The sequence below is a fragment of the Camelus dromedarius genome, chromosome 17, assembly GCF_036321535.1.
Source record: "Camelus dromedarius isolate mCamDro1 chromosome 17, mCamDro1.pat, whole genome shotgun sequence".
NCBI classification, from domain to species: domain Eukaryota; kingdom Metazoa; phylum Chordata; class Mammalia; order Artiodactyla; family Camelidae; genus Camelus; species Camelus dromedarius.
In genome coordinates this window covers 34188692-34745693 of record NC_087452.1, presented here as the reverse complement: position 1 = coordinate 34745693, position 557002 = coordinate 34188692, and the positions used below count along the sequence as shown (strand labels likewise).

The window sequence follows — 557002 nt, the reverse complement described above, 5'->3', positions numbered from 1 at the left end:
ATGAAAGCCAGAGCACATACCATCCGAGCTGGGGCAGAGTTCTGTCTCTGTGTGAAGAGATCTTTACCCTCCTCCAGGCCGTGAGCATGCAGGCAGCCACGAGATGCAGGTCTTATTGGCTTCTTAAACTCAAAGGCTTCCTGCAAGACAGTATAATCAAGACATCTTCCACTGTCCATGAAAACCAGCTCTGGGCCTTAGTCATAGCTTGGGGAGACAGGCAAGGGAGTGGGTACTGATCACCTTCATAACTGCCTCCAAACTCATTTCTGATCTAATTCTAACACTGGATCTGTATAACTAAGAATTTCAGACTATCAAAAGCTAACTTCCAATATAGCACTTTTTTCTCTTACCAAAAACACTATTTTCTAACAAACACATGAGTATCTACCGGGTACACAAAACACTGAGTTAAAAACCAAATCAATAACTTTCTATCAACCATATTTCAATTAAAAAAAAATACTTTCTGGGCCACTCTCCCTTCTGAGATGGACCACACTCTGTCAGTGGAGTATGTATCTACTTAAAACACCCAGAAAACAAATAAAAAATAGCCACCCCCATGGCTCGTAGCCTCTCTGGCCTTCTGAGATGGCTTACACCGGGTCTATGGAGTGTGTATCTTTCTGAATAAATCTACTTTTTCTTATTTAAAAAAAAAAAAAAGCCAACTTTCTAAAATCAACAGCGGAGAGGGAGGGATAAATTAGGAGTTTGGGATTAGCAGATACAAACTACTATACGCAAAACAGATAAACAACAAGGTCCTACTGTATAGCACCGGGAACTATATTCAATACCTTGTAATAACCTATAATGAAAAAGAATATACACGTAAAAGTGAATCTGTGTGCTGTACACCAGAAACTAGCACAGTATTGGAAATAAACTATACTTCAATTAAAAACAAAAAGTCAAAAGCAAAGTCATTTCAATGTAATTGAACAAGAATCAAAACTTTTTACTCTAGATTTATGTGTTTGAGGGCTTTATTATTTTCCATCTTCTTCTTACCAATAGGAGATAAACTACTGACAACATGATGACTGTAGCTGTTATGCCTTAAACTTAGAGTAATGTCAATTCTTAATAAAATGAAAAACAAAACCTATTGGTTCATTCAACATGGATGAACCTCACATAATGCTGAGTGAAAGCCAAATGACAGAACACATCCTGTACAAATTCATTTACTTAAAGTTTAAAAGCACTCATAATTCCCCTCCCTAAAATAGCCATGTAAGAACTTGTTGTTAATAACACACAGCTAATATCAGAGTATTTAATGCCAACACAGTGCTAAGCTCTTTCAGTGCATTAGCTCATTTATTCAACCACAACCCAATCACCCCCATTTTAAAAGAGGAGAAAAAGAGGCCTTACAGGTTAAGTGATGTGCCTAAGTTCTGGCTTCATAGACAGAATGGACAACTCCAGAGCAAGAGCTCTTTAACCTGTCTTCCTTCCAGAATGAAGCCCCAAGCAGGCAATCCTGGGAGAAGCCAGGCTTGGGGGGAGAAGAAACAACAGCTTTGGACTGTCCTACAAAAAGCACTACAGAGGCTGATGTTGTATTCTAAGCACCCAAGGCAAGAACTCATTTCTCTTATTTCTGTGTTCTCCCTCAGGAATATTCTGTAAGTTGTCAAAGGAATCACTGGGAGAGTTCATGGAGGCAGTAGGTTCTGGATTAAGTATTAAGTCCAGAAGATTATAAAGAGTATGAAATGGGGAAGGGGAGAAAATAGCTATGGAAATACAGTGAGAAAGAAATGCTGGAAATGCTGAGCTGATTCACTGAATTATTTTAGGTGCCTACCCCATGCAAGGCACCCCACCAGATGAAAGAAAAGCCAGGCCAGGATGATCCTGGACTTTTGGATGCACAGCCCCAACTTACCTTCTAAGTTAGCTTACTCTAAGATTCCCTGGGACTTGTTGGCTGTGGTCTTTCAAATACTGTCAAGAAAACTTTTCCTAAACTTCTAACTTATCCCAGGGTCAGCACAAAGAGGCAAGGAAGGCCTAGCCAGACCCTTCCAGAGGAAGTTTTCATGGATAGAATTACTCCTAAGAGATACTGTCTGAGCAATTCCTACCTGCCTGAAACAATTTGAAATGCTTTATCTACATTATCTTATTTAGTTCCCACAGTAGCCCTATGAGGAACTGCTACTCCTATTTCACAAAGAAACAAGGGAGCCTGAAAGAAGCCAAAGTCACACAGCTAGCAAGGAGTAAAATTCAAATCTAGTTTCTCCGGCTCCAAAGACTATCATGAAAGGTCAAGGTTAAGTCTCTCAGAAAGCAGCCCAGCTACTTCTCCGTAAGACACGGACACTTGTGGGTTTTACCTCTGCCCCAGGTTAGTACCACACTCACATTTTCCTTGTTCTCATCATGGTCGATCAGCTGAAAGACATCACGGTCAAGAGAATCAGAATGGCTCCTCTTCAGAGCTGGGCTACACCCCAAGAGCTTCTGCTATCAAAGTAAAAAAAAAAAAAGAAATTAGGGTACATAAATGAAAATTCCATGGAAACTCAGTTCTAAAAGAAAAAAAAATGGTGGTGGTGGGCTGGGGAGGCCTAGCTTCTCAAACACTGCAGTAAATAACCAATAAAGGTGGCTAGGGCTCTACCTTGTGAGAACAGAGAAGTCCCCACTACATGGCTTTACACCTAACTTCACAAGGTCACCAGCCCTCTCAGCAGGGATTTAGGTACCAAATCAACCCCCAAGTAACATCATTTGCATCAAAAGAATCCTTCCTGGTTTGATAAAATTCAGAGTTACATATAGAGTAAAAAGCCCTCAAGAGGCAGCCATTATTGAAGTTGCTTGAAAGCTTATGAGACAAAGTAAGCAATAGCAGTCTTCACTATCTGCTAGTCTACTGTCAAGGTCACACTGGAAGCTAAGGGGCAGATAATAGGTATTAACTCAAAATAAACAAGGGAACTTACAGGTAGGGAATTTATTCTCCTCATGGGATTTTCAAGGCTGCAATGAGATCAGAAAGTAAATAATGAGAATAAAACAAGTAAAGAGATACTCATATTAGCAGATGCATAGTGTCTAACCTAGCTTGCTGGGGTAGGGGAGAGACTCAAACATATTCCCATTTTAGGCAAGATGGAAGAACAGATTTCTGAAGCATTTCACAAGTATCCCCACCACTGGGCTTCCAATGAAAAAAAGCAAGCCCAGGTCTTCTCTTAAAATATACATGTTCTCTTAAGACAATGATGTCAGAAGGAGGAGCAAGACTTTGGGTGAGACTGGAACAGAACATCAAAATTACAGCTAAAATGAAGGAAGGGAAGCTTGGAAAGCTGCTGACATAAAAAATAAACTACTCATTCTCAAAAGATACCAGACTTTATAGGATCTAGGAGCTTTATTATAGGGATAGCTAAATCCAGCATTCCAGTCCAGAGCATAAAGAATTTCATCCAGAATATTAAGTCTTTTCTAAGCACAAACATTTAAAATACATACTTTTCTTTACTGTCCAAGGGCCCAGGAGAATCCAGACAGAAGCCTGTAGGAAATTAAAAAAAAAACACCTCTCAGGACATGAAACACCATTTTGTCATTAAAATAAATAAACAAATAAATAAAACTACTAGTACTGTTTCTTTAAGGCAGTCAACAAAGACTCAAGGCTTGGACTTTAGCCAGAACTGAAATTGAGTCTATTTGATTGCCAAAACACAGTATTTCCATAGTACATCTACTAAGACTTCCCTACTTGCACACACCATCACAGGAAACCGGGACTTGAGGAGAGAGTGAATTAAACCAAACCTCATAACCTCTTGGTTATTCAGGTAGAGGTTACCCAGGTTAACTTTTGGTGAATTCCAACCATGGAAAGAATAGGTACCAGTTTCCTGAAATAGTTTTCATTTCAAGTATCTTACCTTGTCACATCATGTGCATAATTTAGGGGTTTGGAAAATACAATTATGCCATCTGACAAGCAAGGCAAGTAGTTATTGCCTTCAACAAAATAACACCAAGTGAGGTGCTCAACCCAAAGGTCGCAGAATACAGGAGATGCCGCTCAGCACGGCCCAGACCCACCAGGGCCTGCTGAGCACACACCTTTCCTCCATGATGTCTAAATAATCGTACAGGAAGTTAGGTGTTGCTGCTCTTGACTGATGCTCTCCCTTGCTACACTGCCACAGATGAGAATTCTATCCCTGGTTCATAAGAAGCCTACATTTTAAGACTTTTGCTCTTGCAGTTCCCTAACCTAAAGCTTCTGTGCAAATAAACCCTGTAGTAACATGAACTTATGGATTAGAACAAAATGCACTGGCACATTTTCTCCACAGCAGGCTCACTGAAATAATGTCATTACACTTCCAATAATTTGACCCAGCATTTTAACCAGGAAGATTTCCTGAATACCACTTAATTTTCCTCTACTGTTTATCGTCAAGACTGAGCACACACCACCTCCTTGCAGCCACTTGACAGCTGTTTCCTCTCTTCATAAACTGCCACAGGGGCTCTTTTATACTGTCCTTGAAGGTTTGTCACTCAGCACCAGACTTTTCCCTTTACTGTCTCAACTACTCACCAAACTAAGTTTCTAGGTTAAAGCACATGTTTCAGCAAATTCCAAATACTGCTCCCCACAGAGCAGACACATAAATGTTCAAGACTTAAAAGAATACCTGAATCAGTTGATTCGGAGGAGCCCATTCTCTGCAGACTGCTGTTTCTCACCTCCAGTGGTTGTTCATACTCACTGAAACCAACAGAAATAACTCTCTATAGCTCTAGGACATAATTAAAAGGTTTCATACAGGAGACGGGCCATGAGGCTGGCAAATAGCCATGCTATCATCAACTTCTGGGACACACCACAGAACACTCAGCCACCCAGAACACCCAGTTAGCATGTAAGCATAAAAGGACATGAGAAAAGAGTGGGTTGGCATGGCCTGGGGCACACAGAATGACTATGATGAATATTGGAGTACTTCCTGAAATAAGAGCATGTGTTCTAGGTACCAAGCTAGGAGCAGGGATGAGGAGGACGAGTTCCTGCTTTTCAGAGGCTGGAAAAGACATGTGCTTATTAAGAAAATGGGATGTCCAAGACCGAAGAGAAAGCAGCTTCACCAGAAAAACGGTGGGGTGCATTTTTTGCAGTAAGTCAGAGTCCACGAAGTCTCTGAGCATGGAAGATGGAGTAAAAAGACCTGGCCTTCGAAGAGCATCGGGGTGGATATCAGGAATATGCACGGGGCGAGGACTGCGATGATTTTGCAAACGCCAGGAAAGAAAATGCCACGTCCCTTTGTTGAGAAGGAAACAAAGCTCACAGGAAACTAAGATCCTGCGAGGTGGTTCAGCAAAGGGTGGAATCGAGCGCCTACGAGGGCCTACTTTTCCTCCGTGCGGTAGATTTCCAAGAGCTTCCTGGGACAGGGACAGAGTTAAGAGCACAGGGCAATCCAAAAGGGATGGCGAAGGTGGGGACCCAGGGCAGTCCCCACCCACTACCCGGCCGGGCTCGGGGCTGAGGGCAACCCTGGAGAGTCCGAACGGCCCCTCCCGCCCAACATTCCGCCTAGGGGGAGGGTGCACATGGCGGGCCCCCGCCGGTGAGGCCGTCCCGAGCGGCGGACAGGTCTCGCTCCTCCCCCGGCCCGTTTCCCGACCCGATTTTCCCAAGAGCCATCTGGGAGGCCAGCGGCCTGCGGCACCGCTCGTGGGTCCCTCCTCACCTGCCCAGCCCCTGCAGCTTGTCCATGGTGACCGTCAGGTTGGTGACAGGCGACAGGCCCCCAGCGGCTGGCGTGCCGAAAAGCGCCTTCACGACGGGCTGCGGCGCGGGAGGGGGGCTGCAAGCGAAGAGCAGACGGCGGCGGTGCGGGGGCTCGGGGCCCAGCTCCATGGCGGCGCCGGGCCTTCCAGGGATCCCGCTCCCTCTTCCTCCGCCTCCGCCGCGCCCGCCCCGCCCCGTCGGCACTGGCCTCGGCCGCGCGCCCCGCTGCCGGCGCCCGCGGGTCAAACACAAACACGACCCTGCGGTTCAGGGACGCGGCTGCCGCGGGAAAGCGGCGCGGACGGGCGGGTGTGCAAACCCGGCAGGCGCCAGTCACAGGCACGGGTGCTTCCCCCGACCCCCGCGAGGCCGGCGGGCGGGCGGGCGCCGGCAACCTGAAGATTAAATCCAAACAAACGGGGTGGGTCGAGTAGGGAGAGCGGCCAGAGCTGAGAGGCAACGGCCAGGGTTCACTCTCTTCACTTTCTCCTACTCTCTTGCCCAGCCCGGGGACACGGAGAACTAAGCCGACCTTCACTTCCCTCCGGAGTTGTCGCTGCCGAAGTGGCCTTTCGCGGTAATAGGGACTCACTGGGATCTGCCCGCTGCCCCGCCCCCCCTTTCTTAGTTGGCGCCAAACGGAGTCCACCAATCAGTAAGTAACTTCTCCTCCTCGCACAGGAATGGCAGCAAGGCTGGACCAATGAGAGGGGGAGAAGGAAGCAGCTCGCGGGACTCTGCGAGGTCACCACCTCTCAGAAAGGGGCGGGGCCTAGAAGGGACCGGAGCTTCTCCGAACGTGAAGCTCTCAGAGGTCAATGAAAACTCCCAGGTGAACCTGCGAGAGGCCGGGTGAGACCGGAAGGCCCCCTCTTGATCCGTTGCATGCTGGGAAGCGTAGTTCACACAGTGCGCGGTAATTCGGTCGCTTCTTACCCTCGTCGGGCCGAGGCTGCATCGGCCCCTTCCGCGCGTCCCACACACTGAGGAAATGTGGAGGGTGAAGGAGGCGGGTCCCTCGCCCTCACCGAGCCTCCAGGCCCCAAATTTATAACGAATGACCCAAGGACTGGGCTCTGCCTCCCAAACACCAGGGCGCTAGCGCTCCTGTCCAGCAGGCTGTCCGGGCCATGTGCCGCTGTCCACAAGACTTAACCCTCCCGTGTGGGCTGTGGGCCTCAGCATCCTTTGCTCACCTCCATTCTAGCTCTTACATATTTTCCGAGAATTATTTCCTTCTCTCCCACCCTTTCTTACCTATTGGGAGCTCCTAGATAGCAATGCCATAAATATAACACCTAATGCTTGTGTAGTGCTTGCTTATGTGCCACTGTTCCAAAGTGCTTTATATTAATTCATGCAATCCTTACAGCAATTCTATGAGAGAGGAATTATCCCCATCTTATAGATGACCATATTTATTTTTATATACCCTGCGCCAGTAGTGACTCCTAGAATGAATGATTTTATGAGAAAGGCATAGGTACAGCAATCAGACTGCAAAAGGACTTGTCCTTGGGGAACATATTTAGAACAAATACTCTGCTTATTTAGATTGTATATTTATTTCAGATGTCTGGTGGAGACTGTGACCACTACCTCTGCTTAGGGCCTACCATTAAATTCATTAAATTAAATGTTTCTTTTGAATCACTTTGCTGTACAACTGAAACTGACACAACATTGTCAACTCTACTTCAGTTAAAAAGTAATAAAAGGGAAAAAATTAAATGTTTCTTTAAAAAAAATTTTGCTTACAAAGATTTGTACTATGCAAATAATACAAAATAATTACAGCCTTAGAAAATACAGATAAGTATAATTTTAAAAATCATCTGTAATTTTACCATATTCAAAGAAACAACTGTCAACATTTAGAACTTTTTGTATGTGTGTGCATTATAATTATACAGCCAATATTTGTTTAATGGTTAAATAAATGGAAAGTCTTTCCCTGAGCAGACATTTCCTGAATGGGATTTGCCCAAGTAGGTTGACATACTGAAGCATTTCCACCAGCAAGTCCAAATATTGAAATGAAAACTGTATCAGAAATGGCAGAAAACCATTTTTTTCCTTTCAAAAAAATTGATGAAGTGTTGGGGCTGATTTTTATTATGTTTGGATTCATCAATTGTGAAATGGAAGCAAAAGGAAAAAAATAATTTATCCAAACCCTTTTCCACATTCACTTAGGCATACTCTCTAACATCCTGGAGCTGCACTAGGGGAAGAGAAGAGCCCTGCACTGTGAATTGGGAGATTTGAGTTCTAATCCACTTCTGCTTTGGGGCAAGTCGAATTTTGTTCACTCATTCGTTCAGTCTCTACTGAGAGCCTACCAATTTGCTAGATCCAAACAGAGAGGGTTAATGCTTCCTTGGAGATTTGTCTGGAATACCCTTCTCAGCTAACACTCACCCCTTTGGTAAAGCTGTATCCTCAGACACCCTGACTGATAGATTCCCCTGTTACCATCCATCTTCCAGGCACCAAGTTTACATTTATTTCTATGATAATTTAATCAGGGTGAGTCCCCCAACAAATGACCATAAACCCAAAAGGGTAGAGATCCCAGCTTTCCTTTTCCCTACCATAGTATCACTCAGTGCTGGATACAGGGAATCCCTCAGAACATGTAGACTGAATATTTGCTGCAAAGAAAAAGCGTGACTACTATGAGAGTGTTTAGGAGGGGAATCCGATCTGGTCTGGTATGTCAGGAATCCCTGAGGAAGTGCCCTGGAGGGTAAGTCCTTTGGAAGTGGAAGAAAGTATGTTCTGGGCAGAGGAACCAACCCTAAGCAAAGGCTCTGAGGCTAGAAGGAGTCGCCTCCCTGTGTGTGGCAGAGGATAAGTGGGAGGGGAGAAAGAGGAGGGCACAGATTCTGCAGGGGCTTGTAGACCTCATTCTGGAACTTTATCTCAAGGGCAAGGGAAATAATTGAAAGGTTTACATTTATATTTGAAAAAGATAACCCTGGCTGATTTACTGTTCTACATGTTCCCCTCCATTCTCCTTTCACCCAACTGTGCTGGGAGCAGGATTAAATTTATTCTGCATGGTTACTGGAGACAGCATGAACCTCTTTGGTGGCTACAAGTTTTCTGTTTAACACTAAGAAGGAAAGTGAGAACTAACAGAGCTTTCCAAGATGGAATGAGCGGTCCAGGAGGCTATATAAACAGTGTCTTAGATGCTGTGGGGGCGAGGAGTACCTAAAATCAAGGGCTCCCAAATCCTGGTTCTATATTACAGTTATCTGGAGAACTCTGACTTTTATTTATTTATTTATTTTATTGAGTCGGCAATCCATTTACAGGGTACAAATTCAAGTGATACCAAGAAAGGCCTAGAGTAAACTCTCAGCCCTGCCCCAAGCTACTCTGTTTTCCTCCCTGGTCACCACTGTGACCAGTTTTTCTGTCTCCTAGAGTCTGTCTATGATAACAAGTGCATGTACGTATTCTCCCACACATAGTTTTTATTTTTCACAGACAGTAACAACATGTTATAAACACTGTCCTCAATCTGGCTTTTTTTCATTTAATATATCTTGGAGTTGGTTCAATATCAGCAGATAAAATTCCTTTTTTATTTTTTAAAGTGGTTACCAGTTTAGGGAGTTTTTTTGTTTGTTTGTTTGTTTGTTTGTTTTGAAAATACAGACCTTCTGGTCTCCCGTGGATATTTTAATTTCGTAGGCTTGGTGTGGTGCCCTGCCTCGAATCTGTGTAATCAGAAAGCTTTATGAATTGTTCTGAAACACAGCCAGGTTTGGGAACCACTTAACTTTTAAGGTCATTGAATTCCAGAGATCACACGTTGTTTTAATACATAATTTGTATTTATACTGGATTGTGCTGGGTAACAAGCTCTGTAGGATGATATTCTGAGCACAGGCTATCTTATGGCTATATGTTCTGGGATGACAAATTTTTCTAGCAGAACCCACTCCCATCCCGCCTCGATCCTACCTCATTCTTTCAAGGACGCTTCCTGAAGTTTTACCCATTCCCGGTACTTCTCAGCCTCTTGTCTTATCACCTAGAACTCCCAAATTCCTGTTACCAATAGGAATATCCCCTCTGAATTCCAGCCTCTCATCTGCATTCACTTAGTATGTCCCACTGGCAACTCAAACTTTACTTGGTTCAAGTCCATTTATTTCTCTCTTTCCTTCCTAACCCAATTTACGACCCTCCCGAGTGCCCTTGGCAGGAAATGGCACCTTCATCTGCCTGTTCTTCCCCACAGTTGACCTGGTCTGGCTGGATTCCCAAGCCCTTGACCCCTAAAAGCTTTCTAAATGCAAATCTGATCTCTTCCTCCCACCCTCTGCTTGAAGCACGTCCTGTACCCCACCCCTCAACTGCTTAAATCAGGGGCTCCCATACATTTTGGACCCGTGACCCAGAATACACACATCAAAAAGTTTTCAGCACATCATTTACCTAATACTACCTGTAATATGCTATTTTCTATTTTATTTTATATCACTTAAAAAATCCTAGCTATGAGGGGGGCAAGGTATAGCTCAGTAGTAGAGCGCATGCTTAGCATGCACAAGGTCATGGGTTCGATCCCCAGTACCTCCATTAAAATAATAATAATGATAATAATGATAATGATAATAATAAACCTAATTACCTCTCTCCCCAAAAAACAAAAAAATTAAAGAAAAATCCTAGCAATGAAAAAAAATTGTACCCATGAGCCTCTAAAATTAATGCATTATGATGGCCTGCAACCTACAGCTTGAAAAGCAGTGGCTGACAGGCTCAGTAAGCTGATAATGGTGTCAGCTGGACTCCTTTAATCTCAAAAGCTTTATTTAAAAAATGCTACATCTCTTTTTCCCCTCACAAGCACTGCAGTATCAGTCATGCCCACCCCCTCCCCCACCTAGTCCACCATTTCAAATATTTCTCTCCTTAAGTCTGGGGAAAATTTCTTCCCACTCCTCTCATTTTTGTAGTTTAATACTTGTCTCAACAACCCTGTTCTAGCATTCATTCATTCAACAAATGTTTATTCAAACCCTGTGCTCCAAATAAAACACCACAATCCCTACCCTCAGGGGGCTTACATCTGCCAAGTACAGTCCCCCAGAGGCATCCTTATAGTGAAGAAAGCATTATCATGTTAATGGATGCCAGCCATGGAGTGGTGGAGATGGAGACGGGGGAAATTGGAAGAGAGAAGGCGGGGCACTTTCCAAAGGAGATTAAAACTACTGAAGCTTGAGGGTGTAGGCTGTAGGAAAAGGGGAATCTGGGGTGGGGTGAGATGGGGTGCTTTATAAGAAGAGGAACGAGCCCTCAGAGCCCGGAAGGTTAAGAATTGCACTTTCTGGGACCGACTTCTGAGTTGCTTGGGCAGAATGGACAAGTGGGAGTGGTGGTGAGGACCCAAGTGGCAGGAAGGGGACAATTCTTGAAGGATATAGAGCCTGCTGAAGGGATTGGCTTCATCGTGGAGGGTGGATCAGAATTGCTGCAGGGTGGATCAGGGGAAGCCTGAGGAACAAGGAAGAGGCCATCCGAATAGTCCCGGTGAGGAAGGGCCATATCTAAAGCGAGACGGGAAGGTGGAGTGGGAGGCTCAGCCACTGGAGGAAGAGAGTGAGTGACCTTGGGAGCTGAGGGGCAGGGGTGGGGTAGGGGGGAGGTGGAGCTCAGTGGGTTTGGATAACTGAGAGTTGTGGTGGGGGAGGGAACAGGAGGAGTCTAGAATGACTCCTAGATCAAGACTTAAGCCCCTGGGTGGGTGATAGCATTATTTCAATAATAGGAGGCACAGAGGAATTTGATGAGCTCAGTTCTGTGCTTGTGTGTGTCGGGGGTTGGCATTCCCCAGAAATGTGTGTTCATTAGGGTAAGCATGGTAGTGTCCACTGAGGGTGTGCAAAGAGGGTTTTAGGAACTGGATCTGGGCAGCATCGGCTCTGAAGTCTGGATGTAGCAAGAGAGGCTAGGAAAGGTGGGGCTGGAGAAGTCACCGCAAGGGAGGGAGTGGCCAGTCCCTGGTTCAGATGTGCACTGAGGAGATTCACTGACGGGCCAGATGGAGGGCTTCCTCGTGTCGAGTGAGTGAGCGATAGAGGTGGGAGGTAAGGAAGTAGCCACAGGAAGGCTCTGGGAAAGCAAGAGATGGCACAGAAGGTATAGTACTGTTGCCTAAAGATCAGCCCCCATCCCTGACTAGCCAAAGAATTCAGACTGGGTCTTGGAGCTTAGAAGAAAAGAGGCAGCTTTATTACTTTGCCAGGCAAAGGGGACTCACAGCAGGCTAGTGCCTTCAAAACTGTGAACCCGTCTTAGGGTTGGGGCTTAGTGATTATTTACTGAACAAATTGGAGAGTAAAAGGGGCTATCAATCAACAAGAGTCTCTGGTGAAGCTTCCTCCTAAATCTTGGCGAGTCTGTCCGGCATCATGGGGCCATCCTGCGGTCTGGAGGGTCATCAGCCTGCCACCTTCTATATCTGATCAGACTCATTAGGCGCCAGGAGGGACTTCGGAGGGTCTGGTTACTCTCCTGAGGTTGTCGACTGGTGACTCCCTTTCTAGGGGGATGACTCAGAATCCAAACATGATTGTAAATTTCAATTGCCAGAATAAGGTAAAACAAACAGGAAAATTTCTAACTCTAACTCTAACAGGCCCATTGTAACAGTGGGCCTGGGGCTAGGGGCCGTGTCCGGTCAGTCAGATTTGCTGACTGTTTTAAAAGCAAACCGCAAGTATAAGGCCAGAAATTAGTTAGCCTAAGCGCAGCCATCTTGTTATTTCTCCTTCAGTACAGTTCACAGGTGCACCAAAAAGCACTTGCACAAATGTTCAGAGCCACGTTATTCATTTGGCCCCTCAAGGGTGGGAAACAGGCAGGAAGGAGGGAGAACAGCCTGGGGCCTCCTGGATAAGCTGGAAGCTCTTCTAGGGCATTAAGGCCTCTTGTTCCCAGCAGCAGCCTAGAGCCTGGTTCATAGCAAGAAGGAAAAATGTTTCTGTAGTCAATGAAGACTAAGAATGGGAATGTGATCTGAAGGCAGTGGAGCCTCTAAGAAGCCATGCTTCCCCTCCAGCCCCCCACCCCTACCCTTGGAAGATGCACTGGACTTACGACTTGGGGTGGTGAGGCAGGTCCCCAGGATCCCTTTTCTGTTCTGAAAAGGTTGAGGACTTTTTCTGCCACTCTTTCCTCTGGTGGGCATTGGCGTAGCACCCAAAGAGGCCACCAGAGGGCACTTGTTTCCCAGGAGACTAGTCTTTGGGAATGAACCTAGGTGTGTTGGTAGAAAAGGCAGCCGGAAGGACTTGGCATGTGTGAGACACTGAATGGATACCTGTCCCTAGGGATCTATTTCTAGAGCCTTTTTTGGGGTGGGACATGTTCGGGACCAGAAGTCCCAAACCTATGTGGCTAGTCTCAGCTGGCCCTTTATCTTACATATCAGCCTCATGACTGCTCTTGGTCTCAGTTGTACCCCTACAGGAAATGGGGGAATGACCCCTGATCAGTCTACCACACAGAGGCCTTAGCAAGGGAGAACAAAGCAAGTAGTGGAAATACTTTTCAGAAGTTTGAAATAAAGTGTACAGAGAAATGCACAGGATCGCGGGTCTTCATCCCCACCCTGCCCCTGTGCTAATGAAACACTACTGAGTTTGTGTGTGACAGACCCTACACTCATGTGCCCTACTGCGAGTGAGTGTCCAGCACTGGATATTTTGAGAAAGGTGACTTCTCAGAAGGTAGAGGTCTGAGTTTAGGTCAGAGGCAATGAGCAGGGAATGGAGGACACTGGGGCAATAGGGAGCCACAGTAGGTTCTGGAGCAGTGGGGAGGACTTCATTCCAAAGGGCAGAGTTTTCTTGTGAGGTTTCCTAAGGTCCTCCTTCTGGAAGTCAGAGGGTCTGGATGGCAGCTGAGCCCTACTTACAGCTTGTACCTGGGTGCTCTGCCCCCACAGGTATCCTGGGAAGAGAGGAAGCACTTTGTGCTGGGGGCTAGAAGGGTCTGGAGGCCAGCAAGCTGGAGCTGTGGTAATACTGCCCTGTCCCAGTCTTTCTCAATCCCCGGGCCTCTGGGAGGTGAAATGGTTCCTGGGGCTCCCTCTTTCCTGGTTGAGTTAGAGCCTCTTGTGCCATCCTGCTGCTTGTTGGTTGACAAATGCCCCCATTAAGCAAGCTGCCTTGTTGGGGGGGGGTGGCAGATGGGGGAAGGGCTTGTGGTTTTGATAAAAGAAATTTTCACCTAATGAGGTATGGGGAATTCATTCTGCCTTATACATGAGGTAACTTGAATTTGATGCTAACTAAAGCCTTTTTGTGGCCTACAAACATACATTGTACATATTCTTTGATTACTAAAGAAGAGAGCTTATTGACCAGGAGTAAGGAATGTCCATGTTAAAAATAAAGCTTCAGTGCTTCCCTTCCTGGGAGGCCAATGCTGGTCCTCTTTTGTTGGTAAGACTTCCCTCCTTAGGTGTGATTCCTAGGTGCCAAGGCCATACTGGCTCACTGTGTACATGTTGGTCTGATTTTTTTTTTGAAACCTTGAAGAAATGTATCCCTGACTTGTTTAATAGTCTTTGTTCTGACAAGATATAAAACTGCTGAAAACCATGCTTCTCTGGAGCAGTTTCTCAGAATAATCTGGGAAGCTGGCTTTGGGGCTATAGTCCTCAGTTTGGCTCCATGCAACTCTTTTCTATTCTTATTATAGTTCACTTATTGACTATTTTCATTAACAGTTTCCAGGGCCTAGCCCGTTCTAGCACTAAGTAATACCTGCCCTAGAGGGAGTTGGGGCTGGATGCATTCCAATCCTTTGAGCCTAAAATCCAGACTTCAAGGCATGCCCCAGGCCTTCTGAGATGTTCACATGTTCTGTGAAAAAAGGAGTATATTTGAAGATATTGGGGTTAATCAGAGTGAAACAAGTTCCTTTTCCGCAGGACTTCTCAGAGCCTTTAATAAGCTAATGTGTACTGTTGAGTCTCTAAGAAAACAGTAAGGGAGGGTTCACTTCCTTATTTGAATGTGAAATCCTTTTCATGGGGAATCTCACATGACCCTAGTCTATGGAACATACTCTTGAGAAGTACCCACTTAATCCAGTGCAGTCCCCAAAGTCATTTCACAGAAGTAAGAGAAACAGAGAGGGGAAAGGGCTCAGGTTGGTGCTCTCCTGAGCACAGCTAGGGCCTCCCTTTCCTGGGCACACGCATAGCCTCCTGGAGTGGGCAGCGAGAGGGCAGCTGCAGGGCTATTCCTCTTCCTCACCTTCACCCCTTTCTCTCATCTTCAGTGGCTCAAGGGCCAGCTCACGTGAGCTTGGGCTCTGCTGTCACGGACAGCTGGGGAGACAGAACAGTGCTCACACATTGCCAGAGCTTACTTTCCTGCTCTGCCCCCTTTTGAAATTGACATGTATATTATCTACCATAAAATTCACAATTTTAAGTGTAATTATATGAGTTTTGACAAATATATACAATCATATAACCAATACCACAGTCAAGATGTAGAACATTTTCATTACCCCAAACACTCCCTCATGTCCCTTTGCAGTCAATCTTGTCTTCCTAACCCTGGCCCCTGGCAGTCACTGATCTACTTTCTTTTTTTTTTCTTAATTGAAGTATAGTCAGTTTACAATGTTGTGTCAATTTCTGGTGTACAGCATAATGTTTCAGTCATACATATACATACATATATGCCTTTTCATATTTTTTTGTTATAGATTACTACAAGATACTGAATATAATTGCCTGTGCTATACGGTAGAAACTTGTTTATCTCTTTTATATATACTGATCTACTTTCTATCACTATAGTTTTGCCTTTTCCAGAGATTTCATATAGATGGAATCATGCAATATGTGATCTTTTGCATCTGGCTTCTTTCTTCTTTAGTGTAATGTTTAGCATACTGTTTATGAGGTTCATCCGTGATATGTATATGGGTTGTGCATTCTTTTTTTTACTGGGAAGCAGCGTTCCTTTGTGTGTGTGTATGTCCACAGTTTGATGGACCTGTGGATGGACTTTTGGATTGTTCCTGGTTTTTGACTATTATCAGTTTGATGTTGCTATGGGCATTCTTGCACAAGGTTTTATGTGGAGGAATGTTTTCATTTCTTGATCGTATGTATGGTGTCAGAGCTTACCCTTTTCAAAATGGCTCCTGGTTGTCCTTCTCCCATCATCTGCAGGGGAAAGACAGGGGATGAGAGGGGGAACTGAAGCTGGGAGAGGCTGGGCCCTCAGCCTTACATCCGTCTCTGAGGAGTTTGGTGTCTTGTGCAAGTTGCTTTGTCCTGCCCTGGGCTGGCTTCAGTTTACGCATCTGTGAAATGGCAATAGCCCCACAACTCTCCTTTCCTGCTCCAGAAGGTGTTCTCTGGATGAAAGGAGACAGGCAAGGGTTATCTCTAGAAGCTGTGAGAGGCCTGTTCTCTGAGGGATGGAGCGAAGGTCAGTGGTTTTTGTGAGGCAGAACGTGGTCCTCGGGAAAAGGCCTCCCTTTGAGAGCTCCATTCCCTCTCAAGTCAATGTGGACAGGACAACAGATGATTTCTGCAAATGTTGAGAACTTCCTTTGGGTCCTGAGCTGAGTGACCAAGACCTAACATTTCTGGGGTTGTCAAAGGCCATCCTTTGGCCATAAACACTTTGGAATATGGAGCTATAAAGGAGTAGAAAAATTTTGCAAGGAGGCTAAGGAAAAAGGATCTCTACCACCGTCCTATACACATGTGGCTACGTGAATTTAAATGAATGAAATTTAATTTAGAAATTAGTTCCTTAGTTACACTAGCCACAGTTGAAGTGTTCAGTCGCCAAGGGTGTTTAACGGCTGCCATATTGGATAGCACAGTCGTATAGTAGTAGAATATTTTCTTTGTCACAGAAGGGTCTGATTGAGACCCCAAACCCTCCCCTTTGGGAGGGTCAGCATTATTAGAAAGTCTCTAGTAGACCCATGGAGGTCAACTGGCTTATAGAAAAGGACCCCAGCGACTCCAGTGGACAGAGCTCATTGTGAAAGATCTGGCTGCACAGGGACCCTGTGGTTGTCTGGTGGGGATGGCCCCTGAGATGAATAGCTGGACATGGTGGGGGCCCTGCAGAGGCGGAGGGGTGGGATCAGCTCTGGCTCTCAGTGGGGCTGTGGAGGGAGGTAGGGTGGAAAAGGAGATGGCCTGGTGGAGCAGATGTGGGAAGGGGCAGGCTTGCTGTTGGGAAGATATGGAGCTCCATTTGAGGAGTGGGCAGTGGGCTTTCTGCTGAGTGCAAAGGGCCTGGGAGAGTCAGACATTGGAGAACTGACCTGGGCCTAGGACTGAACAAGGCCAATGAGAGCATCTTCTTGGCCAAGAGCCCTGGGGGGAGCCACAGCCTCCTCCAGCCTGAGCCCAGCTGCCTCCAAGAAGGCAGCCCTGGGCTGAGTACTCTCAGCAGGATTCTCCAGGTTTCTGGTTGTGTGCAGGTCTCCACCTATCAATAACCACTGTTGCGGCAGGACCAGCCCTTGGGGTTCTTCTTATGATTGCAAGATGCCATTCAGCAATAGCCATCAGGGAACTTTGGAGAAAACAAAAAAAGAGTTCATTACTTACAGGACTTGGAAATTATATGGCATGCCTGGGGCCTGACAGAGGTCTAGAGTAAAGAGAGAAAGAGTGTGAGCCTGGGGTCCTGCTTTTGTTGGGGTTGAGGGTAGGAGCCTAAGGCTCACTCTTGATTGGTTAAATTAAAACAATAACAGGATGGGGGAGGGTATAGCTCAGTGGTAGAGTACATGCTTAGCATGCGGGAGGTCCTGGGTTCAATCCCCAGTGCCTCCATTAAAATAAATAAAGAAATAAAACCCAATTACCCCTCAAATTTTTTTAAATTAAAATTAAAAAAACAAACAAACAAACCATAAGAGCAGGAATTTAAAGAGAAAGGGAAGAGGAAAAAAACAAGTGGCCCCAATGGTCAGTTATAGAAATTAACCAAGATCTCTGAAACAAAGGAGCCTCAGTGGGTGGAAGTGGCCTACTTTTTAAATCTAGTTATGTGGCTGACAACGTGTTTATTCAAGATAGCCCTCTTTGAAATGGATGCCTGGGAGTCAAAGCTTGTTAGGCACTTGCATTACAAAAAAGAAAAGGGGGAAAAAAAAAAAAAACCAAAGGACAATCAACTGTCAGTGTGGTTTACACTACAATCCACCCTGTGACTCCCAAACATCAGAGTCAATAGTGAGGACCTTAACTACCTGGGCAGTTGATACACTAAAATTCAGGGGTTGTAATCCAGGAATACACATCTAAATAGAATTACAGTAACAAATCTTATAATAATTATAAAGGCAGTAGTCAGAAATCCAGTCCATAGCCATTGTCCTAAACTTGAAGAGTCTAGCCATGAAGATAGGTCAGTGATCTTGGGGGGCCCTGGGAATTTGTATAAGGATTTGCATGATATTGTGGAAAATGTTAATATTTGAGGCCATCCTGTGAAGTTACTTTGAGCCTGTCCAAAGTTGACACATTGCCCTGTATTTCATCAAATCAGTCTCTTAGTCCTGGGAATAGGGCTGTTGAGTTAAAGGCTTGTGTCTCATTTCAGGAGGCGGTGATGTAGATTTATCCCAAGTTAGGCCTACATAGTACAAGCAATCAGTTACTTAATGAGAGGCATTTCTATGGAAACAAAAAAAGTAAAAAAAAAATTTTTACAAACAAAGGTTAATGATTGGAGCAGACTATAATCCTGGTTTCTGAGTTCTGCAGGCAGCCGGATTTCTAGCTGTTGGGCTTGAAGCCTCTTCAAATGGAGTGAAGGTAGACAGTGGCAATCTGATAGATTTTCCTGGGTTGAGCTTGGAATATCTCTAGCGATCTTTCGGAGTGACCCACACAGCAACAGGCATGAAGATTCCCCGTACACAAGCTGTTGTGATTTCTCTGACAGTTTTGTGACGTTGTCCCACTTTAGCCTACAGAGCTTCAGGAACAGGGCACCTTTATTTAGGTCGCAATGACTCGAAGTTAGAAGAATGGGAGAAAAACTGGAAACATTAGTTTGGAGAGTTGTAGCCAGATATTGGAGGAAATGAGAAGAACTGAATATTCAGACCAGTTTATAGGCAGAAACCAAACTTCAAAGACAATGAACAGAACTGGAATTTAATATCCACAAGTGTGTATTAAATTTTCTACTGAAACATATTTTACTTTCTAGAATTACTGCCATTTCTATCAAAGATAGCATCGTAAGACTAATGTTTGTAAATTAAGTCTAATTTCAATAAACCTGGCCTGATTATTTACAAAAATAGTGATTGACCATGTAGGCTCTTTTAAGTCAGCTTTGCTGGAACCTTTCATAAGGAGTCTCAGATTGAACTTTTAATAACCTCTCCAGGCTAATAAGCCAAATCAAGAACACATCATCAGACTTCATCATTGCTTGGCCTGTTGTATTTTCAGACAATTAAAACCGCCACTATCTGAGGAACTCCTGAAGCAGCTCCTTGGAGCCCTTCTTGCCATGACTGTATTTGGGGAGCTGGGGGCAGGGCCAGCATCATGACTGTGTCACCAGTGCAGTCACACAGGCCCCCTATGGTCAGGAGGGCCCTATACTTGGTTTAATACTCTGTTCTTGAGGTCTTGAAATACTCTATACTATTTGAGCAAGGGGTCCTGCAATTTCAATTTGCTAGTTATGTAGCCAGTTCTGGCCAGTGGTGATGCCACACTTCCCACAACACATGCAGGAGGCGCTAGAAGCTGATTTCCCTGTGCACTTGCCTAAAAATCCTTGAGACCTTGCCCGCAGCCTTGAGCAAGCAGAGGGCAGGGGAGGGCCCAGGAAGGGAAGGAAGAGAGCGGGAAAACAAGGCAGAAGCGGACCCCAGAGCAGCTCTTGGGTGCCCAGAGTGCTGTTGGACTGTAGCCCAGAGTTAGAACTGAGTCTCCAAAAGCAATGGGCTGCAGGAGAGATGCAGGGCTGGCCAGGGTTGGGGGTGGTGGGGACAGACAGAGGGGACCAGGGAGCTAGTCTGAGAGAGAGAGAGGCCCCAGATGGGGCCATGGGAAACTCCACACACGAGCCAGAGCTCTGGATCCTGCCATCAACCCTGACTTGGCCAAGACCTCCTCCCAAGGCCACACCCCAACCCCGCCCTGGACCTGAGTTTCCTCCCTGCCCAAAGGAGACTGGTGGAAGCCCTGGCTGCCCTGCTGACAAGAGTGCTGTGAGCTCAGAGGAGGTGGATGCTTGGGTGTCCTTTGTGCCCTGAAGGACCACATGCACAGGCCGCATCCTTGGACTCAGGTGGCCAGTCCTTGGAAAGAAACACACTTCAGTGAGGTTTTTCATGGGCACACAGGTGACCATCACGGCAGGACCTCCTTCCACCATGGAGGGACCCCCCTGCTTCACCAGCTGCACGGACAGCAGGGGATCAGGCTGGTCTCCTCTTCATATCTTGAGTTTCACACCAACGCAGCATGGCTCCCAGCAGCCCCAGCTCTACCCTCCACAGTCCCTGCCACCCACCAGCCTTCCCAGTCTCCATCCCCCTCCAGCCTGCGATCCCAGCTCCCCAGACTCTTCCCTTGTTTGTTGTTTTAATCCGAACTCCGTTTCAGAAAGGGAAGAAACTCCTAGGGAGGGAGGTTTTGCTGGAGACATGATCAGTGGTTCTCAGCTGGTGGGGAGTGGTCAGAAACGTGCCTTTAAAATCTCCTAAATTTCTTTTTAGAAATAAGCAAAAGCAGGTGAGACCTGGATCTGCTGAGCTGGACCTGGGATCCATCTGAGTGGTGGGACTGGGGAAATGAAATCTGTGGAAATTATATTCTGATCTCCAGTTCGTCCCTCCCCCAGGAGTTGGTCCCTTCTCAAGTCACTTTACAAAGTGCATGGTAGATGTCAGAGCCTCTGGAGGGGCTGTTTCTACCTTCCCAAGGCATCACGAAAAGACTGATTGATCTACACTAACAACAAGCCAGGCTGTGGGGAAGGACCACAGAGCCACCTGGGGAGATGGAGGGGGTGTGCGCCTCGTGTGAGGTGTCCTGTCTGACTCCGTCCTCCTGGAATTTAATGTCTGGATAGGCTTGGCCTGCCTCCTGCCTGAAGCACACGGCCTCCAGGAGGCTGACCTGAGATGCTGGGCTTTGCAGGTCCTTGTCCTGGTAGAGGGGTGGGGAGGAGGTGCCCTCTGTGATGTACTTGAGGCATCCAGATCCTCAAAGGGGAGAGAATACCCTCTTAGGCTCTGGAAACCAGCCTGGCTTCTCTGCACCCGTGTCCCCAGTAAAAACCCACTCACAGGAATGGTACCCATGCCCACCCGTCTGCCCCACATCTGGGGCTGGGAGCCTGGTCTCTTCTGCAAAGCTGGGCATCCTCCCATTCAGCCTGCACCCTGGCCCAGCTCAACGTGTCATCCTGCTGGGACCAGCTGGTTGGATGTTTGCTGTCCTAGTTGATGGTGAGATCGAGCCTGGGCCTGGCTCAGGCTGATGTCCGTTGCCAGGGAGGTGGGTTCAGCTCAAGCCAGACTCTGGAGCAGCAGCAGCAGCAGCAGCAGCAGCAGCAGCAGCACAGCCCCGGATGCCCGCCGAGTCTCCTGGCTGCAGTGTGGCGGGTGCAGCCTCTGCTTGGTCTCCTGTCCTCCTGGGGTGGAGTAGGGCTGCCCTCCTGCCGGCTGCCTTCTCCTCCAAGCCCCGGGCCTGGGACATCCCAGCCTGGCTGAGGGGTTTCCAGGGTGACTTACCCTCGTGGTTCTCCCCAGCTCCTCACTTCACGTGAAGTGGTCAGTGGGAAAGAGGAAGCTGACCCTGCGTGGAGGGTCCTGACACTCACCCCCGGCCCAAGTCCCCACCCTCACAGCACCATGGCTGCCTTCCCAGGACCCTGGGGAGGGCAGGGGTGAGCCCAATCCCTCCCCTTGTCCCCGTGAGAGGGACAGCATGGTGGGTCAGTGGGAGGCATTGGGTCCATGTCTTGGATTTGCCATTTTCCGGGCAGAGGCTCCTTGTTTGAGTGATTTACTTGGGTCTCATTTTCCTCATCCACTGGCCAACTCAGAGTGCTGGTGGGTTTGGGGCACAGCAGACCGGGGTCCATTTCCTTTTATCCTGGATTCTCACAGACAAGAAAGATGGCTGGGAGGAGAAAAGCAGGCGGGCCATGCAGGATCACGGCTCATTCCCTGAGTTTATTGGGGTGACGGGTGCATAATGGTTTCTCAAGGACCAGATGTGGGTTCAGGGGCCAGCCTGCCTGGGCACAAGGGCTGTGGGGTCTTTCCTGAGAAGACCTCCGCTCTGACAGGCTGTGAGGACAAACAAGGAAAGCCAGATGCTGGAGGCAGGGACGGCACACCCCCATCCAGGGAGTTGCAGTCTGAGAACCTGACAGGGGACACTCCAAGGACACAGGGAAGGATGGGCAAGGGGACTTCAGCCTAAAGTCTGGGCAGATGCAAAGGCGCAGAGGAGGAAACCACAGGGAGGATTTCAGGGGGACCTGGTACCCGGTCACCATGGGTATTGCTAGGTATTTTTCTCCTGTAATCACCTCCTTTTTCTCCTCAGACTTGGGAAATGATACAGCTTGACCAAGAGGCCACTGGGGCAACACCTGGACTGTGACACCAGGTTGCCCAGACGTCCCTCTCTCTCCGTCCTTCTCTAAGGCTGAGTGTGCAACCAGCACATCCGTCCAGGCTGACACCTTGTAAGGTACCATGTCCAAGGCCCCAAGGGTCCTGAGGGCAAACTGATTCCAAGAACCACCACAGTCCTCACAGAAACACGGCCATTCCGTGGGAGACTGGAATAGAATTTGCTTCGAAGTCTCTGAGCCTCTCTATTGCTTTGGCCCATTGTGTCTCCCAGTTGGGCTCCTCCACCTCCCACACTCACCACCTCAGCCTAGAGTTTCAGCCAGAGCCCTGGACAGGGAACCATTGAGGTCAAGTCAGAAGGGACGTCCTGAGGCTGTGAGAGCCAAGAGAGGAAGTGCTGTGTCTAGTTGGGGGTCAGAGGAGGCTTCACAAGGTGAAAGATGACAGCAGGCAGAGGGATCAGGTGCAGAGATGGGAGAAGAGCAGAGGCTTTGAGGGGCCTGAGAGGTTGGAGTGGATGTGCCCCCTGACACCTGAGAGTGCAGGGCTGCGACTGAGGAGGATGGGAGGTGGCAAGACTCCAGCCCTGAGCCTGCTGGAGGTGTTGGGCCCCTGAAGGCAGGGGGTGAAATGTTGGAATCAGCAGCTTGGTATACCCCTGGATAATGGCATGGAGAGTGGACTTTGGTATGGGGGGAGCCTGGAACCAGACACGGTGGAGTCTGGAGGATATGGCTACGCTTCAGAGGAGAAGGGGTGGTGGTAGGACAGGGCAGGGGTGACAGGGGGACAGGGAGTGTCCTCAGAGGAAGGAGGAGCAGGTGTGGGGTCCCAGGCTGTCAGCTCAGGTCTCCTGTGGGGGCTGCCAGCCAACAGCCCCAGACAGCCCCGTGCGGACAACCAGGATGTTCATAGGAGTCTTGACTCAGAGACACAGACCAGTGATGTGTGTCCCTGATAACTGGCATCTGGAGAAGGGATGTGCCCAGGAATGTGTGAGGATGGGGAGGAGAAGCCGCCCGTGTGCACCTCTGCAAGCCCTGTGTACTATGAGGAGAGTCCTGGGAGGGTACCGAGCAGGAGCCACCAGGGAGGTGGGAGGGGACCCAGGAGAGGGACACCAGGGGAGAAATGGAAGGGAGCTGTTTCACAGGACAGAGAGTCCACAGTCCTGTGATGATAAGGACAATATTTGAGTGTAGCCTCTGGATCCAGGGAAGGCTGGCCATCCTGCAGTGGTTCTGAGTGTGACAGAGGACAAAGAAATGTGGTCAATAGTGTACGTGACCTTTCTTCGGGCTCGGCTGGGAGGGACTAGGGCAACAAGCCAGTTCTCTTGGGGTCTAGGGATGCGACATTTATACTCTGAGAAAGGCAGAGAAGACTAGGAGCGGGGACAGATGCAGTCACGCCCCTCACTGGCTGATGGTTAGGTCCAGAGAACAGGATGGTGTGGCCTTGGTGTCTGGGGACAAGCTGGGTGGGAAGGCAAAGATGGAAGTGGGGCTGTCATCTGTTCATCATATGTTAACTGAGTACCGACTGGGTGCCAGGCGGTGTGTAGAGCTGGAGGTTGTGTGGTGAATACACTCCTTCAGCTTGATTCTCAGGAGGTCACAGTGAGGAGGCAGAGAGGGTGTAGGACACAGCCTGCTCCCTCCGTCTCCTGGAGGATTCATCCTTCTGGAGCAACCCTGCCCATGAAACTCCCCATGGGGCCCAGGAGAGGCCAAGATGTTGTCAGGGAGATGGAGGAACCATTTCTTCACCTTGCACAGGAGGCAGACCTCACCCACTGCCCAGCAATCCCCTGAGGCAAGAGCGGGGCCTGAGGCAAGTCCAGCTCACACCCTGGCCGGGGGCAGGGATGGGGCAGGTGGGGAAGGCTCCTGCTTGAGCTATTGCATCAGGCCCAGGCTGAGCATAAAGGAGGGTCCTGTGGGCTGGGAGGAGGCAGACTCGGGGACCATGGAGACCCAGAGGGCCAGCCTCTCCCTGGGCCGCTGGCCACTGTGGCTACTGCTGCTGGGACTAGCGGTGCCTTGGGCCAGCGCCCAGGCCCTGAGCTATAGGGAGGCGGTGCTTCGAGCTGTGGATCGCCTCAATGAGCAGTCCTCAGACCCCAATCTCTACCGCCTCCTGGAGCTGGACCTGCCGCCCAAGGCTGTGAGTCGGGGAGGGGCTGGGGAGGGAGGCGTCTCCCGCCAGGCTTGGCCACACTGTCCCTCCCTTTGCTCGTGCTGTACCTCCTGTCAGGAAGGCACCTCTCCCTCTAGGTGGGATCCCACCTGTCACAGAAATCTTCCCAGTGCTGGGTCCCCTCCCATTGTGAGAGCCTTCTGCCTGGCATCTCTGCTGTGGGAACAGAGCCCTGACAGCCCGCTCAGGCTCCAGGGACTCCTGGGGGCTCCAGGGATACGCTGGGGTCACTGGCTCTGGGATGTGACTTCCCTGCTTCCAGTCCCCTGTTCACGCCTTTGTCTCCCCACCAGGGAAGGGCTGTGCTCAGCCTTGGGGTTCCAGTGACAAGGTCTTTCCCTGCAGGTGTCCCCTGACTTCCCTCAGCCCCTCCAAGGGGGAGGTGCCCCTCAGGAGAGCGGGTCTGAGGTCCCCTCCTGCTCCCTGTGCGCCTGGGAGCCCAGGACCAGGCTGTGTCCTCCTCCCCTCTGTACCCAGCCCCCAGCCCAGGGCCAGGCACATGGGACGGGCTGTCAAGGGGGCTGTCCTGCTGGGGGCAGGGAGACAGGTCACACAAAGAAGCATGAGCCTGAGCCAGTCTCCCCACTTTGATCCTTGAGCAGGACGAGGACCCAGACACCCCAAAGCCTGTGAGCTTCATGGTGAAGGAGACCGTGTGTCCCAGGAGGACACAGCAGCCACCGGAGCAGTGTGACTTCAAGGAGAATGGGGTGAGGCTGGGATCTGGGAGCACTGGTGGGTGCCTCCCCAGGACCCTAACAGAAGGCTTCAGGGGGTGGTTAGCAGCTCCTGGGGTGAGGCTGGGTGGTTATGGCTCAGGGGTTCCAGTCTGACCTGGGGTCTCCCCTTCCAGGTGGTGAAACAGTGTTTGGGGACAGTCACCCTGGACCAGATCACGGGCCAATTGGCAGTCACCTGTGATGAGGTGAGTGACCCCTTCTGGGCTGCAGGGGCTGCTGGTGGGGGTGGTGTGTGGAATATTCTTTGGACCAATTACCTTATGTCCCATCCAGGTTAGGGGAAGCCCTTGTACCCTGGACCCCGCTCACTGTAGCCCCAGATCTCCCACTTAGGCTCTGGAATCCCTTAGAGCAGTGGTTCTCTAAGTGGGCTTCCCACCCAGGGCTTGTCAGAAAAGCAGACTCTCAGGCCCCACTCATACCTACTGAATTAGAGTCTGGGGTGGGGCTCAGCAGTTTGTATTTTAAGAAGTCCTCCTGGGGATTCTGTGCTGAAGTTTAAGAGGCATTGACCACAGTAAAAGGCTTTCAACCCCTGCTTCTGTCAAGCTTTGCTGGGATGGGCTTGTGACCCTGGGAAGCCCCTTGTCATCTCTGGACCTTGGTTTCCTCATCTGTGTGTGGGTGTAGGGATTCAACCACATGCTCCAAGGTCACAGCCAGATGGTGAACTGGGGACACAAGGCCCCTGGGGTCACCCAGGTAGGGGAGGTGTGTAAATGGGAAAGATTCTGTTCTTACATCTGGGTTCATTTCTCACAAGTAACTTGTTTCTTCCCATGTACAGCTCCAGAGTGTCGGTTTGGGCAGGATAGTAAGAAAGGCGATCAAGTATGTCCCGACAGTCATCCGTATAGCCAGCTGGTTTTTATGAATTGTGAGTCCAGGAAAGAGTCCTCAGGGTCCTCCTGTCTTGGCTCAGGTTACTAGACTCTGAGAAATAAATTCTGGTGAAAACAACTTCCTCCAGGCTTCAATTTCACTTTTCTCCCCTCCTCCCACTTACCAAGATTGTGTCCTTAAATCTGGGAGGCCTTGTGATATGCATGTGTGTGTGTGTGTGTGTGTGTGTGTGTGTGTGTGTGTTTGTCTGTGTGTGTGAATTCATGTTGGGTGAATGGTGAGGGACCTCAGCAAGGACACTTATCCCCAGGGCAGTGGCCAAAGGGAGAGGAGGTAAGAAACAATGGAACTAAGGCTGTCCCAGAGGCTGACAGTGTCGGGCTGACTGGGGTGGGGTCACTGCAGAGAGGATGAGGCAGGTTGATTCTCTGACAGGTGGACAATGGGGGGCTTCCTGACAGCATGGTCACGGGCTGCTCAGTGTCCTGGTATAGGTATGAGATGAGCGTGGGGGGAGGTGACAGTTCAGTTTTGACCCCATTGGTTCTGAAGTGCTCAGAGGGATACTGGTCCCTGTGCAGGGCAATGGGTAGTAGGTGCTGTCAGCACCCTGCCCAGATCCTGCTCACTGGGCGGTGCTCTGTCCCCCAGCTGATTGCAGTGTGGGACATGGATGCTGATGGCCCCCAGGTGCCCCCTTTCCAGCTTCCTTCCCAGCTTCCCCAGGAGATGCCTGGGGGGTTTTGTCCCCTCTGCCCTCAGCCTGTGGGTGGTGACTGACTATGAGGGGACATCAGAGCCCAGTCTCTGCTTCAGTCGTACACCCCACACAGAACCATATACATCACACATACACAAGCAAACACACCTCTGCACACACCCACACCCTCACACACTGCACAAAACACCTCACACATTACAGACACTGTGACATTTTAATACCCAACAACCCCACTCTGCATACGCACATACACAAACACATCCACACAGACACAAACATGTTTAGAGTAAAATATTCAGAAGGCTGTGGAAGTGTTCCAGAGTAAAGGAGGCTAATAGGAACTTACGAATTCCTGAAACACCTGACCCTAGGCTGGATTCTGTACTGACGGTGACAAAGTACTGTAAAGTGCATGACTTTATCAACTGACACAACTGGATTGGGCCAGCATGAAGGAAAAAGTGTAATGTCCATGCATGTAAACATGTAAAGTTGGTAACTGCTCTGTAGTTATACAAGAGGCTACCCCTAGTCTTAAGAAAGACAAATGGAATTATTTAAGGGTAAATAGCCAGCTCTACGATCTCAGCTTGAAATAACTTCTCTGTGTCTCAGTTTCCCGTGTGTCATAGCACAGAACAAGTCTATGTAACAGCTAGTTCTCAGTTTTACTGACAGTAATTTAGGGTGGCAATGTTCTGGAAAACTGATTTTAGTTTTAACAAAATCTCATTCAATAGAGGTGAGATCCAATTAAAACGAGATGAGAGGATGGAGTCTCCCAGGCAAGCCCCAGCTGCTAGCTTGCAGTTGGCCAAGGCACCAAGGCAGGAAGAAGAACCCCGGACAGTGCCTTCCAGGTCCCCGCATTAGCCCTCCTGCTTGCCCTGCAGTACCCACAGACGGCCAGTGGGGGTGATCTCAGAGCAGCTCCAGCAAGTGCCCAGTGTCCCTAGACAGCAGCAGCATTTATTTCCCTGGCAGGGCACCCACACTGCTACCAGGAAAACCACCTCCCCAGGACCAGCTTATCCATTAGGCACAGTAGGCATGGTACCTAGGGGAACCAGCCAGGGGACAGGACTTTTGAGCTCTCACTGCCACGGGCGTCATTCAGTCATATCGGAGGAAGTCTGGAGGGTCTCCCCCTACTATGCCAGTTGCTGACCTTCTAATGGCCTCATGGGAAAGGCTAGTGCAGAGGGAAAGGACAGTTCCTGTTCTCAGAGAAGTCTTGTGGGTGCAGGGGCTGCATTTTATTCATCTCCTTCTGCTCTGATGGGGATTCCAAGTGTCTCTGTGGGTCCCTGCTCTGATAGATGACCCAGCTCTGTGCCCTGCCACTGACCCAGACTAGTTATGGTCTCCTTGACTCCCTCACCCTCCCTCATTCAGATTTAGCCCCTGTGAGGTCCTTGACCTTGTTTCTCTACCTAAACCATTGACAACCCCTGAAAATATGTGGTTCCCAATTACACATAAAGAGGCAGAGGCCCAGAAAGGTCAGTTCTCAGTGCAGGGCCACACAGGCAGAAGAGCAATGGCTTTCAGATGTCTAGACTCCTCAGAATTCTCTTTTTCTGCCCCACTGAGATTGAAGTGCAGTGCCCTGTCTCCCCGGTGGAGCCCAAACTAACTCCTGAGACCTCAGATGTGGGAGTCAAGCACTGGGTCCACAAGGACCTTGCCTGATAACAGCCCAGTGTCCCTCCCTGGCACAGCGGGGGTCTGGGGGAAGGAGAAGGCCCTGTGTGTCCCCATTCATGGCCTCCCCTCTTCCTTACCTCTTGCTTCTCCTCCCCTCACTGCGTGGGACTTCTGTGCCCCCAAATCTCTGAGGCTGCCCCCAATGAGATCTGTGGCCTCCACATATGCACAAACACCGGGAAACCACTAGGAGTCATCGCCCTGGGCTCTCAGCCTCCTGTCCTACTCTGAGCACTTTGTAAACTCCTCAGGGCCCCTTGGCTGCCAGCGCTGCCCCGCCCCAACCCCTCTCCCGCACCCCTACCCTGCACACCTCTGCCTCTCCTCTCTCTCAGCTCCACGTCAGGCCCCACACCCGAGCCACCTGGGATGAGCTGGCCGGGCTCCACACAGCTCCACCGCCATCCTAGGCCGGTTCTCTAGAAGCAGGGCCTGAGCTGGGAATTCAGAGTCATGTGATTAATTGAGGGGTGTGGTCAGCAGGAGGGGGAGGAGAGCAGGGTTGTGCAGAGGAAGGAGCTGAGCAGAGAGGTGCTCCCTCTGAGCCCAGCTTCAGCCTCACCTAGAAAAGCCCAGGAACCAGAATTGCACCCCTGCTTTAGGAGTGACTGAGGCAGGGGCTGGGCTCTGATGTCCCCTCATAGTCAGTCACCAGCCATAGGCTGAGGGCAGAGGGAACAAAACCCCCCAGGCATCTCCTGGGGAGGTTGGGAAGGAAGCTGGAAAGGGGGCACCTGGGGGCCATCAGCATCCATGTCCTACACTGCAATCAGCTGGGGGATGGAGCACCACCCAGTGAGCAGGATCTGGGCAGGGTGCTCACAGCACCTACTACCCAGTGCCCTGCACAGGGACCAGTATCCCCCTGAGCACTTCAGAACCAATGGGGTCAAAACTGAACTGTCACCTCCCCCCACGCTCATCTCATACCTATACCAGGACACTGAGCAGCCTGTGACCCTGCTGTTAGGAAGCCCCCCATTGTCCACCTGTCAGAGAATCAACCTGCCTCATCCTCTCTGCAGTGACCCCACCCCAGTCAGCCTGACACTGTCAGCCTCTGGGACAACCCTCCTTCTATTGTCTCTTCTCCTCTCTCTTGGCCACTGTCCTGGGGGACAGGTCCTTGCTGGGCTCCTTCACGACTCACCCCACATGAATACACACACACACACACACACACACACACAGAAGTCAGGATGGCGGCTAAAATGGACAAAGATTGACTCTCCTGCTAAAACCATCACTGGCTCCCTATTGCAGTGTAGGACCTGGGTCTGTCCATCTCTCCACTCCCACCCTGGCCCACCCCTTGCATGCCCACCTAGAACACTGAGCAGAGTGTCATTCCTCACTCCTACCATGCCAAAACACCCTCCTTTCCCCCATGCTGGACTCAGGCCCCCTCCTTTGCACACCTGTAACACTGTAGGCATCACTTCCCAATGGAACTCACAACCCAGTTTTACTATCAAGGAAAACTAAGAAGCCAGGGTGCAGTGGCCTAAGGCTCAATACCATTCATGACAGGTTCTGTAACTTGTTGTCACAAGATTAGAAGGTCTCATGGGCCAACATCTGACACTCTCACCAGTGAATCAATTTACACGGCACTGATAAGGCCTGCAGACTTCCCAGCCATGGGCCCATTACAGTTCCCTTCTCAAGGGTTGAGATGAAATATATTCCATTTTTTCTGGTATCAGTTTTCATATATGCATGTTCATGTCCTGGTTTGTGATGTGGGGGGCCTGAGAATGGAGATGCTGTCCTGGACCTTTTGGCCCTGGTGGCTCCCCCACTGCCCTCTTGGAAGGAACAACTGCTTCACCCATCTCTGTGTTCACTCGAGTGATCACATGCCCACACACACACACATACGCAGGACAGCTCCAGAGTTAAGGATTTGGTCTCAGTAAATGGGAGGAGGTGAGACAAATGAAACTGAAGTCTGGAGGAAGTTGCTTTCACAAGACTTTATTTCTCAGAGTCCAGTAGCTTGAGGCAATGCCGGCAGACCCTTAGGGCTCTTCCATGGGCTCCCGATTTACCCGAAGAAAGTGAGTAACGGGCCAACTATCGGGCCAACCTTCCGCCAGGCGTTTTTAAGCTTATTACGTGCCTTCTTAAAAAACCCAACACTCTGGAGCTGTGAAGTAGGAAGAACCGGGTTACATATGGGGAATGGAACCAGAGGTGAGACCAGACATCTCCACACCTGGGCACCTCCCCTAACTGGGTAACCCCAGGAGCCTTGTGTCCCCAGTTCACCCTCTGGCTGTGACTTTTGGAGCATGTGGTTGAGTCCTTACATCCACACACAGATGAGGAAATCGAGGTCCAGAGATGACAAGGGGCTACTCTGGGTCGCAAGCCCATCCCAGCAAACCAGAGGGGAGCAGGGGCTGAGAGCCCATTACTCTAGTCAGTGCCTCTCAGACGTTAGCACAGTCAGAATCCCCTTCAGCTGGTTGAAATACAAGTTGCTGGGTCCCACCCCAGACTCTGATTCAGTAGGTCTCAGTGGAAACAGAATCTGCCTTTCTGACAAGTCCTGGGTGGGGAGCCCACTGAGAGAACCACTGCTCTAAGGGATTGCAGAGCCCGGCCTGGAGACCTGGGGCTCGGGTGAGGGGGAGCCAGGGGAGGGCTTTCCTGCTGCTATAGGGATGGCACAGAGGGGAACTGGTCCAAAGGCTGTTCCACACACCACCCCTACCAGTAGCCCTTGCAGCCCGGAAGGACTCACTCACCTCATCACAGGCGATGTCCATTTGGCCCTTGACCTGGTCCAGGGTGATTGTCCCCACACACTGTTTCACCAACTGGAAGGGGATATTCCAGGTCACAGTGGAACCCCTGAGCCATAACCACCCAGCCTTACCCCAGGGGCTGCAAGCCTTCTCCTGGAGCCTCCTGTTTGGGTCCTTGGGAGGCATCCACCAGCGCCCCCAGCCTCACCCCTTTCTCCTTGAAGTCACACTGCTCCGGTGGCAGATGTGTCCTCCTGGGACACACGGTCTCCTTCACCGTGAAGCTCACAGGCTTTGGGGTGTCTGGGTCCTCGTCCTGCTCAAGGATCAAAGTGGGGAGACTGGCTCAGGCTCATGCTTCTTTGTGTGACCTGTGTCCCTGCCCCCAGCAGGACAGCCCCCTTGACAGCCCGTCCCATGTGCCTGGCCCTGGGCTGGGGGCTGGGTGCAGAGGGGAGGAGGACACAGCCTGGTCCTGGGCTCCCAGGCGCACAGGGAGCAGGAGGGGACCTCAGACCCCATCTCCTGAGGGGCAGCTCCCCTTGGAGGGGCTGAGGGAAGTCAGGGGACACCTGCAGGGAAAGACCTTGTCACTGGAACATCCAGGCTGAGCACAGCCCTTCCCTAGTTGGGAGACAATGGGGTGGGTGCACAGGGGACTGGAAGCAGGGAAGTCACATCCCAGAGCCAGTGACCCCAGCGTATCCCTGGAGCCCCCAGGAGTCCCTGGAGCCTGAGCGGGCTGTCAGGGCTCTGTTCTCACAGCAGAGATGCCAGGCAGAAGGCTCTCACAACGGGAGGGGACCCAGCACTGGGAAGATTTCTGTGACAGGTGGGATCCCACCTAGAGGGAGAGGTGCCTTCCTGACAAGAGGTACAGCGCGAGCAAAGGGAGGGACAGTGTGGCCAAGCCTGGCGGGAGACGCCTCCCTCCCCAGCCCCTCCCTGACTCACAGCCTTGGGCGGCAGGTCCAGCTCCAGGAGGCGGTAGAGACTGGGGTCTGAGGACTGCTCATTGAGGCGATCCACAGCTCGAAGCACCGCCTCCCTATAGCTCAGGGCCTGGGCGCTGGCCCAAGGCACCGCTAGTCCCAGCAGCAGTAGCCACAGTGGCCAGCGGCCCAGGGAGAGGCTGGCCCTCTGGGTCTCCATGGTCCCCGAGTCTGCCTCCTCCCAGCCCACAGGACCCTCCTTTATGCTCAGCCTGGGCCTGATGCAATTGCTCAAGCAGGAGCCTTCCCCACCTGCCCCATCCCTGCCCCCGGCCAGGGTGTGAGCTGGACTTGCCTCAGGCCCCGCTCTTGCCTCAGGGGATTGCTGGGCAGTGGGTGAGGTCTGCCTCCTGTGCAAGGTGAAGAAATGGTTCCTCCATCTCCCTGACAGCATCTCGGCCTCTCCTGGGCCCCATGGGGAGTTTCATGGGCAGGGTTGCTCCAGAGGGTTGAGTCCTCCAGGAGATGGAGGAACCAGGCTGTGTCCTACACCCTCTCTGCCTCCTCACTGTGACCTCCTCAGAATGAGGCTGAAAGAGTGCTTCCTTGTCTGATCTGTCTCCCTGCCCCCAAGCAGTACAGCCCCCTCAACAGCCCCTCCCGTGTGATTTTTATTCACTACTAAACCTCCAGCCTTAGGCCCTCCTGGAACCCAGTAGGTATTCAGTTATCATTTGATGAATTGATAACAGCACCACCCCCATCTAGTGCCCTTCCCACCCACCCACTCCCTAGGGAGACTTCAAGGCCACACCATCCTGTTCTGTGGACCCAGCCCTCAGCCAGTTGCCATCAGTCCCCATCAGTCCCCTCTCCCCTGCCTTTCTCAGTCTAAAAATGTCCCATCTCTAGCCCACACCAGGCATGACCTATTGCCCTGGCACTTCTCCAAGCCCAGCCTGAGGAAAGTCTCTTACACCACTCACTCCATTTCTTTGCCCTCCCTGACTTTCAAGGCCACTGCAGTCTGGCCATGCCTCATTGGATCCAGTGGCCAGTGCTGAAGCTTTCTCCTTATCTTCACAGGTGCTGGGGATCCCTCAGCCCTCCTGAACAGCCAGCCCTCTTTCCCTTTCTCCCCCAATTCTGCTTTTCTGGGTCACCTCCCACCTCCCTGGCAGCTCCTGTTCTGTCTCCTTCCAGGACCCTCCTCATAATACGCAGGGTTTCCACAGGTGCATCTGAGCTGCTTCTCCTCCCAGTCCTCACACATTCCTGGGCACATCCCTTCTCCAAATAGCAGTTATCAGGGACACACATCATTGGTCTGTGTCTCTGAGTCAAGACTCCCATGAACACACCTGGCTGTCCGCATACGGCTGTCTGGAGCTGTTGGCTGGCAGCCCCCACAGGAGCCCTGAGCTGAGAGCCTGGGAACACCCACCTGCTCCTTCTTCGTCTGAGGGCACTCCCTGTCCCCCTGTCCCCCCTGTCCTGTCCTACCACACCCCCTTCTCCTCTGAAGTGTGGCCACAACCTCCAGACTCCACCGTCTCTGGCTCCAGGCTCCACCCACACCACAGTCCACGTTCCCTATCATTGTCCAGGGTCCATCAAACCTTTGACTTGGCCATTTTATCTCCTTCCTTAGACATCTGTGTCAGGGTCTGGATGTGGATGTCCCCATGGACCGCAGCCCCAGCTCTGCAGGACCCTGTGTCAGGCCACCACATCCATCCCAACCTCTCAGACCCCTGAAGTCTCTGCTCTTCTCACATCTCCACACCTGATCCCTCTGTTTGCTGTGACCTTCCTAACCTTATCTAACCTCCAACCACACAACGACCTCCTTCTCTTGGCTCCCACGGCCTCAGGAAGTCTCTTCTGATTTGATAGCCTGTCAGGGGGTCTGGTTGATACTCTAGGCTGGGGTGGCTGAGCTGGAAGGAGAGAGAGCACAGCTGGGAGAATAAGTCAAAATGATAAAGGCATCTAGAGGCCATGAAATGGCCCTGTGGCTGTGAGGAATGGGATATTTCCGGGACTTGGTTGGCCTATGGGACTTGTGGAACGAGTCCCTCAGAAAGTGGGCGGAGCCCCTCAGAAAGTGACAGCTGTGGTGGACGCTGCTACTTAGGTAATCACCCTTGGAGAAGGAAGGAGAGAGGGACTTCTGGGCAACCTGGTGTCACAGTCTGGGTGCTGCCCTAGTGGCCTGTTGGTCAAGCTGTGTCCTTTTCCCAAGTCAGAGGAGGGAAAGGAGGTGATTAAAGGAGAAAATACCTAGCAATACCCATGGTGACCGGGTACCAGTTCCCCCTGAAATCCTCCCTGTGCTCTCCTCCTCTGCACCTTTGATTTGCTCAGACTTCAGACTGAAGTCCCCTTCCCGATCCTTCCTTGCGTCCTTGCAGTGTCCCCTGCCAGGTTCTCAGGATGCAACTCCCTGGATGGGGGTGTGCCGTCCCTGCCTCCAGCGTCCGGCTTTCCTGGTTTCTCCTCACATCTATCAGAGTGGAGGTCTTCTCTGGAAATACACCCCAGCTCTTGTCCCCTGAAGGGTTGACCCCTGACTCCACATCTGGTCCTTGAGAAATCCTCATGCACCCGTCACCCCAACAACCTCCAGGAGTGAGCACTGGTCCTCCATGGCCACCGCTCCTTTGCTCCTCCCTTTCAGCCTTCCTGTCCACGAGACTCCAGGGGAATGAAAGCTGGACCCCAGTCTGCCCTTCCTACAACTGTGGGAAACACCCGCCAGCTCTCTGAGTTGGCCAGTGGATGAGGAAAATGAGACCCAAGTAAATCACTCAAACAAGGAGCCTCTGCCCGGAAAATGGCAAATCCAAGACATGGACCCAATGCCTCCCACTGACCCACCATGCTGTCCCTCTCACGGGGACAAGGGGAGGGATTGGGCTCACCCCTGCCCTCCCCAGGGTCCTGGGAAGGCAGCCATGGTGCTGTGAGGGTGGGGACTTGGGCCGGGGGTGAGTGTCAGGACCCTCCACGCAGGGTCAGCTTCCTCTTTCCCACTGACCACTTCACGTGAAGTGAGGAGCTGGGGAGAACCACGAGGGTAAGTCACCCTGGAAACCCCTCAGCCAGGCTGGGATGTCCCAGGCCCGGGGCTTGGAGGAGAAGGCAGCCGGCAGGAGGGCAGCCCTACTCCACCCCAGGAGGACAGGAGACCAAGCAGAGGCTGCACCCGCCACACTGCAGCCAGGAGACTCGGCGGGCATCCGGGGCTGTGCTGCTGCTGCTGCTGCTGCTGCTGCTGCTGCTGCTGCTCCAGAGTCTGGCTTGAGCTGAACCCACCTCCCTGGCCACGGACATCAGCCTGAGCCAGGCCCAGGCTCGATCTCACCATCAACTAGGACAGCAAACATCCAACCAGCTGGTCCCAGCAGGATGACACGTTGAGCTGGGCCAGGGTGCAGGCTGAATGGGAGGATGCCCAGCTTTGCAGAAGAGACCAGGCTCCCAGCCCCAGATGTGGGGCAGACGGGTGGGCATGGGTACCATTCCTGTGAGTGGGTTTTTACTGGGGACACGGGTGCAGAGAAGCCAGGCTGGTTTCCAGAGCCTAAGAGGGTATTCTCTCCCCTTTGAGGATCTGGATGCCTCAAGTACATCACAGAGGGCACCTCCTCCCCACCCCTCTACCAGGACAAGGACCTGCAAAGCCCAGCATCTCAGGTCAGCCTCCTGGAGGCCGTGTGCTTCAGGCAGGAGGCAGGCCAAGCCTATCCAGACATTAAATTCCAGGAGGACGGAGTCAGACAGGACACCTCACACGAGGCGCACACCCCCTCCATCTCCCCAGGTGGCTCTGTGGTCCTTCCCCACAGCCTGGCTTGTTGTTAGTGTAGATCAATCAGTCTTTTCGTGATGCCTTGGGAAGGTAGAAACAGCCCCTCCAGAGGCTCTGACATCTACCATGCACTTTGTAAAGTGACTTGAGAAGGGACCAACTCCTGGGGGAGGGACGAACTGGAGATCAGAATATAATTTCCACAGATTTCATTTCCCCAGTCCCACCACTCAGATGGATCCCAGGTCCAGCTCAGCAGATCCAGGTCTCACCTGCTTTTGCTTATTTCTAAAAAGAAATTTAGGAGATTTTAAAGGCACGTTTCTGACCACTCCCCACCAGCTGAGAACCACTGATCATGTCTCCAGCAAAACCTCCCTCCCTAGGAGTTTCTTCCCTTTCTGAAACGGAGCTCGGATTAAAACAACAAACAAGGGAAGAGTCTGGGGAGCTGGGATCGCAGGCTGGAGGGGGATGGAGACTGGGAAGGCTGGTGGGTGGCAGGGACTGTGGAGGGTAGAGCTGGGGCTGCTGGGAGCCATGCTGCGTTGGTGTGAAACTCAAGATATGAAGAGGAGACCAGCCTGATCCCCTGCTGTCCGTGCAGCTGGTGAAGCAGGGGGGTCCCTCCATGGTGGAAGGAGGTCCTGCCGTGATGGTCACCTGTGTGCCCATGAAAAACCTCACTGAAGTGTGTTTCTTTCCAAGGACTGGCCACCTGAGTCCAAGGATGCGGCCTGTGCATGTGGTCCTTCAGGGCACAAAGGACACCCAAGCATCCACCTCCTCTGAGCTCACAGCACTCTTGTCAGCAGGGCAGCCAGGGCTTCCACCAGTCTCCTTTGGGCAGGGAGGAAACTCAGGTCCAGGGCGGGGTTGGGGTGTGGCCTTGGGAGGAGGTCTTGGCCAAGTCAGGGTTGATGGCAGGATCCAGAGCTCTGGCTCGTGTGTGGAGTTTCCCATGGCCCCATCTGGGGCCTCTCTCTCTCTCAGACTAGCTCCCTGGTCCCCTCTGTCTGTCCCCACCACCCCCAACCCTGGCCAGCCCTGCATCTCTCCTGCAGCCCATTGCTTTTGGAGACTCAGTTCTAACTCTGGGCTACAGTCCAACAGCACTCTGGGCACCCAAGAGCTGCTCTGGGGTCCGCTTCTGCCTTGTTTTCCCGCTCTCTTCCTTCCCTTCCTGGGCCCTCCCCTGCCCTCTGCTTGCTCAAGGCTGCGGGCAAGGTCTCAAGGATTTTTAGGCAAGTGCACAGGGAAATCAGCTTCTAGCGCCTCCTGCATGTGTTGTGGGAAGTGTGGCATCACCACTGGCCAGAACTGGCTACATAACTAGCAAATTGAAATTGCAGGACCCCTTGCTCAAATAGTATAGAGTATTTCAAGACCTCAAGAACAGAGTATTAAACCAAGTATAGGGCCCTCCTGACCATAGGGGGCCTGTGTGACTGCACTGGTGACACAGTCATGATGCTGGCCCTGCCCCCAGCTCCCCAAATACAGTCATGGCAAGAAGGGCTCCAAGGAGCTGCTTCAGGAGTTCCTCAGATAGTGGCGGTTTTAATAGTCTGCAAAATAGAATACTCACGACTCTGATTTACTGGTTCACTGAAGTCTTCTGTATAAAAAAAATAAGAGTTCTAAACACACTCATACAGGCACGTATCAGTGCTGACTGTTGCAACTCCCATTATTCAGAAGGGGTGACCAGGCCCCAGCAGAACACGGGAGAACGGGATTAGTGAGGCCTCAGAGGCGGAAGTGGCAGGGCTGTGGCTGGACTCTGAGGCCAGTGCTCTTTCCACTGCCTACACAACAGACACTGCAGCCAGTGTCCAACATCCGGCAGTAGCACTGCCTCTCGCTTGCTATTTACTTTGCAGCAAGAGGCTCCCAACCTCCCTGTGCCTCCATTTCCCTCTCTGTAAATTTGTCCTCAGAAAGTACACACCTCATGTGGCTGGTCAAGGACATAGTACAGGAATCAATGCAGCTCATTACTGCTGAGAGTTCCTACCAGGGCAGAATTTTCCCAAGGAACTCAAAGCTGGTGAGAAGCCAACCAATGATTAGACTGCCAGACTCTAGAGCCTAAGGACCCAATGAGCATTTGGAGGCAGGTTTCTGCCCTGTTCATAGTAATAGCTGCTGTTTATGGGGCAATTCTGGGTCCTTCATTCCCAACTTCTTTCTCTGGGTTGACTCTTTTATCAGACCTCATCCTTGATCAACCACCTGTCCCCATGGAAGGATGGGGAAGGGGACCTCAGTCCTAAGGTTTAGGAAACACAAAGGTGCAGAGGCAGGAAAGCACAGGGAGGATTTCAGGGGGACCTGATATCTAGTCACCGTGGGTATGTAGTTACTTTCTCCTTGTAATCACCTCCTTTTCCTCCTCTGACTTAGGGAAAGGATACAGCTTGACCAAGAGGCTACTGGGGCAACAACTGAACAGTGATGCTGGATTGCCCAGAAGCCCCTCTCTCCTTCCTTCTCCAAGGTTGAGTGTGCAATCAGCATCATCTGTCCAGGCTGTCAGCTTCCAAGGTGCCCCATCCAATCTCCCAGTGACCCACAGGCCAACCAAGACCAAGAGCTACACCTCCAGACACAGAGCCATTCCATGGGAGACGAGATTAGAATTAACTTCATGGTCTCTGGATTCCTCTTTCACATTGGCTCATTCATTCTCCCAGCTGGGTTCCCTTCTCCTCCCATGCTCGCCACTTCAGGCTGGTGTCTCAGCCAGGGTCCTGGGCAGGGAGTCACTGACGTCAAGTCAGAATGGACCTCCTGAGGCTGTGGGAGACCTGAAAGGAAGTGCCATGTCTGCTTGGAGTCAGATAAGATTTCATAAGGTGAAAGGTCACAGCAAGCAGAGGGATCAGATGCAGAGATGGGAGAAGAACAGAGGCTTTGAGGGGCCTGAGGTTGGGATGGATGTGGTGGTGTTACAGAAAAATGTGTTACAGCTCACTGTTACAGGGCAGTTGTGAAAGGAACCTGGATCCGGGCAAGAGACCAAGAAGCACTCGGAGAGTTGGAGAACTCAGGTTTATTACGCCAGCGGGCCCAGTGGAGTTAACACTCCAAGCTCTGGACCCCGTCTGTAGATTTACACAGGCTTTTATAGGCTATCAGTTTACACTTTGCAATATCATATGCAAATAAGGTATAACAAAAGTTGACTAATTAGGAACAAGCTTTGTAGAAATGGACTAATCAGGAGTGAGAGAAATAACCAATCAGGAGTGAGCTTCATGCAAATGAAGCACTACAAATGGACCAATCAAGAGTTAGCTTAGGGAACCAGTAGAATCTAACGGGTAAGTTCCACTTTCCTAGAAGTAAGCCGTTTCAGAGGCAAAAAGTGAGATAAAGCCACTGGGCCAGGGAACCAGATGGTGCTGGCACGAGAGTAATGGCCCTGCCTGGGGGTCCTGCCATTCTTTTTTATGGGGCTTCCCTCCTCATTCCCCACTTTCGATGCTCTCTAATATATGTACTGAGCATCAACCTTTAGAGTGGTGCCCATTATTCATCACTGGGCTCTTCCTGGTCCAGAGGCCTATACTGAGTAACTAGTAGCTGTAGCCTTAGTGACTCTATTTGTGAGCTAATGAAATGGGTAACGAGTTTAACGATGCAGGGACCAAACAGCAGTGCTAGAAGAATCATAAGGAGGGGGCCCGCTAGGGGGAGGAGCCAGGAGGCCCAACTCCAGACGTTATTCCATTGTGCCCAGGAATTTGCTAATTCCTAGTTTCTGCGTTCAGCTCGATCTCGTAGTTGTTGGACCATATTTCTGACAATTCCTAATTGATTTACACAGAAACAGCATTTCTCATTTAGGAAGAGACAGAGTCCCCCCTTTTCGGTAGTGAGCAAGTCTAAACCCCTCCTGTTCTGTAGGACTACTGCTGCTAGGGAGTCCAACTGGTTTTGTAGAGACATTAAGGACTCAGCCACTCGTTTTGAGTCTTCAGTGACCTCAGCAGATAAGTGCTGGTAATAGTAGGATGATGAGGCTATTCCTCCTATACCTGTGCCTACTCCAGTTGCTATTCCCACCGAGTGAGTAGTGGTATCAGTGGGATGGCCCTTTTTGATTGAGTATGGGCCACCAGGGGTATGGGAAGGCTCTGGTTATTAGGTATTATGTCCATCTGAGGGGTAAGGAAGGCCAATGTGCTAGTACCTGTCCAACTGGCTGGTAGGCACCGCTAGGTGTGTGTCCCGCATACAAAAAAGGTTCCTGGGCTCAGTGTGCACCAGGGTTTGACAGATATACAACCATAAACAGCTGTGCAGTTATGGGTTTGGGCACACTGGGCAGTAGCTAGATTTCTCATTGAATGTTTTGTCCCTGGGTTGTAGATGCAGTCAAGAGCTGTATGGGCCAATCATACATTAACTGACTTGCGGCTTACATCTGCGGAGTCTGGGGACTACCCAGGCTGACCATTAAACTTGATTAGATCTGAGAGACCTATCGGGCTGGCTACATGGTGCAGGGGACCAGGACGCAGGCAGAGCCAGCGATCACTTGCTAGTTGTGGGTTAGTAGTATTAATATGGTAATGGACCTTGCCTAATAAGGGACTTAATTGAGGGTTCCGGTTATAAGGCGTGGGCCTACGTCTGTTTTTTACCCCCAGTCCTTACCGGGTCTATAGAAGAGCCCTGAGCGTGTGGGCCGGGGATTTTTTGGGGGAAAAAGGTCCCTGCCAAGTGCAAATCGGTGAACGGGTCCCATTGGAACCCCCATCATTGAAACAGATATGTTAGCAACTATTTTTACAAGTACCAGAAGGGACTGAGGTTTCTTTTTTTTTTTTTTTTTTTTTAACAGAGAGGTATGGTTCCTACAGCAGACACTGACGGACCATTAGGCTTCCTATTGTAGAGAGATAGAGTACAGCTAGTATTAGATTCTGGCCTATGTTCCAATCCTGGAGTGCAGTGACTATCAGTCCTACAGCCAGCAATATAGCAATACTCTACTAAAATAAAGTCGGGGCGGCAGTTCACTTTATGTCTTGATCAGTGGTTCCTCGGGCTTCCGCCGTGCGTTCACTAGCCAGCTTCCGGGTGTGGCTAGAGCAAGCTCTCTGGCAGGTGAGGCGGGTGTCTCTGGTCCTCATTTCAAGCGGCTCCTCGAGGTCCTGGTTGATTCTCCAGACATCCTCGTCTCGCAGTGGCGCTTCCCTCTTTGCTCTGGTGTGATGAATCCACGGGGTGATACCTGCAACTTTAAGAGCTGTTGGAATGGTTAACATAACTGGGTAGAGGCTTCTCCAAGTGGGCTCGAGGGGCTCCTTTTCCCAGTCTTTTACCCAGACTTGATCTCCAGGCTCATATGGGTTTAACATTGTTCCCCGTGAGACTGGGATCCTGTCAGTTACCCACCTATGGACTTTCTGCATAGTTTTTTCGGGGCCCTGCATTTGCTTATGAAGTTCTAAGCTTCCCGTGTCTCTAAGTCTTTCTCCCAGTATCATTAGGGGAGGGGGTTTCCCATGTAGGATTTCAAAAGGGGAGGATCCCATCTTGGACCAAGGGGCACAGAGTACCCACTGGAGAGCCATGGGAAGGGTGTCAGTCCAAGGTAGTTGAGTCTCTCAACTGAGCTTTGTTATATCCTGTTTTAGGGTCCGGCGCATGCGCTCTATCCTCCCTGAACTCTGGGGCCTGTAGGCCTCATGTACATTCTGGCGGACGTTTAGTGTTTTTGCCACTTGTGCTATTTCCACCATGAGTGCGGGTCCATTGTCTGACCCTACGGTTAATGGCATCCCGAATCTGGGAATAATGTCTGTGAGTAAGCCCTTTATTACTTCTCTTGTTTCCTCAGTCCGTGTTGGGTATGCTTCTACCCATCCTGAAAAGGTGCAGATAACAACCAGCAAGTAGTTGTATCCTCTGCTGGGCCCCATTTCTGAGAAACCCATTTCCATATCTTTAAAAGGAGCCTGGCCATAGCACTGGATTTCTCTTGGTCCAGCTGACCCCTGTTGTGCATTGTTTTGAGCACATATGGGGCAGCGCTGTGAGACTGAGGCACAGAGGGATGGAAGACGAGGGATCAGACAGTACCGTTCCAGCAGGGCCTCTAAGGCATTCTTTCCCAGGTGGGTGAGCTCATGTTGCTGAAGGACCACCTGGTGGGCTAATCGTTCAGGTATATATATCCGTTTGTCAGGCATCACCCACCATCCTTCCTTTCCGCTGGTTCCTCTAGTTTTGGCCCATGAGTTTTCCTCTTGGCTGTATGCTGCAGATGTTGGCAGCAGTTTGGGTGCCAGTCGAACCTTTGAGATGGCCCCAAGATCTCTGGCATGGCATGATCGACTTGCCGCTTTTTGCGTAGCCTGATCTGCTAGTTGGTTTCTTCTGTTTATGGGGTCATTTCCTTTTTTGGTGTCCTTTACAGCGGATGAATGACATCTCTGTGGGCTCCCAGATTGTCTCTCATAGATGCCCATGGCGGACTCGTCTGGCTTTTGGATTATGGTGATTTTAGACATGTTGGTTGGTTTCTTTGGCCCGGCTCGCAACCCATGTAGGAGGGCTCTCTGATATGTCCGCAGAGCCTCCCGTTCGGCTTGGGAGTTAGAGTTCCATTCTGGTCTTGCGTCTGGGGCTGCGTTCCAGGCCCATTCCTCCGCATCCAGGGTTCCCTCTGGGGCCTGCTCTTGTAGCCATTTTCTAGTTTCTGTTATGATCTGCTTTCTTTCTTTAGTATTGAAGAGTGTCAGGAGCAGCTGCTGAATGTCATCCCAAGTCAGCTGGTGGGTCTGGAAGATGAACTCTAGGAGGCCAATCATGGCCTGGGGTTTTTCTGAATGTGGCGGAGCGTGGTGTCGCCAGTTCAGGAGATCCGTTGTACTGACAGGCTGGTGGTACAGGATGGAGTGGCTGGGCTGTACGGACCCATCATCATTAACTTGTTGGGGTCCTTGTGTCGCCCAGAGAGGCATCTGGAGGGTAGCCACTGGCTGGGCGGCCTGCAGGGCCGAATGGAGTTTCCACCCCTTGGGCTCCCGGCCCAGAGCCCAGGGCCACCGTGGTGGTACAGGCGGCGGTGGACCGTCTGGAGAGGCAGCTGTGGTGGAGCCGCAGAAGCAGGAGGAACATACGGCAGCGGTAGCACTGGCAGTCCTTCAGGGTTCCCACGAAGGACTGGCCTCGTTGTGTCCTTTCTTTTCATCTTTAACGTCGGGACCACAAGGATCTTATATTGTCCTTGATCATTCACACAGACCTGGACCCATGGAGGCAAGGTCTGGGCGATCGTTAGCCAAGAGTCAATATATGGGATTTGGTCGCGGTGCCCTGGGGGCGTGGTGATTATCCAGTATATGGCCCCGACAGCTGACAGGTCGAGTGTGCCTTCCGGGGGCCATCCCATCCAAAGGCGGGCCACCCTGACTCGCACAACGTGCGCAATTTTTCTGGTGTCAATTTAATTCTATAGTTTCCTGAGAAACTCTTTCTGAAATTTTTAATCATGCAGTCCAGAACTGTCGGCCTTGATTTTGAGGCTCCCATTATTATTAGCTGACAGATTTTGTGGCCTATAGGTGTGGGTGTGCTCCTGGCACCGAGGACTGTGACCCCAGCATCTCTGTTTTTTCCACCCCTCAAAACTGTGGAGTTCTCAAAAAGCTCGCTGCCTCACTGGGCCTAATACCTATCTGCTTGGCTGCAAGTGCTGCCAGTGAGTCAGGGCTGTAACGTTTGGCAAGTAACCCTGAGACTCCCCTGGGCCTGGATGAGCTCTGGGGGTCCCTGCATAAAGTCTTTTCTATAGCCTGAATTGACAAAATATGAGGCCAGGATGGCTGGCTGGTGGCAGAATAAATGGACCAAAAAGGAGGACCTCAAAGGAGGGTTCCAGCCAGTCCTGGGGTGGGTCCCTCTAGCTCAGGTCTTGTGGTCTTAATTTTAGACAGAAAGGTAGTATTGAGCCTGGTTTATTAACTGCGACAGGATATTCTGGGGGACTGGTGACAAGGTCGTGTCTGAAACTTTTAAAAATAATCTCGTCTTAGTTCCCAAGGGCACAGGGGTCATTTACTCATAGGCTGTTCTACGTCACTTTCCCTCCCTGTGTAGCCACCCCGTGCCGGTGTCGCAAACGAGACAAAGGGAGGGTTTTTGCTGAGCCCGCCTGGCCGCTCCCCTGGTGGGGACGAAGGTGCCTCTTAGCTTTGGCGGGTCAGTATAAGCCGCTGACTCCGATCGACACACCGAGGGGCCGATACCACCACGAGCCGTATGAGGTCACCACGGAACTGCAGGTTGGGACTCACTCGAACTCCATAGCAGAATGCCATGGAGCTACAAACTCGAACCTGATCGCATGTTTTTCAGGCCGCACACAAATTCTCACACACACACACACACAAACACAGATTACTTGCACATTTCCCTCCCTATCACCGGGGTGTCCCTAATCTAACCTAATCTAACGTGATCTCCCTGTCCAGAATACCATCAGATGGGGATCATAACCTGATCTCCCCGTGCAGAATACTATCAGACGGGGAGCATAACCTGATCGCCCCATTCAGAATACTGTCAGGTGGGGAGTGCAACTTGATCTCTCTGACTGGAATACCGTCAGACTGGGAGCCTGGAGGAGGTGATCTATCTCCTCTTCTTCCACTTGGACAGAACCTGAATACCCTACCTAAATATGGATGCTTCCTAGGGCTCCTACCTTGTCCGGCCGTGTTACTTGGTGAGTTGGTCCGTCCTTCCAGAGTCCCATTGGGGCATAGCTGTCCAGAGGACTCAATCACCTCCGCGAAGGAGGACCCAGGATACTGTCAGGTGGTGCGCCTCCTCCTTGGCTTTTGGCCTTCCTGACCTCCAGGCGGCTGCTCTGCCGCCCCAGCAGCTCAAGGGGCTGATGTGATTGGAATCTCGCTGGGACCTCCAGAAATGTTTCAGCAAAGTGTGTCACATCTCAGTGTTACAGCTTAGTGTTATAGCTCAGTTGTGACAGCAAGCTGGATCCGGGCAAGGGACCAAGCAGCACTCGGAGGGTTGGAGATCTCAGGTTTATTATGCCAGAGGGCCCAGAAAAGTTAACACTCCAAGCTCTGGACCCCGTCTGTAGGTTTACACAGGCTTTTATAGGCTACCAGTCTAGACTTTGCAACATTTTGCAACACCATTTGCAAATAAGGTATAACAAAGGTGACTAATTAGGAACAAGCTTTGTAGAAATGGACCTATCAGGAGTGAGAGAAATGGACAAATCAGGAGTGAGCTCCGTGCAGATGAAGCACTACTAATGGACCAATCAGGAGTTAGCTCAGAGAACCAGTAGAATCTAACGGGTAAGTTCCGCGTTCCTAGAAGTAAGCCATTTCAGAGTTTAAATAGCGAGATAATGCCACTGGGCCAGGAAACTGAATTGTGCTGGCAGGAGGGTAGTACCCCTACCTGGGGGTCTTACCGTCTTTTTCATGGGGCTTCCCACCTCATGAAAACACACACGCACATGCACACACGCACGCACGCACGAGCGCACACGGCCTGCCACAGTTAAGTACTTGGTCCTGGTAAGTGGGAGGAGGGGAGAAAAGTAAAAGTGAAGCCTGGAGCAAACTGTTTTCACAAGAATTTATTTTTCAAATCCTGACCCAGGGCAAAGCAGACCCTTAGGAGTCTCCCCGGGCCTCTGATTCGCTAAATGCCCTTATACAGGAGTTATCTGTAAATCTTTCACCTTCTTGTAGCAAATCTTGGCGGGCTGAATGGGAATGCAAATTTGGCAGGGGTAATTAGATGGGAGGGGGGAAATTTGGCAGAGGAAACTCAGGAGGAGGGAAATTTGGTGGAGGGAAATTTGGCAGAGGAAACTCAGGAGGAGGGAAATTTGGCGGAGGGAAATTTGGCGGAGGAAACCGAGGAGGAGGGAAATTTGGCGGAGGAAACTGAGGAGGAGGGAAATTTGGCGGAGGGAAATTTGGCAGAGGGAAATTTGGCAGAGGAAACTCAGGAGGAGGGAAATTTGGCGGAGGGAAATTTGGCAGAGGAAACTCAGGAGGAGGGAAATTTGGCGGAGGGAAATTTGGCGCAGGGAACCTCTGCCGTGGTATCCTCGGCGGTAGAAAGGGTAGCGGGCGAAATCTCCGGGCCTGTGGATCAAAAGAAAGTTTTCTTGTACTAACTGGGCCACAATCACAAGGCCCTTCTCTCCACACTGAACCACATTCCAGGTGGACTCCAGGAACTTGGGTCCCCAGTTCACCTCTGCCTGTGACATTAGGAGCATATCACCTCACCCACGCACAGATGAGGACACTGGTTCCAGAGATGATAAGGGGCTTCCCAGGGGCACAAGCCCATCCCAGCAAAGCTGGATGGGAGCAGGGGCAGAAAGTCCATTACTCTAGTCAGTGCCTTTCAAGCAGTCAGGATGCCCAGGAAGCCTTAAAATAAGAATTGCTGGCACCCACCTCAAACTAATTGGGTAGATCTCAGTGGGGCCAGAGAATCAGCCATTTTCTCTAGTTCCCAAGTGGGGAGCCCACTGAGAGAACCACTGCTGTAAGGGATTCCAGAGCCCAGCCTGGAGACCTGGGGCTCTGGTGAGGGGGAGCCAGGGGAGGAGGAATTTCCTCCCCTTAAAGTGATGGCACAGAAGGGAATTGGTCCAAAAGATGTTCCACACCCCACTCCTACAAGCAGCCCCTACAGCCCAGAAGGAGTCATTAACCTTATCACAGGTGATGTCCTTTTGGTCCTTGGACTGGTCCAGAGTGACTGTCCCCACACACTGTTTCACCAGCTAGAAGGGGAGACTCCAGGTCAGACTGGAAGCCCTGAACCATAACCACCCAGCCTCACCACAGGGGCTGCAAGCCTTCCTTTGGACCCTCCTGTTCAGGTCCTTGGGAGGCATCCGCCAGTGCCCCCAGCCTCACCCCATTCTCCTTGAAGGCACACTGCTCCGTTGGCTGCTGTGTCCTCCTGGGACACACGGTCTCCTTCACCGTGAAGCTCACAGGCTTTGGGGCATCTGGGTTCTCGTCCTGCTCAAGGATCAAAGTGGGGAGACTGGCTCAGGCTCATGCTTCTTTGTGTGACCTGTGTCCCTGCCCCCAGCAGGACAGCCCCCTTGACAGCCCGTCCCATGTGCCTGGCCCTGGGCTGGGGGCTGGGTGCAGAGGGGAGGAGGACACAGCCTGGTCCTGGGCTCCCAGGCACACAGGGAGCAGGAGGGGACCTCAGACCCGCTCTCCTGAGGGGCAGCTCCCCCTTAGAGGGGTGAGGGAAGTCAGGGGACACCTGCAGGGAAAGACCTTGTCACTGGAACCTCCAGGCTGAGCACAGCCCTTCCCTGGAAAGGAGACAATGGTGTGCACAGGGGAAGTCACATCCCAGAGCCAGTGACCCCGGCGTATCCCTGGAGCCCCCAGGAGTCCCTGGAGCCTGAGCGGGCTGTCAGGGCTCTGTTCCCACAGCAGAGATGCCAGGCAGAAGGCTTTCACAACGGGAGGGGACCCAGCTCTGGGAGGATTTCTGTGATAGGTGGGATCCCACCTACAGGGAGAGGTGCCTTCCTGACAGGAGGTACAGCACGAGCAAAGGGAGAGACAGTGTGGCCAAGCCTGGCGGGAGACGCCTCCCTCCCCAGCCCCTCCCTGACTCACAGCCTTGGGCGGCAGGTCCAGCTCCAGGAGGCGGTAGAGATTGGGGTCTGAGGACTGCTCATTGAGGCAATCCACAGCTCGAAGCACCGCCTCCCTATAGCTCAGGGCCTGGGCGCTGGCCCAAGGCACCGCTAGTCCCAGCAGCAGTAGCCACAGTGGCCAGCGGCCCAGGGAGAGGCTGGCCCTCTGGGTCTCCATGGTCCCCGAGTCTGCCTCCTCCCAGCCCACAGGACCCTCCTTTATGCTCAGCCTGGGCCTGATGCAATTGCTCAAGCAGGAGCCTTCCCCACCTGCCCCATCCCTGCCCCCGGCCAGGGTGTGAGCTGGACTTGCCTCAGGCCCCGCTCTTGCCTCAGGGGATTGCTGGGCAATGGGTGAGGTCTGCCTCCTGTGCAAGGTGAAGAAATGGTTTCTCCATCTCCCTGACAACATCTCAGCCTCTCCTGGGCCCCGTGGGGACTTTCATGGGCAGGGTTGCTCCAGAGGGTTGAGTCCTCCAGGAGACAGAGGGAACAGGCTGTGTCCTACACCCTCTCGGCCTCCTCACTGTGACCTCCTCAGAATCAGGCTGACATCCAACCAGAGAAACAGCAACTCCCCATCTCGGCTCCCACAGCCTCACGAAGTCTCTTCTGACTTGTCCCCAAGGTACTCCCTATCCAGGGCTCAAGTTGAGACACCAGGATGGAGCGGCCGGTGTGGGAGGAGGAGGGGGCCCAGCTGGGAAAATGAATGAGTCGATATGTCAGAGCGGCCTAGAGACCGTGATGTCAATTCTAATTCAGTCTCCCATGGAATGGCCCTGTGATCGAAAGCCTGAGTTACCTCTTGGCTTTCTTTGACCTATGGAACTCTGGGCAATCGGATGGGGCACCTCAGAATGTGACAGCCTGGACAGATGCACTGGTTGCACACTCAGCCTTGGAGAAGGAAGGAGAGAGGGGCTTCTGGGGAACCTGGTGTCACAGTCCAGGTGTTGCCCCAGTGGCATCTTCGTCAAGCTGTATCATTTTCCCAAGTCAGAGATGGAAAAGAAGGTGATTACAGTAGAAAATAACTAGCAATACTCACGGTTACTGGGTGTCAGGTCCCCCTGAAATCTTCAGTCGGCTCTCCTGCCTCTGCACCTTTGCGTTTGTTCAGACTTTAGACTGAACTTCCATTCCTCATCCTTCCCTGGGTCCATGGAGTGTCCCCTTTCAGGACTTCAGACTGCAACTGCCTGGATGGGGGTGTGCTGTCCCTGCCTCTAGCATCTGACTTCCCTGGTTTGTCCTCACAGCCTGTCAGAGCAGAGGTCTTCTCAGGAAAGACCCCATAGCCCTAGTGCCCAGGCAGGTTAGCCCCTGACTCCACATCTGGTTCTTGAGAAACCCTCATGCACCCATTACCCCGATAAACTCAGGGAGTAAGCCATGATCCTCCATGGACATCATTCCTTTTCTCTCCCCAGACATCCTTCCTATCCATGAGACACCAAGGAAATGGAAGTGTACCACTGTCCGAAATAGTACCCCAAATATGGGGGAATATCAACAAGCTCTCTGACTGCCCAGTTGATGAGGAAAATGAGACCCATGGGCTACGTCATTCCATCAAGGACCTCCTACTCAAAAAATGACAGACTGGGGACATGGAGTCATGCCCCTCAATGACCCACCACCTGTCCTTTTCACAGGGACAAGGGGTAGGATTCAGCACCTACCCCCTGCCCTCTGCAGGGACCTGCGATGGCAGCCATGGTGCTGTGAAGGCAGGGATTTGGGTCGAGGGTGAGGGTCAGGACCCTCCGCTCAGGGTCAGCTTCCTCTTTCCCATGGACCAATTCAGCTGAAACTAGGAGCTGAAAGAGCACCACGAGGTTAAGTCATCCTGGAAAAGACAGCAGAAGGCATTTAGTGTCTGCAGGCGTGTCTGGGCGCCTACAGGATCGTCACCTGCCAGGACCCACTTATCGGTCAGCACACTAGGCAGCGTTCCTAGCCCCTGAGACATCTAGGGATCCACAGAAAGTTTTACTTTTAATTGTTTAAAATCACAGATGAAAACACTGACATATTGATGAATACATAAGATGAAAAGCAGCTTGGGTTATATTCATGTTTATATGAATGCAGTTGTATAATACAAGTTTTAAGAGTATTCTGTGAATGAAGAGGCCCAGGAAGATAGAAGTGCCAGGGCCCTGAAAGTCCCAGTGTACCCCTGTCTCCCCTGTCAGCATCCTTCCCTGCTCTGGCTGGGTAGGCACAGGGGCAGAGTGACACACAGGAGAACACGGGGTGCGAATGGGACACAAGGAACCCCCACTCTCGGGCGGAAGCTAGAGAGTCCATGGGGCTGGGGAACAGGACTCGGGATGTGACTGGCACGGGCATCCCTCAGTCGGAGCAGAGCAAGCCTGGAGGCCCCCCACTGTGTCAGCTGCTGACTAGTAAGGACCAGACGCTAAAGGCTCGTGCAGACGGGCCAGTTCTGCTCGCTCAGGACAGAATGACATGTATTTCCCTCCTGCTGTTCTGATGGGGATTCCAAGTGTCTCTCTGGGTCCCTGCTCCGACACACGAGCCAGATCTGTGCCCTGAGATGGACCCAGACTAACTATGGTCTCCTAGACTCCATCAGCCTCCACCTCAGATTCAGCCCCTATGTGGTACTCGACCTTGTTTTTCGAGCTAAGCCATTGACCAGCCCCTCAAATTAGGCTATGTGGTGTCAGTTACAGGTAGACATAGGCCCAGAAAGATCTCTTCTTCTGCCTAGGGCCACACAGGCAGAGGAGCAATGGCTTTCAGATGTCCATACTCCTCAGAATTCTCTTTCTCTGCCCTATTCATGACAATGTGAAGTGCCCTGTCACATATAGGGGCCCCGAAAATGACTCTGGAGACCTCAGAAGTGGGGGTCAAGGGCCACATCAACAAGGACCTTGCCTGATAACAGCCCAGTGTCCCTCCCTGGCACAGCGGGGGTCTGGGGGAAGGAGAAGCCCCTGTGTGTCCCCATTCATGGCCTCCCCTCTTCCTTACCTCTTGCTTCTCCTCCCCTCACTGCGTGGGACTTCTGTGCCCCCAGATCTCTGAGGCTGCCCCCACTGAGGTCCGTGGCCTCCACATCTGCACAAACACCGGGAAACCACTAGGAGTCATCGCCCCGGGCTCTCGGCCTCCTGTCCTACTCTGAGCACTTTGTAAACTCCTCAGGGCCCCTTGGCTGCCAGCGCTGCCCCGCTCCAACTCCTCTCCCGCACCCCTACCCTGCACACCTCTGCCTCTCCTCTCTCTCAGCTCCACGTCAGGCCCCACAGCCGAGCCACCTGGGATGAGCTGGCCGGGCTCCACACAGCTCCACCGCCATCCTAGGCCGGTTCTCTAGAAGCAGGGCCTGAGCTGGGAATTCAGAGTCATGTGATTAATTGAGGGGTGTGGTCAGCAGGAGGGGGAGGAGAGCAGGGTTGTGCAGAGGAAGGAGCTGAGCAGAGAGGTGCTCCCTCTGAGCCCAGCTTCAGCCTCACCTAGAAAAGCCCAGGAACCAGAATTGCACCCCTGCTTTAGGAGTGACTGAGGCAGGGGCTGGGCTCTGATGTCCCCTCATAGTCAGTCACCAGCCACAGAATGGGGGCAGAGAGGACAAAACCCCCAGGCTTCTCCTTGGGAGGCAGTGAAGCCGTGGAATATGGCACCTGAGAGCCATCAGCATCCATGTCCCACCCTCCTGAAGCAGGATCAGCAATCCTGGGAGACAACTGCAAACAGATGACATCAGCACAGCCCATATCATCCTGATGAGTGAGCCCTCTCTCAGGTTGGACAGTGATGGACCAGCTGTGATGGGCCTGATGTGTAGCATTTGCTGATTTCCATGCTGTAAATTCTTCCACCAAGGCAGATTTCAAGCAACCAAGAGTTTAATGACCAACTCAGAAAATCCTGAAATTTTAACAAGTAGCTCTTGCAGTCTTGTATGCTGTGGCAGAGACACGACACAGTCCCTGGGTTTCCTCTGTGAGGTTTCCTGCCTCACCTGGGGTGATGTAAAGTGAGAAGCATGGGTTCCTCTAAGCTGCCTCAAATCAGGCCCACCTGCTCCCCATGAACAGACGAGCCTGACAGATTACAGAGCCCATGCTCTGCGCGGTCCCGCCCGCTGTCCCTCTGACACACGGGGCTCTGTGTGTTGGTGCAGGTCGGCCCAGGAGCAGAGCTCAGGCCAGCATTCAAGAGGAAGCAGGTGCTCTGGGAGGCGATTCCTTCGAAGCACCAGCAGGAAAATAGAGATGTGAGACCGGGCAGAATCGACATCAGAAGAGGACAAGTCAATAGACAGGTCAGTGAAGTGGGGACAGGGGCTCCACCCAGCTGGGGACCTCAGGGAGGGGGGACACATCTGGGAGTGGGCCCCCCAAGGAGTGAGGAACAGAAGAGACGTTTCCACCAATGAGGGAAAAGTCCCAGCGATGGTTGGTTGAGGCTGCTCCCGGGACTGCCGCCTCCCCCGTGATTCCAGTCTGCCCCTCAGCAAAGGTCAGCTACAGAGTGGGGAGTGGGCAGGACAGGGACAGTGTCTGAAACCCCCAGGCAAACAGACATGTGGCCTGTGTGTCACTGTGTGTGTCTCTCACTCAGGCAGAGCCCTTCACCCCGATGAGCAGGAGGCTTGCTTCTAATGGTGCCAATTGTGGTACCATTGCATCCCTGAACACAAGCCCACACCTGAAATCTGAGACCCCACAGAAGAAAGACTGATGTGTCTCAATGCCCAGAGCAAAAGCCAGGAAGGGTGGGCTCAGGCAGAGTTCAGATTGTGAGGGAAGTCGAACAATCTGGACATTTTACCTTCAGGCTGACCCTAGAGCCCGCCAGCAGGAGACAGAGCTGTGTCTCCCCGAGTGATTAACAAGCGACCTGGTCCTCCTGGACTGTCACCTCCATACCAGCAGGAACAGCATCCCCAGCAGCCCTGCACACAGACTAGGTCTCCTTAAGCCCCTAATTGGTGGAGGAGGAGGAGGGCGGGGGAGTGTGAAGGGCATGGGTTTCCTGGGAATGGAGCCCTGTCCTGTCCCTCCCGGCCCTGCTGCCTCTCCCCGCCATCCTGGAAGGAACAGCTGCCACACCCATCTCTGTGTTCACGGAAGTAAGCACACACACACACACACACACACACACACACACACACACACACACACACACAAGAGGGCAATGGCGGTTAAGGACCCCTGGTAAGAGTAGGACAAGAGATAGGTGAATTTGAAATTCATAAGAATTTATTTTCCAGAGTTTGAACAACTGAGCCAGAGTTAGGTGATCATTAGGACTCTACCCTGGGCGAATTTTATCACCAACGTATCCGATTACTTTCCCAATCGCATCTCGAACCCTGTTCACACGGTTACGGATGGAATCACGAATCCGGCCAAATAACCCAACACTTTGGAGCTGTGCAGCAGAAAAAAACAGGATTCTTGTGAGGACTGACTTAGGGACAAGACCAGATCCCTCCCCACCTGAAAATCTTCCATCTTGGAACACCGAAGGAGAGTTAAGGCACCATTTGACCTCCTTGTCTGTGTCACTTGGAGCACGTGGTTGAATCATCTCTCCCACAGACAGATGAGGACCAAGGTCCAGAGATGACAGGGGGCTTCCCAGGGGCACAAACCCATCTCAGAAAAGCTGTACGGGAACAGGGGCAGAAAGGTCCTGTCTATAGTCACTGCCTCTCAAGCTTCAGCACACTCAGAAATCCTTCAGAAGGGCTCTTAAAATAGAAATTACTGGGCTCCAACACAGACAGTGCTTCCGTAGGTCTGAGTCATGCCTGAGAATCAGCCTTTTTCTCTAGTTGCCAAGTGGGGATCCCAATGAGAGAACCACTGCTCTAAGGGATTGCAGAGCCCGGCCTGGAGACCTGGGGCTCGGATGAGGGCGAGCCAGGGGAGGAGTGCTCTCCTGTCGCTACAGGGATGGCACAGAGGGGAATTGGCCCAAAGGCTGTTCCACACACCACCTCCACCAATAGCTTCTGCAGCCCAGAAGGGGTCACTCACCTCATTACATGTTATATCGAAGTTGTCTCTGAGCTGGTACAGGTTGACTGTCCCCAAACACTGTTTCACCACCTGGAAGGGGAGACTTCAGGTCACACTGGAACCCCTGAGCCATAAACACCCTTCCTCACCCCAGGGGCTGCTAACGACCACCCGCCCCAAGCCTTCTGTTCGGGTCTTGGGAGGCACCCACCAGCGCCCTAAGCCCCCAACCTCACCCCATTCTCCTTGAAGTCACACTGCTCCGGTGGCAGCAGTGTCCTCCTGGGACACACGGTCTCCTTCACCGTGAAGCTCACAGGCTTTGGGGCATCTAGGTCCTCGTCCTGCTGAAGGATCAAAGTGGGGAGACTGGCTCAGGCTCATGCTTCTATGTGTGACATATCCCCCTGCCCCCAGGATAACAAGCCCCTTTGAGAGCCTGTCCATGTGCCTGGCCCTGGGCTGGGAGCTGGGTGCAGAGGAGAGGAGGTCACAGCCTGGTCCTGGGCTCCCAGGCACACAGGGAGCAGGAGGGGACCTCAGACCCGCTCTCCTGAGGGGCAGCTCCCCTTGGAGGGGCTGAGGGAAGTCATGGGACACCTGCAGGGAAAGACCTTGTCACTGGAACCCCCCAGGCTGAGCACAGCCCTTCCCTGGTGGGGAGACAATGGGTTGCACAGGGGATTGGAAGCAGGGAAGTCACATCCCAGAGCCAGTGACCCCAGCGTATCCCTGGAGCCCCCAGGAGTCCCTGGAGCCTGAGCGGACTGTCTGGGCTCTGTTCCCACAGCAGAGATGCCAGGCAGAAGGCTCTCACAACGGGAGGGGACCCAGCTCTGGGAAGATTTCTGTAGAGTGGGATCCCACTTAGAGGGAGAGGTGCCTTCCTGACAGGAGGTACAGCGCGAGCAAAAGGAGGGACAGTGTGGCTAAGCCTGGCGGGAGACGCCTCCCTCCCCAGCCCCTCCCGGACTCACAGCCTTGGGCGGCAGGTCCAGCTCCAAGAGGCGGTAGAGATTGGGGTCTGAGGACTGCTCATTGAGGCGATCCACAGCTCGAAGCACCGCCTCCCTATAGCTCAGGGCCTGGGCGCTGGCCCAAGGCACCGCTAGTCCCAGCAGCAATAGCCACAGTGACAAGCGGCCCAGGGAGAGGCTGGCCCTCTGGGTCTCCATGGTCCCCGAGTCTGCCTCCTCCCAGCCCACAGGACCCTCCTTTATGCTCAGCCTGGGCCTGATGCAATTGCTCAAGCAGGAGCCTTCCCCACCTGCCCCATCCCTGCCCCCGGCCAGGGTGTGAGCTGGACTTGCCTCAGGCCCCGCTCTTGCCTCAGGGGATTGCTGGGCAGTGGGTGAGGTCTGCCTCCTGTGCAAGGTGAAGAAATGGTTTCTCCATCTCTCTGACAACATCTTGGCCTCTCCTGGGCCCCATGGGGAGTTTTTTGGGCAGTGTTACTCCAGAAGGATGAATCCTCCAGGAGACGGAGGGAGCAGGCTGTGTCCTACACCCTCTCGGCCTCCTCACTGTGACCTCCTCTGAATCAGGCTGAAAGAGTGTATTCACCACACAACCTCCAGCTCCTGGGCCTCCTGGTCCCCAACAGGCACTCAGTTAACATATGATGAATAGATGGCAGGACCACCCCCATCTAGTGCCTTTCACGCCCATCCACTCCCTAGGCAGACATCAGGGCCACACCGTCCTATTCTGCGGACCCAGCCCTCAGCCAGTCAGGGCATCTCCTCCACTGTCCCCTCTTCTGGATTCTTCTCCTTTGCCTTCTTCACTCTAAAAATGTCCTGTCCCAGCCCCTTCCAGATGCACACTGTTCCCCTTACCCAGACAGCCAGTAAGAGAAGGCTCATCTACACTCTGACCCCACTATTTGTCCTCTTTCAACTCAAGGTCCATGCCTGCTTAACAGCTTTCGAATGATACAAAGGGCATGCTGAAGCCTTGTCCTTGCCTTCACAGGTGCCAGGGACCCCTCTGTCTACTGAAACTGCCCCCTCCCCCATTCTCCCCTGGGACCACCTTCCTGGGTCCACTTCCTGGCCTCCCGGGTGCCTCCTGCTCTGTCTAATCTAAGTACTCAACTTTTAATAAAACTTTTACTGCAGGGCTTGCACACGTGATCTGTACAGCTTCTCAAAGCAGTTCTCATGCATTCTGGGCACATCCCTTCCTCAGATACTAGTTATCAGGGACACACATCACTGGTCTGTGTGTCTGAGGCAACACTCCTGTGAACACCCCTGGTTGTCAGCACAGGGCTGTCTGGGGCTGTTGGCTAGGAGCCCTTTCGGGAGCCCTGAGCTGAGAGCCTGGGAACCCCCACCTGCTCCTTCCTCTGAGGGCCCTCCCTGTCCCCACTGTCACCCCTGCCCTGTCCTACCACCATCCCCTCTCCTCTGAAGTGTAGCCACAACCTCCAGACTCCACCTTTTCTGGTTCCAGGCTCTTCCCACACCACAGCCCAGTGTTCCCTGCCATTGTCCAGGGGTCCATCAAACCTCCCGCCTTGAGTCAGTGGCTCAGGGTCTGGATCAGGTTGTCCTCAGGTGCTCACCTGCAAAACCCTGTGTCAGGCCGCCACGTCCACCCCAACCTCTCAGGCCCCTCGGAGCCTCTGCTCTTCTCATATCGCTACACCTGATCCCTCTGGCTGCCGTGACTTTTCGTTTTGTGAAGCCTTATCTGACCTTCAACCAGAGAAACAGCAACTCCCCATCTTAGCTCCCACAGCCTCACAAAGTCTCTTCTGACTTGTCCCCAAGGTACTCCCTCTCCAAGGCTCAGGTTGAGACACCAGGATGGAGTGGCCAGAGAGGGAGGAGGAGGGGGTCCAGCTGGGAAAGTGAATGAGCCGATGTGTTAGAGGATCCCAGAGACCAGATGCCAATTCTAATCCAGTGTCCCATGGAATGGCCCTGAGACTGAAGGCCTAGGATAGGCCATGGCTATCTGTGACCTGTGGACTCTGGGCAACTCAATGGGGCACCTCAGAAGGTAACAGCCTGGTCGGATGTGCTGGTTTCGCACTCACCCTTCGAGAAGGAAGGAGAGAGGGGCTTCTGTGCAACCTGGTGTCACAGTCCGGGTGTTGCCCCAGTGGCCTCTTGGTCAAGCTGTATCCTTTTCCCAAGAAGGAGGAAGAAAAGGAGGTGATTGCAGTAGAAAATAACTAGCAATACCCACGGTGACCGGGTATCAGATCCCCTTGAAATGCTCTCTGTGCTTTCCTGCCTCTGCACCTTTGCGTTTGCTCAGACTTTAGACCGCAGTCTGGGTCCTTGGAATGTTGCCTGTCAGGTCCTCAGACTACAACTGCCTGGATGGGGGTGTGCTGTCCCTGCCTCTAGCATCTGACTTTCCTGGTTTGTCCTCATAGCCTGTCAGAGCAGACGTGTTCTCAGGAAAGGCCCCTCTGCCCTTGTCCCCAGGATGGTTGGCCCCTGACTCCACATCTGATCCTTGAGAAACCCTCATGCACCCGTCGTGCTAACAACCTCAGGAAATGAGCCATGATCTGGACGGCCCAGCTCCTTTTCTCCTCCCAACCATCCTTCCTGTCTGTGAGACTGCAGAGACCCCAAAGCAATGGAACTGGACCAGAACCCCAAACTGTGTCCCTAACCTTGAAAATCTCCACCAGCTCTGACTGCCCATTTGATGAGGAAAATGAGACCCATGGGCTACGTCATTCCATCAAGGACCTCCTACTCAAAAAATGACAGACTGGGGACATGGAGTCATGCCCCTCAATGACCCACCACCTGTCCTTTTCACAGGGACAAGGGGTAGGATTCAGCCCCTACCCCCTACCCTCTGCAGGGACCTGCGATGGCAGCCATGGTGCTGTGAAGGCAGGGATTTGGGTCGAGGGTGAGTGTCAGGACCCTCCGCTCAGGATCAGCTTCCTCTTTCCCATGGACCAATTCAGCTGAAACTAGGAGCTGAAAGAGAACCACGAGGTTAAGTCATCCTGGAAAAGACAGCAGAAGGCATTTAGTGTCTGCAGGCGTGTCTGGGCGCCTACAGGATCGTCACCTGCCAGGACCCACTTATCGGTCAGCACACTAGGCAGCGTTCCTAGCCCCTGAGACATCTAGGGATCCACAGAAAGTTTTACTTTTAATTGTTTAAAATCACAGATGAAAACACTGACATATTGATGAATACATAAGATGAAAAGCAGCTTGGGTTATATTCATGTTTATATGAATGCAGTTGTATAATACAAGTTTTAAGAGTATTCTGTGAATGAAGAGGCCCAGGAAGATAGAAGTGCCAGGGCCCTGAAAGTCCCAGTGTACCCCTGTCTCCCCTGTCAGCATCCTTCCCTGCTCTGGCTGGGTAGGCACAGGGGCAGAGTGACACACAGGAGAACACGGGGTGCGAATGGGACACAAGGAACCCCCACTCTCGGGCGGAAGCTAGAGAGTCCATGGGGCTGGGGAACAGGACTCGGGATGTGACTGGCACGGGCATCCCTCAGTCGGAGCACAGCAAGCCTGGAGGCCCCCCACTGTGTCAGCTGCTGACTAGTAAGGACCAGACGCCAAAGGCTCGTGCAGACGGGCCAGTTCTGCTCGCTCAGGACAGAATGACGTGTATTTCCCTCCTGCTGTTCTGATGGGGATTCCAAGTGTCTCTCTGGGTCCCTGCTCCGACACACGAGCCAGATCTGTGCCCTGAGATGGACCCAGACTAACTATGGTCTCCTAGACTCCATCAGCCTCCGCCTCAGATTCAGCCCCTATGTGGTACTCGACCTTGTTTTTCGAGCTAAGCCATTGACCATCCTCTCAAATTAGGCTATGTGGGTCCCAATTACAGATAGACATAGGCCCAGAAAGATCTCTTCTTCTGCCTAGGGCCACACAGGCAGAGGAGCAATGGCTTTCAGATGTCCATACTCCTCAGAATTCTCTTTCTCTGCCCTATTCATGACAATGTGAAGTGCCCTGTCACATATAGGGGCCCCGAAAATGACTCTGGAGACCTCAGAAGAGGGGGTCAAGGGCCACATCAACAAGGACCTTGCCTGATAACAGCCCAGTGTCCCTCCCTGGCACAGCGGGGGTCTGGGGGAAGGAGAAGCCCCTGTGTGTCCCCATTCATGGCCTCCCCTCTTCCTTACCTCTTGCTTCTCCTCCCCTCACTGCGTGGGACTTCTGTGCCCCCAGATCTCTGAGGCTGCCCCCACTGAGGTCCGTGGCCTCCACATCTGCACAAACACCGGGAAACCACTAGGAGTCATCGCCCCGGGCTCTCGGCCTCCTGTCCTACTCTGAGCACTTTGTAAACTCCTCAGGGCCCCTTGGCTGCCAGCGCTGCCCCGCCCCAACCCCTCTCCCGCACCCCTACCCTGCACACCTCTGCCTCTCCTCTCTCTCAGCTCCACGTCAGGCCCCACACCCGAGCCACCTGGGATGAGCTGGCCGGGCTCCACACAGCTCCACCGCCATCCTAGGCCGGTTCTCTAGAAGCAGGGCCTGAGCTGGGAATTCAGAGTCATGTGATTAATTGAGGGGTTTGGTCAGCAGGAGGGGGAGGAGAGCAGGGTTGTGCAGAGGAAGGAGCTGAGCAGAGAGGTGCTCCCTCTGAGCCCAGCTTCAGCCTCACCTAGAAAAGCCCAGGAACCAGAATTGCACCCCTGCTTTAGGAGTGACTGAGACAGGGGCTGGGCTCTGATGTCCCCTCATAGTCAGTCACCAGCCACAGAATGGGGGCAGAGAGGACAAAACCCCCAGGCTTCTCTTGGGGAGGCCTTGAAGCCGTGGATTATGGCACCTGAGAGCCATCAGCATCCATGTCCCACCCTCCTGAAGCAGGATCAGCAATCCTGGGAGACAACTGCAAACAGATGACATCAGCACAGCCCATATCATCCTGATGAGTGAGCCCTCTCTCAGGTTGGACAGTGATGGACCAGCTGTGATGGGCCTGACGTGTAGCATTTGCTGATTTCCATGCTGTAAATTCTTCCACCAAGGCAGATTTCAAGCGACCAAGAGTTTAATGACCAACTCAGAAAATCCTGAAATTTTAACAAGTAGCTCTTGCAGTCTTGTATGCTGTGGCAGAGACACGACACAGTCCCTGGGTTTCCTCTGTGAGGTTTCCTGCCTCAACCTGGGGTGACGTAGAGTGAGAAGCATGGGTTCCTCTAAGCTGCCTCAAATCAGCCCCACCTGCTCCCCAAGAACAGACGAGCCTGACAGATTACAGAGCCCATGCTCTGCGCGGTCCCGCCCGCTGTCCCTCTGACACACGGGGCTCTGTGTGTTGGTGCAGGTCGGCCCAGGAGCAGAGCTCAGGCCAGCATTCAAGAGGAAGCAGGTGCTCTGGGAGGCGATTCCTTCGAAGCACCAGCAGAAAAATAGGGAAGTGAGACCGGGCAGAATCGACATCAGAAGAGGACAAGTCAATAGACAGGTCAGTGAAGTGGGGACAGGGGCTCCACCCAGCTGGGGACCTCAGGGAGGGGGGACACATCTGGGAGTGGGCCCCCCAAGGAGTGAGGAACAGAAGAGACGTTTCCACCAATGAGGGAAAAGTCCCAGCGATGGTTGGTTGAGGCTGCTCCCGGGACTGCCGCCTCCCCCGTGATTCCAGTCTGCCCCCCAGCAAAGGTCAGCTACAGAGTGGGGAGTGGGCAGGACAGGGACAGTGTCTGAAACCCCCAGGCAAACAGACATGTGGCCTGTGTGTCACTGTGTGTGTCTCTCACTCAGGCAGAGCCCTTCACCCCGATGAGCAGGAGGCTTCCTTCTAATGGTGCCAAATGTGGTACCATTGGATCCCTGAACACAAGCCCACACCTGAAATCTGAGACCCCGCAGGAGAAAGACTGAATTGTCTCAATGCCCAGAGCAAAAGCCAGGAAGGGTTGGCTCTTGCAGAGTTTAGATTGTGAGGGAAGTGGAACAATCTGCATATTGTACCTGCAGGCTGACCTTAGAGCCCACCAGCAGGAGAGTGAACTGCGTCTCCCTGAGTGATTAACAAGCCACCTGGTCCTCCTGGACTGTCACCTCCATACCAGCAGGAACAGCATCCCCAGCAGCACTGCACACAGACTAGGTCTCCTTAAGCCCCTACTTGGTGGAGGAGGAGGAGTGCAGGGGAGTGTGAAGGGCATGGGTTTCCTGGGAATGGAGCCCTGTCCTGTCCCTCCCGGCCCTGCTGCCTCTCCCCGACATCCTGGAAGGAACAGCTGCCACACCCATCTCTGCGTTCACGGAAGTGACCACATTCACAGACACAAACACGCAAACACACCGACACACAACCTCGGCCTCCCAGCGTTTAGGACCTGGTGACAGTAAGTGGGAGATACCAGAGGAAGTTGTTTTCAGAACAATTTATTTCAGAATCTGAAACACTGAGCCAGAATAAAGAAGACCCTTAGGACTTCCGGGGGCTCACAATTCAGCAGAGTCCTCTGATGGGCAAAGTATCAGCCAATCCTTCACCGTCGTCTTCTAACAAATGGCCGCGGAAATGGAAATGGTGGTATTGGCGGGATTGGTGGGAAAGGGGGAAATGGGAAGGGTCCAGGTGGGAATGGTGGTGGAAAAAATCCCCTTACACTCTGGAGCTGTGAAGCAGGAAGAAACAGGCTTCTTGTCAGTACTGATCCAGAATCAAAATGATTCAGGTCCCTTTCTACACATCCTACTCCTGAGCCACTCCTGGAGGCTTGGGTCCCATTCACTCTGTGGCTATAACTTTGGAGCATGTGGTTGAATCCCTACTCCCATAGACAGATGAGAAAACCAGGACACAGAGATGCCAAGGCCTCCCCGGATCACTGGCCACCACAGCTGGACAGAAGCAGAAGCAGAAATCCCATTACTGTAGTCAGTGCCTCTCAAACTTCAGCACAGTCAGAATCCCCAGGAAGGCTTCTTAAAATACAAATTTCTGGGACCCACCCCAACTTTGTCTCAGTAGGTCTGAATGTGGACTAAGAAGCTGCCTTTCCAATAGTTCCCAGGTGATAATGCCACTTAGAGAACAAACCACTGCTCCAAGGGATTGCAGAGCCCAGGCTGGAGACTTGGGCTCAGGTGAGGGGGGAGCCAGGGTAGGAAGCCCTGAATGAACAAGAACAAAACTGGTCCAAATGATGTTCCACACCTCTCCCCAGAGCAGCTCAAAACAAGAAGGGCCACTCACCTTATTACAACTGATGTCTATTTGGTCCTTGACCTGGTCCAGAGTGACTGTCCCCAAACACTGTTTCACCACCTGGAAGGGGAACCTCCAGTTCAGACTGGAATCCCTGAGCCATAAACACACAGCCTCACCCCAGGGGCTGCTAACCACCCTCCGAAGCCTCTTGTTCGGGTCATTGGGAGGCATCCGCCAGCGTTCTCAGCTCCCAGCCTCACCCCTTTCTCCTTGAAGTCACACTGCTCCGGTGGCAGCTGTGTCCTCCTGGGACACACGGTCTCCTTCACCGTGAAGCTCACAGGCTTTGGGGCGTCTGGGTCCTCGTCCTGCTCAAGGATCGAAGTGGGGAGACTGGCTCAGGCTCATGCTTCCTTGGGTGACCTGTGTCCCTGCCCCGCAGCAGAACAGCCCTCTTGAAAGCCCATCCCATGTGCCTCGCCCTGGGCTGCGGGCTGGGTGTAGAGGGGAGGAGGACACAGCCTGGTCCTGGGCTCCCAGGCACACAGGGAGCAGGAGGGGACCTCAGACCCCATCTCATGAGAAGCACATCCCCCTTTGAGGGGCTGAGGGAAGTCAGGGGCACCTGCAGGGAAAGACCTTGTCACTGGAATCTCCAGGCTGAGCACACCCCTTCTCTGGTGGGGAGACAATGGCATGCACAGGGGTTTGGAAGCAGGGAAGTCACATCCCAGAGCCAGTGACCCCAGCGTATCCCTGGAGCCCCCCAGGAGTCCCTGGTGCCTGAGAGGGCTGTCAGGGCTCTGTTCCCACAGCAGAGATGCCAGGCAGAAGGCTCTCACAAGGGGAGGGGACCCAGCTCTGGGAGGATGTCTGTGAGAGGTGGGATCCCACCTAGAGGGAGAGGTGTCTTCCTGACAGGAGGTACAGCACGAGCAAAGGGAGGGACAGTGTGGCCAAGCCTGGCGGGAGACGCCTCCCTCCCCAGCCCCTCCCCGACTCACAGCCTTGGGCGGCAGGTCCAGCTCCAGGAGGCGGTAGAGATTGGGGTCTGAGGACTGCTCATTGAGGCGATCCACAGCTCGAAGCACCGCCTCCCTATAGCTCAGGGCCTGGGCGCTGGCCCAAGGCACCGCTAGTCCCAGCAGCAGTAGCCACAGTGACCAGCGGCCCAGGGAGAGGCTGGCCCTCTGGGTCTCCATGGTCCCCGAGGCTGCCTCCTCCCAGCCCACAGGACCCTCCTTTATGCTCAGCCTGGGCCTGATGCAATTGCTCAAGCAGGAGCCTTCCCCACCTGCCCCATCCCTGCCCCCGGCCAGGGTGTGAGCTGGACTTGCCTCAGGCCCCGCTCTTGCCTCAGGGGATTGCTGGGCAGTGGGTGAAGTCAGCCTCCTGTGCAAGGTGAAGAAATGGTTTCTCCATCTCCCTCACAGCATCTCGGCCTCTCCTGGGCCCCATGGGGCAGTTTCATGAGCAGGGTTGCTCCAGAGGGTTGAGTCCTCCAGGAGACGGAGGGACCAGGCTGTGTCCTAAACCCTCTCGGCCTCCTCACTGTGACCTCCTGAGAATCAAGCTGAAGGAGTTTATTCACCACACAACCTCCATCTCTACACACCGCCTGGCACCCAGTAGGCATCTAGTTAAAGTTCGATGAATGGATGACAGCACCACCTCCAACCAAAGCCTGATGCAGTCAGCCAGCACCTGGGCAGACAGTCAAGAACCCTCCATCCTGCTCTCCAGACTCAGCCCTCAGCCAGTGAGGGGCTGCGCTCCATCTGTCACCTCTCCTGGATTCTTCTCCACTGCCTTTCTCAACCTAAAAATGTCTTGTCCTGAAGACTTAAACAGATATTTCCCCAATGAAGACATACAGATGGCCAATAGTCACGTGCAAAGAGTCTCAATATGGCTAATTATCAGATAAATGCAAATCAAAGCTACAGCAATGTATCAACTCATACTGGTCAGAATGGCCATTATTAAAATGCTGGAGAGTGTCTAGGGAAAAGGGAACCCTCCTACATTGTTGATGGGAGTGTAATTTTGTGAAACTGTGATTGAAAACAGTGGAGACCTTTAAAAACTAAAGATAGACTCACTGTATAATCCAGCAACCCTGGGCATATATCCAGAGGAAACTCTAATTCGAAAAGATACCTGCACCCCAATGTTCATAGCAGCACTGTTTACAATAGCCACGACATGGAAACAGCCTAAATGTCCATCGACTGGATAAAGAGGCTGTCGTATTTATATACAGTGGAATACTACTCAGCCATAAGAAAGAATAAAATAATGCCTTTTGCAGCGACATGGATGGACCCAGACATTATCATACTAAGTGAATAAGCCAGGAAGAGAAAGACAAAAACTACATGATATCACTCATATGTGGACTTTTTAAACGACACAAATGAACTTATTTACAAAACAGAAACACACTCACAGACATAGACAACAAACTTATGGCTACCAGGAGTGGGAAAGGGGTGGGGAGGGATAAACTGGGAGTTCAGGATTAGCAGATGCTACTATATGTAAAATAGACACACAAGGTCCTACTGTATAGCACAGAGAACTATATTGACTATCCTGTAAAAACCTGTACTGAAGAAGAATATGAAAAGAAATACATACATGTATAACTGAATCACTATGCTGTATGCCAGAAACTAACATAACGCTGTAACTCAACAATACTTCAATAAAAAAAATGAATAAAAATGTCGTGTCCCCAGACCCCACTATCTTGTCCTGCTGTCCTGCCTCCCAAAACCAAGCCCGAGATTCCCCACAACCAAGCCTGAGATCGGATCACCCGCATCGTGACCCCAATGTGTTTTCTCTCACACTCAAGGCCCTATAAGCTGGCCAGCCGTCGCTGGATCCAAAACCCATGCTGACGCGCTGTCTTTATTTACACAGGCTCTGGGCTTCCCTCTGTCCTCCCGCAACCGCCTCCTGCCCCATTCTCTGCTGGTGTCGCTCTCCTGAGTCCCCTCCTGCCACCTTGTTTCCTCTTTTTTCTCCGTCTCCTCCCAGGACCCTCTTCGTAATACACAGGGCTTGCACAGGTGCACCCAGATGGCTTCTCCTCGCAGTCCTCACACATTCCTGGGCACATCCCTTCCTCAGATACCAGTTACCAGGGACACACATCACTGGTCTGTGTCTCTGAGTCAAGACTCCTGTGAACACCCCTGGCTGTCCGCACAGGGCTGTCTGGGGCTGTCGGCTGGGAGCCCCCACGGGAGCCCTGAGCTGGCAGCCTGGGAGCCCCCACTGGCTCCTTCTTCCTCTGAGGGCCCTCCCTGTCCCCCCGTCACCCCTGCCCTGTCCTGCCACCACCCCCTCTCCTCTGAAGTGTAGTGACAACCTCCAGACTCCACCGTCTCTGGTTCCAGGCTCTTCTAGAAATCAATTCTCCTTCCACATTGTGTCTGGGGGCTCCATCAAATTGCCGATTTGGCCATTTTACCCCCTGCCTTCAGCAGCTCACACACCTCCTCCCGGCATCAGGGTCTGAACCTTGATGCTTCCCACGGTCCTCACTCGCTGCCCTGCATGCTCAGGTCAGGCTGCCACGTGCACCCCGACCTCTCAGGCCTGTCTCGAGCTCTTTCCCTTCCTCCCGACTCTGCACCTGATCCCTCTGCTTGCTGTGACCTTCCACCATGTGAAGCCTTGTCTGACCTTCAACCAGAGAAACAGCAACTCCTATCTTGGCTCCCATAGCCTCAGGAAGTCTGTTCTGACTTGTCCCCAAGTGACCCCTTCTCCAGGGCTCTGAGGTGGCCAGTGTGGGAGGACAAGGGAGCTCAGCTGGGAGAATGAATGAGCCAATGTGTTACAGTGGCCCAGAGACCATGACACAAGTTCTAATCCAGTCTCCCATGGAATGACTGGGGTACCAATTGGCCTCAGGTGACCTGTGGGATTCTCGGTGTTTGGCTGGGGCAAGTCAGAAGGCGATAGTCTGGACAGATGGCCCTGGTTGCACTCTCAGCCATGGAGAAGGAAGGAGAGAGGGGCTTCTGTGCAACCTGGTAACACAGTCCAGGTGTTGCCCCAGTGGCCTCTTGGTCAAGCTGTATCATTTTCCCAAGTCAGAGTTGGAAAAGGAGGTGATTACAGGAGAAAATAACTAGCAATAGCCACGGTGACCAGGTATCAGGTCCCCCTGAAATCCTCCCTGTGCTTTCCTGCCTCTGCACCTTTGTGTTTCCTAAACCTTAGGACTGAGGTCCCCTTCCCCATCCTTCCATGGGGACAGGTGGCTGATCAAGGATGAGGTCTGATAAAGGAGTCAACCCACGGAAAGAAGTTGGGACCAAAGAGACCAGGATTGATGGTCCAGAAACAGCATCTCTTATTATCAACAGGGCAGAAAGCGGCCCCCGAGGGCTCGATGGGTCCTTAGACTCTGGAGTCCAGCAGACATGTGTCTGATCATTGGTTGGCCTCTTATCAGCTGTGACTTCTTTGGGAAAACTCTGCCCTGGTGGGAACTCGCAGCAGCAATGAGTGGGAGCCCAGCTCTCATTGTCTCAGACACAACTGAGAAGCCCACACGGGGAGCGGGAGGGTGAGCTGTAGACAGGCGCATCTGGGCACTGCCTCCATTTCCTGCATTCCCTGGCTGAGTTCTTGCTTAGACAGCGAGAGGAGCAGGGTGAGAGGGAAGGGGGTCTAAGGAGCCGGGTCAGGACTGGGAGGGTCTCCAAGGTCACAGTAGCTGTGCCTCGAGATGGTCAGGCTAGGCCTTGGGTTCTCTCCTAACGTTCCCCCCAACCCAACAGAGGACACCCCAGCCAAGAGGTGGGAGCAGACGGTCCTGCTGGAGCTGGTAAGAGTGTGTTTCCACCGCCTGGCACCCTACGTGGGTTCCCTCCTTTCCCATCCCCCTCTATTTCCCATCCCAGTCTGGTTGAGGCAGACATCCCATCCTGCAGTTAAAACCCCCAACTGGAAAAAGCACAGTCTCACCTGTGTTTAGACACTTCCTTATCCCAGCCCCAAGCCCTGGACTTCAAAATGGTACAAGAGAAGGAGCCAGGGTCAGGGCTGAGCGACCTGTCCTCTGGTCCTGCCTTCTGCCCAACCTGGGGAGCACATACGTGACCTTAAACCAGACCTTCACCAACTGCACCTCTTTCTCCTGGTTTGTAAAATGGGAGATTTCTTACACATGCATGGAAGGCCCTCTTCTCCTCCATAGAGAAACTCCTCCCATACGAACTTGGACATGAGGATCAGAGTCCCAGTCTCTACAGAGCCTTCCAGACTCCTGGGGGAAAGAGGGACAGCAGCCATCCACTCCATAGCCACCCCCAGGACATGCTCACATGGAGAGCCTGCCACAGCACAGGCCATTGTCGGCGTCCCCCTGAAGTCCCACTTGTCGGGAGCCTCACTCACGTGCATGGGGAGGAAGAAACCATGGTGCTTCCTTGTATCTTTGTTGGGCCGAGTTGGGGAACTAGAAACCCTTGAGACACGTATTGGTGCGAATGCTATGTCCACCATATGGACTACAGTGCAGCCGTTTCAAAAAATGAGCTGGCAACTACCCAAATATCCTTCATAAGTAAAAGAATAAGCGTATTCTGGTATATTTATACAGCGGACTACAACTTAGCAACAAAATATGAACGAAGATAATTACACACAATAACACGGAGGATTCTCACAAACATGTTGCATGAAGAAATTACCTGAAAAGCGTATATACGGTATGGTTCTATTTTCTACACATTTCAAAATCTGGCATCACTGATCTGTGGCGTTCAAAGTCGGGGTCATGGTTAAGGGTAGAAGGGGGAGGAGACTTCTGGGTGCTGATTACACTTTGGCGTTCACATAGCAAGCACTCAGCAAGCTGTCCATTTATCAGTGGTGTGTTTTTCTTATGTAGTTGTAATATTTCAATTGAAGGTTTTAAAACTAGAAAGTTGCCAGATGTATCTTTAAGGGGAAAAGGCCAATTGCAAAATAAACGTACTAACTGATTCCATTTATGTAAACATCAGTCACCATAAAGCAAGACACGGTATCTTTATGTGCCTATATGTATATACATGTCTAGAAAAAACATCAGAACAGACACTCACACGATTGATGAATGGAGGTTGTTTCTAATGTGGAGATTGTGATGCGTGAGGCAGGAAAGCAAGTTGTCAAAAGGAGTGTATTTGTACTAGGATTGCTTGAATATTTTATAAGGAGGATATGTCCCTTAACAACGCTTACAATTAAAAAGAAGTGGGTGAGGAGGGAGGAGGAGCAGGAGGAGGAGGCACGATGGGTGTAGGACTCCGTGGGCCCAGGTGCTCTTCACAGTGTTGTCACTATGACAACCCCAGAAGCAGGTTTTGCCTTGGCGATGGGAAGGGTCCCAGAGCTGCTCTGAGAGCAGTTACCAAACTCAGTGAGATGGGGCTGGAGAGAGGAGGGCATCTCCCCTCCTCTCCATAGAAAATCTCTCCCCAGTGGACGTGACCTCCAAGCAGGGGATGCCTTGCTCAGCAGGGACAGTCACCGTTCATTTACCTATTTCAGGGCCAGTGAGGGCGAAAGTCCACACCTGTGGCCCCAGTTAGAACCACTAGGGAGGCACAGACAGAGTGAACAAGATAAATTTTGGGGGCTGTCTTCCGGGGCAAGCATCACAGCCCACAACTCTGCCCACTGAGCACAGGGACCTTGTTCATGCACAGGTGTAAACGGATGTCTTGGAGGCTGAACAGCTGCAGCGGCCAAACCCACACAACAACCTTGAACTTAGCTCATTCTGAGAATGGGCTCAGACCTGGGCCCCGCCTCTGCCCCAGCACTCTGCCCTCCCACAGCTCCCAGGGGCCAGCGGGCCAGGCAGAGTGAGGAGTTCCGCTCCTCCCTCCGCAGCAACCTAATAACGGGGGTTATGACAGACCGATTCCTTCGCACACACTCCCAGTTTCAGCCCTTACCGCGCTCCAGCCCTCTCAGGCGGTCCCCACACTGCCAATCCCAGACCACTCCTAGGGTCTGCCCTCGGAAGCCTGAGCCTCAGCACCCATCCCCAACAGGGCCCCCAGACCCCACAGCACCTGCAGGCTCCTGTCTGGGGCTGGGGGGCTCAGTGACGTGGCTCAGATCCTCCCCCGGTCTCTGTTCTGCCTGTCGCAATGAAGTATCCAGCGGCGGACAGAAGTAATTCCCTTAGTTTCCTCTGTAGAACCTCCCTCAACCTGGGGTGACATAGAGTGAGAAGCATGGGTTCCTCTAACCTGCCTGAAATCAGCCCCAACTGCTCCCCAAGAACAGACGAGCCTGACAGATTACAGAGCACGTGCTCTGAGCGGTCCCGCCCGCTGTCCCTCTGACACACGGGGCTCTGTGTGTTGGTGCAGGTTGGCCCAGGAGCAGAGCTCAGGCCAGCATTCAAGAGGAAGCAGGTGCTCTGGGAGGCGATTCCTTTGAAGCACCAGCAGAAAAATAGAGAAGTGAGACCGGGCAGAATCGACATCAGAAGAGGACAAGTCAATAGACAGGTCACTGAAGTGGGGACAGGGGCTCCACCCAGCTGGGGACCTCAGGGAGGGGGGACACATCTGGGAGTGGGCCCCCCAAGGAGTGAGGAACAGAAGAGACGTTTCCACCAATGAGGGAAATGTCCCAGCGATGGTTGGTTGAGGCTGCTCCCGGGACTGCCGCCTCCCCCGTGATTCCAGTCTGCCCCCCAACAAAGGTCAGCTACAGAGTGGGGAGTGGGCAGGACAGGGACAGTGTCTGAAACCCCCAGGCAAACAGACATGTGGCCTGTGTGTCACTGTGTGTGTCTCTCACTCAGGCAGAGCCCTTCACCCCGATGAGCAGGAGGCTTGCTTCTAATGGTGCCAATTGTGGTACCATTGGATCCCTGAACACAAGCCCACATCTGAAATCTGAGACCCCACAGGAGAAAGACTGATGTGTCTCAATGCCCAGAGCAAAAGCCAGGAAGGATGGGCTCTTTCAGTGTTCAGATTGTGAGGGAAGTGGAACAATCTGGACATTGTACCTGCAGGCTGACCTTAGAGCCCACCAGCAGGAGACAGAGCTGTGTCTCCCCGAGTGATTAACAAGCCACCTGGTCCTCCTGGACTGTCACCTCCATACCAGCAGGAACAGCATCCCCAGCAGCACTGCACACAGACTAGGTCTCTTTAAGCCCCTACTTGGTGGAGGAGGAGGAGGGCGGGGGAGTGTGAAGGGCATGGGGTTCCTGAGAATGGAGCCCTGTCCTGTCCCTCCCGGCCCTGCTGCCTCCCCCTGCCCTCCTGGAAGGAACAGCTGCCACACCCATCTCTGTGTTCACGGAAGTGACCACACACGCGCGCACACACACACACACACTCAAGAGGGCAATGGGGGTTAAGGACCCCTGGTAAGAGTAGGACAAGAGACAGGTGAATTTGAAATTCATAAGAATTTATTTCCAGAGTTTGAACAACTGAGCCAGAGTTAGGTGATCATTAGGACTCTACCCTGGGCGAATTTTATCACCAATCTATCCGATTATTTGCCAAACTTATCTAGAACCAATTTCACACCGGCACGGACGATACCAAGAATCGGGCCAAATAACCCGACACTTTGGAGCTGTGAAGCAGAAGGAAACAGGATTCTTGTGAGGACTGACTTAGGGACAAGACCAGATCCCTCCCCATCTGAAATTCTTCCATCTTGGAACACCGAAGGAGACTTGAGGCACCATTAGACCTCCTTGTCTGTGTCACTTGGAGCACGTGGTTGAATCATCACTCCCACAGACAGATGAGGACCAAGGTCCAGAGATGACAGGGGGCTTCCCAGGGGCACAAACCCATCTCAGAAAAGCAGGACGGGAGCAGGGGCAGAAAGGTCCTGTCTCTAGTCACTGCCTCTCAAGCTTCAGCACACTCAGAAATCCTTCAGAAGGGCTCTTAAAATAGAAATTACTGGGCTCCACATCACACAATGATTCTGTAGGTCTGAGTCATGCCTGAGAATCAGCCTTTTTCTCTAGTTCCCAAGAGGGGAGCCCACTGAGAGAACCACTGCTTTAAGGGACTGCAGAGCCCGGCCTGGAGACCTGGGGCTCAGGTAAAGGGGAGCCAGGGGAGGAGGTCCCTCCTGCCACTACAGGGATGGCACAGCGGGGAATTGGTCCAAAGGCTGTTTCACACACCACCTCCATCAGTAGCCCCTGCAGCCCAGAAGGGGTCACTCACCTCATTACATGTTATATCGAAGTTGTCCCTGAGCTGGTACAGGTTGACTGTCCCCAAACACTGTTTCACCACCTGGAAGGGGAGACTCCAAGTCACACTGGAACCCCTGAGCCATAAACACCCAGACTCACCACAGGGGCTGCTAACCACCACCTGCCCCAAGGCTCCTGTTTGGGTCTTGGGAGGCACCCACCAGCGCCCGAAGCCCCCAGCCTCACCCCATTCTCCTTGAAGTCACACTGCTCCGGAGGCAGCTGTGTCCTCTTGGGACATACGGTCTCCTTCACCGTGAAGCTCACAGGCTTCGGGGCATCTGGGTCCTCGTCCTGCTCAAGGATCAAAGTAGGGAGACTGGCTCAGGCTCATGCTTCTTTGTGTGACCTGTGTCCCTGCCCCCAGCAGGACAGCCCCCTTGACAGCCCGTCCCATGTGCCTGGCCCTGGGCTGGGAGCTGGGTGCAGAGGAGAGGAGGACACAGCCTAGTCTTGAGCTCCCAGGCACACAGGGAGCAGGAATGGAACTCATACCCGCTCTCCTGAGGGGCAACTCTACTTGGAGAGGCTGAGGGAAGTCAGGGGACACCTGCAGGGAAAGACCTTGAAACTGGAACACCCGGGCTGAGCACAGCCCTTCCCTGGTGGGAAGACAATGGGGTGCACAGGGGATTGGAAGCAGGGAAGTCACATCCCAGAGCCAGTGACCCCGGCGTATCCCTGGAGCCCCAAGGAGTCCCTGGAGCCTGAGCGGGCTGTCAGGGCTCTGTTCCCACAGCAGAGATGCCAGGCAGAAGGTTCTCACGACGGGAAGGGACCCAGCTCTGGGAAGATTTCTGTTAGAGGTGGGATCCCACCTAGAGGGAGAGGTGCCTTCCTGACAGGAGGTACAGCGCGAGCAAAGGGAGGGACAGTGTGGCCAAGCCTGGCGGGAGACGCCTCCCTCCCCAGCCCCTCCCCGACTCACAGCCTTGGGCGGCAGGTCCAGCTCCAGGAGGCGGTAGAGATTGGGGTCTGAGGACTGCTCATTGAGGCGATCCACAGCTCGAAGCACCGCCTCCCTATAGCTCAGGGCCTGGGCGCTGGCCCAAGGCACCGCTAGTCCCAGCAGCAGTAGCCACAGTGGCCAGCGGCCCAGGGAGAGGCTGGCCCTCTGGGTCTCCATGGTCCCCGAGTCTGCCTCCTCCCAGCCCACAGGACCCTCCTTTATGCTCAGCCTGGGCCTGATGCAATTGCTCAAGCAGGAGCCTTCCCCACCTGCCCCATCCCTGTCCCCGGCCAGGGTGTGAGCTGGACTTGCCTCAGGCCCCGCTCTTGCCTCAGGGGATTGCTGGGCAGTGGGTGAGGTCTGCCTCCTGTGCAAGGTGAAGAAAAGGTTCCTCCATCTCCCTGACAGCATCTCGGCCTCTCCTGGGCCCCATGGGGAGTTTCATGGGCAGGGTTGCTCCACAGGGTTGAGTCCTCCAGGAGACAGAGGGAATGGCTGTGTCCTACACCCTCTCGGCCTCCTCACTGTGATCTCCTCAGAATCAGGCTGAAAGAGTGTATTCACCACACAACCTCCAGCTCCTGGGCCTCCTGGCCCCCAGTAGGCACTCAGTTAACATATGATGAATAGATGGCAGGACCACCCCCATCTAGTGCCTTTCACACCCATCCACTCCCTAGGCAGACATCAGGGCCACACCGTCCTATTCTGCGGACCCAGCCCTCAGCCAGTCAGGGCATCTCCTCCACTGTCCCCTCTTCTGGATTCTTCTCCTTTGCCTTCTTCACTCTAAAAATGTCCTGTCCCAGCCCCTTCCAGATGCACACTGTTCCCCTTACCCAGACAGCCAGTAAGAGAAGGCTCATCTACACTCTGACCCCACTATTTGTCCTCTTTCAACTCAAGGTCCATGCCTGCTTAACAGCTTTCGAATGATACAAAGGGCATGCTGAAGCCTTGTCCTTGCCTTCACAGGTGCCAGGGACCCCTCTGTCTACTGAAACTGCCCCCTCCCCCATTCTCCCCTGGGACCACCTTCCTGGGTCCACTTCCTGGCCTCCCGGGTGCCTCCTGCTCTGTCTAATCTAAGTACTGAACTTTTAATAAAACTTTTACTGCAGGGCTTGCACACGTGATCTGTACAGCTTCTCAAAGCAGTTCTCATGCATTCTGGGCACATCCCTTCCTCAGATACTAGTTATCAGGGACACACATCACTGGTCTGTGGGTCCGAGGCAACACTCCTGTGAACACTCCTGGTTGTCAGCACAGGGCTGTCTGGGGCTGTTGGCTAGGAGCCCTCACGGGAGCCCTGAGCTGAGAGCCTGGGAACCCCACCTGCTCCTTCCTCTGAGGGCCCTCCCTGTCCCCACTGTCACCCCTGCCCTGTCCTACCACCATCTCCTCTCCTCTGAAGTGTAGCCACAACCTCCAGACTCCACCTTTTCTGGTTCCAGGCTCTTCCCACACCACAGCCCAGTGTTCCCTGCCATTGTCCAGGGGTCCATCAAACCTCCCGCCTTGAGTCAGTGGCTCAGGGTCTGGATCAGGTTGTCCTCAGGTGCTCACCTGCAAAACCCTGTGTCAGGCCGCCACGTCCACCCCAACCTCTCAGGCCCCTCGGAGCCTCTGCTCTTCTCATATCGCTACACCTGATCCCTCTGACTGCCGTGACTTTTCGTTTTGTGAAGCCTTATCTGACCTTCAACCAGAGAAACAGCAACTCCCCATCTTAGCTCCCACAGCCTCACAAAGTCTCTTCTGACTTGTCCCCAAGGTACTCCCTCTCCAGGGCTCAGGTTGAGACACCAGGATGGAGTGGCCAGAGAGGGAGGAGGAGGGGGTCCAGCTGGGAAAGTGAATGAGCCGATGTGTTAGAGGATCCCAGAGACCAGATGCCAATTCTAATCCAGTGTCCCATGGAATGGCCCTGAGACTGAAGGCCTGGGATAGGCCATGGCCACCTGTGACCTGGGGACTCTGGGCAACGGAATGGGGCACCTCAGAAGGTAACAGCCTGGTCGGATGTGCTGGTTTCGCACTCACCCTTCGAGAAGGAAGGAGAGAGGGGCTTCTGTGCAACCTGGTGTCACAGTCCGGGTGTTGCCCCAGTGGCCTCTTGGTCAAGCTGTATCCTTTTCCCAAGAAGGAGGAAGAAAAGGAGGTGATTGCAGTAGAAAATAACTAGCAAAACCCACGGTGACCGGGTATCAGATCCCCTTGAAATCCTCTCTGTGCTTTCCTGCCTCTGCACCTTTGCGTTTGCTCAGACTTTGGACAGTCTGGGTCTTTGGAATGTCGCCTGTCAGGTCCTCAGACTACAACTGCCTGGATGGGGGTGTGCTGTCCCTGCCTCTAGCATCTGACTTTCCTGGTTTGTCCTCATAGCCTGTCAGAGCAGACGTGTTCTCAGGAAAGGCTCCTCTGCCCTTGTCCCCAGGTTGGTTGGCCCCTGACTCCACATCTGATCATTGAGAAACCCTCATGCACCCGTCGTGCCAACAACCTCAGGAAATTAGCCATGATCTGGACGTCCCGGCTCCTTTTCTCCTCCCAACCATCCTTCCTGTCTGTGAGACTCCAGAGGCTCCAGAGCAATGGAACTGGACCAGAACCCCAAACTGTGCCCCTAACCTTGGAAATCTCCACCAGCTCTGACTGCCCATTTGATGAGGAAAATGAGACCCATGGGCTACGTCATTCCATCAAGGACCTCCTACTCAAGAAATGACAGACTGGGGACATGGAGTCATGCCCCTCAATGACCCACCACCTGTCCTTTTCACAGGGACAAGGGGAAGGATTCAGGCCCTGCCCCCTGCCCCCTGCCCTCTGCAGGGACCTGCGATGGCAGCCATGGTGCTGTGAAGGCAGGGATTTGGGTCAAGGGTGAGGGTCAGGACCCTCCGCTCAGGATCAGCTTCCTCTTTCCCATGGACCAATTCAGCTGAAACTAGGAGCTGAAAGAGAACCACGAGGTTAAGTCATCCTGGAAAAGACAGCAGAAGGCATTTAGTGTCTGCAGGCGTGTCTGGGCGCCTACAGGATCGTCACCTGCCAGGACCCACTTATCGGTCAGCACACTAGGCAGCGTTCCTAGCCCCTGAGACATCTAGGGATCCACAGAAAGTTTTACTTTTAATTGTTTAAAATCACGGATGAAAACACTGACATATTGATGAATACATAAGATGAAAAGCAGCTTGGGTTATATTCATGTTTATATGAATGCAGTTGTATAATACAAGTTTTAAGAGTATTCTGTGAATGAAGAGGCCCAGGAAGATAGAAGTGCCAGGGCCCTGAAAGTCCCAGTGTACTCCTGTCTCCCCTGTCAGCATCCTTCCCTGCTCTGGCTGGGTAGGCACAGGGGCAGAGTGACACACAGGAGAACACGGGGTGCGAATGGGACACAAGGAACCCCCACTCTCGGGCTGAAGCTAGAGAGTCCATGGGGCTGGGGAACAGGACTCGGGATGTGACTGGCACGGGCATCCCTCAGTCGGAGCAGAGCAAGCCTGGAGGCCCCCCACTGTGTCAGCTGCTGACTAGTAAGGACCAGACGCTAAAGGCTCGTGCAGACGGGCCAATTCTGCTCGCTCAGGACAGAATGACATGTATTTCCCTCCTGCTGCTCTGATGGGGATTCCAAGTGTCTCTCTGGGTCCCTGCTCCAACACACGAGCCAGATCTGTGCCGTGAGATGGACCCAGACTAACTATGGTCTCCTAGACTCCATCAGCCTCCGCCTCAGATTCAGCCCCTATGTGGTACTCGACCTTGTTTCTCGAGCTAAGCCATTGACCATCCTCTCAAATTAGGCTATGTGGGTCCCAATTACAGATAGACAAAGGCCCAGAAAGATCTCTTCTTCTGCCTAGGGCCACACAGGCAGAGGAGCAATGGCTTTCAGATGTCCATACTCCTCAGAATTCTCTTTCTCTGCCCTATTCATGACAATGTGAAGTGCCCTGTCACATATAGGGGCCCCGAAAATGACTCTGGAGACCTCAGAAATGGGGGTCAAGGGCCACATCAACAAGGACCTTGCCTGATAACAGCCCAGTGTCCCTCCCTCGCACAGAGGGGGTCTGGGGGAAGGAGAAGCCCCTGTGTGTCCCCATTCAAGGCCTCCCCTCTTCCTTACCTCTTGGTTCTCCTCCCCTCACTGCATGGGACTTCTGTGCCCCCAAATCTCTGAGGCTGCCCCCACTGAGGTCCGTGGCCTCCACATCTGCACAAACACCGGGAAACCACTAGGAGTCATCGCCCCGGGCTCTCGGCCTCCTGTCCTACTCTGAGCACTTTGTAAACTCCTCAGGGCCCCTTGGCTGCCAGCGCTGCCCCGCCCCAACCCCTCTCCCGCACCCCTACCCTGCACACCTCTGCCTCTCCTCTCTCTCAGCTCCACGTCAGGCCCCACACCCGAGCCACCTGGGATGAGCTGGCCGGGCTCCACACAGCTCCACCGCCATCCTAGGCCGCTTCTCTAGAAGCAGGGCCTGAGCTGGGAATTCAGAGTCATGTGATTAATTGAGGGGTGTGGTCAGCAGGAGGGGGAGGAGAGCAGGGTTGTGCAGAGGAAGGAGCTGAGCACAGAGATGCTCCCTGTGAGCCCAGCTTCAGCCTCACCTAGAAAAGCCCAGGAACCAGAATTGCACCCCTGCTTTAGGAGTGACTGTGGCAGGGGCTGGGCTCTGATGTCCCCTCATAGTCAGTCACCAGCCACAGAATGGGGGCAGAGAGGACAAAACCCCCAGGCTTCTCTTGGGGAGGCCTTGAAGCCGTGGAATATGGCACCTGAGAGCCATCAGCATCCTTGTCCCACCCTCCTGAAGCAGGATCAGCAATCCTGGGAGACAACTGCAAACAGATGACATCAGCACAGCCCATATCATCCTGATGAGTGAGCCCTCTCTCAGGTTGGACAGTGATGGACCAGCTGTGATGGGCCTGACGTGTAGCATTTGCTGATTTCCATGCTGTAAATTCTTCCACCAAGTCTGCTTTCAAGCGACCAAGAGTTTAATGACCATCTCAGAAAATCCTGAAATTTTAACAAGTAGCTCTTGCAGTCTTGTATGCTGTGGCAGAGACACGACACAGTCCCTGGGTTTCCTCTGTGAGGTTTCCTGCCTCAACCTGGGGTGACGTAGAGTGAGAAGCATGGGTTCCTCTAACCTGCCTGAAATCAGCCCCACCTGCTCCCCAAGAACAGACGAGCCTGACAGATTACAGAGCACGTGCTCTGCGCGGTCCCGCCCGCTGTCCCTCTGACACACGGGGCTCTGTGTGTTGGTGCAGGTCGGCCCAGGAGCAGAGCTCAGGCCAGCATTCAAGAGGAAGCAGGTGCTCTGGGAGGCGATTCCTTCGAAGCACCAGCAGAAAAATAGGGAAGTGAGACCGGGCAGAATCGACATCAGAAGAGGACAAGTCAATAGACAGGTCACTGAAGTGGGGACAGGGGCTCCACCCAGCTGGGGACCTCAGGGAGGGGGGACACATCTGGGAGTGGGCCCCCCAAGGAGTGAGGAACAGAAGACACGTTTCCACCAATGAGGGAAATGTCCCAGCGATGGTTGGTTGAGGCTGCTCCCGGGACTGCCGCCTCCCCCGTGATTCCAGTCTGCCCCCCAACAAAGGTCAGCTACAGAGTGGGGAGTGGGCAGGACAGGGACAGTGTCTGAAACCCCCAGGCAAACAGACATGTGGCCTGTGTGTCACTGTGTGTGTCTCTCACTCAGGCAGAGCCCTTCACCCCGATGAGCAGGAGGCTTGCTTCTAATGGTGCCAATTGTGGTACCATTGGATCCCTGAACACAAGCCCACATCTGAAATCTGAGACCTCGCAGAAGAAAGACTGATGTGTCTCAATGCCCAGAGCAAAAGCCGGGGGTGGGGTAGTCTTGCAGAGTTCAGATTGTGAGGGAAGTGGAACAGTCTGCACATTGTACCTGCAGGCTGACCTTAGAGCCCACCAGCAGGAGAGTGAACTGCGTCTCCCTGAGTGATTAACAAGAGGCCTGGTCCTCCTGGACTGTCACCTCCATACCAGCAGGAACAGCATCCCCAGCAGCACTGCACACAGACTAGGTCTCCTTAAGCCCCTACTTGGTGGAGGAGGAGGAGGGCGGGGGAGTGTGAAGGGCATGGGGTTCTTGAGAATGGAGCCCTGTCCTGTCCCTCCCGGCCCTGCTGCCTCCCCCTGCCCTCCTGGAAGGAACAGCTGCCTCACCCATCTCTGTGTGGGATCAGGTGACACAATTAAAATTGAAGCCTGGAGAAATTTTTTTCATAAAAATTTATCTTTTGATGTCCAGGTCCTGACCCGGGGCAGGCAAACCCTCTGTAGTCTTCCTTCGGCCTTTATGGGACAGTTATCAGCAAACCATTCACCGTCCTCTCGGAAACCTTGGAATAGGAAACCGTGGTGGCGGCAATACTGGCCTTGGTATCCTTGGTGGGATATATGGACGTGGCACCCTTGGCCTTGGCAGCCGTGGCCGGCGAATGCTCCTAACACTCTGAAGCTGTGAACCAGGAGGAAACAGATTTCTTCTGGGTCGGAACCAGGGTCAACCCAAGACCCCCTGTCCTCACCTGCTGATCCCCCTCCCAGTGCCACCCCAGGAGCCCTGAGGCCCCCGTTCACCCTCTGGGTGTGACCTTTGGAGCACATGGTTGAATCCCTACACTCACTCACAGAGGAGGAAGCCAAGACCCAGAGATGACAAGGGGCTTCCCAGGGGCACAAGCCCTTCCCAGCAAAGCAGGACAGAAGCAGGGGCTAAAAGCCCATTACCCTACTCAGTGCCTCTTAAACTTCAGCACAGAATCCCTTACAAGGGCTCTTACAAGACAAATTACTGGGCCCCAACCTAGACTCTGATTCAGTACGTCAGAGTGGGGCCTGAGAATTTTTGCCGTTCTGACACGTCCTGTATGGGGAGCCCAATGAGAGAACCACTGCTCTAAGGGATTGCAGAGCCCGGCCTGGAGACCTGGGGCTCGGGTGAGGGGGAGCCAGGGGAGGAGGGCTTTCCTGCCGCTACAGGGATGGCACAGAGGAGAATTGGTCCAAAGGATGTTCCACAAACCAGACCCAGCAGCAGCCTCTGCAGCCTGGAAGGGGTCACTCACCTCATCACAGGTGATGTCCTGTTGGTCCCTGGACTGGTCCAGAGTGACTGTCCCCACACACTGTTTCACCACCTGGAAGGGGAGACACCAGGTCACACTGTAACCCCTGAGCCATAACCACCCAGCCTCACCCCAGGGGCTGCAAATAACACCACACCTTCGAGCCTCCTGTTCCTGTTCTTGGGAGGCATCCACCAGCACCCCCAGCTACCAGCCTCACCCCAGGGGCTGCTAACCACAACCCGCCCCAAGCCTCCTGTTCGGGTCTTGGGAGGCACCCACCAGCACCTTAAGCCCCCAGCCTCACCCCATTCTCCTTGAAGTCACACTGTTCCGGTGGCTGCTGTGTCCTCCTGGGACACACGGTCTCCTTCACCGTGAAGCTCACAGGCTTCGGGGCATCTGGGTCCTCGTCCTGCTCAAGGATCAAAGTGGGGAGACTGGCTCAGGCTCATGCTCCTTTGTGTGACCTGTGTCCCTGCCCCCAGCAGGACAGCCCCCTTGACAGCCCCTCACATGTGCCTGGCCCTGGGCTGGGGGCTGGGTGCAGAGGGGAGGAGGACACAGCCTGGTCCTGTGCTCCCAGGCTCACAGGGAGCAGGAGGGGAACTCAGACCCGCTCTCCTGAGGGGCAGTTCCCCTTGGAGGGGCTGAGGGAAGTCAGGGAACACCTGCAGGGAAAGACCTTGTCACTGGAACCCCAAGGCTGAGCACAGCCCTTCCCTGGTGGGAAGACAATGGGGTGCACAGGGGACTGGAAGCAGGGAAGTCACATCCCAGAGCCAGTGACCCCAGCGTATCCCTGGAGCCCCCAGGAGTCCCTGGAGCCTGAGCGGGCTGTCAGGGCTCTGTTCCCACAGCAGAGATGCCAGGCAGAAGGCTCTCACAAGGGGAGGGGACCCAGCTCTGGGAGGATTTCTGTAGAGGTGGGATCCCACTTAGAGGGAGAGGTGCCTTCCTGACAGGAGGTACAGCACGAGCAAAGGGAGGGACAGTGTGGCCAAGCCTGGCAGGAGACACCTCCCTCCCCAGCCCCTCCCCGACTCACAGCCTTGGGCGGCAGGTCCAGCTCCAAGAGGCGGTAGAGATTGGGGTCTGAGGACTGCTCATTGAGGCGATCCACAGCTCGAAGCACCGCCTCCCTATAGCTCAGGGCCTGGGCGCTGGCCCAAGGCACCGCTAGTCCCAGCAGCAGTAGCCACAGTGGCCAGCGGCCCAGGGAGAGGCTGGCCCTCTGGGTCTCCATGGTCCCCGAGTCTGCCTCCTCCCAGCCCACAGGACCCTCCTTTATGCTCAGCCTGGGCCTGATGCAATTGCTCAAGCAGGAGCCTTCCCCACCTGCCCCATCCCTGCCCCCGGCCAGGGTGTGAGCTGGACTTGCCTCAGGCCCCGCTCTTGCCTCAGGGGATTGCTGGGCAGTGGGTGAGGTTGCCTCCTGTGTAAGGTGAAGAAATGGTTTCTCCATCTCCCTGACAACATCTTGGCCTCTTCTGGGCCCCATGGGGAGTTTCATTGGCAGGGTTGCTCCAGAGGGTTGAGTCCTCCAGGAGATGGAGGAACCAGGCTGTGTCCTACACCCTCTCTGCCTCCTCACTGTGACCTCCTGAGAATTAAGCTGAAGGAGTGTATTGACCACACAACCTCCAGCTCTACACACCGCCTGGCACCCAGTCGGTACACAGTTAACATATGATGAACAGATGACAGCCCACTTCCATCTTTGCCTTCCCACCCAGCTTGTCCCCAGACACCAAGGCCACACCATCCTGTTCTCTGGACCTAACCATCAGCCAGTGAGGGGCGTGACTGCATCTGTCCCCGCTCCTAGTCTTCTCTGCCTTTCTCAGATTAAAAATGTCGCATCCGTAGATCCCAAAAGAACTGGCTTGTTGCCCTAGTCCTTCCCAGCCGAGCCCAAAGAAAGGTCACGTACACTATTGACCACATTTCTTTGTCCTCTGTCACACTCAGAACCACTGCAGGATGGCCAGCCTTCCCTGGATCCAGAGGCTACACTCAAATATTGTCCTTATCATCACAGGACTGTGGACTCTCTGTCCTGTGAAACAGCTCTCTTCCACTTTTCCCCTGGTGTCCCTCTCCTGGGTCACCTCCCACCTCCTTGGTGGCTCCTGCTCGGTACCCTCCCAGGACCCTCCTCATAGTACACAGGGCTTGCACAGGTGCACACGGGCGGCTTCTCCTCCCCATCCTCACACATTCCTGGGCACATCCCTTCTCCAGATGCCAGTTATCAGGGACACACATCACTGGTCTGTGTCTCTGAGTCAAGACACCTATGAACATCCTGGTTGTCCGCACGGGGCTGTCTGGGGCTGTTGGCTGGCAGCCCCCACAGGAGACCTGAGCTGACAGCCTGGGACCCCACACCTGCTCCTCCTTCCTCTGAGGACACTCCCTGTCCCTCCTGTCACCCCTGCCCTGTCCTACCACCTCCCCTTCTCCTCTGAAGCGTAGCCATATCCTCCAGACTCCACCGTCTCTGGTTCCAGTCTCCCCCCATACCAAAGTCCACTCTCCATGCCATTATCCAGGGGTATACCAAGCTGCTGATTCCAACATTTCACCCCCTGCCTTCAGGGGCCCAACACCTCCAGCAGGCTCAGGGCTGGAGTCTTGCCACCTCCCATCCTCCTCAGTCGCAGCCCTGCACTCTCAGGTGTCAGGGGGCACATCCACTCCAACCTCTCAGGCCCCTCAAAGCCTCTGCTCTTCTCCCATCTCTGCACCTGATCCCTCTGCCTGCTGTCATCTTTCACCTTGTGAAGCCTCCTCTGACCTCCAACTAGACACAGCACTTCCTCTCTTGGCTCTCACAGCCTCAGGACGTCCCTTCTGACTTGACCTCAATGGTTCCCTGTCCAGGGCTCTGGCTGAAACTCTAGGCTGAGGTGGTGAGTGTGGGAGGTGGAGGAGCCCAACTGGGAGACACAATGGGCCAAAGCAATAGAGGGGCTCAAGACTTCGAAGCAAATTCTATTCCAGTCTCCCACGGAATGGCCGTGTTTCTGTGAGGACTGTGGTGGTTCTTGGAATCAGTTTGCCCTCAGGACCCTTGGGGCCTTGGACATGGTACCTTACAAGGTGTCAGCCTGGACGGATGTGCTGGTTGCACACTCAGCCTTAGAGAAGGACGGAGAGAGAGGGACGTCTGGGCAACCTGGTGTCACAGTCCAGGTGTTGCCCCAGTGGCCTCTTGGTCAAGATGTATCATTTCCCAAGTCTGAGGAGAAAAAGGAGGTGATTACAGGAGAAAAATACCTAGCAATACCCATGGTGACCGGGTACCAGTTCCCCCTGAAATCCTCCCTGTGGTTTCCTCCTCTGCGCCTTTGCATTTGCCCAGACTTTAGGCTGAAGTCCCCTTGCCCATCCTTCCCTGTGTCCTTGGAGTGTCCCCTGTCAGGTTCTCAGACTGCAACTCCCTGGATGGGGGTGTGCCGTCCCTGCCTCCAGCATCTGGCTTTCCTTGTTTGTCCTCACAGCCTGTCAGAGTGGAGGTTTTCTCAGGAAAGACCCCACAGCCCTTGTGCCCAGGCAGGCTGGCCCCTGAACCCACATCTGGTCCTTGAGAAACCATTATGCACCCGTCACCCCAATAAACTCAGGGAATGAGCCGTGATCCTGCATGGCCCGCCTGCTTTTCTCCTCCCAGCCATCTTTCCTGTCTGTGAGAATCCAGGATAAAAGGAAATGGACCCCGGTCTGCTGTGCCCCAAACCCACCAGCTCTCTGAGTTGCCCAGTGGATGAGGAAAATGAGACCCAATTAAATCACTCAAACAAGAATTCTCTGCCTGAAAAATGGCAAATCCAAGACATGGACCCAATGCCTCCCACTGACCCACCATGCTGTCCCTCTCACGGGGACAAGGGGAGGGATTGGGCTCCTCCCCTGCCCTCCCCAGGTCCCTGTGAGGGTGGAGATTTGGGCTGGGGGTGAGTATCAGGACCCTCCACGCAGGGTCAGCTTCCTCTTTCCCACTGACCACTTCACGTGAAGTGAGGTGCTGGGGGAGAACCACGAGGGTAAGTCACCCTGGAAACCCCTCAGCCAGGCTGGGATGTCCCAGGCCTGGGGCTTGGAGAAGGAGGCAGCCGGCAGGAGGGCAGCCCTACTCCACCCCAGGAGGACAGGAGACCAAGCAGAGGCTGCACCCGCCACACTGCAGCCAGGAGCCTCGGCGGGCATCCGGGGCTGTGCTGCTGCTGCTGCTGCTGCTGCTGCTGCTACTGCTGCTCCAGAGTCTGGCTTGAGCTGAACCCACCTCCCTGGCCATGGACATCAGCCTGAGCCAGGCCCAGGCTCGATCTCACCATCAACTAGGACAGCAAACATCCAACCAGCTGGTCCCAGCAGGATGACACGTTGAGCTGGGCCAGGCTGCAGGCTGAGTGGGAGGATGCCCAGCTTTGCAGAAGAGACCAGGCTCCCAGCTCCAGATGTGGGGCAGATGGGTGGGCATGGGTACCATTCCTGTGAGTGAGTTTTTTCTGGGGACACGGGTGCAGAGAAGCCAGGCTGGTTTCCAGAGCCTAAGAGGGTATTCTCTCCCATTTGAGGATCTGGATGCCTCAAGTACATCTCAGAGGGCACCTCCTCCCCACCCCTCTACCAGGACAAGGACCTGCAAAGCCCAGCATCTCAGGTCAGCCTCCTGGAGGCCGTGTGCTTCAGGCAGGAGGCAGGTCAAGCCTATCCAGACATTAAATTTCAGGAGGATGTAGAGCAGTCTACCCAAGCAATAGAAATAAAAACAAGAATAAACAAATGGGACCTAATTAAACTTAGAAGCAAAGGAAACCATAATAAAACAAAACGAAAACCTATGGAATGGGAGAAAAGTTTTGCAAATGAAACCGACAAAGGCTTGTTCTCCAAAATATATGAGCAGCTCATACGACTTAATAAGAAAAAAACAAACAACCCAATCCAAAAATGGGCAGAAGACCTAAACAAGGAATTCTCTAAGGAGGAAATACAAATTGTCAATAGGCACATGAAAAAATGCTTAGTATCACTAATTATCAGAGAAATGCAAATTAAAACTCACACCAGTCAGAATGGCCGTCATTCAGAAGTCCACAAATGACAAATGCTGGAGAGGCTGTGAGGAAAAGGGAACCCTCCTACACTGCTGGTGGGAATGCAGTTTGGTGCAGCCACTGTGGAAAACAGCATGGAGATTCCTCAAAAGACTAGGAATGGACTTACCACATGACCCAGGAATCCTGCTCCTGGGCATATATCCAGAAGGAACCCTACTTCAAAATGACACCTGCACCCCAATGTTCATAGCAGCACTATTTACAATAGCCAAGTCATGGAAACAGCCTAAATGTCCATCAGCAGATGACTGGATAAAGAAGATGTGGTATATTTATACAATGGAATACTATTCAGCCATAACAACCGACAACATAACGCCATTTGCAGCAACATGGATGTTATTGGAGAATGTCATTCTAAGTGAAGTAAGCTAGAAAGAAAAAGAAAAATACCATATGAGATCGCTCATATGTGGAATTAAAAAAAAACATAAATACAAAACAGAAACAGACTCATAGACATAGAATACAAACTTGTGGTTGCCAGGGGGATGGGGGGTGGGAAGGGACTGAGATTTCAAAATGTAGAATAGATAAACAAGATTGTACTGTGTAGCACAGGGAAATACATACAGGATCTTGTGGTGGCTCACAGCGAAAGAGAATGTGACAATGAATGTATGTATGTTCATGTATAACTGAAAATTGTGCTTTACGCTGGAATTTGACACAACACTGTAAAATGACTATAACTCAATAAAAAATGTTTAAAAATAAAATTAAATTAAAAAATTTAAAAATAAATAAATAAAATTTCAGGAGGATGGAGTCAGACAGGGCACCTCACACGAGGCACATACCCACCTCCATCTTTCCTGGATGTCTCTGCAGTCCCTCCCCAGAACATGGCTTGTCCTAGTAGAACTGTTTTGTCTGCTCATGGATATCCTGGTAAGGTAGAAACAGCCCCTCCAGAGCCCCCACTTGGGCCTTGCCAGCTAGCACACCCTTTGTAGAGTGGCTAGAGAAGGGATCAACTCCTAGGGTAGGGACGGACTAGAGATCAGAATAGAATTTCCACAGATTTCATTGTTCCAGCCAGGAATCTTTTCACGGGTCCCAGGTCCAACTCAATAGATACAGATGGCACCTGATTTTGTTTATTTCTCAAAGGAAATTTAGATTTTAAAACACCTTCCTGCCCACTCAACTGCCCATAGGGAACCACTGATCCTGTCTCCAGCAATAATCTCCTTCCATAAGGATTTCAACCAACGCACAAGGAAAAGAGACTCAGGAGCTGGGATTGCAGGTTGGAGAGGGAAGGGGATGGAGACCGGGAAGCTGAGGGGTGGCAGGGACTGTAGGGGTAGAGCTGGGATGCTGGAAGCCATGCTGTGTAGGGGTGACACCAGCCTGTGAAGAGGAAACAAACCTGATCGTCCTGCTGACTCTTAAGTTGGGTCTCTCTCCACTCTGCTGGGAGGTCCTGCCATGATGGTCACCTGTGTGCTAACGGGAAACCTCACTGAAGTGCCTTTCTTTCCAAGGAATTCACTAATGGCAGCAACACTGAATGGGGCCCCTGGGGTCCATTCTGTCATCAAAGCAACAACCCTAATACTCATCCCTGGGATGGTCATGGTAACAACACTGTGAGGGGAGCCTGGGGCCCCTTGAGTCCTTCATGGCTGTGGAGTCTGAACACCTGAGACCAAGATGTGACCTGAGCATGTGATCCTGCAGGGTACAAAGGGGTACTGAGCATCCACCTCCTCTGACTTCACAGCACTTTTGTCAGCAGGGCAGGGCAGGGCTTACCGCCAGTCTCTTTTGGCCAGGGAGGAAACTGAGGCCCAGGTTGGGTATGGGTATGGCCTTGGAAGGAAGGTCTTGGCCAAGATGTGGTTGATGGCAGGACTCAGAGCTCTGGCTCCTGTGTGGAATTTCCCCTGGTATGATCTGGGGCCTCCCTCTCCCTTGGATGAGCTCCCTGGCCCCTTCTCCCTGATCCCACCAACCTTCACCCTGGCCAGGCCTGCATCTCTCCTGCAGCCCATTGCTTTAAAAGGTTCTGGAGAGTGAGATTTTTGACCAGTTGCTCTCTGGGTATTGCAGGGCGAATGAATGGGGTCTCCATCTATGATAAGTACCACTCTCTTCTGTTGCTTCAGGAGCATCCTCTGCCCTCTGGCTACTGAAGCCTTGAGGGGAGGACTCAGGGAGAATTGCATCAAGGATGGAGGGAAGTAAGCTGTTCTTAAAATGTTTTCCGGGGCCTCCATCCTGTATTACTTCAAATGTGGAGTCACTACTGGCCAGGATCAGCTATATCATTTGCAAAATAAAAATGCAGGGCCCCTTGTTCAAAATTACTAAGAATTTCAAGTCCTAAGAAATAGATCATTACCCCTAAATAGACATCTCTCCAAAGAGGACAGAGAGATGGCCAACAAGCACATGAAAAGATGCTCAACATTACTAATTGTCAGAGAAATGCAAATCAAAACTACTTCACTTCACTTCACTTCACACCAGCCAGAGTGGCCATCATTCAAAAGTCCACAAATGATAAATGCTAGAGAGAGTGTGCAGAAAACAGAACCCTCCTACACTCTTGGTGGGAATGTAAATTTGTGCAGCCACTATGGAGGGCAGTATGGAGGTTCCTTACAAAACTAAAAATAGAGTAACCATATAGTCCAGCAACCCCACTCCTGGGCATGTATCCAGAGAAAACTATAATTCAAAAAGACACATGCAACCCAATATTCATAGCAGCACTATTTACAATATGGAAGCAACCCAAATGTCCATTGACAGATGACTAGTTAAAGAAGATGTGGTATATTTATACAATGGAATATTACTCAGCCACAAAAAAGAATGAAATGCCATTTGCAGCAACATGGATGGACATAGAGATTGAAGTAAGTCAGACAGAGAAAGCCACTTATATGTGGAATCTAAAAAAAATGATACAAATTCTATTTCCAAGCTAAAAATAGACTCATGGACATAGAAAACAAACAATAGTTACCAAAGGGGAAAGGGCAGGGTGGGATAAATTAGGGGTTGGAGATTAACAGATACACATTTCTATACATAAAATAGATAAACAACAGGGATTTACTGTACAGCACAGGGAACTATATTCAATTTCTTGTGATGGGCTACAGTGGAACAAGACTGGGGCTGGACTCCCAGGCCAGTGCTCTTTCCACCGCCCATAGCTTCACCAGCTCTCCTACACAAGGGGGCATCTGGAGCTCATGACCTGGCCCTGGCCTCCTCTCCAGCCCTGATCCCTACCTCAGCCTGGCCTAGGAGTTGTAACCTCATGTTCATGATCATAATCATGATCATCGACATCCTTCCTGCCCTTCCAGCAAGCAGAGCCGGGCAGCACAGTTGGCACGAGGTTAGAGTCACCCACCACATGGCTCTTCTTTGCAACTTGCAGCTGCAGTAATGTGATTTTCCAGGGGCGCAAGAGGAGATGAAAACAGCAGTGAGAAGTATTATTCATGTGATTTGACCCTCTTCCAGCCGCTGTGCACCTCCTCCCTCATTCCTGAGCCTCAAAATTAAACATTCTACTTAACTGGAAGGTAGCTTCCAGGGAGTTGTCGCATTTAGAGCTCAAGTTGCCTTTCTCAAGTGTGTGCTCCACTGAAAGGTGAGCCTGGTTATCCAGTTATCCTCTTGGTGTTTCCTTTCATAGTCCATTCATCTTCCAATGGCACCAACTGTTTGGAGATGAGACCAGGCATAAAAGGTCCAGGGAGTATTTCGGGCAGCTGTGCACTCCTGGGTACTTCTTACTATAAGGCAGTACCATTGTGGATGGGATGTGAATTCGAATAGGCAACCTAGACCATCTATGAGTCCTTGAATACCATGGCCCACACACACTGTGCAGACAGGGATGGCACCCCAGCTTGTTGCCCCGGAGTCCCCTTTGTCACTCAGCTGTGGAGCTGGCAGTCAGGCACAATCGCCAGGCTTCCTTGGCCTGAGATACTGGCAGGCATCACTACGCTTTATTTTAGGGCCCTTTGGTGGATTGTAGATGAATTACAATGCCCTGTGTGTTGGTATATCGACATGGTGTGATTCCCGACACGGGCGGTGCAGATTTAATTCACTTGTTGATTCTATTTATGTTTGTTCTTGAATGACTTTTTTCTATGGGCACCTGCTTGAGGCATGAACAGGGGATGTGAGTGCTAATCATTCTGTTGCCATAACTTTTTTCCCCACAGAGACTGAGACTTCATCATCCAGTTGTCCCACAGCCAGGCACCAGACCACACTGCCAGTCCATGATGTGAAAAATACAACAAGGTGAATTTGGAGGGTGTCTTCCAGGGCAAGCATCACAGCTCACAACTCCACCCATTGAAGAGGGCCCTTGTTCGTGCCTAGGTGTAAATAGACGTCTCTGAGGCTGAACCCCGTGTACACTTCTCTGGGGGAATATCCATTATATTGTTGTTTTCATTTTTTTTACTCTTTTGTGATAGGGGTGTTGCTTTGTTAGGCTCTTAATGCCTGATAATGCCCAGCAACAAGCCAGTGATGCTTCTCGAATGGGCTAGACGTGGTGTCCAGCAAGTGCTGTGTCCGGATCCACAGGAGGAGTGTTGCCTTGTGTCAACTTCCTTCTTCCACAGACTCCAGGCTGCATAATTCTCAGTACCCGACACTTGTCACTTGAAAGGTTCTTTAGGACAAACTGGCCTGAGTGGGAGGCAGTCTGTACAGCCTACTGGTTGGTTCCTTTAAGCACCTCTGCCTCCACCAGCTCTTTAGCTGCTGCGTGGGATCTCCGTCCCTGTCCACCCTTGTCTTGTCAGCTGCTTTACTGCCACCACATGGCTGAGTGGGGGAGCCTGAAGGGCCCCATCATGTGCTTGTCCCAATGTCACTTTCCTAACCTTGGCCCCTCCCCAGTGGCAGCCCCCCTCACATTAGGAGAAGTTCTCATTCTGAGACCTCTATTTCCATAAGGCATTCAGTGAGATGGGTACCTGGCTGTGTGGACTGTCCATCAATGAAATGGCACAGATTAGTTCAAGGACACCTTAGAGGCCATGTTGGCTGAAGCACCTTTGTAAACTGAAAAATGTGAGGCACCACCATTGGTGTAAAGAGAAGTGGTCAAAGGAGCAGTTGGGGCCAGAGCCCCGAGGAGTGTGAGTTTTTTTCACTGTAAGACAAAAAAGAACCAGCTTTTCTTTCAGTGCTTTTATCCCCTCCTTTTTGAGGTCATGACCTAGTAGACTATCAGGGTCTGTTTCAGTGATCATTCTTTCAGGGGACTTCTCTTGTCCTTTTAATTGGGAGTGGTTCCTCTGCTTCTTCATTATGCTTATGTCTCTCTGGCTCTGTGGAATAAGGAGTATCAGTTATCTACCGTGGTGTTGAAGGGCTGTTTGGTTTTTTTTAAGAGGAAGTGTTCCTGTGTAGACTGTGTGTGTCTGATAATTTTGTCGTGAAGTCTGTTTTTAGTGTGTATAGTTGCCACATCTTTCTTCCATGTGTGTTGGCTGTTATCCCTTTGATTGGGTGTGTGGCCGATGTTGTGGTGATCAGAGCCTGCCCTGATTGTTGGGTGGGGCCTCCTTTTTGTTCTGTGAATGTCACAGCCCTGGCAGGGGCTGGGTCTGCTCCCTTTTGTTGGAATGGAGGCTTCCAGACCCATTTCTGAGCTGCAGTGTGTGGTAGATGGGGTTGGAGAGTGTCAAGTACTCTTGGTTGATATTGACCTTGTCCCCGCTTTAGCTGCAGGAATGTCACTACTCTGCTCTGGTATCCCCCAAGTTCTGTGCCCTCAGAGCTACCAGTGCATCCACCAACACCAGGCACTGGGGTCCACCGTAGTGATCATGCAGTCACACACTTGGATCTGCTCTGTATACACTCCCAGCCATGGCCCCCAGCACACTCCAGCCCCCTGAGGCTGACTCTCTGCTGTCCCGAGCCTCTGCCCCGCCCACCTCCTCTGGCTCCCTTCCCGCACTAATTTCCTTTTTCTTCTTTTTTTTTTCTACCAGATTTTGTGAGGAATCTTCTTTTCTTTTGAAGGAGGTGATGTTCTGCCAAACTTCAGCAAGTGTTCTTGTAGTAAACTATAATAAAAAAGAATACGAAAAGGAGTATATGTGTGTATATGTATGACTGTAGCATTATGCTGTACACCAGAAATTGACACAAAATTGTAAACTGACTATACTTCCATTAAAAAAAAAAACAGGATTATAAAAACAATCCAAAAGAAGGCAGAAAAGGAGGTAAAACTAAGATACAAATTGAATGAATAAAAGAGCTACAAGACATAAGGTTATAAGCCAGATATGGAGTGATTACATCACGTAAATGGTGCTGAGTTAGCCAGGTTTTCTAGTTTCTGTATCTGTCATTTTCACACCTGCCTGCCCCTCCCCAGGTTAGCAGATTCGAAGAGTCAGCGGGTCCTCTCTCCCTAAGCACACCTTTCCAGTGCATGCTGACCTCCCCCATCCGACCCTCTCTGCCTCTTTGTCCCCTGTCATAATCGCCCCAGGGCCAGGCACCATACACTTAGGGCAGCCCCTCCACTCCACCCCCAGCCCACGAATGTGATCAAACTAGTCAGTTCTCAGCCTAGTCGGCCTCACTGTGCCCAGCGCTTCCTTCCCTGGAGAACCATTGCACAGGCTTCTCCACAGCTCCCGCCTGGCCCTCTGCCTGCCTGACCTCCCCACGGGCCCTCATCGCGGGTCTTCCTGGGAACTGCGAGCCACACACTTATTTTGCAAAGGCAACGCGCTCCCGCCCTGGTGATGGGACTGCAGCTGAACAAAACCTCAACCCTCAGTACAGTTTAAAACAGGGAGAGTAAGAGAACAAGAGCTGCAGAGACAGACAGAGAGGGAGGGAGGGAGGGAGAGAAACAAACAATTTAGGCAAAATACTAACATCGATGACCCTGGAACAGAGACATGTAGGTTTTATGTACTATTTTTGTGTTTTTCCATAAATTTTAATTTACTGCCAAATAAAAAAAATTTTTAAATGTTAAAGCCACAACACTGAGTACAGCTCTGTGGTTAGATGAGTGGCTCCCCCTAGTCTTAAGAAACACAAATGAAATTATAAAAAGGTAGAGAGCCAGCTCTGCCACCTCAGCTTCAGATAACTTCTCTGGATCTCAGTTTCCTTAACTCACAGCACAGAACAAATCTGTATAACAGCGAGTTCTCACTTTTATTGGCAAAAATTTCTGTTGCCAGTGAGACAGAGAAGTGGAACATTAACAAAATCCCACTCATACTGATGAGATTCAATAGAAACAGTGATGAGAGGATTGAGTTTCCCAGGGAACCCCAGTTCCCAGCCCCTGCCTGCCAAGACAGGGCAGAGAAGCCCCCAGGGAAGTGCCTCCAAACTCCCCATTGGCCCTCCTGCTTGCCCTGCAGTACCCACAGATGGCCAGTGGAGGCGATCTCAGAGCAGTTCCAGCAAGTGCCCGGAGTCCCCAGAGAGCAGCAGTATTTATTTCCCTGTCAGCGTGGGCACACAGCTACCAGCAAAACCACAGCTGATCATTTAGGCAGAGTAGGCACAGTACCTAGGGACCATTATACTCCAAGGGACACTCAAAATGTTTTCATTTTAATTACCTTTGAAATCAGAAGACAAAAAAGATGATAATAACAATAAATATTTAATATTAAATCCAGCCTTGTTTAATTTCATCTTTATACAAGTGCAGTTGTAAAATATAATATTTAATACCATCTGGTGGATGAAGTGGCCCAGAGGGTAAAAGTGCCAGGGCCCACGAGAGTCACAATGTAGATGTTGTCTCCCTGCCAGCATCCTGCCTGCTCTGGCTCAGTAGACACAGGGACAGAGTGACACACAGAAGAAAGGAGGACTGTTGGTGGGACCCCAGGAACCAGGGCACCCTCCAACTCTTGGATTGAAACTAGACAGTCTGTGGGGGTGGGGGACAGTACTCTTGGGGTCTGACTGGCACAGGCATCCCTCAGTCATATCAGAGGAAGTCTGGAGGGTCCCCCCTATTGTGCCAGCTGTTGACCTTCTAATGGCCACATGGGAAATGTGAGTACAGAGGGGCCAGTTCCCTGCTCTCAGGGAAGTCTGGTGGGTGCAGGGGCTGCATTTCATTCATCCCCTCCTGTCCTGATGGGAATTCCAAGTGTCTCTCTGGGTCCCTGCTCTGACAGATGACCCAGCTCTGTGCCCTGAGACGGACCCAGACTAACTATGGTCTCCTTAACTCCCTCATCCTGCCTCATTCAGATTCAGCTCCTGTGAGGTCCTTGATCTTGTTTCTTTAGCTAAGCCATTGACCACCCCCTTAAATTAGGCTATGTGTTTCCCAATATAGATAGATAGAGGTCCAGAAAAGATCTCTTCTTCTGCCCAGGACCACACAAGCAGAAGAGCAATGGCTTTCAGATGTCTAGACTCCTCAGAATTTTTTTCTGCCCAATTGAGAGTGATGTGCAGTGCACTGTCCCCGGTGGAGAGCCCCAAACTAAATCCTTAGACCTCAGAGGTGGGGGTCAAGGGCCAGGAACAAAAGGGCCTGATAACTGCCCAGTGTCCCTCCCTGGTACAATGGGTGTGTGGGGGAAGGAGAAGCCCCTATGTGTCCTCACTCATGGCCTCCCCTCTTCCTTAACTCTTGCTTCCCCTCCATGCTCTGCATTGGGCTACTGTGCCCCCAAATCTCTGAGGCTGCTCCCACTGAGGTCAGAGGCCTTCACACAAACCCACACCAGAAATCTGAGATCCAGCAGAAGAAAGACTGATGTGTCTCAATGCCCAGAGCAAAAGCCAGGAAAGGTTGGCTCTTGCAGAGTTCAGATTGTGAGGGAAGTGGAACACTCTGGACATTGTACCTGCAGGCTGACCTTAGAGCCCACCAGCAGGAGACTGAACTGCGTCTCCCTGAGTGATTAAAAAGAGGCCTGGTTCTCCTGGACTGTCACCTCCATACCAGCAGGAACAGCATCCCCAGCAGCACTGCACACAGACTAGGTCTCCTTAAGCCCCTACTTGGTGGAGGAGGAGGAGGGCAGGGGAGTGTGAAGGGCATGGGGAGAGGGGCCTGAGAATGGAGCCCTGTCCTGTCCCTCCTGGCCCTGCTGCATGCCCCTGCCCTCCTGGAAGGAACAGCTGCCTCACCCATCTCTGTGCTCACAGGAGTACTGTTGCAGCAAATTGTGTTACAGTTCAGTGTCACAGCTCAGTGCAACAGCTCAGTTGTGACAGCAAGCTGGATCCAGACGAGACCAAGCAGCACTCGGAGGGTTGGAGATCTCAGGTTTATTACGCCAGCGGGCCCAGTGGAGTTAACACTCCAAGCTCTGGACCCCGTCTGTAGATTTACACAGGCTTTTATAGGCTATCAGTTTACACTTTGCAATATCATATGCAAATAAGGTATAACAAAAGTTGACTAATTAGGAACAAGCTTTGTAGAAATGGACTAATCAGGAGTGAGAGAAATAACCAATCAGGAGTGAGCTTCATGCAAATGAAGCACTACAAATGGACCAATCAAGAGTTAGCTTAGGGAACCAGTAGAATCTAACGGGTAAGTTCCACTTTCCTAGAAGTAAGCCGTTTCAGAGGCAAAAAGTGAGATAAAGCCACTGGGCCAGGGAACCAGATGGTGCTGGCACGAGAGTAATGGCCCTGCCTGGGGGTCCTGCCATTCTTTTTTATGGGGCTTCCCTCCTCATTCCCCACTTTCGATGCTCTCTAATATATGTACTGAGCATCAACCTTTAGAGTGGTGCCCATTATTCATCACTGGGCTCTTCCTGGTCCAGAGGCCTATACTGAGTAACTAGTAGCTGTAGCCTTAGTGACTCTATTTGTGAGCTAATGAAATGGGTAACGAGTTTAACGATGCAGGGACCAAACAGCAGTGCTAGAAGAATCATAAGGAGGGGGCCCGCTAGGGGGAGGAGCCAGGAGGCCCAACTCCAGACGTTATTCCATTGTGCCCAGGAATTTGCTAATTCCTAGTTTCTGCGTTCAGCTCGATCTCGTAGTTGTTGGACCATATTTCTGACAATTCCTAATTGATTTACACAGAAACAGCATTTCTCATTTAGGAAGAGACAGAGTCCCCCCTTTTCGGTAGTGAGCAAGTCTAAACCCCTCCTGTTCTGTAGGACTACTGCTGCTAGGGAGTCCAACTGGTTTTGTAGAGACATTAAGGACTCAGCCACTCGTTTTGAGTCTTCAGTGACCTCAGCAGATAAGTGCTGGTAATAGTAGGATGATGAGGCTATTCCTCCTATACCTGTGCCTACTCCAGTTGCTATTCCCACCGAGTGAGTAGTGGTATCAGTGGGATGGCCCTTTTTGATTGAGTATGGGCCACCAGGGGTATGGGAAGGCTCTGGTTATTAGGTATTATGTCCATCTGAGGGGTAAGGAAGGCCAATGTGCTAGTACCTGTCCAACTGGCTGGTAGGCACCGCTAGGTGTGTGTCCCGCATACAAAAAAGGTTCCTGGGCTCAGTGTGCACCAGGGTTTGACAGATATACAACCATAAACAGCTGTGCAGTTATGGGTTTGGGCACACTGGGCAGTAGCTAGATTTCTCATTGAATGTTTTGTCCCTGGGTTGTAGATGCAGTCAAGAGCTGTATGGGCCAATCATACATTAACTGACTTGCGGCTTACATCTGCGGAGTCTGGGGACTACCCAGGCTGACCATTAAACTTGATTAGATCTGAGAGACCTATCGGGCTGGCTACATGGTGCAGGGGACCAGGACGCAGGCAGAGCCAGCGATCACTTGCTAGTTGTGGGTTAGTAGTATTAATATGGTAATGGACCTTGCCTAATAAGGGACTTAATTGAGGGTTCCGGTTATAAGGCGTGGGCCTACGTCTGTTTTTTACCCCCAGTCCTTACCGGGTCTATAGAAGAGCCCTGAGCGTGTGGGCCGGGGATTTTTTGGGGGAAAAAGGTCCCTGCCAAGTGCAAATCGGTGAACGGGTCCCATTGGAACCCCCATCATTGAAACAGATATGTTAGCAACTATTTTTACAAGTACCAGAAGGGACTGAGGTTTCTTTTTTTTTTTTTTTTTTTTTAACAGAGAGGTATGGTTCCTACAGCAGACACTGATGGACCATTAGGCTTCCTATTGTAGAGAGATAGAGTACAGCTAGTATTAGATTCTGGCCTATGTTCCAATCCTGGAGTGCAGTGACTATCAGTCCTACAGCCAGCAATATAGCAATACTCTACTAAAATAAAGTCGGGGCGGCAGTTCACTTTATGTCTTGATCAGTGGTTCCTCGGGCTTCCGCCGTGCGTTCACTAGCCAGCTTCCGGGTGTGGCTAGAGCAAGCTCTCTGGCAGGTGAGGCGGGTGTCTCTGGTCCTCATTTCAAGCGGCTCCTCGAGGTCCTGGTTGATTCTCCAGACATCCTCGTCTCGCAGTGGCGCTTCCCTCTTTGCTCTGGTGTGATGAATCCACGGGGTGATACCTGCAACTTTAAGAGCTGTTGGAATGGTTAACATAACTGGGTAGAGGCTTCTCCAAGTGGGCTCGAGGGGCTCCTTTTCCCAGTCTTTTACCCAGACTTGATCTCCAGGCTCATATGGGTTTAACATTGTTCCCCGTGAGACTGGGATCCTGTCAGTTACCCACCTATGGACTTTCTGCATAGTTTTTTCGGGGCCCTGCATTTGCTTATGAAGTTCTAAGCTTCCCGTGTCTCTAAGTCTTTCTCCCAGTATCATTAGGGGAGGGGGTTTCCCATGTAGGATTTCAAAAGGGGAGGATCCCATCTTGGACCAAGGGGCACAGAGTACCCACTGGAGAGCCATGGGAAGGGTGTCAGTCCAAGGTAGTTGAGTCTCTCAACTGAGCTTTGTTATATCCTGTTTTAGGGTCCGGCGCATGCGCTCTATCCTCCCTGAACTCTGGGGCCTGTAGGCCTCATGTACATTCCGGCGGACGTTTAGTGTTTTTGCCACTTGTTGTGCTATTTCCACCATGAGTGCGGGTCCATTGTCTGACCCTACGGTTAATGGCATCCCGAATCTGGGAATAATGTCTGTGAGTAAGCCCTTTATTACTTCTCTTGTTTCCTCAGTCCGTGTTGGGTATGCTTCTACCCATCCTGAAAAGGTGCAGATAACAACCAGCAAGTAGTTGTATCCTCTGCTGGGCCCCATTTCTGAGAAACCCATTTCCATATCTTTAAAAGGAGCCTGGCCATAGCACTGGATTTCTCTTGGTCCAGCTGACCCCTGTTGTGCATTGTTTTGAGCACATATGGGGCAGCGCTGTGAGACTGAGGCACAGAGGGATGGAAGACGAGGGATCAGACAGTACCGTTCCAGCAGGGCCTCTAAGGCATTCTTTCCCAGGTGGGTGAGCTCATGTTGCTGAAGGACCACCTGGTGGGCTAATCGTTCAGGTATATATATCCGTTTGTCAGGCATCACCCACCATCCTTCCTTTCCGCTGGTTCCTCTAGTTTTGGCCCATGAGTTTTCCTCTTGGCTGTATGCTGCAGATGTTGGCAGCAGTTTGGGTGCCAGTCGAACCTTTGAGATGGCCCCAAGATCTCTGGCATGGCATGATCGACTTGCCGCTTTTTGCGTAGCCTGATCTGCTAGTTGGTTTCTTCTGTTTATGGGGTCATTTCCTTTTTTGGTGTCCTTTACAGCGGATGAATGACATCTCTGTGGGCTCCCAGATTGTCTCTCATAGATGCCCATGGCGGACTCGTCTGGCTTTTGGATTATGGTGATTTTAGACATGTTGGTTGGTTTCTTTGGCCCGGCTCGCAACCCATGTAGGAGGGCTCTCTGATATGTCCGCAGAGCCTCCCGTTCGGCTTGGGAGTTAGAGTTCCATTCTGGTCTTGCGTCTGGGGCTGCGTTCCAGGCCCATTCCTCCGCATCCAGGGTTCCCTCTGGGGCCTGCTCTTGTAGCCATTTTCTAGTTTCTGTTATGATCTGCTTTCTTTCTTTAGTATTGAAGAGTGTCAGGAGCAGCTGCTGAATGTCATCCCAAGTCAGCTGGTGGGTCTGGAAGATGAACTCTAGGAGGCCAATCATGGCCTGGGGTTTTTCTGAATGTGGCGGAGCGTGGTGTCGCCAGTTCAGGAGATCCGTTGTACTGACAGGCTGGTGGTACAGGATGGAGTGGCTGGGCTGTACGGACCCATCATCATTAACTTGTTGGGGTCCTTGTGTCGCCCAGAGAGGCATCTGGAGGGTAGCCACTGGCTGGGCGGCCTGCAGGGCCGAATGGAGTTTCCACCCCTTGGGCTCCCGGCCCAGAGCCCAGGGCCACCGTGGTGGTACAGGCGGCGGTGGACCGTCTGGAGAGGCAGCTGTGGTGGAGCCGCAGAAGCAGGAGGAACATACGGCAGCGGTAGCACTGGCAGTCCTTCAGGGTTCCCACGAAGGACTGGCCTCGTTGTGTCCTTTCTTTTCATCTTTAACGTCGGGACCACAAGGATCTTATATTGTCCTTGATCATTCACACAGACCTGGACCCATGGAGGCAAGGTCTGGGCGATCGTTAGCCAAGAGTCAATATATGGGATTTGGTCGCGGTGCCCTGGGGGCGTGGTGATTATCCAGTATATGGCCCCGACAGCTGACAGGTCGAGTGTGCCTTCCGGGGGCCATCCCATCCAAAGGCGGGCCACCCTGACTCGCACAACGTGCGCAATTTTTCTGGTGTCAATTTAATTCTATAGTTTCCTGAGAAACTCTTTCTGAAATTTTTAATCATGCAGTCCAGAACTGTCGGCCTTGATTTTGAGGCTCCCATTATTATTAGCTGACAGATTTTGTGGCCTATAGGTGTGGGTGTGCTCCTGGCACCGAGGACTGTGACCCCAGCATCTCTGTTTTTTCCACCCCTCAAAACTGTGGAGTTCTCAAAAAGCTCGCTGCCTCACTGGGCCTAATACCTATCTGCTTGGCTGCAAGTGCTGCCAGTGAGTCAGGGCTGTAACGTTTGGCAAGTAACCCTGAGACTCCCCTGGGCCTGGATGAGCTCTGGGGGTCCCTGCATAAAGTCTTTTCTATAGCCTGAATTGACAAAATATGAGGCCAGGATGGCTGGCTGGTGGCAGAATAAATGGACCAAAAAGGAGGACCTCAAAGGAGGGTTCCAGCCAGTCCTGGGGTGGGTCCCTCTAGCTCAGGTCTTGTGGTCTTAATTTTAGACAGAAAGGTAGTATTGAGCCTGGTTTATTAACTGCGACAGGATATTCTGGGGGACTGGTGACAAGGTCGTGTCTGAAACTTTTAAAAATAATCTCGTCTTAGTTCCCAAGGGCACAGGGGTCATTTACTCATAGGCTGTTCTACGTCACTTTCCCTCCCTGTGTAGCCACCCCGTGCCGGTGTCGCAAACGAGACAAAGGGAGGGTTTTTGCTGAGCCCGCCTGGCCGCTCCCCTGGTGGGGACGAAGGTGCCTCTTAGCTTTGGCGGGTCAGTATAAGCCGCTGACTCCGATCGACACACCGAGGGGCCGATACCACCACGAGCCGTATGAGGTCACCACGGAACTGCAGGTTGGGACTCACTCGAACTCCATAGCAGAATGCCATGGAGCTACAAACTCGAACCTGATCGCATGTTTTTCAGGCCGCACACAAATTCTCACACACACACACACACAAACACAGATTACTTGCACATTTCCCTCCCTATCACCGGGGTGTCCCTAATCTAACCTAATCTAACGTGATCTCCCTGTCCAGAATACCATCAGATGGGGATCATAACCTGATCTCCCCGTGCAGAATACTATCAGACGGGGATCATAATCTGATCTCCCCATTCCAGATACCATCAGATGGGTAGCCTGGAGGAAGTGATCAGTCTCCTCTTTGTTCACTTTTACAGAATCTGAATACCCTACCTAAATATGGATGCTTCCTAGGGCTCCTACGTTGTTCGGTCATGTTGTTTGGTGAGTTGGTCTGTCCCTCTAGTGAGTCCCATTGGGGCACAGCCATCCAGAGGACTGAATCACCTCTGCAAAGGAGGACCCGTGATACTGTTGGGTGGTGCGCCTCCTCGTTTGCTTTCAGAGTTCCCGAACTCCAGGCGGTTGCTCCGCCATCCCGGCCACTCAATGGGCTGGCATGGTTGGAATCTTGCTGGGGCCTCCAGAAATGTTGCAGGAAAAGTGTTACAGCTCGGTGTTACATCTCAGTTGTGACAGCAACGTGGATCTGGGCAAGAGACCAAACAGCACACAAGAGTTGGAGAACTCAGGTTTATTACACCAGTGGGCCCAAAGGAGTTAACACTCCTAGCTCTGGACCCCGTCTGCAGGTTTACACAGGCTTTTATAGGCTGTCAGTTTACACTTTGCAACATCATATGCAAATAAGGTATAACAAAAGTTGACTAATTAGGAACAAGCTTTGTAGAAATGGACCAATCAGGAGGGAGAGAAATAACCAATCAGGAATGAGTGAAATGTACCAATCAGAAGTGAGAGAAATAACCAATCAGGAGTGAGCTCCATGCAAATGAAGTACTACAAATGGACCAATCAGGAGCTAGCCTTCAGAACCAATAAAATTTTAGGAGTAAGTTACACTTTTCTAGAAGCAAGCCATTTCAGAGGCAAAAAGTGAGATACAGCCGCTGGGCCAGGGAACCTGATGGTGCTGGGAGGAGAGTAGTGGCCCCGCCTGGGGGTCCTGCCATTTTTTTTTTATGGGGCTTCCCACCTCAGTGGCTCGACCTGAGTGTGCAGGACTGCGAGTAAGGAGGATGGGGAGCATCAAGATCCAAATCCTGATGCAAAGCAGGGTCTATAGGCTTCTGAAGAAAGAGGGTGAAATGGCCAAATTAGTGATTCGATGGAGTCTCCAGACACAGTGTGAAGGGAAGATTGATTTCCGGGAGAGCCTGGAACCAGAGACGGTGGAGTCTGGAGGTTGTGGCTACACTTCAGAGTTGAGGGGGTGGTGGTAGGACAGAGCAGGGGTGGGCAGAGGGACAGGGAGTGTCCTCAGAGGAAGGAGGAGCAGGTGGGGGCTCCCAGGCTTTCAGTTCAGGGCTCCCGTGGGGGCTCCCAGTCAACAGCCCCAGACAGCCCCGTGTGGACAACCAGGGGTGTTCATGGTTTTCTTGACTCAGAGATACAAACCAGTGATGTGTGTCCCTGATAACTGGTATCTGGAGAAGGGATGTGCCCAGGAATGTGTGAGGAATGGGAGGACAAGCTGTCCGGTTGCACCTGTGCAAGCACTGTGTATTAAGAGACGGATCCAGGGACGAGATGGAGCAGGAGCAGCCAGAGAGGTGGGAGGGGACCCAGGAGAGTGACACCAGGGGAGAAAGAGAAGGGGGGCTGTTTCAGGAGGACACAGGGATCCGGGGTACTTGTCAAAGTACAAACAATGCTTGAGTGTGACTTGAATTCAGTGAAGCCTGGCCAGCCTTTAGTGACCGTGAGTGTGAGACAGAATAATGAACTGGAGTCATGGTGGAGATGACCCTTCCTCATGCTTTGTTGAGTAGGGGTCAGGGGAATAGGCCATGTTTGGTGGGAGCCTGGAGATGAGAAATTGTTGACTGAGAATGCAGTGGAGAAGAATCCAAGAGAGCAGATAGGTGGAGCCAAGCCCCTCACAGGCTGAGGGTTGGGTCCAGAGAATAGGAGAATGTGGAGTGATTGCCCAGACACCAGCTGGGTGGATAAGACTCTTGGTGGGGTTGGTGGTGTCATCTGTTCATGAAGTGTTAACTGAGTACCTACTGGGTTCAGGCATTGCCTAGAGCTGGAGGTTGTGTGGTGAATACACTCCTTCAGCCTGATTCTGAGGAGGTCACAGTGAGGAGGCAGAGAGGGTGTCAGACAGTGCCTGGTCCCTCCTTCAAGGAGAATGGGGTGAGGTTGGGGGCACTGGCAGATGCCTCCCAAGGATCTGAACAGGTGGGTCCGGAGGAAGGCTTGCAGCCTCTGTGGTGAGGCTGGGTGGTTATGGTTCAGGGCTTTCTGGAGGACTCAACCCTCTAGAGAAACACTGCCCATAACACTCCCCGTGGGGGCCAGGAGACGCCAAGAATTTTCAGGGAGATGGAGAAACCATTTCTTCACCTTGCACAGGAGGCAGACCTCACCCACTGCACAGCAATCCCCTGAGGCAAGAGCGGGGCCTGAGGCAAGTCCAGCTCACACCCTGGCCGGGGGCAGGGATGGGGCAGGTGGGGAAGGCTCCTGCTTGAGCAATTGCATCAGGCCCAGGCTGAGCATAAAGGAGGGTCCTGTGGGCTGGGAGGAGGCAGACTCGGGGACCATGGAGACCCAGAGGGCCAGCCTCTCCCTGGGCCGCTGGCCACTGTGGCTACTGCTGCTGGGACTAGCGGTGCCTTGGGCCAGCGCCCAGGCCCTGAGCTATAGGGAGGCGGTGCTTCGAGCTGTGGATCGCCTCAATGAGCAGTCCTCAGACCCCAATCTCTACCGCCTCCTGGAGCTGGACCTGCCGCCCAAGGCTGTGAGTCGGGGAGGGGCTGGGGAGGAAGGCGTCTCCCGCCAGGCTTGGCCACACTGTCCCTCCCTTTGCTCGCGCTGTACCTCTTGTCAGGAAGGCACCTCTCCCTCTAGGTGGGATCCCACCTCTCACAGAAATCCTCCCAGAGCTGGGTCCCCTCCGCTTGTGAGAGCCTTCTGCCTGGCATCTCTGCTATAGGGAACAGAGCCCTGACAGCCCTCTCAGGCTCCAGGGACTCCTGGGGGCTCCAGGGATATGCCGGGGTCACTGGCTCTGGGATGTGATTTCCCTGCTTCCAGTCCCCTGTGCATGCCATTGTCTCCTTTCCAGGGAAGGGCTGTGCTCAGCCTGGAGGTTCCAGTGACAAGGTCTTTCCCTGCAGGTGTCCCCTGACTTCCCTCAGCCCCTCCAAGGGGTGCTGCTCCTCAGGAGAGCGGGTCTGAGGTCTCCTCCTACTCCCTGTGTGCCTGGGAGCCCAGGACCAGGCTGTGTCCTCCTCCCCTCTGTACCCAGCCCCCAGCCCAGGGCCAGGCACATGGGACGGGCTGTCAAGGGGGCCGTCCTGCTGGGGGGCAAGAAGACAGATCACACAAGGAAGCATGAGCCTGAGCCAGTCTCCCTACTTTGATCCTTGAGCAGGACGAGGACCCAGACGCCCCGAAGCCTGTGAGCTTCACGGTGAAGGAGACCGTGTGTCCCAAGAGGACACAGCTGCCACCGGAGCAGTGTGACTTCAAGGAGAAAGGGGTGAGGCTGGGGGCTTAGGGCGCTGGTGGGTGCCTCCCAAGGACCCGAACAGGAGGCTTGGGGCGGGTGGTGGTTAGCAGCCCCTGGGGTGAGTCTGGGTGTTTATGGCTCAGGGGTTCCAGTGTGACCTGGATTCTCCCCTTCCAGGTGGTGAAACAGTGTTTGGGGACAGTCAACCTGTACCAGCTCAGAGACAACTTTGATATAACATGTAATGAGGTGAGTGACCCCTTCTGGGCTTCAGAGGCTACTGGTGGAGGTGGTGTGTGGAACAGCCTTTGGACCAATTCCCCTCTGTGCCATCCCTGTAGTGGCAGGAGAGACCTCCTCCCCTGGCTCCCCCTCACCGGAGCCCCAGGTCTCCAGGCTGGGCTCTGCAATCCCTTAGAGCATTGGTTCTCTCAGTGGGCTCCCCACTTGGGAACTAGAGAAAAAGGCTGATTCTCAGGCCTGACTCAGACCTACGGAAGCATTGTCTGAGTTGGAGCCCAGTAATTTCTATTCTAAGAGCCCTTCTGGGGGATTCTGACTGTGCTGAAGGTTGAGATGCACTGACTAGAATAATAGGCTTTCTGCCCCTGCTCCCATCCAGCTTTGCTAGGATGAGTTTGTGCCCCTGGGAAGCCCCTGTCATCTCTGGACCTTGGTCCTCAACTGTCTGTGGCTGTAATGATTCAACCACGTGCTCCAAAGGTCACAGCCAGAGAAGCGGTGCTCCTGACCTCCTGGGTGGACCCTGGAAAGGCGCAGTGCAGGTTGGGAAGGACTTCCTGTTGATCTTGGTTCATTAATAACAACAAAGCTCTTTACACTTGGTTCACAGCTCCAGAGTGTCAAGATCATTAACCTTCCATGGAGACCACCACCGCGGAAGAGACCTATTAGAGTGATTTATGTATAGTTCAGAGATTGGGCTGATTATCAGCATATCAAGGATTTTTCTTTAATCTTGAGGTAGCTAAGATTCCTAAAGATCAGCTTGTTTCCTCTCAGGCTTTGGGACTGTGAAAAATAAATTCTTCTGAAAACAGCTTCATCAGGTTGCTCCCACTTACTGTGACCAAGTCCTTAATTCTGGGAGGCTGAGTGTGTGGGCGGGTATGTGTGCGCGTGAGCATGTGTGTGTGTGCGTGTGTGGTCACTTCCGTGAACACAGAGATGGGTGTGGCAGCTGTTCCTTCCAGGAGGGCAGGGGGAGGCAGCGGGGCCGGGAGGGACAGGACAGGGCTCCATTCCCAGGAACCCCATGCCCTTCACACTCCCCTGCCCTCCTCCTCCTCCACCCAGTAGGGGCTTAAGGAGACCTAGTCTGTGTGCAGTGCTGCTGGGGATGCTGTTCCTGCTGGTATGGAGGTGACAGTCAAGGAGGACCAGGTTGCTTGTTAATCACTCAGGGAGACACAGCTCAGTTTCCTGCTGGCGGGCTCTAGGGTCAGCCTGCAGGTACAATGTCCAGGTTGTTCCACTTCCCTCACAATCTGAACTCTGCAAGAGCCCACCCTTCCTGGCTTTTGCTCTGGGCATTGAGACAATTCAGTCTTTCTCCTGCGGGGTCTCAGATTTCAGGTGTGGGCTTGTGTTCAGGGATCCAATGGTACCACAATTGGCACCATTAGAAGCAAGCCTCCTGCTCATCGGGGTGAAGGGCTCTGCCTGAGTGAGAGACACACACAGTGACACACAGGCCACATGTCTGTTTGCCTGGGGGTTTCAGACACTGTCCCTGTCCTGCCCACTCCCCACTCTGTAGCTGACCTTTGTTGGGGGGCAGACTGGAATCACGGGGGAGGCGGCAGTCCCGGGAGCAGCCTCAACCAACCATCGCTGGGACTTTTCCCTCATTGGTGGAAACGTCTCTTCTGTTCCTCACTCCTTGGGGGGCCCACTCCCAGATGTGTCCCCCCTCCCTGAGGTCCCCAGCTGGGTGGAGCCCCTGTCCCCACTTCAGTGACCTGTCTATTACTTGTCATCTTCTGATGTCGATTCTGCCCGGTCTCACTTCCCTATTTTTCTGCTGGTGCTTCAAAGGAATCGCCTCCCAGAGCACCTGCTTCCTCTTGAATGCTGGCCTGAGCTCTGCTCCTGGGCCAACATGCACCAACACAGATCCCTGTGTCTGAGAAGGACAGGGGGCAGGACCGCACAGAGCACGTGCTCTGTAATCTGTCAGGCTCGTCTGTTCTTGGGGAGCAGGTGGGGCTGATTTCAGGCAGGTTAGAGGAACCCATGCTTCTCACTTTACATCACCCCAGGTTGAGGCAGGAAACCTCACAGAGGAAACCCAGGGACTGTGTCATCTCTCTGCCACAGCATATGAGCCTGCCAGAGCTACTTGTTAAAATTTCAGGATTTTCTGAGATGGTCATTAAACTCTTGGTCGCTTGAAATCAGCCTTGGTGGAAGAATTTACAGCATGGAAATCAGCAAATGCTACACATCAGGCCCATCACAGCTGGTCCATCACTGTCCAACCTGAGAGAGGGCTCACTCATCAGGATGATATGGGCTGTGCTGATGTCATCTGTTTGCAGTTGTCTCCCAGGATTGCTGATCCTGCTTCAGGAGGGTGGGACATGGATGCTGATGGCTCTCAGGTGCCATATTCCACGGCTTCAAGGCCTCCCCAAGAGAAGCCTGGGGGTTTTGTCCTCTCTGCCCCCATTCTGTGGCTGGTGACTGACTATGAGGGGACATCAGAGCCCAGCCCCTGCCTCAGTCACTCCTAAAGCAGGGGTGCAATTCTGGTTCCTGGGCTTTTCTAGGTGAGGCTGAAGCTGGGCTCAGAGGGAGCACCTCTCTGCTCAGCTCCTTCCTCTGCCCAATCCTGCTCTCCTCCCCCTCCTGCTGACCCCACCCCTCAATTAATCACATGACTCTGAATTCCCAGCTCAGGCCCTGCTTCTAGAGAACCGGCCTAAGATGGCGGTGGAGTTGTGTGGAGCCCGGCCAGCTCATCCCAGGTGGCTCGGTTGTGCGGCCTGACGTGGAGCTGAGAGAGAGGAGAGGCAGAGGTGTGCAGGGTAGGGGTGTGGGAGAGGAGTTGGGGCGGGGCAGCGCTGGCAGCCAAGGGGCCCTGAGGAGTTTATAAAGTGCTCAGAGTAGGACAGGAGCCCGAGAGCCCAGGGCGATGACTCCTAGTGGTTTCCCGGTGTTTGTGCAGATGTGGAGGCCACGGATCTCATTGGGGGCAGCCTCAGAGATTTGGGGGCACAGAAATCCCACGCAGTGAGGGGAGGAGAAGCAAGAGGTAAGGAAGAGGGGAGGCCATGAGTGGGGACACATAGGGGCTTCTCCTTCCCCCAGACCCCCGCTGTGTCAGGGAGGGACACTGGGCTGTTATCAGGCAAGGTCCTTGTTGATGTGGCCCTTGACCCCCACTTCTGAGGTCTCCGGAGTCATTTTCGGGGCCCCTATATGTGACAGGGCACTTCACATTGTCATGAATAGGGCAGAGAAAGAGAATTCTGAGGAGTATGGACATCTGAAAGCCATTGCTCCTCTGCCTGTGTGGCCCTAGGCAGAAGAAGAGATCTTTCTGGGCCTATGTCTACCTGTAACTGACACCACATAGCCTAATTTGAGGGGCTGGTCAATGGCTTAGCTCGAAAAACAAGGTCGAGTACCACATAGGGGCTGAATCTGAGGCGGAGGCTGATGGAGTCTAGGAGACCATAGTTAGTCTGGGTCCATCTCAGGGCACAGATCTGGCTCGTGTGTCGGAGCAGGGACCCAGAGAGACACTTGGAATCCCCATCAGAACAGCAAGGGAAATACACGTCATTCTGTCCTGAGCGAGCAGAACTGGCCCGTCTGCACGAGCCTTTGGCGTCTGGTCCTTACTAGTCAGCAGCTGACACAGTGGGGGGCCTCCAGGCTTGCTGTGCTCCGACTGAGGGATGCCCGTGCCAGTCACATCCCGAGTCCTGTTCCCCAGCCCCATGGACTCTCTAGCTTCCGCCCGAGATTGGGGGTTCCTTGTGCCCCATTCGCACCCCCTGTTCTCCTGGGTGTCACTCTGCCCCTGTGCCTACCCAGCCAGAGCAGGGAAGGATGCTGACAGCGGAGATAGGGGTACACTGAGACTTTCAGGGCCCTGGCACTTCTATCTTCCTGGGCCTCTTCATTCACAAAATACTCTTAAAACTTGTATTATACAACTGCATTCATATAAACATGAATATAACCTAAGCTGCTTTTCATCTTATGTATTCATCAATATGTCAGTGTTTTCATCTGTGATTTTAAACAATTAAAAGTAAAACTTTCTGTGGATCCCTAGATGTCTCAGGGGCTAGGACCGCTGCCTAGTGTGCTGACCGATAAGTGGGTCCTGGCAGGTGACGATCCTGTAGGCGCCCAGACACGCCTGCAGACACTACATGCCTTCTGCTGTCTTTTCCAGGATGACTTAACCTCGTGGTGCTCTTTCAGCTCCTAGTTTTAGCTGAATTGGTCCATGGGAAAGAGGAAGCTGACCCTGAGCGGAGGGTCCTGACCCTCACCCTCGACCCAAATCCCTGCCTTCACAGCACCATGGCTGCCATCGCAGGTCCCTGCAGAGGGCAGGGGGCAGGGGGCAGGGCCTGAATCCTTCCCCTTGTCCCTGTGAAAAGGACAGGTGGTGGGTCATTGAGGGGCATGACTCCATGTCCCCAGTCTGTCATTTTTTGAGTAGGAGGTCCTTGATGGAATGACGTAGCCCATGGGTCTCATTTTCCTCATCAACTGGGCAGTCAGAGAGCTTGTTGATATTCCCCCATATTTGGGGTATTATTTCGGACAGTGGTCCACTTCCATTTCCTTGGTGCCTCATGGATAGGAAGGATGTCTGGGGAGAGAAAAGGGATGATGTCCATGGAGGATCATGGCTTACTCCCTGAGTTTATTGGGGTGACGGGTGCATAATGGTTTCTCAAGGACCAGATGTGGGTTCAGGGGCCAGCCCACCTGGGCACAAGGGCTGTGGGGTCTTTCCTGAGAAGACCTCCGCTCTGACAGGCTGTGAGGACAAACAAGGAAAGCCAGATGCTGGAGGCAGGGATGGCACACCCCCATCCAGGGAGTTGCAGTCTGAGAACCTGACAGAGGACACTCCAAGGACACAGGGAAGGATGGACAAGGGGACTTCAGCCTAAAGTCTGGGCAAATGCCATGGCACACAGGAGGAAAACACAGGGAGGATTTCAGGGGGACCTGGTACCCGGTCAACATGGGTATTGACAGGTATTTTTCTCCTGTAATCACCTCCTTTTTCTCCTCAGACTTGGGAAATGATACAGCTTGACCAAGAGGCCACTGGGGCAACACCTGGACTGTGACACCAGGTTGCCCAGACGTCCCTCTCTCTCCGTCCTTCTCTAAGGCTGAGTGTGCAACCAGCACATCCGTCCAGGCTGACACCTTGTAAGGTACCATGTCCAAGGCCCCAAGGGTCCTGAGGGCAAACTGATTCCAAGAACTACCACAGTCCTCATGGCCATTCCGTGGGAGACTGGAATAGAATTTGCTTCGAAGTCTCTGAGCCTCTCTATTGCTTTGGCCCATTGTGTCTCCCAGTTGGGCTCCTCCACCTCCCACACTCACCACCTCAGCCTAGAGTTTCAGCCAGAGCCCTGGACAGGGAACCATTGAGGTCAAGTCAGAAGGGACGTCCTGAGGCTGTGAGAGCCAAGAGAGGAAGTGCTGTGTCTAGTTGGGGGTCAGAGGAGGCTTCACAAGGTGAAAGATGACAGCAGGCAGAGGGATCAGGTGCAGAGATGGGAGAAGAGCAGAGGCTTTGAGGGGCCTGAGAGGTTGGAGTGGATGTGCCCCCTGACACCTGAGAGTGCAGGGCTGCGACTGAGGAGGATGGGAGGTGGCAAGACTCCAGCCCTGAGCCTGCTGGAGGTGTTGGGCCCCTGAAGGCAGGGGGTGAAATGTTGGAATCAGCAGCTTGGTATACCCCTGGATAATGGCATGGAGAGTGGACTTTGGTATGGGGGGAGCCTGGAACCAGAGACGGTGGAGTCTGGAGGATATGGCTACGCTTCAGAGGAGAAGGGGAGGTGGTAGGACAGGGCAGGGGTGACAGGGGGGACAGGGAGTGTCCTCAGAGGAAGGAGGAGCAGGTGGGGGCTCCCAGGCTCTCAGCTCAGGTCTCCTGTGGGGGCTGCCAGCCAACAGCCCCAGACAGCCCCGTGCGGACAACCAGGATGTTCATAGGGGTCTTGACTCAGAGACACAGACCAGTGATGTGTGTCCCTGATAACTGGCATCTGGAGAAGGGATGTGCCCAGGAATGTGTGAGGATGGGGAGGAGAAGCCGCCCGTGTGCACCTGTGCAAGCCCTGTGTACTATGAGGAGGGTCCTGGGAGGGTACCGAGCAGGAGCCACCAGGGAGGTGGGAGGTGACCCAGGAGAGGGACACCAGGGGAGAAGTGGAAGGGAGCTGTTTCACAGGACAGAGAGTCCACAGTCCTGTGATGATAAGGACAATATTTGAGTGTAGCCTCTGGATCCAGGGAAGGCTGGCCATCCTCCAGGGGTTCTGAGTGTGACAGAGGACAAAGAAATGTGGTCAATAGTGTACGTGACCTTTCTTCGGGCTCAGCTGGGAGGGACTAGGGCAACAAGCCAGTTCTCTTGGGGTCTAGGGATGCGACATTTTTACTCTGAGAAAGGCAGAGAAGACTAGGAGCGGGGACAGATGCAGTCACGCCCCTCACTGGCTGATGGTTAGGTCCAGAGAACAGGATGGTGTGGCCTTGGTGTCTGGGGACAAGCTGGGTGGGAAGGCAAAGATGGAAGAGGGGCTGTCATCTGTTCATCATATGTTAACTGAGTACCTACTGGGTGCCAGGCGGTGTGTAGAGCTGGAGGTTGTGTGGTGAATACACTCCTTCACCTTGATTCTCAGGAAGTCACAGTGAGGAGGCAGAGAGGGTGTAGGACACAGCCTGGTCCCTCCGTCTCCTGGAGGACTCAACCCTCTGGAGCAACCCTGCCAATGAAACTCCCCATGGGGCCCAGAAGAGGCCAAGATGTTGTCAGGGAGATGGAGAAACCATTTCTTCACCTTACACAGGAGGCAACCTCACCCACTGCCCAGCAATCCCCTGAGGCAAGAGCGGGGCCTGAGGCAAGTCCAGCTCACACCCTGGCCGGGGGCAGGGATGGGGCAGGTGGGGAAGGCTCCTGCTTGAGCAATTGCATCAGGCCCAGGCTGAGCATAAAGGAGGGTCCTGTGGGCTGGGAGGAGGCAGACTCGGGGACCATGGAGACCCAGAGGGCCAGCCTCTCCGTGGGCCGCTGGCCACTGTGGCTACTGCTGCTGGGACTAGCGGTGCCTTGGGCCAGCGCCCAGGCCCTGAGCTATAGGGAGGCGGTGCTTCGAGCTGTGGATCGCCTCAATGAGCAGTCCTCAGACCCCAATCTCTACCGCCTCCTGGAGCTGGACCTGCCGCCCAAGGCTGTGAGTCGGGGAGGGGCTGGGGAGGGAGGTGTCTCCCGCCAGGCTTGGCCACACTGTCCCTCCCTTTGCTCGCGCTGTACCTCCTGTCAGGAAGGCACCTCTCCCTCTAAGTGGGATCCCACCTCTCACAGACATCCTCCCAGAGCTGGGTCCCCTCCCCTTGTGAGAGCCTTCTGCCTGGCATCTCTGCTGTGGGAACAGAGCCCTGACAGCCCGCTCAGGCTCCAGGGACTCCTGGGGGCTCCAGGGATACGCTGGGGTCACTGGCTCTGGGATGTGACTTCCCTGCTTCCAGTCCCCTGTGCACCCCATTGTCTTCCCACCAGGGAAGGGCTGTGCTCAGCCTTGGGGTTCCAGTGACAAGGTCTTTCCCTGCAGGTGTTCCCTGACTTCCCTCAGCCCCTCCAAGGGGAGCTGCCCCTCAGGAGAGCGGGTCTGATTTCCCCTCCTGCTCCCTGTGTGCCTGGGAGCCCAGGACCAGGCTGTGTCCTCCTCCCCTCTGCACCCAGCCCCCAGCCCAGGGCTAGGCACATGTGAGGGGCTGTCAAGGGGGCTGTCCTGCTGGGGGCAGGGACACAGGTCACACAAAGAAGCATGAGCCTGAGCCAGTCTCCCCACTTTGATCCTTGAGCAGGACGAGGACCCAGATGCCCCGAAGCCTGTGAGCTTCACGGTGAAGGAGACCGTGTGTCCCAGGAGGACACAGCAGCCACCGGAGCAGTGTGACTTCAAGGAGAAAGGGGTGAGGCTGGGGGCTTAGGTCGCTGGTGGGTGCCTCCCAAGGACCCGAACAGGAGGCTTGGGGCGGGTTGTGGTTAGCAGCCCGTGGGGTGAGGCTGGTAGCTGGGGGTGCTGGTGGATGCCTCCCAAGAACAGGAACAGGAGGCTCGAAGGTGTGGTGTTATTTGCAGCCCCTGGGGTGAGGCTGGGTGGTTATGGCTCAGGGGTTACAGTGTGACCTGGTGTCTCCCCTTCCAGGTGGTGAAACAGTGTGTGGGGACAGTCACTCTGGACCAGTCCAGGGACCAACAGGACATCACCTGTGATGAGGTGAGTGACCCCTTCCAGGCTGCAGAGGCTGCTGCTGGGTCTGGTTTGTGGAACATCCTTTGGACCAATTCCCCTCTGTGCCATCCCTGTAGCGGCAGGAAAGCCCTCCTCCCCTGGCTCCCCCTCACCCGAGCCCCAGGTCTCCAGGCCGGGCTCTGCAATCCTTTAGAGCAGTGGTTCTCTCAGTGGGCTCCCCATACAGGACATGTCAGAACGGCAAAAATTCTCAGGCCCCACTCTGACGTACTGAATCAGAGTCTAGGTTGGGGCCCAGTAATTTGTCTTGTAAGAGCCCTTCTAAGGGATTCTGTGCTGAAGTTGAAGAGGCACTGACTAGGGTAATGGGCTTTTAGCCCCTGCTTCTGTCCTGCTTTGCTGGGAAGGGCTTGTGCCCCTGGGAAGCCCCTTGTCATCTCTGGGTCTTGGCTTCCTCCTCTGTGAGTGAGTGTAGGGATTCAACCATGTGCTCCAAAGGTCACACCCAGAGGGTGAACTGGGGCCTCAGGGCTCCTGGGGTGGCACTGGGAGGGGGATCAGCAGGTGAGGACACGGGGTCTTGGGTTGACCCTGGTTCTGACCCAGAAGAAATCTGTTTCCTCCTGGTTCACAGCTTCAGAGTGTTAGGAGCATTCGCCGGCCACGGCTGCCAAGGCCAAGGGTGCCACGTCCATATATCCCACCAAGGATACCAAGGCCAGTATTGCCGCCACCAAGGTTTCCTATTCCAAGGTTTCCGAGAGGAAGGTGAATGCTTTGCTGATAACTGTCCCATAAAGGCCGAAGGAAGACTACAGAGGGTTTGCCTGCCCCGGGTCAGGACCTGGACATCAAAAGATAAATTTTTATGAAAAAAATTTCTCCAGGCTTCAATTTTAATTGTGTCACCTGATCCCACACACAGGGACCAAATCCATAACTCTGGGAGGCCTGTTGTGTGTGTGTGTGTGTGTGGTCACTCCCGTGAACACAGAGATGGGTGAGGCAGCTGTTCCTTCCAGGAGGGCGGGGGAGGCACCGGGGCCGGGAGGGACAGGACAGGGCTCCATTCCCAGGAACCCCATGCCCTTCACACTCCCCTGCCCTCCTCCTCCTCCACCAAGTAGGGGCTTAAGGAGACCTAGTCTGTGTGCAGTGATGCTGGGGATGCTGTTCCTGCTGGTATGGAGGTGACAGTCCAGGAGGACCAGGTGGCTTGTTAATCACTTGGGGAGACACAGCTCAGTCTCCTGCTGTCGGGCTCTAGGTTCAGCCTGTAAGTACAGTGCCCAGATGGTTCCACTTCCCTCACAATCTGAACTCTGTAAGAGCCCACGCACCCCGCTCCTGGGCTTTGCTCTGGGCATTGAGACACATCAGTCTTTCTTCTGCGGGGTCTCAGATTTCAGGTGTGGGCTTGTGTTTAGGGATGCAATGGTACCACAATTGGCACCATTAGAAGCAAACCTCCTGCTCATCGGGGTGAAGGGCTCTGCCTGAGTGAGAGACACACACAGTGACACACAGGCCACATGTCTGTTTGCCTGGGGGTTTCAGACACTGTCCCTGTCCTGCCCACTCCCCACTCTGTAGCTGACCTTTGCTGGGGGGCAGACTGGAATCACGGGGGAGGCGGCAGTCCCGGGAGCAGCCTCAACCAACCATCGCTGGGACTTTTCCCTCATTGGTGGAAACGTCTCTTCTGTTCCTCACTCCTTGGGGGGCCCACTCCCAGATGTGTCCCCCCTCCCTGAGGTCCCCAGCTGGGTGGAGCCCCTGTCCCCACTTCAGTGACCTGTCTATTGACTTGTCCTCTTCTGATGTCGATTCTGCCCGGTCTCACTTCTCTATTTTTCTGCTGGTGCTTCGAAGGAATCGCCTCCCAGAGCACCTGCTTCCTCTTGAATGCTGGCCTGAGCTCTGCTCCTGGGCCAACCTGCACCAACACACAGAGCCCCGTGTGTCAGAGGGACAGCGGGCGGGACCGCGCAGAGCACATGCTCTGTAATCTGTCAGGCTCGTCTGTTCTTGGGGAGCAGGTGGGGCTGATTTCAGGCAGGTTAGAGGAACCCACGCTTCTCACTCTACGTCACCCCAGGTTGAGGCAGGAAACCTCACAGAGGAAACCCAGGGACTGTGTCGTGTCTCTGCCACAGCATATGAGCCTGCCAGAGCTACTTGTTAAAATTTCAGGATTTTCTGAGATGGTCATTAAACTCTTGGTCGCTTGAAATCAGCCTTGGTGGAAGAATTTACAGCATGGAAATCAGCAAATGCTACACATTAGGCCCATCACAGCTGGTCCATCACTGTCCAACCTGAGAGAGGGCTCACTCATCAGGATGATATGGGCTGTGCTGATGTCATCTGTTTGCAGTTGTCTCCCAGGATTGCTGATCCTGCTTCAGGAGGGTGGGACATGGATGCTGATGGCTCTCAGGTGCCATATTCCACGGCTTCAAGGCCTCCCCAAGAGAAGCCTGGGGGTTTTGTCCTCTCTGCCCCCATTCTGTGGCTGGTGACTGACTATGAGGGGACATCAGAGCCCAGCCCCTGCCTCAGTCACTCCTAAAGCAGGGGTGCACTTCTGGTTCCTGGGCTTTTCTAGGTGAGGCTGAAGCTGGGCTCAGAGGGAGCACCTCTCTGCTCAGCTCCTTCCTCTGCCCAATCCTGCTCTCCTCCCCCTCCTGCTGACCCCACCCCTCAATTAATCACATGACTCTGAATTCCCAGCTCAGGCCCTGCTTCTAGAGAAGCGGCCTAGGATGGCGGTGGAGCTGTGTGGAGCCCGGCCAGCTCATCCCAGGTGGCTCGGTTGTGGGGCCTGACATGGAGCTGAGAGAGAGGAGAGGCAGAGGTGTGCAGGGTAGGGGTGCGGGAGAGGGGTTGGGGCGGGGCAGCGCTGGCAGCCAAGGGGCCCTGAGGAGTTTACAAAGTGCTCAGAGTAGGACAGGAGCCCGAGAGCCCAGGGCGATGACTCCTAGTGGTTTCCCGGTGTTTGTGTAGATGTGGAGGCCACGGATCTCACTGGGGGCAGCCTCAGAGATTTGGGGGCACAGAAATCCCACGCAGTGAGGGGAGGAGAAGCAAGAGGTAAGGAAGAGGAGAGGCCATGAATGGGGACACACAGGGTCTTCTCCTTCCCCCAGACCCCCTCTGTGCGAGGGAGGGACACTGGGCTGTTATCAGGCAAGGTCCTTGTTGATGTGGCCCTTGACCCCCACTTCTGAGGTCTCCGGAGTCATTTTCGGGGCCCCTATATGTGACAGGGCACTTCACATTGTCATGAATAGGGCAGAGAAAGAGAATTCTGAGGAGTATGGACATCTGAAAGCCATTGCTCCTCTGCCTGTGTGGCCCTAGGCAGAAGAAGAGATCTTTCTGGGCCTTTGTCTATCTGTAATTGGGACCCACATAGCCTAATTTGAGAGGATGGTCAATGGCTTAGCTCGAGAAACAAGGTCGAGTACCACACAGGGGCTGAATCTGAGGCGGAGGCTGATGGAGTCTAGGAGACCATAGTTAGTCTGGGTCCATCTCAGGGCACAGATCTGGCTCGTGTGTCAGAGCAGGGACCCAGAGAGACACTTGGAATCCCCATCAGAGCAGCAGGAGGGAAATACATGTCATTCTGTCCTGAGCGAGCAGAATTGGCCCGTCTGCACGAGCCTTTAGCGTCTGGTCCTTACTAGTCAGCAGCTGACACAGTGGGGGGCCTCCAGGCTTGCTGTGCTCCAACTGAGGGATGCCCGTGCCAGTCACATCCCGAGTCCTGTTCCCCAGCCCCATGGACTCTCTAGCTTCCGCCCGAGATTGGGGGTTCCTTGTGCCCCATTCGCACCCCCTGTTCTCCTGGGTGTCACTCTGCCCCTGTGCCTACCCAGCCAGAGCAGGGAAGGATGCTGACAGGGGAGACAGGGGTACACTGGGACTTTCAGGGCCCTGGCACTTCTATCTTCCTGGGCCTCTTCATTCACAAAATACTCTTAAAACTTGTATTATACAACTGCATTCATATAAACATGAATATAACCCAAGCTGCTTTTCATCTTATGTATTCATCAATATGTCAGTGTTTTCATCTGTGATTTTAAACAATTAAAAGTAAAACTTTCTGTGGATCCCTAGATGTCTCAGGGGCTAGGACCGCTGCCTAGTGTGCTGACCGATAAGTGGGTCCTGGCAGGTGACGATCCTGTAGGCGCCCAGACACGCCTGCAGACACTAAATGCCTTCTGCTGTCTTTTCCAGGATGACTTAACCTCGTGGTTCTCTTTCAGCTCCTAGTTTCAGCTGAATTGGTCCATGGGAAAGAGGAAGCTGACCCTGAGCGGAGGGTCCTGACCCTCACCCTCGACCCAAATCCCTGCCTTCACAGCACCATGGCTGCCATCGCAGGTCCCTGCAGAGGGCAGGGGGCAGGGGGCAGGGCCTGAATCCTTCCCCTTGTCCCTGTGAAAAGGACAGGTGGTGGGTCATTGAGGGGCATGACTCCATGTCCCCAGTCTGTCATTTTTTGAGTAGGAGGTCCTTGATGGAATGACGTAGCCCATGGGTCTCATTTTCCTCATCAAATGGGCAGTCAGAGCTGGTGGATATTTCCAAGTTAGGGGCACAGTTTGGGGTTCTGGTCCAGTTCCATTGCTCTGGAGCCTCTGGAGTCTCACAGACAGGAAGGATGGTTGGGAGGAGAAAAGCAGGCGGGCCGTGCAGATCAGGGCTCATTCCCTGAGGTTGTTGGCACGACGGGTTCATGAGGGTTTCTCAAGAATCAGATGTGGAGTCAGGGTCAACCAACCTGGGGACAAGGGCAGAGGGGCCTTTCCTGAGAACACGTCTGCCCTGACAGGCTATGAGGACAAACCAGGAAAGCCAGATGCTAGAGGCAGGGACAGCACACCCCCATCTAGGCAGTTGTAGTCTGAGGACCTGACAGGCGACCTTCCAAAGACCCAGACTGCGGTCCAAAGTCTGAGCAAACGCAAAGGTGCAGAGGCAGGAAAGCACAGAGAGGATTTCAAGGGGATCTGATACCCGGTCACCGTGGGTATTGCTAGTTATTTTCTACTGCAATCACCTCCTTTTCTTCCTCCTTCTTGGGAAAAGGATACAGCTTGACCAAGAGGCCACTGTGGCAACACCCGGACTGTGACACCAGGTTGCACAAAGCCCCTCTCTCCTTCCTTCTCGAAGGGTGAGTGCGAAACCAGCACATCCGACCAGGCTGTTACCTTCTGAGGTGCCCCATTCCGTTGCCCAGAGTCCCCAGGTCACAGGTGGCCATGGCCTATCCCAGGCCTTCAGTCTCAGGGCCATTCCATGGGACACTGGATTAGAATTGGCATCTGGTCTCTGGGATCCTCTAACACATCGGCTCATTCACTTTCCCAGCTGGACCCCCTCCTCCTCCCTCTCTGGCCACTCCATCCTGGTGTCTCAACCTGAGCCCTGGAGAGGGAGTACCTTGGGGACAAGTCATAGGAGACTTTGTGAGGCTGTGGGAGCTAAGATGGGGAGTTGCTGTTTCTCTGGTTGAAGGTCAGATAAGGCTTCACAAAATGAAAAGTCACGGCAGTCAGAGGGATCAGGTGTAGCGATATGAGAAGAGCAGAGGCTCCGAGGGGCCTGAGAGGTTGGGGTGGACGTGGCGGCCTGACACAGGGTTTTGCAGGTGAGCACCTGAGGACAACCTGATCCAGACCCTGAGCCCCTGACTCAAGGCGGGAGGTTTGATGGACCCCTGGACAATGGCAGGGAACACTGGGCTGTGGTGTGGGAAGAGCCTGGAACCAGAAAAGGTGGAGTCTGGAGGTTGTGGCTACACTTCAGAGGAGAGGAGATGGTGGTAGGACAGGGCAGGGGTGACAGTGGGGACAGGGAGGGCCCTCAGAGGAAGGAGCAGGTGGGGTTCCCAGGCTCTCAGCTCAGGGCTCCCGTGAGGGCTCCTAGCCAACAGCCCCAGACAGCCCTGTGCTGACAACCAGGGGTGTTCACAGGAGTGTTGCCTCAGACACACAGACCAGTGATGTGTGTCCCTGATAACTAGTATCTGAGGAAGGGATGTGCCCAGAATGCATGAGAACTGCTTTGAGAAGCTGTACAGATCACGTGTGCAAGCCCTGCAGTAAAAGTTTTATTAAAAGTTGAGTACTTAGATTAGACAGAGCAGGAGGCACCCGGGAGGCCAGGAAGTGGACCCAGGAAGGTGGTCCCAGGGGAGAATGGGGGAGGGGGCAGTTTCAGTAGACAGAGGGGTCCCTGGCACCTGTGAAGGCAAGGACAAGGCTTCAGCATGGCCGTTGTATCATTCGAAAGCTGTTAAGCAGGCATGGACCTTGAGTTGAAAGAGGACAAATAGTAGGGTTAGAGTGTAGATGAGCCTTCTCTTACTGGCTGTCTGGGTAAGGGGAACAGTGTGCATCTGGAAGGGGCTGGGACAGGAGATTTTTAGAGTGAAGAAGGCAAAGGAGAAGAATCCAGAAGAGGGGACAGTAGAGGAGATGCCCTGACTGGCTGAGGGCTGGGTCCGCAGAATAGGACGGTGTGGCCCTGATGTCTGCCTAGGGAGTGGATGGATGTGAAAGGCACTAGATGGGGGTGGTCCTGCCATCTATTCATCATATGTTAACTGAGTGCCTGTTGGGGACCAGGAGACCCAGGAGCTGGAGGTTGTGTGGTGAATACACTCTTTCAGCCTGATTCTGAGGAGGTCACAGTGAGGAGGCCGAGAGGTTGTAGGACACAGCCTGGTCCCTCCGTCTCCTGGAGGACTCATCCTTCTGGAGCAACCCTGCCCATGAAACTCCCCACGGGGCCCAGAAGAGGCCAAAATGTTGTGAGGGAGATGGAGAAACCATTTCTTCACCTTGCACAGGAGGCAGACCTCACCCACTGCCCAGCAATCCCCTGAGGCAAGAGCAGGGCCTGAGGCAAGTCCAGCTCACACCCTGGCCGGGGGCAGGGATGGGGCAGGTGGGGAAGGCTCCTGCTTGAGCAATTGCATCAGGCCCAGGCTGAGCATAAAGGAGGGTCCTGTGGGCTGGGAGGAGGCAGCCTCGGGGACCATGGAGACCCAGAGGGCCAGCCTCTCCCTGGGCCGCTCGTCACTGTGGCTACTGCTGCTGGGACTAGCGGTGCCTTGGGCCAGCGCCCAGGCCCTGAGCTATAGGGAGGCGGTGCTTCGAGCTGTGGATCGCCTCAATGAGCAGTCCTCAGACCCCAATCTCTACCGCCTCCTGGAGCTGGACCTGCCGCCCAAGGCTGTGAGTCGGGGAGGGGCTGGGGAGGGAGGTGTCTCCCGCCAGGCTTGGCCACACTGTCCCTCCCTTTGCTCGCGCTGTACCTCCTGTCAGGAAGGCACCACTCCCTCTAAGTGGGATCCCACCTCTACAGAAATCCTCCCAGAGCTGGGTCCCCTCCCCTCGTGAGAGCCTTCTGCCTGGCATCTCTGCTGTGGGAACAGAGCCCTGACAGCCCTCTCAGGCTCCAGGGACTCCTGGGGGTTCTAGGGATATGCCGGGGTCACTGGCTCTGGGATGTGACTTACTTGCTTCCAGTCCCCTGTGCACCCCATTGTGTCCCCACCATAGAAGGGCTGTGCTCAGCCCTGGGGTTCCGGTGACAAGGTATTTTCTTGCAGGTGTCCCATGACTGCCCTCAGCCCTTCCAAGGGGAGCTGCCCCTCAGGAGAGCGGGTCTGAGGTCCCCTCCTGCTCCCTGTGTGCCTGGGAGCCCAGGACCAGGCTGTGTCCTCCTCCCCTCTGCGCCCAGCTCCCAACCCGGGGCCAGGCACTTGGGACAGGCTCTCAAAGGGGCTTGTCCTGCTGGGGGCAGGGGAATATGTCACACATAGAAGCATGAGCCTGAGCCAGTCTCCCCACTTTGATCCTTCAGCAGGACGAGGACCTAGATGCCCCGAAGCCTGTGAGCTTCACGGTGAAGGAGACCGTGTGTCCCAGGAGGACACTGCTGCCACCGGAGCAGTGTGACTTCAAGGAGAATGGGGTGAGGCTGGGGGCTTAGGGCCCTGGTGGGTCGCTCCCAAGACCCGAACAGAAGGCTTGAGGCGGGTGGTGGTTAGCAGCCCCTGGGGTGAGGAGGGGTGTTTATAGCTCAGGGGTTCCAGTGTGACCTGGAGTCTCCCCTTCCAGGTGGTGAAACAGTGTGTGGGGACAGTCAACCTGTACCAGCTCAGGGACAACTTCGATATAACATGTAATGAGGTGAGTGACCCCTTCTGGGCTGCATGGGCTACTGATGGAGGTGGTGTGTGGAACAGCCTTTGGACCAATTCCCCTCTGTGCCATCCCTGTAGTGGCAGGAGAGCCCTCCTTCCCTGGGTCTCCCTCACTGGAGCCCCAGGTCTCCAGTCCGGGCTCTGCAGTCCCTTAGAGCAGTGGTTCTCTCAGTGGGCTCCCCTCTTGGGAACTAGAGAAAAAGGCTGATTCTCAGGCCTGACTCAGATATACGGAATTATTGTGTGGTGGATCCCAATAATTTCTATTTTAAGAGCCCTTCTGAGGAATTTCTGAGTGTGCTGAAGCTTGAGAGGCACTGACTACAGACAGGACCTTTCTGCCCCTGCTCCCGTCCTGCTTTTCTGAGATGGGTTTGTGCCCCTGGGAAGCCCCCTGTCATCTCTGGACCTTGGTCCTCATCTGTCTGTGGGAGAGATGATTCAACCACGTGCTCCAAGTGACACAGACAAGGAGGTCAAATGGTGCCTTAACTCTCCTTCGGTGTTCCAAGATGGAAGATTTTCAGGTGGGGAGGGATCTGGTCTTGTCCCTAAGTCAATCCTCATGAGAATCCTGTTTCTTTCTGCTGCACAGCTCCAGAGTGTCGGGTTATTTGGCCGGATTCGTGATTTCTTCCATGACGGTGTGAACTGGGTTCGAGATAAGGTTGGCAAAGTAATCGGATACATTGGTGATAAAATTCGCCCAGGGTAGAGTCCTAATGATCACCTAACTCTGGCTCAGTTGTTCAAACTCTGAAAAATAAATTCTTATGAATTTCAAATTCACCTGTCTCTTGTCCTACTCTTACTAGGGGTCCTTAACCCCCATTGCCCTCTTGAGTGTGTGTGTGTGTGTGCGCGTGTGTGGTCACTTCCGTGAACACAGAGATGGGTGTGGCAGCTGTTCCTTCCAGGAGGGCAGGGGGAGGCAGCAGGGCCGGGAGGGACAGGACAGGGCTCCATTCTCAGGAACCCCATGCCCTTCACACTCCCCCGCCCTCCTCCTCCTCCACCAAGTAGGGGCTTAAAGAGACCTAGTCTGTGTGCAGTGCTGCTGGGGATGCTGTTCCTGCTGGTATGGAGGTGACAGTCCAGGAGGACCAGGTGGCTTGTTAATCACTCGGGGAGACACAGCTCTGTCTCCTGCTGGTGGGCTCTAAGGTCAGCCTGCAGGTACAATGTCCAGATTGTTCCACTTCCCTCACAATCTGAACACTGAAAGAGCCCATCCTTCCTGGCTTTTGCTCTGGGCATTGAGACACATCAGTCTTTCTCCTGTGGGGTCTCAGATTTCAGATGTGGGCTTGTGTTCAGGGATCCAATGGTACCACAATTGGCACCATTAGAAGCAAGCCTCCTGCTCATCGGGGTGAAGGGCTCTGCCTGAGTGAGAGACACACACAGTGACACACAGGCCACATGTCTGTTTGCCTGGGGGTTTCAGACACTGTCCCTGTCCTGCCCACTCCCCACTCTGTAGCTGACCTTTGTTGGGGGGCAGACTGGAATCACGGGGGAGGCGGCAGTCCCGGGAGCAGCCTCAACCAACCATCGCTGGGACTTTTCCCTCATTGGTGGAAACGTCTCTTCTGTTCCTCACTCCTTGGGGGGCCCACTCCCAGATGTGTCCCCCCTCCCTGAGGTCCCCAGCTGGGTGGAGCCCCTGTCCCCACTTCAGTGACCTGTCTATTGACTTGTCCTCTTCTGATGTCGATTCTGCCCGGTCTCACTTCTCTATTTTTCTGCTGGTGCTTCAAAGGAATCGCCTCCCAGAGCACCTGCTTCCTCTTGAATGCTGGCCTGAGCTCTGCTCCTGGGCCAACCTGCACCAACACACAGAGCCCCGTGTGTCAGAGGGACAGCGGGCGGGACCGCTCAGAGCACGTGCTCTGTAATCTGTCAGGCTCGTCTGTTCTTGGGGAGCAGTTGGGGCTGATTTCAGGCAGGTTAGAGGAACCCATGCTTCTCACTCTACGTCACCCCAGGTTGAGGGAGGTTCTACAGAGGAAACTAAGGGAATTACTTCTGTCCGCCGCTGGATACTTCATTGCGACAGGCAGAACAGAGACCGGGGGAGGATCTGAGCCACGTCACTGAGCCCCCCAGCCCCAGACAGGAGCCTGCAGGTGCTGTGGGGTCTGGGGGCCCTGTTGGGGATGGGTGCTGAGGCTCAGGCTTCCGAGGGCAGACCCTAGGAGTGGTCTGGGATTGGCAGTGTGGGGACCGCCTGAGAGGGCTGGAGCGCGGTAAGGGCTGAAACTGGGAGTGTGTGCGAAGGAATCGGTCTGTCATAACCCCCGTTATTAGGTTGCTGCGGAGGGAGGAGCGGAACTCCTCACTCTGCCTGGCCCGCTGGCCCCTGGGAGCTGTGGGAGGGCAGAGTGCTGGGGCAGAGGCGGGGCCCAGGTCTGAGCCCATTCTCAGAATGAGCTAAGTTCAAGGTTGTTGTGTGGGTTTGGCCGCTGCAGCTGTTCAGCCTCCAAGACATCCGTTTACACCTGTGCATGAACAAGGTCCCTGTGCTCAGTGGGCAGAGTTGTGGGCTGTGATGCTTGCCCCGGAAGACAGCCCCCAAAATTTATCTTGTTCACTCTGTCTGTGCCTCCCTAGTGGTTCTAACTGGGGCCACAGGTGTGGACTTTCGCCCTCACTGGCCCTGAAATAGGTAAATGAACGGTGACTGTCCCTGCTGAGCAAGGCATCCCCTGCTTGGAGGTCACGTCCACTGGGGAGAGATTTTCTATGGAGAGGAGGGGAGATGCCCTCCTCTCTCCAGCCCCATCTCACTGAGTTTGGTAACTGCTCTCAGAGCAGCTCTGGGACCCTTCCCATCGCCAAGGCAAAACCTGCTTCTGGGGTTGTCATAGTGACAACACTGTGAAGAGCACCTGGGCCCACGGAGTCCTACACCCATCGTGCCTCCTCCTCCTGCTCCTCCTCCCTCCTCACCCACTTCTTTTTAATTGTAAGCGTTGTTAAGGGACATATCCTCCTTATAAAATATTCAAGCAATCCTAGTACAAATACACTCCTTTTGACAACTTGCTTTCCTGCCTCACGCATCACAATCTCCACATTAGAAACAACCTCCATTCATCAATCGTGTGAGTGTCTGTTCTGATGTTTTTTCTAGACATGTATATACATATAGGCACATAAAGATACCGTGTCTTGCTTTATGGTGACTGATGTTTACATAAATGGAATCAGTTAGTACGTTTATTTTGCAATTGGCCTTTTCCCCTTAAAGATACATCTGGCAACTTTCTAGTTTTAAAACCTTCAATTGAAATATTACAACTACATAAGAAAAACACACCACTGATAAATGGACAGCTTGCTGAGTGCTTGCTATGTGAACGCCAAAGTGTAATCAGCACCCAGAAGTCTCCTCCCCCTTCTACCCTTAACCATGACCCCGACTTTGAACGCCACAGATCAGTGATGCCAGATTTTGAAATGTGTAGAAAATAGAACCATACCGTATATACGCTTTTCAGGTAATTTCTTCATGCAACATGTTTGTGAGAATCCTCCGTGTTATTGTGTGTAATTATCTTCGTTCATATTTTGTTGCTAAGTTGTAGTCCGCTGTATAAATATACCAGAATACGCTTATTCTTTTACTTATGAAGGATATTTGGGTAGTTGCCAGCTCATTTTTTGAAACGGCTGCACTGTAGTCCATATGGTGGACATAGCATTCGCACCAATACGTGTCTCAAGGGTTTCTAGTTCCCCAACTCGGCCCAACAAAGATACAAGGAAGCACCATGGTTTCTTCCTCCCCATGCACGTGAGTGAGGCTCCCGACAAGTGGGACTTCAGGGGGACGCCGACAATGGCCTGTGCTGTGGCAGGCTCTCCATGTGAGCATGTCCTGGGGGTGGCTATGGAGTGGATGGCTGCTGTCCCTCTTTCCCCCAGGAGTCTGGAAGGCTCTGTAGAGACTGGGACTCTGATCCTCATGTCCAAGTTCGTATGGGAGGAGTTTCTCTATGGAGGAGAAGAGGGCCTCCCATGCATGTGTAAGAAATCTCCCATTTTACAAACCAGGAGAAAGAGGTGCAGTTGGTGAAGGTCTGGTTTAAGGTCACGTATGTGCTCCCCAGGTTGGGCAGAAGGCAGGACCAGAGGACAGGTCGCTCAGCCCTGACCCTGGCTCCTTCTCTTGTACCATTTTGAAGTCCAGGGCTTGGGGCTGGGATAAGGAAGTGTCTAAACACAGGTGAGACTGTGCTTTTTCCAGTTGGGGGTTTTAACTGCAGGATGGGATGTCTGCCTCAACCAGACTGGGATGGGAAATAGAGGGGGATGGGAAAGGAGGGAACCCACGTAGGGTGCCAGGCGGTGGAAACACACTCTTACCAGCTCCAGCAGGACCGTCTGCTCCCACCTCTTGGCTGGGGTGTCCTCTGTTGGGTTGGGGGGAACGTTAGGAGAGAACCCAAGGCCTAGCCTGACCATCTCGAGGCACAGCTACTGTGACCTTGGAGACCCTCCCAGTCCTGACCCGGCTCCTTAGACCCCCTTCCCTCTCACCCTGCTCCTCTCGCTGTCTAAGCAAGAACTCAGCCAGGGAATGCAGGAAATGGAGGCAGTGCCCAGATGCGCCTGTCTACAGCTCACCCTCCCGCTCCCCGTGTGGGCTTCTCAGTTGTGTCTGAGACAATGAGAGCTGGGCTCCCACTCATTGCTGCTGCGAGTTCCCACCAGGGCAGAGTTTTCCCAAAGAAGTCACAGCTGATAAGAGGCCAACCAATGATCAGACACATGTCTGCTGGACTCCAGAGTCTAAGGACCCATCGAGCCCTCGGGGGCCGCTTTCTGCCCTGTTGATAATAAGAGATGCTGTTTCTGGACCATCAATCCTGGTCTCTTTGGTCCCAACTTCTTTCCGTGGGTTGACTCCTTTATCAGACCTCATCCTTGATCAGCCACCTGTCCCCATGGAAGGATGGGGAAGGGGACCTCAGTCCTAAGGTTTAGGAAACACAAAGGTGCAGAGGCAGGAAAGCACAGGGAGGATTTCAGGGGGACCTGATACCTGGTCACCGTGGCTATTGCTAGTTATTTTCTCCTGTAATCACCTCCTTTTCCAACTCTGACTTGGGAAAATGATACAGCTTGACCAAGAGGCCACTGGGGCAACACCTGGACTGTGTTACCAGGTTGCACAGAAGCCCCTCTCTCCTTCCTTCTCCATGGCTGAGAGTGCAACCAGGGCCATCTGTCCAGACTATCGCCTTCTGACTTGCCCCAGCCAAACACCGAGAATCCCACAGGTCACCTGAGGCCAATTGGTACCCCAGTCATTCCATGGGAGACTGCATTAGAACTTGTGTCATGGTCTCTGGGCCACTGTAACACATTGGCTCATTCATTCTCCCAGCTGAGCTCCCTTGTCCTCCCACACTGGCCACCTCAGAGCCCTGGAGAAGGGGTCACTTGGGGACAAGTCAGAACAGACTTCCTGAGGCTATGGGAGCCAAGATAGGAGTTGCTGTTTCTCTGGTTGAAGGTCAGACAAGGCTTCACATGGTGGAAGGTCACAGCAAGCAGAGGGATCAGGTGCAGAGTCGGGAGGAAGGGAAAGAGCTCGAGACAGGCCTGAGAGGTCGGGGTGCACGTGGCAGCCTGACCTGAGCATGCAGGGCAGCGAGTGAGGACCATGGGAAGCATCAAGGTTCAGACCCTGATGCCGGGAGGAGGTGTGTGAGCTGCTGAAGGCAGGGGGTAAAATGGCCAAATCGGCAATTTGATGGAGCCCCCAGACACAATGTGGAAGGAGAATTGATTTCTAGAAGAGCCTGGAACCAGAGACGGTGGAGTCTGGAGGTTGTCACTACACTTCAGAGGAGAGGGGGTGGTGGCAGGACAGGGCAGGGGTGACGGGGGGACAGGGAGGGCCCTCAGAGGAAGAAGGAGCCAGTGGGGGCTCCCAGGCTGCCAGCTCAGGGCTCCCGTGGGGGCTCCCAGCCGACAGCCCCAGACAGCCCTGTGCGGACAGCCAGGGGTGTTCACAGGAGTCTTGACTCAGAGACACAGACCAGTGATGTGTGTCCCTGGTAACTGGTATCTGAGGAAGGGATGTGCCCAGGAATGTGTGAGGACTGCGAGGAGAAGCCATCTGGGTGCACCTGTGCAAGCCCTGTGTATTACGAAGAGGGTCCTGGGAGGAGACGGAGAAAAAAGAGGAAACAAGGTGGCAGGAGGGGACTCAGGAGAGCGACACCAGCAGAGAATGGGGCAGGAGGCGGTTGCGGGAGGACAGAGGGAAGCCCAGAGCCTGTGTAAATAAAGACAGCGCGTCAGCATGGGTTTTGGATCCAGCGACGGCTGGCCAGCTTATAGGGCCTTGAGTGTGAGAGAAAACACATTGGGGTCACGATGCGGGTGATCCGATCTCAGGCTTGGTTGTGGGGAATCTCGGGCTTGGTTTTGGGAGGCAGGACAGCAGGACAAGATAGTGGGGTCTGGGGACACGACATTTTTATTCATTTTTTTTATTGAAGTATTGTTGAGTTACAGCGTTGTGTTAGTTTCTGGCATACAGCATAGTGATTCAGTTATACATGTATGTATTTCTTTTCATATTCTTCTTCAGTACAGGTTTTTACAGGATAGTCAATATAGTTCTCTGTGCTATACAGTAGGACCTTGTGTGTCTATTTTACATATAGTAGCATCTGCTAATCCTGAACTCCCAGTTTATCCCTCCCCACCCCTTTCCCACTCCTGGTAGCCATAAGTTTGTTGTCTATGTCTGTGAGTGTGTTTCTGTTTTGTAAATAAGTTCATTTGTGTCGTTTAAAAAGTCCACATATGAGTGATATCATGTAGTTTTTGTCTTTCTCTTCCTGGCTTATTCACTTAGTATGATAATGTCTGGGTCCATCCATGTCGCTGCAAAAGGCATTATTTTATTCTTTCTTATGGCTGAGTAGTATTCCACTGTATATAAATACGACAGCCTCTTTATCCAGTCGATGGACATTTAGGCTGTTTCCATGTCGTGGCTATTGTAAACAGTGCTGCTATGAACATTGGGGTGCAGGTATCTTTTCGAATTAGAGTTTCCTCTGGATATATGCCCAGGGTTGCTGGATTATACAGTGAGTCTATCTTTAGTTTTTAAAGGTCTCCACTGTTTTCAATCACAGTTTCACAAAATTACACTCCCATCAACAATGTAGGAGGGTTCCCTTTTCCCTAGACCCTCTCCAGCATTTTAATAATGGCCATTCTGACCAGTATGAGCTGATACCTTGCTGTAGCTTTGATTTGCATTTATCTGATAATTAGCCATATTGAGAATCTTTGCACGTGACTATTGGCCATCTGTATGTCTTCATTGGGGAAATATCTGTTTAAGTCTTCAGGACAAGACATTTTTAGGTTGAGAAAGGCAGTGGAGAAGAATCCAGGAGAGGTGACAGATGGAGCGCAGCCCCTCACTGGCTGAGGGCTGAGTCTAGAGAGCAGGATGGAGGGTTCTTGACTGTCTGCCCAGGTGCTGGCTGACTGCATCAGGCTTTGGTTGGAGGTGGTGCTGTCATCCATTCATCGAACTTTAACTAGATGCCTACTGGGTGCCAGGCGGTGTGTAGAGATGGAGGTTGTGTGGTGAATACACTCCTTCAGCTTGATTCTCAGGAGGTCACAGTGAGGAGGCCGAGAGGGTTTAGGACACAGCCTGCTCCCTCCGTCTCCTGGAGGACTCAACCCTCTGGAGCAACCCTGCTCATGAAACTGTCCCATGGGGCCCAGGAGAGGCCGAGATGCTGTGAGGGAGATGGAGAAACCATTTCTTCACCTTGCACAGGAGGCAGACCTCACCCACTGCCCAGCAATCCCCTGAGGCAAGAGCGGGGCCTGAGGCAAGTCCAGCTCACACCCTGGCCGGGGGCAGGGATGGGGCAGGTGGGGAAGGCTCCTGCTTGAGCTATTGCATCAGGCCCAGGCTGAGCATAAAGGAGGGTCCTGTGGGCTGGGAGGAGGCAGACTCGGGGACCATGGAGACCCAGAGGGCCAGCCTCTCCGTGGGCCGCTGGCCACTGTGGCTACTGCTGCTGGGACTAGCGGTGCCTTGGGCCAGCGCCCAGGCCCTGAGCTATAGGGAGGCGGTGCTTCGAGCTGTGGATCGCCTCAATGAGCAGTCCTCAGACCCCAATCTCTACCGCCTCCTGGAGCTGGACCTGCCGCCCAAGGCTGTGAGTCGGGGAGGGGCTGGGGAGGGAGGCGTCTCCCGCTAGGCTTGGCCACACTGTCCCTCCCTTTGCTTGCGCTGTACCTCTCCCTCTAGGTGGGATCCCACCTCTCACAGACATCCTCCCAGAGCTGGGTCCCCTCCCCTTGTGAGAGCCTTCTGCCTGGCATCTCTGCTGTGGGAACAGAGCCCTGACAGCCCTCTCAGGCACCAGGGACTCCTGGGGGGCTCCAGGGATACGCTGGGGTCACTGGCTCTGGGATGTGACTTCCCTGCTTCCAATCCCCTGTGCATGCCATTGTCTCCCCACCAGAGAAGGGGTGTGCTCAGCCTGGAGATTCCAGTGACAAGGTCTTTCCCTGCAGGTGCCCCTGACTTCCCTCAGCCCCTCAAAGGGGGATGTGCTTCTCATGAGATGGGGTCTGAGGTCCCCTCCTGCTCCCTGTGTGCCTGGGAGCCCAGGACCAGGCTGTGTCCTCCTCCCCTCTACACCCAGCCCGCAGCCCAGGGCGAGGCACATGGGATGGGCTTTCAAGAGGGCTGTTCTGCTGCGGGGCAGGGACACAGGTCACCCAAGGAAGCATGAGCCTGAGCCAGTCTCCCCACTTCGATCCTTGAGCAGGACGAGGACCCAGACGCCCCGAAGCCTGTGAGCTTCACGGTGAAGGAGACCGTGTGTCCCAGGAGGACACAGCTGCCACCGGAGCAGTGTGACTTCAAGGAGAAAGGGGTGAGGCTGGGAGCTGAGAACGCTGGCGGATGCCTCCCAAGGACCCGAACAAGAGGCTTCGGAGGGTGGTTAGCAGCCCCTGGGATGAGGCTGTGTGTTTATGGCTCAGGGATTCCAGTCTGAACTGGAGGTTCCCCTTCCAGGTGGTGAAACAGTGTTTGGGGACAGTCACTCTGGACCAGGTCAAGGACCAAATAGACATCAGTTGTAATAAGGTGAGTGGCCCTTCTTGTTTTGAGCTGCTCTGGGGAGAGGTGTGGAACATCATTTGGACCAGTTTTGTTCTTGTTCATTCAGGGCTTCCTACCCTGGCTCCCCCCTCACCTGAGCCCAAGTCTCCAGCCTGGGCTCTGCTATCCCTTAGAGCAGTGGTTTGTTCTCTAAGTGGCATTCTCACCTGGGAACTATTGGAAAGGCAGCTTCTTAGATGACATTCAGACCTACTGAGACAAAGTTGGGGTGTGTCCCAGAAATTTGTATTTTAAGAAGCCTTCCTGGGGATTCTGACTGTGCTGAAGTTTGAGAGGCACTGACTACAGTAATGGGATTTCTGCTTCTGCTTCTGTCCAGCTGTGGTGGCCAGTGATCCGGGGAGGCCTTGGCATCTCTGTGTCCTGGTTTTCTCATCTGTCTATGGGAGTAGGGATTCAACCACATGCTCCAAAGTTATAGCCACAGAGTGAATGGGACCCAAGCCTCCAGGAGTGGCTCAGGAGTAGGATGTGTAGAAAGGGACCTGAATCATTTTGATTCTGGATCAGTACTGACAAGAAGCCTGTTTCTTCCTGCTTCACAGCTCCAGAGTGTAAGGGGATTTTTTCCACCACCATTCCCACCTGGACCCTTCCCATTTCCCCCTTTCCCACCAATCCCGCCAATACCACCATTTCCATTTCCGCGGCCGTTTGTTAGAAGACGACGGTGAAGGATTGGCTGATACCTTGCCCATCAGAGGACTCTGCTGAATTGTGAGCCCCCGGAAGTCCTAAGGGTCTTTTTTATTCTGGGTCAGAGTTTCAGATTCTGAAATAAATTGTTCTGAAAACAACTTCCTCCGGTATCTCCCACTTACTGTCACCAGGTCCTAAACGCTGGGAGGCCGAGGTTGTGTGTGGGTGTGTTTGCGTGTGTGTGTCTGTGAATGTGGTCACTTCCGTGAACGCAGAGATGGGTGTGGCAGCTGTTCCTTCCAGGATGTCGGGGGGAGGCAGCAGGGCCGGGAGGGACAGGACAGGGCTCCATTCCCAGGAACCCCATGCCCTTCACACTCCCCTGCCCTCCTCCTCCTCCACCCAGTAGGGGCTTAAGGAGACCTAGTCTGTGTGCAGTGCTGCTGGGGATGCTGTTCCTGCTGGTATGGAGGTGACAGTCCAGGAGGACCAGGTTGCTTGTTAATCACTCAGGGAGACACAGCTCAGTTTCCTGCTGGCGGGCTCTAGGGTCAGCCTGCAGGTACAATGTCCAGGTTGTTCCACTTCCCTCACAATCTGAACTCTGCAAGAGCCCACCCTTCCTGGCTTTTGCTCTGGGCATTGAGACAATTCAGTCTTTCTCCTGCGGGGTCTCAGATTTCAGGTGTGGGCTTGTGTTCAGGGATCCAATGGTACCACAATTGGCACCATTAGAAGCAAACCTCCTGCTCATCGGGGTGAAGGGCTCTGCCTGAGTGAGAGACACACACAGTGACACACAGGCCACATGTCTGTTTGCCTGGGGGTTTCAGACACTGTCCCTGTCCTGCCCACTCCCCACTCTGTAGCTGACCTTTGCTGGGGGGCAGACTGGAATCACGGGGGAGGCGGCAGTCCCGGGAGCAGCCTCAACCAACCATCGCTGGGACTTTTCCCTCATTGGTGGAAACGTCTCTTCTGTTCCTCATTCCTTGGGGGGCCCACTCCCAGATGTGTCCCCCCTCCCTGAGGTCCCCAGCTGGGTGGAGCCCCTGTCCCCGCTTCAGTGACCTGTCTATTGACTTGTCCTCTTCTGATGTCGATTCTGCCCGGTCTCACTTCTCTATTTTTCTGCTGGTGCTTCAAAGGAATCGCCTCCCAGAGCACCTGCTTCCTCTTGAATGCTGGCCTGAGCTCTGCTCCTGGGCCGACCTGCACCAACACACAGAGCCCTGTGTCTGAGAAGGACAGGGGGCAGGACCGCGCAGAGTATGTGCTCTGTAATCTGTCAGGCTTGTCTGTTCTTGGTGAGCAGGTGGGGCTAATTTCAGGCAGGTTAGATGAATTCATGCGTCTCACTCTATGTCACCCCAGGTTGAAGGAGGAAACCTCACAGAGGAAATCTCGGGACTGTGTCGTGTCTCTGCCACAGCATACAAGCCTGCCAGAGCTACTTGTTAAAATTTCAGGATTTTCTGAGCTGGTCACTGAATTCTTAGTTGCTTGGAATTAGCCTTGTTGGAAGAATTTACTACATGGAAATCATAAGATACTCCACGTCAGGCTCATCACAGCTGGTCCATCACTGTCCAGCCTGAGAAAGGGCTCACTCATCAGGATGATATGGGCTGTGCTGATCTCATCTGTTTCCATTTCCTCCCAAGGTTGCCTATCCTCCTTTCATGGCAACCCTTCTTATCCTCAGCCGTGCTTTGTGCTTTCATAATTTACTTGGGTGTTATTCAGAATTCCCTTGCCATGGACCAGGTCTTCTACGTGCATACATGGTGTGTTATAGTCTAAAGGAATGGACATTTTCATTGTTTCCGCCTCAATCTGTGAGCAGGGAGCTGTAATTTTTCCTGGCTGGGATGTCTGGAGACCTTGTCAGATCCTTCTAAAGTGACTGACTGTGACAGTATATTTTGTTCGACTGTTAGACCTCTTACCCCTCAGCGAACAAGTATTAGGCCCTTTCATGAATGGCACTGAGCAAGAGCCATCACACTCTGGCTTGTCAATTCTCCTTGACAGTAAACTTCTGGATGGTGAGTTCTACTGGGGAGTGATGCCCACAGTGTGATGGATGTGTAATAGAGGGGACCTGAGCCCAGTATGGGGGAACGGAGGGTGTTTTGATGTGAAAATTGCTTAGGCCAAGCACAGCAACTGGCATGGTAGGAGTGGGGAATGACACTCTGCTCAGTGCTTTACATGGGCATGGGTGGGGTAGGGTCATGGTGGGAGTGGAGAGATAGACAGACCAAGGTCCTGAAGTCCAATAGGGAGCCAATGATGGAGTGATGATTTTAGTACTGAGAGAGGCTATCCTTGTCCATCTTAGCCATCACCTTGGCTTCAGTGTGTGTGTGTGTGTGTGTGTGTGTGTGTGTGTGTGTGTGTATTCAGGTGGAGTGAATTTTGAGGGACTTCAGCAAGGACCCTTACCCCCAGGGCAGTGGCCAAAGGGAAGATACAATGGAAGTAAGGTTGTCCCAGAGGCTGACAGAGTCGGGCTGACTGGGATGCAGTCAGTGCAGAGAGGATGAGGCAGGTTGATTCTCTGACAGGTGGACAATGGGGGGCTTCCTGAGAGTGGGGTCAGGGGCTGCTCAGCATCCTAGTGTAGGTATGAGATGAGCATGGGGGGAGGTGACAGTTCAGTTTTGACCCCATTGGTTCTGAAGTGCCCAGGGGGATGCTGGTCCCTGGGCGGAGTAGGTGCTGTGAGAGCCCTGCCCAGATCCTACTCACTGGGCGGTGCCCAGTCCCCCAGCTGTTTGCAGTGTGGGACATGAATGCTGACGGCCCCCAGGTGCCCCCTTCACAACCTCCTTCCCAGCCTTTCCAGGAGATGCCTGCGGGGTTATGTCCCCTCTGTTCTCAGCCTGTGAATGCTGACTAACAGATGAAGAGGTAAAGAGTGGCATTGCCCTATTCTTCCTGCTGGCTTTTGAGATGGAGCATATGCAGTTGCCAACTTAACTGATTTGGTTCTAGATGGGTAGCCTGCTCGTTGCTATTCCAAATGGGTCTGATCATTCTACAGGGATTCATAGTCATGGTCACACTCATCTGATGTTGCCTAAAACATTTAGGACAGTTTTGATCCAAACCTCTATCAGCACAATTAATTAAAGTCTGATGGGGTGGCTATGTTTGTAGTAAGAATCCTTAGTTGGATATATGTAAGTAGGGGTGTAGACCTGTAGGGCAATGGCTCTACCCTCGTGACCTTGCATATAGGCATATAGCCCTGCAAGCAAGGCTTGAACTGCAGCAAATCAGAGTCTTGTGATCTCGGAACCTGAAAGCTTGGGAGGCTTGTGAGAAGCAATTGCTCTAATGCCATCTCCCATTCATCTCGCATCTCTTAGGAGAATTTTGATGATGTATAGGGCTTTCTGCCCTGGCCTCCTCAGGGTACAGTTGTAAAGTATAAAACTGTTCAATTGAAGTGTAGAACTGGCTCCTCAGCAAAAGTGTGTCCCCTATTATTTGTGATGAATCATCTGGTCCCTTTTATTCTGGTGTCACATTGTATAAGGGCCTTGGGGATTGGCACCTTTCACTACTTTTCTTTTTTCTGTCTACATAACTAATAAACTGGCAGAATCAAACAATGATTCATTGTTATTTAATCTGTGAAATCTATCAGAACTCTCCTCTGGTCTTGTGCTTGACAGATATCCCAACAGATTAGATACAGAAGCAGATAGGGAATTCAGCTTCTCCCATTAAAGAGATTTGCAAATTTGTAAAACATTAAATAAATTTGCAAACATGTAAAACAATGCTTCTTTTGTCACTAGTTTTTTTAAAGGAAACACAAATATTTTCATTAAAATATATAATTTATGTTTATAAGTAATCAGTTTGTTATTTTTTAAATGAATTAATATATCAATATCAAAAATTTCTTCATTGAAATATCTAGTACAATAAATAGAAATCAATTTAGTTCACGTTAAAAAAAGCTCTTTGGGGTTGTCAATAATTTTAAGTGAAATTAAGCCTCTGTGTTACACTAGTTGCAAAAATTAACTTGAAATGAATTAAAGACTTAAATGTAAGCCCAAGAACCATAAAACTCCTAGAAGACTACATAGGGGAAAAAAGCTCCTTGACATGCATTTCAGCAATGATATTTTGGATATGACACCTAAATCACAGGCAACAAAATAAAAAAATAAACAAGTGGGACTACATCAAACTAAAATGCTTCTGCAGTGCAAAAGTAACAATCAACAAAATGAAAAGACAATCTATGGAATAGGAAAAATATTTGCCTAGTATAGAGCTGATAAAAGGTTAATATCCAAAATATATAAAAAATTCATACCACTCAATAACAAACACTCCCCCCCTCAATAATCCAATTTAAAAAAATGGACATAGGACCTCAATAGACATTCTTTCCTAAGAAGATGTATGAATGGCCAACAGGTACATGGAAAGGTGCTCAACATCTCTAAATATTAGAGAAGTGCAAATCAAAAGTACAGTCTGATATCACCCCATGTCTGTTAGCATGGCTATCCTCAAAAGGACAAGAGATACCAAAAGCTGGCAAGGATGTGGAGAAAAGGGAACCTTTGTGCACTGTTGGTGAAATTGTAAATTGGCACAGTCACTATGGAAAACAATATGGAGGATTCTCAAAAAATTAAAAATAGAACTACCATACCATGGATCCAGTAACCCCACTTCTGGGAATATATACAAAAGAAAAATAAAGATTATATAGAAGAGATATCTGCACCCACATATTCATAGCAGAGTTATTTACAGTAACCAAGACCTGGAAATAACCTATGTGTTCATCTATGGATGACTGGATAAAGAAGACTATATATATATATAATTATGCTGAGTGAAATAAGTCACAGAGAAAGACAAATACTGTATGATTTCATTTGTATATGGAATATGAAAAACAAAAAACAAAAAACCTCGCCAAACTCATAGAAAATGAGATCAGATATGCGGTTCCCACAGTTGGGGCAGGGATTGGACGAAGGTGCTCAAAAGGTACAAACTTTCAGTTATAGGATAAATAATGAATGATGGCTACAGTTAACAGTGCTGTATGGTACATTTCAAAGTTGTTAAGAGAGTAGATCCTAAGTGTTCTCATCACAAGGAAAACACTTTTTTTTTTCTTTTGGTATCTGTATGAGATGATAGATGTTAACTAAAGTTATTGTGTTAATCATTTCACAATATACGTAAGTCAAACAGTTATGCTGTACACCTAAAGCACTTAAACAGTGCTGTATGTCAATTATATCTCAATGACACTGGAAAAAAATAAACGTTTAAGAATGTACAAGGGTTATTACAACAAGAAGTTTGTGAACCGCTGCCCTAGAGAAACTCTACGGGTGCGCAAGAAGACAAGGTAATACCCAATTGGAATATTGGTCTATTTCTACAATAGATACCATACAGCGGTGAACACAAGTGGATGGATTACTGCATATCATCATAGAAACTGTGCAAAATGAGCTAGTACCTACGTTATAAGGCTATTTATGTAATATTTATTTATTTATTGGATGGAGGGACTGGGAATTGAGCCTAGGACACTTTGCATGATACGCATGCGCTCTACCACTGAGCTATACCCTCCCACTTATTTATGTAATGCTTAAAAGCATGGAACCAACACTATATTTTGCTTATGGGTACCCGTGGTAAAAACAAAAAACGTGCCCGAGGAGAAAGGAGCAGGTCAATGAGACCGTACTCAGACTCTCCTTCCGGCACTACTCGCATTCTGTCTCCAGACTACGCTTCCCGGCAGGCTGCGCGCTCGCCAGTGACGCACTTCCTGCAGAGGCACAGACCTGACGTTGTCGCGGCTGCAGTTACCGCCGCTACCTCACCTACCCAGGCGCAAGGTGGGCCCCGCGGGAGCAGCTCCTGGGCTCGGCCGCGGACGGTGAGTGGGGCAGTGCCAGGGCGGGAAGAGGGTGAACGCCTCCCCTCCCCTGCGCTGCGACCTCCAGCGCCGGGCTGGCGTGGGAGGTACCCGAGCTTGAGGCCGGTCCCTCAGGTTGCGTGGGAATGAAGGGTGCGCGTTGTGGGGGCGCTGGGCACCCCTCCCGACTGCTCGCCTTCCCTGTGGATCTGGCGGGGTTTCCTCCCATGGTGTCCAGTACGCTGTCCATGTGGTTTACAGCCGCCTCCCCAAGTTTCCCCGCCCCGCCTCCCGCTGAGGGGTCCCATCTGCGCTGTCCACTCCAGCAGCCGATGGCCACAAGTGACACTTGAGCGCTTGAGTTGTTGCTAGTGCTACTGAGGAACTACATTCTTAAATTTACTTACTTTTAATTAATTTGTAACTAAATAATGAAGTCTAAAACATTTTCCCATCAGACACAAGTTTATTGTTTTGCCGAGACATTTCCCTTTAACCCTTGAAAATTTAACGTCTTTTTGAGATGTGCTGTAAGTGTCAAATACATACCTGATTTCGAAGAGATGGCTGGAAAAATATAAAAGAAGAATATAAACTATCGCTAACCTTTTCATATTGAGTATGGGTTGAAAAGATAATATTTTAGATATGCTGGATTAAATTTTAATACAATTAATTCCTCTTTTTAAAAAACGATTTAAGTTGGCTACTAGGAAATTTTAAATTATGTATGTGTTTGGCACTGTGGCTCTCACTATATTGCTCTTGGATAGCACCGCCCTGCGAGAAAGGGGGTCTGTATGCATCTGGCAGAGCCTTCCGCGCCTCTTGGAGAATGCTTCCTGGAGGAGCCTGCTGTGTCTGGAAGGCATTCTTATTCTGTCTTCACTGAGGGGTCTGTAATTCTGTCGACTATATTGCATATTTCTGTTGGAATTTCTTGCAGAATGGCTTTTTCTCAACCTCTTTCCCCTAGCCACCTCGAGCCTCCCTGGGGTGGGTTGTGCTGGAAAGAGAAAGGTGAGGACATATGGTGATTTGAGGGGAGGAGATTGAAGGAGCAGGCATCTCTCACAGTGAGAAGTCTGCCGAGACTCATGTTTTCTTTTTTAACCAAGGTGAAGGAGATTCTAATGGTTTTAGAAGCCATGTTTGCAATTTTAATAGATACTGAACTGCCATGTAGATCATAGTTTGCTCCCACCAGTTATTAAAGAGGCATTGTTTCCTCACTGATTTGGGATGCCATCTTTGCCACATACTATGATTAAATTGTCCTTCCTTCCTTCCACACATCTATCCATCCATTCACTCATCCTTCCATTTTTCTTCCTCTGCAGTCTGAATTGTAGATATGACCAACCTGTGATCGACCTGTTATGAGGGAGCGGGGGAGCCCTAATTGCTTTTAATTACTTTGATTTTTGGAGGTCATTTGTTACCAGAGCATAATCCAGCTTATCAGTCAGATAGTGATCCTTTTCTCTATGTCACTCTGAAAAGGGTGGCTTCTTCTATGTGGATTCTAGATGTCTGATCACTCTGCTTTTTCATTCAGCCATTGGCTCCAAAGGCATTTATTGAGGCAGAGGTTGATGAAGCTGCTCTGAAGCCAGAGGCTTGGTGCTGCCACTTGGAAGTGATACAATCCTGTGAGCCAATGACCTAATCTCCCAGTTCTCGGTTCCCTTTTTTTATGAGATGGAGGTAGTGGCAGTATTCACATCATGGCTTTGTCGTGAACTTTAATGAAACAGTGGACTTAGCATGGTGCCTGGTACATGGTACCTGCTTAATCAGTGTTAGCTACTGCTGCTAGTAGTTCTGGAAGGAGAAGAGCTTTGTAGGCTCAGTTATGCTGCAGTTACAAATGACCTCAAATCTCAATGGCTATCTAACAACAGCAACCTAACCGGAATCCTGTCTAACTCTTAGTGGGTTAGCTTTGGCTCTACTTCATGTCCTTTCAGTCCATGACCAAGGGTGAAAGAGCAGACCCTATGTGGGGCAAAGAGTGCTGTGACAAAGGGAGGAGAGCAAGAGAGATGAAACCACACAGTGGCTCTTAAAGTTGCTGTTTGGAAGACAGACATGTCATTTCCACTCACATTTCACTGCCTGAGGCGGGTCACATGTATTTGCCTGATGTCAGCAGATGGGAAAGTATAACTGTTTTGCAGAAAAGGGAAGCAAATATTTGGAAATAACACAGCCCGCTCCAAGGGCCTGCTTTACCCTCATTGCTAGAATTACAAAAATGCCTGAAGAATTGTACTAAGCACTGGCAGGGACAGGTAGCTAGAGGAGTCCTGGAGAAAACAGGAGATTGAGAAGTCAGGAAAAGACTCTAAGTCCTTCATGTAAGGACGTGGAGTTATGTCTGGGAACTTTCTTCTTTCTGTTCCAGCCTTTATAGATTGATGAGGACAAATTGGCATAATCTCAGCGTCAGAGTTTCCGTTTAACTTCCTGTCTCCTAAAAAATATCGAGAGGAGCTCAGTGTATGGATCCCCTTCTTGCTTTTCTGTTCCAGTACTCTATCTAGTGCTGCACTAATACTAAAGCAGTTTTATTTACTATGGCTTAAAAATGTGTTGTCATATTTTAGAAGACAAGTCTTCCTTTTTAGTCTTTATTTTCATAATTTTCTTGGCTGTTCTTATGTATTTTCTTTAAAAGAATTTTGTTTTTTTTTCTTTTTTTTAACATTTTTTATTGAGTCATAGTCATTTTACAGTATTGTGTCAAATTCCAGTGTAGAGCACAATTTTTCAATTATACATGAACATACATATATTCATTGTCAGGTTTTTTCCTATGAGCTATCACAAGATCTTATCTATATTTCCCTGTGCTATACAGTATAATCTTGTTTATCTATTTTACATATGCCTGTCAGTATCTACAAATTTTGAAGTCCCAGTCTGTCCCTTCCCACCCCCGGCCCCCAAAATAATTTTAGAATTATCTTGATTAGCATTGCATTGAGTTTATTTAATTTGGAAGGAATTGATTGACGTGCAGTATAATTCACCCTGTCCAGAAGCATGGTATGACTCTTCATTTACCTGCATATCCTATTATGCTCTCCAGCTGCTTGAATAAACTCACAATCTAGAAGGGAGACAGATGGATAAACATATAAACATGTAGTGTGGTGTGACTGAGAAGAGATTGGACAGAAGAGGGAGTTACACCTCTGCCTGTGGCGTTGGAGTATGCGTTAGGGAGGTTTCCTGGAGCTGGAGAAACTTGAGTGGTCACAAGGGAGCAGTAGTCATCAGCAGACTGAGACTCTAGTCAAGGATCCTTGTCTGCAGTGCTTCAGCATCTGTAACCGGCATATTCCCTAACACTGCTTGCCTTTCTCTGGGGCAAATCGCTGGAGGTCTTTGACTCAGGCTTGTGGGGAGACAGATATGCACATTTCTGATAGGGTCGTGTGTCATACAGATACCAAAATGAAAGATAGACAGCTTTCCAGAAGTCAGTGTAGGGCCTGGGGCTCTTCCTAACTGATGGGACTCAGTTCAAAACTCAGTATTGTGGCAACTCCTGGGAACACAGGGAACTGACTACAGCTGGAACCTAGACCAGTGGAGTCAGAAGCTGGGCATTGCATGCCCTGCACGGAGTTTGAGAATAGAAGCCCAGGCACTGTGTCATTACAGCCATGGCGTTACCTACCCCTTCCGTGAAGGCTTGGAGAGACATGGAAGTAGTAGGGGTTGTTGAAGTCTCTGCCTTAAAAGAATAATATGCTAACCATGAGGCGTATCCAAAGTTGCTGAGCTGTTTGGTCATCCAAACCTTGGGCTACTGGACCTGATCTCCCCCCTCCCCTCCCCTTCTCTCCTCTTCCTTCAAGATGGCTGACAAAGGCCAAAGTGTGATGGGAAAAAGGGAGGGAGGTTGTGCCAAATGGTCCAGAGTGAGGTAACTGGCAGGGGTACGTAGCGCTCAGGGGGCATTGTAGCTGGGCGCTGCTGATAGAGGGGAGCCTATGGCTGCTGTGTGGCTCCAGTCAGGGCCTTTCCCTCTCTGGCACTCACACCAAGGCAGGTGTGTATATTGTGGGGCTGAGAGTCTCCAGTTTGGGGGGGAATTTGGGTATCCTCCATTAAGATATCCCCATTTGTGTTTTCCAGGGGGAGGGCAGGGAGTGGTGCCTGTGGAACTGGAGTAGAAGGTGGCTCCCCCTGCCTGATTAGCCCCATCCTACTCCCTTATAGCAAAAGCAGCAGCCTCTAGGCTCCTTGGGTACAGCCTGCATGGTACATGCTCAGAGTCCCCCTTGATAGACTAACAGATGGGTCAGTGAGCTGTGACCAGCAGGCAGGACAACTAAGAGGCTGTGCAGAAAGATTTAACATAGTAGCACTGAGACTGCTATATTTAGAAAGGCCTGCTTACAAGGTTGGCCCTTTGCTGGCATCTGGGAACTTGGTACTCAAGTACTGTAGTTTAGGTGTAGTTCACTGTACCTTGACAGTGTGTTTCATGCTGAGCAACTTGCTTTCCTTCTGGGAGCCTGGAATTTTCATAGCTGCTAGGCAGAGTGTACTACGTGACCAAACCCCTTAAAAACCTTGGGCACCAGAGGCTTTAGTGTCCTTCCCTGAGTAGAAACATTGCACACATGTTATTGCATTTCCACTGCTGGAGAAACTCACCATGTCCACTTACCAGAGGGAGAGAGCATAAGGAAGCCAGTACATGGATTTCTCCAGACTCTGCCTGTGTCATTTTCCCTTGCTGATCCTGTTGCATATCTTTTTTGCTGTTATAAACCCTAATTGTGAGTACAGCTATATACTGAGTCCGGTCAGTCCTTCTAGTGAGTCACTGAATAGGGAGTAGTGGTCTTGGGGACCCCTGATACAGGTACCCAAGTAATATAGTTCTGGTATCTGTGCCAGAGAAATTTGGAAGCTGAAGCGTTGAGTGCCTAGCACCTGGCTGGGAGACTGTGCTTCAGCCAAGTTCTCAGCAGGGCCAGCCTTTACCACTGTTTTGTAGTTGGCAGACTTGAACCCCTGGACTTAAGAAATTAATGAAGTAAGACACCAGACCGTTCAGCAGAGGGGAGTATGCCCGTGGGAAGTAAGAATCCCTCATCACCAAAAGGGCCTATAGCAACCAGACCTCTATTGCCAAAGATGCTCCCTTCCCCATGTCTTAGAAACCACTGGCACCCTGGAGACCAGTGGCTGCAGATCAAGTTTGTGACTGCCTGAAAGGGAGGTCTCCAGGCTTCTCAGTTACAGTCAGGATCTGACGGGCAGTGAAGTATCAGTAGGGAAAACAGGATTGGCTCTGACACTCCAGTGATGCCAAACTCTTTTGTGGAACCAGCACTCCATCTGAAGTCTAGCTGTCAAACCTGAAGTAGTGCTGTGTCTTCCCCTGGGAGAGGCATAGGTCCTCCCCGATGTTCCACCTGAGTCTGGCAGACTGGAGTTTTGTGGATGTCTTTCCTATGAAGTCTTCAACTACCAAGTCCCTGAGGCCATAAGCAGCATTGAGGCTAGGCCTGGTGTGACAGTCCCCTGCTAGCCCCCACCATAACCCAGACCTAATGGAAGAGGTGGTACCCCAGGGGAGTAATTCCCTTTGCCCCTGACTAAACCAGGATATTCTGCAGGAGAGCTTAGAGACCCTGCAGGAGGATACAGAGGACGGAGTCTTAGGGGCCCTGTGGGATCAGGACAGGTCTTCATCTGGGAAAAGGCAAGGGTTTCTCCTGATGGCTTATTGTGGTAGTGTTCTGGAAGGCTGCCTTCAAGCACCATGTCATGTCTGGCATGAGATATCTTCAGTGGTTTGGGGGTGGTTCCATTCTCCCTGTGAAAGTTGATGGTGACTTGATGAGTATGAATTTACTGGTTGATTTAGGGACCAGTGAAATTCAAGGATGTGGCTGTGATTTTCTCTGAGGCAGAGTGGAAGAGACTGAGCCTTGAGCCTGAGCCTATACAAAGAAGAAATGTTGGCGTTTCAGGAATCTAGTTATGTTGGGTGAGAACATGTTCTCTTCCTTTTTCCATTCATATATTCATTGACCATATAGCCATTCATATATTCATTGACCATTGAATAAAATAATAAAGCATTTTTTTGATCACAGAGCTTACATTCTAGTATAGGGACACTGATATATACAGTAAGCAGCATATATAAGTAAATTATGTATGTTAAAGGATAATAAGCTCTACAGAGTTAAGAAGTATGTATAACGTATACAAATACAAGTAGAGCAGAATAAGGGGGACCCAGAGTGCCAGGGTGTAGAGGAAGCTGGCTGAATGAGTGACCAGGGTTGGCATCTGTGAGGAGATACGTCTGAGCAAAGGCTTGAAGGAAGTGCGGAAGTTAGATATGCGGGTGTGGTGGGGAACTGTTCCAGGCAGGGGAGCAACCAGTGCTGAGACCCCGAGATAGGAGTGTGCCTAGCCTTTTTGAAGAAAAGCAAGGGGGCCAGCGTGATGGGCGCGCAGAGAGCAAGGAGAGCAAAGTAGTGAGTGAGGCCTTCTGTGTCCTAGAAGTTAAAAAAGCTTAAAGCGTAATTAAATTTGTTAGTTTTATGTTTCACAGATTATTTGGTATCATAAACCATATTTTCATTTATTTAAAACTGATTATTTGTCTAGGTTGGCAAATACAAAATTATTCTGAATTTTCCTGAGTTCTTAAAAGTCCTATTTTCAGAGTGGCACATAAATTTCTGTCAAAAATTTTTTTCAAAGTTTTTCTCTATTTGGCATAGCTATGAATTAAGTAGTTCTGATTTGTTCTGTTTTTATCTGCTTGGATCTATTTTGCACTGCTTTCATCAGTTTGAATTGGCCCCATTTCAATCCATTTGGCTTCTGGCCTAGTTTCTCCAATTATTTCAGTGTAGATTCACCCACTTAAATTTGCTTTCACCTGGCCAGTCTAATTTGGTCTTATTTTTATCGTGTTTCATCTGGTCTTCTTCTCTGTCTCTATGCTCATGCATTTTATTGATTCTGAGGACTATATTAAAATTGCCTTAAAATAACCTGATTCAAATTATATTAATCTTTACACTGAAACTTTGGATCTGTTGGATCCATTTCAGTCTTTAAACTGTTTTGCTACACTTCATTCATCCTTCCCTTTCTCTGTATATCTTTTTTTCCAAATCCCAAATAATGTGACATACCACTCCTAAATATATCACAGTGTAACTAATAAGTAAGGACTTTTTAAAAATATATAACCACAGTATCATTATCATATCTCACAAAATTATCAGTAGTGCTTAAATATCATCTAACACTTAGTTCGTGTTCAGATTTACCTGACCATCTCAAAAAAGTCTTTTTGCCAATTTGAATCAGGATCCAGACAAGATCCACACATTCCATTTTTTTAAACTGTCTGTTAGATCTGTATCAATTCTTCTTCCCTCACCTGGTTTTTTCCTCCAGGCCATGGATCTGCTGAAATGCTCTGAATCTAGAATATAAAACTATTTTAGATAATATCATAAGATAGTTTTTGCATAGTAGGTTGTAAATCAGGGAAAATAGTTCTGAATCTTTATCAAGAGGTGCTTTCACCAATATGGAAAACATCACATCACCAATGGCATTGCTGCTTGTAGTGTTTGAGTTACCACCCATACAGCATACCTTGTCTGTGACCAACAGAACATACACATGCCGTCAATCAGGCCCATCCATGTTTATCTACATTTGTAGCTGGCGTGTCCACAGTGATCTGCCTATAGCTGTAAGCATATGATTGCATCATTATGTCTCCTAATGTAGTCCTTCCAAGAAATTCATATTGAAATGCATAATGTTTTACTGTAAATTACTTTCCTTTATTTCTCTTTTGTATTTTTGGTTTTAGGACATAACATTATTATAAAAAAATTCTATGTATAGGTATTTTATTAAATATGAATTTCATTTCAGGAAAGATGTTATAAAACATAGACTATAAAAAGGAGCCTTTGGTTCTGAGAGTGTTGAGAACATGTGTCTGTTTTCTGCCTAACTTTTTAGTTCTTTCTTAATTAACTCTGCTCCTATCACTCATTCTCTCAAAAATATTTATTAACTATTAAATGTTAAGTCCAGTTCTGGGTTCTTGGAATATACCAGTGGTATATCTGGGAAAAGGGTGTTCCAGACATAGGAACCAGCCAGTGCATGGCATCAGGAGGAGAGGTCAGTGTGACCCAGACTGGAGTGAACAAAGGATGGAGAATAGACGGAGTCAGAGAGCCAGTAAGTCACGAGAGAATGTAGGACCTTGTGGGCCACTGTCGGGAGCTTGGCTTTTACTCTGAATATTATAGACTTAAAAAAAAAAAGGTGAAGAGATGTTTATTAGAAATGTAGAATAAAGAAGGAAGAGATTAAAATTGGTTTTAGTTACCCGCTTCCACCCCATTCTTCTATTCCTGATCCCAGGGCAGAACTCTCCTGGCTCCAGGAAATACTTCCTTTTGGATGGATGAGGGTCCTGGCAGGATTGGGGTCAGCAGGTCCTCTGGAGCAGCATGGCTTAGCCACCTCTCATCCTGTCCTGAGAGAATCAGTGCAGTTGGGCTGGGTGTCTGGGATGTCGATGGCAGCTTTATAGCCTGAGACTGTGGTCAAAGCCCAGAGCATCCCTACCCCCAGATTTAGTCTATAGGCCAAATTTGGTTGACTTTTTCCCAAAGAAATTGATCTGTCAGAGGGCGTAATTCTCACTGGCTGCTTCTCTCCAAAGCAGCCAGAGTCTCACATTTGCTTAGAAGCTTTTTTTATTCTTATTTAAAGACAGATTTAGTAGAATATAAACATTTGAGTGCTAATTAGTTCAGAGTTATCTGTGGCTTGTGTTGTGTTTAAAAGCACATCCTGAACCCTGTTTCGTTTCTTCTTACTTTGTGACTGTGGACAAGTTACTTAACCCCTCCAAACCTCAGTTTCCTCATCTATGAAATGATAATAGCAGGATTAAATTTGATTTTTATCCAAAGCACTGTATAGCAAAATGCTGGGTCCATAGTAAACGTTATTTATTATGGTAAGTAATAATAATAATAATAATAATAATAACAATTTTTACAACCCAAATGTCAGGTAATAAAACAAAGGCCAGCAGAACTTACTGGGAAAAAAAATTTGAGTTTATTTAATTGTCAGATAAAGGTATAAACCAGTAAAAGAATTTTTTACTAAATGGTTCACAGGGAGAGAAATGTCAGGGATGATTAAGTATTAGGAAGGCAGTTTTATGGCATCTGTGTTATAACTAGCATTCTGCATTGGATGAAATGAATCCATGGATCCATATATGTTTGGTTAAAACAGTCCCCTTATTTATTAGTCAGCAAAGAATCTTCAGTTAGTGCCAATAGTCTGGCTTCTTGAGATTACAAAAAGTTCATGGTTTATCATCTTCAGCTGGTTAGAAACAGTTGTGATTCAATTTTGATATTTCTTAGGTAGGTAAGTACAGCCAAAAAGTAAAATTTCTGTGTATGTCGCTTTGTGGAAAACAGAGAAGAGCAGATATGGGACTGATTCGGGAACTAAGAGCCAAGTTTAAGTTAGTTGTGCCTGTCTACTGCTGAATCTCCACTTCCTGGTAGACCCTGATGGCATAATAGTCCTCTAATGAACACCTAGTAATGAATGGGGAAACTGAAATGAAGGTTTCACATATGCACTGTTTAGCAGCTCTTCTATACTGACTTCTGCGTTTGAGACATCCAGGCTGAATGACTCTTACATCAATCCATTCTTTCTTCTCATAGGAAAAGTCACAAAGGACATTCCCATATAGTCATAAAGATTGTTCTCTTGTTGGAAATAAATGGCTGTGGCTGTGTGTGTTAATATAAATGGTTATGGCTTAGAAGATAATTTTATTAAAATTGCAGATACTTGCGGAGCTAAAGATGCCTCTGATGCTTACTTAGAAGATTCCTTATTGGGATAATATGTAGAATAGGTTTTGCTGCAGGTTTTTTGGATTCATGTAAAAGATATAGTGTGTAAAAATTGAGTGTAGTGCATAATCTGAATCTAATCATGGGAAATGTTCTATGCATATTCTAGAACATAAGGAGTGTTCTTTAAAAAAAGAACTGTATCCTTCAAAAATGCCAGTTTCATGAAGGATACTAAAGGAAACTAAAGGAACATGATAACTAATTATAATAACTGATCGTAGACTGGATCCTGTACTGGAGGGAAAAACGCTATAAAGAACATTATTTGATTAATTGACAAAATTAGAATATATATGATAGATAAAAGTATTATGTAAATGTTAAATTTACCAAAGTTGATAACTGTATTATAGTTATGAAAGAGAATATCCCTACTTTTATGAGACACATACTGAAGTATTTAGGGGTAAAGGCCAGGATATATGCAGTTTACTCTCAATGGCTCAAAGAAAAGTATATACATACATATACATGTACACACACATACATATACAATATATAAATGTTAGCAATAGGTATTTTGGGTAAAGGGTACACAAATATTCTTAGTATTGTTCTTATTCTTGCAGCTTTTCTGTATGTTTGTAATAATTTTCATATAAAAAGTCAAAAGAGGTTGAATGGAAATACAGATCTGGTAAAGCATGTCTTGGGGAGACAGACATCAATCGTTGTGAGTGATTAATGGGCTAGATCTTACCATAAGACAGGGAAGAAAAGCCCTGTCAGCCCTTCCTATGACTGTTGTGACTGAAAACTTTCTTTTTCAGCAGATTCCAAACCAGAAGTTCATCTCTGGCCCTCCTGCCCTCTGGCCTTTGGCAGTCATCAGTTTCTCAGCCAACATAAGCTACCCAGTCATCCTATCCAGATTTCTGTGCAGAAAACCAACTCCACCCAGGGGATCCTTGGCCAGATGACCAGCAGCAGCAGCAACACATTCTGATAAAAACCACTGGGGGGGCCAAAGCAGAAGACCACGGAATGGGAGTCTCTACACCTTTGCTTCAGAGTACAGCTGAGAAGGGGACTTCAGTGGTTTTCTCTAGTCTACCCCAGGGACCACCAGTAAGCTCTTGGGGAAGAAGCAAAGTGTTGAAGGTACAGCAGTCTGGCACAGAGGGTAAGCTCTGGGGAAGCAGACAAAATTCTTGAGAGGGTAGAAATCTCAGGATTTGGAGCAGTCTAGTTTGGAGAGTGTGGACTAGATTTTAGCCAGAAGTCAAACCTCTTCAGACATAAGGCTATCATGGGGGAAAATCTTGTGTGTGCAGGGAGTGTGGGGAAAGCTTTAGAAGAAAGTCTCATCTCATCAGACATGAGAGGACACACACAGGGGAAAAGCCTTATGTATGTGAGGAGTGTGGGCAAGGCTTTATGGATGAGTCAGCACTCCACAACCACCAGAGTACACACTCAGGTGAGAAGCCCTATGTGTTCAGGGAGTGTGGGCAAGCTTTTAGCTGCAAGGCACACATCATCAGGCATCAGAGGACACACACAAGGGAGAAGCCCTTTGTGTGCATGGTGTGTGGGTGAGGCATTAGTGAAAAGTCAGACCTCAGTAAACACCAGAGGATTCACACAGGGGATAAGCCATATGTGTGCAGGAACTGTGGCCGAGGCTTTAGGGTGAAATCATACTTCATCACACACCAGAGAACACATTCAGGGGAGAAGCCTTATGAGTGTGTGGTGTGTGGGCAAGACTTCAGTCACAAGTCAATTCTCAGTGCACATCAGAGGATACACTTAGGGGAAAAGCCTTAGGCATGCGGGGGATGTGGGCGAGATTTTGGCCTTCAGTCAGCCCTCATCAGACACCAGAAAACACACTCAGGAAAAAGCCTTAGGTGTGCAAGAGGTGAGGGTGTGATTTTAATAACAAGTTAGCTGTCAGCCACATCAGAGGGCACACTCAAGGGAGAAGCCTTAATAGTGTGGGCAAGGCTTTAGGTGGACGTCACTCCTCATCACAGAGCAGAGGACATGCTGAGGGAGAAGCCTGACATACAGGGAGTGGCAGTAAGGTGTTAGCTGGAGGTGAACTCTTAAGAAACACTGGGAGTCAAATCTCTCCACCATCCTTCACCACCCCACTAGAGCTTTGTGAGGGCCTCAGGGACAGTCTTCTGACCCCTTACACTCTCTGTGAGTAAGAACATGGCAGAGGTCTAGCCTCTGATAACAGAGGTACCAAGTGATGGTCCTCTTGGAGAAGCGGTCTTTGCTTTTAACTACTTCCTTCTGCAGCTGTGTCCTTCCATTGGCTTCTATGACACTCTCCTGTTCTGGATTTGTCTGTGTCTCTAGCCTTTGCTGCGTCCTCTTCTACCCAGCCTTAGCATATTGTTGAGGGTTCAGTCTCTAGCTTTCCAATCTGAGGGACTCCTTAACTATGTCTCCTAACCCTCCAGTTCCAAACTCATGTCCCTTTAACCACACCCCCAGAGTTCTTCAGTCTCAGGACTTAAGCCTCAGAACCATACTATTTGGCTCACCAGTGACATGGATAAGGTTACTAGCAATGCCTCACCATCAGCCTTCCAATACCAGGTTCCAGGGCTTTTAAACATAGCCCCTCCTAAGCCCTTCAGTCTCAGTGCCCCTCAGTCCTCCAATAATGAAATGGTTCTAAGGCCCTTTGAACCAAACCCTCTCTCACTTGTCTTGCATTCCAGGGGCCAAATGGCCCAGATTCCTGACAGTTTGCCTCCCTCTCTTCTTGGCCCTGGCACTGAATGTCAGTGGGTGTACCCTGGAGGGCTCTCTACTCAGGCCTCAGTGTCTTTATATGCTAAGAGGATATTTGCCACAGAGAGGAAGGAGAGAGAGATTTCTTTAACACCTGCTCCCTCCTCCAAAAAAAAACTGGCTTGGTTTTGGGCTGGAGGGGGAAAAAAGAGGAGAGATAAAAGGGGTTGTTGGTCCAGAGGCCTTTGTCCAATCCCTCTCACCTGGTTGTCTCCAGGGTTAGCTTGGTTGGGGGTAAGGGCTGGAGCACCTGGAAGGTTCTCCCCACCCAGTTTCCATGGAGATGAGGATAGGACCTTTTAACGTCAGCTCAAGTTGCTGTCACTGGTTCCCTCCCCTCCTCCTCCCTGAGCAGTGGAGGCACCCCCATTACCCTACTCCACTTTTGCACAGTTTTAACATCTCAAGAGGTCTGTGTTTAGAGCCACTTTCCCATGGTGCTTTGTGGGAGTGCTCTCTCTACTCCATCCCGGGGTCCTGGTTTTCTGCAGCTGTTTCCAGCATCATTCCCTCCTCTCCCTTGCCTTATTGCCCTTACTTTCCACATCTTGAGACGGCCCTTCATACCCTGACCTCAGTAAAACCTATTTCTAGGCCTTACTTTGGGAGGGAGAGGCCCTCCAGCTAGATTGCAGCTAGTTGTTCACGGTGCTGACCACCTCAGTACCCTATTTTTGGGTTGGCTTCCTCTGTCCTATTTTACTCTCCCACTGCCCCACTCTTGTTTTCTGAGATCAATTCCCAAAATAAACTACCTGCTCATAAGCCCTTATTTCCTGCTCTGCTTTTAGGGGAACTGGAGCATAGGCACAAGAGCTGAGGGGAGCGTAAGTCTGTGACTCGTAGAACTGCTAAACCAGAGGAAGATCCCTCACCTGATCACTTGTATTGGGAGGCTTCCCTTTTAAATTTACATTCTCTGGGAGCTCATGACCTCAGTTGTTTTCTTACTCTCTTGTATCCTTACCCTGTCCCTCTCTAGAGCCTGTAAGTGAATTTATATTCCACCAGTCCTTCAGAATGTCCCTCTGAATTTCCCTTAAACCTACTATATTCTTCCTTAAGTCACAAACAAGAAAACACTATATTCATTGTCCCCATTTCCTCAAATCCAGGTTCTCCATTTTCTTGCAATTTTTCATGTAAAGGATTATCTGAAAATCCAAGATGAGAACTCCTTGCACTGGAATTGTTTGGGGAGCATCTGAGGATGGGGAACAGTAGAGGGTAGGGTCAGAGCCATGGATAAGACATAAATGCCCCAGATGATTGAGGCTACGTAGGAAAAGTATGTTTAATATGTGGGAAGAGATGCTTTTTCAGGAGAAACTAAAAAGCCACTCACCTGTGGCCTGTCAGTAACCCAGTTACCACCCAGTCTTTCATAACATTACATCTGTAGTGACAGGCAAAGCTGAAGGAGGAAAAAGATTCTGTGAAATTCTTACCCTGCCCACAGTTCCCAGACCTGTGAGTTACGAATCTTCAACCACTAACTAGATGACCAACCCCCAGCCCACCTGCTTATGCAGAATGCTCCAAGAGGGACAAGAGGAGCCATCTTCTCTCCCAGGACCCCAGATAAGAAGGCTGTAGCTCTTGATGCTCATTAGGAAGACTGTTATCTCCATTTGGGAGAAAACTTTGGACCACAGAGGTTTATACATGACTGACACTCTCTCAACTGTTTTACGACTTGTGTAGTCACCAGTACATACTGGACTGTCTCGGTCCCAGTGCTCTCCCTCTTCCCTTTCCACTCTGCACTGTCTTGCCAGACACATCCATTCCCTGCACTTAAGTCTCTAGTCGTTTCTCTCAGTCAATAAGGATGTCTTCTCTACAGTGGCCACGTAGGTAGGGACTGAGGGGGACATGGAGCTAGAAACATTAAGAGGTACACAGTTTTGAGGATTAGACAGGAGAAGTGGAGGGGAGGAGAGTGCTTCCCCTGGCTGCTTACTGAGAGCGGGGGCTCCTGATCAGTCTCCCTTGTCAGTTTGCCTGGTGTTTTCAGCTGGACTTTGTCTAGTCTGTTCAGCTGCAGGGAGGAAGAGGCCAGATGGTCTGCCCTCTGTTACTGGGTTAGGGTTGGGGAACTGTCTAGTCTGGATCACCTTGTTCTGTTGTGTGGGGATACCTAGGGTTCCCTGCTGCTGAGTGTTCCTCTAGTCCTGGAGTCTCAAACCAGTTTACCTTCAGAGACTCTTTCAGAGTTTTTTCTGATTGTCTCTTGCATTATTTCCAGGTATATAGTTGTACTCAGTGGGGAGCAGAGAAATGGGTCTACACCATTTTATCTAGACTGAAAGTCACTGGTCACTAATATTCTAGGCTAATTTGAGAGTTTCACTGTAAAGGTGAGCAGAGAAATGGGACAGTGGCATGAAGGACGTGTGCTGTTGAGAAAGGTTTGCTTTTATTTCTTATATGAGAAACCACAGCATGTTTGTAAGCTCCCTCTCCTGATGATGCAGGAAAAGTAGAAAGTAATTGCTGAGGCAGTGCCTTGAGTAAGGGGGAGAAGATAGGATCTCCTGCACAGAATGGGCATGGCTTTACATAGGGGCTTGGAAGGTCTGTCCATTGTTCCTCCTTAACAGGGGGGAAGTAGGTGAGCACAGCTGCAGGTAGGTCCTCAGTGTGGTCTTGGGAGCGTGAGGACTGTTCTGGGGTTTCTGTTATCTTCCTGAAAGAGGAAGCAGGGTTAACAGCTGGAGAGTGAGGAAGGAGGAAGAGGTATTGGAGGTTTGAAGAGAGGGAAGAATATAGGGAAAAGTTACCCAGAAGAGTGGACGAGTGACTGGTCTAGGTTTGGAAGACATGAGAGGGGAATGTAGAAGACTACGATTTAAAAGTAGGATTTCATGAATTTAGAGCCAGAGGAATTCTAAGTAATGTCGAAGACCAGGGCATGGATAGTCCATTATATTTACAAAGCACTGATACACACGTCTGGCACTGTGCTGGGCAGCAGCGACAAAGGCATGAAGGAAGCAGTCTCCTCTGGAGTGGGGAGTGGGCTGCTGAGAAAATGGGGATGAGTCTGTCAGTGCAGACAACCGCCATGCGCTTTGCTGTGCAGAGACAAAGAAACAGAGGTAGCCAAAGGGGAAAGTGAGGTCAAAGAGATTTTGAAAAATGGTAGACACCAAAACATACTTGAATTCAAAGGGGAAAGACTTAGTGGAGCAAGGTAAAAGTGCAGTAGAGACAGGTAACCAAGAGCAGGGAGACAGGATTCAGAGCAACTGGCTTGACGGGAAGCAGGACTCTCCCTGTGTTGTAACAGGAAGACAGGAGAAGATGGGAGCATCTGAAGATACATTTATAGATTCAGATGCATGAAGATTCTCTAAGACTATTAGACATCCCACTCTAAACCCAAAGGTAGTAGGACAGTATAAATGCTTCAGCCACTATCTTCCATATAGGGTAACCTCCCTACCACTCCAGAGCTACTGTTCTTGCCAAGGTCACAGTGATCTCCATGCTGCCACATTTACAGCACGGCCAAGGGTACGTTAAAGGCTTCATTGTTCTGGACTTCCCAACAGCATTCAGAATGACTTCATTCTCCAGAAATACTGTCTTCTCTTTTACTTTCCTGATCCACATATGTCTGGTTTTTTCCTTCCTTCTCTGTCTGTTTCTTCATCTCCTTTGTTGACTTGTGCAAATACTTGTTTTCATAAGTTCTAGATAAATTCAAGGCTCCTCACAACTTTCAGTTTGTAGACTGTAATGGTAATGGCACCCAATGATTCACACCTCCCAGTATCATGCTCTGTGCAGTTACTTCCCACATGGACTCTGGGCTTGGCCATGTGACCTGCTTTTGCCCATGGGATATTAGCAAACATGACACAAGCAGAAGCTTGATGAGCTTGTGAATGGGGGCTTGCCCTCTCGGAACCCTGAAACAACCATGCTGTGAAGCAGCTCGGGATGGAAGACCACGTTGGACCCAACTGCTGAATGCAGCCACATGAATGAATCCAAGTGAGCCCAGCAGAACCACCCAGGCAATCTACAGACACATAAGAATAAATCATTATTGTGTTAAGCCACAAAATTTTGAGGTGATTGGAAGTGATAACAGGTCATCCTCAGTTACAACAGAGATGTGGCTACCTTTAGTGGTTTTGAGCAAATTAGGAAAAAAAAGAGTCATAACATGCCTCTCCTGGGCAGACGTACCTTTGTCCAAACAAAAGGTGCCCCTTCTTTCAGGATGCAGCCCTGTGCACAGCATGGATTTGAGCCCACATTCAGCTCCGGCACTGGATACTTTTATGCACTACATAAGCTGCACACTATGTGTGTGAATCCTGGGGAGGTTTCTACACGACTTTCTCTTCATTTAGCACAGACTAGAAACTTGGCTTCAGGATAGGTTTAATTACTCCAGTTAAGGAGAGACAGCACCTAGAGTAGTGCTCCCAACCATGAGGATTCAGTAGAACACTGACTTTTATTAAGGAAAATAGGCCAAATGTTGTTAATACAGTGTCACTTCACTTTTCAGGCAAGTCAATTGGGCAAGTTATTCCTGGAAAAAGGATGAACAGTTCTTAGAAAAAAGAGGAGCCATCATTCCTCTGAACCACTCATGAACATTCCAGACAAGAGGTAGATAGAGTTAGATTCTAGAAGAGGTGGCAGTGAGGAGTTAGGCCCTTACGCAGGTAGTTGTGCCTCGCAGAGATGGCACCATGCCCCAGGTCTCCCTGGTCCTAGGAGAATGCTCTGGAGCAGAGGTCTAGGAGAACAGGCTGGGCAGTGCCACTGGTCTTCACGGACCGATGGGCCTGCCTCAGGCTGGGCCTGGGCCTCCTTTTCCAGCTGCACAGTGGATGCCTCCCTCTGGGCTGTAGTGCACTGGGCCACAGCGCAACTGGGGCTCCTCTTCCTCATACCAGCGCTGTTCACTGAAGTCCGGGAAGAAGGCTGCAATCTCTCTACTGGCTGAAACCACAGAGTCTGTAAGGAGAGGTGAAAAAGAGAAGGGGTTCTCATAGGGAGTGCAGGATGGAGGCAAGAGGCAGTCATAATCAGGTTCAGAAACCTGAACCCTGACTTCTCCTGCCTGCCATAGTCCTGGGGTCCCATCTGCTGAGATGGCCACAAAGGTCCAGAAACACAACTGGGAAGAAAGCTCACTGGGGAACCTGGCTCTCAGCCCTGCCATACGGCCTGCCCACCAACCACAGACCAACTTCCCTCGTTAGTGCTGTGGACACAGGAGGCAAACACACCAGAGCCATGGGTTGTGTTACGGGTATCAGTGAGGCCAAAACTCCCACGAATTGAATCTGGGGCCACGTGGCGTGCTCGAAACACTCTGGTGGGTCCCATCACCGTCCTCCAGAGCTGGATGGCATCCTTGTGGGCGAGGATGTAGGCTCGGATTGGCCCACTGTGAACAAATGGAGCACATGTCAGGAATCTGGCTATTGGGCCTAGGAGGGCACGCTGTGAGCAGAGCAGGAATAAAGGCACACTGGACATCCTGAGTATCCTGCTTTTCTAGCCAAGTACCAATGCTGCTTCAAATAGAAGGTGATGAACAAGAAAGGCCATGGAGGTCAGCAGAGTTGCTAGGCAGCATTCAACAATACTCTTCTACAGGCCCTGGACAAGTAACCACCACAGGACAGGTGGCCACCTGGTCAGTTTTGGCCCAAGCCCATATTTCTTCAGATACATGACACTGGTTACAACTTTAAAGAGCGGCAGATGAAATTAACAAATCTGTTTAGGGGCAGGGGAGATAAGTCTCAGTGGATGAAGACGTTGGAACAAAAGTGATAAGTACCTGGCCATGAACTCCACCAGCCGCTGATAGAAAAAGCGCCCTGCAGAGAGAGAGTACCTTCATCAAGACACTGGTGTCCAAGAGAGCTTTTTATACTTCTGCCTTCCTACTTGGAATAATAAAAATTGTTTTAGAGAAAAGAACAAGGACCTTGGGAGTCTGACATACCTGGGTCTGAATCCAGGCTCTCCACAATTTAACAACCTGTGTGATTTCGGGTAAGTCATTAACTTCCCCAACTCAGTTTCCTAATATGTGTGCTGGGGACATAAGGATCTCTACCTCATGGGGTTGCTGGGGAACTAAATGAAATCATGGGCCTTCAAACAATGTCTGATAGAGTAAACTGTTAACTAGTGGTACTAGCAGGACATAAAACTTAGGTTTCTTTTTGGGACCATGAGGCAGAACCCTTCTAGAAAACATTTTAAAAATATTGATAATCATGAAAGGTTTGTATATAAATCAAGACTTTAGAAGACTGGCTGCAGCTTTATGGCTGGTCAGTCAGAGAGCCTGACATTGTGTGTCCAGGTAAAGTCTCCCTTAGGATAGAGAAGCCTCCCCTTCAGAGGACTGTTGGTCATACCTTCATGCTCTTGGTAAAACTTCTGACAATCTTCTTTTCTCCACAGAAGTTCTCTCATTCGTACAATAAGGAACTTGTTGCTCAGAATCTGCTGATGAACAGCCTGGATAAACACCACCGCAAAGAGAAAAGTCAGTCAGAGGGACCATTTGAGTGGATGGAAGACTCAGGCTGATCAAAAGGACCATGAGGACCTTCAGAGCCCAAGACATGAGGGTCCCACTGGTGGGTCAGAAGAAAAAGAAGGTGGAGTGATGTGAAGACCTTCAGTCCCAGAGCTAGAGCATGAGCCTCGGGTGGAGGGGCAGGAAGTGCTGTCTCTGCCACTCCGTTCTGACAGAATCCATCATTCAGACTGTCATAAAATCTCTTGATAGTGGTCTTGCCTTGAGTTTCTCCCACTCTCCCCAAACCATCACACTTGATAGATTAAAAACACCATAATTTATATTTCATACTCTGGTCAGAAGCTTTTGAGTGGTTCCTCTTTTTAATGGAATGATGCACAACCACTTAAGGCCAATGCTCAAGGCTGCACTTTTCCTTGCCCTCCACCACTTCCGGTTCTCTGGTCCCATCAACCCAGCCTGCCTGTGGCCCTGAGACCCAACACACAGCATCTCCCTTCTGTGGAACACCTACTCCTATGTAGTAACCAAAGTCCACCCTTCCGCTGAGGCCTGGTCAAGTCCCAGCACTCACAGACCACTGTTCCTGACTGCTCCCTTCTCCCCCTGCACCACAGTAAGCTTACTTAACCATGCTGCTCAGCTAGTACTTAGGACGAATCCTAAAAGGACCCTCCCCCGGCCCCACCAAGATTCCACACCCTAATCTCCAGGACTCTGAATGGGATGCAATATTTTATTGTTACATTACATGGCAAAAGGGATGTGTAGTTAAGGTTACTACTATCAGTTGACTTTGCTTTAATCAAGGGGGGAGGGTATAGCTCAGTGGTAGAGTGCCTGCTTAGCATACATGAGGTCCTGGGTTCAATCCCCAGCGCCTCCATTGAAAAAAAAAAAAAAACCCACTAATTATCTCTCACCTCCAAAAACAAAAATAAACAAACAAACAAAAAGGAAAATGCTTTAATCAAAAGGGAGATTATCTAGATGGGCCTAAGTAATCACATGAGCTGTATAAAAGCAGAGTTTTATCTAGCTGGGGGCTAAAGGAGAAGTCAGTGATTAAAAGCATGAGATGGCACTGTTGTTATCTTGAAGATGGAGTGAGCTGGGTGATAAGGAATGTGAGTGGTCTCTTAAAAACTGAGAGTAATCCCCACTAGAAGGCCATCAAGGACATGGGGACCTCAGTTCTATAACCACAGAAACCAACTTCTGCCAACCAGAATGAGTTTAGAAGTGGATTCTTCCTCAAACCTTTTAGATAAGGGCCTAATCAGCTGATCCATAGACTTTGGCCTTGTGAGACCCTAAGGAGAGAACCCAGCCAAGTCTACTGGACCTCTAAATTCTAGAATTGTGAGATAATGAGTGTTGTTTTAAGCTTCTAAGCTTGTGGTAATTTGTTATGCACCAATAGAGAACTAATGTACATACATTGTCTTGAGGTTTGGTTCTTATTGTATTGGATCCTTTCTTCTATTTTATATCTGCCCCAATTCTCCAACAGATTTTTAGTCTTTTTCGGTCACAGGACTGTGACACAACCCAGGACTATGTTGTCAGTCTTCACAAATGGCCCCATGGCACCTCAAACAGAAGCAATGCCCAGGGCATACTGTAGAGGCTTAGTTCTTGTTCTTACCTCCAGAATCAGTGGGTGAGCAACTGCATCAGGCTTGATCAGGGCCAGAGTGAGCTGGAGAGCCTGAGGACTCCGCAAGATTGAGGTCATCTCCCTCCTGCCATCAGAGAGCCAGATTAGGGACCCATCAGTGCTGCATTCCCCACCCTTCCTACTCTGGAGCCATGCTGCCTTGCAAAGCTAGCCAGCGCTCCTGACACTGGCACTTGAAAGTTACTTTGTATTTTATTGCTTATGGGATTGAGGGAAGAGAGTGGTGGAGGGGCCATTCAAGTTGCCCAGTAGAGCACATAATCTGGTTTATGCAACTCTAAACCTAGGAAGGAGTTACCCATTCAGAAGAAGTTCGAGTTTAAACACAACTTGTCTCTGTCAATATTCCCTCCCCTTCCTAACTTTCTTTTGTGTTTTACAGAGGATTTACAATTTACATTCCTAAACAGCCTGGCTACAAAGGATCCAATAACTGTTTCCATTTCTAAGGCCCTCTATCCCACAGTGCTCCCCATCAATTCTGAAACTGGAAGATGGGATGGACCAGAATTGGGATGTTGCCAGAATACCTCCAAAAAAGTCTCCTGGATACCTACCATCTCTTATCTAATCTTACAAACAGGTTAGGATTTCCCTGCCCAAATCAAACCCTTTAATACATTCAACTGTCCTCAATGGCAAGGCTGGCAGACATGTAACTCCAAGGTCAAGGACAAGTTGTAACCATTTTGTATGTGAAGCAGCTCAGACTGCCTGGTGCAAAGGTGCTTAATCAATTTTATTAATGAAGTGAACCTATATAGTCTTACTCTATTTATCTCTGTATTTCTAGTGTCTAATCATGATGTAAGAGCTTAAATAATCGTGGAAATGATGTAAAAAAACAAAAGAATTTTATAAACTGGACTAAGAGAACTTGAGATCTCTTCCAACTTTGAAATTCTATTTACATGTAAGAAATTGATCATCTCTGCAGGACTAAGGAGTAGGTCTCAAAAAGATTGTCTGGTGGAACCCCTAAATTGGCCAACAAATACAGAGAAGGCTTCCATAACACACACAGGGACAGAGTCTGGGCAACTGTCTCATTTCTCTGAGCCCAAGAGTAGCCTGACAATTAAAGTAGCTACCACACTAAAGGTGGTGCTAGGGTCTGGCCCAGAGAAACTATGCCAAGGTCTTTCCTACTCATGTCTTTTCGACAGCATTCAGCTTGATGCTGCACTCAAACCACAAAGCTAAGCCCAGTCTAACCAGTACAAGATCAGCCAACCCACTGTCCCTAACATCCCAGGTGGTGAGTAACCTAAAAGCAAGCAGAATCTGCCACATATCTGGGGAGAGAGATCTTTGACACCTCCCCCTCCTCATCCTCCATATCCACACTATCACTTAAGTTCTGGCAATTTTACCTAGTCAATGTATCTCAAATCCATACAATTCTCTCCCTCTCAACTGCCACCCCACTCCCTGGACTTCAACAGCCTCTTCAATGGTCTTCTAGTTTCTACTCTTGCCACCCTCTAGTCTGTTCTCCACATAGCAGCCACAGTGAATTAAAAATGCAAATCTAATCACATCATTTCCCTCCTCAACCCTTTAAAATGTACCCTGCTCTTATGATAAAACCTCAAATCCTTATCATGTCCTACTGGGCTTTGCATGATCTGATCCTTGTGTACCTCTCTAGCCTCCTCTGGAACTCCACACTGCTTAACTTGCTTTTGCTCCAGCTTCGTGGGCCTTACAGCTCCAAGATTTTCTGACCTGACAGCCTTTGCATGAGAAGTTTTCACAGTCCTAAATGTACTTCCTCTGGTTACCTCCTTCTCACCCACTAGATCTTAGCTCACTTCCCCTGTTTTAAGTTCTCATGGCTCCTTACACGTTTTCTTCAGCTATCTCTTTCCCACTAGAAGGTCAGCTCCATGAAAGCGGGTAACTCTTTTACACACCATCGTAATCTCTGTATTCGTGCAGAGTGCCTAGCACATAGATGGCTTTCAACAGCATTTGTTGAATGAATCTGATCCAGCTATCCCAAGGCCAGGCTGCTAGGAGCTCTCCAGGGGAGAACCTGGTTCCTTTCTTCCTGGCAGCTAACTTATGCCTGTCTTGGCTCCTGGTTTATAACAAATGTTGACACGTCGAGAAACTTACTCAACTTAGAAGTCACTCCATTTAACAATTTTACAATATTGTAAGTTGCCTAGGCGTGTGCCCCAACAACAGAGGTGCCCATTCCTCTGCTTCCTGGAGGACACCAGCCACGCCCCCTCATCCTCCCAAGCGCGTCTGGGACCTGCAACCCCTCAACTCGGCTTCCGGCCGCCAACACCTGAGGCCCCGCTCCCTAGTCCCCGCTGTTCACAGCCTCAGCTCTTGCCACCACCCGTCGCCTTGCTGCCCCTCCATAGATCTAGGCCTGCAGCCCCACGACCCCGGCCCCTTGTGCCGCGGCCTAAGACCACCCAGATTCTGGGCTAATCGGAGCCCCAGGCCAGCTGGAGTTCGGGTTCTAGTCACCTGGGCCTCCCGCCGCAGGGCCCGGCCGACAGGCACTGCGATAGCTAGCCTTGAGGCCCAAGCAGGGTCTTTCAGGCGTTCGGCCGGGCAGCCCGCCGCGGGGTCCTTGCCGTGAGGTCACGGGCCAGTCAGCGCGGGATTAGGGTGTTTGCAACCAGTCCTGGAGGCCGTGTAGCAGGAGGGCCGGCTTGCCGGTGTCACTTGTCTCTCTCCGTCGGTTGTCTCTCTCCACCACTTGCCCCAGACCAGAGGAGATGAAGCCGGTTCGGGCGGGAGATGCCCCTCCGAGCCCAGCTCGGGCGCCCTCAGGCGGGAGGGAGGGCCGGTCTGGCGGCCCTGCGCGGGGAGGTGCCGCAGAGAGGACAGGATGGACTTTTCAGGGTGGCAACCTGGCAATGGGCGTGCCCGCCAGCGCAGCCACCGGAATGGACCTTGCCCAACTCGACCTTTCTGTTATTTGTCTAGGGTAGTGCCTGGCACATGGTTGGTGCCCAGTATTTGTCGGAAGGACGCGGCGGGCAGAAATCTTGTGCGTTGGGTCACGAGGTTAGAGGCAACCGTATGGGATTGGTGAGGGAGGATTCTTGGCTGGAAAGCAGGTGTACATAAGCCTGAGGGAAACTAGTAAGGCCCCTGAACATGTCGCTAAGGAATTTAGGGTAGGATGTGGGGTGGGGTTACCTTGGAGTCTAGTAAAACAGTCCAGGGTGAGCAGATGAGAACTGGGGGTGATTCCTGGTGTGTCGTCTGATGTATGGAGAGGGTACAGTGTTTCAGGTTGAGTAAGAGTGGTAAATTTTTTTTCTTGGAAAGAATCACTGAATCTGAGATGAGTGAAAATAAACTATAACTGTTACAAATTTTAAAAAAATTTTTAAACTGACTTTGTGCCTGCATAAACAGGTGTTGCACTCCTGGAATGTTAGAAGGAGGGTGTGTGGTTCTGGCAGCTTGTTTCCACAAGGTGTGTTTAGAAAGGTCCATTTCTTACCTGTCTGGCTAGTGAAGGTACATGTCCATTTCTGCCTTTAGAGGGTGAGAGTAAACTTACCATGTGCCACTGACCAGACATCTGGTTTCAGTCTTATTTTCCAAATGCACAAAGTCCAACTGTTTCTTACCTTTATCTTCTTTAACATATCTTTGGGCTATGGGATTTTGCTGATTTTTAGGCCATGGTCATTAGTTCACATTTTGTCAGTCTTACGCACACTGTGGAAGGCTTTGGTTCTATATTTTATGGTTGCTTTGACTGTCTTCAACAATATGCCTATATAATGAAAGTAAGGGCAGATGTGATCTAGGGGGAGACTCAATAAATAACACCCTTTTTCTAAACTCAGACTCGGAACCAACAGAAATAGAGAAATGGCAGGCAGGTGGAGACCGAATGTCAGTTTAATCAATGCTGATGAAGCTGTTGGAGAATGATGTATCTTAGTGTGAAAGCCTAATGCACCTGCCTTCTAACTGATATCCAGGTTCAATGCCTGGTTGCTTTTAAGCTGCACTTTAAACAATTGCAACAACACAAAGAATCTAAATAGTTACCAGGACATATAAAATTTTCAAAGCTTGGCCCTACATCCTCAAAATTTAGAAAGCAGGCCAATCCCCAGCCCCTAGCAGATGCCAGGGAAAGTTTTGTCACTAGAAACCTGTCAAAAGACCCTGACAGTCAGTGATGTCTGAGGGAAGGTGAATAGGCTGAAAAGGTCTTGATTTGATTTTGCTGGGACTCAAGTAATTCTATACCAGTTACTGTCTCCAGCTTGTGAACTCAGTTGGGAGAATCACCCATTAAGAGGTTAATTATGACTTGAAGTTTGTTCTATCCTGAGGGGCATCTACCTGTGTCCAGTCTTGTGTCTAGACAGTGGTATTTAAGACGATGCTGCCAACTTGGAGTGTTAATTGACAGCAGTAGTGGTAGCCCCAACCAGGTCTTCTTTGAGGTGCCTTTCTTTTTCATCCAGCATATTTGAATTACTTAATATCTTCTCCCCTTTGGGTTCTGTGTTTCTGGCATGTCAGGGCTGAATTGAGGGTGGGCTCTAATGTCACAGCTTCCCTAGCCCAATGTGAGCAGTCCTCAGGGGCCACTGCCTTCTCAGTGTTCCAGGAGTTGCTCAGGTCCAGGACACCTGCCTACTGAAGGGGTGCGAGGAGGAGGGGAGGTGTTCCTTGACCCCGCACATTTCAGTTGAGAATCACTCTCTGCAGGTTTTTCACCTGAAGCTGCTGTTCTTCTGAAGATTGTTCTTCCAGGGACCAAGTGAGAATCAAGACATCTGCCATGTGTTCCTCAAGATACTGTACTCAGCTTCTGGATGTGTCAGGTGAGAAGTATCATTTCTTCCAGACACTTCATTTTTGGCATTTTTCTGTTCCTGTACAGCTTTCTAGAAGAGTTGAGTTTCCAACATTTTTTTTTTAGCCAAGTGAAATTAGTTTTCTACCTTTTTTTTAAATTTTTTAAAACATTTTTAAATTAAGTTATAGTCATTTTACAATGCTGTGTCAAATTCCCAACATTTTGTTGTCAGGAGGAAAACCTGTGGGGCCAGCCGTCTGCTGGTGGAAAGTGGGGGAGAAAGTGAGCCTCCAGGGCCAGGGCCTGGAGATTTGTCTCAGTTATTTCAGGATATCAGCTTTCTCTTAATAAAATCTCTCTCTTCCTTTGTTTTTAATTTATTTATTTTTATTTTGGCAAGGGATAGGTAATTAGGTTTATTTATTTTTAGAGGAGGTACTGGGGATTGAACCCAGGACCTTGTCCATGCTAAGCATGCGTTCTACCACTTGAGGTATACCCTTACCCCTCTCTTCCTTTGTTTTTGTTCTTGCACTGCTCCTAATCTTTTCTTTTCTTTTCTTTCCTTGGGAAGAGAGAGATAATTAGGTTTTATTAATTAATTTTTTTTAGCAGAGGTACTGGGTATTGAACCCAGGACCTTGTGCATGCTAGGCATGGCACTCTACTACTGAGCTGTACCCTGCCCATCCTGCTCCTAATCTGATGGCTTCTAATCTGATGGCTCCTAATCTGCTTTTCGTCCTGGACTTCCTAAACATGTGTGATCCCTCGAGATAGTATTCCAGGCACAGGCTTTCTCATTATCTTCTCAGCTTTCATGGCTGTGGTCATTTCACTGAATGTTCTTTCTACTTCAGTCTAAGAAGATGGCATATTTTATTTGTAACAAGGGCACTGTTTCTTTTTTGTTATAAATAAAACTTACCACCCTTTTACAATTGAAGCTGAAGTGTAAATCTCAGAACTATAAAACCCTGGCCAGAGTTTTTCAAAAATAGACCAGCAGGTGGGGAGTGACCTTTAATCCATGTAGAAAAAAATGCATGCGTTCTTCCCATTTTGTGCTTTGGCCTTGTGTCTAGCTCACAACAACATAAGGGGTAGAATTTGGGACAACCGTTCCATGCTGCCTGCTAGGCTGGGACTAGCAATTTAAAGTTTGGAGCTTACACACGGGTTCCTTAGTATATGTGGAACTTAATTGCAATTTAAAGCCCCTGGCCTGTTGAACTAGCTCAAAAAATATAGTAAAGGGCCAAATAAGTGGGGTTTTTTTTCCCCTGATATATAAAAGTCCTGTATAGGGAAAGACTTGTCTACAGTCAAATCTGTGCCTCCACAAGGCCTGCTCACTGAGACTCCCCTCTGCTGCTTAGGGTCTACAGATGCCCCACAAGGGAAGGCTGTGAGTCTGTGCAAAGGCCAAGGCCAGTGTTGACCTTAGATTCAACATGGCCAACTTGAAAAGCATTTGAAATGACTCAAACACTGGTCCCATCATAGCCTGAACTTAACATGTGATGTGTGATCCCCACATTCCTTATCTGGTCTTTTTTTTTTTTTTTTTAATGTTCTCTGCCAAATCATTGGATCCTAATATTCCCTTGAATAAAACTCATCCCTCCACCCCTGCCAAAGGGCAGAGCCTACTGTAAAAGTTTCAACACAGAGCAGCAGAATCCAGACAATGGTTCCCAAAATAAGGGAGGAAGAAGGAGCTGTGTTACAGTTGCCTGACTCTCTGTCCCTGAAGCTTCAGCCAGGGGAGAAAAGGTGTGGCAAGAGGCCAGCAGTGTTTGGGGGAAACCCTTCCTTGTGGATCCAGGGGATCAGGCCAAAAACGCATTTACTTTCTAACAGAGTTGAAAACAGCTCTTTGGTTTCAACTTGTGTGTTTTGGGAATTGGTTAAGAGGTTGGCTTCAAAAAGAAAATGATTCAGTTTGGAATGTAGTGAGTTTGGGATGATAGTAGTCGAGCAGAACGGGCTTGTTAGTGGTTGAATAAGGATAGGTTTGGGAGTTTCAAAGCGGTGTTAGTTAGAAATGTGTCAGTGAAGAGTTAACCGTGGGAGAAAATGCAGAGAGAAAACAGAAGGCCAAAGACCAATCCTCCCCTTGTCAAAGAATAATTTTAAAACTTCTACTTATATACAAAGAAAAACAACAATTGATTGACTCTGGAAAAGGCAAAAACAGGATTTATGTAAAAGAAAAAGTAGAGAGGGAAGAAGGAAAACTGTAGATAGTTTGAAAATTGTGGCTTTTGTTTTCTGTGAGTAAGCTGCTGATGGCAGCCAACAAAGAAGCCAGTTAAGAGTATTCTGCCCTCGGGCAAGTGGATGGATTATTAAATAATACAACTTCACTTGGTTATAGATTCTCCAGAGGACTTTAGGAGTTAGTTCAGGTATCTGTGTCAGGCTGTCTCTGGATAAAGACTATCTATCAGTATCCTTTGTAAGCACCTTCATCATCATTACACCAGGTCTGTACTGTTTCCCTCACCAGAATTTCTGAACTTCTCCCTTCTCATCAGCTCTCATCCAAATTGGCCCTGAGGACTTCAGTGTCCTTCTGAAGCAGTAACATGAGTTGAATGTTGTGTGAGGGGAATGAATATTTAACAGTATTTAGACCCCTAAATATCAGACAGCAGAAGATGGCAAAAAAAGAGCAAGGGAATTCTAAACATGATTAAAAATATTGGGACCCATTTCATATCCAGGTTACTCACTGGTCTGTTTAATCAGGAGAATGAATCCCAAGGATTAGTTTAGTCAAGTTGAGCTAATGAAGTGGCTTTCTTTCTCAATTGATTAATTGATTGTTTTATTTTTGTAACATAAACCCTAGTATAAATAAACATGTGAGCAATTGCAGTCCCCATTTTAGCAGGTCAGTATGTAGCTGAAGACTGTCCTAGCCAACGAATTTTTGGTAGTCTGTGGGGCCTCTACGGTTTGAAATGCCTTAATTTGCTGTTTGAATCATAGCTGAATTATGAGTCACCTAGCCAGGGTAAAATGTTTTTGTACAAACCAGTGAAATCCAACCCTAGTCCCTAACACCTTACCCTAAATCCTATATCCTTAACCCCTAACCCCACCACTGACAGTGATCTCTTTCGACTTGTAACCTAACCCTAGCTCTTCTGACCCTGACCCTGACTTGTTCTCTTCTGAAGCTGACCTTGTAACTCTATCCCTTGATCCTTAAACTCAAATCCTAAACCTTAGGCCTTTGCTGCAGCCCTAACATCTAACCCCACTGCAGTCCCTGAACACCACCCAAATGTCTGACCCTTGACTTGAACACTTTTGACCTGCCATTTTGAAAATAACCTAAGTGTCCACTGAATGAATGGATAAAGAAGTTGTGAGAATATATGTATATAATATTATATATATATATATATATGTGTGTGTGTGTGTGTATATATATATATATATATATATATTCACACACTCACATAATTCAGCATAAAAGAAGGGAATCCTGCCATTTGCAACAACATGAATGGACCTTGAGGACATTATGCTAAGTGAAATAAGTCAGACAGAGAAAGACAAATACTGCATGATCTCACTTATATGTGAGCTCTAAAAATCAAACACAACCAAATTCACAGAAAGAGTCATTTACTGAAGAAGCAAGTCAATGAGTTTGATGCTAAGTATTGGTTTCCTCCAGCACCAGCATCCTCCTCTAAAGAGGATGTAAAGGCAATCATTGTGTTTTACTTGATTGTCTGGGGATTCAACAAGTTCTTAATTCTTCATGGTAAGTTCAGGAGTTTTTCTGCAAGAGAAATAAATACCTGCTCAGACAAATCAAATTTGGGAAAATTAAGAGGGAAAACTACCATATTGGTAATTATACCCATAGTCCAGCAAGAAGAATGCTAAACAATTATTCTATGAATTAAGGCAGACCAGAGATACCCTAATTTATCTGAAGAAGAACAAAAGCACAGAGTGGAGGTGGGCCAAGAAGACAAGAGCTGTGGGTACAGATGCCTGTGTGAGTCTTCGGACCCCAGAAGAGTGTATGGGAACTTCCGTGGGGCAGAAAAGGTAGAGGGTAGAGACAGTGGGGTTGACATGAAGCAGAGTCTGGCCAGAGGCTATGGGGTGTTATTCGAGGCATAGAAAGTGGTGTTAAAGTATACAGTCTGAAATCAGCCTAATCCAGGTTCAAGATTCAGCCCTGCCAGCCCCTAACTCGGTGGCCTTGGGTAAGTCACATTCCTCTCTAGAACTCAGCATCTTTGAATGTGCAATGCAGCTAATAGCAGCACCTTCCTCACGGTGGGGGCTGTGAGGAACACAGGAGAGGAGATACAGACAAAGCATGTGACAGTGCAGGACACATGGTTGACAATCAGTGGTAATTGTTCCTCCTGTAGTAGATGCTGTATTGTTTATGATCTTGTCAGGAACAGAGTTTCTCTCCTGCTTTGGTGAAAGGCTGTGGGGAGGGGCGACCATTCATTCATTATTCATTCATTCCTATTCTCATTACACCATAGCCATTTTAATGAGTTCAGTATATCATTCTGTTTACGTGTGTTTGTGCGAAATATATTGTGTTTGTTTATTTTTAACTTCCATAATGGTGTTGTGTTATTTTTATTCTGTCCCTTGCTTTTTCTCTTAGTGCAGTGTTTTGAGATCTGTCATATTGCTAAGTTTACATCTGATTTATTCTGAAAGCTGCATAGAACTCTATGAAGACACTTTCCACGGTTTACCTATTGATTACTTGACTGGTCTCACCCAGGCTGCCCCCAAAGCTGCCACCTGCTGCAGTAAACAAGTATGTCACTTTACAAGCTGTGAGAGAATTTCTTTGGGATTTTCTAGGTTTGGAAATGCTGGACCATGACATACAGATAAATTTAATTTCTTACTTTGTCTAAGAACTGGTCGATTGCTCCTCAGAGTGGCTGTAACTGTCTTCCCTGTCACCACAGATATACGAGTACAGGTATCTCTACCTCATCACTGGTGTTGGACGTTACTGAGCCTTCTGACTGTTGCTAGTATAATAGGTGCACATTGGTATCTTATTGTTTCAATTCAAATTTGTCTGGTTATCCATGTGCTTTGAACATCCTTCATATGCTCATTAGTCTTATATCTTTATTTTTCTATAAAACCATAGCCTCTGCCTATTTTTCTGTTGGTTTGCTGTATATTGTCTTGTTGCTTTTTTGTGTATGCATTTGTTGCTTTTTTGCATATGCATTCCACATACTAGCTTTTTGTTGTCTTTAGGTATAGCACATATCTCCTCTAGCTCTGCCAGCTATCTGCTAACTTACTCATGTGTCCTTCACTTATCAGAGATCTTCAGTCCAACTGGAATATTGATTGGGAATGAAATGAATTTTCAAAAGAGTTTAGAATACTTAAGTTATAATCTAAGAGCATGGACTGTCTCTCTATTTATTCATATGATCTTAAATATCTTTTGGCCAAATTTTAAAGTTTTCTTTTTGGAAGTCTTGAGTATTCTTATTTTTAAATAGGTTAATTTCCAGATACTTCATAGGTTTTGTTTCTGTTTTGAGTGATAAATTATTTTTTTAATTTTATTTTCCAATTGGGTGTTACTACTGTAAAGAAATGTTAACTGCTTTTGTAGGTTGACCATGCATTTAGCAGAATTTCAGAACCTCCTAAAAGTGTTAATAGTTTGTAATTCATGCCATCCCTAGATTGAAGATTACAGTATCGTCATTTTTGTTTTAGGAGACTAAAGTGCCGTCTAGCAAATGGACAAAAATAGAAAGTCTTGAATAAAACTAAAAGCTCACCACTTGCTCATATAGTGGTCCTTGGAGCAGGTGCTTTGCATTGGAGAGCAGCAGTCTTTTAGCCACTGGCTTAAGGACAGGCTCTGTGATTGTTAATTTTATGTACCAACTTATTGGTCAGACATTATTCTGGATATTTCTGTGAGGGTGTTTTTTGATGAGATTAACATTTAAATCCGTGAATTCTGAGTAAAGCAAATTGCTCTCCATAATGTAAGTGGGCCTCATCTGGTCAGTTGAAGGCCTGAAGAGAACAAAAGACTGACCTCCCTGAGCAAAACAAATTCTCCCAGCAGCCAGCCTTCAGACGCCATTCTATGGATATCCTTAAGTTTAAAAGCATCTCTTTGAAGTTGCAAGTTTAAAAAGGACCAGAGGTTTCTTTGACAAGGGCTGTGGTCTAGCTGTAAGCAGAGGGGATTCAGCAGTATTGTCTGTGAACTGGCCCAGTTCAGAAAGAATCTGACAGAGGTAGAGATCATGTGAGGTCTCTTTACAGTTACCCCAGATCATGAAAGTGCCTGAAGGTCTTTATGATTTCTCTTTAGTGGAACTAGAGAACATTCAGGTTGTGGACCTTCCCTAAGTGAGTAATATGTATGCTGGTCTGTAGATCAGATGAGCCTTGTGAACTTGTTACCGATACTGTGTCAGAAGAGACTGTTACAAAATTATTACAAAATTGTCTTTTTAACCTGTGTTTCCTTTGACCCTCTTCATTTTCTCTTCCAAGGTAACTTGTCCCAGTCCCTTTGCTGTGCCTCATAAAGCTATAATGATCTCTGTGGCATCAACTGAGTTCTTGCTTGGCCCTATGACCCCAAAATCAAAGACACAATATCGCAAACCTCAGGGTTACTCAGAGCCTGGTCTTTTCACTCTCAGAATAACATTTTGTGTTCCAGTTAGTGTCTTTTGTCAATATCCCCAAATTTGGGCATTACAGGGAAGAAAAAGGGTGGAGCAGATGTTCATTACTGCCAAATTATCAGGCCAAAATACATTTCCTCCAGCAGAAGATGTTATTTTTGAGATGGCTGGGAAAATCTGAACATGAAATACGTTCAAAAGAAGATGACAAGGAACTCATTAGGTGTAATAACAGCATTGTGGGTGTGTAAGGAAATGTCACACTTCTCAGAGATGCACTCTGAAGTGTGTAGGAGTGAAATGACATGATGTTTGACTTGTGTTTATATATTTCAGTAAAGAAAAAAGAGAAGTAAAAGAAATAGAGGAAGGAAATGTGGCAAACACATTGTTCTTTGTTGAATCTATATGATAGGCATATGAAGTTCATTATATTATTGTCTCTAATTTCATGTATGTTTGAAATGTTTCATAACAAGAATCTAAAGCCCTCTACAACAGTGAGCTTTTAACTATATCTGGTTTACTGCCAAAAATTAAAAATAAAAGTGACTTTACTTACACATGGCCCATCATGCAGCTTAGTTATGTTAAGCCCTTCATATCTGAAAGAAATTATATTTTGAAATGATTATTTTTGCTCTGTGGTGTAACATAAGTTATAATTTTACTTGATAATCTCTGGCTAAGTTTGAGAAGAAAACGTTCGGCCAATAGTGAATTCTTATTTAACAAATATTTTAAAACATCTACTATATAGTTATTTATATAACTATATAGAGGCTGAATGTATAAAACATACTTAGCTTGAAATTAAATATAGAAAATTCACAATTATCTTGCATATTTAGTAGAAATACAGAGTATTAGAAAGAGAATGTGCAATAAAGTTAAACTACATTTGATGAAAGTTAAAGATGTTACTACTGACCTTATAGGAATAAAAATGATTATAAGGGAATACTATCAACAGCTGTACATCAATAAATGAGATAGCTTAGATGAAACGGATAAATTCCTAGGAACACACAAAGTACCTAAACTGAGCAGATCTATGTCAAGTAAAGAGATTGAACCAGTATTTAAAAACCTAACAAAGAAAAGTTCAGGAACAAGTGAATTCTATCAAACATGTAAAGATTTAATACTAGCCCTTTCAAGACTCTTCCAAATAATACAAGAGGAAGAACACTTCCTAATTTGCTCCATCAAGCCAGAATTACCATGACAACAAAGACAAAGGCATCACAAAAACCAAAAACTATAGACAATATCCATTATGAATACAGATGCAAGAATTCTCAACTAAATACTGATGAACTGAATCCAATAGCATATTAAAAGTTTATACACCCTGACCAAGTGGGATTTATCCCGAGAGTTCAGGGTGGTTCAATCTAAAACTATCAACCAGTTTAATAACATCATATTAATACATTGAAGGGGGAAAAACCATGGGCTCATCACATTCATGTGAAAGAAAACACAGCATTTGAAAAATCCAGCACCCTTTCATATTACAAAAAACTCAGAAAACTAGAAACAGAAGGGAACCTCCTCAACATAATTAAGAACATTTATGAAAAACCCACAGCTAACATCGTACTTAGTGGTGAAAGCTTAAAAGATTTCTTTCTAAGATCAGGAACAAGACAATGATGTCTGTGTCCACCACTGATAGTCAACATTATACTGAAGTTCTAGTGAGAGCATTAGGCATGAAAAAGAAATAAAAGTCATTTAACATTTTATTTGTCTATACCTCAGTAAAGCTGGGGACAAAAAAAGGCATCCAAAATGGAAAGGAAGAAGTAAAACTATTTCTATTTGAAGATGACATGTTTCTATATATAGAAAAATCCCAAAGAATTCTTATAAAAATTATTAAAGCTAATAAACTCAGCAGTGTTTCCGAATACAAGATCAACATTTGAAAATCAGTTATGTTTTATATACCAGCAAGGAACAATCTGAAAATAAGATTTATAAAAGTTTCATTTACAATAGCATTCAAAAGTAAAATACCTCAATAAATTTAACCTAGGAAGTGAAAGACTGTGCACTGAAAACTACAAAACATTGCTGGAAGAAATTAAAGATCTAAATAGATGGAAAGCTCTCCCATGCTCATGGATTGGAAATATGTTGTTAAAATGTCCATACTACTCAAACCAATCTACAGATTCAATGTCATGCTTATCTAAATCCCAGTGGCTTTTTGTGTTTTTTTCCAGAAATGGAAAAGCCTATCTTCAGATTCATACGGAATTGCAAAAGTCCCTAAGTAGCCAGAGCCATCTTGGGGGGAAAAAAATTGACCCCAAATTCCTGATTTCAAAAACTTACTGCAAAAATACTGTATTCTGTGTGGTACTGGCATTAGGACAGACATAGAGAATAGTGGAATGGAATTGAAAATCCAGAAATAAACCCAAACATCTATGGCTAACCAAGTTTTAATGAGTGCCAAGACAATTCAATGGGAAATGAGTAGTCTCTTCAACAAATGGTGCTTGGACAACTTGTACACAAATGTTCATAGCAGCATTATTCATAATAGCTAAAAGATGGAGACAACTCAAATGCCCATCAGTGGATAAGTGGAAAACAAACTGTGGTAGGTACATACAATGCAATATTATTCAGCAATAAAAGAAGAGATTAAGTGCAGATACATGCTACAACATGGATGAACCTCAAAAAAACATACTAAGTGAAAGAAGCCAGACACAAAGAGTCACATATTGTATGATTCCATTTATATGAACTATTCAGAATAGTAAATCCATAGAAAAAGAAAGCTGATTATTGGTTTCCAGGGACTATGAGGAGAAAGGAATGGGAAGAAACTGCTTAATGGGTATTCTGAGGTGATGAGTTTTGGAACTAGATAGAGGTGGTAGTTTCATGACACTGTAAATGTACTAAATGCTACTAATCTGTTCACTTTAAAATGGTTACTTTTATGTCATGCAAATTTACCTCTGTTAAAAAATATATGCCCTTGAGCCCATTCATAGCTATGAGACCTTTGTCAAGTTACTCTGCTTTTGTTCTTAGTATCTTCACTCTAAAGTAAGCTCTTAGCAGGGACATCAGTGAAAACAGAGAAGAACCTCTGAAAATTCTCTTCTCCGTAAAGATAATATGAACACTGGCAAAAATAGAATCAATCTTTTTGTAACTTTAGGAAGTTTAAAAAAAAAAGGCTTGCAACAATCCAAGGAGCATTTATTTGTGAAAAATGGCTGAATCTCAATAAGAACAGTGAGCTTTGTAAAATTTTAACTTGCCCTATTCCCATCTTCCCCACATGTGTGGTAGTTTTGAGAAACAACAGCCTGGAAACACATGGAGGGGACAGAATGGTGTTGGAGTGCCTTCAGAGTACCATTATCAGAGGATTGTCATTATTTGACCTGCCTGGCCGTTCTCTGGATTTGACCTAACTCAGAGCTCCCCCAGTGCATATAGCCTTTTCCCTGGAGGCCCTGGTTGAACATGATCAGAGGCAATTGTCAAGCATCATGGCTGCCATATGATGGGTAACAGGGTAAACAATAGGCTAACCAAAAGCTTATAAGTCAAAGCTGGGGAATGAGATGTCCATAGGAGGTTTTGAAAAGCACCTATGTATTCCCAAGAATCTAGAAGGCCATACACTTGTGTAGGCTACGTACATGCTCAGGAGAGACCTGAGAAGGGCTTAAGCTCTCATCTCTGGCTAATCTTGAGGTTCTGTGCAAATGGGAAGTGAAGGCTAAGGTATACTTTTAAACTGCCTGGCTAAGCATTGAGGGCATTCCTCAACACACACAAAGTTTTTGTTAACAAAGACTGGGAGATTTATTGGTTCTAGCCATTTAAGATAATTTCTATCCAATCATTAGGAGACCACTGAGGCAATTGAATAGGACCTGTTTAGTGGCCATACACGACAAAAGTATGCAGAGTTCATAGAATTATTTCAGAAGCCACTAAACTAACAAACAGTAACAGCAACAAACCTTAGAGGAGACAATCTGATTTCCAGGGTTGCCATATTATATTATTTAAATTGTTCAGTTTTCAACAAAAAAAAATTATGACACATGCAGAGAACCAAGGAAGTACAGCCCATACACAGGTTAAAAAGCAGTCACTGGAAAAAGTCACTAAGAAAGTCCAAGTGTTAGACTTAATAAGACAAAGATTCTTCATCCAGCTGCCTCCTCCTCTTCATCAGGCTTCTGTTCTTTGGCCTGAGGTGGTCACATCATCTGAGCTCTGTGCCTACTTGCCAGAGTCAGTTCCACTTGATCCTTGTCCAGGCCAGACACAGCACACTCACCTCAGTGTGTTTCTGTTTCTGCCTGAATGGGATCACTTTGGGGAGCACAGGAAGGGATAGAAGAAATGAAGGAGCAAGTAGTGGAGGAGTCTCTGGAGGGAAGATCTAATTAGTGGGAAGTGTTCTGAGGAGGTCATCCCTATCTTGGCCACATTTAGGCTCCTGACTTGAGAGGAAAGAATAAAATCAAAACTTACAGAATTTTGTAGCAGAGGTGGCATTCCCCACTGTAGGTAATCTGGTCACTGCCACATATGGGTTCACTTGGCTTGATGTAAGAGAAAATCCAGCACTTATTTATATTCTCTGTGCACAAAACCTGAGGGTGAGACAGAGACCACTGCTTCAGATACCTTCCTCCAGGGCTCTGGCCATAATCCCTGGTTGCAGGGGAGGAGGATGGGATAAGGAGCACTAGATCATGAGTTTGGAGAGCAGGCTTCAGAAATCTTGGGGTTTGACCCCTGGCATTTACCACCAACAATATGAATATAATATATAGTATAATATAAAACATGTAATCTGTGGACTTCTCAGTCTGGGCTATAAATTCCTTTTTAGGATGAAAATTGCTGCCCTACAACTATAGAATGTGATTGTTAGGTTACAGAGAGGTCCCTACCTCTCAGAAGCACGAGCTGAGACCATCAGGGAAACTCTTTTTCTCCCCATTCCTGCGCTTGGAAACCAGGGAAGCAGAGCTTACCTTTGTCTCTTCTAGGTGTGTCCCTTTGCCCATAGGAAGAGGAAAGTCTGGAAGACAAAAGAAGAGTTGCTGCTCTGACTTCTGCCTTTAGGTGGGGAAGTTAGGATCAGGGAGAGCTGGTTGGCACACAGGAAGCATCAAATCCCATCAGCGGAGGCCAGGGTTCCTTTCTGGTGCATGCTGCCCTCTAAAGGAGTGAACAATCAGGAAACTTCTGCCCTCTCCCTCTTGTAGAGATCTTAATCTCAGCCCTTCCACTTCTCAGGTCAGTAACAACTTCTACAATCCTTCTCAGTTGTTTTTAGAAAATACACTCTAAGTGACAAATTACCATGAAATAGTTAATATTGAGATACTTTAAAAGATGCTGGGTTTCATTAAGGCATACATGCTCTTGATCCAAAGCAGTCTTTGCAATATTATATATATAATATATGTAAATTATATATAATTATAACGAACTGATATAATACAGAACATGTATATTATCAGCTCTATGTTCTATATCTTTGTTAAGATGTAATTCACATACCATAGAATTCACCTAAAGTGTACAGTTTGTTTTTCAGTATATTCACAGAGTTGTGCAACCATCACCACAGTCACTTTTAGAACATTTTCATCACCCCAAAAAGGAGTCCTCTACCCATCAGCAGGCCCTTCTCATTCCTCCGTCAACAGCTCCTCCCTTTTGCCGACCCAGATACCACTAGTCTACTTTCTGTCCATTCTGGACACTTCATATGAATGGAATAATAAAGTATGTAGTCTTTTTTGTCCATTTCTTTCATTTGATGTTTTAAAGGTTTACCCATGTTATAGTGCACATTAGCACTTCATTACTTTTTATAACTAATATCTTATTGTATGTATTTACCGTATGTTGTTTATCCATTCATCCGTTAATGGACATTTGAGTTGTTTTCACTTTTTGGCTGTTATGGGTAAGGCTGCCATGAACATTTATGTACAAGATTTTGTGTGCCCATATGTTTTCTTTTCCCTTAGGTATGTACCTAAGGGTGGTGTTGCAGGGTTATATGGTGACCTTTGGAGGAACTACCAGATTACTTTCTAAAGCAGCCACACCATTTCACATTCCCACCAGCATTATATGAGGGTTGCAGTTTCTTCACATCTTTGCTAACATCTGTTATTATCTCTCTCTCTCCTTTTTTGCTTTGAATTCTCAAGGAATTCTTTTTTTTAAAAAATATAGTCATTGTACAATCTTATGTCAGTTTCTGGTAAATAGCATAATGTTTCAGTCATACATACACATATATTTGTTTTCGTATTCTTTTTCATTATAGGTTACTACAAGATATTGAATATAGTTCCCTGTGCTATACAGTAGAAACTTGTTTGTCTATTTTATATATAGTAGTTAGTATCTACAAATCTCGAACTCCCGATTTATCCCTTCCCACCCCCTTTACCCACCCTGGGTAACCATAAGTTTGTTTTCTAGGTCTGTGAGTCTGTTTCTGTTTTGTAGATAAGTTTGTTTGTGTGGTTTTTTTTTTTTTTAGATTCCACATATAAATGATATCATATGGCATTTTTCTTTCTCTTCCTAGCTTACTTTACTTAGAATGACTATCTCTAGGCCCATCCATGTTGCAGCAAATGGCATTATTTTATTCTTTTTTACAGCTGAGTAGTATTCCATTGTGTGTATGTATATATATCACAACTTCTTTATCCAGTTACTATCTCTTTTTGATAGATGCTTTACAAATAATTTCTGTCATTCTCTAGGCAGTCTTTTCACTTTGTTGATATCTTTGTCGGTATACTTTGAATCACTAAAATTTTTAATTTTGATGAAGTCCAATTGATCTTTTTTTTTTCTTTTGTTTCTTCTGTCTTTGGTATCATATTTAAGAAGGCTTTGCATAACCTAAAGTCACAAAAATTCACTCATGTTTTCTTCTAATAGTTTTATAATTTTAGCTCTTACATTTTTTTTCTGTGATCCATTTTGAGTTAATTTTTGTCTGTAACCTGAGAAAGGGGTCCAGTTTCATTCTTTTGCATGTGGATATTCAGTTGTCCCAGCAGCATTTGTTGAAAGGACAATTGTCCATCAGATTATTTTGGAAGCATTCTAATATCAATTCATCCTAAATGTGAGGGTTTTTTTTTTTTTTCTTATTTCTAAATTCTACTCCATTGACCTATATCTCTATCCTTACACTAGTACCACACTGTCTTGATGTCTGTAACTTTGTAGTAAGTTTTGAAATTGGAAAATGTGATCACTTTCCACACTTCTGTTCTTCTTTTTCAAGATTATTTTTCCGATTTGCAGTCTTTTGCATTTCCATATGAATTTTAGAGTCAGCTTTTCTATTTTTGCAAAAAAACCAAACAAAAAACAAAAAACCTCTCGAAGACAGCATAGAGTTGGATCTTGTTTTTTAAATCCAATCTGACAACTGCTACCTTTCTATTGGATTATGAAATTCATTCACATTTAATGTTTTTAGTGATATAGTTGAATTTACATCTGCCATTTTATTTTTTGTTTTCTGTATGCCCTGTGACTTTTTGCTCCCTAATCCTTTACTGTTCTCTATTGCATTAAGTGAATATATTCTAGTGTATCATTGTAATTCCTTTAATGATTTTTTTCACAATCTTTTCTGATTTTTTTTAGTAGTAGCACTATGGCTTACCATATATATCTTATCAGAATTTACTACATATTTCTACTATTTTAATTCAAGTGATATATAGAAATGTTACTCCTATATACCTCTATTCCTTCTTCCCTCCTTTTGTATTATTGTTATCATACATATAATATTTATATTTGTTACAAACCCAACAATAAATTGCTGTAATTATTATTTTATATAAGTTTATGTACTTTAAAGAAACAGAGAAAAGAAAGGACAGCAAGTATATATTTAGAATCTATTACATTAACCTTTTATTCTACCTCTGGGGAAGGGAGAGGGGCTGGAGACTGAATTAATCACCAAATGCCAATGATTTAACCAGTCGTGCCTTCATAATGGAACCTTCATAAAAACCCTAAACAAAAGAGTCCTGAGTGCTTCCACGCTGGTGAACACATTGAGGTGTGGGAGAGTGGCAAACCTGGAGAGGATATGGAAGCCTTGTGCCCCTTCCCACATACTTTGCCCTGTGCATCTCTTCCATTTGTCTATTCCTGAGTTGTGTCCTTTATAGCAAACTGGTAACAGTAAGTAAAGCACTCTCTGGAGTTCTGTGAGCCTTTCTAGCAAATTATCAAACCTGAGGAGGGGGTCATGGTGACCACTGATTTGTAACTGGTCAATCAGAAGTACTGGAGGTCCAGATTTGTGATTGGTGTCTGAGAAGGGGGCAGTCCTGAAGGACTGAGTCCTTAATCTGTGGAGTTGAAACAGAGCAGGACCTGGTGGGGCCCTCCCAGGTACAAATCCTTTCCACGTCCCCTGTTTCTTATTTGCAGGAGATAGGCTTCATTCAGCCTCCAAGACCTTCCCTGAGTTACAAAGGGCAGATTCAAACAGTAGCTAATCAGGGAAGGGAGGGAATGCAGAAACAAAGGAGAAGTCTAGAAACAATAGTGCAGCCATGAGGCAGGGTCCTGGTTCCTCCTCAAGGAATATACATAATAATGCCTTTGATTTCTGCTGAAACTAAGGTCCCCACCCAGGTGGAGGATGGTAATTTAAGGCTGAGCACAAGATTCCTGCAATACCACCCTGTTACCTCACCACCAGCCGATAAGGAGAAAGTCTGCACACAGTAGAAGACGAAGAAGACTCTGACACCTTCCCCAAATGACTCTCCCTTAAACAACTTTCATGGTTGAGCAGAATCTTCAGAATTGGTTTTTGAATATAAGTCCACCTTCTCCCCACGTTGTCAGCCTCCTAAGTAAAGCAGCCTGTCCTTTCCTACCAACACTCATCTCTTGAGTGTTGGCTTTTGAGCTGTGAGTTGCCAAACCTGAGTTTGGTAACAGAATCAGCCATTAACCAGAATAATATCTGAGTCTACCTCCACAGAGCCTAATGAAGTTCTTTTGAGGTTTGAGAAATGTAAATACACAGTCTCTGGAAATGAATGTTTCAAAGGTTAGAATGTCCTGGATGGTAACCAGGTATTTTGAAAAATTCAGTGGTCCTGAATTTGAAAGATCTTTGTTCGACTCCCAGCTTTGATACCAATACATTTTGTGTGAATCCTTTCTTTCTGTGGGTTTCAGTGTCTGCATCTGGAACATGAGGAATTAGGATTAAATAAAACAGGACAGCACTTCCACTTTATCTCTAATTTTTCCATGATCCTGGTATACCGCAGAAAATGTGGGCAGAGCAAGGACATGGAACTCACCAACTGCAAAGGCAGTCCACGTGGAGATGGCCAGAACAAGGATGGTGCTGGAGAAGACCCTCTTCATGGGGGCGGAAGAGCTGTGGAAACATGCAGATTTTGACAGTAGGACAGACAAAATTCCATGTGGAGTACAAAGTCTCACAGAGACCTCTCACTGACCAGGAAATGATGTCTAAATACTTCTTGTTTGTTCTCTCCTCCGGTCACTTGGAATGATTTGTGTCTGTTACAATTAAATTGCTTAATTCATTTTCCTAGAATAATTGGACGTAAGAAAAAAATGATCTGAAAAGTAGAATTTTATAAGAGAATATGTATGTGTGGGTCTGTTTCTGGACTCTTTCTTCTGTTCCATTAACTATTTGTCTATACTTGAGCGCAAACTATACTATTTTAATTATTATGGCTTTATGGTAGTATCAACTGAAATAAAAACACAAAACATGAGAGCTGTGACTTTCAGTTTTATTTGGGGACCTACTGAGGACTATAACCTGAGAGGCTGCCTCTCAGATAGCTCTGAGGAGCTACTCCAAAGTGATGAGGAGAGAGGTCAGTATATGTGTGATTTTGAAGAAAGGGTACATCCAGTCGAGCACACATCTCAGTAAAAGGTTGTGGCTCATCACAAAGAACAGGTAACTCAGTTTATGATCTTAAGTGCTTTTCTAAGTATGAGAAAATGCAAGCAATTGGTTTCATAAAATTTTCTCCTGACGGAGGGTATAGCTCAGTGGTAGACTGTGTGCCTAGCATGCACATGGTCCTGGGTTCAATCCTCAGTACCTCCATTAAATAAATAAATAAATGAACCTGATTACTGCTCCCCCACCAAAAAAAAGTAAGTATCTAAGTATTAACTGAACTGTCTGCACTGCCAGTTTTCCCAGAGCACAGAGCACCTCGTTCCTGATCTCCAACCTGAACTCCATTCAGGGCGTGTTGAAGGTCAGTGACTTCAGTGGCTAATGACTCAGTCCTTGTAGAGACAGATGGCAAGCAACACTTCTTAGTTGGCAGTAAGTCCTGAGAACGTGTATATGAATCCTCCAACTTTGTACTTCTTTATTTTATTTATTCAGATTTTAAAACGATTTATTAGATCAATCTGTACAAGGGTTTGGATTCTAAGATTCAGAATAAATGTGTTATCTTGCTACCTTAAAAAAATAAAGAATTTTAGAAGATGCCAGAATAAGAGCTAGAAAAGAATATCAGCAAGGGATCCTTTAGTAAAGAAGCAGCATCAAGAATTTTTCCATGAAGTGTTTTAAAGTTGAGATTTGTCTCTGAAGTAAGCAGGACAGTCACTAGGCAGTTCAGTGACACATGTAAGTCAGCAGACAGTAAGAAACGGGAAGCTTCAGAACACCGACTACTCACTCCCATATTCCTAATCTTCCAGAATATAATTACTTTGGTGTTAATATTTCATAACCTATAACATTATTGAAATGAAAACCATAGAGTATTTATCATCAGCTTACTTGCATTATTGAAAATATTATAGTACAGGCCAATTGAGATTATTTATCTGCTGTTTTCTATACATTTTCCAGGCAAATTATATATCTAGGTAATTTCTGCCCAAGACCTTCTCTGAGTAGAAACAAATAATAAATAACTCTCTTCCTATGCAAATGTTTGCAAATTATTAAGTCCACTTTACCTGCTGTGACTCCCACAGTTGCTCAGAGAAGCTGGCTGGACAAGATGTTTTTTATTCCCAGTCTGTTGGTAATGAAGTAAGACTCTGTGTGTGGTGGAGGGGAATAAATATCTTTTCAAGGTTGAGGTGCCTGGCAGCAGACGAGAGTGAACTGTGAAACAGAATGTTACTCAACATCCAGTTCTACAAGGATTGAGCCATTAACCGCTGCAGTTGCTGACCAACAGTGAACTCTGAGGATTTCCGGGTGAAAAATAGGAGGAGGCCCTATGTGCTTTGGGCAAGCAGACCCCTGAGAGAGATGTCTATCTTAGGAAGAATTTTAATGAACCCAGATTCTTGCATTTTCCCATACAGAGAAAAGCACTTAAAATTTATTAACTTGAGTTTTTGTGTGTGTGTGTGAATAGAAGTAATCTATTAACAAGATGTATGCTTGACTGCATATATTTCCTAGCCAAAAATCATATATAAATTAATTTCTCCCCCTATCTCTTCAAAGCAGTTCCCTCAGAACTACTGAGAGGCTCTCTCCTAGGCTATAGTCCTCAGTAAGATCCTTGAATAAAACCTAAACTCACAACTCCTATATTGTGCATTTTTCTTTAAGTCGACAGAACTTTGAAGTTAGGAAGTGTAGACCCAACTCAGATCTCTTTCTTCCAACTCCAAATTCTATATGCCTAAGTCTCATGAGTTCTTATTTCAGTTTCCTGAGGGTAGTGTGTACTATCTACAACACTCAGAAAGATAGCTGTTCTCGTGAAACCATTATGGAGATATGTCATACCCAATTTTTGAATTCTGACATTTTTATCTGTATTGCAATTGTTATATTCAGGACAGCTTCAGATATTTACACAATAGTGTAAGTTGCTATATCTGTACATGTAGTTAATTATTTTATCAATAGTCAAAACTATGTATTCACTTTGTTGAAATATTTAGAATGTTTCTAAATTGACTCATAGAATCTTTTTTTAACTGAAGTATAGTCAGTTTACAGTATGATGTACAGCATGATGTTTCAGTCCTACGTATGCATACATGTATTCATTTTCAAGTTCTTTTTCATTATAGATTACTACAAGATACTGAATACAGTTCCCTGTGCTTTACACAAGAAACTTGTTTATCTATTTTATGTATAGTAGTTAAAATTTGCAAATCTCAAACTTCCAATTTATCCCTTCCTACCCACTTTCCCCACAGGTAACCGTAAGTTTGTTTTCTATGTCCATGAGTTTGTTTCTGTTTTGTAGATAAGTTCATTAGTGTCTTCTTTTTAATTTTTTAAGATTCTTTGTATGAGTGTTATCATATGGTATTTTTCTTTCTCTTTCTGGGTTATTTCGCTTAGAATGTTGATTTCCAGGTCCATCCATGTTGCTGCAAATGGTGTTATTTTTATGGCTGAGTAGTATTCCATTATATAAATATACCACAACTTCTTTATCCAGTCATCTGTCAATGGACATTTAGGTTGTTTCCATGTCTTTGCTATTGTAAATAGTGCTGCTATGAGCATTGGGGTGCATGTGTCTTTTTGAATTATATTTTTCTATGGATATACACCCAGGAGTGGGATTGCTGGATCATATGATAAGTCTACTTTTCATTTTTTAAGGAATTTCCATACTGTCTTCCATAATGGCTATACCACTTTTACATTCCCCCCAGGCAGTGTAGGAGGGTTCCCTTTTCTCCATACCCTCTCCATCATTTATCATTCGTGGACTTTTGAATGATGGCTGTTCTGACCCATGTGAGGTAATACCTCATTGTTGTTTTGATTTGCATTTCTCTAACAATTAGTGATGTTGAGCATCTTTTCATGTGCTTGTTGGCCATCTGTATGTCTTCTTTGGGGAGATGTCTGTTTAGGTCTTCTGCCCATTTTTCGACTGGGTTGCTTTTTTTTTTTTTTTTAAATATTTTGCCATCTTAATGTTAATATGGTATATCTTTCTCCATCCATTTACTTCTAATCCAAAGGTGTCTTTTAATTAATCATAGTTGTATTGAATTCCCAATTCAATAATTCCAACATCCCTGCCATATCTGGCCATGGTTCTGATGTGTGCTCTGTCTCTTCAAATTGTGTTTTTTTCCTGTTAGTATGTCTTCTAATTTTTTCTTGATATTGGGTAAAAGAACTGCTATGAGTAGGCTATTAGTAAATTGAATTGTTTTCATAATTTCTTTTTCAAATTGTTAATTATCAGTACAAAAACCCACAACTAATCTTTGTTTATTGATCTTGTACCCAACACCTTGATTTAAGACTTCCAGCTTCCAGAACTGTGAGACAAATTTCTGTTGTTTAAGCCACCCACCTTGTGGCAATTTGTTATAGCAGCCCTGGGAAACTAATACAAGGGCCCATCTGTGTAATCCAGGATATCCTTGTCTTAAGATCCTTAATTAATCACATGTACAAAAATTCTTTTTTTCCAAATAAGGTAACATTTAGAGGTTCCAGGGATTAGGACATGGTTTTCTTTGTGTCTGGAGAAGGTGTGTGTGTGTTGGGGGGGAAATCAGCCTACTAAAGATGTTTTCATTTTCATTCAGTTTAATATAATTTTTAATTTCCTTTTTTATTTCTTCTTCAGCCCATCAGTTTTTCAGTTCTTCTTTAATCCATGTTCTTTTGGTTTCCAAATATTTGGGGACTTTGCAGATATATTTCTCTGATTAATTTCTGGTTTATATCCAATGTGGTCAGAAAACATGCTTTGTATGACTTGTGTACTTTTACATTGATTGAGAATCGTTCTATACACCAGAGGATGGCCCATATTGCTAAGTGTTTCAGGTGCCCCTGAAAAGAATGTGTGTTCTCCTGTTGATGGGTAGAGTGTTCTATAAATGTCAGTTAGCTCAAGTAGGTTGATAGTATTTTAACAGTTGCCTAAACTCAGCTGGTACCTGGCAGAGCAGGTAAACCATGCAAGTAACAGGTGACTCCCATTCCTTCTCCTTCTAGCATGTCCTTTCCTCTGTGCCTCCAGAACCCCATCCCAGAATCCCAAGCCTAAATTTCTATAATGATGAGTACTTCTTATCTGTACACTATTGCTTGGAGCATAAGTATTTACATATAACATGGGTTGAAATATATATCTATATCTACATTATCTACCTATATATACATATACATACATATATCTTTATACATAGAAATAATTAATAAATTGCTATTATACAAAAGTCACGAGATTCATATTATTTTGCAAAATTTATGGAAAATTTCATTTCTCTCACAGGAGACATAGCAAAGCCCAGAAATATGGATATGACCACTAATAAACACAAAAGGGCTAAAAGCTGGGAAACATGCATCCAGAAATACGTTTGCATTCATTAGCCACCAACTTGGAACGTGAAACACGGACATATAGATCAAGGAGATAGAAGAAAGTGTGGAAAAAAAGACAAAGGTACACACAAGAATCACAATATTCTGGGTAGCCTTTGTCTCTGGAGAGAGGCTGAAGATGTGTCCAGGACTGTGAATATATTTAACTTGCTGTTTGTGCCTGTAGAGAAAAAGCACCATGGAACTACTAGTCCAGACCAAGACCCCCAAGCACACCACATCAATGGAAGCATGCAGAAAGGCAAAGAGTGAGGAGGTGACAGGATTAACAACAGCACAGGAACAGTATCCAAAATAGTTCAGAGTGTTGTTTCTTACCTTCCTTGGGCCAGTCACTTTCAGAGGAACCACTGTGTTTCCCAGAAGATGCACCCCCCAGCAAAGGAAACAGAAAGGCCTAATGTACTTTAGGACTCTGACTTTGAGCTCAGCCCACTTGGATTTACTGGGAATGATTGTGATGGCCTGGAAGACACTCAGGAAGCAAGTGGAAGAGAGACAGACTTCCCAGGCCACCCTGTGAATACAAAACAAAAATTTACATCCATAGTCCTCCAGGAAATTGTTCCACCCAAAAGATACCATTGTCTGAGGGATTCCCTTGGAGAGAAGGACTAAACAGTTGGCTAAGAACACATGTTTGAATATATGGTCTGAGGGTCTTGCCCTGTTTCCTGTGTGGAAATTGAAAGTATAAATCAAAAGGAAGGAGGAATTCCCCAGAATTTCAACACCAGTCTGGGACAGGAAGAAAATCCCCAATGTCAAGTCTCCAGAATCCATCTGTCAGTGGTTGCAAATGGCAATTTTATTCATATTCAGAGTTATCTTTAGAGAAAATAAAAGATTTATGTTAGTTACATTGCAAATGGAATAATGTTTATCCCAATTCCAGAACCTTTAAGAATAATACACTACTTAATACCCATATATTCTAGTCACACCAACTCTTGCCCACAGGGGAAAGTGTCATAAATCAATATTTACAATATATACTCATAAAAATTCCAAATTATTTTCTTATTTCTATATTTTTTTACATACATGCATACACACAATTACATACAAACATGTTCATATACTTAAATACAAAAATACATGAATGCCAGGAATTTTTACAGTGTTTTCAAATAAAATGATCATTTTACACACATTTTAATCATATTTTTAGTGTCACATTTACTATGAAAATCCTACCTACTCATCTAGTACACTTCTTTTTTTTTTTTTAAATGGAGATACTGGGGATTGAACCCACGACTTCATGTGTGCTAAGCACACACTCTACCGCTGAGCTATACCCTCCCCAATCTGGTGTAGTTCTGTCTTTTTTTAATGGCTGTATGATATTTCATGACAGATATTAAAAAACTTATTCATATAGTCCCCTATTGATGTTTACTCAGAAAGTTTCCAATCGTTCTGCCAATACAGAAATTTTTATTACTGTCATCAATAATGGACACCTATATTTTGCTTACTATTTCCTAGGTACTCTTTTAAATGCTTTATGCATATGATGTCTTTTAATGATCAAAAAAAGTTAGGAATTAGGTGTGTCAGCCCATGTCACTGATAAGGAAAATGAAATATTATCAGAAGAAATAACTTGCCAGTGTTCACCTATCTGATGACTAGCAGAGCTGGGAATTGAACTGGCTCTGAGTGTTTCTTTACCTTTTACACCTCACAGTCTCTCATATGATTAGCCTCGTTTTATGTTTAGTGAGTGTATAAGAACCTCGATGTCGCAGCTATGCAGTGAGCTTATTCTTGTTCTTATGGCATAGATTCACAGGAGTGGGATGCTTCATCTGGGAAGGGAAGGAAAGAGAGAAGGAAGACAGGGAGAAAAACAACGGAAGGGGATAATGATAACGGTTTTCCAGGTAGGTTGAAACAGATTCGAATTCCACCAACAAGGTAAGAGCATACCAGTCTCCTTAACTCCCACCAGCGTTAGTAACTTCATTTCCCCCCAGTATGATGAGTAGAAATTGATATTGCACTGTTACTTTAATTTGAGTTTCTTTGCTCAAGTGAATTTCCCTGTTTTTCTTAAGGTTGAGTCTTTTGGGTTATTCTTTATGAATTGAATATTCCCATCCTTTCCCCATTTTTCCCTTAGTCTTTCCTCAAAATTTTATAAGCTATTATCACCGTCTACCTAATCAAATTTTGTAATCTGCAGAGCACATTCTTACTAGATTGATTATTTATGTATTATTTGTGTGCATTAATTTTGTTTATGGAATATATTATATGCATATTTTTACTTTGTATTTAATCAGATAATTTCATTAATTATTACATAGTTTCTGCTTTCTCATCTTGTTTGATGTAGTTGTCCCTGACCCTGAATTTTAGGTGCAGTTGTGTAGATATCTTTTGAAAAATTATATTGCTTTATATTTTTTGTTTGTTTTTTGAGGGGGGAGGTATTAAGGTTTATTTATTTATTTATATTTAGAAGAGGTACTGGAGATTGAACCCAGGACCTCATGCATGCTAAGCATGTGCTCTAACCACTGAGCTATACCCTCCCCCCTATATTTTTAATTTAAATCTTTAAGCTATCTGGATATTTCTAATTCAAATATTTTTATTTAAATATTTAAGCTCAGTTTTAATATGGTTTAAGAGGACTTTTTTTAATATTTACATACACAGAAAGTTATGAAGAAGCTATCAAATTAAACATTTTACTATAAATACTGTATTCTTATATGTCAGTTTCTTATAAATATAGGGAGATACTTCTTTAGTCTTTATCTTGTTAACTATTCTATTTCTTCTAACTTTTCATTTATTTTTAGTCATTTTTTCATTAATGGAGGAACTGGAGATTGAACTCAGGACCTCATGCATGCTAAGTGCTCTGCCACTAAGCTGTACCCTCCCCATTTCTTCTATTGTTGTTTTTTTCACTTATTTTATATACTCAAGATTTACAATATAGCCCATTTCACTATTAAATAATCATGAGAGATTAAAACAGGTGTTCAGAGATTATATTCAATTAAATATTAAAAGTATAATAACCCAGAGCTAGGCTATGTTTATTCAGAAACTACATAGATCTTGTGATAATAGGATGATAAAAGAAATGAGTAACTTACCTTTTGGACAGAAACAAATTGTAAATGGCAATCATCACTGCAATTTTAAAAAAATATTTTTCCCATCTATCCTATATGAGGAGAGAAAAGAGAGAGGAAAGAACAATGAAAGAAACCAAGTAAAAATTTACTTATATAAATCTACTTATGAGTGATAGTTGTTTGTCTTTCAAAGCAAGATTAAATGCAAATGCTTAGAACTAATACAGTCCAATAAAAACATGAATACAAGGTAAATATAAAGAAATGACTAGATCTTAAACCCACAAATAGCTTTAACAGTTTTGAAAATGAATTATAAATTTCTAGCAATTAGGGCAGCATGTTTTTGTTGCAGGAACAAGAAAACAAATCAATAAAACAAAGATGAGAGTCCAATAATGGGAGTTGTCTCTTCTAAGAAAAGAAAGCAATTAGACTGCTTTGGGCAGGAGCTGACTTGTTTGGTCTCCTGTGGGGGACGATGTGTCCAATGAAGCACACGTTAGTCAGCTGTAGGGAGATGCCCAGGAGGCTGTGCACCTGGGCCAGACAGCAGATGAGGAAGCGCTGGACCACAGCCAAGAGGATGGAAAAACTGAATCACAGCAGACTTCAAACACTTCTGGGAAGAAGGGGGACTTGGGTAACATCCAAGCAAAGCACAGAAAACACATATCCAGAAGTGTAAAAAAAAAAACATAAGTAACTATATATGGGATAATTTAGTAAACCAAGCATTCTAAGTAGACCAGTTCTCAGGTCAGTCACACGATAGCCTCTCCTTTCAGACGTCATTCCATAACAAGTGATTTGTTACCATTAAATATTTCTCCCATCACCAGTTACCCAACTCGGTTATTCACTTCTGTTCAACAGTCAGCTCATTAATACCATCTGTACCATGAAGGAAATGATGAAGAAATAGAAATGTGAGGATAAAAAAAAAATAGTAGGGGGAGAAAAAATATATGTAGGGGCAGAAATAACAACAAAAAACTATCAAAGGAGACCATTTAAATCTCTGGTAATTCCAAACTTACATCAAGATGTGTCCAACTATATACTGAAGAAAAGAAAATGGGAGGCTTCTCACTGCTCACAAGCACTTTGGATAAGAGACACACTTACTATCTCCTGAATTGTTTCAGGCTCTGAAACAGAGAAACAAACAAATCTCTGAGCAAATGCCATTCAGAATATGGGAGCACAAAGATTTTATTCCTTTCAATATAAACAGAAAAATTATAATGTTGTTCCCAATATTTGTCTGTAAAAAGAAACATTTTATAGAAGATGGCACAGGAAAATTTAGAATTCTTTTATTTAGAATTCTCAAACTACTTCTAAATTCGCCTTTAATTAGAGTCAGTGTTGAACAGCAAACGGGTCTCCTTAGAGATTACCCCAATGAAATCTCAGTAGTTAGGTACAGAAGGATTCAGAATATCTGAACCTCTCCCTAAGTCTAACCCATCCTGCAGAACATTGTGTTCTAAGTTCTCAGAAAGTGTTAAGACACAGAATGCCTAAATGTGTGTGCTTATTGAAAGAAATGATCTCAGTCCCAAAGCACACATTTAATGGAGTATTTAACATGATGAGAGATTCTGAATTAGAAAATCATTGAAGTTTGGGGTGTAGAACACAAAGGCATGGAGTTAAGAAGCCTAGATTTTGTCATGTGATAGAAAGATAGTAAATTTTAAGATATTTGAAGACAAGTAGTGAGAGGGCTGGGGAGGAGAGAAAGAAAGGGAGCAAGCAAATGGATAGTTAGAGCCAAATGAACTGCTAATAAAACAGAGTCAGAATATTATGAAGTCTTGTTTTTTTGTAAAAGAGAGGTATTTGATTATACATTTCTATTAAAGAATGTTTTCCCCAACGAATCAATGCTTAACTAACACTAGTTGAAAAACTAAATAATGAATAACGATAAATGAAAATAATAATATCTAAAAAAGTAGAAGGGAAGTCTGTAGCGGGATCTGTACTAGAGGGAGAAACCAGGGTAGCAGCACTTGAACAAAAGAAGAAAAATAAACAAGCAGCAAAAACGTAGACAGGAATCTGAAGCAGAAAAATTGAAGATAAACAAAACCAAGAGTCATCATTAAATGAGAGACGACTCACCTTATAAGCTGAATTTCCAAAGGACCTGGTTTGGTAAAATATGCTCCAGGGGAAATAACCTGTGTGTGTCTATTATGTAAAATGTCTATTTGTCTAAAACAATGAGTCATTGAGCACAGATGTTGAGAGCTGAGGTGTTAGTAGGTTAGAGAGAAAGCACGACGCAGTATAAATACACCAGCCCAGATGGGGCCTGGTTGAAGTTATTGTTGTCCATATGGCCTCTGGATTCAATTAAAAATTGAGGAGACATTCTCCCCCCAAATCTGTCTATATACATTGTCATTTGTCACACAAACTTTGACACATTTCTTGTGCAGGCAGTGCATGCTGGCCACTCTGCCACGACACTGTATGTTTCAGTATCTTAGATTCCCTTAGAGCTTAGGGAAGGTGACAAGGTCACATTTTAGATGTGTGATGGGTAAGGATGAGCATAAAAGGTCAAAGAGGAGGAGGAAAACCCTCCACTTCATAGACTTTGTGAAAACATTGGCAACAGCTCTGATATTATCAGCAAGTGTTCCATCTGCTTTCTTCTTGAAGCATTTCCTAACCAGTATTATATGTTCAACATGCTCATATTTAACAGTGACTGATCCTGTCTCAGGCCAATAAATACGTAACCAAAGAGGATACAAATAGTGCTGCAAGCCTGAATTCACAGGCACCCAAGTGAATCTTGTTCTCATTTAAAAAAATACATCGACTCATCCAGCCAAAGCCCAGAGGGAAGGTAGGCATACTAACATATATGAAATATTATCCATGTGATAATGACTTTGTCTCATCTGAACTATTTAAATATCTTGAGATGTGTTTGTTATAACCTTTACTTTGCAGATGGAAATCATAAGAGTAAATACTTTTATCAGAAAGAAGAGATAGATAAATTCAAACCAGAAGACAAAGTAAGTGGTATCTTTGGCTGCCCAAGGAGAAGGGCCTAGGTTAGGTCTTCGTAATTCTCAGGAAACAATTAGTCCCCCTCATTGGAGAGCCCAGTCAGCATCTCTTTTCTAATGGTTCCTTTCACCTGAAGTAAGAGAATTCTCACCTAACGGATGGCTGCTGCCGGGACAGTGGCTCAGGGTGACAGTCTGTGTGTGTGCGTGGCGAGGAGCAGCCGCACTCTGGGTTATAACCCTGGGAACCTTGGACCTCATCTCCTTCCAGACCTGTGATTATCATGTCATCTGCAGCAGGGATGACAGTTGCTGCAAAGGGACATCATGCTAAGTCTCAGAAAAAGACCTGTTTAATTATTGTAAACAATTACTGGTGATAATGAAAATGCCCAAAGAGACTGTCAGAATTAACTAGACGAGAAACTTCCCAGTGATTTCCAGAGTGATGGGAGGCAGACATCCTCAGTAAATGAGCATTGAGAATCTAATTCCATTTTCCAGATAGACTGACGTTCCCTTGAGGGATTAATTTCCCTGGGTGGTAATTCTATACGCTTCCTCACAAATCTTAGGTGCCCAGGCATCTGTGATATAAACAGTGAGATAGAAACAAACAAAAAAATTAGTGTGTCAGATGGGGCTGCCAAGGAGACAGAAATAAATAAGGACCAATTTTTTCCTACCATTATCATTTTCACACGGAGGTAATGTTTTATTATGTCCAAAACTGTTGAGAGAAAATTAATATAATTATATAGAAGTTGCTCTTGAATTAAGCACAAAGGAAGTTTTGGGGAAATGGGTGCTACAACAGCCTCAGTGGAACTGTGGTTTTGAAAAATCTAGGAGAGGGGTGGATATAACTCAGTGACAGAGCACAGGCTCAGTATGCACAAGGTCCTGGGTTCAATCCCCAGTATCAGCATTAAGAAACAAATAAAAATAAATAAAACAGAAATAAAAATCTAGGGGTAAAGGCAAACATTGCTGTATTGGCAACCCTGTTAAATATTTCAGAAGTGAAAAGAGAGAGCGTTTTAGTGTTTATCCTACCCTCAAATAGTCCACATTTGTGTTACCAGATCATCCAGAGAACCTTCTATATCCTATTCATGAGATCCAGTTGGCGTGATGTCATCAGTATAGCGGAATGTCAGAATGATCATAATCCCTTTGGGTTACATTGTGACCCAGAACAGAAGAGTTGTCCTAGCCCTGTGGAAAGAGTCGAAAGTGAACTGCTTTCTTATCCAGGCAGGTGAAAATTGCTTTAGGTCATTTTTCCTGATACAGATGAAAAACAACACACTCTTCAGATAAATAGCCACATGGCACTCACCAGAGTCAGGTCACCCAGGTCCCCATTCAAGCAATGGCCCCTGTGAACTGGTTCAAATATCAGAATTTTGTGAGGGCTCACAATTTTCTGCTTAGTCATTGACTCGAGTCTTCGGCAGTCCTACTCTGTGTCATTTCGTTTGTAGAAGAACAGTCCCATCACAGGCTGCCCATCTACTCTCACACCGATGAACAAGGCCTGCTTGCCACTGACAAATCCTTGTGATCACTTGACAGGTCTCCAGGTTGCAAAGTCAGACTTGTTTCCCCTTACAGCTGTTCTACCCCTCTTGCTTCTGACAGTGAAGTGTTAGCATCTGGCTCCTGTCAGTGGAATTCTGTCGTCCCCACTGGCACTGGGAAGCCCATTTCTTGGTGGCTCTCCTGCCCTCACTGCGACCTTCAGAGGACAGAATTCCACTGCTGAGCTTCTCAAGAGACGCTGGCGCCTGCCTCCCTGGTGCATTCCCTGTTGCCTTTGCAAGATGAGTGACCACTGGGCCCTCTCCAGGACCCTTAATGGCTGGGTGATGGTAATCTATCATCAACCCAGAACCATCCCAGTGGGTTCTCCGGGATCACAGAATAATTCAATTCTCACACACCCCTTTGCCGATATCCTGACCCTCAGTGATTGCCGAGGCAGTCCCAGCATCTCCACATTATTTACTGCGGCATCGTCACATCAGATCTTTAGAAACCCCTGTTAGCAGGGTGGTGGGCCAACGGCATGAGTCTTCCCAGGATGTCGAATCCTGAGTCATCACAAGTGCCTTCATCTCAGTAAGCACTTGCATACCCAGCCTGATATTCCACTGCAGGCGAAAACCCTCATGACCCTCTTCTGCACCCGTTCCTGGTAATACAAATTAGACACTTCGTGCAGCTCAGTTGGTAAATCAGCCATTTCCTCACCAGGGCTCGGCTGAGACCTAACCTGGCGACTGGTCTGGAGCCTCGAGGAGGGTCGTACGTGGGATTTGAGGTTGCAGACATCATCCTGGGAGGCAGCCACCTCAGGAGGCCTTTGTGTGGCCACAAGGTAACGGGAGCCTGCACTCTTCTAGCAAAGGTGAGAGAACCACTTTTATAGTAAACTTGGGGGATTTCTAGGGGAACCCAGGGGCTCAGGAGTCTCAGGGAAAACCTCATACACACTCCTCGCCTTGGTGTCAGGTCCTTCTCCTTCAGCTTTAAGGGTCTAATTTAGCAGAGAAGACCTGTAAGTTCTGTGCGTTCCACATCATTTTAACACCACTGCCTTTATCATTAAACCCTGGCCTAAATTTTAGCCCAGTTTGCCTTCTTGCTACAGGAGATGAGGGTCTGTTTAAAATGCTGCATGGCAAGATTTCTGGCTTTCACAGTATTTCCTTAGGTTATGGTTGGCCAAACATGCAATTCCAAAATGCTTTCAATCACTCTTTCCCCCATACAGTTCAAATGCTGAACTGATACATAAACCAGTGCTTCCCTTTCCATCTGTACCTCATCCCAGTCCACCACGTGCCTTTCCAGTGCTACCTGTGTGGCACTTAACACCCACAAAACAGTCCTCATGATTCTGGGCATCTTCGCTCATGTGGCCTGAGGGTTGCTGATTTTCTTTCACCAGGATGGTGGAGCCAACTAAAGTAACCAAAACTTCTAATATGGAGAGAAATGATAGGTTTTCCTAAATCATTTTCTGTACAAGAGAAAGTATATCAATTATAAAGTAGAATTACGGTTTTTAAAAGACTGATCTTTTTAAAAAGCCCTTAGAAAAATCATAGTTACCTCCAAAGGACAGTTTAAGTACCTGTTCTGCTAAGGATGGACAACAATTTCCACCAGAAAAAGAATGAAACTTGAATTGCAACAGGTGAGTAGACGCTACATGGAGGAATGTGGCAAAATCATCTTCCCCTTCTGTACTAGAGGTATCAGTGCCCTTTGCATCTAGCTGGAGTCTGAGTACCCATCACCCATGGACTGCTGTCCACACCAAGTCCTGTGTGTGACTGCTGCCAGGAAAAGTCACAAAGCCGGACCTGACTCAAGGAGCAGAGAAATAGTCCTCATCCTGATGGGAGGACCTAGAAGTCTCATTGTAAAGGAGCGCCCTGACAAGGAGGCTCAGATAACTGTAACCAATTTTTGCAGTCTGCTCTAAGTCTAGATGTTTTTCCCTCCCTAGAAACAACTACCACTGAAAGTTCAAATGTTTATCAATTGTCTATAATTAGACACTTCCCTAATTTGCATACTTTCCCCTAGAACAGCAAAAGTCTATTGAATGTGTAAAGTTGTTTAGTAACTGGCGAGGGTCACTTGAGAAAGCCTCCTGGAAGCCTCATCTTGAATTCCTCGGGTTCATCAAATGTTTAACTGAAAAATGTTGATATGTCCAGAAAAAGGCAAGACACAGGTTGGGATCATGCAGCAATACATATTATATATTTTGGGATATTTTGTCATGTCCTATTGAACAAAAATATCTAATTCTATTTTTCCTAGGGCAGGAAAATATAAAACACAACTAAACCTCTTCCAACACCTAAGTGAGATCCCTGATTGTTACTTCATTCTTCATTTATGTCGGATGTGACTCACGTTTGTCTTGTCCTTTGGAATGTTGCTCCTGGGACAAATGAGTGTATTTAAAACATGTCTAAAATTCACAAGCACCCTCAAGAGAAATCATTTTTTCCTACCTTTGCTGGTGTCAAGGAAATATAATTTTAAAATATTCCAACCCAGGAAACCTCTCTATAAAGGTTGAAGGAAAAGAAAATTTTATTATTGAATAAGCAATAAACCAGAACGTGATGTACATCACTGGTCATCCACTAAGAGGTTGCCAAGACAGAAGGAAATCTCATTCTTTTATTTTTATTTTTTAGAAGGGGGCTGGTTATTAGGTTTATTTATTTATTTTTTTAATGGAGGTACTGGGGAGTGAGTCCAGGACCTCGTTCATGCTAAGCACACACTCTACCCCTGAGCTGTATCCTGCCCCCCGCAATCTCACTCTTTTACAGTGGCTAAGCAGATACAACCCATTACATACATGTTCTCCAGATACACAGTAACTAGTCATCAAACAATAGTTAGTCCTCAGACAATAACTTGTCCTCAAGCAGGACTTGACAGCAGCTTTATTGCACATAGTTCATCCTAAATTCACCTGTAATTGGGGTGGCCATCTGTATTAGTTCATTGATTTTATATGAAGGAAAAACAGACTTCTCCTGTCTTTAGGACAGGAGATAGTTTTGCAACTGCAAGCCAGGTACCTGCCAAAGGTAGGCGCCTGCCCTCCCCCAGAAATTGGGAGAAAAGGGTGCTGTCTTCCCTTGATGCTTACATTTCAAAAAGATGACTCCCAGGTCCCTGTGAAGGGCATTCCTGGATCATAATGCTGGCAAGAGGTTTATTTTGCTTCTAAAAAGATGTATCTGCATCTGGAAGAGGCAGAGAATGAACTTACTATTACAAAATTTCTAAAGTAAAATGCTCTAAGATAAGGGAAGGGAAGGAAATTTCTCCTGTACTTCCAACGGAGAAAATTAAGCCTCATTTTTCCTTTGTATTTGCCCAGACCTCAAGCAGGAGATCTTCTTTGTTGGCTGTGGTTATCAGTAACCATGGCGTTCAGAGTACTTCCAAGTCTCCTCAGGTTAGAAAGGACTCGCCCATTCCTTCACTCGTCAGATTATAATTAAATCCTAGGTTTCCAGAAACAAGCCTGGACTATGATGATTCAGAAGTGAGTCAGAAAGACAGATTCCTTTCATCAAAGAAATTATTTTCCATAGAGGGAGGCAGACAAATAAGTGAATTTACTTGATACTTTATTTACAGTATAATTATAGGTGCTGTGAAGGGTAAGTGAAGACAAATAAAATAGCATAAAAGGCCAAGCTTGATGGGAAGTCTTATTTTAGAAAAAACTTTATGTGGGGCTAGTATTTGGCTGAGGTGTGAAGGAAGTGATGGGAACTACAAAAGTAGATGAGGGTCATAAGCAAAAAGAAATGGAGAAAAACTGAGTTTTGGCCTAAGCAAAAATGAACATAAATGACATTTACTTTGTGTGAGAGAGAACACAGGGAAAATGTACATTTGCGGGACCAGAAAGAATTGTTTTTCGACATGTGAAGTCTAAAAGATAAGTGTTAGGAAGATAGCCGGTTACATTGTTTCAAACTCCCATTAAGTGCCAGAGAAGGATATTATAAACATTGGAGTCTTCGGTATATAGACATCATTTATACCAGGCATCCAGACATCCTTTTCTGGCTAATCATTTACACCAGGCATCCAGACATCCTTTTCTGGCTACGACAGAGTGGTTTGTGGAAGACCCATGTTCCCACGATAAACAGATTAAAAGGGAAATAAGATTTTTTAAATGAATCTGTATGACATCATCAGAGAGCTGCCTCAGCAACTAGGATCTGAGTGGGCAGAGGCCGAAGGGATGTGACCCGGAATAGGGGATCTGATTTTTGCCTGTTGGCTTTGGGCTATTCATAGCACGAGGGAGCCTGAAAATCCAGGCACGAGGAGGTCTGGGCAGAGCTGCTGCTGAGAGAGAGAAGTGAGTAAAATGAAGTGGCAAAGTTGAAATTTGTGGATGGCAAGGAAGCCAGGCTGTGGGTGGCCAATATTTCAGGGAAAAGAGGCAGAAGGGCCAGACCCCAACAGAGGACTTCGTCTCTCCATCTCCTCGAGGCATTTGCCAAATTCTTGGACTGCATTGAGTAGGGGACTAAGAAATTGGGCAGAAAGCTTCTAAAATAGCCCACAGTCTCACAGGGCTAAGGAGGAAAATATCAAATGAATACCCTAGAAAGTAGAGGGACCTTAAGTAAATGCACTACACTTTTGGTTGGGGCACCTTGAGGGGCACACCAGAAGTCACATCTGGTGACTTGTCTTATCACCTTGCTATCTACCTGCCCAGCCTGAACACCTTGCTCGGTCTGGGGACCTCACTGTGGCCCCAGTGCTCACAAGTGTTGGAAGCTGCAGATCTATTCTGCCCACTACTGTGACTCTTAGCCCTGACCTCCACTCCCCACTCCCAGTACTCCTGCTCAGTCCTGGCAGCAATGTGTCTCACCAGGATCACTGCAGGGCTCACCCACCCCTCTGGCCTTGTGATTCCACTTACTGTTCAGGATGCCCATGATGACCCTGGGCAGTGCAGCTCTCATGACCTCCTGTCCAGACTTTTCTCACATTCCACATTTCTAAGTGCCCCCACTGCTGCCCCCGTGCCTGCTTTCACCTTGTCCCAACTGGCTCCCCAGGCCTTAGAAGACCCATGACCATCCTATAAATGAGATGCACTATGGGAGAGTGCTTTCATCCATGTCAGGGAGAGTGCAGGATGGAGAGGACCCTGGGATGGCTGGGGGTTGGCAAGACAGAGTGTGAGGACCAAGTCACATTCCCAGGGGTGGGGTTTAGGGATGGGAGGGAGGGGAGCAGTGGCGCTCCCGCCCTGGGTTTGCTGACCTCTGAAGCTGCTAAGGCCCCATCTGTTACAAAATAGCTCAGATTCCTCCCACTGACGAGGAGGCCCCCAAGCCGTGTGGGCTCCCCAGGACACAGCTGGGTAGGGGCGGGGCACCCAGCAGTTGCTGGGCCTCCATGCCTCCCTGACACTCACAGACGGCCCTACGGGTTGGCAAGTAGGTGGCCTGGCACTGCTCACCATGCCAATGTTCACCCACTGTCTTTTTCCCCTTCCGTGGGCTTCCCTGAGCACCATCAGTGGCATTGTCACTGGCAAAGCCCATTAGCAATTCCCAGGGAATAAGAATAGCATCTGGGTAATAAAGTCTAACTGTTTTTGTGTGTGCTTAGTCTAGTACCAGTTGCTCATAGGGTGCTTCTGTGGGGCGTAAAACATGAATTGCAAATCTTAGCTGCCATCTTCAAGCTCGCCCTCTGCCCTGCCCCAGATCTTCCGAGAAAGGAGTGTTGCACGCGTCTGGTGCCCTGGTTTTTGTATCTGCTGCTCAGAGAACAAATCCCTTGATAGCCTGGCTCTGGTGGGCTTGTGTTCACAGGCTCCACAGAAGAGTAACAAAGAAACAGTTGTTAACTAGCTATCACCCCAGGGCTCAGCACAAAGGGAGCAGACAGAAATGCCCATCTCCCAGTCTTCCCCTGGAAGAGATTGGTTTGCATACCTATAAAAGCTGCTGCCTGAGGGTCTGTCTTCCAATCAGCCTGAATCCAGGTGCCAACTGAGATCCTCCCCTTTGGGATGCTGACAGGTCTTGCCACATCTTCAACTACTGGGAGCCACTAAGAATAAAGTAGGCTGCTTGGACCATCGCAAAAGTTTCAGAGACAACCAAGAGCTAGGGCAGGGTTGAACAATAAATTTCATCTACAGGAAGCTACTCCTTCAGGACAGGGAGAGGTGGCTGTGTTACCTACTGCACAGAAACCAACACAGAGTCAAGCAAGAGGAAACAGAAGACTATATTCCAGACTAAAGACTGAGAGAAAACCTCCGAAAAAGACAATGAAACAGAGATAACTGATTTACCTGATAAAGAGTTCAAAATAAGAGTCATAAAGATGCTTACAGAGCTACGAAGAAAAGTGAAAGAGAGAGTGAGATCCCAAGATACAATCAGTTTGAAATCACCATTCCCATCTTATAGAGGGTAAGAACATGCAGCGACCTGAAAACCAGTTCTAACATTCAATGTCCTGGACTCTTCGAGCTGGAAGGAGGCTTATCACCAAGTTTCCGTCCCATCTGTTATTTGTCTATATATCTTCGAAGAAAAGTTTGGGATGTATATCAGAATCTAACAGATTCTAATGTGAACTTCTTGTTCATATTAAAAGTGGTGAATAGTCAGGATCTTGTTCATTTACTTCAAGTAGGTAAACCAAAAAGTAGTGACTGACTTAAAATTATTATTAACATTATTAATCTTAATACAATTAAATTTTTATTTTAATTTTACAATTAGTAAAATGGCATAGTTCAGGGAAACATGAACTCAGGGAAAGACTTATGAAGGACTAGAATTATTGACAGAAAAGCTACCATAAGACCCTATCTCGCTTTAAACCAGAACCTTTTTTTTCTTTATCACAGGTTCTTTCTAGTTAAATCACATTCTCTTCAAACAAGTTTCCTATGAACCTAATTCAGTGGAAGGAAAAATGTGGTCTTCCCATTGTTGTCAGGTTTGTATTTTATAGGCCTATCAATCTGAAAAATTTTCCGTTCCAGAGGAATGGAAAGAGGACACTTAATTGTCCCTGAAATGCCCAATCTGGCTTTGGATGAGGGAGTGGATAAGGTTCTAGGAAAACATGGTGGTTCTGAGAACTACAACTGCGGGTCAGGCTGGAGGTGGCAGTGTAAGGAAAGGGTCATCACCATTGAGCCTCACACAGGGACTCCTGTAGAAAGTACTGGAATCAGTTGTCAAGTTCTCCGGAGAAAAGTGTCGGGTCACGAAAGGCAGGACTGCAAGCCTTCTCAGAGGAGGCCTGCACCCTCCGCAGGGGTCTCTGTGGAGGAGCGTCTTTGATCTGTACTTTCTCCTTCCGCTGGAAAGTGACCACACAAAGGTGGAATCCCAGGGGCTGCACTGGTGCTGGGAGAGAGGCCCTGCTGGCCAGATTCAGTGTCCCAAAATAGATCCATAAATGCGGCAAGCCGAGTCCCTACCCCGCTGATTTGGAGTGTAAAGTGTCACGTAGGGAATGAGTTTGACGAATGTGGGTGTGTTAGTTGAAATTTCCTAGAGAGTCCTGACAAGTTCATCAGCAACTAGAGCTGCCCGGGTCCGGCCCTTTCAGCTCACAGTGCAGAAAGAAGGCGTTGACACTAACAAACCAGTGTGCGGAGGGACGCCCTCCGCTGTGTGGACCCCGCGAGAGAGGCCGCAGTGGCGGCAGCCTTCGAGTTTGCACCACCTGCAGCCTATTTCTATCAGGGCCAGATGGACTGCAGACTTGGGCCAATCCTTTAAATTCAGAGCAACAGGTAGAGCAGAGGGCAGGCTGGCTGTGGGCGGGGCGCGTAAATGGAGGGCCGGTTGCCTGACGAGGTGTTGTTCAGAATCTTCTCCTTCCTGGACGCGTCCAGCTTGCTGCACGTCGCCCAAGTGAACAAGGTAAGTGCTTCCGCTTCCGCCGCGCTGTCTGAATGGACAGGCCTTCCCTGACACCCGTCCACGTCAGTCCTCGTGCAAGACCCCTCTCACCTCTCCCGCTGCCCAGAATCTTGGCTACCCGAGCATCACACCCGCACAGCCTTTCCTCATTCCTTAAATTTACCTTATTCAGACCCACCTTTTCAGGTCTGAAATGCCCGTGGCCCCGGGACTCAGTCGCTTCTCTTAGCGAGTTTGAGCCCCAGTCTGCAGAGCAGCAGAGTGCCGCGCTCGGTGTGCGGCGTTTAGCGTCCTTCAGTCCGAGGGCCTCACGTGTTAGTAAACGCAAATCAAGCCCAGGGAAATCCGCTTTTCTGCCGCTGAACTCTCGCGGGAATCCCGAGGGCTGTATGCGCGGTGGTAGCCGCTGCGGCTCCCCATGCAGGGAGGGCTCGCGGGCTGGGATGGCGGGGCCGCTTCGCCGCGTGGGCCTTGCTCCTGGAACGACACAGGAGGAGCCGACGTTCCGGTACCAGCCGCCTGCTCGTCTCTTCCTTTCTCTCCCGTAGTACTGGAACAAGGTTGCCGAGAGTGAGCCGCTGTGGAGGTGAGCAAGGGAAGGGGCTGTGGGGGGCGGCGAGGCGGGAGGCCGTGGGGCTGCGGCCTGGGCCCGGGCCCGGGCCCGGGGCTCCCGTGCAGCAGCGGCGCGGAGGGGGTGAACTGAGCGCGGGTAGCCCAATGGGACTGGGACTCTCTTTCCAGAAACCTATGTCGAAGGAAATGGAGCTTCTGCACCTTTTCCCATCGGTGCCCCGGCGCACAGACGTGGAAGCAGTACTTCCTCAAACAAACGAGGCAGGAGCGTTGGATGGCGTCCGCAAAGCCCGAGAACTTTGTCTACAAAGCAGCAGTTGGCAACCTCGGTACGGAGAGGGTACCCGAGAGCAACGTGATCAGTTTGTTTTAAGAAGTCCAGTATTGGTGTTTTCTGTGTTCTCAGTCAGTGAAGAGAAAGAGAATTAGAACTTAATGGGGAACACTGAAATTTGACACAACATTGTAAAATGATTATAAATCAATAAAAAATGTTAAAAAAAAAAAAACTTAATGGGGGTGGGGGGCGTATAGATCAGTGGTAGAGCGCATGCTTAGGATGCACAAGGTCTTGGGTTCAATGCCCAGTACCTCCATTAAAACAACAAACTAATTACCTCCCCACCCCCACCCCCGGCCAAATTTTTTTTAAACAACAAAAAAACCTTAATAGGATGGGGTTGCTCTGTTGGCTTCCTCCCTTGTACCCTGTGATCCCTGCTGCGTGCAAAAACTGGAATGATCTGTTCATAACATAAAATAAGGCCTGTTAACTCCTTTTTTTCAAAACCTTCTCAGACCTCCTAGAATAAAAATTTTGAACAAAAAAGAAATGTTTCAATAACAGAAGCACTGTATTCCCGGTACCTCTTTTAAAATGTGGAACAGTTCTCTGATGGAGAGATTTTTTTAATCCCCATTTTGTATCTGTGGAAACTGAGGCTAAAAAAAAAAAGTTGGCCAGTATCTCCCAAATGGCCAGTCTGCAACGGGAACCCGTGTTTGCATGACTCTGAAGCCCAATTTTAGCCTCTTCTCTGTGTTACCCAAGCCCTCCCAAGACAGTGAAGGAAAAATCTAAATAATTTTATCTGAATTCTCTTTATTCGAGTGCATCATCCCTCAACTATCTGGTGGCCAAGTATTGTCTGTATTTTTTTCTAGGAATCTTGGGACCCATGGCTTATCTCTCAGGAAGTGGTCCCACGATGGATGAAGAGAAGTCCATCATTTGTACCGTGTCTTCAAAGCGTATGCTTTTTGCCTGGGATGTGCAGGAGGTAAGTCCAGCCAATAAGGAGCACGGTTAATGCTTATCTGTGTGTATCCTGTAAAGCACAAGAAACAGGTACTGGGAGAAAAAAGATACTCAGAATTGGTAATAGAAACAGGATTTCAAATCAGGTCTTCTAATTGGTAGCCTTTTCATTTAGACTATAGACATACAGAGAATTCACTTTTTAATATGTATCTCTATATATAAACTTAGGCAAGACATTTTCTATTGAATGTGAAATGACTTTGTGAAATAAAAAATCTTTTGTTCCTGAGCATCTTCATTACCTATTCTACTGCTTCTCTGTCAACTACTGGCATTTGTTATACTAGCTTTTTTAGAAAGTGGTCTCTAACTTTGATCACTTCCAAGGGGCACAAAGGTCTTCCATCAAGACCAGCAAATGTAGTGCAAGAAGCACTGAATATGGAGTTGGAAGACTCCAGAGTAGGTCCCAAACTGTTGTATTTTCTTGGCTTTCCTAGTTTGGATTTCTCTCACCTCCCCATAAAAATTAGATAATGATTTTCTACCACAGAGTGTTCTAAAGTATGATAAATACTCTTTTATGAAAATAAGGGGTGACAGGGAAATGATGAGATAAATGTCTAGTAGAGTACTGTTAAGCTTATACAATGTTACATGTCAATTACATCTCAATAAAACTTGGGAAAAAAGAAATTAGAAGGGTACACTCTTGGATAACTTTCTCTAGAGGAAATCAGCCACCATATCCCTGAGGACATCAGTGGACAGGTCCACATGACAAAGAACTCAGATCTCCTGCCAACAGCCAACACTAACTTGCAATCATATGAGTGAGCCATCTTGGAAACGGATCCTCCAACCCCAGACAAACTTCAGATTTTTGCGTCTCAAGCCAGCGTCTTATTGCAACCTAGTGAGAGACCCTAAACCATAGTCACTCATAAGTCCATTCTTAAATTTTTGACCAACAGAAGTTGTGTGAGATAAGTGTTCATTGCTTTAAGCCACTATGTAATTTGTAATGCAGCAACAGATACAGTTTTCGATGCTCGGAAATGGGGTGCTTCCATAACAAAAAACTAAAATGTGGAAGAAGTTTTGGAACCAGGCAGTGGGCAGAAGCTGGAAAGAATCTGAGGGAGAGTGTTGGGCCTTGAAGAGATTGTTAGCAAAAACTTAATGGCCTACCATGAGATTGCCAGTGAAGAATTAAAGTGTGAAAATGCTGTCGGACACTGGAGGAAAGGGGATCTTTGATAGTTGCAGAAAGGTTAGCAACACTGGCACCCATGGCAGTGTGAAAACTAGAAAATGTATTGAATGAACTGAGTGATCTTACTTACAAACTTTCCAGGTAGAATGCTGAATGCTGGCTTCTTCTTGCTGCTTATAGTAAAATGGAAGAGAAGAGGGAGAGGAGAAGGTATGGACTGTCAAAAGGGAGCCCAGAATTGCTGGTTTTGAAATTTCCTAGCCTCTCTAGGTGGCAAATGATGCTAAAATCTAAGAAGGGGACTCTAAGCAAGATCAATCCAGGGCAGTGTCAGTAAACCATACTATAAAGTTGAAGCCAAACAGGTGGCTGCAGAATTCTTTATTAGACCACATAAAGATCTAAAGAGGTGCCTCAGAGAACTGTTGAATCAAGCAACAGTACTTTTAAGAAGTTTAAGGCATTGTCCTTGGCAGCCCCAGCAGAAGCCCAAGGTATCAAAGTATTTACCTCAAAGACTTGTGGATGTGGCTCTTGTCTAATGGCACAAACCAGTAAGACCCACAAGGTCTCTAAGGGAATTACATTGTCAGAAATGCTACCAGCTTGGATTTACAGGGGTTGAGACATCACAAAAGGAAAAGAGGTCTTTGTTCCCACACTTTTACAGACAATAATCAGGCTTCAAAAACTACTCAGCTGCAAAAGTGGGCTACCATATATGGAAAGGGAAGGATGCCTCTGAAGACAGAAGCAAGAGCCTAGAGAGTGGAGCCGAGAGTTGCGGAGAGTCTTTCCCAGACCTTGACTCCTAATCAGCATGCTACCAGCATGTTCTCTGTTGGATTTCAAGTTTTCTGTGCAGCCGTGATTCCTTGGTGCTTCCCATCTCCCCAACTCCACCCAATTTTTTCCCTCTTGAATGTGAGTGTCTATAATGTTATCCTGTGCCTACCCTACCCTTGTATTTTGGGGATGTAGGGGACAGACAATTTGTTTACTTAGTTCTAAGATTTTCACATCAAGATGAACTGAATCCCAAGAGCCTCATCTAGACATAATTAGACCTAACTACCTATAGCTAATTAACAATGAGATCCTAGATTTTGAATGATGCTGTAATGGTATGAGGTATTTGGGGGCATTGGAAGATGGTGAGTGTATTTTGTGTGTGGGAGAGAGGTAACTCATTGTGGGTACACAGTGGACTGTGTCAGCCAGCCTTTGAGATGGTCCTCAGTAGTCCTTGTCCCATAGTAGTCATGATCTTATGTAGTCCACTCTCACATCGAAAAGGGCTGACTTTTTTGTAACCAATAGGATATTGTGGAAGTGATGGTGTGTAACTTCTGAAGCTAAATCATAAGACACTTCTTCTCCCTCAAATCATTGGCTCTTAGAAAGCCAGCCACAGTGTTCTGAGGACACTCGAGAAGCACTGCATAGGGGTGAAGTACTGAGGTCTCCTGCAGTAGCCAGCACCAATTTGCCAGCCTTATGAATGAGCCATCTTGAAAATGGAAGTTGACTTCAGCCTCACAAGAGACTCTGAGCCAGAACCACCTCGCCAGGCTGCACCTGAATTTCTAACTACCAGAGGAACTGTAAGACAACAAAAATTTAATCGTTTGAAGCCACCAGATTTTGAAATGATTTATTACACAGCAATAGATAACAGGACACAGGAAAACTGTTACAGTGTTAGGAATCAAAATAGTGATGACATTTGGGGAGGGTGGGGGCTGGTTAGTAATAGAGCAAAAACAAGAGGGCTTGGGAGGGAGGGTATAGCTCAAGTGGTAGAGCCCATGCTTACCATGCATGAGGTCTTGGGTTCAATCCCCAGTGCCTCCTCTAAAAAATAAATAAACCTAATTACCTACCCCCTCAAAAAAAAAAAAAAAAACAAGAGGACTTACAAATAGTGATATTGATTACTTTGTAATAATGTATTAACCTTTGTGTGTTCTTTTCTCTTTGTGTGATACACTTCAATTTTCAAAAGACTGAAGAAAAGTCTAGAAGGGAAACTCTTCTGTCTCGATGGCAACATACAAAGTTAATGATACAGTAACAATGTTCATGGTAGTTGATACCTCTGAACTCCTACTATGTACCAGGCAGAGTTCTAAAGATGTTTCACATGTTGTGAAATGTAATGTAACAGCCCCATAAGAAGCCACGGTGGTAACTTGCCTAATGTCACACTCTTAGTAAGGAGCAGAACGGACTGGAGCCCAGGGAGTCGGATTGCTCTTTATACCCATCGTGCATTGAGTTCCTGCCTTGGAATATATTGCATAGTTCCTTTCTAAAGTTCACCACCCCTCAAATAATTGAGATGTTCAGGATAACTGTCTTATTCTTTTCCCAGGAGCAAGAAATGGATCTGATTGGGAGGAGGCTTCCAAATAAACACTGGCAGAACAAAAGAGTGGTGGTAGGTGTGAGGAGCTCCTTGAACACATGCGTGTTACTCTCATCCTCTAGGGCACAATGATCTGGTCAAGCCCAGTCCAGCAGTCAAGCATCATGCACCTGGCGACCCTCCCTCAGATGCATCTTGCATTCACTGTAGATTTGAAGGGAGCCATCAAAGTGTGGAATTGTCGGGATGAGGACACTCTGGCGACCCTCATCATGTCTCAGGCCTGTCTCTCCTTGGAAGCCTTTCTCACAAAGGATGGCCCATTCCTGATGGTAAGTGAGCCCTGAATCCTGAGAGGGCCCACAAAACCAAATGCCTGCTGCCTTAACAAGTGTTGTGGCCCTCTTACTGTCACATCACAGTCTGTCTTCTCGGAGGTATTCCTATCACGTAGCCTGAGAGCCACAATATACCAGTGAATGGTGGCCATAGAAACCTCCAAACCATCTTGGATGTTGACCTGCTTCAGGTACATTTCCCCAGTCATTCTTGTCTTTTTTTTTTTTCCAAATACAGAATATGTCCTCATTTATTTTTATATTATATATTTATGTTAAAATGTATACATGTTTATTATCAATGGAATGCTATTAATGCAATTTACACATGTGGGTTTCGTCTGATGTTCACATCAACACGTTTTCAGTTGGTATCATTACTTCCCTGTTGGAGATGAATCCACAGAGGCTCCTCACTGTTAAGCCATTCACTCAAGTTGATACAATAGTTAACATTAGTAAGCCTCTTGGTCTTCCATATTTTGTTCCCTATTTTATTTTTAAAATGTCAGAGTTATTTATTTTAGTTGAAGTATAGTCAGTTTACAATGTTGTGTCTATTTCTAGTGTACAGCATAATGTTTCAGTCATACACATACATACATATGTTCCTTTTCATATTCTTTTTTCATTATAGGTTACTACAAGATATTGAATATCCCCCAGTCATTTTTGTTAAAAATTTTTTCCTGAATTATTTCATGTCTCTGTTTCATCTTCCAAGTGTGTATTATTGTACAGTACATGAATTTAGACAAGGACTATGTGTGGACAAGGAGATGTGGTTTTGGGGAGACACTGAGAAAAAGAATATTGTTGATGTAATAATGAGTAACTATCCTTGAGGAGTACTTTGGAGCTTAGAAAGTTTGATTTCTTGGGATTATCCCAACAACTTTGTGAGGCCGGCTGGTCAGAGGTTTTAGCCTCCATTGTGATTGAGGAAATGGTGACTTACCTTGCAGATGACTGTGCTGACTTCTGCATACTTGACGACTTCATGTCTCCTTCTGTTGACATGATACTGATGCTCTGGTTTCAGGTAGGCACTTGTGAAGGCGACATCTACACACTGACGGTGCCTGAGTTAAAGACTGTTTCTAAAGTTAACGCATTTAAATACAGAGTTGATCTTCTCTACTGCTCTCCTGACAAAAGGTGGATCTTTGCATCTGGGACACATGAATGTATCTTGCCAAAGGTAGGTACTGCTCTAAATTTCAGGAGCAGTGGGTCAAGCATGAGGAAGGTGAGGTTAGGCAGTATTAGAAAAATGGCAGAGCTTAGTGAGGATCGGACATGACTGCTCCCTCCTCTCAAAGGCCACATCACACGTTGAATCCATTCCCAAAGCCAAGAAACAATGTCTTTGAAGCAATAATACCCAGTTGCCAAGACAAATATTTATTAATATTTGCTCAAGAAGCCTTAATGAGTCAAAGAGATGGAGGAGGGTGAAAGATGTCAAGGAATGAAGATGTTTAGTAACCTTATTTACTTCTCCTTTCCTTACTTTACTTTTATCTGCCTTGGCTGGAAAGCACAAAGAAGCCCAGAAGTAAATAAAAAAACGCATCAGCCTCTGAATGTCACTCTGAAAAAGTCTTTGGCCTTGAAGCAGACCATGTTTAGCATGTGGACTGGGCACCAGAGAACCAGGAGCTGAGAGAGAAGGCAGCAAAATCAAAACAGACCCTGACTAGTTCTCTGAGATTTTCCCCTCTATTTAGGCAACTGCATCTTGATCAGGGGTTCAAACTGGCCAGAAGAGAAGCTTCTGCTATGTGTGTCCTGACAGGCAGGATAGGAAGACAGTTTCCAGTGACAAGCAGTGATCACTCAGTGCTTTCTGAGATTCAGAGTAAACCTTTGGCTACAAGATGAGGACTTGGAAAGAGGCTTTTCTGGAATCACTCCTATACTGAGATGCTCTGACCTCCCCCCTTCATCTGACTACGTGTGCAATGCTCTCTCCATAGGTATTTTTCACAGAGTGCTTACTGAGACCATCAGAAGGCAGAACGCCTCTCTCTCTCTCTCTCCCGTTTTCATCATGCTGCAGAGCCTGCTGGGCCCCAAGGAGGACAAACAGGGTAACACTGATGTTCCAAAGAGATGCTTTAAAAAAGACAGGATTCACCACCTTGGATCTAACAACTGAGGGGACTGGGGGCAGGACATTCATCCAAGGTAGGTAGGCTATGCCGCATGAGTAGCACTGGTTTCTCCCTATTCGCATGCTTTCATTTTTAGCCGTGAGTGTGTGTGAATAGGTCTGTCTGTGTAAAGGGGGCTGGGGATTTCTTTAGCTGGAGGCTGACCCACGCTGGTTTGACTCTAATGCCTTAGCATTCTGACCTCTGCACTCCACCCAGCTCTCTCGAGCAGACATGTTTGGATTCCCATGATACTTTCGGGCCTGGATTCCAGTGCCCCTTCCCTCAGTGCCCGAGCTAGGAATACAGACCTGTGTTCCCATGTTACAGCCCCTATCACCACTGTCAGGGACACGTATTTGTCAGGCCACTGACCTACCTTTCGTTTTCCTTATTGAGCTGAAGTCCCATGGAAGCAGGAAATAGGTTTTTTCATTCAGTGTAAAGATACTGTTCTGACTGAATGATCCAAAGTACGACTACATGTGTGTGCGTGTGTTTTGTGTGGAAACAGCACGTGAGGTTGCAAGTTTCCTGTTGCCAGTTCACATGGAGAGTCCTATTTGGATGGGAGTCAGTGATGGAAATACGATTGTCTTTGAGAGTGGGCCATACCTCTTCCTCGTCAGCATCAGTGGCCACCTGCTGCAGCGGTTTGAGTACCACGACAAGACCATCTGCAACTTATGGGTGGTACGTAAACTCCTTCTCCCCCCGCTCATGGCTTTGACTTGCACTCTGGGCCACTCACCCACCGGTATCCTTTGAAGGATTCTCTCCATGTCCTGACGACATCCGTGGATGACTCTCTGCACGTGTACATGTGGGAAGAGGAAGGCCGTTATCCGTACCTCAGGAGCTGCTGTCACTTGGAACACATAGGAAGTGATCAGACACCGAGCTGGTAAGCCCTGCTTTGTGAGTTTAAACTTCCCCTAAAGATTTTAAATTTCTACATAGAAAAATGAATGAAAGGATAATAGGCAGTTTTTAAAGAGTCTTTGAGGATATATAGAAATAGACTCAAGCCCAAAAAGAGAATGGCTAGTTCCTGGAGTATGTCCACAACCCTTGCAGTAGATTCCAAAAAGCATTCCGAAATGGCTCTCAATTTATATTCCTACAAGAAGTATATGGAAGATTTCTGTCTTCAGTATCCGGTCTTTGCTTGCAAGGTTTATATTTTTTTTGAGTTCATTAGTCATTGGGGTTGTTTCTGAGACTTAATTTTTCCACTTATTTTTCTTCTCAATTGCTTGCTCTCCTCTCAGTTTTTCTTGAGATTGTTACATACTGTACATAGAGGTCTTATCTTCTATGTATTTTACAAATACTTTCTTTCAGATTGTTGCTTGCCCTTAAAATGTTTCTTTTTGGCAGTGTCTAATAAAATGTATATGCATAGAGCCTTTGAACTACCAATGCCACTAAAAAGAATTTAGTGACGGTACACCTTCAGCGAGTAAAAATACATCAGTTGTTTACTGCAACAATCATTGTAATTGCCGAATATTGGAAACCACCTAACTGCCCAAACATGAGAGACTGTTTAAATTACTATGATATATCCACATAATGGACTATTGTGCAGCTGTAATTTTTCAAAATGGGAGAAATGTCTATTTAGATATGAAGTTATTTCCAGTGTTTTTGAGGCAAAAAAAATTTTTTAAATATAATTAATGTATAATTATGTTTGGCAGATTTTTTTCATATTTTTTGCTCTCTGTACCATATCTGAGAAATCTTAGCCTACTCTAAATCATAAAGACTTATTTTCTATCAATAATTTTAAATACTTCCCCTTCATATCAGATATCCCATACCAAATAGCTTTTATCCATCTGAATTTTTTTTTAGAAGGTAGGGAAATTTTATGTCTTTCCCAAATAGAATCCAGTTGTACAATGCACAGTTTGAGTTTTGATGAACATATAAAATCCTGTAATCAGACACACAATATTTCCATCACCTCTGAAGTTTTCTTATGTTCCGTTATAATCTGTCCCTCCTTCCATCTTAGCAGCAGGCAACTACTGGTCGGCTTCCTGTCTCTATAAATTTGTTTATTTTTTTCCTAAAATATTATGTAAATGGAATTATATAGTATACATTTCTTTGTGTCTGGCTTCTTTCAAAGAGCATGGTGTTTTTGAGATTCACCCCCTATTGAATGTATCAGTAATTCACTCTTTTTTGTTACTGAGTAGTGTCCCACAGTATAGCTAGCTGAACCACAGTTAATCACTCCACCAGTTGAGGAATATTTATGTTGTTTCTAGTTTGGAATGACTATGGATAAAACTGCTAGAAACACTAGTGAATGGGGTTTTTTTTTGTATTTACAGAGTGTTAACTGTTGATTTATGTTTGACTTGATAAGAAACTGGAAAACTCTTGCCCAGAGAGTTGTATGTTTATACATGCCCACCAGCAACATATGGGAGCTCCAGTTACTCCATATGGTATTGTTTGGTTTTGGGTTTTGGGTTTTGTTTTGTTTTGTTTTGTTTTGTTTCACATTCTAGTAAATATATAGTGATACCTTATGGTGTTTTTATACTGTATTTCCCCAATAATATTGACCAACTTTTCATTTACTTATTTGCTATCCAGAATTTTCCTTGGTGAAGCATTTGTTAAAAAATTTGCCCATTTTTAAAACAATTTTATTTTGAGTTATAGTCAGTTTACAATGCTGTGTCAATTTCCAGTGTAGAACAAATTTTCAGTTACACGGGAACATACATATATTCATTTTCACATACTTTTTCACTGTGAGCTACCACAATATCTTGTATATATTTCCCTGACCTATACAGTATAATCTTGTTTATCTATTCTATATATACCTGTCAGTATCTACAAATTTCAAACTCCGAGTCTGTCCCTTCCCACCCCCTCCCCTCTGGCAACCACAAGTTTGTATTCTATGTCTGAGTCTGTTTCTGTTTTGTATTTGTGTTCTTTTTCTTTTTCTCTTTTCTTTCTCTCTTTTTTTTAGATTCCACATGTGAGCGATCTCATATGATATTTTTCTTTCTCTTTCTGGCTTCACTTAGAATGACATTCTCCAATAACATCCATGTTGCTGCAAATGGCGTTATGTTGTCAGTTTTTATGGCTGAATAGTATTCCATTGTATAAATATACCACAGCTTCTTTATCCAGTCATCTGTTGATGGACATTTAGGCTGTTTCCATGTCTTGGTTATTGTAAATAAGTGCTGCTGTGAACATTGGGGTCTACGTGTCATACTGAAGCAGGGTTCCTTCTGGATATATGCCTAGGAGCGGGATTACTGGGTCATATGGTAAGTCTATTCCTAGTCTTTTGAGGACTCTCCATACTGTTCCACAGTGGCTGCACCAAACTGCATTCCCACCAGCAGTGTAGGAGGGTTTCCTTTTTTCCACAGCCTCTCCAGCATTTGTCATTTGTGGACTTTTGAATGATGGCCATTCTGACTGGTGTGAGGTGATACTTCATTGTAGTTTTGATTTGCATTTCTCTGATAATTAGTGATATTGAGCATTTTTTCATGTGCCTATTGATCATTTGTATTTCTTCTTTGGAGAATTGCTTGTTTAGGTCTTCTGCCCATTTTTTGGATTGGGTTGTTTGTTTTTTCTTATTAAGTTGTATGAGCTGTTTATAAATATCCTGGAGATCAAGCCTTTGTCGGTTTCATTTGCAAAAATTTTCTATTCCATAGGTTGTCGTTTTGTTTTACTTATGGCTTCCTTTGCTGTGCAGAATCTTGTAATTTTAATTAGGTCCCATTTGTTTATTCTTGGTTTCATTTATATTGCTTGAGTAGACTGCCCTAGGAGAACATTTTTGAGATGTATGTCAGATAATGTTTTGCCTATATTTTCTTCTAGGAGGTTTATTGTATCTTGTCTTATGTTTAAGTCTTTGATTCATTTTGAGTTTATTTTTGTGTATGGTGTAAGGGAGTGTTCTAGCTTCGTTGCTTTACATGCTGCTGTCCAGTTTTCCCAACACCATTTGCTGAAGAGACTGTCTTTATTCTATTGTATGTTCTTGCCTCCTTTGTCGAAGATTGGTTGACCAAAAGTTTGTGGGTTCATTTCTGGGCTGCCTATTCTGTTCCATTGGTCCATACGTCTGTTTTTGTACCAATACCATGCTGTCTTGATTACTGTAGCTCTGTAGTATTGTCTGAAGTCTGGGAGGGTTATTCCTCCAGCCTCTTTCTTTTTTCTTCAGTAATGCTTTGGCAATTCTGGGTCTTTTGTGATTCCAAATAAATTTTATTATGATTTGTTCTAGTTCTGTGAAATATGTCCTGAGTAGTTTGATAGGGATTGCACTAAATATGTAGATTGCCTTGGGCAGTATGACCATTTTAACAATATTGATTCTTCCAGTCCAAGAGCATGGGGTAGCTTTCCATTTTTTAAAGTCTTCTTTAATTTCCTTACTCAATGTTTTATAGTTCTCTGTGTATAAGTCTTTCACCTCCTTGGTTAGATTTATTCCTAGGTATTTTATTACTTTGGGTGCTATTTTAAAGGGGCTTGATTCTTTACTTTCTTTTCCTGTTGATTCATTAGTGTAAAGAAACGCAAATGATTTTTGTACATTAATCTTGTAACCTGGTACCTTACTGAATTCTTCGATTAGTTCTAGTAGTTTTTGTGTGGACCTTTTAGGGTTTTCTATGTATACTATCATGTCATCTGCATATAGTGACACTTTTACCTCTTCTTTTCCAATTTGGATCCCTTTTATTTCTCTCTCTTGCCTGATTGTTGTGGCTAGGACTTCCAAGACTATGTTGAATAGGAGTGGTGAGAGTGGGTAGCCTTGCCTTGTCCCAGATTTTAGTGGGAAGGTTTTGAGTTTTTCACCATTGAGTTCTATGCTGACTGTAGGTTTGTCATATATAGCTTTTATTACATTGAGATATGTTCCCTCTATACTCACTTTGGTGAGAGTTTTTATCATAAATAGGTGTTGAATTTTATCAGATGCTTTTTCTGCACCTATTGAGATGATCATGTGGTTTTTGTCCTTTCTTTTGTTGATATGATGCATTACATTGATTGATTTGTGTATGTTGAACCGTTCTTGTGTCCCTGGGATGAACACTGCTTGATCGTGGTGTATAATCCTTTTTATGTGCTTTTGGATTCTGTTTGCTAATATTTTGGTAAGGATTTTTGCATCTATGTTCATCAGTGATATTGTTCTGTAATTCTCTTTTTTGGTAGTGTCTTTGCCTGGTTTTGGTATCAGGGTAATGGTGGCTTCATAGAATGAGTTTAGGAGTATTTCCTCCTTTTCAATCTTCTGGAAGAGTTTGAGAAGGACCGGTATGAGTTCTTTGTATGTTTAGTAGAATTCCCCAGTGAAGCCATCCGGTCCTGGACTTTTATTTGTAGGGAGGTTTTTTATTGCTAATTCGATTTCATTTCTAGTGATCAGTTTGTTCAAGTGGTCATTTTCTTCTTGATTCAGTCTTGGTGGACTGTATGTTTCCAGAAACTTGTCCATCTCCTCTAGATTGTTTCCATATAGTTGTTCATAATATTCTCTTATGATATTCTGTATTTCTATGTTACTGGTTTTAATTTCTCCATTTTCCTTTCTTTTGCTTATTTGTGTTCTCTCTTTTCTTTGTGAGCTTGGCCAGAGGTTTGTCAATTTTATTTACTCTTTCAAAAAACCAGATTGATTTTTTTCTATGGTTTTTTAAATCTCTATTTTACTTATTTCCTCCCTGATCTTTATTATTTCCTTTCTTCTGCTGACTTTTTTTTTTTTTTTTTTTTTCTCTTCTAATTCTTTTAGCTGGTAGGTTAGATTGTTTATTTGAGATTTTTCTTTTTTGAGGAAGGCCTGTATAGCTATAAACCTCCCTCTTAGCACTGCCTTTGCTGTGTCCCATAAATTTTGTATGGTTGTATCTTCATTATCATTTGTCTCAAAGTAGTTTTTAATTTCAACTTTGATTTTATCATCGACCCATTGGTTTTTTTCAGTAGCATGTTGTTTAATCTCCATGCTGTCACTTTTTTTCTCCTTCGTTTTTCTGTAGTTTATTTCTAGTTTTATGGCATTGTGGTCAGGAAAGATGCTTGAGATAATTACTATCTTCTTAATTTTGCCCATTTTTAAACCGAGATGTTTATTTTCTTCTACTGAATTTTGATAGCTCTTTATGTAGTTGATCTTTGGTCAAATAAAGATTTGTAAATATTATCTTCCACTCTGGTTTGTCTTTCTACTCTGTCAGCAGTGTCTTTTAAAGAATAAATGTTCTTAATTTTTTAAAAAATGCATATATGCTTTTGAAATATAGTCAGTTTACAATGTTGTCAGTTTCTGCAGTATAGCACAATGCTTGAGTCATACATGAACAAACATATATTCATTTTCATATTATTTTTCACCATAAGTTACAACAAGATATTGAATATAGTTCCATGTGCTATGCAGTGTAAACTTGTTATCTATTTTATATATAGAAGTTAGTATCCACAGATCTTGAACACCAAATTTATTCCTTCCTACTCCCTTCCACCCCTGGTAACCATAAGTTTGTTTTCTATGTCTGTGAGTCCTTTTCTGTTTTGTAGATGAGTTCATATTGCCCTTTTTTTCTTTGTCTTTTTCTTTTTAAGATTTCACATATGAGTGATATCATATTGTATTTTTCTTTCTCTTTAGAATGACTTAGAATGATGATCTCTTGGTCAATCCATGTTGCTGCAAATGGCATTATTTTATTCTTTTTTTCTGTGTGAGTAGTATCCCATTGTATAAATTTACCAGAGCTGCTTTATCCAACCATCTGTCGATAGACCTTCAGGTTACTTCCATGTCTTGGCTATTGTATATAGTGCTGCCATGAATATTGGGGTGCATGTATCTTTTTGAATTAGAGTTCACTCTGGATATATGCCCAGGAATGGGAATGCTGGATCATATGTCAGTCTATTTTTAGCTTTTTGAGGTATCTCCATGCTGTTTTCCATAATGGCTACACCAAACTACGTTCCCACCAATAGTGTAGGGGGAGCTTCCGTTTCCTGCACAGCCAGTCCAGCATGTATTATTTGTGGATTTTGAATGATGGCCATTCTGACTGGTGTGAGGGGGTACCTCATTGTAGTTTTGATTTGCATGTCTCTGATAATTAGCGATATCGAGCATGTTTTCATGTGCCTGTTGGCCATTTGTATGTCTTCATTAGAGAACTGCTTGTTTAGGTCTTCTACCCATTTTTGGATTGGGTTGTTTGTTTTTTTCTTATTAAGTTGTATGAGCTGTTTATATATTCAGAGAGAGTAAGCCCTTGTCTGTCTCACCGTTTGCAAATATTTTCTCCCATTCTGCAGGTTGTCTTTTTGGTTTGCTTATGGTTTCTTTTGCTTATCAGTTTAATTAGGTCCCATTTGTTTAAGTTTGCTTTTCTTTCTACTACCTGGGTAGACTGCCCTAGGAGAACAGTGCTAAGATTTATGCCAGCTGTTGTTTTTGCCTTTGTTTTCTTCTAAGAGGTTTATAGTGTCCTGTCTTATGTTTAAGTCTTTAAGCCATTTTGAGTTTATTTTTGTGTATGGTGTGAGGGAGTATTGGACTTTTATCAGTTTCCATGCAGCCATCCAGTTTTCCCAACCCCATTTGCTGAAGGGACTGTCTTTACTCCATTGTATATTTTTGCCTCCTTTGTCAGAGATTAATTGACCAACAATCTGTGGGTTTATTTCTGTGCTCTCTATTCTGTTCCATAGATCCATATGTCTGTTTTTGTATTAATACCCTGCTGTTCTGATTATTCTAGCTCTGTAGTATTGCCTGAAGTCTGGGAGGGTTATTCCTCCAGCTTCATTGTTTTTCTTCAGTAATGCTTTGGCAATTCGGGGTCTTTTGTGATTCCATATAAATTTTAAGATCATTTGTTCTAGTTCTGTGACAGATGTCCCGGGTAATTTGTTTTTATTTAGATTTATTCATGTATTTATTTTACATTATGATAGTTTTAAAATTGAAGTATAGGTGATGGTCAGTATTATGGGTTACAGGTATACAGTTTAGTAATTCACAATTTTGAAAGGTTATACTCCATTTCCAGTTATTATAAATGATTGGCTAGATTCCCCATATTGCACAGTACCTCCTTGCAGCTTTGTTTACATCTAATAGTTTGTACCTCTTATCCTCCACCTCCATCTTGCCCCTCCCCCTTCCCTCTCCCCACTGGTAAACACTGATTCCTTCTCTACAACTGTGAGTCTGTTTCTTTTCTGTTATATGCACCAGTTTCTTGTATGTTTTTTAGACTTCACGTGTAAGTGATATCTTACAGTGTTGGTCTTTGTATGACTCATTTCACTTAGCATAATGCCCTCCAAGTCCATCCATGCTGTACATCCAAAACTGATAATAACATTTTAAATCAATGGTACTTTAATTAATTTGTTTATTTATCTTTAATGGAGGTACTGGGGATTGAACCCAGGACCTCATGCTTGCTAAGCTTGTACTCTACCACTGAGCTATATCCTCCCCACAGTGGTAGTTTAATTAAAAAGGAACCAACCAACTAACCAACCAACCCATTTAAAATATGGGGAGAAGAATTGAACAGATATTTTTCCAAAAGAGGAAATGCAGATGGCTCACAGGAACATGAAAAGTTGCTCAACATCACCAGTATCAGGGATATGCCTGATCGAAGTCACAATGAGCTATCATCTCACACCTGTGAGAATGGCCATCATCAGAAAGAACCCAAATAACAGATATTGGCAAGGATGTGGAGAAAAAGGAACCCTTGCACACTGTTGGTGGGAATGTGAATTGGTGTGTCCTAGGTAATTTGATAGGACTCACATTTAATCTGTAGATTCATTTGTGTAGTTTGGCCGTTTTAACAATGTTAATTCTTGGACCTGCAGATATGTCATTCTAAATGAAGTAAGCCGGAAAGAGAAAGAAAAATACCATATGATATCACTTATATGTGAAATCTGAAAAAAAAAGAAAAAAGACAGATGAACATTTTTACAAAACAGAAACAGACTCACAGACATAGAAAGCAAATTTTTGGTTACCAGAGGGGGAAGGGCATGGGAAAGGATTAAATTGGGAGTTTCAGATTTGCAGATACTAATATATATAAAATAGATAAACAACAAGTTTATACTGTATAGAATAGGGAACCATATTCAATATGTTGTAGTAACTTATGGTGAAAAAAACGTGAAAATGAATATAGGTATATTCCTATATGACTGAAGTATTGTGCTGTACACCAGAAATGGGCACAACCTTGTAAATTAATTATACTTCAATAAAAATATATATTTAAAAAAATTTTAAAGACCTATGAAAGATTGCTTTGGCAATTTGGGGTCTTTTATGGTTCCATATTTAAAAAAAAAACATTAATTCTTCCAATGCAAGAACATGGGATATCTTTCCATTTCTTTAAGTCAGCTTTAATTTTCTGAGTCAGTGTTTTGTTGTTCTCCACATATAAGTCTTTCAGTTCCTTGGTCAGGTTTATTCCTAAGTATTTTAGTTTTTTGGATGTAATTTTTAAAGGGATTGTTTCTTTTTCATTTTTTCTCTTTAGTTGTGTGTGTGTGTATATGTACAGTTTAAATGTGTCAGTTTCTGGTGTACAGCATAATGCTTGAGTCATACATGAACATACATATATTTATTTTTATGTTCTTTTTCACCATGAGTTACTGTAAGATATTGAATATAGTTTCCTATGCTATACAGTATAAACTTTTTGTTCATCTATTTTCTGTGCATTAGTTAGCATCTGCAAATCTCGAACTCCCCATCTATCACTTCCCACCCCCTTTTTCTCCTGATAACCATAAGTTTGCTTTCTGTGTCTGTGAGTCTGTCTTTGTTTTGTATACAATTTCATGTCTTTTTTTTTTTTTTAAGATTCCACATATGAGTGATATGATATGGTGTATTTCTTTCTCTTTCTGGCTTACTTCACTTTGAATGACAATCCCCAGCTTCATCCATGTTGCTGCAAATGGCATTGTTCCTTTTTCATCTTTTTTTCTTTCCTTCTCTTACCTGATTTTGTGTTCTTTCTTTCTCTTACTGGGTTTTGTGAGGAATCCTCCTGTATTTTGAAGTGAGACACTTCAATAGGTGTTCAGTAGGTGTTCCATGCAATTCAGTGGGCCTGTAGATGTAATTCTTGGTGTATTTTGGGGAGACAGTGATCTGAGTCTCTCTACTCCACCATCTTGGCACCTCCCCCTATTTCTTTATTTTTAGAAGAGGTACTTGGGATTGAACCCAGGACCTTATTATGCATACTAAGTATGCGTTCTACCACTTGAGCTATACCCTCCTCCCGAACAGCTTTTTAAATGTGTAGGTCTATCAAATTTGAGGAGATTTCAGCTATTACTGGTCTCTGCAGTACTTGGAAAAGGAAGAAGTACCACCTCCATTCGCCTTAGTGCAGGGGTGGAAATGGTCAACAGGGTTCCACCTCTCAGTTTTTGCAGGGGAGGGGTAATGGTGCCGCCTTTGGGCTAGTGCAAGGCAGAGATGGCCAATAGGACTCTACTCCCATGGTTTCTGGGCTGGTAAGAGAGGGGTAAGGGTACCACCTCATTAATACAGGATGAGAATGGTTGACAGGACCAGGCCCCACCATTTCCACATCACCCCATGTGGAGGGAGGCATGACTTCTTTGATAGTATCCTTTATGAATTGTGGACCAATTGATTTAGGGGAGAATATTTACATCATTGCCAAATTTAAATTTAGTATCATCAGCAATGGATATAACTACTTTCTATTTTGTCGACTGATGATCTTGTTTTTTCTGTTGGCAGCTATGTTCCCAAGGCAATATGTGATAATAAGAGCATAGTATGCATGGTGTCAAGAATTCGTGAATCCAGCATTCTGGTGATGTATTCTTTGAATATGTAATATTGAAACTAATGGAATTAACCTTCCATCATCTTCCTCAATGTAGTAGAGTTTTGTTGGCAAACCCAGAATGATTATTTTTGCAATATGAGGATAGAGGCAATGATTCCTATCTGTAGTGAATCAGACGCTGTGACAGATACTGTAGATCGGGCACTGCACAGAGAGAATGTGGGTACTATATCCTGTGTCCCTGCCATCGGGAAGAGTATAAAATACTAAGGTAGTAAAATGTGAATGGTCACACAAATTTATAATGCCACACAATTCACCGGAAGTATATTATGGGGGAAATAGTGAATTTCGATTGAGGCTGGTTTCAAGGTGAAAGCATCTGTATCAGTCCGTCAGTGTTCTTACCTATAAGCAACCAAAAATAAATCCTGTAAAATTTAAGTTAAAAAAATGTATTAGTAAAACTTGGAGGTTAATACTTAAAGGTAGCTGGAAGAGACTCAGAATACAGATGTCAATGAAAACCGCTCAAGAGGACTAGGATAGAAAATATGTCAAAGTCTGAATCACATGAATGTTTGGATTTGCATATCACCACAGCCACTGTAATGGACATGATAAAGAATCCTTGTATCTCTAGCTCCGGGGTCAGAGTTCTCCGGGAGAGCACTAAAAATTCAAACGTAAGACACACGGATCAACTCTTCTGGCTTTGTGGTGAGGGGAGGATTGGAAGAAAAAATCCAATCCAAAAAATTGAGGGGGTAGATAGTACTGTAATGGAAATGTAATCTCAGATTCTCCAAAGAGTGGTGTGGATATCTAGGTTGCTAAAGTATCTGGTCTAAACATTTAAGTCTTTAATCCATTTTGAGTTTCATTTTTGTACGTGGTGTTAGAGAATGTTCTGATTTCAGGCTGTCACACGTAGCTGTCCAGTTTTCCCAGCACTGATTAATCACCCTGTCCCTTTCCCTGGGAGGGGAGCTTGGGCTCTGGGCGCCCTCTCGTGGGCCCCTCTGTGTCCTGGGCTCCATGACTGGACCAAGTTCCCGGGCCCTTGGCAGGGCCCAGCCAGGCCCAGGTCCTCCTCGGCTCCTCACCACTCAGCCTCTCCAGGTACTTCACCCGGGCCTCTGGTCTCCCATCTGCTCCCCTGCGCACCTCCAGCGGCCTTGTCCGTGGTTCCTGCTCATTCTGTCCACTTTTGCTTCCTGTAGCTGAGGCCAGTCCTAAATATTTAGGAGTTTTTTATGTCTCTGTGTTTTGATGCTTTTCTCATTATGAACATTTCCTTCTTATTTCTAGTAATACTTACTGCTATGTGAATACTTTTCAATGTCCACCGTGTTAATTCTCAGGTGGGAATTTCCATTAAGGAGTCATCGAGGTGCAGGGAGAAGCTGGGCTTCTGCTTGAACGGGGGTGTGTGTGTCCTTCGATCAGGAAGTGACATTTTCTGCAGTTTCTTCTCTGCCTTAGAAGTCATTGTAACCCAGGTAAACATACCAGTTTCCAAATGAACATACTGTACTACTTTTAAAATTACAGTTTCTAAATATTTCGTTTTGTCCTCCACTTTAAGTTTATGCCAGTTAATCTGAGGAACATATTTTACAGCCACCACAGAGGAAAGGATTATTAATCCTCCTGAAAGTAACATTTTGGTAAGAAAGAGTATGACAGAGATTTATTTGAATTAGTTGTTTCTCGCCATTGTTTCTTTTAATTAAAAATATAGTATCACTAAAGACACATTTTAAGTGGACAGAATTATGGATTGCTCACTGAAATACGATTTTTAAAAATATCTTGGGTTTTTATTTTTAGTGAAGTCTAGTTGATTGCCAACGTGTTACTTATTTTTTAAACTTTTTTTAGAGTTAGTCATTTTTCAATGTTGTGTCAAATTCCAGTGTAGAGCACAATTTTTCAGTTATACATGAACATATATATATTCCTTGTCACTTTTTTTTTCGCTGTGAATTACCCCAAGATCTTGTATATATTTCCCTGTGCTATACAGTATAATCTTGTTTACCTATTCTACATATGCCTGTCAGTATCTACAAATTTTGAAATCCCATTCTGTCCCTTTCCACCCTCCACAACCTCAAGTTTATATTCTATGATATCTGAGTCTGTTTCTGTTTTGTATTTTTTATTTTTATTTATTTTTTAGATTCCACATGTGAGTGATCTCATGGTATTTTTCTTTCTCTTTCTGGCTTACTTCACTTAGAATGACATTCTCCAGGGACATCTTTGTTGCTGCAAATGGCATTATGTTGTCGGTTGTTTGTTATGGCTCTATAGTGTGTTCCATTATATAAATATACCACAGCTTCTTTATCCAGTCACCTGTTGATGGACATTTAGGCTGTTTCCATGTCTTGGCTATTGTAAATAGTGCTGCACATTGGGGTGCAGGTGTCATACTGAAGCAGGGCTCCTTCTGGATATAAACCCAGGAGTGGGATTCCTGGATCATATGGTAAGTCTACTTCTAGTCTTTTGAGGAATCTCCATACTGTTTTCCACAGTGAAATTTCCATATTTCCACAAATATTTTTTCCCATTCTGTAGGTTGTCTTTTTGTTTTGTTGTTGGTATCCTTAGCTGTGCAAAAGCTTTTCAGTTTCATTAGGTCCCCATTTGTTTATTTTTGCTTTTATTTCCATTACTGCAGGAGCTGGTTCCAAAAATATATTGCTGGGGGGGACGGTATAGCTCAAGGGGTAGAGAGCATGCTTAGCGGGCATTGAGGTCCTGGGTTCAATCCCCAGTACCTCCATTAAAAGTAAATAAATAAGTAACTAGGCAAATAATGAATGAATGAATGAATGAATGATCTTCATGACCTCCCCTGCCCTCCAAAAACAGAGAAACCAAATATATATATATATAAATTATATATATTATGTATATTATATATATATAAAATATTGCTGTGATTTATATCCCAGAGTGCTCTATGTTTTCCTTTCAAAACTTTTTCGAGTATCTGGTCTATATACATTTGTCTTTAATCCATTCTGAGTTTCTTTTTTGTATGTGGTGTTAAAGAATGTTCTGATTTCATGCTCTTACACCTTAGGGTTGCTTGTTTTTTTGACACTATCAAACAATGGGCAGACGACCTAGACAGGCATCTCTCCAAAGATGGCCAATAAGCACGTGAAAAGATGCTTCACATCACTAATTGTTAGACAAATGCAAATCAAAACTCCAGTGAGGTATCACCTCACACCAGCCAGAATGGCCATTATTCGAAAGTCTACAAATGACACATGCTGGAGAGGGTGTGCAGAAAAGGGAACCCTCCCTCCTACACTGCAGGTGGGAATGTAGTGTGGTGCAGCCGTAATGGAAAACAGTATGGAGATTCCTCAAAAAACAAAAAATAGACCTACCATATCATCCAGCAATCCCACTCCTGGGCACATATCCAGAGGGAACCAACCTTAATTCAAAAAGACACCAGCACCCCAACGTGCACAGCAGCACTACTTACAATAGCCAAGACATGGAAACGACCTAATGTCCATCAACAGATGACTGGATAAAGAAGCTGTGGTATATACGTATAACTCGGCCATAAAAAAGAAAGAAATAATGCCATGTTGACAACAAAGATTGACCTGGAGATGGTGAGTGTAAGTGAAGTAAGCTAGAAAGAGAAATAACAATGCTATGTGATGTCACCTATATATGAAATTAAATCAAAAACACAAACTTTTCCACAAAACAGAAACATACGTAGAGAACAAACATATGGTTACCATGGGGGAAAAGGTCTGGGAAGGGATAAACTGGGAATTCAAAAATTGCACCTCATACATTTATGGAAATTTTAGCTATCTTGATTGTTAGATGTTTACACCAATGAAACCACTATCAAAATTTATCAAATTGTGTGTTTCAAATATGTGCAGTCTACTGTACAGGAACCATACCACAATAAATGTATTTATAAAGTGGGCAAGGACTTGAAGAGACATTTCTCCAAAAGATGATGTACAATTGGAAAATAAGGATATACAACTGGCCAATAAGCACGCAAAAAAACACTCAACATCAATGAACATTTGGGAAATACAAATTAAAAATATGAGATACCATCTCACACTCATTAGGATTGCTACTGTCAAAAAAACAGAAAATGACAAGTGTTAAGTGTGGAGAGTAAAGAATTGCTGTGTACTGTTAGTGGGAATATAAAATGGTACATCTGCTATGGACAACAGTATGGCAGCTCCTGAAAAAATTAAAAATAAAATTACCATATGAGCCAGTAATTCCACTTCCGGGTACATACCCCCAAAATGTGAAAACAGTCTTGAAGAGAGATTTGCACATCTATGTTCATAGCAGTGTTATTCACAGTAGCTAAAACATGGGAGCAGCCCAGGTGTACATCAGCAAATGAACGGGTAAGCAAAATGTGTCTATACATACAATGGAATATTATTTACCCTTAAAGAGGGAAATTCTGACGTATGCCACAACATGGATGAACTCTGAAGACCTTATGCTGAGTGAAATCAGCTAGTCACAAAGACAAATACTGTCTGATTTCTCTTATTTGCGGTACTTAGAGCAGTCAAAATCAGAGACAGAAAATAGAATGGTGGTTTCTAGGGGCTGCAGGGAAAGGAAAATGGGGAATCATTTTAAGGGGTAGAGTTCAGTTTTACTAGATGAAGAGTTGCAGAGATGGATGGTGTTGATGGTTGTACAATGTTATGAGTGCATTTAATGCCACTGAACTGTACACTTAAAAATGGTTAAGATGGTAATTCTATGTGTATTTTGCCACAATAAAAAGGTTTTGGAAAAAAAAAATAGAAACCAAAAAAAAAAAAAGAATGGCAGGGTTGTGCAGTAGGAGGTGAATTTCCATATGAGAGTCTTGGGTTCTAGTCCTACCTGCTGTGTGATCTCAGGCACATCCCTCCTTCCATGGATTCAACTTCCTCCCAGGAAGACACTGTCACCGCCCTCCCCAGCCCCACCCAACCAGGGCAAGGCCAGGGCAAGACGTTTCACTTGTAGGGGTAGAAGTGGGGGGTTGGCAAGAGAGCACAGCCAGGGCCTTGCCCTCACTTGGAGCCTGATTCTCACTCTGCAGTGGGGAGAACCCAGCAACCCTTGACTGTGAGGGGAGGAGGCAAGACACCTTTCTCAGGAGGCGGTGGCCCAGGGACCCACAGGTGGCAGGGCACAACTGCCATCCCCTTGGTTTCACACCCTGAGTCAGAGTGAAGAGGCTCTTGTGACAGAGGGCCTCCCGGTGCAGGGCACCGTGGGCACGAAGGCCCAGAGGGGGCCCGGGACTGCTGGCTCCCAGTCTGTACTCCCTCCATGGCTAGAGCGGCCAGGGCAAGCTGTGGGCTCTCTCTCCTTCCTGTCCTCCAGAGAGGACTTGGGTGGCTGCCCAGCTCACCCTGCACTGGGTCAGGCCTGGTCCAGGGGACAGGCTCTCGTAGTCCTGAGATGGAAGGGGCCTACCTTCTCTGATGATGAGTGTTCACAAGACGCTCCCTCTGGAAATGTGTTAAGGACTCGTATCTTATAGAAGAGCAACTGGAGGCTCAGGAGACTGTCCCAAGGTGGCCAGGGTCAGCCCAGTGCTCAAGCTCCAGGTCCATGGGCTTTCCACTGGGGCATCTTTTCCTTGAGGTAAGAGCTGCCGGCCCCCAGTGTTACATACACACACACGGCAAACACATACAGACGCATACACATAAAGGTAAATACACAAACACAAATACAGTGAGCTGTGCTGCCTTGGCTCCAGGTCAGCAAGCTGGGCTGGGAGCAGGGGCGAGGGGTCCTCTCTGGCTGGGAGTTGGGAGTGCCAGCACACACCAGTGGGGGTGACGCTGGCCTCCCGCATCTCTGGGGGTGGGGCTGTGCCCTGCCCGTGCTGAATGCACCTGCCCTGAGATGAAGCTGTAGACACAGAACACTTCCTCCACAGCCTGCAGCTGGGCGTTCTTCCTGGGGCCCTATTTGCACCCCCAACATTCCAGCCAGCTGGGAAAGTCAAGAGGCCCCATGTGCCCTAAGGAGTGGTGGTTTCTGAGGTCCACGTAGACTGTGACGCACCTCCCAAGGATCCCCAGGCCAGAGGTGTGGTGGGAAATACCTGGGAACTGAGTCCTGCTCTGGCGGCAGCCCCACGGTCCTGAATGACAAAGCACCTGCTCCGTGACGCCAAAGTAGTGAGTGGCTGTGCTGGATGCATTGTTTGGCCCCCAGGTCCCTCCCACCTGCTTTTTACCTGCTCTGCTCTGGGAGCTGCTCTCTCCAGTCTGCCCCCGCCAGGGTCCCCTGTCCCCTAGCTTTCAGGTGGCTTAGCCAACAGGAGGAGCTGACAGGAGACTGGGAGGTGGGAGGAGAAAGAGGCCAGCAAAATTATTTCACCAGCATCCGCCCAACCTGATGGGGGCTTCCTTCCTGCTCCTAAGGCCTCAGCTCCTGGGGCGCAGCCCCTCCCTCAGCCACAGCTCCCACTAGTGCCAACAACTGCTGCCCCTGCCCCCTCAGGCCCAGGGCTGCTAACAGCTGTAGTTCACCACTCTTGTTGGCTTCCCTGATGCCCATAGCTCTGGAAGCAGGCCTTTCATTAAACGCTCTTCCGTTACCTCTTTTCTGACATATGCCCTCAGTTTCCAGCCAGGAACTGGACTGATTGAGCATATGACAAACATTTCCTCATTAAATCCTGCCAGTTGCCAGCTTGGGGTCTAATCCTACGACAGAGAGCGGCTCTTGCTACATTGCCAGAACATCTGTCTTTGCCCAGAGGCCTGGGTGGTCAGGGAAGAACCAGAAACTAGAATCCAGGTCTCCTGCCTCCCAGAGCCAGCCTCTGAGCCTGAGATCTGGGGGAAGACAGACAAGCCTGGGAGTGAAGATTTCCGAGTCAGAGAGGCAGGGACCCTCTCTTCCGGGTGGCACTCAATCCCTTTGCTTGGAGGGGGCCCTGTCAGGGCATCAGGCCCCAGTCTCCTGCAGCACCAGCGAGCACACAGCTCCTGGGTGCCTGCAACAGACTGTGGGGTCACCTCTGCAATGTTAGAGGTGACAAAGGCTTCTGTAGTCACTAGTTTCTGGGTCATTTTACTCCGACCTTTGCCCATGCAGTACTGTTATCATCAGTCCCTCATACCTAAGCTTCTGTTTAACCCAAGCTACAGTGGTTTGTTTCCCTGACTAGTCACTCACTGTTACACTCCCTCAACTATCTCCTTACACATCTCTCACATCTAAAACCAGAATTCAGTTAAAGGCAAGGTGAGATTACCCATGAAGCCCTAGCACTACTGATTTCCAAAACATTTTTCATTTTCTCAAGAGCTCCAGACACAGCAACACCCTTAGCTCCTTCTGGTAAGTTCCATGCTGTGGCCAGAAGATGGCAGTGCACCGCCAGCCCAACTCACCTGCAGGCAGGTGGCCAACGGTGAGCTTCACTCTCCTAGACGTGCAGGCGGTGCTCTTTAGGGCCGCTCGGACAGCCCACAGGTCACTCTTGTTTCAAGTACACATAGCAGCCAGATGATCCAAAAACTTATAATTAAAACCCCAAAATTGCAATCACAGAGTAAATTCCTTTCAAAGACCATGATGATATCCTTGTCTTAGATTTCTGGTAAACATTTGGAATTGGATAAACCACCATTCTTAATTAGGACAGAACATTTTAAAAACATCACCAGTCACCTAAACCAGATAGCTTGGGGTCTGATTTTGTTCTTGAATGTGTTAGCCTAAGGAAAGCCTAGTAGTCATTGGTGCCCAACAGAGAGGTCTGGGGCAACCAGGCCAACCATGTGGCCTGCAGCACAACAAGGGACCATCTGTGGGCACTGGCCAGTAGGATCCAGAGTACTTTTGCCTGTTCCCAGGGTTTCAAGTGGCTTTGAAGATGATGCCAACGTTTATCAGCACAAATTCAGCTGTTTCATCAATTAGCACATGATTCTTTCAATACCAAAAAATTAATAAAAATAAAGGACTCCTCAAAACAATCTCAAGAAAGAAGAACAGAGCTGGTGCAATCACACCCCCTGGCTTCAGACTATACTACAAAGCTATAGTAATCAAAACAGTTTTGGTACCAGCACAAAAACAGACACATAAATCAATGGAACAGGATAGAAAGCCCGGAAATAAATCCACACACTTATGGTCAATTAATCTTCAACAAAGGAGGCAAGAATATACAATGGAGAAAAGACAGTCTCTTCAGTAAGTGATGCTAGGCAAACTGGACAGCCACAGGTAAAAGTATGAAATTAGAACACTCTCTAACATCATATACAAAAATAAACTCAAATGGATTAAAGACCTAAATGTAAGACTGGCTACTATAAAACTCCTAGAGAAAAACACAGGCAGAACACTGTTTGACATAAATTGCAGTGATTTTTTTTGGATCCGTCTCCCAGAGTAATGGAAATACAAGCAAAAATAAATGAACAGGACCTAATTAAATTTAAAAGCTTTTGCATAGCATAGCTTTTGCTTAGTAAAGGAAACTAAACAAAAAGAAAAGACAATCTATGGAATAGGAGAAAATATTTGCAAACGGTGTGACTGACAAGGCCTTAATTTCCAAAATATACAAACAGCTCATACAGCTCAATATCAAAAGACAGAGAACCCAATCAAAAAATGGGCAGAACACCTTGGGCAGACAATTCTCCCAAGAAGACATATAGATGGCCAACAAACACATGAAAAGATGCTCAATATTGCTATATTAGAGAAATACAAATCAAAACTACAATGAGGTATCACCCACATGGGTCAGAATGGCCATCATCAAGTCTACAAAAAAATAAATGCTAGAGAGGGCGTGGAGAAAAGGGAACCCTCCTATACTGTAAACTGGTGCAGCTACTATGGAGACTCCTAAAAACTAAAAACAAGAGTTACCAAATGATCCAGCAATCCCACTCCTAGACATATACCCAGATAAGACAAAAAACTAATTCGAAGATACATGCATCACAATGTTCATAGCAGCACTCTTTACCACAGCCAAAACATGGAAGCAACCTAAGCGTCCACCAACGACAGATGAATGGATAAAAAAAGATGCGATACACACAGAGGCACACACGTGATGGAGTATTACTCAACCGTAAAAAAGAATGACATAATGCCATTTGCAGCAACATAGATAGTCCTAGAGATTATCGTACCAAGTGAATTAAGTCAGAGAAAGACAAATATGGTATCACTTATATGTGGAATCTTAAAAGATGACACAAATGAACTTTTTACAAAACAGAAAAAGAAAGACATAGGAAATAAACTAATGATTAACAAAAGGAAAAGGGCAGGGGGGAGGGATAAATTAGGAATTTGGGATTGACAGGTACACACTACTATGTGTAAAATAAACAAGGGCCATCTGTACAGCACAGAGAGCTATATTCAGTATCTTATAATAACCTATGATGGAAAAAATCTGAAAAAGGATTTACATATATATGTAAAACAAATGAATCAATTTGCTGTCACGTGAAACATTGTAAATCAACTATACTTCAATTTAAAAAAAACAAAAACCAGGATTCCTGAGCCTTCTAACTGGACAATTACTCCAATATTTAAGTTGGTGAAAGTTCTTTTAATAAAGCCAGTCAGTCCCTAAACTCCTTTAAGGTGCCCCCAGTGATGAGAAATGAAGGTCCTTCGCATGCTAACATGTTTGTGGGAAACGTAGTAGTGAGGACACTTTTGCAATCTTCATCAGAAAAAAATTAGAAAGAGATCAGTTAACCTGAATACCAAGTGTCCTACCCTGAAACTGTGGCCAGGACCCAAGTGGAATCCTAAAACTGTCAGTGCTGGAAACAACTCTCAGCCACGGTGTTTGGGCAGGGACTCAGAAGTTCCTCTTATCACATAGGTTTGTATTCTTTCTATCTTTTATTACACGAGGGCTGAGATGTGAAAGTCAGTGACTCAGAACATGTTCATTACTCACGCCTCCCAGGCAAGCAGGTACCTGGTTTTCCTCCCCCCGGAGCCCTCACCTGCCCTGCCGTAGGCCTCCGAGAACCCGCAGGGGCCTGGGCCCTGAACAGAGGCAAGAGCCTGTCGTGGCCCCTGTGGTATTAAGCAGGCTCCCACCCTCTTATGTGCCTGCTTGAAGTCCACCCCACACCGAACTCCCCATCAGCCTGCTCCCCGAGACTGTCACAACGGGGAATCAACTCCATGGTTTGGCCAGAGCAGCCAGTGAGGGAGTCAGACCCCTTCTGAGCCACAATAAAGAACTGGCTGGAGCACTCATTCCAAACACTAAAGCTTACCTGCTCCTGAACGGCAGTGCCTGCCTGCTGACCTGTCTCCGACTGTGGTCTGGACATCAGGCAGAAATGACGGAGGAGGACATGAGAGCAGAGAAGAGCAGCTGTGACTACACTGGGCAGAGACAGACAAAGGTGGCTCCTGCTGTCTTAGGGACAAGGACTTCTGGATGGCTTTATTTAGGGTCAATAAGGGAGGGAAGACAACTCCTCCTGGAATCAGATCAGCCTGTCTCTTCAAACCCCCAATGAAGACCCTGAGTTGGGGGTGAAGCCTGTGTGTCAAAGGGGAGGAAAGGCAGGGGGAGGGGCTCTGGGCAATGGGGAGGGAGCAGAGAGCCATGGGGGAGAGCCTTGTGAGGACCTGAGGGCTGAAGGGCCCTGGGCTCACCTGTTCAGCAGGTGGGCCTTCTGCTAAGGCCAACAGTGGTCTCAGAGGGCATCAACCCCCAGCCCTTCAGACCCAGCCAGCAACACCAGATCCAGCTGCAACAGTCTTGAAGGTCACCTCCAGCTACAAATCAGGAAAACCACACAAGGTGGCCTTCACACTGGCAGACAGTTGGGTTAGGAGCCTGCGCCCAAGATGCCTTGACTTAGAAGACAACCCAGTAACCAGGAGCCCCTCAGAACATCGCAGGCTATAAGGGATTGGGAAGTCGAGAAATGGGACCCTGTAGAAGGGCCCCCAAGATCCCCTCTGCCTGGAGGTCACGACAGTGACGCCATCCTTGCCCAGTTCCTTTCAAAACCAATGCAACATGAACGGAGCAGTTCAGACACACAAACTGCAGAGAAGGCAGGCCTGCTTGAAGGGACAGCAGAGCCCTCCACCTCAGGTGGCAGGGCCCCCCAACCCCATCCAGCTTTGACCCCAGCAAGCCCTGCCCAGGAGCCAAGGAGAGCCCAGCCAGCCCCACGGTCTGGAATATTCTGTGGGGGCCTCCCGGAGGGTGCAGCTCCCACCTCCTTCTGTGCCTGCCAGGCACAGCTGCCACCCTCCACCTAAGGCAGGGCTGGGCCGAGCCCACATCTCAGACGCCAGACAGTGTGTTATCCTTTAATGAAGAGCCAGGTCAGTGGGGCCACCACTCTCCCCAAGGCCCCCCTGCAGCACACGCCCCTCACCACTGGCTGCCTCGGAGGCAAGCTGGCCCTGAGGCAGCCAGCCCTGCTGAGGGGTCCGTTTGCAGCAGCCCAGGAAAGGCATTCATCTCTCGGACCTAGGAACGTGGCAGCAGCAACAAGGCCAGAGGCAGGAGAACTGAGGTCAGGGATGATGGAGGAGGAAGGCGGGACAGACGTGGGGGCTCTCCTCCTTCCTCTCTGGATCCCGCTGAGATAAAGGCCAGTGTTCAGGAACGGTACAGTCTCCCCTGGGGCCGGAAGCCCTTAGTCCCCAACTCCCCACAGACTGACGTCACACAGAGAACGGCCCACAGGGTCACTGGGCTCAGGGAGCAGGCTGAGCACCGCCCCATCCGCCTCAAGGCCCCAGGCTGCGAGGGGCGTCCAGCAGGGCCCAGGCCAGAGCCACCAGGAGACTGGGAGCCACCTTCCACTAAGTCTGCTGGGCAGGCACTACAGGTATCTAAGGAGGTGGTCTCTCCCTCGTGGTTCCGGGGCTGCCCAGCGGGGGCTGAGGCGACGTCAGGCCAGGGCTCGCAAGTCCCTAGAGATCCGTGACCTTATTCTCCACAGCCGCTGCGATCTGCTGGAGCCGATAGCCCAGCTGCATCTTCTGGGCCGTGCCGTCCTCCTCCAGGGCAGTGATGATCTGAAACGCAGAGACCAGCTCGTTGTGGGGAGACCGCCAGCCTCTCGCCTGCTTTTGCCGCAGACTTCCATAGGCCTCCCCCGGCACCGCAGCCAACTGGGGGTAGGAGACCCCAAAACCCCTTGAGCCACCTCATGTCCCCAGGGCCCCCCGGTGGGAGGGGACGATGGCAGCAGAGTGACTGCAGGGTTTAAAGGATCAGTGCGGTGGGGAATGAAGTACTTTACTCAGCACCCAGCACCGGGTAACGAGTGTCACCTCCCCTGGTAAAACTGTTTTCAGTGGAGGCCAACCTCACCCACCACACTGGTCTTCTCCTCACGAACCATCTAGAAGCCCTACTCCACCCAGCCTGGCTCCCCTGCCCACCAGGCAAGAAGCAAGTCCTGAATTCCTACATGCCAAGTGCCAAGCAAGAAGCAGGGACTCAGCAGCCCGCCCTCGGGGGCTCGCTGGAGGGGAGACGGGCACGGAGCAAACACGGACAACAGAGGGGCTGCCACAGGGAAGGGCGGGAACAGAGGGGCTTGCTGGCCATGGGGACAGGTATGTCACCCAGCTCCGCCTCCCACACCAGGGCCCACGCTGCTCAGAGCAAGGCCACAGTGCCTGGACTTTATATTTGGGCATCACTCCGTCACAAGACTGTCCCCACTCCAGGCATGGACCTCGTGGCAGGCCCCTCACCTCTGAATGGCAAGAGCCACCACATCCCTCGGGCCCCACAAATGTCTGGGCAGACGATTCCAGCAGGCACTCAGTGTGCTGACTGGTGGGTGCTCTGATGCTGAGGCCAAGCCCAGAAAGCCCCCTCACCAGCTCCGTTGTACCCTCACCTGCCTGAGCCTCTGTGCCTGGACCGTCCTCTCTGGCAGCCCATGCAGCCCAGCCAGGCCCACACCCACAGAGGTGGCCGTGCACAACACACTCCACATGCGGACCCAGGTAGAGATCTGAGCAGTGCAAGGTCAGGGCAGAGTAGCAGCTGTGTGCCTGTCCCAGAGCATCCTGCACACCATCTCCAGGCCCTGGTAGATCCCCAGCCCTGCACCACCACCACCACCACCACACCCAGGAGCCCTGCTGAGCCAGGATGGGGAGGGCCATAGCATGCAAGAGCCCAGCCAATACCAGGAAGTGCACCTCAAAAGCCAACACTTCCAGAGCCCAGGGCCCAGCACCACCCCCACTCTGTGCTTGGGGGAAACCCCAAGGCCCCACACTCGAGTCACAGAGCCAGACGCGCTCTCACGTCGTCATGACCACCCCGGGTTCTGCCCACCTGATCATAGTATTTGTTGATATATTTGTAGAGCTCATGCAGGGCCACTCGGGCCCCGAGGTCTCCAGAGTAGTTCTGGGGAGGAGAAGAGACAAGAGTTGAGATAAAAAAGGGGTGCTGCCCGCCACCTGAGGTGGCCCAGGACCCCAGAGAAAGGGATGAGGGAGAAAGAGGGCTGGGTGGTCGAGGAAGGAACAAGGAGGGCCCTGCAGCGGGAAGCAGAGCCCCTCCACAGACCAGGGATCCCAGGCCAGGTGTGCTCTCCTGGGACAGGACAGAGCCAAAGGGCCCCCTTTTGTGCACACACCCCAAGTCTGCAGGTTCACCAGGGTCTGGGGTCTCAACTGGGGCCCTGCTTCTCTCACTCTGGAGGCCCCAGCTGCTTCTCAGAAGCTGTCAGCATAGTCCTGTTCTGATCTCACTCAAGTCTTTCCTGAGGTCACATCCAGGCCCCTCCATGGGGACATCTGAGCCTCTTCATCAGGACAATGGAATTGGTATCACCTAACTTGTGGCGCTCTTACAGGAATCAAATGAGAAGATAATCAAAGCACGCACACAGAGCAACAGCCCCAAGTTGTAGCTGCTACTGTTGTGATCATCATGGTTTCAGAAACATTGTTTATAAATTCGCAGAGCATATATCTGGAGGCTGTTTTAGGAGTAGGTGGGGGCATGTCTACATCACCAAGGAAAGCAGTAGGAAGACACTGACAGACCAACCCAGGCAGTCCTGCGGCTGAATCCCAGCCACCTTGCTGCCTTGGAACTACCGTACACAGACCCCAGAGGGCTGCAGACACCCAAGCCCCTGGCTGAGTCAGGTTAGGGAGCAGCTGCCAGGGCAATACCCCTGCTGCTCTGTGATGCGACAGGAGCCCTGGTCTTTACAGAGGCAGTTGCAACACTCTGCTGAGATTCCAAGGGCTTCCCTGCAAAGGAGCACTGTGAAGGGGGCAGGACCCTTGTGGCTGGAGGCCTGTGCCCAACCCAAGCAGCAGAAAGAGGGCCGTACCCGGGACAGCTCGGCCAGGATGGAGTTCATCTCTTGATCACTGGCGGGGACAGCCTGCCTGATGTCTGCGTAGTACCTGCCAGAGATCATGGGTCCGGCAGCCGCGAGGCAAACAAACCCCCTCCTCACCCAACCGGGCCCATGCCTGGGCCCCAGCTGTAAACACCCCCAACTCATCCACTTGCTCCCCGCCAGACCCAATCCCATTCCCTCGTACCTTTCCACCATCCGTTTGTAACGGGGAATATCTCGAGCGTACAGAAGTTTGTTGATGGGGGAGTCCTGGCAACAGCAGCGAACAGTGAAAGAGAAAGGATGAGAGCCCGTTAGGGTGACCAGGTGACCCAATTTTCCCAGCACTGTTTTGGTCTAAAACTAAAGTCCCAAATCACATGAACCACCCCCCTTGCTCCCCGGCAACCAGGATGGGTTGGTCACCCCAGCCCATTCCTTCTGCTAAGACCAACTCCATCCCCATCCCTCCGCCAAAGTCCAGTCTCTGCTGTTGGCACTTTGAGCCTCCCCCCACCTCATTCCAAGGTCATCTCAGCTCCATGAGCCTCCACCTAGACCCAGTAGGGACCTGGCAGGCAGGACGGGAAGGGTACAGTGCCGTGTGGAGCCCTAATACTGCTTCTCCATGTGCTGTTCATTCCCCCATGTCATCATTTTAAAAATCAGGAAACTAGATCCCAGATTTAGTTACATTGCTCCAGAACACCTCACTCCTGCGTGGCTGAACTGGGATTTGAAGCAGTCTCTCAGACCAGGGCCCACAGTCTAACACACCCAGACACATCCTCTACCACCAAACTGGGCTCCAATCCTAGCTCAGCCCCAACAGCTGCGGGCAGTATGCTTACGTTCTCTGGACCTACAGCCTCATCCTATAGCTGCTGGGAGGGTGAGGCAAGGGCGCGCCACTCCCAGTGAGCAGAACCTAATGCAGGATGCCTGCTTCTTCCCAACTCTCCATGGGCAGCCCTTGGCATCCTGGTTTGCACTATTCCTGAGCTACCCAGGAAGCATCTGAAGTGTTGCCGGAAAGGGGAGGTAGCGTGAAGATCAGGCAAAGAACCCAGACACCACACAGCACACCCCCTGGAGGTGTCCCCTGGCTCTCGGTGTGCCCTGTGGCTCTCAGCTCATTGTAGGCAGAGTAATGAGAGCACACAAAGCAAGAATGGCTCCCAAAAGACAGCACTATAGAGTAGAACTTTCCATCTTACTTCTTCATAGGATATAGAGGTAGATCTCTCAAGAGGTCCCAGGCCAACTGTAGCCCAGGGGACTGGGCTAAGCAGTCCATTCATGGACCTGCGGAGCCACAGGGCCCTGCCGCTAGGTGCCTGAGCAGTTGCAGTGACCCCGTATCTGTCACAGGACTCTCTAGGTTCTGACTGCTGTGACAACACGCCCCCACCCTCCGAGCTACCAAGTGGCCCCAACCACTTCTCCTTGTGCTTCCCAGCTCCCATGTCGGCACATCCCTCCACACCTGGCCCTCCCTGGACTGCACTGGCAGGCAGACAACTCCACTGCCCTCAGGAATCAAATCCCCCAGGCAGCCTGGGGCTGCTCTGTGATGTAGAACCCATGTCTCCACCAGGAAACCAGCTGGTAACCCAGCAACACCTCGGGCTCACCTTCTCCAAGTCTGAGCTCACCACAGCCAGAGGCCTGGGGAATCACAGGTAACTGCTCCCTGTCCCCCTCACCCCATGTCCCACCCACAGCGTCTGCCCACCCTGTACCCTCTTGTCCCAGCCTGAACTTGGCCACCGCTCGTCCCAGGGACAGCACAGGCTTCCTCTCTGGACTCCAGGCTCCAGTCCATCCACTGCATGCTTGCCAGGAGGCTCCACCTAACTCAGGTCTGACCACTTCCACCCTGTCCCCAGGCCCTCAGTGGCTCCCTGTCGCCCTCGGGGTGAGCCCTGGCCTCCTGCTACACCAGCCAGCACTCCTCGCCCCAGCCACCGCAGGCTGCACTTGTTGCCCTGTCTTAACACTGTGAATCGGCACACGTGCCCTCTGCTCTTGCTCATCCCTGAAGACGGAGGCACGGCCACCTCCTAGGGAGCCCAGGGACAAAGCCTGGCCTGGGGCCTGGAGTCAAAGGCCTCCCATATCCTCTTCCTTGACCTTCTCAGGGGCACCTGGACTCTGTGCACACACACAGCACCATCCATCCCCAGCCCCACTGCCCCATCCCACCCATCCCCTCCGGGTCCATCCTGACTGGCTCACCCGGCCCAGCTTGTGGTCAGCCAGGGTGCAGGCGTCCATGAAGGTCTGTGCAATGACCAGGAGCACTGCATCCATGTTATCCGATGTCTGAACGTCAAACACAAACTGCGGGTTTTTGATTATATTGATCCAAAACCTCAGCGGCAAGCTGCGGGGGGACAGGCGTGGTTGATGAGTGTGCGGTGGGGGCAGGAGGAGACCCTGTACGTACCGGCCCCCCCCCACCCCCCACCTGTTGGTCTTCCAGATGTGGACGGTGTCCTGGTCAGAGATGCCGTGCTGCTGCGCCTGGTCATCCAGCAGGTCAAAGAAGTACTTCACCGCGAGTGGCACGGGGCGGCTGGTGCTGAGAATCACCTGGAACAGGTCATCCACAAACTTCTGCAGGGTGCCCTGCGGAGGAAGGGAAGAACAAGAAATGCGGTCAGCGAGAGGGCCTCAGCCAGCCCCACCTCAGATGCCTTGTGACACCAGGCCCATGCGAGCCCCACACCCTCCCCAAATCCCATTGCCTGTCCCGTCCCTGCCCCACCTTCATGGACAGCAGGCGGGTCAGGTAGATCTCAGGGATGGCCTTGGCTCGTTCGCGCTCCCCGCCCCGAAGGCTGCCCCTCCGAGGCCTGGGTGGCTCCGGCTCCTCACTTGGCTTCACCAGGTGCCAAGCCCGGATGCCACCCTCGTCCACGTCCTCCAGCATTGGGGTCCCTGTGCCAAGACCTTACAGCTTGTCACCCCTTATCAGGTGTCCCCTGCCCTAGGCCCCAGGGTCCTGCCAACACACGGGAGTGGGCACCTGGTTGAGGGCTTCTCTAGGTGTAAGGGAAGGAGACACAAGCCTACACTGGGGTCTGGAGGACCCTCCCCCATTACGAGAGACTGGGCAGAGCGAGGGTAGAGGACCGTGATGGCAGTGGGTGGAGATGGGTGGTACTCACTCTCTCCAGGGACATAATCCTGGCTTTCCCGAAGAACATGCTTGGTGAGGCAGGGGACGAGGGCCACAGTGGCTCCGTCTGGGACCTGCTAACCACAGCTGGTGACCCCTCCAGCAGCTGTACCCCACCACAGCCCTCCCCCAGCTCCCACCCCTCCCACCTTGTAATGCTGCAGGGTGTTCAGGCGCCTCCACAGACCCTGCACCTCAGAAGTCACGTCCTCGTCAGAAAGAATGAGATGCCCAGCCACCCCAGACCGCCATTCTGCAAGGACAAAGGGCTTTCACAACATCCTCCCTGCAGTGGAACCCTCCTCCACAGGGACACCAGCCCCTCCATCAGGGGCAGCCTCACCCAGTTTCTCCAAAGACCAGAAATAGGGGCCCCTCACCAGGTGAAAGGTCAACCCTGCAGAGGTATTCCACTGCTCCCACTCCCAACATCCCACCTCCCCCAGGTGATAAGCCGACTCCGCAGAGCTAGTCTAGGGCCAGCCTTGCCCTGGGGGCCCCCAGGCCAACCTTCCCTTGCCACCCTCACCAACATCCAGGGTGCGGGGATCTGGCCGCTGGGCAAGAGGCACTCCTTTATAAAGCTGGTCCAGCATCTTCTCCTTGGCCTGGGAGATGGTGTCACAGTCCAGGACCTTCACGGGGACACCCTGGGCTTCTCCTGCTCCGGGGCCCACAGCCAACAGAGCATTCAAGGTCTATACAGGACACGTGGGAGCAGTCAGGGCTCGCGCCATACGTGGGAAGAACAAGACGCAAGACCAAGGCCAACCCATGAGAAAGTCACTGCCTCCGACCTCCAAGCACCAAACAGTCCCTCATTTTGTCTTTTCTCTTGCCTGCCTCCCCAGGAACAGGGGCTCCCTCCACTCTGGCATCAGCCCCCAGCACAGTGCACTAGTAAGCGTCTGTGGGGTGAATGGCAGAGGAAACGACGGAGCACAAGTCCCTGTGAATTCTGATCCCCAGGATCGTTGCTCAGCTGGTCAGACTGAGACACCTGAGGAAGCCCATGTAAGTAGAGTCCCCACCAGCCAGAGGAGCAGAGCCTGAGGGAGACTTTGCCAAAGGAACTCTACGTGGGCCACTAAAGGGAAAGTGAATCCAGTGGGAAGCAATGGGCAGGTCTGCCAGGGTGACTCCTGGCCTGGCGAGCACAACCACAGCCCTGGCAGGACACGTGGTCAGGCAAACACTCAGGCTCTGGCACAGCAAAGACTTGCACTGGTTCCTGGCAGGGCTGGCTACTCCCCAGACCCTGGCAGTGGCCACCCTGACCCCATCCCAACCCTGGGACCCTCTGAGGCTCTATCCTCAAGATCTGGCTCTCAAGCCTCTACCCAGCAGACAGCCAGAAGTCAGGCTGGCTCAAACCAGACACACACACCCACACAATCACACGTGGTCTCCCTCCTCACCCTCATGCATTCACACACGCTCCCCCCACCTCACCAGGGGACGGTACTCCACGTCCTCTCGGAGTAGCCGGTTGTCATTCAGGGTGTATTTGGCTTTGCCAGTCACACTGTCCACCGGGCCCTTGTCCACTTGATGCTTAATTCCACGGAAAAGCATGTACAGAGGCTCTCCTACCGAGTCCTGGGGGAGCGGCAGGCAATTAGGGCCCCTGGGGCAGATGACAAGCCTGGGAAGGAGGTGCTGGGGAAGGGGACAGGATGTAGGGTACAGAAGGCTTAAGGTGACCGAGGACATGCTGGGCAGGGGTGCACAAGCTGAGTGGTTTAGAGTCCTGACTCCCTGGAGGGGTATCCCATTCGCCTCTGCCTCCCTCACCCTCACAAAAGTGTAGAGGCAGATGGACATCCAGTTGGTGAGCAGCTTCTCCACCACGGTCTCTGTCCTGGGATGACACGAAAGAGGAGGGGCGCAGTCAGCAGGTAGGGACACAGGCCCAGAGGGCCTGACACAGCTCTGGGCTCCAGCCATCCTCAGCTGCCTGGCCCCTGTTGCTCCCGACGGGAACACAGACCTGCGCAGCATCAGCTTGGGGTTCTTGGCCACGTACTGGGCCACCAGGTCACTCAGCAGGGTGCGCAGAATGTCGGTGAAGTACTCAAGCTTCCCATGCAGCGCCACGGTGAGCAGAGATGCCACATAGGCGCGGTCCCGAGCTGAGAAGGTGCGCTGGCTCTCCAGGGTATGGATGAACTGGTGCCAGGGAGAGGGGGCGGGTGGGCAGATTCAGAACTGGAAGGACTGAGAAGGGACAGGGCTGGAGGGTAAGGGGACCCCCACCCCCACCCCAGGAGGGTCCAGATGGGGGTGGGGCAGGCACCTTGGTCAGGAAGAGCTTGCTGTTGAGCAGGTTGGAGAGCTGCCCCAGCCCTTGCTCCACAGTGGGTCGCCTGCTCTCAGGCACACCCAGGTCCCGGTGCAAGGGTGACTCCTGGTGCCCAGGGAAGAAGACCCTCTCAGCATACACCTTATAGTCGAGGAAGGGGATGCCACTGCCCAGAAGGTCACTGGTAAGATCGGTCATCTCAGTCATAAGGTCTGTTGAGCAGAAGAGGCCGGGTTTGGGCGCAGACCGCAGGTGCAGGGAGCAGGCAGAGTCCCGAGCGCGGGGTCGCTGCAGTCTCACCCGTGAACTCCTTCTTGCAGCGGTCCCGCACGCTGCTCTCCAGATTCTCCAGCTGGATCTGCACCTTCTTATAGTCCCTCAGGGCCTGCTTGCTCTTCCTCCTGCTCGGCACCAAGGTCGGGACTGGGAAGGCTGGAACCCTTGCTGGGTCCCACCGAGTCCGGCCTCGGCCAGCATGGTTCCACCCAGCCAAGCCAGGGCCTGGCCAGAAGAATTTAGCCTGTCCCACCCCAGGAAAGTCACATCCGCCCAGGGATCAGCAAACTGTAATAGGATCAACTCTGGCCCCTGGCCTGTTCTTGTAAATAAAGATTTGGAATGCGGCCATTGCTCACGTGTTTGTACAGTCTGCGGCTGCTGCACTGTAATGGCAGAGCTGAGCTGCTGCCCCTGAGACCGTCTGGCCCACAAATCTGAAAATAGTTACTCTCTAGCCCTTCACAGGAAGTGTGTGCTGACCCTTGGTCAAGCCTGCCCCTTCCCAATCAAGCCACACCCTGCGGCCCACCCTGACCTGACCACATCTGGTGGCACCCACCTGTACATGAGGACAATGATGATGACACCCAGAGCCAGAAGAGAGGTGCCCACCCCCAAGCCCACCTGGGCTGCCATGGGGAAAGGCACGGGGCTCTCGCCATCATACTGTACGTGGCCCAGGGAGAAGCGCAGGTTCCCCATCTGCACCTGCACAGGAAGCCGCCTGTGAGCACGGGGTCAGCACATGCCCGATGCCTGGCCTGTCCCAGGGCCCGCCCACTGACCGTGAATTCAGGCAAAGCGTCCGGTGCCTCCCGGAGGGCGTGGTGCCGGGGCAGGGGCTGCTCCACTGGGGGCTCGCAGTACAGGTGGTGCCTGGTCAGTGTCTTCACCACGCAGGGGCCGTCCCCTATCATGGCCACCACCTCCTCCTTGGACATTGCAAGGTCCAGATTTTCCCCCTAGAACACAGGGTCACTGATTGATTACTCAGAACTCTTCCCTAAGGGGAGGAGCTGGTGGTCACTCAGATCCTACCTCCCCAAATGTGGGCAGGATGGTCCTGAGACCCACCTCCAGGAGCAAGGCTGACAGTACCTCAGCACCTCTGGCCCTGCTCTGCATGCAGGGGACAGTCCCGGGGATGTCTTCCAAGCTGCCCTCGATCCTTCTCTGTCCCTCTCTATTCTTCTTCAAGTCTTAACTTGTCTACGCATAAAAGCCTAGAGAATTTAAAGCTGTCCCCAAATCCTGCCCAGTGACCTAACAAAGGGGAGCCCTTGCTGTGTCTGTTGGCCCCCCAGGTGGGTGACGATGGGTTGCCTACTCACAGCCTTTAGGAGTGCCCACCTACTGCCTGTGTCAGAACACACACCAAGTGCATATCCATGTGAGACAGGTACCAAATGCACATCAGCCCAGGTGTCTGTGTACCACGCCGCCCCACCACCATGTGTCAAGCCACTTACATACTGTCATTCAGACACCTGCCATGGACTGTGCTAGGCCACAGGACCCAAGCCCCTGCCAGGTGAGTCAGGAAAGGCACCCACCACCAACCCTGTCAGCACTCGCCACGTCCATCAACCGGCCCTGGCTCTGCTGTCACACCCCCCAACCACACATGGCAGTACAACTTGGCAAAGGGAAGGATTTGGGGGGCCCCTGTGTCCCAGTAGCAGCAGTACCTCCACAGAGAGCACACTCCCAGGCTTGTGCCGGAACGGCGCAGTGGGGTCCTCGGGGTTGAGGGGCTGCAGAGTGGGGTCAGCTTCATAGGAGAAGGGGGTGGGGTTCAGTGTGGCAAAGTCAAAGACCAGGTTGTCAAGAATAAATTCCACACGGACCCAGGGGTCCTCAGGCAGGCCTGGGAGGGCCGGTGTGCGGCACGTGATGAGCTGGGAGGAGTTCACGTGGCAGAGCTCCTCAAACTAGGGCAGGGGGAGGACAGGGAGGGTCAGCAAAGGGGTGCGTAGAAGGGGTCCAGCAAAGACGGGGACATGGCCTCCTTTGGTACCCGCCACCCATGGCTGTTGTCCACAGTATGGGTGAAGGATGAGGTGAGCAACAGCCAGCCCAGTGAAGGCAGAGGGTACCCATGGGGGTCCTACATGAAGGCCACCACAGGAGGCTCCGGGGGAGCATGCTGTCTCCGGGATCACACGGCGCCTCCGCGCAAGCCCCTGGCCCGGCCATGGTGCTCCTAGGGCCACAGTCACTCGGATCCTTGGTGTCTGTACCACATCCAGATTCTGGCCACGGACCCGTATCTCACGTCCTCCACTGGAACAGAACCCATGAGCTGCTTATGGTGTTTGTGAACCAAGATTTAGGGCACAGCCCAGTCCCTCACGTTAGCTCAGCCCCAGGCTGAAGCTGCATGGCCCTCCCCTAACCAGCAGCATGGGAATAGAAATCCCCACATAGAGGCTACAACCCCCCATGTCCTGGAGCTGCAAAGACCTCCCCACTGCATGCCCTGCAGCCATGCCCTTGGCCCAGCACCTGAGGAAGCTCTTGGTGGGGCCAGCAGAGGTGACATTGGGGTCTGATGTGTACTCGAACTGGCTGTGCTGAAGTCTCCGCTCAGTGGCCCCAAACCACACAGCCACGGGAAGTGTGGCAGGTGTCGGGTGTGGGCTGGTCTCACACCGCAGCTGCTCTGCCTGCTGCTCCAGCAGCCTAGGGAAGGAGGTCAGAGGGGCAGGTGGGCCAGGCCGCGCTGGAGGGGACACCAGAAGGGGAAAGCGGTGATTCCAGAACACGGGACCCACTCAGGCCTCAGCTCACTGCCCTTCAGCACTGACTGCGGTCTCACACGTGACGCTAGAGGCTGCACTCCCACACAGCCCCAGCTTTAAGAGGGTCTGGCCGCTTTCTGACGCAGCCAACTTGGCCTTCCCTGTCGGCTCTCCCTGGCATCCCACCCTCCGTCTTCTCCCTAGAGCCCATGGATCTCTGCAGAATGAGGAAGAGGCCCTCACAAGTGACAAGGCTGGTCTCCAACCACCACTCGGATGTCTTCCAGCCGCCCAGTCAGGAGCTTGGAGCCGTGCAGGGTGAGACTGGTGCCCCCAGCTCTGGGCCCTCGGGCCGGGAAGATAGAATGTACTTTCGGGTCCTGTGGGAAGGGGATAGGGAGGAGCAGACAGGCATCAGGCCAGAAACAGATGCAGGGGAAGCTGGAGGCACACACGAAGGCCCCAGGGTGGGGAGCCCCAATAAGGTGAGCTAGAGGGAGCCCCCTGACGGGGTAGCCCATCGGCAGCTGAGGGGGACTCAGCCGTCAGGTACCTGGTAGGCAAAGTCGTGCTCTGAGACACCGCGTCCTCTTCCTGGCACCTCCACTGTCACAGAGCCTGCCACCTCCTCCCTGCTGGCCTTAGTGATACACACGAGGCTGTGGGCAGAGGGCAAGCTGGGGTGCCAGGTCTTACTGAGGGCCCCTCCAACTGACCTGGCTGCCCTTCCCTGCCCCGCTACATCACGTGGTCTCCCTGCTCCCGAGATCGACAGAGATCCTCTTGCTTCAGAGGAATTCCTTATTGCAAACCAGAAGGCTTTAGCATCTGAGAATTAATACTCGTGGTTCAATCATTCAAGTGCCCCTTGACAAGGAGGAATTTCTCTGCAGGGCACAAATTTACAAAAGCGCCCCATAAGGCTGGTGGTAGGGGTGAGCTGCTGAGCTAATGAGTGGGCCTAACCGGCCGCCATTACCTAATGCACAGCACCACGTGCAAAGTGGCGGAAATCTTGAAATCTTCATGGAAAAAAAAGTTCCCGAAAACCTCTAGTCGGGTCTGGGAATGGATGTGAAGGGAGAGTGAACAATTTAAGAAATGCTGGTTCTCAGCCAGGAAACAGAAGCTCGGGGCAAATTAATTCCCAGAATGTGAAGCCTGCGGTGGCTCGCCTCTGTGCCATTGTCACGGTCACTGCAAAAGCCCCGAGGAAACAGAACAAGTGATGTGTAAACTACCAGGGAGAGGCTTCAGCTGGACTGTACTTTAATCACTTTATAAATCAGTTTAGCAATTACTTTAGTCTTGTGGTTCTAGAATCATTAACAGTCTAGACAGTCACCTCCAGCTCTCAGTCATAAGATGTTTGGGGGAAACAACATACTCCAGCAAAGTCTTATGGAAAATACAAACTCTGGGGCCCCAACACAGGCCTACTGATCCAGACCTCTTGTTGGGGAGGTCTAAGGACTTGTTCTAGGGGTTTGGGACAGGGTCTCCAGATAACCCTGATATTCGGCGGGTTTGGGACCTGCTACCTGCAGGTGTCTTCTTGGCCATGTTGGCAGGTGTGCATGCACCTTTGGGACCCTGCAACTGCCAGCCAGGTTATGATGTCCCAGAACCTCCATAAACCATGAGCCCTGGGACTGGGGGACAAGGGACTGGACAGAGGGGCCTGGCACTCAGCAAGTCTACCCACTGAGGGGCCCACCCAAGGCAGTGTGTGGGGAAGGGTCAGTGGGTGGGAGGGCCAGCCTGGGGCCAGCCGTCTAGGATATGAGGATCCTGCTACCACAGCTACGTCCAGGAACGTAAAGCCAGATGACAACAGCTAGGTGGAGCCAGGAAGCAGAGCCACCTATCAGCTCTGGGCAGTGACTGAGCTCCAGGCCAGGAACCTGCAGGTCTGTGCATGCAGCCAAGGTAAGTGCTCCAGGCCCTCAATGGCAACCCCAGCCCTGCAGCACTATGACCAGAACCAAGGAAAAGGTGACACAGGAGCACAGACAAGTAGTGGGGGGGTGCCCTGAGCAGGAAAGCCAGCCGTGGAGCCCAAGGGGTGTCCCCTGCTCCTGTTGGTCCAGCTCACTCACCTGCTGGACACCTCGTACTCCTGAGGGTCCACAGCACAGGGCACTCCAGCCACCCTGACAGTGTCTTGCACGTCCTGCACATGTTGGCCCAGGTTGGAGCCCCTGATGGTGACACGGGTGCCTCCGTCTACAGGTCCAGTCAGAGGTTCCACCTGTTCCAGGACAAGAACAGCTCAAGGACAGCTCACCTCCACTCACCTGTCCCCTTGGCAGCCCAGAGAGACAGCCCCAGCCTCCTACCGCTTGGCCCCCTAGACGCACAGCAGCCCCCACCCCCTCCAAGGGACGTGCCAGCGTTTCAACACACCGAGTGGATGAGGGGTGCCGGGCACTGGGAGACCACAGCCTCAGCCTTGCCACAGGCCTCCCGGGCCACACACCGTGGACGCTCCCCCTTGCACCACACACACCCATACTGGGGCATGGCGGTTTGGCAGCGGCTGCAATCCTCATGTCCCACAAAACAGTCATAGAGCACCACTGCGGATGGCAGAGACGAACGTGAGAGGCAGGCCTGGAAGAGCCCCGTTGCCACCAGCCAGTACCAGCAGCCCCAGGTCGCTCACCATGCAGCCCATCCACACTGTCCACACGCAGGTGGCCGGCCCGACGCAGAAACAGCCCTACACGGAGCTCTGGCTGCAGAGCCTCATAGCTGAGCTGGAGAAATGGGAGTGGGGTCAGAGCCAGGGGCTGGGGGAGGCATCGGGCCTGGGGAGGGCATGGTCAAGAGAAAGGACCAAAATGACTCATAGAAACACAAGCCCAGAGGTCAGAGCTGGGATACAGGACCCCATGGGGTACAGGGTCAGAGGTAAGAGACTGGATGTAGGACCCCATGGGGCACAGGGTTGGAAGTCAGGGATGGGATACTTGGGATCACAGAGCACAGGCTGGGTTAAGTGTGGTGCAGCCAGCTGAGGTCAGTAGCCAGCCCGTGCCAGTGTACCCTTGCCCAACCAGGACTCATGACCTGTACCTGGTGCGGCTGACATGTGATATGGCACCGGGTGTCTGGAGGCGGCTCACACTCGACCCGGGCCTCAACCATAACCTCGCGCCCCTCCAGCTCCATCACACACTCATTGTCTCCTGGGCTATCCTGGGTGCAGAGGACACAGCTGTGTAGGCGGCTTCAGGAGCGGGCCTGGTGAGCCCTGCCAGGCCCCCAGCACAGTCCCTGGGTTGGGACTGAGACTTGAGGCCATGCCCTCCCCCTGCTTCCCAGGGCTCATACATAATTTGCCAACAGCCAAGGAGGCTACAATGACCCTTGCAAACAGGACACGCTCACCTGGAAGAGGCGGAGGTTCCTGCCCAGCAGCCGGATTTCTCGCTGCACATGGACTGGCATCAGCATGGAGCCCTGAACGCTCTCCACACAAGGGCAGGAGCCTGCCCCCCAGTTCACCTCCTCCTGCAGGCACCAAGCATGAGGCCGTCTATGGAGCCCACCCATCCCCTCAGCCTTTTCCCAGGCAGAACCCCATTGGCCAGGCCAGCACGAGGCAGTGGACCTCACCCTCCCCTAGATCCCTTCCCTGCAGAATCGCAATGTGGGCAAGGAGCTGCATCTGCCCCAATCCCCTCCCCCGAGGCCTCCTTCCTGGGCTGGGCCTCACCAGCTCCCAGAGCCCGGGGGTGTCAGACTGGTAGTCGAGGCTGGACAGGAGGATGAGGGGGGCGGGAGGGCCCTCGTGCTCAGCCGAGTCTCCATCACCTGAGAGGAGGGTGGAAGTGGAGAAGGCGGGCGTGTCACCCCCCGTCCACTCGTCCGCCTCGGGCAGCTCGCCGCCTTCTCTCAGGAGCCAGTCCAGAGCGGGCTTCGTGGAGCCAGTGGCCCCTGGGAAAGTTGTGGCGGGAGCAGTGCCAGGGGGCTGGTCCAGGGGTACTGCAGAGGGGAGGGCCTCAGGGCTAGGCTCTGCAGGGACAGGGGGCAGTGCTGCCACATCTGAGGGCGATGGGTGGGAGGCCAAGAGGTCCTCGGGTGTGGCCATGGGTCCGAGGGCCGTAGGGGCAGGGACAGCAGTTGCAGGTCCATCATGGGGGCTGGGAGAAGGGTCCTCAGAGAAGGGTGTCTCTGTGGAGGCCGAGGCAGGTGTGGGGCTGGGACCTGCCCACGGCCCCCAGGGACTGAGCAGGGAAGGCCTGGCCCCAGGGGGGACATCCGAGGCTGAGGCTGTAGAAGGAGCCCCAGGCTCCAGGGGAAGGGTGTCAGGAGCTGGGGTGACCGTGGCCTTGGGGGCTGCGGGTGGGAAGGAGGTGGGTGCATCTCTTGCAGGAGAGGCTGGGGAGAGAAGCGGGCTCTGAAGGGGGAGGCAGAGAAAGACAGGAAGGGCCACTCAGCAGGCAGGCGCGGGAGCAGGCGGCAGGCAGGCAAGGGTGTGTTAAGAGGAAAGGAGACCAAGGAGAAGAGAAAAAAAACAGCCCATTAATTCTCCGAAGGGGAATGGGAAGGGGGAGGGCAGGCTCCAGGGGCATCTGTGTTGTGCGAGGCCCAGACCTCCCTGCCTCTCAGCTACAATCATCCTATCCCGAAACAGGTGGGACGTCCACAGCCATCCTCCAATTAGTCTGTCACATACAGCAGCTCAGGTGCTCACAACAGAGCACACAGGGCAGACACACAGACCCTGGGCCATCAGAGGAACCCTCATGACGGGGACCCCAAACCCCCGTGGGGCCCGGCCGGGAGTCAGGCTCACCTGTTGGCTAACCACCATGGGCCCGGCATCACACGAGGCCTTGTGTGTGCACAGATGCTGCCAGACACACCAGTTACACCCCCAGTGGCTGCTCACGCAGGCCTGGCACCTACACAGAGCACAGCCATGGGGCAGGGGTCTCCACAGGGCGGCCCAGGGCTGGGGTCGGGGTGAGGAACTCACTGTGCAGACGGCCGGAGCTCGGTGACTGCCACACAGTCATAGAAGGAGAGGGAAGCCTTGGCAATCACAACTGCGCCTAATCTGAGCTCCACGCTCACGGAGATGTGGTCTGCAAAGCAGGAAAGCGGGCCAGGGCTGAGAAGTGGGGAGAGGCATTCAGACCCCGAGAGACCACCCACGGTGGGCTTAGCACCCCCAAACGGAAAGGGCACCCAGGATCAGGAAAGACAGTTCACTGGGTAGAAAATGGGGACTTGAGAAGACTGGGGACTAGAGGGGGAAAGAGAAAGGCATTGCTCCAGGGCCCTTTGCCTGGGTTCACACCTCTCCCAGATCACACCCTTGGAGCAAGATGGGAGGAGGGTGGGGCTCCCAGGCCCTGGGCTGGCTCCTTCTCTCACCCACCGGCTCCTCTCGGCAGCACTGGGGCCTCACTAGGGTCGGGGGAGGGGCACATCACACCAGAACTGGTCAGCAGGGCAGGACTCTGGTACTCCTCAAAGTGGCAAGAATAAGACTCCCCCAGCCCCAGGGGTGGCAGGTCAGGTACCGACAAGAAAATCTGCCAAGAGACACCAGGACACACCGTTGGAGCCGCTGGGCAGCACATCAGGCTCAAGTTTATGGGCTCCCAATGTGGGCAGGCACCAGTGGCCCCAGCCCCCAAGCCTTCACAAACCTCCAGCCGGGTTAGTAACTGATGGAGAAAGCACAGCCCCAAGATAAACGACCCGGGCAAGGCCACTTAGTATCTGGTGCATCTGACACCAAAATCCAAGGTCTCAACCCATTGCCAGAGCCCTCCCCGCCAGGGCCCCGCCTCTCCGGTCTTCACCTCCCTCCTCTCCTCTCGGCTGACGTTAGCGGGACTCAAGGCTGCTACTCGAAGACAGCCCAGCTCAGGCTGGAAGCTCCACAGCCAGCGCTCTGGGCCTTGGCCCCGAGAGCACTCAGAACGGCGGCTGCACCTGGGCAAGAGTGACCAGAGTCCATCTGTGACCCTCTGGGAACCACTGGCAGCTCATGGGGCGGGGACATCTACAATCCTGGGACCTGGGTAGGATGCTCAAGGGGGTCATGACATGCCTGGCAAGTCGGGGTAAAGGACAGGAGCGAGGGTAGGGGATTGGGGGATCCGGGGGTCAGGGGTTGAGAGCCAAGGACCAGGAACCACGGATGGGCAGGAACACTGAGGGCATGAGGTTGGGGTGAGGGGTGGGGCTGGGAAAGAAGTTGGGGTCAGTGGGGCACTGACCTGCCAAGGAGCACACACCACCCACAGTATGGGTCCCTGTGGGCCAGGCAAGACTCACAGTCCAGGTGCTGAGCACAGGAGGCCACAGGAACCTTGAGAAGCTATGGCAGCAAAGAGAACTTGAGGCCAGCCAGCCAAACACCAGTGGCTCTCCCACCAGGGGCTCCTCTGGCCCGCCCAAGGCCCCTCCCAGCAGCCATGCCCTGGCTGGCAACTGGCACTCACTGTGCTCTGGGTCATGACATACAGATGCTCGAAGGCCCCATCAAAGATGAGGTCTCTGCTTACTGCAGACCCCTGCTGGATGCTCTGTGTGGAGTAAGGGTGGCCATCACTCCCCAGGCCCAAGTAGACCTAAGATCAGAGACCACAAGGTCTGAGGCCCAAGGCCCTCTCCCCTCATCCCAACAAAATAATTCACAGATAGAATTTCATCCTAAGTAGTACAGGTGAGTCCACCCAGCCCTGGGGTGGGGTTTGGGGTGTCACACATAAACACCACCCAGCCACAAAAAGAGGAGCAGAGGTCATCTCTCCCAGCCTGGAGCCCGGGGCCCATCACAGATCCCACACATCCCAGGCCCAGGAGTCACAAGCGTAGCTCTGCCCAGTCTGGGTCCCCAGTAGCCTGTCCCCTCTAAATTCTGGGGCAGGGCCCAGTACCTAAAGTGGACTCACCCTATGCAGCTGTCCCTGACTGTCACCCAGAAAAGCAATGGTGTGTCCATCTTCCACAGTGACTGCCACAGCTGTTAGCTGAACCCCTGGCCACTCCAGAACTGGCGTGGCTTCCAGGGGGACACGGCTGGCCATGGGGCTGGGCGTGTGGTCTGAGCCACAGGGATAAGCATCCAAGGTGTCCTGCAGGCAGCAAGTAGCACAAGCAAGGCCCTCCCTGGACAACCTCCTTTGGCCCATCCTCCCTGGACAACCCCATCCACTCCCTAGCCTCTCTGCCAGCTCTCAGCTCCCCTACAGCTGCATCCTTAGGCCTGCCTCAGTGGCTTATATCCAGCTGCCTCAGTCTGCAGCAGCTCCCTCCCCATCTCTTGATCCCCACCTGTCTGGGACCCATTTTTTCCCATCCCTGGCCTGTGCTCAGCTGTCTCCTGGACCATTTATCCGAAGCCTCTTACAGTTTTTGCATCCTCATCTCCAGGTCCACTCACCCGGGTCCCCTCCCACCTCTCACTGACTCAGTCCCCCTACATGTGACTTCTTCCCTTTTTATCCATCCTGAGGCTAGAACAAAACAAGTCTCAACCTCACCTGCTTCTCTCACTCAAGAACCTCAAACAGTAGGTTTCATCCCCCTCCCATTCTTTGTCTCTGCCCCATACCCTAGAACCTGAAATGTCCTCAGTCCACCTACACAAATACCATCCCTTCAGAGCCCAGTCCAAGCCCACCCCTGCACAGCTGGCTCCTCTGTCCCCCTAAATGCCATTCTTACCATAAGGTACCCCTCCATCACCCAGACACAAAGGAATCACTTAACAACGGTTGACCTGATCACCCTGGCAGTAAATGCCTGGCCAGTAGCCTCAGAGATGGGGAAGGGCTGGGGCGGTGCTGGGACTCACCACGGGCAGCTGTGCACAGTCAGAATTGACATCATACTCGATGTAGGCCACCTCGGCCCCATCCTCAGCGCGGCCCTCCCGGGTGTAGCAGGCATCGCGTGTGCGATTAGCAAGGCGGTCCACCTCATCCAAGGGGAAGGCACAGAGGGCAGAGGCTCCAGATGCCCCGGCAGCTGCCGATGGGGGCCGGCCCACAGTGGGGGGAGCAGCTGAGGAGAAGGCTGCAAAGAGCACCTCCCCCTGGGCCACCTCCGAAGACGTGGCCACTGCTGCAGCCTGAATCAGCCCATAGCGGCCCCCCTGACAGGCCAGAGGTAGCTCCACATAGGAGTAGTAGTGCTGGTCCCGGAGGCACACGCGGGACACATAGGCACGAAAGGCTCTAGACTGAGCCTGTAGGTCCCGTCGAAGGAACAGGAAGTAGGCGCTGGCCCCACGCGCAAAGGCGCTCACAAAGTGGTGGCTGTACTCGGAGAGGCGGCCCACAGCCAGTTTGGCCGTCTCCTCGTACGAAAAGGCAACCTGGGGGTCCACTGGCCATAAAGCCCGAGTCGTGATGGGAGGAATGCCACCCCCGACACCCCTACTGGTATAGCCCCGCCCCACAAACAGGAGGGGCTCCCCAGCGGAGCCCTGGGCCACCAGTCCCACGGTGCTGACGGCAGGGTCATTGGCAGCCACGTACTGGGTGTCCCCAGGCCGCTCTGGCCGGAGCAGCAGCTGCCCGAGCTGCCCTAGGCGCCGCTGCTCACAGACCCCCTGGTGCACACTGCCACACACCACCAGGGCCCCCGGGCTCACCAGGAGCAGCTGGTTCAGGTTGTTGGTGGGCTGGGCCTGGGGACATTCATCGGGCATCACAGGCGGCAGACAGTCCCTGCTGTCTAGCACAGGGCCAGTGGACACAGTGGCCTCCAGCTGCAGTTCAGGGCTCAGCTGGAACAGGAAGTTGGTAGCCCCTAGGTAGAGGGTGCCTGAGGCAGGATCTCGTGCCAGGTGCTGCAGATGCGTACCATTGGGAGTGAAAGCAGCTGGTGGAGGGGGCTGGAGGGTGAGGACCCACCCGGCCCAGAGCGCCTGGAGAAGAGCTGGGCCGAGGGCAGGCATGGTCACCTGGCAGGAAGAGAGGTCGAGTGGGGCTCATGTGGCCACCTGAGCACTGTGGCACCACTGGTGAGGGACAGAAGTGTGACACTGCCAAGGTGCCCCTCCTAACCTGAGGCGGAGGAGCAGGGAGGACCAGGCTTAGATGTCACTGTGGTTAGGATGGCCCCAGGACCACACACTAGCAACAGGTCAGGAGAGACCTTCCCAGAAATTTCAATGCTGCCTGTTCTTGGCAAGAATTACTCTCTCAGGAGATCTGCACGCCACCCCCACTACCCTGCCCTATGTCACCATGGGGTCTGAGGGTCAGGGGCTAGAAGAGCAGAAACATGGGAAACACCCCATCCCTAAGGACAGGGCCTAGAAGGGGCAGGAGAGCAGGGGATGGGAAGGGACCCAGAACATCAAGAAGGGAGAGGACCCCTGTGCACACATGTCAGTTTCCTGGGCAGAAGGGAGGGCGAGGTCCCATGGGTCACCTGCCTGTAAGAGTAGGGCAAGAATGGGATGAAAGACCTTTTAGGCGAAGAATCCAAAGAGGTAGTAACCACAAACCCAAAAGGCCGGAGAAAAGAGGGGAGTTGAAGGGGGTTAAGGCTGCTAGGGACAGGGCCTGAAAGGCTGGACCCCACCTTGCAGCGCCCTCAGCAGAGGTTGGAGTCACACTGCTCCCAGACACCTACGTGCGAGGTCAGGCTCACCTGGCAGGGCCGGCTGGATCAGGAGACAGCAGCATGACCTGTGTGAGAGTCACCTAGCCAGAAAGAGAGCAAAGCATGAAGCTGGGGGCTGGGCTGCAAGCCTGTGGGAGCCCTGGGCTCCCCACGTGGAGGCAGCACAAAGGTCCCCCTCCGCGCTGCCCAGTCTGCTGGTGGAGCTGGGCCCAGCCTGGCCTTAGGCCACCAAACACATTCCACAGGGGACGTCTCCTCAGAGCCCACAGGGAGGGGGAGGGCAGCAGAACCAGGCAGCCTTGGGGCCTGGGAAAGGGCAGCTAGGAAGGAGCCCCTGGCTGGCAGGGCCCAGTCAGGCCCCCACCTTTGCCCTGTCCCCCCCGCAGTCCCTTCTCGGCACTCTCCCATTCTCACCCTCTGCCCAAACTGCCCTCTCAAGGCCCCAAGGTACACACCGTCCATGTAGGACCAGGGCTAGCTTAGCCCAAGCCACCAGCACATAAGCAGATACGTGTTCGCACACACCAAGCACACCACCCATCCTGCATGCACAGCCCCACACACAAACATGTGGGTGCATGCACATACAACCTGCACACACAACACGAAGACACATACCCAGAAACAGGGAGATACCCCACCCGGACACACTATCCAGAGACACATCCAGAGACAACCTCCTTACACACAGAAACATGCACTCCACACAGGCACATGTCACACCCACCCACCAGAGAGACACACCACCGGCCACATTCAGACCCCACACAGACGCACGCCCACTTCCCTGGTTTGAGCCCTAAGTCCCAGAGCTGCTGTGGAAGCCAGGCCATCTCTTGCTATTTCCTCTCCTGCAGGTCAGAGCAGAGCCAGGGCTGGGGAGTGGGAGGTGGGGGTAACCCTAGAGGAAGTCACCATGCCCAGCTGTGCCCCGCACCCCCAGGACCTTCCCAGACCTTGGACACCTGCTCCCCTCACAGACCCCTTCTTGCAAGCCCTCCCTGAAGCCTGTTGGGACCAGGAAACCACAGCAACACCACTTTCCCCAGACCTTGGTGGTTCCCAGCCAGGAGCACCAAGGTTGGCAAAGTGCTGGGACAGGCCGTGCATCGCAGGCTAGGAGACACTTCCCCGATGTGCCTGAGCCCAGGCCACATTGCCCAGTCCCTCCTGCCACCCAGCTGCCGGTCTGCCTATGTATAGTGTCCAGCAGGCTTCCCTGGGACCAGGTTGGCTCTTTCCATCAAGCCCCCTCCCCAGGGTGCTCCTGAGACTGCCCCTGAGTGAGCAGGGCTGGGGCTTGGAGGAGAGTCCAGCAGCCTGGTGGGAGCTGTGGAGCTGTGGCCACAGCCTGGCTGGGCACTGCTCCCAAAATAGCTTGGGGGTTTCCATTTTTAGTGTGCAGAGAACAGGGCCGCTCTATGGGAGCAGGAACAAGGCAGCCTCTGTTTGCCATGGAGGGGCCAGGAGGAGGGGGCGGCAGGGAGAATCGTGAACCCGGTGAGAAGCCCAGGACTTCAGCAAGGCCAGGCTTCCCAGAAGGCCCCCCACCTGATTTCCAACAGATGGGGGAGAAAGTTTCCTCTTCTGGGAAGACAGGGTCTGCCTGAGGAGGGCAGAGACCACCTCCTGCCCTCGGCTACTGCTCAGTCTCTCCTGCAATCACCCGCCAAGGGATTCGCTTGGGCAGAGGGTCTACCCCTTCATTCGCTTACAAACATTTGTTCAGCGCCGACTTCGTGCCAAAGTTCTCCAGCCCTCAAGGGGCAGCAACCAAAACACTCCCCGAATGTAAAATCACAACTGGGTGGAGTGATCCACAGGAGGAGAACGGGCAGGATCAGAACAGCTCCTGGCCAGTCCACAGAGGAGGCGAGAGGCTGCCTGCTCTGGGAAAAGCATCAGGCTTCTTTAATCACTGAAACAGGGCCGAGCAACCCTGGCCCTTCCCCACATACCATGGGTGGGAGGAGGAGGAAAAGAAGGGCAGTGACATTTTCTCCTCCTTATTGGCCACATGCATTTCGCTTAACCTCTGCCACGGGCCACAGAGTCACCCCAGCCTCTCCAGCCTACCCCTTCCCACCTCAAGGGAACTGCAAGCAGAATCAGAGTACATCCCTCCCGCCGGTCTTTGAGGCACCCCAGGGCCTGAAGAATAAAGGTCAGCCCCTCCAGTCCACACTCCCATGAGATCCAGGCCAGTGCTCCCCCACAAATGCTCTTCGTTCCTGCCAGCCTGAACTGCGGGCTGTTTCACACTCCTCTGTGCCGCCACAGGGGCTGTTCCCGCTGCCTGGAATGCCCACTCCCCCTCTTTCCCATTAAGCCTCCCTTGTCCTTCCAGACTCCTGAGGAGCCCACTTCGTGTGGTGGATGGGATGGACATCCCAGCCTCTACCCTGGTGTGCCTGGTAACTCCGCCTTGGGCTCTCTGAGCTTCCAATTTCCCACTTGTAGAATGGGAGGCAAGACTGCTCTGACCATTCAGGACACCAAGAGTATTCTCCCTGTTCCATGCTCCTACTTTGAAATTGAAGCTCCCTGAGGACAGATAATGTGGGTTTCAATTCACAGGCCCCAGTAAAACCAGGACAAACCTCAGCACAGAGCAGATGCTCCTTGCATGTTGAAAGAATCCTCATTTTACAGTCAAGGAAATATAGTCAGGGGAGATAGGGGGCCCACAACCCTCTCCAAACCACCTGGCCCCCTTGAAGGACAAAGTGTCAGCCCCACTTTTATTAATGACCAAGCCAGAGCAGATTGAGAGAGCTGGTTTGGAGCCAGGCCTCTTGTCCCCAACTTACACAGCTAAGATCTTTGGCCCACTCCCCAGATTTCAAGCCTAGCTCTGCCTGTGCCTAGGTCTGCCCTGAGATCTCTTCTGGGCCCACCTTCTTCTGGACCTCTTCAGCAGGGCCCAAGGTTGCCCAACTTCTGTCTGCAAAGAGCAAACATCTCTCCCTGCCCTCCTGGGGCTGTCTTCACCACCCAAAGGAGCTCCTAAGCTCTGTCCTTCACACCTGAAGATAGTTCTTATCTCAGCCCTCATTTCCCAAGTCAAGGGGATTAGTGGGAAACTGGCCTTTTTCCTTTCCACCCCACTGCTCCGCTCCCAGGGGCCACCCAGAAGTTACTCATTGACAGCGCAGGAGCACGGTGCTTGCCCAGCTGGCCGTGCTGAGGTGGGGTGGGGAGGCCACCATTTACAGGCACCGGTGAGGACTCAAGGAGTGCTTATCAATCACCCACCGGCTGTGTACAGAGGTGGAGACTCCCCTTCTCAGGGGTGTGTGGCAGGGGGCTCACAGTCTGCCTTTGTCAGTCGCGCCGAGCGCAGCCTGGAAGGGCAGTCACTACAGAGGGAAAGCCTCGACCTCCGCACCGGCTCTTCTCCGACCCTCCTCCCTCCTCCCGGGCAAGGACCCACCAGTGGTCCTGGGAGGGCGGGGAAGAGGCCGGCCGGTCCCCGGCTGAGGCGGCGGCGAGGAGGGGGCGCGGAGGAGCAGCTCCACCTCCTCAGTCTCCCAATCGCGTTACAGGCGGAGCCGCCAGAGTTTCCCTTCGCGCGGAGAAGTGTGGTCCCAACTCTCAGGACCGAAGCCGCCCACCACTCACCCGGGGTGCCCCGACCCGGCGGCATCGAGGTTCCAGGCCCTTCCGCCCCGGGGGCGCGCCGCTTCGCCCCGGCCCCACCGCCCCGGCCCCAGGCCCCGCACTCACCACCCGGCCGGGCCCCGCAGGACGAGCGCGCCGAGGCGGACGCCGGCCGCTCCGGGCTCAGGATCTGCGCGCGCCGGCCTCGCCCCCCCCGCGGTCCCCCCCCCCCGGAGGTGGGTTTGGCGGAGCCGCAGCTGTTACCCGGAGACCGAGGGGCGGAAAACTGCGCCCGCTGCCCGCCCCTCCCGCCGCGGCGTTGCCACCGCCGGGAACAAAGAAGACAAAGCCGCGTCGGCCGGGCCCGGCTCCGCTCCTTCCCCCCCTTCGCCTGCCGGGCCGCCCTCCCCCCGCCCGCCGCCCAGGCCAGGCCGGAAGCAGCCGGGAGAGCCGGGTGCGCGGCCCCGAGCCGCCGGGAACCCCGCATTCCAGCCCAGCGGGCTCGGCACTGGCCGAGGGCGGGGGACTCGACCCCTCCCTTGCCGGGGGGGCAGGCTGCACCGTGGCGGTAGCCACGGCAACCAGTCGGCAGCGGGAGGAGGATGAGGAGCGGAGCCCCGAGGGCGGTCTACCCCGCCCCGCCCCGCCCGCAGCCTCACCTGCGCGCCGCGCGGGAACTGGAATCGAGAACTTTCCAGGATGGGAGGGGTTGGAGGGGGGAGGGGGATCCCCCTATACACCCCCAGGTGTGGTGGTGCAGCTCCTGGGCCTCTGCCTGCCAGCACCGGGTGGACCCATGCTCCTCACCTGCTCCGCCTGTTCACTAATCACCACCCCCGCTCTGCAGCGCCCCAGCTCCCTCTTTCCCGTCCAGTACCTTGCTCCTGTGGTCGTCCTCCTCCAACTTTCTTTACCTGAACTCCTAGGCGCCGCGTTCCTTCCCACCGCAGCCGGTCCTGCCAACCGGCCCCACTCCAGGACTCCCAAACAGCCAACCTCTCCTTCCGGCCCCCACCTCGGGCTGTGCGGGAAGAGTGCAGGCTTTGGGGTTGGGCCTGGGTTTGCGCCATCACTAAGCCAAGTAACTTGACCCCTGCCCCCAAACACACACGCCCATTTGCTCACCTCCAAGTGGAGGGGATACCACACCTAGCCAGCTGTTAAAGGAGGGCTCTCTGCTACAAAAAGTGCACAAGCAAGGGCACATTTGCTTTCTTTCCTCCCAGACCTGGACCTGGACCCACCTCAAGCTGAGAAGCCTTGGGCAAGTCTGGACTCCCTCACCAGTAAATACCTGGGCCTTAAGGAGGAACAGCTGGGTTCTCTCCCGAGGCCCAGGTGTGCCCTTTACCAAGCCCTTCCCACCCTGCCTAGCCCTGCCCTGCCCGTGGCAAACACAGGAGCCTAGCTCTTCCAGTTAGGATTTTTGGAGGACTCTGGCTCAAGGCCCTGGGGACAGCCTCCTGGGAGGCACAGTATGTCACGCACAGATCACCCTGGAAGCCCCCAGAGCCTCCACATCCTCAACCAGAAGATTCATCCACACTGGCTACTGGCCAAAGAGCTAAACCACAGGCACCTTCTTCCCACCTGCCCCTGATCAAGTCTGCCTTCACTCTCATATACCCAACTCCACCTTCCAAACTCTCCCTCCTCAACTCCTCAAGTTGCTCCCTTTCCTCCACCCTCTCTTCCAGCACCTGGGTCCCGGCACTCAGCACCTCATCTGCCCCAGGATGGCACCCCTTACCCAGTTCCCTCATCCCTGGCCTCTGGACATCAGAGACACCTGGCGCCTACCTGGCACGCTGGGTCCTCCACCGCATTCTCTAACCTTATGCTCCCCAACTCCCCACACCCCTCACCACTTCAGCCAAGCCGATGTGCCCCAAGGCCCTCACCCACCTTGCCTCTCCTGCCAGTGCACCCTGTGGGAGGGCCCTTCTATGTGCCTGGCATTGTCCCCTCCCCAGATCCATTCACTAAGGTTCCCGCCCTTTAGGACCTACCTAGGACTCAAACCCCATAACACCCCTCATCTAGACACAGAGAGGGCACCTCCTAACCCATTAGGAGGGTGAATATCCCAAGTGCAGAGGTCAAACGGTCCCATGCCCTCCTGGGGAATCAATCATTACATAAGGAAACAATGCCATGGATTGAGTGACCAAATAACCAAGGGACCAGGGGCTTAGAGGTTCATAGCATCCATGGGGCCACTTAAGCACAGGCACCTCACACAAGTACTTCTGGCTCCAAAGGCCTCCGCTGTGAGTCGGCTCTGCACAGGCAAACCAGCCCAGCCCAAAGAAGACCCTACCTGCAGACCCTGCACACAAGTTTGGTGTGCACCCAGAAAGGAGGGTGGGTTCTCCAGACCCACAACGCAAGCACTGAGTGCCTCCTCCTGCTCCTGTTTATTCAAGGACCCAAAGCCACCCATGGCCATTTAGCCCAGGAGGTCAAAGGCTGCAGTTCTCCACTGAAAAAGGAGAGGTCAAGGGTTCTCAGGGCAGTCTGCCTCCATACCCCACCAATGGCACCTTCAGCCTCTTAGAGGCCCCTCCCCATCAGTGCCTCACTGGCCAAACTGCTGGTGGGCTGAGCTCTGGCCATGCCTGTGGAGGCCGTTGCTAGGCTGTGTTTGGGAGGACACCCAAGTGGTTCTACCCAAAACACTCTCTGCACCAGGGACCCAGATTGGCCACCAATCCCTGTAATTATGTCCCCAGCAATATTTACCAACCGTTCCCCTAGTCCCTCTTTGCACTCTCCTCTGCTCATTCCTCCAGTGTTAGAGCCAGGAAGTTCTCCCCAACACGGCAGAAAAAGTGACCCAGAAGAGGGGCAGTAACCATGGTCACCATGAGTAGGCAGCAGGCTGGGTCTTGCTCACTGGATCCCATGGACCAACTGACACAGGAGGGCTGGGCAAGTGGAAGACAGGCCAGGAACTCCAAAATGAAAATCCAGGCCTCCAGGGATAAGTGTATCCAAATGGTCCTGGACCAGTGGCAAGATCAAGTGGTGAGAGAGGAACGAAAACGGGGTGACCTGCCGTACTTCCAGGCCCAACCGTCGAGTCCCAAATCTCAATTTTCAACAGACAAAACTCAGTCTGATAAGTTACTTTAAATAATACAAACTCGAAGACATTTTCATTAGACATTAGCACAAATTTGTGATAGTTAATGCAAATGATTGTTGCCTAAAAAGCAAAGTTTGTCTGCTAGTGAGCCACACAGACAGCGCTCAGACTCAGGCTGAGGCTGAGTGCACCTGCAAAGGCTCACTTCATTGCGGGATTCTCTAACAAAATCCACACCTTTACCTATTCCCTCAGACCCTCTGGAGGAGGGTCCAGGGGCTAGCTGTCCCCGAACAGCATGTAAAGCATAGGCAGGATGGCCACAAATGTCACACAGGTGACCAGCGTGCCACAGATGGTGTTTCTGTTGACCTGGGCTTCTAGCCTCTGCTCCATGTCCGACAGTGCCAAGATCATGCGCCCCCGTTCCAGCAAGGAGCCGGGCAGAGCCCCGTCTCCTGGCTCCTCCAGGCCTGGGTGTGCTGCAGCGTTTGCAAGCTGAACCACCCCAGCCATTTGGCTCAAAGTCTTTTCCAGGCCATCAAGCCGCTCTCGTAAAACCTCTAGACATGAATGGACCTGCTTGGAATGGCTAAGCTGCTCTTTCAAGGCAGCTGAAAGGACATCTACGTCTCTGTCTTGGGTGGGGGAAGTACCTGCCTGGGACAAAGAGCTCTGCCCAGGCCCAGCTCGCACCAGGCCCCTCAGGTCCACCATAAGGTCGTGGAGGTCCTTCTGCTGGAGGGAGTAGCTGGATGCCTGTTCTCGGATGGCCTCCTGGAGGCTCACAGGCCCTTTCTGAGCCTCCAGAAGCAAGGACTTCAGCTCCTGCAGCCGCACACGGTTGACGTAGGTGGAGCCAGCCACGCCAATCAGGGCCCCCAGGACTGACCCGATAAGGGACCAATTCTTGGTCCTCTCGGCCCGAGCACGCTCCTTCTCATGACTTTCCCGCACAGCCGCAGAGAAGAGGGAGAACTTCTCTCGCTCAGAGTCTTCGGCACGCAGATAGCTCACGCGAAGCTTCTTCTCCTCCTGCAGAAGCAAAGCTATGTTATACAGCAACCTCACGCCCGGCACAGAAGACACACTCCACAAACACGCTGTGGGTGTGACGGCAGCGTCAGCCTGGTCAGGTGGGGGGAGCAAAGGACCAGGTGATCGGGGTGAGTTGCACCATCCTCCTCCCCAAGCAGTCTTGGGTCTGACTGGGTATGCACGGGTGTCTACAGAATGTGACTATCAGAAAGGAAGTGCCTGGCACTCTCTGGGCCAGCCCCCTCCATGGTGCTCCCTCATCAGTAATCTGGGGTCCAGGTTATACTGTCCTGGACCACTGATCCCAGTACTCCAGGAGGAAGTGACTGGAGAGGCTCTGGAAGCCTGGGGCACAGTCCCTCCACAGGAGCTTCTGATTTACCTCTCACCAGGTCTCTGACCACCAGGCCAGTCAGGACTTCCACCTCCCCCCTCCATGACCTGCCAGACTAGGGTCCTCATCTGGGTGAGGGAGGGCTGCCGCCCAAGGTGCCCACCTGCAGCATCCTGTGCTCCAGAGTAGCCAGTTCCAGGTACTGGTTATCATCTCTGGAGATTCGATCCAAACGGTCCCGCACCTCCTTCAGCTTGGCCTGCTGACCTTCCAAGTCCTCCTGAGCCTCTCGGACAAGCCCTCGAGCCACCATGAACACTTTTTCTGCCTGCAGAGAGAACAACAGAGGCCATGTGCCCCTTCTCTCCACACCCACACAGGCTCAGCTCTGGTCCCAACTACACTGGGCTGAGAAGAGGTCAGTAGGGTGTCACTGCAAAGGGTGGAAAGAGAGTCCCTCAGACATATAATCCTGGCTCACCTAGTGGTCCTCAAAGTGCAGCCCTGGGCCACGCCCATCAGAATCAACAGATTTACCCATTCAGGTGGACATAACATGCCTCTGAGAAACTTGAAAATAGCTAACAATGCATATAATCTGTGTCCACCAAACCCAACCAACTCTAGTCTGACACACACCACAGCAGGTTCCCTATGTTCTCAGTCAGTTTCATGTGTGTTGCCTTATCTACACCTCCCACCAACGCCAAATGTCACGACAGGCACTGCATCGGCCTCCATTCTACAGACTAGAAACTCCAGCTCAGCCAAAGTCCTGACCTCTAAGGGAGAAAGACAGCTGGACCGTGGGTTCCCCTCAACCTGCTACACTGATCTGCAACTAGGCAGGAGTGGGAACAGAGATGGTGCCACAAGCACTTGACAACAGGAGGCAGCTCTTTCCACCTCCCAGTATGTTTCCCAGGGCCTTGACCTTCACAAAGGATGTTTTAATCACACACGGGGCTTTGAGGACGCTATTACGCAGCAATCCTCTGGGCAACTCTCACCACCAACCCCCAACAGTCAAAGTGTTTGCTGGCCTAACAGAATGGATGTTAATGGCCTGGGACTCACTGGTACACAGCATACACAGCAACTTGTTTTCACGTGGGGGGCTGGGGCAGTTACACAAAGACCTTAACTCCAGTAGCATGAAACCTAGGCTGTCCTGTGAACAACACATCAAATCCCTCTACTGTAGTGTTAGTTCAAGAAAGGCAAATCCGGACGTGGCCTCCCAGCACCCGTGGCTGGTAACTCGCTTGCCAGGAGCCTCCTCCAGGCCACATTTTCCAACAGAGGGCAGGGCCCCCCCACAGATCCCCTCCTCACCTCAGTCACGTTTCCCTGGGCCTCTCGAACTTCATTGAGTCCAACAAACTCTTCATATCTATCCCACCAAGTCTTGGCTGTGGAGGATGCTCGTTGCTGAATGCTGTGCCCCAGGGCTCCTCCCAGCGCTGTGAAGCGGTGGTACAGCCCGAGGGCCACCTCCTCAGGTCTTTTCTCTCTGGGCTGGCTGGGGCCTGGGCTGCAGAGAGTCCTGGTCATAGGGAGGTCCCTTCCAAGGAGGCCTCTCCGCATCAATACGGGGGACACACCCACAAGGTGCTGCATGGCGATCACAGGGCTGCACCCGGTCATTGGGAGATCTGTGGGGGGATGTCAGACGGATCAGCTCACAGCCAAGAAAGGCTGGGCTGAAGACAGGTCTCAAGCCCTAGGGACAGTTTTGAACTAAATAGTTTCCATTAAAAAGTCCAAATGAGCGATACCCACTGGGCCCGGAGACAGAAGCCACCACACTCAGGCCTCACCTGGGTGCTCCCGGACAAAGGAACACATCAGGGAAGGACCCATACAGGAACCCAGGCCTTCCACTCCCTCCACAGCACCATATGGACCAGCCTCTCCCATTCCATCCACCCTCCCACATCCCCAGGAATCTGTTGTGATTTGGATGAGAATCCCAATGTCCAGTTTTCTAATAATGTCAAAGAAAATTCTTGAACTTGAGTTGTGTCCATGCAGACAGAGCCCCTCAAATATTTCTAAAGGCTCCCGGGGAAACTGTGGGGATTTCAGGGAAAGATTTCTGTAAATGACCATCAAAACCAACTTTCTAGACTCCCTGAGGGCTGCCTCGGCACTGAGGAAGCAGTTTCACTTCTGTTTTAGGACAGGTCGTTCAGGTTCCGGAGGCAGAAAACACCATCCTCAGCTCTCCTTGGAGAAGACAATTCAGTTGAGGGGAGATGACAAAACAGAACAAAACCCAGATTTCTTCAGCGAGGACAGTTATTCTTAGGTCCACACCAACCCTTCTCCTTCTGCCCTCCAAGCCCAGACATTCCAGGCGACCAACTCCCAGTCTCACATTTCTCACTTTCCATGAGCTTTCTTCCTCCTCTCCGACCTTAGTCACTGCTCAACAGGTTAGGTTTCTTTAATCTTTCCCTTTTCAACCCTGCTTTGATGTTTGGGCCCGAAAACGCCTACTTCTCTGTTTCCTGAACAACACAGGCCATGCCTGAGCCCCAGAGCAGCAGCGATTCTGAGGAACCCGGAGAGAGGGACAAGTGACCCACGCTCCTGGGCAAACCTGGGCCAGAGCACCATACTCTCTGGCCAAACCACCCCTGCCCCCAAGTACTGACTCCAGCTCTTGGAGCGACACCTGGTGGCCAAACGACCAGGCCAGAGAAAGAAACGCAGAGGGAGCTGGGGACAGGAAGACAGAGAGGAGCTCCAGTGACAAAGAAAGAGGCCTGATGTAAGGTGATAAGCACCCCAGCCTCCTCCCCATCATGCCGTGCTCGGGGACGCTCACTGGGGACCCAAATTGGTTGGGTAAGGACATGCCTCTGGGCAAAAGCCTGAGCTGAGAGCCACAGAAACAATCGCTGTCACAGTGGTTCCAAGCTGGTGCTATACCTGAACCCGTGGGCCCCATTCCTAAGGCCCAGGGGAGCACACGCCACTCCATGCCCCAGCAGTTGGGCAAGCCTCCTAGTCCTCAATACCAGGGCCCACTGCACAGCTGTGACCTCACAACAACCCTGCAGGTGTACCCCTCATCAAAGCAAATCACGCGACCTTGCAGCCCCGCCAACCACAACACCCGCCCTCCTCAGCAACACTCAGCAGAAAGGTGTGCTCCTTGGCTGTCACTACTTCCTTGGCCCTCTTTCTCTCATGATCCCACTCCACCACTAAGGTTGCTCCCCTGGAGCCCTGCAGAACTCCCACCTTGCCTGACCCAGCAGGTGCTTCTCGGATTTCTTCTCCAGTATCTCTACAGCTTTCAACACCCTCCCTTTTTTGAAATCACTACCCTCCTCAGCTCCCTCCTTCCTTCCTGGCTCCTCCTCCATCAGCAGCCCACTCTTGGACCCCAAGAAGGTCATCCATCTCTGGCAGAGATGACAGTTACAGTCTCCTTCCCAGTCTTGGCTTTCTCCTCTGCCCCTCACAGCTGTCTTCACATGGCAACCACAGGCTCTGACTTGCAAGTCAGATCACAGCCCTCAGTTCACAACCCCCTGACAGCGCCCATGTCACCAGACATGAACACCAGTCCTGCCAGTGGCCAACAAGCCCTAGTCCTCTTAACCCTCACCCTCTTCCCTTTCTCCATCCTTGTACATACATCACTGTGCTAAGCACGATCCCGCCACAAGGTCTGTGCCTGGCCACCTCCTCCGCCTGGACCACTTTTCCTGCTGTCAGCTCACCCTGACCTCTACATCTCTGTCCAAATATCAGCTCTCGGTAAGGCCTTTCTTGACCACTCCCTCCTCAGCCACCTGACCTGCTTTTTCTCCATCAAACATATATTGCTTTCTTTGAGTGTTGCCTGAGTCTCTCACCAGAACATATGCTTGGGGACAGCTGTGACTTCACTTCATGAGGGGACGCACCAATGACTCCCAAGATGTTCCTCCATTCCAGTCCCTCCTGCCAGCCTCCTCCCAGCCTCTCCTACCCTGTGCTGTCTCTCAGCTCCTCCCCCATTAGATGTCTCACAAGCCCCTCAACCAGCAAAGGGAAGATGTCCCTGGCAGAGAGAAAAAGTGGGAAAGTGCCTGAGGTTGTATAAAACCTCAAAGGTGGCCAGTGCAGCTGGAAAGTATCAGAGGAGAGGAGAGTGGGTAGAGGAGAGGCTGGACAGGTAGATAGGGGCCAAAATGAGCAGGGCCTTGAGGGCCAAGTTCAGAACCTGCAGCTGCTGGCTTGCTTCATTTGTCACCAAGGAAATATTTTAAAATTGGAAAACTTCCATGAACTCCCACCATACTTTTCCACCCGCCAGCTTCTGCCTCATTTCCACCTTCTCTCCTGTTCCTGAGGATGAATAATTCATGCTTTAGGGAAGACCAAGCTGTGCTCCAGGTCCCAGGTCCTCTCGCCTTCCAGACTGCTCACTGATTGATCTGACACCCCCTCCAGCAACTGCCCCACTTCTCTGCTCCTCTTTACAACCAAACTCCTTGACAGACTGTCTGCACTAGCTGTCTCCAGTTCCTTTTCTCCCATTTTCATTTTTTTTTGGGGGGTGGGGAATTAGGTTTGTTTGTTTATTTTAATGGAGGTACTCGGGATTGAACCCAGGACCTGGTGCATGCTAAGCATGTGCTCTACCACTGAGCTATACCCTCCTCTCCTCTCATTCTCATTTAAACCCTCTCTGATCTGGACTTCACTCCCACCAGGCCACTGGAAGTGCTCCTGTCCAGGACATTTCCACACTGTTAAATCCAGGATGAGGTCTGTCCTCATCTCACTTGCACTGTCAGCAGCCTTTGCCTCATGATAGCCCCCTCCTCCTTGAAACGCTTCCTACTCTTGGCTTCCGGTCCCCACTCATTTCCACAACCTCTCCGCACAGTGCCCCAGGGCTCCGTCCTCAGGTTCCTCTCTCATCCAATCCCATGGCTTGAAAAACCATCTATAAAAATGTTCTAAAATTGATTATAGTGATGGTTGCACAACACTGTAAATATAACTAAAACCACTGAATTGTACACATTAAATAGGTGAATTGTATAGTGTGTAAATCACATCTCAATAAAGCTGTTACTAAAAACAAACAAACAAATCTATACTTTGACCTCTACAGCTCACATCTCTCCTCTGGATTCCAGGCTCATTTATGGAACTACCCAATCCACGTCTCTGCTTTGAAGGCTAATGGAGATCTTATTTTCTCCTCCCAAAACTGCCTTTTCCACAGCCTTCTCCATCTTGGTTGATGGAAAGCCCAAGTCCCAATCAGGCCAAATATTTCACATCCTCCCTGACTGATTTCTGTACCCTCCTCACATCTAAACCATTAGCAAACGCCACCTCCACCTCTAAAACTATATCCAGAAGCCTTCTTCCTCTTGCCTCTGCCATACTATCACCTAGTCCCAACGACTAACATCTTTTGCCCGGATTATCCTAAGAGCTTCCTAATAGGTCTTTCTGCTTCTACTCTCACCCCTACAGTCTGCTGTCAACAGAGCAGGCAATGGTTCTTTCAAAACACAGGTCAATGTCTCTCTCTGCTCAAACCTGCAATGGTTCCCCATCTTTCTTAAGGTAAAAGCCAAAATTCTTTCCATGGCCTACAGGGCAGCCACCTCCTGGCTTTTTCTTCTCTGACCTCATCTCCCACAGGCCTCCCTTTCCTCACTCTGCTCCAGTCACATGGACCCTTTCCCCACAGTTTTAGTGAGATGAAATTGACATACATCATTGTATAAGTTTAAGGTGTACAATGTGATGATTTGATACATGTATATATTGCTAAATGTTTACCACAATAAGGTTAGCTAAACACATCTTTCACCTTACATAATTACCATGCATAGGACCTTTTGATGTTTCTGGAACACAATAGGCTACTTCCACCAGCTATTCACTATCTGCATTGCTTGCTTCCTCCTCTTTGCCAAGTCCTGCTCAAATGTCATGGACCGGCCACTCCCAATCCCTGGCCACTCCCACCCCAGGGCTCCTTACCCACTTTCTGTTTTTTTTTTTTTTTCTCCACGCACATATCACATGACCCACGAAATGTATTTTACTTATAGTCTGTCTCAGCCACCATAAGTCAGATCTGCCAGAGCGGTTACTGTGTTGTTCACTGCTGCATCCTCAGTGCCTATAATACTACACGCGTATATAGTACGTAGTAAGCAAAAATGTACTGAATGAATAAACAGAATTTGCAAAAAGTCGCACCTCAGGTTATATTATAAAACCTAAACTCCTTCCTGCGTTCTTCAAAGCTCTACAATCAGGTGATCAAGCTCCCATCCACTGCTGCCACTTCCCTTGCATCTCCCTCTGGCCACACTGCTCTCCTCGGTTCCAGGAGTGCGCCGGGCTTCAAGGCGTTTGCGCAAGCCTTCCCTGTACCCGCACTGCTTTCCCCGTGCACCGTCCCAGGTTTAGCGCCTGCGGTTTGCTTCTATAGTGTAACATTTCGTGGCTTCTGGATCCTTCCCCATCAGGACTACCTCCCACCTCGTACCTGGCGCGCTTTGCGCTGGAGCCCGAAACCCCAGAGGAGCACCCGTCACTCAGTTGATCTCTGACCCCTTAGCGCCCGCCTCCAGAAGCCCACTTCCGGCAGCGAGAGAGCAACTTCCTGACCGGGAGCCAATCAGCAGGACCGCATGGAGGTCTAGGCGCAGGGGGTGGGACAGGGAGCTCCGCTTCCGGTGGCAGGGTCTGGGGAAGGGGCGGCAGGCGCCATGTCCGGCCGCGAAGGTAGGTGTGTGGGGACGATAGGGTGGGACGGGGCGAAGAGGGATGGGACCTGGCGGGCGGCCAGGCTGAGCGTGCCCGTGTACCCCGCAGGTGGCAAGAAGAAGCCCCTGAAGCAGCCCAAGAAGCAGGCCAAGGAGATGGACGAGGTGAGGACGGGCGCTTAGGCGTGGGCGGGCGCGGAGGGACTGGGAAACCCGCCTGGAGTGAACCCTCTCTGTCTCTCTCTCTAGGAAGATAAGGCATTCAAGCAGAAGCAGAAAGAGGAGCAGAAGAAACTCGAGGAGCTAAAAGTGAAGGCTGCGGGGAAAGGTCCCCTGGGTAAGTGAGAGTAGGGTAGAGCTCAAGCAGGACAAAGGTCTGAGCATCAGTCTGGACACGAATCCGGACAGGTCCGTGTCCTGCCTCGTTGGTGAGTTTCGAGGTCTCTGTTGCTGGTCCGCTGCGGTGGGCGACCCTAGCCAGGCTTGGATTCGCAGCAGCGAGTAGGGGAGGGAGCCTGACCCAGTATGGGCTTCTCTTAGGGAAGTAGCAGAAATGGAAACACAGAAATTGCTGTATCTCCGATTCAAATTCCTACGTTAAAATTTTAAATATTCTGAACACTTTCTTGTTCCAAATTCGTATTTCATTGCTTCTATATTGTAACATTTTGACTTACTACTAATATTGTTACTCTGGCGAATATTTTTGCATCCCGAGTCTTTTTCACTGCGGGATGCGCCCCGTGGATAAAGTCCAGGCTTCTTGGCATGCTATTGCGCTTTATGCTTTTTTAACCTAATCCCCCGTCATTCTGCCTCTTTTTACCTTTGTGTAAGAGGAATTGATTACTTATGAAAAGATTTTTTTACACCTAACAGTCTCTATACTTTCTGTACTGGTTAGATGCTGTTTACATTCATCAAACTGGTGATTAATTTCCTCAAGGGTTATCTGTACCACATTGGATCACTATGAGCCACACTGGACTCTTACTAAAGGCTGGGATGGTGAGATGTCATTCAGGGCTCCCAAGACCTGTCCTAGTGGATTTGATTCATTATTGTTTATCCACGCGGTGCTGAGATTCTACCTATTAAGAGTCATTTTTTTGGAAAGATGTGAGGTATCTTGTACCTTCTCCTTAATTTGTGATTATGTATGGGGAGAAGGTCAAGCCATAGTGAAATCCTATAGTGCTTGTTTCTTAATTGAGCATCATCTGCTTTTTTTTACAATTTGTTCCAGCCCTTTAGGATTTTCATTCCTATGTTAGGTATACTTCATCCTTCACCTATTTTTAAATTACTTACTGTGTGCCAAATAATAGTCTTGTGTAAACTGGGTAAAATAAAGGTATTGAGTATACCAGAGCCCAGGATTATAATACAGAAGGTAATGTGGTGTAATGTGACAGTTAAGAATATGGACTTGGAAATCAGGCTTTCCAGGTTGGAATCTTGGTTTTGTCACAGTACCTAACACCAAGACTTCCTCATCTGTAAAATGGGTTGATACAGGGATGAGAATTAAATGAGCCAATCTGTGAAATACACAACACAGATCTAGACCAGTGCACAGCCATTACTTGTGCCATGCCTCATCCTTAGTCTGCTTTTGCCCAAAATAGACAGTAGTGGTAAAGCTCTGTGCATGTTTTTTGTGTCAAAAAGAATGCCTAGAGTGGGAGGGTATAGCTCTGTGGTAGATGTGTACGTAGCATACACAAGGTCCTGGGTTCAATCCCCAGTACTGCCATCAAAAAATAAACCCAATTACTCTCCCCACCTTCCAAAGAAAAGAATGCCTAGTATAGAGAGCTGGGCCTTACTAGGGTCCATATCAGGTCCCTGGGGCTTCTACCATAGAACTGTATTTTTCCCTAGATAAGACTTTTTTTCCTTTTGCAGCCACAGGTGGAATTAAGAAATCTGGCAAAAAGTAAGCTGTTCCTTGTTCCTGAGGCAATGATGATCCTTAATTCCATTCCTGTTTAAACATCTGGATTCCCTGCCATAACATCTGTTGCCACCTGTAGCTAGAATGAAGTGTTGTCTTGGAACCTATTGTACATTTAAGAATAAACTTTTGTAAAAAAAAAAAAAAATCATACAGTGCCTCATCTCTTTAGTCCATCTCAATCATTTCTACCTTGGCTGTGAAATCAGCATAAACCCAGCCCAGAATCCTGTCAAAATGTGTTCTTAAGTCTTTGTTCCATCCTGAATTCTGTACCACCTGGAATTAAACCAACTCGTTTGAAATGGCCATTGTTTTTTGTGTTGTTGTATACCCGGCAGAATATATTACATGGGGTTAGTGGAAGAATTTGTACTTTGGGAAGAAAACCTATATTTCTGTTAATGACATCCACGTTGCCATTTGTTTTAATGGAGTTGTTGATGTGAGGAGTCTGCTGTGTGCAGGCTGGTCGTGTACTAGTGAACAGTTCCTCTTGTCAAGGAACTTCTCTGTTTTTGGAGGGGAGCAGGACAAATGCACGTGATGTATGTTATGAAGGGAAGAGAACTGGAGGAAGGAGAGATTTCTGAAAGTCTCTTTAACAGCTAAGCTTACTCTGAAGCCTCCAGGTCTGCATTTCCACTAGGCTTCAGAAAGTTACTTTAGGTTCCCATGTCTCCTACCCCATTCAACCCATCAACAAATCTGGACCCTTCATACTTAACTCTAATACCACCACCCCATCCCTCATTCTAACCCTAAAACCCTCACCTGAATTACTGCAGTCACATCCAGATTTGTCTTCCTGCCCCTACTCTTGCTCCCATAAAGTCTAGTCTTTACTCAGGACCCAGAGTGATCCTGCTAAACCATAAGGTCATACTTTGCCTCGCCTTGGCTCAGAATTCTTCAGCGGTTTCTTAGCCAAAACCAGGGTCCCTACAATGATGAGTGAGGCCCTAAGGGATCTAGATGCCATTTCCTACCCTCTGGTTTCTCCTATTCAGCCCCCTGGTCCATCTTGAGCCACAGTGGCCTACATTCCAGGCAAGCTCCTGCCTGTTTTCACTAACACTTTTGGTCTGCCACTCTTCTGGATACCGGAGACCCCCTTATTTTAGAGTACTGAAGTGTCTCAATAGTGAGCTCTTTCCTGACCATAGTGGCAGTCCCAGTGTCTTTATTTTTTTCTTTTGACATTTGTTGACTATCTACCGTCCTTGACTCCAGGAGGAGTAAATTCCTGGAAGATAGAGACCATGTGTGCTAGATGCATGTGTATCAAAACAATGTAGAGGCACTAGTCTGGATTTTCTAGGCCCTTGATACACTACGGGAATAATGCTAATAATACTAAGCTTTATCTGAGAGTGTGTTTTCAAAAAGGGCTATAGGACTGAGATTTTGCTAAGTCAAAACTGGGAAAAGTTTGATATTGTGAAAATGTGGTTTATATTAATAGAAAAAAACATCCTGCTTTGGTCCTTTCCCAGAAAGTTGCAGAGCCAGCAGCATCTTCTTTGGACTTCAGGCATTCCCTGTGGGGCCTTGCCAGCTGGCACCCATCCCTGTGCTGCTGAGAACAATCCTTCAGAGAGCCAGTGCCAGCACACTGCCCCTAAGATTAAACTACTGCTCTCATATTTGGTGGAACCTTATCCATACTGACAAATGAAGTACAATCCTGTCTCTTTACAGGACTAGAAATCTGCAGCAATTAAGACTTAAGCATTCAACATTTGGGTGGCTGAGGGAACCTACTAGTTACCTGAAAAAACTGAAGCCAGATATTCAAGACCCTGTAGGCCCTGACAACCGTCTTCCTTTCATTAACTGCTTTCACAAACATTCATAGGACAGTCACAGGCTAAGTTTGACACTGAGCATGCAAGGATAAAAAGTCTTGCCCCAGTTACTCTCCAACCCCGTGTTCCTGCTAACTGTTCTGCACATCACTACTGCCCAATAAAACCCTCAAGCCCAGCTTGAATCCCTGCTCCTCTCTATAGCCTTACCTTCTCTTTTTGCCATAGATAACTCCTACCTGGCACTTGTGTGGCCTCCATGTTGGTGTTGTATTCTCGTCTGAGTAGTCTTGTGTGCCATCCTCCTTGTTAACTCTTGATAACTCCCACTCAACGTGTGAGAGACCAGATGCTACTTCCAGGGGGCCACCCTTGACCTCCTGAGTCTCATTTCTCTATGACCAGTGCTTGGGACAAAAACAACCAAGAGTTCTCAGGAGAAAGAATTAATAAATATTAACAGCCTGAACAGCTAGGCTAGTGCCACCCACTTCAACACAGACACACCCTTCTCAGAATCACCCCTTCCCAGACCTTTCTTCCCCAGACCTACCTCAAATGTACATATTCAAAATATTTACTGTTCTCAAAGATGTGTGCTCACAACATCTCTATTCATACTTCTCGTCTAACCTCAGTCTCCCAGACTCCTCCCCAAGAGTGCCTCGGGGTATGTAAAGAAGTGGGTCTGGCTGGAGGAGGACAGCGAGTTCACGCAAACCCAATCCCTGAATGCTGCCTGCCTCGATTCACGTGTGCACGTATGAATGCAAGGGGAACTCCTCCAGCGCCTCTGTGTATCCTACTGGATGCCGAGGAGCCGGCGCAGAGCTCCTGGCAGTGGGGCTGGTGAGCCTTGGACCCGCACCCCAGGTAACTCGGCTTGTTCCGCACAAAGCCCCCGTCTGACCCGCTGAGTCCCAGCTACCAGCAACTCAGGGATAGGTGGAGTGCTGCCCAGAGGGGCGGAGCGCAACCGAGCTGGCAAGCGCTTAGTTGAGCACGGCGGCGCGCTCAGATGATGTCATTCTTCCGCGCCTGCCGGCTGGCGGCTAATTGACCGGTTGACTCGGGGGCGTGGCCCTAGCGGCTGAGGCGAGCGGCGGCGCGCGGGCGGTTGGTCCAGCCTTCCGTACCCACAGCCGCAGGCCGGACTCCAAGCCTTCGGAGGGTGGCTGGCGGCCGGCATGGCTGGAATGCCGGCGCTGGGCAGCAGGAGGCGGAGCGGGCCCCCAGTACCTTGCTCAGACCCGGCGCCCAGCACCGGGCATCGCCCAAGCAAGCGGGCCCGGGGCTTCCCCACGGTCGCCGCACCGGACCCCGAAGACCCCTTCGGCGCGCACGGGGATTTCACCGCCGACGACCTGGAGGAGCTCGACACCCTTGCGTCACAGGCCTTGAGCCAATGCCCGGCCGCGGCTCGGGACGTGTCCAGTGAGTGCGCCTCGGGGCCTTTTCCCCTGAGGGTGGTGCAGAACTAGCCAGATCTCCCTTGGTGACCGTGGCTTCGGAACCCCACGGTGACCGCTGTCCCGGTGTCATGCACCCACACTGCCCCTTCACCTTTTAAAAGTACAGGGAACAGCTTGATTTAAGCAGCGGTTGTGTCCCAAAAGGCCCTTTGATTTGGGGGAGAAATGTATCAGAAATGTCAAACAGCCGATTTGGAATATAGAAAGCTAGGTTAACATTTTACCTTAGTTTCTCTAAGTCTGAGCCACTGGATTCTTAGTTCTAAGCAGCGATCCTTGGAACACGACTACAACCGCCTTCAGAACCATCACTACCTACACATGGGACCCATTGTTAGGGCAGGTATGAGAGGCTTTAGGTCTAGTGAAGACTACCTTTTCCCTTGGACCGCATGAGCATAAGAGGAGCCTGGCAGAAGAGATGAAAGGACTTATTCTTTCATACAACCAATAAATTATACTAGGTGCCCAAACCTTAGAAGCTGCAGCATGTTTAGCAGTGAACAAAAGACAAAAGCCCCTTCCTTCATGGAGCTTACATTCTACCTTAGGGAATGAGTGAAGTCTTGTGGGGCTCCCAAAAAGAGAAAGGTTTTGAGGGCACCTTGAATCTCTACCTGGATGTCTCAGATCTTAAATTCCACACCATCATTTCCTGGAAATCCAGTCATCTGCCAGCATCTCCAGCATGGTGCATGGCAAAGCAGACATTAAGAAAACCCTGATTGATAACCAGATGTTCTGCATGACTGACTAGGACCACTCTCCATTATGTACCACAAGGCAACAGCTCCCTTTCCTTGACCATGTATCTAATTCCTTTCCAAATCCTATAACTTCACCTTCTTAATCCATCTCTGGAATCCATCCCCTCTGCATCATCTCTGCCATCTCCCTGATCTACGTTACTATTACCCCTCCCTGGACAATAGTCTGCTAAATTGTATTCTCATTTCCAGTTTTGACTCCCTACAAGTCAGACTTCATACCACAGCCAGAGCAATCTTATCAAAACTCAAATCTGTCTAGGTCACACACAGATGCATGTGAACACCCCTACTAGAAGTCCTTTAATGACTTCCCACTGCTCCTGGTGTAAAGGTCAAAATCCTTAATATGGCCTGCAAGGCTCAGCATGGTCTGTGGCTTTCCCTCTCCGGGTTCTAGCCACGCTGACTCTCCTTCTGGCCTTGAATTCTCTCTGCTTCCTTATGACACAGAAACTGCACATTGCCATTTCTTATACCTTGAGTGTTCTTTCCATCCATTCCCCATCCCCACTTACCTGGTTAATTCCCGCTTGTTCTTCAGCTCTCAGTTCAGTCATCACTTCCCTAGGGAAGCCTTCTAATCACTCAAGTCCCTTATTACAGGCTTTCCTGTATTTCTTTTTCTCTGCAGCTCTTTTCACAGTTGTAATTTTACATTTACTCATGTGATTATTTTTGAAGCCCTGTAAGCTCCATGAGTGTAAGGACTGTATGCATTTTGCTCACCATTGTACCTTTCTTTAGAGGCTAAACTGTGCCTAGCATATTATAGGTGCTTAGTAAATATTGTTGAATAACAGATCACTGAGTTCTGACCAGTCAGATTCCCATAGCACCTTTCCGCCTTTAGATGAGACTCTTAAAATTGGGTGGGGAATGTGGAGAGGGTGGCAGGATCTGTTATTTCATAAAGATCATTTATGAGTTTGAATCATGTTCTTATGTTGGAAAATGCCTATATTGCGTACTAGATCTTTCTCTAATTTGCTTTCAAGAGTGATTCCTTTCAGCATTGTCTGGCAAAAGTGGGAAAATGTTGGGTCCTGAACAGTATATGGGAACTGTTTTTTACAGATGTTCATAAGGTCGCCAGATTAGATGGGATGTCAAAAAATCCTGCAGGGAAAAACAGAGAAAGTGTTCCAGTTAAAGATCATTTTGAATTAGAGGTACTTCAGGCACAATACAAAGAACTTAAAGAAAAGGTAAGTGATTTAACTTATGGTTTTTGTAGTTAATGCCTTCACTTATGCATGTGTTATAAAGCATTATACAATAAAATATATAAAAGCTTTAAAATAAGACTCCAGATTCATCCCCATGAAATGAGGGCAAGTTGGGGGAGGAGGGAGCCAGAAAATTGTGGTTGAAAGAAACTGTCCTGAGATTCCTAACAGCCAGGGCAAGAAAGGAAACACTGTATACCTAATCCAAAAAGAGATACAAATTTTCTGTTCAACTTATAGCATATGTCTTATATAAGAAACACCGCATCATAATGGTTGCTATTTTCATTAACAGTTTTGCAAAAAAGCAGACATCTTTCATCTTTCATTTATAAGTCCCTAGAAAAACCAAGAACATAATGTGGAATTTATTTTTGTCAAGTGTGCAACCCAGATTTTTAAATACCTATTAGAGCCTACAGGATCTGCATGCATGTGTGGACAAGTGGTATCCTAAAGCTATATTGCTGAGTATCAGCTGTCCCAGGAATAGGCCTAGCAGATCATGGTGATGTCTGGTTGGTACAGGTATATTTTGAGTACTCATTGGTCTCTAGGACATATTTTAAATGTGCTTTCTCCATCTCCCCAGCTCTATGTTGAAACAAGTACATATATAGTTTTCCCTTATAAACTTTTCACAAGATCAATTTGGGATTTATAGATGAAGGCAATGGAAGATGAAGTCCTCATTAAAAATGGAGAAATTAAAATTTTGCGGGACTCCCTGCATCAGACAGAATCCATCCTAGAGGAACAGAGAAGATCACATTTCCTTCTTGAGCAAGAGAAAACTCAAGCACTCAGTGACAAAGAAAAGGAATTCTCCAAAAAGGTGACCCAGAGCACTTGTTTTGCTTATCTGGACATCAGCTTTGCCTGCTCACTGAGTTCCTTTAGAAGCAATGACTAAGGTTGCTTGTAAATCTCCCAGGAAGATTTCAACAGTTGTTTGTCTTAAATACTTCCTGCTAATCAACTAATTGCATATACTTTTCTTTCAGGCTGTGCACGTGGTTTGGAAAAGGACTTAGGTGAAACTCTGCTTTGCTGTGGTAGTCTAAATCACTAGCTTAGACTTCCCAGAAACAGGTGTAAATTAGGGCCTTTGGTGGTGGGGGCAGTGTAGGGAGGCAGATCAGAAACACAGTTGACCTAGCTTGGGCCAAAAGGAAATATATTGGCTTCCATAACTAAGTCTGGGGAAGACAGTGTGCTGGAGTATTGAATGACTCAAGATTTGCCAGGACTCGTCTTTATTCTCCGTACTGTAGACAGGCTTCATCCTTATGGTAGAAGATGTGTTCTCTGGAAGCTCCAGGACTCACAGTTCATAGCTCCAAAACAGACCGAAGACTTGAGGTTCCTCAGCTAAAGTTTTAAAATTCTGGGGAAGGCTTTAATTGGTCCAACCTGAGTCAGAGGCCTGTGCCTGAACTAGTCACTGTAACCAGAAAGACAACAGCTCCCATTCAAATCACACATTCAGAGGTAGGGAAATGATGTTTCTTAGGGGAAGGAGATAATGTTCTGGGGAGAAAAACTGTAGATGTCCAGTATAGACCACTTTCCTTCAGCACTTCCTGAGGCTTCAATCTCAAGGATACAGGGCCTTATTCTGCCATTACTTCATTCAGCAAACTCAGCAAAGTTTAGCTGCCTTTCCACATACATGATGAAGAACAAAGGATTTACAGTTAAACAAACCAGAGTTTGAATCTAGCCTTTATCACATTCAAGTGGTGACCTCAGGGTAATGACTTACGATCTCTGACTCATTTCCCTTATCTGTTCCAGAAAGTAACCAGAAGGGTTGTTGTTAACCACTTAAATGGTCCTGCACTGGTGTCTGGTGCTGTGCCTGGCACAGATGTGCTCGAGCAATCACAGTAGTTACTGTTGGCTGTGGGCCCCACAGACCAGAGCAGCAGGTCTCCCCACACTGCACAGGGTTTTGGTAAAACTCTTCCAAACACTCAACCCAGACTTTCAGAAAGACCTGGATTGTGCACCATTCCGTTCACTAAAAGGTCAACATATTACTATGAGTTATGGCACCTTGTCATCATTCTTACTTAATTCCCCCAACCATCAAGACAGGTATTTATTACAGATAAGCTGAAGTTCAGAGAGGCTGAGTAAATGGTGTTCGAACCCTCAAAAAAATAACTTGCAATAGTTCGGGTCAAAATATCTTTCTAGAATACCATGCTGTCTTTCCAGAAGAAGGGTAGAGCTTGATATTTCAGGACATTTATGTCATGGTGAACTTCTAGATACCGTTTCTCATTGTTTTTCCTTTACTAGCTCTAGATTTTGAAGCCCGGAGATGTTTCTGTATATGTGATGGGGCCACTACAAGTATGCTACTTTTGCCTTCCAGCTCCAGTCACTACAGTCTGAACTCCAGTTTAAAGATGCAGAGATGAATGAATTAAGGACAAAGCTTCAGAGCAGTGAACGAGCAAATAAACTAGCTGCTCCCTCCATTTGCCATGTCAGGTAATGGTGGTGCTGGAGGGAGAGTTCAATTTTGCATTGCTTAGTAAAAAGTGATTAACAGTGTCAGGCTAGTCCTGAATGAGGCTGTTTAGACTCTGCCTCTGGGACATAGATCGTCTCTGCTGAAGGCTTCAGAGGCTAGAATGTTTGGGGCATCACAGCATAAAGGCCGCATACTCTAGCAGTGCCTTCTCCTTGTAGGTCTTTATAAACACAACTCCTTGGGATGAGAAAAGGCTGGGAAGATGATCTCCAAACTTGTGGGGTGAACCAGTCTTCATTTTTTTGTAATTTGTTTCAAATAAGTGATTTTGCCCCAATTGTAAATGTCTTTTAGTCCCAACTACTTGGAATATTTTTTCTCATTTGCTTCCCTGGGACCTTTGTCCAACAGCCCCCACCTTTGCTGCAGATGTGATCAGCTTGTTAATGGTCTGTCTTGTCCCCTGCCTGCCAGAGTAGTATCAGCCTTGAAATTTGAACAGTGTGGGTCAGGTCATCTTTTTCTGGTATTGAACGTTCTTCTGCCTTTACTTACAATGGGCAGGGTATGAAATTGAACTCTTCCTGCCTTGCATAGTCCAGGTAAGACAGGAGAGCAGAGAGAATCCATCCTCACCTCTTCATACACCACTAACCTTATTGTCTGATCGGATCAGAGGGTTAAGACTGCTTCTCTAACATAAAGACCCTGGCACCGAGAAACTGGCTCAGTTTTCAAGTTGCAAGACACAACATACCTTTTACTAGATCCTCTTTCTACTGAAAATCTTTGAATTCAGTCCCTGACTATTAAAAAAGAGGTTGTCCCAAACTAATGGTTACCACTGGGGAGAGGAGAGAAGGGAGGGACAATACAGGGATAGGGGAATAGGGGTACAAACTATCAGATATAAAATAAGCTACAAGGATGTATTGTACAATCTGGGGAATATAGCCAACATGTTTTAATAACTATAAATGGAGTATAACCTTTAAAAATTGTGAATCATTACATTACACACTTGTAACTTACATAATATTGTATAGCAATTATACTTCAATTAAAAAAAAAGTTTGTTTCAAATTGAAAAGGTGTTTTGGTGGAATTAGAAACAGTAATGGAATTACAGCCAATGCTTTTGGGTAATTAGAAAAACGTGGAAATAAATCAAAGATTATTTTTCAACAATTTGGATCAAAATGCCTTAAATTTTGCACTGCTTCCTGACAAAGAATGACAAATGTGTAATAACAGATAAAACTTTTTGGTCATGTCACATAGACCTGAAAAGTTTAAGTCTTGTTAGAGGTTTTATAACCAAGTATTTTAAATGGTGTTAGCAGAATCATTACTTTGCTTTCATAGTTAACTTTTTCCAGTCCTAGGAAAAGCCCTTCTGTGGTTGTAAAGCCAGAAGCTTGTTCTCCACAATTTGGAAAACCGCCTTTCCCTACGAAGGAGTCTTTTAGTGCTAACATGTCCCTTCCCCATCCATGCCAGACAGAGCCAGGATGCAAGTCCCTGGTGGCCAGAGAGGGTAAGTCAGTCTATCCATCATCCACTGCTCTGTATCAGACTACTCAAACTTGTGGCTTGAAACAATGAGTTGTTTTTCTCATTTCCATGGGTCAGCAGTTCTGATAGCACAGTGGGGATGGTTTGTCTCTGCAAGGACTGGAATCACTGAAGGCTTGTCAGGGGTGGAGGGTCTAATTCAAAGTGGCTCCCTCATATGGCTGGCAGTGGAATTCCTCTCCACATGTGGGCCTCCCCACAGGGCTACTTGGCTGGCCTCATAGCCTGGTTGATGGCTTCCTCTAGCGCTAGCACATCCAGAGAGAGAGCTAGGTAGACGCTGTCCTTTTTATGGCCCAGCCTCAGAAGTCACATAGCATCACTTCTACACATTCTGTTTGTTAAAAGTGAGTCACTAAGTCTGGGCCATGTTTAAGAGGAAGGAAACTAGGCTGCACCCTTTGAATGGAAGTATGTCAAAGAATTTGCAGGTATATTTTAAAACCTCCACGGTCAGCATCCATTAACATACCAGAAACACGGCTAGTAGGCAGGAACGTGGGCTCCTTTCACAGCCCAGCCTTGAGTTTGTACAGCGAGTCCAGACTGAGGGAGTGCTACCGCTTTCTAGAGAGAGACAATCTAGCGTTAGTAGGTTTTCACTCTAAGATTGTGCTGTGCCAGTTTATCTTACAGTTCAGATACATTGCCTCTCTCCTACCACCAAAAACCCTCTCAAATCACTGGCCATCACCACCACCCCTGAGAATCACAGCTACTCACATTTTTGGCGTCTAGCAACTTCAGGAGCAGTTACAGGGTAGTGTTACGACCAGGCAGCAGAGCCCACCAGCCTGGCTGTGAGTCCAGTCACACTGCTTACTGGCTTGTATAATTTGGGCGAGTCCCTTAACCTCTGTGCCTCAGGTTTCCCAGATGTAAAACAGAGTTAATGATGACACCTCCTGGTAGGGTTGCTGTGAGGAACAAGTAAGCTAGCATGTGTAAAGCTCTCAGAACAGTGTCTAGCACATAACAAGAACCATATAAATGTTAGGGTTACTGCTTTTATGTCATTGCCTGATTTTAAAGTGGGACAGACAATTTAATTTTCTTTTCTTTTCCTTATGCAAGTTTCTGTTTTATATGATGATGGCAAAGATGTGAAGGTTCTTGGGTTGTGTTGGCTCTTGTTTTGATCCAAAGTTGAAGTGAAACACTGATTTAAACTTGTTACATTTAAGAGTTTCTGATATGCTGGTGCTTTTGTCTTCAAGTTTTGATTCACATTTTATCTAGTTTCAGAGACTAAGATCCATAGTCTGGGAGGTGACCCCATAAAGCAGGAAGAGTCCCAGAAAAGTCTTGTTGACAGCTGGATGCAGAAGTCAAACACTCAAGGTACCAGAATCCCTGCTCCTTCTGCAGGAGACCTACATGGGTCCTATCGTCCTCTGCAGTGCCGCAGTGGAATTGCCCAAGGAACTGTCCGAGACTCTGAGGTCCAACGCCCTAGGCAGTCCTTTAGGGGGCCCAGGGGAGTAGTAATCTGTGGATTAAGCAAAAGACTGTAAAATGGAAGGGGCACAGAGCAAGTATGCCAGAGCCTTCAGCACCCACAGGCATCTCAAGCGGGCTTAGAGCTAGCTTAGAGGACAGCTGGCATCATAGAAAAGGCCTCCCACATCAGAACCTTCCACTGTCTCCTTGTCTTCTGCAGGTTCCATTTTGATAAACCTTCTCCTGAAGCAGCCTTTGATCCCAGGGTCATCCCTAGGTCTGTGCCACCTCCTCAGCAGTTGTCCTGAGGCCCCTGCCGGCACCTTGTTGCAGCTACCAGGGTTTGGCAGGTAAGCGTAAGACTCCTAAAAACCTTGTTTAGGAAGGAGTTTCCGGGAAGCAGGTTCCTATCTGGCCCTGACCAGCCTGGGAGGTCTGTGCTCTGGGCAGGGAAGGTAGAGAATTTAGCAGGCATGCTATTTGGGTCCTTTGACCTTATCTCCTCTCACACTGTGTTTTCTTTTGTGTCTGTTGCTAGTACCTTGATTGGGATTTCAGGCCTGAGGACAACAGGTTCTCGCGATGGGTCATTTCCCCTCTTGGCTCTGAGAGAAGCACAGAACCTGGCACTGACTGGACTGAATCTGGTGGCCAGAAATGAAGGCTCCTATGACAAAGACCCAGCAGAGGGAGGCAGAATGGCCTTCCCGCTCTGCCAGCTTCGTGGAGCAGTGCATCTCCTCCCCCTGGTACAGTTCTTTATCAGCTTACACTGCCAGGCTCTGCAGGATTTGGCAATAGCCAAAAGAAGCGGAGCACCTGGGGACTCACCAACACATCCCCCCTGCGTGAGCTCTGGGGTAGAGGCCAGCCCCGAGGACTCAGTTTGCAACCTGGAAGGCTTCTCTGTGGCTTCACTGAACATCCTTCAGCACCTGGTGTGCCACAGCGGAGCAGTTGTCTGCAAGTTACTGTCAGGAGCCGGTGCAGATTCTGCTGTTAGGGAAGGAGACCAGAGTCTGGTTCATGGACATGGTCACGGGAATGTGACCTCAGCCCCAGGGGGGCTTGCCAATGACCAAAGCCAGCATCCACTATTGAAGATGCTTCTTCAGCTCTTGGCTTTATCTTCTGCAGCAACAGGTCACCTTCAAGCCAGTATCCTCAGCCAGTGCCTTAAGGTTTTGGTGAAATTAGCTGAAAATGCTTCCTTCGATTTCCTGCCCAGGTATAACATAGCATGGGAGTCATGATTTCCTGTGGGTCTTACCTGACCTTTTGAGGTCTGTCCTGTAGCCCCTGTTCTTTCTCCCATCTTGGCTTGTCCATACTGCTCAGCTCTAAGCCTTCGTTTAGGTTCTGAGGCTTAACTCAGAGTTCTGGAGTGATGGGAATTGGGTCCAAGTGTTAGAAGAACTAAGAAAGTGGTTTATTTGGCTAAATACTACCTCTGGACAGCAGGTAAGCAAAAGACACACGTGATAAAAGAAGGCTGTTAGCCACTGTGGAAGAGTGCCCTGCCCCAATGACAGACAAAGGCTGAACCAAGAGGCCTTTGAACCTGGGGTGTGGATCAGGCACTTTGAGTTTACTTTGTATATGATATTGGAGAATGTTCTAATTCCATTCTTTCACAAGTAGCTGTCCAGTTTTCCCAGCACCATTTATTGAAGAGAGTCTTTTTGCCATTGTATATTCTTGCCTCCTTTGTTGAAGATTAATTAACCATAAGTGTGTGGGTTTATTTCTGGGCTTTCTATCCTGTCCATTTTTTGTGCCAGTACCATACCATTTTGATTACTGTAGCTTTGTAGTATAGTTTGAAGTCAGGGAGCATGATTCCTCCAGCTGTGTTCTTTTCTTCAAGATTGTTTCAGCTATTTGGGGTCTTTTGGGTTTCCATATAAATTTTAAAATTATTTGTTCCAGATCTATAAAAAATGCCACTCATATTTTGATAGGGACTGCATTGAATCTGTACATGGCCTTGGATAGTACAGTAATTTTAACAATGCTGATTCTTCTGATCCAAGAACACAGTATATCTTTCCATCTGTTTGTGTCATCTTCAGTTTCTCTCATGTGTCTTAAAGTTTGTGGAGTACAGGTCTTTTACCTTCATAGGTAGGTTTAGTCCTAGGTATTTTATTCTTTTTGATGCAGTGGTAAATCAAATTGTTTTCTTAATTTCTCTTTCTGATAGTCCACTGTTAGTGTATAGAAATGCAGCAGATTTCTATATATTAATTTTTTATCCTGAAACTACCAAATTCACTGATGAGCTCTAGCAGTTTTCTGATGGTGTCTTTAGGATTTTCTATAGTATGTCATCTGCAAAGTGGCAGTTTTACTTACTCCTTTCCAATTTGGATTCCCTTCATTTCTTTTTCTTCTCTGGTTGCTGTGGCTAGGGCTTCCAAAACTATGTTGAATAAAAGTGGCAAGAATGGACTGATCTTAGATGAAATGCTTTCAGCTTTTCACCATTGAGTATGACATTAACTGTGCAGTTTTTCATATATGGCCTTTATTATGTTGAGGAATAGTCCCTCAGTGCCCACTTTCTGGAGAGTTTTTATCATAAATGGACGGTGAACGTCATCAAAAGCTTTTTCTGCATCTACTGAGATGATCATATGGTTTGTATTCTTCAGTTTGTTTATGTGGTATATTGCATTGATTGATTTGCAGATACTGAAAAATCCTTGCACCCGTTTCATATTTTTTGAATGAATGAATTCCAGGAACCACATTTTTACCAGTTCCTTTGGTAATTACATCATCATTCCATCCCTGTTGAGCTTGTCCACAATGTCATCAAAAAACAATGGGTGCTTACTGCAGGCCAGACACAGATGCCTCCTGTTCACTGGCTCGGGCTGCACACTGTGAGCACTCAGTGTCTGTGGAGTGAATAAACTCCGTGCTGAGGTAGGGAAACTTGTCTGAAACCCCAGAGGGAGTGTGCTGGATGGTTTCAAGCTAGTTAGGCTCCTGAGCCACCGTCCTTGATCACTGTCTGATGCCACCTCCCACGCTGTGCTTCTCGTCCAAATTCCTTGGTGTTCACCTCAGAGTGAAAGCCAGGGACCAGTGCTACCCGGGCTCTAAAGCAGGACACGATGCAGCATGAGTAGTGCCCACTGGGTCACAGGAAACGAGTATCAGCAAGCAGGTGGTGGTCGGCTGCCATTTGAACCCATGCTGTCCGAATCAAGTCTCTTTGTCCTGGCCTCTTGAATTTCCTGTTACCTCCAGTGCAAAGTGAGGGTGAGTTACAGGATTGGTTTGGAGGTGTCACATCTCTGGACCCCTGTGTTTCAGGTTCCAGTGTGTGTTCCGGGTACTGCCACAGTGCCTCAGCCCAGAGACACCCCTGCCTAGTGTGCTGCTAACTGTTGAGCTCCTGTCCCTCCTGGTGGACCACGAGAAGCTCGCACCTCAGCTCTGCTCCCACCCGGGTAAAGCAGGCCAGGGGTGTGCGTCTGGACTGCTGCTGCAGGTTGGAGGGAAGGGTGGTGGCAGGGACAGGCCCCCTGAGGGCTTCTTCAGCTTGTACCCCAGGTTCTGGGTGAGAAGGGGGACCCTGAGTGAGAGGTGGGGCGTCCTTTCCAGAAGGCTGCCTCCTCCTGCTGCTGTACATGTACATCACGTCAAGGCCCGACAGAGCGGCCTCGGAGACACAGTGGCTTCAGCTGGAACAAGAGGTAAGAATGCCAGAGCCCCTTTGGTGGACTCCTCACCACCCACCCCACCCCACCCAAACCAAGGGCTACTTTTCCTCCTTCCTCTGGGGACAAAGGGAGCTTTCATTCATTTTGGTAACGAGTTTAGCCACTAACAAGGTAAACTCACTTTGGGAGCTTCAAACTACACAGATACAGTACAGGCGAACCCCAGGGTACCCTAGGACTTGGCAGGGTTGCCTCATAACTGATTCTAACCTGGCTTTGGGGTCTGGTGGCTAGAGGTGAGCCTGGAAGCAGGTGGGTCTTGGTGAGATACAGGTATTAGTCCTGTGTCTTGTCTGGAAAGACCCCACAACACCACCTCTTGGACCCCACTTGTGCAGAGAAGCAGTTGCTGAGGCAACTGGAGCCCTTAGAGAAACCTGAGAAAGCCCTTGCTTTGCCCAGGGTCTCGTTCTGCCATGGATGGAACAGGGTCTGTTCTTGTTCTAGGCTGTGTGGCTCCTGGCTAAGCTTGGTGTGCAGAGCCCCTCCTCCCCAGTCACTGGCTCCAGCTGCCAGTGCAACGTGGAGGTGAGTGCCGGGGGCAGGCGGGCCGACAGCGGGCAGCTTTGTCAGTGAGTGAGGGGGCCTTGTGCAAGGACCCCTGCTCCTTCACCAGGCTTAGACCCTGGTGCCGCCACACAGAACCTTCCTTGTGTGGGTGGCTGGAAAAGGTGCTGCCCAGCTGAGCAGGCACCATGAGACCTGACCTCAGTCTGCGCCCTCCCCCAGGTGGTCAGAGCACTCACAGTGATGCTGCACAGACAGTGGCTGACGGTGCGGAGGGCAGGGGGGCCCCCGAGAACAGACCAGCAGAAGCGGACAGTGCGGTGTCTGCGGGACACGGTGCTGCTGCTGCACAGCCTGTCCCAGAAGGACAAGCTCTTCACTGTGCACTGCGTGGAGGTCCTGCATCAGTATGACCAGGTGATGCCCGGGGTCAGCACGCTGATTCGAGGGCTTCCTGACGTGACAGACTGTGAAGGTGAGCGGTGGCAGGGCCCCTTCCTGCTCCAGCCCACGTGTGGGGTTTGCCCCCAAATCCATGGGCAAGTCAGACTTCCTGGCCGTAGATCAGCAGCACTCCATCCACACAGCCTCTGCCAGCACTGGGGCCATTCTTGTCTTCCCGCTCTGGGTCTTCTCTGAGTCTGTCAGCCTGCCTTTTGCTTGTATCTGTTGAGTCAGCCTGGCAGAGCCACGGTTTTTCCAGAAACATCCCTATTTGAATTGCCTTTGTATCACTTTGCTTGCAGTAGCTGAGGGAACAAGGCCTGGGTGTGGAAGGGACTGGTTAGTTCCTGTGGGCCTGGCAGGGAGGAGAGGTGGGGACCCCCCCCCCCCAGTCCCTGTGCCTTCAGGCTTTCACCACAGGACCCTCGTCTTTTCTGGTTCAGAGGCAGCCCTCGATGACCTCTGTGCCGCGGAGACCGATGTGGACGACCACGAGATGGACTGTGGCTGAGGCCTGTCCCCATCGAGCCACATGGTGGCACCAACACTTCTTTCCTTCCCTCATCCACTGATTAAAAGCAGTGACTGGCTATTTGAGAACAAGCCAGCCTTGTTTCCCGAGTCTGATCTGTGTCGGCTGAGTGGGAGGGACAGAGCAGGAGGGGGACCCGGAGAAGACTGCGATCCTTCTTCCTGTCCCTGCCAGAGCTGAGAGCCAGCCCCATGGTAATGAATCTGCTTTGAGGAAGGAGCCCTGCCCTGCCCGTGGAATTGTCCTGAGTCATCGCTTTGGGCTGAGGCCATGGGAAGAAACCATTGTGTGGCAGGGAAGGAGGCAGCCCAGAGCCAAGGCCTAAACCAGGAAGGCCTGGGAAAGTGGGGCCAAGGGGTGGGTAGACATGGCAGGGACTCCCAGCAGACTGGAGCCCTGGAGCTAGACTTCTCCACAGTAGCCCTGTCCTCCGGCTGTGAGGGCCCTAGTGTAGGATGGGCCAGCCCGCAGGCCCACGGCTACAGATCTGAGAAGGCCTTGGGGGCCGCACGGCGGAGTGCCTGGGGAGGGACAGCCCAGGCTGGCTGACGAGCAGGGCGGGCCTTGCTCACGCCAGCCCCTGGGCGGGCTCAGGCTGAGTTTCACTTCCCACCACTGCTGCCAGCAGCAAGAACCAGCCAGAGAGCGTGTACCGAATCATTGCTGCCTGTCTGCCACTCAGTGGTAAGGACCCCCAAGGGGATGGGGTAGGGTGGGAGGGCCATGGGTACCTGCCCCAGCCCCCACCACCAGACAAAGCAAGCACCTGGGGAGGAGCCAAACCTTCCCCTAAACAGACGGCCGAGTGTGCTGGTCCCACTAAGGAAGCTACCCTACCCTCTCTGGCTTCCTGCCCTGAAAAATGGGTCCTGGTGCTAACCAACAGTACCAGTCCGTGCAAGGAAGGCCAGCGAGGTGCTCCTGCCCACCCCACCCCGACCTGCCTCACCCTCTGTCATTGGGCACTCACACACCCACCCCTACCCCCTGCCCCTCCCCAGGCTCCGTGGCAGTACCCACCATGGGCTCACAAGCCCCACCCCCAGGTCCCGTGCAGACTCTCATCTTCTTGGACCTGGAAGCCACTGGCCTGCCCTTCTCCCAGCCCAAGGTTACGGAGCTGTGCCTGCTGGCTGTCCACAGATGTGCCTTGGAGAGCCTTCCTACCTGTCAGGGGCCTCCTCCCATGGTGCCCCCACCACCCCGGGTGCTGGACAAGCTCTCCCTGTGCGTGGTTCCAGGGAAGGCCTGTAGCCCTGCGGCCAGTGAGATCACGGGCCTGAGCACAGCTGAGCTGGCTGCACACGGGCGTCAACGCTTCGATGCTGACCTGGCCTACCTGCTCCAAGCCTTCCTGCGACGCCAGCCACAGCCCTGGTGCCTCGTGGCACACAACGGTGACCGCTACGACTTCCCCCTGCTCCGGGCAGAGCTGTCTATGCTGGGCCTTGCCAGTGCTCTGGACGGCGCCTTCTGTGCGGATAGCATTGCTGCCCTGAAGGCCCTGGAGCAAGATGGCAGCCCCTCAGAGCACGGCCCGAGGAAGAGCTACAGCCTGGGCAGCATCTACACACGGCTGTACGGGCAGGCCCCGCCAGACTCACACACAGCCGAGGGCGACGTCCTAGCCCTGCTCAGCATCTGCCAGTGGAGGCCTCGGGCCCTGCTGCGGTGGGTAGACGCCCATGCCAGGCCCTTCAGCTCTGTCAAGCCGATGTATGTGGTCACAGCCTCTACTGAAACCAACTCAAGGCCATCTTCTGCCACAGCCACTGTACCCCTGGCCAGAGCCAGGAACACCCGCCGCAACCTTGGTGGGGACAGAAGCCCCAAGCCCCTTCCTCCAGTGAAGGGCCCTGGAGCCCCATCCAGGGAGGGACTGCTGGCCCCACTGGGCCTGCTGGCCTTCCTGACCCTGGTAGTAGCCACACTGTATGGGCTGTCCCTGCCAGACCCGGGCAGTAGGCCGTGAAGGAGCGTCTGACAAATAAAGATCCCCACCCCCAGCACTGAGTGGTCACTCACCTCTGTCCTCCATGGCAGTCTTAGAGCCTTCTGTACTTCTGCACACACTCAGAGGCCTGGGCCGGGGGCGCAGAAAGTGGCAGTCTTCTGTCCATCACCCTCCCCAGCAGGATGGTCAGATGTCTGAGCCCAATACACGGGGAAAATGTAGAACTCCAAATAGTGAGTGGAAATGGTACCTGACCTGATATTCAAGGCCAGTAGCTCTAAATATTTGCATTTATTATAAACAAGGGGCCAGCAGCTCTAAATATTTGCATTTATTATAAACTAGACTCTCCAACACATCAACAGGTACAAAGCTAAGACAGATGTGGTGAAACATTAACAGAGGGACAGGGAACACCGAGGTATTTGTGTCTGGGCCAGACCAGCCACCCAGGGTCCCCCTCCACCTTTGGTCCAGACGACCCCTTGGCCCAGGTGTCCCCACTGCCAGGACAAACCGTGGACTGGGCTGCAGGAGCTGGCAGTCTGCAAGGCTGGTGCTGGGGGAGCAGGGACTCAGAGGTCAGGTGGTCCCTCTCTCTAGGGCAACTTCCCTCCAGGACCCAGGGCTTCCAGCCTCACAGCAATTATTCCACACATTTTGAAACAAAACAGGCAAAATGTTCAGCTACAAATAAAACAAACACTGCAGGGAGGACACCTGAGTGTGTAGGTGGACAGAGGCCACCCTGCCGACCTGTGGTGAGGGCCAGGGCCAACCAGGGGAGCCAGAACCCTGGGTAAATGTGGCCTCCAGGTGGTCCCAGGAGAGATGCAGGAATAGTCTAGGCAGACAGCTCAGGGGAGGGTGGGGCTTCACCTGAGGATTTTCCTGTCAGGAAGCTGCTTACCCTCCACTGAGCATGGCCCAGGCTCTGGGGAGCTATGGGCCCACGGGCCATCTGCCAAAAGGGTTGAGATCCACCTGAGCTGGCTCCCAAGCCTCACCCATTTGCCTGCATCATGGCTCAGGTTCTTCCAAGACAAGCCTGGGGACAAGCCTCAGCCTCAGGTGGCAGCTAGCCATTCTTCTGAAACCAGAACACGTATGCATCCTGCCCGCAAAAAGCTGTGCTATCCTAGTGTGACAAGCCCCACCTGGTCTCCCTGGGCTGGTCTGGAAAAGAACTGTTCTTTGAATTCTGCTTGAAATTTCAGGAAGCATAATTTCAAGTGAGGAAGGGGAACAACAAGTGGGCCCAGCAACTCTGGCAAGGACTGTTCTCCACCTCATCAGCTTCACACGAAGCCTCGTGTACAAACAGGACACACACACACACCACGCATGGGGAGAAAAGGACCGTGCCTGCATACCCATCCACACACACATATAGCAGATTGAGTGGCAGCCAGAGATGCAGGGTTGTGTTCAGGGGGCTGCCTTTGGGGGTTCCATGTAGGCCGGATTGTAAGGAGGCTGGCTGGCAGGGTAGGGCATGGCTGCACCTCCTGAAAATGGAGAGAACACCAGTTGGCCATGGGCATGGTGGGCTGCAGAGGGTCGGGCAGGGCCGGAGTTGGCCGCAGTACTCACCAGCCACTGTCTCGTGGTAGGCCGGAGGGCCCATGGGCTGGGCCGGGTAGGGTGGTGGGTACTGCGTCGGGTAGGGTGCTGCTGGCACCCCTGGCTGGGGGGACATGGAGTGGTAGCCCTGGTATGTTGGTCCAGGGTAGCTGGGCGGCACACTGGGAGGTTGCGGGTAAGGAGTGTGCACCACTGTGGTGGCCGTGGTGGTGGTCACAACCGCTGCAAAGAGAGCCCCAGTTAGAACCCTCGGGCTTGCCACCTCTCCCTCCAGCTTAGCCAAATCAGGGCCCTGGTCAGCTCCCCTTACCACCCGGGGTCTGTGCCTGCACACAAGGGCTCACAGTGGGGCAGTGGGGCAGGGTCGGGGTGGGCATGCTTACGACGTGGTCGGCGGCACATCTTGTACAAATAGCAGCAGGAGCAGGTGAAGCAGATGATGACGGTGACAACAGAGAGCACAAAGATGGTCAGACCAACAGCTACAGTTGTCCCAAACCTGCCAAAAAGCCAGTCATGACCCAGGGCCTCTCACTCCTACCCAAGACCAGCAGTCCACACCCCACTCATTCCCAAGGGGCACCGCTCTTGCTGGAGGAGACTCTGGGCCACACAGAGCAACTTCCAGGGTGTTTAACTTGAACTTCTTTCAGTATCACTTTCCTCAAGTGTCAAATGGGGTTGACTGGGAGTCCGTGTGGAACACCTCACCCAGGGTCTGCACCTCGCCCCACCCTCAGCAGCACGGGAGGGAGTGCTTCCAGTGCTTCCCCAGGACACATCTTGTCCACCCCTGCCACGCCAACAGCAGATGCTCAGAGGATGTGCCACGAGCACTGTGTGGCTTGAACCAGAAACTCAGCAGTGGGCAAGACTGACCAACTCACAGCCTCTGGGAGCCCACAGATCACTACAGGAGGCAGGTATGGGAGGGAAAAATTACTCGGGAAGCACAGGTGATAAAAATGGGGAGACGTTCCAGGAAAGCGGAGGCTAGTGTGGCCAGGACAGTGAAGAGAGGCGCTCAGCGAACACAGGGCAGGGCTGTTGGCCCCCGGAGTGGCAGTGAGCCTGCTGGGTGCCAAACGCTGTGCCAGGGGCTCACCTGCACCCTGGGGCTCCTGCGCGCTCACCAGTGGGGCAGGTGAGTACGTTAAGAGCCAGTGGGGCTGGAGGAGCCCTGCTTTCCGGAAGAGGAGGCCTTCCTGCCTGACACAGGCCCCTCAGCAAGGACTGCGACAGAGAGGAGGGCCTGCCTCTGAGAAAGCTGGCCCTGGGTGAGAAGTTCACCAAAGCTGACTTTCAAGGGCAGCCAGAACCCTGAGCTGTGCCCCGTTCCCCAGAGGCCAATTGCTGTCCTAGTAAAAGGTATGTGCAGCAAGCATGTTAAGACATGTAGAGACATGGTGAACATCTGCCTCCCCTGAGGCTTGGGGCCCTGCCCAGCCCCACCCTGCATGGAGGGGCTTCCAATTCACAGACCCAGACAGGCAGCTGGGCCGAGTCACACCCTGGGGACAGACTAGGGACAGACCCTCACACCCCAGACTCAAAACGCCCAACTGCGTTAAAAAACAGGAGACACTGGCCTCTGTGAGGCCCAGAACAAGGCCCTGAGACAGGACCCTCGGAGTCAGGAGGTGCCTTCCCACCTAACCAGAAGGGGCCATCACTGCACCTACCCACAAGCTCCTCCCAGACCCGCTGCTGTTCCAGAGATGGAGAAACATACATGCACATTCACCCGCAATCAGTGTCCCCATCGCCAGTCTCTATCTTTCTCGCTCTCTCTTGCTCTCTTCTGTCTCTGTCTCTCTCTCACACTCACACTTATACACACACAGGATGGCGCCCAAGCTCACCCCATGTTAGCTTCCGCCTTCACTCAGGGGCCACCGGCACCCCCCAGACTTCCCCTTTCCATCATAGGGCCAGTTTCAATCTCCTCCCCTTTCGAGGAAAAGTAAAGCGAATCTCCTCCGCCCTCCCCTCCCCTTGACGTCAGCGGCAGCAGAGCCGTGGGGCCTCTTAAAGACACAGCGTGGCCCGGGCACCCCAGCTGCTCTCAGCTGCGCTCAAGAGGGGCCAGGAGAGGGAGGGAAGCACTTGGCCGACTTGCCAGAGCCGCACCCCCAGCCCAGCCTGCCCAGGCGTTCACCTCACTGTCTAGGACATCACTAACACGGGGTCCGAGAGATGTGAGAGATGCCCAGCCCAGAGTGCCCAAACCACACTCCTGCTCACCAGCTCAGCCCGCTAGCCCTGTTCCAGCCATCCCCTCGATGGGCACCTGCAGCTATCTAAGCCCACCAGCAGACCCAGGGGCCCCACCAGCCTGTCCCCTCCTCTCCGCCAGCTCATGCTGCAAGCCACAAACCCGCCTAAATCTGAACCTGCCTCACTGGATGATGAAGACGCCTCAAGTCCCCTAGGCCACGCTGCTGAGTCTGATCTTGTCACTCTTGCTCAAGAGCCTAGTATGGCTCCTGTAGCTCTTGGGATCATACAGGAATGTGCTCTATAATTTACTTGTTAAACTGTATGTGTATCTGTACTTTTCTGTATATGCATATTATAGTTGACAATAAAAAGGGGGGCGAAATCTAGGATTTGTCTCACTAGATAGTAATTCTTACAAAAAGGCAGATGTTAACCTTTAATTAAAAGTCTAAATAAAACTCGTGTGACCTGGGACTCCCACCCTCCCTCCTCTGTGCCCCAGCCACATCACCCTCCTTTCAGCTTTTTTTTTTTCTTTCAGCTTTTGAAAGCACCATGCTGTGTCCTACCTCAGGGCCTTTGCACATGCAGCTCCTCCTGCCTGTCTGCCTTTCTCTTCTTCCCATCCCCACATAATTAATTCCTGTTCACCTTTCAGACCTCAGCTCAAAACATCACTTCCTCGCCAAGCCCACATCTCACCTAATGGACCCCCACTTCCCCCTGTAACATCACAGCAGAGTCAGTTCAGAGGGTCTGCAGTGACCATCCGGGGCCTGTATCCAGAGGTTCTAGCTCTCAAGTGATTAAAAATACATCATACCCGCCTGACCATCCTGTGAGTGGCAAGGAGCTGGGGAGGGACAATGAAATCAGGACTCAAAAGAACCACGTCAGGGAACAAAGGAAGCTCCAGGAGGGAACCAGCCACTGACCATCAGCAGGGCAGGATGGGAGTCACCTGCTAAAGTGGGGGATGGGTGGAAGACCCACAGGTAACATGGACATGCTGTGGGGAGCATGGACCCCACATCGAGGGAGGACACCGCCTGTCCAGGCTGTGACAGGCAGGTATGGTCTCATCTGGATCTCTGTGCTCTGACCTGGTGCCTCATTCTTGGGGAACCCAAGGAGTCACCCTAAGGAAGAGCCAAGGGTGAGGGTCCAAGAACGAAGGATGAGGGGGTCAGAGGTGGGGAGGGGAGCAGAGTTGATGCAGGCCCCTTAGCACGTAGGGTCCCTCCCCTGTCAGGCATCCCCTGAGCTTCTAACCAGGGCTGGACCCCACCAAGGAATCATCGCTCCAGTGGACAAACAACAGTGCCCCTGGCCTAGGGGGCAGCACACGGGAGAGGATGTCTCCTTGGGGCCCAGACAGGCAGCCCACCTGGGGGCATTCACCGGAGACGTGTCACTGATGACACCATCCCTCCACCCTCCCTTGCTCCACCCTTGCTCCTCAAGCCCTGAACCTTTATAAGGCAGATGGTACGTGAGACGCTGGAGCTCTGCTCAGGAACCCGAGGAGAGATGGGGCAGGACGGGGTTGGGGCCCAAGGGAGGGAGCATCCTGTGCACTCCCAGCGGACGGCAAGGTGGCCCAGGTGGGAGGCGGCAGGGCTGGCACACCTCCCAGAGGGAGAGGTGCTCCTGAGCTGGCCTGGAAGCCACGCCTCCTCCGCCCCCTCCCGCCCCCCCCCACCCCCCGTTCTGCAATGTGGAAGCCACATTTCTCAATACTCACAGACCAGGTCTCCTCCTTCTTTCCTTCCACTTCTCTAAACCCTCCCTCTCAGCTCCTCCTGTGGCCATTTTTCAAATATTGCTGACCTCACACTCGGTCCTCAACACACTCAATCCCACCCAAATCTGAGCCCTTCACCCAAAACAAAACCCACTCCTCATCCATCCCATATCCCCTGTGCAGGGCAGAGACCAGGGCACCCCCCACCTCAGCCCCTCCCTCAGCCACCGTCCTAACAGGCAGCCCCGCCAGCCTTGCCCCACCAGCCCAGCCTCCCTCTGGCCTCCAACAGCAGGGACCAGGAAGCCATGGCTGCCTTCTGCTGGCCGCCTGCCACATCCTCCCCGCCTGCTCTTGGCATCCTCCGGGGAGCAGTCAGAGTGGTGTCCCTCTTCAAACACCATTCAGACCCCAGCACAGCCCAGAAGCTCCCATGGTGCCCACTGTCCTCAGAATAAGGCCCACACTGGCCGGACATCAGAATCTCCAATGGGGCTGACTGAAAGCCCACAGTCCTGGACCTCCGCAAAGGGCTGCTCCCTGGATGAGGAGGGAGGTGTACTTTTTCCCCTCCCTCACTCACAGGAGCCCTGCCTGATTCCTCTGCAGCCGGAGAGGCCCCACACTCGCCACAGGACAAGATGAAGCAGGACAAGAACCTGGACCTCCACCCTGCCACCCAACACAGACTGGAGCCCAAAGTCTCTTCCTCCAAAGGGCCAACCAGGCCTGGGTGGATCTTCTATGAGAGGGGCTTCTAGATCCACCAAGGTAGAGGGCAGACAGCACGTGGAACAGACTCCACCAGGAAAACACATGAACGGCTTCACGCCCATTGCATGTACATGAAACGTGTACCACAACACCCATCGTGGTGGCAACAAGACAGGGTGGGAGCCTGGCCAAGGGGACCGGAGCTTGGGAGACTAGGTTGTTTCCTGGTCCTCTGAAGGGAGGGCCCTGACAATACTACGACCCACAAACCTCGACACGGGGACTGGGCACACCATCATTTCTCCCAGCATCTTTACCATTATCACCCCATCACCATGCACCCCGCACCCCCATCACCCCCATCACTGTCAGTGCTACCACCATTACCCCAACACCAATACACATCTCCAACATTCCTATCACATCCCCCTGCCACCACTGCCGCATTACCACCATCATCACCACTGTCATTTCCTACCACCATACACCTGCCTGTCACCTCATCACCATACACAGCACCTTACATGCCCACAGCCCCCATTACCATCAGCCACTTGGCAACCACCCCTGCCCCATTACCACACATCCACCATCATCCACCATCACCCTATCACCACCACCACTGCAGCCACCACCATCACCACACACTCAGCACTGTAGCCCCTATCACCTCACCACTATCACCTTCTGCCACTATCGTCCCTATCACTGTCACTCCCTCCCCATCAACTACACCCACTGGTCACCAGTGCCCACTCCATCACCTAGGTCAATATGAGCCCCCATACTTGACCTTTCAATTGTCAACCCTCAACCAGTCACCCACACCTCCAGCACAATGATAAGGGCACCGCTTCTCAACACAAGGATCAAAGGTCCTGGAGGGCAGACATGGTGACAGCTCCTCTCAGGCCCCAGCCCCCAAAGCCTTCACCCTAGCCCACCTGAGCCCCCTCGTCACCTCTGCCAGGAAGATGCACCCAGCCTGCAGGTTTTATTTACCCTGACATGGGGTCGCTGTCCAAGCTGGAGCGGAACCTCAGCGCCGGGCCCAGCTGCTCCAGGGGCTCCATGTTGGTGGGGACACTGCCGAGAGGAAACCTCACATTTAACACGTCCGAGCCCCACCGAGCACATCAGGAATGAACACTACCCTGGTACACACACAGAACACGCACAAAAGCCAACCCCAGCGTGGGCCAGAGAGGGAGCCCTGGTGGCCACCTGAGGATGGATGTCACACACGCCAGGATCTCAGGCTACAATGCCACATGTTCTTCTAAGGGGACATTCTCCAGGACAGACCCCATAGGAGGCCACAAAACAAGTCTCAAGAGACTTGAAAAAAGAGCTATCATACAAAGTATTTTCTCCAACCACAACGGATGAAGTTATAAATCAGTAACAAAAGACTACAATGCCATAAAGTTTTTTTTAAAAGTTTTAAAAATCCCTCATACCTTGGGAAACTAATATAATACAAAAAAAAAAAAGAAAGAAAGAAAAGAAAAGAAAGAAAACCACCACCAACAAAACCCCCCAAAACTGTGGGTTCAATAAGAAATCAGAGAGGAAATTAAGAACTCTGTTAAACTGAATGATAATAGAAATACCATAGGTCAAAATTTGGGAAACACAGCTAAAACGTTCTGAGAGGGAAATTTATAGCTTTACTAGTGAGATGGTGGTAAATTTAAGGAGATGGGGAAAATATAATAGAACAAATCCCCAAAATAAGGAAGGAATAAATAAAGATAAGTACAAAAATAAAAGAGAATAACAGCCACGGGAAATACTAGAGAAAATTAACAGAACCAAAGCAGGCACCCTCTGGCAAGACTAATCAAGAAAAGGAGAAAAGATGCAAAAAGATAAAAATACAGAATAAAAAAAGGGAAATAACTGTAGGTACAACAGAAATACAAATAATAATAACATAATAACTTTGAATTCTGATTTGAACAAACCACTTGTGAAAAGGCATTTTTCAAACAAGTGGAGGCAACTGAAAACAATACCAGTATTGAAAGCTATTAATGAATTACTGTTAATTGTGCCAAATGTACTACTGATACAGTGATTATATTTCTTTGGGGGGGTAGGTAATTAGGTTTATTTATTTATGTTTAATGGAGGTACTGGGGATTGAAACCAGGACCTCTTGCATGCTAAGCAAATGCTCTACCACTCAGCTATATGCTCCCTCTATATTTCTTTTTAAAGGACTCACTTATACTGATAAAAACTAACATTTAAGGAGAACATTTTATGTCTGGGGTTGGTTTTTAAATAATCCAGAAAAGAAAAGTAAGGCAGGTATATCAGAGCAACAGCACGAGAGCACTAATAACTATGGAAGCAGGTGATGGCTATATGGAGTTATTGATTATTCTCTCCGCTTCTGTATGTACTTGAGATTTTTCAAAATTAACAAAATAAAATTCAAGAGCATTAGGAACAACTATACTACAGTGAAGGACAAGTAAAGCTGAGAAGAAAGTATGTTTTACAAAATCAGTATGTAGGCTTTGGTGAGCACTAACACAGCAAAGCACACCAAGTTGAGATGCAGTGGTGGGAGGCTGGGAAGAGAGATCCATGGAGGTGGGCCTGGCATCTGGAGCCCTTTTTCTCGTGGGGGCTTTAGTTGATCTCAGAGGGGAGCGGAGAGCAGCACTTCTGAAAGCCTCAGGTGATAGATTACATCCAGAGGCCAGCAGGTAAGGAAGCCCTGATGAATCCCACTCACTCGGGCTGGGACCTGACAAGCAGGGAGAAACTGAGGAGAGAGCTCAGCTTCCATCATCTTCTCCTCTGCAGTGAGGCAGAGGTGACCTTAGAGTGCTTGTGTCCCTGGCAAAAGCAACATCACTCCTCCCTGGAGGAAGTCCTGAGCTTCAAAGTTCTACCATCAGTTCTGCAAACACGTTGTTAGGCACACAAGTGAAAACTACCAGGAGCACTAAGCCACTAGACAACATGACTAGAAAACAACAGAAACAATACCACAGGGGCTTCAAATATGAGTCATCAGACCCTGACATTAAAATAACACATACTTTGTTCAAGGAAATTAAAGGGAAAAAAATCAGGCAGTTCAGGAGACCTTGAAATATAAAAGAACAAGTAAAAATTCTAGAACTAAAAATAATACAAAAATTAATCATTTATTAAACACAGCTCAACATACAATTAATCAACTGGAGGATAGGCCCAAACAAATATATGTACACTAAAGCCCAGAGACACAAAAAGATGGTAAATGTAAATACAGAAGACAGTAGGTGAAGTATGGAATATAGTTTACAAAAGGTCTTACACAGTGTAATTAGTCCTAGAAGGCGAAATGTGAGAATGAGGCAAAAGCAATCTTTAAAAGATTGCAAATTTTCCAAAACTGATAAATAATAAGACAATGATTTCAGAAGTACTGTGAACCCCAAGTAGCATAAATTCAAAGAAAACCACACCTAGGCACATCACAGTAAAACTGCTGAAAACCATACAAAGAGAAAAATCTTAAAAAGCAGTCAGAGAAAAGGCATGTTGCTTGCAAAACTGACAGCTGATTTCTCAACCGAAACAAAAGACCTCAGAAGACAATGGAATGAGAGCTTCAAAGTGCTGAACAAAGTTGATAACTGCTAACCTAGAAATTTATAATCGGGAAAAATATCCTTTAAGAAGGAACATAAAATAAAGATATCAGACAAACAAAAACCAAGAAAATTTGAAATGCAACATTTCTGCATTGAAGGTAGAAGGAACATGATCTCAGGTGAAGCTTAAAGATGAAAGAAGCAATAAGAAGCAAAAGAGAAGATAAATATATGGCTAAATGTAAATAAATATACACTGTCAAAAACAATTAAAATACTGTCTCTGGAATTTATAATAGTATTACAAGAGACAAAGAACAGCATTACACATGATAAAATGAGCAATTCATGAGAAAGTCAAAACAATCCTAAATACGTATGCACCAGATTTCATGAATCCACACTGACAGAACTAAAAGAAGATAAACTACGTGTGTCTCTCAGTAATGGGTAAGACAAGCAGACAAAAACCAGTAAGAATAGAAAAGATCTAAACACTGTTATCACCAACTTGACCTAACTGATGCTTATAAAACACTATTCTCAACAAATGCAGAATATACCTTCTCTTCAAGTGCTTATGAAACACTCAGCAAAGTACAGTACATGTTGAGTCATAAAATGAGTCTCAATAAATTTCAAAAGACTGAAATCTTAAAAGAAAACAACACAATGAGATATTACTACCCAGCCACCAAAATTACTAAAATTAAAACTTTCTAGGAAATAGCAATGATCTATAGCTCGACTGAGGTGTCATATACAAGAAGTACGCATTTATCAAAACTCATCAAACTGACGCATTAGGATCTATACATTTTGCTTTATGTAATTATACCTCAATTTTAAGAAAAGATTTACAATGTCAAGTTTTGGAGAGGATGTAGAGCAAACTAGAACTCTCACTCATGGCTGGGAGGAGTATAAATGATACAAGCATGTTAGAAAACTGTTTAGAAGTATCCGCCAGAGCTGAGTACATGCACCCAATGACTCAGGAATCCCATTCCTAGATATTTACCCAGAAGAAATATGTTCCTTTTAAAAGGCACCAAAGATCTGTAAAAGAATATCAAAATAGCAGAAACTTTCCTTAATCTAATGAAGAAACTTTCCTTAATCTAAAAACAAAAAAACCGCAGAAAACTCTAATGGTGAAATGAGAGAAGCCTTCCCTCTGAGACAAGAAACCAGAAAAGAATGCTGTCACCACTTTCAATCAACACTGTACTAGAGATCCTGGCCAGTGCAACAAAGCTAGAGAAATTAATAAAAAACATAAGAATTGGAATGGAAGAAATAAAACTGTCATTATTTGCACATGACATGACTACTTTTGTAGAAAATTCTAAAGAAGTTTCAACTAAAATTATTCAAGCCAATAAGCAAATTTAGTAAGGTCTCTGGACACAAGGTTAATTTATAAAAATTGTATTTCTCTGTATCAATAATAATTAGAAATGAAAATTTTTAACTATATAGCATCATCAAAAAAATCAAATACTTAGGAAGGAATATAAAAAATACACAAGGCTTTAAAAAAATAAAAATAAGTAATAAAAAGAAAAGAAGAAAAAAATAAAAGAAAAAAATACACAAGGCTTTGACTTAGAAAATGATTAATGTAATTAAGAGAATGAAAGAAAACCTAAATACATTGACAGATATGCTGTGTTGATGGATTAGAAAACTCAAATCTAGTAAAATGTCAATTCTACAAAAACAGTCTATAAAGGCAATGAAATCTAAACTGGTTTTATTGACAAGCTGATTCTAAAATGTATATGGAAATATAAAAGGCCAAAAATAACTAAGACAAGATTGAAGAAGAATATCAAGCCTTATTATAAAGCTGTAATTATGAGTCTGTTTTAGTTCAAGGATAGACAAATAGAGCAATGTAATAAAATAGAGAGCCCAGAGACATACCTACGCCTATGTGGACACTCAATTTATAACTTGGCACAGCAAAGTGAGAAAAAAGGATAGTTCTCTCAAAAAATGATGCTGGGTCAACTGAATATCCATATTAAAAAGTGAAATTTGATCTCTACTTACATCTACTATTACTACTACTACTATGCATACTTAAAAGAAATGCATACACGTGTGCCCCAAAAGATATGTACAAGAATGCTCACAGCAGCGTTATTTGCAATAGCCACCCCCTCAAAAGGAAACAATCCAGATGTCCATCAACATTAAAAGGGATCAACTGTGGTATAAAACGTAATACCATACCTCAATGGAACAAACAACCCAATATGGATACAAATCACACACTGAAAGAAATCAGACAGAAAATAGATGTATATGTCATATAACATATATATATTAACAGGTGTAGCAGGTTAATGGCTACCTTGGGGGATAACAGAGGAAATCCTGATTGGGGGCTTCTGGGATGCCATGATGTTCTAATCCTTGCCCTAGATAGGTGATGGTTACATGGATATGTTTACCTTGTAATAATTCACTGAACCGTACACTTCAGATTTGTGTACTTTTATGTGCATAAAGTATACAAGAACTTTTTTTATGAAGCAAAATACAGATTTTCAAACTATTAATCCCATTTTCACTTCTCCCCTCACCCAGCCAAAACCAATCACACATGTTCATTTTACTAATCCAAATTCTTTTCCTACAGATGAATTTTATTATTTTGTTTGTTTGTTTGGGGGGAGAGGTACTTAGGTTTGTTTGTTTGTTTGTTTACATTTACTAATGTAATACTTTCTCTTAAACTCAGATTTTTGGGGGGAGGAAGGAAATTAGGTTTGTTTATTTATTTCTTTATTTGTTTTAATGGAGGTACTGGGGACTGAACCCAGGACCTTGTGCATGCTAGGCACACACTCTGACACTGAGCTATACCGTCCCCTTATCATTGTTATTTTTTTTAAGTATAAGAATAGAAAGGAGTTTATTAGGGTACACTGTCAGACAACAGCGGGCCACACAGGCAAGCGGTGCCTGTGTGGGTTGTTAGGGTCTTTTATAAGGTCAGGTAACAAGGTGCCTGATAAGCTTGTGCACTAGCCCCTGATTGGTTGTAGGTGGGGTAAGGGGTTTAGGGTCTGTGAAGGGCCATGGGGTCTATGACTGACCCGTATTATTTTTTTAAATGAAGTATAGTTGATTTACAATGTTGTGTTAGTTTCAGGTGTACATTACAGCGAAGTAGTTCAGTTTTACACACACACACACACACACACACATGTATTCTTTTTCAGCTTCTTTTCCATTGCATGTTATTACAAGATATTAAATATAGTTCCCTGTGCTATACAGTAGATCCTTGTTGGAAGAATGTTTTATTACTGTCCCCCAACCCCAATAAAAAACTACAGAACTTAGGGATGCACGTTTGGGTATTACAACTCTGAAGAAAAGCAAGGTCATAAAAAAGGTAGAATCATAGTTACCTTTGCAGGGTAAGAGGAGAGCCAGTGTTTGGGAGTGAGCTCAAGGGGCTGTCTGAGTTGCTGGTAATGTTGCGTGTCTTGGCCTGTGTGGTGGTTATACAGATATTTGCTTTGTGATAAATAAGTGACTTGTACATTTATTTTGTGCACTTTTCTCTATGTGAATTATATGTTGCAATAGGACAGTATTTTAAAAATCTCAATGGATAGATTTAACAGCAGATTAGACACAGCTGGAGAAAGAACTGAACGAACTGAAATGTTAGAAGACATCATCCAGAAATCAGCACAAGACGAAACTATGGAAGAGACCAGGAGATATGGTCACTGAAACAGAAGATGTAGCATATGTCTACATGGAGGAGCAATGTTTAAAGAATGGCAGATAATTTTCTAGAACTGACGAGACACTAAACCACAAATTTAAGAAGCTCAACAATGGAGGAGGGATGAATTTGGAATTGAGGATTAACAGACAGACACTACTATATATAAAATAGATAAACAACAAGGGCCTACTGCATAGCATAGGGAACTAAATTCAATATCTTGTAATCACCTATAATGGAAAAGAATCTGAAAAAGAATGCATATTTATATACATGTATATCAATCACTTTGCTGTATACCTGACACATTGTAAATCAGCTATATACTTCAATAAAAAAAAACCAATTTTAAACCCTGAAAAAAAAAAAAAGTTCAACAAATCCATAGCAGCAAAATAAAAATAAATCCATACCTAGCTATATCATAATGTAACTGAAGAATACCAAAGACAGGAAAAAAAATCTTAAAAAGCTGTCAGAGGGGGAAAAAAAGATTTCTTTTAAATGAGGGACAACTGACTATTGATGATGTGTTAACAGAAACAGTGGAAGCCAGAGGCAATATGCTAAGAGAAAACAGCTATCGACATAAGTCCTGCTCAGATAAAATGTTCTGTAAGAATGAGATCAGTGTAATTTACCATATTAACAGAATAAAATAGAAAAATCATATGATCATGTCTACAGATGCAGGAAAAATATTTGACAAAATTCAAGATCTTTCATGATTAAAACTCCAAGCAAACTAGGTATAGAAGGGAACTTCTTAAACCCGATAAAGGGCACCTGTGAAAAAGTTACAGCTAACATCATACCTAATAGTCAATGCTTTTTCCCTAAAATTGGGAACAAGACAGAGATGGCTTCAATTTCTATTCAACATTGTACTGGAGGTTCTGGCCAGTGCAATGAGGCAAGAAAAAAGAATGAAAGCTTACAGACTGACAATGAAGAAGGGAACAGTAGAAGGAAAAAATGGAATAAAAACAAATCAAAACAACTCAGCAAGTGAAAAGAAATATAGAATAGGAGAGACACGTAACACAAAATAAGATGTCAAATATAATCCCAGAAATACCAATAATTACATTAACTTTAAATGGAATCGATGCTCCTGTTTTTTTAATTGCCAGAACAGATTTTAAAAAAACAAACAAACAAAAAAAAAACACAACAAAAACCAAACCAAAACAAAAAAGACACTTGCAAGATGTGCAGATACCAAAAGGGTAGAAGTAAAAGGGGAGAATATGATTCACCAGGTATGCAGCCTGGTGTCGCCACTCCCAAGAACTTGTTGGAAGTCCTTAGGCAGTAACTACATGCATCTCTCTAACCTGGCAATTCGCTCCAAGGTACTTCCAAGAAATTCCCACAAGGCTCCATAGAAGGAGGAAGAAGGAAATGACAGTGATGGGCACAGGTTAGATACACACAAGGCAATGCAGATGGGCCTTACAAACACTACGCTGACTGCAAAAAGTAAGGGGGTTCATTGTGCCCATAGAACAATATAGAGTTTGCAACACAATCAAAAGAATGCAACAGACTGGTTGCCTATGGAGTGAGAAGGGAATGGAATGGTCATGGGAGATTAAAATAAATCTGTAAGATGGTGGGGGCTGCGCTTGCCCAGATCAATGATATCACCGGCCACGAGCTGGGAGTATAACCACGGGAACCCTCTACACCTAGAGCCAAACACAAACAAAACACAGAATTTGGCAAAGGGAGACACATGAAGGGACCTGGAACCTTGGATCCAGCCCGTGAAACAGTCTAAACCCAAGATGCTGTGTAAACCCACAGGCCATGCCAAGTGGACACAGTGTGGCCCACAGTGGGGTACACGCCCATGCATGATGCCCCCCAGGACCCATAAGGTGACAGCTGCGCAAATCACATGCGACCCCCAACCAGGTGCACGCACATACTGCGGGGTACACTCACACCAAGGCACCCATCCTGAGGAAATATTTGTACAAGTACACACACGGGGTCAGCCACAAGGCCACTGACCCCTGAGAAACCCGCTCAGCCCAAAGCTAGGGGAGCTGGAGCCCTCGAGGGTCAGGGAGAAATGGGCAAGGGACCACTTGAGCAGGGTCTGGGATGTCCAGCCCAGAACCAATCCCCCACCCTCACTGCTTTGCCACCACTTCAGAGGGTTGAGAGGCCAGAGAGGCAGGGCTGTGTCTCTCGCACACACATGCCTGCTGAGGGCAGATTCATGCCAGCCACCCTGTGTGACCTCCATGTACCCACCTGGCCTCCAGAACATCACACTCTTCCTCAGTCCACACAAATTTCTTCAGCACATCAGAGCAGCAGTACTGGTCATAACAGGTGCCACAGCAGAAATCAGGACAGAACTCGGGGAAGGGGTTGCGTCCATGGGAAGCCACACACACCTCACCATGGGCTAGAACAGAAAAACACTCTTGTTCATCTGTTGCCGCAGGATCAGGCCTCACATAGGCCTCAGCCATGTCCCAGCCAACACAGCCCCTTTCCCAGCAAGGCCAGCAGGCCCAAGCATGCTGGACCATCTCAGAGCCATCCCAGTCACCAGCCACCTCTGGCCACTGCCCCAGCCAGCCTTGCCCTCCCCACCCTGGGCCACAGCAGAGGTGCCTAACTGAGCTCCCTCCCCACCAGTCCACTTGCCTTCAGATGGGAGAGTGAACTTTTTAAGTATGAGTCTAACTGAGCCACTTCCCACTCTCTGATCATGGGATCAAGTCCAGACTCCACAAAGCAGGGTCTAGACTACAAAGGAACTTGAAGGTCACCCCATACTCTGCTCATATTCCTACCTGTCTCCCACCTCCCACCTTCAAACCTACTCATCCCTCAAGGCCTTACTCCAGGTCCTCTGGGGCAGAAGCCACCCAAGCCCAGTTACTGAATAGTAACACCCTCAACCAGCTGCTGGGGACCAGGCACTGGACTGAACCATTCTTAATCCTCATTCCTTGTCCTCACCAGTGACCCACAGCAGCCTCAGCCCTGGCTGGATGCTAGACTTCAGGGGCCGGCCCTCATAGACTACACCCTTGCAGCAGGCTGTCTCCTAACCAAGTCGCCATCGGCCAGAGTCACACCCACTACAGAAGCGTCCACGCAGCGCTCGGCCCTGGGCTGAGCCTGCAGCAGGCCCCTAGGAAAAGTCTGCGCCCTCAGTGGCCAAGCCTCTGTGGCCACGGCACCGTGTGGTGCCCCGGGTCCATCACAAGGCTCTTGGCCAGAGTTGAGACCTGTGGACATCCCCACAGGCTGGGGTCAGGACAGAGCCTCAGTATACAAGGTCATGCTGAGGGGACCTGGCTGACAAGTGTGGAAAACGACCCAGGGCTTTGGATGACCACAAAGTTTGCAAACTATCAGGAAGATGGTATAGCCAAATGTCCCCATGCATCCTTAGGCTATATTAGCAGAGATTTAGCACCCACCAGCAGGAAAGAATGGTTCCAGATTCTGCCTAGACAGACCCCAAATGGAACACTCAGTCCAGCCCAGATGACTACGGCAGACTGCAGGCAGTTCTGATGATAAACTCTCTACTCACCTGCAAACAGTCTTGGCACAGCTCCAGGATTCTGAAGACCCAGCCTGGGTCAGTGTATATTGAAGGGGAGCAGAATCATCACCCCCAAATATTCCTCTTTGGCATAAGGATTATTTTAAGCAGTTACATTTAAGAAACTGCAGACACAGGAAAAGCTCTGAAAACTGACTAGAGCTTACCCCGTTGTCAGAGACATTTATAAGGGAAATCTCCATTTGTATGGGGATCTCCCTTGCTGTACCAGAGAGAGGGGGTAGGACTTCATCTCTAGAAACTCTTATCAGTGCAGAAGGCACAGATTTAAATCTGCATAACAACCTTTCCCTTGTTTACTGGGCTTTTCCTAGTAACTTCCCTTAATTGACTCCCAATACCTTCTTTTGTCTTCCACCACGGGGGGCGGGGGACTTAGTTTGCCTGGGTCTCTTCCACGTATACAGGAGGTATACATGTTGTTAAACTTTTGTTTTTCCCCTGTTAATCTGTCTTACTTCAATTTAATTATTAGCCCAGTCAAAGAACCTAGATCAAGAAAGGAAAATGCTTCCACTTCATGCACCCTGGGGCCACTGGCAGAGCAAGGACCAAAGACAGAGGTACTTAGTGAACTCTGTGAAAAAGGACAATTAGGAATGGGGTGGGAGGTGGGGAGATGCTTTGTTCTTGGCAGCTCCAGGCAGAACCTGCTTTGGGCAAAGCTGTGGGGCAGAGGATGAGACCACCAACAGACACAGCCAGCTGTCCACCTGATGGCAGGTATGCTCAGCAAAGCCCAGGCAACCTACCTCCAGCAGGGCTTTTACAACCTTTATAACCACAGCCCAGCCCAAGCCTCTGAGCTGGGTCTGAAGACACACACAGGTGAGTTTGTTTGAGCCAAAAGCCCATGACTCAAATGTTCTTCTGACCCCCGGGCTCTCTAGTCCTCACTGGACCAGGGAACAGGACTGTACCTTCTCACTTTCCCACCCTAGTCCTCCAGATTTGTCCCAGCCCCCAGGAAATAAAGTCCTTCAGCCCGAGGAAATCACCCACTCCAGAAGGATCTTTAACTTCCTACAGCTGGAGACGGTAGGGGCGGTGCACCGCTCCAATTCTTACCCCTGAAAGGCCCCCCAGCTTGGCCTCCATCATTTGTGAATCATCAGTTTACAATCAACACACACAGTTAGTGTGCCTCCTCCAACCCCCGAGGCCAGCCTCAGCAGTCTCCAGGAACACCAGGGCCATAGAGGCAGACGGTGGAAGCTCCCAGCCAAAAAACAGAGGCTGAGGGAAGGCCTCTGGTGGAGAGGCCAGGCCTCCCCGCTGCCACCACCCCCGGCTAAGCCCAGGCAAGGAATCCTACGCCAGCCTCTGAAGACCCTTGGAATGTGAAGGAAAAGCCGGGCTGGTCTAACAAGGTAACTCACAAATCTAAGTATTGGAATACTGATCTGAGCTCTGCTGGACTAACTTGTAAATCTAAGTTAGTTAGTGTTGGTTTGCTGTTCATGTTTTTTTGCTAGCCAGCTGGGTTTTCAAAGATACATATCTGGCTTTGGAATGTTGGTTTGCTGCCTCCCCGCCTCCATTTTTGTGATGATAATGCTGCTAAAGCTGTTCCATGCCTATTGGCCTAATACCCCAAGCTTGTACTTTACTCTATAAAACCTCATGCGCACGTCTTGGAGGTGCTCAGAGCTTCCGAGCAGAAGCCCCTCTGAGCCCGCCGGGGTAATACATCTGAGTACTCCAACCCTCCGAGTGGCGCTTGTTTCTTGGCTTGCCTGTCGTTTCCGTAACAGGAACACTAGAGGACGGACCCCCTCCCTACCATTCCAGAACAGAACAATGGTGGCAGCTGCCTGGGGTCTGGGCAGGGTCATTTCGGACGGGGAGGGAGGCTGGGGTGGAGGAAAGACCAGTCATGGGGTTGGAGATTGCCTCAGAGTTGTTAGGGTTCTGTGGCGGTCACTGCGGGGAAGGCAGTGCCTGGGCTCGCTCCGAGACGGCGCGGACGTGGCCGCCCCCCAGCCCTGCCCGGGACAAACTCCCTCCACCCGCCAAGGCTCACCACCCGGAGGCGGCGGCGGCAGCAGCAGCAGCAGGAGCAGCAGCACCAGGACCCGAGGCGCGGCGGCCGGCGCGGCCATGGCTGGGCGGACGGACTGACGGACGGTCGTAGCGCGGCCGCAACCTCGGCGGCCACTCGCTTCCTCGCCCCGCCCAGGCCGTTCCGGGCACGCCGCCCGGGAGGGAGCGGCGAGGAGGGGGAGGGCGAGAGAAGGAGGGGAAGCGGACGCCCCTCCCCGCCTCGGGGCCAGGCACACGTCCGGTGTCTGCCCCTCGGGCCGCTTCCCGGAGCAGGCGGGCGCGCGGTGACCTCAGAGTCTCCTTTCACTCTCGGAGCCCTGTCCGCCCCCACCCACAGGCGCCGCCCTCGGTCCGGGAGGGGTCTCCGCGGGGAACTGCATCCTAGCACTTGAGCGCCTGCTGGATGCTGCCGATGGGTCCAGCTCCTCCTGGCGCCTCAGGCTTCTCATTTGCCCGGTGGATCCTCACTCCCCTAGAGGTACCTGAGGGCCAAGACGGGTGACGCGGGGACAGCTCCCCGAGCAGACCTCTGCACACAAGTAGGTTCCTCACAGATGCCAGTATCCTTCTGGAAGCCTACTTCGGAGACTTCTGGGGACCCTCAGCTCCGAGGATACTCCATGCCCTGCCTCCTGGGGTGACACCCCTATCCCTGTGGTCACCCTACCCTGAGTCCAGGCAGGCTCACCCCTGCCTCAGGGCAAGCCTGTCTCAGATGGCCTGGTCTGAGGAGTAGGCACTGGCAGCTCCCAGGCACACGTTAAGCTACCACCTGGCTCAGGATTGGGCCAACTGGCCCACATCCTTGTCCCCTGCCAAGCATGTGCTCTCAGGAGACACCCTGAGCTGGGGCCTCTGCTAACAGGCCTCCACTGCCCCTCACTGTGGGTCAAGGGCCCCCACTGAGCCAGAGATGGGGAGCTGGAGTGCCGTCTTAGCCCCTTGGGGCAGCTAAAACAAAACATCACATCGCACAATAAACATTTATCTCTCACAGTTCTGTAGACTGGGAAACCCAAGGTCAGGGTGCTAGCACATTCTATGCTCTTCCACACCCTGGGTGTCCAGCCTTCTGCCTCCCAGACTTGGTTTCTTTTCATAACTCAGTACCTGCCCCCAGCCAAGCTCCTAATGAAGCAGGAGGGACGGGGCAAGGCACAGCCCTTAAAAGAATGACACAGCAATTGAGTATAGGACATAAACTGGTTAACACCCCACATGGTCCAAGATGGCAGAAAATCATCTCCCAGTAGCCCTTGCGGCCCAAGATGGCGGAGGGTTTGACCTCCGCTAGACTTTGAGCTTTATTATACGCTCATTGTAATACATTAGCTTAGTAAATAGTAAAACACACTCGTAGGCACCATGACAGTTGCAAGGCTGGCCATAAAAGGTTAAAAAATGGGTGGTGGCCCAACTCCTGGGAATCCTCGCCCCTTCCCCAAAATAGCTGGAATAATCCTCCCACTTGTTAGCATAGGAAGTTACCCAGCTCAAAAACTAACAACCCCGCACCTCACGGGCGCTCTCTCGTCCTTTGAGGTGGCTTGCACCCTATGAAATGTGTACCTCCCTGAATAAACTTGCTTTCACTCTACTGTAGCTCACTCTTGAATTCTTCCCTGCTCTAAGCCAAAGACCCTCACTTGGCAGGGCACGTCCCTGGGACTCGCCTGAGACCTGGGATGGGGCCATCCTCTTGCCCCCACCCCCACTTCTAGGGGCTTCTCTTCCGGTCTAGTCCTCCCTGACCTTTTCGGTATTGAGTTCCCTCATGCCCCTTCATCTTCCCATACCTTAAAGATAGCCGCGTAAAACCTTCATGCTCCAGCGTGGCGGGGTGTCCAGGGCCCACCTAGAGCTGTGCATGGGCAGGAGGAAGTAGCGGTCAGGAACACGCCATGGCTTGGAAATAACAGTCTTGCATCCAACAGGCACGCGCCCATTTGGGGGAAGGGAGGCCCTGTGGACAGGACCTGCAAAGCTGTAAACAGTCACTTTCACAAGTTGCCTAAAGAAATCTGCTTCTCCTGTGCCAAACACGGGGGTTTCAACAAGATTAAGGAGGTCCATGTCCATGCAAGAATAGGTTACTTAAGGGCCCAGACCAGCTGGAATAGCTTAACAAAAGAATGCCAAGCACAGGTGAGGGGCCTGAGGCGCTTGGCCCCGCCCCCTCAGACAATCTTTATCAGGCCCCTCCCCACCCCCTTTTAATTCCAGCAGGTGCCCTCCCTTCCTGCTTGGAGGCAGATCCTACCTTAATTTCTGCCCCTTCCCCATCCAGCCTACCCCAAACGGCTCACACTGTTACCAGAAAACTGAGTTCGCCTTTTGGCCAGCATGTCGAACCAAAAGACCTGACCAAGTCAAAGATCGGGAGAAGGAAGGCTTTATTATTACTTGCAGCAAATAAGCAGAACACTGGGGATACTTCTGGAAATGTCTCCCCTGAACAGCAAAATTGGGGAAATTTTAAGCTAAGGGTACGTGTATATTCATGGAGGGGCTTGAGCAGAGGAAAATTCAACATCGTCATTCCCTCCCAGCACCTGGACGTGGTGGGGCTTAGTCTCTATGGAGCTCAAAGATACATTTTTACCTAAATTGCTTGAGGAGGAGCTAGAACACTGCACTATTGTTTCTTTAGGGGGAAAGGTAAATTACATTTACTTATTTTTATTGGAGCTACTGGGGATTTGAACCCAGGACCTCATGCATGCTAAGCATGTATTCTACCACTAAGCTATATCTGCCCCTTGCACTGTTGGTTCTTGATTGCTCCTCCTTGGTTTCTACATTCCCTCACTTTTCTGATTAGCAACTATTTGAATCTGCACTTTGAACCTCAGAGAAGGTCAAGGAGGTTGAAGCCTTTTTTCCTACAAACAAGAAACAAGGGACACAGAAAGGCTCTCATATGCAGGAGGACCCCACAGGGTGCTGCTCAGTTTCAACACCTCGTCCAACACCTCCCCCTGTCCAGGGTCGGTTACACCTCAGGGCCCTCTCCTCTGTCCTCACCCTCTCCCTCCGCATTTCTGCCTCACACTGCCTGCTGGAGTCCTGGACCATCTGTCTGTCAGCTTCCTTCCCTCCCACCCACACCTCTACTCTGGCCCTCCCCACTGCTCGTATACTCACCACCCACCAGTCCCCAAGTACAGTGGACCCTGACCTGCCCTCCCTCCCAGCTCTCTTGGTACATCTATCCATTCTATACCCACCCACTGCTATCTTTACCCTGAGGACTTGAGACAGGAAGAAAGCAGGGCACAGCCATGCAAGGAATGGCACAGCAATTAGCACCAAGATGGCAGAGATTTCAACTCCCAGCAGACCCTGAGGCCCAAGATGGCGGGAGATTTGATTTCCAGTAGACCTTGAACTTCATTATACATTCATTGTAATATATTAGCATGATGAATGACACACGCACAGGCACCATGACAGTTCTGAGGCTGGCCATAAAAGGTCAAAAAGTGAGCTGTGGCCCAATTCCTGGGCATCCCCACCCTTTCCCCACAGTAGTTGGAATAACCCTCCCATTTGTTAGTATATGAAGCAACAGAGCCCATAAAAACTAGCAACACCGAGACTCACAGCTCTCGCTCCCTCACCTACGGAGAAGGTACACACTCCATCTATGGAACGTATATCTACTTTAACTTTAAACTAAGCACCCAACCCCACACCTTATGGCCTTTCTCTTGCCTCCTGAGAAGGCCTGCACTCTTGTCTATGGAGTGTACCTCTCTCTGAATAAATCTTTTTTCACTCAACTATGGCTCGCTCTTGAATTCTTTCCTGCATGAAGCCAAGCACCCTCACTTGGCAAGGTGCATCCCTGGGACTCAACTGAGACCCGGGACGTGGCCATCCTCTCTTGCCCCATTTTCCTGTATCACTATAAACAAAGAATGCTGCCCGCCACCTCAATTCTACAAGAATCAGACAAGCAGCCACAGCAGCCACCCACCGATGATGGTGTGCTGTGAGGGGAGTTCAATATGGAGAAAAAGAGGAAGCATTCTGTGCTTTGGATGGAGTCCCAGATAGTTAAGATGCATATCTAAGGAATAATTTCAATGAACCCAGGTCCTTGCATCTTCCCATACATAGAAAAACAAGTGCTAAAACCCTTAACTTGAGATATCTCCTCTTTGTGATTAGCAGTAATCTTTACATGTTTGGCTACATGTTTTCGGGTTTTGTTTTTTTTTTTTACCAGCAAAAAAACTGTATACCCCAGTAGACCTTGAACTTCATTATACATTCATTGTAATATATTAGCATTACCTCTTCGGAGCAGTTCCTCAATAAGCCGTCAGGCAAGAATCCTCAGTAAGATCCTGAATAAAGCTTAACACAACTCTTCCGGTGTTTTTTCAGTTGACAAGGCCTAGGGGGTGGAAGGGGCTCCCACAGAGGCAGGCCCCAGGTGCTGCTGCCTAAACCTACCCACAGTTCTGTGAACAGCTCTTTTATCAGCTGCTCTTCAAATACCCAGGATGATAAGAATGACTATTCTCTGCTGAGATCTTTACATATAGTGTGTGGCGGCCAGACTGGATATGGGAACTCTGCACAGGGCCAAGCAATACCCAATGATGCCCAGAAAGCCCAGGGCTGGAAAGGGTGTGAGTGGCAGGCTGTGGGCGGGGCCCATCAGCCCAGGACTGACCCACGCCGGCACTTTCCTCACAGACCTTCCCAGAGAGACCTGTGGCTCTGAGCCAGGGTTTGGCAGGCACCATTTCTGGTCTACCACAAAGTCATTTTTCACTTTTAATAGTTTTTGTTCAAACAAGAATGTGCCCAGCCCCAGAGGATGAATAATGGTCTAAACCAAACATGGCAACACTCCCCTTTACAGGTGATAATTATATTTTATTAATATATAATATATAATCATACTATAATTCACAAAATGTTACTGAAACCTATGCCTTTGTAAAAATACTTCATTCTATCTAAATATCCTCTGATCCTACCTGGTGGCCATCATGTCCTAGCAACTCAAAATGCTACAAAATTCTTCAATGTGACCATATATAATCACCTTTTCTTGGTTGTAGTAGAATGTTGGACCTGAAGACAAATTCTGAGAGTGTTATATTTTATTACTCCTGCTATTGCTTTGCTGTTAAAATCTTCAAAACCTTCAAAAAGGGCTGGGAAGCCTTCAAGGTCAGGCATCCACCCCAGGAACTCTGTGCCTGGAGACAGGGTAGGGACCAGTGAGCTGTCCCCCAACCTCACCTACCAGGAAGACGGCTGTAGCTGCTGTCACTCTGAGCCTGGGGATGACACCAGGGATTCCTGTCATCCACCATGACACAGCCACCCTCTGCTGTGACACACGGGGAGAGGCACACGTGGGCACCTGGCCATCTTCCACTTCATCATGTCCACGGAAGAACAGCCCTGCAATCGCCTTTCCAACAGCCCAGCCCCGGGAGCAGAAGGTGTGGAAAGTCCAACAAAATTCTGAGGCACTGGAAAGGGAATACCCTGCCCCTTGTGACCATCTTCCCCAACCCAGAAGTGATAACACCAGAGAACCAGCCAGCACGCCCCCAACCACAGCCTTGCACGACCCCTCCATCCTTGACTCAGCCCCAGGTTCTCCTCCTCAAGGATGCCAATATTTGGGACCTACATTTCCAAGGACCCCAGATCCTTCCTTACATCTGCCTCTTGCATGGGGGCAAGGGCCCAGCACCCCAGGCCGGCCCAGAGAAAACTGGGGCCCTGTCCATGTGTGCCAGGCCCAGGGCTCACTCCAGGGAAAGACAGTTTCTGCCCCACATCTCTAGGAGCCACAAGACACAACCTTAGATTATTCTTTATTTAAAAAGTTATTTATTGCAAAGAAGGCTGGACACAGTGTGATGTGTGGCTGAGCTCCAACAACACCCATTCCAGGGGGAGCAGGGAAAACATCTGCAACAGGAGCACATCGACCATCACAGGCAAGACCTGGCAGCCAACCAAGCGGGCTGCTGCCCCTGCAGAAAGGGTTCCGGAGTGAGTCCCTGCTGGGACCCCAGACTTCCTTCCGCTCCAACCCAGTCCTTGTCACACATCCGGGCCCAGCAACTCCTGACTGCACTCTGGACACAGAGAGAGAAGGACTCACTGGTCTCGCCTCAGCCAGCCTGAGGTCCTAGAGAGGCGGTGACATATAAATGTATGTGTCTCTGGCTAAAGGGACTGTTGGCCAACAAGTGAGTGTGTCCAAGTGACCAAAAGTCACAACTCCAGGGGACATGGAAGCAAAGGCTGCAGTCCCCATGTCCCAAAGGCAATGGCCTGGTCCTCTGGCCCTGGGGCTAGGGGCTTGGGGCTCTGCCAGGAGGTAAGTCCAGAAGGAGGATCCCGCCACAGCCCCATCTGGGACACCTCTCCACCCATGTTTGTCCACCGCTGCTACAGACATGAGGCCGAGAGACCAACAGCCCAGGCCAGGGACACAGGATCCTGGGGCCTGGCTTCACCAAGGACCACCTGTGGTCAGCAGGGCATCCAACTACACATCCGAACACTTTCTCACCCAGCTGCACAACTTGCTGCCCAGTCCATTTTCGCAGCTACAAAAGGGAGCCAGTACCTGCTGCCCAGCCCATCTCTCTGGGCCCGAAAGAACTCACGGGCATGAGAGCTGGCAGGCTGCCCAAGGTCATTATCATCAGGCTCCTGTGCACATGAATCAAAAGCTGGGACGCGGCTGGAAAACCCTCCTCTGGCTGGGGGCTGCTTGGGTTCCGGCCTTTACCCTGCTCTGTCCCACAGAACAGGCTTTACAGGACCACACAGGCTCTTCTGAATCCTTCACAGCAAACTCGGGTCCCTGCCGCCAGTGCACGCTCCGGTGTGGACACAGGCAGCAGTGGGCGAGGTAGCCTGGTGACACAGTGGGGAGAGGGAGACAGGAGGGCAGCCTCTCCCCTGAGCACTTGAGATGGGAACTCACACAACGGCCTCCCCCCGTGCTGTCCCGGGAGAGCAGTCAGGGAGGGCTGCCACCTGCTCCCACAGGTATTCCAGTGTAGGCATATGGGAAGGGGTGACCGCAAACGCTCCGCTCCCTGCGTGTTTCTGTGCATCCGCACATGCTGAGTGAGCACAACGCCGTCCTGAGCGAGACCCCAGGGGTCTGGCCAGTGGAGGCGGCTGCCCTGCAGGAAGCTCTTTGGCTCCTGGAGGGGCGGGATGGGGAGGGCTGTCTCCCGCTCCCCGAGGCAGCAGCAGCTCAGGATCCCATGAAGACCTTCCCTCTGGCTCAGAAAGGAACCACCGCAGAGCCTCTGCAGAGGTACCTGGGGCCGCCCAGGCAGCTCAGCCGCGGTGGCTGGAAACATCACAGCAAGTGCTTTCCGTTTCACATTGTTGGGTTTCACACTCACAAAGCCCACCTGGCCGGTGAGAGAGGACCAGGTGCTGGGCAACCTCTGGCCGGCCTGGGCAGACACAGTCAGGCCGAATGATATTTAGCAGCAGGTTGGGCACCACGTACAGCCCTGTCACTGTCAATAAGGAAACAGGTGGGCTGGGGCGGGGGTTCTGGGCGCCACCAGCCACGTATGGCTTTGAGGGTGTTTCTGTGAGGTGACTGTCACACAGACCAGAGGGCCTGAAGTGATCTTGTCTGCAGAAGTCACCTATCTGGGAGTCACAGTGGACTTGACACAGTCACTGGTGAGCAGGAACCGTGACAAGGGCTTCCTCCGGAGGCCTCGAGATGTCTACATTCTGCAGAAAAATAAACACAGAACATTCACCCTGCGCCAAGGACAGACATAGCTGCCTGCTTTTCTCATCACTGTGGACTCACTCTCACCCAGAGGAGCCCCAGCCGCAGGACCTAGACCCCAACCTTCCCTAAGAGTCAAGGATCAACAGCCTCTTGACATGTGGTGTGTGGACAAACACCAGAACAAAGGCAGGGGGTGGAGGAAGCCCCGGCTCCCACTTGCTCCTTGCAGGCAGGTCAGGTGTTGCCCAGAGCCAGGCCATCCCTGTTTCCTGCCTCAGGTCCGGGTCAGATGGGGAGGAACACCTGGGCTGGGGGATATCCTCACCATGGGGGCGGGGAAGGGGACCAGCTCCGGGGAGTCCCCTCCTGGCTCTAAGTGTCAGTGGACAGGTGTCAGACACGGCCCTAGCAACCTATGGACATCTCCTGGTCTGTCCTCTCAGAACTGGGGTGCAGGACCCCCTGCAACTCCTGAACCACTCCACCCCCCACCTCAGCGCAGAGGCCCCCGCCAAGCAGCAGAGCCCAGTCCTGCCCACAACCTGCTGAGCTCAGGGCAGCTCAGGCATAAGGAAGAAGGGCCGAGACTTCCCTCAGCTCTATGTGACCCCTGATCCTGGTGGCCCAGTGGAGCAGGTCACCAATGACCTGGGTCACAGCCCTGAGCAATGTGAATGCCTAGGTCTGCAGGGAGGAGGACATGGCCCCCATGGCCACACCCCCAGGGCTCACAGGACAGGCCACTGGAATTGCAGGGACAGGTGCACTTCTCACTGGGGGCAAGCTTCCTGAAGGCCCCTTTCCCACCACAGCTGGCCTCCAAGGATGGCCCAGGACCTGGAGAACCCACCTTAAAGGGAACCGTCTGGGAGCCTGTGGCCAGCAGAAGTTTGCTTCTCAGAAGCACACACCCAGAGGCGGGCATAGTCTGCCAGCCACCCCACAGCCAGGCCGGCTCCTGCCCTGGGGACCAGGGGCCCAGCCCCTAATGCTTGCCAGGTCCAGGGGCCTCTCTCACCATTGGTCTGTCAGTGCTGGGGGCCCAACACCTTCTGGGCTTTCCTCAGCATAAAGGGACCTGTTAGCACATCTTCCCCTGTGACCTGTGTGTGCCAGACTGGGCCTGGACCAGGCTCTCAGGGCAAATGGGGAAGAGGCCTGCACAATGACCTGGGGAGGGGCAGCAGCCCTGGGAAGGAGGGGGACACATCCACAAACCTCTGCCCACGGGGCCCAAGGCCTGCACCCTCAGCAGGGACCCAAAGCCCAGGACGTCCCATCATGGGTGGCAGCAGGCATGACTGAGGCCCCAGAAGCCTTCTCAGTTCAGTACCCTGGGAAGGGGGCCCAGAAGAGACAGTCCTGCCCTTGGCCTCAGGGGGAGGGGTGACTGACGTGGTGGAGGGACCCCACAGGGGCACGAAGTGGTTCTGGGCAACACTTTAAGGAGCTTCTATCTTAAACAAGACACTGTGGGAACACAAGATGGAGAACTGTCCTTCTGCAGGAAGGTCTCTACCCAGCGCGGAGACCCCCTGAGCACCTGCGTGGCCCTTTTCCCAACAAAGCATGACACTGTAAGTTTTAAAGGTGCTCGCATTGTGTAAGGTGCTCATGAGGCCTGGGCTGGTGCGGACATGGGCTCGCCTGCCCTCCCCCCGTAGGCCTCCAGCCTCTGTCCCAGCCACAGCCTCACCCCGACAGGGGAGCAGCCCTGATAGAGAACTCAAGCTCACTCAGCAGGCACCCCAGCTGGGCCGGGCCCTGGCAGATGCCCGACATGGTGGGACCCCGCTGCTACCTGAGGTCTGTCCCGGTGCGTGTTCACAGCCGCCACGTTCAGGAATATGGACTCCACTTTACAACCTGCCAGAGAAAAGAGGCAAATCCAGCCCCTCTCCTGAAAGGCACTGAGCCTCAGAGGAGAGACACTTCTCTCAGGAGGAGGCTCGGGGTGCTGTGGGACAGAGCAGGCACCTCAGCCTCACTCCAGTCGTCCCACCTTAGCCAGCTCTGGGGGCCCCAGAGAAAGGACGAGGAACCTTGTCAGGCCCGAGTCTCTGTGTCACTCCCCAGCATGGGCTTGGTGAGGAGCCCAGGCACCAGGCAGGGCCACACCGAGGACAAGCGGCCTACCGGGGGGCTGAGGAGCCACAAGCCTGGCTCAGCAGGGGGTGATTCATGCAGTCCGCGGGGCCCCCAAACCACCTTCACTCAACCCTGCCGCACACACGAGGCCAAGTCACCATCGTGCCAGGGACTCAGTGCACAGGGGGACCAGGGGATTGACACACACTGGAATGACATCAGCTGCCACTGAGCAATGACAATGACCTCTTCAGTCCTGAGAGCACAGTCCTGAGAGGGTGCCTCGTCCCGAGACAGGGGAGGTAGGAAGCTGCCTGAGATCTCTGCTGGCAGAGCCCAAGGCAGCCGCACATATTTAAGGCCCAGGTCCTGGGAGCTGTGGGACTTTGTGGGAGTTTTGGGAAAACCCGTAGAAAAGCCCCTCATGTGGTGGGTGATGGTTAAGGAAGGATCACGGGGGAGGCTTCCTGTGGCCACGGGAATTAAAGCAAAAAAAATAAAAAGGAGATGGGGAAAGCTCGTAGGGTGGAGGGAGGAGGAATGAGTTGCTAAAGGAATTTTCAAGGGAGGGGTTTGCAGAATCACAGAACCCCATGGAGAGCTAGAGTCAACAACCAGGTCACGTGCGGGAAGCATTCTCACCATAGGCCACAGGGGTCAGCTTCAGGACTGTGTGCAGTGGACACTTGAGGTAGGGCAGCTGTTCTGTGGACACAGACAGGGAGGGCTGGCACCAGGGCTGGCTCTGTCTCCCACACACCCCACCTCCCCGGGGGCGAGGGCAGCGCCCGCACCTGCTGCCTTGTCAAGGAAGTAGGCCAGGAGGCAGCGCATCACAGCCTGGTGGCAGATGACCAGCACATTCTCTTGCCTCTCCAGCTCCATGATGACAGGCTCGAGTCGCTGGACCAGGTCCTCATAGGACTGCAAGGACAAGGGGGCACACATCCCTCAGCCCAGCCCCAGGGTAGGGATGGAGGCATCCTGGGTAGAGGGCTGCCTCCTTGCTCCTGGACTTCTCACCATTCTGGGAGGCTGGTGAGGACTGGCAGCCTGTGAAAGAGATCACCTCCCCCATCCCAGGGCCAGGTCCTGGTAGGACCAAGAGGGCAGGCCTGGGACTCACGCTGCACCCAAGGGGCCACCTCCAAGCCCACCCACAAGGCCCTTCGCTGAACCCTCAGCTGCTGGAATTTACATGCTGGCAACTGATGACTGATGGAAGAGACACTTCTCCCTTCCAGCCCACGGCAGATAGACTGTGCAGAACGAACCTTGGGGGTGGGGGGTAAAGTCTCCCAAACTTTCCAGATTGCACACTGTCAGAATGTCTGAGGTCTCCAGGAAGGACCCTCGCAGATTGCCTGCCCTAGCCCTCCCCTGGCTATGATGAGGGAGCCCTTGGACCAACCCCTGCACCTGGCAGGTTTATATTTTCATCAGGAGACACAGCCCTGGAGGTTCACCCCTCTTTGCACACAGCTAGAGGTCCTTCAGAAAAAAGGCCTTAAGCTCTGAGCTGAGTTAGCCCCAGGCTTTGATTGGGAATAATACCAACTGACTTGTGCTGGCCCCTGATATTTCTGGGGAAATCCTACATTGCTTCTTTTGGTAACTAATTTCCCTACCAATTTCTCCCCCTGTATTCTCAAGCTTGAGCAGCCAGCTGCTTTGTTTCTTTTCACTGTTATCTGGGTCGGTTCTAAATCTGAGCTCCGTCTCACAGTACATGTGGGGAAATGAATGCTACCCAGGACTGTACTGTTCCCAGGACAGCACAGCACAGATGGCTGTGAGCCTGGCATCCGGCAGAGAGCCTCCACATGTGTATGCGTATGTGTGTGCGCACACCTACGTGTCTGTGGGGGGTGTTTTTATTTGGCCACTACCCCAGGTCACCTCGTAGAAGTGGGAGATACAGGAATGAAAGGTGACCCCGTTTCTGCCCTGGGGCCTGGGCTGAGGTAGGAGCTAGTCTGAGGGGAGGTGATAAGTGCAGGTGGCTTGTGATGGCCGTGACTAACATGGGGAAGGTGAATCCCTAGGTCTGGATTCAGGGCTGGGGATGGTGTCAGGAGCCACAGGGAGAATGCGGTCACCCTGGGATGTCCCCAGGAAGGGGGAAAGTAAAGATGGGAGTGATGGGGAACAGGGATCCAATGGGTCTCAAAGATGGGAGCCCTGTGCAGCACTGCCCATCCACCACCCAAGGAGGGGACAGCAGTCTGGGCCACGGCCGGGAAGTGACAGAGACAACACACACACCCAGGCTGCCCGACCTGAGGCCACGCCCTCCTGCTACCCACGCAACCTCCCAGAGCCCACGGGGCCCTCAGTCTCGGGCGGTCCTCCCAGGCAGGCAGCAGGTGGCCGGGACAAAGCCCCCAGTCCCACCTACCTCGCCCTTGGGGTACCGGTACCGGTACTTGTCCTGGTCTCGCAGGGCAAACTCCAGTGGATAATGATCCTGAATTTCCTCGTAGGTCATTTCCTCACAGACGCCCTAAGGAGACACCACAGTCATCACCCCGCCCATACCAGGCCAGGGGATCAGCTCTGTGTTGGGGGGAGGGCACTTCTTGGGCTGGGGGCAGGGGCACACTCCCAGCCTGAAGCTTGGAACCCAGCTGGGAAGAGCGCCTGCTCTGGGAACGCTAAGCAGGTGCCGCTGCATTTGGAAAAAGCTATCACAACAGTCTTTCCCACCCGCTCATCATCCATCCATCCTGTTTATGCCATAAAAATAAACACAGAAATGTTAATTATGTGTCTTTCCTAATGTGTCTTTTTGTTTTCTGTGCTGTGGAAATATTGCTTCTGAGTATGGATTACTGTACAAGCTATAAGCAAGATTTCACTGGTGTCATTAAGGACACACACACTCGCATCACAGAGAACCTTATACAAATGCCATTTTTTGGGGGGTGAGGGGAGGTAATTAGGTTTATTTATTTGTTAATTTTAATAGAGGTACTGGGGATTGAACCCAGGACCTCATGCATGCTAAGCTCACGCCCTACCACTGAGCTTTACCCTCCCTCCTCTACAGATGCCATTTAAAAACAAAACAAAGGAGCCCAGGAAAACGTGTGGACTGACTGGTATCAGTCCTTCAAAGGCTCAAGCCAAGCGCTAGCACACAGGATGTGCCCAGAAAGGAAGCAATAAAACGCCGGTAATAAAAAGCTGCTGGTTTCTGCCTTTGTTCTAGTGTTTTTTTTTTTTCCTAGACAAAGCCTTGGGGGCAAAGTTGTCTATGAAAAAGGCAAGACAGAGAAGAAAATTTGTACCTGTAAATACCTATATCAAAAAAGAAAAACCTCAAAACAATAATTTAATCCTCCACCTGAAGATACTGGGAACAGAGCAAACTAAATCCCAGGCGAGCAGAAGTAAGGAAATAATACAAATTAGAACAGAAATGAATGAAATAGGAAACAGAAAATAGAGAACAGCAACGAAATCAAAAGCTGCTTCTCTGAAAGGATCAACAGAATTCACAAACCTTTTCCTAGACTGACAGGCAAAAAGGAAGCCCAAATTATTTAAAACCAGGAATGAAGGAGGGGTATCACTATGAAGCTTACAGAAGTAAAAGAGACTGTAAGGGAATACTATGAACAATTACACGCCATCAAATAAGGTAACATAGATGAAACAGGAGAATTCCCAGGAAAGCACAAACTACCTGCTGTGAGTTGAATGTGTCCCCCCAAAAAGATACGCGGAAGTCCTAACCCCTGGGACCTGTGAATGTGGCCATTTGGAAATCAGGTCTTTGCAGATGTAATCAGGTAGGTGAGGTCTTCAGAGTGGACCCCAGTTCAGTGACTGGTGTCCTTGTATGAGGGCCATGTGGCGACGGAGACAGGGATTGGAGTGATGCACTGTAAGCCAAGGCCTGCCAAGGAATGCTGGCAACCACCAGAAAGCTGGTAAAAACATGGGCATTAAGAGTGATTCTGGTGATGGCTCAGAAGGAAACGAAGGACAGTAGAGAAAGCTTCTCTCATCTTAGGGAACACATGTATCCTCATGAACAGAATGTCACTAGAAGGGGGAGGGTACAGCTCAGTGGTAGAGTGTGTGCCTAGCAAGCATGACGTCCTGGATTCAATCCCAGTACCTCCATTAAAAAATAAATAAAAATTAATCACACAGCCTCCCAAAAAGTATACAGTGCTACATGTCAGTTGTATCTCAATTAAACTGAAGGAAAAAAATTTAAAAAAAAAAGAATGATGCTAGAAATATAAAATGTTAAAGGTGCCTCTGGCAAGGCCTCAGAAAGAAATGAAGTGCATGCTATTGGATACTAGAGAAAAGGCACTCTTCATCATAAAGCAGGAGAGAACTTGGCTGAATTGTGTTCTAGTCTGGGTCACTATGACAAAAAAAGATAATGACAAATGCTGACAAGGATGTGGAGACATCAGAACCCTCATATACTGCTGCCGGGAATGTAAAATGGTGCAGCCACTTTGGAAAACAGCCTGGCTGTTTCTCATAAGGTTAAACACAGAGTGTCCATATGACCCAGCAATTCTACTCCTGGGTATCTACCCAGGAGAAACGAAAACATGTACACCGATGTTCATAGCAACATCATTCTTAAAGCCAAAAAATGGAAACCACCCAAATGCCCATCAACTGATGGATGGATAAGCAACATGTGGTATATCCATGTAATAGAATATTATTCAATAATACAGAGGAATGAAATATGGATGCATCCTACCACAGGGATGAACCCTGAAAAAAACATGCTAAACAAAAGAAACCAGTCACAAAAGACCACACAGCATCGTATGACTCCATTTATAATGAACGTCCAGAACAGGTCAATGTATAGTGACAGAAAGTAGATTAATGATCACCTAGGGCTGGGGGAGGGGCTGGAAGGAAATGGGGAGATGGGTACAGGGTTGCTTTTGGAAATTAAATGTTCTAAAATTGATTGTGGCGATGGCTGCATAACTCTGTGAATATACTAAAAAGACTGAATTATACAGCTTAGGTGAACTGTGTGGTCAGTGAATTATATCTCAATAAAGCTGTTATTTTTAAAAAAGGAAAAATAAGGCAGTAAATTGTGTTTGGGGGCTAAGAAAAACAAATCCCAATGTTGACATAGAAGGCTGTTTACCACCACAGAAGAAAAGAAAAAAGATAAACATGGAAAGATGACTAATAGATCATAGATATCAGAATAGTTTCCAAACTTGAAAGATAAAGAAGGGAATCCAGAGTATCTAGGAAAATAATCAGATTAACTTCAAAGGGGAAAAAAAGTCAGGACTGCCAGGGCTTCTCTGCAAAACCAAATGCTCAAGCCGTAGCCATGTCCCTGGAGGGCAGACTCCAGGCCGCTAAGCGGGGGAGCTGCTGTTTGTGTGAAAAAGAAATCGGGGAGAGAGACTTCCCGTAACTCCCAACAGCCACAACTGATGGAAACGGGTTAAGTGAACTACAAAGTGAGTTACAAAAACTGCTTACTCTTTTGAAAGAGTTCATCAGTTCTGAAGAAGAGATAAGACAGATAAAAAATAAACCACGACACTATAATCTACCCAATTACAGTAAGGAAAAAACAAGCAGAAAGGAAACAAATGGAAATAACACATCTTCATCATTCCCAAGAGAGTCAAGAATCATTTCCATTACTAATTTTGCTAAGATTTATTTTAGTTATTCCTTTATTTATGAGCATTCTGCTTAAGAATGTTTTTGAGAAGCTTTACAGTAATGACTACTGGAATAAAAATACTGCCTGTCTTTCAAATCGCAGCAGAGATGATGTTTATACAGAAAAACAAAAAATTGGGATAAAGAGAAAACTGCAAGTTATTGAAAAAAAGAACAGCAATTATAACAATAAATGTAAATCAATTTTCATCTCTAAATGAAAAGATCTCTCAGGCTAAAAAAATAAATCAAAGATATGCTGCTTTCATCTAAAGACATGATACAAAAGGATTAAAAATAAAGGGGAGTATGTATAATCAAAAACAGATAAAAAGCAGGAATAGAAAATTAAAACCTAAATTAAGATCTAATAAGGGAGGGCATAGATCAGTGGTTGAGCGCATGCCTAGCATGCACAAGGTCCTGGATTCAATCCCCAGTACCTCTACTAAAAATAAATAAATAAACCTAATTACCTACGCCCCGCCAAAAAAAAAAAAAAAAAAAAAAAAAGAAGAAGAAGAAGATCTAATAGCTCCTTGAGAAAAACCTAAGAGAATCAATTAAAACATTGCTAGAGTAAATAAATGAGAAAATAGAAAAACAACAGAATGGATACAGTCTGAGATCTGGTTCTCCAGGGAAAAATTCAATGAGTGATCAATCTCTCACAAATCTAATTTAAAAAAACTCCCACAATATCAAAGGATGGGAAAAGGGGTAATAATGGCTAATACTGAGATATAACTGCATGGGTATTACTCTATTATGTACGAATGACTTATCCTGATGAACAAATAAATTTTGAATAAAACAAACTATCAAGATGACTCAGGGGTGAAGAGATGGATAGGAAATGATAAAGCAGGAACTACAGGCGTACCTTGGAGATATTGTGGGTCTGGTTCCAGATCATTGCAATAAAGTGAGTCACACTAGTTTTTTGGTTTCCCAGTGCATATAAAAGTTATGTTTACACTATACACTATTCAGTGTGCAATAGCATTTTGTCTAAAAAAATAAAGTACATACCTTAATTAAAAAGTTCTTTATTACTAAAACATGCTAAGCATCACCTGAGACTTCAGCGAGTGGTAGTAGTAACATCAACTTACCTGACTGCAGATCACCAAACAAATGTAATAATAATAACGAAAAAGTTTGAACTATTGCAAGAATTACCAAAACATGACCCAGAGACACTAAGAGAACAAATGTTGTTGGAAAAATGGCACCGATAGATGTACCGGATACAGGGCTGCCATAAAACTTCAATCTGTAAAAAACACATTATCTGCAAAGTGCAATAAAGCAAAGTGCGATAAAATGAGGTCTGCCTGAAAAAACAAAACAAAACAAAACAAAAGGTCTGCCTGAACAGTAAAAGGTTGATGGTAGAAGCCTGGGGGTGGGGTATGACACACCCTAAGGTGACTCCCAGTGAGTCAAGCTCTTATATAATCCCCTTCCCTTGAGTGTGGGCAGAAGCAGTGACTGGTTTCTAACCAACAGACTACGGCAAAGGTGGCAGAGTGTATAAACCCTGACAGCAGTTTTATTTTCTTTTTTATGATGCAAGTGCCTGACTCCACTTGGATCACAGAGGCGTCCAACTCAAAGGGGCATCCCCTTCAAAGCCGGCTATCTCCAATATACATGCTGCCAGACGTGTGAGGAGATAAAGAATCAGGCCACTGCCCCCTCCTTTGTTTTAGAGATCTTGGTTGATTCTGATAACTGACTCTTTGGGTCACTTGTTTTTTTTCTCTTCCCTTGCTTCTCCTCGCCCCTAACCACCCCCTACCCATCTACTGCAACCTCACTGTGTGGCCCCAGGTGTGCCATGTCATTTCCAGGTCTTGCAAGTAATGAGCCTCTGTTTTGGTTTTTTTTTTTCCCAAAGTTCCCTGACAGTGATTGCTGAGTGAACCCTGCAATCGTAATACGAACCACAAGGGCCAGTACAACCACAACAACACTGGTTATTGACAGAGACTGAGACTGGCACAAAAGAGGATGTCAATTCTACCGTGCAATATAACATAAGACTCTGTCTTAACTCACTATGGAGAAAGAGACTCCCTACTGGCTTTAACGGATGATGCTGTTCCATTGTGAGTAGGTCACATGGCAAGGAAAAGTGAGTGGCCGCTAGGAGCTGAGCACCCCTTGGCTGAGAGCTATTAAGAAACTAGGCCCTCACTCCCATAACCATAAGGAGATGAATTATGCCAACAACCACATGAGCTTGCAAGAAGATCCCAAGCCTCAGATGAGACTAAAGGCCTGGCCACATCATGACTAAAGCCTGGTGAGACCCTGAGCACAGAGCCCAGCCACGCCTCAACAGACTCCTGACCCACAGACACCATGAGATAATTAATGTGTGTTGTTTGAAGCCACTAAGTTCATGGTAATTTCTTATGCAGCAATGGAAAGTTAATCGGGTGGGCATACAGGCATTCCTGTTAAAGTCTTTCAACTCTGCTCTTTGTTTAAAACTTTGAGGGGGAAGGAGGAAACCGTAATTTTCATGGAGGTAAAATTTACATACAATAAAGTTAACCAATTTTAAGTACAATTCAGTGAGTGGGTTTTACATGTATAAAAGGTGTATAACAGCCACCACAATCACACTATAAAACATTTCTATCATCCATCATGTTTGTTGCTTTCTCCCCTTTGCAACTGATCAACTCTCTAATTTTTACCCACTATTTCTGCAAAAGCTTTCTGTTCTCTCCACCATCTGTTTCTAGGACTCCAATAACACGTGTTAGAGTGTCCTGTATTGTCACACACCACTGATGCACTGTTCCTTTGAAACTCTCCATAATAAAATATTGGGGGACAAAAAAGATGACTCAAGAATATGTTTCCAAAATAGACCAAGGAAGATATTCCAATTGTCATCAAAGATATACCTCAAAGAATACAAAGCCCCAGGCCAGGGAGCTTTGCTGAAGGAAGAGTGAATCCCAAGGGCTCAGAAAAGACTGATAATCCACCAAATTTATTTCATCATATCAGCCCATTAAATTAAGACCAAAACAAGGAAATCTAGTTTGCTCATCACTTATTCCTGCCACCATGACAAAAAACAGAAATACAAGATACTTAAACTGGGAAGGTGACAACTGGATTATCCTTATTTCAGAAGATCTAATAACTTCTTGAGAAAAACCTAAAAGAATCAACTGAAACATTGCTAGAGTAAATAAAAGAATTTGGTCACTTTTTTTTTTTTAAACAAACTAGAGATATAAATAACCAGACAAGATCTTACAAGATCTTATTCACAATAAACCACATAGAGGCTTCCTCCTTGAGGTCAATAAACATAGTTAAAAAAAAAATACCTGCCATAATTAAAACAATGTGGTACTGGTGCGTGAACATATATATATACCCTATTAAGAGCTTAAGTTAACCTCTATATTATAAAAGTAGATAAAAAATAAATTTCTTCTGTATAGCACAGAGAACTATATTCATTATTTTTGTCATAACCTTTAATGAAAAAGAATATGAAAACAAATATGAAATGAACTGGGACATCATGCTCATGCTGTGCACCAGAAACTGACACACTGTAACTGATTATACTTCAATTAAAAAAAACAAAGAGCTCAATGTAAAATAGGTAAAATAAATCAGTGGGGGAAAAAGATTGATAGACAGTTATAGGTAAATGAGGTAACTAGGCAAAAATCAGATTTAAAGCTTATGTCAGGATACCAAAATAAATTCTGGTTGGTCTAGATAGTTATATGCCAAAGAAAGGAAGGAGGGAGGCAGGGAAGGAGTGAAGGATGAATCAAAACCCTAAATGACAACAAAATGTTAAAGAAAAAGCTCTCCCTGACCCTCAACTCTGTCATCCTAGGTGAGCACAGCCGTGCGCGGGGGCCTGGGCAGGGGACAGAAGAGACGGTGATTACCGCATCAATCTCGTTGAGAACCTTCCACTGCTCATAAGGCACACCCAGTGCCTCGGCCGTCTGGATTGTCCTCTTCATCTGGCTTGTCCAGACCTTTAGGTCCTTGATGTTCTGATCACTGATGAACTGGGCCAGACTCTTAGCAAACTGAAACACATCACCAGCAAATTGAGTGGCATGGGTCCTGAGCTGCCATCAAAGGACCCCACAGCCACAGGGTCCATGGAGTCATGTTCAGCCTCAGAGAACACAGGTTCGGTAAAAAATACAACCTAACCTCTCAATGACACCCACACCCACAAGTGCATTTCTTTTGCATTCTTCCCTGACCCTGAGTGTAGTTCCAGCAGGGGCTGAGTCCCCAGCCAGTGCTCACCCCACAACCAGGTGCCCTGGGCTGGTGGACCTCCCCACTGAGGCCTCAGTTTCTCTCCAGGACTGTGGCACAGCATCAGCTGCACTGTGGGGACTCAGGTCATGCCCAGAATTGGAAAGGGGCTCAGCTGGTGACATCTCACACAGAAGCCAGAGATCCAGGCATCTGCTGGGTGCTTGGTGACCTTCCCTAAATGCTGGGAACATTCCAGACTGCATAAGGCCACCCACCTGGCTTGCCCACTAGCTGGAGTCCAGCACGAGTACACACACACACACACACACACACACACACACACACACTCACACACACTGACCTCCCTGCCCCGGGGGGACAGGCCTGGGTCCCCGCCGATCCGGCCCTTCAGGTTGAGCTCACTCTCCCCGTGCCGGCAGAGGTAGATGGAGCGGGGCGTCACATGGATGTTCATGAGGTAATACACAATGCGGCTCTGGATGTGGTCGGCCACACGGTTCACCACGTAGCTCTGCCCCACGTCCATGATCTTGATGTAGGACAGATCCCTTCCCGACAGAAGGCAGAGAGAGGCCTGTGAGTGTGACCCAGGAGCCTTGAATCTCTGACCACCAGGCTGGAGACCGTGACACACAGGACTGACAACTGGTGTGCGAGTGATGGGGGTGAGGTGGGAGCAACGGGACGGGCGTGACACACAGACAAACCCTGTGAGAGGTGCTGCATACTCATCATGCTTGCAAAACGTGAGGGGTCAGTCCTACCACATCGGGACTTTCATCGCTGCTCTACATCCCCCAGGCCCCTCTTGACTACCTCTGAGCTCTCAACGCACTATCTGTAAGGTGAACAAGAGACAGTTTGCTCCAGGATTGACCTAGGAGTAGCTGGCAAACACTCATCCCCTCCACTCTTCCTGGTCAGCCAGGCCTGGTCAGACAGGCCTGGCCTTGCCTTCCACCAGTGATCCTCCCCCTGGAGCCCAGCCCGGGGCACCTATGTGTGCCAAGTGGCAGCCACACGCCACACCAGACAGCAGGTGGACAAGACAAGAAGCACAGGAGGACGGTGCTGGTGGCAGCAGCCTATAAGCCCAGCTCGGCCACTTCCCCTGCTTGGACCAGTGCGGCACTGCAGTGTGGAGAACTGGCTTTGGTTTATGTCTGCAGGGGCGGGGGAGGGGGGGCAGCAAGAAGAAAGCGGGGCTTCTCGGGCATCGAGCTCCGGTTCAGCTGGGAGCCCCCCTGGGTGGTCTCATTTGAGTTCTCATTGTCTGGATGGTGACCTTGGTTTAAGTTTAGGGTTGTTATACTGATGCTACCAATAAAAAGAGCAGCATCTACTGACAAATCTAACAAGAGCTGCGTCAGAAAAGCCCCACGAGCCCAGTCTCCTCACAGAACCATGGGGAGAGATGCTGTGCCAGGGAGACCAGGAAACGTGGAAAAGCACAGAGAGGCCCAGCAGCAAGCGCCACCTCGCACCACCCCAGCTGAGGAGACTCCCAGCCAGTCCAGGGACTGACGCGTAAACACCCCAGAAACCATCCCTCCAACAGACGCTTGCTTTCCTCGGTCCGTATGCATTATATACTCATACATAATTATAAACCACCCAAACACCAGTTCACATTCCAGCCTTTTCATTTAATGCTACATAACAGACACTTTCCTAAGTCTCTCTGGCATGGATGCTAAGAACCATGTAAATGTCACTGTTACTCACTTAACCACTGCCCCCCCTTCCGCTATAATCCAGGAGCTGGCGGACCAGGGCCAGCAAGTCAAACTCAGCCTGCAGCCTGGTTTTGTAAGTAAAGTTTTATTGGAACACAGACATGCCCATTTATTTACATATTGTCTGTGCTCCTTTGCACTAAACTGCAAAATTAAGTAGCTGTGACAGAGACTGTATGTCTCCAAAGCCTAAAATACCTACCACCTGACCCTTTACAGAAAAAGAGTTTGCCCACGGCTGCTGTAAGAGCCTCAGCCGAACACCCCTTAGGGGTGCCTCCTCTAAAAATAAATAGGTTAAACCTAATTACCTACCCACCTACCAAAAAAAAAAAAACCCAAAACAAAAAAACTAAAATAACTTTATACAAAAAAACTCCAGATGGAGAGAAAAGAGCAGCCTTTCTCATCCCAAATCCACTCAGGAGCCCACCTGCCTCGGGGAGGCACAGGAGGCAGCCGAGTGGACCCCACTGCCCACCCACCACAGCTGAGGACCCAGTGCTGCCCCGGCTCACCTGTCCAGGTCCTCATCCAGCGACTCGTACGAATTCTCATAGCACTCAATGCGCCTCATGAAATCCTCCGTGGCCTCATCACTGTCACGGTTGACATAGTCAGGGCTGCCCAGTTTCACTTGCTGCCGGAGCCAGGCACAGAGCAAGGACACGTCAGGGTGGGAGGCCAGGCAGGGTCGGAGACCAAGGAGAACGCTGGGCAGGGGGTGGGGGGAGGCTGGGCCAAGGCTGGGGCGCAGGGCTGGAAGCTGATCCAGCTGCGCCTAATGGGGGGGCTGGCCCCATTAGGAAGAGTCCAGCGGCTCCCTGGTCCGAGCTCCCACACCAGTGCTAAGAGACTATTACTGGGCACCCCATGATCACAGTCCTTCATCTTTGTGGTACAGGGAGGTGAGGCCAGAGGGACAAGGGGACTCGAAGCCCCTCCCCATCTGAACTGTCTCCCCAAACCCAGACGTTCATACCTGGGATAAACCAGGGGAGGGGAGAACGGTCAAGTTTCTTTCTCTTTCAAAATATAAACACCACCCCCCCCACCCCACTCTCCTACAGCCAGGGCTGAAGCTCCTCTTTCATCATCGCGGGGAGCATGACGGGGAAGGAGACGAAAGTTAAGAGAAAGAAGGAAGCATGAACGCCCACCAGCCACAGGGCCCTCCACACCAGCGGTCCTTGGGGGTCTCGGATCCCTGACCCAGCCATCTACAGCCTCCCCACCCCACCCCAATGTTCAAGGAGATGAAATTAAGACCAGCCCAGACATCTACCCAACCTGAAGAGGGACCTCAGTGTCACATGCCATCTTGGTTGTGTTACTGCCCCCACAAGGTCAGATGTACCACTCACCACGATGTTGGCAGCTATGACCTCGGGATCCACACAGATGGACTCGACAAAAAAGGTCTGCGGCAAAGACCAGGGCGGGCAAGAGGGGAGGAACCACAGACACATTTAGGGCCCTGGGCGTGGCTCCCCAGTGCTCCCTACCCACTGAGGGCCATGCTGACCAGCAGCCAGGGCCCCAAGGTCCTTCTCAGGGTAGGGCAGGGTCAAAGAGCATGGAACCAAAGCAGGTGCTGCCCTATCCAGGATTGTCCCACAAAGACCCCTGCCTCCCTGGAAAGAGAACCCCAGGTGGGGGGGGGGTATATAGCTCAAGTGGTAGAACACATGCTTAGCATGCATGAGGTTGTAGGTTCAATCCCCAGTGCCTCCTCTAAAAATAAATAGGTTAAACGTAATTACCTACCCACCTACCAAAAAAAAACAAACAAAAAAAAAAAAAAAACAAAACCAAAACAAACCTAAAATAACTTTATCCAAAAAAATCCCAGGTGGAGAGAAAAGAGCAGCCCTTCTCAACCCAAATCCACTCAGGAGCCCACCTGCCCAGTGTCCTGCACACAGCAGCCCCAGAGGGCCCGATCCTGCCATAGCCCACCCAAGGAGGTAAGCCAAGGAGGCCTCACCTTGTAGCCGTTCTGTTCCCCAAAATTAAAGATGGTGGCTCTTCGTTCTCGGGTGGTATTTGTTGCATCAAAAACCTAGGACCAAACTGGGGTTAACTTGGCCTCTGGCCCTGGAGAAGGTGGGAGGAACCAACAGCTGCAGCACAGGGACTGCTCTTCTCACCAGTACCAGCCGCTGTCCGGCCCCCACCTGGCCAGTCTCCTTCAGACCTGCAGCGGCTGGGCTGGTCCTCCCCTTCCCCGGGAGCAGGCCAAGGACACTGGAAGAAGAGGGTGCCTGTGCTCCCAGCAGGGCAGCAGGCACTCAGCTCATGTTTGAGCAACAAGACTTTCAGGGAAACCAGTCAAACCTGGAGAACTGAAGCCACGTTTACTTCCACTCCAGCCTGAGACCCCAATGAAATGGGAACAGAAGGACAAAGAGAATACGAGAGGAGAGGAGATGGGAGATGTCAAGAGACTGAGAGCAACAGAGAAAAGCAAACACAAGCCCTCACCAACCAGAGTGCACCTGCTCGTGCGGAACCAAGGGAGTCAGGAATAGGGCACAGGCATCTCTGAAAAAAGGGACAAGTGTGTGGAGGAAATAGGGGGACTGGCTGGCAGTGCAACAAAGAGCAGGTGGGGCCTCGGGTCCTTCCTTTCCTCCTCCAGCCAGACTCTGCACCCCCGGGGCCTGCCCAGCACCCTTCTGTGCAGCCCACCCACTGCACACCCAAGCAGCTTCCAGAGCATCACTTCTTAAAAAGGGCGTTCGACCAGGGCTCGTGGGATACTCCAGCAAAACCTCTAATGTGCAAAACAGAGACTCAATCAAGCAGAATAAAAGGAACTTCAAGAAATGAGGACAAGTCACAGAACAGAAGGAAAGGTCAAAAAAAAAAAAAGGTAATTATTATCTAAAGAGAGATATAAAATGCTATAGTAAGCACAAAACAAGAACAGAGTTCTAAAAAAAACTGGAACATTCAGAGAATAGGACATTTAAACTTTGGAAATTAGAAGGCGATCACAGGAGTTTTTTTTTTTTTTTTTTAATTCAGCCAAACACTTCTAAGATCATCTTGAGGAAGTTTCCCTGAAAGTAGAATAAAAAAAGACAAAAAGATAGAAAATAAGTGAGAAAAAAGATACAATTGGGGATCAGGTCTAGCACGTAGCCACCAGGAGTTCCAAAAAAAGCAGCTCAGAAAACAGGAGCGGAGTGAGGACTCAGGTGTGTGAATGTGGCAGGGGTGGTTTATCAAAGTAAAATACAAAATACACGGTTATTTCCCTGAACTGCTGGAGAAGAGTTTCCTGATGGAGGGAGCCTCCCAGGGACCCAGCCTTGCAGAGAAGACCCGCTATAAGGCACATCACCTTGAAGACCCTAAAGGCTACCCCAAATACAACACTGCAAATCAATTATACTTCAATTTAAAAAGTTAGTAAAAAAAAAAAAAAATTTTAAAAGCTTCCCCAGAGGAAGAGACACAAGAAGCCCCCAGTTCTCTCTAAGAGGTGTTTTAAGGAAGATCAGCAAACCAGATTGACATCAGACTTTCCCACAGCCACTGTAGTGGCCATCATACCACAGAGCAACTTAACAGAAATTCTAAAGGACTGGACTTGCTACCGAAGGATGTGCCCCAGCAAAACGAGTCAGTAAACCAAGGAAATGGAAGACATGGGATCCAAGAGCAGGGCATTCAACTCAGGAGGGAAGAGAAGGAAATTCCCAGGGTGACGGCTGTGGCAACTGATCCAGATGGAGATGAGAGACGGAGAGCTGCGGGATGCACGTCTCCGAGAGGGAAAAAGAAGTGTTTGACTGCATAGGGCTGGGGTAGGGCCCTTTCCCACAGGCACCCTTGCTCAGCCTTGTACCACCCATCCATCTGACTGGTGGGGCCAACACGAAGGTGGAACTCCCTTACTCTGCATTCAACTGGTTCCTGGAACCACCATCAAGGGACGGGCGGGATACTCCCTACACCAGGCGAAATCACATTTGCTAAAGACTTAGGTAATGTGACGCCTCTAACTTGCGCAGTATTCTGAGGGAAGTCCTGCAGGGTCACACAGGACCATAAGCCCAGAGGGAAACTCCTGGCCCGGGTGCAGCCTCTGGCTTCCTCCTGCAGAGCAGCTGTGGACTTCTTCACCAGGGTTGGCTTCCAGGGGCATTGAGGGCCACACACACCCTGCCTTCCTCTCCCAGATGTTACCAGGGTATTATACTCACCGCCACGTGTCCCCCCTCCTCACTAAGGAACCGCCGAACATCGCGGAGGGCTGCCAGGGCACACTGCCTTCAGGAAAGACAAGATGGGATCAGCCAAGCACCTGACTGGCTGCAGGAGGGCAGAGGGTCAGGTTTATACCCCACACCACATGGGAGAGGGGACAGCTCCTGGGGCCCCTTCTCTCTTCTCAAGGTTTGCCTTTCCCTGGGAAGATTTTCAGTGTTTGGTAACTCTGCTCCTACAGGGAGAAGGCTACAGGTGTGTCCCCGGCCCTTGGGAATACTTTTTGAAATAACACTTTTCTGGACTTTCCTTCCTCATTTCATCATGCACAAATCCAGGCTGCAGGTTTGCCCGATTCGTGATTTCTTAGAGCCATGCATTTTCCCTGTTTATCAAAACCAGCTTTTTTAAAACCAGACACTTCCTTGTTGTGTGTGTTGGGGGCTGCTGGTGGGAGAGGAGGCTGTCAATGGATCCCAGGGCAGCATTAAGCTTCGTGTTCAATTTTCTCTCCTAGTAGGGAGACGTGGACTAAGAATGCAGCCTGCCACATCATTTATAATAAACTGTTCCCTTTATAATAAACTGGTAAACAGAGCTCAAGTATGTTCCTGAGCTCTGGGAGCTGGAACAGTCATCTGCTCTAGCAAATTACTGAACCTGAAGATGGGGTTGTGGGAACCCCCAATTTATAGCCAGTCAGTCAGAAGTCCTTGGTGGCCCCCCAGGGACTTGTGCCTGGTGTGTGATGTCGGGGCAGTCCTGAGGGACTGAGCCTCAACCCGTGGGAACTGACGCTAACTCCATGTAGACAGGCCAGAATTGAACTGAACTGCTGGACACCAGTTGGTATCGCAGAACAAGTTGGTGACACAGGAAACAGCCCAGTGTCCCCAAGCTCTCCTGTGTAGCATGTGACTGAAAAGGCATAGGTATGATTGAACGTGAGCATACAGGGTATGTCTGTGCATGCACCCATGTGCACGATTATAGGTTTATGTGTGTGTCCAAACACGTGCATAGAGGATATCAACATGTGTGAATGCCCACAGGCACACCTATGGTGTGCGTGCACGCCTTCCCACAGTGCATGACTGTGCATGCATACACAGAGCATGCTTGCTGTGTAATTATACACACACCCACATGTCTTTATAGAGTGAGCACACATGTGTACGTGTCCACACATGTGCCTAGGAGACCCGCAAGTGTGTGTGTATAACGGGTATGATGTGTGTGTGCACCCGCCTTCATGAGTGTGTGACTGCCATGCGAAAAGAGGTAACCTAGCAGGCCTGAAACTCCTGCCTTTGAAAGGCCTGCTGGCAAGGTTGGCCCTTGACTGGCGTCTGGGAACTGAAACAGTTCCCTACACCAGTGAACTTTCCCTAAATAACGAGAGTGGGTCTCTGTGTCTCAACAGTTCACGCAAACAATACGCTTTCTGCCGAACACCTGCTTTCCTTTTGGGATTCTGGAGTTTTGGTACACGCTAGGCACAGGGTGCCTACCTGACCAGCCCCAGTAGGAGCCCTGGGCATGTGTCTCTGAGGAACTTCCCTGGTAGACAACGCTTCACATCGTGTTGTCACAATTCGAGGCTGGAAGAATTAGGTGCATCCTGTGTGACTCCGAGGGGAGAGGATTCTTGGATGCTCGCACCTGGCTTCCTCTGGACTTAACCCCACACACCTTTTCCTTTTGCTGATTTTGCTTTGTATCATTTGGCTGTAAGAACCTTAGCCAGGAGTACGACCACGTGCTGAGTCCTGTGAGACATCCTAGCAAATCAGCGCCGCCATGCTTGAGTGCATTATGAGGTATGCAAGGGTGTGTATTCGCCCTTGTGTGTGACGTGACTGTGCGTGCGTGAGTCTGAGTATTTATACGTGCAGGTGCCCACACGCGTGGATTCTCCCATGTATAGCGTGGCTGTGTACACATGGGGCTGATGTGCGGTTGGAGATGGCACACATGAGTATGAATGGGCCTGGTGGTGAATGTGTACCCATGACCTGCGTGTGCACATGTGGCATGCATGCCCTCTTCTAGACCTCCCACCATGCCCAGCGTCGGACAGACCGCCACACTGTGTAGTTCTAGGAACCTCAACAATGTGTAAGTACCTGGATCTCTGGGAAATGCAGGCATCTTCCCAGGTTTCCCACTTTTAAAAAGTCTGACCTTTCTGTTTTGCCAATTATCTCTGGGACATTTCAGGCTGGTTAATGGGAAATGGTCCCACGGCCCAGTGGCCAGACTTGAGCTTTGGATACACGAGGGAGAGTCTGAGGGTGTGGCTACAAGAGAGGCACGTGTGAACCTGCCCCCAGCTTCTACTGCTGGGGCCGCTGTTCCAGCTGGGTGATCTTGGACAAGCTCCTTAACTTCTCTGAGCCTGGGTTTCCCCATGTGAATTAATCCCCATGTTCCTGCCTTCGATGGGCAGTCAGAGCAGAATGACTGGCGGGCTCTGGCAATGCTAGCTCCCTCATTCTCCCCACAAACACTCCGGATTCAGACAAGCCCGGCTGCAAACTCCGAGTGATCCCAGACAAAATCATCACTTTCTGACCTCAGTCTCAGCATTTGGGGTAGTGAGGCACCACCACACACTGCAGAGATCACCCCACTGCAGAGATCAGATCAGCTAATGAATGTCCACAACTTGAGGCTGTTGCAGAATTTGCATCTGATATAACGTTTGACCTACTAATTGGGTAATACTAGAATAATGGGCAGAACAGTTTTAGTGTATATGTGCTTAGGTTTATGTCTGGGCTCTGTGAAGTAATCTGGTATTCTGTGTGAAACCTCTGAGCCTCAGTTTCTTCATCTGTAAAATGGGAGGGTAGCAATAGGCACCACACACCCAGCACACTGTAAGAGTTCAAGTATCAGTCCCTCCCTTTTGTCTGGATCGATCTCTCACCAGAGAGTCCACCCTGGAGTTTTACTCATAATTAGGCCCCAGAGACAGAATGTCAGGCTTTCCCTCCCTTCTGGTGCAGCAGCTGGCCCAGCCCCATGGACCCAAGAGCAAAGGTGCTGAAGGGCCAAGCCCCACGGTGGGGGAGCTCCTGCCCCCTGGTGGCCAGAGAGGGAGCAGGCTGACCTCAGCGATAGACAGGTGGTTTCCGGCCTGGGGCTGTGCTGGGTTTGGGGAGGTCCCTAGAGCTGAGCCAACCTCAGCTCAGTGCCCTCACACAACGGCTGGGCCCAGAGCAAGGGAAGGAAGCTGACTCTTCAGGTGACACCTGCCAAGAAGAGCACCGTATAGCTCCCCACACGACAGCTGGAGCTCAGTTTCTCTGTAGAAAGCATTCAGTTCAAGTCTGAATGGAGAGGGAAGGAAGGGCGGTACTATATGCAAATTTCCATCTCACGAATAACAGCGAAAGTGTGAACTAGTCACCCGGCAACACTGAGGCCACTTCAAGGCAAAGCCGGGCCTACCCTACAAGGTCAATAACATGCCAAGCCTTCTCCAGATACACAGGAAGAGACTTATCCTGGGCCTGATCCTTCAGAAGATGTCAAGAGGTGGTCCCAGTCCCACTCTGCCCCACCCCTGAGGCCTGTGTATCTCTGCACTACCTCGGGCTCCCCTCCCTATCAGAGGCCATCCCCACAGAGGGCCTGGGGTAAGCAAGTGTGGCCTCTATGCGGCAGACCTGCCCTGACTAAGCCTCTTCCCTCTCCCTGAAGCTCCATCCCCGCCTCCCACAGGTATCATTATCAAGGGCTCATTAACACCAGGACGGGGGTGGGGGGGGGTGAGCCACCAAGAGGCCACACACCCTCTCCCCTTGTCACCAAAACCATCATATCTCCACCCCCACCATATCCTGAGAGGTCAAGAGACCAGCCCCGTCAGGGGAGGCCAAGGCCAGGGCTCAGGAGCAGCCAGCACTGGGGCTCCAGGGCCTTCCCTGCAGACACACATACATATACACATACACTCACTTCCTGATTTTCAGGCCCTCTTCATTGTCTGGAAGGAAAAACTCAAACGACTTGTACGTCTTGACCATGTTCCGGCGATACTGGCCAACGTTGAATTCTGGGGGAAAGGAGAGGCTCAGCTTCACACAAGGGCTTCCCTCCCTAACCCCTGACATTGACCCAGGCCCTGCTGCAGTCCAGTCTTCTCACTCCTCCCCCACCCCACCCCTCAAAGCCCCCTTGGAAAGCCAGGGCCCCGCTTCACCTCGCGTGGGCACACCAATCCAGTTCAGGTAGCGAGTCAGCTTCTTGGAGATATAGGTCTTGCCCCTGGCAGGCAGCCCCACCATGACAATGAGCGTCGGGCAGTTGGTCATGCAAACTGAAAGGCAAGGAGCACAATGTCCCATGAGGCTGGGACTCCTGCCAGACGGCTCCTCCCTCTCTGCCCAGGGTTCCTCAGCCTCAGGGCACAGGACCAGTATCAGATGTGCCTTCCTAAGGTCCTGGCATCAGAGAGCCCCCTGAGCACCCCCAGACCATGGTCCCAAGCCACTGCTGGCATGCCCCGCTCCCCGGGCCCATCTAAGTTCCGGCACGCACAGCAGGAACTTGCCAGCCCTTATCCTGATGTGCACCACCGGATACAAAGCTGGAGCTGCCACGCCCCTGACTAAACACTGCTGGGGAGTTGCCCTGGCATGCAGGACAGAGCCCAAACCCAGCAACCCAGCAGGGGATTCAATGCCCACCTGTCATCCAGGAGTCCACGTCCCCATCCCAAGAGTCTTTTAGTATTCCCGCCAGCACGGTACCACCACTTATACTCCCTGAGGTGAATTTCTCTTCATCTACGAGGCCAGGCTTGAAAGCTCAAAGAGTCCTTCCTCCAAGGCACCTCCATGCCTACCTGGTGAGCCCTCTCCCTCAACATAGTCATCTCACCAATGAGACTGCTCTCCACACTGACCACTTGGAGGGAAAGCAGCCCTGCAGTGTCTGGGTCATTCAGGATCCTGGGGTCCAGCCCAGAGTGGGTACCCAAAAATTATGGGCGGGGATGGGGAGGGAGGCATCTCAAAACCCACCAGGGTGAGGGCCTCGAGGGGCTGGGATCAGAGACCCAGGCCAGTGCCCACAGAGCAGTCTCTCTGAGAGCCACCCACAGGCATCCCATGTTCCAAAAAGAGAAGTTGCTGAGACTGGAGGTGGAGACGAGTCTGGACCCTGCTCCCCACCATAGATACCAAGGCAGCAGAATTGCCAGCCTCACGTGATCCAGCTCAGCTTTCAGTGCAGTCTCACCTCAGAAGCCCCAGGAAGTTTCCTTTCATCAGGTCCTGGGCCAGGTGAAACCACAGCACAGACAGGTGGACAGATATGGGACCTGCCCCTGTTCCTCCTTGGCCCACATGGCTGTGCAAGCACCTTCACCTGGCAGCCCTCCTCAGACAGACAGCCAGGCACCCCCTTCAGTTTGTCTCCTTTGCTGGAGCTGGAGCACAGGGGCCCCAGGGGCAGCCCTGCCTGGGGGTCAGAGTCAGACATGCCTGGGTTCCCATCTCACCTCTGACAAAGGCAACTCTGAGCCTCAGTGGCCTCACCTATAAAATGGGATGATAATCCCTCAGTGAGGTCTAGCACTATCTTCACATAAAAGCTGGACCATTTCCAGGAAGCTGTGCCCTCTGCCAGGCCTTAGCAGCCTACCTGGCTAAGGACACAGATGCATCTCAGGACTGCCCTGGGCACTTGGGGCGCAGAGGCACCTGTCGGTCCCCAGGCAAGCCCTGAAGAGAAGTAAAGGGCCTTCCTTGCCAGTAAGGAGCTCCATTGCTCCTGTGCATGACCTTAAGGCAAATGTGACCCAAACTGTGAGCTCCAGGGGAGGGAAGAGGGGATCCCGCAGACACAGGCTGACAATGAGCAAGAGGGAGGAAACTTGCAGGAACACCTCAACATTGGCTAAGGTGACAGAAAAACAAGTTAGGCAAGGCCCTGCATCCAGTGATTCTGGGCCTGGGTTTGCACAATTCCTGGCTGGCTGGCCAGGGCTCTCTAACAACCAGAGGGCAGTAGGGCAGTGCATCAGCCACTAACTGTGGGGGAAACCTGCACCCACCCTGCTCCCTCTCATGAGGCCACCCCTCCTTTATGCTCCCTGAAGCACTTTCCCACAACTTGCACCCCCTTTTCACATCTTCTATCTTCCCAGAGATGCTCCTGACCTCCTCCCATGGCATCTGCTGACAGCATCCCCCACCCCCACCCCTTGCACAGCCACAGAAGGCAGTCAGGGCAGCAAATCAGGGCTGGGTGCAAAACAAGAGCAATAAATTCCCTATCACCTCTGTTCCTTGAGATAAGATCCTAAAGAAATGACCCAAAAGAAAAATCAAAGTTCAAGTGCATTCACAACAGCCCTGCTTACAACAGCAAAACATCGGGAAAGTCCCAGCAATGGAGAAACTGCAAACAGAGGCCCACTGGGAGGGAACATACTTGAACTGAGGGCGCGTGGGCCAGGCGAGCTGGGGCGTGAAGCTGGAGCTGCAGCTCTGGGTCCTCGGGACCTCGACATTGAGCAAGAAGACAGCGGAACACACAGTTTAGAATACGGGACACGTGCGGAAGGAAATCTGAAGACATGTCAACTCAGCTCCTCTTGCTAGTTCCTGTAAATTTCCTGCAAATTTGCTTGAGGCCACAGGAGCCCAAGGAGTCAAGAGGTGTGAGATAAACCTGGTGCTGGACAGAGACTACTTTCTAGCGGAGCCTCCATAGGGGCAGCCACAAGTCCCTGGAGTGGGTTCCAGAACTGAGTCCCGACCTGCACCAGCTCTGACTTCCTTGGGCCGGGCTGGGGAAGGGAGAGCTCTTTAAAATAAGGCAACCTGGCATCACTGTCCTATTCAGCGGGGACAGAAAGTTATCCCTCCTACTGTCCTGTGCACACACCAGTCCTTACCCAGGAAGTCTTCCCACTTCTGGCTAAGAAAAGTTATCACACACTGTCCTTCCTGCCATGTTCCCAGAGTCCCCTCTCCACCCGCTACTCCTGCACCCAGAGCTCCTCCAGGTCAATGACCAGGAAGGTAAGAGCTTCCTTCACCGGCCCTCAGGTGAAGCTCTGACTTTTATCAAAAGGAGGAAGAATTGCTAATGGACAGTGGGGGTGGAGGAGACAGGCGACAAAACCTCAAAGATAAGCCACCACACAGCACAGACTAGCAGCGGGCCCCACATCTTCTTCTCTATAAAAATCGGTGAGCAAGTCAACATCTACCCACTCCCACCCTCAGGTCACCAGCTGTCCCTGTGGTCCTCGTTAGATGCCCAGCATGCAGAGGGGAAAATGCTGCATGAATGCAACTTCAGGACCTGAGGTGCTGGTTCTATGTTCACTCACTGCTTACTCCTCCCTGCTATGAACACCCTATAGGGCCCTAGCCTGGGGTCTAAACCCCTACACCTTCTGCAGGTCTCATCTTTAGCCTCTTGTTACCTCCTCCTCCAGGAAGCCCTCCTGTGCCGGGCCAGCCAACAGTCCAACCCCCTGCAACACCCTGAGACAGTGCCTGGCACAAGTCCCTCTGCTCAGGCCAGAGCCTTACTTTAGCCACATACTTGGAGCTTGGAGAAACACAGGTCCTTCCCCAGGGCCAGAGAGACCTGGGCAAATCCTCGCCTCACTGGGCCTCAGATCCTTTGTCACCTGTAATGGGGGTTGGCTCGGACCTTCTGATGCTTCAATCCCTGACTTTGAGGTATGGAGATCCAAAGAAAGACTGGTGATGAGGAAGTTACAAAATTACTTGCTACCACTTATCAAGCACTTATCAAGAGGCTCACAGCAGCTTCAGGGAGCAAGGATGATGACTGTCTCAGTCCCACAGGTAAGGAACCTGCGGTCTAGGGGGTCAGCTCTTTGCCCAAGGTCACCCAACTGAGCCACGATGCAGCTTGAGTGTTCCTGCCTCCAAAGTCCATGTTCTCGCTCCTTCCCCTTGATGTAACGACAGCAGCAGCCCCCTAGTTAGGACAACACAGTCTGAACACAGGCTGGCTAGAAGCACAAGAGAAGGGGCCTGGGCCTCCACACCTCCAGAAGAGTCTGGAAGGAGGGCTGGCAAGGGTGTGGCCCAAAGTCCCTTAGGACTGAGTATTGACTGGAAAGCCATGGCCCCAGGGCTAAAAGCAGGATCAGTTTCAGCATCCCACAAGACCTGCATCATGGTCAGAGCCATGACCCACCAAAATGTCTGGTCAAAGCCACAGCCACCCTTACCAGGACCCACAGCGTCTTAAGAGATACACACACTCCTCTCCAAGGACACAGAAATCATGGTCAAAGCCAAGGCCCCCAAGCTAGCCTCAAAGCAAGACAAGAACCATGCATTTCACTCCTCTCACGCCCAAGCAGAAGTCAGAGGGGCACGGAGACCCCAGCACATAACACAATCTCCTGACTGCCATTTCCAAATCTGTACCAGCAGTTGGACTAAATGTTCTCTGAGGACCTTACCAATTTACAAATTCATGACAATGTTGCAGTTACTCCTAAAATAAATCTTTGTTTTTCTTGGTAGTAAAAAAGTTGCAGACTCACTTAAGGACAAGCAGAAAGTCCATAAGGTGGATTAAACACCTAGGACCCCAGGAAAGGTGAGCGCTGTAACAATTCTAGGAGTTTCAACCTATCTCCTAGATGTTTCCACCCTCCAATTTTACCTTACCCACAACCCCACACGGATGCTCACACACCCAGGGACACAAAGACAGGCCTATATAACACAGTGTACTCACTGTCTCTATCCTGAACACATCTACACTTCCCTGAAATTCCTCCCAAAACTCGATTTCAGGCCCAGAGATGGGCCTTCCTCCCACCCTTGGGCCTTTGAAAGTTCCGAGCTCAGAGAAGCAAACCGATTCTCCTAGGGCCAACACAGCTCAGACCGGGGTCTGCCCACCTGGACCACTCTGTCTGGCCAGCAGTGAGGGTAGGACCGAGACTCCAAGCCCTCGCTTGGCCTGAGGCGGTGGGGATAGAGTGGGGTGTAAAAGGTCCGGCGTCCTCCCCGAGGTGATGGCGGCCAGAGTAGCCTCCGCCGGGCTGAGACGGCGCCACACACCTGTCCCCGCTTCCTGCTCTGCTACACCTGTCGCAGGTCCCCTACCTGTTCCTGCTCCCTACCTATCAGTCACAGCAGCCTCACCTGTCGCCAGTTCCCGACCTGTTCCCGACTCCCTCTCCATACGAGACCACTACCCATCCCCATGCACCGCCCTCCCCCTTGCCCGCGGACCCCGCCTCACCACCGCGCTGGCAGGCATGCAGAACGGGCCGCCCATTGCTGTACGGCATCCAGATCTTCTTCAGGGGGTTCTGAGTCAGTTCTCGTGGGGACGCCATCCTAGGGCTGGGATGAGTCGGACTGCGCCGCTTCCAAACCAGCAGCCCGGCCACCTCGGGCCACTCGAAGCCCCGCCCCCAGCCCCGCCCCTCCTGTAGCCGCGGGGACGCGGATCCAACTCCCCGCAGGCTCCGCCCCAGAACGAGTCGGCTCCACCCCAACTGAAGAGGGCCTGGCCTCCCACCACGCATGCCCAACTTCCACATGAGCCCATTTTGGACCAAGTGGGCCCGCCCTTCATGCCAGGATGGAGGACGCGCATGCCCAGCTCCCCAAAGGTTCCAGGCTTGGAGAATGCAGGCCCCGCCCTGGATGCCGGAGCCCAGTACACCTAACTCGACCCCGCTGATTTGCATGGGACTTGTCCTGGGAGCCGCAGCCTTGCCTCTTGCCCCCAGGACACCCGGGGTTCCACTCGTCGCTCTGCGGGACTTCAGGACCCCCGGCAGGAGGGGTTTGCATGACTTGGGGCAGGCCTGCGTGACCCGCAGAGCTTGGTTGGTCAGGACCAGCCTGGAAGACCCGGGCAACTCTGATCACTGGCCTGGGTTTTCAATTGCGCCGCGCCCCGCCGGCCTTACGTCCCCGACCCTCTCGTCCGTTCCGAATCCTGGGACTCCACCCTGCCCACAGGAGCTACCTGCTCAACCACGCCGAAAAGGCTCCTTTATCTCCTGGACAGGGACACAAGAAAAATCTCAAAATTGATCGTGTTTCTCTCTGCCTTAGCTGCTGGGGAGCTGGGGCTAAACCCCAGCCCACCTGGAGCACGTGAATGGGACCTGGTAACCAAGCTCTCTGGGGACTCACTGAGCCCTAGCAGTATCTTACTCCTTCCAGGACTTATTTTTACCAATTAAATTTTAAATTGTAAGTTCATTTTTTTCCCTCTAATAAGCCTCTATCTCTTCATTAGGAAATTGGAATACGCACTGTCATCAACCTTACCAAGATTCTGGTGTGGATGAAACATGTCAATGTCTGAGAAATCCATTCTAAAGCACATTCATGTTATCATTTATTACGTTACTTATCTCCCTCCTGTCTCTAAAAATGCAGTAGGGGCCAGGGAGAGATCCAGAAATTCAGGAACCCCTGGCTCATTCTCTCATGTCCTCCTTCATCTGTCTCAGCCCAGTCTCTCCAAGCTGTACACTTTCTGCCCCAGGCCTCGCCCAACACTGCTCGGGCCTGGGTCACACTGCCCTCTAGCGACATCCTCCACCACATCCCCTGGCAGGATCACTGCATCCTCAAGTTCTCTCTGCCTACAGTGTGCCCAGCCTGGACCCAGGTGCTGAGGCACAGAGAAAAGGCTCCACCCAGTGCACCATGGAGGCAGCACCCTCTCCCTCTGCCCTCCTTACCACACTCCTGCCTTTGGTCAGTCCTCCGAGTCACAGCCCAGCCCTTCAGTGCCTGGTAAGGACCCCTAAGATGACAGATATGACTGATATAGATGTCTTGCCTACTTCACAGGAAGTAAAGGCTAAGGAGGTCCCCATGCTGGACGCCCACACAGATCTTCCCTGGAACCAGCTCTGGCCACCTACCCTGGGGAATGCCCTGCCTCAGACAGAGTCGATCACTTCCTCCTTCTTCATCCTCCTTCTTCAGCATCCACCCTCCACTTCACTCTGCCTCATGCCCAGCAGCTGGCACACCCATGGGCAGCTCCTGATGGGCAGGATGCCCCGAGTGACCTCTCGCCCACTTCCTACTTCTCCAAAGCCAGTCATTCTGTTCCTGACAGAGTCAGCCCTCCTGTCTGTCTCCTGGCCACTGCCAAGGCCATCCTGGGGTCACCCTGGCTTCAGTGACCTTGTCACCACACACCTACACACCCTGGCCAACCCTTAGCAACTCATGGCAAGACTATCTCCTCTAATACCACAGACACCCCACCCCGCACCTTCTCAGGCCCACTATCCTCCACCCCAGCCCTCTTAGAATTTTAGTCAAAGGCTGGGGGCAGCAAGCAGCCAGAGCAGGGGAGGAGGCCAGGGCCATGTCTAGGAAGCCATCCCCAAGTCCAGCAGTCTGAGTCTGGCTTTCCAGGAAAGGCAGTGGCTCTGCACCTCCCACTCTTGCCCGAACACTCTGACCCTGGGCTGACCCAGACGTACTCTCCCAAGTTCCTATATCCAGTGTAGGAGCTTGTAGCCCCTCCCCAAGGCCAGGGTCTACATCTTCTCTAAGGATATATATTCCCCACCACCCCTCCCATGGTCCCATTTCTCAGGAGGAAACTGAGGAAGGGGAGAAGGGCCCAGCATCACAGAACTGCCAGCCCATGGTGCAGGATGGACTCAGCTCAATTCCCAGCCCTTTAAAACCTCACCTCCCAAACCCTGTGCTATAACCACACATCCCTCCCTCACACCTGCGGTCTTGCACGTTCCCTCCATGGAAATGCTCTCCTGGCTTTCTGCCCCCCAGCCTCAATAGACATCCAGTAAAATAACTGGCCTCATGGCTTTTCCCCTTGGAGCCGTCCCAGAGTGAGCCAGCTCTCCTGGGGTAGGAGGTGTGCTGCGATGTCAGTGCATACTTGTGTGCAAAACCTGTCCTGCTCAGCCTCTCCCCACCATGAACCTGCCTGGCCTGGCTCTGGAGGGCTCCTGTGGTACCCTCCACACTGACCACTGAATCTCCTCCCAGTGTCCCAGGATACAAACTGTGGGGTGGCCGGAGTCTTCAATCCTCAGTTCTTAATGCTCAAACTCTTCTCAGTCCCCAAACCACCTTTTGCAGCATAAAGGCCCAGGGACCTCCGTGCACACCGCCCAGACCCACACACCAGTGCATGAAAGCATGGTGTGTACACAGCCACGCGTGCACACACAATAACAATTTCTGCACCCAGACCAGCGCAGAGACAGGCCAGCTGTGGTGAGGCCTGCTGCTCTCTGCTGCCTCCCTTTCCGTTTATTTCCCTCCTCCTCTCCCCTCTGCTGCCACTGAGAGGTTGGGGAGTTCCCAGGAGTTCCAGCTTCCTCTGGCCATTTCTAGCCAAGGATCAGCCCAGGTCTTCCTGGGTCCAGAGCTCCCACAGGGTGTGAGGTTCCAACGTGGGGGTAGGTAGGGAGCCATGTGACCCAGCAGCCTGTTAACCTGGGTCAGCACTTGCTGATTCCAGCTGGCACAGGGCACACAGTAGGTGCTCAAAGTGACAGGACCAGCCAGGGAGTACAGTAAGGATTCAGAGAAGTTCCAGACTGAGCCAGAGCACACAGTAGGTGCTTAGAATATCTCAGGACCAGCGCAAGGCACACAGTAGGTGCCCTAGACACACTGGTGTAAGGGCTAAAGTCACATCATATGAAAAACTTCCCAAACGAGCCTCTGGACTTCCCCAAACTGGTATGACCCCTGAGGGGGGACCTGGACAATCATGACCCCTTGGAGGCCAGCAAAGGGCAGAGCAGGAGGCCCCTGGGCAGCTCCAGCTGGCTGTCCCTCCCCCAGGGCTGGAGGAAGAAGCTATTTATAGTTCCCCCCCTTGGCCCAGCTCCCTCTCCCCTGCAAGGCAGCAGTGTTCCTCCTTCTCCATGCCACTGACAGACTGATGCCCCTTCAGGGCACCCCTATTCCTAGAGAGATCCCCAATACTTTCACACCCCTCCTAGCACCACCCCCACTTCACCCAGGTCTTTTCCCAGTCCCCCCACCCTCTCCACCCTGCCCTGTGCCTACCCGGCCTGCTGCTCTTTGACCCAGGGTCCGTCAGGGAACGGCCTCCTTCCGTGCCTTGGTTCATCCTGCAATCAGACTGGCCTGGGCCGCCACCCCCTGCAGCTTGGATTCGGGCAACCCCGCCCTCCAGGCTTCGAAGAGCACAGCCTGCCTGGTGGCCCCGCCTCTCCAGCCCCGCCTTGGGCCCGCCCCCCCCCCAAGGCTGCTCACAACTCTGAGATCACCGTCTGTGCCCCCGGCCCTGGGCAGCCACACTTCCGACAGTACTGCCTCTCTCTGCAGCCAGAGCCCACTGTCTGCCCTCGTCTCCAGCTGGAGTTGTCTGCACTACCCAGAGTACCTGCCCCATCTGCAGGAAAGCCTGTCCACACTCTCCATAAGGTCTGTCTCATCTCCAGCCCAGCAATGGAGTTGGGGTTGTGAGATTAGGCAAAACCTACTCCTTTCAACCGAGGGACAGGTCAGTGAAATTTGGGAGGGGTGGAGTGGGTAAAGGGGCAGCGTAGCCAGCTAGCTGTGACTCAGCCCTCGTGTGTCACTGCCTGGATGCACACGACAGTGATTTTTGCCTATCCCATTCTCCAGTCACTACATTTATTGAGTGTTTATTGCATGCCAGAACCTTCATGTTTGTTAACTCAATACTCACAAGAAGCTTGGCATCACTCTGCTTCACAGAGGAGGAAACTGAGGCTTGGAAAGGTGAGTACATTTGCTCAGGACAGTTCAATGAGGGAGGGGCAGTTGGGCCGGTGCCCCAGCAGCCTGACCCCCTCTGCCCCGAGGTCTGTGTGTTGAAGGGCGGAACCCGGGTAATGCAGGGGTGTGGGGAAGACAGTGCCCAGCTGTGTGCTGAGCGTGCTTCGTGCAGGTTTAGGGGACAAGCCCCTGTTCCTCCCAGCCCCCTCACATGCCCTCACCTTGCTCAACACACATTCACAGTTGTCAGATACACAAAGACGCAGACACACATGTAGGCACGCCCTGCCCACCCCCACAAGACAAGGTTGCCACAGCCACAGACCGCCCACGTATGACCATCCATCCTTGCCTGGAGATGCCCCTGACAGCCCCATCCATCTGGGGTGGATGCCGCCTCATGGGGCACAAAACATGCATGTGACCCTCTGCCAGCACTTCTCTGTGTGGCGACCTGTGGGTGGCAGGCAGATCTATGGATCTGGTCTTGGGTGGGCTGGTCTCCAATGCAATGATGGGCTCTAGTGTTGAGGTTCCTGAAAGTGGCATGACAGTGACCACATGTGATGGGGTCCAGATGCTCTGACTGTGGGACCCAGGCATGACAGGACTCCACATGGTAGTGACCTTCCATGGTAGTGTCCAAGCTGCCCAGATAGACTGTAAGTCTGTGGGGCTCCTAGGAGTGCCTAGGCTCCACTTGGCGACCCGACATGGTAATGTCCAGGCTGTCCAGACCCACTGTCACTGAGGCAATCCGATGTGATGTGACACCACACGGCAGTGACCCCAGGTGGCGGAGTCCAGAGGCACTGGGCCCAGACGTAGTACTGCCCAGCTCCGCCACTGCCCTCTAGGTCTCCCCATCCAGGGTGGCTCCGTCACTGTGACTCCCTCCCTCAGGCTCAGCGGCGGCCAATGTGGGCCAGGATGCGGGCGTTGGCAGCAGCTTGCTCCCGCGCAGCCCTGGCCTGGGCCTGCTCCAGTAAAATCTGCAGGAGGCCAAGGGGTACGTCCAGCGATAGGGTGATGTGGGGACCAGGGCGGGGGCCAGGGCTGGGGTGGCCCCAAGCAGCAGAGAGGCCTGTGGTGCTGGCTGAGGGGCTCTCCGAGGTCACAGGGCAGGGAGTAGCCTGGGGAAAGTTCTCAGGGAGGAGCTGGAAGGCTGGGATAGGGGTTGCTGGGACAGGCAGGGTCCTGCCCAACGTCAGGACCATCAGCACCAGCAGAGCCCAGCTGGTCATCGTGTGGTCAGGCTGCGAGGAGAAAACAGGCTCAGGGCAGGGGCTCTGGTCAGCCAAGGCCCATGGACAGAGACAGAGGAGGAAAGGAGAGAGACTGAGAGACTGAGAGGGTGAGATGAGAGCGGCCAGGTCCGAGACAGACAGAGATAGAGATAAGATGAAGGGACAAGAAGAGAGCCAGAGGGAGACAGAAAATCAAGACAGAGCCAGACAGAGAAGGGGTCAGAGAGACAGAAAGAGTGAGAGAGATAAAGAGACACAGAAACCCCAGGACAGAGAGCCACAGACACATCTAGATGCAGATGTATTTTAGAGAGAAAGATGGGGGAGGAGAAAGAGGAAGAACAAGAACCAGAAGAACAGGAAGAAGAAAGGGAAGGAGGAGAAGAGGGAGAAGGGGAGAGAGATGGGGATGAATGAGAGGGAGGCGGAGCCAAAGAGAGGGAGACTGGGAGAAAAAGACAGAAACCACCCCAGAGACATAGTGCTGGAAACAAGGAAGCAAAGGGAAAGAAACACAGAGGGACAGAAGGAGACTGAGGTCTGAGAAAGCCTGTAGCAGATCCAGGACAAAGAAAGGCAGGAATGGGGGGGGGGGGGTCCCTGAGGTGGAGAAACAGCCAGAGACCCCAGGGTACCCCCAGCTCCAGAGGCCTCCACTGACCCAAACCCCAGATCCACTTAGCCCCAAAGGTCCTGCCCTCTCCCAGATTCCAGTCCTACCAGTAGCAGCCTCCTCTGGGGTCTGCTGGGACCGCCGTGGCTGCCTGGGGCTGGTCTGCCCCTCTGCCCCCTTCAGGGCCCATTTATCTCCCTCAGTCCCTGGGCTGAGAGCTGGGGCCTGTCTCCTGGCATGAGGCAGCCCATCACCTATGACTCATACCCTCCTGGGGGTCAGTGAGGACATATCCTCAGCCCCTACACTGTCTACTTCTTTTGGGGACAAGTTAGGGACTGAGAGTCACAGGAGAGTGACCAGGGCTGGACAGAGGGACTCTGGACCCACACAGGATAGTACCAACCTCCCAGGGAAAACCTGCCCTCCTGACACCCCCACCTCCCCAAACAGTCACAATAGGGGCCTTTTAAAACAGCAGCTTTAATGCCCCCCCCCCCCCCAGAATCAGCACCATGTCATCACAGGCTTGGGTCAAAGGGTGGGTAAGACGCAGTCACATCCACTCACTGCCCACAGCCACCCCCACACTGAGTCATCTGCCAGGGAGGCAGGAGCCACAATGGGGGTTTGTCCACAGGGGGGAAGGCTAGACCCACGGAACAAATCACTGAAATAACGGACACGCTCATGCACGCTCACGTGCACACAGGCCTCTAGCACCAAGGGGAGGGACAGCAGGGTCCAGCTGAGACACCACCTCTCCAGGGGACGCTGAACTTCAGCTCATTTTCTGGCCTCAGCTCCGGGCAGCACCTGGCGGGCCGGTTGGGAGTTGTCTTCAGCCGTCTGACCTTACCCAACACGTAGGCACAGAGAAGCATGGGGCAGAGGATGGATGGGGAGCTGGGAGCGTAATGGGAGTGGGGGCTGTGCCCTCAGAGAGGGGTCCTGACTCAGCTCTTTCAGGGAGGGAGCCCCGAGGGGGTCCATGCTGGGAACTCTACAGCTGAGGTTCTCTAGTCAGCTCTTTCCTCTGGGGGTCTGTCTCAGGCCCCCCAGTCTGAAGGCTTCTGACCCAGGACCTGCCCCCGGACGTGATCTGGGTGGGTTCAGTGCCCAGGCCCCTAATGGGGTTGGGGGGAGCCTCTACCTGTTCCCTGGCTCTGGGCCATCCGGGGCGGGCAGCGGCGCTCACAGGCCTCACGGGTCCCAAAACGGTTGGCATTCCCTCCGCAGCCACCATAGACAAAGGGGTGACAGGCCTCCATGCCACCTGGCATAGCCCGATGGTACCAGCGCAGGGTGTAGGCAGTACAGGAGCCCTCGTCCAGTGGAAGAGAGCAGGGGTCTGGGGCTAATGGGGGTCAAAGAGGTCAGCAGGGATGGGCTCTGCCTGCCCCTCCCCCAATCCCTATGGGCCCAGTCCCCTTTCTCACCATCACCATCCCATGGAGCCTCAGGGTCCTGGTATTCCTCCACGGAATACTCAGAGTATTCATACTCATCGTCCTCGGGGGGCAGCCGGCCTGCACGCACCATGGGGTGTGCTGTGAGCGGGGCCACTGTGGGGCCAGGTTCGTGCTGCCCAACCTTGGCCCTTGGGGCGGAGCGTGCAGCACGGGTCTCCCACGTGTGTGCGCAAGAGTGTTCCCTGCATTTGGGCCCCACGCGTGTGGCACAGGCCCTGCCCCCATGAGCAGCCCTGTGTATGTCTGCGCGCCCCCCACGCACTCACGGCTCCAGCCGTCCTCACCTTCCTCCTCGGCATGAGAGACACGGAGCACAGGCACAGCATGGAGCTGGGGGCCAGCAGTGTCTGCAGCATAACTTGGGAGGGGTCCTGGAGCCAGGAGCAGGGGCACAGGGCCCTGGGGTCAGCTTGGTGGCCACCCCAGCCAAGCCCCAGCTGAGAGGACCCAGGTGATGGGCACCGCAGGGCCGGGGTGAGGAAAGTTTCGAGAGCAGAAAAGACCAGAAAACTACTCACGTGATCCAGATGCGATAAACTGGCCCTGGCAGGCTGGAGGGGGCAGAGAGGGGCAGGGAGAGAGACAATGGCAGAGAGCAGGAGACAGAGATGGAGAGGGAGAGAGACAGGGAGAGACCCGGTCAGGGGCCAGCAGGCACAGAGACAGAGTGAAAGCAGCACAGACAGAGATGGAGGGAGACAGAGCTTCACTCTCCGATGACTCTCAGGGCCATCAGCGCCCCCACCTCACCCCTGCTCCATGTCAGGCCCCGAGAAACAGCTCTGCTCACACCTCCACCCCCTCTACACACATGGCCAAACTGGGCATCCAGAACACTACCTGTCCATCCACCTCTGCCTGTGTCTCCTGTCACCATGTCTGTCCTGAGGCACCTGTGTCCTTCTGTGTATCCATCCATCTCCACCCACCTCCTTGACTGCTTGCCCCCCCGGAAGTTCTGGGAATGCTGCCTCCCCTGTCTAGGGGCGCTGGGATGAAGTGGGGATGGGACCCAAGAGACTCCGGGCTGGGCCCCACTTACCGCAGTGCTGACTCATCTCCTGACGCACAAGGCCCCGAATGTCATCCTCCTAGGAGATCAAGACCACAAGGGTCACGAAGAATCCATGGATCACAGAAAGACAAAGGGTACATGATGCAGGGATCACGGAAGGACAGTGCTGAGTCAGAGGCCCAGGGGTGAGGGTATTGGGTACAGGAGGCAGGGCCCCAGCCCCGCAGCCCCACACTCACTGTCAATGCAGCTTCTCCCTTCTCACCACGGGGGCCCGGGGGTCCTGGCCGCCCCTGTGTGCAATGGATGGGACCAGGCTGTGACCTCTGATCTCAGGGACACCACTGGTCACCCCAACCTTTGACTTCAAACCCAGGAATCCCCACTCACCTGCTCCCCTCTCTCTCCAGGGGTGCCAGGAGCCCCAGGGGCACCCACCACACTCTCTCCAGGGGGACCTCGCTCACCCTGTCAGACACAAGGACTGAGTGAGCAGGGTCAGAGGCAGTGGAGATCAGAAGTAGGACAAGTTGGGATCATAGGTTCAGAGGTTGGAACAAGGATATTGGGGGGTGGGTTGCAGAGTCAGAGGTCAGGGAGGTTGGAAGCGTCATGGAAGTTCAGGGGTCAGGAATCAGTCAGGACCCCTCACCTTCTGGCCCTGAAGTCCTTCAGGGCCTTTGGGACCAACACTGCCAGGTGGCCCAGGTGGACCACTGGAGCCATCATTGCCTCTGGGACCTGGGAAGCCTCCAATTCCTGGGGGTCCCTGGGGAGAAATAGGTCAGGGTCAGGGATCAGAGCTTCCAAAGATGACCTCAATTCCAAAGAGTACAATCCCCTTAGTTTACCATGACCTTGGCCTCAACTTACCCGCTCCCCTTTCTCACCCTGGTCACCCTTGGGTCCTGGCTGCCCATCAAAGCCTCGATCACCCTAGAAACAAAGAAGCATGAGAGACCCTCTGCCCTGGCCTCCCTCAGCTGAACCCCCATGAGCCCTCAGGCCCAATGCTCACAACCTCAAGCACCTGAGCCTGAGACCCTCAATCTGCCATGATCCCCATGACCCCGACCCCTGTGACATCCCTTGCTCTGCCTCCACCTACTTCCTTCACACTGACACACCAGCCTCCTCCACTGACTCTACCCACTGTAACCCCTGAGCCCTGAGGCACCTGTCCCACTTGCTCTACCTCTCATCCCCTAATCCTAAATCTCCACTGTGATCCCAATCCACCCTAAAACCTCAAGACCAGCCCCACTCCACCCCTCAATGTCCCAACTTACCACAACCTTCCTTGACCTAAAACCTCCACAACCTTACCGTGCCCTTCCCTACCCAGTCCCAACCCCCCACAATGTCCACTGTTGAGAGACGCCATACCTTGGGACCGATCAGGCCCTCCTTCCCAGGGGCCCCTGACTGGCCCGGGACACCTGGCTCCCCCTGGAGAAGAGAAGACATTAGCCAGGCCCTGGCTCACCCATTCTCTCCTCACTCTGGGGGTGCCCCACACTCACCATGTCTCCTTTGCGTCCTGCCAGCCCCGGGCGACCCAGGGGACCTGCTTCTCCCTGTTGGCATCAGGTGGAAGGGTCCACATTAGGCCCCAGGCCCCATAGCCCCCTGCATCTCCGCCCACACCCCCCATCACCCCTGTACCTTATCTCCCTTCTCTCCATCCAGACCACAGGCTCCCTTAATCCCCCGTTCACCCTGAGGGACAAAAGAAGTGAAAAAGTGACTTCCAGATAACTTACCCTATAACCCGTTGACCCTGAAACCACTCTCCAAACTGGCCTTAGATCCTCCAGCCTCTGACCTAACACCTCACATACAACAGTGGATACTCCCAACATCTGACCCCAGATAACTGACCTGTGACCCCATATACCTCACCCTCCAACATTAGGCCCTCCTGACCAAGGGTAAAAAACCAGTCCCTTTCTCACCTTGAGGCCCCGGGGACCCATAAAGCCAACATCTCCTTTGTCTCCTCGGACACCAGGGGCTCCATCCTTTCCTGGGGATCCCTGGGGCAAAAGGGGTCAGTGTGAGGTCAGGGGAGGTCAGTGAGGGATCAAAGGGCATTACTCTGGATGTAATGGACAGAGAACACCACGGGGGTGAGAGTTACCACTGGGGACCAGAGCCAATGGAAGGGCAGGGTTTTCTATGCGGACAAGGGTCACTGTGAGCAGGGTCGCCACATGGGAGGAACCATCATAGAGGCCCCTGGGCAATGTGAGGCTACTGATTCCCTATAAGGTCAAAGGCTACCACATGAGGATGGGGGCTTTGTGGGGACTAGGGGTCACTGTAGGAGCAGGGGTGTCTTACCGGGTCACCAGGGATCCCAGCAGCACCAGGCTCTCCCTGTGGGAAACACAGATAGTGGAGGATGGCCCTTCAATGTGGCTGTCCCCTAAGCCGGCCTGTCTGCTGCATGTGTAGCCACTCAGTGACTTGCAGCCAGGGCCCAGGGTGCACACAGACCCCATGTGAACACACAAGTAGCCAATGGCAAGGGAGGCTGGGAACCATCCAATGCTCAGAGGACACCCCTGGGACAGGTGTGTGTGACATATGGCTCTGAGTCTGCACCTGGGGCAGGACTTGCCTTGAGTCCCGTGAGTCCACGTGCTCCCAGCAACCCGGCTGAGCCCTTGTCACCAGGCTCTCCCTTGGCGCCCTGTGGGAGTGACCGGAAGAGGGTACACAATCAGCACCAGGCCAGGCTGGAGGCTTGGAGCGTGCCTGGAACCTACCAGCTGGGGCAAAGCTTACCAGTGCCGCTCTCCGACTGCCCCCAGCAGCCCCTTCCCTTCCTGCCCAGGCCTCAGCAGGCTGGAGCTGGGCACTGGAGCCCATGGAGGTGTTTATTTCTCACCCCAGGACCCCCAGATTCCTGCTAGTCTCTCTTTACTCCTGGCTCCCAAACCTATCTGGAGTACCCCTGACAACCAAGGAGCCCCTTCCTGTTGGCACAGGGCCTCTCCTAGAGCCCCAGTCCACAGACTCCCCTTTTGACCTCACACTGAGGCCCCGAGCCCTCCATAGAGCCCCCATCCTCTCAGCCACTCCACAAAACCCCCTCCCCTCTGACCCCCAGAAAGCCCCCCTCTCCCATCCTCCCCTCCTGTCCTCACAGACCCTCCAGAGAGCCCCACAGCCTGCAGGACCCCCCTCCTGACCCCGTATACAATACCCCATCCTCTTCCTCATACCTTCTCTCCAGGGTCCCCACTGTCTCCCCGAGGTCCTTTGTCACCATCTATGCCCCGAGGTCCTCGTTCACCCTGGGTCAGTGTGGGAAATCAGGGTCAGGGGATGGAAGCTCCTTACCCTCTGAGGGTTTGAACTCTCAGATCTCCCAGCCTTGTCTCCCCAAAAGCCCCTCCACATCCAAGGGAGACCCCATCTGCCCATGGACCAGGCCCACTCACCATGTCCCCCTTGGCACCCCGTGGCCCTGGAGGCCCCGTAATCACAGCTGAGTCACCCTGAGTGGACAGGGGCAGTCAGAGGAGTCAGGAGCACCCTGAGTTCCCTGCACCTGCCCTCCCCTATGCCCACACTCACCTTCTCACCCTTTAGCCCTGGGGGTCCAGCATCACCCTATTAAGTTGAAGAGTGTGAGTTTCACCCAAACACAGAAACCCCAAATCATGATTATAGGATCCATCCCTGCACACACTCATCCCAGGGGCCTCTTCCCCACATCCTTACCTTCTCCCCACGCTCCCCCCGGCTGCCTGGGGGGCCCTGTATGAGAGAAGAAGACAGTGAGCTAAGGGAATTTCGGGGGACTAGCACGGAGACAGCTCAGGGGGCAGGGGAGGACCAATGGGGACTGGGGAAACAGGAGAGACAAAGACCAGTGAGCAGACAAGAACCAGAGGGATGCGGAAGGCTGCAGAATGTCCTGAGGGCACAGAGGGCACAGGTAGGGGACTGAGCTGAGTCACACCCACAGCACTTTCCCCACGGGGACCCACCAGGAGTCCTCGTGGTCCCTCCAGGCCAGGGCGGCCATCTTCACCCTGGATAATGACATTAGGTTCAGTGACTCAGAAGTTGGAAATCAGAGGCAAGAGCCTTGATGAAGGGAGCCCTGAGGTGGCTCCCAGCAACGGCCCTGGTGGCAGAGCAGAACATACGCACCCGGACACCTGGCTCCCCACGCTCGCCTCGGGCCCCGGGAAGCCCTGCTCCAGGGTCTCCCTGGAGATCAACAGGACACAGGGGATCAGTGAGGGGAAGCGGTGGGGGACAGAGGGTCATGGGAGGTTGGTGGAGGTTGGAGGTGGGGTGATGGAGGTCAGTGGAGGCTGGAGGGGGTGACAGGGGTACAGGAGACAGCCAATAGCATTGTCCCATCTACCTTGTCTCCTTTGAGTCCAGGGGCGCCAAGTGCTCCCTGTGGGCAGAAAGGTGAGGGTCCTGTGTCCCTCAAAGGCACACACACACCCAGCTACACATAAACCCCCACATGGACAGACTCCAACACACAGGAATCAGAGATGGGCATTGGTGCATTTCTACTCACCGCTGACCCTGGTGGTCCAGGTGGCCCTGAGGGGCCTGGGGCTCCCTCTCTCCCTGGGACGCCTGCCAGACCCTACCGGAAAAATGAGATGACAGGCAAAGGGTGACTTAGGAACCTTTCTCCCCTGCTGTTCCCCCAAGACTAGGAGCCCCCAAGGCAGGCCTGGGCCCCCTTCTCCTCCTCACCTGGACCAGAGCCAGAGGTCCTGAAGTCACCAAGTCCCCACATGTGCCCTAGCACCCTTACCCGCTCTCCGCTGGGGCCCGGCTGACCCATTTCTCCTCGAGGGCCTGTCTGACCAGGGAATCCCACAATCCCAGGAGCACCAGGAGGTCCAGGGGGGCCTAAGTCTCCCTGGAACAGAGATAGCAAAGGGAGGAGTGGCCCCAGCAGGACCCTTTCCCAGGCCTAGCCCCAGAATACACTCTTCCTCTCACCTCCAGGGTTACCCCACAAGCTGCTCCCTCTACCACTAGTAATAGGGCATTGACTTACCTTCAGACCTGGAGGACCAACTGGTCCAGGGGGCCCCTGGACTGCAACTCCTGGGTCACCCTTCAAGGCAAAGAGGGATCAGATTAGGCTCAGGGAGTCTCAGGACCATGACCCCCGGCAGGGATGCTTTAGGGCACACATACCTTTTGACCTTTGGGTCCTGGAGCCCCTTTCTGACCCTGAAAAAACAACATAAACAGCACTTGAGAGAGTAGGAACATGAACCCAGAGCTTAGGTGTAGCCCAAAAACATTCCTGGAGAGCCCAGAGGTGACCACAGACTCCTGAGTGCACAGTCAGAGGGAAGCTCAGAGGTGACCACAGACATATGAGACCAAGGACACGAGTGCAGCTATACAGGAATGCAGACAAGAACAGGAACTGAGACAGGTCCAGGAATGGTCCTTCACATCCACGACCACACTCTTCAAGCCAGACTAAGACTCGCCCAGACCCCAGACTCACATCTTCACCAGGGTCTCCAGGCTCTCCCACACGGCCGGCTTCACCCTGCAGAGAAAGGGTGATGAGGCTGTCCGGTCACTCAACTGTAGCCCAGTGCTCAGGCTCTGGGGCCAGGCCCACCTCACCTTCTCGCCCCGAGGCCCTGGCAATCCTCGGTCACCTTTGGCTCCCTGTGGAGACAGAGGTCAGAGGGCAATGTGGGTGTCAGGGTCACAGATGGTGAGACTCAAAGAGGGAGCATGAGGCCCCAGTCAAATGTGCGTTGTATTATGGAAGGTGAGGGTCTCAGGGGTGGGTGAGCTATACTGTGGAGGGTCCACACTCACCGGCTCTCCCACCAGGTCTCCAGCAAGGCCTCCAGGAGCTCCCTGACAAGGGAGAGGGGTCAGTGGGATTCCTCGGCCCCAACTACTTGCCCCTACCCCCGGCCTCCCACACACTCACCTTCTCTCCCTTTGCTCCAGGGGGCCCGACCACAACCTGTGGGGAACACATGGTGGGTCACCGGGCCTCTCACCCTCTCCGCACCCCGACCCTGCCATCCTGATGGAAGCCCCAAACTAGGCTGGGGGTGTGGGGCTAAGAAGCTGCTGCAGAAGGTGGGGGTCAGGATTAAAAATCACCTGTCCAGGGGTCCCCATGGGTCCAGACTCTCCTTTAGGTCCGACAGGGCCAGGCAGACCTGGGGACCCCTATGACAGAACGGTGGGTGGAACTCAGTGCCTCTCCACCACCCTGTCCTGGCCTTCCTCTTCCTCCAGGCACATGGCTGGGCACAGGGCCCCATCACAGGCCTGCTCCCCCCAAGAACACACACCGGCACACCAGGGGCTCCTCTGTCTCCATCTTTTCCACTGACACCGTCACGACCTGGCACTCCCGGCTTCCCTGTCTCCCCCTGAGAGGGGAGAGCTCTGTCAGGGACCTGCCCGCTGACCCTGACCTCTAGAGCCCAGCTCTGACCCCCACCCCCAGGACTCACCACTTGTCCAGGCAAACCTGGTGCCCCTTGAGGACCCTGAAGGAAACAAGTCAGATGTGAGAGGGACATGGAGAGCATGGGACCCAGAGGGAAGGGATATGTTCCTGCAGGGGCCTCACTCACCACAAGGCCTGAAGGACCAGGGGGGCCAGGAAGTCCCACAGGTCCAGTTGGTCCAGGAAGGCCCTGGGGGAAGCAAAAGTTCAGGGCACTGCCAACTCCCCCCCATTCCCCCATGACTACCCCAAGGACTGGGCCACTTACGCGTCCTGGTGGGCCTGTCTCTCCGGGCTCCCCCTGCCAAAAACCCAGAGACTGAATGACCCCACAGACAGACGAGAGGCTCCTCAGGCCCCGTCCAAAGCGGAGCTCACATTGGAAGGGGCACTTTGGTGCATATGCACATTGCAGGGCAATGACGTCCCCAGAGGTAGGCAGGTGTTATCCTGGCGCAGACAGGCTGCTCTAAGCTGCCTCCTCCTTCCAGACACACACCCACACATGTCTGTACTCACCTTTAGGCCAGAAGGTCCCTGGGGTCCTGACGGGCCAGCAAGACCCTAGAAAAAAGTGTCAAGGGCAGGGAACAGGAGTCAGAGTTATCCATGTGGACTCTGGAACTAACTTAAACAAGGCCTGGTTCATCAATGGGGACCAATATCTGTCCCACCCCACCTAGCGGTGCTTCCCCATCACTCACCGGGGCACCAGGCGGTCCAGGGTCTCCGTGGCCACCCTGTGGGAGGGAGGAAGAGCCAGATGAGGGGGAGCCAGTCCCACCCCACTGAGGAAATGTAGGCAGTACTGCCCATTGTAGGGGTTGGGCACTGGGGTAAAGACTCTGGGATACTCACCACTGGGCCAGGGGTTCCCCTCAGACCTTGAGGACCCTGGAAAGAGAAAGGGGCTGCTGAGACTCAGTGGGTTCACTTGGGCCTGTTCCTGTCCTCTGGAAGCCTTTGCTTGGGGCACCCACTTCTGCCACCCCACCTCTCTGGGCTTCCATTTCTGCACTTCCACCTCTCCCAGGCACAAGTCACTCTGTACTGGTGGACCGCTCTGATGAATAACACACACAGGCCTGTGCACACACATCTATCATGCATCTGCACTCACACCCAGCACCCAGGCACCACACCCCCATCACTGGTCACTTGTGATGTGTGCACACAGCAGCCAGCATACAGCAGAGGATGGCTGTTTCCCAGAGCTTGGGCCAGGCTGTTCCTGCCACCACTCACCGGCTTCCCTTCAGGCCCAGCCACACCACGCTCTCCTGGTAGACCCTAGAGAGAACACATTTAAGGCCACACTGTCCTCATTCCCCTATCCCGGCTTCCCCGGGACAGTCCCAGGCAGGGCAAACTCCAGTCCAGGCAACGCAAGTAAGAGCCATGTGCCTGCACATGTGTGGTCCCTGGGGAGAGGACTCACCGGACTGCCGTCCTGACCCCTCTGTCCAGGCTCTCCCCGGTCTCCCTTGATGCCTGGCACACCCTGCAAGCAGAGTATCGTGCCCTGAGCCTCCATCACTGCCACGTGCCCACGTACATGCCATCCCGCCATGCCCCCGCAGAGGAGGGGAAACGTGGTGGGATGGGAGGTCTCACCCTGTCTCCTTTGGGGCCTTGGTCACCTTCACTGCCTGGCTCCCCCTGTGGAGATGACACATCAAGCTGGGCCTTGGCACCCCAGTAGGGGGTGACCCTGAGACTGATCCCACACACTGACCTTAGCACCCTTGAGCCCAGGGGGTCCTTGTTCTCTAGAGAGTCCAGAACCTGCCTCGTCCACGGTCACCTATAAGCAGAAAGTCACAGGGAAGAGATGTGTCTGCCACAGAGACCTGGAGGGGTCATCCCAATTCACAATGTCCCAGAGGGTTATGGAGTCAGAGTCACCACATGGAGTTTCTGCAGTCCAAGCCAATGGTGGTGTCCTGGGGACAGCAGTCAAAGGCCTAGGGCAGGGCTGAGGTGATCACCTTGGGGCCAGGGGGCCCGGGGGGTCCAGGGAGGCCAGGAGGGCCGTCTCTGCCCTGCACAAAAGGAGGAAATGGGTGGCTGTCCCTGCACAGCCCACAGGCAATCCCTCCCTATGAAGGCCCCCAGCTCACCTGTTCTCCACGTTCTCCTTTCTCTCCCCGTTCTCCCTGAAGTGCAAATAACAGGGTGGGGGCTATGCCCATGGGGAGTCCCACTCCTCCTGACCCATATCCCCAGCCACCCCAGGCAGCCCCCAGGCTCACCCTCTCTCCTGGTCTTCCTGCCTCTCCCACACTCCCAGCCCGGCCTGGGAGCCCAGGAATACCAGGCTTCCCAGGCTCCCCGGCAAGGCCAGGAGGTCCAGGGGGACCCCTCTCCCCAAGGGACAGGCCAGGTGGCCCCTGAGGGCCAGGGTCTCCACGATCTCCCTTCGGCCCGCGGTCTCCAGAAAAGCCAATGGGGCCCTGGAGGAGAAGAGTAAATGCTGGTGGTTCGTCAACCACATCCTCCGCAGGACACCCCCGGGAAGCAGCCAACACACACCTCCTTGCCTGGGGGGCCCCGTTCCCCTGGGTCCCCCTTGGGGCCACGACGCCGTTCAGGCACAGGCAGGAAGCTGCCAGAGCTCTCATCCCAGGTCTCCACAATTTCCCGCAGTGCAGACGTCTGAGTGACAGTGAGGGGTCAGAAGAACACACCCATTACTGCAGCCACCCATGTGCTGGCCTGGTCCTGTGGGCATAATTTGCCCCATGGGGCTCCCATCAGCCCCCCGCTGAGTCCCCAAACCTACCTTGATGCCAATATTTTCCAGCAATCGCTCCACATTCTGGGGACACAGACTGGGTGAGGGGCTGCCAGCAAAGAAGGAGACCCAACACTGCCCCCCAAAACAGCCTCCATGCCCTCTTCCCCAGGCCTCTTGCCCAGAGGACCTTTTAGCCCCCAGTTGAAGGAGCTCAAGTCCACTGGAAGCCCTTCCTTGGCATGTCCCCAGGGCCCAGGTTCCCCTCGGTGTAGGCTGCAGGAATCCCAACAGGGCAGGGGACCAAGCACACAAGGCAGAACCCGTGGGGCCCCATGGCAAGTGGAAGAGGACAGAGGTGGCCCCTATAGGCACACAAATAACAGTCAAGGACCAGGTCCCCAGCTGCACTCACCGGCAGGCTCCCAGGCTCTCCTCTCAGACCACGCTCTCCAGGGAGGCCCTGGAGACATTGAGAGGTAAGCTGCTGGACCCAGCTTGTGGGCATGTGTGTGCATATGTGGGTGCTAGGGTTACCTGGACAAGGGAAAAAGGTGGGGGCCTCACCTGTTCTCCTTTGGGTCCAGTCTCTCCACGGTCACCCTGAGAACAAATAATGACCAGTGGGGAAAATGCCCCCACCCTGGGAAGCCCCTCACCACACCCCCAACCCAGTGTCTGCACACTCACCTTGGGGCCTGAATTTCCTGGAATGCCAGGAAAGCCCTGACATGCGACAGAACACAGAGGTCACACAGGATCACGGTGTTCCAGGAAGGTATTTGATGGCAACATAACAGCCCCTCCTGGAACCACCCTGGACACTCACCTGGCCAGGAGGGCCGACCTGCCCCGGAAGGCCTGGGGGGCCCTGGAGTCCAGGGCTGCCAGGAGCTCCACGCTCACCCTTGGGGCCATCACGACCCTGTGGAAGATGCAGCCAGCATCAGGACCCAGAGACCCCAGAAAAGAGTGGAGCCACAGAGTCACAGGGTCAGGGTCATGGTTCAGAGGTTACAGAAGATGCCAGTACTCACTTCTCTCCCAGGGGGGCCCGAATCTCCCTTCTCTCCCTAAGGAAGACAAGCGTGCTTCAGACACGGCCCCAGTCTGAGCCAGAGCAGACTCCAAGCGAGGGGCTTTACCTTCCTCCCGTCTTCGCCAGGGTCCCCAGGTTCTCCCTGCAGGCAGAGGACTCACATCAGACCAAGCAGAATTATGAATTGCCTGTGTGTCTTGGTATCTGTGAGTCCTGTGTGCATCTCAATACGTGTGGCCATATGTATATGAGTGAACGTGGATACAAATGCACCTGTTGGTATGTCTCTGCATGTATCACACGTCAGAGCCTTGGATGTGTGCCTCACCACGTCTCTACAGAGGTCCACATGCAGCCCCGGGTCTGCATCATAGCACGTGTCTGAGTGTGGGTGGGGATGTTTATGTGTCAACATGTCTCCAGTGTCCCTGAATGTGGCTTCACACCAGTGTGTCTGCATCTCTCCATGTCTATCCTGACACTCACGTTTTTCCCATTCAGGCCAGGCTTGCCATCCTCGCCTGGCTTTCCCTGTGGGAACAGATCATTGGTGAGAAGACAGGGATGGGGTGAGGGCAGTAAGGGGGCAAAAGGGTACCATGAAAGTGGGACTCACTGGTGCTCCTGGGGGGCCAGGGGGGCCAGAGAGGCCCTGTTCTCCTCGGAGGCCTGGAAGTCCCTGGAAAAAATCTTTGCTGGATTGAGAAGGCCACTGAGATAGCCCCTAGGGCACATCCATGGATTTGGAGGATCTCACTAAGACCCTCCTCCGGTGTAGAGATTCCCTCAGAATTAAGAAGTGCCACTGAGATCCCAAGGTTGAGATCCCATGGGTTGGGGTCCCCTGCTGAAACACCCAAGGGAAGAACCTGAGGATTTGAGGAGCCTACTAAAGCCTCCAAGGCGGAGACAGTTAGTAAACAGGACTCCGATCAAACCTGCCTGCAGGGACTGGGACTCTCCCAAGGTCAGGGCTGGACCAACTCCCCCTGACGTTGTGACTATGACGACCAGCTACAGTTTAGCTGGACCCCTGAGCCACCTTCCATCCTAATATCTCCCCTTACTTACGTCTCTCCCTGGGTCCCCGGCCTTGCCCGTAGCACCCTGAGGAGAAACTCAAAGTCAGGGAGTCCACATTGGTTATGGGGTCAGGGGCACTGCCTGCTGACAGGGCCACTAATTTCTGTGAACCCAAGGCTTGCCAGACAGTAACATCCCCCACCCAGGCGGGGTACTAGGGGGAGACACGTAACCCATCTGGCCCCAAAGCTCATCAAGATCCAGCAGGGAGGAGGGTACAGCTCAAATGGTAGAGCGCTTGCTTAGCATGCACAAGGTCCTAGGTTCAATCCCCAGTGCCTCCTCTAAAAAAATAAATAAATAAACCTAATTACCCACTCACCAAAAAGAAAAAAAAAGAAGTCTTCACTACAGTAACTTTGAAGAAAAAAAAAGAACCCAGAAGACTCAGGTGAGACTGAGCTCATATAAAGGGACAAGGGAAGGGATGTGACCAGGTAGAGACCACCACAACTCACCTGCAGCCCAGGGGGGCCAGGGGCTCCTGGTTTCCCATCCAGCCCACTGCGGCCATCCAGGCCAGGGGGACCTCGGTCACCCTGAGGAAAAGCATAGTAAGAGGCTTCAAAGGGCTGGATCTGAGAGACCAGGCTCACCATCCAAAACAGGGCTCCACAGCCCTCTCACCTTTTCTCCTGCTGGGCCTCGAACACCTGGGTCCCCCTGAAGGGAACAAGGTCAGTGAGAGGTGAGGACAAGATGGGGACTTAGGCTGATGGGCAAAGTGCGTCACTCACCTGTGGGCCTGGGGGCCCCCGAAGTCCACTGATGCCCTGCAGATGGGGAGGAAGAAATCAGAGCAGGCGTTCCCAGGCCCACACATCCCCAACAGGACCAGCCACACTCACCCTCTCCCCAGAGGCTCCAGGGGGGCCGGGGTCACCCTTGGGTCCTCGAGGACCCTCCTGTCCACGGTTCCCAGGCTCTCCCTGTGGCAGAGACAAGTGTGTTGAGGGAACAGCACCGGGGCCACAGGCATGCCCAAGGTAGAACCTGTCATGGGGGCACTGAGATGCTTTTCCTAGGCTCACAACTTCACTCCACCCCCAGAACCTGATACCTTCTCTCCGGCTCCAAGTCCCATGTCCACCTGTGGGGGGAATGGCGAGTGAGAAGAATTATTTAACTAGGGGAAGTGGGCTAGGGACGGGAGACAGAGCTGCAGGATCAGTGAAGATACCAGGGGGCAGAAGGAGAGGTGGGAGGGAGTCAGTGGAAGGGTTAAGGGGACACTGTGCAAAGCCAGCACAGGCAGGTGAGGGAGATGACAGAGGATCAGACCCACTCAACCCTTACCAGCCGTCCAGGGGGTCCTGGGGGACCCTGGGGAAGGAAATAATCATAGTCAACAGGAGCCCAAAGGCCCCAGGACACAGCTCAGATTTGCCCCAATCTCAACTCTGCTCCCAGATTCCCTGAAGCACCACAATGCCAACCCCAGAAGGCATGTCAGGCCTGGAGGTGGCCACCACGGCTCCCTACCGTGACCTCCAGGCCCTTTATGGAAGTGCTGACCAGACGGGCACCGGAATCTTCCATCCCTACCAAGCCTGGAACACAGAACTACTCACTGACTCCCCACGGTCGCCCTTGGGTCCAGGTAGTCCAGGACTCCCCTGCAGAAAGTCAGAGGGTCAGGGTCCCAAAGAAGAAGAAGCAACAGTTTGGGGAGCTTTGGACTCACCCTAAGGACTCATGAGGATCCTGGTGGCCTTTGGGGGTTGTGACAAAGGGGTCACAGGAAATGAAAACTGTGAGGGTTTAGCATTGCAGGGTGGGGGTGGCAGGGTCAGGGGCTGGGAATCAGATGGTTGGGGATTGAAGCTGGGGTTAGGGGTCAGAGGTCAGGACTCACATTTCGTCCATCCTCTCCAGGATCTCCCTGGTCTCCTTTCTCACCCACAGGCCCCCGAGCTCCAGGTGCCCCCTGAAAAGAGCAGCTCTTCTGAGACAGACCTTCCCAGCATTTTGTAGATTCCCCCATGACACCCCATACTGCCCCAGGTTCTCCATCACCCTGAAACCCATGCCAGAGTTTCCCATCACCACAACCTCCCTCCGGACTCTCCCATCAGCCTTTCTCCCCTCAGAGTTTCCCATCACTTCCCTTACTTCTCCCTGCCAAGCCTCACCCGAAGGCCACGCTCGCCAGCTTTTCCAGGCAAACCTGGGTCACCCTGGTGATGGAGAGAACGCCACATTGAGCAAGCAAGTTAGTCTCAAGCTAACTCAGGGAGTGGTGGCAGAGAAGGTCCTGGGCATCAACTGGACAAGAGGCAGGGGGATGGACTGGACAACCTGGTGGAGCCCCCAGCCCACTGGGATCACAGTTCAAGGGTAAAGGATCAGAAACCACAGCAGGAAGGAGTCTCACCGGGGGACCCTCGTCACCTTTCTCTCCAACTTCACCCTGTGAGACATGAGAGTCAGCCCTGGTCCTCAAACCCTGAATGATGTCAGCAATACCCTACTCCTCATCCCCCAGAGCTCCCCCAGTCCAATCCTCTTACATCTCGTCCTCGGGGGCCAACAGGACCTGAGGAACCAGGCCGCCCAGGGTCTCCCTTCTCTCCAGGAGGCCCCGAGTCACCCTGTGGAGGAGGCAAGAGTGAAGCTGCACATCCAGCCAGCCCTTGAGGGGAGATGACCCCAGAAATCGTGATATCACCCAAGATCACAGGTACTCACTGGGGGTCCTGCTCTGCCAGTGAGGCCGATGGGACCCTGCAGTGCATGGGGAGGGAGGACAGGGCTTAGTCCCAGGCACCACCTCATCTCCTTCTGTCACACTCCCTATCCCCAGTTACTCACCCGGTCTCCAGGGTCTCCCTTGGGGCCAGGGTCTCCAGAAAGAACCAAGCCAGGTGGGCCCTGTGGGAGGAAGGGTCAGAGGTCAGGAGACACAACTTTCACCTGCCCTACCCCCTAAACACTTCCCTGCACTCACCCGCTCTCCTTTGACTCCAGTAGCTCCTTTGGGCCCAGCCGGCCCCACATCTCCCTAGAGGTGACAAAGACCATCAGTGTCAGCCCCAGGCTCTGTGACCCCCACCAGCCAGCAATCATGCCATAATCCTCATGACCTCCAGGGGCCTCCAGGTAGGCCCCACGACCTTGAGCTCAACCTGTAACAGCCTCCCTTCACTCTCGCCAGACTTGCCTTCTCTCCTTTGGCTCCAGCACCTATCGGTCCCTGAAAACAAACAGGAGAGACATGGCTTGGTCCCCCCTAGGGATCATAGTACCACAGCCTTGATTAGGGTTGGGGTTATACAGAACTAGAAGTCTCTGCTCAGAGGTCACAGGATCACCGCTGGGAGGAGGGCAGGGGTTACACAGGGCTTTCGACCTGTATGGCGGTCATGGGGTCACAGGATTGCAGCCAGGAGTTGGAAGGCGTGTTATAGCATAAGGAGAGCCACAGAGCTCTGAGTCTGCCCAGGTCCCGAGGTTATCGAGTCACAGCCTGGATCACTGGTTTCTAGACAGGTCACGGCTCAAGGGGCTGTGCTATACTCAGAGCCCCACCCTCCCTTCACTCACCACTGCAGGGTCTCCAGGGCGACCAGGCTCCCCCTGTGGAGAAAGGATAGCAGGGAGGGGAGGGGTGGTCACGGACACACCTAGAAACCCAAGGTCCTAGTATTCCATCTGCCACAAACCCTGGCACTGGAGGGGACTGACCCCCAGCCCATCCATGACCCACCTTCTCTCCTCGGCGGCCAGTGGGTCCTGGTGGCCCCTGCACATGGAGAAAGCGTGAGCCCAGGAGGGGAGGGACACATGAAAGCCCCACTCCTGGTCCCACCACAGTTACACACTCACTTCAGGACCCTCAGCTCCAGGACGTCCAGCAACTCCCGGTGGTCCCTGGGAAAGAGGAGTAGAAATGCTGATCCAGGTGGGCAGGGGCAGGGGCATTATGGCTGAAGGGCTAGAGGCTGGGGTGGGGATCACAGAAGATCAGGATTTAGGTTGGCAAGGGTCACACTCAGCAGGAGGAGAGACACCAGATCAGTGGAAGTCAAGGTTGGTTTAGCAGGATAAGAAAGCTAAAAATGGTTCCCTGGGGTTGAGGGTTAAAGCCTGCATCAGCGAGATTAGGAGTCATGTGAGATGGGGTGGAGGGGCAGGGGCAGGGGTAGTGGAGGCCAGGGGCGACAAGTCAAAACCAGGAGGGGGCATACAACCCAGGTTAGATGGCACTGGCATGGGGGTCAATAGCTCACCTGGGGTCCCATTGGGCCAGGGGATCCGCGTTCGCCCTGTTGGAACACAATGGGTCAGACCCGAATCTGGGCCCTGACCCTCTAGGGCCCTGAGAGCCCCCCAGGCTGCACTTACCTTCTCTCCAGTCTCACCCACAGCCCCTTTCAGTCCTCGGTCACCCTGAGGGGAGAGAGATGGGAAAGGGGCCATGACTGTCGAACCCCAGACAAGGTCTCTCAAACTCCAACCATCCACCTCTGAAACCACAACCTCTGATCTGGAAAGAACCCTTATCTCCTGATCCTCCCAACTCCCCTAATCCTATTGGGGTCCCAGAGTGTCACCCCTCATATCTGACCTCTCCCAAAATGACACTTACTTTGGGGCCAGCATCTCCAGGAAGTCCCCGTAGGCCCTGAAAGGCATTCAGAGATTTGGGTTTGGGCATAAGGATGGAGTAGAGGACTGATGGCTGAGGGTTAGGGTGGAGCTATGCCCACCACACTCAGAACCCCTGGCCCCCATACTCACCCGCTCACCCGGGGTCCCAGGTTGCCCTGGGAGGCCTGGGGCTCCATCCTCACAGTCGCCCTGAAGGAGAAACAGATGGGTAGGAGACCCTACCCCCAGCACCCAGAGCCCCCCACCCCAGAACTGGGGCACCAAGAAGTGAGGTCTCCCACCTTTTCTCCTTTTTCTCCAGAGGGGCCAACTGGGCCTTGGGGTCCAGGACTTCCAGGAAGACCCTAGGAGAAAGTAAGTAAAACTGTGAGCTTTAAACTGAGGTCCAGCATCCACCCACTGCCCTAGCAGAGCCTCCAGCTCCTCTACCCACATCCCTCAGCAGGTCCCCCAGTGTCCCCAGCAGAGCCTCAAGGCTCCCTCACCGGCAGCCCAGGCTCCCCTAGAGCAGCACCATCACCTGGTCCGGGGGGACCCTGGGAAAGAACAGCAGGTCAGGGGATGGCCAGAGAGAATTCAACTCTAAGCCACCCCAGCATACCTTGCCCTCACTTACCCTCTCCCCACGATCACCTTTGTCACCCTGAAAGACAAATCATGACCCATGACCCTAGACCACACCTCCAATCCCCAAGATATCGGGAGGAATGAGGGTTGTGGGGTCAAATTGGATTACAAAAGTCATAGAAGAATTGAGGGGTTGCAGGTTGGGGGTGGTCAAGAGGCCATATGGGTTCAGAGTGACCAGTAGGGGTTGTGTGGGTTCAAACGGGGTCAGGGGTCACCAGGTCACTGGATCACATGGAGGTGATGAGACCATGTGGTAGTCATGCTGTCACCTTCACTGATGTTCCAGGTAGTCCTGGGGGACCACGGGGTCCTGGGTCCCCCAGTGGGCCACGAGATCCAGGGGGGCCCTGATGGAAGAGACAAAGCATAAAGTACAAACCCACAGATCCCTACTCTCGCCCCCCTAATGGTTCCCCCACCATATGTCACTTGCCCCCACATAATCTAAAACTTACCGGTAGTCCAGGGTCCCCTTTCCGCCCAGGAAGCCCTGGTCCCTCGCTTCCAATGACTTGTCCAGGCTCTCCCTGCAGGACAGAGAACAGAGGGCAGGAATTAGGGTATGGGAACCCTAAGGTGGGAGAAGCTCTCCCCCCAAAAAACAAAAACAAACAAACAAAAAAAAGGTGGGAGAAGCCCCTAGAGGTCCCTAGCTGTTCCTTATCACGCCTTAGGCCCTAAACAGTGCCTGGCCTCAGGCAACCCCGCTCCTCCATGGGACATCCCAGCTTGGCTCCCTCCCTCTTCCCTTCACCTACCGGCTCCCCCTTCGGGCCTCGAGGCCCTCGCTCTCCCTGAGGACGAAACAGAGCAAAGGGTAATAATTGGTCTGTGCATTTTAGGGCAGGCCCCCATGGACCATCCCTGCTTCATCACCACAGGTCCCCACCCAGCCGAAAGAGCTCTGGGAAGACCCTGGGGGGAGAGCAACTTACAGGTTCTCCACGAGGGCCCGGCCACCCTGGGGAGCCCTGAAATGGAGACCAGAGTCAGACCAATCAGACCACCCCACTCACTCAGGCAGTGTCCTACCATGTGACCTGCGAGGCCAAGGCTTGCTCACCTTTGGGCCAGGGGTTCCAGGAGTCCCAGGGCGGCCAGGGCTGCCTGGAGGCCCATCTGCCCCAGGGAAACCCTAAGGAAGCAAAGAGGTCAGGGCAGGAAGGGACCCTCTGCCCAGTGCCCCTGGTTTGATGGAGGAGCCTCAACTATTCTTCACCTGGACTCCTCACCCCATAGGCCCCTAAGTGTTGTTGAGGGTGGAGCAGTGAGCTGAATGGAGCCTAACCTCAGACACAAGGGCGGCCATGAGGCCAATGCCATTTCCCACGTCTTGGACTTAGAACTTCCAGCCAGGCTCTCCAGGGGATGTCGAAACCCCACCTGCCCCTCTCTACTTCAGACCCTTCCCCAAATCTTTGTTGTGGTTTACAATGTCCATTTAGGCTCCTAGGAAGACCCTGTGGTTCTAACTCTGACTTTTTCTTCTCTCTTCTAAAAATCCCGAGGAACCTTCAAGGAAACTCTTAGGGGAACCTCAACGGTCTCTACACTCACCCTCTCGCCCTTTGCAATGGTTCTTCCAGGAGGCCCCTGGGGGCCAGGAACACCGATCCTGCCCTGAAAGGAGAGAGCGGGTAAGGAAGCAGTACATCGGTCAGGGTACAGAGGACAGGTGAGGGGAGGCACTCACCGGCAGGCCAGGGGGTCCGGGAGGCCCAGCTTGTCCTTTCAGGCCCTAGGAAGGGTGATCAGTGAGCCCTGTGCTGCTGACCTTCCCCTGCCCCACTGAGCCCCGCAGCCCATTTTCTACCCCCAACCAGGGCCACTCACCATCTCTCCAGGTTCCCCCTTCTGGCCCTAGGGAAAGACATGTTGGACAAGGGTCAGGGCAGCTCATCCCAAAAGGGGCCCTCAGCCACCCACCCAACCCTGCACACTTACCTTTGGACAATGCACCGAGCAAGGCTCTGGCTGTGGCTGTGGACACAGGGTCTCCTTGAGACTAGGCAGTTCTACCAAGAACCTCCCACACCTCCTCTTCTCCATCACCTAGTCCCCCAGAGGCCCCTTCCTAACCTGGGTGGTCAAAGCTGTCTGACACAGGGCTGTTGCCAGACTACTGACTGCTCGGTCCAAGCTTAGACCATCATCCACAGCAAAGAAGGTCTGGACAGGGTCCATGCCTGGCACCAGGCGACGCAGCTGCTCTTGGTCAGCTCCCGCCAGGCCCAGCATCATCACTTTGAGCCCTAAGAAAGGGTCCGACAGCCTGTATGACAACCCTGCTGAGGCCAACCCTATTCCCAGGCCCCATCTCCACCAACCCTGCTCCTCACCAGCAGCCTGGGCCTCACGGATAGGGCTAAAGATGTCACCTCTCAAGGGCTCATCCACTAGCAGAACCATCACCCCAGGCACGTGCTGGCGGCGCCCAGGAGCATCTGGTGCCAACAGGTATCTGTGAGCTGTAACCACAGCTGTGCCTGGGAGAAAGGACATGTCAGAACCCAGGGCCACCAAGCTCCCAGTGGGGAAGCCCCAAGAGTCTATGTCCACTGTAGTCTTTACCCAGGTTGTTCCCACTTGGGTCCATGTAGGGGATGTTGCGGATCTTTTGCAGAATGACACCAAGGTCATGGGAGCTGTTCAGTGAGAACAGTGGGGAAGGCCGGTGACTGTAGGACAGGAGGCCAACCTGGTGTAGGGGGAACACAAAGTCTGGGGAGGATGACAGAGCAGGGATGGGGACACAGAGCCTGAGAGGAGACACAGAGCCCAGGGTATGCGACTAAACCTGAAATGTGAGGGGGTCAGCAGTGATAGTAAGACAGGGAGCCAACCAGCAAGATCTGAGCATGGGGAAGGGCTGGGAGAAAGGCCTGGACCAGTGGTGGGGCAGGGAAATGGGAGCTGGTATGGAGCCTGGGATGGGCAGGGCCAGGTAGGGGTCTGGCTGCCTGTAGGGCCAAACCTGCACTGCCTGCGGCCCAAGAGGCCCAAGTGCAGACACCAGACGCTCCAGGGCTCCCCTCACAGCCTCTGCACGATGAGCATTGTCTCGAGTGGTATGCAGCAGGAAAACCACATCCATCAGGCCTTGGGGACACACTGCAGGAAAGCAGCTTAGTTACTGAAGCAGTCGGCCCATCTACCTATCTTCTTAGGCTCCTCCACTGTGCACCCCCATACCTGGGTTGTGTGTGACAGAGGCCTCACGACCCTGTACACCTTCCCGGACAGGTGTCAGGGAAAAGATGTAGGAGGTTCCAGGCTCTAGCCCTGTCACCCGCTGGGAGTTCGAGACCCCAGGAAGTGTCTGTGAGGCCACAGGCAATTCTACAGAGGACAGAACTCAGTTAAACAGGAAACCCTCCATGGAGCCCCAACTGCCAGCCCACCCCAATCCTGGCCTCCCTTTCACCTTGGCCAGGGCCTCTAAGTGGCCGCCAGGATAGGATGTAGCTGGATACCCCAGACACTGGGGTCCAGGCCAGAGTTACTGAGTCGATTGAGGTGTCCACCACACGCAATTCAGTGCTTGGGACACGAGGCAACTCTGAAAGAGGAGTCAAAGATCAGGGATCAGAGTCTGTGTCCTGAGAACCCAGAGGGGAGAGATCTAAGGAGATCTAGAGGCAGATTCATCTCAGTGAAGGAAGGTCATGCTGCGATCACCCTGGGTCAGGATTGGTAGGAGGGCTATAGGAGGAATCACTCGGGGTCATGGGGTGCAAGAAATCAGAGTAGGTCATCAGTAGGGGGAAGAACACACCAGTGTAGGCAGTCACTTCCGAGGGGGCGCCTTCTCCAGCTGGCCCCAAGACACTCAGCCATATGCGGTAGTGGGTTGCTGGCTCCAGCCTGTCCAGTTCATAGCTGCTGAGCTCAGGCCCCAAGACCCGAGACTGTTCCTGGCCACCTAGGGCAGGTGTGAGGGTGGGGATGGAGGCAACTGAGAAGATGCTAAGATGGGCATTAATGCACACGCCCACCTCACTGACCTCTACCCACCTTACTAATGATGACCCCACCAGCCTGCCCACTTTCACTGACCTTGCTCACCTAGCCCACATCCCCGACCCCATCCCTGGCCCGCCCCCATTGGTCCTTAACTCCCTACTGGGGGTGACTCTTACCCTCAGGTCGCCAACGCAGACGAAAGCCACGTGCCCCGGGCACCGGCTGCCAGCCCAGCCTCAGCGAGTGCTCCCCTCGCTGCACTACGCGAAGTGTCTCCAGGGCTGGCGGAGCCGCAGGTGCTTGAGAGAAAGTGCACGGATCAGGGAAGCCCCGCCCCCACCGATCCCTGCACCAATCCCAGACCAACCCTGGAACAAGCACTGCCCCCAGCCGGCTCCTCTGCCTATCCCAGGCTGCATTCCTTTTCCCCTCGAAGACCCCCGTCTCCACAGGCTCACTACCAATCACTGGTCTCTTTTCCATTCTGGAGCACAAACCCTGCCCCCAAACCATCCAGGTCACCAATCCAAGGCTCTCCCCAGCCCAAGCTCCACCTACGCGTGGTGACAACAATGGAGACAGGTGCGCCCTCACGGTCCCCAACAAGTGCAGTCACTCGCACTGAGTAGCTGACTCCGCCTTCGAGGCCCCGAATTTCTGCGGAGTCCGTATTTCCTGGGAGCATCTGCTCTCTCATGGGGCCACCTGGCCAGGTGAGCATAGGGCAACAGTCAGGGGTAGGGATGGTTGACCAGAGCAGGCAATGCCAGCCAGGAAAGGCAAGGGCAGGGTCGGGGAACCATACCCTCGCTCCGGCCCCAGGCCAGTCTGTAGGCTGTGGCTCCAGTGACCCCCACCCAGGTGATCCGCAGAACATCACTGGAAGCATTGATGATCTGTAGCTTCGACACACTGCCCACGGGCTGAGGGTCTGGAAGCAGAGGCAGGGTAAGGGGTCAGGGGCCACTGGATGGCTGGCAGAGAATAGGGTGGCAGTACAGGCACAGTCAGTGCAAGGAGGTCTGAAGGTCAGTGTGAGGTGAGTCTGGACAGGTTAGTCAGTGTAGGCAACCCCTGAAAGGGAGAAGTTCAGTGCCTCGGAGTGGTCAGTGTGGAGCAGCCAGTAAGTCACTATGGGTGGACACCTATTCATTGTTGGGTAGGTCATTGTGGGAAGATTATTCATGGGAAGAGCTCTGATGAAGTGATGAAGTGGGCTGCGGGAGCAGTCAGGAATACACAGCAGGACAGAGTAGCCAATGAGATGTGGTTGGCAGCAGGCCAGAGTCCACTCACCAGTCCTCACAACCACAGAGGCAGGGGTCCCATCCACACCAGCCGCATGGGCCCACACACGCACCGTGTACTCCATATCTGGCTCCAGCCCATCCACTTCAGCCAATGTGGCCTCCCCAGAAACCAACTGGGATTTCTCTGGGCCTGGGAGTAAGGATAGAGTCAGCTCTAGGGCTAGCCAGACTCTGCCGCCCAATGCCCCACCTGGACCCCTAAGAAAGAAATCCCTGCTCCCATTCCACCCAGACCTGCCCCTTACAACCCTCCAAAACTTCTGGTCCCTTCCAAAACCCCTGCCCCACCGTGGCCGGACTGCCAGGAGATCCTGTATCCTGTGGCACCAGGAACCCTATTCCAGGTGATGGTGACAGATGAGCTGCTGGCTTGAGTCACATGGACTGTCTTCACTGGGCCCAGTGGGTCTGAGGGGGAGAGGCAATGGGGAGTCCCATGGACGAGGCAGTGAGGGTTTGATGGTGGAGGTACTGGGGATTATCTAATAGGGGAAGGCAAATGGAGTCTAACAGAAGGCAGGGACTTGATAGGGGAGGCAGTGAATGGGTCAGATGGGGGAAGAAGTAAGGGTTCTGACTGAGGAGATAATGGAAATCCGAGGTGGCAGGTGAGAGAAATCTGAGAGACAAGAAGGTCTAACAGAGAAGGTAATAGGGTTCCAATGGAGGTATTAGGAATCAGTGAGGGGGTCTACCAAAAGAGAAAGTGCGAGTCTGAGAGTCAGGTCCAGCAGAAAAGGCAGTGGGGGTCTGAGGGATGACATAGTGGAAATCCGAGGGCAAGGAGAAGGGGGTCTTAGGGGAAGCTGAAGAAGGTAGAGGCTTGAGAGGAGGCGAGGAGACAGAAGGGGGAAGCAGGGCCTCCTAGGGAGGAGGTGGTGAGGATCTAAAGGGGGAGATTGGAGTTCTGAGGAGAAGCAAGGGTCTGAGAGGGAAGGCATGAGGGTCTGGAGGGGCACTGGAGGTAGAAAGCCCTGACCAGTTCGAGCCACAATGACCGCAGCAGGGCCCTCCTCTCTCCCTCGCAGTGCTGACACAGCCACCTGGTAGGAGGTACCGGGCCTCAGCCCCGTGATATCTGTGGCTGTAGACTCTGGGGGTAATGTCTGGCTGGACTCCAGACCTAGGATCAGAGAGAAATGTTGGCATGGCTCCTGCCTGCTCCCTCGGTCCCCTGCCCGCACACCCTGATGGTTCCCCTCAGTAACCTTCCCATACACCCCACACTGACCATTGTCTGTTCTCCAGCTAATCCGAAACCCACTGGCTCCAGGAACAGGTCCCCAGGCCACCCTCACTCGTGTTGCATCTGATGCCACAACCCGAAGCCCTGGGATGGCAAGTGGGGTTTCTGGTTCTGGGGGTTAAAGACAGAGGTCAGGGATCAAAACCAGAGCCAGAGTGAGTCAGACAGCAATCCCCTACTCTTCTGCAGTGCTCACCTCGGTGGACAGTGAGGACGCTGGCAGCACCTTCACGGGTGCCCACTCGAGCCAACACCCGCACCATATAGCTCAGCCCAGCCCGGACGTCATCCAAGTCAAAGGCTGTCTGACTCCCAGGAAGCACCAGGGTCCGCTCAACCCCTAATGGAGAAGGGAGGGTAGGTGGGCAGGGATCAGTAAGAGACAGGGATGTGGGAGGAGGAGGCCAGTGATAGACAAAGATACAAAGTGAAAAGAGTCAGTGAGGGATGGGACATGAGATGGAAAGGGTGAGAGAGGAGGACATGGGAAAAAAGGAGTCAGTGATGGACAGCGACACAGGCTAACGGGGCCAGTGATGAACGGGGACACACAACAATAGGGGTCAGTGGACAGGGATACAGATGTAGGATGAGAGAAGTCAGTGGACAGGTCATCAATAGACACTGATGTGGGGTGCCGGATCAATAATGGATGAGGACATGGGATGAGAGGTCAGGGTGGACAGTAGTCAGGGCTAGAGTAATAGAAGGGCAGGGATTGACCTTATGATTACAGAGAAGGATGAAAGCCATGGAAAGGGACTGCTTTCCATGGAGATAGATTCAGGCAAGGACAGGGCAGGCAGACAGCGTGACAGGTCTGGACTCAGCGCCATCTTGGCAGGCAAATGGACAAGGACACAGGAGGAGGCTGTAGAGACCCAGGAGTGAAAAGAGGTGGGTTGAGGGTGCAGTCAGTCCCCGAGGGCCAGAACTTTAGTGTGTGTATGGGTGCATGCTGTGTCCACCTCACCCTGGGTGCTGCGCACAGTGATGCGGTACTCGGTGGCACTGGGAACTGGGCTCCAGGATACTCGCATCCGCTGCCCAGGCAGCTCAGTCGCCTGGAGGTCCATCACTGGGCCCACAGGCATCTCTGACCCTGTTGGAGAGCACAGCATGAGAGGTAGTCTGGGGTCCCTGTACCTTCCCCTCTCACTTGGCTGGGCCCCCAAAGCCCTCACCAGTGGGGACCACGGTTGCAGGCGTGGCCACCTCACGGCCCTCCAGCAGCGTGTAGAGAGTGAGGCGATACTCAGTGCCTGGCTGCAGCCCATCCAACTGGTAGCGGGTCACATCAGAGGGCAGTACCACCTTCTGTGGTACCTCCAAGCCTACGAGATGATAGGGTCAGGTCAGCTGAGGCCAGGCCCCAACCCTGCCTGGCCACCCCTCCCTCCTGCACTGACCACTCTCACGTCGCCACTCCAGCCGGTAGCCACGGGCCTCAGGCACCAAGTTCCAGGAAAGAAGGATGGATGTGGGGCCCAGGATGACTGCACGCAGGGTCTGCTCAACGGAAGTGTCTACCCAGGGCACAGGGGACTTCAGTGGCCTCTATGCCCTGCCTGCCTGCCCACCCAGCCTGAAGAAAGCACCCAGTCCTCTTACCAGTGCGGGCAGTCAAGGAGGTGGCAGGCCCCATGCTACGGCCAAGCAGGGCACTCACAGTCACCTCATAGTCTGTGCCAGGCTCCAGGTCACGCAGCAACACTGACCCCTGCCCAGGGCCCAGCTCCTGCTGCTGCGTGGCCCCACCTGCACAAGGGGTGGGCACAGAAGGATTAGTGGGTTTTGTAAACTCAGGAGCCTACAATCCTGTCTGCAGTACAGGGACTCCCTTCAGCCCACATCTCTCACTCACCACTGAGGACCCGCCATGTCACACGGTAGCCAGTGGCACCTGGCACAGTCCGCCAGGTCACCAAGAGGCTGTGGGCTGTGGTGTTCTGGATGGTCAACTCCGGCCCCTCCAGGGCAGCTAGGGGAAGGTCCCATCAGGGATTAGTGAGCCCAGAGTGGGGAGGGGTTACTGGGATGGGTGGTTAGGTGAGTGGGGTCAGAGGTTAGCAGAACTGCTCACTGGTCCGAGCTGTCCCGCTCACGGCCTCCCCGATGCTGTTGGCGTAGAGGGCAACCACAGTCACTTGGTACTCAGTCAGGGGCCGGAGACCCTGCAGCCGCACGTTGGTCTCACCAGCTGAGACGCTCACCTGCCCAGGATCAGAGGTCACTTCCCTTTGTCCAGCTAAGTCCCCAGTCCTCCACCTACCACTCCTGACAGCCTTACCTCCCGCCGCTCACTTGACACTGGCTGTCCCAGCCCTGTCAAAGGCGCATACTGGACCTTGTAGCCGGTCACAGGGCCACTAGCCGCTGTCCACTGTACTCTCAAGGACTGACTGCCTGGCTCAGACAGCACCAGGTCTCGTGGACCTGAGGTCAAGACTTCGGCTGGGAAAGGAGTCAATCAGTCAGTCAGGCAAGAGGACCAGGGATCAGCACTTATGGTGCAGCTTTAGGGGTCAAGGGTGAGGAGCACGAGGTCAGGTCAGCACTTCCAGGGCAGGGTCAGAGGAGAGCGCCTCTGGCTTGGTATCAGGAGTACATGGGATGGAATCAGCACTCCCAGGTTGGGGTTTAGGTCAAGGTCTAGGCCAGGGCACACAGGGTGGGCAGGAACTCACGGGGCAGGGTCACAGGCACACCACCAGCAGTTGTGCACACCCTCCGAGAAACGAGAGGCAATAGCGTCCTCAGGATGCTGAAATCGTTGACGAAGAAGAAGAAATCGCTGGTCGGCTGTGAGGCGACTCGCTTCAGCTCCTCGGGGTCAGCATTCTTGATCCCTGAGGTGATGCCCAGTCAGGACTCAGTTGCCCACATGCCTTCTGATGGGTCCCTGCCCCAACCGACCTGTCACTTCAGCTTGGTACTCACCCACAGCAAACAGCTTGATCCCCTGCCCCTTCAGCCTCTGGGCAGCAGGGTCCACCAGGTCCTGGGACTTCCCATCTGTGATGAGGATGCAGACCTGGAGCAGGTGCAGATTCAATTCAGGGCTGCCTCAGACACAACTTGGGGATCACCTTGGGAGGCATGGTAGGGTGAGAGATCACCTTGGGGACACCAGGTCGAGCCAGCTGGGGCTGGAAGACATGGTCAGCCACGTGGAGAATCGCAGCCCCTGTGCGTGTGTTGCCTCCCTTGTAGCTGAGCTCATGGATGGCACGGATCACATCACTTCCTGAGCCAAGCGCATCCAAGCCAAACTCTGTCCTGTGGGGAGAGGGGTGGCAACAGGCTAGGGACAAGGACCTTTTCTGGTCCTGGCCTCTAGGAGGCCTCTGGGGTGAGGGTTGTATCAGGCCCTCTTGAAGGTCCTCTTGGTTCTGTGATTCCTGTCCTCCACCTCTGAAGCCCCCCAGTTAACAGACTCCCTAGGTGCCCCTCTGTGTCCTGCCTGTGGCTGGGCCTGGGCAGGCCTGGAGCCCTTGAGGCTCCCAGGCTCAGGGCCCAGGATGTCTGGTTAATTAAATAATGGTAGGAGAAAGGGTCCCATTGTAGGGAGGTGGACACTGGCCAGACAGGGAGGCCCTCTGCTAAGTGAGAGGCTGAAGGGATCAGGAGGCTAAAACATGGAGAGTCCTGCAGAAACAGAGCATCTGAAGCCCCTGGGCTCCCCAGTAGCCTCTCCATCTCCAGATCAGAAAACATAGCCCCCATCTTTGGCACAGCACTAGTCTAAAGAGGTCTCAGATATGAGGGCTCTACCTAGGAGATTCTTGCTTCTGTCTTAAGAGGAGGTCCTGCCTGGAGTGGGTGGGGGTGGGCCTCTGGGTTCCCCAGATAGACTAGGGGTTTTTGGACTCTGCTTCTGTCTGAAGGAGGGGTCCTGGTGAGATCTCTGGCTCCCTAGCTCTGGGAATCCACTCACCGTGGGTCATCGCTGTACTGCACGGCAGCAAAGCGGACACCCTGTGCACCGGCTGCCCCAGAGAAGGGCAGCACCAGCCCCTCAAGGAAAGCGCGCACTTCACGGAAGTTGCTGCGACCGATGGATGAGGAGCCATCGAGTAGGAACACGATGTCAGCAGCATAAAGGCGCGTGCAGGTCACTGGGGCAGGGAAAAGCAATCACGATTTCTTCTTGGAGCCCACTCACCCACTCCCCTCACTGTGGTCCCCTGGGGCTGGGGAGAGGGGAGTAGGCTTCATCTGCTGTGCAAAACAGCCCAGGCTGGCTTGGGCCTGAGAGCCCTGGAGGGAGCTGAGGTGGAGCTCAGAGCCAACTCTCCCGCGGAGCAGAGGACTGGTGGGGAGGGAGAGTCGCGGTGTGGGTGTGGGTCTGGGGATCTGGGACTGAGGCTGGCCTCAGGGTACAGCGTGGAGTGACATAGGGTAGGGGACTCACGCATAACTGGATACAGTTTGGGAGATGCAGCATGGGTCTCGGAGGGTTTAGGGAGTCCCAGGAGAGTCAGGAGAAACACACACAGGGTCGCAAAGGGGTGGGGAGCAGGATCCAGGATGAAGGGGGAATAGAGCTGCGGGTGACAGGGGGCAGTGCCTTGGATGAGGTCCTTCCCTGCCGTGCTCACCTCTCTCTCGGTGCTGGGCCCGCACTCGGGGCGCCCTTGCCAAGATTCCAGCGCAGAGCGCGGCCACCAGGAGCCGCAGCCTCATCCTAGGTGAGGGAAACAGTCAGCCAGGACTCCCGCCTCTCCCTCAGACTTGGTGGGGTCAAGCCCAGTGCTCTCCCAACCCCCCAGTCTCGGTCTTGCCTGCTGATCCGCTGGCTCCCGCTGCCTAGTCCCGCCGCCACAGCAGAGAAAAGTCCCTGATCCCGTGGGGGCGGAGCAGCGGGCGGGGACCCAGGCGGCCCGCCCCCACCCCTCACCCCGTCCCAAAGGTTGCCGCCCCTGCCACCCCTCCCAGGGACAGATGATTTGATTCTACTTAAGTGTAAAGCATCCCCAACTCCTGTGGTTTCTGGGATTCCCCAGGAAGGTTCTCTACAGATAGATGATGAGAGCCCTTTTCCAACCCCTTCTAGGGTCAGAGAACTTAGTTGCTGTAGGTCATAGACTAGGAGTGACTGCTGGGGACTAGACTTTGGATAGGTTCCAGGGGATCAAAGATGTAGCACGATGTCAGTGGGGGAAAGCTGCAGCTGGAGATGACTCACCCCCCCCCCAACACCCCCACCACTCTGTGCCCAGACAAGCCCTCAGGCCATAAGTCCCGCCGGGCCTCTCCTGTGATTCAGCCATCCCTGTCTGTTGGTTCTCCTGTGTCTCATCCCAGTCCCCTCAATGGGCCTAACAGTCCCCAGCAAATGAGGGGCTCTGGGCTCATCCAGGGAGAGCAAGGCACCACTGGGCTGCATCCAAGTAATGCCCATTCCCACTCTGGAAGAGGAAGCCAGGAGGAGAGAATCTGTGTCATGCTTATGCATACTTGTCCATCTCAGTGTCCGGCACCCCCTACTCTGCCCTGAATCAGCTCCAGGCGGATGCCATCCAGCTGTGCCTGCAGGGAGGGGTTATCCACGTGTGGAGAGTAGACCACCCACAGTGACAGCTCATCTCTCAGGAATCCACCCCTTCCTGTCTGCACCCCCATGGGTGAGCCTGTCTTGCTCCAGCCAGGCCCCCCTACCTACACATCCTCATTCTGGCCCTCCAGTCTCCTCCTTCAACCTACTCTTCTTAAAGACCCCCTTCCACCTATCATCTTCATCCTGAGCCCTTCCCTTCCCTCCTAGCTGCCCTCACAGTCCACCTGAGCTTCCACCTTCATAACCTTTAACCAGCCTGACTTCACACCTGTCTCCCTCAGCTTGCTTCTGATTACGGACAGTCCCCTCAACAAATCCCCAGGCCAGGGACACTATCCTGAGTAAGTCAGTCTTTGTATACACATATGCGTTCATTATAGGGGTTGATACAAAAGCACAGAGACACTCCCAAGAGCATGGCGCCCATTCCTTCTTTCTGCCACTCCTGGGTAACTCTGGGAAGCCCGGAGAATAAATACATCTACCTTCACCACTGCCACCAGGCCCCTTCCAACATGCCTAACCCCTCTGCTTCCTCTGGGGCCCCACAGGCTAATGAGGGAGAAATGGGGATGGTATTTGTTAAACTTGTCTCCCCTAGACGCCTCCAGGGACTGAGATCTCCGACTTATGGCCAGAGTTGGGGTCAGTGATGACCATCCATGCTTCCTTCTTTGTCGTTATCCAGAAGGCTGGAGCCACAGGAACAGCCCCAGGTTATCATGGGATACAGCACTGTGATCCACAGGGCCCAGAACCTTTGTCCAAGGTCAAGGGCTCCTCAGGCATGTTCCAGGAATCCCTCACCCCTTGAAGGTGTCCTGCAGGTGAGGGCTGCAGAGACCAGACGAGCCCTCATAACAGAGGCAGCCTGAGAGCTAGCATATGCAGCGTGGACACACACACACACATTCGGGTTCAGTCTTTAGGGGAGACTGGAGGCCAGCTGAGGTGTTCAGGCAAACTTCACCAGAGCCACGAGGGGCCCCAGAAAGAAAGGAAGGGCTGCCTGCCTTGGGGGGGGGGGTCACTCGAAGAGTACTAGGAGAGGCTACTGGAGGTAGAAGCAGGGTTGACTGCATGTCTGGAGCTCCCGGGAGGCTCACAAGCAGGGCCGTGGTCCTCTGAGGCTCCCAATCACAGCCTCCTGGCAGGCACACAGCCTAGGACTCAGCCTCAGAAACCAGCTCCCTCCATTAGGGCAGTGGGGCCCTGAGCTTTTAGTCTTTCTCCCTCCCACACTCCCCTGCACAATTTTCTGGCTTCAGTCACTCCCTCTGCCAGATAGCACCATGTGTCACCAACTGGGGTCTCTTTTGGGGATTCCAGACCCACACATCCCACTGTCCCAGACATCTCCAAATTTCTCAGAACTGTGGCCAAAGCTGGGCAAGTCTTCATCCTCCAACCTACCCACCCTGCCCCATGGAACCCTAGTCCTGCTGGGGATGCGGTCTTGCTTGGGTCCCTTGAAGCCTACTCCAGCTCTTCCTACAGCCTTGACAACTACCCTGCTACAGCACAGCTCACTGGGACATCACAGAAATACACACCGAGTTCCCATGCTAAATCTCAGCTTACCAAATCACTTCTCTTCCCAGTAATCTCTAGTGCACCTACCCCAACATGCTTCCAGAGTAAAGATCAAATTCTTGGTCTAGGTATGCAAGGTCTATTAGGAGCAGATCACCCCCAAGAGTTCAAGTGCTCTGTATCCAGCACACCTGTAGCCTTTGAGGGTCAGTCCTGGGCTTAACAGAAAAATCAAGCCCTGTCCTCCAGCTCAAACTTGAACTTGGGACAACAGGCTTGGCACTTTGCTGTTCCCTCAGCCTGCATGTACTATGTCTACAAGCACCCAGGGGTGGGCCAGTCAGGGTTCTGCACTGTCCAGCAGCTTCTCTCCAGCTGGTCATAAAGTAGGCAGATGACCTAAGTCCCCGAGCCCTGGGTTCTTTAGAAAGCACTCAACGGTTATTTCCTAATTGACAACCTGCGGCAACAAACGGGTGAAGGAAAAGCACTGGAGTGGGGTGGGAGTGAATCAAAGGTTGTTTTGGCTACTGCAAGGCTGGGATGCTAAGGGACTTCTGGGTAGCCCTCTTCCCAACAAACCTTATCCCAGAACCCTGTTCATGACCGTCAATAGCACCTTCATGTTAGGCGAATCGGGCCCCAGACTTCCAATCCCCCCGGGCTTCCCAGGGGCTGTGGAAGGGTTGAGGGGTGCAGGAAGAGGGGCCTACCTGCCCATCTGCCTTGGGGACCAGAACCCAAAGGTGGCACTAGACAGCTGAGAGCTCCACCAGGTCCTGGCTGCCTCAGGGAGATGGGCCAGCAGCTCAGGACTTGTCTGGGACAGACTTAGTCAAGGAAGGGGGCTCAGGCCCCACTGAGCTCAGAGATATTCTTGGAGCCTGAGTCAGCGGCAAATCGAGGCAAAGGATTCTTGCCTTGCCTGTCTAGGCAGCAGTTAAAAACCAAATGGGAACACTATGCCCCAGGCTATCCTCCCAGAATCCAGAGTAAATATATGAAGGAGTCTTCCTCAGGGACAGTCCTTGGCCTCTCCTGGTCCACCTGGGGGACCAGAGACCACCAGAGGGTGACTGCACAGGACCCACAGCAAGGGGGCTTCCTACCTGAACCCCCTGAGTTCCCAGGCTGGGACCTATACCAGGGCAAAGGTCCCATGCAGTTCTCATGGACTCCCACACCCCACTCTTGGGACAGACTGGCTAGGAGCATCCGCCACGTGGCTAAGTGGAAACAGCTGGCCTCAGCTCCCTGCAGGCATCAAAGGCTTCCGGCCTCCATGCAGCAGCCCCCACTCTTGCCCCTGGCTGAGGACACATCAGCCTGTGGGAAGGCGGAAGGATCCAGGAGACACAGAACGGGGAGAAGTCCCTGCTCCCCTATCCAGTGTCCAGTGGACTCTATACCAACGCCAAGAGAGGGATAACGCAGTTCTCAACACAGGACTTTATTGGTGGTAATCCGCAGCACAGGTCTGGAGAGCCGAGGTGGTATGTTTGTTGTGGGGAGGGGGAACCGCGAACCCTGGCCCCGCCCTCTTGCCTGCACAGGCCTCCTGCCTAGAAGCGCAGCCAGAACATGCCGCTACGGATCCGGTTATAGTCTGGAAGCTGCTCAATGGGGCCTGTGGGGATAGGGTGGGGCGTCAGGGTGGGGTACCCGGCTTATACAGGGACACCTGGCCCTGCGCCGCACCCCATTCAGAGCTGCCCAGAGCAGCACAAGACAGGCTTTGAGTGGAGAGAAGGAAGAGAACATTCCTCCAGGGGGTGCTGAGCCTGTCCCTTCATGCTCTGACCTTTGGAGCCCCACCCCACACGCAGGGGTGTCCGTTACCTGGCGGGTGTAGGGTATTGATGGAGGCACCTTGGCAGGGAGTCAGGGAGCTGCTGGGACAGGTTTTCTGAGCAAGTACTCCCAGGCAGCCAAGCTATTGGGCAGAGCCTCCTGGGGGCCTCAACCTGCTGCTCCCAGGGTAAGCTGGAGGGTAGGGCAGCAGAGGCAGAGGGGAGGCCATGACAATGGAATGAGGACAAAGAGCAGACCTTCTAAGCTACTTACCCAATCCAGCCACTGCTGGACACTGGTCATAGAAGTACTTAGAGCAGACCTCACGCACCACACTGGCATTCACCTCCTGCAGGATGAAGCAGAGGTCACACTGAGTGATAGGCACCTGGGACCACTTCAGCCAGTCAACAGTACCCAGCCAGCTGAGGTCTTACACAAGTACCCCTCACCCAAAAAGAGAAAGCAGAAGGGCTCTCCCTACTACGTAGACCTCCATGGGCCTCACCCACCTCCATAGCCATCAGTGCCTCTGCCCTACCCTCCAATTACGTCACCCTGGTAGCAACACTGCCTAGGACGCCAGGAGTGCCTATAGCAGCAGTCTGCACTGCCACAACTTCCCGTCCTCTGGGAGTCTGCCAGATCGAGACTCCAGAACCTCTCCCGGGGCCTGCGTTACCGCAATCCGGCTTTCCCACTCAGCCAGAGGGATGCGACGGCCGTACGTCAGGAGACTCCGTCCAATGTCTTCACACACAGGAGTGGTACCTGCAGGGCGGGGCAGGGAAGCTTATGGGTCCACACGGTCCAGTCCTGGACCACAGGTACACAAAGAACCTTCAGTTTCAGGATAGCCTGAACCTTGGTCTGATCCTAGATCACAACACTCACTTGTACAACAACCGGTCATTGTACCAGTGGGCTGTTGATCTGGCCACCCACACCTGCACCTGAAGCCCTAAGCCCCTGAGGGAGGGTGAGTGGTGGGATATGGCATGACCTTCAAAGTTTTCCCTTCCAGTGTTGGTTAGGAATGGTGGCCACATTGGGACTGTCACTGCCAGGATGCACTCCACCCCTTGCCACAGGGCTGGAGGACTCACCATCCAGATGAGATACCAGGGCATTTCTGAGGATGTTTTTGCCTCGGACCACCTCACTCTCTGTGGCACTGGTGCACAGGCGCATCCTACAGCAGGGGTAGGGTGGGATCGTTCTGAGGCAGTGCTGCCTCTGAGCCTCCACTGTCCTGCTCAAAGGCCCCTATCCCCAACCTGCAATGCCAGGCTACCACTCACCACTGGCCCTGCAGGAAGAATACCATGTCATCGATGCTCATGTGGTCACAGACAAAATGTGCGCCCAGCAGCCCAGTCTCTGCGTAGCAAATGTTGAAAGTCTGGAAACTCTGGCATAGCTTATTGGTCGCGACAACTGCAGCCAGTGGGCTGGACAGGTGCTGCCAGGAGCAAAGGTGGTCAGCACCCACCTCTACTCTGTGGCCCACACCCTGAGCCCCACAGTACAAGTGCCCACAGCCCAGCTCCCTCTCTTCCCTGAAGGCAAGGCCCGTCCCATGCCCACTCGTGGCACTCACCGTACTGCCGCCATAAGTGCAGTCGTAATGGCCGATGATGGCATTGGCCACCTGGAGGGCCACGTTGTCCGGGTTGGTCCAGCCAGGCCCCTCCACTGCAACGGCCACATGGGCCAAAGGCAGGGCATCATCACGGTGGCGGATCTGAAACAGGACATGGAAAGGCTGAGGGACAGCCAAACTTTCCAAGTAACCAGCAAAGGTGCCAAGTGTGGGTGGAGAGTGCACATGCAAGTGTGAACATATGTGCCCATGAGGCAGTGGCCACAGGACTCCTTCCCAACTCCCGAGGCAACTCCGAGGTTGTGGAGATGGCCATGCATGCGAGAGTTCCCCCGCCCCGAGGCCCAGGCTGAGAGTACCACTCCCACCCGCCAGGCAGCCCACCTCACTGCCAGTGAAGCGGCATGGAGCGAGAGTAGGCACGGCGTCCTCTGTGTATGTCCCAGACAGGCTGCTCAAGTGCTTCTGGGCGAGGTCCAGCAGCTGCCGGTGCTCCACCCCTGCAGACAGACAGCAGTGTTACCGGCCAGCCAGGGCCCACGGCACAGGGTCGGGGGAACCACGGGAATCGCACAAGGGGAGGACCTCGTATCCTGTCTCAGCAGCAGACAGCAAAGAAAGATGTGACATCAGGATAAGGTGAGGAAAGAGGACCCTTCACAGACACACGCTGTCTCATGACATGGCAGGCACCTCAGGGTCAAACAGCTGCCATGACCTCAGTCACAGGGAAGCAGCAGCAGTGTGCGGAGCTTAAAAACAGGTTCCCAGGTGATGCATTCTCACCAGCATCACAGACAAGACTGGTGCTCCCTGAGCGTAAGGGACCTGCCCTGCCTTGTCCCTCTAGCCCTTCCTCAAGCACATCCTGGCTGCTGCCCCTGTGGAGGGTGGCAGGTAAGAGGGCACAAAGAGGTGCTCCGCAGGGCCACGACTAGCTCTGGGGTCCCCTAGAGTCGGGGACACTTCCCAGTAGCCTTATGAACCCGTGTTTCAGGACCCCTCCCTGACCTCACCTCTGCAGGAGGTGGCCTCTGCTGCCCCAGCACCTGGACGGCAGGCACTGCAGCAGTCAGCAGCCTTCCCCAGGGACCGCAGGCCAGGTGCCTCTGCCTTTTGTTCTTTCCTTCCCTGACCTCAGATCCTGCTGGACTCCACAAAGTCTGACATGTCAGGAGCTCCAAATGCTCTTGGTCCCCAGGTCCACTGGCCCCAGAGCCACCAATTGTGCTCTTCCTATCACTCTTTTTCATCCAGCAAGCTGCTGCGACCTAAGCTGGGGAGGTATCGACCCTGCTCCCGTCTCTTGCCCGCCACGTCCAGACCTCCGTGAAGTTTCCATCTGCAAAACCATCCTGAGTTCATCTGCTTCCCTCCCCTGCTCCTGCCATCTTCCACCAGGTGCCTGCCCAACCCTTCCCGGGGTCTGCTTGTTTCCGCTCTGGCAGGAGAGCAAGCCTCGAAACACCCATAGGCCATGACACTGCTCTTCCCCTGTGCTCAGGGCACCCCCAACCCTGACTAAACCCCATTGTGCTTTAGGCCTCTGTTCAAATGACACATGCTTCAAAAGCACCTCCTTAACCTCCAACTCCGAGTCCCCCATTAAAATCCCCCTACCACTCTGTGTCTTCCTTTCAAGGTCCTTCCCATCTGTCACCCAGTGTCCGGTTTCCCACTGGCAAGGCAAAGAGGAACAAGCCTGGGGGCTTGAATTTCCCACCAGCCTGCAAACTGGGTCTCCTAGGATTGGGTGGGGCTGAGAAAGGCCTGAGGCCTGTACTCAAGAGAGGAGCAGCATCCCGGTGTGGTCAGTCCCAGGGGTAGTGGCAGAGCAGAATCGTACCCCACCTCAGAGAGCACAAAAGAGGTCACTCCCCTCAAGTTCAGAGTGGGAACAGGGCCCCCAGAGTGGAAGATCCCCTATGGTCAGAACCAGAAGACAAGGCTGGAGCCTACCCACCCGTTACCACAGGGCTTGCATGAGCCCATCGCTCACCTCCAGCTGCCGCTAGCACCATTCGAGGGGCCTTGTAATGCCGGTCCAGGTACTCAGTCAGGTCTGCCCGAGAGAGCTTCCTGCAAGACATACAGCCTATGGGTTACCACAGCTCCCAAACCAGAGTGATGTGGGTCATATAAAATGGGGCTGAGGAGATAGACAAGGAGAGAGATGGCTTCCCTGGAGAGCAAGCCCTAGCACACCACTCAATCCCTCCCCCATTCCTGCCACCTGCCACTCTGGGGCCCAGAGGACAGCCCTCATCTGGCCTCCCTCACATCTGACCACAGGACAGTCTCCTCTCAGGAGGGTGTAAGCTGACATGGTGAGGGCTTATCCCATCAGAAGACAAGATGCCATGTGGATAAGATACCCAGACACACCCTCCCTCAGGCTGGCAGAACAACAACAAACTCATGTGGACATGGCCTGGCCAGGCCAGAAGGAGGGCACGAATTCTACCCCAGGCCCAGCTCACTCTCACCTGACATTCTCACTGGGTCCCTCCACGGTCTGGGCCAGAGGTGTGCCCTGGAACGCCGTGGCATGCAGGTAGTCGAAGACCACATCCCGCATAGATGCATCATTCTCCTGCAGCTCCTGCAAGATCACGTCACGCTCCTTCTCAACCTGGGAGTCTTCCAGGCTGCAGTTCTGCACAATGTCGGCCAGGAGCTCCACAGCTGGACGTGAAAGAAAGACATGTCTGGGCACCAGGTGGGCCACTGGAGACCAGTAACAACACAAAACCCTCAGGCCTGAACACCACTGGTTGCTGTGCTGCAAGTCCATACTCTAAGGGTAACCCCGTCCCTCAGCCAGCCCCGGGGCTCCAGAGTGCCTGTCCTCTGCACCCATGGAGACCTACCCCATCCCTGCCCGACCCTGCAGGCGTACCTTTTGGCAGGTCCTTGGACAGTGCCTTAATGTAGTAAGCTGTGTGCTCCCGGGTGCTGTACGCATTAAGATGGGCCCCCATGCTCTCCACCTCCTTCTCCAAGGCATTTCCAGGCCGATTCTTTGTTCCCTAGAACCAGACATCAACAGGACCCATCAGGAGCCATGTGAGAGCCCAGGACTCCCATCCTCAAAGGCTAAAGTCTCAGTAGAACCACTGGTCCACAGGTACCTCCTTCAGTAAGACTCTGGGGATACAGGGCCCAGAGTCTGTGTTCACCAAGTGCTAAACAGGACTTGAGCTGATCGAGGCCCCAGCATTCTGGGCCAACAGAGTGGAGACATCCAGGAGCCAGGAAAGAAGCGCACGGCCAAACCAAGTGTTACCTGAAATCTAGAGCTCCCATAACAGCCTGATCTTACCAGCACTCCCTTTCCTCTTACTGACAGTCACGGTCAGGTAAGTTCACACTTCGTTCAGGTGATGCTACCACTACCACTCTCCCTCACGCCATTCATATGACTATGTGTGTGCTAGCTGCCTCTGTGGGACTCAACCCTAGTCCTGTATGTGTGCATACGTGGCAGTGGTGCTGTCCAATGACACACATTCATATGCTGAGACCGACACACGTCTGTAATGCTAGAGCTGGCAAGCTGCCCATTCCTGTTCCACAACTCCAGCCATTCTGTATCATCTTCTCCATTTATTCATTCATTTAGAAACTCAGTCTCTACTCCATGCCCACATAAGCTGGCTTAGCGGCTGTTCCCTTCCTCAAGAAACCTCAGTATTTACGTCTATAAACGAAAGATGAAGAGCATTTCACACAAACTAAGTCTGTGTGTTTGTTACAAAACACGTGTATATCCACAATTCTACATGCATGCACGCACACAACATGGGCCTGGCCTCTGGTGAAGGGTAGGGCTCCTGTGGCTCCCCAGGGTTTTATTTTTTTTTTTTTGGCTCTAGGTGCCTTGTGCAGGCACTCACCAACTAGGCTTCACTCAGGAGAGGCCAAACCCATGTGGCTCCTTCCAGAAAAGCCAGTCAGAGATCACCCCACCCCCAACCCCAATGAAGCCCATAATTGAGAAGGCTGACTTTTCTGACATGCATCTTCAGGAGGGACAGCAGGAAGCCCTAACCCTGGGGGAGATTCAGGTCTTTAGGAGCCTCACCTTGAAAGCCAGATGCTCCACAAAGTAGCCTGCCCCGTTGTTCTTCTCAGTCTCGTAACGGCTACCAGCGTCAATCCACACCCCGACCTGGACAAGAAACCCCCAACAAAGGTAACAAACCAACCAACCCAGCCCCCCACTTACAGCCCACCCTGTGGGTGACTCCACAAGCCCCAGGGTGGGGAAGAGTTTCTCAGCAGGACCCTTGTGCTTGGAGGCCAGGGCATTAGCTGAATGACTAGTCACACTGCATCACCTCTCCTTCCTACTCTATTTCCTGACTGGTTATCAAGACTCCCAGGGAAAAGGGAAGTTTCTAACTGCACGGTTGCCTGTCCCATCACCATAGGGAATTCTTAAACACAATCTCACGTTTCCACTGATCTTTGTTTCTCCTAGGCAAGCAACTAATCATTTGCAACAATTTCTTCTCCTCCTTCCTAAAAATTATACCCTGCCTTTGTTCTGGTGATTGTGTCCTTTTGCCATTAGAGGAGGCGGCTATTTGCTCAGACACTGAACACTTTATCATGTTTAGGAAACAGCCTTCATTCACACTTAAAAATAAGAACAAAAAAAAACTTCTTAATCAGCCTTGGACACCTAACACTGCCAAGTGTTTCCCTGGCACCCAATGAGAGAATCTTATAATTTTCTTAATAGCCTGGTGTGCTATGAAACACACACCATGCTACTCACCCCATATGGTAACACAGATCTAATCTTTTAACTACTATTTGTTCATAGTTGATTTAAAATTTTCCCATCTACTTTCCTAAGAGATGTTGATGTATATGCCACACATCATAAATTCTTACACGAACGTCTATTTCATCTAACATATTGGAAAGCAAGATGCATTTTACACAATCCAAGACATCCTTTGATTGTAACAGACAGCACTCCTCTGGCACTAAAGCACAGGGATATTTCTTACAATCTATAGCACCTTACTGTCCATGAAGTACAGTATTCTCTACCAAGCTTTCTTAACAGGCTGTGGGTCAGCTTATACAGGTGCCATAGAATAAGGAAGCTGCCTGTCACCTTTTGCTGTGTTCAGTGACAACTTATATCACAGGACATTATTTGTTCCTGGAAAACTGAAAGAATCTGCCAGTAAAACCACTTAGCCCTGGAGTTTGGGGTGAGGAGACAGAGAAGGATCACTTCTTGAGAATATTCTGTTTATCTAGTCAAGATTTCTACCTTTGAGTCAATTTTGAGGGTTTGTATTTTTAGGAAAAACCAGCAATTCAACTGGAATATTCAAGTGCATTTCTTCTACAATACAGTTCCGGTCTAGCCAAGATACTGACTTTGGCCGCTAGGCTGGCAGTCACTAATGTCTCTGAATCCCATTTCCTTCACTACGCACATGGGCTGCGTAAGAAAAAGCTGAAAAAAGAACTTGGCTTGCTGACTGGCAGGCATCACAGCTAAATGAGTGTTGGTTACAGCGAGGACTGCCCCCGATAAGTCAAAACGTGGGCCGGGATTGTGGAGGAGAGTCAATACAGCAGTGACTGAGCAGGAGTCTGACCCAAACCACAGAGCACCTGTGCCCAAGGTCACACCCTGACCTATGAAAAGACGCCAGGCCCAATATGGAGGCGCCCTCCCGACCGCGGCCCCTACTCACCGTGCAGGTAGGCTGGGAGGACTGCTCGGACGCTACTCGCAGCCCGTTGTCCAGCTGGCTGACCTGCGTCTCTGGCACGCTCTGGAGGGCTTGGGCATAGGTGGCGGTGCCCCGCAAAGCAGGGGACCTCAGCAGGGCTTGCCGCTGGAAATAGGCGACCAGAATAGAGAACTGGGTTGGGGGGTCGCTCCTCAGCTCCCAGGCCCGCAGTGGCATCCCCGTCCCCGCCCTCAGCCATGACCTTCCCACGGCCCTGACCCCGCGACCTCCTCATTCTCGACCCGCCGCCGCTAAAAGCCCGCTCCCAGTCCGCGTCCCGAAGCCCCACGACACATAGCTCTGCGCTCTTGTTGCCACCTCACCGAGCGGCGGGTGTGCAGCAGCACTCGCGTCCCAACGCTGGCCGCCCGGCAAACCGCGGAAGCCGCCATCTTCTAGCTCCAGTGGGCGCAGGGCCGCCCTGCGCATGCGTAGAGTAGACGCGACGGCGCCCAAGGCGCAGGCGCAGGCGCAGTACGGCGGACTTGGCGGTCAGCCGCCCCCTGGCGGAGGAGGCCGGGAATATTCACTCGAGGCTGGCGCCGGTTCTGTCTTGACGGCCACGGGTACCCGCGCGCATCAATCCGCTTGGCTATCCATCGTCCTGGACGGGTCCGTCCGCGGTGCAGTCCCTCTTTCTCTTTCACCTATAGGCAGCAAGAGTGCGCGATGTTTCTCACAAATCGCGGGCGCCCGGAATCCACTGAGTTCTCCGAGCGGCCGAGCTCGGGCTCAGCCACAGCACGTCTGGGGATCGCAACCCCTGGGCTAAAGCACCAGCGTGGAAATCCTGGGACTATGAGACTGCTGCTGAAAGTCAAAGTTTTCTCAAAGGAATGGAGTAAATGCAGACTGACGACATGGGAAGAACTTAACAATATATTGTTTAGGAAAAAGCAACAGTTTTAGAGGCTAATTTGTGAAAAGGATTCCTTGTTTGGAAAACAAAACGCACACAAAACAAAAACAACTTGCTTTTTCTAATGGTCTACATAGAAAAAAATCCGGAGGAACTTTTAATATGAAATTTAAATTTTTACCAAAAAGTCTGTATTGCTTTTGAAGTAATAGCATACTTTTGAACTCTGCTTCCTTTTACAGGTATACATAATTTATTGCGCTCCTATTTTTGTGATCATTCAAAATACCATTCATAATTAAAATAGAATGTTCTTTTATAAAAACCAGACAAAAGATGCTTAAATGTGCATTGATTAATATTTTGTGGCCTAAAATTATGTTATGATTGAGACATGAAAAAATAAAGTGAAATAGAATCTCCTAATTGGTTCATCTTTCCACTTTTTAAAAACTAGTTTTTAGAAATTTTATATTTACAGGAAAATTGAGCAGATAGTACAGAATTTCCCATATATTCCCACAACACAAACGGGTATACACAGTTTCTCCTATCAGTAACATCTTACTTTTGATACATTTGTTACAATTAATGAACCAATTATTCATTATTAAAGTCCATAGTTTGTTTAGATTCCCTTAGTTTTAGTTTTTACCTAGTTTCCTTTTTGGTTCTAGGATTCTATCCAGGACACCACATGACCTTTCGTTGTCATGTCTCCTTCAGCTCCTCTTGCCTGTGACACACCTCCTCTAGTGACCAGCGCACTCTACACTCTCCATCTAGCAGAGCTCCCGCAAAGAGCTCTGCCTCCAATTCCTCTCCTCTCATTCTCTCCCAAACCCACTTCAGTCCAGCCCCAACTTCACTCTTGCAAAACCACACCTGTCAGAGTAATCAGTGAGCTCCATGGTACTAAATTCAACGGTCAAAATGCTAAGTCTTGTTTAACGTGTTTGGCCACTCTTTCCTCCTTAGAGCTTCATGCATTCTCCACCTCCAGGTTCCCATGCTCTCCTGTGCTTTCCTACCTCTCTGGACACTTTGTCTTAGCACCTCTGCTGGTTCCTCCTCACCTCCAAACTTCTACACAGTTGAGTTCCCAGGGCTCAGTCCTGGTGCTTCTCCCTTTCTTGATCAAAACTTGCCCTCTGGTCATTTTGTCCAGTCTCATGGCTTCAGTGCTGTCTGTACATACAGTGGCCCCCATTTTCCCATCATTTACTCACCATCTCTCCTGGAGGGCCAACAGACATCTCAATTAAGCATGCTAAAACTGAAGGCTTTCTCCCAAGCCTGTTCCTCCCATAATTGTCTTCATCTCAGTTAATGGCACCTCCATGAACCCAGCTGCTCATCCTTGACTCCACTCTCTCAAAATCCACACCCAATTTTTTTTTTAACAAATCCAATAATTTCTAAATCCAGTAACCTAACCCCCTTCCCCACCCCTACAGCTCCCCTGGGCTGAGAAGGGAAGGACAATGAGACAACCAGGAAGTGTCATGTGCTAGACGCCCACGGAAGGACATGTTTCAAGAGGTTGGTCAAAAAGGAAATGTTACTAAAAGGTCACGTACAAGCAGTGGTCCTTGCAACGATTTGGCAAGAATCTTCAGTGACTCATTGATTTTCTGGAATTTACTTGGCATATGGAGTGAGGTAAGATCAAAATATCCCCTTCCCCCCTAAATTACAAACTGAACTTTGTAACAGCAATTCTTGACGAGACCTTCTTTCTCTCCTCATGTCTGAGACTCCATTAATTATCCACAGAGATTCTCAAAACTGTAAAACCCAGTTCATGTGGGCTGCCTGAGAGGGCTGTGGCAGGCCCCCACTTTCTCACTCAACATTTATTTGACATCACACCAGTGCATTCTTCTAGGTTTATTTCTGGGCTCTCTATTCTATTCCATTAGTCTGTGTGTCTATTCTTATGCCAGTACCACACTGTTTTGATTACAGTATCTTTGTACTACATTTTGGAAATCAGAAAGTATGAGTCCTTCAACTTTGTTCTTCTTTTTCAAGATTGTTTTGGCTATTCAGGGTCCCTCGAGATTCCATATAAATTTTAGAATGGGTTTTTCTATTTCTCTAACAAGACACCATTGAGATTTTCATAGGGATTACACTGAATCTATAGACCACTGGGTAGTACTGCTACGTCCAGCGCAGCTTGGGACCGTGTCTGAGGGCAGGCGACACAAGACTTAAGAAACAAAGAGACAAAGTAAAGAGCAAAGATGGGACCAGGGGACTCAAGATCTTGTGGATCTAGAGTGCTGAAAGCCTGGTCACAATCATATTTATTAGGAGTATACAGCTCAGAAAAAAAAAAACGCAAAGAGGTGAGGCTTTAGATATCCCATGCAATAAGCACAAAGTTCTGCTTGCTGATTAACTGATTAATTTCAGGCCTATCCCTTTCAGGAACAATCACCCTCCTCAGGGTATGCAAAATTTCTAAGTCTGTCCTGTTATTGCCTCCGAGGCATCTCGAGATAGCAAATACTTCCCCTGGGTTAAACCGCTTGCTTTCACCCCAGAACAAAGTTCTGTTAATGGATGATCTGGCTTTCCAGGACCATCCCTTGTTTTACCCTAAGGAAATATCTGCCCTCCTTCGTGCCTTTATGGTCAATCTCAGGATTGCCCCTTACGAATTTTCTTTAGCATAATACGTGTTATAGGTCATCTACTACGTAAAACACTAAAACAAAGCAAGCATGTGCATTTTAAGCAAGCAAGTGTGAATACAATGTTTTAAGCTCATGGAAATCTATGTGTGGCTTGTTTTCTAACTGCTTGTTGTCCAGAGGCTTGTTTCCCGGCAGCTTGTTTCCCAGCATAGTACTGTCATTTTAACAATATTAAGTCCTCCAGTCCATGAACATGGAGTATCTTTCCATTTATTTATGTCTAATTTCTTTCAGCAAAGTATTAATACCGACATCCATAGTAGTTTTCTATTGCTGCCATAACAAATCACCAGAGTTAATGGCTTAGAACAAAACAAATTTATTATCTCACAGTTCTGCAGGCCCAAAGTCCAACATCAATATCACTGGGCTGAAATCAAGCTATCAGCAGGGCTGTGTTTCTTTTTGGAGGCTCTAGAGAGATTGTGTATTCAGTCATTCAGGTTGTTGGCAGCCTTTAGATTCTAGTAGTTGAAGGAGCAAGGTTTGTTTTCTTGCTAGCTATCACCTAAGGGTCATTCCCAGCTTCTACAAATCACCTGAATTCCTTGGATCTTTGGATGGTGGGAGATCTCTTCCACTGTCTCTAAAGACAGCAGCAGAAAACTAGTATTTTTCACACTTTGGATCTGTCCAACTTTTCTACCTTTAAGGGCTCATGCGGTTATACTGGGCCAACCAAAATAATCCAGAATAATCTTCCTATTTAAATGTCTTTAACCTTAATTCCATTGGCAAAGTTCTTTTTTGCCATGTGCTATAAGATATCCACACGTTTCATAGACATCTTTTTTTGTTTCCTTGAAGGGGGGGATAATTAGATTTTTTATCATTTTATTTTTTTGATGGAGGTACTGGGGATTAAACCCAGGACCTCATGCATGCTAAGCTTGCATTCTACCACTGAGCTGTCCCCTCCCCCACTCCATGGACATCTTGAGGGGTCATTATTCTACCTACCACCACCTCCCTGGGAGGCACCAACTCCTGCCCCTCTGGAGGCTGCTCCCTCCTGCTCTCCATACCTCTTTCTTCCACCTGAAATCCTGACCACCGTATACTTTCTGAAACAGGTCAAGTTCTCTTTCTTCACCAGGCCCCTATATGTGCTTATCTTTCTGACTGGAGCACCCTCCCCTCCTATCACCCCACTCATCCTTCAGGTTCCAGCAGTCAGCTCACACCTGCCCCACCCCAACCTGTCAGCATGCCTCTCTGCAGAGTAATTGCCTTTTTGAGCCTGTTTCACTGCTGCCGCCACCCTTCCCTAATTGTGAGTGGGTGAAGGGGGAGCCAGTTCTGTTCTGTACATCAGCAGATCCTGCCATCCACAATAGGGCTAGCAAACAGTAAGTGCTTATTAAACTTTGTAGAATATAGAAGTGCATCTAACAAGAGGCTGATGAAGCTCAGCTTTCAACACCCTTCATTTCCAGGCCTTGGGAGGAGCCCTAGTCGGGTGTCCATGGGCTCAAGTATTTTTGGAAAACTTGCAAGGTTATGGTCATCTAACTCCATCTACTTATGATCTCTGTCCTTTTCCAGTCAGACTCCCACGCAGTCCACTTCCTCTCATATGGGGGACACCAGGAGGCTATGATTTTGGGGGTCTAAGAGGTGGATTGGGAGGATTGTGGATTGTTCCAGCTTGGATTCTCTGGGAAGCAGACTCCAAGAGGGAGATGAGGCTGTTTACCAAGATGGTTCTTAAGATTGACATCTGAAGGAGGGAGAAGACTGGCTATACTCTCAGTGGCTGGCAACAGCAGGCCTTCCTTCAAGGGGAACCCAGGCGGCACATCTCTCAGTCTATCATAGGGACATACTTGGTTTGGGTTTAGAGGGACATGTTTATGTGGTTTGCTTCACTCCTATATACAGCCAGCTTATTGTTCCTGTCCTGGCGCAGGAATGGCCTCCAGGAACCTCCTGCTGGATCAGAGCTCCTGGTCAAAACATAAGTGCAAGGTCCTGCTGCATTTAGACCCTGCCCTCACCATACTCAATGCTAGAAAAATCGTGAGCTATGGAGGGAGAACAAGGTTCGAAATGTGTGGAGCCAGAAGCTCATTTGTGGAAAATTCTTTCAAATCATACAGCTCTTATAGGACAGAGAGTTGATGACAGTTTCCCAAAACTGAAAACAAGTCAGACCTTTTATGTGACACCATGAAACTAATTTTCTAAACTATCAATAATTAAATCACAAATTTCAATCAACCAGGATAGAAGAAAGACTGAAGTATCTTTCTATTCTCTGTATAGAAAATGTTTCTCCCCAAATTGTGAAATCCTTATCCTATGTAGAGGCCACCGGGGAGAGAACAGCCAGAAAACACGGAGGAGAAATATTACAGAAATGTATCAGGAAGTCACCACAAAAATGTTATTGTTCTGGATTTTGTGTTGTAGTATTTGTCAACTTTTAAAAATGTGTACGTTGTCATGATTTTTCTGATTTTAATTATCTCTGTTTTTGAATTCATAATGTTGTATTCTTTTTCTAAAACAGAAACCCTCCAGATGCATAGGCCTCAGTACCTGCTCAACCGGGACTACCTATGGTAGAAGGAAGAGAGGAAGGGGGTGAGGGCCCCTTTGGGGAGGTTCAGCCCTCACCCCACTTCCAGGAGCCTTAGAGCAAGGGCCATTCGAGTGACACAGCATGTTGAGATGTCACAAAGTTGATGGCAGCCAGGGCCCACCCTCTATCCCCAGCCCCAGCTTGGACCCAGCATCCTCAACCAGGAGCCCTAGCTGACTCAGCCAGGTGGTCACCGCCTCCGGGCTGCCCTCCGTGAACCACTCAAGTCTGCCCTGATGGCCAAGTCTTCTCCTACCACACTGGGGCCCCTGAGGAGCCCCAGAGGAGCAGCTGTATTTGTGAGTGGGATCCTTAGAGAAGAGGGGTCACTTGGTGGGGGCCATGGAGCACTGTGAGCCAGCCCCGGCCCTGCCCGCCCAGCCGTCCTGGGCACTGAGGCTCTAAAAGTAGGAAAGTGGCACAGGGGCCAGAGAGGCCTGGAGAGAACAAGACACATGGGCCTGAGACTGGCCCAGAGCCTCAGGCCATCCCCTCCCCAACAGGCCACCAGGCAAAGAGAAGCAGATGTTGGCTCACTCGCTCTAGGCAGGAGTCCCCTTTATTTGGGTTCGCTGCTTGGTGGCTAGACGCTGCAGGTGGCCCTCGATGTGGACCAGGAGGGCATCCAGCATATGCAAGACCCCAAGGAGCAGGGCGCGGTCTGAGACAGGGCCCCGTCGTTTCCAGGGCACACAGGGGTCAGCAGTCACCTGTGGGTGCTGAGGATAGGACCAAGAGGCAGGAGTGAGAACAGAGGAATAGGACAGAAGTGTGGTGGGAAGGGGGACTTAGGGTGACGGAGGATCACAGAGGGTCTGTTGTGGGCTAGTGTGGTCATAGGGGCCCATGGAGGCTAGATGAGGAGTAGGGAAATTAAAGGGGGAGGATGAGGCAGGGTACCATCCATGGAGAGAGGTCAGAGATTGTTGGTTGAGGACAATGTAGGGACACTGGGGTGTGAGCGATGGGGGGAGGGCAGCAGGAGGCCCACAAGATTTGAGTGGGAGGATGGGTGGAGGTAGAAGGCTGTCGGGGACAGAGCAGTGCCAGGCTTACCTCACTCTTAGTAGCCTGTGAGCGCCGCCACTGCATCACCACACGGCTGAGCATCAGCATCATGGCAGTGGTGACCGTGACCCCTGCCACAGGGTAGATGCGGTTCACCCCCAGGCCCATCCAATAGCCGGGACAGCCCAGGCTGCCCTCACAACCTTCCAGGCTATTTGGCTGGCACCCCCAGGGCTGTAAGTCCAGCCCCACCTGGTACCACAGGGGCCGTGACCAGGCATGGGTGTGGACAGGCATCACTAGCGGAAGCAGCCACAGCAGGAAAGACTGTGCATGCACCATGGCTGCGGCAAGTGCCAGGGGCCGGAACCCGGGTGCCTGGCAACAGGCAAACACCCCTCCCCCGGGGGCAGGCTAGGCAGCAGGTTCCAGCAGGGCCCATGGCTTTCGTGAGGGGCCACCTGGCCAGAAGGTATAGGACAGGGGATTTGTTCCAGGGCTGGGAGGATGGCGTCTTGGGGCCCAGGGCTGAAGAAGTGCCTCCTTTCCCCTCTTCCGCCTCCTCACCTAACATCCAACCCCTGAAACTCTCACCCCAACGGCTCCCCATGCTGCTCTCCACCCGCCCCTAGCAGAGTGCACAGAGCATTCTGGTCCCCTCCACCCAGCTCAGTTCCATAGTCCTTGCGACAACAGAGTGAATGCTAAAAATGTGGAAATAAAGCTTAAAGGCTCACCCTTGGCCTGTGAGGTGCCTGTGCTTTGGCTTCCTAGGTGTTCCTTGAACACACCTGCTGCTCCCGACGCCAGGAGCACTGTCCTGGAAAGAGACTTCTCATGGCTGGCGTTTCAGTTCAAGTGTCACCTGCTCCCTGAGCCTCCCTCCCAGGACCATCCTGGGTAACACAGTCCCTTCTCTCTCACAAGACCCTGTTTTATTTCCTCCAAAGCATTTCTCTGCACAGGTGTACCTCGGAGATACAGTGGTTCAGTTCCAGGCCACCACAATAAAGCGAGTCACATGAATTTTTTGTGTCCCAGTGCACATAAAAGTTATGTTTACACTACACTGTAGTCTTAAGTGTGCAGTAGCATTATGTTGAAAATAAAGTACATGCCTTAGTGCAAACACACTTTACTGCTAAAAAATGCTAACCAGCAGGCGAGCCTTCAGTGAGTCACCATTGATGTCAGATCCACATAATAAATATAATTATAATGAAAAAGTTTGCAATATTGCAAGAATTACCAAAATGTGACACTGTCACAAGAAGTGAGCAAATGTTGTGGGGTAAAATGGCGCCGACAGACTTGCTCAAGGTGGGGTTGCCACAAACTTTTCAACTTGTTAAAAAAAACACAAAAAACAAAAAATGCACTACCTGTGAGGTGCAATAAAGTGAGGTCTGCCTGTATCTGCAAGTTCATGTTTGAGGTTTACTTTCCACTCCAGCACAGAAGAGTCAGTTAACCAGTATTTACCAAGCACCTCCATGTGCTAGGCGCTGTTCCCGGTGGGTGGACGCAGCATGACAGAGAAGACAAAGAGCCCTGACTTCCTGGGTGAGGTTGGGGGGGTGGGGGTGGGGGTGGGGAAGACAGATGATTTGTGAACACAATGCACGGCACTGACTCAGGTCAGGATAGAAACAGCCAGGCAAGGGGATGCCTCCGTGCGTTGCAGGGCAGGACAGCTTAGCTTCTGTCCTCTAGCCCAGCACCGAGCCCAGCACTTGGTCAGCACTTGCCAACGGCAAAGCTCTCATGTTTTGGCAGGTGACATGAGCCTAGCACTGTTGCAAGCCTTTTGTGGCATTTACTCATTTAATACTCATTGTGGGGGGAGGGTATAGCTCAGTGGTAGAGCGCATGCTTAGCATGCATGAGGTCCTGGGTTCAATCCCCAGTACCTCCATTTGAAAAAAAAAACCTAAATAAATAAACCTAATTGCCTCCCCAGCCAGAAAAAAAACATTCATTGAGCAACCCAGGAGGTGGGTACTATTACCATTCCTGCTCACTTGGTAAGGACACTGAGGCCCAGAAAGATTCAACCCCCACCCTGGGCCCTCAGTCACTCAGTATCAGCTGGCCTGAGGCCCCCTGCTACCCACTAGACCATCTGGCCAGACGCTGGTGGTTTACGGCAGAAACCAACACATGGTCCTTGGCCAACAGTGCCCTGTGAAGCCCAGGTGATCTAATTATACAAACAGGCATTTTACCCCTAGTAAAGCAATTACTCACATTCTTACTTTTAAACGCAGACCAGCAACCCCTGTGAACACCTGCACTGTCTCAGTGGGTTGCTCAGGTGTTCACACCACACCCTCCAGGGGCTGCCCAGTGGTACCCTGCCTGCCCTGCACCTTATCGGGTGTCCCTGAGAACAGATCACTCCTGAGAAGCAGCTCTGACTCCATCTAGCTTATAGCTGAGGACACAGGTGCTGAGGGCTGTGTGCGGCTGGGGAGAAACTTGGACCTGGGAAGCCCCCACCCTGGCCCTGGCCCCATAGCTCTCCCTCCTGCTCTGCACGCCCCCTGCTTGACCCGGCCCTCTCCACACCTTCCTCCCAACTTCTGACTCCAGCCCCAACTTTGGGGCAGAAGAAGGGTCTGGAGCCAGGACTGTGGATCATTCCCCTGCCCCCACCAAGCCCCCACCAAACCACCGCAGAGCCTGGTATTGGGCAAACAAATCTTTATTCCTGAGACTAAAAACATGCATGCTCCTCCAACTTGCCCAGTGCCTCATCGCAGGCCTAGAGCATTGAACTTGGAGTCCCAGGACCTCCATCCCTGAGTTGTGTGTGTGTGCATGTGGAGGGGACTCCTGGGGAACACGTGGAGGCAGCCCAGGGGTTGGGGGTTCTCATGGGTACCCCATCACAACCTCCAGACGTGAGCAGTCTCAGGCAGGGGGCAGCACGGTCAGAGTTTGGTAACCTGGCCAGGGAGAGGAGGAGAGAGGCTCCTGTCAGTTTCCAAAGGACACATACCACCCCCTCTCCCAGGAGCAGCTTCATCTAAAGGCAGGAGGGAAAGGCAGGGGGTCCACAGGGGACAGAGCCATTCAGAGCCATCCAGAGCCATCCAGGCAGGGTGGACTTCCTGTAACCGGGCTCAGGGTGGGACAAGCAGTAGATAAACAAAAAGAGCTTGGCCAGAGGTCAGCTCACCGAAACAGGGCTGACGGGGCCGGACCTCAGACGCTGGAGTGCAAAGATGACAGCATCGTGGACAGAGGCAAAGAGATGCTGCTTGGTGATAGTTGCATCAAAGAAGTGCCCGGCCTCAAGCTGGGTGATCACAGGAGCTGGAGGTAAGGAGAGGTCTCTCCTGACTCGCAGAACCACCAAGAAACCCAGCCCCCAGGCACCATCAGAATGTCACCTTGACTTCCACTCCTGAGGCTTATAGCTAACCCCCAACTCTTGACCCTTGACCTCTGCCTCCCAGGACACCTCTGACCTCCAGTTTCAGATAAAGACTTTCTCCCTGTGTCTTGGCAAATACCTTGGTTGGAATCCCCACACCCCACCTGGACCGCTCCTGGTGTCCCCACCCCACGTACAGTGACAGGAGGCCATGTACACTTCCACCTCGATCTCCCGGAAGTCACGGAAAATCTGCAGCAGAAAGGGGGACCGGCCTCAGGGGGAGGCTCAGGGGTTCTGAGTGGGGACTCAGGTAGGCGGCAGGGGTCAGAGGGGGAGCTCAGAGAGTTTGGGGATCAGGCTCAGAGGGTTCTTGGAGCTTGTCAAGGGGTCAGAGTGGAGGGGCCTCGTCCCCCCTCAGGGCCCATCTCAGGGGTGCCCCCAGCCCCTTACATTCTTCAGGCTTTTGAGGAACACAGTGTCCACAAAGGAGAGGCCGCCCAGATCCAGGATGAGGCTGTGGAAATCTGGCTGAGGCAGGCCCAGGGCCTTCAGTGAGGACATGTCTGGGGCCTTGGCATCTTCTGGACCCCTGGCTGCCATATCCTCTAGCTCATTCCCTGCAGTCCCCTGCTGGGGAAGCAGACACACTGTGAGGGCCGCCCGTGGTGGGTGAAGGCAGAGAATGTGCAGAGATGTGCAGAGACGCACAGGATCAGATGTGGGAGCGTGAATGTCAACTCCCACATATATGGGGCATGCAGGGGACACATGAGGACATGGACACAAGGAGCCTGTATGTCAAGACAGGAGGGACACATGGGGACACACAGGAGAGGATGCCCAGACTCAGGGAGCACACGCAGACATGCATCTCCTGCTCTGTTATCCCCGGGTTCAGCCTTCATAGGGATGCTTAAGAAGAAGGGGCGCTGGGAGACCATGCCCCATCTTTAGCCAGAGTGGAGTGGGCAGGGGGCCTGGGGATAAACGAGAAGACACATGTGGACACATGTGGATACATAGATATCTTGGACTTCGCCTGAGCCTCTAATTGAGATTGGTGTCCCCTTTAATCCCAGATTTTTCCCACATGCCTCATCCTTTCCCTCTACCCATGAGCATAGACTGCAGGGTCTTATGGAATCCACAAATTCAGGGTCTTCACCTAGGCCTCAGATTACAGACCCGAGAGCCACAAGCAGAACTGGGTGGCACATCACTAGAGATCTCCCCACAGAGCTTCCGATCCATTGCCCCATTCCTCCTGCCAATGGCACAACAATCTGGAACCCACAGTTTGTGGGTCTACGAATTTCCCCACAGGTCATGCCTGGGCACCTTCATCTCTGCAGCGCATGGCTGGCCCCTCTCCCATCTCCAGCCGCACCTTGGCCTTGGAGTCCTCTGCATTGCTGCTGCCGATGTCGGTGACACTGGCGTTGACATTGATGGAAACCGAAGTGCCCTTGGAGGCGGCAGCCTAGGCCGGGGAAGAAGGGGGCGAGAAAGAGCTGGCCCAGCTGTCGTATGACAGGCAGGCCTGGTGTCGTCCGCTGGCTTTGGGAAGGTAGGTGGATCAGGACCTGAAGTTCGGGACCCAGGGCAGCCAGGCTGAAGGCTGTGGGGTTTGGACCAGCTTCAGGGACAGCCATAAATGGAATAGGACTGTGGCAGTTCACGCTGTCACCAGCTTAGCAGGTGAGAGAAAGACAAAATGGCCCCTCTAGAGCCTTGACCTGCCAGAGGAGTAAAGCAGGGTCCCTGAGAGCATCAAGGAGAGAGGAGGAGGGATGAAGAATGAGGTGGGAAGCCAGGAGGCTGGGAAAGGCTGGGTGGGGTCAGCGGCAGGAGTCGCTGGCTCAGAGGGCCCCTGCCTGTTTCAGGAGCTTATTCTCCTTCTGCAGTCGCTTCAACTTCAGCTCCTGCTTTCTGAGCAGCTTCTTCTTCTGGGAGATGAGGTGGTCCACGTCCACACCGCACTAGAACAGAGGGCAGGGCAGGGGATGTGGACCCTGGGGAGGTGAGGAACCCTCTGCCACTTACCCCGTGGACCCCAGGCCTCACCCTCTGCTTCAGCGCGTCACTGTAGAGCTCAGCGTTGGCAAAGTACACGGTGGCCGAGGAGCGGAACACCTTCACGCCTGGGACCTCCCTGGCCTGCAGATGGGTCAGGGTTGGGGGTGGGTGAGCCCTCGTCTCTCCTAGCGGCATCCTGTTCTCCTTTCTTTCTTCTCTGTGTGCCTCCCATACCTGTCCCCTCCAACCCTCTGCTCCCCAGGGAGATAGAGGCCCAACCTGCAGCCCAGGCTGCCCGGGAGCTGGCCGGGTTATCCTGACCCCTTATCCTGTTCCCTCTGCCAGGCCCTCAGCCACCTTTCTCTTCTTCCTTCAGGGCATCCTGAACCTCTCCTGCTCCATTTTCCCTGCCTTTCTGCCAACACCCAGGCCAGGTTTCAAAGGCTCTCAGCCTCCACTTGGGTCTCCAGTCCCTGCACTGTGGGCTGTTTTCTGCGTGTGGACAGACAGACCTGCCTCAGCTGCCAGACCAGCCAAGCCTTCCCTGGCTCCCACCCGAGTCAGGCTCCCACTCCAGGTCTCTGCTCAGCATTTGGGCCCAAGTGATGTCCTCTCCCCACCACTTCCCTTTCCATTCAGCTGAGCTGCTCCCCTGATGTCCTCCCCTCATTCTGCCTCATCATATTGTGCTCAAGCCCTCAAGGCTCCATCTCAGGCAGAATGATCTGGTTTTATTCCAGAGCCCCCACCTTTGTTCCCAGAGCTTGGCATGAGACTTCTCAGGCAGTAAATGAGGGACAGAGATTCAGTAACCCCACTGATCAGATCAAGAAACAGCCTCCCCTACATCCTGGTGCCCTAGAGCTTGCTGCTCAGCATTCCTGACCCAAGGCTATTCTGCAGGATGAGGCTTGTACGGCTGCCTCTAACACAGACCCTGTCCCCCAACCCCCAGGCCCATACTCTGAATGGAAGGGTCATAGACCCAAATTTCTCCCTTGAAATTCCAAGGCCCAAAGCACCCTTAGTGCCCCGCTATGCTGCTTTTGTCCCACCCCATCCACGCCTTCCTCTTGCTTAGTCCCTGCCACTCACTTCTGAGTACTCTGCCACATCTCTGTAAATATCCGTGTCTGGCACCTGGCCCAGGACAGAGTAGTGGGGCCTGTGAAGGAGAGAGTGAGTGTGAGATGAGAGTGGTGTTAGGAGAAAGAGTGACAAGGGGGTACTAAGGAGCCTGGGGTCACCCTCAAGATGTAGGAAAGCTGGGGGAAGCCAGGGTGGACTCCCTCATCAGCTGGAATGAGGGTACCGAAGCGGCGACTCACATCTGTGTGCGGACCACCACGAGCAGCAGGGAGAAGACTACTGCCACTACCAGACCAAGGTCCAGGTTCAGCAGGATAGTGGCTACAAAGGTCACCAGCCAGATGAGCTGAAAATAGAAGGGCAGGGGTCAACAGGGTCTAGATGGAGCACTGGGGCTGAGGGGCCTGCTCCTGCCCCCGGCACCCAGGCCTCTCACCAGATCCACTCTATTTGCCTTCCAGAGGGAGCATATGTCTCTGAACTGCATCAGCATGCCCTTCAGATTCACGATGATGACGGCTGCCAGGACTGCCTAGGGGGCAGGGGCGCGGCAGCAGGGACTGAGAGGTGCCCGGAAGCCGACAACCCAGACTGCCTGGGCATCAGCCATGCTGATCCCAAGAGCCTCAGTATGACCCCAAGTGACACTGACCACCACCTGCCCCCAGCACCTAACCTGCATCTGACTCTGAAAAGTTCTCACCCATGACCCTTGACTCCAAATTTCACCCCAGAGATCGCAAGCTTGACAAACAGCATGACCCTGTATCCCTCCCCCTTACCCAGGACCCAAGTGACTGAGCTGCATCCCTGGCCTGGCCAAGGCCCTCAGGCCAGGCTGGGTGGGGGTGGGGGTGGGTGTGCAGGCTCACCTTGGGCAGGTCTTGGAAGAGTTCACCAAGTTTGAGGATGATAATGAGGATGAAGAGGGAGGAGACGGCTCCAGCCACCTGCGGAGTGGGGGTACGCAGGGAGTGGGCCCGTGTACAGGGGAACTGGGGGAGCAGGGGATAGGGGGAGAGAGGGAAAGGGGAGGCACAGACGCACACCCTCGCCCACACCTGAAACCCACCTGTGTGTTGCCCCCGGTGCTCTCCTGAACCAGGCTCCGGGACATAGAGCAGCTCACAGGGAAGCACTGGAAGATGCCCCCAATGAGGTTACTAAGGCCGAGGGCCACCAGCTCCTGGAAGGGGGAGTCCAGGTGTGAGAATCTTTCACTAGCAGTGCCTGGTCACTGCGTCTAGGCCCACCTCCATCCCCACTCAGTAGTCCCCAAAGACTTGGCTGCTGTCCCCTGCTGTCCTGCTCTCCCATCCTCAGTCCCCCTCCTGGCTGCAGCCCATCTGTTTGCTGTTTCCCTGTGTCCTACCTGGTACTCCATCCCCCTAGGCCCTGGGGTCCCTGTACACCTGCCCCCTCATGTCCCTCATCCCATCCCCCAGACCTGGTTGCTGTCCACCCGGTAGCCATGCCTCAGGGCGAAAATCTTCCCCAGCGAGATGGCAATGGCGAACCCAACCACAGCGATGGCGAAGGCATTTCCCACAAGCTTGGCAAACAGCTGGGGGCTGGGGGCCACTGGAGGCACCATCCTATGAGGGGCATCCATGAGGCCACAGGAAGGTTCTGGACCTGGCCACCCAAACCCTCCCTGACCCAACTGGGGCCAGAGCTCACCCTGCAGGGATTTTGCCCACGACATCCACCCCAAATCTGTGCTTCAGGCCCACGCCGTAGGAGATGCCCGTGGCCCCGATGAGCTGGCGGGGAGAGGACAGAGTCAGGGGAGGGAGGTGCCAGCACCATTGTTAAGGGGGATGGAGAAACCACTCTGGGGGTGAAGGAAGAAGCCTGAAGCGAAATCTTCAGAGGGGTGGGGAGAAGTCAGCAAAAGGGTGAGAGACAGACACCGCCATTTGGGGAAAGGGGAGATGCTGTAGGGGACTGTCTGCTGTGGCCTCCCCAGTCCTCAGGAACGCTTACCACTGCCCACTCCAGCTAGTCTTTCAATACCTTGTGGATGCCCACGTGGCAGGGACATATTCTCACTTGCCCTTCCCCCGTGCCCCAACACCCTGAGTTCGAACCGTAAGCAGCTCCCCAGGGATCGGCAGGGGCAGATGTCGACGTAGTTTGTCATTCAACAGCTTCACCAGCACGAGTACCACCCCTGCCACAACTGCGGTCACCATGGTGCCCACCACGCTCTGGGGCAGCTTCCAGCAGACCTCCAGTACTGTCTGAGGGGAGACAGGGTCACAACCAGCACTCAAGGTCCTGGGCACACCCATCAGTTCCTCCTCCCACCCTCCAGTCCCTCCTCCTACCCTCACTCACATAGATGAGGGACAGCGGCCCAGAGCGGCTGCTCAGATAGAGGCCAAACACATACTTGAGCTGCGAGACGAAGACATGCACGGATGCAGCTGTGGTATAGCCGCGGACAAGAGGCTCAGACAGGTAGGTGACCACAAAGCCGAAATGCACCAGGCCTAGCCCCACCTGTGGGGTGGATGGGGCAGTCAGGGGAGGAGAGGGTCCTAGGGGTGGCCAGAGCAGAGCCCAGGGCAGGTGGGATCAGAGGGGTATGAGTGATGGAGGGGGAATACGGTGATGGCCCGACACTCAGGGGAACTGGCAGATGGGGTTGGGGCTGGGTTGGGCAGTCGGGGGCATGTACTCCTGACCTGGAAGAGGCCAACCAGGACACTGAGTGTGGAGGCCAGCTGCACCCGGGCAGCGTCTCTGGCCGTTACATTGACTGTGGAGTTCAAGTCCTGCATGAAGGCCTCATCTGGGGCCAGCGATTCTGTCACACTGCCCACCATCACGGACATGATAGCAAAAGTGCCTGCAGAGACAGGGCACGGTAGGTCTCAAAGATAAAGGACACTGCCCTGCCCTGCAGCCCTGGTCTTAAGGGAGAGGCCAGGAGACATGCAATTCTAGACAAATATCCTCAGACTAGGCCATGCAAATAGAGGCAAGGCTGTCAGTCAGACATGAACCCTAAGTTCAAAGCTCTTGAGGGCAACTAGAAATGTTCAAGGGCTCTTAAGTGCAGCCCCCATCATCTACCTTGACCGACCTGTGTCCACTGGCTCAGGACCGCTCCCCTCGTAAAAGGTGGAATGGGGAAGGGAGCATGACCTGCCTCAGGCTATCAGTTCTGTTCCAAGTCTGGGCCCCTTGAGTTGCTTCACTCACCAGCTGGCCCTGGCCCAGTTGCTCCTAGGCCAGGGCCTCTATGGAACCTGAATCTGTGGCTCTGTGGTCAGAGGTCCAGTGCTGTCTGGGAATGACCCTTGGGCCGGCCTCCCAGCAGCCCAGCACCAATGCCTCCCTCCCTCTTCCCGATGTTTCCTTGCCCTGCTCAGCCCTCCCTCACCCTTTCCTCTGTGGAGAATGTGAACAGCCTCCTGTAAAGCTGGGCCTGCTCCACTCACCCACGGAGATGTGCCGGGAAGTGCCGAATAGGAAATAGATAAAGACAGGGTAGAAGGAACTGTAGAGGCCAAACACAGGGGGCAGTCCAGCCAGAAGGGCGTAGGCCAGGCCTGGGGATGGAATGGTAGCAATGTAGGCTTGGAGGCCAGGACCTTGAAAGGATGAGGGAATCCCAGCCCTAGGTCATGGGCCATAGTTCCAGGGGCAGGGGTCATGGCTTCAGGTTTGGAGTAGGGGGTGTTGCAGACCACAGGGCCTCCAGGCCAGGGCCTTGAAGGGTCAGGGTCACCACCCAAGGGTTAAAGGTGCAGCCTCGGGGCCAGGGGTGGCTCACCCTGTGGTAGCTGCATAATGGCCACACTCAGGCCAGACAACAGGTCACCCAGAAGCCACTCACGCACTGGATACTGGGGTAGCCAGGCCAAAATTGGGAGGTATTGGAGCAGAAGGGCTCGGGCCCGAGCACGGGAACACCTGGAGACACAAGGGTAGGTATTAGGGACAGGTGCTACCTAAGTCCTGCAGGGTTCCCAGCCCCCACCCACCTCACCGAAACCAGATTCGCCATTGGCGGGTCCCAGCTGCTGAACCCCTCCTTCCCAGCTCCTCCAGACGTTCCTGGTTCAGCAGTGGCCGCTCCACATGGTAGTCTCGCCTCCTCAGCTCCATCGCGTGCGTTGTGGACAGCAGTGCCTGTGTGTCCCTTTGTCTGGGGTGGTGAGGCCAGAGACATAGTGAGGGCACTCCTGGCCCAACCTCCCCAAGGGACCAGAAAGTCACCCACCTGACTTCTCTAGGTCCCAAGATCTAGGTAGGTCCAACCCCCCAGCTGGTTCCTGCGGGCTCCATGCCCACGCCCAGCCAGGGGCAGTACCTGAACTTTGGCTGGTGGCGGTCTCTTCATGGGCCAAAGTCCCCCACGAAGACAGCAGGATGAGCGCAACCGAAGCTTCAGCCCAGCTGTGACTGCCCAGCCCTGAGTGTTCACCAATCTGGGTCCCAGGCTGACTGCCCCTCCTAGCCCCCTTCCCTCAGGCCCTTCTCTTCCCCAGCCAATCCCTGTCTAGTCTGAGTCCTTATCCAACTGCCCATGAGCCCAGAGCATGCTGTCTGGGAGCACATGCAAGGAAGGAATCCAGCAAACTAGGCAAGCTTTTCGTCACATGAGGAGGCTCTAAGAGAAGGTAAGTTTTGGGGCTAAGATTGCCCCTGGGCCTCTGGCCCCAGGGTCCAGACTGTAGACAAGTTCAGGCCTCTTCTGGGAAAGCCAGGGGTGGCTCTCACCTGGAAGGAAAGGTTTCTGCCTGTAAAGGCAAGCTCCCATCTGAAGGGGGAACGATCTCACCTAAGGGGAAGCTCTCACCTGACAGGAAAGTTTTCACCAGTGAGGTAAGTTCTGTCCTGGGGAGAATCTCTCATCTGCCCAGTAGCTACCACCGAATAAGGGGAAAGATCTCACTTGGGAATCTAGGAGATCTGGGGAGAGGGAGTTCTTACCTGGGGGAAGCTATCCCAGGAACAGTTCTTACCTGGGAATAGGAGCTCTTAGAAGGGGAGGGCTTACCTGGGGGAAAGCTTTCACCAGCTGGGAAAGTTTTCACCTGCCAGGAATGTCAGGTCTAGAGGGGATTCTCACCTAAGGGAAGCTCTGACCTGGGGGAGGCTCCCACCCATAATGGGAGAAAGCTTTCACCTGGGAGTGGATTCCAGAAGGGGGAGTCTTACCTGGAGGGAAGCTCTCCCCTGCTGGGAAAGCCTTTACCTGTCAGGAAAGTTCTGATCTGTGAGAAACTCTGACCAAGGTGGGGGATCCCACCCGAGTGGCAGGAGCTCACCTAGAAAAGGCCTCTAACCTGGATGTCCCGGTTGGAGGAAGGAGTGGAGAGGGTGCAAGGACGATCCTTGGAGACTCTGCATCGCCGTCTCACAGAGATCTTTGAGCCCCCTCGCCCCTCCTCCGTGAGTCACTCGAGGTCTTAAAGGGCTCCCCGACACCCGGCACCCCACCCCCTGCAGGATCCGTGCTCGGAAGGCAGGGCTGAAATCTGTGGCCCCACCCGCCTGGGAGGGCCCGGCAGGCCGAAAAGCGGGAGAACTTATTCCAGGACCAGTTGCATCGCTGGGTAGACTCAGGATCCCGTTATGGACACTCTTGCAGCGACCTCCCGGGCCCCAGCGCGCATTTCCTGGGCCGGGTCTCCTCTGCACGCAGCCGCCTACGGGCGGTCCCCGGCTAACCCTCGAACGGCGCTCAAGCGGCTTTCCGCACAGCCCGCAGGAGCCGAGGTCGCGCCGGCTCCCGCCCCATCCCTCGCTACAGCTGGGCAGCCGCCTGCGTAAGACCGACAAAGCGGTAAACCGACGCGCGGCAGGCGGGAAATGCCTGCTTGGGACTCAGCGGTACCCCTTCCGCGCTGACCCAAGCCGGGCGCCTGCGCGGGGGCCGAAGGGCGGCCCGCGCCTCGCAGACTGGAACAAGGGGAACCCGGGCCCCGCCCTGCACTCACCCCGGCGCTTCCGACAGCCCCATGGCTGGAGGGCAGCCCAGAGGCGGCAGCTCCTACACCTCCGGCAGGAGGCCGCTACGGCCCGAAAGGCGAGTCCGGGACCAAGGCAACGCCGGAGGCGCGCTCCCAGCGGCCAGTCCCGGGGCAGGACCGGGAAGGCGTGGGCCAGTCAGCGTGCCGGGGCGGGGCCTAAGGGACGCTCTCAGGGTGTAGCGACCTTCAAGGAGGGAGATTTAACTCCTTCCTCCCCCTGCGGCTTGGCTTGTGCTCCCCCTCGTGGCCCGCCGAGCTCTCCTCCCTGAGCCCGTTGTTACCGAAAAACTGGGACTAAGGACCCGAGCTGGCCTGGCCGTATCCGCAGCCGCAGCCCCAGGTCCCTGAGTGGGACGAGGCTGATACCAGGTCTTGGCTTCTTGCGGAGGGTCCCCGCGGGATGGGGAGCTGGATGTCTAGGGGCGTGGCTGGTAACTAGAGCATTAGCTCTCGAGGCGGGGCGGGGGAGGTATCCAGATCCTGGAGGCCTCTCATGCCTCCAACTGAGGACGCCACCCTCAGGCTTTCCCCCTGAGACCTCTCTGAGACCGAAGGGGCTCAAAGGCCTCCCTTTAACCCTGGACGCGCAGACCTGAAAGGCTGAGAGGTTCCCCTCTCCTGGACATAGCACAGGCCGGGCATCAGGCCTGAAGCCTTCTGCCTGAGTTCCGGAGGAACGCTATGTCCCGGCAATTCCAAGTCTGAGAGGCTCCTCAGTGCTGTCAGTGGGCTGAGGGCAGTTCCTAAGGTGGGTCTGACTGCCAGAGAAAATGCCAGCTGAGGGCTGCAGGCCCTGCAGACTTAGGAAGCCATCAAGTTGTTGCCTTGACTCTCAGTACGTGTGCTCATACTTCAGGCCCAACCTCAAGGCCACCGGACAAAATTCAGGATGAAAGAGATCGGAACCTGGTCCAAATCTCCAATGAAATAAGCTAAAAATAGCCGAATATTCTTGGGAAGGTGGATGAGGGCAGTGCTCACATTTCTCCCAAAGGTCAGCCTGGCCTGAATCATTCATAGCCACCCTGGTACCCCACCCCCAAACAGAAAGAGGCAATAACCATTTTCTATAGAAGTTTATTCCCAAAACAGAGCGCGGCTTCACGGAACAATTTACACAGACAGGGAAAGGAACCACTGGGCTGGAGGGGGGACCTCCGGAGAGGGGCATCTACAGAACCTAGGACATAGCAAGAACAACCCCCTCTCCCCACAGCAGGCCCCTCAACCCTTCAAGGGCTGGGGACACTCGGTAAGGAGAGCTGGGGTCCTGGCTGGTGGGATTTGGCACCAGTCAGTAAAGTAGAGCTTTTAGTCTCCTTCGAAACTGCCTCCCAAGAGTGTGCATAAAGGAGTGGGGTGTCTGCACCGACCCTTCACAACCCTGCTTGGTCACTGTTCCCCATGGTAAGAGGATGCCTACTCTCGAGGCCTTCTGGGCCTGCTGTTCAACAGGGGACTCAGGGCTGACCTTTGGCCTGGGAGAGTGAGGGGTTAGAAACCCCTCAAGGTGGCCAGGTTCAGGGTCCTCACAGGTGGGTCCTCCACACCCCTCTCCCGCATTCTCTACCTTTCATTTGTAAACAAAGCGGAAAAAAATATTCTCAACGGTAAACAAAATGTAAAAGTTCAAAGTTGTAAGTTGTAAACAAAGTTTAAAAGTGATTTCAACCTTGACCTGTAAACAAAGTAACAAAATTTAAAAGTCCCCATTTCTGGACATCAGACAAAGTAATAAAAGTGAGTTTGTGAACAGGGTCCTAACAGTCATTTTTCCCTTTAGAAGGGAATTAAGGAGGGATGGAACTGAGTCACTTCCTGCAGCCCGGGTGCCTAGGGCCAGGGAGGCTCCTGTAAACATGGGAGGAAGTGGCACCTACATTCTGAGTCTTCAGTTCCCTTGTTTCTGCTTCTCCCTTTGCTTCCCCCACCAACCTCTCCTGCAGAATAAATTCCAGCAGGGGGCAGTGTCAGGGAATCAAATGGCACCACAGACAACTTTTACTGACAGCAGGGGCAGGGGCTGGCAAATAACCCCTCCATCCACCCTCTGCAGGAATGTCTGAATAGAGGCCTGAGCCCCTCCCCATGGGAGAAAGGGAAGCCTTGCTCTGTAAACATGACATCTGCTGCTCCACCAGCGCCCCACAGCATCAGTCCTGGGTCATAAGGCAGTAAGTGGCAGGGACTCCACGTAATGAACACACACATCCATGGGGAGGGACACAAGAGCGAGCCCCTGTGAGGAGGTCAGAGGACCCCTGTTTCCAATACCAACTCCCAGTCCCAGAAGTTTGGCCCCTGGGATATCCAAGAAAAAGCAAAGATCAATTCTACACTTTTGGCCCTGACGATATACAGATCTACCTGGGCAGGCAGTGGAGGGGTGGGGAGGGAATTTACCCCTCCTGTCTGAATCCACCCTGGTAAGATGAGAGGAAAGATCATATAATTTGCCAGGGACCCAAAGGGGGCCGAACTCTGCACCTCTTTCCCTCTGTCCCCCTCCCCCTCCCAGCCCAGCCTCAGAATCCTGGAGACAGAAAAGCTGAAAAATAACATAAGCATATCTCTCTGGTTACAAAGGTACAAAATGTATAAAAGTCCTCCCTTCAGTTCCCTCGCTCTGCGCTCACACGCTCACACGTCAGCACTGTAGCAACGGGGAAAGCTGGGGGGCGAGGGGTGTAGGAGGCTGCCTTGGGATCAGCCTCTGACTCCGGGAGTCTTCTGTTCACCCAAATCCTCCATCGCCCTCTGCTGTTCCTCATCCACACGTCTGCCCCTCAGGAGTGACTCTCACTTCTGGGAACTCTGCAGAGTTGAATGCGGAGTCACAGGTGGTTGCTATCAGGTGGCTCTGGACACCCCCCCACCACCAGACCCAGCGTGGGCCACCTCTCCTCACCTCCCCCAACACCTTTGCCTCTCAGTCCCTAGCCCCAGACTCACCAGCAAGGCCCCCTGGCTGGCCACCTATGTCTTTTCTCTAAGCGCTTAGCAAGCACCTGACAAATTGTGTCTCAAAAGTCTCCACGTCTCAAAGAGTTTGTTACTACAGACACATTTTGCAGATGAGGAAACTGAGGCTCAGAGAAGTCAAGTGGGACTCCAGAACCTGAACCCCTGCTCAGTCCCCCAAGCACCCCATCCCCCAACAGCCAGACCCCCAAGGCAGGAGGAGCCAGGGGGTGCTCCCAGCTCCCTCTCCTCTCTACCCCAGTATCCTTCCAGGGCTCTGGGCACCAGGCCCCCAAATCCCCTGCCTCTCCTTCCTGTCTCCTCCCCCAACTCTGCTCAGGTACTGTTGGTCTCCTGCCCCACTCCCAGGGTGCCCTTCCCTCCAAAGCCACCTCTCACCCTACAGACCTCCACAGAGCCTGACCTAGCTGTCCCTCCTTTGGAAACTCAACTCTGCTTTTGGCTTCCAAAACCTGGGAATTTCTGATTCCTACTCATTCCCTCTGCATTTTATTTTTATTTTGCTATTATTATTATTAATTTATTTGGGGGGATAATTAGGCTTATTTATGTTTAGAGGAGGTACTGGGATGGAACCCAGGACCTTGTGCATGCTAGGCATTTGCTCTACCACTTGAGCTATACCCTCCCCCCTCACTCCCTCTGAATCCTGTAATTCAGCTGCTTCCCAGGTATGTCTGCCATCCCCTACCCTACAGATACCCCACAGGCACCTGAGATGCACCAGGTCCCAACTCAGTTCCTGTGTTTACTAGCCCAGTCTCCACAGGCAGAAGGAACTTAGTATTGACTGAATGAGTAAATGAATGAATGATTTACTCCCAGTTCTTCAGCCTGGCATATAAGGCACCCACATCCTAGCACTACTTCTGGCCCCTTTTTATTCCATTCTACCCCCTAAGCAAATCCTCCCAAGTAGAGACCCCTCCTCTCCTCCTTGCCCCTTCCACATATTGGGCTACCTCCCACTTCTAGGCCTTGGCTCTGCCCGCCCCCTTCCACTAGCTCAGGCTCTTTGGAAGGCACCTTGCTCTCTTTAGTTCAGGCGGTGCAAGGGAGGGTGGTTGGCCCTAGGCATACAGCTGACAAAGTCTGGGCTCATCACCCCATTTGCTGCCAGATTTCTGCCCTTGGCCTGTGGCCCCTTGGCAGTGCTGAGCCTGGGGTAGCCCATGCTGTCTGCCAATCCCCACTCCATTCTGTGGTGGAACACAGACCCAGGTGCCCAGGAAGTTGCCCTAAACTGATGGGGATGTGAGCAGGTGGCTGGACCCTGCTTACTCTGAGTCCGGGGACAGCTCCGAGATGCTGTGGGACGTGGCAGAACGTGGCGTGGAGGGCCCAAGAGCAGAAGCTGTGGCAGAAGGCGTGGCTGTGGTGTGAGGGCCCGAGGGTGTGCTTGAGGACTGCACGGAAGAGGAGAGAGCTGAGGAGTTGAAGGAGGCAAGGATGGAGGACAGAATGTCCAGCTGCTCTGTGGAGGGGCCGTGGCTGGGGCCACTGGCTGGGTCTTCCCTGACTCTGAGCAGCTGCGGTGGGGGCCCGAGGCCTTCTCGTGAGGGGTGCCGGCTAGGCACATGGTCCAGCCGCTCCCCCGAGTTCGATTTCCTGGACAGAGAGTCCAGGGGCCGGGATGGCAAGAGGGGGTCCCTTGACAGTTGTCGCTGGGGAGATAGTGGCAGAGGCGGGGGCTGTGGGTCAAGGTCCCGGGCACCATGGGGTGGGGGCAGCGTGCGCATCCACTCGCAGGGCGCCCCTAGGTCCAGCGCATCGCGTGACCCAAAGCAGCCGGCTGTGGCGCCAGGATAGTCCCTGGGTGGCTGCCTCCGTGGTAGGGTGCTGCCCCGATCCCTGGGCTCCAGGCGGCCTGGCACAGCATCCAGGTGTTCCTGGGAACCTGGTCGACTCAGGGGACGCAGGACAGGGGCAGGGGCCTCCTCCAGTCGCTCACGACTCAGCTGCCGGCGAAGAAGCAGATCCAGCTGTTCTCGAGAGGAGTAGCGGCTGGCTGGCTGCGAAAGGCTGCCTGTGCCCCCTCCAGCATAGATGCGACCATAGGAGGCAGCCGGCACAGCACGGTGGCCCAAGGTGGCTGCACGGCACCAGGACAATTCCGGGGCACCCCGGGTCTGTGGCACCAGTGGGTACTGCAATCGGTTCTTCAGGATGCCTAGAGGGGGAGCAAATAGAGGACAGGGTGTGTACGTGGTGGGGGGTGGAGCAGGAACCCCCTGGGTCTAGGAATGCAGCAGCCCCTGGAATCCCTGTGACACAGGGTTGGGGGCAGAAACGCTTTAGGTAGGGGGTGCAGAGGCAGTTTCTGGGAATCCTAGAGAGGCTGCAGGACAGGGGTAAGAGTAGGGAGGCAGTAATCCCTTGGGTCAGGACACGGGCAGTCCTCAGGGTACAGGGGCAGGGGCAAACCTCCCCCCAAGGTCAGAGGAGGGGCAGCCCCCAGGTCCTAGTAATGCAGGCCAGGGTCCAAGGGGCAGGAATTCCCAGGGTTGGGGCAGGAACAGTCCTTGGTGGGAAGTCTCTGTGGTGCAGGGGTGAAGGCAGAAACCCCTTGAGTTGAGACAGGGAAAACCTCTTGGGATCCTTGTAAAGCAGGGTAGAGGGCCAGAAAATTTCCAGGTTAGAACAGAAGTTGTGGGTTCTGAGGCATAGCAGCTCCTAGGATCCTTACAAAGCAGACTGGGGTTGGAGGAAGGGGAGGTATCCCCTGGGGTAAGGCAGGAGTGGCCACTGGGGTCTCCATGGTGCTGGCTAGGGTACGGGGGCAGGCAATTCCCAGGTCAGGATGGGGCAGTCCCCAGGGACCATGAAGCAGGGTAGAGGTGCAGAAACCTCCCAGATCAGAGCGAGAGAAGTTCTCAGGATCCCTGTGAAGCTATTTGGAGTAGAAGAATGAAATTCCCTGAGTCAGGGCATGGACAGTCCCCTGGGTATAGGCCAAGGTCAAGGATCCACACCTTTTCTCTGGTGCTGGGCCCGGCCCAGGGAGGTTTCATCTCCACTGGTCAGGGCCAGGTCCGGCTGGTTGTTGTTGGCTGCATCCTTGCTGGTATCCAGCCCCAGGCGCCTTTCGGAGCCCCAGGTCTGCAGAGCACAGGGAGTAGCCTCGCATTCCCCCAGGGCTGGCCAGTAAGACAGGAGGTCATTGCCATCCACATCTGTGGAGCCAGGGCAGGTTACAGGAGCCTCTGGGTTGACTCCAGTGACCATGGCCCCTGTGACCCAGACTCAGTGACCCCCAACCCTAAAAACTCCTGAAATCTGGGCTATTCTCATGGAGCAGAGGTAGGAATAGGAAGGTGTCTCTCAGAGGTCAATGGAACCATCTAGGGAGAGGGTTACTGATAAGCACCCCTACTCCTGACTGGAGATGGACAGAGACTGGAGGTGGGGGAACCTGATGGCTGAGGGGCCGGGAAGACCAGGCTGAACCTCAGCCCTCAGGGAAGAGGAGGAGCTGGAGGGATGACATGTCACCCTATAAAAATCCCTGACCTCATTCTTCTGTTACCTGGGCCATTCCTGGGTCTTTGGCTAACAGAACTCTGCTGGGAGGCTGGATGGGGAGAGGTACGTATGGGCCCAGTGATGACCCCAGGTCCCCAGTAGGTTGGTCCCAGGACTCCGCAGGGGATAACAGGGTCCCTGGGTTACACCCAAGTGTAATATGGGGTATCTCTTGGTCACTCGTGGGGTAGATGTCCCCATCACCTTTGGGGTGGGTGAGGAGCCTCTCACTCTGCGCTGCTCGGCGGAGAGGACGCTGGAAACGCCCCCGTGTCCGGCCGTTGTCCTCACTTTCTGAGGATGGGATAGACAGACTTCTCTCCTCCTCCAAGGACAGGTCACTGTCAGAGTCGGAGTCAGCACCTGAAGTTGGGAAGGTCAGGAGGAAGGCCTAGCAGTGGCCTGGGGAGGCGAGGGACTTGGGGGGCTTGAAGGAGGCAAAAACAAGGGGCTGGGGCTGGGAACTGGGGAGAGCTTGGAGTTGGGGTAGGAACAGAAGGCTGGGACTTGCCAGGAGAACCAGGGCTGGGGGATAGATGCCTCCTGGGGCAGTGACCTCAGGAAAGCTCTCCCCAGGACAGTCAGCTGCTACTCCCAGATTGGGGCAGAAGAAAGGTGAATCGGGGAGAGATCCTCTGCCTCCCTCCTCCCTGGCCCAGGCTCCCACCTCCACCAGCATCTCGATGGAACATGGCCACGTCCAGGTCAGTGGGGCCAGCGTGAGCCTGGACGCTGTGGTCAGTGTGGTCAGCAGCCGAGCCATGTCGAACCAGGACATTGTCCCTGGAAATGCAGGAGCACCCCCCATCAAAGAGGGATGTGATGGGGTGCCCTGGAGGCGGGGACATCTGTAAGTGCACAGCCAGCTGTCTGTGGAATGGCTCTGAAGGCACCCCTGGGTGTGTGGCAGGAGGCATCTGGGGCAGAGGCAGCAGCAGAGGCCCAGCTGGCTGAGATGGGAGACGCCACCCCAAGGTCGTGGTGATGCCAACCCCTGGTAAAGTGCGGCTGGTCCGAGCTGTGTGCACCTCTCGCGAGGAGGCCACTCCCCTCACCTGAGGTAGCTGCGGCCCCGCTGGCTGTCTTGGTCCTGGGTCCGGCCGGAGCGGGCACTGCTCACTGAGGAGATGGTGGAGGCACCGAGAGTGATGCGGATGAGGCCGCTTTCCTCGAAGAGAGCCGTGTTGTTGTAAGCCCCAGGCCCCTGGGGGAGGTGGGTGGGACAGGAGCATGAGCGGGACAAGGAGCATGAGCCAGCCCTGGAGAAGCATCAAAACCTGGCTTCCTGGGGCCCCCACTCTCACTCCCCAGCTCTGGGAGCCCCTCACCGTCCCAGCTGCTGGCCTGGCCTCCTCGGGCTCTGCCTTCCTGCCTAGACAGGCTGGTGTCCAGGCGGCTCGAGTGTCTGCATTCACGACACAGAACAGCAGCAGCACCACCAGGCCCTGTGGGTCAGCAAGGACCAGTGTGGAGTCAGAGAGAGGTCAGAAATGAGGCAGAGGACAGGGTCAGGCCACCACAGGGTCAGTTAGGGCCAGGGTAGGTCACCATGGGTCAGCAAGGGGGATCAGTCATTGCAGGTCAGAGTGAGTCAGTGATGAACCTGAGGCAGAACCCAATAAGGGAGTTAAATCAGCAGAGGCAGTGAGAGGTCAGAGTGGCCCGAGTGACCAGAGTCAGTGCAAGTCAGTGTGGACCAGCAAGCAGCCAGAGATCTCAGTGCCAGTGAAAGTCAATCCAGGATCAGTATCAGCCTGGTGTCAGTCATCCCATCTGGGGTCAAGGCCCCAGGCCCCACCCTGCTGAAGCCCCTTCTGGTCCAGGGTGAAGGAGGGGTGCTGGAGTTACCTGGAGCCCAGAGAGGCCAGCGTGGAGGTAGTGGAAGGCCAGGACACTGTGGTTGACCGCCAGGAGGCCGAAGAGCCAGGAGGCACTGACCAGCAGAAGGAGCAGAAAGGAGCTGCGAAGTGTCCTGCCGCAGGAACATGAAAGGACACAGCACACGCGAGGGTCACACAGGGCTCACATGAGGGACGTAGGAGGACACACAGGAGTCACATAGGGGACACCCAGGGGACAGGGAAGGAAAGGGATTCACACAGAAACATGGAGGTTTCAGGAGGACACTCAGGGAGACTGGAGGTCACAGAAAGAACCAGGAGAGAACTCAGGCAGTCATGAGGGGACATGGGGAAAACACACAGGAAGGATGTTGGAGCCTGAGAGAAAACATGGAAGGCAGGTGGAACATATTGGACAGGGGGCCAAGTGAGCCACCCAGGCCACGGGAGACTGGGAAGATGGCAGGGTGGAAGCGTGTCTGGAGCCAGAGTAACGCAAGGGCACCAGAGAGGGACCACTGGCCAGGGCAGGTGTGACTTTGCCCCAACCCAGAATCTGGAGCCCAGCCTGCACCAGGGATGCTCCAGGAATCCCAGATCCCACTCAGGAGAAGGCTGCCGTTCTGAGAATCCCCCACTCCCCCCAGCCAGCCAACTCACAGCACAGAGGTCTTCTTGGCCTCCCTCTGCCCAGTGGAGCAGGATGTGCGGGCAGCGAGGAGAAACATGGTCCCATTCATCTGGACCCACGGCCAGACATGTGGAGCAGGGGCAAGGCAGAGAGAGACAGAGATAGTGAGAGACAGACAGAGACAGAGACAGAGAGAGGCTAAGACTCAAAGAGAGAGGCAGAATCAGTAAGAAACACCAACAGACACACACACACAAAACAAAGATCAAAAACAAAGAGAGGTAGAGGAGCTTAGAATCAAAAAAGAAGTCAGAGATAGTAACCAGGGAGGGACTGAGAGTTGGAGACGAGAGAGAGACAGTGGCGGGGCGAGGCAGTCTCTGATCCCCACACCTCCCATCTCTATGCCAGTTAAACAGGAACAGAAATGGAGGCCGAGCCCAGGAAGCCTGTGGACGGCCACCAGCGCCCCTCAGCTAAGACCACCACACCAGCTGCAGGGCCACCGTCCCCACCCCAAGGGGAGCACACAGGTGGCACTGAGTGAAGGCGCTCACCACAATGACAATGACGACAGGGCCTGCAAAACTCCAGATGAGGGGCTCATGGACCGAGATCCAGCAGAAGTCAGGGTTCCCATAGCCTTCGGGATCCAAGCCGACAGCCAGGCCTGTGGGGGAGAAGGGGGAGGATGGATGGGGCGTGTTCTAGAGTTGCTGACCCACTCATGTATGGGGAGAAGCTGGGGGCAGAGGCAGGGCAGGCTCCTCCCTGAGCAGATGGCACGGAGGAGTGAAGATGGGGTCATGATTAGGATGGGGGGCAGGGGTCAGGCCATGAGGAAGGGAGGTTGGGGGTCACAGGCCCTCACCCAGCAGCACAGCAGGGACGCCCCAGCCCAGGGCATGGTAGAAACGCATGGCACCACGGTCCACATTACGCGGCTCAACCTGCATGCGGTAGAGGTGCAGCCCCTGCACAAGGAGCCACGCGAACGTGCTGAGGAAGAAGTAGTGCAGGAGGATGGCGACCGCGGTGCACACCAGCTGGAGGCAGGGTAGCGGGGAGTCAGGACCTTTCCTGCCCCGCCCCGCCTCTATCCCCTCAACCACCACAGGTTACCCCAGCATCCTGCCCCAAACCCGGGCCCCAGCCTGAGCATCCCTGACCTCTGACCCTGAACTCTGGCCCAGGCCTTCCTAGGGCCTGGTGAGGTCATCAGGACACAGATCCCCTGGCCCTGACCCGGCACCTGGTTTTGGGTCCTGTGGATCCCCAGCAGGAAGAGGAGCTCTGCCACCCCCAGGGCAGCAGCCACATTGGCGTGGATGCCACGCATGTTGGACTTGAGGCTGCGCAGGCTCAGCAGGACAGCTGCGGTCAGCAACAGTGCGGCCACAGACACGGATATGACCACGTGGGTGAACACAGCCAGCAGCTCCAGGTCGCCCTCTAGCCGCTGTGGGGATAAGGATGGTCGCTGGGGTGTTGGGCACCCCTGCTTTTGACCCTCCCACTTCCTCGGGACTCTGAATATAGCCCCACCTCGCGGGGGGAGGCATCCATGAGGACCCCAAAGGTGCCCGTCCGGCTGCAGCGACACCGTGCGTGGGACCCATTCCTGTGCACCAGCTCACAGTCCCGTGCTGTCCACGTGCCATGCCGGTCCACCCTGCAGCCACAGGGCAGTTAGACCTACCGTCCCTTCTGGGGGATGCCCCATTGCCAAGCGGGGTTTGAGAGATAGTGGGAGGGGCTGAGGGCGCCTGGAGTTTGGGAGCAGCATTCCTCGTGGGCCTGGGCACACAGGGGCATTGGTGGGGGCCCCAGGGGTAGGCTGGGCCTCCCGGGGGCTACCAGGGGGACCAAGGGTTTCCAGATTGGAGGTCCTCACGGGCCAGGCGGGTCCCACTGCACACAGATGGCCTTGCTGCGATTCGCAGTCTGTAGCAGGCGGAACTCAAGGCTGATCGGGGACTCCAGGACACCCCTTAGGAAGTTGCGTCCATGGAATACAGCCACGCTGACCACCGGGGAGTTCATAACAGGGTTCTGGGGAAGCCTGAGGAGACACCCCACCTGGGCTTGGACACTGCAGACCTCCCCCTGCTCTGACCGCCCACCTTACTGTCTTCACGCCACCTGCCGTGGCCCAGAGTCTGGGATGCCCCAGAGTGGATGTTGTTTCTGAGAACCCCTTTGGCCTCTGCTAGGCTGCTTCAGGACTGGGAGTCCATGGCCTGGTTCTGCAGAAATGCAGCCGAGGGGCTTTGGACCCACTCTCCACACTGGGGTCTGCAGCTTGAGAAGTTCCAGACTGCCTCAAACTGCCCTCTCCGCCACCCCCAGCTGACCTCCCTCAGTCAGCCTGTCTTCGCCTGTCTCTGTCAGCCACTTCGCCTGCCTGTACTTGGCTCCCATAAACTCCTTCATGTGACCACCCCCAGCTGTGGCTCCTCATCTGTCTGCTTCTCTCCACAACTTCCCAGAACATGATTTACATGGAGCCCAGCACGGATAAGGCTCCCAGAGCTGTGGGCAGGGGCGTCTCTGTATGACTGTGAAACTGCTCATTTGTCCCCCCAAAATGGGGGTGCTCAGTTGGGTAAAAGCTCATAAGAAGTCCAGGGGTGAGGGGCCCAGGAGTAACTCTACTCCTACCTGGCACCCCGGCGCTCAGCCTGGAACTGGGCAGGGAGCAGCCCCCCCAAGGTGCGGTAAACCAGGAGGATGATGATGGAGATCCCAGGCTCGGGCTCAGGCTCCGGGGGGGCCGGTGGCGGAGCCACACTCAAGGTGGTGGAGTTCTCAGTGCTGCTGCCACTTGTGGACAGAACTGCCGGGGGATGGCAGGCAGGAGCCACTGTCAGTGACCTCTGACCCTGAGCACCCACAAACCCAGCTCTGAACCCAACCCAGCATTAAGCATGGGAATCTCTTCCCTGCAGGCCCAGAACTAGGGGGTGCAGGAGGCAGGAGCCTGTGAAGGACACATGGGCCCCCCAGGGCTGGATCCCGAATATCAAGGCTGGGAGAGGTCATCTCCGGTGAGGGAGCAGATGTGGAGAGGTGAGAGGTACTGTGGTAAGTTGTGGGATGGAGAGCTGGTGTGAGAGGGTCTCACACAGTGGGGGTCTGATGTGGGGGAGTTCTGGCAAGGGGAGAATTGGCAGGAGGACAACGTGGTATCTGGCTTAGGGGAGGGCAGGGAAACAGGACCTGGCCCAGGGGTCATCCAAGGGCTCTCACCTTCAGCGGGGGATGGCCGTGGGGCCTGGGAAGGCAGCAGCACATGCGTGTGAGGATCCCAGGCATCCTGGCCCCGGAAAAGGTTGCTGTGGTAACGAGGGTAGCGACGGGTCCCCCGGGTGGGACTGGGGTGCTCCATGCGGTCGATGCTGAGCACTGCCCAGGAGGAAGAGGGGTGAGACCCGTCAAGGGTCTCCTCCCGGTGCTGTCCCATTCCCTCCTACCCCTTATCCTGCACCCACAGCCCACAGCCTCCTGCTACCAGCTCAGAGCCAGTCCCTGCAAAGCGCTGAGGGTGGCAGCACAGCCCATACCACTAATGTCGACATCACTAGCCCCCGGCCCCTCAGACCTCCAAGTCCTTGCCCTTACACAGCCTCCTTTCCCACCCCCCCACCCTCCACATACTGATGTTGGGCGTCACCAGCCCCACAGGATTCAGGTATGTGAGTTCCATATTCCTTGCCAGCGTGGCCGCATACTCCTCCAGATGCTGTACCAGCCCCGCGCTGCCCGGGGAGCCCCCCGGGGCCCGCTGCCCCAGTGCCGCCCACAAGTCTCCGGTCTCTGGAGCAAGCAGTGCAGAGCCGGCCCACAGCAGGTTCTGGGAGGAGGGAGGGGAGAGTGGGGCCCAGCCAGATCAGGAGGGTGAGGGGACAGGGCAGACCTGAGGGGTCTGGCCAGTTGCCTAGAGGGACCCCAGCAGGCAAGGGGGTGGGCCTAGAGAGGACAAGGCGGAAGAGAGAGCCCAGAGCCTTCACCTCCCCAGGGTCAGGAGGGGCCTGAGTCGGGGATCCAGGGCAGGGGAGCCTGGGCCAGGGGATTGGGAGCCCAGGGTGCAGCCCTACCTCATTGAAATGGGCGTCCTGTGTGGCTGTCAGCCCGAAGCCCTGCTGGTGGCTCTCAAAGGCTAACAGGTGGGCCAGCAGGCGGGCAGTGACTCGGACATCTTGGCTGAAGTAGTGGTCGGTGTGGCCGGTTACCTCCCGAAGCCTCTGAGCCAGCTTCTTGGCCTCCACAGTATCCAAGACTGTCTTGTTCAGCTCCAGGCCATCCAGCTACCAAGACAAAGATGGAGGTGGTCACTCAGGCCTTTCTCAAAAGCCTCACAACAAGAAGGGTTTGGTTAGATTAAAGGGCAACCAGGAAAATCCCAGGTCCAGGGCTAGGGCATGATGTCTGGGGACTGCTACCCAGGCTTGGGGAGGCTGAGGCCAGGGCTGGGGCCAGGGCCAGTCTTCAGTGCAGGGCAAGGTCTGGGCAGTCTCACCAGCAGATTGAGTTCTCGAAAGGCGGGGGAAGTACAGTTGAAGAGGTCGGGTTCCAGCCAACCCTGGTCTTCATCGCATAGCCGCATGGCGGTACCTGAGAGCAGGCAACCCCTCGTCAGGCCTGGGGCCTGGACACCTCCGCTGATGAGGTGACCACAGCACCCTCCCCTATCCCAGGGGAGCTCTGAGGCAGAGACCAGGTAGTAGGCATCTGTGGCTGGATCCCTGGACAGAACCACCCCAGTCCTCAGCCCAGATGGGCCCCAGGGGCTTGTCAGTCAATTCCTGAGGGGTCTGTGGACCATTTTGAACCACCATGATATAAAGAACACATCAGCAGGGCTGTATGTGTACACACGTGCACAGACATATGCACAAGCCAGAACAGCTGCACAGACCCGTGGCCCAGGGCAAGCACACATACCAATGCTCACATCTACACATTAACAGATGTGCAGACCAGGACAAATACACAGACCTACAATGCTTGCAGGCACATGCTCTCGCTCGCTCGCTCACTCTTTCTCTTTCTCTCACTCGCTCTCTCTCTCTCTTTCTCTCTCTGACACACACACACACACACACACACACACACACACAGTGACATGGACCAGGTTTTCCAGATGTATTTTGTGACCAACATGATGTGGGGGTGGAAGCTCTCACACACATTTTAATTGCCCCAGCGGTGCCTTTGCTGATCTCTCTCCCTTGTCTTTGCGATTGGAGTGAGAGTTGAATGAGAAGTGACCTGGGCCTTAAGAGAGCTTGTAGCCACCGGTAAAGTCTGACTTAAACGCAGAACTCCCTGACTTACATAGAATCCCCTCCCTGAAAGACAGACTTACAGATGCGTGCGCAGGCACAGAGAGACACACACAAGAGCATGCATTCACAGACAATCTCTGTCTGGCCACTGCAGAGACCTGAAGCAGCAGGGAGGGTTCTGTGGGGACCTCAGGCAACAGAGAGAAGTGGGGTCCTCAAACAGAAGGCGGGTGTCTTTCATGCCCTCAGGTAGTAGGAAGAGGCCTGCAGGGACCTCAGGAACTGAGGAGGGGTCTACAAGGACCTTAGGAAGTATGTGTGGGGGTGCTCTTCAGGGTCCTCAGGCAGTGGGGAGGGGCCTCTGAGGACGTGAGGCATCAAAGGGCCCCCAGAGTCCTCAGATAACAGGAAGGGTCCTCCAGGGACTTCAAGCAGCTGGGAGTAGCTTTTAGAGACCTCAGGCAGTGGGGAGGGGTCTGCAGGGACTTCAGGCAACAGGAGGGATCTGCAAAAGCTCTGGCAGTGGGAGGGGCAGCGCACCTGAGCAAACACGTACCCCTTACCTGCACCCCGCAATCCTGCCCAGAAGCCAAGAGAAACAGATGGAGGCTCATTGAGGGTGTTGTGAGGGACCCAGAGCCCCAAAGAGGTAGTGAGGGGCCCACATGGACCCCTACCCCACTCCCACTTCTTTGTAGGAACAAGGCCAACCAACTCAGGAAAAGAGGTGGCTCCAGCAGGCAGAGGACAAGCCTGCACCCCCCCTCAGTGATGTGCTTGCCTCCTAGTACTCACCCAGGGCCCCCCGAGGACAGGGCACTGAGGCCAAGACACCAAACTTGGTCTGGGGCCACCACACACCAGATCTCAGGGACTTGGGGCAGGCATCATAGAGCACTAGGGAGAGAGGAGGCACTGAGCCAGGCAGCCAGGAGCTGGAGCAAGTGACAGCTACTTCCACTATCCTGCATCCGCCAAGCAACCCCCCTACTCCCCTGCTGGCCTCACAGGAGCTGGCCTGTCAGATTCTGTGACAGGTCATCCAAATACTCAGGGTAGATGTGGGAGTGCCTGGGTATAAGTAAGGCTCTCTCAGAGAAGCTTCTTAGAGTCCCCACCCAAGAAGCCAAGCATGCCATGGTGCTTGGTGGCAGCGGGCCGGAGCCAGCTCTCTATATGTGGGGCTGGGTGGAGCCTGCTCACCCCGGCAGCCGCTGGCTGTCACCTCTGCAAAAGGACTGTCGCAGCTGTTGCACTGGCGGCCAAGGGCTCCTGGGCGACAGGGGCACTGCCCGCTGTGGGGTGCACATGAGCGCGAGGTGGAGCCCACAGGGTAGCAGTCACATGGGAGGCACGAGTCACTGCCCCGTGGTCGGTAGTGGAACTCCTGTTTGAGAATGGGTCAGGGGCCTAAGGTAAGAGGTCAGGGCTTAAGGTAGGGGGTCTCAGCTCAGGACTTGAGGAATGAGTGGAATCAAGGGCAAAGGGTCAGGAGAACAGTGCTCACAGGCCAGTAGGAAGACTGGCCTCAAATGAAACCTAAGGGAGGGGTTAGACGTCAAGGATAAAATGTGGCCATTAGGTCATGGGATAGGGGTAAAATGTCAGGGGCTGAGTCAGGTGGCAGAGGTCAGCAAGCTTGATAAGCATCAGAAATCATGTCTAGGGAAGAGTTAAAAGGTCAGGGCTCAAGAACCAGGCACACCTTGCAGTGACACTGCCCATTGGTCTTGTTACAGTTGGGGTCAAAGCCCTTGTGAATGTCGCAGTTGCAGGGTCCACACGTTGGACTCCCCCACCAGCCCCGTGGGCACTGCTGGTCCATCCTGGGGCAGACAGGCAGGTGAGATGCCTCCACGATAGCACAGTGATCCTCTCTCTCCCCACCACCGGCTCCTTCCATCATCTCGACCCCCAGCCCCTTACCTGTGCTCACAGTGGTGCCCGAAATAGCCACCTACACAGTCACAGATATAGCCATGGGGGGCCCCAGGGAGGTGCCGGCATGACCCCTGGTTCTGACAGGGGTTCAGGAGGCAGGCGTCCACACAGCCTGGGCCATAGTAACCTGCAGGTTAGGTCAGAGAACTTAGGACACTGGCCACAGAGCATGGGGGGAAGCAGGTACCTGTTCTTCTCAGTCCCTGCCTCCTCCATGCTCTCCAGGTTCCCCAGTCTTCACCAAGAACCCCAGATCACCCTGCCTCCCTCCCCCAGGTCTCACCTGGCCAGCAGGTACAGGAAAAGGTCTGCCAGAGGTCTCGGCAGTCAGCGTGGGGTGGGCAGGGCCCAGAAGCACAGGCATTTGTCACAACGCAGCCAGGTTCCACATTCACTCGGTGGTTCGGGGGAAGCAGGGCTGGAGTTCCTGAAGGTGTGGAGCCGAGCCATACCCCCTATGAACACAGCCAGCAGGGGATGAGACCCATGGCAAAGCACCTCATCCTCGAGTCCTGCAGAGCCAGCCACTTGGTTTGAGGACCCTGATATGCAATCTCCTTACAAATCCTGGACTCTGATCCCAAATCCTCAATTCAGTGCCCCTGTGGGACACCTAATCATGCTGTCCCTGACACAAGCCTCCAGTGACTCTTGATAATCTAAGCTAGACTCTCACCTTCAGCAGCACAGAAAGGCTTGACCCATCTCTGATGGCTCTGGGGCACTGCTACCCCTGTGCCAACCCCCATGTGAATGCAGCATTTCAGGTCCCAAGGCATCTTGACCTCTGACCACCCACCCTGATGCCCCATATCATGTTCACATGCTGACCCCCACCTGGATACAGCCAACCAGCCCCTGAGGAGCCTCCTCATCACTGCTGGGGGGCAGGCCTCCCACGTGGAGTCGCTTTACCTTCAGGCCCTGCAGCTCATTCCCCACTGCCAAGGTGTCCTGGAGGAGGGGAGCAGTCAGCACTGGGGGTGTGGGGGGACTTGATGGACCCCTGCCCTACCCCAGGGTCAGTCTTGGCCTTATTCTAGCCCTGCAGGACCACTGTCTGCCCCTCTGGGCCAGGGGACCGGTCTGGGCATGAGATGCTCCCAGGTATGGAGGACCTACTGGAGCACAGCAGATGAGTGACAGGATGGTTTCAGTCGAGAGCTGAGCTCCGACAGATCCCTCTTTCCTGGACCTAGAACAGACCCTGAAATTCCAGGATTTTGAGCTGGGGAGATTGGAGCAGAGACCTGAAGAGGTTTCCAGGAGTTAGGCAAAGCGCTGGCCGTAGAGATTCCCCAAGACCAGGCCAGAAATCTGCATAGCATCCCTGACATGAGGAGGGCCTGGCAGTGGACCAGCCTAGCTGGCAGCATGTGCTCAGAGCAAGGATCTGAGGAGAGGGGTGGGGGAGACATCAGACTACGTGCAGTGGAGGGAACTGAGAGGAGCTGGACTAGAGGTGGGGTCAAATGAGGCGGGTCTGGTCAGAAGACTGAGAATGGACTACTCCAGAGTGAGAGGTCAGACCTGGAAGAGACTAAAGTCCAATGAGACCATGAGGACATGGTGGCCCCGCCGGCCACCCGGCTCTTCCTGCAACTCCAGCCGCAGATCATGCCATCGGCCATCACTGACAGTCACCTTGTCCAGAAGGAGGTGGGCAGCTCGGCCCGAGCCCCTGGTCACCGTCACGGACAGCAACCCCCGATCCAGCTGCGGGTAGAGAGGCACAGCTGTGGGGTCAGAGGCCCAAGTGGGGCTGGAGCTGGGAGTGTCAGGAGGTGAAATCAGGGGACTCTGAGGTCAAGAATATCACAGGTCAGAATAGCAGGGGCAAGGCTATATCTGGCACATGGGGCACTGTGCCCGGGGACACTACGCTGCTGCGAGTGAAGTTAAGGGGCATGGGGAAGGACCAGGGGTTGAGGATTGGTGTAGATGGCACATGAGAGATATGTCGGTACCCTGCACCTGCAGAGGATATCATGGTGGGGAAGTGGGTCAAAGCCAGGGTCCAGAGCAGAGTCAAGTATGGTCAGGACACCTAGCAGAGAAGTATGCTGTGTGACCAGGCTGGAGCCCACAGGAATATTGCTGGTGGCATTAGAGATGGAGAGCTGAGGGTACAGGAGGATCAGGAGGACAGGATCAGGAGGACAGACACACCTGACAGAGAAGTGTGCTATGTGGCCCAGCCTGCACTTGCATCAGGACACCCTGCGTCGCCCGTGTCCGAAACGCCAGCCCCAGGTACCATGGCACAGACACAGCCATGTCATTTCCAAAGTCCCAGCTCAGTGTGCCGTTGCCACGGAAATGGTGGGGATGGGCCATGGCTGGTGGGATAAAAGGAGCTGGGTCACAAGCCCCACCTCAAGAACAGAACTTACCCTGCGGGCCCCTCCTGCCCCAGGCTGTCCACTCACTGAGTCGACAGTCTTTGCCTCCAAAACCCACAGGGCAGTCACAGCTGAAGCCACCCCAGCGTTCTGAGCAGAAGCCGCTGTTCTTGCAGGGGCCCGAGTCACAGAAGTGCAGCTTGGCCTGGCAGCCTGGGAGAGGAAGGCACATGGAGGATGTAAGAACATGGTGAGGGTACAAGTGCTGGACAAACAGGGGTCCAGAGGGGCTGAAAGTGGCCATGGTCTCAGCCCCATGTTCTCTCAGAGGGTGGAATTGGTAGCAATCTGGCCCCAAAGGCTAGGCTGGGGCATGGTCCTTGCCAGGAAAGGAGACAGGGGTGAGGTCAGATTTTGAATCAATCCATATAGCCCTCCACCCTTTCCCTCTGATACGGACATGGCCTACCTGCTGTGGTGCCATTGTTTGCCACGAAGGCCGCCATGTCCACTCGGCGGCCATCAATATGCAGGTCCCGCATGCAGCCAATAAAGTCCTTGTGGGACACGGGGAAGTTCTCGGGGAGGTTGGGGACACCCCCCAGGAGCAGAGGGCCCGTCAGGTCCAGGGACCTGGAGGTCAGGGGTCCAAGTCATTGGTGGGACTGGGGCCAGGGTAGGTTTGCTCCTGGGGGGCCACAGGAAATGGAGGGGGTAGGACTCAGAGGGTAAGATGATTGGTGGGGAGAGTAAGGTCAGGCTGGGGAAGGAACTGGGTCATTACTTTAGTTGTGGGGGTGCAAAGGAGAGTTCATGATGGGCAGATGGTCTGGGGAAAGGTGGGAGAGGCTGGTATTGAGGACTAGGATGAGAAAGGGAGGCATCTGGGTGGCTAGGGTAGGGGATGGAGAGTGAAGAGTCTGGGGGCTGATGGGGACATGGAGCATTAGAGATCGGGGGAGTGGAGACATTGTGGGATAGTGAGGGAGTGGGGAGTTTGAGGTAGAACACAGAGATGGGGGCTAAGGTGAAGTGGGGTTTCAGCATCCTACTGGGGAGAGGGAATTCTGGTGGTTTGGGGAATGATGGGGAGTTTGGCAGGCAGTATGTGAAGGGTTGGGGTGGGCTTTGGCAGGCAGAAGGCTTGGGGATCAGGGGCTGGGGACCTCACTTCTTGGAGCTTGTTTGCATGCCAGCAGCTGCGCATGAGTAGTTGCCAATCTCAGCACCAAACTGCAGAGCCACGGCCACATCGCAGTCATCCACGCTCAGCACAGCCACCTTGTCCTTGGAGGGGCCCTGTGCACCCCCCATGGCATCTGTCCGGGGCTAGAGACCCAGGTACACCACTCAACAGGACCCCCAGGGTGACCCCTGAGGGGCAGAATCTGGCATCCCAGCTCCCACCATACTCCCATGCCAAGGGTGGTGCCCACCTTGTTGTAGTATCTCAGATGCACTGTATGCCACTGCCCGTCACTCAGGCCCCCTGGAACTGTGGGGCTGACCACTGTGTTGGACTCACCTGTGGGGTGGACGTGTGTGGAGGCTTGTTTGGAGCTGCTAAATTCCCCCACCCACCCAAGCATGCAGGCACAGCTACTCCCAGGGTGACCCTGAATACATCAGATCACTCTCCTCACTGGTGACTACAACTGCTGGACTAGAGTGCTTTTGGACAGATAGGAGAAGCACATGCTTCTTGGAGAGCTGAGCTTTCCCACAGGGAAAGTGGTCCTCACCGGTGTCTGTTGGGCATTTGGTGTGTGTTCAGGTGTGCTGGTGGGGCAAACCTGAGGGAACCCGGGACTTGCACCCCACAGCCATCTCACCCACACCTGCACCCATTCGCGCCCAGACTTATCTGCCGGGGCACCCACCGGTGGAATATGTCAGCCGCACTTGCCCAGCCACGAGCTCCAAGGCCAGGAAGTCGTGCTTCTCGTTCAGGCGCCCGTTGTAGAACAGCAGTCCGCTTGGCTGCACGGTGGCGAACCTGGGTGGGGTGGGCGGGCGCGTCATGATCCAGACCCCTCCTCACACCCACCATCCCTGAGACAAGAAGGTTCGCGATGTTCCCGCCCAGGCTGGGGTAAGAGAGGAAGCGACAAGAGAGGGTGGGACCAGCCGGTGAGGTCAGGCAGGCCATCAGGGGAGCGGTGGTGTGCTGTGGGACCCCAGGATGGGGCAGTCAGGTATCAGGGTCATGGAGGTAGTAGGGATGGCGTGCAGGCGCACAGATGCGGGCGGGCACCTACGAGAGGGACAGCGTGAGATGGAAGCGCTGCCGCAGGCCGCGGAACATGACGAACGAACTGGGCGGGAAGGAGCGTGCTGCCACCTCGCAGCGCGGACCCTCGAAGGCGCCACCCGCTGGGCACTGGCAGCGGAAGCCGCCGTCGGGCCCATCCGCGCAGGTACCCCCGTTGCGGCAGACGCCGGGCACGCAGCGTCCGGCCTCCGTGTCCAACTCACAGTCTTCGCCTAGGGGTCAAGCCGCGGTCAGAGGTCAAGACCGCGCCGGCCAAGGCTCCAGCAGGCCCCGCCCCTCCGAAGGCCACGTGCTCCAGGCCAGCGCCAAGACCTCTGAAAAGCCGAGCTTGCTGTGGGCACGCCCCCATTCTGCCTGGCCCGCCCGGCTGCGGCCACGCCCCTCCCAGGGTCCCGCCCCGTCCACTACCAGAAAGCCTCACCGCCCCGCCTGTCCAGGACCCCAACCCCGGTTGCCTCAAGAGTGATGCTCAATCCTCACTTGCACAATAGTTCTGTCCCACTCTCTGCCTGGGTTCACCCCGGCCTGGCGCCCGTCTCACCTGTGAAGCGCGGGCGGCAGACACAGGTGTAGCCTCCCTCGCGCCGCGCGCAGGCGCCGCCATTGCGGCATGGGTTGGAGTAGCAGAGGTCGAGCTCCGTCTCGCAGAAGTCTCCGGTGAAGCCGGGCGGGCAGCGGCAGCGCAGGCCTGCGATGGGCTGGATGGGCCTGAAAAGCGTGGAGGCCGAGGCCAGAAAGGGTGCAGACGAGTCAAAACGCAGCACGGACACGCACTTCATGTAGTTCTCACAGGGCTCGCGCAGGCACACGTTGTCGTCAAAGGGCAGCACGTCCAGGAGTGAGCGGGCGGCAAGGGCGGCGCGGCGCACGTACAGCTGCTCCTGCAGCTCCTCAGAGCTGAACCAGGGGCCCGCAGCGCCAGCCCCAGCCCCAGATCCGCGCGGCGCCAGCGCCGAGAAGCTCACATTGAGCACGGTACCCCCAACGTCCGTGTCGTTCTGGATATTGAAGATGAAGACATCCTCCGCGGGTGTGGCAAGTACCGCGGCCACGCCTTCCAGGAAGTGGCCCAGCAATGGCGATAGGAAGCGTTCCTGCCACATGTTCTCCAGGCGCACTGTCAGGCTGTTGGCCAGCAGCTCCTCCGTGATGATGACCACACGCAGCACACACTGTGCTGTCACACTATGTAGGCCATCTGCAGGCAGAAGTGGGGTAAGAGGTCAGTCTGGGGTCAGAGGTTTCCCCTCCCTGGGACAAGTGAATTGAAGGATAAATAAAACGTGCCTTCTTTGGCAGTGCCTGGAATTTATACTCCAAAACTTGAGAATGAACACTGGTAAAGTCTGTCTCTCAACCCCTGCAGCCTCCAGTAGACAGGACTGCAAGAGCCTCTCCTGCCTGCCCTCTTCTATGAGGGAGGAGTTTATGAAAGCCTGGACCACAGAGGTAGGAAAGAGGCAGGTAGACCTCTGGACATTTTCCCAAAGGGCAGGGCTTCAGGCAGCCCCTTGGATAGCAGCCAGGCCAGTGTGGGTCCACTCAATGCCTGAGCTGCCAGAGTAAGCTGCTCGTCCCAACCACTAAACTGTTGGCCTCCCTCTCCTCCACAGGTAAGTTGAGGGTCAGACTGGACCTAAAGTAACGCTTCATTTGAATAGGGGTGTGATGTGGGCTGACTGGCCTGTGGCATTTCCTGGAACCTCCAGAGCATTACCCCAGGATCTCCAGCCTTTCAGAGGGAGATGGGCTATCCCTAGATCAGCAAGCAGACAGTTCTTTACAGTCTTTATGGGATCTGCTAACGCTCTAGAATCTTTGGGGTTCTGTGGAGACCGTCCAAGAACCTAAGAAGAGACTATATGAACCTAACCTGTGAGTTCTATGACAGATCCTATGGGGTGAAGGAACCCACCATTTAAGGAATTCTTGGAAGGCTTGGAAATCTCTCTGGTTTGAAGTGCCTTGTGGGGCCCCGGAGGTCACTGGCTCATTTGATTACCCTCTGCTGCTCACCTGTAACAGTCACCAACATGGAGGCCACCAGTGGACGGTTGTTGTCTAGCTTGCGGCTGAGTCGAAGTTCCCCGCTGGTCTGGTTGACCACTAGCAGCTGCAACTCATTGCCCCGCTCAAAGGAGTAGAAGAGGTGGTCAGAGACATCAGGATCGTATGCTGGGATGCGCCCAATAATGCCTGAGGGGAAGGTGTCTGAGCGGTTGGATACATAGTTGTTGAAGAGGATCTGAAAGTTGTTGAGCACAGGGCTGTTGTCATTCTGGTCAACCAGGCGGACGTGCACAGTGGCCCGACTGACCAGAGGGGTTGATGTGGCCTGCACCACAATCACATATTCCTGGCGAGCCTCATAGTCCAAGTCAATGAGTGCCGTCAACTCTCCAGAGAAGATGTCCATTTGGAACAGCTCAGGGATGTTCCCCTCCACGATCTGGTACATTATATGAGCATTGGGACCTTCATCAGGGTCTACTGCAGTGATTTGGGCCACCACTGAGCCCACAATGCTGTTCTCCTTCACTTGCACCTCAAACTCCTCAGCCGGGAAGACGGGTGCATTGTCATTAACATCCTGCACTGTCACCTGGATGCTGACTGGAGTCCGAAGTGGGGGCACACCTCGGTCCACTGCATAGGCAGTCAGTTCATACACTGGCACTGCCTCCCGATCCAGCCACCTCACTGTGCGGACAATGCCAGAGGTGGGCTCAATGGTAAAATCTCCATCCCCATCTTCCCCATTCTGGAAAGTATACTGGACTCGGCCATTGGCATGAGCATCCCGGTCAGTGGCTGAGATCTGCAGGACACTGGTGAAAGGTGGGGCATCCTCAGAGACCAGCCCTGTGTAATGGGAGGCCACAAACTGTGGAGCGTTATCATTCACATCATTGACCATCACCTCCACGTAAGTAGTGTCTGCCTTCTGTGGTATTCCATTGTCCCGAGCAGTAATAGCCAGCGTGTAGGTCACCTGGTCTTCATAGTCCAGTGGGGCCTGCAGTGTAATGGCCCCTGAGTCTGCATCAATGCGGAACTGGGGCAGGTTGTCTTCCAGGAGATAGGTGATTCGAGCATTCTCACCCACATCATCGTCAGAGGCACTGATGACCACTACAGTGCTACCCACTGGCCTATCCTCATTCACACTCACTGAGTAGTGGGCACTTTGAAAGACAGGTCGGTGAGTGTTGGCATCTGTAATGTTGATGTGCACATAGCAGTGATCATGAAGGGCACGGTCAGATGCAGTTAGCACCAGCTTGAAGTAGCGTTCCTGCTTGTAGTCCAGTGGCAGAGCCAGTGTCACCAGACCTACACCCCCCTGGGTGCTGATGGCAAAGCGATTCCGAGTGTTGCCTCCTGTGATCTGGTAGCTGATGGCACTGTTGGCATCACGATCTACAGCAGTCACGCTGACCACACTGGTGCCCACAGTCGCATCCTCATTCAGCCGTAGGTGGTACTCCTTCATCGTGAACTCAGGCCGATTGTCATTAACATCCAGCACAGTCACTGTGACGCTGGCTGAGGCTGAGAGAGGAGGTGAGCCATGGTCTCGGGCCTCCACACCAAAGAAGTAATGCTCCACAGACTCGCGGTCTAGGGGACCACTCACAGAGACCCAACCAGTGGCACTGTTTATCACAAAGGGTGTATCAGGTGCCACACCAGTGAGGGAGTACTCCAATCTGGCATTCTCCCCATGGTCTGCATCCACTGCCTGAATGTGGATGACTGAGTGGCCCAGAGGTGCATTTTCCAGGACAGAGACCTGGAAGGGAGTGCTGACAAAGATAGGAGTATGGTCATTGATGTCCACCACCTGGATGCTGGCCAGGCCTGTGTTGTTGGACAGCGGTGGGCGGCCCGCATCCTGAGCCCGGATGCGCAAGGCATACTCTCTTTCTGCTTCGAAGTCCAGAGGTGCCACCACCTGGATCTCGCCCGTGAGGCTGTCGATGGCAAAGTGACCGCGGCTGTTGCCACTGATGATGTTGTAATGCACCAGTCCGTTGGCGTCCTTGTCCCGGTCGGTGGCCGTGACGCGTAGCACCACCGTATGGGGGCGCACATCTTCGCGCACCTGCGCCACGTAGCGCTTCTCGCTAAACTGGGGCGCGTTGTCGTTCTCGTCCAGCACAGTTATGTGCACACGCACGGTGGCTGACCGAGGCCCGGGCTCTTGGCCCTGGTCGCTGGCCTCCACTACTAGCTCGTAGTTTTCCATGTGCTCGCGGTCCACGCGACCACTGGTGCTGATGAGACCCGAGCGCGGATCAATTTCGAAGGCGGCGGCTGCGGCCGCGCGCGCAGCCGGCGGCCCCACAAAGCGGTAACGCAGGTTGGCGTTGGGGGGCGCATCACCGTCTGTGGCACGCAACTGCAGGATAGGGTAGCCCTCCTCCACGTTCTCACGAAGCGTCTCCCGGTATTGCGCCTGCTCAAATACCGGCGCGTGGTCGTTGCGGTCAGCCACAGTAACGGCCACCATGGTGGTGGCTGAGAGGCGCGGCGAGCCGTGATCCTGTGCTGTCACGCGCAGGTAGTGGCGATCCATGCTCTCGCGGTCCAGAGCGGCCTCTGTGCGGATGAGGCCGCTCTGCGGGTCGATGCTGAACAGCTCCAGAGAGCGGCTGTTCATGAGAGCAGCCAGCGAGTAGACTAGGCGCCCGGCCTCACCCGCGTCTGGGTCCTGAGCCACTACGCGTAGCACCGCGGTACCCGCCGCCTCATTCTCGGGCACTAGCGCCTGATAGTTGTACTGAGGAAACTGTGGGTGGCGGTTCGCAGCGCGACGGGGACGGACCCGGCCGGCTGGAGACATTCTCCATACTCCTGGCGGGGCTGGAACCCCAGGGGGGCGCGGCCCGGGGCGCTGCGGGAGGAAGCGGCGGCGGAAGAGACCATGGGAGCGCATGCGCTCGGGCGTCGGCTCGGGAGCTGTCCGAGACTTGCGGGGTGCTGAACCAGGCGCGGGAGCTGTCCTCGGTGTGCGAGGTGCTGAATCCAGCTCAGAGCCAGATACCGCAACCTCGGGAGGGCAGTCCGACTGGGGGACTGTCCTCTTCGCTCGGAATGTCGCGGTTCTCTCCCTCTGACCCCTGCGCCCCGGCGCCCACAACTCCCCGCAGCAGCGCGTGATTCCCACTTTTTTGGGTTCACTTCTCCCAATATTCCTCTGGGAGGACATCGACTGGGAACCACGCAGCCGAACGAGAAGGTCCGAAGGGAAGGGAGAGCTGTTCTCAGGACCCAAGACCCCTGGGGACAAAGCCTCTGGCGACAGACTCTCTCTTCGCAAGGACGCTGTCCGCCCACAAGAGGAGACCTCTGGGCGCCAGCATAACAGAGACCCTGGTCCTTGTCCTGTCTCCCGCCCGCGGCTGCCAAATGCCTGGACCCCGTATTCCGCTTCCAGCCTCGGCTGCTCAGAGGGCTTTCGACCGCTTTGGGCGCTTTGCTTTTCCCTTCGGTGCCCCACGAAGGCAGGTTCCCTGAATCCCAGGCCAGGCTCTCCATCCTCTCGGACCCCAGGCGGCTCGGGACAAAGAGCTAAGGCTCCGCCACCGATCCGCGCCCCTGGCCCAGTAGCGGCAACTACCCCCGGGTCCCAGCCTTGGCCCTTGCAGCCCCCCAGCTCCTCCTGGCTAAGAGGGAACAAAGAGAGGAGGAGCAGGAGCAGAAGTAGTGGGGTCGTCGGCCCCCTGAGACCCCACCACGGCTGCCGCCACGCCATCACCCACCGCTTCCCCACACCGCCTCCACCGTCCCCTGCCCGGGTCCAGACCTTGGGCCCGCCTCGCTGCTCGGGCCCCAACCCGAACCCCTTCCGCCGCCCCAATCCCCCGCCTCTCGGCCCGTCGCTCCGCGCCGCCGCCACCCTCTGGGCACCATCTACTCCGTGGCCAGAGCCCCTTTGACGTGTGGCCTCGGCTTTTGCTGCCCCCACCATAGCATCCCCGACGCTGCTGCCGCCTCCCGCCGCTCCAACATGGCTCCCGGCCGCTGTGATGGTTCATTCCACCTCCGCCCCGAAGCCCCAAATCCAATGGTACAGGCCGTCGCGCATGGCAGCTCTATATACCGAAGTTGTTGCAGCCATCTTTATTGAGGGCAGGGTATAAGGGCTACCCACAGTGCTGGACAGGGCGCGAAGGTTCACCACCCCGGATCCACCCTCCTCCTCGTGGCCACCGCCCTCATCCGCCTCCCTCCCTCTAGAGCGCTGTCCCAGCTCCGTCTCCCAGCCTTTCCTCTGCTTGCGTATCTCTTGTCCCCCTTCCTGAGCACTGGCTCCAAACCCTGCCTGTCCCGGATTTTGGTCTGAAAATTTGGTGCCCATGACATGCAGAGAACGCGTTCTCACGACTATTGGGTGGGAATACCATGTGGAACCCTGGGTTTGGAGGGGACGATGGCGTGACGGGGCCTGGGGCGCCCCCAGCCCCCAAAATAGCTTTAACTATTCGGTCATTGAGTTTTAAGTCGTGAAACATGTCGCGACCATCTGCTTGGAGCGCCCCACGGAGCAGGGATAGGAGGTGACCTGCCCGAGGCGACAGCAGAGGCCAAACTCTTCCCGGCCTTGCCGACCCACAGCAGTCTCCTGGGCTGGGAGCTACACCCGTCTCCAGGCGGCGAGTCTCGAGTGCTCTGGAATGCCACGTGGAACCCGGCGTTGCCACAAGCCTACGGACCCGGCTTCCTCGGGTCCCCGCTCCTCTCCCGCTACGACCGCGTCCCTTAATCCGTTGAAGGGACTAATAGAAGCTCAGTTCTTCTGGCGCTGTGTAACTCCTGGCTGACGTCGAGCTGCCTGGCCAATGGGCAAACGCCGCGGAATAGACGTCACAGTAGACAAGTCGGGGCGGGAGGGCGGTGAAAGCCGAGCGTTCCTATCGAAAATTCACTGTTTCTATTGGCACAATGGGTGGCTCCGCCCCTATGGCGGACTCATTGTTTGGTAGGAGGGGTCTCCGCGGGTTCCAGGATAGCCCGGAGAAATAATCCAGGAGGTGCCCTGCAAAGTCTGCAAAGGCAGCAGCGACAACGGTCTGCAGCTCATCGGGCAAAGGGCGCAGGCGTCCCTGGACCGCGGAGAGGTTTAGGGCTGAGTGCCGAAATACTCCAAGGGGCGCGGCTCCTGCTTGGAACCGGCGGAGAACTCCAGAATAAGGCCTCTGGCCCGCCCCAAATGGTACCTATGACATCACCACCAACCAGTCAGACAGCACATTCTTAGCCCCCCGCCCCTGACTTCCGGGAGGCGGGGTTCCCGTGGGCTCCGCCTCTGAGAGCCTCACGTGACTACGGAGAGCCGATGGAAGGGCTCCGGTGGTACTGCCCCGTGTCTCTGTCAATGAGGACCCACTAAGGCCAGAGCCAGATATACGGTCCTATAAGCGTGAAGGTGTAGCATCTGCAGAGGCGCTGAAGTCGGGACTCGGTTGGATCGGGGTCCAGTCCACGAAGGAGCTGGAGGAGGGAGGCCAAAGACATGGTTTTGAACGCATATCCGGCCTTCAGGCCCACAATCTAGCTAGTGGAAGGCAGAAAACTTTACACTAACGGAGGAGAGAGAAAGGTGGGAGGATGCTGGGGTCCCAGAGGAGGAACTTGAGCAGCCAATGTAGCAATCTGGGAAAGCTTCCCGACGAAGATGCTTGAACAGAGCCTTGAATAGCCAAGAGAAGGTCGGCAGTTTCAAGGGAAGGGGGAGCCATCCTAGGTCTTAGAAGCTGTGTGGGCAAAAGTGCAAAGGCATAAAGGGACCGTGGCCAAGGGAAGTCAAGCCCGGCTCTCCACTAGGGCTAGCACTGCCCTCAACTGATGCTCCTCGTGGAGAGCCAAGACCTACACCTCTCCTTGACTCCCCTGTCGACTGCAGATGGCTCTCTGTGTCGCTCCCTGCCATTCAGCATCCACCATTGTCCTTTGTGGCTGCTGTTCCATGTAATCCTCCCCCTCCCCATCTATACTCACTTCTATGCCACACCTCCAGTGGCAGCTTCTAATGTTTCTTGTAAAGACAAAAACCAAGTATAGTTTCTCTTTCCAAGTCCTCTTTCCACCGCCATCTAGAACATCTCAGCCACTCACCTCATGCTTTTTTCTCCCTACTCTGTGTTTGCCCCCTCCTTCCTCCCAGTCAAGTCAGGGATACCTTGCTGGGAGATGAAGTCAGAAGACCTGGCTAACCCATCCAGCTCAATTATCCAACAGTTCTTTGATCTCACTAAGACTTCCAATCTATCATTCGTCACCTCACCTTAACCATTAGCCAGTCCTATAACAACTTCTTAGACAAACTCACTGGGCTAAAATCTAACCCCACTTGAAATAGACTATTTGTGAATTCCTCGCCTTTGGAGAAGCAGAGCATTGCTAGAGAAAAACGTTTCACATTCATGACCACAAACCTCAGTTATTATATTGGAGGGCCTTGCCAGTGCAGTAAGGCAAAATTAATTAATTAATTAAAAGGTACAAGGATTGGAAAGGAAAAAATTCATTCAGAGGCAACAGGAATGTGTCCGTAAAAAAATCCAAAAGAAATTTTGTCAGTTGTAATTTCTGTTATCAAGTTAAAAAATAAAATTTTAATGATGCTATTTACAATAGCATCATGTAACATAAAATGCCAGGAATAAATATAATGAAAGATATGCAATGACTCTTCTCACACACACATAGACATTAAACATTGTGATAATCATTTCATGATGTATGTAAGTCAAATTATTATGCTGCATACCTTAAACTTACATAGTGATATGTGTCAATTATATCTCAATAAAAACTGGAAGAAAAAAACATTATTGACAGAAATAAAGACATAAATGGAGTGAAAAACTATGTTCAAAGATTTGGAAGATTCAACACAGGCATACCTCAGAGATATTATGGGTCCAGTTCCAGACCACTGCAGTAAAGCAAATACCACAGTAAAGCGAGTTACGTGAATTTTTTGGTTTCCCAGTGCACATAGAAGTTACGTTTAGACTACACTCTTGTCTACTAAGTGTGCAATAGCATTATGTCTAAAAAAAGTACATACTTTGACTAAGAATTACTTATTGCTTAAAAATGCTATCATCTGAGCAGACAGCAAGTCATAATCTTTTTGCAACAGTAACAACAAAGATCACTGATCACCATAACAAATATAATGAAAAAGTTGAAATATTACAAGAATTACTAAAATGTGACACAGAGACACGAAGTGAGCAAATGCTCTTGCAAAAACAGTGCCAAAAGACTTGCTTGATGCAGGGTTGCCAACCAACCTTCAATTTGTAAAAGATGCACTTTATGCATAGTGCAATAAAATGAGGTATGCCTGACTGCAAAGATGCCAATTCTTCCCAAATGATACATGGATTGAATGCAAATCTGATAGAAATCTCAGTAGAAATCCTGTGTGTGTGTGTGTGTGTGTGTGTGTGTGTGTGTGTGTGTGTGTGTGTGTGTGTGTAAACTCACAAACTAGATTCTAAAATGTTATGAAGGCCAGGAATACCCAAGACAGTCCTGAAAAAAACCCAAGTAGGAGAACAACTTCCTCTACTGGATACAAAGAAAGCTACAGAAACCAAGACTGTATGTTGCTGGTTCAAGAATAGACAGACCAATGAAACAAAATCCATAGAGGGAACTGAAGATGTGTGGAGACTTGGATTTTGACAAGGGTGGCTCTTAAGAGCCAACATGAGGAGAGGATGGCCTTTTCAATAAATGGTGCCGAGTCAACTGGACATCCATGTAGAGCAAACTCAGTGAGATCCTTACTTCATACTACCCACACAATCAATTCCAGATAGATTTGACATATGAAAATAAAGACAATACAGCTTTGAGAAGAGAACACAGAAGCTCTTCATGACTTTAGGCAAAGATTTTTTTTAAACAGGACACAAAATGTACTCACCATAAAGGAAAATACTGAAAAACTGGATTACATTACAATTAAGAACTTCCTTTCACGAAAAGATAGCATTAATAATGGGAGAAGATAGTGTAAGATATACGACCCAAGGACTCATATCTGGAGTACATACTACAAACCAATATAAGACAGACAACCCAGCAGATGAATGGGCAAGAGATTTGAACAGGTGCTTCACAAGAGAAGATCCAAATAGAGGTAAACTAATGAAAAGGTGCTTAACTCCTTTAGTCATTGTGGAGATGCAAATTTAAAAATAAATGCTACTGTGTTTCACCAGAATGACTACAATACAAATGACGGACAATACCAAGTTTCGGGAAAGATATGGAAGAGCTGGAACTCAGACACTACTGGAGGAGGGTACCTGGGTACAACCACTTTGGAAAACCATTTGGCAATATCTGCCCATGACCCTGCAGTTCCACGCTTGAGCATATACCCCTCAGTATAACGCGTATGTGCAAGAAGCAGCCACGTACAGCAGTACTGCTTACAGCACTATTCGTGATAGGTGAAACTTGGCAAGGTCATCAATACTGGATAAATAACTGGGGGCGTATCCCACACAGCACTGGGAATGAACACACTGCAACCACATACTATGACACAGACACATCTCAAAAATTTGATGGTGTTTGACGAAGCCAGCATTTCTACTTTATGATTGCATTTATATAAAGTTCAAAAACAGGCAAAACTTATCTGTAATTACCTCTGGGGAGGAGGTCTGGGGAGAAGGGAGGAGTGAATGATTAAGAGGGGCATGCAAATGGGCTTTGGAAACTGGTGACACTCCATTCTTGACCTGGGTGGTGATTATATTAGCATCCTGTCATAATTCATTAAGCTGTACTCTTTGCATACTGTACACTTCTTAGTATGTTGTTCTTCCATTGAACAAGAGAAAAAGAAGACTGTCCTCACATACTTGGAGCCTTAGTCTGCATCTTCTGGGGGCTAAGCAGGCAGGTGGTCTTCACCCAACCCCTTACCCCGGAGTTGCCTTATGCATGTGTGGCCTGTTGTCCTCGGTCATGTCCACATCTGTAGGCACCCATTTCCAGCCCAGAAGTCAGCTCAAACCCCCGCCCCTCATTGCCCCTCAAAATTTGAGTTTTTTCCTTCAGCCACCCCCCAAACACTCCCCTTTCAGTGGCTTACTTCTTTTTCTGCCCTGTCTCCCGCCTAACCACTTCCTACATCTACCATCCTTCCAGGCAGTCAGAGGTATTCTCTCAAACAGACAGTTCCTTCCCTGAGGAATTCTCTGGCTAATCATTTCCCCTGGTGGTTGTAATTCTGTGTAGTGAGACCATCATCAAGGTGTTTGCTGCTGAGGGGTCCTGGAGTCGTGGACCCTCTTGGTGTATGTTTGCTGCCAGGAGACAGCATTTCTCTGTCAGCTGGGGCTCCTGCCCCCCTTAAAACATGTACAAGGGGCCCTTGGACAATCAGGCCGAAGCACTCAGGGGCTTATGGTCATCTTGGCACGGGGCCCGCACTGGGACAGATGGCACAGCACAGCCCTGCTCTTCCCACAAGGCCAGTGTGTGCAGCCTAACAGGGGACAAAGCAAGGCATGGAGGCCATCAGATGTTCCTGCCTCAGCTTCCTGAGGACTTGTACTTACCACTGAATTACGCTGTCTCAGGAGGAGATCCTTGGTTCTCTGCCTTCAGCATTCCAAAGAGAAAGGAGTCGTGACTGGAAGCCAGTGCCCCTGATTCCAGCTGTGAAACAGGAGGCAGAAGCCTCCAGGAGGAAGGGTGACCAGGTTGTACCACACACAGCTTTCCTGGGGGCCATTTTGTCAGCTCCTCCTCAGGTCCAGGTGAGCCTGTGCACTTAACCTTCTAGAAGAGTCAACAGTTCAGGAAGGACAACTCCCTGTTGGCACATCTCCTGTGCTTTGCTCTCGTGGACCTGTTTCCCCAAGACCTCACTCCTAGACTGGCCTTTCTGGGCCCTTGCTGCATTACACTCTGCTGGAAGGGTAATGGCCCTCTGCCTTCAGCACCCCAATGAGAAAGGAAAAGCGGTGACCAGAAGTCACAGCATCAGTGATTCTGGGTGTGTGCAATCTGATAAGCATCGTCTTGGGTACCACAGTGGAGGGAACTGATGGGATCCACTGCTAGCTGCTGTCTGCCTATTGGTTTGTACTCTCCTCCCCACTTATGGCGACAGCCTTTGTTGACTTGGGAGCCCACAGGGAAAATAAAGTTTTTGTCAAACAGTGGCTTCCAATTCCCCTCAAACAGTAGTGCACATCTAACCCCACACCTGAGGTACTCTTTTTGTCCTACCATAATTACCAAATCTGTGCTGAGGCTGCAAAATGAGGGGATCTTGCTAGATCCAATGACAACTGAGGAAGGGAAACAGCTGGGCAGGCCTAGGGGTTCAGGGAGGCCAGGGCTAGGGTAGAGCCCACTTCATTTGAGAACAACAGTAAAGGATGTTGTCTTCAACAGGCAAGAGAGAGATGGCATCCAAGGGAGAGAAGGAGGTAAGTGAAGCCTGGAGGGGCAGCTACCCGCAGGTGGACCACAGGACTCCCGCTGGCTGTGGCTGTGGCCCAGGAAGACTGGGAACCCAGGGAAGAGAAGCTGGAACAGGGCTCAAGGGACCTGGATGGAGAGGCCTCTCAGAGACCATTACCTCCTCAGGCTGGAGAGGGCAGGGCAAGCTAGTGACGAGATCTGGAGGCCCCAGCACCCCTGCCCATCCTCTCCCACTGCCACCCAGGACCATACAGGGAAGCTGGTTTCCAGATGCCTGTGATTTATTTCCAAAGGTGAGCTGCAGCACATAGGAAAATACACATGGCTTTTCAGTACATTTTTACAGAGAAAATAGATTCTGTCATTGGCTTTATCGTTGCCATCACCCCACTCTGTGAGGCTCCAGGATGGATGGCCTGTCTCCAAGATTCTGCTTTGAAAGCAGCAGCCTGGCCAAGACCTCCGGGGGTGGGAGTGAGGGCTGGGGGAGCAGATCACATGAGCAGCACTCACTGCAAAGCTAAGGCAAAGAACAGAGCTGGCGGAAGGTGCTTCCTCTCACCCCGAGGACGTGGCTTGCTGAGGCCCAGGACACAGACCAGGCAGGGCGGTTATGAGGGCTCTGGCCCAGCCTGGAGCAGCAGCAGGACTCTGGGTGTACGTGTGTGGGGGTGGGGGGCATGCTGAAGAGGCAGCCGACCGGGAGATGGAGGGGCTTCATTCGGTGCACATGGTCCCCCTGCTCCTGCAGAGCTCCCAGCACGTGGTCCCTGATACTATGCTTGGCCCCTCGCATTAGCTCTACTTCAGGTGGGGGCCCCTGCTCAGGTCCCTTCCACCATCACCTCCCCTCACACTGTCAGTGTAAAACGTTCTTAGGGCCAAGGCTCCAAGTCCCCTGCACCCTGCCCAGGGCTGCAGGGAAAGGAGGAAAGGAGGTGCTAGCTGGGGGCCTCACCCAGCACTGGGAATTCTTTGCACATCTCTCGGACAATCATGCGGTCCATCTGGCACTGGGGTGAGGTGTCCTCCTCAGTTAGGATGCGTCGCAGTGTGGCCTGCAGGTCAGGGAGCCGATGGCGGTGCTGCAGGTAGGGCGTGGAGCGGACCACAGCGTGCATCAGGGAGAGGTACTCCATGCGCAGCTGCGGGAAGAGCAGACAAGCTCAGGGACCCCAGGGAGGCACTGCGACTGCCGTCAGGCACGGAGAGGCCACTGCTGCCTCCTGGCAGCCACATGGATCCAGGGCTGTGGACTATCTCACACCACTGAACATCAGGATTGCATCCCCGGCACCCAGAATGTACCCAGCACAGAAATGGCCTTCGACAGTCGTTGAATAAGTAAGTGAATACGTGAATCATCTGAGACACACAGTCCCAGAATGGGGCTGGCCCAGGAAGTCCTGGCTCAGAGAGGTGGTGAGGGGAAGCAGCGAGCCCCCACCCCTCCTTTAATGCTGGGCTCTCGTGGGGCTGCTGTCTGTCTGTCCGAGGCCCTCCACTTCTTAGTCTGTCCTCACAGCCTGGAAAATCTGGTTTACGCTCACAGCTTCAAATTCTGACCCACACTCATACCTCTTGCCTAGACTCTCCAGTGAGCTCTAGACCTAAATATCCTTCTGCCCACTTGTTATCTGCTTATCACAGAGAGACCTCATGATCTTCCTCGTCTTCCCAAAGCTGAGGGCTTTTTCAGGTTCTTTACGTTAATGAAGAGCACTGCTATCCTTTCAAATGCTCGAGCCAAAACTGTAGGCATCCTCTCTGATTCCTCTCTCCCCACAACCCAAATCCAATCCATCCCTGAGACCTGGCTGTCTTAACTTCTGCAGGTGCCCTGAATCCATCTCCACCCCACCCACCCTCCCAGCACCTCTGGCTTTACCAGCTCCTTATCCTGAGACCCCCCTACCCTGTCCACTGATCTGGATCCCCCCACACCATCTCTCATTTCTCTCTTTACCTCCGATTAGAGGAATGAATATCAAAACCACCTGAAGGCAGCATCACCCTGCTACCTCCCAACCCTGGTCAAACGAAAAAGCACCTGCAAATCCAATCCTAGTATCTAAGCGGCAGACAACTACAGGACCGTGCACAGGCATGAATGCCATTCCCCACCACAGATCTCACCGCCTGGACTCCCACCACTTTACTCTGGCACGTTCACTCCTCCTTGAAGGACCACTTGAAGGACCTCATTGAAGGACCACCTTCTCTCTGTTTTCCCAACCTCAACTGCCTGGTCAGCTGGCCTTGTGCTTCATGGAGGAAACAAGCAGTCTTCAGACACCACTGGTCTTCCCCTCTGCACCCACCTCGCTCATTCCCACCGAATGAGCTGCCCCGGCTTCAGTCAGGGCCATCCCTCCACAGGGCCTGGATCCTCCCCGCTCCCGCTGCCTGATCTATTTGACTTCTGCTTGACCCCTGTAGTGGCCACTCTCCCAACACATTAGCCAGTCCTCCCCGTTTGCTGGGTCATTTCTTGTGGCTGAGACATGCACCAGCATCTCCCACCTTTAAAACATTTTCCCTGACCCCACAGCTCCCTCCAGTGACTCCCTCCACTTTTTTCTGCTCCCCTTCACATAAAAACTCCATTCACTGCTCCCACTTGCCCCCTTTCACTCCCCTCCAAGTTCAAATCCTCTCTTCAACTTTCCACACAGACTCTCTTCCCTCCACTCCACTGACATTGCTTGCTGGTCACCCCGACCTCCGTGTGGCAAATCCAGGGCTCATCCCCCCCTGCCTCTAATCACATGGCTTTGGGCTCTAGCTCTCCTGGTTTTCCTCCTGAGTGTCTCCCTACTTGCCTTGACTCTGCCCCAGGCTGAGGCCTGAGCTTACTTCTGACCCCTCCATCTCACACCCAAGGTGACCTCACTGTCACAGGTTTCCCATCACCTCTATGCACAGGCAACTCCAAGTGTCTCTTTCCAGTCCCAGCCCACACCCCACTTCCTCCCTGACGTCCTCTGTACCTGGATGTCCAGCAGGTAGCTTCTCAACCTTGACACATCTAAACACAACTTTATTTTTCTCCCCAAAGTTCTCCCCCACCTCAGCAATCAGCACTTCATCTACCCAATCACTCCAGACTAACCCAGCAGTGAGCCCTGCCAGCCCACTTCTAACACACCTGACCTCCCCTCCCACACCATCCATGCCACTTGGACAGCTACGGCTGGGTCCTAGCCAGTCCCCCACTTCCACTGTGCTCCCTCAGAGTCTCCGTTCCATTCGGGATGCTAATCAGATCACTTCCCCTGCCTCTGAGTCGGGGTGACAACCTCCCACTGCAGCCTCCAAGGCTTGGTGTCAATGCCACTTCCTCTTCTTGTGTCCCTCCATTCCTGCTTCCTCCAGACAGCCCCCCATCACATGATGGCAGACTCCTCTGGACCTTGGCACTCCTGTCACGGTTTCCAAGCAGCCACCCACACTCACCTGGCTCCAGCAGTGCCCCTCACCCGTGGGACATGCCTTCAGTGTCACGTCCCCCCATTTTGTCACCGTTTTCACCCAGCTACCATCCCCTCGGCAGCAGCCTCCAGGCACCTTGTCTCCGGGCGACAGGTCGGCGATGTGACGCACGGTGATGTCGATGAGCGCCATCATGTCCGTGTGGTAGAAGATGGCAGCCGTGGCAGGGCTGGCGAACACGTCCTGCAGGAACTTCAGGATGGAGTGTGGCGGCTGTGGCTCATGTTTGAAGATGCGCACGGGGTCGTCTGGAAGGCAGGGGCAGGAGGGGTCAGGGAGGCCCTCGAGGGGGGCCCAGAGTCACTCCGGGGAGTGATGGGGGCCGTGGAGTCACAGGACACTGAAGTGGCGCTGCACAGATTCCTGGGCCCTCACCCCCTCTGTTCAGGAGCAACAGCAGCTTCTCGGAGAAGATCTTGACGTTGGCGTGTTTGCTCAGGGCGGCCATGATGATGTTCTGGTCAGGGGCTGAGGGAGGACATGGGTACAGACGAGAGCACAGGTGCTAAGCCTGGGGAGCGCCCTCTTCCTGGCGGGTCAGCCACCCTGGCTGGGCCCCGCCCCCACCTGGCAGGTGCAAGTTGAGAGCCAGAAGTAGGTTCATGCAGAGATCCGGCAGCTGCTCCGTGGTGTCCAGAGGCAGCCCATCCTCGACGATGCTCAGCAGGAACTGGGCGAAGGGTGTGCCCAGGTGCTCTGGGAGGGGGGCACACAGAAGCTGGCAGCCCTGCCCCACCCTCGACACCGCCCAGCCTCCCAGGGTTCCTGTGAGCCCTGGGGACGCTCTGTGAGATTACGGTCAGTGGGTCACCAGCCCCTCAGGCCACGGCTCCCATCTCCAGCTGGTTGCGGGCTCCCTGTGGTCAGCTGCTCTGCCTTCTTACCATAGTGTGCATAGGGCACTGCCTCCCCCATGGAGAAGACCATGGCCAGGATGAGGGCGGAGTAGCAGAGTTTCTGGTGGTCTGTGGGGGAGCAAAGCAGGTGGTTAGAGCCCCCCCAGATGGTGGGAAAGCCCCCAGCTGGCAGGAAGCTCCCCCAGTCTCACCCTGTGTGTCTGTCTGCATGTCCCGCGCCAGCTCCACAGGCAGCACAGATGACACGAGTGTGGAGATGATGGCTGCGTCCAGGCTGCACATGGCGCCAAAGCACTTGAGAAGCAGCAGCCGCAGGGACACCCGGTGCTCCTGGCAGGGGACTTTGTGTGCTCAGTGCCTGGAACCCCCACCTCTGCCCAGGTCCCTCCATGCCCGGTCCCCTCTGCCTCGCACACACCATTTGGTAGTAGGCCACCAAGGCCAGGACAGACTCGAACTCGTTTCTCTTGCACATTTTCTTGCAAACTTCAGGGTCTGCGTCCGTCTGTGGGGAGGAGGATGCGTGATGGGTCACTCAGTGGCCACATGTGAGTGGGCAGAGGATGAGCAGGGGAGACTCCTTCACGCTGGGAAGGGAGGATGGGGCAGGGTGGGGGCCACCTGGGGGCCCCCACCCCGCACCAGAATGTGCAGCAGCTCCTCCAGGTAGCAGCGGATGACACTCTCGTCCTCATACAGGGCCCAGCTGCGCTGCTGGGCATCGTCCTTCCGCCGAGCCAGGTCTGCAAAGATCACCTCCAGCCGCTGCTGGTCATGGCAGACCTGCCCTGAAGGCAGGGCAGTGCTTAAGTCCTGCAGGGAGAGGGTGAGGCCTGACTCAGCGCACTTGCCCCCACCATCTCCAGCAGGCCCCGGAGGCCTGGAGCTCAACCCGGACCACGAGGTCTGGGAAGGGGCTCGGCCTCTCCCAGTCAGCATCCTCCCAGGTTCTCTTCCTTCCTCCTCACTGCTCCCCATCAAGCTCCCACAAAAGACCCGTTCCCACAGCTCAGCTCTCAACATCAAGGCTCCCGATGGCACCGGCCCAGTTCTCTACCCCCTCTCCAAGTAATTCCACCACCCTCAAGTCGTGATAACCTCCTGGGATGGGACTCTGCATAGGACACATCTGTGGGGTGTTTTCCAATTACTTGCCTCTTGTCCAGATCCAAATAAATGTCCTCCACGAGGAAGGCCATGGACTCCGTCACTGCCTGAATGTGACTCAGACTCCACTCCCTGATTCTACACAGAGTGGAGCCCTGAGGAGGGACCTCTGGCCCATCTGGCCCCTACTGTGTGGACTGGGCTCATACCCTCCCATCCTGCTCCCTGACCAGTGACCCAACATCGACAAAGGACCCCACACACCCTATGATGTCCACACACCTCACTCACATCTGGGTCAGCCCTCTGGCCTCTGCCATAGCTCTTGAGACTCCACGGCCAAGGCCAGCAAAGCACTGCCCTCTCTCGTGTCCTATGTCCATTCCTTCCCTGCAGCCTGAGAGACCTCTTGGCCACCCACATCTGTCTCATCTGTCACCTGCCCCAGATCTCACCTCCTCCCACACTCCCTGCTCTCTCCCCGACTCCGTGTTCCAGCCATGCTGGCCTTATTGCACTCCCTCCCATGAGCCAAGTTCGGTCCTGCCTCATGGCCCTCATCCTGGCTGAATCTCTGCCTGGAACGCTCTTCCTCCCTTTCTCCATCATATCCCCAGCACCCAGCACGATGAAGCTGAGAGCTGGAGCTCAACAACACCTGTCAGGTAAGGGCCGGACACAGTGTGAGGGTGGGGATAGGGCGGGGGCAGCAGGGTGGCCCCAGGATGGCTCTGCTGCCCACCCTCACCTTGCCCTCTACCAGCGAGAGGAGGACCTGCTCCATGACAGGTGAGCTGGCCGGCACGGAGGCCTGGATGTGACCCACCACGACGCCAATGGCCACGCGGCACAGCTCGTGACTCAGGCCGGTGTTTCTCCGCACGAGCTCCATCAGCTCTGCCCCGATGGTCCTGGGCACGGCAGTCTCAGCCATGGCCTTCTCCTCTGTGGTCCCCAAGCTTAGCGCACCCAGGGCCTCCAGCTCATCAGGGGCCGAGGCTGTATCACCTGTCACCTCCTCTGTAGAGGGCTCAGGATTTGGCACCTTTGAGGGAGGGGGCTGAGCTTGGGACACAGTGGTGTGGGTGCCTCGGCGGGGCACAGGTGGGGGCGTGGGTGAGCAGCTGGGGCCTGGCTCAGATGAGCTGGAGCCGGTATAGAGCGTGTCAAGGGAGGTGCTGCTGACAGAGGAGCCGCTGGACACAGAACTCCCCCCGGAGGGTGTGGTGTTGCGGCCGCCTGTGGGCAGAGAGCAGATGCTGTGCTGGAACTGTTTCTTGGGGTCCCCCACCCTCCAAGCCCAGAGCCCCTGACCCCCATACAGGGCCCAGTTCCCCTGCCAGACCCTCCCACCAAGCCCAGAGCCCCCAGTTGCCCCGTCATGTGCCCTGTCTTCCCCCAAAGCCTGGACCTGACATAGGCACAGCAACCATTCCGAGCACAGGGCGACTCCCAATTCCCCCAACCCCGGCTTCTCACCGCTCCCCAAGGCCACCAGGGCCTCACGGTCTCGGCGCTTCACGGGTGGGGGTGGGGTGGCGGGTGCTGCTCGGCGAGGCTGTGGCGGGATCTGGGAGGATGGAAGTGGGGTCTGAGGGGACAGGCTGCCATCCAGGGTGCAGCGTGGCAAGGGCCCAGAGCTCTGGGCTGCATCACTGACCCAAGTGAACCCTTCGAGCCTCTGGACAAAGCCTTAAGCCCCACGCACTTCCCTTCCCCAGGATGTTCTCATCAAGTACCTGGTAGAGGCCTCCATCAGCCCCAAGATACTCAGAACTGGGCAGGCTGTGCTGCCGCTCGAACCCGGCTCGACACACCCCATTGGGCTGCCTGGCAGCAGCAGCATCCAGGTGGTGGTCACTGGTGGACGAGGTCATGGCTGCAGGGCTGGGGGCTGAAGGGCCTCTGCGGGACAGGGTCTCTTTTCGGTGGTGGATCAGCTTTCTGACAGAGGGACAGCGAGATTATTAGGGGATCTACCTTACAACTCCCAAAGTCCTCACATGCTCCAGGGGGATGCTGCCCACCCTAGCCCAAGCCCCTCCCCACTCCCCCATGCTCCACCCCGCTCTGCACTACCAATTCTGCACTCTGGCAGGACCCCAACCTCACCATGCTCATTGGGAGGGGTCGGCCCCCCAACACTCACTGAAGGACTCCGCGCTGCTCCAGGCTGTACTTGCCACCATCCCGCATGGCCGCATTGTGCACAGCCTCAATGGCCCGGTCAATGGCTTGGAGGACATCCTGCTCCAGGCCCTGTGGGGGTGGACAGTTAGGCCTGGGGGCCAAGAGGGTACTAAACCCAGATCCAGCCCAGGACAGAGCCTGGGGCAGACAGAGGATCATTGCAGCTAGTCTGGAAGACTAGATCTGAACAGAGCAAGTTGAACTAGAATATAAGGGTTCACAAACCACGTCACTCAGGGAGCTGGGGCACAGGGTGGGCCCAGTGCTGCTGCTTTATATTGGGGTCCCGCTCAGGATTTTACCTCGCAGTGAGGCTCTCAGCTAAGATGTCTCTGAAAGCCTGGGACCTAGAGGAAAAACACAGCCCAGGGACCCCGAGTTGGAGGCCAGGAGTACACACTTAGTCTATCCCCAGGCTTGGCTCAGGTCCCAGGCTGAGATGCCAAGCAGGGAGCCTCTACAGTCTGGAAGTCTTCTTAACAAATCACTCTGGATCTTGCTGATCCTTCACAAAACCAAGGTCACACTCCAGAACAGCCTTGTCCTCGTAGAGCCTCTTGCAGGCCCTGGTAGCTGAGGAGGGGCCGAAAGGATCTCCTCTTCCCACCCCTGCTGCCAGCCCCCATCCCCTCAAGCTGTTCCAGGAATCTTCCAGACCTGTTCTGGGAAGCAGCAATTCTGTATCTGTGGCAAAACACAGACATGAGAGCAGGATCTGGCCCTTGCCCCAGATTCAGTGCTGCTATCTGCAACAACACAGGGGTCCAATCGACCAGCTTGGTTGGCATGGGCTGGGGAGCAGGGGGTGGCAGCTGTGGGACCAGCCACCTCATCCCTCCCTGTCCCTGGCACACATGGTCCATTAGGCATAGGAGCCTCAGAAGTAAGGCAACATCAGTCCAGAGCAGGTTTGAGAAGCTTCTCTGATAGGGACAGACAGACGGACCCAGAAGTCAGTAAAGCCCTCCAGGTAGCATGGGTGTGCCAGAGTGCAGGAGACAGCAGACAGAAAGGGGGACAGGAGAAAGACAGACTACACATAGAAAGCAAGAAAGACAGGGAGAGGGAGAGAGAGAGAGAGAAGCAGAGGGAGACAACGCAGAAAGAAACTGAGATTCAGAGACAGAGAAGGAGAGAGAGTCAGAGGAAGAAAGAGACATACGTACGTGGAGAGTCAGAATGACCCAGAGATAGAGAGCCAGGGAGATGAAGACAGAGGGAGATATGCAGCAAGAAATCAAGAGACAGAGAAGATGGTAGCCCCTCTGCCCTCCCCAAACACCCAGCCCCTGTGGCCCTGGTGGGGAAGGGGCCTCACTGGCCCTTGGGGAAGAGGCAGGACTTTCCTCAGAGATCTCCAACAAGCCCCCGGCCCCACAGAGGCTGGGTCTGACATGCTCACTCCGGACCCAGCAGCCCTGATGTCCAGGGCTCCCACTCTCTCTCCAGACTCTTCTAGGCAGGATGAGACCAAGGGTCCAGGGCCCAGGGCCCATCCCCTTTGGTAAGACCAGATGACATCTCCAAATTTATCCTGTTATTTCTGTCCTGAACTGGGTTGGGACAGGATGTTTCCTAAAGGCTAGAGACTAGGATGGGGCGGGGGTGTCTGGCACAGGCCAGGCTGGGAGGTTCCAGGCCCTCCTTCCCTCTGTGATCAGAATAGATCAGCTGGAGACAATGCACCCCTGCCCCCACACCAGGACTATTCTTGGGGAAACACGAACTGGGGCTGCAACCTCCACTGGAAGGAAATAGGGCCATGGTCAGACCAGGGGAAGCCATAAGGAGGTCCCACTTCCTCACAAAGGGAGCAAGGCAGGACGGAACTCCTTCACTTTCAGAGAAAGGAAGTCTGAAAGGTCAGGGTCCGAGGCTTGTGAAAGAGGTAGGGAAAGTAGTGGCAGGCGTGTCAGCAGGGGCTGGGATCTCCGGTTCAAAGTGGGTTGGCAGAGGGTGTCTTAGGAAGAGCTTAGGGGGTGACTGAGTAAAGGCTAGTAAAAATACTGAAGTCTCAGGGCTTGGGGGGTCATTTAGGGCATGGGGTGTGCATGGTTCCAGGGACCAAGTTGGGGACGGTGAGGACATGGAGTATGGTTGGGGAAACAGATTGTGTCCAGGGCTGCTGGGGTCTCAGCGGTGGAAGCTGAGGGATGGGAGGCAAGAGTACGGGATCCTGGGGATCCAACGAAGGGGCCGACTAAGTATGTGATCTCAGGGATCTGGGAAACTGGTCGGAATTTGGTGGTGCTAGACTGACTCAGGACTGACTCTTGAATTCTTTTCGGATGTGGGTTCAGATGTTGGGTCCCAATGAGTCTGGGATCTGAAGGAGCCTCAGTCCCTGACTTAGGCTTTTGGTAGGTCTGGGGTCCTCAGAGTTGGCTGTCAAGGGCCTAGTCTTTTGTCAGGGTGCGGGCTCTTAGGGTCCCAGTCCTCGTGGGGTTTCTGGGTCAGGTTCCCAAACTCCTTATTTCCTGGAGGTCCCGGCGGGCCTGGGGTTCCGGGTCGGTCCTTCGAGCCTGTGATGGAGCTCGGTCTGGGGCGGCGGAGGCCGGGGAGGGGCACACTCACCTGCAGGCGGCGCAGGTAGGCGGGGGGCACGTAGCCAGTCTCGCCACTGCGCGCCCGCGCCGCCAGCCACCAGTGCGCGCTGCTGCGCTCCAGCACCAGGAAGGTTTCGCCCGCGGCGAACGCCAGCGCATTGGGCTCCGCGGAGCGGAATGCATACAGCGCGCGGTACATGGGGCCGGGCCGGGGCAAGGGAGACCGCGGCTTCCGTGGAACGAAGACGCCAGGCCGGGAGCGCTTCGCCGCGCGCGCCTTGCCCCGTGACACACGGCGCGTGCGCGCTCGCGCCCGCTCGCCGCAGCCCCGCCCCAGGAGTGTATCAGGCCTCGCGCGGAAGCGCGGCGCCCCCTGGTGGCCACAGACGGCGCGGCCCGGCGCCGCTCGAGAGTCCGCCGCCGCTTTCGTCCTGGACTTCTGCGACTACAAGCCCTTGATCCACGCGCCCCGGCACCCCTCCTAGAGCCCCAGCCTCAGTTTCTCTCGCCCGGCCCTCCACTCCCTCTACCCGCTCAAGCTCGAGTGCTGCGGCCTGTCCCACTTCCCGTAGGAGCGCTCCTCTTGAAGCCCAAAGGCAGAGCCTGTGTTCTGTGCTGATAGTCCCGTGCGTCCCCACCACCCCGGGGGAGTGGGTCCTGACCTACTAACAGTAAAGACGGCGACCCAGTGAGTAGTCCCATTGTTGGATCTCGATACTTGGAGGCCCCGCGGGGGCTAGGTCTCCTCGATGTCTCCAGTCCTTACGACCCTGCTTACTGCGCCAGTGGTGGGCAATTGGGAGCAAGAATGAGGAAAAGGCAGTAAAAACAGAAACCCGGTCGGGCCATTTCCCTGTCCAAAGTCCTCCCATACTTGCTCCCCATTCCACCTCTTCTCCGACACTAGCTTCTCTCTTCCTGTCTAACGTGGGTCTTTGCATGTTGTTTCCACTGCCTAAGGCACAATTCCCTCCCTCAGTGTATAAGGTAATCACACTCCCACCCCTATCAAAATGCTATCACATTGCTCTGTTGTGGACTTTTTAGGACTTCAACTCCAGTTTATCTTATTTCAGACGTTTCGGAGAGCAGACGTGACTGGTGGAGGGTGGGAGTGAGGTACCCTGTGGCCTTAAGAGCTAATTTGACTAGCCGGCCCACTCAGCCCTGACCTGTTGAGGTCTTTTAAGCCCTATGCAGGTGGGGGAGGGAACCGAGGGGAGAGGCCCTAAGGGTCCTGGGGACCTCCCATTCCTGTCCAGGGGCTGGTCCAGACACATTCCCCTCTGGAAGCCTGGGTCAAGGGAGCAGGCCAGTGTAAGCAGCTGGCCTCTTTGGATATAGTAGACACAGGCATAGTGGGCCTTGGAGAGGAGATACTGAGAGGTTCAAGCGAGGAGTGGGGCAGCAAGAACTAGACATCCAGACCCTACCTTCTTGGCACTGGCTCTGTGTTCTTCTCCCTGGTGTCTGGTCCTGTAGTTCAAGACCTCCTGCCACACTTTCTCCTTCTTGAAACTCTCCTAGCACTGAGCAGAAGTAGCTCTCTTAGGGGCTACCCTGGCTGGAGCTACATGAAGGATGGCGCAGTTGCATGGGGTCCAGGGGTGGGCAGGAGTGGTGACAGGTGGTGTGGCCAAGAGGACCACATTGCGCAGAACACCCCCTCCCATCAAGCCCCCTATCTCCTGGGACCTCCTGGGACCTGTACCACAGAGCCAATGGCTGCCAACAGACCCAGAGCCTGGTGGCTACCTGACGCCCCAGTACTGGCTCCGGGACGTCTGACATCACAATGGTCAGCCATTAGCTGCTGCCAGTGGCACAGGAGCTGGACCCAAGGTTTGGCACACCTGCTGCCCAATTTTGGCTTAAGTCACATGAGAACAGGGAAAGACCTGTGGTTAAGAGTCAATTGTAGCTATTTACATAAAGGGTGCTGGGACATCAGGCCAGTACAGACCCCAGAGGGACCCATTTTAAGGTTTTGTGTGTGGGTGCTAGGGTAGGGGACTCTGAGGACCAAGCCAAGAGGCTGTGGTGACTTTAGGGTCCATGAGGTGGGGGCACAGGCAAAGAGGATGTCACTGGCCCTGGGGGAGGTCACAGCACGTGTGAGGTTTCTTGAGGGTTGGGGGGGGGGGGTGGCTGCCTATCCCTGGCAAGAACGACAGCAGCACTGTTTACAATTAACAAAAAGGTTTGTATTAGAACATTTACACTCAGGGAAGAAAGAGGTATCTGCATCATCAAATGTGGAATGTTGAAGAAATAGTTAAAATAAATAAAGACTCCAAGCGCGGCTGGGGCTGGCTCAGGCTGGGACTCACAGAGGCCTCTGCACATCAGCTCCAGGCTGCAGGGGCCACCGCCGGGCCATACTGGCCTCCTCCCTGGCGCAGCACAGCTGTGCCTGGGACACAGAGAGTCTCTCAGGTGCTGGTGCAGCCGGCAAGCTCACTCCCCACTTTCCTCACTTAACTCTGTGACAATGTCTATTAGGCTCTGGAGCCCGAAGATATAGCCAGCATCCTGGCCCTCGTGTACCACACTGTCCTCGCCATACAGCCTGCAGGTGGTGTGTGCGAAATCGATCATGCGCACGTCCACTGAGCTTGTGCCGATGGGCTTATAGGCATAGGCACCAGCAGACTCGTCGGCTGACTCCTCTGACAGGTCCTCCAAGTCCTCAGCATCTGAGTCCAGGGCCACCTCAGGCCGCTCCTTGCCATCATAGATGACCAGCAGGGAGCTTGAGTAGAAGCGGTAGGATTCTTGTCGCTCCAACACGGCCTTGAGCTCAGTCAGCTTCCTAAGCACAGGGCCCAGGAGCTCCCGGCGCAGATACCGCCCATTGTGGAAGAACTGGAAAAGTGCCTCCTTGAAGCCCTGCACTGACAGCTTCCGTCCATGGTATTTGTTCATGAACATGAGCTGCCCACTGCCTGCCTGGTATACCTGTGGGAGGGAGACCAGCAGGTCAGGTAAGACAGTCATCTATCTCAGAGCCTGGTCCTGGGGACTGCAATGATATGACAGCCCTGGATCAGATTCTTTAACTTGTTAAGTAAGAATACCAGTCACACAGGACTGTCCTCTCCAGTCAACACCCACTCAGGATATAGCCCTCTGACCTGGGTTCCATCCCCAGGCCCCCGGCTCAGCATATGGGTTGGTGGAAAAGGGCCTAACCCTCTTGCCTTTCTCCCCTTCCTGTCCACAACCTCAGGACTCAGCCAGCCAGGCCAGTCCCAGAGGGGATCACCCAGGCATGCATGCTTTCTTTTCTAATCAGAAAGTGACAGATTAGATTAGTCAAATCTGTAATCTTTTAAGAAAATGGGACTATGCCAGGGTGGGGGAATGGCAGTTCCTGTATGCCCTGGCCAGCCCACACCATGCCTAACACTCCTCTCACCTGCATGCCACACACACGCACACCGATGACCGCAGATGTGCTCTGCTGGCATTTGCGGATCTGGTTAGCCGCCTTCTCCTCTGAAGCATCGTCACCATGCTGGCGCGTACCCATCTTGAGGTCCAGGACACAAGGCACCTCATAACGGGAAGTCAGGTTTTCCAGTAAGATAAATTCTGAGTAGTTAAGGACAATACCCCTCTAAAGAAAAGGTGCTGCTCCACGAGGCCTGGGCACTCCCCGGGCACAATGCCTGCACACAGTGCTTCAGAGATCCTGCTACCTCCCATGCAGGGAGCCCAGGTCTGACAAGAGGGCTAAAAGGCCCCTTCAGTTCTTGTCAGGGAACTGGCCTGAAAACAGCCTGGGTCTGGACTCAACACAGTCCTGGTCTCCCCCAGCCTCGGTGACACATATACCATTTCCTGAACTCAGCAAGATGTGGGATCAAGGTCCAAAAACATACTGTCCTAAATCACAAACAGAACATCAAGTAAGTTTGGTAAATCCTCATCTTAAATATGAACTAGAAATATCAGTATGAACTTATGAAGTTTTCTCTTTAAAATAAATATGTATTTCCCAGCTGTGGGCAATGAAAAGGTCTAGAAACCACAGCCAGATGTATGAGCTCCCCTAGTGCCCAGACCAGTGCTCCTAGAGCAGGGACTGGTGACCCATTACCTACTGCCCGTTGCTCTACAGCCTGTAAGCTAGGAATGACTGGTTCTTACACTTTTAGGAGGTCAAAAAATATATACTTCATGACACATGAAAATTAAGTGAAATTCAAATTTTTCAGTGACCATACATAGAGTTTTATTGAAATACATCCATGTTTGTTTACTTACATTACTGTCTATAGCTGCTTTCATGCTATAAAAGCAGAGTTGTGATACAGTGCATGGCCTGCAAAGCCTAAAATATTTACTATCTGGCCCTCTACTGAGAAAGTTTGCAACTTCTGCCTTAAAGAAATACTGAATTCACATATGGAGTAGGACACATACATGACCCTGTACCATCTCTTCATACCAGGGAGTAAGACAGCCATCACAAACTACTGTCATTGTGTCAAAATGACTCAGAAGCCTATTTTAAAAGGCTCTCCTGGCCAAACATGGGACAATTTGAGCATCAGTAAAGATAACTATAATGGACTAAAACACATCAAATGTTTAAATTCATGGATTCATAATAATGCTGAAAAACTCGGTGGTCACCTTTGAAGGATGTTAAAAAACCATCTCATTATTCCAAATATCTAGTAAATAAAGGAAAATAAACATTTAACTTGCCTTTCCTATATGAACTATACCTCAGAATAAGCACATAGAAGTTTCTCTTCACAGGTTTCCAGCTAATAAATGAAGAAGGAATGAAAAAATTAGAAAATCACCTAATGAAAAAAATGGATTTAAGGCAACGGCAATACAAAAGAGAAAGACAACTAAACACTGTGCTTCCTCATGGACAGGTACAATACCATCTCTGAGGGATTCTTGCCCCCACCCCCCTAAAACTGGACCTGAATCTGATCAAGCCTGTAGATCAAATTATCAACTTAATGGAAACAGAGAGGAAAGAGTAACATGTAAGAGACACCACAGAATGTAATCAGTAAAATCCAGATGGTGGGAAACTCTAGAAGACCCAGTTTTTTTTGACAAGAAATTTCCAAGAAGAGAAAAAAGAAAGAGTATTTTAAAAGACTTAACGTTTCAACCAAATGCAGTTTGTGAACCTCGTTTGGATCCCCATTCAAACAAATAATCAAAAACAGTTACGAGACAATTAGGAAAATGGGGACACATACTAGATATTTGATAGTAAGGAATTACCGTCCACTTTTCAAGGTGTAATAATGGTATTAATGTTTTAAAATGTCTATCATTTCGAGATACATGTTGAGGTGTATACAGATGAAATGATCTGACACTTGTATCAGAAGAGTTCAGCTGGGCGAAGCTGGGCGATGCTGGGTGTATAGAGACAGTCATGGCAGGAGGCTGATGTGAGTGGGTTAACTCAGTCTGGGTAACTGGTACTTAGAGGTTCAATGCATCATTCTATCTGGTACATCTAGGTTCCCTGATTCCCAAAAAAGAAAGGATCATGTATTTTCTTCATGTGCCAGTCTGGTCAGTCCTCCCCGTCAGCCGCAGACCTTGGCAGTTAGGCTATTTGGGAGTTTCCGCAGGAGTTTGAAAATATGAGCCAGCAACTTGCACTCTAGGCTAAAGCCTCCCTGATGCAGGTAGGTCCCGGTCCCTCCATGAGGTACCCCTCACCCCTAGGAACCCATCAAACCCCATTCCCACAGCCTGTACTCCCACACCAGCTCTCAGCCCCAAGGGAAGTGATAGTTGCCCGTAGTTACCATGTAGGGTGTCCTGGCACAATCATAACTAAAAAAATACAAATTCTCTCTACAAGTTCCAAGGGTCTCCTCACTTGCTTTCCCCTCCCCTCCAAGGCAGAGATGCCCTGTGAACAAAGGATACTGTACTGGTTCCGATGTTTTGCATTCTCCTTCATTCTCTGTAACTGTTGCTGGTGACACTTCATGCTCCATGGGTTATAGTGTTTAAACTGGGAACTTACGTTCCCCTTTTTCTCTACACTGTAGTACAAGACTTCAGATTTCTTCAGCCACTCAAATTCTTCTTCTAATTTATGGCTATAAAGAGACAAGAAACCAGTAAATCATACTGTCTTAATTCAAATTCAGGGCCAAAGAAGCATCAAGGAACTTTCTGGACTGATAGGAAGTTTGATATCTTGATGTTGGGTAGTTGTTTCAGCGTACACGTAAACAATGCAAATGGGTACATTTTACTGTATGTATATTATACCTAAAGACAGTTGATTTAAAAATATTAAGGGACCAGTTCACTGTTTTTCTACAATAAGGAAACCCTAAAATGCAAGAACAGCCTCAGCCTCCACTTTGCATCCTGCAAGGCAGCCTTCACTGCCCTCTTCTTCTAGGCAGTACCACCCCCCGACTTCTGGTACATTCAGATTCCCTGACTCAGAATGCTGGAGACTGGGACAATCTGAACTGAAGTTCCATGAGAATAAGTCGACCTACTTAGCTACATTTTATATGTGTATGTAATTTTGTGTTTTTACAAGCTTTGCCAAGGTGCAGTACTCGGTGGGCTCTGCTTAGGTGCATCCCCAAGATTTGGGGATGCACAACTGACCATTTTGTCTCCCACTATCAGTGAACAACCTGGGGTGAGCAGATGGCTCCTGTCTAGGTCACTGCTCCATCTCTAGGATGCAGCATAGTGCCTGGCACAGGGCATTTGCAGAAGGAATGAGTGACTGAAACCCTTTACAGCTGCCACTACAGTTATCTTACCCAAAGTGGCATGATCTAACTCAGAGTCAATTAAAGAGAAGCTGGGCATGCCATGTGGGAACTGAACACAGACTGACAAGGCACCTAAGTCCATCGTGTGAGTCCTTAGCCCCAGGGGACTGCGCTGTGACTGAGATCCCTCCCCACCCTCCCACAGAGTCCAGTGCCCTCTCCGTCTATACCCACCTCTTCATCTTCTCTTCTTTCCGATGTTGCCGCACCCAGTCCTTGGGGGTCTTTTCTGTTTCTAGGACATGGTGTTTTTTGTTCGTCCACCTTAGGAGCTTACTTTTTGGTTCACAGTCTGAATTATCTACACTGTCCACATTTCCATGGTCCCCTTTTAATGGATATGCTATTAAACACAAGTTCCTGTCTTCATCTTCTTCAAAGCGCACAGATACCACACCTGGAAGGAGGGTGAGGAACAGAGAGGACTTTTAATTCCATAGGAAGATGTGTTATAAATAACATGATTGTAACAGTTGTTTTTTTCTTACCCTGTTCCTTAGTCTCTATGTTGCCAGAGGCCCAAACTCATCTGCAAACCTAACAAATATCAAAACAGCTAGAAAAAATGACACCATACAAGACAAGTGATTAGGGAGCAAACATGGCTGAGAGTCTTCCTCAACAAGGCAAGAGCCAAAGAATTACAAGACACATTTTTCCATCATTGAAAATGTTTATTAATTTTTATGTAATTCTTCTCATCCTAAGAGAGATGTAAAAACATTTGCTCTTTATATCTTGTGGGAATTTTTAACGCCCTAAACAGAAACTCCGACGGCCCTGAGGCTTGCTTTAAAGCAGAGCCTGAACACGGGAACACAGATTTGCCTGAGGGGTATGAAGCATCCAAGGGTAAGGGAAGACTGGGCAAGCAAAACAAAATAAAGGAGCAAACAAAACAAACCACACAGCACAAGACACCCTAGCAAAGGCTTCTTGCAGCACCCCCCACATGGTGGGCACCCCAAGCCTTTTGTCCTTAAATATATTGCTTTATTGGTCTTTGCAGTCTCATGTCACAAAAGAACAAAATGAACACAAGGCAAATAGGGTTAGGCTGGGAGCACAGACGCACAGTAGCCTTGAAAGCAGCTCTCCCCGAGTCTCTAGAACCTGCCATGTGTAATTAGACAGTCTTTGAGGAGGGGGCTGTCAGATGGGATCATTTCAGCAGGTGCCGACGAATGCCTTACAACCGACTGGCTGAACACCTTTCCTCCCAGGCCTCTCTGGCCTGGGTTCACTCAATTTGCTCAGTCCTTGCTGCCCGCCCGCTCGCTCGCTGCAGGGGAATGCGTGCTCAGAGAGACGACACTTCTGAGGTAGTCCCCAGCTCTGGGTGCAGAGGAGCCAGGGTGGGGAATTCAGGGGACCACACTTCCCTGTGGCCATGGGGAAAGAACCAGGGGAAAAATGGGGCAGGGATGGCCAGCTAACAAGGGGCCTTTGGCTTTGTCCTGGAAAAAACAACAAAGAAGGACCAAGTGAGGGCCCCCAACTCCCCCACCCCCACCACAACACACATGCATATTCAGAGTACAGAGAGAGGCTCCCAGTACATTCTGTCTTCGAAGAGCATGTCTCAACAGTCCCAGAAGAACCCAGGTTGTTCAAGAGTCTTTTGTATAACCAGGCAATGCAACTTTAAAGTTAATTTCCTTAGTAGATTATTCCTTGGTTTACAAAGGATTCCCCGCCCCTCCAGGAAAGACCACACCATTCTGGTGGCTGTTGATGCCCCCTCAATTGCATTATAAAAAGGAAGAAAGAGTCACCATATATGAATCAAAGTGTTGCCGTAATACAGCAATTTCGGGACATTCCGTAATAGCAAAGGGCTTCAGCTAATCAGTAGAGGCCTCCCACTCCTGCATTCCATCTGACTCAACCCTGCTCCCAGCCTACCTAATCACCAGGGCTTCTGGTTTTCCCGAGGACAAAAAGCAGGCAGCAAGTATTCTGGGTAAAATCCTCCCAAAGTCTTCCCCCGCTGTCCCCTCATGGGAACTATGGGTTACCATTATCAAGAGACACCTGAACATAAAACACAACTACACTTCCACCAAAATAAACTCAAAACAAATCCACAAAACAAAACAAAATCGAGCAATCTTACCAGGGCTTGAAAACTGAGGGTGTGAGGTGCTGGGCGGAGGGCCAAAAGGAGGAGGAGGAGGGAAAACACGGAGTGAGTGGGAGGGGGTGAGGGCTCCCGGGATGGCTGCCCCGGCCTCGCATGTCCTCCCCAGGCGCTCGAGACCCCTAAGGCACCTGGGGGCTCACCTTTGTACTGGGGAGTGAATTTGCGCATCTCGGCTGGGAGGGTCTCGTAGAACTGGTGCTCTCTTGGGACCAGGGGCTTGCACAGGGTCGTCTCGTTGAAACGGAGCACGCACGAGTGCCCCCCAACCTGGTGGACAAAGGGCTCCAGCAGGACGCCCTTGGCGCGGGGCTCCACGTCCATGGCCCTGAAGGCTGGGCTCATTCTCCAAGTGCAGGCAGCAGGAAGAAGGGGGAGGCGGCGGGGTCCAGCGGCCAGCGCGTCCTCCGTCTGTCGTCAGTCTGCGCGTCCGTCCGTCTGGCCTCAGCTTCTCGGCTGTGCGGGCCAGAATGCTCTGCCGAAAGCGAACAGTGACAAAGAGTTGGAAGCGGCCTGGGAATTGCCTTGGAGGCGCTAGTCCTCCTCCTCCAGCCGAAAGACAAAACAGCATGAGCTTACGCGCGGCCCCGCCCACACCGCCCACTCCCGCCTCGCCTCCTGCTGCAGAAACAAACAGCCAGAGCTCTTGCCGGGCGGGACCGGATGTCGACAGGCAGTGATGGCTCCGGAGACCCCTAAACAGCCCCAATCACCCCGCCCGGCGTTGGAAAGCCACTACCGCGAAGCCAAGACAAGGTAAAATCACAATTTCAAGCCTAATATTGGGATTAATTCTTACATTTTCTAATAAAATTGTTAAACTTAAGGTAACTGACGTCCAAGTCTCTCCGTTAATTATATTTAATACTTTATTTTTTAGAGCAGTTTTAGGTTCACAGAAAAATTGAGAAAATACAGAGATTTCTCATATAACCATCTGCCCCAAAGATGCATAGCTATAGCCTCCTCCATTATCAATATCCCCCATCAGAGTGCACTTGTTACATATGGTGATGAACCTATACTGATACAGCATCAAAGTTCAAATTAGGGTTCACTCTTGGTCATTAGTTGTTTTTATAAAACGCATTTGAAGGGAAACCTGCTTACGCACCATCTAGTAAGATTTACTCCCCCACTTTGTCTACGCACACTGCCCTGCTTAAGGCCAAAGACAAGCCCCATTAACCTTATTCGCAGAGGAGCTTGGGCCTAGCTTTAATGATTAACGTCTGCATCTAAAAACAACCGATCAAGGCTGGCTAACTCCTTTTAAAAAGATACACAGTGTTCTAGGTCACTGACTATTTTTATCGGTTCTATCTTGATCTTCAAAAGCTGGGGCACACCTTTAAACCAAAGCTGCACTCCTGGGGCACTCAGGGGTCTCATCCAGTGAGGTCCAGGGCCTTAGACCTGACTTGGAATCCCCAAGCACACTGGATCTCAGCAGAGCACAGCTGTATGTGCCTGTGAACCATTTCCAACTCATTCTGTTTTCTGTCTATAATTCAGACTACACAGTCGCTACTAGCACTACTAACAGGGCTTAGGCTACACTTCAGTATCTGTATAGGGTTCTTACTGGGAACTCCTCTGATTCCCATGACTCCAACTGCAAGATGGTGGTGGTGGTGAGAATGGTTCGGTTAGAGTGCCAACTGTCCTCTAAGGAGGGTAAAGCACTGACTCTGTGCTAGGCTCACTACGGGAATTTGCCTCATTTGGTCTTCAGGATACCTTCTATGAGGTAGATGCTGAAACCAATTAAATTGATTTGGGGAGCTGAGGAAAACTCACCCAGCGCTAGGGACAGTAAGCCATACTTTCCAAGTGAACCTCAATCTGCTGGATGTCCCCACACAGGTGCCTCTGGGGCCCAGGGTCTCTGGCATACCTGCTGTTGTATAGCACTCAAATATACATGGGACATTTAGCCTGTCCTGTGACAGTGCTTTCACCATGTATTTACATTTTCTATTTATAAAACATCCTCTTTTTTCAAAAAAAAAAAAAAAAGAGTTTAGCTGGTGTTAATCTCTTTCTTTCAGAGAGAACCGATGGTGGGCCCCAACTGAACTCGAGGATAGGAATAATAAACTTTCCTTTACGTAAAGAGCAGCAAACCAAAGGTTCTGATTTCTCATCTGGCACTATATTCTCACCAAAGGTTCTGATTTCTCATCTGGCACTACGTTCTCACCAAAAGTTCTGATTTCTCAGCTGGCACTTAGTTCTCATCACAGAAGCCCTCAGTAGGGCATGTGTTGAGGAGTCCCAAGACACTACAGAGGCAATCTGCTTAAAGGTTGAAGAACTTCCAGCCATTCCAGACTCTCTCCAGAAGGTGGAGCTCTGAGAGGCTTGGCCACACAAGCCCTTTAGGTTTATACAGACAGGTTCACACTAGTTTTTCAGTAGTGAACAAGCCCTCTTGAGTAAGAGCAACACCAAAGGAAAGCTACTGGCTTATGGTCAGCCTGCCAGTATCCAAGCAAGAACCAGGTACCATAATTATTCAATTATGAAAGAACAAGATACTCCTCATAGGCCAGGCAGTTCAAATCTTTCATAAACATGTAAAACTGTTCTTGTAACCAGAGTAATGCTAACACTAATACAAATACCTTTCCAACTCTGTTTGAGATTCCTTAAATGTATTGAGTTAAGTAGGAAAAAAAAATCTCTGTCCAGGCATCTCTCTTACCTACCCCCAATGAGAAATCCAAAACAAAAACTGGTCCTTCATGGCAACTCTCTACAATATGGTTCATGGCTGGAGGCTGAAAAGCCCAGTGAGGGTCTCCACCAGCTTCTCCCAGATCTCCTGTGTGTTCACTAGCTGCTGGGTATAACATGGCACCTTGCCACCCTCCCCCCAGCACCCAACTCAGGCAGTCCAAGGGACATTGCTCCCCAGAGAAGAATCATCATCAGGTAAGAAAGGCAGGAAAAATAAGGCTTATTCTCGCCTGTACCAATACTGATGACAGAGGAAACTCCTAAATGTGAGGCAGAATTAGGGAGAAAATGGATTATCCTGTAGTGAGGTGGAGCCAGCTTCTGGTCCAAGTTCTGCCACTCAGTTACTTGGAGAAAGACTCCAAGTCCCTGGCTCCTTTGGATTCCAGTTTTCTGGTCTGTAAAATGGAGAGGAAAGACCTGGCATAGAGCTCTACTCTGTGGGTTGTGTAACCAAATTAGTGAGTGGTAGCCGGTGGGGGGAAAAAAAAATCAAGTCGGAAAAAACAGTGAGTACCATTGTATTTCACATAGTAAGTCCTGTTTTGTGATTCTTTTCTTTCATTATGTTTAATCTCTGAATATGAACATAAGTATGGCTTCACGGTACAATATATTTCTCATATTTGGGGTTGCAGACAAAGAAATGGAGCTTTTGCTTTAGGGTCCTTTATAGGCCCTATCTCTGTGGGAAATGAAGGATCAACTTTCCAAGGATTACACAACAGATCAGCTTCCTCTCTAGTGGCCTCAGCCTGGTCAGAAGAGAGAAAAGTGCCCAAAGCACCTGCTCTGTTTCACTGCCACTCTTTCTCTGTTTCACATACAGTTTGAGCAGCTGGATCTCTTAAAGGTTTTTAAATATCTGAAGTCTAACGCCCAGTTTCCCAGGAATCCTAGAGTATTAATGGTTACTAAGAAGTCCATGCGATGTGTGGACCCTGAACCTATGGAGATAGAGAATAGTGTAAAATATTGGCTTCAGATTAAGCAACTGTTTTAGCTTTCCACATTTCCTCACGTTTGTCCATGAAACTATGACCAGGTAAGGAACACAGAACATGATCATCCTAGGAGAGGACACAGATTTCTCCCACAGCCCATCCCCTTAAATCTATCAAATTGGTTTAAGGATATATTGGAAACAATGCCTTAATATTAATAGTCTTAACTTTAAAATATTGCAAATAAAACAACTATGACTCATGAAAACCTCCGGGCCCTTAGCTCACACATCTAGAATCTAGTCCATGAGGCTACAAATGGGATCTGCTGGGGCCACTTACTCTGCCTTAAGAAAAACCCCAGGGTTAGGCAGTCACAGGGGATGGTGTGAGGCGTATTAGCCTGATGGTGAAAAACAACCTTCACCACATGCACCTCCTCTCCATAAGCCCCAGAGCCACCGCCCACATCTGCACACATCCATACACAACCCGTGATTATACCACCAGGGTTGCTCAATGGATTCCCCAAACATTGCTAGTAGGAATGAAAATGTACAGCCACCTTGGAAAACAGTTCGGCAGTTTCTTATTAAGTTACGCATATACTTATTATGTGACCCTGTAATCCTATTCGTAGGTATTTACCTAAGAGAAATGAAAACAAATGTCCATATAAAGGCTTATACATGAATGTTCACAGCAGCACTATTCACAATAGCCAAAAGGTGGAAACAACCCAAATGTCCATCAAATGGTAATGAATAAACAAAATGTGGTATATCCATATATGGAATATTATTCAACAAAAAAGGGAATGTACTGATATATACAACAACAAAGATTAATCACAAAAGCATTATGTTAACATTATGAAAAAGTCAACTACAAAAGACTATATATGACTGCATACATCTGTCAAAACTCATCAAATTATAGACTTAAAACTGAGGAATCTTATTGTATATAAATTACATTTCAATAAAAGGGCTGAATTTTTCTTATACTTATTCTGTTACAAAAATTTTATAGTAAGTACGTATTTTAATAATCAGAAAATACTGTAATTAAAAGATACTAGCTGTTAAATAGTTTCTACATGCAAATGCATTGGCTGAAATTAACCTTCCCATCCATTCTAACAGGGCTCATTTGCCTTACATTGAGCATCTTGCCTAGCAAGGTACACCCGGGTCACTATCTTGTGAAGATACTCTCTGATGGTAGAGACTTTCAGGGACAGCCATGTTTTCCCTCATAAATCCCATTGCTAATCCTAAAGCCATCTGCTCACTTTGAAAGCCTAATTTTTATCAGGGTCTTTTTTTTTTTTTTTTTTTTTTGAGTTATAGTCAGTCTACAATGTTGTGTCAATTTCTGATGTACAGCACAATTTTTCAGTCATACATGAATATACATATATTCATTTTCATATTCTTTTTCACCATGAGCTACTACAAGATCTTAAATATATTTCTCTGTGCTATATATCAGGGTCTTAATACCAGCAAACCTGTACCAGTTGCATGGCTATCTTTTTCAATTCTTGTAAAGTGAAAGCAAAAGCATCCTTTACATACAAATGAGCAGAACAGAAGCATACTGGTACAATAAGTCTTTCTGTAGAAAAACCAACAGCAAATGTGCTCCAACTATACTGGCTTTTTTATTTCTCAAACAAGTCCGATATACACCTACCTCAGGGCCTCTGTCCTTGCCATTCCCTCTGCTTGGTACACTCTTCCCCAGATATCCTCTTGGCTCACTCTTTTACCTCCTTCAGCTCTTTATGCAAATGTCACCTCTTTAATGAGGTCTTCCTTAGCCACCCCATCTAAAAGTGCCTCATCGCCCCATCCACACTCCTTATAAAACCCTGCTCTATTTTCTCCTCAGCACTTAACTGCCATCTAACATACTAGGTTTTCTTATTTGTCCTGTTTACTTTGTCTCCCCCACTCTGCCCCACAAGAAAACAAAATCCATAAAGTTAGAGATTTTTGACTGTTTTGTTCTTAATATCCAGAGCCCAGAAGAGCACCAGCACAAAGTAAGCACTCCACAGGAAATGCCTCAAATTACAACTGTGTTATGAATACCTGCTGCACACAGATCAACAGAAAACTCAAGAGGTATCCACTGCAATTATCAAACCCACACCAACCATACAGAGTACAGTTATTAAAGAGGCATGCCATACACTTTACAAAATGTATTCTCAGCATCGACTGGGTGTTAATTTTCCATTTATATTCTCCCACCTTATTAAGTCTGCATTAACTGGGAAATATAAATGAAGGACCCAGCACCTAAGCACTCATCTGGGACCTGATGGTGTGGAAACATTTCATGTAAACAAAGTCTAAGCTCAGGTAAACAAAGCAACCTCTTGAAAAATTCCCTTTTGTAGAAAATCAGGCAAAAGAATGGTCCCTGAAGAATAAACTGTAAAAATGTGGCTATCAGAAGATTAACTATCATAGTTTAAAACAAATATACTAACTAGCATTCAGAAATTCTGTGTTGGTATTGAGTTCACATCCCAAAGACCCAAGGTTTTCAGGTTGCTAAGTTATAACTGAAAGGTAATTATCCCCATCTTTTGCAGGCAAAGCAAAGAAAGGCCATGGGTTGGTACTGGGTATCTGCTGAAGGACTCTTCAGCAATGTTGGCGGGTCTGCCATCCAGCTTTAAACAAGATGCCTCTGCAAGACAATGAAGAAGGAAAATTACTCCCTCCATGACCTGGACTTCCAGAAAAGCTGGGCAACAAATGAGGCACAATCTCTGGTGACAAAAATGAATAAACAAAAAGGAGTTTTAGCAAAATAAAGCCAGGAAGGAAGAGTAAAGGTATCAAGGACAGTGGCTGACCAGATTGACCCACCTGGGTCATGGGTATACGGCATCGCATCAAACTACCATCAACCCTAGGAAGACTCCCACCACTGCTCCATAAACATCAAGTCCCAGCAGGACACTTCTTATCCCCCAGCATGAACGCACTCACCTTCACATCCATCAGTAGGGAAGTGTATGATGAACTACTAGCATACTATAAAACATTTGCCTATTAATTTTACATGTTTAAACAATTTGAGAAAATGCTTATGATATGCTCTTTAAGTGAAAGAAGGAAGATACACAATTGTATGTATGATCTATATTGTCTGAACTATGTCATAAGACATACAGAGGAAAAGATGGGCAAAAAGTTCCAGCTATGCCACTAAATTGTACACTTAAAAATGGTTAAAATGGTAAAGTTTACATGACATATAATGAGTTATAAAGCTGACAGAAATTGTTCTAAGTTGTCAATAACAGAAAGCATATGAGGATTAACCAACCTAGAGTAGTGACTATGTGACTTTTCTATAGAAAAATTATGACACTGCTGTCATAGAATGAAGCAGTCAATATGCTGCCCAAAAATGTAGGGAAAAAATTACTGAAGTATTGATTTTTGAAATATATAATGTTTCGTGATTTCTTTTTTCAATCCAAATATTCACTTTTTTTATACAATTGTTTTCATAATTATAAATCTTTTTATTTAAAAATGGTACTTATATATTTTGTAGAAAGTAAATTATATATATTACATTATATAAACTTCAGACACCACAAAACCTGGATCTGCCCTGTGCTATGTGGTAAGATTGCTATTCCCTCTCTTTAGTTTCCTGAATGTTCCAAACTTTTTGAAAGATTCTCAGACTTGGAGCACATATTTGTTACTTTTAAAACTGAAAGGGAAAATATTAGGGGGTAAAATAATTCACTGCAACTGAAACAGGAAAATCCAGATGGCTGCTCAGCTCTTGAAGGTTTTAAACTCATCCACACACATACACAAAAAACACACTGATCCAATCCACACTGCATGCTCAGAGCTCTACTCCATGATGGAGACCCTGGGAGATGGACCACATGCAAACAAGTGAGGATAATAACTCCAATACATGCTGTCCCTAAAGTGTGTACATGGTGCTGGAAGGTCAGAGGAGGAAGTGACCAACTCCTCAACCTTCAATGACAATGAGATACAACCATGCCAGAGACAAAAGCTACTGTTCATTGAGCACTTAGTCTGCTCTGCAACTCCTCCACTCCTACAGCAGCCTTCTGGAGTAGATAGTAAGATCACTTCCCCTACAGATGGGTGCCCCTAGGCACCATATCTCCTAGGATAGATACTTTGAGATAAGAGTCACTGCTAAGAAGGCTGGAAGGGTCAAACCCATGCCATATCAGGGGCTGGCTCCACCAAAGGAAGCAGCAGGAGCAGAGAGACAAGACACAGAAGCCCTGCATTAACCTGACACAGATGCCTGGGGTCCAACAGCAGGTGTTCCTTTTCTCCCTCATTAGCATTTTATTCTAGTTTTAATGAAGGAGAAACTACAAGTTGTAGGTGGAACTATTTCACAAAAGTCACAATAATGCAGATCCTTTCACCAATGCTGAGGGACAAATAAAACAGCAGACTGTTCAAAAAATCCAGACAAGCTTTTTCATAAGGGAAACAGCAGCCTTTCAGAGGCTTCTCCTCCCTAGAACCACCAGCATGATCACACTGCCCCATCTCTTTGCCTCATCAGATCAGATTTCTGGAATGAAAGACTAGAGGGCCCCAAAATGGTAGGGGACAGGGAGAAGGCGCTTTCAGACTACCTAGAAATATGTTCATCAGTTACACAGCTAGAATTACAGTTTTAGCAATTTAAAAAGCTTCTTCTAGCAAAACTGTAGCACCACTCCTTCAAGAAAACTTAAATTATTGATTCTAAGGTGCCATATATCCTCTTTATCAGAATATGAAATTTATTCATAAATCTCTAACACGTATTCCATACATACACCAAGAATTACCAGTCTTCCTTAAAAAGCCCGTTACTCTTCAAGAGTAAATCTCCATCTCCAGTCTCCTCCTCCTTGGTACAGACTATGACTCCCACCATCTTGCAGGAAACATATACAACAGGAACATGCAGAAGTGACCCTGTCAGGCTATGGGCAAAATTGCTACAAGGTCTCCATCTATGGGGACTTTCTTTCTTTGAGTCATGGTTCTCTTGTGTGCTAATAAGTAATGGTCCATTGGCTTCAGACAAGATTATATGCTCCCTGCCTGTGGTCAATGTTTACCCCTGCTCATCTCTCATCAAGTCCCCAAACCAGATTAAACATGAACTCATCCTCTGAAGCAAATGGTGCCAAAAATGATTCAGTCTTCATGGGCAGCCACAGAACCCAGGCAACCCCGACCCGCCCAGGTCAGCACGAGTTCTGCACTTGCTGGAGGATGAACCACATGTGCCCTGCACTGCATCAGATCCTGTGCCCAGAGGGCACAATTTCCTCTGGGTCCTCACAATACTTCGCTCAGGTAAATACTCCCCGCTCCAGGGTCTTTAAAGAATCCAGGCTCACAGCACCAATACGGCATCTTTTATCACCCAACTACTCTGACCAAGGACAGTCAGTGTTCCTCCATGACCAGCGAGGAAAAGAACAAGATACAGGAGTGAGAAAATTCCTGACACTGCATAGGTCACAGTACTATGTCCTAACACTTGACCATTTGCCAGTCGTCCTCCATGAGTCCTAAGATGTCTTTCCAAAATAAGGCACAGCAAAATATAAAAAAACTTCCTTGGGGAAATCAAGCTTAATTGCACCCATAGTTCTGAAGCAAATCACACACCAACTCCCTTGGAATCACCTGGCTTGTGAGAAGGGCAAGAGACTTCAGTCAGTCAAGAGCATGTGAGGATTGGGAGGGAAGACCAATGGGGAACTTCCACTTTCGACATCTTACCACTGTTCCCTTCCTGTGGTTCTATACAAGGAGCCTAAGGTATTTTCAGAGTAAAAACACTCTAAGAGTAAGACAAATCATTCTTGGGCCAAGGGCAGCCTGTCCCTTCCTTTCCCAGCCCTCACCTGTCCCAGATCTACTGGTCATATCCATCAGTTTTTGGGCCCAGAGTCTGTAAGCTGCCAGCTGGCACCTCTGGAAGGTCAAACATTCCAAACGCCCCAGGATCCTGCACCCTGGGCTTACCGTCCTCCTCTGGCCTCCTGATGTAAGTGCAGCATCCCAATCAACCCATAAGGTCCTTGCGCATGCAACCCTGGGAAGGTGCTGCTGTGTCTGCTTCTTAAGGCCAAGCATAGGTTCTACAAAGGACAGGGGCAGCTCAAAAGACCCTATGTGAGGGGATGATGGATACAGGACTTCTTCTGAGGTGAATTATATGGTATGTGAACTATAATGAATTTTAAAAGCTGGACAAACTGGGGCCTGCCTTATATTTGGGTATAAATGGTGCATTACCTACTCTTGGTGCCTGTCTTAACCTGTGAACTCTAGGAATGCTACAGTTTTATGGAGGTGCCAGGAGGTGGGACAAGGTTAAACATCTAGTCTACTGCCTGCATGCACCCCTCAAACATGAGCTACCCTCTGTCCACTATCCCTAGTTCCTACAAAAAGGGCACTGGGAGATGGAGGTCAGAGAGTAGACCTGACAGTGCAAGGGGATGAGGGCGGCAATTAAGCTGGCACTTGTGTAAGAAGCGTGAAGAAAGGAGGCTTCCACAACAGGTTGAGAAATGGAGAGCCAACAGACATCCTGCTTAGCTCTTAAATAACAGATTTTTAAACTGGTTACAAGTATGTTAAAATGACCACCATTATTGGTTTGGGGTCTCTTCATCCTGTAGATTTTCTTCAATACATCTTTCTGTTCTTTACACAAATAGGATTAAGGCTATATGTGTCATTTTGCCTTTTTCTCCCAAGTAAAATCAGCTTTCTTTTTCTCACCTAACTTTTTAAAAAGTGATAAAATATACACAATATAAAATTTACCATTTTAATTATTTTGAGGTATACACTTCTATGGCATTAAGTACATTCACAATGTGCAATAATTATCACTATCTATGTCCAGGATTTTTTCATCATCTCACACTGAAACTCTATACCTATTAAACAATAACTCCTCACCCTCCCTAACCCCCAGACCCTGGTACCTACCATTCAACTTTCTGTCTCTACAAATTTGAGTACTTGAGTACTTCATATGAACAGAATCATTTAATATTTCTCCTTTGCCATTCCCCCCCCAACTAAGCCATATGCCTTACACATCTTTCCACATCTCTATGATTCCTTTCCAAGGCTGCATAATAGTCACACACAATCACAATGTATTTATTGACTTCCCTACTGACATTATTTCTAACTTTTTTATTACAATAATAATGAAATGAGCATCCTTGCATCTGGCTTTGTATACTTGTGAAGTACTTCTGTAAGAAAACTCCCAGAAGTAGAACTGCTGGGACAGAGCAGATTTAAGCGACTGCACCCATTGTTTCACTCTGACCTGACCTATAATGTATTCAAGCCACCATGGATTCTGAAGCAGGGTGGTAACACTTTACGTTAGGAAAATTAACCTGGCAGAGAAATAAGGAAAGCTTCACAGAGGACTAGCAGGTCACTACTATAATGACATGGGTGGAGGGACAGTGGCAATAGGGACCAGCATTTACTAGGAGCCTTCTCTGTCCACATTCTTACTTAAGGAGCAAATAAACAGATATAACTCCTATAAATATTAGAAGCATACATGAAAAAGGGGGTTCAAGAGAAGAAAAATATTTAAACTTTTAAAGAAAAACTGTGAGTGCCTTAGAAAGCTCTCTCAAGCTTCTCTGTTACATGTCATACCATAGTAATGTTTCAGGCAACTCTGTAAGCCCATAAATTTAGTATTTGGTCATCTGAAGATGTTGAAACCAAAGATGAAAGAGGAGGCAACACAGATCTCACAGTCCTGAGCCTAGGAGTTTTCTGGAGGAAGGAGATGACAGCAGGAATTCCCCCCACCCCACCCCATACAGAGGTACAACCCCTAGGAGGCCATCAGGACCACAACCAAACTGACCTCTCCATCATCTCCCCTCCTGGGCTTCCTTCTCTCACAGGTCTCTCCTCTTTCATCCCCAGGGAAGGGGGAAGGGGATGCGGCAGGGAAAGAGTCCTAACAGCCCTTATATTCTGGGGCCACTAAGACATCAGACTGTTGTCTCCAGATGCCTGTCTCACCTAGAATGACCTCCTTAATGTCACCTCCCCTGACTCAATGGCACCCCTGGCAGGGCACAGGGTCTCCTGTCTTCTCCACTGTACCCACAGAGCCTGCTGCCCTGTCCAGCTCACACAAGAGAATTAAGGAAGGAGTGGGGTGGGAGGGTAGAGAAACAGGACCTGGTAGGTTGCTTAGGTCTAGCACACTGTCCTTAACTCTCAAGGGGGCGAGTGACCCCTAGAGAATCTGAGACAACTGTGGGCCTCTCTCCTGAAACATGCACACCACCACTGAACTCTGCATACAATCTGTGGAGCAGGCAACCATGGACAATACTTTCCGAACCCCTGATACAGGGAATCAAATTAGAGGGATGAGTCAAATATTGAGCCTTCACAACAAGTCAGAACAAGGATGTTTTGTTCATGAAGTCAGAAACAGCTGAGAAGACAGAGCTGAGCTGCAAACACTTAATAATGGATGGTCAAGGAATCAAGAAGAAATGTTCAGAAGACAGAGAAGTACTGGGATTGAAGCTTGAGTGAACCTAACCTGAAAACAGATCTGGGAATTACCTACAAAGGGAATTCAGAAGGAACCCCAAGGGTAAAGAAGGAGGAGCACTGGATCAAGGCCCGCATAATGGTGAACAGCCTGTAAGCAAGGGTGCAATGTCAGTGTGAGAGAATGAGGTCTGTAAAGAGACAAGGAGCAGAACATCTACATCCTCCTGGAGGCTAAGGGGAAGAATCTCCTCTCCATTGCACACAGAAGATCTGGACCACATGACACAGGGGGAGGAGGAGGGTCTTGCACTGTGTTGTCCTTGAGGTCCGTGACAGTCCTGAGTTCACAGTTCAGGGTTCATTTTTGAATGAGCCTTGGCAGTTCCTTCACAATTTTTTCATCAAAAAGATATACAGGTGTGACCCCTTCAAACCTGGCCACTAGAGTCAGAAGGTCTCAATAAAAAAAATAGTGGGACAACTGAGGACATTTGACTATGACTGAATATTTGAAAAAATATTAAGGAATTACCGTTTTTTAGACAGAATAATAGTGTTGTAGATAAAGTGGGTAGCTCCTTGTTTCTAAGAGATACACAGTAAAATACTTATGGATAAAATACATTTTTTTGGATACGTTTCCTAAAACTTCAGCAATTTTTTTTTTTTAAGATAGGGAAGGAAGGCAGAGTGTAAATGAAACAAGGTTGGCTAGGAGTTGGTAACTACAGAAGCTGGTGATGGATGGATGGCTAACAGACCCAAACCAACTATCCATCATCTTAGAAGACTTTCCTTCAAATTCTGAGATAAATTCTAAATTCAATTTTTTGGGAAAAGAATCCTTTCTTGCTACCAGAATATACTATGAAACGCTAGTACTACAGTACTACTTGTTACTTTCATTACTCCATATGCAAACAGGCCAAAATATAATTTATTTAAAAAACAAAAACATGCTTTAAAATGTAATCATATAAAATGTAATCATATGAGAGTAATCATCTACTTACTTTCCATTATATAAGTGTGTACAGTTTGTTTAAGGTGATTATCCCACTAGGTAAAATAACTTCACTTATGGGAAAAATTCTTCCCCAGTGCATCCTCTTTATGAGCCAAACAATGGAAAATTTTCACCTCAGCAAGCTGGCCTCAGGGAGGCTCAGTCTCATCCGTGTTGCCTAGATACCAGTGACATCTCCGGTGCTTACGGAAGGCTCTGGCATCCCTCGCACCCCTCTGTAAGGAAGACTGGCTAAGATTCATCAGCCAGTGGTTGCACCTTCTTTCACACATTCCAGTGCTCAGACAGATACCAGGCAGATATAACGTGTACCTGTCTGTCACCTGCAAAGCCCTGAAGCAAAAAGAAGTCTATTATATCTGCTAAACTGGTTTTTAAAATTATATCAACTCTAGCCCTAGTTCTCATCCCATGATTTCTAACAATTCCTGTGAATTCTATTCTGAAGTCACAAAGCAGGTAAACCAACTGGAACAGCCATTCAACTGACTTTTTCCTCCAGAAAAGTTAATAGGTGATCAACTAGCCTATTACATCAACATGATAAAGTACTCATTTTGCTCGGTTGCTAATTCTGGCACTGGCTAAAGTTAAAACAATAACAGTACCACCCTGAAACATCTCTTTAAATACTTAACACTAGATTATAGGACGCAACTACACAAACTCCACAGCAGCAACCTCTGTAAATAAGCATCTTAGTTCACTTTAAATGTTACCCTGCTAAAAATGCAGATACAGCAAATATTTTAAATACTAGAATTCATCAAAAGTACTTTAATCATGGTGCTTCAAACAAAATATCATGAAACTGGTGATCTGCAACACTTCTGTTACCAGTTTTAAAAAGTTTCAGTACTTTTTCTTAAAACTATTCTTTCAGATGATTTTGTTTTATTCTTGTTCTGTGTACATTTCTGCTACCAAAATGTTTCATTCCAAACAGTGATTAGTTCTATTTCCCCTGGTATTTAAGTACTCATTTCCCCTGGTATTTATTAAGATTTTACTGGCTTCTACATTTTATTTTCACAACGTCTGTACTCACTTTTCTGCAATTCAGTTTTACTGTATGAAACTGAATAAAATCCAAGAATAAATCATTAGGATGAAAAAGACAAAAAGCAGTCTGTAATCAAATGTGAAAGAAATGAAAGCTCCACGTACGGTGAAGCTTATCGCTATAAAGACGTTCTCGGATCCATTTTAGGCCTTTAGGGACAATAAGGCTAGGTGTGCAGATTTCCCCACCAGCTGACAAACCCAACTGGCATTCAACACTCAAAATGGCTGCACATCTGCCGGCCGCAGGTAACTGTACCTGAGGCGTTGGGCTGACTTCTCCAACCGAACATTCAAGGAGACGCCCCTCAATGACCCAGGAGATCGTGGACGCCAATGTCCTGGAGAGACCCCTCAATGACCCGAGAGATCTTGCCTTCCCTCCAAAGACCTGAGGAGACTTCAATGACAGGGGGAGATACCGCACCCCCAAAATATCCGGGGAACCCCCAATGACCAGAGAAGACTCTACCCCTCAAACCCAGGAGAGCTCTTCTCTCCCCAATAACCTGAAGACATAATGCCTCTCTCAAATGATGACCCGAAGAAATCTGGCCCACAAGGACCCTACATCTCTCCCACCCCCATGATCGCGGGAGAGCCCCTCCCCAAATAACCCAAATAGCCCAGGGACACCGCTAATGACAAAAACCCCTTCCCCCAAATGCCCAGGGAAACCATCCTCTAAAGTCCCCAGGGTGGCAGGGCCGCAGGCAGGGCCCCAAGCCGGGCAAAGCGGGCGTTACCTGCTGCCTCAGCCGGGTCCCGCGGTGCTTCCGTCCTATTGTTTCTCTCGCACCAAGATGGCGGCGGCCGCGCCGAGCCCCGCCCCCCGCGCCTCACTCCCGGAGCCCCTCACTATTGGCTCGCACCGAGAGCCCTGCTCCCGGACTGGACCGCCCAAAAAGCGCTGTTGCTAGGGTGCCGGGATTCGTTGTGGTGGCTTCCGGAAGGGGCGGGGGGTGGGGCGGGGCGAGAGAGGAGTGGAGCCTTGTCAGCCTCCACGGGAGAAGGTAGCCAAGAAGGTAGCCAAGAAGGTCAGGTTGGGTGGACAGATGGGCTTTGAGCTGATGGGTGCAATGCGGGATGCTGGGTTTGGAGGGGATCGGACAGATGAATCAGCCAATTGTACCATTTTTCCTGGGTCCAGGGGGTTTCCCAGGATTTCAGGACTTTCAGTGTTGACATTGGGACAGTATGCAGCAAACTGGGGAGTTGGTCACCCTAGCAGATGGAAGGACAGAGGGCTGGATGTGGATGGACAAAAGAGTGGATGGAGACGGTGGATAAAGTGGTGGTTATATGCACAGGTGGACAAATGACTGGGTGTAGCTAGATGGACAAATGACTATATATAGAGGGGTGGACAGAGGAATGGCTGTAGAGTCCTTTGTGGACTGGTGGGTGTCCCAGTGCCCAACCGAGGTCCCACCAAGCTCCATACTACAGGACTTGTCTGAGGCTCATTTGTCCTGAGCCCTGCGTTGGCCAGAGGGGCTCCCACGTGAGTGAATGTCAATGTAGCTGGCAAAGGCAAGGGAGTAGGGGATGCTCCTGAGAGTGGGCAGAGTGGGCCCTGTTCTCTGCTCTTTCTGTAAAGAAACCCCTGTGTGCTGGGAGTTTGCAGAGGTGTGGATTCATGCATATACTCATTCATTCAACAAGTACTTATGGGGCACCTACGCTCCATGCTGGAAATACAGCAGTGAACAAAAACAGTAAAAAAAAAAAAAAAAAAAGAAGAAGAAGAAGAAGAAGAAGCCTGCCTGTATAAGGGTAAGCAGGAAAGACTTTCTGTGACCAGCTAATCTCTCTTCTCTTGGAAGCATCTTCCCTGTGTGGATTCCAGAGCTCCATGCCCTCCTGGTTTCCCCTGGCCTCACTGGTTCCTCCTGTTCATCTTTACTCTGTCTACACACTCTCTCATAATCTTTCCCAGGTTCATGGCCTCAAATTCCACCTACATGTCAATCACTCCCAAAGGTGTATGTCCAGCCAGACTTTTCCTCAGTGCCAGACTCAATGTTCAGCTGTTGACTAGGCACTGATATCTGACTTCCACTTGGCATCTCACACTCAACATCTGCCATCCTAGTTCTGGCTCATCCCCCAAACCCACTCCACTCCATCTCCCCCAGTTCAAGAGATGGCTGCTCAGTCCTTCCTATTGCTCAGGCCAAATACCTCCGAGTACCTCTTGACTACTTTCTTTCCCACTTAGATTCAGTGCATCAGGAAGTCCTGTTGTTTACTTGCATCATCTGCCCAGAATGAGACCACTTCTTGCCAGTCTATGGCTTCCACCTAGTCCAAGCCACCACCATCTCTCCCCAGGACAAGGTAACAGCCACATCCCAGTCTCTTACTGCTACCTTTGCCACCTTCAGGCCATTCTCCACACATCAGCATAAGGAAACATAAGTCAGAACCCCTCATCCCTGCTCAGAACCCTGCAGTAGCACCTCCCCCCAAGGAAAGCCAAAGCTGGCAGGGGCTCCACTTTTCCCCATTAGCTCTATGATTGCCTTTGTTTGCCTCCAGCACACTGCTCAGCCTCCCAAAGTTTCTCATATATCACACTCTGTGCACTCTCATGGCTCAGGGACTGGGCTTCTGTTGTTCCTGGTGTCTTTCCACAAATTTCTGCAGGAATGACCCCAAAACCTTCAGGGCCCCTCATTTCAGAATGCAACATACACCTTTCTGCCCCTAGCATTCAAAGATCACCTTTGTCTCTTACCCTGCTCTACTTTTACCATAGCAGTTACCACCTTCTCACACATATTTTTAACATAGGTATTTATCATCTTTATATGGCATTGTCTGGCATCCTCCACTAGAATAAGAGCTCGTGGGGTAAAAATCTCTGTGTTGCTCATGGATGTATCCTGAGCACCTCAAACACCAAGTAAGCTCCGGAAATACCTGTTGACTGACTAAATAAAAATAATGCCATGTGGTGTTAAGTGGTAAGTGCTATGGAAAAAGAGTAAATGCAGCAGTGGGAGGCTGGGGTAGGGTGAGTGTACCCCAGATCAAGGCTAGCCCTGGGTCAGACCAAAGGCCCCCCACACCCAGTGGGATTGCACCCAGCCCAACTCCTGCTCCTATTCCCTGCCTGTGGCTTTAGGACCTGCGGTGGCTATTGAAGCTGCTGAAGAAAAAGCCCAACATGCACCAGTCATTCAGGCCCTCGCAGACAGGCACTGCCCCACCTTCTTCTGCCCACACAGTCTCCGGGTCCAGTGCTCATGAGTAGGGGTGGAGGCTGGACAGGGCAGGGTCTCCCTGGGGGCAGCCCCAGCATTAATTCACTACTCCATTACTTCCATAAGTGCTTACCAAGGGCTGACCTGGGCTAGACACTGGGTACGTGGCAAGAATGGACACAGCAAGAATTCAAATGATTTACAGAGGCCCTACCCTCCAGTGTGGAGTGTGTATGGGAGGCAGGTGAATGATGGATACGACAGACAGTGAAAGAAAAAATAACTTACTATGGGTGACCTGAATACCGTGGAGAAAAGGCAGTAAGCTGACATACAGAGTATGGTGTTTATGTCCAAGGCAGCAGGAAAGGCAGATCTGAGAAGGGGACATCTGAGCTAAGATCAACCCAAAGGCATGGCTGAATAGGGAAAGACCTAAGAGAAGCCATTCCTGGCAGAAAGCATAGCAAGTACAAAGAACCCGAGGAAAGAACAAGTTTGGCTTGTTAGAAGACTATGAAGGAGGTGCTTGGGTTGAATGGAAGAAATAGCTTAGAGCTCAGTGAAAAGGGGAACAGAGCTCAAAGGCATGAGGAAACAGACCAGAGATCTGGAGGCTAAATCCAGGAATCCTGATATACAAATAACAGAAGTCACAGGAGTTAAAGGGATGGATGGAATAGAGGCACCAAACAAACAAATTACAGACGAAAACTTTCCTGACATGAAGAAAAAGCTGTGATTGCATATGGGAGGTATTGACCCAGGCAGTATAAAAGGGAAACACTGTAGTAAAATTCTGAAACTCCAAGGACAAAGAGAACACTGTACAAGCTCCCGGATGGATAAGACAAGTTACCTACCAAGGAAGAAGAGCCAGCTGGTCTCAAACTTGCCCCCTTAATACAGGCACGTTATTTGCCTCCCTCCTATGCCAAGCCAAGGGACACTCCCCATGCCTAGAGAGGGAAGGCAGCCACTGATGGAATGGAAACGTAGTAGAATTTCCAAATTACCAAGGGGGAAAATTAAATGAATGGCATATTCTTAAAGAAGGGAGAGAAAAAAAGGAAAGTAGTAAGTTGGCTGTATGGAATTGCTAGTATTCAACTGTTTTGACCTGCAGAAATGGTAGTTTCATATAGTTCAAATGAATAAAAAGATAAAACCACAAAGTAAAAAATAATAAACAGAGTAATTATGGAATGAGTCGAGTCAAACATCTTTGTCACACTAAATAAGGACACCCGAACCCCCTTTAAAGACCCAGAGACTGTATTAGAAAGACAAAACCCAGCCACACACTATTTATGAGAAAGACACTTGAAACCACAAGAAAAGGCTGAAAATAAAAGAGTGGACAAAGAGTGAGATCAGACCAGCACAAACTAGAAGAGAGCAGGAGAAGCCACATGACATCAGAGAAGGTAGAATTTAAGGTGATAGTCATTGAGCAAAAAAAAAAGGGCCATTATATAAAGGAGGCACAATTTATGAAAAATATATGAAATATGAAATAATCGTAAGTCAAAATACATCAGATACTAGTTTTTTTTTTTTTAATCAGGAACTAGACAGGGTTGGCACCAACACTAGTATTGTTACACATTGGCTTAGAGTTCTAGCAAAAGTAGTAAGGCAAGAAAATGAGCTGTTGTAAATATTGAAAGGAAAAAGATTACACTATCTCTTTAGTTAATGCCATGATCGTAAATCTAGAAAATCCAAAGGACTTTCTTAAAAACTACTGCAGTAAATAGGAGGAAATGTTAAGGTGATAAATATAAGAAAAATATATTTAAAATAATAGCATTTATACAAATAAGCCCCTAGAAATAAATAGAAACAAGAAAAATATTCAGTTAACAATAACAAAACTATAAAATATTTAGGAATAAATTTATTAAGAAAAGTATAGAACTGTTCTAGGTAGGAAGCCTATAAAATCTTATTAAAGGACATGAAACCTATAGAGACATACTCAGTTTGTGATGTATTTTCTGTACTGTCTGCTCAATTTTGCTATGAACCTAAGACTTCTCTAAAAAAGAAAGGATTTTTTTTTTAAATAAAAGAGTAACAGTGAGGTAAGTCATTTTATATTTAGTAGATTAGCAAAAGTTAAAAAGAGCTACACCAACCCTGGCTTTCAGGGATATGAGGAAAAGGATTCATCCAAACACTGTTAACAAGGGTAAGATCAGTTATAGCCTTTTTGGAAAGCAATTTGACAAGCCCTAGTAAAATTAAAATGCATATGCTTTTGGACTCTATAATCCCAATCTTGGGATTCTTACTTTTAGAAAAAAAATGTGGTGGGAAAAGTTGCAAAGCAATGGCCCATCCACAGGGGTATGGTTGGTGACATTTTGGTACCTCCATACTGTTCTGGTTACTATGCTGTGTACAAATTACCCAAATTTAGTGGCATAAAACAGTAACATTTATTTTGCTCACGGATTTGCCATTTGGAAAGAATTCAGTGGAGACTGTTCTCTGCTAGATCAGTCTAGGCAGCTTAAAAACTAGGGCTGGAATCATCTGAAGGCCCCTCACTTGGAGTCTGGTATTTGATGCTGGCTGTCAGCTAAGACTTTAGCTGGCACTGGAACACCCACATGTGGCCCCTCCATGTGCCCTGGGCTTCCTCACAACATGGCGGCTAGGTTCCAAGGATGACTGTCCCAAGAGAGGAAGCCAGGTGGAAGCTGTATCATCTCTCCAACCAAGACTCAGAAGTCACAGTGTCATTTCTGCCTTGTCCTATTCATTCTAAGCAAAGCCACTAAAGCCAGGCTGTATCCAAGGAGAGGGAAATTAGACTCCACCTTTTGTTGAGAAGTATCAAAAAATGTGTGGACCCATTTTAAGTTACCATAGGAAAGAAGGAATTGGAATAAATAATACCACTGGATTTGGAGGGCCTGCCACAAAGTTGGGATGTGCAAGAAAAATACAATGCAGAAAAGTGTATACAAAATTATTTACACATATACAACAAAGACAAATCACTCTGTGTAAATGTGTTTATTTATTTATGATTCTATAAGCAAGAAGAAATATAGGGAATATATATCTTGTAAACATGGGTTCCAGAGAGTGACGGTGGTAGAAGGGAGACACAGAGGTGAGCAAAGGAGAAAAAGATAAATGACTGTGTTAAAAACTTGCAGTTAGGATGGGTTCTCCCTTATGCATTTAATTATAGGTTTTTGTTTCACTCTGTGGACAAACTGATTTTTTTTTGCATTCTTTTTTATTGAAGTTTAGTCAGTTTACAATGTATTAATTTCTGGTGTACAGTATAATGTTTCAGTCATACATACACATACATATATTTGTTTTCATGTTCTTTTTCAACATAGGTTACTAAAAGATATTTATTATAGTTCCTTGTGCTATACAGTATACACTTGCTGTTTGTCTATTTTATATATAGTAGTGAGTATCTGCAAATCTCGAACTCCCAGTTTATCCCTTCCCACCCTCTTCCCCCATAAGTTTGTTCTCCATGTCTGTGAGTCTGTTTCTGTTCTGTAAATAAGTTCATTTGTGTCTTTAGGTTCCACATATAAGTGATACTATATGGTATTTTTCTCTTTCTTTCTGGCTTACTTCACTTAGAATGACAATCTCCATGTCCATCCATGTAGCTGCAAATGGCATTATTTTATTCTTTTTTATGGCTGAGTAGTATTCCATTGTACTTATGGACCATTCATCTGTTGATGGACATTTAGGTTGGTCTCATATCTTGGCTATTGTAAATAGTGTTGCTGTGAACATTGGTGTGCATGTGTGTTTTCAAATTAGAGTTTTCTCTGCATATATGCCCAGGAGTGGAACTACTGGATCATATGGTAAGTCTATTTTTGGTTTTTTAAGGAACCTCCATAGTGGCTGCACCAATTTACATTCTTTCCAACAGTGTAGGAGAGGTTTCTTTTTCTCCACACACTCTCCAGCATCTATCATTTGTAGACTTTTTAATGATGGCCATTCTGACTGGTGCGAAGTGATACCTCATTGGAGTTTTGATTTGCATTTCTCTAATCATTAGCGATGTTGAGCATCTTTTCTTGTGTTTGTTGGCCATATGAAGGTCTCCTTTGGAGAGATGTCTATTTCAGTCTTCTGCCCAATTTTGGATTGGGTTGCTTTTTTTCTATATTAAGCTGCATGAACTCTTTGTATTTTTTGAAAATTAGTCCTTTGTCAGTCATATCATTTGCAAATATTTTCTCCCATTCTGTAGGTTGTCTTTTTGTTGATGGTAACCTTAGCTGTGCAGAAGCTTTTAAGGTTATTAGGTCCCATTTGTTTATTTTTGCTTTTATTTCCATTACTCTAGGTGCTGGTTCAAAAAAAATATTGCTGCAATTTATGTCAAAGAGTGTTCTATATTTTCCTCTAGGAGTTTTATAGTATCCAGTCTTATATTAGGTCTTTAACCCATCTTGAGTTTATTTTTGTGTATGTTGTTAGAGAATGTTCTAATTTCATTCTTTTACAGGTAGCTGTCCAGTTTTCCCAGTACCACTTATTGAAGAGACTGTCTTGAAAAGTGATTTTTTTAGAGAGTCATGTTTAGGTGATAAAACAATCAGGAAAATAATGACTACCTTACTAAAAACTCAGGATAGCACAGGGAGGAATGACTAGAAAAATAAAAGGAAAGAAAAGCAAACTTTGCAGAAGGTTCCCAGTGGGTGGAGTGAAGAGATGGGAGAGGGACCCTGGCCAGGAACCACCTGAAACTCAGCTCAGCAGTGTCCTAGGTGGAGGTATAAATCTGGAGTGACCATGGAGGTAACACCCAAAGTCATGCTGTCCCGGACAAGACTTCCCAGGGAGGGAGGGAGGAAAACTTAGGGTGGAGCCCTAGGTCGCTTCAACATTTAACTGTTGTCTGGGTTAAACCTGGCAACTGAGTGGGAAGCAGAGCTGGAGAACTGGATGTTCTTGAGAAGATGGTTCTTGAAGAGGGAGGCATCCACCATGGTGATTTCAGCTGAGACTCGAGAGAGCCGGCTTTACCCTCAGCTAGGCATCAGCTCTGTCCACCCCATGTTAACCACTGGAGACTGCATGGGGGGTGGGGAGGGCTGTGACAAATAGGAGGTGAGGAGGCCACTGCTGGTAAGTCTCAAGGCTTTTGTCATGAAGGGAGAACAATGGGGTCAAAGCTAGGGGAGGACGTGGGGAAAAAGGAGGAGCCCAGAGATTCTGACTCATCGCTTCTGTTTTCTCCCTAAAAGCAAGGTTAGGTCATTGCTGGGGGTTAGGTGTCGGGGGGTGCAGAAGGTTAGAGATCAGGGCCGAGGGCCAGGCAGCACTGCCAAGGGCCTGGAAGTAAAGGATGGCAGGGAGGTGCTGATCAGAGACCTCACCTCAGGGATGTAGACAACCAGGCCCCAGGCAGGAATGGCCCAGAGTAAAAAGAAGTTGTCCAAAGGTAGAGGGAGTGAGAGTTGGACCAGGAGGTGGAGGCGGCCCTTCTGTGCTGGGGACTGCAGCTGGGAAGCCCTAAGTTCTGTGTGTGGACAGCTGCGGCTCCCCTGCGGCACTTTATCCCTTCCATGCAGCCCTGGCCTGGGCTGGGGCTGAGGTCGTGCTCCTCCCGGCTAGAGCCTGGGCCAGGGGAGGGGGTGGGGATCAGAGTGCATAGAATTATTCTGAGATCAGACATCTCTCGGAATTCTTTTCCCTTCCTGTTTCTCAAACCGAGCTGGCCATTCTCACTCACCCCTACCTCCTCCAGCCTGGACTCCTCCCAGGGTCCCCAGTGCTCAAAGGTTGGATGTGCATCTCTGAGTAGGGAACATGATGTTCCCACCCAGGCAGGGGAGGGACTCAATTCTCAGATGTCCCCCCACCCCTCAGCCAGCCCTGGGACTGGACTACACGGGGAAGGGCTGACTGCAAATCATTCCTTTTTTTAACCCCTAGAACAAAAAGAAAAGGATCCCGCAGGCCCAGAGTGGAGGTGACTCCCAGCACATCCTAGATGCCATACACCCTTGTCACCAGTACATTCAGGGAGCGAAGAGCCTAGTGAGGCAATTGGGGAAACTCCCATTGTGAGGGAAGCCAGCCTGGTCTCAGAAGGCCCTGCATCTGCACTCGGAATGTGCCTTTGCTTGCATGTTGTAAACCTGGCCCTTCAATCAGTTCCCAGATGTGAGGCTAGCCCTCCTGTTACAAATTAATCTTACCCATTTACCAGGCAGGAGGATAACCGACCCTGGTTTTCAGTTGTGAGGCCAGCTCTGTCAGGGAGTAGGGGCTGCTTTTTCCGAGAGCCCGAGATGCCCAGTTTCAAGTGAGCACAATGGGAGAGACCACACCAGCCACTGGGCCCCAGCCCACTACTGTACTTGGGCCTTGGCCCAGCCCAGGCATGTGAAAGGCAAGGCTGAAATCCTCCTGGGGTGATGCCTGTGGGCAAAACCAAGGACCGGGGCTGGGGTGATGGGGGTTGGTGAACACCTTCCTATAAGTCTACCTCTTTCTTTACAATGGAGCAAGCCAAAGCCTTAGATGATGACTCCAACTCATCCTCCTCTGGCTGGCCTTGGGCAGGAACTGCCAGCCTGGAGGAACCATCTTGAGTTTTGAGGTAGAAGCAGTGGTTGAATTTGGGGTCTTGGGGTCATATACTCTCTATCCTCCAACTCCATCCTGGTTGGGAAAGTGCTCTGGCATCTAGAGCTGCCAGGGAGAACAGCCCCTTACCTGGGGTCCAGGCCGATTCCTGGGGGCCTCTGAGCCCGTGTGTGGCTCCATTTCTCATCCCAGGCATGAGGCCAGCTGCACCACTCTGGGAAAGGATGCCAGTGGCCCAAGGTGGCTCATGCAGGGTTCTGATTTGCCTGGAATTGATGCACATCTGCCCCAAAGGCCTCTTCCCTGCCCGCCCTGCAGGCCTAAGACTCAGCTTCAGGTCCCTCACTCCTTCAGCTGCCTGGGTTGGGCTCATGGCAGGCAGGGGAGTATACCATATGTGTCTCTTCATGCCCAGGCCCTTCATTTTCAGAATAAAAATGTCCAGTTTAACTATGCTTGAATGTTATGCTGGAAAATGCTGGTTTGCTCATCTGGTGGGTCTGGACTTCAGCTTTTCCTTTTAACTAGAAAAAAAACCAACTGCATACCTTGTCTCCTCTTTCTGGGGGTTGGAGTACCTGGCCAGAGAGGAGATTGCTGGATCCCAGCTTCCAGAAGCATACACAGTGACTTTTGACCCTTGCCTCAGTGCAATTCTGCAGAGGGAGGAAGGGGTGAGCCCATGGCCAAGAAGGCCATGGAGATTTGGTTCATACCATTTGTTTCAACTGCCTTCCCCAAGAATTGACTGGCAAATACCCATTCTTCTGCCTATCAGGATGGACTGATTGGTGAAGAGTCAGGTCCCTGCTGGCTTTTCTAGTGTCTGGGGTAGCTCTCAATCCCCCTTTGGTTTCACATTCCAGCCTGGCCAGCCTCCTGCCTCGTAGTCTTCAAATGGGCTTGACTCTGTGTACTTAAGCCAGATTACTGGTTTTTAAAAATAGAATGAAGTGCCCACAGGATCAAGGATTCTATCTGCGAAGAAGTCAAAGAGGAAGGGGTAGAAATGTCACAGAAAAATTTCCATAAAACTTGGTTCTTAGCACATCATCACAGAAGGAAACCTAAGTCAGAAAGGCATCTCCAGCCAACCTTCACTTTGATGTTTATTTAGGATAACTAGCATGAAGATGACAACTTCTGAGGAGTCTTTGCCTGGAGGGAATCTTCCTTAAAATCTTCAGTCTAGTCTTTTTCCTTTGACAGCTTCCCTGACACTTCTGTAACCAGCATTATGTGAGGCAAGCTAAAAGAGCGGGGACATTGCACGCTTGTGTGTCCAAACTACTCATTTTAAGAAGAGGTGGGGCGTTGGGGGATTGGGGGAGTGAGGAGGGAGAACTGTGGAGGGTATAGCTCAGTGGGAGAGTGCGTGCTTAGCATGCACGGGGTCCTAGGTTCAATCCCCAGTACTTCTGATAAAAAAATAAGTAAATAAATAAACCTAATTACCTCCCCCACCCCAAAAAAAATCCCTGAAAAACAACAACAAAAAAGAAGAAGTGGGAGCCATATAGGGAAGAGCAGCATGACTAAGGGCAACAGCAGGCACTGGAACCATGATCACCTTCAAACTAGGAGACTGGGGCTGCTGTTTATGTGAGTCCAGAAACATGAGGATAAGCCCCAGAGCACTGGATGAAAGGCCCAGGAATGCCCTGGAAGACCCCAGTTAGCATTACTCTTGATAATTCCTGGAACTTAAACAGTGTCAGGAATGTCCACAGCAGGCAAACAAGATTCTGTTCAATGACCAAATAAGCTGGGTCAGGCCTAATTTCTGACATTCTGATTCAGAACTTGGATAATACTCATTTGAATTCACAACTGACTATTCAATACGTTCCTGGTTGACACTCTGCATTTTCCCAATCAGGTAACAGTATGTATCACTGGCCATTATCTGTGATAAGGCATTTGTCTGTAGACAGGATGGGTAAAGGAAGCAAAATTCATACTTAACATGAATGATGACTTGTGAAACAACCTCAATTTCCTTAACCACTTTAAAAGTAACACTGTTTTAATTCTGTTGTTAAAAAATTGATGCACTAAGATCACTGAGGATATATTCAGGTAATTGTGATGGGACAAACTTCTAGCTCCCTGTTAGAGCATACGTAAAAGGCAAAGTCCTCATGTGATGTTCATTCTTCAAGACTGAGACTGTGGACAATATGATCTTGTCATTATCCCAGCACTTCTGAACGGTTCATAGCAATACAACCACCAAAAAACACAAAGGCCAAACCATATTTAATTTTTAAAGCCTTGAAATAAGGCTAGTTTGGCTTTGAGGGTTCAACTACCAGTTTCTCGGGCCCCACATGGGAGTTTTGTATATTCACCCATTACTTGGCCCTTTTGTACTGCCAGGTGAAGGCAAGATCAAACTGGAACACGAGTTTGTTATAGAATGAGCTTCCTTTGGTCACTGGGAAAGAAACTGTAGGTATAGAGGACTCTCACAGAGTCATTGCTAGTGCTGGTTATAGCCCTGTTACAGAGAAGGAAATCATTAACATTGTCAGATAGGAGACGCTGACTCTCCCAAGTAAGAGAGAATTTTCCTGCCTGACTGACTTCAAACTGGGACATCAGCTCTTCCTGGGTCTTGAGCTGCCAGCCTTTGGATGGGAACTACACTGTTGGCTCTCCTGGTTCTCGGGTTTTCAGACTCAGACTGGAATTAAACCTCAGCTCTCTTAGGTCTACAGGTTGCCAATTCACCCTGCATATCTGTGTGATCCAATTCCTTATAATAAATCTCTTTATACACACACCACACACACACACACACACACACACACACACACACACACACACACACACTCTCTCTCTCTCTCTCTCTCTCTCTCTCTCTCTCTTTCCATTGGTTCTGTTTCTCTGGAGAACACTAATACATATATACTCAGGCCTCCTCTAATTTTCAAGACCTCACACCCCAAGATACAATAATGTATCTGCCAGATGAATACTTTGCTGGCCTAGAGCCCTAAAACGAGAGGACAAACACATAACACAAGGCTGCACTGTAGTTTCAGACATGATTTGTCAGCCTTTATTAACCAAGAGCAAAGCCAAGCCCTAGAGTTTCCTTTTAAAAAACCCAACCTTGTTTATGGCAAACAATGATTTAGTTATATGGTCAATACTACAGAGCAAGAATTGATCACTTTCTAATCACTTATTCTTCTGAGATTAAAATACAATGTAAAACAGGTTAAAATAAGATTCTCCCTAATGATTTAAAAATAATTCCAATTGAAAGACATTTCAAACACTACATGTAGAATTCAGAACCAAAAAAAGACCATAAAACATTTTTACCTTTGAGGTAGCACAATGATGCTGAATTAGATTTCTTTTATTACAATGAGCTTAAGAAAACAATGAGGAATCTACCTTCTGCTCAAGGTGGGCTAAATGGTTTTCTGCAAATCCCCCATGAGTTTAGTGACAGTTTTCTCCTTTTTTTTTTTTTTTAAGTATAAAGATAGCCCTACAGTATGTAAAAGGAAACCCATGGGAAGGCTGCTTCCCATAAAATAGACGTTAGAATCATTGAGGAACGTCAGCAGTCAAGACAGGAGGAACAAGAGGTAATCGTAGTGAAAAACCAAAACAACTTGTATCTTGGCAAGACTGGTTTACAAGTGCATGTCAAGAACAAAATTCCAACATCAGCCAACTGAAAACAGAAGATAAAAGATGACATTCATGGGTCTTGTTCTTTTTCCTCTGTGCAAAAATGCTCTTTCAATTTTACTAAATGAGAGAGATTGTACGCTGTGACACGACATGGATATGCTATGTGTCCAGGGGCTGCTGGGTGCCAGTGGCACCTCTCACTGACTACTCTATCATTGTGACTGGAGAAGCTGTGCAATAAAGGGATGAACATGACCTCTCCTGGCTGGAGAATCATTTCTTGCCACTTTGCTGCTGAATTTGCTCACTAAACTGTTCAAAGAAAAGCTCCATCCTGATTTCTGAGAATCTACTGCAATTACATGTAACACAATTATATGTAAGGACTACTGACTAAGAGGAAGAGTGCACAAACTCTTTCTTCAGAGAATACAACTGAAAGAGAAGAGTGGGTGTGAAAACTGGGGGCAGAAGGAAGAATAATACTGCAGGTTGGACCTCAAGGCCCTCAGGAACGTTCTCCACCATGTGAAATCAATAGCAAAGCCAGAAAAGAGAGTGTGAAGCTCTAACCCACAGAAGAGAACAACATAAAACAACTATCAAAAAGACCTCTTCCCAACACCTGCTCCTCCCTGTGAGGCTCAACTATCCGTGCAGGGCTTGCTCAGCACAATGTGGACACCAGAGTCCCAAGTCGAACTTGGTCTGCCACCTTCGATTCCCTATGCTGCAAAGAGAACTGGAACACTGTCCAACTCCTGGCACTTCGATAATGGCTGTGCCCTTTTCACACACACCGGTCCCTGTAAAGTCTCTCTCAAGCCAGACCCTCAAGGAGCCGTATGTGCAGTAAGGATCTGGACTGATTATCCATATGTCAATCTGCAGTTAGAGCAGGAGGACTCAAACCTGATGATTTCTACTCTGTAAAACAGAAACCATCAGTAAGTCAGGGGTGTCAAAGAGGCTTCTATGAAGGGGAGGACTAAACTGGGATGTTCAAGAGGGCAGGATGAGAAGTCCCATCCCTAGCAGCCTTCAGGAGTGACTGGCTCAGAGTTCACAGCTGGCATGGAGTGGGGGGTACAAAGAGGACGTCTGCTCAGTGTTTAAACAGAGTCCTCACATAGTCTGGGGCTAGAACTCTGTGTCACTCCTGAAGCCCAATGTACCTGTTAACCTGTTTAAGAAACAGGTGTGGTTCTTGTCTGCTAAAGTGCAAGATCTGCTTTCTTAATTTATTTGATAATAAAGCAATCCCATAGAAAAGAAGAACCTTGGAAAACAGTAGGGAAAAACCACATGGGCTTTCCCAGTACTAGCTGCCTGTTTTGGAGTATCAGTTACAACCTTTCACAATTCTGAGAGCTGCGACACAGGTTACCTAGGGCAGTTTGACGGAGTCCTTCTGCTTTCACTTCACAGAGCACAAGAAAAAGGGAGAACTGACCAAGGTTGTGATAGGTCACTATTCTGGAAATCTTCCGACCATATTGTCCATGGCAAGAGCAGACAGTCTGGCTTATGAGTCATGACAGTGGATGGTGACTGTGTGGGCTCCATCATTATCAACAGGAACAACTTAAGCCCCAGCACATAATAATCTCGTAGGGATTTATTAAGTTATACAAGGTAAAAAAATTTATATTGGAAAGGGCCTCTTGATTTAATATAAACTTGGCTATGACATCCAAATTTATCTTTGTGTAAATTTCACACTGCTCTTAGGATCTCTTGTAGCATCTGATTCTGGGTCATTCTGAAGGAAAAAAAATTCATTCTGAAACATATCTAGTTAATTATGATAATACATCAGAATTCTACCTGATATAATCAAAAGGTTAAAAAAGATTTTAAAATACCAACTAAATTACTTTCCTCTGGGATTAATGATTGGAACCCCAAATATCCCAACATCTTAATTAGAAAGGTTTCTGCAGTAATTCTACAAAATTGTAAATGACGCTGATTTTTGAAAACTAACGAAAAGAGTTAGTCTTTAGGATAAATGCCTGAGTCAGCTGACAAACTGATATATATGACCAAGGGGACTTCTGTAAAAGAGAAATAATCTTTTTTCAAAAAAATAGCTGCTTCTTCTTTAAAGAGTTTAAAAATTGACAGTTCAACAGCAAAGCTATGCAACAACTCTGGAGTAGAAGGAAAGCGCTCTCTTTGCTGGCACACTGCCATTAGCCGGTAGGCGCAACTGGAAACAAGAGATGGCAGGAGTTGCCCAGGAAAGTATTTGGGTCAGATACAGTGGTGGCACTCCCAGACCCTGGCTCCTTGCAAATGGACAGCAATTCACTCATGTAAACTGCACAGAGATTAAACAAAACAAAACAAAGTCTACTAAAACAAAACAAAACAAACTCCCCCAACCCAGAAAACCTCCCTGGCTCTCTGCTACCTGAAGAATGTGCCAAAACCAGTTTTCTGCTCTACCATGAGTCCCGATGGCTGATTATTGTGCTTTGGAGTGCTGATCTGCTGGGTCCTGGGCAGGGCCGGTCCCTAAGCATCACTGAGAGTTTGGAGACAGCTGTCATGTGTGCCGCTGTCAGCAGACAGTACAATGCCACAGGACCCCACAGACTTCCATCACATTGACCACCATTTTTGTCGGTAAAATCAAAGGCTACAATTGTGAACAAATGTGGACTTTCTCATAGGACAAATGAGGAGATGGAAGGCTACAACATGTCCTCCCTTGAGAAAGGTTGAGGGGAGGTGTCTACAGTTATACAACAGGTTTGTGCCAACCTGCGGTAACTTCTAAAAGCAACAGTAGCAGCAAGAGAGAAAAGGAAGATGTTTACACTTTGGACTTTGTATCAGGCACTTAAATTGTTGGAGAGACATGCCATTTTGAACCAAAGATGTGAAAACTGGGTTGGGGTAATCATTACAAGTGGTCTAATAATGGGCTTTCAGAAGCAAAGTGGAGGTGTGGGTTGAACCTCTACCCATCCTTTAGTGCTGACTTTCAAGTTTTCTAAATGCCCACGGCCATAGCAATGGCAGCGGCGGTGGCAACAGCAGGAACAGTTCCGTCGTCTCTACTTTCTGTTTGTGTTCTGTGGCTGACCGGAAGGTTTTGGTGTCACACTGAGAAGGCTCCTGGGTGTGGCATACCTACTGCCCAGGATCGATCAGATCCATGCTGGAGCCAAACATCTTCACCAGCTGTTCCTCATAGTGAGAGATGTTCCTCTTCATGATGTCCATGCAGGGCCCCAGAAGCCTCTCAAATGCTTGAACATCCATAACTGCATTGTTAAAAAGAGGTGGGGGAGAGAATAAACTCTCTACACCAACAATTCAAAGTCATTTCCCTTGTATAAACCTTTTCTTCAACTTATCCACTCACGTTATAGGAATTAGACTTTTGGATACTCGGCACTTGGGAAAAGAAGGGATGTTTCTACACAGCAGGACTATGTCATCTAAGTCAGAGACTGTGTAGAGCTCAGTAACACCTATTCTCTCTGTCCCCACACAGCCCTGGACACCTGCCTCCATTACTGCCCTTTCCACACAGCCAGGGGGCCTATATGCCTGTCTTGCTCACAGCCTACTGTCAGTGCTCAGAAATGTTTGCTAAAACATTTCTATTTCTATTCACCCATTTCTGGTTGGTCACACAAACTGTTCAAGCCTAGATGTGAGTGAGAGCTAGTGGAGTAAGTCAAGGCTTGCCAATGGGAAAAAATACTGCATATTAGAAAAAAGAATGCATTAATGCATAAAGAAATTTTCTTACCTAAGCATTTGACATCTCCCACTGCATAAGCTGAAGCAGCTCTGGGTTTGTTGGTGACCAGTGCAAGCTCTCCAAAGTACTGCCCCTTATGGCAACGGGCAATCTCGACCTCCTGGTTCCCACCATCCTTGTTTGCTTTAGTCTAGAACAGGTAGAGAACATGACCTGGGCTGATTCCAGAATCACAACTAGGCATGTCCAGTTGCACACACTTGCATTCCTTTTCAGTACACTAAACACAATTATCTAGAAATTCACTTTGCAGAGACTCTAACTGTACCATGTAAACTGCATGTGTTAATCTCAGCGGTCTACTCTAATCAGAAGAGTTGGCTTTTACCTGGGGCTTCATCAAAGTCCTAACACCTTTCAAGTAATGGCTAAATATCAAGAGGTAAGGTGAAGGCCATTTTCCTTGGAAGATTTATATATATATATGACATATTAATATATTTATTTACATATATGATATATTAATATAACACATAAAGTAATATATAATATTATATGTTAATATACTATAAATTACTATATATTAACATATACATATAATATATGGCACAGGGGAGAAGACAAGATCTTTTGCTAATTCTTTCTAAACAATGTCAATGCTTCTCTTAGGTAAAGAATCACAATCCTGAGCTACTTCTTTCTGATTTGAGGCCATGCTTTTCTCAGACAATACTTTACAGTGACAAATTTTATTTTTAGGTACTGTCTGCATCTTAGGTTAGTGGTCCCCGTACCACATTTGTAGAAGAGTTAAGTAACTTTAAAAAAAATAATGTTCAACCTTGCAATTTGGTAGTTTAAGAATCAAGCAGGTTATACTTGGTAACTATCAGATTACTGAAAATAATATACTATATTTTACTTACTATCTAGAGTTTCTTATTTTTTTTAATGAATCCATCTGCCAAGCTAAGCAATAATTTTTTAAATAAAAAATTATTTATAACTTATCACTAAGAATTAGTCTCAGTCTCTAAGAACCACTTTGTGTTATGGACAGATAAATTTTTTGAAGGTTAATTTAGAAAAATATACAAAAGTGCCACACTAGCTTACACAGTTTGTCTTTTCCTCCCTCCACACTTCTGCCCTGACATGTTAGTTCTGAGGTCAATCTGCCCCTTCTGAGTCAATGCTCTCTCTCCAATTTCTGTTGTATTCTCTGGGACTGCAGACATGTTCGTGTCCACCTAGTCACTTCTCTAGAGTAGCACTTATCACACTGTACTGTGAACACCAGCCCCCTGGGGGTTCTGATACAATGCAGATTCTGATTCAGTAGGTCTGGAGCAGAGCCCGAGACTCTGAATTTATGACAAACTCCCCCTTCCCCAACCCAATGCTACAGCTGCTGGACCCACACATCCACACTATGCTGTGATTAATAGGTGTCAATGAATATGTCAGAAATGCATAAACATATATCAGTAGTCCAAAAACTATAAATTAAAAAATATTTTTAATTAGGAATAAAGCCATCTTATAGTCAGTAATCATTTTTTTCTTTCTTTCTCCATACTTAACTTTTATAAAAAGCATTCTGTAAAAGGTTTCATACTAGGTTGATTTAGTATTATATATAACTATTTTGACAAATTATTTATTCTTTTTTAACATTTTTTATTGATTTATAATCATTTTACAATGTTGTGTCAAATTCCAGTGTTCAGCACAATTTTTCAGTCATACAGGAAATATACACACTCATTGTCACATTTTTTTTCTCTGTGAGCTACCATAAGATTTTATGACAAATTATTTATTCTTAAAAGAAATCGAAACAGGAAATCTGATGATGATGGATTTTTGGTAAGAGTCACTCTTCCCAACTACAGGTCATCAGTTTTCTTGGTCCCCCTATCACCAGATGGCCATGATAATAATTGTCCTAGAGACCTCCCTTCCTTGTGCTCTAAAAGGAACATTTTTTTCATACTTAACACCCACATTTTTTTTACTAGAAAATTTCCCCATTTTCTATTAGGGTACTTATCTTTTTCCTACTGATTTACAGGCCAATATTTTTCATGTCATTAATTACATAACAGAGGAAAAGGCAATAGGAACAAGAAAAATATATACTAAATCTTTATCAATGAATGGGCTTAAAAACCAGTCTTTGCCAGTCACACATCTCACAAAACAATGATGGTTTTGGTACACTAAACATAGTTCACATTATTTAAACCAGTTACTTTCTGTGCATACACCTGACATCTGGATCTCCCCTGGCATAACTCACACCACAGCTCATAAACTCACCTTGCTTTTAATCAAGATGCTCACTTCGCCGGACGCTATAATGTAAAAGCTATCAGCCTTTTCACCCTGAAAAGGGAGAGGAGGTCAGGTCAGAGCCATACATATGTACTGAAGAGGGACACAGAAATAGATCATTTTTTCATGACACGAGCTCCAATTTGTATTTATTTTCCAAAACTATAAACCAACCAATGGCTAACAAATTCAGAACAAAGCGAGAGGATATCAATTAAACTATGACTGACAAATATCTCTCACTTCCTAACATGGAATATTCACACTTGTCTCCATGAATATGCTAACTGGCAACTGCACAGAGCATTGCTATTCTTACTGCTCATGTTGGTCTTCTACTGAAACCTATGACAAGGGGTCAGTAGCCAAGACTGTCACTGACTGTATCAAGGTGACTCCTGACTAGCCCTGGGTCATGAGGCCCAGGGATAATCTTGACCATCAAATGTAGCACTCTAGAGGACAGCGCAGATATGGAGAAAGCCCTGTCTTGATGAGGGAGGTGTTTTGTTGTTGGTTGATGTCATCTTTATGAGCCTCAGGCTTTTCTTTGCTTGTTTTAATTTTAAACCACTTAGCTGAACCAGTCATTCAGGTAATTCAACAAGTAATTAACTGTTTATTATATACCAGGCACTGTTCTAATAAGCATGTGAGATAAATCAGTGGACAAACAATATTCCCACCCTTGTGGAACTTACAGTCTGGTAGGGTAAACAAACGAAGTGACCCACATAATTAATCAGTAAGTTACACTGCTGAACTGGAAGGCAGTAAGGACTCTAGGAAAAAGTAGAGCAGGGAATATGGGATCTGGAGAGCTGGGGGAGGAGATGTTATAATATTCAATAGAGCTTCATTGAGTGGGTGAGATTTGAGCAAAGGCTGGAAGGAAGTGAGAGGTAGGCAAGCAGATACGAAAGATGAGGCTTTTAGACATACTTCAGTCTCAGATCGCTCACTTAACTTCTGGAGCTATGACCATCTATGTTAAATAATTCAGTGCTAATTATGTGCTCTCATTCCCTGTGGGTCTTATGTCTTCAGTGAGAATCTATACATCTTCTGAGCATTCATAAGACTTCACGTCCTTCGACAACCACACAGAGCTCTAAGCAGGCACCATACAGAGCTGTGGCTGACATTCTGGGGTCAATCTCGTGCCACGTTACCATGTAATAATCACTGCTCCATGTGAGTGAAAAGCCACAGCTTTAGAAAGGGGTGTCTGTGGGTCCCCCTGCTGCTATGTTGGGTAGGTACCCTACATTCAGCAGAGCCAAATTACCAAGAAGCTCTAGCATGACAAAAATAGCTTCATGAGAGGAGTTGATGAAGGATGGGAAGCCATGGAGGAAACTAAAGAGAAGTCAGAGGAAGGGTCACCAAGAGGGAAGATTGTTTCTATGTCCAAGAAGAGAGTTTCATAAATGACGATGTAATTACTAGTGTTCAGTGCTGCTGGGAGATAAAGAGTAATAAAGATTCAAATGTATGGAAACACCCTGGTGACCAAGAATAGGGTGGTGAATGGTAGAGAAAAGCCAAAAAAGTCACAGGTGGTAGAGGGCGGTGCCTGAGCTGTTTGTTTAGATAGATATATGACATCCATAATTTAAAGTGCTTACTTCAAGGACTGAGGGAATATGCATGCAGGCAGCAGTCCTGGGGGCTGGCTTCCGGTACAGACCTGGGACCTGCAGAAGTTGCTGGCATCCTAACCCCGCCCAAGCAAAAGCTGCAACAGAGGCTGCTGGGACAAAGGGTCACATTTTGGATAGATGCTGCTGGTACCAAATGTGAGTTTAGTTCCATTCAGGGAACTGGGGAACCAGTACAGCTATTGAACCTTTCCTACTACAGGCAAAGAAACCTGTGTCATCTCAAAGTGTAAATCACAGGAAAGGTACAGGGATCACTTCTTATTTACTTTTTTTTTTTTTTTTGGTTTGGCTTTTTGTTTTTGGAGGGGGGAGAGGTATTTAGGTTTTTATTCATTTCAATGGAGGTACTTGGGATTGAACCCAGGACCTCGTGCATGCTAAGCATGCACTCTGCCACTGAGCTATACCCTCCCCCTAGGGATCACTTAATAGTTAGCCTGGGCCTCCTGCATAGCCCCCTGCTGTGGCTGGTCTTACATTCCTCTGCTCTCACATATTTCTTTTTTTTTTTACATTTTTTATTGATTTATAATAATTTTACAATCATAATATTTCTATTGAACAGTGCTTGCCTACAAGTAAAATAGGAGAAAATCTCACTGATTGTGCAAAGAACTTTTTTTTAAAATAGAGCACAAAAAGAATGAATTACAAGAGAAAAAAATAGCAAACTGGACTCATCAAATTTTTTTAAACTTTTGCTTTTTAAAAGATATCATTAATAAAATGAAGAGACAAGCTATAGACACATTTTGGGAGAAATATTTGCAAACCATTTCCCTGATAAAGGATTTGTACTCAGAATACATAAAAAACTCTTACAACTCAGTAATACGAAGCCAAATGACCTAATTTTAAATAGGTCAAAAGATGTGCACAGACACTTCACCAAAGACCACATGGATGGCAAGCAACCACAGGAAAAGATCCCCAACAACATCAGACATCAGGGAAATGCAAAATAAAACCAAAATGAGATATCACTTCATACAAAAATGGTTAAAAATTAAAGATACTAATACTAAGTGCTGATGAGGATACAGAGCAATTGGAACTCTCGAACACTGTGAAATGGTAGACATTTTAAAAACCAGTTTGGCAATTTGTTAAACATACATTTACCACACGACTCAGCAATTCCATAAAAATGTCCATACAAAGACTTGTATGTGAATGTTTATTGTAGCTTTATTCATAGTTGCCAAAAACTGGAAAGACCCCAAATGTCCCTCAACTGGTGAATGGAAAGACAAAATATGGTACATCTACACAATGAAATACTACTCAGCAATAAAAAGGAATGACTCTCTGATACGTACAACAACATGGATAAATCTCAAAAACATTATCCTAAGAGGAAGAAGTCAGACACAAAAGACTACATTGTTATATGGTTTCATTTATAAGAGGAATTTCTATACTGATAGAAAGCAGATCAGTGGTTTCTAGGAGTAAGGGGGTCGGGGAGGGGACTGACTAAAAATGCAAATGAGGGAACTTTCTTGGGTGAGAGAAATGCCATACACTATTATTATAAGGGTGGTTATAAAACTCTAAATTGTATATTTAAACTTGGTAATTTTAGGGGGAGGGTATAGCTCAGTGGTAGAGTGCGGGCCTAACATGCATGAGGTCCTGGGTTCGATCCCCTGCACTGCCATTATAAACAAACAAACCTAATTACCATCCCCCCAAAAAATTAAAAAAAAAATTAAACTTGGTAATTTTATTGTATGTAAAATATACCGTAACAAAGCTGACCACATAAATAAACAAAACAGCATAAAGCACAGCTTCTGCAGTAGGTCTGCGGTGGGGCCCAAGAACTGACATTTCTAACAATTGCTAACATTCCTACATGAAGCCACTAGTCCAGGGACCTCACTTTGAGAACCCTTGGTCCAGAGACACTGCCAAAAGGGGTCTATAATAAGCTGGGTATCATCTTAATTTGTGTCCATTCTGTACCACCACCTAGCATGTCTATCTTCAAGAACACAGACATCCCAGAAAAATACTGTAGCTTTTCACACCTCTTGACATACTTACTGAAAATCTCTTGACAAATCTCTTGACATACCTCCTGAAGGCCTAAGGCTTTCAGGATGAAGGAGAAGTCCTTTGGGGATAAATTAAAATACCTCAGGTTCAGAAGCAAATGTGGCCAGTCAATATGTCCCATTCCCGCAACTCACCCTACATTCTTACCGTACCGGGATACTTGCCCTGGAAGACAGCTCACACCCACAGGCCTCTGCACATATTGTTCTCTTGCATTGAAAGACCTTTCCCTGACCTCAGCTGCTGAAACTGTACCTGTTCTTTAAGCTTAACTCAAATGGTGTTTCCTCCATGAAACCATATGCAATACTTCCTTTTCTATGTTTTCACTGTCATTCATATGCTCCTTCATAGCACTTGTATCTGGTCCTACCTGTCTACCTTAATAAATGTTTACAGAATCAAACCAATTACTAATCAAAAGAATTATTAACCATGGGGATATCTAGAAAACAAAGGCACTTAGGGGGGAAAAAAAGGCATTTAGAGATGCCACTAAGAGTAGACATCATTTTTTGGTTAGTCGTTTTTCTCTGGGAGCATCTCTCTCTCTCCTTCTGTGATAAGCCTGACTAATCCCTGTGGTACTGGTTGGGCAAGCTCCAGTCACAGGCCCCAACAGGGCTGAGGACTTAGGCTTGACTAATCTGAGTCCTCTTTCTAGCCCCAGCTCTGGGTTCAAGGAAGGACACATTCCCTAACCCAGACCAACAAGTTATCTTCCCAGTAATCTTGCCAAAACCATAAGAAGAGTTTTACCCCTGGAAAAGTCTGTAATATCGTTTACATATAATTAAAAACGTAAACATAGTAGACAAGAAAAATTATTACACAGCACTCATCATAATGTTCTAGTTCCTTGTGTGCTGATTCTTATAGTACCCAAAAATAACATGAGAAAAAGGCACAAAGGAAACACTAAAGACACCTTACAAATCTGAAGACTGAAGACTCTGGTTTGTGTTGGATTACCTTAGAGGGCACTTTGTGCCAAACATAGCAAAGATAAAGGGCACAACCCTTCGATCTCCAAATTTTGACAGCAATGAATGAGGTTTACTCAGGATTAAAAGAAAATGACACCCAAGAGAACAAACACCAGAAGCCAAGGAAAGGTGAACGGAGGCAAGAGACATGTATATGTCAGTGAGATGAACGCCAATGGTCTTCAGAAGACTCTGTAGGAAGTGTGCCTGAGTACCTCACAACATGAGCTCTGAAAGTGAGAGGACAATGACGCACTAGTCCTTCAGGAGGTGACTTCCAGGAAAGGAGGCCCTGCACAAGGCCCCCACTCACCTGAGTGATTATGCGCTCTCCATCCTTATAGATCTTCTCTCCTATTACATCCACGATCTTCATTCGTTCTGACACCTGAAACAATGGATATACTCGCAAATTACAAGGAAAAGACCTTAACGGAAAGTCACCAATAGTATATCTGTACAACACAGAAATGGGCTAAAACAGCATGGTTTTAAAAAACTAACAAGAGGATAATTTTAATAGCTTTTTTCTTAAACTCCCACAGACTCATTCAAATAGACTTTTTACCTCTAGTGATTTAAGGAGTGGCACAGATTCAATAAATGATTCAAACATCTTCCTCTTTTTTGCATTGTTTTTCACTATGATTCTTCTAAAAGTCACACGGTCCTACAAGAAAGAATATGAAAATTCTGATAAGTGTCTATGTAAGAGAACGTGTACGGTTTAATTAACTAGGCCACAGCAAATGTTAGAGGTCTATGGAAGGTACTGGGTCAACTGAGTGTTTAATGATATCTCAATCTGAGTCATCACGGGAAGAAAAAGTCCTGTGCCCTGAGCCAGGCAGACGTCCCACATGTTGTTGCTTGCTATCTAGCACTCAGTGGGTGCCACCTATGGGTCATAAATAGAACACAAAAGAAAAAACTCCCAGTCAAACATTTGTGAGCTGACAGTCATTGTTAAATGTGAAAAGATGCACCTTCAAAAAAGAGAGATAAAATAGTCAGATGGTTTTTTCCCTCACGGACTTTACAGTTTCAATGAGGAGACAACTCAAAACTTATAGAAATAAAAAAATCTACAGTTCAAGATAGCATGTGAAATGTGCTAGATAAACTATAGAGACAAAGTAAGTGCTACAAGAATTCTGAGGACAGAGAGATCAGGGTAGGCTGGAGTGATCAAGGATAATTTTGTCACAAAAATATAAACTTGTCTGGGACTGAAGGAGAGGTAGATTAACAGAGAGATGAAGGAGGCTCAAGATAAAAGGCAGGCATATGAAAGGTACTTTGATCCTAGCAAGTTACGGATTCGGACTTAGGAAACAGCTAACCAGAGCTATAGCCAGGCACCTCTCAGATATGTGTATGCATGTGTGGGGAGAGACCAGCAGCCAGGGGAATGTTAGCTGCTTAGGTTCCTAAATGGGTAAGTAGTTATTTGTACCTAAGTTAATTGTACCTTTCTTCCACTTCGGACTCTCAGGAATAGAACGATTTTTTTTTTTTTGGTGGGGGGAGTATAGTAATGACATCCTAAAGGCTGGCAGAATGAAAAACAGCAAGGGGGTAAAGGCATGGTTAGCTGTAGGTTTGCTATTTTAGTATTCTTGATGATGGGGTGGGAGTAGGGTGGAGAAAACACATAGAAAACAACTGAGTTGAGGTGCCTAAATAGTTTTCACTGGCTCATATTTCATCAGCTACAGAATTCCCTGGCCCTAACCTGTGCCATGTTTCATCTGCCTTACAGAAGTCACCTACTGCGCCCTACATTCCTAGTGTAAGGATGGCAGACTCCTACCCTCTCTTCTTAAACTGCTCCACAAATAATGTCTGCTCACCAGCATTTAGCAAGATTCTGCCCCCATTTTATTCTCCATCTGTCTGCTTGAAAAGAGCCATTCAATCTTTGATTGCTCTAATGGGTTGCATCACTTGCCACCACTATTTTGAAGTCTAGGGTTAGGGATGTATCATTTTAAAAGTATTTTAAAAGTTACTGTTATACTTTGGAATATTACTCTATTATCTTTAGAATTCAGAAATTTAGAACTTCTACATGTTTTTGCAGTCCATCTAGGCCAAGACAGCTGTGGAAGGAGAATAGTCAAGACTGAGACAATGGGAATTATAAAGCTCCCTTCCTTATGTTTGAGTAGTCACTGTCAAAAAAGCAGTATTTAAAAAGTCCACCTACCATGTTAGAAAGATGACTACGATCGCAGCAACAAACTGTATTTCTAGCTGAAAAGAAAGCAACTGATATTTTGTAGAGTGACTTATCTGTGTTCCAACCCTTTCTACGTATAATTTTGTACTTTCCAGAACTCTCAGGCTGTGCAAGGCCAATTCCTGTGACTATGGAGGATATAAAAAAGCACCAGACACAGACTCAGCTTTCAGGGAGCTTCCAAGGGAGCCATCAAGAGGAAACCCCTACCATGAAATGGCAGTTCCCTCAGGCAGCAAGTGTTCAGAGTCAAGTAAATAGCCCTGAAGTTCAAAAGTGAAAATGAATGCTACCCTTTCCTGTGACTGCAGAAGTTCCCTAAGAAAGTTTCTACTGACTTTCACTCAAGCAAGAGAGAGTGTGAAGAGGTAGAAGCAGTTTTTCCTTTGGTATTTGGCTGGAGTAAGGTGGTATTGTCAAAAAGGTTTTCTGTTCTGTTCTGCTAGGCTGCCCTTTTCCTAGTCCTTTGGGTAAAGGGAGCAAACTTTTCTTGGGGTTGTTTTTATGTGTACCTGTCAATGGTCTGGGTTGTACGTTTTTCCAGAACCCTACCTGGGATATATGGAATTAATAAGAAAACTTGGGGAACTCACTGTTATGTCCTTCCTTAAGTCCTGAGATCCCTAGCCAGTCCACCTTCTCCTTTCCATCTTTCAGGGTCTCCTGTGTTTGTTTGTTGTATGATATCCAGAGTTTTTTAGTTTTAAGAGGGAAGACTAGTGAGGAATGCGGCTATTCCATCTTGGCCTGGTACAGAAGTTAGCATCAGTGTATTTTAAAACTGAGTTTATTTTCCTCCATTACTTATTGATCTACCTTGAGATTTTAAGCAGTGGGATCCCAAATGTGTGATATATTCTTAAGCCATTATATCTTTCATCTCTCAGGGGCATTCTTAATTCTATATTAGTATATCACAATGAAGTGCTCTACTATGGCTTTAAAATGAGATTTAATTTGAGGAAATATATTGATAATTCCATGGTATACATTTAATTCTGTTTGTAGGGTAAATGGAAATATATTTCGATAAATGTCAACATTTTAAAAATAAAATTTGTAATTTGTAAAGAAGATGATTATTGTTTAAGAAGGAAGACAGTTATATATTCTGAAGGCTTGATACTGAAGGAAGCAAGGTAGGTCATGTACAATAGAGGACAACATCATAGCAGTATTATGCCTAAGACATTATAGGAAAGTTCTCTTTCCCAGAATATGGTTATTAGACTTTCAAGTCATCTAAGTCAATTAAATATTCACATGGACCAGTGACCAAGTAGATGGCTGAACACTGAGAAAAGGTGGTTCTGGGATAGTCAGAAATAGGCAACACCATTGGCAGAGCTTTCAATGACCCTTATTTTTCTAGGCTGTTTCTTGTGCAGAGAGTTATCCCTCCTCTCTCTACTTGTCTGATAAAACCATAAACAGAAAATGTAACAAGAGCTGACATGACTACAAGGTCATAAGACCTGGTCTTCTCCCTATAATTTGGAATATATGTTTTGTTGATAAGTCATTTCAGAGAAATGGAAAAACACACTGGTACAAGACCTTCCACAATGTCTTTCAGATAACTGAGACTATAAAATATAATGTGAACCAACAGCTCAAAGACAGAGAACCAGAAGTAAGGGTAATTAATACCATGCCATGCAAGGAGAACCATTTCTCTAACTCACCAGTCCCCAGAGGGAGCCTTCTGAAGTGGCGACAATGGTAGCAGCTCTCGGGGTGTTGTACATCAGAGCTAGTTCTCCAAAACTGCCATGGTTGTCATACTGACCAACAGAGCGGGTTTGATTATCTTTCGTTACTAAAATATCATAGGTTCCCCTGGAAGTATAACAAGAAAGAATGTCATTTATTACTTCCAATAATAAATTTAATAACTGGCAGGTGTACATGAATAGAAGGTACATATGATATAAAACCTTGTTATAGGGCATTTCCAACAGATTTTTGCTAGTATATAGAAACATAATAGATTTTTGCATTTTGACTTCATACTCTGTGACCTTGATTAAACTCACTTATTAGCTCTAATGGCTTTTGTATAGGACGTGGCATTTTCTAGAGGATCATGTCATCTTCAAACAAAGACAGTTTTATTTCTTCCTTTTTGTCACTCCCTCTTTCTCTGTTCCTTCTTTTCTTTTTTCTTCTTCTTCTTTTTTTTTTTTTTTTTTTTTTTTTTGCTCTATTGCACTGGTTAGGATCTATAGTACAATATTGAACAGAAGTGATGCGAGCAGACATGCTTGTCTTGTTCTCATTCTTAAGGGGAAAACATTCAACCTTTCATCATTAAGTATGAGGCTGGCTGTACGTTTTTTATAAATGCCTTTAATCAGGTTGGAGAAAAGTCCCTTCTACTCCTAGTTAGCTTAGAGTTTTTATCATGAAAAGGCATTGAATTTTGTCAACTGCTTGCCCTGTAGGTATTGAAATGATTGTACGGGTTTTGTTTTGTCTGTTGAAAACTAGGATGTAAAACACTGATTAAAATAAACAAAAAGATGCAATTTTCTATCTATTGATAATGATTGCTGAAGAAAAAAAATCAGAACAGACAAGTATTGGGATAACTAGGCACTCTCAATACACCACTGAAGTAAATGTAAATGTTTCAAAGTTTCTGTAAGATAATTAACAACATAACAAATTCCTCAAAGAGACCCTTTGACACAGCAATTTCATTTCTAGACATTCTAAAGAGATCATCAAAGATATTGGAGAATATTTAACTTCAGGGATGCATACCAGGTAATATTTACATCAGCAAAAATCACAATTTAATCTGCTAACAATAGAGGACAGGTCAAATATATCTCTATATTCATATTATGCAGTGAATATAAATGCTGACATAGAATAATATTGCATCCCAAGGCAAACTACTTAAAATAGATTTTAAAAATCAGGTCACACAACAATCTATGACCCAAAAAGTGTGTGTGTGTGTGTGTGTGTGTGTGTGTGTGTATTTGTATAAATATATATATATAAAAATAGAGAGTTGACTACGTTTCTCATGTTTATTGTTAACAGCTTTTAAACCCTACCTCACCATCCTTCTTCCTCTTCTGTCTCACATGTGGGAAAGCTGATAAGAAAACCTGGGTGTCCCTCACGTGGTGCCGACGGGAAATTCAAACAACACAAGCACCTGACCATATATAACAGCAGCCTGACTCTAAGCTAGTCACCTCTCCCTGCTGTCTCAAGTCATTTCTGGACCTCTTGGAAACCTGCCCTGCTCTCCCTCAAAAGCTTTGTTGTGTGAGTAGTAAATCTTTTCATACCCTGTTATTCTGTGTATGTGGTAATGATCAGTCTTGATATCTGAACCAAATTTTAGGGTAATGGATCTGACCTAACAGTAAAGCATAGGAAAAAAATAGAAGACTATACTCTGTCGATGAAATCATAGCTAAATTACTTTCTTTCCTGTTTTTTCCCCTAAATTTCCTACAAAGAGCTTCCATTTGTTTGATAAAATCACTAAGTATCAAATGTTACACAAGAAGCAGAGAATAAAACCAATCACTCAAATATCAGTTACATGGCACCAACCCTGTCCTCAAGGGCGCTCACCACTCAGAAAGGAAGCTGACCTGTACCAGACCTGATGGACAAGGCAAAAGTAACAAGGCTGCGAGTAGAAAACATGGAATTCAGGGTAAATTCACTTATGTATTTTCAGTCTCCCTTCCAGGAGACACTAGCATCTTAATTTTGGGAACAACACAATTTCAGGAAGCCGCAAAACAGAGTCCTCGCCCACTCAGGTTCTCTTCCAAATAACGGGGCATATTTTTTTATCATTGTTGTTATCACCAAATTATGTAATAATTATCTATTTAAGGGTCTATCTCTCCAACTAGAAAGTGAAATGAGTTTTCTGAGGCTAGGAACAGTATCTTTTTATTTGAATGACAGTCTCTTCAATTTGTTAATAATTACTTTCACTGCATACAAAAGATAGTCCCTCTCATTTACACATATCACAACAAATAATTCCCTCTGTAGACAAGCGTTTCAACCTTTAAGCTATGGATATGCGCAGGTAAGTGTTTATTTCCCAGACTGAAGGTAACCACTGGGAGCACATGGCAGAGCAAGTGGGAAAGGTGGCTGCTGGAAGTGGTGGCATAACTTTAAAAAATTATTCTGTCACTACTTACAGAACCCTATATAGGAAGCATGAGCATAACAGACAAAAGTAAAACAGTCTTTAAGAATGTATTACTTGTATCATCTTCACACTTTAATGAAAACATTTCTTCCAATTGTAATCATTTGTCACAGATATCAAGGGCTCAAAGGTTACCCAAGGAGTACATTCTTGAAGATTTTCTGTTCAAGAACCTGAATGCGCAAAGGTTTGACAAGAGGACTAACTGAATCTAGTACAGTTACTGGACGGAGATTAAAAGAACCTCAAAAATCAGAGAATGAATAGAAAAAAATGAATAAGATCTGTACAGTAGATGACGGTACTGTATAAAATGTCAATTTCTGATTTTTATAATTAGTTTATGCTTATGTAAGAGAATGTCCTGTTTTTAGGAAATACACACTGAAGTATTCAGAGATAAAACAGCATTATGCCTGCAAATTACTCTCAAACAATAACGCTAATGTGGTAAAACATTCACCTGGGAACCTAGGTTTATAAGAATTTTTGTACTATTTGTGTAACATTTCTATAATTTGGAAAGTACTTTGAAAGGAAAAAATGAAAAATAATTAATGGAAGATACTGGCGAAGCAACATCTTATTGACCTTAAATTCTGATGAGGGTGTTCCTTTCAGGACTGAGAGGTGGTCAGAAGGAGCCCCCCCAGATGATACTTATAGCTCAAGAGGTTAGGATACCCCAAGGCGAGTGGGTCAAATCCACACATTTTATGTATCCCAACACGGCTAGACGGGGCTAGGGGTATACAGGTTGAGGCAGGATACTCAAGTGTAAAATTAGGCTAGGATTAAATGATCCAGATAACAATAGTGTCATGGTTATTCTTCAGGAAATCAATTCATTTGAACACTGGCAAATAACATGTCTATAAAGCACACCTTGCACATCTTATGTAACTGTAGATAGTGGCAACCCAAGTATGGGTCATACTGAGGACTTAGGGCAGCAGCAGACAGAGCAGGGCAGGCTGTGGACAGAGAGGGGAAAACTTTGAGAAGTTTGTTCACTTGGCCATAAGTCCTGTCTGGGCTGAACAAAGCAGAGCGTGGAGCACTTGCCCTCAGTCATGAATCTTATTAAGTACAGCCATGCAATTGCATAACTCTGTCTCCTACCGTTCAATGACATAAAAGTTGTCTCCATCATCTCCTTGGTCAATGACATGCTCATCAGCTTTGACTGTTCTTTCAAACATAGCATCAAGGACTTGAGAAAGTTGTTCCTACGGGGAACACACAAGGAGAAAAGATGGCTTTCACATTTGTGGGGAAAAAAATAACTGCTTATCTCAGTTGGTGACTACATGGTAGAAGTCCTTACATCAGACTGTTCCCCACATTCAAGCAGAAACCTAAGTGCTATCGGAAACAGATGCTTTCCTGTGACCATTCAGCTTTGCCTCTCCATGTACACAGCACAGTTGCTAAGTTTTCTGAGGCAGTGTTATTTTGAAAAAATTCTATAATTTATGCAAAAATAGGTGTCTAAATCATGAGGCCCATTCTCCCATGACTCACAAGACTGTCACCTCCCTTGATGGATCCATTATGTCATGTGTAAAGGCAGGTGATGCCACCTTCCTACAGGTGTTGATCTTACCAGGATTATAAAATCTAAAGGGCTGAAGTGCCCTCAGAGACCATGGAACAGTACAACTGCTCTAACCAGCCAAGCACATCAATTAACTTCGCTGAGCCTCAGTTTCTTCATATGTAAAAAGGCTTTAATAGGTAGTTTCTAGCTTATCAATTTTTATGACTAAAGGAGAAAAATCTAAGGAAAGTATTCATCACATAACAGGTACTCAATAAACAAGATCTATTATCAGACTGCTCATATTGCTTCAATCATTTATATACAACACATACAATTACTTACTTACCAATGTTACCTGCCATAACCAGAAAGTAACTGTACTGATACATATAATGAAAATAAAACAATGCTATTAAATTCTAACAAAACGGGGGTCTCAATCTAGGGCCAGTGTTCCTCTGTCAGTTAGCTCAGTGACTGTGAGGGGGCACTAAACACTAGCCTCAACTCAAAGAAAATTTTTCTCTTGGGAGGAATGTGGACTGAAGACCTGGCAAGGAAATAATTTTACTGCTGCATAATTCCATGTGATTTAGTGTTCTGTCAGTGTATCTGTGCTACCCGAAATAATTATCACCAAAAAGCATCTCTTTAGTTTCATAGTTCCATAGGTATTGAATACTGTATAAGTTGACAAATATTAAAAAGGAAGGCTTGCTACTCATGTGTCATCTGCAATCATGTGGAATGTGAGCCCAGTATTGCCAGAAATCTCATGTTTAAATACAGGTAACAAAGTCAAATTTTCACATACAATACAGACCAAACACACATATCTATACCTGGCTATATCTGGCCTGTGGGCTGTCCACTGGCAGCCTCTTGTCTGAGTAATTCTTATTTTGGCCTGTACTCTCCAAAAACATGAGTGTCATGAGATATAGAATAAGGTGCAAAGGAAGTATTCTAGGTTAGAGGGGACTAAAACGACATCATGACAACCAAAAGCAACATGTGATTCAGGATGGAAAAACAAAACAAAAAAGCTGTAGAAAGCTTTACTGGGAAAACTTGAATATGGACTGTATTTAGGTAGTATTATTACACCAGTGTTAAATATCTTGGGTTTAATAATGGTATTATGTTAATGTAGGAGAATATCCTTGTTCTTGGAAAATACATATTAAGGTATTTAGTGGCTATGAGTCATGATGTCTTAAACATATTCACAAATGGCTCAAACAAAAAAAAATAGTTTACACATATATATGTGTGTAACTACACAACAAGAGAAAGAGTGTAGCAAAATGTTAACAACTGATCAGTCTAGGTAAAAGATATATGAGTGTTCATGGTACTATTCTTTCAACTTCTCTGGAAATTTGAAAATTTAAAAACAGAAATTTGCAAAATAAATTTTTTAAAATGGAAACAAATACAGTCACCAGAATATCTAAAATTTGAAAAGCTAAACAATATAAAATGTTGGTAAAGATACAGAACAACTGGGAATGTCAAATATTATTGGAAGGAATACACAATAGTACAACCACTTTGAAAAAGAACTGGTAGATTTTTATAAAATCAAACAATACCTACCCTATGACCCAGCAATTTTGCACTCAGCTATTTTACTGAAGAAAAATGAAAAAAAAAAGTTCATAAAAAGGCTTGCACAAAATGTCCACAGCACTATTCTTAAGAGCCAAACCCAAGAAATAGACCAGGTATCCATCTCCAGAAGAATGGATAAGCAAACTGGTATTTTCATACAATGGAATATTACTCAGCAATAAAAGGGAATGAGCTAACATCACTAGCAATGACACACTGACATCACGGACCCCTGGATATGATGCTCTGAGAAGGACATGATGTAATTTCTGTGGTAGCCTGGCTAAAAATACATAACCATATTTCAATCATGAGGAAACATGAGACAGATTCAAACTGAGGTACATTCTATAACTAGCATTCTTCAAAATGTCAAAATCATGAAATGCTAGGAAGGACTGAAAACTATCACAAGTTGGAGGAGACTAGGGGACTGGATCATTGACTAGAAAAAAAACATTAGTAAGAAAACTGATGAAATCTGAGTAATGTTTGTAGTTTAACTAATGGTATTGTAACAATGTTAATTTCCTGGTTTTGATAATTGTACTATGGGTATATAAGATGCTAATATTAGGGGAAGCTAGATGAGGGGTATATGGGAACTCTTTACTATATTTATAGCTTTTTTATAAGTCTAAAACTAGTTCAAAATAAAAAGCAAAAAAAGAAAATGGAATGTTGGAACTACTGATACATGTAACAACATGAAAGAACCTCAAAAACATTGTGCTGAGTGAAAGAAGTCTCACACAAAAGAGTACATACTGTATGATTCCATTTATATGAAATCCTAGAAGGCAAAATTAATTTATGGTAGAACAAATCGAAATAATAGCTGCCTCTGGGGAAGGGGAGCAAGAACTGATCATAAAGGGGCATGAGGCAACTTTCTGGGGGTGGTGGCAATATTCTATATCTTGGCAGGGGTTTGGATTACCTAAGCGTATGCATTTGTCAAACTTAAGTGAATGCACACTTAAAATTCATGCATGCATTTCATTATATGCAAACTTTACATTAAAAAAATATAAACAAATAATGACCTCTAGTTCATGATATGCATGCCAAAGTATTTAAGGGGACTTATACTGAGATCTGCAATTTACTCGGAAATGTATGCAAAAAAAAAAAAAAAAGAGTTAATGCAGGGGCGAGCAAATAGCTGTTTTTGTAAATAATGTTTTATTGGAATACACCATACTCTTTCATTTATGCATTGTCTGTGGCTGCTTTCCTGCTACAATAACATAGTTGAGTAGTTGTGACAAAAATATTTACTACCTGGTTCTTTAAGAACAAGTTTGCCAACCCTTTTGCTGAGGGTAGATGGTATATAGCACAACAAGCATAGTAAAATGTTGAAGTTAGAATCAAGGCAACAGATAAATGCATGTTCTGTAAAATTCTTTCTACTTTATTGTATTTGAATAAAATGTTAGAAAAATATAATTAAATGTGAAAATTCAGTTTTCATTCTTCAATACTAAAATGGTAAAATCATGTTCTCCAACACTTAGAAAACTCAATATTGGACTGACACAGCAAATTCCTTTAGAACATCTGCTGTATAACATTTACAAGGGGTTTTATTCATAGTAGATAAAGAAGCAAGTCCCCTTTCTATCACTACAGATGAGTCTTCCAAGGAAAACAGCTGACACAGACTAGTATTTCTCACAATCCTTTCCTTGAAGTCATGTCCTTGTTTTACTCAGTCTCAGACTAATAAAACTCTGATTGAAGTTCTGGCTATTCCTATAACCACACAGTTACCAAGCAGACTGGTTTACAGACACCAGGGATGGTTGATACCCTTGACTGATATATCATGAACTCATGTTTGACCAGCCAGATTCCCAGGGAGGGCTGTGGGGATATCTTTAGAAGACTTATTTGCAGGAGCTGGGCAGCAGGAGAATTCCATTTCCCATCCTTCCTGTCTCTGTACATTCTGGGATTCCCCGTAGGCCCAGCACCTTAGCCATTCATATAGCTTCAGGGAGCTCAAACCAGAGAAGAAACAGAAAATTTGAAGAGTCTCTGTTCTCAGGACGTAGCCCCTGTTCTCTGTCTTCACCCAGGGAGGGAAGACAGGCACAGGCATAGATCCTGTGCTTGGGCTTTGCAGACACATACTACTCTGTGTGTGCCCCATGCCTGTCGTCTTTGCTGAGAAGTAATCACAAGAGGTGTTTCACAACAAAGGTGTGAGAAGACATCACAAAGTCACACACTCTTAGTGGGTTAACTGCTACCAATGAGGAGAACTCTACACTGGCATCTTTGGAGAAATTACTCTGCAGCATGAATTCAGACCCTCCAAACTAAGCCAGCATCATGCAAATCTGAACATTTCCTTTTTTTTTTAATTGAAGTATAGTCAATTTACACCATTGTGTCAATTTCTGGTGTACAGAATAGTTCAGTCATAATACATATATTCATTTTCATATTCTTTTTCATTATAGGTTACTACAAGATATTGAATATGGTTCCCTGTGCTATACAGTATAAACTTGTTGTTTATCTATTTTATATATAATAGTTCGTATCTGCAAATCTCAAACTCCCAATTTATCCCCTTCCCACCCCCTTACCCACCGGTAACCATAAATTTGTTTTCTATGTCTGTTGAACATTTCCTTTTAACATGACCAAACCACATGGTCCTCAAATGATACTGTCTGAGAGGAGTACCAAAGCAGAGAAACACTAAAAGTCATCTGAAAAGTTCATTATGTGTTGTGGTGCTCAATACAATGCAAATGTTTGTAACCAGGGTGGATCTAAGGTTTTATGCTTCATTTGGCTGTGGCTAAGATGCTAAAAACTGTTTAAATGATGAATAGAACAAAAACTGAAAAACAACAATATTTTTTAAAGCAATGTTACCTGATCAAGATTTTTGAAAAGAAGAATATCTTTGCAAGCTTCCTGAAGTCTGCATCTCTGTTGATCAGTTTTAGGATGAATCACCTGCCAATTCAAATAAAACCAGGGAAATTTTAAAATGGAATTTTACAATATTACTTTACTTACAAATTGGTATATTTCTTTCTCCTAAAAATGGGAAAGATTAAGAGCACATGCTGCAATTTTATTTCTTTACAAATACTAAGCAGTGCTCTGATCATGGATGGGCAATGTGATAGGGGGTGAAGAGCACCCACCCTGGACCACCCACCGGCTGTGTGCTGGCAGCAAGTCAGCTATTCACTGGGAACCTCAGAGTCCTCATCCGTAAAGTGGGGGGTTAGATATTTGTTCATTCAACAAATACTAAGCACCTATTAGGTGTCAGGCTCTGTCTTAGCCCTTGGGACACAGCAGTGGACACAAGATAAAAACACCTATTCTCACATTCAATGAATACATAAAATATGTTAGAGAGTGACAAGGCTAAGGAGAGAAGTAATACAGAAGGATGATTAAAAATGTGTGTGTGAGTGTGAATAGGTGACATTTGTATAAAGGTCTCAAGGAAGTGAGGACAACCTGAGGGAGTGGGTTATGTGGACATCTCTGTGCAAAGAGCAGCTCAAGCAGAGGGAACAGCAAGTGAAAACAAGGTCTTCTTGCAGGTGAACAGCATGCTTGAGAAGAAGCAGGAGAGAGATGCGACTGATGCAGAGCGAGGGGGAAGGATCAGAAAGAGATCAGGTTTGGGGATTAGGTGGAGGTGATGCCCACATTCACAGAGGGCACTGCAGGTCACAGAATTGGTTCTTTTCTCTAGTGACATGGGGGCAACGTGAGGAAGGGAAGAGGTCTGACTAATGTTTTTAAAGGCTCACATTGGCTCCTGAGTGAAGATCAGCCTTGAGGGAGGCAAGAGTGGAAGTCAGGAAGCTACTACGATTATCCTAGTGTTAAATAGTTGTGACTAGGACCAGGGTGGTAGCCATGGAGGTTTGAGAAGTAGGGGAATTTTGGATATGTTTTTAAGACTGAGCCCAATGGATTTGCTGAAAAATTGAACATAGGTGTGAAAAAGTGAGAGGAGCTGAGGGTGACCCTAAAATTTTGGACCTGAGCAACAGGAAGAATGGAGCTGCTATGAAATGAGCTGGGGAAGACTGTGGGTGAAAAAGAATATTTAAAGGGAAAGAATCAGGAGCTCAGTTTGAGTTGCCTTTTGAAATCTAAGTGGAGATGGCAAGTAGACAATGGCTAAGCAAGCTATAGTTCAAACATCAACAACTTAGTATTACCAGTAAAAGTAATGATATCTACAAAATTAGAGTTGTCAAAAGGGTTGAATGAGTTACTACATGCAGTGTTTAAAACAGTACCTGGTATTTAGTAGGTGCCTCCAAATTATTACTAATATTATAGATATTCAGTAAATGTTTATTGAATTATTTCTATAAAAAGAAATAATTCTTGTCTAGCACTGCTATTATAATTGAGACCTATCAAGCTCCTTCCTAAGTATTATCTTTACACTAAAAAAAAAGTAGCTTCTGAACCCACTTAATTTGACCAGAAGTAACAGATGTCAAGTATTAAGTATTTTAAGTTTATGATATTAAAAAGTTAGCAAAAATCATTTTAACTTTTTAAAGTCATCAAGAATTTTATAATATCCAGAATAAAAAAATTTTTAAACCTACGTATCTATTATATTCACACAATGGTAGCATTTTATTATTAGAATACTTCAGAAATCTTTCATAGTCTACTCATTGTAAGGCATGCTTGGAAGATCATTAAAGTTTCTTTTATAACATCAATCTTTTTAAAAAGATAGTTTTCAAATTTGCTTTTATAAAAGTAATTTGTAAATTGTACAACCTTGTAACCTTGAGATTTTAAAAAAGCACCCAAAAGTCAACCTAGTCCTGCCACAACTGCTGTTAATATCTGGGATATGTCCTTCCAGGTATAAATCTTTATGTAAATAAGTAAATAGATAAATAAATATTTTAAAGTTATTTTTATTTTACAAAATGATCTATAAAAATGTACCTCAAATACACATCATTCCATATCATTTAAATCCAGTCCAGTACCATCATTTCCAATGGCTGCAGATTCTCTTGACTCGAATGTACCATAATTTAGCCCCTGGAATCCCCTACTTTGGTTCATTCATGCTGTTTCCATTTTTCACTATTACAACACTGCAATAATCTCCTTAGGAAGGATCTGACTGTTCGTTAGGGAGGAATTCTCCTTCAGGTAACTGCTGAGTCAGCTGGCTTGACAATAAGGCTCTGACGGCTACAGCTAGGCACCCCTTCTTACCACAACCTCAACCAATCCTGCTTTCATTCTTCTTAATGACTGTCAATCTTTTACATAAGAAATGGCATCTTGATGAGATTTTAATTTGTATTTATTTTAAATATCAGCATGACTAGATCTGGCATGTAGAGAGGAGGGGAGTGGGGACTAAAACAATTCTACCTAATACCTTTGCTGCAGGTCTTACCCTTGGATCAGTATCTTCCTCTTCCTCATCAGGATTATAGGTCTCAGCACAGACTAAATTTGGAAAGAAAAAGTAAAAAGAAAAATGAATAAAACAGATGTGTGCTTTTACTGGAAATATAGGAAATGAACACAATTTCATTTTATTCATTGTTTTCTAAAGTTATAATGATTTTTACAATCTCTTCCTTCGATTAACAAATATATTAAGTAGCTAGTAATGCCAGCCTTTCTTTAGGTGTTGAAAAGCAGCTCTCTAGGAATTGGCAGTCCAAATAGGAGAGAGACGATTAAAAAAAAAATCTACTAAATCCTATGGAAGTAGCAGGAACAAGTAAGGAGGTGCTGTCTCTGCTCAGTTATGAAGAAGAGATGGAAAACCACAAAGTACAATATATGCAATACAAACACATGGGTATGGAATTTGAGCAATTACAAAAAGAATCAATTAAAATATCTTAACATCATTATGTACATGAATGACTTAAAAAATAAGAATGAATTTTAAACAAAACAAATACTATGTGTCAGGTTCTGTTCTAGGTACAATATTACATAAATCTAAGACCAACTTGATTTTCTTTGTAGGTAACCTGTGTTTGTGCCAGGTGGCTGCAAGACTTGTCTTTGTTATAATTCAAAGATTTAAAAAATATTTACTGGACAATTGTTTATAATAGCAGAGTATCAGAAATGATGTAAATACCCATCTGAACAATACAGTTATAAGAAAGGAGGAGGAAGATCTCCATAGGCTAATAAATAGTGAGTTCTAGGAGGAAAAAAAGCAAGGTAACGAGTATACTACATAGTATGCCATCCCTTCCATGAGAAAGGACTTCCATGAGAAAGAAGGAGAGCTAAGAATGGGGGCAAGGGATAAACATAAATATGAATATATACATAAAAAATAACCTATTTATTCTTCCAAAAGGAAGTAAGAGAAGCATAAATCAGAAAGTAAAAATTGTTTTCTAAAAGGCAGGCAGAAACAAAAAAGAAGGTATAGGAAAGGGAATGAAACTTCTCCGAGAAAACTTTCTCTTAGTTTTGACATTTAAGTCATATTAAAATGTTTTATATGTTTAAAAAATATAACTGATTAAAGATGGAAGGACCCTATAACTGAAAACAAAGAGAAACAAATGAACCTACCACATATGAGGTTGGTAACAGAACCTCAGAAAAGGAAAGGAAGATTATTTTAAGTAGCTTCTGAACATAGTACTCTGACCACCAATCCTCAGTGGGCTATATTCCAGTGACAAAAAAGAACTGCTGTTGGTTGTGGTATAGCAATTCAAAAAGTCTTCTGTTTTGAATAAATGAATAAACACACAGATGTTTTTCATTGGAGAAAAGGGGAATACAAATATGGAACAGAAGGATTAGAACTGGAGATGTCAGTACAAGTCATGATTTTAAAATCTTACCCTTAGGTGTCACAATGGCAGACACAACGAATTATCTAGTGAATAAAAAAGTTAATGTCCTCACTAACAAAACTGTTTTGCCAGGAATGATCTTGATGTGATCACTGGTGTTGCCTAGAATGCAACTGTTTCTTCTTCACAATACATTTATTACAGGCCATTACAGCTAGGAAATTTTTCTTCTAATAAATCCTCAATTATCTGCGATAGCTGTGTGACCTGGGGTGATTTACTTCAAGTTTCCACCTTCTCTTCTGCATAATGGAGCTAACAGTAGTGATTCTCCTCCGAGGACTGCCATAAGGATTCAAGTAGACAAGTGCCTGGCACACAGGAAGGAGGCAACAAACGCCAGCTCTCTGAACTATTACTTTTATCACTTCTGCTCCATTTGTCCTGGTTTTAGGAATATTAATTATTATTACCTTGGTTCTATTCTCTATCTCAGCTCTTTCAACAATCTTTAAGGCTGTCTTCCATCACAGATTTTGCTCTTAACAATTTTGCTTTTTTTTGGCCTTCTCTATGTATTTTATTTCTGCTTATTGCATTTAGTTTCCATATAGTCTTTCCTTATCAAACCCATTTCTTGTTTCACTTCAGCCTATTCTTTCCTTGGCTTTTTACTCAGAATTCATAAAGGCAATGATTTTTGTACTCTATGAGCATTTGGCATGGACCTTTCTAATCTTCATTTTTCTTATACCCTTAATCTGCATAGTTCATTCATAGGCCCTGTATTGTTTGTTAGGGTTTATTTCTCATTTTTTAGCAGGTAAGGAATATAAATGGTTCTTGACCCTACACTCAATTCATTGTGTGATGGCTAAAAACTATTTATCTACAACAAGGGGATAAGCTGATACATACCACTCTTAATTTAACTCCTGGTTTCTTAGAGACATTTACTCACTGCAGCCCTGGTCTAGCTGCATTCCAGCTTCCCCTTCCTCACGGATTCTCTGAACTATTGGAATACCCGAGAAATGGCGACTCCCAGCATGTCCTATTGACAAGACTCCCTTCTCTGCCCAGCCTACAGTACTCTGCTTGTGTAGACCACGCCTTCCGTACTGTAATGCCATCAGTACTCTGCCTGTCCAACAGGGGCCCAGTATCCTTAAAGAGATGGGAAAAATGAGGGAGAAGAGAGTATGAGGACAGACACCAATCTGGTCCCTACAACAATATCAGGTGATATTCTGCAGAGAGCCCTGCCCAGTCCCTGGCTGGTGCAGGCTTTGAGTATCTGAGCCAGGGAAGTGACAATGCTGCATAGATAATAATGACTATCTTTCTCCAAGCCATTTCTGTTTACACAAGGAATCAGAAGTTTATCTCAGATCTGTCCTAAAGATTAAGATAGACACCCTCCTGAGTTTTTAGACATTATTGCTGCCACTTTTTGTACCTTCATAGGTATTTGGGGAGAAGATTGAGGAAGCTGCATTGAGGGCAGCTAACCAGACACCATATTAAATTGCAAACCTCCTGGTTCTCTGTGTTCTTGATTAATGTTGTCATTATCAGGCCAGTTTTCTAAACTAGAAATGTGGAATTCATCATGGCTTCCTTCTTTCACAATGATCCAATGAATACATTAGACTCTACTTTAGAAATATTCTCGTATTCGAACTTTATTGTCTACTCCATTTACTACTCCTTGGTCCAGGATTTCAAAATGTCGTCTTAGAAAAATGCATTTTGGGGGAGGGTATAGCTCAGTGGTAAAGTGCACGCTTAGCATGCATGAGGTCGTGAATTCAATCTCCAGTACCTCTATTTTAAAGAGAATTAAATAAATAAACCTAGTTACCACCCCTTAAAAAAAAAAACCTTAAAAAAAAAGCATTTTAAAAAACCTCATTTTGGAGATAGATTGGTACATGGTTATTATTATACTTTCTCTACTTTTGCATATGTATGAAAATTTTCATTTGAAAAGTTTAAAATAATAAGCCTTTAACGATGAGACTGACAGGATTTTACTGATAATGACACTTAGTCTTGAGCTAGCCTATTTCCAGGCTTGCTTTTCCTCTGATTTTTGCAGGAAAGTATTTTAGCAACTTAGTTCATTTTTATATTTTTAGATACCAATGTAACTTGAAGCAACAAATGTTATAGTTTTCAAGTCTTAAGGTACAGCACTATGATTTAAACAAAAGTAGTCATTTTCATTAAAATTATTAATATGTTTCTACTTGTGGAAAAATTCTTTTATTTTTCTGATTTTTTTCTCCCTTCTTTTGAACTTCAGGCTCACCTCCCTTTGCCCTCTTCCCCTGTTTACACTCAACCTCCCTCCTTCTTCCTGGTCCTAATCCCAAATTAGTTTTCTTATTTTCTATACAAAAATCCATTTTTAAGTGTCTATGTGACTGTTGCCCCTCATGGTTCTACACATCAGGAAGCTTGTCTCAGGGTACAAGTTACCAGAGGAGGCTCAGAGTCTGTATGATCCCATATGTAGTCTCAAGAACTACACTGAATGTCATAAGATGCTCAAGACCTACTGAAGATGAAGACAAAAAGAGCGGCACAGCCCCTCATTTGAGGGAATTTATTTTGCCACAGTTCTCCAGCAGATGTCACTATTTAGTAATAGGAAACTGTACAAAGTGATTATAGATGATCCAACACAATTCCTTCTTCCAAATATTAATTGGTGCTTCCTTTATCCAGAAACGTGAATCATTAAAATACGCTTGTAAGAGAAAACCTCTTCACTTCTGTAAAGAAGTGAGCACAGATCCCAGTCACAGGTTTGAGGCTCTGTGCTGTCCTGCCAGCCCCCATGAAGAGTTGATACAGCCTGGGTATATTAGTCATCTAGGGCTGCCATAACAAAATACTACAGGCAGGGTGGCTTAAAAACAGAAATTTATGAAATGAAGGGGTTATATTCTTTTGGATGAAGTTTTTAAGTTAACAGAATCACACTAACATTTAAACTCAAAAACAGTTAACATTAATTCACTACTATTTCAAGAAAACTGCCTTTAAAGGATTTATGAACTCTTATTTGATGTATTTATCACTTGCTGTAGAGGGACTGTTCTGCTAGAATTTAGGATTTGGAAGGCACAGCTTTTCAATTTCCGTGATTTACAAGGGAGAGGCAGCATCAAGGAGGGGAAGAGCTTATCTTCAAAGCTACATGCACTGGTGTCTGAGCTTGGATTCATTCACTCCTCACTTGGTATTTCTCTGTGGCCTCAATCCTCAGTCTCTTCAATGGTAAGAGGAGATAACAATACTAGACCCACGTAAAGGATAATAATAGAAGGTGACATTTAAAACACAAGGTCTGGCTCACAGGAGACACTCCACAACAGCTAGCTTGCCTATGCTGCTTTACGTTCCAGATTATTATTCAGTCAGACACCCTGAGTTGTTGAAGTCTTCGACACAGCACACGTCCTCACACAGCTAGTTTTAGCTGAAATCCTTGGATCACATCAGGAGCCCATTCCTCAACTCCCTTTCCAATCTTATTTTATCTCCTCCACGACAGCCAGACAAGCCAGGTCCAGTCCATCCCCCTTTCAGTCTTAAGACATTCTTCCACCTAGAATACATCCTTTTTGGCACCAGCCAAATAGTAACCATGTTTTTCAATTTCCAGTGCATATTCCAGGATCATATTCAACAACACAAGGCAGGCATTTAGAAAGATCTTAAAACTGTGCAGCTAGAACACAGCCTGCACTCAAAAAATGTTAGCTATTGCTAACAGTTATTTTCTCTCCGGCATAATCATTTTGGATTCTATTAAGAATCTTTTATTTTCATTTAACATTTGAATGATATTAAAAAGTTTTAAATCTTCAATAAGATTGTAAAAGCTAAGGTGGAGGGTAATACCAAGTACCTGTCTGAGTCCTCTACAGAGTTCAAGGGCTGAACCACACTGACGAACAGCTCAAGCAGCAATTTATCTGTGACCATCTGTGACCTCTGGAGGAGCTGTCACTGTACTCTCCAACTCCCAGGCCTGTCCTACAGATGTCAAGAGCTATTACTAACCTTTGGGGTGAAAAAAGGGTGCAGGGTAGGTATGAACAGAAATGGGAGATAGTAGCTCATGGGTCTCATACCAACCTTAATTCCTACTCTGTTTCCTCTCTGTAAATGACTTTCTATACATAACAACACATTCTTCGATCTCCTTCCAACAGACTTTGGTGTACAACCTTACCAAAGGCTTTCTGAAAACATAAATAAACAGATTTTTTCAAAGAAAAAATTGAGAGATAGAAAAGGGATTTTGAGCCTTACCAGATGTTAGGTCATATGACAATTTAAGATCAAGAAACTTTCCCAGAACAAGGGATATGAAAAAACGATGTTTCACATACAGCTCACATAGCACTTCTGAAACACATTAGCATCCCAACTGTACAACCAAATGAACTCTAGATGTATCCAAAAGTCAAGCATTTTAATTATAGGAAAAACTTTCAGAAAACATATTTATCAACTCTATGAAAAAAAGAGGACCTTCTCAGTTTAGGAACAATTACGACAAAAAAAGAAGAATATATATGTATTCAATAAATATTTACTAAGTAACTGCCATGTGCCAGGTAGTGTTCAAGGTACCAGTCACAGATCAAAGTTTTTGAGTAAATAAAAAACAGCAAAATTAAAATAAGTAGCACAATCAATCTGGAAATTTTTGTATTACAAATTTCAAAAGGTTAAAAATCATGATAGAAATTTATACACACTTATTAAAAAATAATCCAGACCACAATAAATAAATGGGAAAAGTATTATCAAACTAGTCCCATACAAGAAAATAAAAACAGATTTCCATATCTGGAAAATGTTCATTTTTGTTAATAATCAAAGGAATGTCAAATAAATCTGATGTACTATTTTACACCTAAATGATAGGAGCAGGCACTGTCCATATTAGTGAGATGGTGCTGGAAAAGAGGCCTCTGCAGCCTTTCTCCCTGCAGCCTATGTTGTAGACTGTATCTAGAAGGCAATACACAGAAAAAGCCCAGGCAAAATTCAGTCTCTGACCAGAGAATGCTCCTCCCAGCACTATAACTGAGGCGATAACTTTGGTGGCTCAACAATGTATGCAAGCATAGTCTGGAATGCGAGAAGTAGTAACATGAAAAGTAGTGTTTAGAAGCCATAATTATGACCTTAGAAAAAGATAATGACATAAATGAGACAAACTAATTATAATAATATAAAAATATGAACATATAAACTTAGAATTTAAAATGAGACACAATGAAAGAATCACAGTAATTTTTATAATGTTCTATATTGCTATCAATTTATCTTTTTATTAAGAAGATTAATTTATTTTTATGTATGATAATCCTATCTCAAAATAGCATTTGAGTAGTATTTTATGAAAAAGAACACCCACCTGATACTCGCCGATCAAATCTGCTAGGAACCGGCACTGCAAAACAAAGAAGCAACATTTAGTCATCATTATGTCACATGACCCCATCTTTACCCATTCTTTTTGCAAGATCTTTGACAAGAGAACTAAGCACCTCAATCCCAAGTGGTGGGTCAATTCATACCCTTCCATAATCAACCACAGAGAGTAGTTCAACATGATCATATAAAGACAATATAAAGGATAATATATCTCTTTCAAGATGAGCTCTATAACATCAACATACTGAGGCTGGCAATTTTATTTCTGCTCACATCCAAGTTCCATCTAAGGTTTATATCACACCAAATGAATAAGAAGTCTACTAAATTTACTGGTAATATTATGATATCAAATAGTTTTCTTCTTTAAAGATAATCCCAAGACCTGCTGGTTAATAGCATTTACATCTCATTTTTAAATAATTTAATGAGTATTACACTAAAATGAAAAATTAACCATCAATATGGTTATAATTTTCCCCCAATATGGGTGGGTTTTCTCCACTCATGGTGGGTGATGGGTGATCCATGGTCAGTATATTAATCAGAAAAATGTATCACATGTCTTTAGGTTAAAAAAACACAAGAGGTTTCTTTTTGCTAATTTCCTACTTTTCATGTACCATTCCTTATGTTTGATGGTTATCTATATTCTTACTACTGAATTATATCATTTGAACAAGGTGGGAGTTTTTATCTTCTTAGTTTAATCTGATTATTTTTATTTTAAAAAATATATAAAATATAGCTTTTAACCCTCCAAAAAACAGAAACTTGAAGATTAGTGAAAAATAAATAGAAGATGGCCCAGAGATCCAAACTCTAATGTGAGGAGGCCTCTGAAACAAATATAGACCCAGGAAGAAGGCAAATGCTCATTCATCACAATAGGATTAGAATTATCTTTTTGCACAGCATGGAGTCAAAGTCATGTTACTGGAACAAACAGGTGAATACTCAAAAGAAAACCCCAGCCATTCCTGAAAGTACCTACAATAGTCCCTCACTACTTTCTCAAGAAGAGTCAATTAGTCAAAATTAATCCAACTACCAGGAAAGAAAGAGATAAATTCAGTTCAACAAATATTGATAGAGTACCTAGTATGTGTCATGCACTGCAGTAGACAATTTGGGAAACATTAGTGAACAAAACAAAGATCCCTGATTTCATGGAGCTTGCATTCTAGCTTGAAGGATGCAGGAGAGTTTCCTTTGATCATTTGAAACACATGTGCTTGTCACTCAGGTAGGCAGATGAAATGTACACCAGCTTAAGCCTTCAACCCCGGGCTCAACAGATTTCCGTAATTAAAACCCTACCAAACATCAGTATATAACCTAAAATTATAAACTGAAACAATTTAGCATGGGTGCTTTCAGGGATACCTCAAACAAAGGTCTAGATATCAAGATTATAGAACTATCATAAAATAAGAACAGTATGTGTAAAACAAAGACATAAAAGAAGGAATCAACATTTTAAAATGCAAACTTAAAATCACAACTTTCATGCATCATGCAAAGAAGACAAAATGATTTTTAAATTCCTAAAGCATTCCCTGTGAAAGAATTCAAAAATGAAAAAAAAAAGTTGACTTGCAGTGTAAAATGTAATTAAAAACAAAAAAGAGATAAGGCATTTAGCTTGAATGGATGACTGAGTGGATGAAAAGGTAAGCAAAATGGGTAAAAACATGCTGCCTGATAAACCTACATGTTATTTCATTTTAAATTAGTACACGTTATAAGCCTTTATAGGGCCAGAGGAAACAGCTACAGTTTGGAGCAAGATATACTGCCAAGGCACACAGAGAATGCAATCAATGACTACAGCAGTCAGACACTGTCCATTCTCATTTCACCACTGCTTAGAGTTCAAAACAGAGCAGATCAGACCTTATGTAGATCCACCATATAACAACCAGTATATTTAACCAGTATAACAAGTATGAGAAAATCTTTCAACAGAAAATTATGCCTTAAACGCTCTCCTTTTTCTATTATAAACAAATACTGGTAAGAAATCTGAAGCCTTCAAATTTAGGTCTCCTGATCTAAAAATATATGCCTCAAAACATTAACAAATGCAATCTCAGTGGAAACTAAAATTCATCATTCCTGATTAAAAGAGCTCCTAAATGCTGAAATGCCCTGTAAATTCTGGTTCTTTGAGCAGGCAGAATATTTTATTTGGTGATATTAAGAACCTGCTGGAGAATTTGAAAACATTTCCAAAAGTCTCTCCTATTTTAAATTGAAACATGATGAACAAGATAACAGAATCTTCATTATGAATGTGGCAGGAAATGGTATAAAAACCTGGAGAACATAATCCAAGCACTGCTAGGGCAGGGCAAAGCTCAGGATACAAGATTCTATGACTGCTGGAAAGGCAAACAATAGGCACACTCAGCTTAAAGCTAGTCTGGCAGGATGTTAGCAGCACCGGCTCTGTACACAAGTAGATAACAGGAGCAGGGCATTCATGAGGGTCTTGTATTGAGGGGACCTCAGCATGTACAACACAGCATAGCATAGTAAATCTCAAAAGGGGAATACAAAGTAGCTGTTAGGGCAGGCCCATTAGAGTGGTTTATCATAACAAGGGGACTGCCAGGAAGAACTGTCACCAATAGGTGGCAGGTGTGCTGGGCTCCCATAGGCCAGGGGATGAAAGTGCACCTCTGGGAGGATGAAATAGTCTGAGAAAAGTTGCAAAGGCATGAAAGTATTTGGAGAATGTAAATGTCCCAGGGTGCCTAGAAACACAGATGAGGGAGAATCGGGGTGTCAAGAGGACCAATGAGGTAAGAAAACCAACAAGAAAAGTGCTGGGTAACTTATTTAGGGTTCTGTGACCCAATTAGTAAACTAGAGGGCTCACTGTTGGCTGACAATTAAGAAAAAAGGAAGAGAAGGGAAGGGAAGGAAAACAAAAGCAAAAGCAGGGGGAAAAAAAATCCACCATCATTTCACACACAGATTCATTCTGCTTTCTACATGGGTCAGAGGAGGGAAATCATGCTGCTATTCTTTACTTTTTCTCTCTTTCTATAGAATCTTGTTAAACCAGGTACATGGTCATCAAAGTTTAAAGCAAAAGCTCCAATGATGTGTCTGCCTAGGTATGGTAGTTTCTGCTGGTACACGCGACTGTGTGCTAACAACGGGGCTCACCCCACTGAGTCTTTTCTCTAGTCTGTCCAACATCTGATATCCATCTTCCCACTACCTACGGAAAGACTCTTATCTGACCCTGCTAGGGCCTCTAGTTATATAATTCACAGAGCTGCTTCCCTCAAACACCAAGCTTCTCGAATGAGTTGTTTTGTGAGCTGACCATCTTTTTTTTTTTTTTTTTTTTTTTTTTTGAGGCTTTTACTACCTGGCTCATTAAAGTAGCCTCTTCTAAAAATCACAATTTTCCTCTATCTTGTTCTTCTATATTGAATTTCTAAACTAAATAAAAGTCACTCAGTGTTGGTTGGTGCCAAGTACACATTCATACAATATACAGCAAGTAATTACTGAGCCCTCCCATGACAGGCACTATGCTATTCAGAGAGGAAATGAAAGTGATTCAGATATGGCCCCTGCCCACAAAGATCTTAGGAGCTAGCTGAAGAGTGACCAAAAATAATCATATCATAATCATAACAGTGTGATACATACTACAACAAAGGCGAGTACTTTGTGAGAATATAGGAAGAGTATCTAGAGAAAGGGAAGGGAGGTCTAGGTCTACAGAAAGTAAGGTCTAAGCATGGTAGGGCTTGTGATTTCAGGAAATGAAAGAAGTATGATAAGACATGAGCACGAGCACTATGGGGAAAGAGCACAGATGAGATGGTGAAGAGGTGAGCAAGGGCCATCTTGGAAGCCATCTTATGGAAGAGCAATATTTAGAAGTAATAAACTGGTTGTTTCTATGAATTTTCTTTCTCCTCCAGCTGGGGGAGAGGAGCAGGAATAAAGACTTAAGTACCTGATAAAGATTCCCTTGGATGTGACTGCAAAACCAGAAGGGAAAATCTGGAGAACAGTGACCAAGGCTTAATGGGAAACGAAGTATTAACTGCAAGAAGAGGAAAGAAAGGACTCTCTGTCTCGATACTGGGGAGCAGCAGGAGAGTCCTCCCGTATAGAATATCTATCTTCTTGCTCCACTGATACCCCCAACCGAGAGCTCTCTATTTCCCCACAGTCCTCAACAGCTATAAGACCACTGGAAAGAGGATGAGGAACCTATATACCTCAAAGAAGGTAGAATTGAACAGAACCACTTGGAAATGTTCCCTGTGAGTGGGTCAGCTGTGGACACAGCACTTCTGTTACACTATGAAGGAACTGGAGCAAAAGGAATCATCACAGGCTGGATTTTATAAAGATCACTCTGACTGCAGCTGGTGGAGGAAGGCAGTTCATTGGTTAGATGTGTGGCTGCAAACAGGAGGTAAACAAATGGATTCCAGAGATTTACAGAAGATAAAATCTGTACAGTTTAGTGATAGTCAATGTTTATCCATTTAAAAAATCAATCAAATAAAATTACATGCCTACCATTATAAAAGACAAAGTATTCAATATGGGTATCATTCAATCTATAAATAAAGGTGTTGTCACGGATCCCCAAATCATAAAATGTCAGCACCACAAAGTATCTATGAATTCATCTAATCTGGCAATGGCAAGTAGGTTTCATCTCACATGGCAACTCTAATTGATGTCACTGGTCCCCTGCATCATCCTGACTCCTTCCTTCCTTTCATTACTCACATCTACTTCATTAACAATTCCATCTGTTCTCCCACCCACTTTATTTCTTGAATCAATCTACCTTTCTCCATTTCCACTGTTACCGTACTCTGAAGTGCATTATTTCTTGCCTGGATGATTGCAACAGCCTCCAAACTTGTCTTCCCACTGCCAATCTTGCTTCACATCAAGCTATTCTCCACACAGTTATCAGAGAGATCTTAAAATTTTGGAAGAAAATCTGGCAGCTTCTGTCAAAATTTTAACTGTGAACTGTCTTTGACCTAGCAATAATTCCACTTCTAGAAATATGTTTTACATAAAATCTATATCTACCTCATGATCACCATAGCATTGCATGTAATAGCAAAAAAAAAAAAAAAAAAAGGAACTAATTGTCTACAAAAAAAGAAGTTAAGGAAATACTAGTATAGCTAGAGGACAAATCTCTACGCAGCCATTAAAATGGATGTAACAGACCCATATGAACTGCCATGGAGACCTTCAAGATATACTGTTATGTGAAAAAGGTTGCATAAGCACTGTATTAAAGAACATTAACTTTCTAAAAATTTTGTCTTTATTCAAACTTTTACATGGCACAAATCTAAAAACCAATTGGGATAGCCAGTAAGGCTATAACTAAGAAAACAACATCAACAAAACACAGCAGTCTTCTAATCCATCTGTCCCTACTTGCAATTCCTGCTCCCCAGAGGCAACTGCATCAACTCTTTTGGCTATTTCTCCTGAGACTTTATTTTTATTTCTAAATAACAATTACATTCCTAGTCTTATTTGTTTTAATTATCTTTTGATTTTCAACTATAGAAAAGAGTAGAAATACGCTTGCAGAGTAGCAAGACAGGATGACCTGGATCCCTGACAATTTCATGAAGCTCACTGTCCTACTGGCCTTGGATTTAAGGCTTCCTTTAAGTGCTATTATTTTGGATTTTTCTGTCACTCACAGACAAACCTAATCTTTTTTTTAAACTGAAATATAGTTGATTTACAATATTGTATTAGTTTTAGGTATACAACATTGTGATTCAATACTTTTATAGATTATACTTCATTTAAAGTTATTTTAAAATATTGGCTATATTCCCTGTGCTGTACATTATATCCTTGTATCTTATTGATTTTATACCTGGTAGTTTGTACCTCTTAATCCTCGTCCTCTATCTTTCCTCTCCTCTCAGCCCTCTCCCCACTGGTAACCACTAGTTCTCTGTATCTGTGAGTCTGTTTCTGTTTTGTTACATTTATTCATTTTCTTAGATTCCACATATAAGTGAAAACATACAGCATTTGCATTTCTCTGTCTGACTTATTTCATTAAGCATAATATCTTCCTGGTCCATCCATGTTGTGGCAAATGGCAAAATTTCATTCTTTTTATGGCTGACTAATATTCCACTGTGTGTGTGTGTGCCCGCGCGTGCCCTGGAAGGATAACATCCAAGATTACCCTGAGGATGCTAGTAGGGTAACCAGGTAACACTGCAACTTTGTGAAAGCACCTTCTTTCTTTAAAGGCCGAATGTCTTTTATTTATTATTATTTAATTTTTTTTTCCTTGGGGGGTAATTAGGTTTACTTACTAAAAATTTTTTTTTCTAATAGAGGCACAGGGGAATGAACGCAGGACCTCATACATGCTAAGCACACACTCTACCACTAAGCTTCCCTGTTAAAATGTCTTTTAAAATGAAGTTGGGGGGGTGGATATAGCTCAAGTGGTAGAGCACATGCTCAGCACACAAGAGGTCCTGGGTTCAATCCCCAGTACCACCTCCAAACAGAAATAAATGAATAAATCTAACTATCTCCCCCTCATTAAAAAAAAATGAAGTTAAAGTCCTCATTAGAAATTTGTACCTCGAGTCTTAACTGAATAATTTCTGAGACTAGCTCAGTTTATCAAATATTAGTACTCACAAACTAATCAAAATTAACTGAGTACTTTTCTAAGATCAGTATTAACAGTTAAAAAAAACTGGGTGTTTTTCACTTAAAATAAATTAACTGCAAGTATAAAGACTGAGTCAATATAAAGAAAAATAGAAGTAACCATAACTGTACTTGGCCATAGCTTAACTTCTTAGGGGACCTGGTGCTGTAATAGCTGGAGACAGAATGGAGAAAAAATAAAACAGCTTTGTTTTTCTTAAAGTAACAACTTTATTGAGACATAATTCACATACCACAGTTTAGCACTTGAACTGTATATAATTCAATGGTTTTTAGTATATTCACAGAACTGCTCCTCCATCACTACAAGCAATTTTTGAATATTTTCATCACCCCTAAATGAAACTCCATACCCATCAGCATTCATTCCCCACTCTCCTCAATCCCCTTAGCCCTAGGCAACCAATAATTTACTTTCTGTCTTCTACAGGTTTGCCTATTCTGGGCATATCACATAAATAGAATACAATATATGGCCTTTTGTAGTATGTATCAATATTTAATTTCTTTTTGTTGCCAAATATTTTTCCATTGTATGGATATACTACATTTCTTTATCCATTCATCAATTGGTGGACATCTGGGGTTTTCCTACTTTTTGGCTATTAAGAATAATGCTACTGTGAACATTCGTATGTACACATTTTATGTAGATATATGTTTTCATTTATCTTGCATATACACCTATGATTGGAATTGACGGGTCAAATGCTAAGTCTATATTTAACTTTCTGAGGAACTGCCAGACTGTCTTCCAAAGCCACTGTACAATTTTACATTCCTACCAGCAGTATATGGGGGTTCCAATCTTCTGTATCCTGGCTAACACCTATTATTGTCTGTCTTTATTATAATAACAAGCGGGTGTAAAGTAATATCTCATCATGGTTTTGATTTGCATTTCTAATGGTTGGTATAAACTGTTTTATTAATTACTGCTAAACATCCTTATTTTTCCAGAGCTAACAGGATTTTATTCACTATAATCTTAAAAACAAAAAACAAAACAAAACAAAAACCTCATCTCTGCCCCTCGGTGGCCTGATGCTGAAAAACAATTCTCAAGTTCATGATCGCTAAGGTAGCCTGTATTCACAATCCCTGTTCTCTTGCCCGTCTTGGATCTTCTTTCTTCAAAGAATTACCTGTTATATAATGATAATCAACAGAAAGTTGCTTTAATCATAAAGAAGAATTAAAGTTAAAATGTTTGTTAATCTATCAGTGAAGACATCTGTACGGGCATATTCATTATCATTGGTTAAACAATGGCTTATCCTGGACATACTCATTTGCCTTGAAAAATCTGTTACATATCCAGTAGGATGAGATGTGACAAAAAACACCACATAACAAGTAAATGCAACTCACCATAATAAAAATCAGTACTTGTTCAATTGGCTCATAGCTTATGTTCTGCTACCATTTCTTTCCATTCTTTGATGGCTAGAGATAGTGTGTATGCTATTTAGAACTCTAAACTAAAACCTCAGACACAGGCAATTTTCAAGACCCATCTTATAAACCTGAAGCCCAAAAGAGTCAAATTAGATTCAACATGCCATTCTTAGTGTAATGGTGGTCTACCTCTGCATCTATCTCCCTTTCTCCCACCATCCCAAAGTACTTTTAATGAAAATAAATGTTTAAGGAAACAGCTTTTGAAAAAAAAAACCTAATGAAGGTTTAATTAGATAAAAGGTTCTTTATCATATAACATTGGGCAGTTGAAGATTATGTGAAAACAGAAAGGCATTATATAGTACTCTCATCTACCTTGTTTGTTCAATTTGTTCTGGCTAATCAAACATTCTATTAAGTGGAGTTTCTGTACAGTATCGACAAACATCCTCTCTAAACACTAAAATCTAATTGGATTGATACCAAATCTAATTGGTGAGTTAGTGAAAAACTAAAGTGAGGGCAAAGGACATCCAACTTTTTGGCCTGGATACCACTGAAATGGAGAACAAAGTAAGTTCTGAGGCTAATGACATTAACAAAAATGGAGTCAGACTAGAGTAAATGTGCTCTATCTTTTTATAGACATGTTCTATTTACCTTTTTTCTTGAAAAATCTCACCATCAATGTCAAGTTTTCTTTCTTTCTCATTTAGTATAAAAAATTTACATGGAGTCAGCTTTTTAAAAAGTATTAACTATTTTATAACTCTTTCTACCACTTTTATAGTTGATTTCATCTTGCTTCTGTGGAGAGAAACTATAATACATTTAACGATCTAAACTAAAGGAAACTGAACCTAAAGGAAGCAGAACCCAAAATGGGAAAAGTTGCGACATCTTTATTTTCTTCACTGTGTAGTCTATGAAAGTACATTCTTCAGAAATTTCTAAACCAGAACAACACATTGTGGATGTTTAATTAACTTGACTGTGGTACTCCTTTCACAATGTATACATATATCAAATCATCATGTGGTACACTTTAGATATAAACAATTTACTCATCAACTATACCACAATCAAAAATAAAATAAAATAGATAGAAAGAATAACAAAACACACACATACAAACATACTGAATTTAGATAAATTCTTTAATCTAAAATTTACTTGCCTTTCTTATCCTGTGGGGCATGGAGAGAAGTCTAAAAAGTCTCAGTGTTGACCACCAACAGAAACTAAGTAACATGAAAAAGACGGTAACTCTTCATAGTAAGACATTAACTTTTTAAAAGATACAAAGTAAACAGATGTTTCTAAGCTTTTGAGGTTAGCAAATTCAGGGGAAAAAAAAATGTTTCTTAATAGTCCAGGCAGTTTGTTTGATAAAGCATGTAGAAGTACCCATTTCATAATAAATTAAGTTTTCCCTTAGGTGAAACTCAGGCATACTCTGATGGCCTCTTTTGTAGAAATGGAAAAGCTAATCCTCAGATTTATAGGGAATTACAAAGGCTCCAAATAGCCAAAACAATATCAAAGAAGAAAAACAAGGCAGGACTTACACCTCCCAATTTCAAAACTTACTACAGCCTCTAGAGCAGTCAGAAATAAATTTCTGTTGTTTATAAGCCAAAAACAAACAAACAAAAAACTTATTACAAAGCTACAGTGTGGTACAGGCATGAGGACAGACATATAGACCAATGGAACAGAACTGAGAGTCCAGAAACAAACTCAAACATCTATGGCTAATTGATTTTCAGTAGTGTCAACACCATTCAGTGGAAATAATCTCTTCAGCAAATAGCGCTAGGACAATGGGATACCCACAGGACAAAAAAAAAAAAAAAAAAAAAAAAAAGAAGTTGGAATACTACCTGACTCCATATACAAAAATTAACTCAAATTGGATCAAAGAACTAAATAAAAGAATTAAGACTACTAAAAAAAAAAAAAAAAGGAGTTTTAAAATTAGTTTTATTAGAAAAAAACAGGAGTAAATATTCATGACTTTGAATTTACCAATGGATTCTTATATTTGACACCAAAATCACAAGCAACAAAAGTAAAAATAAACTACACTTCATCAAAATAAAAAATATCCCTTTTATGCCTTCATCAAGAAAAAATGGAAAACAAATATTGGCAAGGATACAGAGAAATAGGAACCCTTGAACACTGCTAGTAGGAATGTAAAATGGTGTGGTCACTGAGGCAAACCATTTGGTGGTTCCTCAGAAAGGTATATGTCGTTACCAAGTGAACCAGCAATTCCACTCCTAAATAGAGTGGAACTCAAAAGCATGAAAACAGGTAGTGAGACATTTGTTCATAAATGTTCACAGCAGCACTATTCACAATAGCCAAAAAGTGGAAACAGCCCAAATGTCCATCAATAGATGATCAAATAAACAAACTGCAGTATATCCATGCTGTGGAATATTATTCAGCCATAAAAAGGAATGAAAAATGTTAAATGAAATAAGTCAGACACAAAAGTTTAAATATTGTATGATTCATATTCTGAATATGAGTTATCTAGAACAGGTAAATCCATAGAGACAGAAAGGAGATTAATGGTTCAGGGAAAAGGGAGAAGGGATAATGAGGAGTGATCATTTATTCAGTATTGGGTGTTTTTCTGGGATGATGAAAAAGTACTGAAAACAGGCGTAGTGGTTGCATAATACTGAGTGCACTAAATGCAAAATGTCATTGAACTGTACACTTTTAAATGGTTAATTGTATGTTCTGTGAATTTCATCTCAATTTTTAAAAAATTATGCTGAGTGAAAGAACTCACCTCAAAAGACCACACACTGCATGATTCTATTTATATGAAATACCCAAAAACATCAAAGCTAGAGAGATAGGAAATGGATCAGTGATTGCCTGGGACTGGGGTAAGAATGGTAGTGATTGCAAACGAACACAAGGGATCTTTTGGGGGTAATGAAATGTTCTAAAAGTATGGTGATGGCTGCACAACTCTGTAAATGGAGTAAAAATAATTGAATTGTACACTTAAAATGGATGAATTTTACGGCATAGATTATACATCAATAAAGCTCTTTTTAAAAAAAGATTGAGACGTAACATTGTAAACTGACTATACTTCAATTAAAAAAGAACTATTGAAAGCCATTAGCTATGATTCATATCAGTATTAAGTATGTAGAAGGAAAATGGGGAGGAAATGAAACAGAGTAAAGAGAAGAGAAGAAAAAAATAGAACTCTTCCATCCAATAAATATTTATTGAGTACCTGCTATATGTTAGGCACTGGGGTTAGAGTGGAGAGCAAAACAAACATCTGTCCTCATGGTGCTTATAATCTAGTTGTGGTGACAAACAATAAGTGAACACAACCTACAACATAAGGCAAAGATTCAGTAGGTTCTGAGGTTTACTAATGGTAAAATAATTCACCACACGCTTTATTCATTTGAGGTTACAGGCAACCATGAGCAGAAAAGGCTTTCACTACTTTATTTGAAGACTTATGTTCTTCTTAAACTTTTAAAAATTTATCTATGAAATATGCTTGGATTTAGTAAGCTCCAAGAACCTATAAACTGTCTTCTATAGACAGCAAAAACTTGTCTAATCTTGTGTTAGTCACAATACTCAAATTAGTCATACACTCTATACATACAAAAGTACAAATAACTAAAGATAAGAGACAAGGACTGAGGTATGATTCTGACTGAAAACAGAAGGTACCTTTTCTAGCTTCTGGATATAGAAGATAAAAATCTATTTGAGTAGAGATTTGGGCAAGAGAGGCTCAATTTTCCCTGGGATTGACAAAACTGTCTGCAATCTCTAAGAAGTTTTATACAATTTAGGTAACTAGTATGAATCACATTAAAGGTTCTAAGGAAAGTCAGATAAGATAAAGGAGGGAAGTTATCAAAAATGTTAACAGTGAAGGGTCACTGAACGGTGAAGGGTATTCAACCGACTTTACAACCCTTTCTATTCAACCAAAAAGTAAACAGGTTTCCAGTTTCTTTTAAGAAAGATACATTTTAAATTTAAAACTAAAGTTTGGCCTTTTCACTGATTTTAAACAGTCTGCAACACCTTGTTCTATTTGTATTTCCATAAAATTCCACGAGATAAGTCTTGATATATTTTTTAAGGAAGAATAAAAAATGTTGTCTGTGTATTCAGAATCACACACAAGTTACTTTTATATAGTTCCATTTACTATACAGAAATCATTTGGGCTTTATATTTTCAGTTAAATTCTGAACTGAGATTACAATATATGTTTTTAAAAAGATTGTTACATTAATTCAGTACTTTTTCCACATACAAAATTGAAATACATAAGTTCAAACTTCAAATTTATGGCTAACAGTCTTCAAATAAAATACAGACAATTTTAAAGTTACCATTATTATTCACATATCATATTTGCAACTCTGAGCAAGTTATGCACAGAATAGCTCTCCCATAAATACGGCAAAATTGACATGCCATGAAGTTCAAAGTTATACAGTCAAGCCAAGGACTCAAAGCTGTACCATCTTTTAAAAGATTTGGCATTTCTGGACCAAAAAGCACAACACAGAGAATCATTGCTGTAAATTGATAACATAAAGAATCAGAGTATTTCAGAGTTTATTCAGTCTTGAAATTGGGGTAGCTTTCCAGCAATTTAGAGCACATCCTGTCCACAGCAGCAAACAGCTAGTCCATTCTTGTTTTCCAATTTCAAGCTTTGAGCTTTTCAAATATTTAATCATGATTTTCAACGGGTCCTTCAGGATATGAGGAAAATGGTTTAAGTTTCAAGTCTCCAGTTTTAAAGCCTTTGATACTCAGAAATGCTGGAATTTTCTGTGAGAGATTGAGGTCAGCTTTAACATATATATATATATATTCCACTTAAGATTTTTGTTTCTTTTGAAAGCACTAGCATTTAGAGGTGTTAAGCTACTCAAAAACTGGAAGATTCTTAATCCTCCAAGTACATAAATGTTGCAATTTAGAAGAGGGAAGAAGTCATTTTCCATTCCCATATGCACTAATTACTCCATAAATATTAACACACCCTGCAGCTAAGAGGTACCATCTAACACAGACTTTGCTGTCTCAGCTGTACTCTGGCCTGATGCAAAGGTGTGAAGAGGTGGGTGTATCTTCTTTCACATGCTAGTCATACAGGTAGGCACCTACTCCCACACCCAAGGCATCCTTTCCAACAGAAATGAGCCTGTTAAGAAAACGGAAAGTCAAAGATCTAAGCCTATGAAATTCTTTGTACAAGGAATATCTGCCATATTTTCAAATGACAAAAATTTTAGTCTGTCATTTTACAATATAGGTCATTTACTCTTAATATGTGATAAGACTTTGAAGAACAAGTGAATGACTTAAGATTTGAAGTCAAAAGATAGATTTGCATTCCAGCTTCAGAATTTAACCTCTCCAAGCCTTCGGTATTCTCACAAATTCAATGAAGGTAATATCATTGACCACAAATGACCCAAGGAGGAACTCAATGGCTCTATGTATGATGGTGCTGTGACTATAATGAGAGGGATATCATAGTTTTGCTTTATATTTTTTCAAAATTATGTATCTTTAAAATTTAGATTGGAGCTCAGTTTCACGTTTTTTCATAGTTGCTATCTCACCCTATGTATCTTGTTCAAACATTTTTTGTTAGATTCAATTTCTTGAGTCTCACTATGCATATTATGCCAAGCATTCTAAATGCATTATCAAATATAATTGTCACAATAACCCTATTACCATCCCATTTTGTAACTGAGGAGACTGAGACTCAGAACTGTCCTCAAGTATAAGGTCACACAGCTAGGAGGTGGTCAAGCCAGAATTTGACTCATCTAAATTTGACAACTCAGGAAAAGCAAAGCTGAGAGTAAATACAATGCTCATTTCATACTTTGGGGAAAAAAAATGCCCACCATTACTTAATTATGAACCATAGCAATACACTGTATATTCAAATTTCCCAGCTTTCTCCTGTGGACATGACATGTTGCTTGATTGCTTGTTGCTGCCCCCACCAGATGAAAAGCTCCTACACTCTTGCCCTCCTCTGTACCCCAGTGCCCAGCAGAGTAAACATGTCCAACTAAAGCATAAATGCAGGGAGAGACTAAAGGCTGCAACAATATTTACTCACAAGTGAGTCTACCTGCCCTTCTACGGTACCACTCAATACCCTTTCCTCCTTCTAGCTACATCCTTCAGGAGTGGACTCTCCCAAATCTCAAGTCCTTGTGAGGCTTCACACCCAACCCTGGTCCCCCACTTCCAACTTGGCCATAGGAAAGGGCACAAGATTCAAGCTAGGCAAGTCACAGTGTTCCCACTGCCCCAGCACAATAACTTGTTCCAGAATGGGAACCTGACCCAAGTCAAGCCAAGCGAGGTCCTTCCCTAGAATATTCCAGACTGAGGGCAGAAGAAGAGTTCATTCTTTTGACTGGATTAGGAAATGCTACAGGCACTGGGGAGTCAATGAAGGATCTTCTGCAAGTGGGTAACAGGGTCACATATGCATCTTGGAAAGATGACTCCAGTAATAGCATCACCAAGGAAATAAGACACAGAGGAGGAGACCAATAATGGGCCCACTACTCTAGTCTTGACAAGAGATCAGAAGGGCCTGAACCAAGACAATGGTAATAGAAACAGAGAAAAGAGAACATTTGGGGATTGCCTTTTGTTTCACCAGAAATATTAGCCTAAAAGGAAAAACCTGTTTCCCTGAACCCCCTGTGGAGAGATGACCAATGTGAACACTTTACTCATACAATAAGTACTTACTGAGTGTCCAGTGTCACTTTACTTACTAGTGGTGTGACCTTGAATAAGTTATTTAACCTCTACATCTCAATTTCCTCATCTAAAAAACCAGTATAATAATAGTACCTTCCTTACAGGGTTGCTGCTTTGCAGGAAAAAAAACCTTTGAACTGGTTGATAAAAGACAAGTTGTAGTTCACTTCAGACAAACAAGGGGGGAGAACAGCATTCTAGGCAGAAGGGAAGGTATATGTAATGAAGAAACATGAAAAATGAGCTTGACTCAAGACCTTTGCACTTTATAGACTCACACTCCCACTAAATGCCAACTGGAATTCCAGCTCCATGGGCTGGATCTGAAACTCATCTGGTCCAGAATGGAGCCAGTCACCTTCTCCGTAGCCCCTGCTCCTCCAGACTCCCTACCTCAAGAGCAGCATCAACCCATCAGTTTAAATTATTCCCTGTGATGTCTTAAACATAGGGACTATAACAGTAAGTCAAGGGTGGACTGTTTAGTCTAATGTAACCTACGCCTCACAGGAAGAGACAGAACACCTCCCAGGACCCCCAAAACAGGACCTGACTGTGGCAAGGTCAAAAGTAGGGAGTAGGGGAGACGGGGTGGCACAGAGCATTGCCTACCCAGGGGCAGAAATTCCAGCTCTGGGAACACAAATGGTCCAGGCCCTGAAGAATCATTCTCTGCTATAGAAAGAGTAAAGATAAATTTTGCATCAGGCTTTCCCAGAGCTAGGGAAACAACTTCTCCTGCCTACCTCCAACCCTCTTTGGCCACTGTTATTTCGATAGTTCTAATCCTGTGCTTTTTAATCAAAGTTCTTATTGATAATCCAGATTCCTAAAGATTTGTGTGTGTGTGTGTGTGTGTGTGTGTGGCAGGTTCCCTGGTTTTCGGGGATATGAGTTCAGAATCAGTAGAAAAGGTTGCCCAGTCAACTAAAGTTATTATACCAGACACTAAGGTATATAGCATATAACATCTTTAATTTTCCCCACCTTTGAAAAGCAGTCAATAGAGAACAAACTGATGGTTACTGGGGGTTAAAGGGAGTGGGGAGGGATAAACTGGGAATTCAAAAATTGTACCTCTTGGGGAATGATGGAAATGTTAACTATCTTGATTGTGGTAGTGGTTTCATTGGTGTATACTTCTATCAAAATTCATCAAAGTATACATCTGAAATATGTGTAGTTTACAGTACAGGAACCATATTACAATAAAGGTGCTTAAAAAAAGTAGTCAAGAATTTCCCATTTTAAGAATGAAAATACTGAAAGTCTGTGCTATGACAGAGCAAGGATATAAACCTAGGTCTACTTAATTCCTGTATAAGTCAGTTTCCAATGATTTTAATTAACATGAGTCCGTTGTCAAGGGACTAATCATATGGGTGCATTTAAATCTGCTTTCTGGACCTGAAAAACGGAGAAACACATCTTAGAAGTTGTGACTCAACTCAAGGAAAATATTTCTTTTTATAACATTCCTGATAGCTCCTAACACTAACTCTTTCATTTGGTTCAGTTCAGACCCTAATCACCATTCACTTGTATCAACACAACGGATTCCAATGGAGTCTCCTAGCATCCATTCTCACACTGGTTTGGACCAGTTCTCCACACTGCTCGCCTAGGGTACAAACATGATAACGCCTCTCTCTTTTATAAAGCTTTTTAATGGGTCCCCAAGCCACAGCAACATTTCCCAAAGTGTGTGGTTACAGAACTATTTTAAACTGATAGAATGTCAGTTGGCACTCACGATACCTACTGAATGCTTGGATTAGAGCAGAGAGAAAAAAATGGCCTCAGTGACTGATTTAAAAAAAAAAAACTTAAACTTTGTAACCAAACAAAAAACAGATTAGAAAAATTAAGCCATTTTCATTTTATTACAAACAAAATTTCATGGTATAATTAGAACACAAGCCACAAGCCACAGACTAGTATGTAATTAAATGGGTATCACACACCATGATAGTATATTTGAATCATGCAATAAGATACAGACCCAAGTCACATGTGTGTTTATGATGCCCCAGGATTCTTAACTTTTAGAATTATACAAATTTCTTCCTTTTATACTTTAAAAATATATTTTAGAAGAAAAATTACCCGACTGTTGCTTTTCTTAAGTCCTGTAACATCTATCTCATTGGCACTCTTCAGTTTAAGAAGGTGCACAAACTATTTCATAGCTGTTGATGTGTTTTCCATTAGAAGGCACATAAGGCTGATTGGTCTCTCATTTATGATGCTGATGTTCATGTTGATCATTGCCTAGGCTAAATCCATTAATTCACTGGGGTTGCAAATGGCATCGTTCTAATTCTATCATTCCTTCTTCATGCACAAGCTAGAGAAACTTTCCCTCATTAACTCTTAGGTTACTCTGTAGAATAGTTTGTTCAGGAAAGGCAGGATAAATGCTTGAGTCTTTCCTTTTATTTGCGTGTTTTCAGAATAATAAGTTGGTTCTCTAGCATCCTCCAAAGATGAACAATGAAGTCTTTTATAAAAATCAGTATAAGGATTCTCAAGGTTTAACTATATTTGGTGTTTTAGTCCATTGCCGTTTTGTTCTTATTTGATGCTCCTGTTATGCTACCTTTGGATTATGGGAACCTCTTCAGGTTTCTCCAAATTCCTTTTGACATGATCTTAGCAGTCTTTTATGATGTCCTTGACTTCTGGTAGATTTTCCAATCTTGTTACATGTTTAGCTCCAGAACAGGAATTAGCAATTTCTTCAAGGAACACTGTTTCTTTTTAGATAAAAATGGCAGAGAACACAATTTGCATGGTAGGGGTATTCATTGTTCCTGAAGTTAGTCAGTATTTCCAATTTAAACAGAACCATAATGCTTTTACTCAACCTAATGTACATTCTTTCTTCAATGCCAGCAAATCCCAGTATTCAATAGCATAATTACTCATTTTCTTTATCCCATAATGCCCACACAACAGTCTCGGAATCATAAGACAAGCAGTATGATTTCTGAAAACTGAGATTTTTTAAGTTCTTGTTATTTTTAGAATATACCTCACTAGAATATCCAATTAAAGTCATTTGAAATAGTTCTTTATGTGGTGCTTTGCAAAAGTACTGCCCTAATACATACATCCAGCCAGTAAACACAATCACTTATTCTGAAATAACCACTGCCACTCACAACAACCTGTCTCCATGCACACTAGTACGCTGGCCATCTCTCTGTTCCTTAAGTACCCATCTCCAACCCAGCCTCAATGTCCTGTCAGAGAAGACAGCTCCATTCCAAGAGCTGAGCACTCCATCTCTATCACAGCACACAAAAGTTCCATGTGTCTACTACATCACATTAAAAGCTCCTAGTAGGAATAAGGACTTTCCTGCCACCATTTACCTTGTACAGACCTTGTCGTACATAGACACTAAATGTAAATGGACTGAATGAATGATTTCCTATTACCAGGCTGGAAAGGACTAAAAGCCGTATCTCCTTTCTTGGGTATATCATTTCATCAACTCATATCTGGCTACCAATTTAAGCAGAATTATAACAGGAATATAAAACTATTTGATACCAACTGGTATATTCAGTACAATTCTGATGCTGACCACCCAGAGTAGCATCAGACTCCATGGTTAAAGGATATGATCCCCAACAAGACTGCCCTTACTTCAGTTGCCAGCTGCACTTTGGGGGTCCCCAGGTCACCAACATATCTGACCAACTGGCTACAAATTCAGAGGTTCCCACAACTCCTCAGGTTTGATTTGGTAAAACAACTCACAGAACTTTAGAAAGTGCTATACTTAAAATGACAGTTTTATTATAAAAGATACAAATCAGGGCTAGCCAAATAAAGAAACACATAAGGCAAGGCCTGGAAGGGATCTGAATACAGAGTTTCCATGCCCTCTCCTCACAGCATCAACCTTGCAGCATATAAATATATTCAACAACCAGGAAGCGCCACCAAATTTTGGTGTTCAGAATTTTTATTTCATTCCACAGGTATGATTGACTGAATCACGGGCCACAAGATTAAACTCAGTCTCCAGCTCCCTACCTTTTCCCTGAGGTCAGACTGGTTCAAAGCCACAATCTTCTAGTTACATGGTTGGTCTTTCTAGGTGACCAGGCCCCATCTTGAATCATCTCATTAGTATAAACTGAGGTGTGATCCAAAGAGGCTTATGAATAACAAAAACACTACTATCACTTGGAAAAGTCTAAGAGTTTTAGCTCTGTGCCAAGAATCTGGGACAAGGCCAGATACATTCTTCATTATGCAACAAACTGTGAAAATTCCCTTGCCAACTTACAAAAATAAAGACAAACATTAAAAAAAAAAAGATATGCAAGACCACTCATTTTAGGGAAACTAAATCCCATTTTCACCTATTAGCACTTCAGACATGACTCATCTACTAGACTTACACACCATTTCTAAAATTTGGTATACATTAAATTTAACCATACTCTGAGAATTATCTATGGATTGCTAGGGAAAAATCCCTGGAGCATTGCCAACCAGATGGGGCTTCTCTTTCGTGAGCTGAGAAACCAACCCATTAGTTAAGCATTGGATACTTGGCCTGGTAATGGCAAAACAAATCACCTGCCCTGTTAATGATCATGGAATCACCAAACAAAAAAGCCTCAATAATCTTTCCCAAAAGAGCCATCAAGAACATAACAAAAAGTGATAAATATATCTATTTACAGCATGAAGCAAATTCTCCTCTAATCATAATTTTACTTTTAAAAAAATAGTGGATGCCTCAAAAGACAAGTGTTTAGTTATAACACTGTAAACTGAACAATAATTCTCCAGGCACCAGTTTACCCAAAAAATCTTTATCCAAATTTATACATCATTAGCCACTGTCTTCACACACAATATCTTGTGGGTATCACATTTTAAAAACTGTTGCTAACAAATTCCCAGGCAGATATCAGGGCTTGAACTAAGAAAAACTGAAGCTGTCTATTTTTGGACCTTAAGCTCATTTAAGTGGAACTTCAAATGAAAAAGAAATAATACAAGCTAAAAGTTTTAGCTACCAGTCTGAAACTGCCTACCTTTTTAAAAAAAATTCCAATGAGTTGTACACTAAATTTTACACTAAACAAGAAAAAATACATGAGAAAAACACACTGTGAAGATACAATATGCAAGAATAGTCCTAGGAAGCAAAGAAAAACAAAAGAAAGAAAGAAAGAAAAAGAAAAAAGGAAAACAAAACAGAAAAAAAAATAGTCCTCAGAGACCACGTTTTTATATTTTTTATTTGAAGTATAACTGACTTACAACATTATATTAGTTTCAGGTGTACAACATGGTAATTTGGTATTTTTATACATTACAAAATGATCACCACAATAAATCTAGTTACCATCTGTCACCATAAAAAATTATTGCAATATTACTATCTTCCCTATGCTGTACATTACAGCCCTATGACTGACTTATTTTATTACTAGAAGACTGTATACCTTAATATCCCTCACCTATTTCACCCAGTTCCTGATTTAACCCCCTCTAGCAACCATCAGTTTGTTCTCTGTATCTATGATTCTGTTTCTGTTTAATTTTTTAATTTTTAAAATTTATTTTTATTTTTTCTAGGGGAGGAGATAATTAGGTTTATTTACTGACTTATTATTTAAGTGGAGGTACTGGGGATTGAACCGAGGACTTTGTGCATGCTAGGCAGGCACTCTACCACTGAGCTATCCCCTCCCCAGTTTCTGTTTTAATATGTTTGTTCACTTGTTTTGCTTTTTAGACTCCACATGTATGTGAAATCATGCAGTATTTGTCTTTCTCTGACTTATTTCATTCAGCATAATACCCTCTAGGTCCATCCATGTTGTCATAAATGGCAAGATTTCATCCTCTTTTTTAGCTAATATTCCATTTAAGTATATATCACATTTTCTTTATCCATTGACCTACCAGTGGGCAATTAGGTTGCCTCCTTATCTTGTTATTGTAAACAATGTTGCAATGATCATAGGGATGCATTTATCTTTTTGAATCAGTGTTTTCGTTTTCTTTGGAAAAAATACCCAGAAGTGGAACTGCTGGATTTTATGGTAGCTCTATTTTTAATTTCTTGAGAAACCTCCATACTGTTTTCCATAATGTCTGCACAAATTTACATTTCCACCAACAGAACACCAGGGTTCCTCTTCTCCACATCCAGGCCAACACTTGTTATTTGTTGTCTTTTCTTTTGGACTCTATGGGGACTTTTGTGTTTCCACTCAAATTTTAGAATTATGTGTTCTCATTCTGTGAAAAATACCATTGGTATTTTGATACGGATTGCACTGAATCTGTAGATTGCCTTGGGTAGTGTAGTCATTTTAACAATATTAATTCTTCCAATCCATGCACACAATATATCTTTCTATTTGTTTGTGTCATCTTCAATTTCTTTCATCAGTGTCTTATAGTTTTCCAAGTACAGGTCTTTTACCTCCTAGGTTAGATTTATTTCTTTTGATGCAATGGTAAATGGGATTGTTTTCTTAATTTCTCTTTCTGATAGTTCATTGTTAGTGTATAGAAACACTATACAGATTTCTGTATATTAATTTTGTATTTTGCAACTTTAGTGAATTCATTGATGAGTTCTAATAGGTTTTTGGTGGCATCTTTTGGGTTTTCTCTATATAGTATCATATCATCTGCAAACAGTGACAGTTTTACTTCTTCCTTTCCAATTTCAATTCCTTTTATTTCTTCTTGTCTGATTGGTGTGGCTAGAACTTCCAACAGTTTGAATAGAAGTGGTGAGAGTGAGCACTCTTGTCTTGCTCCTGATCTTAGAAGAAATGCTTTCAGCTTTTCACCACTGAGTATGATGCTGACTGTAGGTTTGTCATAAATGGCTTTTATTATGTGGAGAGACACCACTCTTTTGGACAAAACTGAAAATATTTTAACAGTAAGTATCAAAAGCAGAGCTGAAGAAAAAGTAGGAAATCTTCTACATTCTCAATTAAATATCTCCATCAAAAAACCAATCCAAAGATAATTCAATCACTTAACTGTTGATTTTAAATTATCTATCTCCAGAAACCACAATATAAAAATTTAAGTGATTCAATCATTATTACAATTACTTTCCATATTTTTATCATAGTGACATCTTTAAATTTCTTTCATTTATTTTGAGAGAGTAACTAAGAAGTTTATAAGAGCAACAAATAAAAAATTTCAACAAATAAAATCACCCAGAAATAGCTTATTATCTTTCATCAGATACTGAAGAGTTTTCAGACTTAAAATAGTTACCAATAAAAGCTGCCTTTCCTTCACTTTTAGGTAAAAGATTTTTTTAATGGAAAAGTTCATATTTTTTAAAAAGAAATCTCCCTAAACAGTCTAAATTATAGAAACCTTTAAAAACACATTTGGTTCTTTTTCACATATCTATGGCATTCAAAATGGCAAATAGAAAAGCTAGAAAAAAATCAGTAACCTCTTTCAAAGAAATCATGTTTCCTTAGCTTACATATTCATCTCTATGAGATTCAAGCAAGTAAAAGACAAGGCCTTTCATCAAGGGCACAAAGAAGTAAAACCTTGAACCACCCTTTAAATAATGGCTAAGACAAATAATACTCCTCTCCAGTTTCTGTATATGAGATGTTCCTACTTTTTCTCTCTGTCCTAATTCCGCCACTCATTCTAGAACCTTGCTCCATCAGCTGCTACCTCTTCAACGGCTCCCTTCTCTCTGCTTGTGAACATGCTAACGGTGACTCCAACCTAGTAAAACAAAACCAAAGACCTTCCCTCACACCCATATCTCTCCTTCAAGCTACCATGAGTCCTTTCTTCACTACTTCAAAATGTACTCCCCATCCTTCTCTAAATTTTCTACAGCCCTCATCTCACACACACACCCCAACTCCCTGAACCACTGGCACCTGACTTCTTCCACCACAAGCCCACTGGAACCTCTATCCCTGAGAATTACAACTGGGTCCAACCACTTCAACACTGACCTTAACCAATTTGACCTCTCCACCCCTTCCAACACCACTGACCAACCAGTTCCTTCGTTAGCTCCCATCTCTGTGCTCCCACAGTGTACTCTATATCTGTTTCTAAAATCAGCTCCTCATTCATAATTTCACTCATTTACTCAACAAGATCTTTTTAAGTACCCTCTATAGGCCAGTATGCTAAGTACTGGCGACAAAGCAAAGAGAAAGAAAATATCCCATCCTCCTAGAGTTTCTATCCCAGTAAGAGAGAAACAGAAAAACAAGTAAGAATTCTAGATCATTAACAGAGCTCTAATGTAACCACCTGGGGTACTACTGAACCCCAACAACAGAGGGACCCATTCTAGGCAGGGCAAGATTGGAAAACCCTTTCTGAAGCTGAGGCCTAAAGGAAGAAGAGGCGCCAGCTGGTCAGAGCCTGGGGAGAAAGATTCAGGAGCGGCCAATAGTAATCACAGGCCACTTAGGGAGAGAAAGAGCCTGGCAAGTGTAGAAACAAGCTTAGCAGACAAGGAGGAGTAGGGCTAAAGAGAGAAGGCAGAGAGAAAAATACAGAACATATCTTGCAGGATTGTGTAGACCACAGATGATATGTGGATTTCACTTACAATGAAAGGATTTGAGCCGAAGAGTAATATGACATGATCTCCACTTTTTAAAAATCTCGCCGGCTACTGGGTGGAGAATGGACTGGAGAGGGCAAGGCATGTGAGACAAGAAACTTCTATGGTTGTCTAAGGAAAAGAAGAGAGCTAGGGTAGTGACAGAGAAAAAGCAGACTGGGTATGAAACCCAAAGCACAGCAACAAAATAAAAAAATAGATAAACTGGACTTTCTCAAAATTTAAAATTTGTGTACTTCAAGAATTTAAAAAGACAACTCACACAATGGAAGAAAATATTTGCAAATCATGTATCAGGTAAGCAACTAGTATCCAAATATATAAAGAACTCTTACATTTCAACTACAAAAAGACAAATAACCCAATTAAAAAACAAACTAAGGGCCTGAAGAGATACTTCTCCAAAGAAGATATACCAACGGACAACAAGCACATGAAGTGATGTTCAACATTATCAGTCATTACGGAAATGCAAATCAAAACCACACTAAGATACTACTTCACACCCACTAGGACAGTCATAATCAAAAAGATGAGTGTGGGCAAGGACATGAAGAAACTGAAATCTAAGTACACTGGCAAGAAGATAAAATGGTTGAGCCACTATGGAAAACAGCTTGGCATCTCCTCAAAAAGCTAAACATAGAATTGCCATACGACCCCACAATTCCACTCTGAAGTATATACCACAATAGCCAAAAGATGGAAATGGCCCAAATGTCCATTAACTGTAATGGATAAACAAATTGTCTTATATACATACAATAGCAATATTATTCAGCAATGCAAAGGATGAAGTACTGATACATGCTACAACATAGATGAACGTTGAAAATATTATGCCAAGTGAAACGAGCCAGACACAAAAGATCGCATTTTGTATGATTCTATTTATATGAAATGACCAGAATAAGCAATTCCATGTATGCAGAATGCAGATTGGTGGCTGCCAGGGATGGGGGCGGGGTGAGGGGAATGGGGAGAAACTATTTAGTGAGAGTTCTCACTTTGGAGTGATGGAAATATTTTAAAATTAGATAGAGTTGCTGCACAACACTGTCAATGTACTAAATGTTACTAAATTGTTCACTTTAAAATGGTGAATTTTATGTTACACGAATTTCACTCAATGACAAATTTTTAAAGACAATAACAAGTGTTAGAGAGGATGTGGAGAAACTGGAACCCTCATACATTCCTGGTAGAAATGTAAAACTGTGCAGTCACTCTGGAAAAGAATCTGACAGTTCCTCAAAATATTAAACATAGAATTATCATACAACACAGCAGTTCTACTCCTAGATACATACAGTAGATATTTCCTCAAGAGCAAAATTTTGGGGATGTAATGTACATCATAGTGACTATAGTTAACAATACTGTACTGTATATTTGAAAATTGCTTGAAGAATAAATCTTAAAAGTTCTCATCACAAGAAAAAAACTCCTTTGAGGTGATGAATATTAACTAAACTTACTGTGGTAATCATTTCACAGCATATACATATATGAAATTGTTATGTCACATACTGCAAACTAATACAATGTTATATGTCAATTATATCTCAATAAAGCTGAGAAAAAAGCTTGCATAAAATTTCATACACAAATGTTCACAGTAGCAAAAACTTGCTAGTATGAACTTTTTTATACAAATGGCTACTTTTCAATAACTAGTAATTTATTAAAATAGTTGATTTAAGCATCTGCAATGATGACTTCAACCTTGATTCCTGGCTCAGCACTGATGAAACTAATCTATTTCATAATCTCAGAAGGACTGTGAAAGTCAGTAACTTGACTGTGGATCCTTGTTTGAAAAAGATCCCAAGTTTTAGTACCTTTACCACAAGGAGTTTTTCTTAAGTAGTATGTTAATTTACAAAATGCAATTATGACAACAAAATACTAGCCAACTAAATCCAGCAGCATATTAAAAGGATTATACCTCACATCACAACCAAGTGGAATCTATCCCAAAATGCAAGGTGGGTTCAACATACAAAAATCAATTAATGTAATAAGCCACATTAATAGAATGAAAGGGAAAAAATTCACAAGATGATCTTAACTGATGCAGAAAAAGCAGCTGACAAAATCCAACACTCTTGTAATAAAAACACTCAACAAACTAGGAGTTAAAGAGAATTTCCTCAACATGGTAAGAGCATTTATGAAAAGCACACAATTAACATCTTACTTAATGGTAGAAGACTGAAAAGTTTCTGCCTAGATCAGTAACAAGACAAGGATGCCTGCTTTAGTCATCTTTATTCAGCATAGTACCGGAAGTCCTACAGAGCAATTAGGCAAGGTAAATAAAAGGCATTAAAATTGAAAAGGAACAAATAAAATTATTTACAAATTACACAATCTTATATACAAAAAATTCTAAAGAATCCACAAGTTGCAGGGTACAAGATCAACACAAAAAAATCAGTCGTAGTTGTATACATTCACAATCAACAATCTGAAGATGGAATTTTTAAAAAACAGGCCCTTTTGCAGAAGTGGAAAAGCTAATCCTAAAATTCATATGGAATTGCAAGGAGTCCCAAAAACCCAAAACAATCTTGAAAAAGAACAAAATAGTGGTGATGGTTATACAAAATAATGAATTTACTCAATGTCCCTCAATTGTATACTTTAAAATGGTAACAGAGTAAATTTTACATATATTCTACCACAATAAAAAATTCATTGTGACATCTATGCAGAGAAATTTTTAAATGTGTACAGCCTTTTCTGTAAAAAATGAGTAAGGCAAAAAAAAAAGGCAATTCAGGCATGAAATAATATGAACAGTATAGTAAGTCAAATCCTATTTATTATGTGATCTTGGGTAATCTCTAGGCCTCAATTTCCTCATCTATGAAACGGAGATAATTACAATTCCTACCTTAAAAGACAGGAAGGATTCAATTAGATAATGGAAATAAACCACTGAACACTGAGACTAATACAGAATAAGGGCTTAATAAATGCTAGCTGTCCTAACTGCAAAACTGTATTTATGGTTACAATTATGCAAAATGTATGCTCCTGATGTGAAGGTGGTCTCAGCTGATGTTTCCTGATCTAGTTGATGGGATACGCAGGCTATCTGTCCACTTTATAATAATTAAGCTGCACATTTACGATTTGTGCACCTTTTTGCATGTATACTTCAAAATAAGTTTACTTAACTGAAAAAGAAAGGTGATTGCACAACATTGTTAATGTACTTAATGCCACTGAACTGTACACTTAAAAATGGTTAAAAGGTAAATTTTACATTATGTATATTTTACCATAATTTTTCAAAGGGGGGGAGGTGATTTTGGTAATGGTGTAGAGAATAGATGGGGTGGAGGAGAAATGAGTGGAAGAGCTACAGATGCTCAACTGCAACCAGTTAAGAAGCAATAAAAAAGTAACTCAAGGCAAGGCTAGTGTGAAAGGAGAAAATGGGAGATCAAAATGAGAGAGAGAGGTTCAATCTACTATATATAAAATAGATAAACAACAAGGTCCTAATGTATAGCACAAGGAACTACATTCAATATCTTGTAATAGCCTACGATGAAAAAGGATATATATGTGTAACTGAATCACTATGCTGCACATTAGAATCTAACACAACATTGTAAATCAACTATACTTCAATTAAAAAAACAATAATGATAAAACGAGAGAGAGAAAAAGCAACTGATTTTTGGGTTTCTTAAGAAATTAAAGGAAACAGCAGTGTGACAAGTAAGTTAATGACATCAGTTTTAGGCATCATGAGTTTGAGACGAATGAGAGATGAGCAGCTGGGAAGATGAGCATAAATAGGTGTGTGCCTTAGCAGAGCAAGTTTTGAACTGTAGTTCTGATTTTAAAGGTTCAAGCTGAAGGAAGTAAAAAATGCTTAGGAAGATAATTTCTCACTGAGGGAGAAATGGTAACAAACTAAATTCTTGGGATCATCAAAAAGCATTTAAAGGGCAGAGAGGATGCCAAGTGGTGGATGAAGGCCCAAGGGAATGAAGACACAAATGCCAAGGAAGGAGAGAGTTTCAAAGGGGTTGGCTCAACAGTGCCAAAATCCTGCTGAGAGATCCAGATACGTGAACTGCAGGAATATTATTATTAAGCAACTTCCAAAAAAGTTCAGCTAATTCAATTTGGACCAACTCATGCAATTTGCACCAATTCATGCAATGTGGGACAAATATCCTAAGGAATCCACTAAAAACTATAGATCTAATTAACAAGCTCAGCAAGGATGCAAGACACAAGATCAGTATTTTAAAAATTAAATGTATTTCTATACACTTGCAATGAGCAATCTGAAAATGAAATTAAGGAAACAATTCTCTTTACAATCACATCAAAGAAATAAATCACTCAGGAATAAATTTAATAAAAGAAATGCAAAACCTATACTCTGAAAACTATAAAACACTGTTCTTTAATTTAGAAATTACAGAAGATCTAAATAAATGGAAAGACATCCCATATTCATAGGTCAGAGGACTTAACATTGTTAGGAGGCTATACTCTCCAAATTAATCTACAAAGTCAATGCAATTCCAGTCAAAATCCCAGTTGGCATCTTTATAGAAATTGACAAGCTAATCCTAAAATTCATATAGAAATGCAAAGGAAATGTAAATAGCCAAAACAACTTTCAAAAAGAACAAAGTTGGAGAATTCATACTTCTTCATTCCAAAACTACTACAAATCTACAGGAATCAAACAGTGTAGTAGTGGCATATGGACAGATACATAGATGAATGGAATAGAATTGAGAGTCCAAAAGAGACTCTCACATTTACAATCAATTCATTTTCAACAATAGTACCAAAAGAATTAAACAGTGAAATAAGTCTTTTTAATAAGTGGTGCTGGAACAACTAGATATTCACATGTAAGAGAATGAAGTACCACACTTCTTAAACAAAAAGAAAAAAGTACCATGACTTAAATGTAAGAGCTAAAACTACAAAAAAAAAAAAAACAAAAAAAACACCTCTTAGAAGAAAACATAGAGGTTAATCTTCATGACCTTGGATTTGGCAATGGTTTCTTAAATATGACACTTAAGCACAAACAACAAAAGAAAATGATACCTTGGACTTCATCAAAATTAAAAACTTTTGTGCTTCAAAAGACAATATCAAAAAAGTGAAACGATAACCCATTAAATGAGAGAAAATAAAGTCATATAGCTGATAAAGGATTGTTTAGAATTTACAAAGAACTCTTACAACTCAATAATAAATACATAAACCAATTTAAAAATGGGCAAAGGACTTGAACAGACATTTCTCCAAAGATACACAAACGACCCACAAACACATGGAAAGATGCTCAATATCATTAGTGAACTACAAAGCAAAACTACAGTGAGGTATTACTTTCTACCCACTAGGTTGACTATAAAAAAAGATAATAAGTGTTGACAAGGACGTGGAGGAACCAGAACCCTCAATACACTGATGGTTAGAATGTAAAATGATGCAGCCACTTTTGGAAAACAGTCTGGCAGCTTCTCAAAAGATTAAATATAAGAGTCACCATACGTTGCAACAATTCTAGTCCTAGGTACATACCAAAGATAAATGTAATGTCCACACAAAAACTTGTACACATGAATGTTCACAGAAGCATTATTCATAATAGTCAAAAAGTGGAAACAACCTAAATGTCCATCAACTTTTGAATGGATAAAAAAATGTGGTAGATCCATACAATGGAACAGAATTCAGCAATAAAAAGGAGTAAGTACTAATAAATGCTATAATATTGATGAACTTTGAAAACATTAGGCTAAGTGAAAAGAAGCTAGAAGCAAAAAACCCACATATTTTATGATTCCACTTATATAAAATGGCCAGGATAAGCAAATCCACAGAGACAGAAAGCACATAAGTGGTTGCCTGGGACTGAGTGGAATGGGGGTATCAGCAGTTGATGGTTAAAGTACATGGGGTTTCTTTCTGGGGTGATGAAAATGTTCTAAAATTGATTATGGTGATGGTTGCACATATACGTAAATATACTAAAACTACTCAATTATATACTTTAAATGGGTAAATTCTATGGTACATGAATTATATCTCCATACAGTTATTACCAAACAAAAAATGCTAGGAGACCCACAAGTATAAATGTTTTATGGTAATTACAGAAGTGAATCAAGTCTGGATGTCAATTTATTGTTCTTAAGAGGATGTACTTAGAGTATCTTATTAATAAGTGTGAACTCTTCAGGCTTTCCCAAGAATTAAATACTCATTAAATACTTCACACTTGGTGTGCTGTTTGACACCAAAACTGTTATTAAAACAAATCAATAACAGTTAATAAAGTTTTTGAGTGTTTCTAATAGCATACAATTTTATAAACTGAATTGGTGGTTAGGACCTTACTAAACAAAGTCTCTTTGATACATACAGCTCTAACACTACATATTCTATTTTTAATTTTAGGTACTATAGGCTTATTATCCTAATGTTCCTAATCACTGGATATGCAATGTTATTTCTTTTCTTGTCTTTTTTAAAATTGTGGTAACATATACATAAAAGTTATTTTAACCATTTCAATGTACAATTCATGGCATTAAGTACATTCACAGTGTTGTGCAACTATCACCCCCGATCCAATTTCAGAACTTTGTCATCCTCCCAAACAGAAACTCTGCCCCCATTAAACAGTAACTCCCCACCATCCACTCTCCCAGCCCCTTGTAATCTCTACTCTACTTTCTATCTCTATAAATGTGCCCATTCTAGGTTCCTCATATAAGTGGAATCATAAAAGTATTTGTCCTTTTGTGTCCTAGCATACTGCACTAGGATAATATTGTCAAGGTTCATCCACGTTATTAGAATTTTTTTCCTTTTTAAGGATAGTGTTCCATTGTATGTGTATACTACATTTTGTTTATCCATTCATCGTCAATGGGACACTCAGGGTTGTTTCTATCTTTTAGCTATACAGAATAATGCTGCAATGAACACTGGCATACAAGTATCTGACTCTCTGCTTTCAATTCTTTTGGCTTTATACATAGCAGTGGAATTGCTTGATCACATGGTAATTTTATGTTTAACTTTTTGAGGAACCACCAAACTGTTTTCCACAGCAGCCAGATCATTTTATATATTCACCAGCGATGAGCAAGGGTTCCAACTCCTCTAAATCCTCACTAACACTTTCTATTTTCTGAATTTTTTTTTCACAATAGCCATCCTAATGGGTGTGAAGTGGTATCTCACTGTGTGCAGTGTATTTTTAGCCTATTATCTGTAAATGCAAGTTCACCTTGTGTTGATTTCTATAATTATACATAACACAGCCACTTAAGAGATATAAAAATATTTAAATACCAATAAAACAATGCACAGGGTTATAAAGACTGAAGTCAACTCAATTTTGAAAAAGATATTAAAGATGACAAAGAATGAAGACATAACACAAAACTTGCACAAAACTTGTAAATTCCATTTTACTTACCCCAGACTAACTGCTAAAATACTAATGCTTTGTGTAAATAAAAATTGTCACAAAGCAGGTTACAGCTTTGTGATTTATAGTTATGACAGTGGAACAAATGTAGGACTCACTCCTGAAATAAAGCTTTTAAAAATACATTTATCCCTGAAAGATTGTTATCACTATCCCCATTTTAAAGATAAGTAAATCTGAAATCAAACAGGTTCCACAAGTTGGCTTAGACCACAAAGCAAATCTGTGGCAGAGATCTGAAAATACTTCTCATTTCCAGGGTTAAGGTGAAAAAACCCGTAATTTAATGTACATTAAGTCAAGGGAAACAGGGAAGAGCAATTTCCATTCTTAGCAAGAATAAACTTAAGGAAGTTGTCCAGATCGCTGAAGCTTACAACTTCCAACAGCAATCACCAATAATTAACTCCTTACCAGCCTGACTTAAATGTGGATTCAACTCAGAACTAGGTGGTTTGTTTTGCTTTGTTTTGTCTTCAGTATGATCTAATAACACTAAGTCTCTTTGTCTCTTGAATGTTTTTATTGTTTTGTTAAATTTTGGCTGTACAAAAGTAGGGTAATTCTACTGTGAAATTGACAAAGCCTATGTTTAAGCAACTAAGGAAAACGGAATTGCTTTTTGAAAACCTCGCTTAAATCAGATGTAGAAAGTTTTACTATCTTTTTTCCTGCACCCCATTAGCTAAAAAACACAGTTGTTTCTCCTCACCAAATCTGATCCAATCATTTAGCCAAATTAAATAAATATGTATACATATATATATATATTCATTCCCAGGATGCATATGTTAAGAAATGAATATTCAAGTGTCAAGGGTGAAATGCTGGGATTTGATTGAAAATACCTCAGCAAAGAAGAAAAAAAAAGGTATCGCTTAAATATTTATGACAGATATTTCAACTGTGGGATGTGGGCGATGGCATACGGGGGTTCACTTCACCTTTTCTCTCGATTTTTGTCTGTGCTTAAAGTTTTTCACAATAACTTTTCACAAAATGAATTATTTCCAAAGTTACCGTCCTGGTTACGAAATACGAGTCAGTAGATGTGAATGCTCTTCTCTTCGGAACGAAACTGGGCGAAGGGTCTCCAGCAGAGGCGAGACGCCGGCGGGCTCCACGCCCCTCGGGCTCCGCGCCACCACGCGGGCCAAAAGCGCGCACGTTTCCCTCACGGCTGAATCTGACAATACGCTCGATGCGCTCCAGGGCTCGCAGGACCGCGGAGCTCAGTTTGGAAGTGGCGCACGCGGGGCTCACGCCGGGTGCTCGCGGAATCCCGCAAACTCGGTCGAGGGCTCCAGGTCCTGGCCCAGGGTTGCTGGCCTGGGCCCCCGCAGCCCCCTCTGGACCTTTAGAGACCCCCGGCACCGCTCCCTCCGCCCCCCCCACCGCGAACCTCGGCCCAGCCCGCCGCCTACCGTCCAAGTCCTCGTCGTCCTCCGACTCGCTGTCCGCGACCGCGTCGGCGACAAGGCCAGGGCTGGGCTCTTCTAGACCCTGGGAGCCGGAAGGAGGGGCGGCGGGCGGGGTGGAGGCTTGGGAGCGGGCCTCGCGCAGGCGGGTGAAGTAGTCCACCGCGAAGTCGACGAGGTCGGGCGGCTGCTGCCGCAGCACCTCCACGGTGTAGCCCTGCAGCAGCTCCGTGAGCCCGGGCGGGATCTGGATGTGGCTCATGCCGGCGGTGGCCGCGAGGACAGGCGGGTCCTGGCCGCCGGCGGCCACTGCCTGGGCACTCCCTCACGCCGGCCTCTCGCCCGGCGCCCGCGAGGTCTCCTCACGCGCGACCCGGGTCGGGCCTCCCTCGCGCCGCGCCGCCCTTTTGCCGGGTGTGCGTTTCTGGGCCGCACCACCCTACGCTACTCCGGCCGGCCTGATGCCGCCGCCGCTGTCACTGGGCAGCCGCCGCCACCGCGGGCACCGACGAGCGGTCGAGCGGGACGGGCGGGGCGGGAGCCCGGGTTGTGACGCACGGGGCCGCGGGCGTGCGCGCCCCCGCCGAGCGCCGGCCCTCAGTGCGCGTGCGCCAGTGGGCCGCCAGACTGGCTGCCCAAGGTAGCCCTGGGTCAAGGCGCTGGAAAGAGCGGTCTACCCGCGAAGGGGAGTCGTTAGTCCCTCTCACCTTTCATTTCTTCTTTGAACACATTCTAAGATCCTCCTGTTTGCTAGCACTTACTAGATGCCAGGGACACAACCAAAAGCCAGAAGGACTACACATTACCATCTCAGTGTGGTTCCGGCTATGGTGGAGAGCAAGAGGGCCCACTTTAGGGATGACATTCAAGCTGACTCCGAGGCCTGAGCGGCATCCGACCACAGGAGGATCTAGAGGAAAGCCATCTGGGCATAGAGGACAGCAAGAGCAAAGGCCTGATAAAGACAGAACCACCCTGGAAGCTGGGCAGAATGGTGGCATGACCATAGGATCCTCAAAAGTCTGGCAGGAGGTCTGAGAGATGTAAAAGGGGGAAGGCCTTGTAGATAGTAGGAGTTTCAATGATATAGTAATTTGGTAGCCACAGGCAGACAAATAAGCCTGGAAGAGCTCAAACATGTTCCTTGAGAAAAGGGAGTAAGGTTCAGAACAAGAACGACCACTGTGTTTGTTTCTCCTCTTGAGCATCCTCATCAGGACTCCCAGGACTAGGTCTGCACGCTCCTTCTCTCCCCACACTCTGCCCTGGGCCCTGGGCCAGCACTGCTTAATGGAGTTGAGCAGACCACAGGCAATGTTATCCTTTGCCCCTGGGGAGGGGACAAAGGTAAAGTGGAGAGGCCATGCTATTTCCCAAGGTGCCCCTTCACCCACACCAGATTGGAAGGGGATAGAAAAAGGTGGAAACCTTCCAAGGATGTCAATGCCACAGACTGGGCGCTGACCAAAGGCCCAGTGGGCATAGAACAGAGTCATCCCTCTCTTTGCTGGACTCAGCCAGAAAGTGACTAGATGTAGCCTTGGGAACCTGAAATGCATTTGGGGTGGTTAAACACCACCTGGTAATTACTCAGTATTAATTAAAATCCTCACTAGGACCTCTTGTATTGGCTTGGCACACACCCAGGAGCTCTGTGCTGCTGGGAATTGTGCTCAGCGCTCTAGGCCAGGCAGGCTTGTAATTCCGAAGTGTCTCCCTGGACAAGTTTCTTGACTCCTTGGAAGAGTACTGGGCCATCAATTTTGTGAGGGGAGGGCTAGTTTCCAGCTTGTTCCCTGCTAAGTCCTTACTGCATACTTTTGAAGAAGATTTACTGAATAAATGAACAAATGAATGATAAATTTCCACACAGCAAGAGAAGCCTGTGAAACTGCTCTCCTGACTTCAGTCTCAAAACTAGGATCCTTTGTTTCAAAGCTGCGCTTCTGATCTCACAATATGAAGACTTTACTAAGGACAGGTAGTGAGGGGCTGGGGATCAGGGTTCCTCTACTCTTTTCTGCTATTTGGTAGACTGACCCTTCCAAGTGTTCCAGGAGTCAGCCCATACCCAGGAAACTGGGGTGAGATTCCCACTGCCACACCTGGAATCTGACCTGCTTCAAGCAATCCTACCACTAACCCTTTGGAAATGTCTTTCATTTCCAAACTTCCCAAGTTGCATAACTTCACTTCCCAGTTTGCCCATTTCTCCCCTGTATGTTTTAAAGGTGGACAGGCACCTGTACAGTTATGACTCCGACTTCAATTACAAAATAGGGTAGAGGGAGGCTACTCCAGGGCTGACAACAGAGTAGGGCGCAGCGTCTCCCAGCCACTCCAAGGAACCCGTCAGTCTCTGCCAGAAACAGGCTAGTCCTCCTGGCTTGTTCTCAGATGCCCCACAGCTTGACCATCCATCCATATAGCACACATGGCATTCAATGACATCCCTGGACCTGAAGAGAATGAGGGCCACAGAAAGCAGGGACCCCATAGCTGCTCCTCATCTGTCTCCACAGACCAGCCTCAGAGTAAGGATGGAAATCCTGTCTCTAGGCCCAACTTGACTTCCATCCCCTTGCACCTGGTCCCTAGAGTAGGGATCCATCTCTGCCCCTTCTGGGAAACCCTTCAGTAGCAAGGGGAGTCCCAAGGGCCTACATGAATGCCCAGTTGAGCTGGCAAAAGAATAGGGCCCTGGAGCAAGAGAATATAAGGGGCCTGAGTCCCACATCTTCTACCTTTACCCTCCTAATACTGCCTTCATTCAAGCCTGTCCAGCTGCACCACTGGGAGTTACCATGGCAACCAAACCCATAGGCAGCCAGTAACTGGGAAACAGCTGCCAACAGCAAATGATGGTGGGTAGAAAAGGTCAAGAGCAGAGACCCTCAAAAGCAAGAGAAATACAGAGACCATGGTAGAGAAAAGGAGGCCCCAGAGCCCTGACAGGTATTCAGCCCCAACCTCCTACTCACTACCCAGCATATAGTCATCATTGTGCACAGACTACCACATCACCAACCTCAGACAGACACAGACACAATGGGGCCAGTTCTCAGAAGTGCTTACAACTATGGATGCCAAGTAACACAGGTAGGTCACATGTTTAACCTGACAGCAGTGGGTCTAATGAAAATGAACACGGGTAGGATACCAACTGCTATTTCTAATGAAACAGTAGATTTCATGTACTCTTGACAGGTTTATTATTTAAAAGGTTTTTTTTTCTCTCTTTCCAGAAGTAGGTACATACCCAAACTCCCCCAGATTCCTCTAGAGGACAGCCTGCTCCTAGCCCAGACCCCCTCATTCACACCTTCTGCCCTCTGATACCCTCTACCTACTGTGACGGACTCAGCCCTAACAGGAATACTTCCCTCTTCTCTGCCCAAAGAGGCCACTGTTCTAAGCCACTCCAGTCCCCTACCCATCTCCTGAGAACTGTTGGTCACTTAACCACCTCTACATGCCAGCCTCCTGGTCCAGTCCTCCCAGCATATTTAGTATCTACCACCATCAGTTTCTATTTTGCCTTAGAAGTGTTCATGAGCCTCTGCTGGACAGAAAGGGTTGGGGAAGTGGGCTATGTTTCATCTACCCTCACCCAAGCTTCCATAATGCCTCCCCCATGAGGCCACTGTTTTTGGTCCAGTTATTTTAACGAGCGTTCATGCTCAAGAGAGCAGTTAATTCCCAGGCTGCCTGTTTCTATACCTGCGAGCCACCCGCTCCCCAGGACACTGTCCTGAGAAAGTGTCAGTCTCTGTAGTGGACCTAGGGTCTGCCTCTGAGACAGCTCAGGGCAAGGACAGAACCTGGGAAGCAAGGGAGAGCCTGGCTGGAGAGCCACAGGCCTGCATGCTGAGTAGAGCAGAGAAAGCAGAAAAGGGAACCCTCGGGAGTACTTGGCTCTGGGGCCTTTCCAGTGCCTGTTGGGACTCTGTGTGCTGCCCCTGGCCTAACTCACCGGCCAGTTGCCTGGGCTCTGACCCCACAGTAGACAGGCCTCTTGGAGCTTGGGTCAAGCAGTCCCAGGACAACCTCTGATAGCATCACAAGCTTTTCTTCAGGCCTGTGGACACCCAGACACCACTTTATTATCCACACTTTATGATCAACTTGCTAATGATCTTGGCTGGTCAGTTTATGGTATCTGAGCCTTGGCTTCTACATCTGAAAGTAGGGGTAAAAATCCCTACTCATTAAAAACTGAGTTACATGGGGATAAAGCAATGAGAATGAACCCATGAAGAGGTTAGAAAGGGCATAAGGGGTTCTAGCCTCAAAAGAACTGTGGGGAAAGAACTATGGGTAGAGATGCTATGACCTTACAGCAGAAATGGCACTACCATTGCTTCTAATAGGCTGAGGTTGCAACAGCCGGCCCTCTGTTCTTCACCTCTGACCCAGTTATACTCTTCTTTGTTCTTGGGTGAGGCTGTTATCACCAGCTGGTTGTTTTAACAATCACTGGTTTCTACTTACAACTGCCCATGACAGAGAAATTGCTTGGGAGGGCCCCAATATCTCCTGCACCCTTACCCCCATCAGAGAGAGAAAAGATATATCAGGAACAGGTGGCATTTCAAAGTGCATCATAAACAGGAAGTGCCAGCCAGGAGGGAATAACTCACCATCTGCTCTGCTCCGATCAGAAATATGCCTCCGCAGACTTCCCTATTTGACTTAACATCTATTGAACATTCAAGGGAGTAAAAGTATCTATCACCACTAACATCAAGGAACCAAAACATTCCATTTTAAAATAGAAACTGTTTCAAAGGGCAAATCATCCAGAAGCAGAGACTGTAAAAATGATCCTGAGCCATGGGAATGGTTGGCATTTGGCTAGAATACAAATATACTTAAAGGGGCTGTAGGCAAAGGCCGAGGCTTCAGGACTGTCCCAAGGACGGGAGGTGCCAAGAAGAGCTTCAAGAGCCACAGATGTGGCCACCTCCTAATCAGTGAGAGATTAAGCAAAGATACCCTGCAGCATGAGAGGAGGCAAGCATAACACTGAAGTAATCTTCCCAGGCAGAGGGCACACAATTTTCATCCCTAAAACTGTTATTTTATTTTTTCACTTGACCATCATCCAGAAATATCTTCCCAAGAATAAAGCCTCCTTCCTTCAACCCCTAAATTTTCAGCTTCCAGCCAGGTTGGCCACACCCACTCCCAGATAAGGGTGGGTCCCTTCCCCTTTCACCCATTTACAACAAGTGATGGCGCTAAAGCCAAAGTCCAGGGATCTCTGTGCAGCGACAATGAGGCGGGAAGTGCCAGCGGAACTGACTGTGACTGCCAGTTGAGACAATGCCAGAGAAGCCGAGCTCTGATAGCCTCTCCCTCCACCAGACAAGACAGACTAGCTTGTGAATCTCCATTTCTCCCTCACCTCTGGCAGCATCTGCACATCATCGTCAGCCTGATTAGTAATGCTAGGCTGGTGACATCGGATCACACAGTGACCCCAAAGTCCATATGAAAACTCAGGATTGCTTTTGGCCTCTAAGAACAATTGACTCTCCATCTGTTAATTGAGACACTCATGGCTGAGGGTAGAGAGGTAAAAGAATGAAGCGGTGGGCTGCAAGCTGGGCCTTGGCAGGGCCTGCATGCCAGGCTTGCAGTCAAGTTG

At 49.3% G+C, this 557002-nt stretch overlaps 29 protein-coding genes, 2 long non-coding RNA genes and 1 other non-coding gene across 59 annotated transcripts in view; 11 read left to right on the top strand and 21 right to left on the bottom strand.

Annotated features, from left to right (window-relative positions):
- CDC25A (cell division cycle 25A) overlaps positions 1-5989 on the bottom strand; it is a 20152-nt gene extending 14163 nt beyond the window's left edge. The window contains exons 1-6 of one of the 4 annotated variants that reach the window (XM_010997527.3): positions 5757-5988; positions 4698-4771; positions 3508-3550; positions 2973-3009; positions 2389-2490; positions 21-140 (exon numbers count right to left, since the gene is read on the bottom strand). In XM_010997527.3, the coding sequence (XP_010995829.1) occupies positions 21-140; positions 2389-2490; positions 2973-3009; positions 3508-3550; positions 4698-4771; positions 5757-5926 (546 nt within the window). In that variant the 5' untranslated portion in view covers positions 5927-5988. Of the gene's footprint in view, positions 1-20; positions 141-2388; positions 2491-2972; positions 3010-3507; positions 3551-4697; positions 4772-5756 lie in introns of all 4 variants that reach the window. The other 3 variants (XM_031470231.2, XM_031470233.2, XM_031470232.2) reach the window with 3 other exon arrangements.
- Positions 5990-24229: 18240 nt separating this feature from the next.
- Positions 24230-26304, top strand: LOC116158225 (protegrin-2). The gene is made up of 4 exons (XM_064496136.1): positions 24230-24613; positions 25249-25356; positions 25500-25571; positions 26174-26304. Exons 1-4 carry the CDS (start codon positions 24416-24418, stop codon positions 26258-26260), a joined length of 465 nt encoding a protein of 154 aa, XP_064352206.1. The 5' UTR covers positions 24230-24415; the 3' UTR covers positions 26261-26304.
- A 4400-nt stretch (positions 26305-30704) lies between these two features.
- Positions 30705-32741, bottom strand: LOC116158346 (cathelicidin-6-like). The gene is made up of 4 exons (XM_064496135.1): positions 32365-32741; positions 31619-31726; positions 31411-31482; positions 30705-30806 (listed from the first exon to the last, which is right to left on the bottom strand). Exons 1-4 carry the CDS (start codon positions 32560-32562, stop codon positions 30705-30707), a joined length of 480 nt encoding a protein of 159 aa, XP_064352205.1. The 5' UTR covers positions 32563-32741.
- A 13129-nt stretch (positions 32742-45870) lies between these two features.
- Positions 45871-48156, bottom strand: LOC105106512 (protegrin-2-like). Its single transcript, XM_064496134.1, has 4 exons — positions 47829-48156; positions 47100-47207; positions 46892-46963; positions 45871-46310 (listed from the first exon to the last, which is right to left on the bottom strand). Exons 1-4 carry the CDS (start codon positions 48024-48026, stop codon positions 45954-45956), a joined length of 735 nt encoding a protein of 244 aa, XP_064352204.1. The 5' UTR covers positions 48027-48156; the 3' UTR covers positions 45871-45953.
- A 4916-nt stretch (positions 48157-53072) lies between these two features.
- On the bottom strand, positions 53073-55220 carry LOC116158347 (antibacterial peptide PMAP-37-like). Of its 2 annotated transcripts, none has more exons than XM_031471142.2 (4): positions 54837-55220; positions 54096-54206; positions 53878-53949; positions 53073-53266 (listed from the first exon to the last, which is right to left on the bottom strand). In XM_031471142.2, exons 1-4 carry the CDS (start codon positions 55032-55034, stop codon positions 53147-53149), a joined length of 501 nt encoding a protein of 166 aa, XP_031327002.2. In that variant the 5' UTR covers positions 55035-55220; the 3' UTR covers positions 53073-53146. The 2 variants fall into 2 exon arrangements, with proteins under 2 accessions (XP_031327002.2, XP_064352648.1); XM_064496578.1 differs by having other exon boundaries at positions 54096-54203.
- Positions 55221-61277: 6057 nt separating this feature from the next.
- Positions 61278-63204, bottom strand: LOC135323349 (protegrin-2-like). Its single transcript, XM_064496577.1, has 4 exons — positions 63006-63204; positions 62262-62369; positions 62047-62118; positions 61278-61465 (listed from the first exon to the last, which is right to left on the bottom strand). Exons 1-4 carry the CDS (start codon positions 63201-63203, stop codon positions 61337-61339), a joined length of 507 nt encoding a protein of 168 aa, XP_064352647.1. The 5' UTR covers position 63204; the 3' UTR covers positions 61278-61336.
- A 7234-nt stretch (positions 63205-70438) lies between these two features.
- Positions 70439-76705, bottom strand: LOC105106592 (antibacterial peptide PMAP-23-like). 2 transcript variants are annotated; one of them, XM_064496575.1, is made up of 7 exons: positions 76602-76705; positions 75061-75178; positions 74265-74353; positions 72198-72764; positions 71456-71563; positions 71238-71309; positions 70439-70626 (listed from the first exon to the last, which is right to left on the bottom strand). In XM_064496575.1, exons 4-7 carry the CDS (start codon positions 72627-72629, stop codon positions 70543-70545), a joined length of 696 nt encoding a protein of 231 aa, XP_064352645.1. In that variant the 5' UTR covers positions 72630-72764; positions 74265-74353; positions 75061-75178; positions 76602-76705; the 3' UTR covers positions 70439-70542. The 2 variants fall into 2 exon arrangements, with proteins under 2 accessions (XP_064352645.1, XP_064352646.1); XM_064496576.1 differs by having other exon boundaries at positions 72198-72585.
- Positions 76706-78532: 1827 nt separating this feature from the next.
- Positions 78533-80711, bottom strand: LOC135323311 (cathelin-like). Its single transcript, XM_064496133.1, has 4 exons — positions 80407-80711; positions 79666-79773; positions 79359-79430; positions 78533-78748 (listed from the first exon to the last, which is right to left on the bottom strand). Exons 1-4 carry the CDS (start codon positions 80602-80604, stop codon positions 78611-78613), a joined length of 516 nt encoding a protein of 171 aa, XP_064352203.1. The 5' UTR covers positions 80605-80711; the 3' UTR covers positions 78533-78610.
- Positions 80712-101633: 20922 nt separating this feature from the next.
- On the top strand, positions 101634-103707 carry LOC105105181 (antibacterial peptide PMAP-23-like). Its single transcript, XM_064496132.1, has 4 exons — positions 101634-101969; positions 102606-102713; positions 102861-102932; positions 103537-103707. The coding sequence occupies exons 1-4, from the start codon at positions 101772-101774 to the stop codon at positions 103612-103614; spliced, it is 456 nt and encodes a 151-aa protein (XP_064352202.1). The 5' UTR covers positions 101634-101771; the 3' UTR covers positions 103615-103707.
- A 6148-nt stretch (positions 103708-109855) lies between these two features.
- Positions 109856-112042, top strand: LOC116158224 (cathelin-like). Its single transcript, XM_064496131.1, has 4 exons — positions 109856-110164; positions 110799-110906; positions 111143-111214; positions 111825-112042. The coding sequence occupies exons 1-4, from the start codon at positions 109967-109969 to the stop codon at positions 111960-111962; spliced, it is 516 nt and encodes a 171-aa protein (XP_064352201.1). The 5' UTR covers positions 109856-109966; the 3' UTR covers positions 111963-112042.
- Positions 112043-118134: 6092 nt separating this feature from the next.
- LOC116158223 (antibacterial peptide PMAP-23) lies at positions 118135-120215 on the top strand. Of its 2 annotated transcripts, none has more exons than XM_064496573.1 (4): positions 118135-118452; positions 119084-119194; positions 119341-119412; positions 120022-120215. In XM_064496573.1, the coding sequence occupies exons 1-4, from the start codon at positions 118255-118257 to the stop codon at positions 120139-120141; spliced, it is 501 nt and encodes a 166-aa protein (XP_064352643.1). In that variant the 5' UTR covers positions 118135-118254; the 3' UTR covers positions 120142-120215. The 2 variants fall into 2 exon arrangements, with proteins under 2 accessions (XP_064352643.1, XP_064352644.1); XM_064496574.1 differs by having other exon boundaries at positions 118136-118452; positions 119087-119194.
- Positions 120216-127265: 7050 nt separating this feature from the next.
- On the top strand, positions 127266-129326 carry LOC135323348 (protegrin-2-like). Of its 2 annotated transcripts, none has more exons than XM_064496572.1 (4): positions 127266-127642; positions 128261-128368; positions 128512-128583; positions 129165-129326. In XM_064496572.1, exons 1-4 carry the CDS (start codon positions 127445-127447, stop codon positions 129291-129293), a joined length of 507 nt encoding a protein of 168 aa, XP_064352642.1. In that variant the 5' UTR covers positions 127266-127444; the 3' UTR covers positions 129294-129326. The 2 variants fall into 2 exon arrangements, with proteins under 2 accessions (XP_064352642.1, XP_064352641.1); XM_064496571.1 differs by having other exon boundaries at positions 128258-128368.
- Positions 129327-152373: 23047 nt separating this feature from the next.
- On the bottom strand, positions 152374-158760 carry NME6 (NME/NM23 nucleoside diphosphate kinase 6). 3 transcript variants are annotated; one of them, XM_010978840.3, is made up of 6 exons: positions 158622-158760; positions 156102-156198; positions 154326-154428; positions 153737-153776; positions 153177-153337; positions 152374-152901 (listed from the first exon to the last, which is right to left on the bottom strand). In XM_010978840.3, the coding sequence occupies exons 2-6, from the start codon at positions 156189-156191 to the stop codon at positions 152735-152737; spliced, it is 561 nt and encodes a 186-aa protein (XP_010977142.1). In that variant the 5' UTR covers positions 156192-156198; positions 158622-158760; the 3' UTR covers positions 152374-152734. The 3 variants fall into 3 exon arrangements, with proteins under 3 accessions (XP_010977142.1, XP_064352639.1, XP_064352638.1); XM_064496569.1 differs by lacking the exon at positions 158622-158760 and adding an exon at positions 158256-158350; XM_064496568.1 differs by lacking the exon at positions 158622-158760 and adding an exon at positions 157778-158080.
- Positions 153334-154780, top strand: LOC116158227 (uncharacterized). The gene is made up of 2 exons (XR_004142428.2): positions 153334-153954; positions 154372-154780. It is a non-coding gene; the product is annotated as an uncharacterized LOC116158227 (long non-coding RNA).
- Positions 158761-164560: 5800 nt separating the features above from the next.
- On the bottom strand, positions 164561-178923 carry SPINK8 (serine peptidase inhibitor Kazal type 8 (putative)). 2 transcript variants are annotated; one of them, XM_010978868.3, is made up of 6 exons: positions 178692-178923; positions 177020-177099; positions 172664-172710; positions 172155-172276; positions 168190-168232; positions 164561-164737 (listed from the first exon to the last, which is right to left on the bottom strand). In XM_010978868.3, the coding sequence occupies exons 2-6, from the start codon at positions 177084-177086 to the stop codon at positions 164726-164728; spliced, it is 291 nt and encodes a 96-aa protein (XP_010977170.2). In that variant the 5' UTR covers positions 177087-177099; positions 178692-178923; the 3' UTR covers positions 164561-164725. The 2 variants fall into 2 exon arrangements, with proteins under 2 accessions (XP_010977170.2, XP_064352640.1); XM_064496570.1 differs by lacking the exon at positions 178692-178923 and having other exon boundaries at positions 177020-177203.
- Positions 178924-196670: 17747 nt separating this feature from the next.
- FBXW12 (F-box and WD repeat domain containing 12) lies at positions 196671-219053 on the top strand. Of its 2 annotated transcripts, XM_064496563.1 has the most exons (11): positions 196671-197700; positions 198249-198286; positions 198442-198602; positions 199438-199553; positions 203241-203450; positions 204499-204657; positions 205436-205646; positions 206127-206305; positions 206383-206516; positions 216474-216549; positions 217890-219053. In XM_064496563.1, the coding sequence occupies exons 1-11, from the start codon at positions 197611-197613 to the stop codon at positions 218049-218051; spliced, it is 1536 nt and encodes a 511-aa protein (XP_064352633.1). In that variant the 5' UTR covers positions 196671-197610; the 3' UTR covers positions 218052-219053. The 2 variants fall into 2 exon arrangements, with proteins under 2 accessions (XP_064352633.1, XP_064352634.1); XM_064496564.1 differs by lacking the exons at positions 216474-216549; positions 217890-219053 and adding an exon at positions 207961-208212.
- Positions 219054-227908: 8855 nt separating this feature from the next.
- PLXNB1 (plexin B1) lies at positions 227909-253710 on the bottom strand. 4 transcript variants are annotated; one of them, XM_064496559.1, is made up of 38 exons: positions 253575-253710; positions 249088-249140; positions 247280-248392; positions 246375-246557; positions 245922-246050; positions 245697-245797; positions 245277-245409; positions 244847-245003; positions 244442-244550; positions 244259-244367; positions 243176-243859; positions 242848-242970; positions 242533-242655; positions 242120-242213; positions 241861-242033; positions 241554-241705; positions 240008-240113; positions 239698-239834; positions 239219-239395; positions 238825-238996; positions 238402-238644; positions 237499-237675; positions 237273-237421; positions 236735-236835; positions 236429-236646; positions 236123-236301; positions 235927-235993; positions 235585-235731; positions 234662-234830; positions 234282-234385; positions 234122-234206; positions 233719-233903; positions 233419-233579; positions 233187-233334; positions 231154-231218; positions 230937-231012; positions 229922-229996; positions 227909-228639 (listed from the first exon to the last, which is right to left on the bottom strand). In XM_064496559.1, exons 3-38 carry the CDS (start codon positions 248384-248386, stop codon positions 228535-228537), a joined length of 6423 nt encoding a protein of 2140 aa, XP_064352629.1. In that variant the 5' UTR covers positions 248387-248392; positions 249088-249140; positions 253575-253710; the 3' UTR covers positions 227909-228534. The 4 variants fall into 4 exon arrangements, with proteins under 4 accessions (XP_064352629.1, XP_064352628.1, XP_064352630.1 ...); XM_064496558.1 differs by lacking the exon at positions 253575-253710 and adding an exon at positions 252787-252857; XM_064496560.1 differs by lacking the exon at positions 253575-253710 and having other exon boundaries at positions 233719-233891; positions 249088-252732.
- Positions 253711-255773: 2063 nt separating this feature from the next.
- On the bottom strand, positions 255774-284005 carry CCDC51 (coiled-coil domain containing 51). 5 transcript variants are annotated; one of them, XM_031470256.2, is made up of 7 exons: positions 281077-281214; positions 275880-276073; positions 275629-275723; positions 270386-270986; positions 258456-258775; positions 257284-257448; positions 255774-256783 (listed from the first exon to the last, which is right to left on the bottom strand). In XM_031470256.2, exons 5-7 carry the CDS (start codon positions 258765-258767, stop codon positions 256028-256030), a joined length of 1233 nt encoding a protein of 410 aa, XP_031326116.1. In that variant the 5' UTR covers positions 258768-258775; positions 270386-270986; positions 275629-275723; positions 275880-276073; positions 281077-281214; the 3' UTR covers positions 255774-256027. The 5 variants fall into 5 exon arrangements, with proteins under 5 accessions (XP_031326116.1, XP_064352636.1, XP_064352635.1 ...); XM_064496566.1 differs by lacking the exons at positions 275880-276073; positions 281077-281214 and adding an exon at positions 283839-284005; XM_064496565.1 differs by lacking the exon at positions 275880-276073 and having other exon boundaries at positions 281077-281218.
- On the top strand, positions 268705-281888 carry ATRIP (ATR interacting protein). 3 transcript variants are annotated; one of them, XM_010978787.3, is made up of 13 exons: positions 268706-269062; positions 270945-271075; positions 271761-271931; positions 273480-273598; positions 274961-275118; positions 276396-276497; positions 276817-276946; positions 277135-277824; positions 279921-280057; positions 280212-280303; positions 280778-280858; positions 281060-281312; positions 281725-281888. In XM_010978787.3, the coding sequence occupies exons 1-13, from the start codon at positions 268816-268818 to the stop codon at positions 281790-281792; spliced, it is 2379 nt and encodes a 792-aa protein (XP_010977089.2). In that variant the 5' UTR covers positions 268706-268815; the 3' UTR covers positions 281793-281888. The 3 variants fall into 3 exon arrangements, with proteins under 3 accessions (XP_031326115.2, XP_064352632.1, XP_010977089.2); XM_031470255.2 differs by lacking the exon at positions 281725-281888 and having other exon boundaries at positions 268705-269062; positions 280215-280303; positions 281060-281476; XM_064496562.1 differs by lacking the exon at positions 281725-281888 and having other exon boundaries at positions 268705-269062; positions 281060-281476.
- TREX1 (three prime repair exonuclease 1) lies at positions 282350-283822 on the top strand. 2 transcript variants are annotated; one of them, XM_010978737.3, is made up of 2 exons: positions 282350-282497; positions 282815-283822. In XM_010978737.3, exon 2 carries the CDS (start codon positions 282835-282837, stop codon positions 283783-283785), a length of 951 nt encoding a protein of 316 aa, XP_010977039.1. In that variant the 5' UTR covers positions 282350-282497; positions 282815-282834; the 3' UTR covers positions 283786-283822. The 2 variants fall into 2 exon arrangements, with proteins under 2 accessions (XP_010977039.1, XP_010977045.1); XM_010978743.3 differs by having other exon boundaries at positions 282362-282497; positions 282919-283822.
- Positions 284006-284083: 78 nt separating the features above from the next.
- SHISA5 (shisa family member 5) lies at positions 284084-303169 on the bottom strand. 5 transcript variants are annotated; one of them, XM_010978730.3, is made up of 6 exons: positions 303010-303169; positions 299651-299807; positions 291032-291115; positions 285735-285850; positions 285361-285573; positions 285050-285275 (listed from the first exon to the last, which is right to left on the bottom strand). In XM_010978730.3, the coding sequence occupies exons 1-6, from the start codon at positions 303086-303088 to the stop codon at positions 285196-285198; spliced, it is 729 nt and encodes a 242-aa protein (XP_010977032.2). In that variant the 5' UTR covers positions 303089-303169; the 3' UTR covers positions 285050-285195. The 5 variants fall into 5 exon arrangements, with proteins under 5 accessions (XP_031326119.1, XP_010977032.2, XP_031326120.1 ...); XM_031470260.2 differs by lacking the exon at positions 291032-291115; XM_031470259.2 differs by lacking the exons at positions 291032-291115; positions 299651-299807; positions 303010-303169 and adding an exon at positions 287034-287205 and having other exon boundaries at positions 284084-285275.
- A 7233-nt stretch (positions 303170-310402) lies between these two features.
- PFKFB4 (6-phosphofructo-2-kinase/fructose-2,6-biphosphatase 4) lies at positions 310403-338237 on the bottom strand. 2 transcript variants are annotated; one of them, XM_031470270.2, is made up of 15 exons: positions 338073-338206; positions 335256-335326; positions 333019-333135; positions 332775-332871; positions 328805-328871; positions 326578-326652; positions 325955-326011; positions 325109-325230; positions 323195-323402; positions 322503-322649; positions 315275-315379; positions 313671-313800; positions 313519-313581; positions 312590-312654; positions 310403-310784 (listed from the first exon to the last, which is right to left on the bottom strand). In XM_031470270.2, the coding sequence occupies exons 3-15, from the start codon at positions 333128-333130 to the stop codon at positions 310725-310727; spliced, it is 1308 nt and encodes a 435-aa protein (XP_031326130.1). In that variant the 5' UTR covers positions 333131-333135; positions 335256-335326; positions 338073-338206; the 3' UTR covers positions 310403-310724. The 2 variants fall into 2 exon arrangements, with proteins under 2 accessions (XP_031326130.1, XP_031326127.1); XM_031470267.2 differs by lacking the exon at positions 335256-335326 and having other exon boundaries at positions 338073-338237.
- Positions 338238-343470: 5233 nt separating this feature from the next.
- UCN2 (urocortin 2) lies at positions 343471-343809 on the bottom strand. Its single transcript, XM_064496130.1, has one exon. It carries the CDS (start codon positions 343807-343809, stop codon positions 343471-343473), a length of 339 nt encoding a protein of 112 aa, XP_064352200.1.
- A 1087-nt stretch (positions 343810-344896) lies between these two features.
- COL7A1 (collagen type VII alpha 1 chain) lies at positions 344897-374839 on the bottom strand. The gene is made up of 118 exons (XM_064496557.1): positions 374620-374839; positions 373956-374136; positions 373138-373297; positions 372959-373052; positions 372706-372867; positions 372309-372472; positions 372102-372231; positions 371883-371999; positions 371630-371776; positions 371428-371544; positions 371203-371352; positions 370992-371120; positions 370215-370358; positions 370004-370129; positions 369752-369895; positions 369061-369180; positions 368759-368902; positions 368268-368393; positions 368021-368167; positions 367639-367761; positions 367275-367421; positions 366924-367058; positions 366692-366838; positions 366474-366610; positions 366071-366197; positions 365839-365985; positions 365579-365751; positions 365444-365479; positions 365333-365359; positions 365193-365237; positions 365057-365119; positions 364563-364634; positions 364435-364470; positions 364258-364293; positions 363955-364026; positions 363769-363846; positions 363486-363512; positions 363355-363405; positions 363151-363213; positions 362999-363058; positions 362847-362882; positions 362603-362647; positions 362488-362523; positions 362084-362128; positions 361965-362000; positions 361802-361834; positions 361419-361451; positions 361206-361259; positions 361070-361129; positions 360947-360982; positions 360769-360849; positions 360633-360668; positions 360391-360435; positions 360114-360185; positions 359830-359874; positions 359555-359581; positions 359319-359348; positions 359107-359187; positions 358996-359031; positions 358886-358921; positions 358717-358797; positions 358247-358282; positions 357792-357854; positions 357662-357706; positions 357282-357317; positions 357174-357209; positions 356966-357061; positions 356827-356862; positions 356704-356739; positions 356552-356599; positions 356185-356220; positions 355935-356057; positions 355655-355855; positions 355523-355558; positions 355391-355444; positions 355138-355206; positions 355017-355061; positions 354841-354903; positions 354648-354692; positions 354261-354296; positions 354107-354142; positions 353922-353966; positions 353671-353703; positions 353530-353592; positions 353407-353442; positions 353242-353322; positions 353048-353116; positions 352869-352904; positions 352751-352792; positions 352550-352594; positions 352425-352469; positions 352103-352138; positions 351960-352019; positions 351711-351818; positions 351465-351536; positions 351300-351335; positions 351080-351139; positions 350914-350958; positions 350645-350680; positions 350498-350533; positions 350362-350418; positions 350143-350214; positions 349536-349607; positions 349256-349291; positions 348868-348948; positions 348578-348631; positions 348436-348489; positions 348299-348361; positions 347786-347848; positions 347565-347681; positions 347303-347380; positions 347152-347205; positions 346940-346988; positions 346416-346448; positions 346182-346268; positions 345865-345954; positions 345579-345782; positions 344897-345279 (listed from the first exon to the last, which is right to left on the bottom strand). Exons 1-118 carry the CDS (start codon positions 374702-374704, stop codon positions 345212-345214), a joined length of 8865 nt encoding a protein of 2954 aa, XP_064352627.1. The 5' UTR covers positions 374705-374839; the 3' UTR covers positions 344897-345211.
- Positions 374840-378545: 3706 nt separating this feature from the next.
- Positions 378546-386729, bottom strand: LOC105087919 (cytochrome b-c1 complex subunit 1, mitochondrial). Its single transcript, XM_010978703.3, has 13 exons — positions 386594-386729; positions 386232-386375; positions 384590-384676; positions 383405-383534; positions 382992-383190; positions 382505-382584; positions 380890-381005; positions 380503-380646; positions 380204-380364; positions 380009-380094; positions 379585-379673; positions 379176-379251; positions 378546-378738 (listed from the first exon to the last, which is right to left on the bottom strand). The coding sequence occupies exons 1-13, from the start codon at positions 386660-386662 to the stop codon at positions 378674-378676; spliced, it is 1446 nt and encodes a 481-aa protein (XP_010977005.1). The 5' UTR covers positions 386663-386729; the 3' UTR covers positions 378546-378673.
- A 6231-nt stretch (positions 386730-392960) lies between these two features.
- TMEM89 (transmembrane protein 89) lies at positions 392961-393768 on the bottom strand. The gene is made up of 2 exons (XM_010978693.3): positions 393475-393768; positions 392961-393137 (listed from the first exon to the last, which is right to left on the bottom strand). Exons 1-2 carry the CDS (start codon positions 393766-393768, stop codon positions 392961-392963), a joined length of 471 nt encoding a protein of 156 aa, XP_010976995.1.
- A 1500-nt stretch (positions 393769-395268) lies between these two features.
- Positions 395269-395341, top strand: TRNAA-AGC (transfer RNA alanine (anticodon AGC)). The gene has a single exon. It is a non-coding gene; the product is annotated as a tRNA-Ala (tRNA).
- Positions 395342-396114: 773 nt separating this feature from the next.
- On the bottom strand, positions 396115-433418 carry CELSR3 (cadherin EGF LAG seven-pass G-type receptor 3). Its single transcript, XM_064496556.1, is given in 56 exon segments — positions 396115-396374; positions 396608-396744; positions 397003-397057; positions 397259-397438; positions 398196-398288; positions 398683-398787; positions 398873-398965; positions 399920-399989; positions 400153-400259; positions 400350-400445; positions 400786-400863; positions 400986-401099; positions 401361-401508; positions 401594-401676; positions 402004-402156; positions 402254-402418; positions 402604-402767; positions 403363-403473; positions 403698-403837; positions 403914-404072; positions 410167-411055; positions 411858-412058; positions 412612-412770; positions 413075-413190; positions 413463-413611; positions 413736-413852; positions 414256-414379; positions 414909-414988; positions 415437-415549; positions 415751-415925; positions 416132-416338; positions 416425-416551; positions 416774-416941; positions 417541-417715; positions 418129-418284; positions 418537-418732; positions 418977-419186; positions 419399-419493; positions 420963-421064; positions 421371-421554; positions 421873-421993; positions 422094-422235; positions 422392-422563; positions 422946-423062; positions 423639-423824; positions 424278-424447; positions 424538-424663; positions 424920-425083; positions 425622-425779; positions 425887-425975; positions 426331-426446; positions 426709-426934; positions 427264-427920; positions 428739-432391; positions 432952-432997; positions 433000-433418. Coding segments are annotated over 56 exon segments (12393 nt in total). The 5' UTR covers positions 433241-433418; the 3' UTR covers positions 396115-396359.
- Positions 433419-439459: 6041 nt separating this feature from the next.
- NCKIPSD (NCK interacting protein with SH3 domain) lies at positions 439460-449663 on the bottom strand. The gene is made up of 13 exons (XM_031470272.2): positions 449417-449663; positions 446802-446911; positions 446392-446596; positions 446132-446222; positions 445401-445891; positions 444188-444358; positions 443964-444050; positions 443737-443875; positions 443573-443653; positions 443256-443384; positions 443064-443156; positions 442764-442936; positions 439460-440341 (listed from the first exon to the last, which is right to left on the bottom strand). Exons 1-13 carry the CDS (start codon positions 449585-449587, stop codon positions 440138-440140), a joined length of 2145 nt encoding a protein of 714 aa, XP_031326132.2. The 5' UTR covers positions 449588-449663; the 3' UTR covers positions 439460-440137.
- Positions 449664-451570: 1907 nt separating this feature from the next.
- On the bottom strand, positions 451571-473553 carry IP6K2 (inositol hexakisphosphate kinase 2). 2 transcript variants are annotated; one of them, XM_010978670.3, is made up of 6 exons: positions 473465-473553; positions 458472-458803; positions 456363-456585; positions 455311-455486; positions 452807-452982; positions 451571-452346 (listed from the first exon to the last, which is right to left on the bottom strand). In XM_010978670.3, exons 2-6 carry the CDS (start codon positions 458671-458673, stop codon positions 451846-451848), a joined length of 1278 nt encoding a protein of 425 aa, XP_010976972.1. In that variant the 5' UTR covers positions 458674-458803; positions 473465-473553; the 3' UTR covers positions 451571-451845. The 2 variants fall into 2 exon arrangements, with proteins under 2 accessions (XP_010976972.1, XP_010976980.1); XM_010978678.3 differs by lacking the exon at positions 473465-473553 and adding an exon at positions 472978-473451.
- Positions 458931-465647, top strand: LOC135323347 (uncharacterized). The gene is made up of 2 exons (XR_010384862.1): positions 458931-459084; positions 464623-465647. It is a non-coding gene; the product is annotated as an uncharacterized LOC135323347 (long non-coding RNA).
- A 12016-nt stretch (positions 473554-485569) lies between the features above and the next one.
- PRKAR2A (protein kinase cAMP-dependent type II regulatory subunit alpha) lies at positions 485570-551901 on the bottom strand. The gene is made up of 11 exons (XM_031470274.2): positions 551359-551901; positions 518824-518859; positions 511994-512046; positions 509452-509535; positions 504522-504628; positions 500884-501037; positions 497525-497626; positions 497270-497344; positions 492231-492296; positions 489957-490098; positions 485570-489462 (listed from the first exon to the last, which is right to left on the bottom strand). The coding sequence occupies exons 1-11, from the start codon at positions 551612-551614 to the stop codon at positions 489329-489331; spliced, it is 1209 nt and encodes a 402-aa protein (XP_031326134.1). The 5' UTR covers positions 551615-551901; the 3' UTR covers positions 485570-489328.
- Positions 551902-557002: the final 5101 nt, after the last annotated feature.

What these genes read in the sequence shown, in the direction of transcription:
- TREX1 (XM_010978737.3), top strand. Translation starts at nt 282,835, where the DNA reads ATGGGCTCACAAGCCCCACCCCCAGGTCCCGTGCAGACTCTCATCTTC.
- LOC116158347 (XM_031471142.2), bottom strand. Translation starts at nt 55,034, where the DNA reads ATGGAGACCCAGAGGGCCAGCCTCTCCCTGGGCCGCTTGTCACTGTGG. An exon ending in TGGACCTGCCGCCCAAGGCT is followed by an intron (nt 54,207 to 54,836) that starts GTGAGTCCGGGA and finishes TTGATCCTTCAG; the next exon opens with CAGGACGAGGACCTAGATGC. An exon ending in GTGACTTCAAGGAGAATGGG is followed by an intron (nt 53,950 to 54,095) that starts GTGAGGTTGGGG and finishes CTCCCCTTCCAG; the next exon opens with GTGGTGAAACAGTGTTTGGG.
- NME6 (XM_010978840.3), bottom strand. Translation starts at nt 156,191, where the DNA reads ATGACCTCAATCTTGCGGAGTCCTCAGGCTCTCCAGCTCACTCTGGCC. An exon ending in CTCACCCACTGATTCTGGAG is followed by an intron (nt 154,429 to 156,101) that starts GTAAGAACAAGA and finishes GTGTTTATCCAG; the next exon opens with GCTGTTCATCAGCAGATTCT. An exon ending in TAACACAACCCATGGCTCTG is followed by an intron (nt 152,902 to 153,176) that starts GTGTGTTTGCCT and finishes CTCTCCTTACAG; the next exon opens with ACTCTGTGGTTTCAGCCAGT.
- LOC105106592 (XM_064496575.1), bottom strand. Translation starts at nt 72,629, where the DNA reads ATGCTGTCAGGGAGATGGAGGAACCTTTTCTTCACCTTGCACAGGAGG. An exon ending in TGGACCTGCCGCCCAAGGCT is followed by an intron (nt 71,564 to 72,197) that starts GTGAGTCGGGGA and finishes ATCCTTGAGCAG; the next exon opens with GACGAGGACCCAGATGCCCC. An exon ending in GTGACTTCAAGGAGAATGGG is followed by an intron (nt 71,310 to 71,455) that starts GTGAGGCTGGGG and finishes CTCCCCTTCCAG; the next exon opens with GTGGTGAAACAGTGTTTGGG.
- NCKIPSD (XM_031470272.2), bottom strand. Translation starts at nt 449,587, where the DNA reads ATGTACCGCGCGCTGTATGCATTCCGCTCCGCGGAGCCCAATGCGCTG. An exon ending in CCTACCTGCGCCGCCTGCAG is followed by an intron (nt 446,912 to 449,416) that starts GTGAGTGTGCCC and finishes CCACCCCCACAG; the next exon opens with GGCCTGGAGCAGGATGTCCT. An exon ending in AGTGCCCTATGCACACTATG is followed by an intron (nt 443,385 to 443,572) that starts GTAAGAAGGCAG and finishes CCCCCCTCCCAG; the next exon opens with AGCACCTGGGCACACCCTTC.
- TMEM89 (XM_010978693.3), bottom strand. Translation starts at nt 393,768, where the DNA reads ATGGTGCATGCACAGTCTTTCCTGCTGTGGCTGCTTCCGCTAGTGATG. An exon ending in CACAGGCTACTAAGAGTGAG is followed by an intron (nt 393,138 to 393,474) that starts GTAAGCCTGGCA and finishes TCCTATCCTCAG; the next exon opens with CACCCACAGGTGACTGCTGA.
- SPINK8 (XM_010978868.3), bottom strand. Translation starts at nt 177,086, where the DNA reads ATGAAGAGGGTCTTCTCCAGCACCATCCTTGTTCTGGCCATCTCCACG. An exon ending in CACACCTAGAAGAGACAAAG is followed by an intron (nt 172,277 to 172,663) that starts GTAAGCTCTGCT and finishes TCTCACCCTCAG; the next exon opens with GTTTTGTGCACAGAGAATAT. An exon ending in CACCTCTGCTACAAAATTCT is followed by an intron (nt 168,233 to 172,154) that starts GTAAGTTTTGAT and finishes AATTTCTTTCAG; the next exon opens with ATATGAAGGGCTTAACATAA.
- LOC116158223 (XM_064496573.1), top strand. Translation starts at nt 118,255, where the DNA reads ATGGAGACCCAGAGGGCCAGCCTCTCCCTGGGCCGCTCGTCACTGTGG. An exon ending in TGGACCTGCCGCCCAAGGCT is followed by an intron (nt 118,453 to 119,083) that starts GTGAGTCGGGGA and finishes TTGATCCTTCAG; the next exon opens with CAGGACGAGGACCTAGATGC. An exon ending in TCGATATAACATGTAATGAG is followed by an intron (nt 119,413 to 120,021) that starts GTGAGTGACCCC and finishes TCTGCTGCACAG; the next exon opens with CTCCAGAGTGTCGGGTTATT.
- LOC105105181 (XM_064496132.1), top strand. Translation starts at nt 101,772, where the DNA reads ATGGAGACCCAGAGGGCCAGCCTCTCCCTGGGCCGCTGGCCACTGTGG. An exon ending in TGGACCTGCCGCCCAAGGCT is followed by an intron (nt 101,970 to 102,605) that starts GTGAGTCGGGGA and finishes ATCCTTGAGCAG; the next exon opens with GACGAGGACCCAGACGCCCC. An exon ending in GTGACTTCAAGGAGAAAGGG is followed by an intron (nt 102,714 to 102,860) that starts GTGAGGCTGGGG and finishes CTCCCCTTCCAG; the next exon opens with GTGGTGAAACAGTGTTTGGG.
- UCN2 (XM_064496130.1), bottom strand. Translation starts at nt 343,809, where the DNA reads ATGACCAGCTGGGCTCTGCTGGTGCTGATGGTCCTGACGTTGGGCAGG.
- FBXW12 (XM_064496563.1), top strand. Translation starts at nt 197,611, where the DNA reads ATGGAGGGCCGGTTGCCTGACGAGGTGTTGTTCAGAATCTTCTCCTTC. An exon ending in AGGATGGCCCATTCCTGATG is followed by an intron (nt 203,451 to 204,498) that starts GTAAGTGAGCCC and finishes CTCTGGTTTCAG; the next exon opens with GTAGGCACTTGTGAAGGCGA. An exon ending in CCATCTGCAACTTATGGGTG is followed by an intron (nt 206,306 to 206,382) that starts GTACGTAAACTC and finishes TATCCTTTGAAG; the next exon opens with GATTCTCTCCATGTCCTGAC.
- LOC116158225 (XM_064496136.1), top strand. Translation starts at nt 24,416, where the DNA reads ATGGAGACCCAGAGGGCCAGCCTCTCCCTGGGCCGCTGGCCACTGTGG. An exon ending in TGGACCTGCCGCCCAAGGCT is followed by an intron (nt 24,614 to 25,248) that starts GTGAGTCGGGGA and finishes ATCCTTGAGCAG; the next exon opens with GACGAGGACCCAGACACCCC. An exon ending in GTGACTTCAAGGAGAATGGG is followed by an intron (nt 25,357 to 25,499) that starts GTGAGGCTGGGA and finishes CTCCCCTTCCAG; the next exon opens with GTGGTGAAACAGTGTTTGGG.
- LOC135323349 (XM_064496577.1), bottom strand. Translation starts at nt 63,203, where the DNA reads ATGGAGACCCAGAGGGCCAGCCTCTCCCTGGGCCGCTGGTCACTGTGG. An exon ending in GTGACTTCAAGGAGAAAGGG is followed by an intron (nt 62,119 to 62,261) that starts GTGAGGCTGGGA and finishes TTCCCCTTCCAG; the next exon opens with GTGGTGAAACAGTGTTTGGG. An exon ending in TAGACATCAGTTGTAATAAG is followed by an intron (nt 61,466 to 62,046) that starts GTGAGTGGCCCT and finishes CCTGCTTCACAG; the next exon opens with CTCCAGAGTGTAAGGGGATT.
- LOC105087919 (XM_010978703.3), bottom strand. Translation starts at nt 386,662, where the DNA reads ATGGCGGCTTCCGCGGTTTGCCGGGCGGCCAGCGTTGGGACGCGAGTG. An exon ending in TGCTGCACACCCGCCGCTCG is followed by an intron (nt 386,376 to 386,593) that starts GTGAGGTGGCAA and finishes GCCTATTTCCAG; the next exon opens with CGGCAAGCCCTGCTGAGGTC. An exon ending in GTCCAAGGACCTGCCAAAAG is followed by an intron (nt 383,191 to 383,404) that starts GTACGCCTGCAG and finishes TTTCACGTCCAG; the next exon opens with CTGTGGAGCTCCTGGCCGAC.
- LOC135323348 (XM_064496571.1), top strand. Translation starts at nt 127,445, where the DNA reads ATGGAGACCCAGAGGGCCAGCCTCTCCGTGGGCCGCTGGCCACTGTGG. An exon ending in GTGACTTCAAGGAGAAAGGG is followed by an intron (nt 128,369 to 128,511) that starts GTGAGGCTGGGA and finishes TTCCCCTTCCAG; the next exon opens with GTGGTGAAACAGTGTTTGGG. An exon ending in TAGACATCAGTTGTAATAAG is followed by an intron (nt 128,584 to 129,164) that starts GTGAGTGGCCCT and finishes CCTGCTTCACAG; the next exon opens with CTCCAGAGTGTAAGGGGATT.
- ATRIP (XM_064496562.1), top strand. Translation starts at nt 268,816, where the DNA reads ATGGCTGGAATGCCGGCGCTGGGCAGCAGGAGGCGGAGCGGGCCCCCA. An exon ending in CGCGGCTCGGGACGTGTCCA is followed by an intron (nt 269,063 to 270,944) that starts GTGAGTGCGCCT and finishes TGTTTTTTACAG; the next exon opens with ATGTTCATAAGGTCGCCAGA. An exon ending in CAGCTACCAGGGTTTGGCAG is followed by an intron (nt 276,947 to 277,134) that starts GTAAGCGTAAGA and finishes GTCTGTTGCTAG; the next exon opens with TACCTTGATTGGGATTTCAG.
- COL7A1 (XM_064496557.1), bottom strand. Translation starts at nt 374,704, where the DNA reads ATGAGGCTGCGGCTCCTGGTGGCCGCGCTCTGCGCTGGAATCTTGGCA. An exon ending in GGGGCCCCCCAGGCAAGGAG is followed by an intron (nt 355,856 to 355,934) that starts GTGTGTGTTGGC and finishes CTTCTCCTCCAG; the next exon opens with GGCCCCATTGGCTTTTCTGG. An exon ending in GGCTCCATGGGATGGTGATG is followed by an intron (nt 345,783 to 345,864) that starts GTGAGAAAGGGG and finishes GACCCCCATTAG; the next exon opens with CCCCAGACCCCTGCTCTCTT.
- PRKAR2A (XM_031470274.2), bottom strand. Translation starts at nt 551,614, where the DNA reads ATGAGCCACATCCAGATCCCGCCCGGGCTCACGGAGCTGCTGCAGGGC. An exon ending in AGGAAGATACTGATCCAAGG is followed by an intron (nt 509,536 to 511,993) that starts GTAAGACCTGCA and finishes TTGAATTGGCAG; the next exon opens with GTGATTCATCCTAAAACTGA. An exon ending in CACTCCTTAAATCACTAGAG is followed by an intron (nt 497,345 to 497,524) that starts GTAAAAAGTCTA and finishes CCATTGTTTCAG; the next exon opens with GTGTCAGAACGAATGAAGAT.
- LOC116158224 (XM_064496131.1), top strand. Translation starts at nt 109,967, where the DNA reads ATGGAGACCCAGAGGGCCAGCCTCTCCGTGGGCCGCTGGCCACTGTGG. An exon ending in TGGACCTGCCGCCCAAGGCT is followed by an intron (nt 110,165 to 110,798) that starts GTGAGTCGGGGA and finishes ATCCTTGAGCAG; the next exon opens with GACGAGGACCCAGATGCCCC. An exon ending in AGGACATCACCTGTGATGAG is followed by an intron (nt 111,215 to 111,824) that starts GTGAGTGACCCC and finishes CCTGGTTCACAG; the next exon opens with CTTCAGAGTGTTAGGAGCAT.
- SHISA5 (XM_010978730.3), bottom strand. Translation starts at nt 303,088, where the DNA reads ATGGCCGCGCCGGCCGCCGCGCCTCGGGTCCTGGTGCTGCTGCTCCTG. An exon ending in GCCGCCGCCGCCTCCGGGTG is followed by an intron (nt 299,808 to 303,009) that starts GTGAGCCTTGGC and finishes TTTCTGTTCTAG; the next exon opens with CCCATGGTGAGGTGTGTGTG. An exon ending in GACAGCGACCCCATGTCAGG is followed by an intron (nt 285,851 to 291,031) that starts GTAAATAAAACC and finishes GCTTTTTGGCAG; the next exon opens with GTTTGGGACAACTGTAGCTG.
- LOC105106512 (XM_064496134.1), bottom strand. Translation starts at nt 48,026, where the DNA reads ATGGAGACCCAGAGGGCCAGCCTCTCCCTGGGCCGCTGGCCACTGTGG. An exon ending in TGGACCTGCCGCCCAAGGCT is followed by an intron (nt 47,208 to 47,828) that starts GTGAGTCAGGGA and finishes ATCCTTGAGCAG; the next exon opens with GACGAGAACCCAGATGCCCC. An exon ending in GTGCCTTCAAGGAGAATGGG is followed by an intron (nt 46,964 to 47,099) that starts GTGAGGCTGGGG and finishes CTCCCCTTCTAG; the next exon opens with CTGGTGAAACAGTGTGTGGG.
- LOC135323311 (XM_064496133.1), bottom strand. Translation starts at nt 80,604, where the DNA reads ATGGAGACCCAGAGGGCCAGCCTCTCCCTGGGCCGCTGGCCACTGTGG. An exon ending in TGGACCTGCCGCCCAAGGCT is followed by an intron (nt 79,774 to 80,406) that starts GTGAGTCGGGGA and finishes ATCCTTGAGCAG; the next exon opens with GACGAGGACCCAGATGCCCC. An exon ending in AGGACATCACCTGTGATGAG is followed by an intron (nt 78,749 to 79,358) that starts GTGAGTGACCCC and finishes CCTGGTTCACAG; the next exon opens with CTTCAGAGTGTTAGGAGCAT.
- LOC116158346 (XM_064496135.1), bottom strand. Translation starts at nt 32,562, where the DNA reads ATGGAGACCCAGAGGGCCAGCCTCTCCCTGGGCCGCTGGCCACTGTGG. An exon ending in GTGACTTCAAGGAGAAAGGG is followed by an intron (nt 31,483 to 31,618) that starts GTGAGGCTGGGG and finishes ATCCCCTTCCAG; the next exon opens with TTGGTGAAACAGTGTGTGGG. An exon ending in TGGACATCGCCTGTGATGAG is followed by an intron (nt 30,807 to 31,410) that starts GTGAGTGAGTCC and finishes CCTACTTCACAG; the next exon opens with CTCCAGAGTGTTGGGTTTTT.
- PFKFB4 (XM_031470267.2), bottom strand. Translation starts at nt 338,169, where the DNA reads ATGGCGTCCCCACGAGAACTGACTCAGAACCCCCTGAAGAAGATCTGG. An exon ending in GAGGGCCTGAAAATCAGGAA is followed by an intron (nt 328,872 to 332,774) that starts GTGAGTGTATGT and finishes TCTTTCCTGAAG; the next exon opens with GCAGTGTGCCCTGGCAGCCC. An exon ending in GCTGACCCCTGTGGCCTATG is followed by an intron (nt 312,655 to 313,518) that starts GTGAGAATGCTT and finishes TTTCTCTGGCAG; the next exon opens with GTTGTAAAGTGGAGTCCATA.
- PLXNB1 (XM_064496559.1), bottom strand. Translation starts at nt 248,386, where the DNA reads ATGCCTGCCCTCGGCCCAGCTCTTCTCCAGGCGCTCTGGGCCGGGTGG. An exon ending in ATGTCATGACCCAGAGCACA is followed by an intron (nt 245,798 to 245,921) that starts GTGAGTGCCAGT and finishes TTGCTGCCATAG; the next exon opens with CTTCTCAAGGTTCCTGTGGC. An exon ending in CGGCACCCCTCATCCACTCG is followed by an intron (nt 241,706 to 241,860) that starts GTGTGTTGAAAC and finishes GTCCTGGAACAG; the next exon opens with GTGGAACCTCTGACTGGACC.
- IP6K2 (XM_010978670.3), bottom strand. Translation starts at nt 458,673, where the DNA reads ATGAGCCCAGCCTTCAGGGCCATGGACGTGGAGCCCCGCGCCAAGGGC. An exon ending in ATTCACTCCCCAGTACAAAG is followed by an intron (nt 456,586 to 458,471) that starts GTGAGCCCCCAG and finishes CCCTCCTTCCAG; the next exon opens with GTGTGGTATCTGTGCGCTTT. An exon ending in AAAGAAGAGAAGATGAAGAG is followed by an intron (nt 455,487 to 456,362) that starts GTGGGTATAGAC and finishes GTCTCTTTATAG; the next exon opens with CCATAAATTAGAAGAAGAAT.
- CCDC51 (XM_064496566.1), bottom strand. Translation starts at nt 258,767, where the DNA reads ATGACCGGGTGCAGCCCTGTGATCGCCATGCAGCACCTTGTGGGTGTG. An exon ending in CCCAGGGAAACGTGACTGAG is followed by an intron (nt 257,449 to 258,455) that starts GTGAGGAGGGGA and finishes TTCTCTCTGCAG; the next exon opens with GCAGAAAAAGTGTTCATGGT. An exon ending in TGGAGCACAGGATGCTGCAG is followed by an intron (nt 256,784 to 257,283) that starts GTGGGCACCTTG and finishes TTGCTTCTGCAG; the next exon opens with GAGGAGAAGAAGCTTCGCGT.